Raw genomic sequence first — 538,537 nt, 5'->3', positions numbered from 1 at the left:
AGCCTCTCTACATCAGTGCTAAATAATATTTAGTCATCAATTGGGTGGCTGCCCCACCCAGGGGCGAACTGGGACCAAATATCGCCCTGGCATATTTGGCCCAAGCGGCCCTCAAATCAGTCGGGCACACCTAATTAAATACAAAATCTTTGCATTACCCTTAAATATGCATATATTTTCAACTGTCATGGAGCACTGAACGTGATGTAGGCCTCATTGGCTATCACTCTGACTGATCATGGTACTGCACATGATCTCCATATTCAAGTAGGCTATACAAGCAATTAATAAAGAAGAGTTTCTGCTTGAATTCAAAGTATCATTTCAAATTATTCAATAGGCTACATTTAAACTATACAATGCTCAACTGACAGCAGCACAAAACAGTCACTGAAGCCTATGTGTAAAGAGCTAAATTGCCTTGATTGTCTTAGACATTAATCACTGTAGGAGAACTGAAACATGAAATAAACAGGGCTGTTGCTGGAAATATGTTATTCCTGTAGGCTATACTACCTACCTACATTGCTACATTTTGGAACAGTATAGCTACATTAACTAATTATCAATGTCTTCCAGTAGCCTATCGTATAGGTTACTGTATAGCTTAGTTAGCTTGTGCATGAATATGACTTGATGTTTTGTAGCCTACATTTCCGTCAGTCTACAGTCTTTTAGCCCATCCTTACCATGATAACTCTTCCAAGATAGAACCCTTTCGACGCTCTACTTTGAGAGACCAATCACCACTCATGCCATCGACGTTGAATTTTGGGCATCTGATGTGACGGAAACTGATCAATCTGACCAACAACGATTTGACACTCTTTTGCTGTCCGGGTTTGCAAATCATTTTTAGAACATTTAAGTTGCACTATTTGTTATTATAATCACAGCACGGCCTTACTATGTTATCATTACCATATCATTACATTATCGCAATTAATAAGTCATCATAATCATCAGCGTCAGCATGGCATGGCATGTCACACATAGCCTACCTGCTGAGTTCTTATCATGTAGCCTCAACTAGGCTCCACCACCTGCTCACTGTCCCTCTGCTCTGTATGCTTGCTTACATCCTCGTTCAAACTCAACAAACTTCAACATGTTGCTGACATATGCTAGCCTACTTGCAATATTGTATTTTTGAAGCTTCTACATTGGTGTTACTTTTGCACTATTGCCACTACCGGCAACCGCTGCAATTTCGTGTAGGCAACTTCGATTAACTTTTGATGCGCTCACAGAATCCTGGCTCTGAGCCAAAATGCGAGGGGTGGGGCCATCCCCTAGGTAGCGTAGTCATCTATAACTTCCTCTATGAATCTGCCACACATGCATAGATTTGCTACCAAACTTGGAGGCTTGCAAATGTTCATGTTCATCAGGGTTCTAAACTTTTTTGATCACCAGCCAATGTGGCTGGTAACATTCTAAAGTTATTAGCCAATCAGAATTTCCACTAGCCAAATTTTTCCGGTGAAAATACTGTAAGAGAAATTATGAGTGCCACTGAATGCATTTGATCATTTTATTAACATTGTTGCCATGAATAGATAACAAAATATACACAGAAAGTGCAAACACTTCATTTTAAGTTTGGATCTATCTATCTATCTATCTATCTATCTATCTTTCTCTGTCAATATCCTCATCCCCTGCTTCATTGCTCTTCTCGCCCACAATGTCTGTCCCAACCACCGCCGCGTTTAGTTTAATCTTAACTTTTTACTAGGGCTGTCAAAAGATTAAAAACAATTAACTAATTAATCTCATATTTTGAAATTAATTAATCACGATTAAAAAGTACATTTTCTCCCTAAAGACTAAAGCTTCTTAAGTGGCATATTAAATACAACATAAATCACAAAATTAATGAGTAACCACAAAGGTAAAAGTAAAACACTTTTATATTATTTAAATCTTCTTCTTCTTCTTCTTTATTTATTCAGGGGGGTCAGTTGAGAGCAAGCTCTCTTTTCCAATGACGCCCTGATTACATAAACAATATACAACAACGATATAAAGCAACAATCATAGTTCACACATACAAACAGTCTGCACAACACCGGTAATAAGGTTTCAAAAACATTCCAAGGAAACCAAAGTTTCCAATTTCAGCGCATGTTGTAAATCATTCCATTTTTTGGCAGCATAAAATTCAAAAGCTGTTTTTCCTAATTCCGTTCTAACATGAGGGACAGTCAAGGTTAGGACATTTTGTGTTAACGGAAACCAAACTAGTCAAATATTGAGGTAACATACCAAGTAAAGCTTTATAAATAAAAATCATGCAATGTTGCTCTCTTCTTGCAGGTAATGATGGCCATCCAACCTTTTCATATAAAACACAGTGATGAGTTCTAAACCCAACACCAGTGATAAAGCGAAGTGCAGAATGATAAATTGCATTGAGGGGTTTCAGTGCGGAAGAGGAAGCATGCATGTAGATAACATCGCCATAATCCACAACAGATAAGAACGTGGACTGAACAAGTTGTTTTCTACAATTTAAAGTAAAACAAGCTCTATTCCAGTAAAGAAAGGATAATTTACCTTTCAGTTTTCTTATTAATTCGGAGATGTGATTGTGCCCAAATATTTATAATTTAAAACTCTTTCAATCGAAGTTCCGTTTAAGGTTAAAATAGCGTTATCAGGTGGAGGAGGAGACGACAACCTTGAAAACAACATATACTTTGTCTTTTTAGGATTAAGTAATAGTTTAAGGTCAATAAACTCATGTTCGATAACATTAAAATCAGATTGCAGGTTTGCCAAAGCTAGTTCAACAGAAGGGGTAATTGAATAGATGATAGTGTGAAATAATTACACAGTAATGTTGTTTTAAAGTTTGAATTTCTTAAGAAATATTACTCATTTGATGCTGTTTAACTCTTTTGATGCTGTTTTGATGCTGTTTAACTCATTTGATGCTGTTTTGTTCACACATTCTCACAATGATCTTTTTTTACCAGCTCCATGCAAATATAGCCTATGGCTAGTCCACGAACTTTAACATTGTTTGTGCCATATGCATAGCACAATATTAACAATGATAAGCATGTTGGTATCAACAGCTTTCATTCCTTTGGAAATCGAAGCATGTAATGACATGATGGTAGCGTTCTGTTTGCAATTAAAAGTGAATTATGAGCTTGGTAGCCAGCCACCTAGTTAGCTGAGTGGAATGCATTTCAGTCGGCATATCATGTGCCTCATGTAAACAAATTATTTAAGACTTCTAGACTCACCAGTTCCATTACACAAAGGCAAAGACAACTCTTTATATTCTTGTCCATTATCCAAATAACAGTGAGTGCAGCCTATGGGTGTGTTCGAAACGGGTAAAGTTGTTGCCTTTTAAGATATCTAACTGGGGAGTGAGGCAGCAAGTGCGGTTCGAAACCGAAAAAAACAAATTCTGCTGCCTTCTAAGATATCTTAGAATTCCCAAATAACAGTCATTTTTGGAGGCAGCATCGATGCACACTTCATGCTCCTTCATACCCATAATCCCTTGCGGCAACGTCTGAAACAGCTGTGAAAGGTAAACAAACATGGCGGATGACATCGGTAATAGCTGCTGAATCTGTTTAAAATGTAATTTGTGTGACCTTATTTTGCTTAGATTTGTAGATTTGAGATGAGAAATAAACAATTTACTATCTGATTATGCCATTGTTGTAACCATTAATAGCGTCTGGTCTGATATATCTGCCGGCCGTAAAACTAATTTATACCATTAGCCTGCTAGCTTACGTAAGCTAATTTAGTTTAACGTCAGGCCTTTGCTAACGTCATACTGTAGTGTTAACCAAAGATTCTAGAGTGCTACGCTCATTTTTAAAAGATACATTTAATCCAAAGTCATGTCTAGTGAAACAGCTCTCTATGTAGGGAGGGAGGCAGAAGGCAGCTGTCTTCCATTTCAAGCAGACCCTATGTCAAAGTTCCCTGGGTCTGCACCATTTACTGGTCAGTAGTGGGAACCGGATAAATCCGCAATCTCCTCTAACCTCGTCTTTGTTGCGTTCATGATTTCGTTTTATAACTTTCTTATATTAAAAAGGAGTCTACATAATTTTCTTTAAGTTTCTATCCTGTCATCAAACCACATTTTACCGAGGCACCATTGAGAGCATCCTCTCCAGCTGTATCGCTGTGTGGGGCGGAAGCTGCACTGAATACAACAGGAAAGCCCTGCAGCGCATAGTGAACACAGCTGGAAGGATTATTGGTGCTTCACTCCCCTCCCTGAAAGACATTTACACCACCCACCTCACCCGCAAGGCAACCACAATTGTGAGTGATGCAAGTCACCCCGCTCACAATTTGTTTGATCCACTGCCCTCTGGGAAGAGGTACAGAAGCCTGCGCTCCCGCACCACCAGACTCACCAACAGCTTCATACACCAGGCTATTAGGATGCTGAACTCTCTCCCCCCTCTCCACCCTCAGCTACATAACATCCTGGACTTTGGACCCACAATGGCTGCCTTGCACTACTCCACTTGCACTACTCCACTTGTACACTTGCACACTTTGCAACTTGTTGTTGTCCTGTTGTCCTGAAAACACACTTCTGCTGCTCTTACATAACTTGCACCACTATGCCACTTGCTTACTTAGGTCAAACAGAACTACCTCAGCCATTTATTGGCCTGACTTTGCACTACTATATTGACTGTCTATGCACAATTGCACAATTTCAACCCAATTTTGCTGCTCTTATTTATTCATTGTATGTGCCTTCTTATTTACTTTTTATTGTTTACTTGAATGTTATGTTTGTCTGTGGACTTAATTGGTAAAATTATGTCTTGTCTCCACCGTGGGATAGTGAGAAACGTAATTGGCATGTGAAGAAATTGACAATAAAGCAGACTTTGACTTTGACTTTGAAACATTAAAGCACTTCATTATACATGAATTTAGACAAGGAACATTTCTGTCATGTCATTTATTGGCAAACAACTGAACACATATCCATTATACTTCTAACATAGCTCAATTGTTGCAAATGACAAATAGGGCAGGCTACATAGCTGTCACTGAGAACTTCAATTGACCAAACCTGGTCAGGGCCCAATAAGTGCATTTGTTTCTCTTATGTCTGTATCACTGTAGTTCTTACATCCATCCAAAAGCCTATGGGCATACGATCTTGATTAGGCTACTTCCGAGTGAACGACCGGAAGTGAGCTTTACCAAGTCATATTGCACAGAAATCTTGTCAAAGAACGAATAAAATAACAGTATTACCATTATTTTAAATAAACGATTCTGTTCTGAAACATAAAAAAATTTAGAGTTTCTGGTTTCGTTTCTGTTCCTAGCAAAACATCAAAAGTTTCTAGTTTTCATTTTCATTCAGTGAACCAGTTCAAAGCCTTGCTTCCTGGATAATCATGTCATTAATCGGGGGCTGGAGCGTGGGGGAACTTCATCGACTAGATCAAACACTGTTCTCTCAAATCAGGCTATCACTCAGATAAAGCAAGTGGCTTTGCAGGCAGGTCATTCATCCAAACCTGTTGGCTACCACTATTATGACTATTATGCCTGTACACCAGTCGTTTTTTTACCTTTTAACATCATGCTTGCCTTAACAAGTCCAAATATAAAAAGTGATGTTTTAATCTACTTTCTCCCACTCATTATATTTCCCTAGTATCTAACTCATGTTGTGCTTCATGTGTACGTTGCATACTTGAAGCAAAAGATGTTTGTAACAAGTATGTTGGAATTTTGTTTTCAATTATGTCAGAAACGGCAAAGATTAATCATTACACATCAATTTTGCACATTACATGCTGCTTTCTTTGTCTCAGTTTAGTTTTTGTTTTTTCTTCCTGCTACTCTAGTTGAACTGCACTATTCCTTATCCAACATGACCACCTACTGGTTACAAAATGTCAATACATCGGTAAGTCAATGGTCATCCTCAGAAACATTCAAGGTGCTCTAAGTGATGTTACACGGTTTCTAAGCTAGAACATTTTTTGTCACATACAGCAAACATCACCAAAACACCAACAAAAACAACTTGGTCTAGCCTGGACCATAAAAACTGTTCCAGCGAGCTAGCTCTCTGTTTTGTTTGAATGTCAACAGAAGTGACGTTACCCAAAATCGCTTAGAGCACCTTTAAAATCAGTAACCTTCTGAGTCTGAAATAAAGGCTGTGTTGCAGGCCTGACAATATGATATAGCTAGTTTTGGATATTTCTATTATATTGTATTGATATCGGCCAACAAAACATTTCAAAGCCGTGTTTTGAAATTAATGACATTATAGCATAATAGTTGTACACTAAAACATTAGCTATTTATTAATAGTAATAATTAATAATGATAATAATCTTTATTTACAGAGCGCTTTTCTAAACAAAGTTACAAAGTGTTTTACATATATAAAAGAATAAACAGAACAAAATTAAATGCCTTAAAACAATACAAATAAGACCATATCAACATTGACAAGAATAATGGAAATGTATTTGTTTTTGTTTTTTAAAAGATACAAGACAAAACAAAAACAAAACAAGACAAAACAAAACGTAAATAAAGTATTTAAAGGCTTTGCAGAACAAGTGAGTTTTAAGAAGAAATTTAAAAGATGTCACAGAATCAGTTAACCTTATTTGCTCAGGCAGTGCATTCCAGAGCTTTGGGGCTAACACAGAAAAAGATCTGTCCCCTTTAGTAGCAAGCCAGAGACTTCTGTGTCTTTGAATGATAAAATACCGGTAGGTCTTATTTTGGAAATATTCATCTAGCCTATGTTTATATAGCTGTGGTAAGGTTTCAATAACCTTTGCTTAGACACTTCCGGTTTTATATCTGAATACAGATACAGATAATTTTGTACAAAATAATGGTGACACTGAGCACGCCTACTTTGCAGGCGTTGTTTACTTTGCTTAGGCGTTGTAGACTTTGTTTATCACAATCAGTTTCGATTTCGTCATCCCCTCTCGTCGTTGATTGGCCTGACATTGTTTTTGTCTGAGGGAAACGTTAGTGAACTATCGTTCCAGACTAGTACTGTATCTCCATGAAAGGATCTAGGTGAAAGAATATTTTTGGGGGGCTTTTTGCCCTTATTTTGACAGGATAAGAGATGGGTAGGATCGGGAAATGACCCGTATTGGAATCGAACCCGGGTGCCTGTGGGCACTTGGACCCGAAGGTACCAGTTGTGCCACAGTGTCCCCCTGTTAGGCTTTTGAATACAGGCCTTTATTTTGTGAATACAGGCTTTATTTTTAATTTTCCTTTCTTCTGAGTATTCATGTTTTCACAATTAAATGTAAGTTTTCTGAATGTTGTAGAGTTGCACATTGGACAACATTTATATTGTTTTGCTCATAGTATAAGTCACACTGATACAAAGGGGACAGGTACAATAAATGTAAACGTGAATATTGAACTATTGAAACAATCCATCTGCACATTCAGCTTATTATTGCGATTTTTTGGGGGGTGTAGCTGCTCATTTGGCCAATGCAATTCACAAATTAGTTTGACATAGAAAATATTTGTATTCTTTGATGGACAAAGGGATAGTCAGGGACACCAGTCACATTTACAAATCTTATGGGTCTCATATGCAACCACTGACTGTTCAAACTTTAGTAGTCCATTAGTTTGACCATGGTCTTGGTGAGGACAAATAAAATATTTAAGCTCCTAGATAGAGTGGAAAATGTACATTTATCCTAGAGGGGCACTCAGAGAGCACAGACATCTGCTCTTGCAATGTTAAACTGAAAATAAGTCATGTATACACCCCATGATTTGGATCTGCTCTAAAATGTAATAGGTTCTTCTACACCCTTCAACCAGGTTTAATGAAAATCCATGTAGGCAATATTTACATAATCCTGTTGACAGAAGAAAAAAAAAAACACACCAAAAACATAGCAGAGAAGATATTGTATGTTGGAAGCCTTACCTTAGCAGAATGCAATTCTCATATTGTGAATTAACCGCTATTTTTATCTGCCATACTTTCCAGTATTTAAATCTGTTTGGGAAAAGGAGGTGACTCACAAGCATTTTCATCATAGTACAAAAACTTTACTCTTGAAATATAAAAAAATTAATTTAATGTTACATCTCACACACATCTAACATCTCACCCTGGGAAATGTTGTCCATCTGTAACACTGGCCACACACCATGAACTAAAGTATATGGAATGTGGCATACATTTGGTCTGGAACCTTTGGCTAGTGTCTACACATTGATTTTCATTACTACACATCCATCACATTGTAACTGGAGTCCTACAATCCCTGATTAATGTCCTGTAATCTCAATTTGAAGGAATTCCATGCTTGTGGGTGTTCTACCCAAAAGCCTAACTGAAGAAACCTAAACCTTGTCATTACAATTCTAGTGATAATCACAGCTTTGAAAATGCTCTAGGTTATTTATGTTTTCCTCTTTCTTTCTTGTTTTGGGGAGTCTCTTTCATAGCAATTACCTTTATATATAGCTCCTAAACTCCATACACGATGCCAGTGAAGAGAGCTATAAGATTAAGTTTACAGTAGCTACACCCTGACATTTTGCAGTATGTTCTTTTCATCGTTAGCCTCTGCTGCTTCTGGAATGCTCCCTGGGCTCCATCCAGTTCTGTCAGAAAAGTAAAAACAAAAATGAGTAGTTTGAAAACCAACAAAGGACTCGAGTAAAAGCATGCAGTGCATGGGTGGTGCCACTGCATGGATTGAAATTATGTTCTGTGCTAAGATTACATTGTTTTTCAGAAGGCCTCCTGTTTCTCAGTATGTTAAGTCAACTTCTGTCAGTTCTACCTCTGTGGCAAGGGGACATTTTATTGAATATATTCTTAATTTAAATACTTGATGGCTAGTCAGTATCAGGCTCCTTGCAGGATTACAAAGACCTGACACTTATGCTGGGGCTATTAACTTTTGTTCTTAAGTATGCATGAACAAACATTAATGTATGCCTATGTCATTTCTCTGTAATGATCAAAAAGCTATCAACCAAAAACATTCAATGAAACCATAACAATATACTGTGGGAGGCTGACAAGAATCATTTAATAGTAAATATGTTGAAAAAATAACAAAGGAAACGGAAAAGCACATAAATGCATACCATTGAGTTCTGGCATTAGTTGAGCTATAAGTGGTTTTGAACAGGCCTCTAGAAAAAGAAAGTATGAATTTGAAATAAAAAAAAAAGAAATTGTTAAAATCAACCAAAAAATCTCTCAAAATTGATGATACTACCTTCACTGCAGATTAATTACCACTCATATGTCATCTGACATTTCCTTATGTTTATTCAAAGTGACAAGGTCATATCGGTTGTAACTAATCCCTTTTGGGGCGGCGGCTCAGATGGACAAGGAGTTGCTCAGCTACTGGAAGGTTGCTGGTTTGAGCCCAGCTCCTGACCCAGTTATATCCTTATAGCGTAACTCTAGCCAAAATGCAACCTAGGGTCTTTTTGTGAATGTTTTCGGGTCAAATGTCCTTTTGAATGGGAGTGCTAGGGGCACTACTATTTTTAAAACACTAAGAAGGCTCAACAAAACATGAAACTTTGCTCAAAGTATGACCAGGGTCTCTACACAACTCGAGCATTGAAAACATTGTTTGTGTACACAGAGTTTACTAAATAGAAAGGTTTTGGGAAGATGGCGGCGAGCAGAAAAACCAACTGCTAAAGTGAGTTGTTCAAAACCTTTCTTTTTAGTAAACTTGGGTACATTCACAAAAAGACCGTAGGTTGCATTTTGCAGAGAGTTACGCTTTAAGATAGACACCGAGCTCCAGATCACTCCTGATGTGCTAGTTAGTGCCTTGAAGGGGAACCTTTGTCATCTGTGTATGAATGTGTGAGTGAATTGATTAATGTGAGGCATTTGAGCTTTGACTGCTCGGAGAAGTAGAAAAGCACTATATAAATGCAGTCCATGACTGTGTTTCAATTGGCGTACTTCCGTGAGTATACTTTCGTGTAGCACCCTATGTGCACTGTGTGCTTACTGGTGGAGTGTTCAAATTTTAACAGAATAGTAGCCTAGAAATCTAGATGCACCCTAGCGGCAGCAAATTTAATTTGGGCTAGTCTAGCAACTCTCCGTTGGCTTGCGAGCTGGAAAAATTAAACTTAGATAGGGCCAATCACATTGTGTATAGAGTCGATAGGCGGGCTTTACATAATTATTGATGGCAGAGTTGAAACGGTTCGGCGTGAATTCCCTGCTACTTGAAAACAAAGAACAGGGCTCTCAAGTTTTGAGGACAGGCAAGAGGGACATTCCCTGTCGACAATCCCCCCCCCCGTCTGAGGGTGTAATAATACTACAACTTGTTGCTGTTATTATGACCGCCGCGCAGCGAAGCGGCGGTCATATAGGTTTAGTCAGATTTTTTTTTTTTTTTCGCATGCCCAAATTTCCGTCAATGAGGCCCGGGCAGGGCATGAAATTGGCACCCGCCCACACGCCAAATGCGGGTAACTTTTGTGATTGGCGGGTGAAACTGTCAATCTACCTGCCACGTTGGCGGGTAGCCAATAAGACAACACAACACTGAGCAAGGAGATGCACTGTCGGGATTGCCGTAGGAAATGTACTCTTTACTCCGCTACATTTTGAATTGCCTTTCGTTACGAAAACAAGTTTATTATTGGAGAAAGTATCTCAAGGGAGAAAAGAGCACCTCTCGCCGGTACACAACGGCGTGGTAGAAAAGAAACAGGGCTTCAGAAAGCATTGCTACGTTTCCCCGTGATTATAAAAGTAATGGCTGGCCTATGCTTACTACACAGAAGTAGATGTTCTATATAGCTAACAACTCAGTTAACGCAATGACGTCCTGCCAGTTGCTGCATCTTCTGGTGAGGCTGCCAGAGTGCCAACGAGACTAGAGGTATGACATGACAAGGAAACTTCCACCTATATTCATTTCTGGCCAGCATCGTTCAACAAGCACATTGGACAAGGAAAGTAGGCCTACAACTTAATTTACAAGCAAAGCAAATGCACTGGAAATCGAGCATACAAGTTAGAAAAAGCCTAGCATTCATTTATGTAGCCTCAATGTTGCAGGACATGACATGAGACGGTCGGATGAGAAAACAGATAGCCTGCTCTGTCGCTCTGCCCGAGTGGATATGCCTAGGCTATTATAGCCTAAATATAGGTCTACCCATAATATAGCCATTGTTTTTAGGTTACATTGTCTGTATGGTTAAGTTATAAACAGACTTCTAGCAATGCAAAGCAGAAGAATCAGCTGCAATGTATTGGAAGACTGCTTTTCAATCCATAGCCACGTAATGCTTATTCTGGCTATGACAAAGTATATTAAATAAAATATATTTGAATTGGGCTTTTAAAATATGTTTGACTATATGATTAGCCTACAGAGGAGGAGAAAAGCAAATAGGCATAAAGGATACTTTTGTATCCCTTTAAAGGTCCATCAAAAATATAAAAATGAAGGCCTACAAAAAAGTAACTTGTTAGGCCTACTTGAGTAATTTATTAACAAAGTACTTTTTTACTTTTACTTGAGTACTGTAATGTGTATTCTGTACAAGTTCAAGAACCATTCTTATGCATTTTCTGAGTCGTTCACCTTTATTTTGGGCACAAAATAATTTTGGCTGGTAAAAAAACACTGTGGCAGGTGGATTTCAAAATTCACCTGCCACAGTGGCTGGTGGCCAAAAAAGTTAACTTCAGGCCCTGGTCCCGGGACACTGAAAGACCGGGGTACACGAAACTTGGTGGGCATGTAACCCCACATGGATAGCATGGAACCATCGTTTCGACTGCAGAAACAATTAGTGTAGATTTAGTGAGAACATTACCTACTCAAAGGGTACATAATGACAGGGGTGGACAATCATTTTCCCTGAGGTCAGAGGATAATTACTTTGATAAAGTAGCCTATGCTGGCCACACATTGAACGATTGAAATAACGTTACAATGCACAAAATGCATTGTGCTGGATGTTAACTGACAGGACAGGAGCCTATGACGGATTAGCTATAAGCTAGGCTACTTTATAGTAGGCCTATGCAACAACGTTACTTGAAAGCCCATGTCTTCTTTTCTAAAACAAACAACTCAAATGGAGTGTCAACTTTAACTTTAGGCTACCCTGCATATTGTCATTTGCGTGAAATGTAGGCTAACGTTAGCCTCCGTTCTCATGGATCATAAGTCTCTCATTAAAATGATATGCTGAGGAATATGATTAAAAAAACACTTTATTTAAACACTTTTATTATTATTTATTTAATCTTATTTCTATTTTTTTCTGCATTATATTAACTGGCATCTAACTTTACTGTACATCTTTCTCTAGGCCTATAGTAGTAGTAGTTTCAGTAACCATATGTTTATTTTTATCTACAATCATAATCTGTTTATTATTATTATTATTATTATTATTATTATTTTGTATTTTCATTTATTTATTTTCTTTTTTGTCATTTATGTCTTTATTTTATGTTTTTATTACTGTTTCTTTTTTTTTTTAATTTATAAGCACCTTGGGTCAATAACATTGCGTTTAAGTGTGCTATATAAATAAATATGACTTGACTTGACTTGACTTTGTTAACGTCACTACCCTATGTTGTTTAGCCTACATGACTTGAGTTTTTCCTCTTGAGCATGAAGATAACATTTGTGGAATAACTTCGTAGCTTCATAATGCATGCTTCATATCCAAATGTGTAGCACCTAGGCCTGCCTACTTTATTGGCGTTTTAAATTTATTTAGCTTTGAACGGACACATCACAAAAAATGAAATGTCTCCTGTACCACACAGGGGAATTTCCGTCTGCTTTTCTCTGCCAAAAGTTAACCATTTTTAACCTCCTTGCGTCTTTCTCTCAATGTATTGCTATACGGCTCTGGGTTTGCTTGTCCTCCGAGTTCGTCCTTAACGACGGTTGTTAAGGACCTGAAACCGGTCTATAAATTAATTTATGTTACTATACACCAACTGGCCTGTAGGTGGCCGGAGACAGTTTTCTGTGAATATCTCGAGAACCGTAGGGCCTAGGAGGTCCACCTTTTTTATGTATGTTGGTCTTAAGGGGGCATGTCAACCCATCCCATTACCACTTATTTCATGTATAGCGCCACCTAGTTAAAAATTAAAAAGCAAAAAATTAGGTGTTTTCATCACAATATCTCTGGCTGACAAGGTCAAAACTGCACGAAATTAAAAGTGTAGGATCATTATGACACCCTCCGAATGCATGCCAAGTTTTGTGTACTTTCGTTCATGGGGGGCCTTACAATAAAATAATTTATGTGTACATTTAGTGACATACACCAACAATGATTCCCAGGACACTGAAAGACCGGGGTACACAAAACTTGGTGGGCATGTAACCCCACATGGATAGCATGGAACCGTCGTTTTTCGTTTTGATCTGTAGCCCCCCCGCTGGACTGGACCCCCGAAAGGAGGGTAGGGCAGACACAGTTCTCTGTGAATATCTTGAGAACTGTAGGGACTAGGATGACCATTTTTTTTCGTATGTTTGCCTCCAGGGGTCATGTTAACCCATTTCATGTACACACATGTGCACAAACAGATACACACACACACACATACATTCACAGTAATCATACGCAGTGTTGCCACAGTTACCTTGAAAAAGTAATCTGATTACTGATTACTGATTACTCCTTTAAAAAGTAACTTAGTTACTTTACTGATTACTTGATTTTAAAAGTAACTAAGTTAGATTACAAGTTACTTTATTAGTTACTTTCAGCAGCTGCCGACAACACCCCCAATAAAAATGATAACGGTTTTGTCAATACTCAATATAGGAAGTGCATTTTAACAGCAATGTATAGTAGACATCCCAACCTAACCTACTTAGATACTGAAATTCAGTACACCAAATAAGGAAGGCCTATTGATAGAAACTGTTATAGTAAAATATGTAGATTTTTTTTCATGTAGCCTTGGCAACTAGCCATCTTGTAGCCTATAGGCCTGAATAATATGCAAATGAAATTACACTTGTTAAACTCACCTCAACAAGTCTTTTGCAATCATTTAACCCGCCGTGAGCAATGCTAAAGTTGCTTTTACAAACAGTGCAGTGTGCAAGATTATCATTATGTTTTAATCTTTTGAGACAATTGGGTACACTTTTGTGTAGTCTGATGTGAAATGGGTCTTAAATCTTCCTTTTTGAGGGGCACTGACGCTGCCATGACGCTTCTGTTCCTAGATACACTGAACTGATTAATTATGTTTGGGAGAAAAGAGATATAAGCACTTACACTGAAAACGGATTGGTTGATTTAGCAAAACAGACCAGGATGCTCTCTGTCTTGGATGCGCTTCAGGCACAAACGCACCCCTCCTCTCTCTCTCCCTCTCCGTTGTGTGCGCATTAAGCTATGCACTATGGAAAGCCGATTGAGCATTTATTCTGATATCTTGATATCAGGCATAATTGTCATGTACATGTAAGCCATTTTTGTCAACTAGTTAACTAGTGAGCCATGTTTCTGTGAACTAGTTAACTAGTGACAGCCAAAATGCTCACTAGTTAACTAGTAAGGCCCAAATTCTCTCTAGTTAACTAGTTCATATGTTTCATATCTTACTAGTTAACTAGTAATGCTCAGCATGTTCACTAGTTAACTAGTGGACATTGCAATGTGCACTAGTTAACTAGTTTAAAGACTTCTATATATTACTAGTCAACTAGTAAGGTACAAAAATGTTTACTAGCTGACTACTGAATGTCAAATTCCCACTTGTTAACTTCTATGTAATTTGGCCAGCCGCTTAAGCATTTATTCTGATATCTTGATATCAGGCCAACATGCAAGCCATTTTTGTCAACTAGTTAACTAGTGAGCCATGTTTGTGCACACTAGTTAACTAGTGACAGCATACATTTAAAATAAATGTGTGCACACTAGTTAACTAGTGAGAGCCAGAAATGTCCACTAGTTAACTAGTAAAGGCCAAAATGCATACCAGTCAGCTAGTTGAAGGCTTTTGGGTCTAACTAGTTAACTAGTGACTGCCAAAAATGTGCACATGTTTACTAGTGAAGGCAAAACACCTCACTAGTTAACTAGTTGCAGTAGGTCAATGTCACTAGTTAACTAGTGAACCATAAATGGCTTACTAGCTAGCTAGGTGATGGCAGTAGTCTCACTAGTTAACTAGCTGATGCATCCTTTGTCCAAACTAGTTAACTAGTGAGGTCATAAATGTATACTAGTAAAATAGTTCAAGACAAAATTCACACTAGTCAACTAGTGGCGCAGAATTCAAATTAGGAGGCGGAGAATTCTGGAAATTGAGGCTTTCTATTGGCTCTCTATGTCCAAATAGAACATGACAACCAATCACAGCGCAGAATTTCACAAAATCCCACCCACAACATTTGCTTGTGGCACACAAGTTAACATGCTGGCCAAAGGCACTTTAACTAGTAAACTAGTGGCTTCAATGTGACACTTACATGTAAACTAGTGAAGGCAGAACTGCTCACTAGTTAACTAGTGAAGACACAAATGCCCACTAGTTAACTAGTGAGGTCTAAAAAGTGTTACTAGTTTACTAGGGTGCACCAAAACTCCCACTAGTGAACTAGTCATGGCAATTTCCATTCGACTAGTTAACTAGTGAGGTGCAAAAAGTGTCACTAGTTTACTAGTGTGCCCCAAAATGCCCACTAGTTAACTAGTGAAGGCCATTCTAGCCCCACTAGTTAACTAGTGAGATGCCAAAACGCTCACTTGTTAACATGTAAAGGCCAAAATGCCCACTAGTTTACTAGTGAGGGTGTTGTGGGCCTTACTAGTTAACTAGTGGCATGCATATTTTGTTCACTAGTTAACTAGTTACACCTAAAAACACAAACAAGCTGACCGTTTTTGTCCACTAGTTAACTAGTGGAACAATTTAAGTCTTACTAGTTTGCATGTGTGGCAGTGAAGCAGCTCACTAGTTAACTAGTGCCTGAAACGATCATTATGCATATTCTAATGAGAGGGTGGGTAGAAGACTCCTATTGGGTATCATGTAAGAATCCCAACCAGTCTATATGTAAATTTACTGTTCATAGCCTCGCGATCAGGTCCTGATGGGTGCCCCTAGTGGCTAAAGTGACACACTGCTCTGCAACGGTACTTCAGTATAGATAGTAAAGCAGAGCCTGCAGTATGCAGTATCTCATATTCTGTCAAAATGGTTTTTAATAATAACAGGGAAACCCCATGCAAGGGATCGATTTTAATATTATTCTTTGTTTATTGTTGCTAGACAACCACAGACATGTATCCATTCAGTCGCACTTTTCTGATTAATAACTGAAAAACAAAAGATTGTACACATTAACTGCACACATTAACTGCACATGGTTTCAAAAGTAATTAAAAGCTCCAAAAAAATTCATACACTTCTAAGGAATTGAACCCTGGTCTCCCATATGATCTCCTGCTGCTTAACCACTTGAGCTAGACTTGCCACATCAGCAATGCTATCATCAATGTTCATGTTACTGAAAGGTTTCATTGCTAGGCAACCATATACAAATGCCTCCAGTTTTATCGCGATTTTCAGACTAATAACTGAAAAACTAAAGATTGTAGACATTAACTGAACGAAGATTATAGCAATACACCACAACTTTGTCACTAGACGTGTTATCAAAACATATTTTTATGCCCAAACGATCTTAGTTTATAAAAGTTTGCTCTTAGAAGGTGGCATTCTGAGTCCTAAATGGACCAATCAAAATCCTTGTTCCGCCTTCTTCATTTGCATGTAAGTGCGACATTGCGCACTAGTTAACTAGTGGGACAATGTTACGTCCCACTAGTTAACTAGTTGCACAAAATGCAAGCCGTTTGTGTATTTATTCAAATTCCACTAGTTTACTAGTGTGAATGGCATTTTTCTCCTGCTAGTTCATTATTGACAGTGTTTTGTCCTCACTAGCTAACATGTAAGGCTCAAAATGCCCTCTATAAGCTAGTGAAAGGCATTAATAATGCAGATATGCTCACTAGTTAACTAGTGAGCATGTCCTGTTCCATTACTAGTAAACTAGTAAGGCCAAACATGTCAACTAGTTAACTAGTGAAGGCCAATGTGTCACTAGTTAACTAGTAAGAGTACCTTTTGCATTACTAGTAAACTAGATAGCTCCAAAAACAGCCACTAGTGTGTGTCTTGTGCGCACTAGTTAACTAGTGAGCTGCTTTACTGCCACACATGCAAACTAGTGAGACTTTAATTGTTCCACTAGTTAACTAGTGGACAAAAACGGTCAGCTTGTTTGTGTTTTTAGGTGTAACTAGTTAACTAGTGAACAAAATATGCATGCCACTAGTTAACTAGTAAGCCCCACAACACCCTCACTAGTAAACTAGTGGGCATTTTGGCCTTTACATGTTAACATGTGAGCGTTTTGGCATCTCACTAGTTAACTAGTCAGGCTGCAAAGGCCTTCACTAGTTAACTAGTGGGCATTTTGGGGCACACTAGTAAACTAGTGACACTTTTTGCACCTCACTAGTTAACTAGTCGAATGGAAATTGCCATGACTAGTTCACTAGTGGGTGTTTTGGTGCACCCTAGTAAACTAGTGACACTTTTTAGACCTCACTAGTTAACTAGTGGGCATTTGTGTCTTCACTAGTTAACTAGTGAGCAGTTCTGCCTTCACTAGTTTACATGTAAGTGTCACACTGAAGCCACTAGTTTACTAGCTAGAGTTCCTTTGGCCAGCATGTTAACTTGTGTGCCACATGCAAATGTTGTGGGTGGGATTTCGTGAAATTCAGCACTGTGATTGGTTGTCATGTTCTATTTGGACATAGAGAGCCAATAGAAAGCCTCAATTTCCAGAATTCTCCGCCTCCTAATTTGAATTCTGCGCCACTAGTTGACTAGTGTGAATTTTGTCTTGAACTAGTTTACTAGTATACATTTATGACCTCACTAGTTAACTAGTTTGGACAAATGATGCATCAACTAGTTAACTAGTGAGCCTGCTGCAATCACCTAGCTAGCTAGTAAGCCATTTATGGTTCACTAGTTAACTAGTGACATTGACCTACTGCAACTAGTTAACTAGTGAGGTGTTTTGCCTTCACAAAGATTCTAGAATCTTTGATTTGAAGTCCGGTCTGGCTTGCGTGCTCTTGTTCGCTCTAGGTTCCGGGAGATTTTATGTAATTTGCGGGCGTCAGGAAGCCGCTATCAATATGTGGGAGACTCCCAAAACTTCGGGAGACTTGGGATGTCTAGCTAGACAGCACTTTGTCGCCAGCACAGAATGTACAATGTACCTTAATGTTGTCATGTTTAACTGACACAAACTCAAAGTAATCACTGATGAAATGTGCATCTCTCTCTCTCCCTCCATTGTTGTTTACGTTTGTGTCGCTGTGTCGTGAATTGTCCTCATGCTGAAAACGTGAGCATAGCCTCTACATGACATTAATACCCAAGACAAGAAGAAAGCAAAGAATATATCTTTTTATTAAGGAACATGACAAAAATAGTAACGCACAGTAACTTAGATAAGTAACTTTAATCTGATTACTGGTTTGTAAATAGTAGCGCGTTAGATTACTCGTTACTGAAAAAAGTGGTAAAAATAGACTAACGCGTTACTAAGTAACGCGTTACTGGCATCACTGATCATACGTATGACACATACTCACACAGTAGACATATGTACGCTTGCACAGGCACATACGCAGGCACACACACAAGCACGCACGCACACGCACACACACACACACACACACACACACACACACACACACACAACATAAACATGAACATGCACACATGCACACAATTCAAGAATTTCTCAGAATTATGAACAGGCAAGATGGAGGTGGGGTTGTATAAAATGAATTTTACATGTGAAATCTATGAACTAATCATGTTTTGGTACTTGTTGCCTAGCAGATATCAGTGAGAATTGAGTACGTGTGGATAATGCAATTTAGTGAGACAGTTAGAATCATATAGGCCTTTCAGCGTGATTTATTTTTGTGGAAAAAATGTGCTGGACTGGGCGGCGGTCATATTTTGTACCGCTCTGCGGTACATCTAGTTAATATGCCTTCAGATGTCCCAGTGTAAAATGAGGTTGTTTCGTCCACCGCTCACGCCCCTCGAACCCGCCACCTCAACACACACCGGCATGGGAGTCGAGCACTCTAACCACTGAGCTAAAAGTCCAAGCTTCCAACTCAGCGGTTAGAGCCGTTCTTGAGGTTAGGGGTGTGAGGATTTACACGCGCAACTAGCATCACCAGCTAGCATACACCAGCCCCAGGTCGGTTACCAGTTGATCCAATATTAGTTGTGCAGAATAGCCCATCTTATACACAGCGAATTGAAATAGAAATTGTAAAGATTTGTATTTTTTGTAATTATTCCATATTTAGTGTAGTCATATCAGAACCTGAAGTAGCCTACAATCCAAATGCAAGCATGAAACTTCAGAGTATTACCTTTCATTTGAGGCCAAGATTATGCTTATAAGGGGTTCATATGCAGTAAGCATTTGATTGCCAGTATGCATTTTGGATAACCCAAAGTCCTATGGGGAGTTTTCATAGGGCATTTTACAAAATGCATGAGCATACCTTGGCAAATAATAGTCTAAAGTGCTCATGTTGTCATTCTATATTGATCTACTTTTGCACACAGCATGACAAGACCTAATGCTAGGACTTAAGTCATATCAAGTCAAGACCTAGAGAGTGCTGAAATGTGGTCAGTTCAAAGATGCTTGTTATCTGGTAGAAAAAGTAAAGAATAATCTAGCCTTTGTAACTTTGTGTCAGTACATCACACAGTTATTCTAATTGTTTTCCAACAGTGGCTCAGCTTTCCAAAAGAGAGTAGGCATTTGATTATTGGCTAAAGTATGTAGGAGCAATGCCCTCCTAAGTCAAAATGGGGCAAAACATTTATAATTGCTCAGATTTGCAAAAGAAAAGATTTGACACATGGCACTGACAATTCAATAATGGGCCTTTTCACCACCTCTGAGCATCCACTAACCTGGACCTTTTAGGGGCTTTCCTCTCAGGGTGAATGAGAGGATGCTTAATTGCTTTTTACCCGACATTTTTGAATACAGATGCAATGATTAATGCATCCATGGCCAGGATATAATTATATAATATGACATGATTTTAAAATTGACCTATAACAATAGGCTATGCAATACACTTTAATTTGTTTAGTGCTAATAAAATGATTAAGCCTATTTGGAGAGAGAGATGTTTAGAATGTGACAATATGTCAGTCATCGTGTGAACGAAAGTATGACTATAGGCTACTTGTTCTGAGCAAGTGTTGTCAATGAACAGGCTGTGAAACTGTTGGCTAAGTTACAGACAGTCATGAACAACTGATGCTAATTATCTGGGAAACATTCTCTACAGCAGCAGTGACGTTTGTGTAATTGTGTCATTGTTTGTGTAAAAACAAGTTGTGGATTTGTTGTAACATTAAAAGATGACTTACTCTGTGCTGAAACCATGAACTGATGCTCGAAGCTCCAAGGTGAACGAAACTTGGAAGAAGTAAGTAGGCTAACAGGTTCACGTTCAATAATTCACGTTCAACAATTCCAGGATACACGTTTTTCATTGGTTGTTGCGTTAAATCTTACCCAGATACAATAGAGCTATTTTCTGATTGGCTATTGTGTAGCCCTCTCGTTATTTTTGATTGGCTGATAAGTGGCAGGCTCAACTCTTGGAGACGCGCTTGATTCCTGCCAGTGCCATAGTGAGAGCGGCACGGCCAGAGACATTTTGGGCGCTGCGGCAGCATATTAAATATAACTAGAATGTAATGCCAGAGGAATTACAATAGTGGATGGAAAGCTGCTGGCTTAATGTTGGTGGGGAAATTCCTTGAAAAAAAAACATTAAATCACTTAATCTTTGAGTTCATACAAACCCTCGTACCAAAAGACCTTGTGTGTCAAGGCGTTCTTGAGATACAACATTCAAGGTGTTTTTCACCTTGACATTTGACCTTTGACCTCCAACATCAATTCACTTCATCTTTGAATCCATACAAATACTCATACCAAATGTCAGGCATGTATGTCAAGGCATTCTTGAGATATTGCACTCAGAGTGTTCATTGACTTGACCTTTGACCTATGACCTCCAACATCAACTCACTTCATCTTTGAGTCCATACAAACACTTGTACCAAATTTGAAGCATATGCGTCAAACCGTTTTGGAGATATAATGCTCAAAGCATGAGATATGGCTGTGACTTTTATTTTGACACACGGGAAACAATTGAACAGGATGTGTAGTTTTAGGGAGCACCAGATTGTATGCATTAGAAGCTGAGATGGTTGAATTCACAGGTGACACCTGTGCCAGTGTTCTAATTAGCCCGGGAACTACTCTGGGAGCTTAACAAGCGCAGCTGCCTTTAGGCCATTATGACATCACAGCCTTTGAAGTTTATGGGGGAAAAATTAGGTTTTTAACATTTTTAATCCCTTATTTCTCAAAAAGTATAAACTTTTAAAAAAATCTTAAATAATAACTCTCTTGCCCCACTCCAGACCTTCAGAACGGTTATTTCAACATGTCTGTATGTTAAGCGGTTAGAGTCGCATTAATTCTTGAAAAGGTAAAAAGAAAAGGTTATAATAATAAGAAGAAGCCAGGAGATTTCAAGATAGTGGATTCCATCCACTATAAATAGTTTTTCTACGTGAGAAATACAATGTGTGGCGGGAGAGCGTGACAAAAGACTGAAATGAGTGACTGTCACGCTCAATGCGTGACACTTGAGAGCCCTGAAAGAAGGTGGATGTTGCTGTTGGCGAACAGCGTTGTAATAGACCTATCCAGAATAAGTCCCGCCTCCGTAACTTCCGTATCCATCCAACTTCCGGGCTTCGATTGTCTATGGGAAATAACATGGCGTTTCGAAATATCATACCGGTAAAACATCTGTAGGTAGCAAAGTAGAAAAAGCTGGTGGGCAGATTGGCCTACACACTTCTGCCATCTAGTTTCCACTGGATTTTTTGATTGTCAGTGCCGTTTAAGTAGTATACTATAGACTATACTACTTAAACGGCACCGAAAATCAAAAAATCCAGTGGAAACTAGATGGCAGAAGTGTGTAGGCCAATCTGCCTAGCAGCTTTTTCTACTTTGTCACCTACAGAGTTTGACAGGTACGATCTTTCAAAACGCCATGTTATTTCCCATAGACATTTGACGACCGAAGGTTGGATGGATACGGAAGTTAGGAGGCGGGACTTATTCTGGAGAGGTCTATATTTGCACACCGGCTAAATACTTTAACGCTATTAAATAGCAATAACTGAGACGCATACGGCACTGGTGACTGGTAGTTTATTCCGCCATTCAGATCACACACAAATCTCGCGTGAGTACCGTGAGAGTGCCCTGGGGCTACGGTGTCCCTTAGGGGACATACAGTCAGGATGTTACATCTCCCTTCTTAAGAGAAAGTGGCATCTCATAAACACACAGTATTCATTTTGTAAATGGAACTCTTGTGCTTACAAACACTTAAAACATATGACATTCAATAACTTCATGAACAAGGTGTGCTTACAAACACTTAAAACATATGGCATTCAATAACTTCATGAGCAAGGTGATTGTGCTTAAGGCACTCGCAAGGAGTCTGAAAAGTACATTCTTTGGTCATTAGTGCATTACTATGTAAACAAATATGCAGTAGACATAAGGTAGGTGCAATAGATTCATTAGTGTTCTAGTTAAGGAGTGAAGTGTAACTTTCTTCTAAGACTCAGGTCACAGGTAAGTATACTCAGGTAGGTGAACTCATTTTTTCAAGTAACAGGTACAGTAAACCAAGTGGATTCAGGTGAGCACATTTTCAGGTAACAGGTAATGGACACCTTACACCAAACAACTTTGACAAGATTTGTGAAAGATTCTTGAAAGATTGTAATAATAATAATAATAATTCATTTTATTTGTATAGTGCTTTTCAAAGACCCAAAGTCACTTACAGAATTGGGAAACAGAGAAGGACAACAGTACCACATACATACACACACACACACACACACACATGCACAGACACACACAGACACACACACAAGAGCAGCAATGAATTGATGAATAAAAAGTAAATCATAATGGTACAAGCATCAAAGACAAGAGCAGTAATGGAATGAGGAATGAATAATAATAATACAGACATCCAGGACAAGACATGAGCAATAACAGTCACAGGTTATGGTTGTGGGTAGGGGAGGTCGTAGGCTTGCGAGAAGAGGTATGTTTTTAAACGGGATTTGAATGTTGAAAGTGAGGGGGAGTCACGGACAGATTGGGGGAGTGAGTTCCAGAGTCGGGGTTCTGCTGAGGAGAAGGCTCTGTCGCCGAAGGTTGTAAGTCTTGATGGTTTGGTGATCAGAGTGAGTGTGGAGGAGGATCGAAGGGCTCGGGAGGGTCGATTGGGGGTGAGGAGATTGGACAGGTAGGACGGGGCCAGGTGATGGAGGGCTTATGGAGCTTGAGTCTAAGGAAATCCTTCATGTGGCCACTATAGACAAGCGGCAGACCAACTGGAACTCCAATATCATGGAGAAGGAGGGGTTTATCCAGACTGTGGACAAGCTTACCCAAGAGATAAAAGTAGTGGAGTTCTGCACGGATGCTCATGTCCAGATTGGAGCCCTTTTGAGTAAGTGGTCATCAGATAAAATGTTTGAATACAAATATTGCTGATTGAGACATTTGCAAATAAAATGATTCCTTACACAGACCCAGACAAAGGCAGATATAAGGATCTGAGAATTCACCACAGCCTGGACATGTGGCATGGTGCCAAAAATCTGTCTAAAAAGATTGCTGCTGTAAGTTCTAATACATCTAATTTCATAGATAGATAGATAGATAGATACTTTATTGATCCCCAGGGGAAATTCAAGATTATTTTCATTATGAACACTGTCCTGTTCCTACCTGTATGTTGGTGGGATCATCGTGCATGCAAAATGCATGTATGGAATAACTTGCATTGTTTGTGTTTTGTTTATCCCCGTAAGGCAGGAAAGGTGAAAGGACAGTCCCTTCTCCTTCATTGGCTGAGGGATATTGTTAACCATTTCTGGTGGTGCTGCAAGACAGCAGAGACATTTCAGCAGTTTCTTGTAAGCAGGATTAATATAGTTTTTTAATTCAATAAGTTCTATGATTCAAATACCTGTGACATGATCATTTTGTTTTGTTTTTGTGTTTATTTATTTTACTCTCCTCAGTCACTTTGGATTGGAGTTTTGCATCATGTTTGCAACCATCACAACTGGGAAACGGGAAGCTGCCAACACGATCACCTTGAAGACATTCAGGGTAAAAAATGGATTGAAAGAGATTCCAAGAGCCACAAAGCGCTAGTGGACATCGTCCTCAACAAACGCTGGCAGAAGGAGGTTCACAAGTATCTGCGCTTCAGGTGAAGTGTGGGGACATGAGGTTAAAGAGCTGTCACAGAGCCGTAAATCGTGTGTGTGTGTGTTTGGCTCTAATTTTTCTTTTTTATTCATCCAGATCAACAGCACATCTTGAATCATTTCAGAATCATATTCTGATGTATGCCAGCAAGCGCCAGGCCTTCACTCCTCGAGTGTATGATTCAAGAGTTTTGCTCGCAGCACTGGACTACAATTTCCACCGTGAACGGCCAACATACAGAACGGCAGAGGGCCAACAAGTGTATGTCAGACTCTCATCAAAATTTCTGTTGTATTCAAATAATTGCATATTCATGTTGTCTTACAAGTATGACAATTAAGTTGTCATAATGACTAAATGACTGTCTTTATTTAATTAAGTTTTCGGAAGAAGTACAACAAAAATGCAAGAAGATATAGCCTTTACGCCTTGAAGTGTGAGAAATCTTATGGTTACATCCATGAGTTGCAAGCACGCATCTTGAAAGGGAGAGTCACAAGTGGAGTTGGAATGCCGCGAAAGAGGACCCTACGCCCGGATGACCCCAGGCGGCTTGGTGTTGTGCCCCCGATACCTCCACCACCGACATCAGAGTTGGTACGGACACAGGTCAGCAGAGGTCTGGGTAAGTGACAAACATCTACATGCTGTTATTTCAGCTCATTACCTTTGCCTCTAACCGATACTGAATTGTGTGTATGCATGTTAATGATAATCCATTCTGTGCACAAGACTAATGGCACTCCTTGTCTTTCACAGGATCAGCCTTCCATGCTGCTACCAACTTGGAGGCAGATTGAGCTGTTGTTTTGCTGGTGTTTGAGGTGTAAATACATGAGGGTTTTTTTCTGTAAACATAAATAAATCTATATTGGAGTTTTCAAACATTCATTTAAATTGTGTTGTGTATCAAATTGTTATTGCACCTAATTTTGACATTTTTCTCTCCATAGTGTAGAACAAATACAGCACAAGTCAAATAACAAATCTTTTAATTTTTGTAACAAAGTTAGAAGTCAACAGAACTCCAAAGAATACAAAGTATATATATATATATATATATATATATATATCAATATAACTATTTACAATATTCACAAAATACTAATGGCAATCTCTTAGATCCCTGGAATGTAGCCAGTGTATTGTCCCTGAGGGTCTGGGAATTTTTCCCTAATCCTGCAAACACAGCAGCTGGGAATCACTCTCCTGTTCCCCTGTCCTAATGAGCCATGCTGCCAGAAAATAAAGTGTCTATAAGCTGCATGCCTGTATTCACGGTTGTCATCACCGGGCTCCCTTACATTTCCAAATGCTGTGAGATCCTCCCGATACTGCCTATGTATCCGCAGATAACCCTCATCCAGGCAGTACTGCGTAAAATGTGGCAGGAGGCTCACACAGTGAGCAGGGTCTTGTCCACAGCATTTTCGCTCCCTGTCCGTAGGCATGTCTCTGCAGTGGCCACAGGTACACCAAGGTACCCCTGGTACCTCTGCAGATGTGGGGGCACCATGTCTTTGCTGATGCTCCATCAATAGATCAAAGATCAGACCCGGCTGCCTCTCCAACAGTCCAGCTGTGAGGCGTCTGTGATCCTCAAGGCTCATCTCCTGCAGAAGTCTCTGAAGAAATGAAAGGAAATAAGATAGGGTTAGGCCATTAGGCATAAAGGTAGGTATTAGGTAGACCTAGGCCTATGTAGCCAACAAGTTGAACAACATATAATGCACTGGAGGCAATGCAGGGATCCCATGTCTCAATGTTGACAAAAGAGAACTGTATTGGTGTGCAAAAGAAACATGAATCTCTGCAACATTTTCTATAGAAATTTGTTTACAAAAACACTCCATTAGCTTACATTGTGACTTTCGCTACATACATAGGATAGGATTGGGCAGAGAATGAAAATTAATTGCTGCAGCTAGCCATATAAATTGTACAAACCTCTGTCGCTTCTCTTCTCTGCCTTTGGAAACCTTCGATTCTTTCAAGATCGTCTCTTGTAGCGGCCGGGCGTCTTCCTCGTCGTGGTTGTGACTCTCGTTCTCCTCTTCCTCGTCCTCCTCGCCTAGCTCCCACCGATCCACTGCCTCTCTGTCCTCGTCCTCTTGCTCTCCCTCTCCCTACCGTTGATTCACCTGATGATATCTAACGATGCACGTATATCGAAAAATAAACGGATATAGAATGTATCACTACAGTACTATAGTTCATGCTTTTCACAGTCTGTGATTCATAACGTTACTGTAACATTCGCTTGTTCGTTGTGTGTCAAGTTGTTAGCTAACCCTAGCTACGACATAGGCTAGTAATGGCAGGCTACAAACAAAAAAACATAAACATGGCAACATAATTCACTATCTTGCTCGAGGAGTAATTACATGCTCACGCTAATAATTCAATGCAGTTTGTAATTTCTTTGAATTTCTTTGAAATAACAAACCTCATCACCCGAGAGAAAACTCGACGAAGTGGAAGACATTGTCATACCTTCTTGACGCATAACGGCTACCGTAGTTGCAATACTCATTTGAAAACGCGAGGCACTAGAGAGCACTATTCGTTTGAATGCAAAATACAATTTCACCGTTAGATGGGAGAAAATCCTACCTTAAAACTATTAATTAAAAACTGCTCAAAATTTCCCCATAGACTTAACATGGGCTGATGACATCACAATGGACTAATTAACTTGATTTGCACCTGGTATCATCTTCCAGCTGCTCATCTAGGCCCCATCAAAGAATCAGTTCAACTGATTGCACCTGTATCAACTGCTTTCAACTGAACTAGACCAACTCTCTCTGTCTCTCCATTCTACAAGGATATAAGACACATTTCCTCCAACTTTCTATCCATTCATCCTCTTCAAACCATTCACTCATCCACCCATTAAACTATCCATCAAAATCCATTAAACAATCTGCCTATCAACATCCATTCAACTTTCTGTCTATCAACATCCATTACACTATCTACATTTAACTTTTAAACTATATACTCTGTCTCAGGCTTTAAGCATACAATATGGCTCTATTAAGACTGCCGTTAAGCAATTAGAATCCTATGGCAGGTGTTCGGGCCAGCTGCATCAACTGCCAGTCTCAGGCTTTAAGCATACAAACTGGCCCTATTAAGACTACACATCCTGTCCAACTGCTTCCTCTGCTAAAAACTGTTTCAAAATAAAAGTCCTCACTACAATATTTCACTGTTAAACAATTTAACCCTTTAAACTACTGAACTTTTTAACTGTTCAGCCATTGTAACTGTTACTTGTCATCAACTATGACTCCTACCCACTGTAGCTAGTTAACATGGTTAGCATAGTTAGCATGCTAGCATGTTAGCGTGCTAGTTAGCATTTTTAGCAAAACTGCTAAAAACGATTAGCTAAGTTAGCTAAGTCACATGGTTAGCATAATTAGCATGCTAGCATGTTAGCATGCTAGTTAGCATTTTAGCAAAACTGCTAAAAATGATTAGCTAAGTTAGCTAAGTCACATGGTTAGCATAGTTAGCATGCTAGCATGTTAACATGCTTGTTAGCATTTTTAGCAAAGCTGCTAAAAAAGATTAGCTAAGTTAGCTAAGTAAAATGGTTAGCATAGTTAGCATGTTATCATGCTAGTTAGCATAGTTAGCAAAACTGCTAAAAATGATTAGCTAGGTTAGCTAAGTCACATGGTTAGCATGTTAGCATTGCTAACATGCTAGTTAGCATAACTACTAAAAATGAAAACATTAGCTAAGTTAACTAAGTTAAGTATTATCCACCTATTTAACCGTTCAATCATTCCAACTATATTAAATCGTATCTACCAAGCAAATCATTTAACCATATAAACTATCCACCTATTTAACTGTTCAGTCACTCCAACTATATTAAACCTCATCTACCTAGCAACCAATATAGTTTGTTTTTACTCTGTATGATATTTTACATCATATTTTTTGCATTTTCATGCACTATATTTCCTTCAGGAAATGCTTTTCTAGTTGTAGTTATTGTCTCAATTATAATCATTAATTTTTCAAAATGTGTTTGATTCTAGAATGTATCTTGATCCTTAATGTGAGCTTTCTCAAAAACATTTAATAATGTACTGATTAACCAAGCTGGTTGACATTAGCAGACCATATAGCTAGCATCAATGCTAATTAAATATGCTTCGTGGTGGTTGTAGCCTAGACTATGGTTGCAGGCTAACGTTTGTCAGATAATATTAGCCAACACAGTTGAAGTAATGTTAGTCTCTTCACAAGCCACACATACGGTAATAATAATGGCAAACAACATCTTATTAATTCATTCAGGGTATCTCCATATTATAGCCATGTAACTTGTTACTGGGTGTTTTTGGTTGTATCAGAGAAGACGGGCTCTGGTTGTAGTAGCACTATCAGACAGTCATTTAGATCAGTGTTTCCCAAAGTCTGGGTCGCGACCCACGGGTGGGTCGCAGGAGATTTTATTTGGGTCGCCAGCACAATTTATGTTGTGTTATAAACCTAACTGATGCCATTTGTCATTTGATGAAAGCCAACAGTTTTCTATTAGGGTGTAGTTTGTTAACTACCACAGTCACGGTTTTGTCATAAAAGCTTTCAAACTGGCGCATGAAACTGGGGGACGAACGCATCGCAGAGGGGGTGCCAGAGCATGGATATCGACCTCTCAAAATGAAACCGTTCTGTGGGGCGCCTGCCATGTAGGCTACCTCGCAGTTGCAAACTAGGCCTACAAGGGACATGCACGAACATTAACAGATACCAGCTCCTCAACTTTACCGATTAAAATCTAGTGACCGTGCTGTCAACTAAAGCAGACATCCATTGACCGGACATAAGGCCATTCAATTTGCATGTAGATTTCGATTGTAGATGCAATCTTTAAAGTTAATAGCAACCTCCTCACATTTTTATTTCTGATTTAAACAGTGCATTATTAGGCTACAATTTAAATTTTAAACACTATTCTCCAAAGTAAAGGCACATTCTTCCGGCTATATTGCGCAAAAGCCTCTTGTTCTGATATAACGAGTAGGCCTATACAATATAATATAATACAACAATACAATAACTTGAGTTATTTGCTGTTTACATCGGAATTGACGTCCACAGTGTTATGGACCCATTTGTCTGCAACGCAATGTAGCCTACAACATTTTTTTTTTTGAAATACAGGAAAAGCTTATGCTGACGAATGACGACTGCGCAACATGCGAGAATTTCCCCAAACTCTCGGATGCGCATTAAAACGTATCTTTTCAGTAGTCATTTCGAACTTTTCACGCTGATGGTGCTCAAAATGCAACACAACCGTGTTCAAAGCATGATCTATCTATCTAGATCCTATAGCAATGTATGGTTGGGGAAGGCATAGAAAAGTTGCAGAACCTGTGGCCTAAAACAATATTGGTGGTTGCAGGGTAGATTTGAAGTGAAATGGGTCGCGATGGTCTGTCATTTTTAAAAAGTGGGTCCCCAGAAAAAAAGTTTGGGAAACACTGATTTAGATAACGTTACCCGGTAACGTTAGCATCTAGAACTAGAAGCTACAAGTTATTATAACTGCATAGGTGGTCAAGGTTTCCGAGTGTGTTGCGCTAATATTTTGTCTCCTGGTGGATTTTTAATGTCAACATCATTCAATGATAATGGTTCATGAAAATCTTGAGATAAAGTTCTGTAAATAACAGTGATTAATGCACTCTTTTTTTTTCTTTGATTCACAGGGGTGATCCCCAAAACGGACAGTTGAATCTGCCTGCCTTCATGGAAGTATCACAAGCTTTTTCTAGCTATCTGTTCAAAAAATAAACTGCCAAATAAATAAATGTCGAACTGTTTTATTTCATTGCATGGCTATTGTTGCCCATTGGATGGATTTTAAAACATTATATTGTAACATTAATAATTTTTGCAAACATTTATTTGAATTATTATCAATTAATAGTGATTGGATTAAGGAGAAAAATAAGATACTTAGAATAACCCATAAATTAGGTCAGCATAACCCAGAGATGACAGTGAAAATAATATAAATCCTGGGTTATATAAAATAGCCTACCCAACAATTATGTAGGTTTAACCTAACAGTTTTGTTACGATAACCCAATGTTTGGGTTAGACTATCAACCCAACTCATTGGGTTAACCGAACAACCCAATTTTCGGGGCTAATATAACTCAGTGCTGGGCTCGACCACTATTTACCCAGTGGATGGGTTGAAATTGGGTTGTTTTTAACCCAATGTTTTTTAGAGTGAAATGACAGCATTACCCACCCTAAATTAATACTAACTTGAATAGCAACATCTTGTAGTTTGACAGCAGAGACAACTAAATAATAATTGTTTCAGGATGTCTCATGTTATTGTCTCCTGCAAGCCTAATGGCTTCTGCTGCTGTTTAACATCTATTCCTTCTGCACCAGGTGCAGTAATTGTGTTGTCTCTAGCAGTTCATGTTTGGATCCCTGAGATATAGAGGCAGTCCTTTCAGTAATTGTCTGTTATGTGTGAACATAATTACTAAGTATGTCTTGGCAAGCTTTTGAGAAAAAAGAAAGAACCAAAACAAAACACGACAACAAAGGATATCTGCTGGGATTCCATGTGAGAAGACAGTAGACCGGATATTATGGCCCCAAAGTGAGTCAGATTTTATGATACTTCAATCAGGGCCAGCCACCTACTGAATTAGCTCATAGCTGGCGTAATATGTAGTTGCCATGGCAGGGAGTGCTCCCCAAATCATCAGATGTTAGTGAGGGATGCAACACATACATGCTTGGCAAAGAGGAAAAGACCTTAACAGAGAACCACAAAATAGAAAAAAAGAGAAAGAAAACCACAGTATTTAGGAAAAAAGAAGAGGGAGGAGGAAAGAAAGTGTAATATTTTTAGGCTAAAATTACAGCGTTGGAACAGTTGTGCTGCTTGGTGGAATAGCTGGGACTGGTATGCCAAACTCTACTCCTCCCCTCTGCCCTCTGCATGGACCTGTTTTCCACTCTCTTAAAAAACCTTTGCAGATTTCACATCCAAGTTCAGCTCTCTCAGCCCATGGCGTCAGGGAGAGACCTTTTTTTTTTAACCAATATCCTTTGTGTACTGTTGTAAAAGATAGAAGCTAGGGGACTGAGAGAAGAAAACTTACTGAGGTCACACAGTGTTCTCGGTGAGCCAGAGTTTTTCAGAAGTAACACGATGTACATGTGGCTGTGTTTGGGATAGTGGAATTTCAGTTTCACCGAAGAGAGGAAAACCCACACTCACACTGTAGTTCAGATAAGGTCTCAAGCATTTCTAAGTGTGTGTATGTATGTTCATGTTTCATTTCTTCCACATTCTGCTGTTCTTGCTCTTCTTCATTACCTATAACAAATATTTTTTTCTGTTCTAAAAAGTTTTACTGAGAAAACAAAAATAAGAAATATACAATATAATGTCAAGGCTTTTCTGTTACAAACACTTACTTTGACTTGTAGAAAATCTTGTGGTTGTCCCAGTGGTCAGTGGTAGAAGGCAAAAGCATATGTTCTGAAGTTTAGAGAGTATGCCAGCTCATGTGACAGAGAGTGTGCGATTTGGTCTGTGCAAAACATACCATGGATTTTCACGCACACATAAAATTCTGACACTGATATTGGAGCAGTAAATGGTCTTGTGTGCAGATTTTGTTAGTCTGCCTGGCTGCACGTGGGTTGAGGCTCTCACCAACAAGTGCAACTTTCACAGGCTTCTTGTGGAGCGTCAGGTCAGGTGGTAAAGTGCAGAAACATGGTTCACAACCCCTGCCCTGCAGTGACTCACAGTCTCACCCTTAGGGCATTCTGCAGAAGTGCTTTAGGACTCTCTAACAGTAATGATGTTTATAACCTTACCACAAAGTCCCACAATAAATTAGATAATGTCTACATATCTTTTTTAACACACAATTTTTAACTACACGGTTTAAGAGAGAGAACACAGGAAATAATGACATAAATAACTACACATTTAGACAAGAGTGTGTATAGACTGGTGCATACTTCTGCACACTATCATTTAAGAAGAACATTTTCAAAGAAGTTGTTACTTATACTTTTAATACTATATATGACATCATACTCATTTCACCAGAGGTCCAACGCAGTAACTAAACATTCATCAGAAATTTGAGATCCTTGTTAGTGTGGAGTGTCTGCAATTTAATTAAGCAGACATATAAAATGTATTTTAAGACCATGCCTTTTACTTTATGCAGAGTGAACCTGTTTTGATGTGTAAGTGTAGCCTAGTCTTGGTCATTGTTTTAGGAGCTTTTCCAGCTGTGGTTAAACCATTCAAAAGTGGTAATGGTGGGGGAAGGAGGACTAGCTAAATCCTCTCTCTCTTGGAAAAAAAACTTGCTGCTGAGCAGGTAGTTTTTTTCTAAAAGGAGGGGTCCTTCTTGATGAATTGTGATGTAACGCCACATGATTGGTGGATCGTTTTGCTCAGGATGGGCATCTGGCCAAGCCCGTATGTCTTTAAATACTGTAAACAGATGGCTAGCCAGTCCTGAGTTTGCCTGTGTTTTCTGTCTCTGCCTCTGTCTCTGTCCCTCTAACTTTTCCACTCTTCATTCTCTTGCCATCTCCTCTGCATGCTCAGGCTGCCCATTCAGCCACTTCTCACTGTCAACGCCAGTAAACTAAGCCAGAGAAAACTTTCTCATAGCAAAACAGCTACTGTGCCTATACTTCCTTTCTGTTCTGTTTTTTCTTTATTGCTGTCAGTGTGATAACATGGCTCAGCAGAGGTGTTTCACACGTATGGGCTCCATATGGGCTTTCATGTGGGGGCTTTTCCTGGTGGAGGGAACATACTATGGCCACATCTACAACTCACATATCATCAGCCATCGTATGCCCAGTCATCCTACCCCTAGACAGTATGGCAGCATGGACAACCAGCTTCCATCTGAGCCTGAGCCTCATGCTCCAGAGGTCTCCGGGGGTACTGACATTTCTGGGCTTCCAGAGGTGTCTGGATCTCCTGACATGCAGCAGCCAGTCAATGTGAGCCGTGTGTACTATGGGATAATGTTTGATGCAGGCAGCACAGGCACACGAATCCACATCTACAAGTTCATCCAAAAGGATCCAGGTGAGTAATGTTGCTTTAGAACAAGATTTTGATGTTTTACTCAGCTGTATAATCAAGATAAATATAGCAACAACAAAGGGAGTTTTAATTACATAATAGTGTATGTTGCTTTCACCAGGTTTATTGTGCAACTTCAGGTAGCTAATTGAAGGTAGTTATTTGAAGACAACATTAGCACTTTTACAATGTTTTATAAACTCAATCTAGATATAATGTCAGCAATATCATTGAAAGAATATGTTAATTAATCCATCTTCAAATTAGGTTATTGTATTTTAAGATTGTAATGTAGCATTTCATGAAAAGAGATATTTCTCACAATCTTTGACATCATCACCTGTTTTCTTAATGCTGGTTTCAGTGGAGTTACCGGTTTTGGACAATGAAATGTATCATGCTGTGAAGCCTGGACTCTCTGCATATGCAGATAAGCCTGACGTGGTAGGTTCATAATGAATATTTTTAACCGTTTTTTATTTTTTTATTAATTAATTTAAAGTTACTGGCAGCCAAGATATGTCAACCGGTGAAGTAATGTAAATATTTGTATGTAAAGATATCACAACGTGGCTTGGTAGTCATACTATAAGAGTGCATTCCTTTAAAGTTTTTGTAATGATTTTTTTTACAAGGGTGGGGACACTATAAGGCAGCTTTTGAAGGTGGCCAAGAAGACTGTGCCCAAGAGTGAGTGGAAACAGACCCCTGTAATACTGAAAGCCACAGCAGGCCTCCGCCTGCTACCAGAAGAGAAGGCCAAAGCCCTTCTGGATGAGGTGAGACTTTGGAGTCCATGCTGTTCTTTTATTTTCCTCTCATATTTCTGTCAGTTTACCAGAAAAGAAAACAAATCACACCAATGACAGTTTGTGATTCATGAAATGAATATAGAGAACAGACATAAATAGTGGATGTGTAAAAGTGGATGGGTGACGGTTCTAAAACTGTTCTCCAGAGGCTGTCTGGGGCATATACCTTGGCAATCTTTTGTTGTATATTATCATAGAAGCTGAGCTTTGTATACCCTCAGACCAAGATTAATTCAGATCCCTGTCATGCAGGGAAGAGAAAAGCCTCATAGCTATGCTATTGAGATAATCTATACTGAAACAAATACAATATAGACACTAATGAAATGAGAACAAAACATGATACTCATTCCTAGTACTGTTGGACATTTGCCATATATTTTTATAAATAAAACATTTCTGAAAAAGTAAGTAATGTTTTTGAGTCTGAACATATGGCTTATGTTTCTTTTATATCCTTGCAGGTTAAAGAAGTTTTTGATGAGTCACCTTTTTTTATTCCAAACAACAGTGTGTCAATTATGAATGGTACTAATGAAGGTATATAATACATATTTTCTTTTTCGATGAGATAATTTTGAATAACATTCTAGACCCCTTATGGTCTGTGAGCAGCAGATATCTATACACTATGGATGTGAATGTATTGTTGGTCTTCAACACAGTGCAGCAAGTGCTTTGCCATAGACATGCACACACTATGTTTTACAAACAACTTTATTTTCATCATTTATAAAACAATAATTAGCTTCTCTGACAAATTACAAACATATAACCAAACCAATAACCTACCAAGTAATGAGGAAAATTCTTTGACATATTCATATAAATGATGCAACATGGCTGACAACTACAATAAAGGTTAAATTATAAAGGCTGTATTATTTGATACTTAATCAAACAAAAAAACACAGTCACACTTAATCTCATGACAGGTCAGTATTTCCTATAATGCAGTGTAACAGGCTCCTTTTATAAATGTTAGTCTGTTCTCAGATGCCTCACTTATTAGACAACAGCAGGAACCTTCTTATTCACTGAGGCTACATGAATGATTTACCTTTATTTACCTCTCACTCATAGGAGTGTTGGCTTGGGTGACAGTGAACTTCTTAACAGGTAAGACGTTTATATTTTAAAGTGTGTCAGAGGAAGGGGTGGGTAGTGAGTTTGAATGTTTCCCTCTCCTCCAACATTCAAATCCCTTTACTTGGTTTTACAGTGCCCTACAACTGGTTGAGCACCTGGTCACATATTTCTTGCATGATACTGGTCTCATTGAATTGAAAATCTTCAATGTCCAAAGTCTACTTCAGAGTGTACTTCACAGTATCACACACAACAGCTGAGAGATTCGAAGACTAGTGTATTTCCATGAAACATCACTGTTTTAGGAAAGCCAAGTTTGTGAGATGTAAAAACAGTCCATAGTGGTTTGAGTGTTGGAGTGGAGATTTACTTAATTTCATAACGTCCAATCCTGTTATTATTATATGGCACCTCCTTCTAAACAACAATTTTGTACTTACCCACCTTTTTGACACTCCAGGTCACTTGTATGCCAAGACGAGGAAGACAGTTGGCATCTTGGACTTAGGTGGAGGGTCTACCCAGATCACATTCCTCCCTAAGTCAAAGGTTGGTCAAAGAACAGCTATGAAGTAAAACTTGTGTCACTTCAAACCAAATCTAAATATTTGCATTTAAATTTGAATGGTAAAGGCTATTTTGAAATTGAAGGTTGTAACTGAATCCCATAAACTTGAAACTGAATGTACTATTTTGAAATTGAATTAATTTGCTCTGCTAAGTAAATGATCCTCACTGAAAATCCTACTCTCTATGGACTTCCACATTCAGTTCTCACAATTCAGTTTCAGACTATGAAGTTCAATTTCAATCTAGTGAGACGCAACAGCTGTTGACAGAGGAAGAGCAATCGAGTGCAGATCACCGCGCAGCTCTCCCGCGTCGACATAAAGCCATGGACAGTATAGAAATAGCCTAATAGCCTAATTGCTAACTGGGAGAGATATCAAAGCAATGGTCCAGTGTACTCACAACCTAGGATGATAACAAGTTCAAACTTTCGTTTGGGAACAAACAAACAAAAAAAGGTTAATCGGAAGAGTTTTAAGCAACATTAGCAATGAAATGTCTTATAGCCTGTTCAGAATATTCAGATTGGCTGTGTCCGAAACAGAAAAAATCTTGCCCTCTAAAACAACATTTGGTGGCATCAAGGCATGTCCGAATAAAATATTTATGCCTTCTAAGATACCTTCGTTTTGCCAGGTTTTTAAGGCAACGCATAAGTCCTTCATGCTGCTTTCAACCAAACATTCTTTAGAACGTCAACTCTCACTGACCAAAGTTAGCTGTCAGGATTCTAGTAACAGTGTTCTGTGTTGCTATCTTGCTAGGCCATCAAAACAAAACATAGATGAACAGTTGAAGGCAGCTGCCATCTGTTTTGAACAGACCCAGTGTGTTATGATTGAGAATGAAAAAGATATGTTTTTATATTAACATATATGGTGGTTATGCCTGTCATTTTGTTTTCTGTCTACACATTAATATATTGTGCATATGAACACATTTTGATTTCTAAATATATCTTTACACAGAAAACTGTACTGACTGCCCCTCCCAGCTACATTGCCAGATTCAACTTATTTAACAGCACATATGAATTGTACACCCACAGGTAAGCTGTTTGGCAGCAGAGAACCATTATTAATTATTATTAAGTATAATATGGAATATGAATTGAATCTATTCTTTCTGATTAGTTATCTGGGCAATGGACTCGTTGCTGCACGATTGGCTACACTTGGGGCACTTGGAGCTGATGGTAAATGACCTGTTCTGAAACATACCTGCATAAATATACCAGTATAAAGACATAATGATATGACAATTTGATTTGGTGCATTCCTCACAGGTCTTGATTGGAAAGTCTTCACAAGCTCTTGTCTACCCAAGAAATTCAGAGAGGACTGGACCTTTGGTGGTATCACATACAAAGTCAGTGGGATCCCAGATGGTAAGAGTAAAATAATTTGACAGTGCCCATTCAATACATAGTATAATATTTTTATTACTATGTGTGCTATTTATTCTTGCTACTATGTCACTCTAATGTTTGGCCTTTCAGTCATTCTGCCAAATGGCACATAAGCAATAACATTAACAAGTTTTCAATTAAGAGCAAGTATATTTGTTTAACTCCCAAATGTCTCCATACATACCGGCAAATTATATTACATAATACAATTTGAATATTGTAACGTTCTCAGTTACCCGGACAGGAAACCACTTTCATAAACCAGCATTTATTAGGTACAACACTTGGTCGCCATTACGGGCTGCGACTTGCCGATATCAGTCCTTGTTTTTTCCTAGAACTCCCGCGAACTCCACACAACAGATAAACAACACTGTAACTTTTCTGCTGCTCAGGCGTGCCCGTCCCCCTGCAGCGCCTCTACAGGCAGTTAACATAAAGCACACCAAGGCACAGAGACAACACAATGCACACAAAACATTAACATAGACCCGAACTGCACATCAAAACACACCCAGGACGTTACACTACCCCCCCACCACAAAGTTCCTCGTCCTCGAGGGAACAAACAAAGTCCGCAAGACGCTGGGATGGCCTCCTTGTCCTTTGTGGGCGTGACACAGGGGACAATATGCTTAAATCAGGGGCTGGGGAAGTGGGCGGAGACCCGGGGGTCAAGGGGACAGGGTTGCCCCCACCGTGCACCTGCTGCGGTGGCTGACAGGGTTGTGGGGCCGGTAAAGGTGCATGGGGTGGAGAACGTGGGGTTCCGGGGACTTGGGGTGAAGCACTGCCCTGATAGGGTGCCAATCTTTCTCTATGCAGCGCTACCTTCCTTCCTCTTGGCGGCAGCTGCACCCGATACACCACTTCCCCCATCCGCTCCAACACCCTGCAAGGCCCCATCCACTGGCTGTCAAGCTTCGGACAACGGCCCTTCTTTCTTTGTGGGTTGTGCACCCACACCAGCTCTCCAGCTTGGAAATGCCTCCCTCGGGCCCTCATATCATTATTACGTTTTTGCCGCGCATTAGCGCTTTCCTGTTGCGCTCGGGCAAATTCATGAGCAGACTCAAGCCGATCCTGGAGCCTTCTTGCATACTGCCGGCGTGCGGAGTTCTCTCCCCAGCATAAGGAGAGCCGGGGTGCACGCTGTTGACTCCTGGACCGCTGACCGGCACGCCATGAGCACCAGCGGAAGATGCTCATCCCAGTCTCGCTGATGCTTCGATGTCAATATAGCCAGCTGCTGACCCAGTGTGCGGTGGAGTCTCTCTACCAAACCATCACTTTGAGGCCGTAATGGGGTGGTGCGCGTCTTTTTTATGCCCAGACGAGTGCACATGGCGGCAAACACAGCGGACTCAAAATTTCTCCCCTGGTCACTGTGCAGCGTGTCAGGCAGTCCAAACCGGCTGAATATGCCTCCCAGCAGGGCACCAGCAACTGTATCTGCCTCCTGGTCTGGGAGGGCGTAGGCCTCAGGCCACTTCGTAAAATAGTCGATGGCAGAGAGAATGTAGACGTTGCCCTTATCTGTTCGCAGAAGTGGGCCCACAATATCGACAGCCACTCTCTCCATGGGGGCCCCTACTAGATGTTGCTGCAGTTGTGCATGTGACCGACCTGGTGGGCCTTTCCGCGCTGTGCACAGGTCACACCGCCGGCAAAAGTCTTCCACGTCCCTCCGAAGACGTCCCCAATAGCAGCTCTGGCGGAGCCGGCGGATCGTCTTGGTCACACCGAAGTGGCCTGAACCCGGAGCTCCATGCACAGCCTGCAGCACAGCTGTCCTCAGGCCCCTGGGGACCACCAGCTGCCAACGCTCCTCCCCTGTAGCCGGCTCTTTCCACGCCCTCTGCAGCACGCCATCACTCAGGCGCAACGCGTCGAACTTGGACCACAGCCCCTTAGTGGCCTGTGAGAGTCTTGGCACCTCTTCCCACGAAGGTCTCTGCTGTGACTCCACCCACTGACGCACCGGCTGTAAGTCAGGGTCGACCTCTTGCTGCTGCCTCCATTCCCCGGCACTCACCGTCTGCAACTCCTGACAGACAAACACCTCAGCCGGCCGTACCACCTGCTGCTGCTGCTGCTGCTCTTCACACAGTTCATGCTCACGACTGTCCCTTCGTTCGCAATAGCGGCAGCCGTCTGCCGCACACGGGCGACGGGAGAGTGAGTATGCATTGCTGTGTTGTGCTCCTGCCCTGTGCACCACTGTGAAATCATAGGCCTGGAGCTCCTCCAACCACCTGGCGACCTGTCCCTCCGGCTCCCTGAATGACATCAGCCACTGGAGAGCTGAGTGGTCGGTTCTCACAGTGAAAGGCAGCCCACACAGGTAGTATTTGAAGTGGCGCACAGAAAGTACCACTGCCAGGAGCTCGCGACGGGTTACGCAGTAGCGCCTTTCAGCCTTGTTGAACACCCGGCTAAAATAGGCCACTACCCTCTCTCCGTCAGCACCCACCTGCGACAGCACTCCTCCGACGCCCACCCCACTGGCATCAGTGTCCAACATAAACGGGAGGGAAGGGTCAGCTGGGGCTAGCACAGGGGCATTGCTAAGGGCCCGGCGCAGCTGGACGAATGCCTCCTGGCATGCTTCTGTCCAGACAAACTCTCTGTCTTTCTGCAACAGCTGGAACAGAGGAGCAGATATGCATGAGAAACCCCGTACAAATCTTCTATAGTATGAGGCAAGGCCCAAAAAACTTTTCACCTCCTTTTGAGTGGACGGGACAGGCCATTCAACCACTGCCTGCACTTTGTCCTGCACAGTGATAATTCCCTCCTGCCCCACCCTGTGTCCCAGAAAAGTCACCTGGCGCTGCATAAAATGACACTTATCTGGGTGGAGCTTCAGCCCCGCATCCCTGATTCTTCCCAGCACGCGGCATAACGACATCAGGGCGGCGTCAAACGATGGTCCATGTGCCAGGATGTCGTCCAAATAGACCAGGCACTCCTGGCGTGGTATGCCAGTCAGCACCCGGTCCATTAGTCTGGCGAATGTTGCTGGCGCATTGCACAAGCCGAAACTGAGGACCTTAAATTGCCAAAGCCCACGCCCAGTGCAAAAAGCAGTCTTTGGTCTGGCGGACGAGGAGAGGGGAACCTGGTAATAGCCGGATCGGAGGTCCAGTGAGGAAAACCAGGCCGAGCCTGAGACTAGGTCCAGTGACTTGTCCACGCGGGGCAGTGGATACGAGTCTTTCTTTGTTACCCCGTTCAGTGGTCTGTAGTCAGAGCAGAGGCGCCACTCACCGTTCTTTTTGGGCACCATGACCACCACCGCCGCCCAGGGGCTGTCTGATGGTTCGATCATGCCGGCCTGAAGCATGTTCCAGACAGCTTTGTCACATGCCTCTTGACGCGCCAGTGGAAGCCTGCGAGGCCGACACTTTATGGGGTAGGCATCGCCAGTGTCAATCTCATGCTCCACCAGCAGTGTTCGGCCGACCTCATCCTCATTCAGTGCAAAGCTGTCCCTAAATTCAAATAAAAGCATCCATAACAGCTCCTGCTGATGTGAGTCCAGGCCATCATGGTTCTCCATCCAGATTTTCCGTATGGCAGACTGCGCCGCCCCCTCCTCTGGCTGGGGCAGCAGGGCCGTGGGGTGGCCCATGCTGATGGAGGCTGGCGCTGCCGGCCATGGTGGGGAAGTGGCGGGTTGAAGTGGAACTGTGGAGTTTTGGGGGACGTGAGTGTGACCTGGGGCTCTGCCGTAACAACATCTCGTGCTGGCACAGTGGTGGGGGCAGCAGACGACGGTGTTGTGGCAGCCAACATGATGGCAGGCCCATCCTGGAATCTCAGCGTGCCTCCTCCTAGGTCCAGCTGGCAGCCTGTAGCCTTAAGAAAATCCAGTCCCAGTATGCACGGGTCTTGCACACCTGCCACCCACACTGGATGGCGGACAGCCCTGCCCCCCACAGTCACAGTCATCATGCCTTTGCCTTGCATCGGTGCCAGGCCGCCCGTGACTGTGCGCAGCTGCACAGTGGTGGGCTCTAACTGAGTCCAGCCTGGCACCACATCAGGTCTTATGAGTGTTACTGTGGATCCCGTATCCACGAGGGCAGAGCAGGGGACCCCCTCTACAGTCACTGGGACGTGGCAAAAGTCCCCAACACATGTCCGTCCCACCACTACTACTGACCCCGGGGAAATGTTGTCGTCTGCTTCTGGGGAAAGTAGGGCCTGACTTCCCCGGCTGTGCTGTTGGGCCCCTCCTGTAGACGACGAAGAGGAGGAGGATGAGGTTGGGGTCCGCACAGCCTCCCCTATGCGGACCTCGCACCGTTTCCAGGGCTCGTGGAAGCTTTTGGGCACTGCCTGAGGAGGTGTCCTGGTTGTCCACACCCCCAACACAGCCTGGGTGATGTGCGCGGGGCACGGGTTGTTTGGAGAGACATAGCCCGTATCAGTTCAGTTATCTCAGTTGCCCACACTGGCTTCTCCAGGCCTGGGCTGGTGCCCATCGCCACTCTAGTTGTAGGCATGCCCTCACTGCGGCTACTTCCAGCTGACACGCCCCACACAATCTCTCTCTCCACCGCTAACTCCAAAGCAGTCTGCAACGATCGTGGATGCTCCAGCTGCACATGCACACGCAGCTCAGTGGGTGACAGAGCTCTGATGAACTGGTTTCTTGCCAACTCACTTTGCACATCAGGTGGCATGTGTGCATATGCTCGCCTAGTAAGGCTCTCTATATCATTGGCCAAGACCCGCAGGTGCTCCCCTGGGAGCCTACATCGACTGCTGAGTTAATTTTTCAGTAGGTCAGGCTGTACACACTGTCCAAAGCGCCTCTTCAGTGCCCCCACTAAAGCCTCATAATCAGGCCTGTCCTCTGGGCTAAGCAGCAAAAGGCATTTTAATGCATCGTCTGTGAGGCACATAGCAAGCTGTAGTGGTTTCTCTTCCTCTGTCCATTCACCCGCGTGAGCGAGCAACTCAAACTGTGCATGGAATGCCTCCCAATCTGACTTACCCCCGTACTTGGGTGTTTTCAATGGGGATGCGGTGTTATGGGCGCCTATAGTCCCGAGGCTCCGCACGGGCACCTGCAGCCATGCCAGGCCATTCTTAAGAACTGTCATATTTCTTAGGAACTTCTTTTTCTCACTTAAGAACTTCTTAGATAAGAAAGGCCTGCATCATTTATCAACAGTGTTAACGTTACTTTTAAACGATGAAACTCCGTTTCAATGACAGAGTAGACACACACCATTCAGTGCCATTCATAGACTGTATAAAGTGCCACTTGAATCTGACTAGCGAATTATCTGCTACAAACTTAATGTTAGTTTTGTTTACAAGTGGCAACCGTTGCTAAGGGGGAAAGGCCATGCCTTCAACAGCACTCGCGTTAGCTTATGTTTGAAACGGTAGGCTAGGTATTTCTATTATCTAGATCTAGGTATTTTTAGGTTGAAATGTGCAGTTTTTACTAGAAAATACCATAATTTCCATGGACTTTGTGTTTAAGAAATGAAACATGTTCTAAACGCTGACGTCAATGTGTGTCACATGCTGCCAAGAACCCTTCAGTTATGCCAGTTTTCAGTAGACAGAGGGCTTACCAAAAACAAGAGCAGCAAGCTAAAGTTAGCAATAAATGGTAAGCTTATATATTGTAAATACACATAATAAAGGCTGATATTTCAAATGCGCTGTCTAAAACTGTTAAATGTGTGTATATGAATGACTAAGACGCTCAACTTTACACTAAAATTTTTAAGACAGGTGCCAATGTGTAAATAACTTTTTCTTCTGGAGTTACTGTAACCACACAACACACCAGAGTCAGAGGAATTGCGATATAAAAATATAGGATTTATTTGTAATAGTCACTTAGTTTTCTAAAAATTGACTCAGTTCATTGAGAAGGAATCCAACAGTGCATAGATACACACAGAGGAGGGAGAAGGAGCCAGCTAGGACGCAGCAGCAAACGCAGGCAGATGAGGGGGCGGGGTCACACCGTGACTGACGTCAGGTACCAGGGTCCGGCAGACAGCAGACACACGCACACTGGCGGAGGAAAAGAGAGAGAGAAACTAATGCGAGTCGGAGGGCATAGGAGACAGGACATTTACATGGAAGACTCCAATATTCAATGTTCCCCAACAACAATTCAGTGTGAGAGAGTAGGAGGGGACAGCACAGCACAGCACACGCACAGCAAATCTTCACGTCAATGTCCAAAAACACAATAAAGCTTCACACGGCAACACACGCAATTACGATGCAATTGAGTCCATAAAAATACTGGAAATATTCTTTCTCAATGTCCAACTCTAACGTGATCTTAGAGTAGCCCAATCCAGACAGCAGTGGGTTAACAGTCCCCTCTCGTACCACAGCCCATCTAGTGTAGATTTAAGGAGCGTGTACTTAACTTGGCAGAGGAGCGACGAGAAGTCGCACCTCCGGTGTAGGTCAATAGGCAACACAGAGGCCTGTAGCAGCAGCGCTGGTTCAATCCACAAACAGCAATATGCCTACACTGGTTACGATCGGTAACAGTGTACTTCCCTCTGGCTGGAGCTGTAGGAAGAGTTTTCTTTTCCCCAGGTTCTCCGCACGACAGTCCCGTCTTTGCTCGTCTCTCCCACAGCGATCAAACGGAAGGTTAGAAACCCACTTCCTCCTCCTCATGCAAGGGGATCCGGTCACTTCAAGAATCTCATTTGTTTTTAAGTGTTTTCTTAGGAAACATCTTAAGAAGAAAGTTAAGAAAAATCATAAGAACTTTATTCATGAATATCAAATCTTCTTAAATTTGTTCTTAAGACAAAAGATAAGAAGAAAGAACCACTTAAGAAGTATTTTTGTCTTAAGAAGGCTTTGTGAATCCGGCCCCTGATCTCTAAAAGTCAGCAGCCTCAGCCTCAATCACTTGGTAGAAAGTTCTAATCGGTGAAATCTACGATAGGTCTTTTGGGCCCCCACCGTCGACTTCAAGGCTTCAAGGCAAGGGTTAGGTATTACAGAGGGTTAGGTCGACGGAGGGGCCCAAAAGACCATCAAGCCAAATCCATTCTGGTCTCGAGTTCTACATAAAGAGGCGTGTGTATTGATGAGCGTATGTAGCAACCGGTCAACAGCAGCAGAATAAATAACAGGCGCACACCTGATATAAGGTCAATTTTCACCAGACTGGAATGCTCAAAATGCTAAAAATGTACCTGAAATGGTCAAAAGGGTTTGACGATCATGAAAATGTGCCCAAAATTCACATTCCCAACTCTATAGAACCAAGACCTTGGCATATGTGGTGAAATTCTGAGCTATGGCCATAGACTTCAATGAAACAGTTACTGCCTCTGGACTGCATTTACAGCTCACAGTGTAGCAGTCAAGTCTTAATGTTGCTCCTTTCCCACAGAATTACCAAAATACTAAATCTCTCTTTTCTATTGTTGCGTTTAAGCTCTGTGTCCACCAATCACATTTTTTTGTGCTGACAGTGCCATCAACCTCATTTTCAGTGCCAGCATGTCTAACTGAAACTAACTAGCTAACTGAAATGGCAAAAATCGTTCAGGACTCAGCTCACTAAAATATGATTTCGACAGACAAAAGGTGATTGAGCTTTCCTCTCCAACAGTGTAGGCAGAGGACACTGACAGTGTAGTTGTTGACAGTGTAAGTCCCGCCCCTTCCATGATTTTAATTGGCTAGCAAGAGAGAAGTTACATTGCCAAGTCCAGTGCTGTTCTAAAAGTTGAGAGTGGCATCTGCCATTCCCTTTAACAGCAAACAGCGCAACTTCAAACAGCGCATCGGTATTTTGACAGTCAGCGGCGCATTTGAAGGAATCTGCTTGCACGCGAGGTGTCCGTGTATGAAACAGAGGGATTCCACTAAACCTTGCTTTACTAAAACCTGTTTGTGACTAGCAGGTCTACATGCCTTTAGCCTACATGCATCTGCACTCACCTATTATTTGAGCTTATAGGCAAAGTGAAACTAACTTCACCGTGGACTCATAGTCAACGACAAAACAGTTCTACACAGTTATTTAGTTTCACTATCACCATCGAAAACATAGCCTGAAAAAAACAACACTTACCCCAATAATGTTAAAATGACTGAACAAAAATCCTAAGGATATTTATCCTGCTGAGGTGTTGTTTGAGACTGGTTGCTAAGGGCTGCTTACACCTCATGACAGTGTGACAGTAAGATAAGAATGAGCCTTACGTTGTGTTTTCTGCCGGGTGTGAAATAGAGCCCTAAAAGTCTTACACTCTGTGGAACAGTTTATTAGCTTTCATTTACCTAGTTCATTCATATTTGTACAATATGTTGTTGTCTAAGAACCAACCAACAATTCTAAGCCATTCTAGTAAACAAGGTTACACAAATTGGGCACCACTTGTAAACAGAATGTGTTAATGTTTCAGTTAGTTTTCATGGGTGACACAAGAAGTTTTTGTTCTCAAAACCATTTTAGTCCAAAAATACTTTAAAAGTGACAAGCTCATGGATGGCACATAAACATTTACCTGGCTGTAAATTACATTACAACAGCAATTCTTGAATGTGGTATAGAAAAGTGTAGTCAATGAAAGAGGACAGCAAAGCATGGATGAACTTCAAAATGAAGTGGTGGACACAAGATACCTTTGAGATTGGGAAAAATGAAAGTCATGTATTTTTGGTTTACTGTTAGAACTACATTATATTTTAAATGCAAAGTCATTAGTCATTTACATGGAAATAGGGTACCCAGATCCCTTACAGGCAAAATTTAGGCTAGGCTAGGCCTACTTTGAGCAGGTAAGATGGATTCCCTATCCAACACTATCTGACAGTCTTTTCTGAATAAATTACTGAAACGTTGTGTGAAATACTAGCCTGACGTAGCCATACTGATTTCTATTAAGAATTTGAGTCTGATACGGCATTATTGGGATGTGATTATAGGGTGTGTTTCAATCGATAGAGGGGGTGGGGGGTTGGCTCTGCACTCGACTGGATAGACCTAACCAATCAGAGCAACGAAATACCCTACCGTCCTGTAAGATCCTGTTGGGAAAACAGCCAAAACATCCTTCTCGACAAATACCTTAACCCTGTTTTCTGATCGTTTTTTCTACTGCACTGTCAATATCTTGTACAACAGACGTGATAGCGAAATCTAAATGTCGTCATAAATCATACATGAACATGGTCACATCACAAGAGGGACATAGTACTATACTATTATGTATATAAGTACAAGTATTATGGGTGGGGGTTTGATTGTATTTTGCCTGATAATCTTTTTCAGGTGTTATTGATTATATTATTGTCATGTTCTGGGTTTGTGTCTTTATAAATGAGATTTGTTGCAGTTATGGTTCATTCAAATCTGCCCATTTTTTGGTCAGACACACTGTGTGACAGATCTAGTGTGTTATGGTGTGGGAGCTTTTTGGAAATAAAATTCACTGTAAGTAAAATATAAGTGATTGATTGTTTTGTATTCCTTTGCTTAGGTTACGCTGGATACAAGCTATGCTACTATGAAGTGATGCGTGTGGTGAAGGGTATTGTCCATCAGCCGTATGAAGTGAAGGGAAGCAGCATCTTTTATGCCTTCTCTTACTACTATGACAGAGCAGTTGAGTCCGGACTCATTGGTAAGTGACCAACCTATTGCTGGATTATTTTCCTAAACTCATAGTTTATAATTAACACAACACATTGAGAGTAGTGCAGCAGTGTAATTCTATGTAAAATCACATTCTGAGCATTTCCATGCGGTACATCTGGGATACATCACAAATAAGCAAACTTTTGATCTTTTGTACAACAAAATAATTAATTTCTTGACTGATTTATTAATGAAAATGACACAGTACAGAAGTTCACCAAGTCTAAAACAGAATATTGACTTGTTAAGCCTTATTTTACTGGTTAGGGCTTGCAAGGCATGCTAAAAATAGTAATTTGAAAGGTCAGCTCATGAAAGTTTTAGAAATTGGTATGCTCTGCCTATTTAGTCAACAAACATTGGTTCCTCTAAGCAACTAACAAAATCTGAATGAAGCCATTTCATAGAGCTTTAGTTTAATTTACTCGGTCTAAAAATCTCTCAGAAAACATAAATGCAAAAGTTCTGACTAGTAGAGTGTCCAAATTTTGGCATATGCCACTGGAAATGTTGATCTATTCTTGAATACCTGGTAACACTGCATTAAGTCCCCTTAATTTCCAGTTGAGTGTTTTTCAGTTCAGGGCAAATGTATGAACTTACTAATAAATGTAAGACTGTGGACCCCAATCATTTCAGGGTTCTTGGAATCATCCAAACCTGTAAGGGATACAAAAGGATGTTTATAAGTGTATAATGTAACTGGATAACAGGATTGATGCAGCTGATTTTTCCTTGTTTGCATTCAGATGGCTCTCGTGGTGGTGTAGTGGAGGTCAGGGACTTCAAAAAAAAAGCCAAAGAAGGTGAGAGATGAGGCCCTCCTGTGACTTTCTCTGCTCTTCCCCTCAATTCCATTCAGACTGTACACTTCGTGCAAACATAAACTCTCTGTGCTTATTTGCATTTGAGAGACCACTAACAATCACACAGGCTTCCCAAAACGACAGCCCCACCAGCACAAGGTCTTCTTGCAAAATACACCCTGTACTCTCACAAACACATGGGCCCAGTGTGAGATTCTCAAGCAGCTAAAATCTCACTAACCAGCTTATTTGGTTCTTTCTGTACTTTTTACAGACTCATAACAATTTCTTACATGTGCACACATTGCAGTCAATGTATATAGTTGACATAGTAGAGTGTGAAAAAATTAGCTGTGTAGGTACTGCACCAGATTTAGTGCTCCATTATGTAAGATTTTTCTGTGCCAATTGAGGAAATATGTTTGACCAAAAGGGGGAACCTGGCAGAAGATGTGCAAACCTAAACATGCATTGCAGTCACATGCACACAAATACTTCCAGCCAATAAAAAGAGGGTGAAGACACACAGGGCACACCTTGTGTCTACATTTGGCAGTTTGCCCCCTGTGGGTTGGCAAGGACATCAATCATATGCAGACCCTCTGGCACAGCAAAGTACTCCTAACACAACTCTCCTGTCCAGTCAGCTAAACCTCAGAAAAGACAAATTGTGCTCATTTGTGTTGTCATATTTGTGCTTGTGCTTTTCTTGCAGTCTGTAATAAGATGACAAAATATCGCCCTATAAGCCCTTTCTTGTGCATGGACATGACCTACATCACCTGCCTTCTGAAAGAGGGGTTTGGATTCAAGGACAGCACAGTGCTGCAGGTAAGGCAGATTAACAGTAAACAGTAAAATACATAAAGCAGAGCTTATGAAATCCTGTAAAGCTTATGTTTTCCTCTAATTTGTATGTACCTGGTCCAGTGTATTAAGAAAGAATCCTCAAATGTCACATTATATTTCCTCTTTCACAGCTCGCCAAGAAGGTAAACAATGTGGAGACAAGCTGGGCACTGGGTGCCACTTTTGATCACTTTAACAACTTTAATATTCACTAAGACCATTGGATATAAGGAAACTAGTGGCAGGGAGTTGATGGATTTGGGATTCTAAGTGTTGGACGGCTAAGGAACATCCATGCTTCACCAGAGATCGCTTCATCTTCATCTCCTAAGCTGTTTTCCCCACCAGGCCCTGCCCTACGGTCACCATATCCTCCTGTCATTAACAACCATTCAGCCAACCTCTGTTCTGTGTTGACTTGTCTACTGTACATTGTAACTAGCTTAATTTGAGCTCTGTCTGTTTTTTGTATGTGTTGCTATGGTTTTCTTCTTTCCATCAGGAAGGATAGTATTTATGCTACAGTGTATGTGGATATAGTCAGGCTATTTTGGGAGCCATTTCCTTCTGAGGAGCTACACATATATGCTACATTATAGTAGCAGACAGAGAGGGAGTCAGCTCCTTATAGTTTCTCATCAGACAAATGTAACTCTTGTAAAGTTCCATGAGAAAGATATTGATTACTACATCTGGATAACCAACATATATATTTAAATGATTTTAATATTAACATAATTGTATTGCGTTACAATCAAATGCATTTGGATCCTGCATATAGGATCCACCTTTACTGTGGAGGCTGAGTAGTTTTTCTTTTTGGCACAGAAAGAAAACGTTGCAGAAAGAAGGCATTTTCTGGGTTTATGATAAATGTACAGTTTTATACAATTGTAAGGACTCCACAACTTCCAGCTTGGACATTGATAGGACAATGTTTCCAATGTTTGAAGACTCAGGTATCAATCCCAGTTTTCTCCATATTATCCATAATGATGACACATATAATGATGGTGTACAATAACATTAAACCTCAATAAAATCTAGACAGGGATGTGGCTGTTTGTTCAAAGCACTGTTGATCTTTGTGAATACTAATGTTTTGTAATGGTACTACTTTTTTCTCCTTCCAAGCTGTCACAATGATTATTACTGTCCTAAATTGCAGGTATAATTTTATTTCTTCAATTTAAACATGATCATGCAACATTTCTGGTATGCTTTCGTGCACATTAATTCACAATGTATATAATGAAAAAGAAAACATTCACCATTGTTCGGTGTTGTGTGAATGTGCTCGACTTGCTTTATTTTATCATAGCTGTTGCTACAAAACACCTACTTCAATGTTTATTTGGCTAACTTAAAGCTTGTGCTGCTTTTATTGAGTACAATGTGACATGAATAAAATATATCACATAAAATGATCAAATGAATTATATGATAACCAGACTGTTTGCCTCCTTGGGACTACAGTATCCACTTCACTAACATATACTAAAATGGGGGTATCCTTCATCAAAACATCTCAGATCCATCTTAAAAACATGAGGCACATTTGAACTACCACATTTTTATCTTACTTAACCTTGCTTGACCTGGAGCCTTAAAAAACTATTAAGATTGTTGCCCCAGGGTGCATTTACACTAGACCCTTTGGTCTGGACCCTAGTTCGATTGGATCAATGGTTCGGTTATTTTTGCTAATGTGAAAGGAGTCTACCAAACCCGGTTGCGGACCTGGGACCACCAGAAAATAGTGGTCTGGGGTACAGTTGGCTAGAACTCCAGTGCAGTTAGATTGCTATCTGTTCCGAAACCAGGAAATAAACTAACGTTTCTGCGACATTCCCAAGCGATATAAATAAAAGCTAAAATGTAATTTGAACAGAGACCTGCTAGGGAGCATTTTTGGGTCAGGCCATCCTTAAAAATATTCTTGTTTGCAGTAACAGCCAAAAAAAACAAAAAATGGGTCAGTAGGTAGGTCGATAATTTTTTTTGCCAAGATTCAAAGTAAAAAAAAAGTATTTTGGTCATGGTGATTACGTACTAGGGGTGTAACGGTACACAGAAGTCACGGTTCGGTTCATACCTCGGTTCGGACATCACGGTTCGGTACGAGTTCGGTACAATGGAGGGAAAAGCAAAACAAAAATGCAGAAAGCATTTTTTTTATTGTGCATGTCTCAGGCTGTACCACATAGTGTCATACAGTCTCTTCCCTGAGCTATCTGCAACAGCCTGAAGTGTGTAAGATATAGGCTAAACAGTACAATAAGTACCCAGACTCCATCTGTAACTTGTAAACAAAATAAGACAATCAGCTATAAAACTGAAAATAGGCCTACAGCATCTCTTATTTCTGAAAGTGCAAATTACATAAAAATGATTTTTAAAAATCCACTTAAGCAAGACCTTCAACATCTGTGTTTAGTTGTATATGGAAGGGTCTACAATTTGCCTCAATATTTTTCATTGTGTGTAAAGTAATAATCTAGCCTACTAACTGTGAAAATATCACACTATTTTGCCTTTTTTTTTAAAACGAAATTGCTCCTTTCATTTCATAAACAGACTACAACTAGAAGTCACGTGACTTTGCCCTTTGACGTTAACTCACCGTACTAGCATGGTTTGTTTATTAGCCTGGTTAGCGTTGTCACTTTATTTTACTGTCTATGCACTTAACACTACCAGCTCCTCATGTGAGAAGTTACAAGTTACCCCAACATAAAGGTAATTACCATGCGATTTACATAGCTTTCTGTCATTACGAAATCATTTAATTTAAGCCATAGGTTTTGGCCCTATTTGTATGTGTATCCAAAGGCTGCTGAAGCGCAGGGGAAGTTTTTTTCCCCTCGTTTCAGTGATTGGTAGCCTACATCATCTGGGTGATGGCTTCGAATATGTGTAGCAGCTAGCATTTATTCCACTCACATACCCAATAACTGCTGAACAACGCTGACACACAGTTTCATCTTATCCACCACTCTTTCGCCTGTACTAACGTTACTGTAACTGAAGTTCTCAAACTTGCGATCTTAAATAGACCAGCGGATCCTCTAACTCTTGTGGGTCTAACCTTAGTGCTGCTAATGACTGACGGACTAGACTGACGACCTGACAAAAAAAAACATAGGCGCCAATCAGAGCTTCAGAGCTAAGGCGAGGCTACAGATTAGCGTTAGGTGTCGCTAAAGAACTCCCGTAACTCTCGCTACTTAACAGTAATTGCGCATGACATTAATTAATCCGCACACGAGTTTTATGTATTTTTATACCGTGTATTCTCCGTGTAAATTCATGCACCGAACCGTGACGCCTGTACCGTTTCGGTTCAATACGAATACATGAACCGTTACACCCCTAATATATATATATATATATATCATGTTAGGTAGCCTAATATAATATCATATAATATAATATAAAATAGCCTAATATAATAGCATCAAAACCTCCACCCACTCACGGGAAAGAAAGCAGTTTGAGCCAGACTGTTTATTTATTGGCTTAACCTAGCCTAAGCAATTGACTTTCAATGTAGACATAGAAACAGCAACGTAGAAATGCCCTGCAGTGAATAAATTATTAAGTGTGCTTGCAAAGCAGCACACTTATTGTTCTTCTTAAGTTTTCTTATTATTATTAGGGGTCCGAGCAGCGTAGCTGCAGGAACCCTATTGTTTCTGTACCGTTCATTTTTTGGCCAAAATTCTGTAAAAGTCATACTGCAGCCTAAACCGTAACTCCAAAACTCTTGAAATTGTCAGGTATGGTTACCAGTACCCCCCTCTACCCATAACCCAAAATTTGGGGTACTGCACCCAAAGGTGGCGCTATTGAAAAAAAAAGTTAATTATGCTTATTTCTCCTTACCAGATTCACCTAGACTCAAAATTCTTTCAGAATATTAATCTCTAAACTCAGATGCATCTTTTTGGCCCTGGTCTTATGGTCTACAAATGTTTACTTTTTCCACAATTTCATGGAAAAGCCAAACATTATAAAAAGTTTCACACTCTTCAAAAATAATCGAATCTTCACCAAAATTCTCACAGACAATGTTTAGACCAAGCCTCACAAAAGTTATCGCTCAGAATTTTGATATTTTGTTCCATTTCAGAGATATAGGCCAATAAAGTTAGACCACTTAGGCCTTTTTTCCTAGATCACCTATATTCCTATAAACCGTAAGTCCTAGAAACTTGACATTTTCAAGTATTGTTACCAGTACCCCCCACTACCCATAACCCAAATTTGGGGTACTGCACCCAAAGGTGGCGCTCTTGTCAAAAACGCTTATTTCTCCTTACCAGATTCACCTAGACTCAAAATTCTTTCATCATATTAATCTCTACATTCAGATGCATCTTTTTCACCCTGGTCTTATGCTCTAAAAATGTTTACTTTTGCCACAATTTCAGAGAAAAGCCAAACATCATAAAAAGTTTCACAGGCTTCAAAAATTATCAAATCTTCACCAAAATTCTCACAGACAATGTTTAGACAAAGCCTCACAAAAGTTATCAAAAGAATTTGGATACGTTGTTCCATTTCAGAGATATAGGCCAATAAAGTTCGACCACTCAGCCCATTTCTCCTATATCACCTATATTCCTATATGAGTAATTTTTTTTTCTTGGATAACAACCATACAACCATCATTAGGTGGATACCATTAACAGTGCACATTTTCAGATATGTACTCTTTTTTATAAAGCCCTTAATTCTATTGTCAAATGTATGCTAGGAATTTGCTTGATGTGTGTTTGCCAACACACATTTTCACCATTTGAATGTGATTCCTCAATGTGTATGATTGTCAGTGGCTGAGTGGGATAATGCCTAGTGCTGGTGTTTGTTAGGTTGAGAGTTTGAATCCTGCTAGAGCTTTAGGCTCAAGATGCACATGCTATTGGTTATTGAAGATTCACACTATTGAACAGCACCTGAATGACATCAGACAATTAACATTCACACTTATTAGTTGCCAAGAATCAGAATGCTGACACACTCTATGACATATAGGGGAACTTCTTTGTTTACTATTTTTCCTTCATCATTAAGTCTATCATATTTATATTTCATCCATTACTGTTCTTCTCTATACATGTCTAATTGCCCCAGAATATCCAAAAGTTTTCAGGTGTACTCTTTCAGGAAAGCCCTTCATTTTATTGTCAAATGTATACTTGGAGTTTTTCTTGTGTGTTTACCAACACACATTTTCACCATTTGAATGTGACTGCTGAATGTGTATGATTGTCAGTGGCAGAGTGGGATAATGTCTAGTGCTGGTGTTTGTTAGGTTGAGAGTTCGAATTCTGCTAGAGCTTTAGGCTCAAGATGCACATGCTATTGGTTATTGAAGATTCACACTATTGAACAGCACCTGAATGACATCAGACAATTAACATTCACACTCATTAGTTGCCAAGAATCAGAATGCCGACACACTCTATGACATATAGGGGAACTTCTTTGTTTACTATTTTTCCTTCATCATTAAGTCTATCATATTTATATTTCATCCATTACTGTTCTTCTCTATAAATGTCTAATTGCCCCAGAATATCCAAAAGTTTTCAGGTGTATTTTTTCAGGAAAGCCCTTCATTTTATTGTCAAATATATACTTGGAGTTTTTCTTGTGTGTTTACCAACACACATTTTCACCATTTGAATGTGACTGCTGAATGTGTATGATTGTCAGTGGCAGAGTGGGATAATGTCTAGTGCTGGTGTTTGTTAGGTTGAGAGTTCAAATCCTGCTAGAGCTTTAGGCTCAAGATGCACATGCTATTGGTTATTGAAGATTCACACTATTGAACAGCACCTGAATGACATCAGACAATTAACATTCACACTCATTAGTTGCCAAGAATCAGAATGCCGACACACTCTATGACATATAGGGGAACTTCTTTGTTTACTATTTTTCCTTCATCATTAAGTCTATCATATTTATATTTCATCCATTACTGTTCTTCTCTATAAATGTCTAATTGCCCCAGAATATCCAAAAGTTTTCAGGTGTATTTTTTCAGGAAAGCCCTTCATTTTATTGTCAAATATATACTTGGAGTTTTTCTTGTGTGTTTACGAACACACATTTTCACCATGTGAATGTGACTACCCAATATGTAGGATTGTCAGTGGCTCAGTGGGATAATGCCTAGTGCTGGTGTTTGTTAGGTTGAGGGTTCGAATCCCCGGTAGTACTTTAGGCTCTAGCTCGAATACTATTGGTTATTGAAGATTCACACCATTGAACAGCACCTGAATGACATCAGGCAATCAACATAGACCTCTCCAGAATAAGTCCCGCCTCCGTAACTTCCGTATCCATCCAACTTCGGGGCGTGGATTGTCTATGAGAAATAACATGGCGTTTCGAAATATCATACCGGTAAAACATCTGTAGGTAGCGAAGTTGAATAAGCTGGTGGGCAGATTGGCCTACACACTTCTGCCATATAGTTTCCACTGGATTTTTTGATTGTCGGTGCCGTTTAAGTAGTATACGATAGACTATACTACTCAAACGGCACCGAAAATAAAAAAATCCAGTGGAAACTAAATGGCAGAAGTGTGTAGGCCAATCTGCCCAGCAGCTTTTTCTACTTTGTCACCTACAGAGTTTGACAGGTACGATCTTTCAAAACGCCATGTTATTTCCCATAGACAATCCACGCCCGGAAGTTGGATGGATACGGAAGTTAGGAGGCGGGATATATTCTGGAGAGGTCTATTCACACTCATCAGTTGCCAAGAATCAGAATGCCGAGACACTCTATGACATTCAGGGGAACTTCTTTGTTTACTATTTTTCCTTCATCATTAAGTCTATCATATTTATATTTAATCTATTAGTGTTCATCTCTACAAATGTCTAATCGCCCCTCCATGCTTGGAGTTTTTCTTGTGTGTTTACCAATACACATTTTCACCATGTGAATGTGACTGGCCAACATGTAGGATTGACAGTGGCTCAGTGGGATAATGCCTTGTACTGGTGATCATCCTTAGGTTGAGAGTTCAAATCCCACTTGAAGCATTAGTGAGTTGTGGATGTTAGCATATTACAATAGAATGCTGTTGGGTTGTGGAGGATAACACACTATAACATTACAGCTACTTGTCAATATGGACTTGTAGTGCAAGGCAAGTATTACTGTATAATTATAAGCTGTAGCCTATAATTATTTGTTATTCTTATAATATCTGTCATTTCTTATACATATTTAGTCGGCTCTTCCACTTGACAGAACAACTCTATATCGGTTAAGGATGTCACGCATGAAACAATGCTTCAGAAACATGAAAATACGACTTTGAGTTTAGTAGGCTATAATTTTCAGTTCCTGTTTATCTATTGCACAATGGGTAATAATTTAAAGGAATCATGTTGCAGTCTTGTAAATAGTGACCCTGCAAGATCCCTAGTCATTGCAAAATCATAGTCTGTGACTTAAAACTCTACTACTTGTCTTTAGATGTGAGAGGGTCTGAGACTGTAGTCTTTCAAAAATCTTTTCCAAATCTTTGCAAATCTTTCCAAAGTTTACCCGCTGGGAAACCCTGTAGCTCCGGAGCAGGGGCTCAGACCAGGATAAATTGTTTGCTCGCCCTCAGTTCGCTCTTTTGTTCATCTCAACCCAGCACTCCAGTGTGTCCTGCTCTGTGTGCGTCTTTGAGTTAACGTAAGTCATCACTTTAATCACCCTCACTATGACTTTTGTGATGTTTATCAGTTTATAGAGTAGCTCTGCCATCATGTGTAAAGTTAAGGTCTTTGTTTGTTGGTTTGGTGTGTTGGAGTCCCATGTGAGAGATGATTAGGTGATGTTGGTTGACTTGGGATGTCAAGTATTGTTTAGTTGTACCTTATATAGCCATATGATTTCAGTTTATTGTTCAAATGTCAATTGGTTTGTTTGTGAGTTGGGATCTGTACTGATTTACCCCATTTCACTGATTACTCCATTTTCTGTTTGTTTCCTCTTTGATGCAGCACGCATACAAGTAAAGAACAAAAGAACAGATGAATTGAAACTCAAATAAAGTTAACTTGTGTTGCACCGAAACCTGCCATCTCCGGGTCATCACTCCATACCATTGAGCCTTCTGAGTCACACCATTGAACAGCACCTGAATGACATAAGGCAATTAACATTCACACTCATTACACACTGCTGGTGTTTGTTAGGTTGAGAGTTTGAATCCTGCTAGAGCTTGAAGCTCAAGATGCACATGCTATTGGTTATTGAAGATTGACACCATTGAACAGCACCTGAATGACATCAGGCAATTAACATTCACACTCATTAGTTGCCAAGAATCAGAATGCTGACACACTCTATGACATATAGGGGAACTTCTTTGTTTACTATTTTTCCTTCATCATTAAGTCTATCATATTTATATTTCATCCATTACTGTTCTTCTCTATACATGTCTAATTGCCCCAGAATATCCAAAAGTTTTCAGGTGTACTCTTTCAGGAAAGCCCTTCATTTTATTGTCAAATGTATACTTGGAGTTTTTCTTGTGTGTTTACCAACACACATTTTCACCATTTGAATGTGACTGCTGAATGTGTATGATTGTCAGTGGCAGAGTGGGATAATGTCTAGTGCTGGTGTTTGTTAGGTTGAGAGTTCAAATCCTGCTAGAGCTTTAGGCTCAAGATGCACATGCTATTGGTTATTGAAGATTCACACTATTGAACAGCACCTGAATGACATCAGACAATTAACATTCACACTCATTAGTTGCCAAGAATCAGAATGCCGACACACTCTATGACATATAGGGGAACTTCTTTGTTTACTATTTTTCCTTCATCATTAAGTCTATCATATTTATATTTCATCCATTACTGTTCTTCTCTATAAATGTCTAATTGCCCCAGAATATCCAAAAGTTTTCAGGTGTATTTTTTCAGGAAAGCCCTTCATTTTATTGTCAAATATATACTTGGAGTTTTTCTTGTGTGTTTACGAACACACATTTTCACCATGTGAATGTGACTACCCAATATGTAGGATTGTCAGTGGCTCAGTGGGATAATGCCTAGTGCTGGTGTTTGTTAGGTTGAGGGTTCGAATCCCCGGTAGTACTTTAGGCTCTAGCTCGAATACTATTGGTTATTGAAGATTCACACCATTGAACAGCACCTGAATGACATCAGGCAATCAACATAGACCTCTCCAGAATAAGTCCCGCCTCCGTAACTTCCGTATCCATCCAACTTCGGGGCGTGGATTGTCTATGAGAAATAACATGGCGTTTCGAAATATCATACCGGTAAAACATCTGTAGGTAGCGAAGTTGAATAAGCTGGTGGGCAGATTGGCCTACACACTTCTGCCATATAGTTTCCACTGGATTTTTTGATTGTCGGTGCCGTTTAAGTAGTATACGATAGACTATACTACTCAAACGGCACCGAAAATAAAAAAATCCAGTGGAAACTAAATGGCAGAAGTGTGTAGGCCAATCTGCCCAGCAGCTTTTTCTACTTTGTCACCTACAGAGTTTGACAGGTACGATCTTTCAAAACGCCATGTTATTTCCCATAGACAATCCACGCCCGGAAGTTGGATGGATACGGAAGTTAGGAGGCGGGATATATTCTGGAGAGGTCTATTCACACTCATCAGTTGCCAAGAATCAGAATGCCGAGACACTCTATGACATTCAGGGGAACTTCTTTGTTTACTATTTTTCCTTCATCATTAAGTCTATCATATTTATATTTAATCTATTAGTGTTCATCTCTACAAATGTCTAATCGCCCCTCCATGCTTGGAGTTTTTCTTGTGTGTTTACCAATACACATTTTCACCATGTGAATGTGACTGGCCAACATGTAGGATTGACAGTGGCTCAGTGGGATAATGCCTTGTACTGGTGATCCTTAGGTTGAGAGTTCAAATCCCACCTGAAGCATTAGTGTTAAAATACTGTTGGGTTGTGGAGGATAACACACTATAACATTACAGCTACTTGTCAATATGGACTTGTAGTGCAAGGCAAGTATTACTGTATAATTATAAGCTGTAGCCTATAATTATTTGTTATTCTTATAATATCTGTCATTTCTTATACATATTTAGTCGGCTCTTCCACTTGACAGAACAACTCTATATCGGTTAAGGATGTCACGCATGAAACAATGCTGCAGAAACATGAAAATACGACTTTGAGTTTAGTAGGCTATAATTTTCAGTTCCTGTTTATCTATTGCACAATGGGTAATAATTTAAAGGAATCATGTTGCAGTCTTGTAAATAGTGACCCTGCAAGATCCCTAGTCATTGCAAAATCATAGTCTGTGACTTAAAACTCTACTACTTGTCTTTAGATGTGAGAGGGTCTGAGACTGTAGTCTTTCAAAAATCTTTTCCAAATCTTTGCAAATCTTTCCAAAGTTTACCCGCTGGGAAACCCTGTAGCTCCGGAGCAGGGGCTCAGACCAGGATAAATTGTTTGCTCGCCCTCAGTTCGCTCTTTTGTTCATCTCAACCCAGCACTCCAGTGTGTCCTGCTCTGTGTGCGTCTTTGAGTTAACGTAAGTCATCACTTTAATCACCCTCACTATGACTTTTGTGATGTTTATCAGTTTATAGAGTAGCTCTGCCATCATGTGTAAAGTTAAGGTCTTTGTTTGTTGGTTTGGTGTGTTGGAGTCCCATGTGAGAGATGATTAGGTGATGTTGGTTGACTTGGGATGTCAAGTATTGTTTAGTTGTACCTTATATAGCCATATGATTTCAGTTTATTGTTCAAATGTCAATTGGTTTGTTTGTGAGTTGGGATCTGTACTGATTTACCCCATTTCACTGATTACTCCATTTTCTGTTTGTTTCCTCTTTGATGCAGCACGCATACAAGTAAAGAACAAAAGAACAGATGAATTGAAACTCAAATAAAGTTAACTTGTGTTGCACCGAAACCTGCCATCTCCGGGTCATCACTCCATACCATTGAGCCTTCTGAGTCACACCATTGAACAGCACCTGAATGACATAAGGCAATTAACATTCACACTCATTACACACTGCTGGTGTTTGTTAGGTTGAGAGTTTGAATCCTGCTAGAGCTTGAAGCTCAAGATGCACATGCTATTGGTTATTGAAGATTGACACCATTGAACAGCACCTGAATGACATCAGGCAATTAACATTCACACTCATTAGTTGCCAAGAATCAGAATGCCGACACACTCTATGACATATAGGGGAACTTCTTTGTTTACTATTTTTCCTTCATCATTAAGTCTATCATATTTATATTTCATCCATTACTGTTCTTCTCTATAAATGTCTAATTGCCCCAGAATATCCAAAAGTTTTCAGGTGTACTCTTTCAGGAAAGCCCTTCATTTTATTGTCAAATGTATACTTGGAGTTTTTCTTGTGTGTTTACCAACACACATTTTCACCATGTGAATGTGACTGCCTAATATGTCGGATTGTTAGTGGCTCAGAGGGATAATGCCTAGTGCTGGTGTTTGTTAGGTTGAGAGTTCGAATCCTGCTAGAGCTTTAGGCTCAAGATGCACATGCTATTGGTTATTGAAGAGTCACACCATTGAACAGCACCTGAATGACATCAGGCAATCAACATTCACACTCATTAGTTGCCAAGAATCAGAATGCCGACACACTCGAAGACATATAGGGGAACTTCTTTGTTTACTATTTTTCCTTCATCATTAAGTCTATCATATTTATATTTCATCCATTACTGTTCTTCTCTGCAAATGTCTAATTGTCCCAGAATTTCCAAACGTTTTCAGGTGTTCTCTTTCAGGAAAGCCCTTCATTTTATTGTCAAATGTATACTTGGAGTTTTTCTTGTGTGTTTACCAATACACATTTTCACCATGTGAATGTGACTGGCAAAGATGTAGGATTGACAGTGGCTTAGTGGGATAATGCCTTGTACTGGTCATCCTTATGTTGAGTGTTCAAATCCCACCTGAAGCATTAGTGTTAAAATACTGTTGGGTTGTGGAGGTTAGCATACTAGAATAGAATGCTGTTGGGTTGTGGAGGTTAGCACACTATAACATTACAGCATTACAGCTACTTGTCAATATGGACTTGTAGTGCAAGGCAAGTATAACTGTATAATTATACGCTGTTTATCTTATTGACTCCGACACAGAACCCACCACCACAAATACAATTCAATTCTGTGGGAAACACTGCCTTCCATTATCAAACCCTTCATCTTATCCACAACAAATAAATAGTCCTGTAGAATCAAGTATTGTTAGAATACTGTTGGGTTGTGGAGGTTAGCACACTATAATGTTACAGCTCAGGGTAATCCTAATTTTATGCATCAAATTTATTCCAATCCAACTCAAAAGTTTTGAACGACACAAAGTGAAGGTTTTATCCAAGGATAGCTTATGTGAAAACCAAGAATAGATTATGTGATCTAATCCAATTTCAGGATCCTTGTTTCCCTTTGAACAACCCATTTTCAAGATTTGATCCAATCCGATAGCTGAAATCCGGTAACTGAAATCCGATAACCGAAATCCGATCACGTTTCTTTTGAACAATTGTGCCCAAACAATCAAAGCATATGTAAAACTAAAAAGCTATGCCATCATGTTCGTTTTGCTCGGACCCCGTAAATCACCGCTTGCGGTTATATTTAATATTATTATTATTCCCGTCTCCCTTAAATTTTTTCTCCCTGTGCCTAGGCCCTTTGAGACAGACACCGTTCCAACGTCCGGGCAGTACCGGTGTAACTTGCTCGAGAAGATGACGTCAAGTGGGCGTGTCGTTCGTCCGCCATATTGGATTGAATAGAAAGCGAAACTAAATTTTCACAGGTCACAAATTTGGTCCGAACGCCACGAAACTTGACGTACATTATCATTGGACCAAGTCTCACAAAAGTTACTAGAAGGATTTTTGATTTTCGAAAGCGTTTGCCCGTTACAGCCAAACGAAATCGGCGGCGAAGCTCCGAAACAGGAAGTCGTCCATATCTCAGGAACACTGTCACATATCGATACCAAATTTTGTATATGAACTGGGGACTCCAGTGTGAGGGTGCATAAGCTAAAAAAAAAAAAGAATTATTCCAAAAGTTTCCATGATTTGGCAAACCACCCACAGGTATTTGGTAACTCCCACCACTCACCTTTGCACCATTCACCTTCTATCACAATGCCTTCCAAGTATGCTCAATGCCTCTGGGTATCCACAATGTCTCCGGGCAACTTTGCCCAATCATGAAATCCTTGCTCTGCCATGGGATAGTATGGACTTACGAACTGAAATAGCAAGGAGAACAGTAGCTATATATAGCTTACATAATACAGTTGTTTTCACATTGACGGTATTCAAATTCAATTTTTCATTATTGTTAAATATCATGATGGGAGAGTATTATTAAAAATGTTACAAGTATGCAAATGCATATGTTTACGGGCATTTAGGTTTTACTGTGTTGTTTTGTTGTAAAGACATGCAAGGCATTCTGGGCCATGTAATGAACAGCGGTCGGCAGCACTCCATAGGCTACGTATTAATATGAATAGGTGTTTCTGTAAACCTAGGGACAATAAACAGCTATCTCTGTTACAAAAACGAGCTGGTAATCGCTCATTGAAGAGGGAACTATGATAAAAAGATTTTTTTCCTCAAAGCATGGATTTGACGACAGTACAAGCAGGAAATACCTTGAAAAGACTCTCCGTTTATTTGATGTTGCCATAGCAACGCAGCCTTCAGAGCAAAGATTCTAGAAGAGCTTCAGGGAGACAGGGTTGCCAGATTGGGCGGTTTCCCGCCCAATTGGGCGGTTTTGCAATCTATTTTGCGGGCAAAAATGGGTTTGGGCGGGTGTATAAAAATTGGGCTGGTTTCGGATCAGTTCGGCGGGTTTTTGTAGCCGAAACACATAGGCACTTCAGACCCTTCTTCCAGCGACCCTCAGCAGGCAGCAGTCTCTCACTCACTCACTCACTCACACACCCTCTGGCTGACGTGCCCCCTAAACTCACAACAGACACTCTCAGCTCACGTCACCTTATGTATCGAAACATGCATTCTAGCTATAAATGGCATAGGCTAGTGCATGGTATTTCCATAACCGCGAGATATGCGCTTCACAATGACGGCAATTAGTTGTTAGATATTCATAGCAGACAGTAAAGCCCAGCAGTAATTTATCTAAAATAACACATATTAAGTACCATTCATGATGTTGTCAAATATTTAAGTTGTGGGAAGTTTAAGCTGTATGTTTCTTTCGTCCCCCATGTCGTTTCATTTATCCCGGCCAGGACGAATGAAACAAAACGCACGTTCGATTTCTCCTTAAATAACTCCTGAATGGTTTTGTTCAGACCTGAAAATGCAACTGTATTTGACAGAGGACAGATGTAGGTTGCTTGTGACAAAATATTAGCTTTCAGTGTTTTACGATGTCTTTGTAAATTACGTTTAATTAAAAAGTGTTTCAGTCTGGTTCTCCCCTACTGCGGCGCAGACCGCCCTTCAAACACACAGCTCGCGGGGTTTTCAAATTTAGCTAGCTGACTGACAATATCAATATGCCAAAGTGGGCAAAGATCATTTTCTCATTACAGTCAATCTCTTCATGAGGGTGCACACTGCTGAAAGATTACCTACGAGACAGGATGGACTTTCCCTTCTTTCAGGGTTGATGGATGTGCATGCGCACAGGTCTTGCGCGAATGCTTGACATAGGACTACGGCCCACGTTCCGTCTAGCCCGACAGTTGTTGAGGAAGTTTGACAAAGCCTACTAGAACTTTTTTGTGTAGAGATGGCCCGCCATGCATGAACGTTCTGCTTCTGCATGAGCGCACTGACACCCCTGTTCGTTCAACTCGACTTTCATGAAAACTCTAGGTTTAACTGCCTGTCAGGTCTACTAATTGTTCTAAATTACAGGTGTCAAACTCAAGTTTGCCTTTAGCCTATATCTGGCGTATGAAAATATTTTTTGCGTGTATGGAGTTGCCATGCATGAACGCACTGCTTCTGCAAAGAGCGCACTGACACTGTCCTAAATAGCCTATGTTCAGCGCGATTTTCATGAAAACTCTAGGCCTAACTGCCTGTCTCAGGGAATAGATAGTGCCTATGTATTAATTAATTGTTCTAAATCACAGGTGTCAGACTCAAGTTTAACTCAAGCCTTTAGCCTACATTTGGCATAGGCCTATGAAAATATTTTTTTGTGTAGCCTAGAGTTGGCCCACCAGTTATGAACGCACTGCCTCTGCAAAGAGTCGACACCCCTGTTCTATAATCAATGCGATTTCATCTAATGTTATACATGAATATGCATGTCATGTTGCTATTATAAATAATTGAAATGTTGTGCGTTAGGCTATTTTGTATGTTCATATATCCACTCAATGTTTTTATGTTAGGCTAGCCTACTGAATGCGTTTGTTCCAAGCGTCTATTGACACAAACAGACTCATTGATAGTCTACGTTTATTGCATTATTTTCCGTAACATAAGCTTATAGAAGAATAGTCTGACTGAGGTCCGTGTAGCCTACTTTTGCGTTCATTTGATTGAATATTGTTTCTGAAATTGGATAGGCTAAGTCCAAAAATGGGTAATTTTAAAGCTTGTTAATGATTTCAATGTGTTTAAATGAGAAACAAGCAAAAGCAAATTTGGGCGGTTTTTGACGAGGCTTTGGGCTGGAAAACCTTGCTGGCATCTGGCAACACTGCAGGGAGACACGTTTTGAGTTCGTGGCCAAGTACCTAAAATATCGGTTTCCATGTGTATGTGCTGGATGGCGTGCTTCCTTTATGAAAGTAAGTGTTTTATAGAGTTACAGACATAATGAGTCATGTTGTAGTGGTCAACATAAATGTGCCCCTTCTGTTATTAGAATGCTAAGCGGAGATTTAAAATCATTCATTTCTTGTGTGGCTAGAAGCTAGCTAGCTATGTCAGGGAGGAGATGTTGCTGTAACGTTAACGTTATGAGATTTATGTTGCTTGATATGCTTGTACTCGTAACTTCGTCACTCGTAACTTTAGGACTCCTATTTTTTTTTACTAAGAGTAATTCAGGAAGCATTTTAGCCCTAAGTAGCGCCTGAGTCTGTGACAGCTTAAGCGAGGACTCATAAGACCGATTCACAAACAATGTTTTGTGGTGGCATTTCACGTCGCGATGTTTTGAAATGTGTCTAACAATCACGAGGGAACAATTTTGCATTGTAGGCATAATAACTAAGGGATGCAGTAACACCACCAACAACAACCAAAACTAGCCTACTCATTGTTTACATGTACATTAAATGTAACGTTTCATTGTGAATCAAATTAAAAGATTCTCCTCTTTGCAAACGTTGGCATAGGCATATGGTGACAGATTAATTTAATAATGTTGCTGCTGTGAATCACGGTAAGCGCGAATGAAGTGGCCACTTCTTAATGGGACTCACTGTATGGAAGTAGGCTAAGTAAAATAGAGATGTTTAAAATAAGATAAAGTTAGGATATGCCCGCTTGACAACGGCAGAGATAACTGGCCTTTGGCCATAGCAACCATCCATTTAGAACGACTGGCCTTCATAGCAACCAAGGATCTTAGCTGTGATTCATGTAGCTACAATATGCATGCAATGTGATGCAAAGTATAGAAAGGTGATGAAATATACAGAGACAGGTCAAGAAATATAGTGCAATGTAGAGAGTAGTATACAGTTGATTTACAGAAGGTGGTTTAGAGTAATATGAATTAAATATAAATATGTGCAGTGTATTAGCAGTTATCTCATACAATAAGTAGAATAATGTATGTAGATGTAGCAGTAACATTATAATAGTAGAAATAATAATATAGATATATGCAGTGTATTAACAGAATATAATAAAACAGAATAAATATGGATATTCAATATGACAAATATATAACAGATATGTACATAACATACAGCTATGTGCAGTGTGGAAACAGTGTCATTGTAGTGCAGAAACAACATTATAAGAGTAGTAAGAATAAGTCTATGTGCAGGATGAATAGTATAAAGATCAGTAGAATAACTATGTATAAATGTAATTACAGTAGGTCTATGTACATTTGTAAATAAATAGAAAACTATGGGTGAGAGGGATAAATTAATTTTATTTAATCGTAAAAGTAAATTGCATTCAATTAAATTGCAATTAAAAATCTTTCCAGTAGGCTTTAATGTCACTCAAAAAGTACAACCAAAGCTGAGCTTGATCACCTAGAACGTCTAAAGAACCAGAACTTGAGTGTAGTTTTTTGCTGGGTCCCAGGCCATGTTGGTCTGAGGGGAAATGAGAAAGCGGACAGTGCTGCTAAGCAAGCCCTCAATGAAGAAGTCACAGAATGTCAAATCCCTGCCCCAGACCTTAAACCTATACTGAACTCTTACATCTGAGATAAGTGGCAATCTGAATGGGATTAATGCACCAACAACTAGCAAGGAATGTGAATTTTGGCACATTTTCATGATCCACTGGGTCGTTATGGGCCACACAAAATACGGTGTTGCTAAAATTACTGTGGCTATTAGAGACATGCGTTCATGAGTATCCAGCTACATTCAATGAGTTAAGTAAAATACATTCACACACACACAAAAAAACATCACTAATGTTGTGGACATTCCTTTATTCTGAGATACATCAATAGGCTCTCAAAACAATCCCAAACAGACATAAGGTCTTTATAGAGCAAATCCATATAGATTATTTGTCAAATAAACCAGTAAAACAGAATTAGGCGATGGAATATATAACATTCACACTCATAGCTCATATTTTTAAAATAAATCAGTGAAAAAGTATCCTGACAAACAAGCAGCATTTTAATGCCTTAGTCATATTTTATAATTTCAAAATTTTCTCTAGGTTACCTGATAGCCCAGTTTGAGAGGTGCAAGACGCGTGACATTATTTATTTTTGCAGCCAATTACTGCTGTTGTTTTTTTTTATTGATTTGATTTTAGTCATAGAAGCTAAATTCGAAGGCAGGCCACAGGTAAAATCCAACGAACCGCATTCACCCCGCAAGGCAATAGTTGAATAGAGCTTTTGAGGTATTGCCACTGCGCCAACACTGAAAGGCACTGTTAGAATGCTTGGATCAAGCCAGGTTCATGTCACTGTCTGCTCACGTTGGTGACCGGACCAGGGCAAGCACACTTTCGCAGTTCCCGCCGGAAATGCAGTCTAGTTATTATTGTTATTATTATTATTATTATTACTACTACTACTACCCTTCTCATTAGGCCTATATTATTATCACCTTGACACGAGTAGAAACTAGGCTACTTGCTCGTCTACAGATCCACTCATGACAATGTAGCCGGCTGATTCGACTGACTCGCACTCATAACAACATAATGTAACCGGTCCGCTCGGCTGATCCAAATGACCCAGGTAGGCTAGCCTACTCAAGCAACTCCATACAGAGCTTGCAATGTTTCGGACTGTCTTCGCGACCTAATTGCATTTTAAAGTAGGCTATGCGTGCAGAATATATGTTATTTCAGAAGTGAAAGCATGGCTTTTGTTGTGGATTTTCTTTTAACCTTGACGAGGAGTTACTCGCTCCTCTAAAGATCCACTCATGACAACGTAGCCGGCTGATTCGGCTGACTCGCACTCATAACAACAACGTAACCGGCCCGCTTTGCTGATCCGACTGGCTACTCTCCATACAGAGCTTGCAATGTTTCGGACTATCTTCGCGACCTAATTGCATTTTAAAGTAGGCTATGCGTGCAGAATATATGTTATTTCAGAAGTGAAAGCATGGCTTTTGTTGTGGATTTTCTTTTAACCTTGACGAGGAGTTACTCTAAAGATCACTCACAACGTAGCCGGCTGATTCGGCTGACTCGCACTCATAACAACTAACCGGCCCGCCCTGCTGATTCGACTGACCCGGGTAGATAGGCTACTCAAGCAGCTTCATGAGCGTGCAGTGCACGACCTAATTGCATTTTAATATACTACATCTATACACCAAATCGAATTATGTCTGGGCTACATGCAGAACATTGAATGTTATTTCAGAAGTGAAAGAAATGGCTTTTGTTGTGGAATTGCTTTTCACCTCGAGGAGGAGCTACTCGCTCTCGCAGATCCACTCATGACAACGTAGCCGGCTGATTCGACTGACTCGTACTCAACGTAGCCTAACCGGCCGGCTGATCCGTCTAACCCGGATTGCTACTCAGCCGCTCCAATCTGAGTCCCATGGTCGGTGAGTCTGCAATGTTTCCGGCTCTGCGGGAAGTTAACCAGTTATCTCGGACTGCCTGCTCACTCAGTTGCAGTTGATTTGTGGAGTTGTGGTTGCCTACGAAATTGTTACATTTTTGGCAGACGATGGCTAGGGCTAGGAGGCTAGCTAATGTTGCAAGAGGTTTGTGTGGCCCTGTTTATCGTTTTAGATTGAATTGTAGTAGGACTCAACTGATCCAAGTTAATGATACTAGAGACTCGCGACTCATGGGTTAATTTAAAGACACGGGTGAAAGATCCGAGTGAGTCACGACTCGAACACCTTTAACATGTACCCAGAAAGAAGGCTACAATAGCTTTTGGCCACGTTATATTGAAATTTGACTATACAATACTCAATGCTATACAGTGTGTTATACAGTCTCTGCTCTGTTTCTATGGAAGTTCCAAAAAACAACGTTGTTCTATTAAGTGTCGTTAAATAAATAAATAGCCTTCCAACAGGTTGAAGCGGAGCTTGATACCAACGTTATCGATTAGTTTCAGTTTCTCTCGCGCAGTCGCGCATTGAATGAATGCTAATACCACCACTTTATTATATGGTTCTATGTTTAATGACATCGATAGCAGAAACGTTTGTTTTCTTTTTTTGTCGGCCCGCGGTTTCTTGATCAACTGCGCAGCAAATTATCAGATGAAGCACCGGGCCTAATTTCACTCCACGACTCCGCGGACCAGCAGTCTCCACGTTGCGGACCCATATTTTGAGAAATGCTGAATAGACCACAACCAATTCCAATACTTCGACACGGTCACCGTTAGACTAGGGGGAGAGAGGATGGGAAAAGATCTGGGCACAGTTCTTCCAGAACTTCGTGCCAAGTAAAAGCGTTATCAGTTTGTGTGAATGAAACGAAGCGTAGGCCATAGTGTGACATGCGTAAAACCAATGGTGTAGAGATGACGCCACTGGGTTTTATTTAAGTGAGCCTACGTTTGCATGTAGGCAATTTATATTCACAATACTTAGGCCTACTAAAATAAATAACATTTTATTGCATTTGTATTGGTTGTTTAGAGTAAAATATTTGGGTCGGTTCTAAATTGACAGGGTCGGTCGGGTTACGGCAAACGAAAATATTTTTAAGGATGGCCTCATTGACAAATAAGGCTTTTAAAAATGTATTTTTAAAATAATCTTTGAAGTTGGAAGACTTTAAGTGTTTAAACTAGGACTGTCAAAATAATGTGTTAATTTTGATTAATTAATTACACAGAAAGAATAACGTGTTAAAAAAAAATAACGTTGATTAATCGCATTTAGTGACATTTGACCCAGTGTAGTCTGGCTACAGTGACTGAAGGAGGCAGATGAGAAAGCACTGCTTGGTCCTGTGAATGAAACATTTAGCCTACGTTTAAAAAATGCCAGAACACGTTGACAGGAGCATCATTGTCTACTATTTCTGCAGTAAGGAAAATCCGTTGCCTACCATAGGAGTTCGTCAAGTCTGAAGTAGCACCTCAATGCAAAGCAATACGGAGGTACGAGTTAGCACACCTCTTGATGATAATAATGCTAGCCGCCAGCCTTGTCAAAGTTATCTTTGCAAACGTATTGTTTACTTAGCCTATACCCTATGACCGACTAACTAACAACCCGACAAACTATCTTACTAAATTGACGATGAGGTCAAAAATATCCAGGCAACACTCAGGTGTGAGGAACCACTGCAGGTTTATTCACGATACCGGGAGCAGGTCACTAGCAACAGCATGTTCCAGTAACACTACTCAAAGTTCTCTAGGGCGAAGCCCCATCTTATACATGTTAATTACATTGGTAATACAAATCACATGAGTACAATGGTCTTTTCCAAAAATCCTCATACATGCAGAAATACAACAATACATATACACTTCTTGGACATAGCATGTGATCCATGCGCCATACGCAAGTCATGTGGCTACTCCAAGTAAGTAGATAATTGGTCAATACAATACATATACATCCTTCAGCATTCTCTTGCCATAGTCTAGTTCCTGTCGGGATATTCCTAATATTACTGCATCAGGCAGAATACCCTTAACTCGTGACAAAGGGGGTCGCATGACCTTTATTAGAAAATCATGACATGGAGAGAGCAAATGACAGACAAAGCAAAGTTGATGCACAGTATTGAATGTATAGAAAGCATACACAGAATATAAAAAATGTTAGTAATCCAAAATTTCTCCTTCATTTCCCCCCTTTGGGGCTTAAGGCCACAAATAAGTTTTAGTAATCAAAAACAAAAAAATCCAATTTCCAATAACATCGTCCAAAAACATTTCCCTATCATCATATCAGGGTAAAACTCATTTCACAATTTAATATCATTCTATCAAATCTTTTGTCCAGTTTTATTTATCCAAACAGAATCCATTAATGTTAACATATTATTCAAGGACGAACCACCTATAAATTGTTCTATCCCTGTCACACATACCATGTTAAGGCAATCTTTACTAGTACACAGTCGAGATGCAGAGCATGCAGAATCATCAGAAGTCCTGTAGGGAAAAACACGCATTTGAAAAGACTTTTCTTGGCACACCCAGCAGGTCTCATTCGTCCCTGCTACAGTTCTAACTTGGAAAGCCACTTCACAGGCTTTATTAGAACCACAGATCTCCTCCTCTGGAGAAGTGGGCATAATCAGTAAGAACACACAGAATAACAACACTAGCCCCACTCTACTCCCAGTTACAAAACAACAAAAGCTCTATTCTATCTTCAACAGCAGAGCTGGCTTGGGTTTTTAGGCCCTCCCCAGGTAACTGTCCAGCGATGATGAAATATCTAGCTAAACTGGAAATAAAACAGTGCTAGTTTAGTGTCTACTGATATCTTGTTTCTACTTTTAATATCCACCACTGATTCGGATGATGGATGGTTGAATCCACTAATTTAAATGGACACTGGTGTACCACACTAATTGATTCCCCTACCCTAAAAGGACTTCACATGTGTACTTAGTAAAATGTGTAACAATCAGAGCATACTTCCCTTCATTTGCAGTCCAATACTTTCTAGTTGTAATGCAGGTTAAAACAGCAGGATCTTGCAACACTTCCCTTATCCCCGATGGAACATATATCCAAAGGCCTACTGGCGAAGTTTGCCAAAACCTCCGCTGGTCAACCTCATAAATTCACAATCCGTTGAGATAATGTTCCGGTTTTTTCACCACTCTACAGTGTGACAGATGAATCCAACAGTCTCTTTCCGCAATTCTCACTGCGGTAGGTGTAGACAACAGAACTTGATACGGTCCGCGCCACCGTTCTTCATTTCGAATAAAAAGCGTTTTCTTCGAAAGTCCTTAACAAGCACTGGGTATGTATCCAGAAAACTTTGAGGCAAAGTCAACTGCACCTGTTAAGAAACAAAAGATAGAGCAGCAATCAGTTCTCGCATGTAACCAGACAAGGTAACAACTACATGAGGTTAGGATTAGGTAAACCTGGAATTGGCATGGGACGGGCAGTCAAAATCTCAAATGGGCTTAACCCTTTTGATCTTGATGCACGGCCTCTGAGGTAGAGGAGAACCAAAGGTAGAGCAGTCAACCAATTCCATCCCATTATTTTAGTCAGTTTATCTTTCAACATTCCATTAACATTCTGGCCATTTTGAAAACATATCCACAATTACAAGGCAATATTCATAACTTTTGCATTTTGTTAATTGATCAATTGAATAAAATCCATTATAATATATTCAAACGGGTCTGATGGTGGTGGGTGATGCCCTCCTTGGGTTCTCACTGTGGGTGCGGTGTTATGTTTTAGACAGGTAATGCACCTATCACAGTAAGCAGCTGCCGCGGTGGTGAATCCTGGTGCAAAATAAAGTTGTTCTATTGTTTTTACCATAGCTGTTGCACTCGCATGATCTTAACCATGAGTGACTTTATCAACTATATGAAAACATGATTTTGGTAAAACAGGCTTGCCTGTTGGAGTATGTAGCCACAAATCATCATTATTCTTTTTAAAATTTTTCCATTTTCATCTTTCTTTTATATCTATTTTATACATTTAGAAACACTAAAATTCAGAATGTCTTACAAACTCAGGTGGTATCTTCCTCTCAACTCCCCCCTTCGCGGCACTTTTAGCAGCCGAGTCAGCCCTCTCATTACCAAGGCTGACCTCATCAGCGCCTCTAATATGCACTGCACACTTAACCACTGCTAAAGCAGAAGGAAGCTGAATTGCCTCCAGCAACAATACAATGAACTATTTATGTTGTACAGGTTTACCAGTAGCCGTAAGAAAGCCTCTTTCTTTCCATATTGCTTCATGGTCATGAACAATTCCCCAGCAATAACGACTATCGGTGTATATGCAAACAGATTTTCCAGCTGCCAACACACAAGCCCAAAAAAGTCCAATCAGATCAGCAGATTGGGCAGAAAAAGTTGGAGGGAGCGAGTAAGATTCAACCACTTCAAATTGATTCACCACAGCGTAGCCACTCCCTACCTCTCCAGATTCCAAGCGTAATGAGGAACCATCAACATAAAAAATTAAGTCAGGGTTAGTAAGGGGTTCCTCAGATATATCAGGACGAGGTTTAATACAAATTGTTATGACATCACAGCAATCATGGCATGACAACGTACAAGTGTGACGTGCTAAAGTCAATAACACATGTTGGTACGAGAGGAGGCGGGCAGTTGTCAGATGTGATGTCTTTGCTTGTAAAAGCAGTGCATCCACGTCATGTGGAACATGAACAGTCAAAGGATGCATTAATACTAGATCCGCACAAGCCATTACTGCATTTGAGGCAGCTGCAACAGACTTCAAACAAGGCACCCAGCCTCTTGCTACCGGATCCAGTCTCTTTGACAGATAGGCTATTGGTCTATACTGTCCACCATGCAACTGACATAATACCCCAGACATGTAACCTCCTTTTTCACACACAAACAAATGAAAATCAAGATCATAATTAGGCAATCCCAAAGCTGGAGCTGAAGCTAAAGATTGTTTCAAAATCACAAAAGCAGTCTCACAGTCGTCAGTCCAAGTTACAATGTCAGTCAAACTCTTACAAGCATTTGCGCATGCTCGGAGAGGTTGTGCTTTCTCCGAGAAGTCTAAAATCCAAACACGACAATAACCAATCATTCCTAAGAAGCTTAACAATTGCTGCTTTGTCCTGGGTCTCGGACAACCAGTAATTGCAGTGATGCGTGACTCATCCAGGGCCCTGCAGCCAGGAGTAAGTATGCAGGATCTGATATCACCAAGTAACTAACAGTCCAGGATCAATAACGAAGTTATTTGCCCTGGATTAACATTACAACCAACCAATCAGTGGCAAGTTTGGATTGTGATGTCATTAAAAGTGCGACGTGAAGGTGAAAAAAACAGGCTCCCGCCAATTTCAAATTTCAGAGCTACTAGCCGTGCATCGCAGACAAGTGGATTCTTCACTGTGTGATTCTTTACAATCGTGCCTTACAGGTAAGATAGCCTATTTCCAAGAGTTTTAAGCACTAATTTGGGGGGCATGGGTTGCATTTGTAATGGGGGGAAGTGTAATGTCTGACATTAGGTTATATGATGTCAAAACCATTATAGAGTTAATGTGTCTAAAAACAATCTAATAATGATATCTAGCATAACTAGGTAGTGTGCTAGCTGTTATACAATTGGAAAAAATTGAGTTACCAAGTCTGATATTGATAAGAAATAAAATATTAGTGCCCAGTTATATCTCTTAACATGATGGAATGTCTGTCATTAGGCTGTAAGCACTTTGATCCTATGAAAAACAGGCTACCTAGCATGACCAGCTAGTGCAATAGCAGACTTGTGGTGGTATGAACTAGCCTAAAGGTAGCTTACTACTAAAATGTTCAAGCTAAGCCAGTGTGAGTCTGTAGACATGTTTGCATAAATAACATTACAGACAAAACTCCTTAGCAATGTGTGTTTTAATCAAACGTTATGGCATTAGCAACGCATATATGCATATGCGATGCTACAATTAGCTGCAAGTCTCCTGCCTCACATGAAAGTGGTGGTGTTGGGGGGCAATTTATTTCTGACAGACAGAAATGCCACACCTTCATTGATAGCAGTGGAGGTGATGAAAGTGAATTTGAATTGAAACAGATAAGCAATTAAAAATAAAGCGTTAGTCCAGGGGGCATCACAGAATCACATTTATCCTGTGGTATCGCAAAATGTTAGCCCAGGACCATCACAGAGTGACATTCATCCTGGACTGTTGTTTATTGTTAGTCCTGGACAATCACAGCCACAGTCATTCTATGCTGTCATTAAGTGTTGATCCAGGACCATCACAGCATTACATTGATCCTGGACTGTTGTTTATTGTTAGTCCTGGACAATCACAGCCACAGTTATTCTATGCTGTCATTAAGTGTTGATCCAGGACCATCACAGAGTGACATTCATCCTGGACTATTGTTTATTGTTAGTCCTGGACAATTACAGCCACAGTTATTCTATGCTGTCATTAAGTGTTGATCCAGGACCATCACAGCATTACATTGATCCTGGACTGTTGTTTATTGTTAGTCCTGGACAATCACAGCCACAGTTATTCTATGCTGTCATTACGTGTTGATCCAGGGCCATCTCAGAGTGACATTAATCCTGGACTGTTGTTTATTGTTAGTCCTGGACAATTACAGCCACAGTTATTCTATGCTGTCATTAAGTGTTGATCCAGGACCACCAGCATTACATTTATCCTGGACTGTCATAGAGCGTTTGTAAAGTCAAGGTCATTTTTATTCTTGACCTTCGTGCAAGATTATGCACCGTTATGCCATATTTTTACCTTCATGAAGGCAATTTGATGGTAAACAAACTTGTCATAGGCGAATTGTTCACCTAGCATAGCTGTACAGCATAGGCCTAGTGGGTCCCTACCGAGAAACCAGCTGTGCAACTTCCAAAACCAGTGCCCCGCCAAATCTAGCAAGAATCGTAAAACATACCTTGTCAGTATATAGAGCTCTTTGGAGATAGTTTTTGCCTGTAGTTAATCCTTCACCTCCACAACAAAAGCATTTGCATTGTGTAGGGAGGGATATATGTCGGAAGAACTTTGCTATTTACAGTAGCAGAGTAACATATAAATGCATTGTGACTCTAGAGGGAACTATACAGTCTGTAAAGATACCTAAACCTGAATAGTGTACATTTAAGTGGTAGCCCAGGACAATCACAGCATTACAGTCCCAGAGTAATTGCTGCCATTAAATCATAACTCTGGCATTATGCGATCTATAGCCCTGTTGTTCAAGGTCACAAGTGCTGTCTATATAGCAAAAACTACATTTTTCCAGCACCTAAAGCTAACCTATCAGGGCACTTGGCTTAAGTTTGGTTAATTTCAAATGCCCAGTTAGGTTAGTTTTAGCTGCTGGGTTATTTATTAACTGTATAATGGAAAGTATTGTGAGTAAAGTCTGTGGAGGTTAAAAGCATGTGTTATTTTCTTTCAGAGATGGAGGATATTATTAAAAAAGCAGTTATCAATGAAGAGAAAGGAAAAGGTGGATCCAGGAAAGCTAAACTAGATGTTTGTGTCATACCACGTCAACAGAAAGATATTCATACCATTGTAATGGGCAAACTGAAAAACCTGGATGGACAATACAGCACATTCAATTGCACCTCAAAGAAAGACCAGGAAAAAAATTATTTCAAATTTAATTGTCTTCGGTTTGGACATCCAAAGCCGAAAAGTTACCGATCTGTAGGCTGCAAGGCTTATGTCTCATTCAAAGTCAGCACTTATTGGGAAGGTTACACAGTAATTGTACAGCGTGTATATGACCACCATACTAACCATAGCACCAGCGATCCTGGGGATGTACACTCAAACTGTATGGCCCCTGAGCTGAAAATTAAAATAGAAGAGCTCCTTTCCCTTGGAACAAAACCAGACATAATATTAACCGAGTGTCACAAGTGGGCCAGAAATCAAGGACACAGTAACGTTCATGATAGAATGTACTTTGTCACTCCACGTGATATTGACAATGTGAGAACAACTGTCACGAGAAGGAAACACTTCAATTCTAATGACAACCAGAGTGTTGAATGTTTATTGACTGGGGCAATGCAAGAGCATGTGTTATTTTACCAGCCATACACGTCATATCAGGAGCTGATTATTCTTCTTCAGACACCGATGATGAAGTCAAACTTAGATAAATATGGAAAGCAGCTTGTGTTTGTGGACACCACTCACTGTGTCAATCAGTATGACTTTCCTCTGCTCACACTCCTTGTAAGGGATGATCATGGACGAGGAGTTCCGGTGGCATATGCCATTGTTAGCAACGAATGCCAAAACACTCTGGAGAAAGCTCTTGCACAACTGAGGAAGCAGTTCTTGTGCCCTCCAAGGTAAACCGAAATCAGTGTTTTGTTTTATGTGTGCATGTTGCAATTGTGTGACGGTTCTCGTGTCAATGACCTGGCTCATGCCTCTCTAGTATCTTTACTAATCTAAAAACGTAAGCCTGTTGGGCACATCTTTACATTGGCTGTGTATGGTGTCCAAGTTCATTTTTTTTTTTAATTTATACTGTATTGGAACCTACACCCCCACCATGCACTGAGTTTTGGTCACACCCATTTTGCCATAACCTTCCTTTTAGGGCATTCATGGTTGACAAGGACTATGCTGAAATCAATGCATTATCAAGTACTTTCCCAGAGTCTGCCATCCTTTTGTGCTGGTATCACGTCTTGCAGGTAGATCATTTTTAAGTCCACTGCATATTGCAATAGCTTTTCTTTACACTCTCAGATTTAGTCAGTGTCCTCCATTGTTTAATTGTTTCCCTTAATCAACAGGCAGTTGAAAGATGGCTATCCAAAACGGACTCTAGTGTGCATGGACCCTCCAATGTTAAGATCAGAGATTGCATAATATCTTTTTTTTGCAAACTCAAGGCTTGTAAAACTGTAAGTGTATTGTAAGTAGGTCTGTGCATGCGTGGACTTGATAATATAGGCATTACTATGGTGAAGTAGGCTATAGCGATATGTTGTGAGTTGAAATTCTAGGCATGTTTTAGGTGTACTGTACATAGCTTATTTGTAGTATTTTGACATATCTTCATCATGTTACAGCATACTACATCCACTAATGTATTTGAAAATGATGTGATTCATGTACCATGTAAACTTGTGTTTTTCATATTTCTTGGAGGTTGCTGAATACAAAGCCACATCAGAGAAGTTCTGTCATGAATTTAAACAGTACCCAGCTGTGTGCCATTACTTCAAAAGGCACTGGGAGGATATTGGGCACATGTGGTCAAATTATGGACGTTGCTTCAACCACTTGGATTCGGAAACGAATAATGTGATTGAACGGTAAAAATGTCATTTTTGCCCAACCTTACATGCTATACATACTAAGTTATTAGCCATACATATCCTACTGTGTATTTAACAGGTGTCTAGCATTGATAGCAATCAGTATAATTATTGTTTTATAAATATTGTTCTTCAGATTTTTCCACAGGCTGAAGTACCAGTTTCTCGGCGGCTCCAGAAACAGGCGCATCGATGACCTCATTCAAGTGCTTCTGGGAAAAGCTGAGGATTACTTTACAATCATCCAAAATTTGCAATTTGCTGGACGTATAAAGAATAAATGCACATTCATTCATTGTACTTCACCAGAAAAAAACAGAGGATTTGATCAAAGTAATTCTGACACTCTGTATGTCCCATTGCCAACCACTGGAAGCACTACAGTTGGCAATCTAATCACAGAGAAATCAGTGCAAAGTCATTCAGACAGTGCAGATGTCCCTGGGCCAACCATATGTAGCACTAGTACTATGGATAATCTAAACACAGATAAATTGGTGCAAAGCAATTCAGACAGTGCAGGAGTTTCTGTGCCAACCATGGGGAGCAGTACTACTGAGTTGACAAGTGTTGAAAAATTAATGAATGTCACGCGGATTGTTAGCTGTTGGACAAACATTCCCAATCGCATTGAAGATATGATAGACAGACTACATAGCCATGTTGTACAGGCAGAGAGTCAAGGTCACATCAATGTCCCATATCCCATTAATGTTGTTGACAGAACCCTTAAAATCAGACCATTATTTCCAAGTCGAAAAGGTACTATGGGTTCAGGCACTTTGTCTTGCAAAGCTGAAACACCAGCGAAGACAGTGGAAACCCCTGATTACCCTCTCAAAAAGCGATTGAGAAGCTCAACATTTAAACATAAACGCCTCAGATTCTCTAAGCAGTAATGGGGGTCAGGGCAATTCTAAACCAAACCCTTGTAGTGCAACAGGCAAAAGATACTGTCTAATGCTCTTACAGTATAATTATGTGTGCATATTGATGATATGTGATGAAAGACTGTCTCCGCTGTTACTTGTAGCGGATGTTGCCCAGATCCGGGCCTGATCTGACCTCAGGGGTGTATAATAAAACAAGAGTTGGTTAAGCTATGAACTCTGTTATGACGGTGAAGTTGGTTCTGATTCTGTATGAGATTAAAAATTGTTTGATTCAGTATAACATGAATGAGAGTACTAATAAAGCATGTGTCTAGAACACAAATTATCGTGCGTGTTCTGTGTCATCTTTACACCCCCCAACACACACACCATTACACCCCACACAACCAGTAGGCGTAAGTCATTTAGAGAATGTCAGAAGGAAGTAGGTACATAATTGACTAATCTTTATGGAGAATACGGGGGGGGGGGGGGGCTTGTTTCCTTTCAGTCTATGGAAAAAAGTGACTGCATGTAGAACGCACATTATTAAATAATAGATTGCGCCTGCGCCAGCTGACATGACTCACAGCAGATATGAAATTTTGTCTGCATTGGCTATGGTGCAAATTCCCTTACTATTCATTAAATTGAACATTATGACTGACCATATAAATCACTATATGTTTCCTTAATAAACCATTGTAGGCATACATTTAAAAACTCATATCACACAATTTGGTTAATTAGATTTTCTGTAGGCTAGCCTAACCATTATACCATACCCCCTCCCTACACACACTATTTCATCACACCCCATTATTATTACTTATACCGGTAATTCCGTTGGAGTAGCACGACAATGAACTACTTGAACTGATTAGACAGTGTTATTGTGTGTTCAATTTGCCCATACATGTAAATGTATGAAATTATTTAAAAAAAAGAAACTCAGAATGAAGAATATGTTTTTATTTAGAAACTAAAAAGTCTGCATCATGAACAACAACGACATCATTCTGTTTAGTATTTTTATTTTTTTACATTTTGGGACTAAACATTCAATTGATCCAATTTCGCGCACAGCACGGAAAGAACATGGACCAGTGCAGCTGGTCCGAACTAATGGGTCTCTAAACTAAAAGCAGAGTCGCAATCGTACATTTTGGCGTTTTGGATCATCTTCATCAGAGTCTGTCTGTGAAAAAAAAACATCAATCACAGCAAAACAACAAATTATTATAAGACCTACGGTATGGCATATGGTTTAAAACTAGGGCTGTGAATCGATTAAAAAATAAACTAAATCACATGCATCCATTTTTGGCTATTACATATTTTACATATTTAGACATATTTTAAAAACAATTTTGGCAGACGAGTCAATCAATGAAAAGCCAAACTAACATTATACACTTTTCTACAACTCAATGACTGAACTGAAGTGATATTAATTTGGCTACCCCAGCATCATTAACAGCTCAATCAGCACACTAGGCCTCCTTTCTGCATATCTGCAAACTGTAGTTAAAAATATTGGTGTCCTAGTTGATAGTTCTTTCAATTTTAGTAAACTAGTGAGCAGTGTGGTGAAGGGCCGCTTTTATCATCTAAGAACTTTAGCTAAGCTCAAACCTTTTTTTTTAATATCACAACAATCACAAAAAACAATTATCCATGCTTTTATCACATCCCGCCTTGTAAATGTAAATCAGGTTTGGCATCAGTGTAGTGCCTAGAATCAGATTTTTAGCATGATAAATGCAAATGACTGAAGTTTCCATTCACTGTCAAAGATTAGTTTAGGTTAGATTCAACTTCATTGCCATTGATTGTGAAGAGTACAAGTACAAAGACAACAAAATGCAGTTTGCGTCTAACCAGAGGTGCAAATAAGCAGAAAAGTGCAATGTGATGATATACAGTACAGACAGGTGCATTGAGGTGATACTTCAGACTTGACGAACTATAATACTGTGATTGGATCATAATACTTACTTTGTTTTGTCTGCCATGTCTTCAGTGACACCCTGACAGATGTCAGCTGAATTGACATTGTGGACCAGGCTCCCTGCAAACCCATCCGCCAAGTCCATGGCCTCTCCCTCTGTAAGACAGCTGAAAATTGTCGTTTTTGTTTTCTTTTTTGGTGGCTGCTGCAGTACCACTGGAGGCAGGTTTGCCCTTCTTCCCTAGAAAGAGAATGAAATTGAAAATTGTAAGGACTCTATTTCTTTTTGAATCTATAGCTTAAAAGTAAAAAAAGAGTCCCTATCTTTGTAGGATTTGGCAGCACAGTGGTAATTTGAAGAAGCTTGTTGGAGCCATTTTGGGTTGAATTTAGTTAAACCACATCTTGTTTTATATAGTGCGGTCTAAATTGGGTCAGGTACACTGTTTCTTGAAAAAAAAAAATAGTTAAACAATATCAAGAGGGGGTTGAATAATTTCACTGGCAACTGTATAGTGGGTTGAGGCAGCCGTGGCCTACTGGTTAGCGCTTCGGACTTGGAACCGGAGGGTTGCCTGTTCGAACCCCGATCAGTAGGCACGGCTGAAGTGCCCTTGAGCAAGGCACCTAACCCCTCACTGTTCCACGAGCCACTGTTGTTGCAGGCAGCTCACTGCACCGGGATTAGTGTGTGGTTCACGGTGTGCGGAGAGTGTTTCACTAATTCACAGATTGGGATAAATGCAGAGACCAAATTTCCCTCACAGGATCACAAGAGTATATATACTTATACTTACTTATCCTCAATGTGATTAGGAATATAAATTGGCACTACAGACATTTCATGAAAACCTACCCCAATAAGACTCCTGAAGACATTGGCCGACATGTTTTCACCTTTAATTCTTCGCTGTATTTCCGCCGGAGTCATTTTGTACATTTTTTTTTTGGCCCCCGTGACCGCTAGGCGACCAGGGACTGCAATACTGCCTTGCTCCTCCTTTTCCTGGGCCAGTCTCTGGCCGTCCTCCTTTTCCTGGGCCAGTCCCTGTTCTTCTTCCTCCTTTTCCTGGACCTGTCCCTGTTCTTCTTCCTCCTTTTCCTGGACCTGTCCCTGTTCTTCTTCCTCCTTTTCCTGGACCTGTCCCTGTTCTTCTTCCTCCATTTCCTGGACCCTGCCCTGGTCTTCGTCCTTGCTGTCACTGCCCTCAAGGTTTCCCTTTCCCTGATCTTCTCCCCCTTCATCTCCTAACATATCTTCCTTCCTCCTTCCTTTCCTTCCTTCTTCTTCCATGTCTTCTCCCCATATACTCCCAAAAATCTGTCCCTTGTCTGCTAAATTTTTTCTGATCTCTGAAGTATAAAGATGAATGTAAGTGCTCTGTAGCATTTTAGAATCATGAATTCAAGTTCAGTACAACTAAGTTCACAATCAGTTCACATGCAGTTATCAATCATCTGTTAATGTTAAAAAAGTTTTATACTAAGTAAAATTAGAGTGATAAATTGTTGAACAGAATATGTACTCACCTTTACAATAGGCGCAAATAGGACACACTTTTGTTGCACAGCGTGCATGCCTGTAGGCAGCACAGCCATCACACTTGACCTTAAATGGAAAGAAAGTTGTCAAATACTAATAAAGTTACACTTTAAGGATTAAGGTTTTTAAATTTAGGAAGGTGTGTTAATTGTCATTCCTACATGGTGTACATCAGGGGTCTTCAATTGGCGGGCCGCGGTCTGGGTCCGGACCCGGACCCTGACGTGATCCTATCCGGACCATATTGAGATTTTCACTACAGATTTTCACAGCTGCGCTAAATGTTTCGTAGGCTATAACACAGTGGTCTCCAACACAGTGCCCGCGGGCACCAGGTAGCCCGCAGAACGGCTATGAGGCGCCCCCAGCGCACCTTCTAAAAATAGCCATCAGGTCCCCTGCAGATCACGCTCTAAAAACACATTGTGAAGTTTTCAATAGATATTCTAGACCAGAACCATTTTAAGAATGTACAGTATGTAGCCACACATCTGTAACATTAAATTGATATTGGTGATACCTTACAAAAAACATTTAAAGTTGTTGATGGATGGGTTCAAGGAACCAGCTGTGGAATATCCCTCCTTGTCTCAGCTTAAATCTTATTTCAAGTTCACGTTAAGATCTTAAAATAGCTCAGGCTACTCTGTTTTACTCCCAATAGCCGGATATATAGACAGAGACTTTCTAATAAAGAGACACAGCACTCAGAAAATCCTCTATAGAAATGCATTGGGTTAGTCTGTCTACACATATCCCACCCCTTCCGCGGCAAAACGTGGACATGTGAATACATTGAGCCAATCATGTGGTGTGTTGTGAAGACATTGTGCCAATCATGTGTTGTGATCTCGCAGCTGGAGCAAAGTTGGTGTTGTGAAGCCATGCGCATTTCTGCCGAATAGATGCCCGATAAGTCCCCAAAAAGCATTGAGATATCGCCGCCGAGTGGAGGGACTTGCCTAAAAGGACTTTGATATAGATAGATAAATAAAAAAGATAGATAGATAGATAGATAGATAGACAGATAGCCTATACAGGCATGTTAATCATTCAAATATTATGATGCTCCGGGCCATTGCTTGAGGAGGGCTTAAGTAATTGAATACCCCTGGTGTACATGAAGGGACGAAATAAGGGTACTCGAAGCAAAGTGAGGACGGAGAATAGGTCAAACAAATGATAGTTACACTCAAACATGATTTTTAAACTGCCCCAATAAAGATTATTCCCATAAATGGTTACATGGTATACTTCACCTTTGTTTCAGATCGCATTATCCGCCGGCAGTCGCTGCACTTTTGTGTCCTGTCTACAGATGAAATTAATTTAAAGTTAATACATAGAAACCATGCTGATGGTTAACCAATTTCATGTATACCATAAATTAACATGATTTGTATTCAGGGTTTCTTCCTCATCCTGTGTGTACTCACATCATCAGAATGTGTTGGTGGTAAAGCATAGTGGGCATTACAAAAAAAAAGGTTATTTTTAGGCCTTTATAGTCCTAAAAGCGAAGGTGGAAGTCAAAGGTGGAAGTAAATAGCCTATAGCAAACTTATTTGGTGTCATTTGAATCATCTTTTTATGCACATTAAGAATATCAGGTGTCAGTGCCCAAATATTCGACAGAGCTACATAGAACAGAACAGATGTGGAATACAGTTACAAACTCGACTTTTGCCGCAGTGGGACTTTAAGTAAAAGCATAAACAAATCTATCCCATTTACTATGTATACTATGTATAATGTTAGATAACTGAAATACTTTACCTAATGACCTGAAAAGATCATGGCACAGCTGTGCTCGTATTTCGGACATCTCCCATCCAAAGTCCTTCACAATGCCCTGCTCAACTGCCCCACCATGTAAGAGCGCTTGTGCATACTGGGGAATGAAGAACAAAGTGGCCTAAAGATTAGAGAAATAAGCTTGTGACCAAAACCTTCTCCAGCAGACATGCTAAATGTTCCGGAAGATTGAACTGTACTTATAAGTAGCTTCCAGGTTTGAATATGTACAGTATGTGATGAGGGCACTGAAGAAATATAGTGAGTGCTATGTTGACAAAAATAATCACTGATTTAGTGCAACAATGCAATGCAATATCAACAAAAATTACCAGAATGACATGGACACCACAAGAGTGTCCATCTGTCTGCATTGGATGCTGGACATTAACAATCTCCCAGGGCCCATCACAGCCCCTCGCTGCAGCAAATGAGCTGGTCAGAATGGAGAAAAGATAATGAGGTAGTTATTTTGTATAGATTCAAGGAGTTATAACTGTAACTCGGCTACCACAGAAGGTGCATCATAGTTAGGAACTATGCATTAGGGAAATGGACCCCAGTATAGTGTTAATCAGGTAAAAAATAGGTTGCCACTGTTTGCGGATTTTACCTCCAGTTGTTCAGGATATCCTGTTCCTTGGCTTTGGACTCTCCAAGGGAGTTCATATAAACTACAATTCTCCGTTCTATGCCTGCATACTAGAGCAGAGAACATTGTGAGTTTTACAGATTCCAAATTTCAACAGTTTTTATGCACGGAAAGCATGTGAAAAAGAGCAAGCAGCAGAGCACTTACAAAAAGAGTCCAATGATTGCTGTTCTCCAGCATGGCTCCCACGACATACTTCTGGAAGATGTTCATCTAACAGGAGAGAAAGAAGAAGTTAAAAACGTCAAAATTTAAATGACCACAATAGGTATAGTAAGCCCAAGTCTGCTGACCTACTGCACATTAAGAAAATACACACACACACCTTCAAAAAGTAGGAGTTTCTGGCTCTAGAAGAACCCTCCGAGATTTTGGTCATTATGTGGCTTGGTACATTAATGGTACCTGGAGAGTCCTGCGTCAAACAAATTTTGACATAATTTGAAATAAACTAATGATGACACTTTTTATCACGCAGCCTTTCACACTTACCAGGCATCCTGAAAGGTTTCCCAGTTTTCTGAAACATAGATTCAAATGATTAAAATAAGGTGTGGACAAAGTAAGGATGAATGTCACTGTCATATGTGGGCCCAGGCTAAACATAATGCTGGTGGTCCTGGATCAACACTTAATGACAGCATAGAATAACTGCGGCTGTGATTGTCCAGGACTAACAATAAACAACAGTCCAGGATGAATGTCACTCTGTGATGGTCCTGGATCAACACTTAATGACAGCATAGAAAAACTGTGGCTGTGATTGTCCAGGACTAACAATAAACAACAGTCCAGGATGAATGTCACTCTGTGATGGTCCTGGATCAACACTTAATGACAGCATAGAATAACTGTGGTTGTGATTGTCCAGGACTAACAATAAACAACAGTCCAGGATGAATGTCACTCTGTGATGGTCCTGGATCAACACTTAATGACAGCATAGAAAAACTGTGGCTGTGATTGTCCAGGACTAACAATAAACAACAGTCCAGGATGAATGTCACTCTGTGATGGTCCTGGGCTAACATTTTGCGATACCACAAGATAAATGTGATTCTGTGATGCTCCTGGACTAACGCTTTATTTTTTATTGCTAATCCGTTTCAATTCAAATTCACTTTCATCACCTCCACTGCTATCAATGAAGGTGTGATATTTCTGTCTGTCAGAAATAAATTGCCCCCCAACACCACCACTTTCATGTGAGGCGGGAGACTTGCAGCTAATTGTAGCATCGCGTGCATGCGTTGCTAATGCCATAAAGTTTGATTAAAACACACATTGCTAAGGAGTTTTGTCTGTAATATTATTTATGCAAACATGTCTACAGACTCACACTGGCTATTAGCTTGAACATTTTAGTAGTAGGCTAAGCTACCTTTAGGCTAGTTCATACCACCACAAGTCTGCTATTGCACTAGCTGGTCATGCTAGGTAGCCTGTTTTTCATAGGATCAAAGTGCTTAGCCTACAGCCTAATGACAGGCATTCCATCATGTTAAGAGATATAACTGGGCACTAATATTTTTTTTCGTATCAATATCAGACTTGGTAGCTCAACCTTTTCCAAATTTAGAACAGCTAACACACTACCTAGTTATGCTAGATATCATTATTAGATTGTTTTTAGACACATTAACTCTATAATGGTTTTGAAAACGTTCAAGAGGCAAATAATCGTTTTGAGTGCTTAAAACTCTTGGAAATAGGCTCTTACCTGTAAGGCACGATTGTAAAGAATCAAGAATCACACAGTGAAGAATCCACTTGTCTGCGATGCACGGCTAGTAGCTCTGAAATGTGAAATTGGCGGGAGCCTGTTTTTTTCACCTTCACGTCGCACTTTTAATCACATCACAATCCAAACTTGCCACTTATTGGTTGGTTGTAATGTTAATCCAGGGCAAATAACTTCGTTATTGATCCTGGACTGTTAGTTACTTGGTGATATCAGATCGTGCGTGGTGTTGACTCATCTAAAAAGAAAGTAAATATGAATATTGGTCAGTTAATTTATGGTAGGTTTCTTGCACATGACATTTGCAAAAGATAAACCTATGCTGTTACATTAAACAATCGCTAAAAAGAAAAACTCACATGCAGGTGGTGGAGGCAGTGACATCTGCTGACCTAATAAAAGGCAGGAAGAGACAAATACATCAGAACAGTAACATGATATGCACTAGGTTAATAAACATGAATGTCAGTAGTTCCATGGTAGGAAATATGACTCAACTGGTTTTCTTAAATAATAATTGTATAAATGTTAACTTACAGACAGGGCTTCCAGGCACACGCACCATCCTGGAATGCTTTCTTGCTTGCGGAACGGATTCATCTGAAATAAAAGACCATACAATCTGCACTGATTGCAAAAAGAATATTTGAATTGTGCAAATAATGTAGTCTGTATTTAAGAGGTCTTACCAAGTTGCTGTCTTAACGTAGGCCTGTTGAAGATCACAGTTAGCCTACCACTCGAAGGCAGAGGACAAACGTGTGTTGAGCAAAATGTCTGCATTTCAGACTTCTTCGTCCCCGGGAGAGTGCAATAATTCTCTCCCCATAGCAAAAATTGCAAGATAGGCTACCGGATCTCAGCTTTTTGAAGGCAAAATTCAGAGGTCTATTCACTTGAATCGTCTATCCGATCAACTGTGTTACAAAATGGCCGCCGACAGTGTAGCCAGGGCATGAAATTGGCACCCGCCCACACGCCAAATGCGGGTAACTTTTGTGATTGGCGGGTGAAACTGTCAATCTACCTGCCACGTTGGCGGGTAGCCAATAAGACAACACAACACTGAGCAAGGAGATGCACTGTCGGGATTGCCGTAGGAAATGTACTCTTTACTCCGCTACATTTTGAATTGCCTTTCGTTACGAAAACAAGTTTATTATTGGAGAAAGTATCTCAAGGGAGAAAAGAGCACCTCTCGCCGGTACACAACGGCGTGGTAGAAAAGAAACAGGGCTTCAGAAAGCATTGCTACGTTTCCCCGTGATTATAAAAGTAATGGCTGGCCTATGCTTACTACACAGAAGTAGATGTTCTATATAGCTAACAACTCAGTTAACGCAATGACGTCCTGCCAGTTGCTGCATCTTCTGGTGAGGCTGCCAGAGTGCCAACGAGACTAGAGGTATGACATGACAAGGAAACTTCCACCTATATTCATTTCTGGCCAGCATCGTTCAACAAGCACATTGGACAAGGAAAGTAGGAGAGGCGGTTAGAGCCGAAACTGTACTGTACCGTACTTTTGTCCTGTCCTCTGTCTTGCGGATGTTGCGTAGTGTCTCGCGGCAGTGTCTTGCGGAAGTCGCGTACTATCTTGTGGCACTGTATTGCGGAAGTTGGCTAGTGGTATCAAAGATTCTAGACAGATCACGAACAAAGCTATTTTTTGTCTTTATTTGTTTCGTTGGAAAATACAATTTCAATGTCGGGATGTTAGGAAGACACGTGGCTTGTAGAAAGTGGGTTATTAACTTACAACGCTGAATGTAGGGCGACGTCTGGCCAATATTATTCTGCTGTAAAACATGTTTTTGTTTATCCAGCATTGTCTTGCTTAAGTTACGTTGTGCCTTGCAGAACTGTCTTGTGTAAAGGTATGTGTGCTAGGTGTGTAGCGCTGTCATGATGGTTGTCTCGTGGAAAGTTAGGTAAAACGCCAAATAAAAACACAAGTATCCGTTGTCGACCTCAGTTGCTTTGGAAATGTTTTGTTTTGTTGAAATGTTTGTTATGCCACCTAGGCCTATTAGGCTACCTTCCACCTCTTTCTGTTCTATTTGTTATTAACTTGTAGGCTAGCCTAGGCTACTTGTAACCAAGAAATATATAAATCACTTTTTACTTACAACAAATAGCCTACGTATATTAAACACTTAATGTATATTGTTGATATTCCACAAGCAGCATTAGTTCAAGTTCAAGTAGTTTATCGTCATGCACGCATAAAGGGAAATATAATTAATGAAACTCCTTGTGCCAGCAAATATTTTAAGAATAAATAATAATTGTTTAGATAATTATTATAGGCAAATGTGTAAATATTTAGGCATCTTACCAGGGGGGTATTCCAAGTACGAGGTTTAGTGACAAACCTGGGTTAGTTAACAGAGTAGGTGGTAAACCTCCTAATAGAAGAGCTGTATGGCTTCATTCTCCTAACAAAACAATACCATAGGGCTCTTGTTGTAGGAGGTTTACCACTTACTCTGAGTTAAGTTACCCAGGTTTATCACTAAACCATGTACTTGGAATACCCCCCAGGTCTGTTAAGTCATAGGCTTGCTTAACCAAATGTTGTAGCCATCCATGGGTAGATGATCACAAAAACAGACAACTGGACAGTTTTGGAGAACACATTTTAATTCTAAACATAAGAACAAAAAACCTTTTAAACAAAAAAGCTTTGTAAATCTAAATACGGAAAACCTTGCATGGTTCAGTTTTCTCTCAGAACAAAATACACCATAAACTTAACACCAAAAAAAATCTAATTTCCCCAGTACACACATATAGTAACAAGTTTTAAATACCTTGGTGTCCACATTACTGAAGACTTAACATGGACTGTTAACACTCAATATGTTCTGAAGAAGTCCAGACAACGACTCTACTTCCTTCGTCAGCTAAGGAAATTCAAAGTTTCTACATCCATCATGAAGGCCTTCTACACTTCAGCGGTTGAGAGTGTTCTAACTGGTAGCATCATCACCTGGTATGGGAACTCCACAGTTAGAGATTGTAGTACTCTGCAGAGAGTAGTGCGCTCAGCTGAACGTACAATAAGAACTCAACTCCCTGCTCTACAAGATATCTATTCCAGAAGAGTACTCCTAAGAGCCCAAAAGATTCTGAAGGACTCTTCTCATCCTAACAATGGATTATTCCTACTGCTGAAATCAAGAAGACGCCTATGTAGTCACAAAGCCAGGACTGAGAGACTTAGGAGAAGTTTTTATCCCCAGGCCATCCGAACTCTGAACTCACACTATACTGACTTTGCACACATTCACTCCTCAGCACTCTCAAACATTTCCCAACTCTGAACTCACACTATACTGACTTTGCACTCATTCACTACTCAGCACTCATGACCCCCCCACCCCCCACACACACCTACAAGACTTTTAGCACTTTTACATCCCTCTCCCTAAGCTACAGACCTTTTATTTATTTTACAAACACACACACACACACACACATATCTGACTTTCTCCAACTTTTGCATATCTCCATAGAACTTTTTATTATTATTTTTGATTTCTCCTCCATCTACCCATGTCCTTGATTGCCTAGCCTTTCTGCCCCCCCACCCCCCACCCCACCCCCATCCCCAACACACACACTTACATCATCACTGTCATCACTTCACATACATACAGCACACTGCTTGCTACAGTAAGCCTCCTCTACATACTTGCTGCACACTGCCCCCCCCCCCCCCCCCACACACACACACACCTACAAGACTTTTAGCACTTTTACATCCCTCTCCCTATGCTACAGACCTTTTATTTATTTTCTTATTTCATCACACGTCAAAACACACACACACACACACACACACACATATCTGACTTTCTCCAACTTTTGCACATCTCCATTGAACTTTTTATTTATTATTTTTGATTTCTCCTCCATCTACCCATGTCCTTGATTGCCTAGCCTTCTGCCCCTGAACTCCCATCTCCCCTGTCATCCCCCCAGAAGGTTTAGCCTTCTGCCCCCCCCACCCCCACCCCACCCCCATCCCCAACACACACACTTACATCATCACTGTCATCACTTCACATACATACAGCACACTGCTTGCTACAGTAAGCCTCCTCTACATACTTGCTGCACACTGCCCCCCCCCCTACATACACAGCACACTGTCTTCAGGATCTTCTCCAACACACATCCTCTACATACTTACAGCACACTTCCCCCACCTACCCACACACACACTACACACACACACACACACACACACAGTCACTGCTCCACTCCCCTCCCGCCCACACACATATCTTCACTGTCATCACTCACATACATCATACATACAGTACTCTGCTTGCAATAGTAAGTCCCTGCCCCCCCCCTACATACACAGCACATTATTTCATCAGGAAGCTTCTCCAATACACATCCCCAACATACTTACAGCACACTGCCCACACACACACTACACACACACACACACACACAGTCACTGCTCCACTCCCCTCCCGCCCACACACACATCTTCACTGTCATCACTCACATACATCATACATACAGTACTCTGCTTGCAATAGTAAGTCCCTGCCCCCCCCCCCCCCCCCTACATACACAGCACATTATTTCATCAGGAAGCTTCTCCAACACACATCCCCAACATACTTACAGCACACTGCCCCCCCCCCCCCCCAATACACAGCACATTGTCTCATGAGGAAGCTTCTCCAACACACATATTGCACACTGCCCTCTCCCCACATACACAGCACACTATCCCATCTCCCCTGTCATCCCCCCAACACACACACCAAGACCCCTGGCAGTTGGGTTAGCCCCTTGAGCCGTGGATCTGCCCAAGGTTTCTTCCTTGGTAAGGGAGTTTTTCCTTGCCCCTGTTGCTCTTGGGTGCTCCTTGTTGGTGCCCCCCACCCAATCCCAATCCTCCCCCACCTTTTTTATGCAGCCCTTGCCACTTAATCTACTAAACCCCTCTTCTACTGCACTTTTTACCCCCCCCCCCCCATAAATGCACAAATAGGCTGACACCAGACATAATTTCACTGCATTTCTTACTTCCAGTAACTATATGCATGTGACAATAAACTTCCTTGTATCCTTGTATCCTTGTATCCTTGTAAATAATGAAATGAAGATAATAAATTGAAATCCAATAAGACATAAATAAATAAATAAACAACTAATACATTAAAAAAGAATGTATAAATACAGAAAAAAACAGCAATGCTTGTTACTCCAATGCCGGATGCATGGACATGAACCTCTCCAGAAACCTGCAGAAACCCTCGTGGTTCGTGACAATGTTAATGGAAACCTTCAAATGCAAACAGATTTCAAATTGGAAATAGCATGAGAATGTAGTGACAATATGCATGTTTGGTATGGTTTGGTTTATTTATTCTGGAGAAACCACACTGATCATAATATGACATGGCTTTTATATTCACATTTCCTTACCTCAGGCATCATTACGTCGAGCACAAGGTCAACATCTATGATATCTTCATCACAGATTATGGCAGTCTGTATCATTTTTGCCAGTTTCCTGGACTAATTGGGGCCACAAAAGAGAAATAAATCTTAGAACAAAAACTTTTTGCATTACTAATTGTATGTTTACTTAAAATAGTTGTTATTCATAACCAGTGCATTATTACTACATAAACTGTACAGTGTATTCATATCAATCAGTTTTCTATGCAATCTAATGCTTTTCGGATGTCATCTTCAAATTCCTTATTTGACAGTTACTGTTTATAAGTTTGGAGATGTACTGTTTTGCAGCGACATGCAATGCCGACTCCACAACTGTTGCACTTTCCAACCAGTTGGTGTAATAGATTGCCCACTATGAATCAGTGACAATAACTGAAAGACAAACAATCCAAATAGATGACTGATTTAGAAATTTAAACTAGGTAGCATTTTAACCTTTTAAGTTATATAACCACATCATTACCACACTTATGGTGAGTTTCATCACAGTTGAATAATTTTGTATACACCTGATGGTGTGTGCACAACTTCTATCAATGTAAATACAAAAAAAAGTAAAAATAAAAATCAGGTTGTCACATTAATACCATCCAATCAGTTGAGCCAATTAGAAGCCAATTATTATGACATTATCAATCATTTGTTATTTAAAATGTGCAAAATTGGAAATGTCCTTGTTTGAGGTATCTTGTCAAGTTACCATAGCACTGAAATATTTCACAGGTCAGAGAACATAGACAAATTTAAAGTCTAGAAAAAAAACCTGTAAAACAGAAAAAAGAAAGGAAAATATCAAACTCAAGTGTTGCAATATAAACTTGTGAATTCAAGTCCTTCTGCTGTCCTTGTGTGAGCAAAGGAGTGTGTGTAACCTTAGCTAGTCGTGTTTCCTCAGTTGATGCCTTTGAGCACAACTAACTTCTCAGACAGTGTTGCATTCAGACTATTTTTTATATATATAAAATATGTTTTATATAGTTGTTATGGGGCCTGTTAATCATTCCAGCTTGACCATGCAAGGGTGCCACAAACAGACAGAGACAGACATTTCGTGCTTTACAGTATAGATAGTTAGATAGATGTCATCACAGTGTTTCACAGAAAGTATTTTAAAGTATTTTGAAAATACAAAAATACGCAACACTGAAGTATTTTGATACAAAATACGAAGGCATTTTCATTATCTCAATAAAATACAAATGACAAAATAGTATTTTGTATTTGAAATACATATTTTAAACACATGTATTAGAAATACTGCCCATCCCTGCCCATGCCCATGGCCCAATCAGTGGAAACTGACATAAAGATTTGCTCTGCCCCAAGTGTGGCCAAAACGCCGTAAAATGACTTATTGTTTTGTTATGCAAGGAAAACAAACTCACCAAGACCAAGGAGATGGTTGTTGTGGACTTCCATAAACAAGCACTTATGTTATGTTATATTGTATTTATTTATTATTCACTATAGTACTTGGTCTGCACTGAGACCTGAGTTGATATTTTGTTATCTTCATACAAATAAAGCATCTATCTGTCTGTCTGTCTGTCTGTCTGTCGGCCCAGGTGTGGGTGTAATTGTTTATCAAAGTGTTGGCTGAGGGTTGCCTGGGTCCCTGGGCATGCACTGGCCCACACACTAACTGATCTGACTGAGTGTTGGCTGAATGCCAGCTGTGCTTGAACATTACTTGATAACAAAACACAAATCCAGAGCTACTACTTTAAAGCACAAGTCATCTTTATTAAAAATTCTAACAAACAACTTTAAAACTTAAAAAGTCATAAAGCAAAAAAGGATTTTTACATGTACAATTTTATGTAAAACAATTAATAAGCTTTATATTTTATCTAAAACAAAACAAATAAAAAGATACATACATACATACATACATACACACACACACACACACACACACACACACAATGATTCAAAGACATAAATGATTCTACATAATAATAATTATAATAATTATTATAATAATTATAAATATAATTAATTATAGCACCTTTCATTCACAGAATGCAGCTCAAAGTGGTTCACATTTGGAACATTTGTCATTGGTGTCACAGGACAGTGGCTTGGTGTCACAGGACAGTAGCTAACTGTCTCAGGACAGTGTCTGGATGTTACAGGACAGTCATAGGTGTCACGGGACAGTGTCTGGGTGTTACAGGACAGTCATAGGTGTCACGGGACAGTGTCTAGGTGTCACAGGACAGTCATAGGTGTCACGAGACAGTGTCTGGGTGTTACAGGACAGTCATGGGTGTCACGGGACAGTGTCTAACTGTCTCGGGACAGTGTCTGGGTGTTACAGGACAGTGGCTAACTGTCCCAGGACAGTGTCTGGGTGTCACAGGACAGTCATAGGTGTCACGGGACAGTGTCTGGGTGTTACAGGACAGTCATGAGTGTCACCGGACAGTGTCTAGGTGTCACAGGACAGTGTCTGGGTGTTACAGGACAGTCATGGGTGTCACGGGACAGTGTCTGGATGTTACAGGACAGTCATGAGTGTCACCGGACAGTGTCTAGGTGTCACAGGACAGTGTCTGGGTGTTACAGGACAGTCATGGGTGTCACGGGACAGTGTCTAACTGTCTCGAGACAGTGTCTGGGTGTTACAGGACAGTGGCTAACTGTCTCGGGACAGTGTCTGGGTGTCACAAGACAGTCATAGGTGTCACGGGACAGTGTCTGGGTGTTACAGGACAGTGTCTGGGTGTTACAGGACAGTCATGGGTGTCACGGGAAGTGTCTAACTGTCTCGGGACAGTGTCTGGATGTTACAGGACAGTCATAGGTGTCACAGGACAGTCATAGGTGTCACGGGACAGTGTCTGGGTGTTACAGGACAGTGTCTGGGTGTTACAGGACAGTCATGGGTGTCACGGGACAGTGTCTGGGTGTTACAGGACAGTGTCTGGATGTTACAGGACAGTCATAGGTGTCACGGGACAGTGTCTAGGTGTCACAGGACAGTCATAGGTGTCACAGGACAGTGCCTGGGTGTTACAGGACAGTCATGGGTGTCACGGGACAGTGTCTAACTGTCTCGGGACAGTGTCTGGATGTTACAGGACAGTCATAGGTGTCACGGGACAGTATCTAGGTGTCACAGGACAGTCATAGGTGTCACAGGACAGTGCCTGGGTGTTACAGGACAGTCATGGGTGTCACGGGACAGTGTCTAACTGTCTCGGGACAGTGTCTGGGTGTTACAGGACAGTCATGGGTGTCACAGGACAGTGTCTAACTGTCTCGGGACAGTGTCTAGGTGTCACAGGACAGTCATGAGTGTCTCGGGACAGTGTCTGGGTGTCTCGGGACAGTATCTGGGTGTCACAGGACAGTGTCTGGGTGTCCCGGGACAGTGTCTGGGTGTTACAGGACAGTCATGGGTGTCACAGGACAGTCATGGGTGTCACAGGACAGTGGCTAACTGTCCCGGGACAGTGTCTGGGTGTCTCGGGACAGTGTCTAACTGTCTCGGGACACTACTCAGGACAGTACTAACAGGACAGGACATTTTTTGCTGTTACTGCTACTGGAAAGTAGGCCTACAACTTAATTTACAAGCAAAGCAAATGCACTGGAAATCGAGCATACAAGTTAGAAAAAGCCTAGCATTCATTTATGTAGCCTCAATGTTGCAGGACATGACATGAGACGGTCGGATGAGAAAACAGATAGCCTGCTCTGTCGCTCTGCCCGAGTGGATATGCCTAGGCTATTATAGCCTAAATATAGGTCTACCCATAATATAGCCATTGTTTTTAGGTTACATTGTCTGTATGGTTAAGTTATAAACAGACTTCTAGCAATGCAAAGCAGAAGAATCAGCTGCAATGTATTGGAAGACTGCTTTTCAATCCATAGCCACGTAATGCTTATTCTGGCTATGACAAAGTATATTAAATAAAATATATTTGAATTGGGCTTTTAAAATATGTTTGACTATATGATTAGCCTACAGAGGAGGAGAAAAGCAAATAGGCATAAAGGATACTTTTGTATCCCTTTAAAGGTCCATCAAAAATATAAAAATGAAGGCCTACAAAAAAGTAACTTGTTAGGCCTACTTGAGTAATTTATTAGCAAAGTACTTTTTTACTTTTACTTGAGTACTGTAATGTGTATTCTGTACAAGTTCAAGAACCATTCTTATGCATTTTCTGAGTCGTTCACCTTTATTTTGGGCACAAAATAATTTTGGCTGGTAAAAAAACACTGTGGCAGGTGGATTTCAAAATTCACCTGCCACAGTGGCTGGTGGCCAAAAAAGTTAACTTCAGGCCCTGAGTGTAGCCTATACATAATCTATAGCCATCTCTATGGCTCTAGTGTAGCCTACATATGCAGGACTGTTCAGTAGGTTATACCAACCAGCATCACCATATCAGTATACCCACTTAAAATAGACTAGGATACATTTGGGGTTGATCACAGTATAGCCTACCCACTACAGCTAACTAGCCTACATCACAGTAGCCTAGATCCAGCTACATACAGTAGGCCTATATCCACTAGCCTACACCACTGCTGCCGAGTGACTTGCCTAAAAGGACTGACTGTACACTAAAACTAATTAAAAGAAACGGTAGCCTAGTGCTATTATTTGTAACATCAACGCGAGCAGGTTAACACGATGACACAAAACATACAATGCTGCAAAACATAACACGTTGAGAACAGCTCAAACAAAGACGAACGAGCAATGTGCTCTGGTAAATTACAAACTTGGCAGAATCGGAATATAACAAAGCCCTACAAGTGAAAGGACTTAAGGTTAAACCTCAAACCCTTGCATTACAACCACTAGGCCTACATCATGAAACTGTAACATATTTCACTTACTTTCGTGAGATCAAATTCAAGACGAGTGTAATCCATTCCAAGACTTCTTCCAACGGTGTTCAAGAATCACAGAATTCAAACAGAGCCCGTTTACGGAAGTCAGGACAAGACTTCAATCGATCACCTGAAAGCAGAGGCGCTGTCTTCCCCCTACTGGCGTGGGGGTAGGCCTACGTGTAAGGGAGAGCCTGTCTCATTGAACTGAAGTGAATTGTGAAATGAAAGAAGTGAATTTTCTTAGTTGTGAAAAGTGTTCTATTGATAGATTTTTTTTTAAAGTTCACCTAATACGTAAAAAAAAGCACAAAAGTATATATTTTTTATTTAGTAAAATTGATATTAGCCTAAAATAAATATTATCTTGATATGATGTTTACCTTACTTAGATTTTATAAGACCAATCATTTGAGTGGATCTAAATCAAGTGACTGCAAACATTTTGTATGTTACTTCAAAAACTGAAATGGAGCTTGTGTTAGTATCGACTATAGCTGTTATTGTCTCCAGTTTCTAAAGCTGATAGAGGCGCAATCAATCACACAATGCTATATAACACATTTAACACGGCATGGAATTGGAATGAATAGAGATGCATTACCATTGACGTCATTGCCACCTAATCAGAAGCCTCGAATGCAAATAATGTAAAATGTGTGAATGTAAAATGGTAATGGTAGGCTACAGGAACAAATGAAACATGTTCTGAATGTATTCTAGTGATAGCAAAAAACTATTATAAAAATATTTTATATTTTATTTACCGAAGTATTATTGTTTGTTTAATCCAACGTGAAACTGCAATCGGTTCTGAATGCAGACCAGGCGTTGTCTTCCCCCTACTGGCGTGGGGGTGTAACGGTTGGACTTTTATATTGAGCTAAGTGAAATGTGAAATGTAGAAGTGAAAATTGTTTTATTGATAGATTCGTGTTTTAAGCATTTTCACTTCATACGGTTACAAAACTGAAATCAAGCACAAAAGTATTGTTTATAGCAAAATTGATAGCCTAAAAATAAATATATTCTCTTACTCCTTATCTTAATTTGATTACATAAGGCCAATAATTTTTAGTGAATATCAAGTGACTGCAAACCTTGTATATGCTAGGCTTGTAAGATTGTAGAGACATACAATCCTTAAAGCTTAACGTAGCCTAGATTAATGTCCCAAAACAAGTCGTTTTATGCGCTCATTATAGGCCTACATGGATTTCTATGAAACGTCACGAAAACATGCTGTGCGCAACCAAGAGGAAGAAAGCACCATAGAACAGCATAGAGCAATACAAAAGAGCAAAAGAATAAAATGAGTTTTTGTGCTGACAACTGCACCAATTCAAAATCACGATGGTTAGAGAATGTTAAATATGTTCAATATCCCTAAAGGAATGCATGTCTTCGCCAAAAATGACAAAATACGATGTTATGTTAATAATGCAAATGAACGGCACACTTTGAAATATAGTCAGAAATGAGATGTTATTATCATTGAGACAACGGGTATACAATAAAATCCGACTGTAGCTTACAGCAGCCGACTATTTAGGTTAAGTTTATAACGTTGTGGACGGCCACCAAGCGTCTTCTGCCCCACAGCTGCGGCACAGTCTTGAGTGACCGGATTCGTTTTCCTTTGTCATATGAATGCGGTCATTTTGTTACCATTAGGCTACTGTTAAAGGAATTATCCGGAGTAAAATGCACTTTAGATCGATTTGTCAGGATTGGCGGATAGGACCCAAGCGCAAGACTCTTTTCTGACGGAAAACACACTTTATTACAGACTGACTTACTTACTTACATGCATACATAAATACAGGACTTGGACTTGACGAAACAGAGAGACGAGCCGACAGGGAACAAAGAAACAGGAGGGTACAAATACACATACCAATTAACAGAAAGACAGAGGACTGGACGAAACCAACGAGACAATAACAGGGAACAGGTGAGGAGGCAGAAAAGGAGGGAAACCAAACGAGACAGGAAGCACAGACCAAATAAGGAGATGGGGCGGAGACAAGACAGGTGACAGGCAGGTAAACACAAAGCACATGGGGAACAGGCAAAAACAAACACGACAATACACAAAAAGGCCACCAGGGTGGCACAAACTCAGAGGTCCGGGCCAGATCCTGACAGTACCCCCCCCCTCAACGGACGCCTCCTGGCGTCCCCAGAAAAGTCCAACCAGGGTGGGCGGAGGGGGCCTGGACGGAGGGACTGGTCCGACAGACCGTAAGGACGGGGCAGTCTCGGACGGGGCAGACTCGGACGGGGCAGACTCGGACGGGGCAGACTCGGACGGGGCAGACTCTGAGGGCTTGGGCAGGGAACAAGCAGACGGGACAGACTCAGGCAGGACAGACACAGACTCAGGTAGGACAGACTCAGGGGCAGGAGAAGGGACAGGAACAAAGACAGTGACTGGGACGGTGACTGGGACAGTAACAGGGACGGTGACTGGAATGGTGACTAGGATGGTGACTGGGACAGAGACACAGACAGAGACAGAGACGGGAACAGAGACGGGAACAGAGACGGGAACGGTGACGGGAACGGTGACGGGAACGGTGACGGGAACGGTGACGGGAACAGAGACGGGAACGGTGACGGGGATGGTGACGGGGATGGTGACGGGCACAAAGACAGGCACAGCGATGGGGACAGGGAAGGGCTCGGGAAGAGGCAGGACCGGCTCGGGAAGAGGCGGGGCCGGCTCGGGCAGAGGCAGGGCCGGAGAGTCAGAGGGAGGCGGGTCCGGCTCGGGCAGAAGCAGGGCTGGACAGACAGGCAGAGGCTGGGTTGCCGGCGTGGCGTCGGGAGACGCGGCTGCAGGCGTGGCGTCGGGCGACTGGGCTGCAGGCGTGGCGTCGGGCGACTGGGCTGCAGGCGTGGCGTCGGGCGACTGGGCTGCAGGCGTGGCGTCGGGCGACTGGGCTGCAGGCGTGGCGTCGGGCGACTGGGCTGCAGGCGTGGCGTCGGGAGACTGGGCTGCAGGCGTGGCGTCGGGAGACTGGGCTGCAGGCGTGGCGTCGGGAGACTGGGCTGCAGGCGTGGCGTCGGGAGCGGACTCGGCTGCGGGCACAGGAGCGGACTCGGCTGCGGGCACAGGAGCGGACTCGGCTGCGGGCACAGGAGCGGACTCGGCTGCGGGCACAGGAGCGGACTCGGCTGCGGGCACAGGAGCGGACTCGGCTGCGGGCACAGGGGCCGGCTCCTCTGGGCTGGGCGCAGGAGCAGGCGCCTCTGGGCTGGGCACCGGAGGCATGGTGTCAGAGGACCGGGTTGGACGACGCTTGGCACGTCTCCTCCTGGAGGTAGCCTGAGGGACCTGGATGAGTTCAGGGGGGAACTGGAACTAGTCAGGCTGAGGCTCTGGACCTGAGGTGACCGGCTGCAGGCGCAGCACGCCCACCCTAAGCCCCTGGCAATGAGCTGGAGGGGCAGGGGCAGGGTCAGGCGCGAGACTAGCAGCCTCAAAAACTGGATTGCCGGAGGGAACAAGGAGGGACTGAAGGCTCTTACCCAGACCTGAGAGCTGGTTGGCCAGGGTAGCCATTCCTGGAACCTTCAGTAGCCCGGGCCTTGAGGAAATAGTCCTCTGCATCAAGGTAACGATAGCTTGCCGGCGCTCCAAGTCAGTGGACTTGACAAGCTCAGAATTGAGCCTGCCGAGAGCGTAATCCACTTCACTCAGCTCGTCCATCGGGAAATCAGAGTCTGCTGGGTCCATTCTTGGTCGGCTCGTACTGTCAGGATTGGCGGATAGGACCCAAGCGCAAGACTCTTTTCTGACGGAAAACACACTTTATTACAGACTGACTTACTTACTTACTTACATGCATACATAAATACAGGACTTGGACTTGACGAAACAGAGAGACGAGCCGACAGGGAACAAAGAAACAGGAGGGTACAAATACACATACCAATTAACAGAAAGACAGAGGACTGGACGAAACCAACGAGACAATAACAGGGAACAGGTGAGGAGGCAGAAAAGGAGGGAAACCAAACGAGACAGGAAGCACAGACCAAATAAGGAGATGGGGCGGAGACAAGACAGGTGACAGGCAGGTAAACACAAAGCACATGGGGAACAGGCAAAAACAAACACGACAATACACAAAAAGGCCACCAGGGTGGCACAAACTCAGAGGTCCGGGCCAGATCCTGACACGATTTACGGATGATTGGGGGTACATACGTTGAGTTGACATCAAAATCATGTCAATCGGATGTGTTTTGAGAAAGTTTGATGGTACCGTTTTCAGTCACAACTCGTAGCCTGGAAGTCAGCGGGGCATTTCAATTGCACAGCTACAAAATGCTATTTTTATACCTCTTCTACAGTTCCAAACAACATAACACTTACGTGGTAGTGAGTAGAGGGTCCGTAAAGCCAAACCGAAGTATCCCAAGGTCTTTATGTGGTCGAATAGAGAGTCCAGAATGAATTTCATCAAGCCAGTACCTTTCCGGAAATGTTGCCATCTTTGCTGTAGGAGTCTTATTGCTGAGTGTGTTGTAACAAGCTCTGGAAATTCACAATTTCGTCGCCGTTTAAAAAAAAAAAAAAAACATAGTCCAGTCCATACAACATTTCAATTTCGAAAGAAATACTGGACTATGTTTTTTTTTTTTTTTTTTTTAAACGGCGACGAAATTTTTCATTTCCAGAGCGTGTTACAACACACTCTTCAATAAGACTCCTACGGACTTTCCCCTGAAGGTGGCGGCAAATATGGCAATATGGCATCCGTAAATCGATCTAAAGTGCATTTTACTCCGGATAATTCCTTTAAGGAGATGCTGTAGGCAAAAGCTATATTTCAACCTCGTTAGTGTCAGAACTATTCACAAGGTTTCTGGGCAGCATTTTTATGTTCTGTTAGCAAGCGAACTTCTCATGACTACCGACAAAGTAGCCTACTGCCAGCTGACGAAGCTCTCATTTTAAAACATTACTGAGAGACAGACACTGTACAATCAAGAAATCTTGCCACTGAATCCAAAACTATGTTTAACATTATGTACAAGGCTTAGGCTACAGTGGACTAGCATGTTGCAGGGGCTGCTAAAAACACAGAGAAACGCACTGAAAACTGCCCTTGCTGTGGTCTGGCCGACCGTGGAACTCCACAGCGGACTATGCTGCCCCCAAGCCGTATTTGTTGTAGGCTAGGCCTACTTACATTTCACCATTCACCATGATCGTGAATGAAGTGTCAACACTGTATGTATGACTGAATTATCTTTGTTTTGGGGGCTCATTGAAAATTGACTCTTGAATACTGTTTGCATTCTTTGTGGGTGGACTGTTTGGACGTGTGTATGAGAATTGGGAAGTTTACCTGTGAAATAAATTATATTGGGGTATTGAAATTCTAGGAACAGCTGTTATTCAGAGTTGTTTGTTTTTCTTTTCCTTTTCTTATTTTTATTTTTGTCAAACTGCTAAACTGCACTTGACATTTCCCCAATACACTGAATATTGCCCATTTAATTGCTTGGCTCCTGTCCTCCCATGCTTTACCCAATCCCTGAGCTAGCCCATACCAGCCTAAACTCTTTTAGTAGCTGTATTGAGTTTGGTTGTGATAGGGGCAATAAATAATAATAGAATTAATTTAATAATAATTGTCAGGGACCAGGCAGTAAGGCAAGCGGGACGCAGAAGTAAAGTTTTAAACTGAGGATTTTTTTTTTTAAAATAATCATAATTTCTTCCTGGAATATGGGAGTATGGGAGTTTTTCCTTGCCACAGTTGCCATATGGCGTGCTTGTGGGGGGTAAAGGGTTAAGGCTGCCAGTCTTATGACGTTATTTTCTATATTTTTGATATGTTGCTGAGTGGATCATAAACGGCCCCAGCAATGAAGAAAAGTGATTGATAATGACTGACTGACTATTATTGTGTTACATGCTTCAAATGTAAAGCACTTTGAGCTGCATTCTGTGTATGAAAGGTGCTATACAAATAAAGCTTATTATTATTATTATTATTATTATTATTATTATTATTATTATTATTATTTGTGCATTTAAAGCAAATCTTTAACTAAAGAATAAATCAACAAAGAAGTTCTAAAGTGAGGTCAACTGAACAGAACTTAACTCAAACAATAACAGAACTGAACTCAACCACTGACCTACCAGACTGAGACACAAAGGGAACATATATATCGGCTGATCAAACCAATAAATCACAGAAGGGAGAACCACAACAACATACAATTGACAGGAGGACAACCACGAAGACCAGGCCAGTTTAAATCACTAAGGTGAGTAACTAACACTGAATGTTTGCAAAATCCCGATGTAAATGGAAAAGTGTTTTCCCAGAGTCAAAATGGCTTGTCCCAAAGAGAAGTACGAACCGTTATTTGAACTAACTACGTTATGAATCGCATCCACACATCAGCAGCCTTTTAACTGTGTTAATGTTACAATTCCAAGGATTCTCTCACGAACGTCTTAAAGTGACAGGCACTCAAATAGACCAACACTACTGAACTATTGAATGCTACCTCTGACTTAAGAATGCATTACTTTGCACTTGTATAATCTTTTATTTTGTAATTTTAAGAGCAATAAACATATATTGCAATGTTAAGGAATTCATGTTTTTTTCATTCAGATATGTAAATCAACATGTATAAGTTGCTATTAGTCAATTAATGGGGAGATAATCGATAATCGAATCGAAATCGAATCGGACTGAAAAAATGAATCGTTAGATTAATCCATGCATCGAAAAAATAATCACTAGATTAATCGTTTAAAAAATAATAGTTTATCCCAGCCCTACACAAGGGTTTACTTACGTCCACCCCTAGACCCCCCCCGCCCATGCTGCACATGGCCCATTATATCCCTATGCCTCAATGCTGATTGAGCTTGCTTAACTGCCTGTTCTGGGTTCCACTTCCTCCCTGCATTAACTGTGGGTGCAACTCTCCTTACCACTGGGTCCTTGGACTGAGTAAGAGTCATTTCCAATCTAGCCTTAGCGCACTTAAATTCCTCTGTCAGACTAGATATTGGCAACTCTACAATGCTTTTCCCATTGACCTCTCCAGAATAAGTCCCGCCTCCGTAACTTCCGTATCCATCCAACTTCCGGGCGTGGATTGTCTATGGGAAATAACATGGCGTTTCGAAATATCATACCGGTAAAACATCTGTAGGTAGCGAAGTTGAAAAAGCTGGTGGGCAGATTGGCCTACACACTTCTGCCATCTAGTTTCCACTGGATTTTTTGATTGTCGGTGCCGTTTAAGTAGTATACTATAGACTATACTACTTAAACGGCACCGAAAATCTAAAAATCCAGTGGAAACTAGATGGCAGAAGTGTGTAGGCCAATCTGCCCAGCAGCTTTTTCTACTTTGTCACCTACAGAGTTTGACAGGTACGATCTTTCAAAACGCCATGTTATTTCCCATAGACAATCCACGCCCGGAAGTTGGATGGATACGGAAGTTAGGAGGCTGGACTTATTCTGATTTCTAGGCTAGATTACTATTTAACTTATCCAGCAACCTGTTGGTGCATGGAACGGTTGACGTCAAGGTTGTGATGTTGTCCATGAAAGCCCTTATCGAGGGGATGCGTGGCCCTCCCTGCAACTTCTCCCCACCCACTACCCATTTTGAGGCCCTAATAATGACCTCCATTGCCATTGTAAAAGCAAGTGGGGAGATGGTACAACCCGCCATGATTTGAGTGTTGATTTGATGAGTTGTTGCCACCCTGTGGTGTACTCAGCTGTAGTAAAACATAGTTGAATATCCTGAAAGTATGCTTTTCCTAGGCTTTTAATGCTACCTGGGATTCTGAAATAATCAAAGGCCTCCCACAATATACAAAAGCATTAGCCAAATCCAAGAACACAACGTGCAGGTCTCTCCTCTCACGCTTTGCTAACTGAATTATGTGCCAAATCATGCTGGTATGCTCTAAGCACCCGGAGAAGGGATTACAGCTTTTTGCACTGTGATATCAATTAGTTTATTCCTTTCAAGGTAACTTGTCAGTCTCCGTGCCACCACACTGAAGAAAACCTTCCCTTCAACACTCAGTAGACTAATTGGCCTAAATTGATTAATCTCCACTCGGTCCTTTTCTTTGGGAATAAATATTCCCCCAGCCCTTCGCCAAGCCTTGGGAATACTCTGCTTTTTCCAAACTATTTTCATTAATTGCCATAGCAATCTTAAAACATCTGGTGCACTCTTATCCTTATCTAATCCCCCACCCTAACATAGCTTTCTGACAGAGGTTTTTAGGAACCTTCTAAGGCATTACAGACCCAACCAAAATTTTGTTGTCTATATGTCACATCACAGAACAAGAATAAATACCCCGTTCAATCATTCTATGTCACCGCTATGTCAACGCTCGGGGAGCAGTGAGGGGTTAGGTATCTTGCTCAAGGGCACTTCAGCCGTTTCTACTGGTCGGACCGGCAACCCTCCGAAGTCCGAAATGCTAACCAGTAGGCCACGGCTGCCCCAACAACTACAGCAATAGAATAATATTTAAGCTATTAACATTTAAGCATTTTAACATTTAAACATTTGAACAAGCCTACAAGTCCACAGATACAGCATTAGAATAATGTTTAACTACAGTACAGAGAAGACTATAGCTAGGAGTTTATCACTGCATCTGTCAATACTAGTACTAGAGGATAAGTGTGCCTACATATTAAGTACTAGTCAAAGTATAAAGGAGTAGAAGTGGTAGAAGAGGAGGTAGAGAAGAGAGGAGAGGAAAGTGAAGTGGAGAGGGAAGAGGGGCAAGAGTGTGGTAAGTGCGTATTAGGTGTGTGAGGTTGTCAGAAGCGCTAGGATAGGGGGTATTCTTGGAAGTGTTATGTCTTCAAGAGTTTTTTTAAGATCCAGAGGGACGCCCCTGCTCTGACTGAACTTGGCAGATTGTTCCAGCATTGGGAGACAACAGAAAGGGGTGGATTGCCGTGGGTGTGGGAGCGGCAGTGCCAGACGACGTTCTTTGGAGGAGGGGAGCACTTAAGTAAGTACAAGGTAAAGGTATGTTGTACCTTGTATAGGGTTTAAACCGGGACGGTCCCGATTTTGTACTGTAATCACATTACATTTGTCAGTAATGAGTAGTGTGTAACACATTACTTTTCTAAATTCAGTAATCACACTACAGTTACTAACAGTGTGTGGCCAAAGATTACTTTATTCTCCTATTTGAGATAGCCTACAAGGAAATAGGAATCCTCCTTCTCAAGCCGTGGAGACGCATGTTGAGGTGGTGTGCTTTACCCTGTCATGAGCAATCAGGCTGGAATCAGGTTACCTCCTACAGCACTGCCTCTGAGACGGTCTTCTTGGCTTTAGATGATACTTACTATTTACTTCCTATTTACAATCAGGCCATTTATAAGAGCTAACACTAAATATTCACCTGTATAAAAAAAATGTAAAATGTTGCGGTAGCAAGTGCATTCTTATTTAAGTTAAACTGCGTTGCTGGTATTAGTGTGTGTGTGTGTGTGTGTGTTTGTGTGTGTGTGTATGTGTGTGTGTGTTCATCTTCTGGGAGGGCCACATTTGTTAGCTTAATACTGAGCGGGAGAGCGGGAAACACAACAACTTAATGACTTGTCTGAAATCCCTCACACCACGAATTGCCTCCAACAAGATTTTAGGGTGTTATACAATCTAGGACCGCCACTGTTTTCAACGTGAACAATATCATCTAGTAGGCTATTAATGACAGAAGGTGCTCGCAAGCGCACTTCCCTCAAAGCAGTTACATTTTTTTGTTAGTTGTGTGTGAGTGTAGCAGGGTTGAGTGTGTTTCCCTGAATTTCCTCACTGTAGTTAATTTTCCCTAACATTTATATGTACATTTGCCTCTGGGGTACAGTAGATAGCAGGGGGTGTGGCAGGAGTTGTTTCCCACGGTAGAGACCCCTTAAGATTTCATGTAGCCCTCTCCTTTGCCTCTTTTGCGACTGTCCTGAGGCAAAGGTATGTTGTACCTTGTATAGGGTTTAAACCGGGACGGTCCCGATTTTGAGATGCGTGTCCCGAATCTCGACAAAAGCCTGTCAGGGGCCGTATTCACAAAGAATGTTAAGGCTAAAAGTAGCTCCTAAGTGGCGAATTTAGGAGTAGGGGAGCGCGAGGTTAAATGTAACACAGACTTTTTCCCTATTTGCAAGGGGTTAATCGAGGCATGCTATTGGCCAGTTAATCACACTACTATAAGACGGTTCCACAAATTTTCAGTCAGTATCGTGTTTCCACGTAGATCTGCAGCAAAACGCCTTTTGAAGACATCAACGTAAATGTCTAGGTGGTACTTGTCTTTCCATTACTGAGTTGTGGGTGCAGCTCACTGACTCCAATCTTGTATCATCTTAATAACCGTCTTGTAGGCTAAAAATGATCACCGTTTTGAAACATGTAGCCAACTCATAGCAGGAGCTAGCTTATCTTATAACAAACGTGACCCAGCGGGGTTAGTTGTAACGCGCTGTTACAACTAAGCCACTCATACTGCATAATGATGTTGCAATACAAAAATATGCGCGTTAGTGTTAGTTTAGTTAGTTTTTGTGATGTTTTGCATTTTGCCTCATGTATTTTCAGGTTTGAGGGCTTTTCTTGGCAGGATTGACCTTGGTTAGACTCTTAGCTTCCATTGGCACATATTTCTCATGTTATTTCTCTGTATAGAAAATAAAGTCAATTGTCGTCACACGTCTGTTGTTAGTTCATGACTTATGTATCATAAATAGTCAGATCCTATTCTATCAGGAGAGGAGGCAGCTTAAGAAGCAGTGGAGAAAAGCTACAGATGATGAGAAGGAAGGTATTGACTGTCTACAGGCAGATGTGAGGGAGCGGTTAGTAGTGCTAAGAAGAGCTGAAAATATTAGGAAAAATAGGAAGAAGAAATCACGAGCCCGACTAGCATTCTATAAAGACCCATTTAAGTTTGTTAAGTCTTTATTCGTAATGCAGAAGAGTGGTAGTCTTTTGGAACCTAAGCAGAAGCTTGAGGAGTATTTAGAGGGAGTGCACAAAGATAGGGAGAGGTTCAGGGAGATGGTACTTCCTGCTGATATCCCACCTATTGGTGAATTAAGTAGCCAATGCGACGATAGTCCACCAAGGTGGAAAGAGGTGCAAGAAGTAATAAAACGTGCAAGGGCCTCTTCAGCCCCGGGACCTAATGGAGTGCCCTACCGGTTGTATAAGAGTGCACCAGATGTTGTTTAAAGATTTTTATGGCAATTAATGAAGATAGTTTGGAAAAAGCAGAGTATTCCCAAGGCTTGGCGGAGGGCTGGGGGAATATTTATTCCCAAAGAAAAGGACGCAGTGGAGATTAATCAATTTAGGCCAATTAGTCTACTGAATGTTGAAGGGAAGGTTTTCTTTAGTGTGGTGGCACGGAGACTGACAAATTACCTTGAAAGGAATAAACTAATTGATACCACGGTGCAAAAAGCTGGAATTCCTGGCTTCTCCGGGTGCTTAGAGCATACCAGCATGATTTGGCACCAAATTCAATTAGCAAAGCGTGAGAAGAGAGACCTGCACGTTGTGTTCTTGGATTTGGCTAATGCTTTTGGGTCTGTGCCGCATAGTCTGTTGTGGGAGGCCTTTGATTATTTCAGAATCCCAGGTAGCATTAAAAGCCTAGTAAAAGCATACTTTCTGGATATTCAATTATGTTTTACTACAGCTGATTACACCACAGGTTGGCAACAACTTGAGATAGGAATCATGGCCGGATGTACCATCTCCCCACTTGCTTTTACAATGGCAATGGAGGTCATTATTAGGGCCTCAAAATGGGTAGTGGGCGGGGAGAAGTTGCAGGGAGGGCCACGCCTCCCCCCGATTCGGGCTTTCATGGACGACATGACAACCTTGACGACAACCGTTCCATGCACCAACAGGTTGCTGGGTAAGTTAAATAGTAATCTGCAATGGGCCAGAATGAAGGTGAAACCAAGTAAGTCTAGGAGTCTCTCAATTATTAAAGGGAAGGTAACAGATAAGAAGTTTGCTATAAATAAGGAGGTGATTCCCACAGTTCTGGAGAAACCAGTGAAGAGCCTGGGAAGGTGGTATGATGCAAGCCTTAGTGATAAATCACAGGTTGAAGACTTGAGACAGGTCACTAGGCAAGGTATTGCAAAAATTGACAAGTCGGGGCGGCCAGGTAAGCTCAAGCTGTGGTGTTTGCAGTTTGGTTTGTTGCCTCGGCTAATGTGGCCATTGACAGTTTATGAAGTTCCTCTGTCAAAGGTAGAGAGGTTGGAAAAAATGATCAACTCCTTTGTCAGAAAATGGCTCGGAGTCCCACGCTGCTTAAGCAGTGTAGCCTTGTATGGGAAGGGTATTGTAGAGTTGCCAATATCTAGTCTGACAGAGGAATTTAAGTGTGCTAAGGCTAGATTGGAATTGACTCTTACTCAGTCCAAGGACCCAGTGGTGAGGAAAGTTGCACCCTCAGTTAATGCAGGGAGGAAGTGGAACCCAGAGCAGGCAGTTAAGCAAGCTCAATCAGCATTGAAGCATAGAGATATAATGGGCCATGTGCAGCACGGGCGGGGGGGTCTAGGGGTGGGTGCAAGTAAACCCTTGTGGAGTAAGGCTTCTGCAGGAGAAAAGAGGAAAATGGTAGTGGAGGAAATGCATAGACAGGAGGAGGCTGTAAGATGTACTAAGGCAGTGTCGCAGGCAAAACAAGGGCAGTGGGTGAACTGGGAAGGGGTGGAAAAAAGACAGATTAAATGGAAAGATCTATGGGGCATGGAAGCTGGTAAGATCAGATTTATGTTAGGTGCTACATATGATGTGCTCCCATCTCCCAAGAATTTAAGTCAATGGTTTGGTGAGGATGATAAATGCATACTTTGCTCGTGTGTGGGCAGTCTCCACCATATCCTATCAGGATGCAAGGTAAGTCTCACCCAGGGGCGGTATACGTGGCGTCATAACCAGGTATTGAAATGTGTGGCAGCGGCAATAGAGGATAAAAGAAGAGAAGTCAATTCATTAGCAGCTAGTAAAGGGGTAAGGCAAATTAACTTTGTACGTCAGGGGGATAAACCTTGTTCCGCGAAGGCCAGGTGTAAAACCGGCCAGTTGAAAAATGGGGCGGGCTGGGAAATGAAGGTTGATCTTGGCCAGCAGATGGCGGTACCTCCACATATAGTGAGTACTAAGCTACGTCCTGACGTAATTCTATGGTCGGATTCAGAGAAGATAGTTTACTTCATTGAACTCACTGTTCCTTGGGAAGACAGAGTGGAAGTGGCCAATGAGCTGAAGAGAGCTAAATATACTGAAATAGCAGAGGAGGCAGCTAAGCGAGGTTGGAGTGCACGATTAAGGCCTATTGAAATCGGTGCACGTGGGTTTGTGGCCAGATCTGCTATTGGCTTGCTGTCTGAATTGGGCATTTGTGGTCGAAGTCTAAGGCAGGTGGTTAGTAACATGTCCTTAGCAGCAGAACGGGCAAGCGAATGGTTGTGGGTAAGGAGAAGTTACCCTTCCTGGGGCGCAAGCTAAGGTAAGCTAACTGGCTCATTTGTTTTGGCCGTGGGTAAGGAGAAGTTACCCTTCCTGGGGCGCAAGCTAAGGTAAGCTAACTGGCTCATTTGTTTTGGTGGTGGGTAAGGAGAAGTTACCCTTCCTGGGGCGCAAGCTAAGGTAAGCTAACTGGCTCATTTGTTTTGTGTTTGTGATGGACTGTGCCTAGGTTGATGGTACTTGGCTAAGGTTCTTTATGGTTTATGGTTCAGTCCACATCAACGGGACGGACCGACCTAGCCAACTTAGACCATGCCTAGGTTGGTTAAGGGTATTTGGATGCTTGTTGTGGTAATATGGGGCAGCATGGGGCGTAAGCTAACTGCTAACTGCTGGCTAATTTGTTTTGTGTTTGGGATGGGGCCTAAGATAATGGGCTAAGCTAACTGGCTAATTTGTTTTGTGTTTGTGATGGGCTGTGCCTAGGGTGATGGTACTTGGCTAAGGTTCTTTATGGTTTATGGTTCAGTCCACATCAACGGGACGGACCGACCTAGCCAACTTAGACCATGCCTGGGCTGGTTAAGAGTATTTTGGGTATTGGATATTTCAATGTGGTAATATGGTGGCAGCATGGAGGGGAGTGTCTCCAGGACGCTGGTTTCACTGTTAAGCCTTCACGAGGTGTCGTGGGCCTAACTTAACGAAACATCGGTGAATGAGGGTGCCCACTTGATAACCCCAATGACATGCCGCATACTATATAGGCTACTGCTGTTGGATAGGCCATTTGCATTGTGCTTGTGACCATTTGTTGGCGGATTTGTGGGTAGTGTGCTTTTTAAAGTTAAACTTGAGCAGGGGCTTCTGAATGTGTTTTTACCTTGGATTTTGGCACAAGGGATTTTAACATCTAATCCTGTGTATTAATGTAACACATTCAGATACATTTATTGAATTAATTTAATTAAAAACAGCCTTTGGGATGAATGTTACAACTAGCCCTGCTTATGGGGCAGGTTGTAACAATTCACCTATCGCCACTCTCGGTGGAATTGTAAAAGAACAGTAGCTCCTACAAACAAACTTCCAGTGCATATGTGTAACAGAGATATGTATGTTGCTTGTTAAAAAGTATAACTAGTGAAACTCAAATGATTTTAGAATTATTTAGCCATAACCAAAAAGTGTTACTTTGTACCCCGCGCTCCCCTAACTCCTAAAAATAATGGGCGTGTCACTCCTAACTTTAGGACTCCTCATTTTTTTCACTAAAAGTAATTCACGAAGCATTTTAGACCTAAAAGTAGCACCTAAGTCTGGGACAGCTTAAAAGAAGTCGAGAGGACTCCTAACTCACTAAGACCTATTCACAAACAGCTTTTTGTGGCATTTCACGTTGCGATGTTTTGAAATGCGTAGCCTATGCGGCAACAGGAGCTTCCAATCGCGAGGGAACAATTTTGCATTCATAAAAGGGATGCAATAACGCCACCAACAACAACCAAAACTACTCATTGTTGACATGTAAATTAAATGTAACGTTTCATTGTGAATCAAATTAAAATGTTCTCTTTGCAAACGTAGGCAAATGGTGACAGATTAATTTAATAATGTTGCAAAGATACTGCATCAATCTGTAGGCCTATGTTTCATTAGGCTACTAGGCTATTTGTTTTGCCTTACACTTTATTCATTTAGGCTAGGCCTTTTTATTCAGTTATTCATCATCTTCCGTCCTTCGCACTATTTTTGTAGCCGCACGCATTCTCAGACCTGTCACCTGTCACTCATCATCGTAAGGGAGGTGTTTGGAATCATTCCCGCGTTACAATCATCAGCCAATCAAGGTGGTCACTTCAGTCAAGCTCGTGCATGAGTAATGACGTCATCCATAGCAACCCACATAGCAAAATTTGACCGGCCCACCTCTGGCCCACTACCTTGCTTCAGGGTAGTGTGAGTGTTGGCCCAGTTCTGGCTTGGTCCCCGGCCCAAAAATGGCACAGTCACTGATAACTGACACAAAGAATTTGCTCTGGCCCACACACAGTAAAATGACTCTTGTAGTTTCTCTTGGCCCACTTGTGGCCCACACACAGTAAAATGACTTATTGAGTGTTGGCTGAGTGTCGGCTGGGTCCCCGGGCCTGTACTGGCCCACACACTATAAAACTGATCTGACAATGTCGGCTGGGTCCCCGGGCCACATGTGGCCCATTAACTACCAAAAGTACTTGAAAATAAACAGAAATCCAGAACTAATTAAAAGCACAAGCTACTTTTATTAACAAGTTTAACAAACACAACCTTGCAAATATAAACAATATAAACATGTTAAAATTATACAAGCTTTTACATATATATACACTTTAGAAATTACACCAGTTAAAATATACAAGCTACTTTTATCTACAAAAATCTACATCTTTCATTAAAAATAAACATTTTAAAATTATATAATGATTCAAAGAAATAAATTATTCTAAATTAACATAGTTAAACATTTACAGAAATATTCTGTCTCTCTCCCTCACTCACATACACACACTTTTCTCTAAAAGAGTTATTCCATTGTCAATAGTTGTGGGTTGTGAGTTAAGTGTAGTGTTAGTGCTTTAAATTCTGTATTTTTGTACCATGTACCATGACCTACTCAGCTACAGACAGACACGCACACGCGCACGCGCACACACACACACACACACTCACTCTCAAAGTATTTTTCAACAGAAGCAACCTTTGCCACCTGCCTTCTCTTTCTGTTGCCACTTCATTGTTGCCTCCACCTGTTTCCGCCGCACTAGCAGCTGGGGGGTGTCTCCAAACTGCATTAAGGTATAAAAGAACATAGATTACAAGATCATTATGAGGTCAAAGCAAGATTTCAACAGAGAAGTTCTATTTGTCCACTCAAATATACTTACTGATAGCCACCTCAGCTTTCTCAGTTGGGGGTTGGTCAAAGAGTTCTTTCCATCCATCCTTCTCAATTTGAGATGCATGGACAGCATGTCATCTTAGCAGGGGGAAAAAAACATTAAACTATTTATCCTTTACTGTCTGACAAAATATTACTAAAGCCCAGTCTTGCGACTCTGCAGCTGTCTTGGTAACACCTCCCTGGTAGTTATTTTAGGCAAACAAGACATTGTGTGGTTGTTAAATGATAATTTATTACCAATGACAATTACCAAGTGCAAGAGATATTTGTCAACACATATACACACCTGAAGCACAAGAGCTTGTTGACTTCCTTCACAAGAGCCTTGTGGGTGCTCCAGTTGGCCATGCAGTCAACAGCGCATTCCCCACTCCTGTTCTTTTCCGACACAATGGATGAGGCAAACCAAAAGCATCTAAAAATTACACATCAAAAAACACAGGCCTAGATAAAAGCTGATTCCTATTTTTTGGCTCATCTAAACAAAAATGTATTACAAATTCTATTAAATCAATGTACAACTTACCAAGAACTCTTCATGTCTCCTGTTTAACCAACACAAGAAATGGTTCACAAATGTAGCCTTCTTCATCCAAAGGATTGCAGGTCTCTGGTCAGTGTTGCCTGGATTCAGAGATGTACATTTAAATTAGTTATAGCCACAATTAGTAGGCTAATGAAGGGGCCTAGTATGTGTTCAACATGATTACCCCCCCCCAAAAAAAAACCCAGTACAAAACACAAAATTACCTTAAAATATGCCTACTGATTTTTATCAGCTACATGACCAGGACAGGACCCAGCTACCAGGCAGGAGAGAGCTCTCTCTCTCTCTCAGACACACACACACACACACACACACACACAATAAAGTCTCAGTCTTGCTTGAAGCATAAGAGAAAGAGATTCCCAATTACCAATCCCTAGCTAGCCTCTTCCAAGTCAACCAATGCTGGTTAATTGTTAAGCTGTATATTTCTGAAATAATTCGATCACAATTAACCACAGAATTGTGTAAGTATAGCTAACTTAACTAACATTTTCTAACAGTTTTGCTAAACATGCTAAATATGTTAGCAATGCTAGCATATTAACTATGTTAACCATGTTACTTAGCTAACTTAGCTAATCATTTTTAGCAGTTATGCTAACTATGCTAACTAACATGCTAACATGTTAGCATGCTAACTATGTTAACCATGTTACTTAGCTAACCTAGCTAATCATTTTTAGCAGTTTTGCTAAAAATGTTAACTAGCATGCTAACATGTTAACTATGCTAACCATGTTACTTAGCTAACCTAACTAATCATTTTTAGCAGTTTTGCTAAAAATGCTAACTAACATGCTAATATGCTAGCATGCTAACTATGCTAACCATATTACTTAGCTAATCATTTTTAGCAGTTATGCTAACTATGTTAACTAGCATGTTAACATGCTAGCATGCTAATTATGTTAACCATGTTACTTAGCTAACCTAGCTAATCATTTTTAGCAGTTTTACTAAAAATGCTAACTAGCATGTTAACATGTTAGCATGCTAACTATGCTAACCATGTGACTTAGCTAACTTAGCTAATCATTTTTAGCAGTTATGCTAACTAGCTAACCTTGCTAACCATGCTAACTAGCTACAGTGGGTAGGAGTCATAGTTGATGAAAAGTGTTGACATAGTTGATGACAAGTTAAAAGTTGTTGATAGACAGCTAGTGAATGTATATAGTTTAAAAGTTTAAAAGTTGAATGTAGATAGTTTAAAAGTTGTTGATAGACAACTAGTTTAATAGATAGATAGTTTAATGATAGTTTAAAAGTAGACCGTTTAAAAGTTGAATGTAAAAAGTTCAGTAGTTTAATGGGTTACATTGTTTAACAGTGGATTATTGTAGTGAGGACTTTTATTTTGAAACAGTTTTGGGCAGAGGAAACAGTTGAATAGGATGTGTAGTCTTAATTGACCCAGATTGTATGCTTAAAGCCTGAGGCTGCAGGTGGCCTGAACACCTTGCCATAGGATTCTAATTGCTTAATGGCCGTATTATGATGTCATAATCGGCAATGTTAAGTCTATGGGGATTTTTAAAAAGTTTTTCTTTAATAGTTTAAAAAGTATAAAAGTTTCAAAGTTGAAAAGACATAGCAACCCGATCTGTTTGAAGACCTACGTTACAAAGTTCGAATTAAGTTTCTAAGTTAAACTGTTCAAGAGAAATTGCGTTCGGAAAAAGTGGTAAGCGGAATAATAATAACTAGAAATGCAATTCCAAGGAATTACCAGTGCATGAAAATGCTAAAGTTGTGATGTAAAATATCATGTATAGTTAAAACGGATAATACAGAGATGGTTACTACGGTGATGCTAGGATAGGCATGGTGGTTGCATAGCTTAATAAAAGTTGATAGTTTAAAAGTAGACTGTTTAAAAGTTGAATGTAGATAGTTTAAAAGTTGTTGATAGACAGTAGATAGTTTAAAAGTTGTTGATAGCTAGTTTAATAGATAGTTTAATGATAGTTTAAAAGTAGACCGTTTAAAAGTTGAAGGTAAATAGTTTAAAAGTTGTTGACAGACTGGAAGTTGAATGAATGTTGATATTCAAATAGTTTAATGGCTGTGCATAGGTAGATATTTGACGATAACTGAAAGTTGGAATGCCTCTAATGTTCGCTAGCAGTTATGCTAAGATTTTTAACTATGCTAACCATGCTACTTAGCTAATGTTTTATAGCAGTGCTAGCAATGCTAACCATGCTACTTAGCTAACGTTTTCTAGCAGTTTAATGAATGTTGATATTCAAATAGTTTAATGGCTGTGCATAGGTAGATATTTGACGATAACTAAAAGTTTGAACGGCTCTAATGTTTGCTAGCAGTTATGCTAAGATTTTTAATTCTTTTAACCATGCTACTTAGCTAATGTTTTATAGTAGTGCTAGCATGCTAACCATGTTACTTAGCTAACTTAACTAACATTTTCTAGCAGTTTTACTAAACATGCTAACTATGCTAACAATGTTAACATGCTAACTATGTTAACCATGTTACTTAGCTAACTTAGCTAATAATTTTAGCAGTTATGCTAACTATGCTAACTAGCATGCTAACTACGCTAACCATGTTACTTAGCTAACTTAGCTAATAATTTTTAGCAGTTTTGCTAAAAATGCTAACTATACTAACCATGTGACTTAGCTAACTTAGCTAATCATTTTTAGTAATTTTGCTAAAAATGCTAACTAGCATGTTAACATGCTAACTTGCTAGCATGCTAACTATGTTAACCATGTGACTTAGCTAATCATTTTTAGCAGTTTTGCTAAAAATACTAACTAGCATGCTAACATGTTAGCATGCTAACTATGCTAACCATGTTACTTAGCTAATCATTTTTAGCAGTTTTGCTAAAAATGCTAACTAGCATGTTAACATGCTAGCATGCTAACTATGCTAACCATGTGACTTAGCTAACTTAGCTAATAATTTTTTGTAATTTTGCTAAAAATGCTAACTAGCATGCTAACATGCTAGCATGCTAACTTGCTAGCATGCTAACTATGCTAACCATGCTAACTAGCTACAGTGGGTAGGAGTCATAGTTGATGACAAGTAACAGTTACAATGGCTAAACAGTTAAAAAGTTCAGTAGTTTAAAGGGTTAAATTGTTTAACAGTGAAATATTGTAGTGAGGACTTTTATTTTGAAACAGTTTTTGGCAGAGGAAGCAGTTGAACAGGATGTGTAGTCTTAATAGGGCCAGTTTGTATGCTTAAAGCCTGAGACTGGCAGTTGAGATCCAGGTGGCCTGAACACCTGCCATAGGATTCTAATTGCTTAGTGGCCGTATTATGATGTCATAATCGGCAATGTTAAGTCTATGGGGATTTTTTAAAAGTTTTTCTTTAATAGTTTAAAAAGTATAAAAGTTTCAAAGTTGAAAAGATATAGCAACCCGATCTGTTTGAAGACCTACGTTACAAAGTTTGAATGAAGTTTCTAAGTTAAACTGTTCAAGAGAAATTGCGTCTAGAAAAAGTGGTAAGCGGAATAATAATAATAATAAGAAGAAGTTGCCTAGGAAGAACAGTACAGTGCATTTTCATGCACTGTAATAATAAGAAGAAGTTGCCTAGGAAGAACAGTACAGTGCATTTTCATGCACTGTAATAAGAAGAAGTTGCCTAGGAAGAACAGTACAGTGCATTTTCATGCACTGTAATAAGAAGAAGTTGCCTAGGAAGAACAGTACAAATAAGAAGAAGAAGTTGCCTAGGAAGAACAGTACAGTGCATTTTCATGCACTGTAATAAGAAGAAGTTGCCTAGGAAGAACAGTACAGTGCATTTTCATGCACTGTAATAAGAAGTTTTCGGATTTCAATAGAGGGGATGCATCCCCTCTAATAAAGTTATGTTACTTACCACAGCCAGTGTCCAAAACGAGACAGTTTCGCGCCGCCCTGGTTTCAAACTGAACGGTTGCTCTGCTTATGGCTCTTCCACAGGTAATGGGCCGACAGTCACTTTACAGAATTGGGCCATGTACGCTTAGTGTCCGTCTGTCGCTAAATGTTTCATTTTTGCCGCCAACAGCCGTGATACTGATCAGTGCTCGTTCCTGAAGTATCGGGCCACACACTGTATGAAATCCGTCTGCCAAAATTGCTTCGAACACTGGCAGTAGCCCGTCGAACCACAATCGGGCCAAATAAGAAACACAGTAACCAGCCCAACTACTGCTTGTCAGTAGCCTATCGGCCCATTCAAGGGGACAGTGCCTCAGCCGACTTGAAACTCCGCCAACAGTGGCAGCACTCAGCCAGGATCGGGGCGACTGTGTTTACTGTGCTTCAGCCGACTCGGACCTCAGCCGACATTGCCAGCACTCAGCCAGAATCGGGCCGACTATGCTTGCTATCTGGGAACGAAGACTCACTCTTAGTTTAGGAGTTGTCATTTTTCCTTACTAAGAGTAGGTCTGAAAAGCTTTGTGAATAACTTTTAAGAGAAAACTCCTAGCTAAAATCTTTTAGTGCTCTACTTGTAGGAAGGTAGAAAGGTTGGCTTGTGAGCACAACCAGTCAACTTATATATTTTTTTACATTATTTTATTTTGTTTTATGTTTTACAACATAAATGATCTATCCAAACTCAGGTGTATGTGGTGCATGTATACCGATGGCATCATTCAGCAACAGCAGGGAGTGTCTTCCGAAAGCCACACCCACCCACCCTCTCCAGTGCATAATTCAAATATCTTTCCATGGTGTCCATTATTCGGGTCAGGGTGGTTCGCTGAAGACAGCATCTAAAGAGGAAACAACAAACCATTATTGTCAAAAACTGGTGAAAAAGCCTGTGGACATTCTCTGGGATTTGAATCAGGGATATTCCGATCACTGAACTTCCAAATAACGTCCATCAGTCACACTGTGTGAAGTAAGCGGCGCCAGAGAATGTCTAATAAGGGCTCTGGCGGGGCCCTAATTAGCAAGTTCATAGCTAGCTAATGTTACGCGGTTTCTAAACTAAAACATTTTTTGTCACATACAGCAAACATCACCTCATCATCCGCTAGTTGCCTGTCCCCTCAATACCATGTAAAAAAAACGTGGTCTCTGTGGACAGCCCAGGCTCCAAAAACGGCCTGGTCTAGTCTGGACCATGAAACATAACAAACTGTTCTAGCCAGGGGAGGGAGGGGCGAGCTAGCTCTCGGTTTTGTTTGAACATCAACAGAAGTGACGTTACCCAACATCTCTTGGAGCACCTGTAATGCAAACTACTCAGCTTGTGTGACAAATAAAAGCAAACCTACACTAGCAGCCTCGAAGTCAGGTGCAATAGTTAGAAGTAAAGCAGATGTGTATACACAACCATTATAAAGTTTGGGGTACACTTAGAAATGTCCGGTGCATTTCTTTTGATAAAGAGGACCTTTTTTAAAGGCCGTGTTGCAGGGTTCATTTTCCAACGAATTTGCACAATTTGCTTATTGGTAATAAACATTTAAACTGTTATCCATTGTATTTGATGTTGTCGGGTATCACAAAACGGAATATAATACGAAAAAGCAGGTACTAATTCACAGCGGTTTGAAGTGATTCTCCTTTCCCCCACAATGCATTGCATTACGTCACCTTGGGGAGGCTACAGACCAAAGCCCACCTTGAGACCCTTGAGAGTAAGGATAGAGGAGTAAAGAGACGAGTAAGGGAGTGTTCAGCAGTAAATAGCGCAGATTATAGATAAATAGATATAGATAGCTTAGATAGATATATAGACAGGTAGATAGATAGCTAGATAGATCATGTCATCTGCTGGTCGCGGGGTGAGCTCGACCAGCGGCCAAAACGCACTCGCTTCCCTAGTTACAGCAGCTCTCCACCGCAGTTTCCATCGGGATGGCACAGCCCACACAAGCACCTGCCAAACTGCGACTTGCCCATATTATCTCCCTCTTTGGTAAGCCATACCCTGACAATGTCAATGACAATCAATCACGAGGAGTAGTTATCGAAAATATTCATGCTGAAGACGCGACCAGCCTAATCGGCGGCGGTTTGCAACAACAGGGGTGGCTCACAGGTGGGACTGGAAAGTTAGCCCATAGCATTAGCTAGCTATCATGATGCTTTATATTCTGATCTTCTGACTAAGTTTACCCAGTAGCCTACTTATCTGAACTAACGACATGATCATCATCACTAGATATAAAGAAAATGTTGACTTCCACTCAGTGCTGTTCAATGACAGTAACACAAAAAAAGGGTCATAATGATATATAAGCATAATGCATTGAACTGAATAGGCGCATTATGTAGCCTCATAACGAGACCTCTCAAATTCAGTAAATTACTTAATTAAACTAGAAGACATTGTTATCTTTGTTAGACCATAGGGTAGTTGTCAAATGCTGTAACAAAATTTGAAGTGTAAATATACAAACTTTATGTTGAACGTGTAACCGCGACCGTTTCCCATAGGAATGAATGTAAAACATACCCTCCAAAACGAGACCTCCCCAAATTCAGAAAAAAAATACTTAATTGATATCAGGCAATGTTATTACCATTGGTCGATCATAGGGTAGCTGTGATATAAATGCTGTGATGAAATTTGAAGTGTAAATATACAAACTTTATGTTGAAAGTGTAACCGCGATGTCCATTGGAATGCATTGAAATGACTGAAGCGCAGATCATGTAGCCCCCAACGTGACGTCATCACCGAATTGCGTAAAAAAACCCTGCTAATGCTAAAAACAACAAAAACTGGCATTTAACACCATTTGGAGACATTTTTTAAAATGATATACATATATCGAGTGCTTTATGTACCCATTAATCAACAGTGGTGGTTAACCTGCAACACGGGCTTTAAAGTGACCCAACACGTCTAAGCAGCAGTATGTCTGTGTGATATCATACCTAATTGCAACATTGCCTGCAGCAGCTCTTGCCTTCTTGCTTACACCACCTTTCCTCCCCCATCTGACTTCTGGCTCCAGGCTGGGACTGCTGGATAGCACCTAAAAAATAAAACAGCAATTGCCATACATTTTGTTATTGTTGATAAAGGTCAAAATCATAGCATCAAAAAAATAAGTAAGGTAGGTCAATCAGGTGTACCAACAAAAATTATAATTACCTTCTGAAGGCACCCTTGCCACCATCGCCGTCTATGTTAAGTCTTGATATCAGTTTACTTGTGAGGGTTCTGCCAGTAAAATATGAGTAAAAGATAAGATTAAACAAAATGATGCATCCTGTACAAAAAATTGAATTGCTGTACAATTACAGAAATATTGATTATGATCAGTTTGGCAAATATTCACAACACTACTAACTACAATTACCACCAACACAATGGTAAAGTGGCTAAATTGCAAAACTCAAGACTATTTTAAGTAGCTGCAATAATCCTGATTAGTTTCTGTATTAATGCATTACATAGCACATATGTCAAGCAAATTAGAGCATGCACAATAACATAACCCATAGCCCTATAACAAAAAAAATGCATTCAAAACACAAACACTTACAGTACTGTACTGTACACCACGTTGAAGGCAGCAGCCATGGCTATCAGACATCATCAAGTAGCAGGTAGTGCCATCCAGACGGACTGACATTGCCCTGGATAGTTGATGGAGCCCACTACACAGTCATAACAACAGACAGACACATGAAAAGAGGGGATAAACTAAACACAGTTACAGACACAAATACATGCTTACACATTATAATGCTATATGCAATTCTACGTGTGTTTGTGTGTGTGTCTACCTGGTGAGTGAACTCTCTTGCGGGCTTGGAACTTCTTCAGTATGGAAGTGGCACACATTTGGAATATTCCAGAATGCACTCAAGAGTTCTCAGGGCAGCAGTCCTCACAACACACCGACTGCAAACAGTGGGAACACATGGAGACTAAGATCAATAAGTTCCAAAACACACAGAACATGAAAAGACCATCACTGAAGCACTACTTCACTCACATGCATCTTAAATAAACACATGCCTCAGTGCAAGTCAGGTACATCAAACAAGGGCCAAATAAGGGCTAAGAAATGAAAAACATGTAGCCTAACACTACCCTTCACAAACTAAAGATCCCTTTACTTGTTGGCATGCCCACCCATCATACTTGCCCCCATTCACATCTATTATATGACAGGTCTGTTAATGAACATGGCTATACTAAACTGCAGTTCCTTAGTTCCTTAAATCAGTGGGTATAGATATAACTTATGACTTTATTCATTTGTTTTACAGGTCATCTTTCCAGTTAACACGTTGTAGCAACACTACATGTATATTATGTATGTTGAAGTTCGCAAGGTAACCGTTATTACTGCTGCTTAACGTTAACAACCTTCATGTGTCTGTAACATTAGCCTGCATGGTAACAGCCACTTTAATGGTAGCTAAGTTAGCTTTATAACTTACTTGCGCCTGATATTTCATTCAAACTAAAACTCTACATTCATAGCGACATCACAGACAGATACAGTAGAACTAGATATGGTATATGATATAAACTACCATTCCAGATATTCCACACAATAATGAAGTTATCTGCTAGTAGCTGGGAAAGTTAGCTCGCTAGCTAATTGCTAGCTCATTCCTAACATGACTAACAGCTTTGGTTAACATTCCATTATGAAAACAATATATTTCGAATAAATTCCCGTTTTCAATTGGCATACAAAAGTACTGTAATTCTTACCTTGGATATGATAACGGCAGAGTTTCTACAGCTTACACATGCAGTCAGATGCATGACAGAACAGTGACGGTTGAAGTCACTGGTGGGCTGGAGTTCAAAATAGTCAGTCAGGGGTGGGGGATGGGAGTTGCTGTGTGTGCGCATGCGCTTATCAAGAGGCGATAGGGAGGGAAAGTGAAAACCAGCGCCCCAAGTGGTTGCGTTCCTATCGAAGAGCAGCTCCAATGTTAAGTCCCATAGACCTATTTTAAAAAAAATACTATGAAGCCAAATCAGCGATCTTATCCACCAAAAATATTTTTCAGTGTCTATACAGTAATAATCTTCTAACTGTGAAAATGTCAGACCCTATTTTGCCTTTCGCTCTTTTACATTTCACTACATGTAAAATGTATGTGACAAATAAAAGCACTTGACTTGACTTATTTAAAAAAATCGAAATTGCTCCTTTTGTTTCATAAACGAACTACAAAAAAGCCACGTGACTTTACCCTTCGACGTTACTCATGTAGCATGGTTTGTTTATTAGCCTGGTTAGCATTGCCACTTAACACTTACTGCCAGCTCTTCATGTGAGTAGAAGCACAACACCAGTTATCCAGACATAAAGGTTATCACCACGCGGTTTACATCACCTTCCGTTATTACAAAAATATGTAAGCCAGTTAAGCAAATTGCCGTATTGATCAGTTAGAGATTAAGTGCCCAAACCTGTGACGTCACATGCAACTGTAGTTTGTTATCACCATGTTACGACAAAAACTCAAAACAATTCAACTGATCCTAAAAATAAGGTATGACCACTTGAAGCAATAGAGGTGACCCCAGTGCCTAACATATGGAAGGCATTAAATTAAGATCCCAATGTGCACCGAGATATATTTTTTCTGAAAAAAAATCCCATCCCCTCCGCTAAACTCTAGGAACGCAACCACTAGATGGCGATGAGATTACTTTCCCTCCCTATAAGCATCCGTTAAAAACAATCGTTGCATTTTAGACTGTTACATTGAAATGGCTACCAAACTAATTAGAAGTGTCAAAACAATAATAACAGGGCAATTCCACGGAAAATGGACTTTTTGTCACATCCATAACGCCAATAAAATGTGATGGTATGGTATGATGTGAATGATTACATGAAATTTAAGCATTTGCTATTTTTGGCTGATGAATGTAAATGAGAAAAAATGCACAAAAAATGAATTATCATTCACATCATACAAATGGCAAGGCATTTCACTGGCGTTATGGATGTGACAAAAAGTCAATTTTCCGTGGAATTGCCCAACATTAGCCTAGTCTAGTGGGCTGTTATTACTAGCCTACTATTATGATTATTAACATGATTGATTGTTCCCATGAACATTTTCTTTCCTTTTCCTTTTCTTGATATCAAATCAATTTGGTTTAATATCCATGCTGATTTCGTTGATTTCTTATTTTACAACCATTTGTCAACATTTTACAACTATTTAGCATTAAAACAGTGTTTCAACATTGTTTCAACATTGACACAACAACTGACATTATTTCACCTATAATTCAACATTGATTTTCTTGACCTTTTTACAACCATTTAACATTGAACGTTGTTTCAATGTTTGTCTACATACCCTTTTATAACCATTTAGCATTAAACATTGTTTCAACATTGACGCAACAACTGACGTTATTTCACCTAAATTTCAACGTTGAAGGTCGGTCGTGTGGCGGCTGGGAAGAGAAGCAATCAGTAGGATTGGCTTAAAGCGCTTGATACGGGGATTGGATTGGTTGAGAACATTGCTATTGTACTCTGATAGTTTGCTCTGTTTTAGGCGTGAGGTAATTTGGCTAATAAAAATATATTAAAGGGACACTGCTATGGGGAATAGTTAAACTGTTTTGCCAAAATAGCCCAAATATACATAATTATGGATGTTTAAAAGATATGTATAAGAAATATGGACCTGAATGTGTAGATGAATGTTTATTGAATAAGTGGAGTAGATGGACTGAAGGAAAATTTCCTTTAAATGGTACGTTGAGTTTGGAAAGGTTAACTGAATGTAGGGCTAAGATGGAAAGGAAGGCTAGGCCTTTTAAGTATGATTTGTTTGATAAGTGGGAAAAGAGAAGCGAGGGAAAGAGAGGAGAAGAGAAAAGTTATGGAACAGAAAGAGCAGGACCAGAGAGAGAGAGAAGGTTTGTGCGGAGCTATGGACATTTCAACTGAAGTCTATGTGCAGACGAGTGAACCTGACAATCCAGCCCTTATAGTCCGTAAATCTCCACCACCATTCCCTTCAGCACCCCCTACACCACAGCTGGCTTTGGCTGTTCCTGCCCCTAAGCCCCTGCAAGTATTCAGCTACTGAAGATTGGACTAAAATGGCTATTTCTCAGCTTACAACAGACTGCAAGAGAATTCTTGGGAAGAGTGGCTTCAGCAGTTAACAAACTTTGTGGAGGAAGGAGAGCAGGATTTAGGTGGACTGAAAGAAACGGTTGCTGGAATTGTGGAGACGTAGAACACATAGCAAGATATTGTCCGAAGCAGGGTGATTGGAGACAAGACGGGGATAAATCATCACAACGATGCCCTCAGGGTCCGGTCTGGACACAGAATGGAAATTCTGAATAGGACAGGGAGGACTCTGAACAGGGGGCTCCGGGACCCCTCACCAACACTTCTGTATCACCCTATGAACTTTATCCACAACTGACTTTGAATGCTGCCGCACAACCTAAGCTAACTCTTTCTCTGAATGGTAATGATGTATCTTTTTTAGTTGCTACAGGAGTGGATGTTAGTACACTTGGAAGGAAAGATAGTTGTACGTTTTTAACATTAAAAAGCAATAGAGTTATATATGTAACAGGAGCTTCAGGCCAATCAGTGGCAGAACCAGTTTCTACCCCTTTAGTGGTTCAATATGAACATCAGACAGTAGAACATTCTTTTCTCCTGAGCAGTGTTTGCCCTGAAAATTTACTAGACCGAGATCTAATGTGTAAATTAAATCTTACACTTTTTCTTTCTCCTGAAGGAGTAGGTCTAGAAGGGCCCATTTATCTGTATTGTCAGAAAGTTAACCCCACAAAGATAGGATATGAGTGTAAAGACATTAGTTTAGCATTAAAATCTCCGATCTCGGTTCTAGAAAAGACAGAAACCCCTGAGCAATTTCAGTGTACAATCGCATGTTTTCAAGGCTCTCCAGATCAGCTGTATGTGAAAGAGTGGTACCAGATAGGAAATAGTATTGAGACTATTGATGTAGCCGGCGTATTGACCTCTAAAATCTACTCTGCAGTAGTAGTAGACCTGTCTCCAGGTCTGAAATATTTGTTTGCAAACCCAAATTCTTATCCACATGTTGCATTGGTGAAAGCCCAAGATAATTAGATTGATTTAGGGTCGTTTGTGAAAGCGTGTGTGAATGCTAAAGATTGGACAGGGGTCCAAGAAACCCTAAATTTGTTTTATTAGCCATCACAAGATGCATGCAAGATGCATAGTGTTCTTTGAAAGTTACTCCTGTGCAGAAAGAGCTCTCTGCATGTTTAATACCCTCATTAACCCAACCCAATAAATGGAGGGTTCTCTCTTTAAAAGAGAAAGCAGATCTGTTAGCCGCTGTTCCAGATAATCTCTGGGCAGCTGATAGTTATGACTTTGGGACTATCTACTGCTCAACCATTAAAAATATGCGCAAAAACATTGCATTACGGAAAGCCCAATATCCGTTGTCGAAAGAGGCTGAGCAGGGGATAGAGCCCGTATTCAAATCATTATTGGACAGGGGAGCTATTGTGCGTTGCAGTTCCTCCCCAGTTAACACACCAATTTTGCCCGTTAAGAAGTCTGATGGCACTTGGAGATTTGTGCAAGATTTAAGACTTGTTAACGACGCTATTCACCCGAGGCATCCTATTGTGCCAAATCCTTGCACAATTCTCTCTAGTCTGCCATCCACTGCGAAGTTTTATTCTGTAATTGATATTAAAAATGCGTTTTTACGATAAGAGTATATCCTGCCTCTGAATTTTGGTTTGCCTTCACTTTTAAAGGTCAAAGGTATACTTGGAGTCGTTTGCCTATGGGATACACAGAATCACCTTCAGTGTTTAATGAGGCATTAGTGGCCTGTCTGACACAATTCACTCCACTGGCAGGAAGTACTGTTATTTCTTATGTTGATGATGTTTTATTAGGAAGTCCATCAAAAGAATCATGCCTGATTGACACAGTGGCATTGCTGAAATACCTGGCCAGGGTGGGACTTAAAGTCTCTAAAGAAAAGTTGCAACTCTGCCAAGAGCAAGTTAAGTACTTGGGTCATATACTTACTCGCACGATCTGATATCACCAAGTAACTAACAGTCCAGGATCAATAACGAAGTTATTTGCCCTGGATTAACATTACAACCAACCAATAAGTGGCAAGTTTGGATTGTGATGTGATTAAAAGTGCGACGTGAAGGTGAAAAAAACAGGCTCCCGCCAATTTCACATTTCAGAGCTACTAGCCGTGCATCGCAGACAAGTGGATTCTTCACTGTGTGATTCTTGATTCTTTACAATCGTGCCTTACAGGTAAGAGCCTATTTCCAAGAGTTTTAAGCACTCAAAACGATTATTTGCCTCTTGAACGTTTTCAAAACCATTATAGAGTTAATGTGTCTAAAAACAATCTAATAATGATATCTAGCATAACTAGGTAGTGTGTTAGCTGTTCTAAATTTGGAAAAGGTTGAGCTACCAAGTCTGATATTGATACGAAAAAAAATATTAGTGCCCAGTTATATCTCTTAACATGATGGAATGCCTGTCATTAGGCTGTAGGCTAAGCACTTTGATCCTATGAAAAACAGGCTACCTAGCATGACCAGCTAGTGCAATAGCAGACTTGTGGTGGTATGAACTAGCCTAAAGGTAGCTTAGCCTACTACTAAAATGTTCAAGCTAATAGCCAGTGTGAGTCTGTAGACATGTTTGCATAAATAATATTACAGACAAAACTCCTTAGCAATGTGTGTTTTAATCAAACTTTATGGCATTAGCAACGCATGCACGCGATGCTACAATTAGCTGCAAGTCTCCCGCCTCACATGAAAGTGGTGGTGTTGGGGGGCAATTTATTTCTGACAGACAGAAATATCACACCTTCATTGATAGCAGTGGAGGTGATGAAAGTGAATTTGAATTGAAACGGATTAGCAATAAAAAATAAAGCGTTAGTCCAGGAGCATCACAGAATCACATTTATCTTGTGGTATCGCAAAATGTTAGCCCAGGACCATCACAGAGTGACATTCATCCTGGACTGTTGTTTATTGTTAGTCCTGGACAATCACAGCCACAGTTTTTCTATGCTGTCATTAAGTGTTGATCCAGGACCATCACAGAGTGACATTCATCCTGGACTGTTGTTTATTGTTAGTCCTGGACAATCACAACCACAGTTATTCTATGCTGTCATTAAGTGTTGATCCAGGACCATCACAGAGTGACATTCATCCTGGACTGTTGTTTATTGTTAGTCCTGGACAATCACAGCCACAGTTTTTCTATGCTGTCATTAAGTGTTGATCCAGGACCATCACAGAGTGACATTCATCCTGGACTGTTGTTTATTGTTAGTCCTGGACAATCACAGCCGCAGTTATTCTATGCTGTCATTAAGTGTTGATCCAGGACCACCAGCATTATGTTTAGCCTGGGCCCACATATGACAGTGACATTCATCCTTACTTTGTCCACACCTTATTTTAATCATTTGAATCTATGTTTCAGAAAACTGGGAAACCTTTCAGGATGCCTGGTAAGTGTGAAAGGCTGCGTGATAAAAAGTGTCATCATTAGTTTATTTCAAATTATGTCAAAATTTGTTTGACGCAGGACTCTCCAGGTACCATTAATGTACCAAGCCACATAATGACCAAAATCTCGGAGGGTTCTTCTAGAGCCAGAAACTCCTACTTTTTGAAGGTGTGTGTGTGTATTTTCTTAATGTGCAGTAGGTCAGCAGACTTGGGCTTACTATACCTATTGTGGTCATTTAAATTTTGACGTTTTTAACTTCTTCTTTCTCTCCTGTTAGATGAACATCTTCCAGAAGTATGTCGTGGGAGCCATGCTGGAGAACAGCAATCATTGGACTCTTTTTGTAAGTGCTCTGCTGCTTGCTCTTTTTCACATGCTTTCCGTGCATAAAAACTGTTGAAATTTGGAATCTGTAAAACTCACAATGTTCTCTGCTCTAGTATGCAGGCATAGAACGGAGAATTGTAGTTTATATGAACTCCCTTGGAGAGTCCAAAGCCAAGGAACAGGATATCCTGAACAACTGGAGGTAAAATCCGCAAACAGTGGCAACCTATTTTTTACCTGATTAACACTATACTGGGGTCCATTTCCCTAATGCATAGTTCCTAACTATGATGCACCTTCTGTGGTAGCCGAGTTACAGTTATAACTCCTTGAATCTATACAAAATAACTACCTCATTATCTTTTCTCCATTCTGACCAGCTCATTTGCTGCAGCGAGGGGCTGTGATGGGCCCTGGGAGATTGTTAATGTCCAGCATCCAATGCAGACAGATGGACACTCTTGTGGTGTCCATGTCATTCTGGTAATTTTTGTTGATATTGCATTGCATTGTTGCACTAAATCAGTGATTATTTTTGTCAACATAGCACTCACTATATTTCTTCAGTGCCCTCATCACATACTGTACATATTCAAACCTGGAAGCTACTTATAAGTACAGTTCAATCTTCCGGAACATTTAGCATGTCTGCTGGAGAAGGTTTTGGTCACAAGCTTATTTCTCTAATCTTTAGGCCACTTTGTTCTTCATTCCCCAGTATGCACAAGCGCTCTTACATGGTGGGGCAGTTGAGCAGGGCATTGTGAAGGACTTTGGATGGGAGATGTCCGAAATACGAGCACAGCTGTGCCATGATCTTTTCAGGTCATTAGGTAAAGTATTTCAGTTATCTAACATTATACATAGTATACATAGTAAATGGGATAGATTTGTTTATGCTTTTACTTAAAGTCCCACTGCGGCAAAAGTCGAGTTTGTAACTGTATTCCACATCTGTTCTGTTCTATGTAGCTCTGTCGAATATTTGGGCACTGACACCTGATATTCTTAATGTGCATAAAAAGATGATTCAAATGACACCAAATAAGTTTGCTATAGGCTATTTACTTCCACCTTTGACTTCCACCTTCGCTTTTAGGACTATAAAGGCCTAAAAATAACCTTTTTTTTTGTAATGCCCACTATGCTTTACCACCAACACATTCTGATGATGTGAGTACACACAGGATGAGGAAGAAACCCTGAATACAAATCATGTTAATTTATGGTATACATGAAATTGGTTAACCATCAGCATGGTTTCTATGTATTAACTTTAAATTAATTTCATCTGTAGACAGGACACAAAAGTGCAGCGACTGCCGGCGGATAATGCGATCTGAAACAAAGGTGAAGTATACCATGTAACCATTTATGGGAATAATCTTTATTGGGGCAGTTTAAAAATCATGTTTGAGTGTAACTATCATTTGTTTGACCTATTCTCCGTCCTCACTTTGCTTCGAGTACCCTTATTTCGTCCCTTCATGTACACCAGGGGTATTCAATTACTTAAGCCCTCCTCAAGCAATGGCCCGGAGCATCATAATATTTGAATGATTAACATGCCTGTATAGGCTATCTGTCTATCTATCTATCTATCTATCTATCTTTTTTATTTATCTATCTATATCAAAGTCCTTTTAGGCAAGTCCCTCCACTCGGCGGCGATATCTCAATGCTTTTTGGGGACTTATCGGGCATCTATTCGGCAGAAATGCGCATGGCTTCACAACACCAACTTTGCTCCAGCTGCGAGATCACAACACATGATTGGCACAATGTCTTCACAACACACCACATGATTGGCTCAATGTATTCACATGTCCACGTTTTGCCGCGGAAGGGGTGGGATATGTGTAGACAGACTAACCCAATGCATTTCTATAGAGGATTTTCTGAGTGCTGTGTCTCTTTATTAGAAAGTCTCTGTCTATATATCCGGCTATTGGGAGTAAAACAGAGTAGCCTGAGCTATTTTAAGATCTTAACGTGAACTTGAAATAAGATTTAAGCTGAGACAAGGAGGGATATTCCACAGCTGGTTCCTTGAACCCATCCATCAACAACTTTAAATGTTTTTTGTAAGGTATCACCAATATCAATTTAATGTTACAGATGTGTGGCTACATACTGTACATTCTTAAAATGGTTCTGGTCTAGAATATCTATTGAAAACTTCACAATGTGTTTTTAGAGCGTGATCTGCAGGGGACCTGATGGCTATTTTTAGAAGGTGCGCTGGGGGCGCCTCATAGCCGTTCTGCGGGCTACCTGGTGCCCGCGGGCACTGTGTTGGAGACCACTGTGTTATAGCCTACGAAACATTTAGCGCAGCTGTGAAAATCTGTAGTGAAAATCTCAATATGGTCCGGATAGGATCACGTCAGGGTCCGGGTCCGGACCCAGACCGCGGCCCGCCAATTGAAGACCCCTGATGTACACCATGTAGGAATGACAATTAACACACCTTCCTAAATTTAAAAACCTTAATCCTTAAAGTGTAACTTTATTAGTATTTGACAACTTTCTTTCCATTTAAGGTCAAGTGTGATGGCTGTGCTGCCTACAGGCATGCACGCTGTGCAACAAAAGTGTGTCCTATTTGCGCCTATTGTAAAGGTGAGTACATATTCTGTTCAACAATTTATCACTCTAATTTTACTTAGTATAAAACTTTTTTAACATTAACAGATGATTGATAACTGCATGTGAACTGATTGTGAACTTAGTTGTACTGAACTTGAATTCATGATTCTAAAATGCTACAGAGCACTTACATTCATCTTTATACTTCAGAGATCAGAAAAAATTTAGCAGACAAGGGACAGATTTTTGGGAGTATATGGGGAGAAGACATGGAAGAAGAAGGAAGGAAAGGAAGGAGGAAGGAAGATATGTTAGGAGATGAAGGGGGAGAAGATCAGGGAAAGGGAAACCTTGAGGGCAGTGACAGCAAGGACGAAGACCAGGGCAGGGTCCAGGAAATGGAGGAAGAAGAACAGGGACAGGTCCAGGAAAAGGAGGAAGAAGAACAGGGACAGGTCCAGGAAAAGGAGGAAGAAGAACAGGGACAGGTCCAGGAAAAGGAGGAAGAAGAACAGGGACTGGCCCAGGAAAAGGAGGACGGCCAGAGACTGGCCCAGGAAAAGGAGGAGCAAGGCAGTATTGCAGTCCCTGGTCGCCTAGCGGTCACGGGGGCCAAAAAAAAAATGTACAAAATGACTCCGGCGGAAATACAGCGAAGAATTAAAGGTGAAAACATGTCGGCCAATGTCTTCAGGAGTCTTATTGGGGTAGGTTTTCATGAAATGTCTGTAGTGCCAATTTATATTCCTAATCACATTGAGGATAAGTAAGTATAAGTATATATACTCTTGTGATCCTGTGAGGGAAATTTGGTCTCTGCATTTATCCCAATCTGTGAATTAGTGAAACACTCTCCGCACACCGTGAACCACACACTAATCCCGGTGCAGTGAGCTGCCTGCAACAACAGTGGCTCGTGGAACAGTGAGGGGTTAGGTGCCTTGCTCAAGGGCACTTCAGCCGTGCCTACTGATCGGGGTTCGAACAGGCAACCCTCCGGTTCCAAGTCCGAAGCGCTAACCAGTAGGCCACGGCTGCCTCAACCCACTATACAGTTGCCAGTGAAATTATTCAACCCCCTCTTGATATTGTTTAACTATTTTTTTTTTTCAAGAAACAGTGTACCTGACCCAATTTAGACCGCACTATATAAAACAAGATGTGGTTTAACTAAATTCAACCCAAAATGGCTCCAACAAGCTTCTTCAAATTACCACTGTGCTGCCAAATCCTACAAAGATAGGGACTCTTTTTTTACTTTTAAGCTATAGATTCAAAAAGAAATAGAGTCCTTACAATTTTCAATTTCATTCTCTTTCTAGGGAAGAAGGGCAAACCTGCCTCCAGTGGTACTGCAGCAGCCACCAAAAAAGAAAACAAAAACGACAATTTTCAGCTGTCTTACAGAGGGAGAGGCCATGGACTTGGCGGATGGGTTTGCAGGGAGCCTGGTCCACAATGTCAATTCAGCTGACATCTGTCAGGGTGTCACTGAAGACATGGCAGACAAAACAAAGTAAGTATTATGATCCAATCACAGTATTATAGTTCGTCAAGTCTGAAGTATCACCTCAATGCACCTGTCTGTACTGTATATCATCACATTGCACTTTTCTGCTTATTTGCACCTCTGGTTAGACGCAAACTGCATTTTGTTGTCTTTGTACTTGTACTCTTCACAATCAATGGCAATGAAGTTGAATCTAACCTAAACTAATCTTTGACAGTGAATGGAAACTTCAGTCATTTGCATTTATCATGCTAAAAATCTGATTCTAGGCACTACACTGATGCCAAACCTGATTTACATTTACAAGGCGGGATGTGATAAAAGCATGGATAATTGTTTTTTGTGATTGTTGTGATATTAAAAAAAAAGGTTTGAGCTTAGCTAAAGTTCTTAGATGATAAAAGCGGCCCTTCACCACACTGCTCACTAGTTTACTAAAATTGAAAGAACTATCAACTAGGACACCAATATTTTTAACTACAGTTTGCAGATATGCAGAAAGGAGGCCTAGTGTGCTGATTGAGCTGTTAATGATGCTGGGGTAGCCAAATTAATATCACTTCAGTTCAGTCATTGAGTTGTAGAAAAGTGTATAATGTTAGTTTGGCTTTTCATTGATTGACTCGTCTGCCAAAATTGTTTTTAAAATATGTCTAAATATGTAAAATATGTAATAGCCAAAAATGGATGCATGTGATTTAGTTTATTTTTTAATCGATTCACAGCCCTAGTTTTAAACCATATGCCATACCGTAGGTCTTATAATAATTTGTTGTTTTGCTGTGATTGATGTTTTTTTTTCACAGACAGACTCTGATGAAGATGATCCAAAACGCCAAAATGTACGATTGCGACTCTGCTTTTAGTTTAGAGACCCATTAGTTCGGACCAGCTGCACTGGTCCATGTTCTTTCCGTGCTGTGCGCGAAATTGGATCAATTGAATGTTTAGTCCCAAAATGTAAAAAAATAAAAATACTAAACAGAATGATGTCGTTGTTGTTCATGATGCAGACTTTTTAGTTTCTAAATAAAAACATATTCTTCATTCTGAGTTTCTTTTTTTTAAATAATTTCATACATTTACATGTATGGGCAAATTGAACACACAATAACACTGTCTAATCAGTTCAAGTAGTTCATTGTCGTGCTACTCCAACGGAATTACCGGTATAAGTAATAATAATGGGGTGTGATGAAATAGTGTGTGTAGGGAGGGGGTATGGTATAATGGTTAGGCTAGCCTACAGAAAATCTAATTAACCAAATTGTGTGATATGAGTTTTTAAATGTATGCCTACAATGGTTTATTAAGGAAACATATAGTGATTTATATGGTCAGTCATAATGTTCAATTTAATGAATAGTAAGGGAATTTGCACCATAGCCAATGCAGACAAAATTTCATATCTGCTGTGAGTCATGTCAGCTGGCGCAGGCGCAATCTATTATTTAATAATGTGCGTTCTACATGCAGTCACTTTTTTCCATAGACTGAAAGGAAACAAGCCCCCCCCCCCCCCCGTATTCTCCATAAAGATTAGTCAATTATGTACCTACTTCCTTCTGACATTCTCTAAATGACTTACGCCTACTGGTTGTGTGGGGTGTAATGGTGTGTGTGTTGGGGGGTGTAAAGATGACACAGAACACGCACGATAATTTGTGTTCTAGACACATGCTTTATTAGTACTCTCATTCATGTTATACTGAATCAAACAATTTTTAATCTCATACAGAATCAGAACCAACTTCACCGTCATAACAGAGTTCATAGCTTAACCAACTCTTGTTTTATTATACACCCCTGAGGTCAGATCAGGCCCGGATCTGGGCAACATCCGCTACAAGTAACAGCGGAGACAGTCTTTCATCACATATCATCAATATGCACACATAATTATACTGTAAGAGCATTAGACAGTATCTTTTGCCTGTTGCACTACAAGGGTTTGGTTTAGAATTGCCCTGACCCCCATTACTGCTTAGAGAATCTGAGGCGTTTATGTTTAAATGTTGAGCTTCTCAATCGCTTTTTGAGAGGGTAATCAGGGGTTTCCACTGTCTTCGCTGGTGTTTCAGCTTTGCAAGACAAAGTGCCTGAACCCATAGTACCTTTTCGACTTGGAAATAATGGTCTGATTTTAAGGGTTCTGTCAACAACATTAATGGGATATGGGACATTGATGTGACCTTGACTCTCTGCCTGTACAACATGGCTATGTAGTCTGTCTATCATATCTTCAATGCGATTGGGAATGTTTGTCCAACAGCTAACAATCCGCGTGACATTCATTAATTTTTCAACACTTGTCAACTCAGTAGTACTGCTCCCCATGGTTGGCACAGAAACTCCTGCACTGTCTGAATTGCTTTGCACCAATTTATCTGTGTTTAGATTATCCATAGTACTAGTGCTACATATGGTTGGCCCAGGGACATCTGCACTGTCTGAATGACTTTGCACTGATTTCTCTGTGATTAGATTGCCAACTGTAGTGCTTCCAGTGGTTGGCAATGGGACATACAGAGTGTCAGAATTACTTTGATCAAATCCTCTGTTTTTTTCTGGTGAAGTACAATGAATGAATGTGCATTTATTCTTTATACGTCCAGCAAATTGCAAATTTTGGATGATTGTAAAGTAATCCTCAGCTTTTCCCAGAAGCACTTGAATGAGGTCATCGATGCGCCTGTTTCTGGAGCCGCCGAGAAACTGGTACTTCAGCCTGTGGAAAAATCTGAAGAACAATATTTATAAAACAATAATTATACTGATTGCTATCAATGCTAGACACCTGTTAAATACACAGTAGGATATGTATGGCTAATAACTTAGTATGTATAGCATGTAAGGTTGGGCAAAAATGACATTTTTACCGTTCAATCACATTATTCGTTTCCGAATCCAAGTGGTTGAAGCAACGTCCATAATTTGACCACATGTGCCCAATATCCTCCCAGTGCCTTTTGAAGTAATGGCACACAGCTGGGTACTGTTTAAATTCATGACAGAACTTCTCTGATGTGGCTTTGTATTCAGCAACCTCCAAGAAATATGAAAAACACAAGTTTACATGGTACATGAATCACATCATTTTCAAATACATTAGTGGATGTAGTATGCTGTAACATGATGAAGATATGTCAAAATACTACAAATAAGCTATGTACAGTACACCTAAAACATGCCTAGAATTTCAACTCACAACATATCGCTATAGCCTACTTCACCATAGTAATGCCTATATTATCAAGTCCACGCATGCACAGACCTACTTACAATACACTTACAGTTTTACAAGCCTTGAGTTTGCAAAAAAAAGATATTATGCAATCTCTGATCTTAACATTGGAGGGTCCATGCACACTAGAGTCCGTTTTGGATAGCCATCTTTCAACTGCCTGTTGATTAAGGGAAACAATTAAACAATGGAGGACACTGACTAAATCTGAGAGTGTAAAGAAAAGCTATTGCAATATGCAGTGGACTTAAAAATGATCTACCTGCAAGACGTGATACCAGCACAAAAGGATGGCAGACTCTGGGAAAGTACTTGATAATGCATTGATTTCAGCATAGTCCTTGTCAACCATGAATGCCCTAAAAGGAAGGTTATGGCAAAATGGGTGTGACCAAAACTCAGTGCATGGTGGGGGTGTAGGTTCCAATACAGTATAAATTAAAAAAAAAAATGAACTTGGACACCATACACAGCCAATGTAAAGATGTGCCCAACAGGCTTACGTTTTTAGATTAGTAAAGATACTAGAGAGGCATGAGCCAGGTCATTGACACGAGAACCGTCACACAATTGCAACATGCACACATAAAACAAAACACTGATTTCGGTTTACCTTGGAGGGCACAAGAACTGCTTCCTCAGTTGTGCAAGAGCTTTCTCCAGAGTGTTTTGGCATTCGTTGCTAACAATGGCATATGCCACCGGAACTCCTCGTCCATGATCATCCCTTACAAGGAGTGTGAGCAGAGGAAAGTCATACTGATTGACACAGTGAGTGGTGTCCACAAACACAAGCTGCTTTCCATATTTATCTAAGTTTGACTTCATCATCGGTGTCTGAAGAAGAATAATCAGCTCCTGATATGACGTGTATGGCTGGTAAAATAACACATGCTCTTGCATTGCCCCAGTCAATAAACATTCAACACTCTGGTTGTCATTAGAATTGAAGTGTTTCCTTCTCGTGACAGTTGTTCTCACATTGTCAATATCACGTGGAGTGACAAAGTACATTCTATCATGAACGTTACTGTGTCCTTGATTTCTGGCCCACTTGTGACACTCGGTTAATATTATGTCTGGTTTTGTTCCAAGGGAAAGGAGCTCTTCTATTTTAATTTTCAGCTCAGGGGCCATACAGTTTGAGTGTACATCCCCAGGATCGCTGGTGCTATGGTTAGTATGGTGGTCATATACACGCTGTACAATTACTGTGTAACCTTCCCAATAAGTGCTGACTTTGAATGAGACATAAGCCTTGCAGCCTACAGATCGGTAACTTTTCGGCTTTGGATGTCCAAACCGAAGACAATTAAATTTGAAATAATTTTTTTCCTGGTCTTTCTTTGAGGTGCAATTGAATGTGCTGTATTGTCCATCCAGGTTTTTCAGTTTGCCCATTACAATGGTATGAATATCTTTCTGTTGACGTGGTATGACACAAACATCTAGTTTAGCTTTCCTGGATCCACCTTTTCCTTTCTCTTCATTGATAACTGCTTTTTTAATAATATCCTCCATCTCTGAAAGAAAATAACACATGCTTTTAACCTCCACAGACTTTACTCACAATACTTTCCATTATACAGTTAATAAATAACCCAGCAGCTAAAACTAACCTAACTGGGCATTTGAAATTAACCAAACTTAAGCCAAGTGCCCTGATAGGTTAGCTTTAGGTGCTGGAAAAATGTAGTTTTTGCTATATAGACAGCACTTGTGACCTTGAACAACAGGGCTATAGATCGCATAATGCCAGAGTTATGATTTAATGGCAGCAATTACTCTGGGACTGTAATGCTGTGATTGTCCTGGGCTACCACTTAAATGTACACTATTCAGGTTTAGGTATCTTTACAGACTGTATAGTTCCCTCTAGAGTCACAATGCATTTATATGTTACTCTGCTACTGTAAATAGCAAAGTTCTTCCGACATATATCCCTCCCTACACAATGCAAATGCTTTTGTTGTGGAGGTGAAGGATTAACTACAGGCAAAAACTATCTCCAAAGAGCTCTATATACTGACAAGGTATGTTTTACGATTCTTGCTAGATTTGGCGGGGCACTGGTTTTGGAAGTTGCACAGCTGGTTTCTCGGTAGGGACCCACTAGGCCTATGCTGTACAGCTATGCTAGGTGAACAATTCGCCTATGACAAGTTTGTTTACCATCAAATTGCCTTCATGAAGGTAAAAATATGGCATAACGGTGCATAATCTTGCACGAAGGTCAAGAATAAAAATGACCTTGACTTTACAAACGCTCTATGACAGTCCAGGATAAATGTAATGCTGGTGGTCCTGGATCAACACTTAATGACAGCATAGAATAACTGTGGCTGTAATTGTCCAGGACTAACAATAAACAACAGTCCAGGATTAATGTCACTCTGAGATGGCCCTGGATCAACACGTAATGACAGCATAGAATAACTGTGGCTGTGATTGTCCAGGACTAACAATAAACAACAGTCCAGGATCAATGTAATGCTGTGATGGTCCTGGATCAACACTTAATGACAGCATAGAATAACTGTGGCTGTAATTGTCCAGGACTAACAATAAACAATAGTCCAGGATGAATGTCACTCTGTGATGGTCCTGGATCAACACTTAATGACAGCATAGAATAACTGTGGCTGTGATTGTCCAGGACTAACAATAAACAACAGTCCAGGATCAATGTAATGCTGTGATGGTCCTGGATCAACACTTAATGACAGCATAGAATGACTGTGGCTGTGATTGTCCAGGACTAACAATAAACAACAGTCCAGGATGAATGTCACTCTGTGATGGTCCTGGGCTAACATTTTGCGATACCACAGGATAAATGTGATTCTGTGATGCCCCCTGGACTAACGCTTTATTTTTAATTGCTTATCTGTTTCAATTCAAATTCACTTTCATCACCTCCACTGCTATCAATGAAGGTGTGGCATTTCTGTCTGTCAGAAATAAATTGCCCCCCAACACCACCACTTTCATGTGAGGCAGGAGACTTGCAGCTAATTGTAGCATCGCATATGCATATATGCGTTGCTAATGCCATAACGTTTGATTAAAACACACATTGCTAAGGAGTTTTGTCTGTAATGTTATTTATGCAAACATGTCTACAGACTCACACTGGCTTAGCTTGAACATTTTAGTAGTAAGCTACCTTTAGGCTAGTTCATACCACCACAAGTCTGCTATTGCACTAGCTGGTCATGCTAGGTAGCCTGTTTTTCATAGGATCAAAGTGCTTACAGCCTAATGACAGACATTCCATCATGTTAAGAGATATAACTGGGCACTAATATTTTATTTCTTATCAATATCAGACTTGGTAACTCAATTTTTTCCAATTGTATAACAGCTAGCACACTACCTAGTTATGCTAGATATCATTATTAGATTGTTTTTAGACACATTAACTCTATAATGGTTTTGACATCATATAACCTAATGTCAGACATTACACTTCCCCCCATTACAAATGCAACCCATGCCCCCCAAATTAGTGCTTAAAACTCTTGGAAATAGGCTATCTTACCTGTAAGGCACGATTGTAAAGAATCACACAGTGAAGAATCCACTTGTCTGCGATGCACGGCTAGTAGCTCTGAAATTTGAAATTGGCGGGAGCCTGTTTTTTTCACCTTCACGTCGCACTTTTAATGACATCACAATCCAAACTTGCCACTGATTGGTTGGTTGTAATGTTAATCCAGGGCAAATAACTTCGTTATTGATCCTGGACTGTTAGTTACTTGGTGATATCAGATCCTGCTCAACACCACACAGGCAACCAGCTCATTGCCCAGAGCTGGATGGGTCTATTATAACGCCTGCCACTTCATCTTGGGACCCAGTTGAAGGTACAGTGTCTTTGAATTTTCCATTTCCAAGTAAATACAATTTCATGACAAGGAACTTGAGAGTAAGTAACTTTTTTTTTGTTGTAAACAGCACAAGTGACTCATCACACAGAGGGAGGTGGCTTGGCCATGGAGACGGAAATAAGAGGTAAGAACACTCACTTAATTTGTTCACATATGCAGGTATATAATGTATTTAACAACTAAAACTAACACCATCCATTTTCCATAGCAATAAGGACAACCATTACCGCATGGCACAGCGAATGGACGCATTTGAGAAGAAGATGGATGAGCTGCTCATGCTCTTAAGGAGCTCCCAGTCACCTCCCTCTGCTCCAGTCGATGACATATTGCTGTCATCCTGCTCGACAGTCACTGAGCTGCAGGAGAGGAGGAACAAAATGCCCTCCCTCCAGGACTTGTACTCTGGGACCTAAGCGGACAGAGACCATCACCAAAGACTCCACATATCCTGCACACACACTCTTTAACTTCCTCCCCTCTGGCAGGCGCTACAGATCCCTGCACACAAAAACAACCAGACACAAGAACAACTATTTTCCCACTGCCGTCACTCTCCTAAACTGCAGATAAGTGGGGTCATCCCCACTTTGACCGTTTACCTGCCCATTACATACTTTATCATTCCAATATGTGTCTTGCACACTACATTTGCACTATTACTTTGCACTCTACATCACACTCCATGTGTACTTATATTGGTATTATGTCTTATTTGTATAGTTGTTTTGTATATTGTGTTGGTATCTGCCACAATGTATATTGTTGTCTCTATTGTACAGTATGTCTGTCTATTTGTTGAATGTATAGAGCACCTACCAAAGTCAAATGCCTTATGTTAATATACTTAGCTAACACTAAGTCTAATTTATATATATATATTGTTAGGCCTTTTATATTGTTTTTTTTTGTCTTTTGATAATTTTATATTAAAGTTATAAGTTCCATCGATTTTGCCTGTTCATTCTTTCCTGCTAATATATAATAATGCATTCCTGCTCATGCTGTTTAAAGTAATAATACAATTGGTATGCAAAGGTTGCAATGTTAGGGCAAGGTTCCCTAAAGGTTGCAATATTTAGGGAAGGGAACGTTCCCTAAATGTTACAACGTTTAGGGAACGTTAGGGGAAGGTTTCTAAAGTTTGCAACGGTTAGGGGAACGTTCAGGGAACGTTTTATATAACCAAGAACTAACGTTTCCGGAACATTCAGCAAACTTTCCATGGGAACCAAAACTTACTCAAAAACTAACCTTCGGGGAACTTTTGGGAACCAAAAACTAACGTTTCCGAAACCAAAAACTATGGTTCCCAGAACGTTTTGGAAACCATAAATTGTTAGCTGGGTTGCTTTAAAGCAGAGATTTCACAGAAGTCATCTATTTTTCAACTTGCCAAAATGCTGGTGGTAGATTATGACGGTGTAACATCCACATTCGGGGAAGTGTGCACTGCTCTCATGTTGTTTCTGACATTGCCTGTGACTGTGGCAACAGCTGAGCGATCTTTTTCCAAATGTTCAACAATTGCTGGTGTACAGGCTATAATCAATTAGCTAAATCATTTGTCCAGCTGTTTAAACATTTTTTCGTGTTACATTCAAACGCAAAAGTTGCTTTGATATCTTTTTTGTTTAAACGTCGGCAAGCAGGCATGCTGCGGTTGCAATGAATGAGGATAATTGGTTTTATCTGCGGTGTTATTTTTTGCATTTTGAATATGACTCGCTCCAGTCTCAACAGCACGTCTACTTTTTTGCACAGTGCTTTCTTAAAGGAGCTGCACCCTCTTACAACAATTGCATCTACATTTTCATATTAGAATGTTTTGTCAAGTGTCAAGTGACCGTGATCAATTTAAGTTTCCGTGCCCCCGCTGAAAGTCGCTTATCGTTACACTATCAAATCTATAAGTAACCGTGACAAATAGGGTATAAGATATATAAACTCACGCTATTGTATTATCATATATGTTTGGTAATGGCTCAGCTTTCTCTGATTGTTCTACTGACTTGGAAACTGCATAATGGAAGCAGTAAGTCAAGTCGCATCAAAAATAGTAGTGGCACCAAAGTGACACCTTGTGGTTGTTTGTGTCAACTGCAGTTTGTGCCATTTCTGCCGAGAAAATGGGGATCGTGATTCCTGAAGGAACCCGTCCAAACTCAACAGGAACCCACTGTAGCAACCATGAACTGTTGAGTTATGTCTGTGAATGTGTGCAGTGTTCCAGTGCGTGCCTATTTAGCAATTTAGCGTTGGATTGCCAAACGACGCTACTGTCGTAGTTGAATAGATCACACAGCTGTGCAAAGACAGCAGACAAATGTGCAGGCACGGAATGGCAGTGAGTGCAGAGTGGTCACCTGAAAGTCAGTTAGGAGAGCCAGTTGAATGCCCGAGCAGCCGGATGATAATCCACAAGGTATCCAGACAGGACAGTAGCCAGCACTGGAAGTTAACTTTCACTGGTAAATCCAAGGTTAGCGCTTTCAACTAAGCAAGCCTATCCCGCACTTTTTAACTAGCGAATGCGGAGGGAGAATATTTTGCCAGGAATCCACCAAACACTTAGCTCTCTTCTAAAAAAGGAAGTACAGTATATTGAACTTATACTGCCTTCACGCTGACCGTAAACTTGGAGGACCCGACTTTAAAATCCCAACCTCCAAATAAAGTGTGTTCATGAGATCAGCTCGGAAAACAAATACATGAAATAAGTTATTATGACCGCTGCGCAGCGAAGCGATGGTCATATAGGTTTATAGTACGGTGTCTTCCGCTGGATTTTCTTGTAAAAATTGATTTTTTTGCATATTTTGCAAGTATAGAGTCTAATGAACAAGATTTTTTTTGTCTTCAAATTTTCACGATCCATTTTCACACTTAGATGACATCATCATTTATATAATGCATAATTAAGACCGGGACTACTATCACTTGGGGGTCAAATTATTAGGGTATTCTTATCAATATCATATTTAATTAGCTGATTTTTTAGTTTTAAACCTGCTAATTAGCATTTGCGGCCGAAAACTGGCCTCCATAGGCAACATAGAACGGGTGAATAGGGTAAACAATTTAACTCCTTTATATTCTTATGAAACTTTACTAGTTGATTATTTATGTAGAGACAATATTTTTTTGCATTACAAGTTTTCTGAAAATATATGTTTATGGATGTAATTTAACAATATCTCATTAATTATGCACTAATTTGCATACATTTCAATTACAGACATCTGAATATTGGATAGTTAGCATTGAAAGTAGTCACGTTCTTAATTCTAAGACTTCATTGCTTCTCTCGCACGCCCGGCCTGTTAGCTGTGGATAACCCGTTGCTTTTAAAGAGAGCAAATGCACATGGTTTAGTGTCTGAGCAATGTTTTCCCTTGAGTTATTTGTTTTTGTATTAGTTCAGGCTGTGAGAGGGCCATCCGTGGTTTGTCTGTTTGTCTGTACCTTATATTCTTTTGTTTGTTAATTTTGCCTACTGTTACTCAACTACCCATGCCTATGACACCTATGGTGTACTGTGTTGCCTGTACTATTATAGATTATTTACAAGACAAATTTCTCTTAAGGTAGACAATAGAATGACATGGCAGGTCAAGGAAAGCATCAAGAAAAGCAAAGATTAAAAAATCGTTTTTTTGACATAGGCAACAAGATTAGAGGTGTTTTTACACTTTTCAAACACTCAAAGTTTTAAACTATGGATATGGTTTTAGAACCAACAACCTTTCTACATTATCTGGGGGTTTTGTGTGAAAAAAGTGGAATTAATTGTCAAAAAATTAGAAGAAAATGTGAAAATCACTAGATATAATCGCTTATTTTAAAACATACAGATAAAAACACTAAAGATGGATCGTGAAAATTTGAAGACAAAAAAATCTTGTTCCTTAGACTCTATATTAGCAAAATATGCAAAAAAAATAAATTTTTACATGGAAATCCAAACACAGCGTACTGTACTATTAGTCAGAGTTTTTTCTTCCCTTTTTTTTCACATGTATAATTTTCCGTCAAGGATTCCCGGGACACTGAAAGACCAGGGTGCACGAAACTTGGTGGGCATGTAGCCCCACAAGGATAGCATGGAACCATTGTTTTTCGTTTTGATCCGTCACCCCCCCTGCCAGACTTTTTCCGTCAAGGATTCCCGGGACACTGAAAGACCAGGGTGCACGAAACTTGGTGGGCATGTAGCCCCACAAGGATAGCATGGAACCATTGTTTTTCGTTTTGATCCGTCACCCCCCCTGCCGGACTTGACCCCCCAAAAAGAGGGTAGGGCGGACACAGTTTTCTGTGAATATCTCGAGAATTGTAGGGCGTAGGAGGACCACCTTTTTTTTGTATTAACCCTTTAGCCGCCAGGGTTTAAAAAGAATAAATTGGATTTGTACATCAAAATTTCAAAAGGCCATGGCTTGCAAGTGGTCAGAGATAAAGTCCTACTGTAAATGTGAAAATCATTTAGTATGAACAGAAGTTTATGAAGGGGGTAAATTTACTCATCTAATTTGCATATTATGACGTCACTGGATGGTAACCACCGTGAATTATGCACATTTCAGTAAATACTAGATGTTGAACATATTTGAGCAGTTTTACTTTCTTTTTTTGTCATTTCACCGACATAACAAATGAACAGGAATACAGTCACATGTAAACCAACAATAGTAAACTATTACTATAATCACAAACCCTATGCTACTATACAATAAAGTAGCATGGTCAAATCAGTTCCTATCGCGGGTGACGTTGTAGTTCTTCAGAGCCCTATTTTTACAACCCCTGCTGTCTATACCACGTCCATTACGGACACTATCATCACTATTGCCACTGGCACCTCCAGCTATGTTGGGCAGAGGGTCGAAATAAGCTTGGTATGCTTAGTGGACACTGTCGCAAAGACGTACCTCCATTCACAGACGCACCGTGACTATCAGTCAATAGACGATCGATCATATTCTCTAAAAGGCAGATATTCTCCTTCAGAATCAGAATAGATGATTAACAGATCCAAGACTTCATCACACGTTAATTTTTTTTTCAACATTTGGTGTATTTCTGCTTCAATTTGTGCAAAACTATGGCCTGCATCGCTTCCGCGTTATGGAGGAAATGCACGTCTTCTTTGTGTGTTTCTCGCGTGTTTTTCACATGCTTCCTGAAAACTTTAAAAAAAAAGGTTGAGCTTGAATCGAAGCTCTGGGTGTCTGCCAACTAGTGGTCAAGAGTACAAATGAGATTTTACACTGTACTCGCGTCTATCGTCTGTTTTATTCAGTAATGACGCTTGTTGCAATATTGCGACATGGGCGGTTAGAGGGTTAAAGGGGACATATTATGCAAATTTCACTTTTTGCATCCTTTTGTACCTCCATTTGGGTCTCTACAGCTCCTAATAACACTCCAAGCGCGAAAAAAAGACATCCATCCGTTTTCTGTGAGTCAATTGAACGATTTTGGTGTCAGGAATCATAGGCTTCTATGAGCCATTTGAATGGCTCCCTTATACTGACGTCAAAATAAGGAAATTTGCATAGAACCACCCTGGCGCCACCCCTCACCTCTCAACCCCCACATAGCCCCACCCACTCAATCAGTTGAAGATCCGCCATTAGTTTGCTGGTTTAACAAGCACGGACACCGAGCGCAATGGCTACAAGCAAGAGCAAGTCACACGTGAAGTGTTGTGTTGTTGGCTGCACAGAACAACACAAATCCTTGCACTTTCTCCCAGCCAAAGAGAACAGAAGAACCGAGTGGCTCCATTTCATTTTCGATGGCCATGTTCCAGCAACAGTCGGCAAAAATCTTGTGTGTGCGAACCACTTCAAGGCAGACTGCTTTGAAAACCTAGGACAGTACACTGAGGGATTAGCCATCAAACTTCGTTTGACAGAGGGATCTGTACCTACTGTCCGTGGCAAGTCACAAGATGAGACATGTAAGTACTTTCAAATAATGACTTTTGTGTTTCTATCGCAGTTACGCATGAACTAACGTTAGGTTGTTCGAGTTTTGTCATTTAGCACAAGCTAACGCAAACATTACGGCTAACGTTAGCCCTGCATCTGCTTGGAGTGAGCATTTTCTCCATTCCAAATTGCACACAGCCGATCGAGTCATATTTGACAATCCCAGTCAATAATATCTGAAAGTAATGATTGTTAAAATGTTGTCTAGACGCTAGACCTCCATTAAATATTGTCATGTTATCCACAATTGAGGCGACCAACAGCTAAAAGCCCTTAGTATATGCTAATGTTAGCTTGTAGCCTCACTTTATAACGTTATCCAGTGTTTGCACATTTCCCCTATAGCTCTATTTCATTTAAGCTGCAAGGGTTTGTCACAATTTGTAGTCGTTTTGTCCTTACTGATGAGGAGTTAGATATGGTCATGTTATCTACAATGAAGGTGGCCAGTAAGCTCTTAGTCTAGGCTAATGTTTGCTGTTGTAAATAAAGAGAGATATAGTACTGACAGTGCAAGAAGTTGTAGCCTCAGTTTTAGCTCAAAGTAAACGTGCATATTATGTGCATGCCATTATTTTCATGTTTGGTTTTCTCTTTACTGCGCAAGACTCTACCTGGCTGCTCTGCATTACAATGAGGATGCTGCACGAGACCAGGCCACCTTATCCTCTGGGGACCCTCTCTACAGGATGCATTTCCCAAAGTACAGGAAGGGAGAGGGCTTCATCATGGGCGAGGTCTTTGTGGACCAAGAAGCATACAGGGAGGAACTCCTGAAAATAAGCATTCCTCCGGACCTGTCCTCAGAGTTTGAGCACCCAGAGAAGGAGGAGGTGATCGCCAACTATGTGTCTCGCTCATGGGCATAGATTTAGGGTGGGACGCTCATGACTAGTCCTAACCAATATTTTAAGATGACAAAATTGTCCCCACCAATATTTTAGCGAACTCATTTGTGCTGCTGATCATTCCGACAGCCAGCACGACAGTACAAGAAACGTCGTCATTTGATTGGCTGAAAAACCGAGGGGGAGGGGGAAGGGTTATCTGCACATATTGCTTTATTCTTGCACTGGTAGTCGAGCGAGCGGGTGAGTCAACGACAACGGTAAGTTACCAGGGCTGTCTGTCCATACATAGGCCTACCCCATAAAAGGCCAGAGTGAAACATTTTGATATTCCCTTTTCCCTTCAGCATACACACAAACCCCTTTTTGTGGTGTGTAGATCAGCTATGCCAGTGTTTTTCAACCTTTTTTGTGCCACGGCACACTTTTGACACTTAAAATGTCCCACGGCACACTAACATCCTGTGTGAAGAAAAAATAAACATACCAAAGCCTAAAATTTCAAATAATACAGTACACAGATATGGCCTTATTATGGCTTCTATGCAAGACCTGCTCAATAAAACAAGTGCCCTCTGTTTCATTTGTAGGTGACTATCTAATTTAATTGTTGTTATGAACTGGATATGTGATGATTCTGTGAATACTGGATATGGGGCCCCCATTGTACAATGCCTGCATACCACAAATAGTGCAATCATACAATCAATTAGAGCATGTGGTTATAAATTCTTTGATGCAACAGTTGCTTTTCTGGACCAGTGGGTGACATTTGGGTAATTTTCTGCGGCACACCTGATGATCTCTCACGGCACACTAGTGTGCCCCGGCACAGTAGTTGAAAAACACCGAGCTATGCCACCCAAGAAGAAGAAAGGGGACATACGAAGCTTTTTCATAAAGCAGAGTGTAAGTAAGCAAAATAACTAGCCACACAAGCTAGCAGTGGTAGTGACCAGGGTTTCAAATTATGCAGATTCTATTATGTGGAAAAATAGTATTAACTGGTGATAGCATATGTTACCCAGGATATTGTTAAAGATAAACCTAGCTTCTGTAATCTTTCAACCAAGGTCAGGAGTATTGATTAGGGGTGTGCAGCACGGTCGCATAGAAGTCGCGCTATCACAATAGATGACCAAGTCACTGAATGTTAATTAGCCTACCTTAAGTTAGAATCTTGGAAGTCACAATAAACATTGGATCTGGACATTTTTCGTTTCTATTCTGTTTATGTTATGTATTTCTGAATGTAGCCTACACAATGCAGAGAAATAAAAGGGAGACCCAAATTCGTTTGAAGGACTGTCATTGCATTGTTATGACACATGCTGTAAAAACGTGTTGGCAATGTGAATAAGTTAACACTGTTGGTTATTCAAATATAATGAATCATTATTTGATGAATAATATCCAAACGACACTATCATATACAATATGGTAGGAGGAAAGACAGCATCAAACCACTACAGATGGATGGCAGGTTGAGGAAACAGCATCAGGGCTTCAGGTGAGGTTCTAATTATTAGCCTATGTCAAATTGTCAATTCAGTTGGAGTCAGCAGAATTGCTATACAATATAATGACATGGAGTAGATTCACTTCTGTATTGTGATATTCTGTATTGCCAACAGTCTGAAATAACAAAAGAAATCGCCATTAAGGCACTGGTATCTTACAGCAAAAGAATTCCAATTACAGTTAAGCAAATACAAATATAATTTAGAGTCGCATAAATTCATAGACATATTCAATCCTAAACTATGGTGCATTTCCATACTCAGTAACATAAATAAAATACTATATAACTATATATATATATATATATATATATATATGACTATATAATCTGGGCAAATTTAAGATATGCTTAGGTTCTGTTATCTGAGAAACAAAATTGGCATCTAGTGGTCAAACATTTATTTACGTTTAAACAATTGTTTTCGTCTGCACATATTTCTCTCAAGTCGGAGATGCTAGTTTAACTTTAGAGTAGCCTACTATAAATAATGAAAGAGGCTATTGTCTATTGACAGTCTGACTCCTGTCAGTAAAAGTTAACTTTTCAGCCGGGGGGGGATTGGATGTCCCCACCAAAGCTGAGACCAAACCTACGCCCTTGGTCTCGCTTCAATCCAGGGGAGGCAGTTTGAAGCCCACGTATTGTCCTTGGCTGTCAGGAAACTCCCGACGAACACGCAGGACCACACATGACGGGATGACGACCCTTATTCTGCATCCAAGGAATCCCCAACACCAACTGACAAAGTGGTATGCATCAAGTTATCAGTCATTTTGATAGGTGTAACCTTGTGAGCTTGTGAGACCACAATATAAGGGAATTTATGATTTTTTGTCATTTTTCAGGTAAATGTCATTACCATCACATCATCTAATATGTACATTTTAAAGATGAAATGGTCAATCAATGATCAATCAATGATCAATTATGGTTTCACATGAAGTCTATTTTATCTTGAACTTATTAGAATTGTTGAATTTTACTTACAACATGAATTATAGTCGTTTAAGTATCTTATTTTTTTATTTTTTCACTCGACCCTGGCTTGGAATTTCATTTATTTGAAATAAATGCCATATATCATATCTGTTTTCATCTAGTGGCAATTTAGACTGTCCAACATTGTCAAAAATATCTAATTAATGTAATTTATTGTAATTTATACATAATCTATTGGCAAAAATATGCATGGTGATGGTGATGACATTGCAGTTCTGGTAATGACATTTGTTGCGGTGATGACAAATCACTGATCGTAATCTATTGCAATTAAATGTTTATAATTTAGAAACCCAAGTTGAACTGACTGTGAAAAAAAAAAACTTCTTTTAAAAGGAGTACTTTAAATGTATCTGCAAAAATGTCATCACCAACACAGTCGTCATTACCAGCACATTATAGCTTGAAATGTAGTGGTAATGACGACTGTGTTGGTGATGACATTTATACCGAAAAACTACCCTGAGAAGCAAAAATGATCAACATGCAAGTGTAGCTAGCTTTCTACATGTAATGTACATCATTTAAACTATTAAAATAATTTTAAAATTTCAGGAATATTCAAAAATACAGAAATACAATGCATATGGTAATGACACATAATAAGTGTACATGCCCAAAATGAGGGATAAAGAGTAGATTTTCTTATGTTTCTGGACATCAAGGCATCAATCTTTCTGCTTGACACCCATGTATTCCACTGTGATATTAGGTGACCATGGTTACCAAATATTTTTTTGATGAAAAAACAGTAGCAAAGTGTCTTTATGTAGAGTGTGCTGGTAATGACAGCTAAACCATGGGACAGGTAAACATTAAGCAAAATAAAGCAGGAAGTGGGTAGTTGACGTGACATGGCTTTTTCACCGTCACAGAAGATAAAAAAACATTTATTTCACATTTTTATCATTTAAAATACTGTAAATGGTTAAACATTTTCTTTTTTTACATGCATTTTTTGTTTTAATACCCGAGTTATTTTTTATTTTTTTAGAACTTTGAGCCAAACCTCAAAATCGTCCTATGGTGTGACGGTAGACAACATCATTTCATAAATATCATCTTTTATAAATAAAGAAAATAATGTTTAAACATTTTAATGAACACTCCTGGCATAATTGTGCAAGTGTCTATTTTATTAAGTGCCAATCACTTTTCCCATACATACATTTCTAAAATTGTAGGAATTTCATAAAGTTTGTCACAGAAAAAAATGTCCTTTGGCGTTATGCAATAACTTGATATTAAGTTGGGCAATATTATGGACAACTACATTTAGTTGAAAGACCCCATTCAAGGTCATGTGACTGAAGACTCCTATGAAGCCAATGAGCAGTGCACATTGTAAGTATGTCTCTCAGAATTGTTCAAATATTTAACTATGTTTTCAGACCACTGAAGTTGTTAAGTTTTTTTGTCCTTTGGTGTGACACCCCTAAATTTCATTTTTTAATCTAAATTTGTATTTTTAACAGCAGAACTATGTAATATTATGCAAATGCATGATGCCAATTGCTAATGACAGTTCAGCTAGTATTAGCATGGTTATTAACTGCCACAAAAGCTTAAATGTCCTTTGGTGTGACAGGAAATGTCATTTGGTGTGACACTTTGGCCTGTCACACCATAGGACAAATATGTCACACGATAGGACAATACCTCCTTAATTGTGCTGTTTGACAATGTCACAGTATTGTTTTGAAATTACATTTTACTGAATTTCTCAAAGATATTATGCATCAATGTTTCCTTATTGATGGATCTATAAGAATCAAAGTTACTTTTGGTGTGCTACGTGTTTTGCACAGTTTATACTGTTGAAAAATAAAAAACAAATGTCCTCCTTTATCAATGTTACAATAAACACTTCATATATTCTTACTCTCTTTATGCAATGACTATCTTTGTCCTTTGGTGTGACGTTTTGTCCTATGGTGTGACAAACATAAAACAACAGAAAAATAGTCTTAATTTTAAAATATCTTTTAGAAAAAGTCAGGTTTGGCATTAGGGGAGTTACAATAATATCTCCTCTTAGACAGCTACAATTTCAAACAGTTTTGTAGGGTTGGCGAAAAAGTTTTATTGACATTCATAGGAAAAAGTTAATCAAGTTCATCTATTCATGGTGAAAATTATTCTAATTAGTATTTTGATGTAAAATAAATATCACTTTAAGAAATTAATGTTTTAATAATGTGAACAATTCTGTCTGAGGTATTTTTTTATGTTATTTAATATAATTTCTTAGTACTTTTTTAAATGTCACACCACAGGACAGATTTACAATGCAGTTGAGTGAAAACGTGAAAATAATATGTTAAGTCATTGACAAAATGAGTGACCAGTACTATTTTCTGAAACTGCAGTTGTCATACTCCATAAATATATGTATTTTTTCTAAAAAAGTGATGTTTTCCAAAAAAAGTACTTTTTCTTGGCCATTTGTCAACTACCCAAATACATATATATGCATAATGTGTGCATGCAGTTCATTAGTTCAGATAACATTTAATTCATATGCATGATTTTTTTAATTCATTTTTGATAAATAATGTTTGAGATATGGCACAATATGTGAAAACTCTGGTTGCGGACAACACCAAAACACTGATATTGTACCATAAAACACCAATAAAATGTGTCTAAATCATGAGTAGGAGCAACCATTAAAAAAGTCTAGGCTTGTTTTTCTTTATACTAATTAGTGATGCTAAACATTATTAGATTTAATGTGTTTTTAATAGTATTACACCCTGTGGACAGAAATAGGCCCCAATTCTGGGAAATACCCATATACTGCCCAACAATTTCCACAAGCACACCTATATAATAATTAAAATAATAATAATAAAAGCTAATCAACTGCTGTGAATCTAGTGAAGTTTCAAATACAAGCAAATGTTAAATATTGTAAAAAGACTGGCTTTGTCACGAAAAATTACATTACGTTTACTTCGTAACAGGCTGAACAGGGTAAAGGCTAATAGCCAAGACTAATTTGGCACGTAGGAGAGATAGCAAATACATTGATTTAAAAAGTTAACAAACCATTTAGAAACTGCTTGCAGCATTCGTGAAGGTGTTTTTGCAGGTGGCTCCTCTTCATCTTGATCTGGGTCCAACTCTGGGTCGAAAATGTTGGGCTAGAGTGCGCCTCTGTATTCCGTCATTTTCACCCAAGCAGCGGAGGTTTTCACGTGAAGAAAACGAACAGCGTAAACATCTGACAGGTGGGGCGTGGCCAGCAGTTTTTTTTTTGCATAAAAGTGACAGAGTCCTTAAACGGCTCATTCTGAAAGGGACTGAAGCTGGCAAGAATAGAGGCTGCAGAGATCTCTTTATGTGAGATTGATTTTGTGCAAAAAACTTTATGAACATGTATTGTATAGCCCATAGACCTATTCTAACTTGTTTAAAAAGAGGTATAATACTGTAGGTCTCCTTTAAGGGTCCATGTCAACCCACCCCATAACCAGTCACTTCATGTATAGCGCCACCTAGTTAAAAATGAAAAAGCAAAAATGAGATGTTGTAATCGTTAGGGGTGTGCATTGGCACTGCCCTCACAATTTAATTCGATTACGATTCACCAGGTAATGATTCGTCAGCTGTTTATTCTGATATATGGTTTGTTATGTGTTGAACGAAGGGTTCGTGAAGTATTCTACCGAGATGAATGGGTAGGGAGATGGGCGCAGAACAGGGGGTCAGGATTTGAAGGGTTAGCTTCAGCCACTTAGCATGGCATTTGGCCGCCGACATTTTTGAAAACATGGCGTTACATGGTTGCAACTTCCGGCACCAGTTTTTACATGCTGATTGGTAGATGACAGCTCATGCACGAGTTTAGTGTTGGGCACGAGCGTCCTCGTGCGTCCATGTTGGTTTGCATTTCTGGAAGACGACAAATAAAACAACTAACTACTTGGATTAAGCTACTGATACTTGACTTAATGCCTATATGGTTTAGGCTGTATTACCGGACTAAAAGAAAAATGTTAATGTTGTCATATTAGGCTATTATTTGCCGTATATGCGGGGTGCCAAGTAATTACCTTAAAGTAACTGACTATGACCATACACTTTGGCAGATGCATAGCAATGACCTATATCCAATTATTAGCCTACTCATTGCGTTGTGTATGAAGACTATTTTAAAACGCACAGGCTGTAGTTCTGTAGAACGCAACGTCTGGATCATAACCTGTCTCCTCAAGTGATTTAAAACGAAACAAATGTCAATGACTTATTTCGTTTGCTTTCTTGCAACATTGACATGATTAGGCTATGCATTTGATTTAAATGTTCAGGCTGCCAGTCGAGGCAAAAGCCAAATGTCCAACAACAGTTGCAGACTCTATGCCTACTCGAACCACAATACCCGAGGGATGTGCGCTTCTATCGGAAGTTTAACTTGCGTTGGCTTCATTTCGTCTGCCGGCAAATGTAGCCTAGGCTTAACAAGCTGCAAATTCACACTGGGTGCAGCAAAAATCCCAGCTATCCACACGTTTCTTACATACCATGTCTACTTAATTAATAGTCATTTTCGTTGGATAGCCTATTACGTAATAGGCCTACAACCTGTCCAAATAGTATTTAGGGATCATTATTTGTGAAGCCTAAAGTGACACAATATTGATTCGCATCGTTTATTATCACATATGAACATCACATTAAATAACCTAGGACTTGAGAGACAGGGCAAACTTTACCACCATTCCCAAAATGTTATCCCAACCAATTAAATGAATTTGCGCTTATAACGAGGTGATGCGCGTTCCCGAACAACTTCTTTTCCTCTGAGGGAATGTCTAATCTTCATCAACGACATACCGTTGTACCTTACGTTGTCTCCGTCTGTAACGTGGAATCTAATAGGCTAATTCTAGCTGGTGCCGGAAACGAACACCCATGAAGCGCCATTTTCGTAAAGATGGCTGCGGTCAATTTCATGTTTTTTTGGCTGAAGTAGCTAGCCTAGCATGGGCCATTGAAATGAATGGGGGCGGGACTTAGTCACTCTCTCCAGTTATATATAATACCTCCATGGCGCAGAACCTTCAGTAGAATTTATGATTAAATTGAATTATATTATTTACTTTTTTCGCGAACCGTTCACCACAGCAATTAACGGCTAACATCGTTTAAAAGCTGAGAAAAAGCTCTTTCATGTGATGTGATAGGCTACTTGTGATGTCTGTGTGATGAGTAGGCTCGTTCGCGAGTAGTTCAACTGAGAAGAATGGGTGAATTTGGATGCACTTTCTTTCTTGCCGTGCGCTCGTGGTCATCTCCCTCCGTCATCTTGATTCTTTAGTGTTGATGTTATGCTAGCTAGTGCTGCCGCTTAGCATGTAGCTACTGGCTGCGCATGTCATTACAACGTTGCTCCGGAAATGCCCCCAGAAGTAATTGAAACTTAACAACTTTATTGTCCACTCAAGGCCAGAAAATAAACAGTGACATAATCGATTATGGCACATTGCCACATCGATGCTGAATCATGCATGCCCCGCATTGCAATGCATCGCCGAATTGATTATTGTGGACACCACTAGTAATCGTAGGTATCTCTGACCTGACATGGTCAAAACTGCACGAAATTGGAAGTGTAGGATCATTATGACACCCTCTGAGTGCATGCCAAGTTTCGTGGACTTTCGTTCATGGGGGGCCATACAATAAATTAATTTAGACATTTGGTGCATTTGGTATGTGTACACCAACAGAGTTTTTTGTGAATATCTTGAGAACCGTAGGGCCTAGGATGACCAATTTTTTGCGTATGTTTGCCTCCAGGGGCCATGTTAACCCATTCCATATGCACAGATGTGCATAAACAGATACACACGCACACACATACATTCACAGTAATCATACGTATGACACATACACACACAGTAGAGTAGACATATGTAAGCATGCATGCACATGCACATACACAAGCACATGCACGTACACACACACACACACACACATAAGTATAAGTACTCTTTTGATCCAGTGAGGGAAATTTGGTCTCTGTTATCCCGATCCGTGAATTAGTGAAACACACTCAGCACACAGTGAGGTGAAGCACACACTAATCCCGGCGCAGTGAGCTGCCGGCTACAACAGCGGCGCTCGGGGAGCAGTGAGGGGTTAGGTGCCTTGCTCAAGGGCACTTCAGCCGTTCCTACTGGGCAGGGTTCGAACAGGCAACCCTCCGGTTACAAGTCCAAAGCGCTAACCAGTAGGCCACGGCTGCCCCTACATACAAACATAAACACGTACACGCACACATGCACACAATTCAAGAATTTCTCAGAATTATGAACAGGCAAGATCGGGGTGGGGTTGTATAAAATGTACATCATGTTTTGGTATTTGTTGTCTAGCAGATACCAGTGAGAATTGAGTGTGCATAATGCAATTCAGCGAGACAGTTAGAATCATATATGCCTTTCACCTTTTGTTTTTTCTTTCCTTGGAAGAGTAGGTTCCTGCTGGAAGTGGTGTTGGTGGCTGGCCAGTAGGTGGCACTCTTCCCTGTGGCCAAAAACCACCAAACAAATATCAATCCCAATGCCCTATTGCAGTGACAGGGACACTGTACTGCAGGAGATGTTTTCCTTTGCATGAATGTTAAATTGAGGTCCTGACTCACCATGGTTTTTAAAGATCCCATGGCACTCATCGCAAAGAGTAGGTGGTTCCCTGATTTGCTGGCTAAATCCCTAACCTGGTTCATTCAATTTGGTCTCGTAATCATCCTCCCAGTGTGTAATTGGTTCATTCACTCCTTCTCTCTCCACCTGAAACTAGTGTGTGGTGAACATTCTGGCACATATGGCACACACACTGTTGTGCATCACTCAGATGGGTGGTACACATTGGTGGTGCTTAGTGAGTGCCTCTTTCTGTGAATCATTGTTAAATGATGGTGATTCACTAGTCCCCTACAGTATTTTGAAGGAAGGAACCAGTTCTGTATGCTTTATTGTAACAGATGGGCTAGGTTATTGGTAAAGTAGTTGAACAGCACACTACACATGCACACACACATACAAGCACACACATGACACACACAAACACGCACACAAACACATAAACACACACACACACACACACACCCTCACACACATGCACCCACACATACAAACACACCTACATACACAAACGCACGCACACACACACACACAAAAAAAACATACACAAAAAAAACCTAACTTACATGCAGGCACACACACTCAGTAAACACACACAGAAGCACACATATACACAAAAACATCCACACACTCTGCACACTCAATTACAAACACAAGAAAAGGAACAAAGTAGGAAATTAACACAATTTGACAAACGTTTTTGTGGAAAAAATGTGCTGGACTGGGCGGCGGTCATAATTTGTACCGCTCTGCGGTACATCTAGTTAGAATTGCTTACTATGGTTGAGCAATAAGCAAAATGTCTTGGGCGAGTGTTTCTACAACCCCAAAACAGAAAAAGTTGGGACGTTGTGTAAAATGCAAATAAAAACAGAATGTGATAATATACAAGTCTCGTAAACCGATATTTAGCAGCAAAAATGTTTCAAAAAAAGTTGGGATAGGAGCATGTTTACCACTGTGCTGCTTCACCTCTTCATTTAACAAAATTCTGTAAATGTTTAGGAACTGAGGAGACCTGCTAGAGTTTTGAGAATGAAATGTTGTTCCATAACTCCCCAATATAGGATTTCAGTTGCTCAACAGTATGGGGTATTCTTAGTCATGTTTTCTTCCATTATGCCCCTAATTTGAGAATTTTGGACTGCAGACAGGCCATCTTAGCACCCAGACTATTCCTCTATGGAGAAATACTATTTAAATATGTGCAGAATTAATTTTGGCATTGTTTTCCTGAAATATTCAAGGTTTTCCCTGGAAAAGACATTGCCTGGATGCCAGTATATGTTGCTCAAAACTTGTATACATAATTCAGAATTAATTGTGCTTTGCCAAATGTGCAAGATGCCCATGCTGTAGGCACTAATGCTCCTCCACACCATCATAGGTGTTGGGTATCGAACTGAGCACTAAAACAAATTGGATAGGCTGGATACTTGGATAGGCTCTCTCTTCTTTAGCCCAGATGAGTCCATGATTTCCAAAAAGAATGGCAAATTTTGATTGTTGACAGTCAATTTTAAACAAGCTCAGGCCCAGATAAGACGGTAGTATTTTCTGTATCATGTCTCAATACAATATTAGATGTTACAATTTTGGCTGCAGTTTTTGAATTGAGTATCAAACTATGCACATAGACAATGTCAGAGGTTTTCCTGAGCCCATACAATGACGGGTCTGGAAACAGGTCACTGGTCTTGATGCAGTGACATCTAAGTTCCAAAAGACCACAGCCATCCAATTTGTTTTCAGCTCTTTCTCTTGTTTGCAAAGATTTCTCTGGATTCTCTGAATGTTTTAATAATATTATGTCCTAGATGAACTCCCCAAATACTTCAAAATTTCATGTTAAGGAGCATTAAAATGACATTGTTTCATCATTTGTGCCACAGGTTTACACAGAGGGATGAATACCCCTACATCTTTACTTCTAAGAGACCCTGCCTCTCTGGGATGCTCTTTTTCATACCCAATCGTGTTGCCAGTTACCCTAATTAGTTGTGAAACATTCCTCCTTGTTTTCTTTATCATTACACAACTTTTCCAGCATTTTGTTACCCCCGTCTCAACTTGTCTTGAAACATGTTGCTGGTATCAAATTCAAAATGAACATATATTTTCCATGAAATAGTAAAATTTGTCATTTTCAACACTTGATATGTTGTCTGGGTAACACTTTACTTGACAGTATCGACATAAGAGTGACATGATACTGTCATGAACACATGACACTGTCATGACACATGAACCCTAACCCTAACCCTAACTCCAACCCTAATCCTAACCCTAACTTGTTATGACAAAAACCGAATGACACTTAATGACAGAAGCGTTATGTCATAAATGTTTATGACTTGTTTATGACACGTTCATGACAGTGTCATGTCACTCTTATGTCGATACTGTCAAGTAAAGTGTTACCGTTGTCTGTGTCCTTTTTGCAACTAAATATGAGATTATTACATTCTGTTTTTATTCACATTTTACACAACGTCCAAACTTTTTCTGTTTTGGGGTTGTATCTGTAGTGCTAATTTAGTGATACATTACCTTGCCTATTTGTAATGAGAGTGAGATTCGCCTTTTGTGTTGTTGCAAGGGAGGCTGGTTGGAGAATATGATAGTGACGTCAAGTCAGATACCTCGGGGCACAAGACTTCAGCACAAGTCTCCGAGCAAAAATCCGACCCGACTTTGCGTTCAAGTCATTTTTCCTCTATCGGAGGTCAGAATTTCCGAATATCCGATGTGGCATTAAGGCAATAATAGGCCTACCCCAGTCAATCAATAGCAGCCAATTACGTTCCGTCAATCAGACACACAAGGAATGTGAGGAGGCGGCAAAGGAAGAGAGGGTCAGAAAACTTTAGACAATAGGTTTAAATAGAGAAATAGCAAATTAGACATTTGCATATAAACACATAGACATTGGCATATAAATAAATTCTAAAAAGGAGCATGTCTACTCAAGAAGACTAATAGTAAAAACTAGGGCTGTCAATCGATTAAAAAAATGAATCTAATTAATTACATACTCTGTGATTAATTAATCTAAATTAATCACATATATAATTTTTGCTGTGAAGGTATTTTAAATATTTAAATTCAAATGAATCATGGAATAATCAGCATTAGTGACATTAAAGTTCAAAAACTCTTTTATTATTATTTTCACAGTTCAAATAATTGCCATAATCTATATGAGGAAATAAATTCAAATGTGCTTCGGGAAGAAGTTTTTTTTTTCACATACAAGGCATTTCAGGCCACAGATATAACCTAGGGGACACAATGAAAATTAATTAACACTCCCCTCAATGTCAACACTTATTTCTTTGCATTGATGTGCGACTATAGAGTTGATGAACTCCGGTGATATGCAAATTCCTTGCTGCAGACATTGCAGAGGACTTTATTTTCAACACTTTATTTTTTATCAACACCATCAGGCCATTTTTTAAAAGTAAATGTTCCAATCAATGATCCAGGCAGCACACTTTCTTCTCTCTCTCTCTCCTTCATTTTACAGTCTAATTTTTACTGACTAGAACGGCTTGGGGACAAAGGTCATACGGAATCGATTAATTTGCACTAATTTTTTTAATCAGTTATTTTTTCTCAAATTAATAAATCGAAATGAATCAGTTATTTTGACAGCCCTAGTAAAAACAGTTTCATTAGTCTGTTAGACAGAAAGGGAAAACATAGTGAGAGGCTTTAAGAATGTGTGGACATGGTGAAGGCTCCATGACACACGCCACAACTGTATGCTTGATCTTGTTTTATCTTGTGGTCTACCTGTGTTTAATATAGAAATCTATGATGCTGTTTTCTCAGATCACGTGCCTGAAATCTCTCTCCCTTATCTAATAATCTGCGCGCTACCACCATATTATTAACCCTACCACTGCAGAACGTTTCTCTGTTGCATTTAAAAGTGCTGCTGGGACTCAACCACCAGTTGGCCAGAATACTGTGGAGCTAACCTCCACATTCTACTCAACCTGTAATGGTATCCTGGACACTGTTGCTCCTTTTAAAACACTTTATTCTGAAACTAAAACCAGACCCTGGCTGACTGGCATTATTGACTAGTATGCTGGAGGGCTGAACGTAAGTGGAAAAAGATAAGCTGCAAATATCCTTAAGGGACAGCTGGGTCAAATACCAAAAAACTGTAAAATCAGAAGTCAAGTCAAGCCACTTTTATTTCTATAGTACACTTAACAAGCAACAGCAGTTGACCCAAAGTTCTTCCCAGTAAAACGATTATGACAGAGTACAAAGATACAAAGACTCAAGTGCCTCACAGTTAAAATAAGTCAATAAATAAAAAGGGGGACTAGCAATGCAATCAAATACTAAAATAATACATAGTTAGGCTAAGGGGTAAAAACACAAAACAAAATAGATTATACAACAATTGGGTTCTATGGAACTATTTATTTGTTTCTAATTGGCCGGGAGACGTTCCATGAGTTGGAATATCCCTGGATAACGCTTTGACACAATGTTCTCATACCACATCTGTGGATTAAGGTACACAGTCAACTCAATGTAAGTAAGATAAACGAGGATGTTAATTGTTCTCAGCATTGCCAGCATTGTGTATAATATGATTGTCACTTGGAGGAGACTTGTAGATAACTAACGTTAGCATAGTTAGATAACCGCTGCTAACGTGCTAGCATCGTCACGTCAGAAAAGCATGGGGCTGTGCACAGTAGTGTAACATTTATTCACCATAAATTAATAAAGTTGAGTGGTTCTGCAATGTAGGCTATGTTTCGTTTTTTTTGCAGTACCATGTCCCTTACATGACATGGCCCAGCGTCCTTGTAACATGCATGCAGCAAAGCTAGATATGAATGTGATTTCAGCCCGACTTTCAACATTTCTTTCAACGAAGACACGAAAAACCACAAAGACCCGTAACGAGGGATCTGGAATGTTGGTTACCCTAGCAACCAAGACGCTGTCTATTGAAAAGGGAACTATTTTTTGATGCGTAAGAACGATGTCGAAATTAACATTTCTAAACAATAATGGGGTGTTTTCAGATTATTTAGTTTGTGGTAGAATTGTTGTATAAAAGCAATATAGCACTCGTGATTGTGGGATTGGTCATGGATATTCCCATGGCTGTTGTTGCCTGCGCCACTCTGCCTCTGGCCTCGTGGCTACGGCCGAACAACACCTGTGGGAATATCCATGACCAATCCCACTCTCAATCCCACGAGTGCTATATTGCTTAAATAATAAACAGTAAGGCTAAAGGGGTAAAACACATAGCAGTAAAGTGAAGTGAGACAATAAAATATGTAAAAAAACAGAGAGAAAATTAAAAAAATAAGAAATAAAAATAATAGCTAGTGAGATTGATGATGAAGCAGAAATTGTGGGAAGGGGTGGACTTAGGAGGGCAAGAGGGGGCGTAGCCTTAACTTGGGGTAAAAGCAAGAGTAAAAAGATGGGTCTTTAACTTAGATTTAAAACTGGCAATAGTAGGGCTGGACCTGATCTGAAGGGGGAGGTTGTTCCAGAGCCTAGGGGCAATGACAGAGAACGCTCTGTCACCTTTTGTCTTAAGGCGTGTGTGGGGAATGGAGAGGAGCTGTTGAGAAGATGACCTGAGCGACGTGGAGTATGGTGTCAGCAGATCAGTAACCAGAGGCGTATCAAGCTTTTTAAAAGTGTGAGGGTTGTGGGATAGGGAAGTGAAACAATCCGGCGAAATTATAAATAACTCCCTACAGGGACGTTGTAAGTATCTTCTGAGAGGGGTGCGGACTATATTGGCGGGTGTCCGGGAGTTTCTCCCCCGCAATTTTTTTGTTATTCTGATTGCTAAACACACCATTTTAATGCAGTTTGGGAGGGACAGAACAAGCAGCACCCCTCATCTGTGTGGCTCATGTGACATGTAGGCCTACATGATCTACCTACTATCACTTCACTATTTGACACTACCCTACATGGAGACATATCTCATGTTATAAAATTCAGCTTAGCCATGCCAGCTAGCTATAAGATGGCTTCATTTTTTAGATGTTCATCATGGCAGAGCCAGGGAAAAGACAAAAGAGACGGTTGTGAAATATGCACCCCAAAACTGTAGGTGGAGCGCTGTAGAGAAAAATGTGAATTGGCGAAGAAATGACTCAGTTACAGAACCGCCATTTAAATGCAAGAATTTCACTAATTCGAAGCCAATTTGATGGTAAACGGGGCAGTTGTTCACTTAGCATAGCCATACAGCACAGCCGTAGTGAGTCGCTATGAGAGAATCAGCCATGCAACTTCAAAAATAGCGTCCCGAGGACATCTCGTGAGAATCGTGAAAGTTTACCTTAATTGATATAGTTTCTGCCTTAATCTTAATTCTGTTAATCCTTCACCCCCACAACAAAAGTGTTTTCATTGTGTACAGGGGGAACAAGCCACGATAATTAGGCTATTTACAATGGCAGAGTAAAATATAAATATATTCTCTATAATCTAACTCTAGGGGGAACTCTACACCAAAACACCAACAATACCTGAACCTGCATAGTATACCTTTAAATGAAGTCTGTTAGAGAGCTCTGACAGTGTGTTCACCAGGAGTGCTTCTCCAAGGAAGAAATAACCATAAACCTCGAAGGCTCACTGAGGTCCATGCAGCATGGGAGGAGTTAGCTGCCACCCTGAACAACCATAGTCTGGCCCACTGAGAACCGCAATTGTATGTAGAAAGCAGTTCAATGATATGAGGGGATTGACGACACTAAAGTTGGCGCTCTTCGCAGGGAGGAAGGACAAGAGGGGGCCCTCCTCCTGTCAGCGTCTCACAGAGGAAGAGAGGTTTCTTCCCTCTAACCTTAGGAGATGAGAGGTTGAATTTTAGGTTAATCATTGATTATATTGAGTTGTTCATATGGAGTTCCATGCTGGTGCATAAAAAGATTGAGAAAAAAATCTAAGAATTGGCTTTATGTTTTTAAACAATGGTCACATGTCTGAATGTTGTTGTGGTCATTCCTTCATGTATCTTGAAAACATTTTGCTGACCACTGCTTGTCTGGTTCATGTCTGGAATCTAGAAATCAGAGAAATAAGATTTGTTTCATATTTTCATGATGCATTGTATCAATTCATGAGAGAAAATATAAGAAATTTGTTTGTAATGTATAATGGTAGTCAGTCAGTCAAATTGAATTAAATTAATGATAAATGAAATTAAACTCCAAACTGTAGGCTATTGAGTGCAGGGCAGACCTAAATCATAGCGAGAACTCCAGGAATCAAAAGAAGTGTTCTCCTACAGTCTGATGCCTCTCCAAACGCAGAAACGAAGCACAATCACGCCATTACGTTAAGACATGTTAAGCAAAAATATTCATATTTTGCTGTAATCCAATGACACGAAAAAAAGTAATCCACAGCGATCAATAGGCCTAGATGCACAAAAAGGATCATGGTATATCTAGCCAGGCCTACGCGCGTCACATTCACCAGCCAGTTCCAAACAGGTGAACGAGGCTTCGCCACTTTGCTGTTTAAACAAAGTGGACAGGACATTTATATACATGGCATTAAGGCAACCTTTATTGCAACGTTGGCACGGCAAGATGTCCAGACTAGTGCAACAGTCATTTTCGTTTTTTGATAATGATATGAAGGATCGCAAGAGAAGAAAACCTGACTGCTCCCATCATCAACCGCAGCCCATTCCTTATATTGTTGTTTTGTGTTATTTAAATTATTTTTAAAATATCTGGTCATAAAACTCCGCGTATGTATAAGTATAAGTATATATACTCTTTTGATCCCGTGAGGGAAATTTGGTCTCTGCATTTATCCCAATCCGTGAATTAGTGAAACACACACAGCACACAGTGAACACACAGTGAGGTGAAGCACACACTAATCCCGGCCCAGTGAGCTGCCTGCTACAGCGGCGCTCGGGGAGCAGTGAGGGGTTAGGTGCCTTGCTCAAGGGCACTTCAGCCGCGCCTACTGGTCGGGGTTCGAACCGGCAACCCTCCGGTTACAAGTCTGAAGTGCTAACCAGTAGGCCACGGCTGCCCCTAAGGGTATGCCCCATGGTATGCCGCCAAGGTGTCCTGATATATGCAATTAATGGCAGAGGCAAAGAGTTTTCTTTCACCATCATGTAGTCATCATTTTTTCAATAATGTAGAATCTTAGAAGTGCCACATGTGTACAAATATTGCGATTTTTCCCCAACAATGTCAACCGTATGTTTGTATTAATAAAAAAAAAGATTTGGTAGTGTCATAATGAGTAGGCTACACGATTTCAGAGTCACAATTTGTTTTAACATGCTCAGGGTTGCAACTGAAAAGCTGGCAGAAGCTAACACAACTGCTGTGAAAGATAGGTCGGTACAAAAAAGAATTGGTTGCGCTTCCCAAGTAAGAATGGTTGGTTACACTTTACTTGACAGTGTCGACATAATAGTGACATGACACTGTCATGAACGTGTCATAAACAAGTCATAAACAGTCATGACATAATGCTTCTGTTAAGTGTCATTCGGTTTTTGTCATAACAAGTTAGGGTTAGGATTAGGGTTAGGGTTCATGTGTCATGAAAGTGTCATGTCACCCTGTCAGGTAAAGTGTGACAGAATGGTCTTATGTTCATGGAAGTAATGACTTACCTGGTAATTATTTACTGTGATGAAATTGCTATGACCTGTTGAAGAGAAAGCTGTATTTAAAAGGAATGTAAAAATGTCTATTTGGTCTTCCTGTTTGTGTGTGGATGGATATATGTTTTGGAGTGTTTTTCGTAGCCTTACTTATGTCCCCATTTGTAATGTATCCAGGGTTATCTTTTCCATGGGTTTCTTCTGCATTCTGGCTCGGATTCATGACATTCCCTTTAGAGCTGGACTCTTGAGAACAATAGAGTGAAACTGTATTGAATATAGTCATAAATGTACTTTTTTGAACATAATATTCCATTAATCATTAGTACCCCTGTGTTTGACATGTACACATAATAATGTAGGGTGTGAGACATAATAATTGCATGCAGATTATTTTACACAATTGTAGGTAATTTTACTATGTCTATAATGGCTGTGTGATTATATACTCAAGTAGTTGTATATCACACACTATCTGCCCAGCAACATGATCACAGGATTCATTTGAAAGATTTCTATTAAATTTCAATTGTCTGTTTGTTTGTCTTGTATGTGGAGTAGTTTTTGTATTAATAGTAGAACGCTGATATTTTCCCCTCAAGAGAACCCTTGCTTACACGTCACAAATGATAGCCTATGTTTGGGGCAAAGAGAGTGGACTTTCCCTGATCATCAACAAAACGCTGATGATTGGTGTAAATATTGTTATGACATAATAAATGATTCTGCTGCTTAAAAACACAACGTGGTGGGCCGCAACATGTAGCCTACATTATTGTATTTATTTCTTATTTTGTATTTATGGTTGACGTTCTGCTGATTGGCCCTAAAAGCATGCTCTCCAATCTCACAGTCTCACTCTCAACATCGATGGTTCACCTGTCCACTCTACCCCTGTTGTCAAGAACCTTGGCATTCAACTTGACTCCACCCTTAGGTTTGATCCTCATATCAAATCACTCACTAAGACTGCCTTCTTTCACCTCCGCAACATAGTATAGTATAGTATAGTATAGTATATTTACTCTTTTGATCCTGTGAGGGAAATTTAGTCTCTGCATTTATCCCAATCCGTGAATTAGTGAAACACACTCAGCACACAGTGAGGTGAAGCACACACTAATCCCGACACAGTGAGCTGCCTCGGCACCCGGGGAGCAGTGAGAGGTTAGGTGCCTTGCTCAAGGGCACTTCAGCCATTCCTACTGGTTGGGGTTCGAACCGGCAACCCTCCGGTTACAAGTCCGAAGCCCTAACCAGTAGGCCACAATGCCTGCCTCCGACCCTTCCTCTCTGTTAGTGATGCACAGACTGTGGTCCACTCCTTCATTATGTCCCGTCTAGATTACTATAACTCACTTTTCCTTGGTCTTCCCACTAAATCCCTTCAGAGACTGTAATACATTCAAAACTCTGCAGCCAGGCTCCTCACCCATACCAAACGATCTGCACACATCACCCCCGCTCTCCATCAACTCCACTGGCTACCAGTTCCGTCCAGGATCAAATACAAAGTACTACTACTCACCTTTAAAGCCCTCCACAACCTTGCTCCCCCCCACATCTGCAACCTCTTGACCCCTTACACTCCCTCCCGCTCACTCAGATCCTCTGACCAAAATCTCTTAGCTATCTCCCGCACCAGACTCTCCACCCTGGGTGGCAGATCTTTCAGTGCCTTGGCCCCCAATCTCTGGAACACCCTCCCCCAAACTCTTTGTGACTGTCCTTCTAAGTATAAGTATAAGTATATATACTTTTTTGATCCCATGAGGGAAATTTGGTCTCTGCATTTAACCCAATCGGTGAATTAGTGAAACACAAACAGCACCAGTGTTGGGAGTAATGCGTTACAAAAGTAATGTAATTACTGTAATATATTGCTGTTTACGTTAACGCGGTAATGTAAGGCATTACAAAAAAAAAATTGGGTAATATTTACTCGGTACAAACTTCAGTAACGCGCGTTACAATGCAATTTAAGCCAAAATTAAGCGCTTGTTTTGTTTTGATACATATTCGCAAACACCACGGGAGAATAACAGAGGAGAAAAAATCCGCGCAAAATAGTAGAACGTTATCTCCTGATACTGGTTGAATATGACTGTGGCTGCAGCAGACTCGCAGGCAGACTCTATTTGCGGGATGGACATACAGTAAGCCTACGCTCATTATTTTCAGCTTGTCAGAGACAAGGCTATGAAGAACATAATAGTTAGTGCACTTTGTGTGCGAAACCGAAAGATCTCTCAGCTCGCGAAATAGCACAAGTAAATTAATGAAACATCTAAAGTAGTGCCACGCTAATCTTTTTGATTCTTGATAAAACACAAACTATGCTGTTGTGCATGTCAGCTTTGTGCTGTGAACTTGAATTGAAGAGAATAAAGGGATAGAAATGCAGAAAAAGATTGTGTAGCCTGGCAGTGCCACCGCTCCCACCACGCGCATCACACACTTTGCGTTGGGCACCAAAGGACAGAGGGGGCACCAATGAATAGTATGAACCAATGAATAGTAGCTTTACTGCAAACTGCGTTTCACTCTTCATCAATAACGTTTACAATGTCAAAATGCACTAACACGATGTTACATGCAAGTTTGATACCTTTTGGGTTCTCTCAATCACCAATTAGTGGGTCTTCAATCATTCGTTTTCCAAGCATTTAGGCTACATGAAGCACATGATATGCTGAGTCGACTGAAACGCATTCCATTCAGATAGCTAGGTGGATACCAGGCTCATAATTCACTTGTATTCGCAAAACGAAATGTGAAGCAACATGTCATTGCATACTTCCATTTCCAAAGCAATGAAGGTTGCTTTAAACAACTTAACATTGTGCATATTATTGTTAATATTGTGCTATCAATGTAACTCAAACAAATAAGGCTTGTAAACAAGAGCTGGCAAAAGGAAATTATGACAACGTAAAGATCAATGCTCTTAAAGTGACAGTGCACCATTTATAAGTAAAACAGCATTTCTTCAGAAATTAATGTTTAAAAATACACAGTAATGATCTGTAAATAATAGGCCTTTTATTTTACTTTAGGTGTTTGAGTTATCATTTAAATGTCACTCACTCAAAGCCACTCACTTAGGGCACCGAAATTGCCAGCAGGCCACCATCTTGACATGTCTTTATTAAAGGAACCGTATGTAAAAAATGTATTTCAATTAATCATAAAATTGCCCTGATATGATACTAGACATTAAGAAATCATGTTCATTTCAAATAATTATATCACTGACAACAGTAGTCTGGCCAGGATATTGTCATTTAAAAGGTGAAGTTGCAGCCCTCAACTGATGTTGATGTTTTCATGTTGTGTTTTGGCCTAATGCGCCACCCTCCACCTATCTACTAATCACAAAGTCAGTAGTGTTTCGTCATCCGGTTGCCAAATCTGCCAGTCAGAGGGGAGGGGAAGGGGATACACCGCTCTACAGTAATTTGAAAGTAATTGTAGTAGCCATTTTGGCCACAATCTTACATACGGTTCCTTTAAGCTTTGATTTACAATATAGTAGGCTCTCTATTGATTTTAATGAGTAGGCCTAGGCCTTAAAGTTACAGTATTTCTATCACAATTTACCAGACTTTGACCTTTTGTCGGTTTTTAACAAAATTCTGACTATGATTGTTCCTTGTATTGCATTATGAGCACTGCGCCTATTGCATTCTACTGTTGCCTTAAGGCTAGCTCAGTCATTATGCTATACCACATCTCCCTCCATTGGAAGAGCAAGCTGCATTGAGCGTAATAAACTGCATTTAGAATGGCAAATCCATATTTCTAGATATTTTGGTGAAAGTAACTCAAAAGTAATGCAATAGTAGTGTAATGCCTTACAATTCAGACACAGTAATATTATAATGTAACAAATTACTTTGAAATGACAGTAATAAGTAATGCATAGTACATTACGATTTTGAAGTAACTTGCCCAACACTGAACAGCACACAGTGAACACACAGTGAGGTGAAGCACACACTAATCCCGGCGCAGTGAGCTGCCTGCCCTTGTTTAATGATCACTTCTCCTCCACACCCAACACATGGCAACACATGGCTCTAAACACATAGCTCTAAACACATAGCAACACATGGCTCTAAACACATAGCAACACATGGCTCTAAACACATAGCAACACATGGCTCTAAACACATAGCAACACATAGCAACACATGGCTCTAAACACATAGCTTGTCTTTGTTGTATTGTTATTGTTTGTCTGTTGTTGTGTTTTCCTTCTACTATGTAAAGCGACCTTGACCATTGGGCCAATTGCTCTGTCAGTTAGCATGGCGCTAGCTGCGCTGCGACTTAACCCTTACAAGCCCGACCGTTCTAATTTCGTTAAAATTTTAACGATGACCAATCATCTAATATCTCAGCTGTCCAATGACTGATTTTATTTCTGAAATCTTCCCCGTAATGCTGACAACATAAGCTTCAATTTGATATGATTGGTTAAGGGGTTTATGGCGCGAAATGTTTTGGATACTTGAAGATGAGTCGTGAAAAAAACTTTTCACTTCAGTCAGTACATTTTGACATTGACCGCCAGATGCCACCTGCACTTCGTTGGAGTTTACCTCGACTGGAAACCACACAGCTGGATAAACTGAGGTAATATATGTTTTACATAGTTTCTAGTTATGGTTCATCTTAATTTGTAGTCATAAAATCATGTCATTTGACAGTAATATGCTTTCTCATCAGCGTCAACATTATGGCATAGCGGGGGCTAAGTGCATCGTCATGTAACTAGCTAGCTGCATTACTCTGAACTGCTTGCAGTATTCTCGTTTGCTTTTGATATCAGTTATTTTCATTTGACAATTTCATTTAAAAACCTGTTAGTATATAACCTGTAAGTAAGTTTGTTTTCTAGTACCAATTTGCTTGTTAGGTAAGCATTATATTGGCAAGTCAGTATAGCATACCAAAGCTGAATAAATCAATGGGCGCCGCGTTTCTAAGTTGCGTTCTCTTACATGAAATAAGTTGAGAGATATTTTTACTCCTCTCAATGTAGTTGTAAAAAACAAGATGTGAAATCACAGATTCTGTCAGAAATGTAGTGCTAATTAACTTATTGCCTCTCCTCGGGTTGTTACCTCGCTAGGCAGTTTGTAGTGAACTGTTTTAGCTGCTACCTTGCTAACTTCTAAATGACAAACATCAGACGTGCTTGTCTCAACATTTTCTAAGATGGCATGACTTGATATTCTACTCTTCTCAATATGTAGTTATAGAAAACATGATGTGAAATCACATATTATGTCAGAAATGTCATTATTGCATTTCAGCAGTTAGTTACTAGGTAAAATGTAATCTGTCTTTATCTTAATGCCAGCCAGGCAATCAGATTTAGGGTAGCTAAACCCATGTGTAATAAAATGACTTTTCATACTTCTAAATATTTTTGAGTTCTTGAATGCTTCAATAGTTTAGGCTACCTCTTCTTGTGTATGTATGTGCACACACGCACGCATCTGTAGTTTTGTGATTTTATTTTTTAAATTAATAAAGGTATTACATTTGTATGATTTTACTGTTGTTTCAGATGGAGGATGACAAGACCTACACAGACCTCCTTGCAGGCCTGAAGAGGTAGCTGACTGCTGATGAGCTTGCGCTCACAATGTTGAAGACCATGTGAGGATGGAGGAAGAAGGTATAGATTTAGGTGCCGTGCGTAGGTTGGTGTAGACTGCCACTAAAACACTGTGAAATAGACTTGTTATGTTGTTTTTTATATGTTGTTGTCCCAGGCATATGTGGTTTTACCAACCGGAACGGGTGGGAGGTTGTGCTTAGTAGGCCGTCGTATGCAAACACACAGTGCAGGGGCATGGGACGAAGAGACCCCAGAAGAGTTTCACAGTTTTCTGGGATTGATCATTGACATGGGACATTTGGTAGCTACAGCCAGAAAGACTTTGGAGAAAATCTATCACAACAGCTTTCAGCCTCGCCTTCAGCTGCTCCAACTACTACTTTGTCGTCTTTTCATCAAGTACATATTCCTGTACAGCAGGAGCCAAAGAAAAATTGTTGGCTTTGTTATAAAAACAATACATAATAACACTAAAGTAGCTTGTATGGCCTGGAGTTTAGCGGTAGGTGACTTTGTTTTTTTGGTAAACAAAATTCAGATTTGGCATTCTACAGAAGGGGATGCGTTTCGTTATGAGTCATAGGTCTTCTGTGTTTAACCTTCAGGTTCCCCACCCCACCTTTCCCTATCCTCCTCAGTGTGTGTGTGTGTGTGTGTGTGTGTGTGTGTGTGAGTTTGTGTGTATATGTGGCAGGCTTGTTCTATGTAATCCACTTTCAAATGTTTAGAACACATTGATTTTTGAGTGTTGTTGAAGTTGATTGTATTCCTAGCTTTTCATAAATAATACATTTTATAGATGTATATCATTTTCATATTACACTAATTTATATAAGGAAGTTGTATCTGTTGAATCAAATGTATTTTATGTCTCTATTCAGAATTGATCTTCAATAAATATACAGTATACTTACTTCCTGTATTACTGGTAAGGTACATGTTTTTCTTTTATATATCATTATTATTGACTGTAGCATTTTCTTATATACAAATAAATGGTTTATTCTTATGGACCAAATAAATCTAAACCATTGTGTCTGACTTCATTATTAGTTTTTATGCATACTTTTATGTTTTTGGTGAGAAAGAGAATGTGAATTCTGTCAACATTCTAAATCCCGTTTCCTGCATTTTTTTACACTGATCACTAAAAATATCATAACTTTTGAAAGGTTAATGATATTCCAATTCAGTCTTTTTTGTTAAATAGCCCACAACTTGCTGAACATGTCATACACTCTATATTTGTCTCTATCTCGTATAGAAATATGATGAAAATTAATTTTTATGTGAATGAAATTAAATTTTAACAAATTTCGGTATACATTTGGAGAGGATTTTCAAAGACTGTTCATTACTGTATCAACATTACCATATGTATTTTACATCATTTGATAGAACTGATCCTTCTGATTACAATGGTATGTATATCCCATTGATGGTATGTATTATACTCAAGTAATAAGGTTTTTTGTGTAAGGAGGTCATCCAGCACCAAAAATGGAATGTTCGGCACGGGCACGAAAGGGTTAAAACCACAGCCTACTCTTTAAAACTGAGGTTTTAAGGAGTTTAAATGAGTTTAAGGAGAGTTTAACACGCAGCTGAGCACTTAGTTGAACGTGATTGCTGTGTAATGACTCACACAGGATTAGCTGATTCCAAGTTAAACTCGGGTTAAACCAGAACTTCTCTGATTTCGAATTTTAACCCAGCAGATGCAGATGCATTTCAGGATTTTGGGGTGGGGATATGTTTTTATGATTGTTGCAGCTAAATAAGTTTTTTGTGTTATAATTACCAGTAGTTTAAAAGAGATCTCGCAAACTATGGTTTAGTCTCTCCTTAAACACGTCTGTCTCAGACCTTTATAATTACCACCAAAAAACTTTGGAAATGTAAAGTCAATTTTAAAAGTGATAAAACGCAAATAATGTTGCAATATATTGTGAACTAGTCTTGTGGAAATCTGGAATCTGATTCTTCCATCAACTCATCCACTGTGTTAATGAAATTAAATCAATTGTCGCGAATAGAACATTACAACAAGGAGCAAAAATTATATTGATCGCTGCACTTCACCCCAACTATAGCTATGGCAAACGAGGAAGAGCAGAGAGACATCTCCACGCCGTTTTACATTTATTTATGCCTGGGGTGCTTGGAATAGTGGACTGCACCCACATTCCACTCATTTTCCATGGCACCGTGCGTAATCCAGCCTTTACGAATCAACGTAAGGCTACATCCCCTGATATTTGGTCTGCCTAAACATAACAAATATAGGCTACACTAAGGCAAAATGCATTTGTGCGGTGTACATAATTAATGTCACAACTGACTTTAACGCCTGTGAAACACTTTGATGTGTCAAATAGTGGAGCAGATGTTTTGCAATAATATTAGTAAGTAATAACAGTATTTTTTATAATATTACCGTTTCTATTACAGCTCTATAAACTGTCAAATGGTTTTGGATAACAACATGCACATTCGCAATATAACCTAGCGAGATGGCCCGGCAGTGTGCATGATGCACACATTTTCAACAGCTGCCTATATGAACCACACCACAAAGGGCAAGGAACATAATAATCACCTGTGCAGTCCTCCACAATTTGGCAATTGACTGGGATGAGCCCTGTTTGTCACAGCTTTGCCAGGTTCTTCAGCAGCACCTCACTCTGCACCAGCCACTTCCCCAGCCACGCCCACTCATCAGACTCACACTCCTGTCACTCATTCTCTCTCCCCTGCCTACTGAAGCCTTACACCTGCAGCTGATCAATCAGCTGATCAGCTGCACTATATCAGGCCTCCCTCCACACACACACTTTGTCTGGCCTCGTCAATGCTGTATGAAGGACCCAGCCAAAGACTCGCTCCCTCGCCTGCTCTTCAGTATTTGTTGGATTCAGTTAAGTTATGAACTTTGTTGGACGTTGCCCTCTATCTTTAGTTGCCTTAGTCTGATCTCCTGTGTGTTTGCTTTGTTTTGAATTCTGGACCTGCAAGTACTTTTCTGTTTACCATTCAATAAATCTCCATCACTGTGTTCAGTATCTCCTTCTGTGTACCGTGAGAGAAGGCCAGACTAGGCAATGCAGCCTCAAAATGCAGACCCCTTCCGGGAGCTTGTGAATGAGTTTCGCCAGGCCCTCACAGCTGCACTAGCCCACCCTGCTCCTCCACCAGCAGTCCCCTCCAGCCCAGTAGTCAACCCCATGCCCTATTCTGGTGCACCCGAGGGATGTAAGGGCTTCCTCCTGCAATGCTCCCTGGCCCTGGAGATGCAAGCACACCGGTTTCCAACAGAGCGATCTCGAATTGCCTACATCATCTCTTTGCTCTCTGGGCGTGCCTTGCAATGGGCAGAAAGTGTATGGAGCCTCGATGGCCCTGCGACGACTTTGTGGAGCATTTCGCGGAAGTGTTTGGGCTCCCAGAGGGTGATTCATCGGCCCAGGCCCAGTTGCATGCTTTGAGGCAAGGAAAACGATCAGTCACCGAATACTCCCTCCAATTCCACACCCTCGCTGCAGCCAGTGGATGGAATGAGGCCGCACTCATCACAGCTTTCCGACAAGGACTAGAGCCCAACCTGCATCTCCAACTCTCTACCTACGATGATGCCATGGGACTGGAACGGTTCATCCAGCTAGCAGTCAGAGTTGCTCACCGGAGGGACAGTTGCCTACAAGAACTCCGCTCAGCCCCATCACCACATCATTGCTCAATGCTCTACAAGACCACCCCGACCGGTGGTGAGTACTGTACAGTGGGTTAAGTTTGGACGGGTTCCTTCATGAATCACACACCCCATTTTCTCAGCAGAAATGGCACAAACTGCAGTTGACACAAACAACCACAAGGTGTCACTTGGGTGCCACTACTATTTTTGATGCGACTGACTTACTGCTTCCATGACGCAGCGGGGGCACGGGAACTTAAATTGATCACGGTAGTTTAAGCTTACACTTGACAAAACATTCTAATATGAAAATGTAGATGCAATTGTTGTAAAATGGTGCAGCTCCTTTAAGAAAGCACCGTGTGCAGGGATGGAGAGAGCGAAAGCGAGAGGGGATATGTGTGTTAGAACTTAGCGTGTGGAAAAAGTACGTGCTGTTGAGACTGGAGCGAGTCATATTCAAAATAATGCAAAAAAAAGCAATTATCCTCATTCATTGCAACCAAAGCATGCCTGCTTGCCGACGTTCAAACGAAAAATATATCAAAGCACCTTTTGCGTTTGAATGTAGCACGAAAAAATGTTTAAACAGCTGGACAAATGATTTAGCTAATTGATTATATAACCTGTGCACCAGCAATTGTTGAACATTTACCTGTACAAGTACATTGACAGTAGCCCAGCCTAACAGCATGTTGTAGGCCTACTGTAGAAATTTCACTTAAATTGCAACCGCAACATGCCTGCTTGCCAACGTTCAAACGACAACGAAAAAGATAATAAAACAACAAGAGGGTTGAGTCTGAATGACACTGAGTTTTTAGACACTGAGTTTTTGTAGTTAAGAAATATTTTCGTCATTCTTCAATCTCCTTCACTGACGCCTATGGAAAAGGCTTAACGTCCCAAAACAACGATCAATGATCATCAAATTTCTCTCTCATATTGCTCCTCATAACCATCTATAAAAAAGTGTTTTTTCTTTTCTTTTTGAGCACATCCGAATCCCAGGACATAACGCACTGGACCTTATAATAGGCTCGAGATATAATTCCAAAGGGGGCAGATAGGGGCCACTGCACTTTCCGAACTTTGAAATTGCGATCAGTGACTGGCATCGGGTGAACGAAGCTTTTCGAAGTTGAACAGGCTATTAAAAACTATTTGCGCACCTCCATGTCACAGGAGAGACTGGGCTGTCCCTTCTATGAAAAAGACGTTAGGCTACCTGCAAACTGGCCTATGATTTCATTGCTGAGTTGGCGGCAAAGCAAGAAAATGTTTTTTTTTCCTGAGTCAGGATATGGCGAGTCAGTGTCATTTATTTGTCCAATGTTAGCCTATAGATACAGACCAGTACATCTTATCAATAGTTTGAATGTCGTGTGTGTTTCTGCTCATTGACAAATACCGTTCAGCACAATGATTCATGCCCAATTAATTCCCCCTGTTAAAGTGTTCGCCTTTGTTACACTATTTGGTTTCGTGATGTAGCCTATGATAAACACCATATGGCCAAATATGTGACTCAGCTAATGTTATAGGCTATACAATTGAATTTCCCCTCTTAAAGGCAAGCTGGTGTAGCTTATTAGACTAGGCTACTATTAAAATACACCGACGGTAGCCTTGGCTATGTGTAAAGTAAGCTATCGCATGATTTCATGCACTTAAGTGAAAAGGGCCTTGCATCTGTCAAGTTCGCACAGGGCCTCGCATCCCCTTGCGACGGCCCTGCAGCTCCTCCTAAGACAGCGAGGAAAAAGTTAAAATACGCGATAAACCCGGGAAAAGTTGACAGGTTTGTTTCGGTCCCGGTGATTATTTGTGAAATTGTGCAAACGACAGCCTTTTCAAGGCATTTCAAGGAAGGAGTCGTAGCATGCAAGCTCCCAAATTGACCCAGTAGCCTAAGGCATCAATAAATTGTTGGGACTGGGGAGGGTCATGCGTTTTTTCTCAATCACTTTGGAGGGTCATAGAAAAAATTCTTGCTGGCAAGGGAGGGTCACGTCTTTTTTGACTAACGCTCCCAAAACTCCTCCGGTAGCCCCTTAATTAAATAAATAACGAACAGTCCCTAATTGATTAATAGCCTAGGCCTACACCAGCAATTGTTGAACATTGACCTGTACAGGACATTGACAGTAGCCCAGCCTAACAAGCAAATGTTGCAAAATACATCAAAAGACGCAATTAATCAGAAATAAATAATGTAATCTGCATCGCTTTATTTAACAAACTGCAAGCAACAAGAGCATTGAGTTCGCTGTAAGGCCAAACCCAAGAGCAAAGCCTATCTGTTAAGGCAGTCGATAGGCTATATAACGAGCTGTGTGTGCCTGGAAAGACGATAGATGACTGCTCTGGTCATCCCATACCCTCCCCCCCACTTCCTGTAGCCTACCATTATGAAGGCCTGTAGCCTAAAACGACTCATTGCCGTTTTGTGACATTAAGCTTTTTCACGTTAAGCCCCCCTCCCCCATCCCCTTCTTTCACAAGCAGTGGGGGAGCGCGGGGCACAAAGTAACACTTTTTGGTAGACAAAGGAGGGTTCTCCGCGCTTCTGTCGTTTGGCCACAATCCGTTGCAACCAGGCCAGGACAGATATTTTAGAGAGAAGGAGAGACGCCGGTGCAGCTCAGATGTCTTCTTAATTTTCTTTATTCTTTAGTAAAAGGTGCAGAACATTATTAAACTTTGACTAACATTTCGATGTGTCGATGTTTTTGACTAACGAACATCGAAACGTTAGTCAAAGTTTAATAATGTTCTGCACATATGCAGAGTCTAACCAAGGTCAAGCTTGCCAAAAAAGCCCTCAAACCTGAAAACACATGAGGCAAAAGTGCAAAACATCACAAAACTAACTAAACTAACACGCGCATATTTTTGTATTGCAATCATTGTAGCCTACAGTTGTAACAGTCGTTTTACTCCCCAGATGCGCTCATTATAAAGAACGTTTAACGTGTCCCAAAAACAGCTATCAATTAATCACCAAACGTCTTATAAACAAGTATTGCCAGGAGCAACACCTTGCAAAAAATTATAACAATAGGCCTAGGCCTTTATATGGCTCTGCTCCTGCCTAGATTCGAACTCAGAACTGCCTGAAAGTTGCAGACCTGTTCTGGAAATACGTGCATTAACCCACTCGACCGTCAGACAACGCTATCTGCTTCAAGTAGGCCTATTGGGTAGGACTGTAGCCTACACTGGTTGCTGTGGCACAATCTTGAGTGACCGAATTCGTTTTTCTTTGTCATATGAATGCTGTCATTTTGTTAACATTCCTGTTAAGGAGATGCTGTAGGCAAAGTCTATATTTCAACCTCGTTAGTGTAGTAAAAAAAATCTGAACTATTCATAAGGTTTCTGGGCAGCATATTTATGTTCTGTTAGCAAGCGAACTTCTCATGACTACCGACAAAGTAGCCTACTGCCAGCTGACGAAGCTCTCATTTTACAACATTACTGAGAGACAGACACTGTACAATCAAGAAATCTTGCCACTAAATCCAAAACTATGTTTAACATTATGTACAAGGCTTAGGCTACAGTGGACTAGCATGTTGCAGGGGCTGCTAAAAACACAGAGAAACGCACTGAAAACTCGGCCAATCACAGCCTTTGCTGTCGAATGCGACGTCTGGTTCGACCGTGAAACGCCACAGCGGACTATGCTGCCCCCAAGCGGCTGCAGTTGTACTTACATTTCACCATGATCGTGAATGAAGTGTCAATTTTTAACTGGGACCCACTGTATGTAACTCTAATGTTCATCTGAAACTTCTCCTCATGCCTGTAATTCTAATGGATTCTGTGTCCTCCCATACGGCCTCCTCTCCGCTCCGATTCCGGTTCAGCTGAGAACTTCATCTCCGGCTCCCTCTGCCAGCGCCTCCAGCTCCCGAAGACCCGCTGTGCGACCCCCTTCAACATCCACTCCATAGTAGGTAGGCCTCTAGCCCGCAAGCGGGTCCAATACAAAACACCTGTTCTTGAAATGCAAGTTGGGAGACTCCATGCTGACGCTATCTCGTTTTTTGTACTCGATGAGTTCCTTCTATTTCTTCTTTTACTTTTATTTTTATGTATTTTTTACTTATTCTTTTCTATGTATTTGGCTGTATGTCTATCTGTCTTTTATGTCTGGTGAGCCAAAGAAAAATTTCCACCTTGGTGGACATGCAGCCCAGTTACCTCCTCATAGACCATGGGACTCTGCGATTGATCTAGTGGCATATCAGCCATTACCCCATGGAAGGGTCTACCCACTCTCTCTCCCTGAGCAAGAGGCTATGAAAGAATATATTACAGAAGCCCTAGAGCTGGGATATATATGTCCCTCAAAATCCCCAGCTGCCTCTTCCTCCTTTTTTGTGGCCAAAAAAGATGTGGGTCTTAGGCCCTGCATTGATTACCGTGCCCTCAACAAAATCACAGTGAAGTTCCGCTACCCATTGCCACTTGTCCCTGCTGCCTTAGAACAACTACGAGGTGCATCTGTGTTTTCCAAGCTTAACCTACGGAGTGCCTATAACCTTGTGTGCATTCGTCCAGGGGATGAGTTGAAGACCGCCTTTATCACACCTACTGGCCACTATGAATACCTTGTGATGCCCTATGGATTATCCAATGCTCCCTCCGTCTGCCAGGGGTTCATAAATGAGGTTTTCAGAGATTACATCAACCAATTTGTCATAGTCTTTATTGATGATATCCTCATTTACTCCCCCGATCTCCAGACACACATCCAGCATGTACGCCTGGTCCTTGCTAGGCTGCGTGAGTTCCAACTCTTTATGAAAGCCGAGGAGTGCACCTTTCACCAGACTTCCACCCAGTTTCTAGGCTACAACAGGTGTAACAGGGAAAGGAGACAGCGGTTTTGTCTTGGCCCACTCCACAGTCCGTCAAGGACCTCCAGCGTTTCTTGGGCTTTGCAAACTTTTATCGAAGATTCATTTGCAACTTTAGTCAACTCGCTTCTCCATTAACCTCTTTGCTCCGCAAGAAACCTAAGCCCTCTCCTGGAGTGATGAAGCCTCCCAAGCCTTCCACCTGCTGAAGGAATCCTTCACCAAAGCACCGGTCCTCTGTCATCCAGATCCAGACCGGGAGTTCATTGTGGAGGTTGATGCCTCCACCTCTGGAGTTGGATGACAGAGGACCGGCGCCATCCCCGCCTCCATCCCTGTGCTTACTTCTCCCAAAAGCTTAGTGCAGCGGAGTGCAACTATGACATCGGCAACCGAGAATTGTTAGCCATTAAACTAGCCCTGGAGGAGTGGCACCATTGGCTTGAAGGAGCTAAACATCCTTTCCTGGTTCTTACGGACCACAAAAACCTCCAGTACCCTCAGGGAAGCCAGGCGCCTCAATCCCCGTTTGGCAAGATGGGCCTTGTTCTTCACCCGCTTCAACTTTTCTATTAGCTACCGCCCTGGATCTCGCAATGGCAGAGCTGATGCACTCTCCCATCTGCACCACCCAGAGGAAAGTGAGGAGCAGCCTGAAACCATACTCCCCGCTGATATGGTCGTGAGCCCCATCCAGTGGACCCTAGATGAGCAGATCCGTGAGGCCACTACTAACGATCCTGCACCAGCCAACACTCCTGCTAACTGCACTTATGTTCCGCTCAGTCTCTGAACTCAACTCCTAACCATGGCACACTCCTCCCCTGGCACAGGACACCCAGGGATCCATGCCACATTCTCTCTTCTGCAAGACCGTTACTGGTGGCCGGGTATGGCCAAGGATGTCCGAGGGTTCGTAGCCGGGTGTGCAGACTGTGCCATGGCAAAGACCCCACGACACCTCCCAGCAGGGAAGCTAACCCCCTTGCCAGTTCCCAAAAGACCATGGTCACACCTGGGTGTGGACTACGTCACAGACCTTCCCCCTTCAGAGGGCCACACATGCATCCTGGTAATTGTCGACCGCTTTTCCAAAGCATGCAAACTAATACCGTTGAAAGGCCTTCCAACAGCTGCAATCACCGCCGAAGCCCTGTTCACACATGTGTTCCGCAACTTTGGAATCCCAGAAGATGTGGTATCGGATAGGGGACCACAGTTCATCTCTCGTTTCTGGAGAGCTTTCCTGCAGCTAATGGGAGTAACAGTGAGTCTAACTTCAGGATATCATCCTCAAACGAACGGGCAAACGGAACGAAAGATTCAGGAGATTGGCTGCTTCCTCCGCACCTACTGCCACCGCCACCAAAGCTCCTGGAGTTGCTTCCTACCCTGGGCCGAGTATGCACAAAACTCCCTACGGCAACCAACCACAGGTTTGACGCCGTTCCAATGCATACTCGGTCACCAGCCTCCACTTTTCCCCTGGTCTGGAGACTCTTTCGAGGTCCCAGCTGTTGACTCCTTGCTTCCAGAAAGTTAAGTCCTAAATACATTGGCCCCTTCACCATAACACACCAGATTAATCCAGTCACTTACCGCCTCCAACTTCCACCCAGTTACAAGATCCACCCCACATTTCATGTATCTCTCCTGAAACCCTACCACTTACCCCATTCTCCTTCCTCCACAGAACCTGGTGATGCTGCTGATCCCCCAGTACCGCTTCTGCTGGACGAGGGTTCGGTCTATGCCATCAACGAGATCCTCGACTCTCGGCCCCTCGCCGTCGAGGCCGTCCATGTCGCCGGGCACCCTCGTCCTCAGAAGCGCCCCCTGGAGAGGGGGGGTACTGTCACAGCTTTGCCAGGTTCTTCAGCAGCACCTCACTCTGCACCAGCCACTTCCCCAGCCACGCCCACTCATCAGACTCACACTCCTGTCACTCATTCTCTCTCCCCTGTCTACTGAAGCCTTACACCTGCAGCTGATCAATCAATGCTGTATGAAGGACCCAGCCAAAGACTCGCTCCCTCGCCTGCTCTTCAGTATTCGTTGGATTCAGTTAAGTTATGGACTTATGAACTTTGTTGGACGTTGCCCTCTATCTTTAGTTGCCTTAGTCTGATCTCCTGTGTGTTTGCTTTGTTTTGAATTCTGGACCTGCAAGTACTTTTCTGTTTACCATTCAATAAATCTCCATCACCGTGTTCAGTATCTCCTAGTCCTCCTTCTGTGTACCGTGACACCGTTTCCCTCAGCCACAAGGCCTTGGAGGACTTTAATAGGCTACTTCTAGCCTGATGCTGCTGATCTAGCAGGCAGGGGGTGCATTTCACCAAGCCATTATTGCTAACCATTTCCGTTGACTGCATACAAGGGAATTTACCTTTTATGTTTTGTATAGTACGATCTACTGTGCGTTCATTTATTTTACTGACAAATAATCTGTTTTTTTTTGTCGATTTTAGTTAGGCATTTGCCTATTTAAGCAACTCCTATTTTGTAGCCTTTATTGTAGGCTACTTTATCTGGTCCAAGTCCAAATGTAGTAGACGTTATTATTAATAATACAAATAATTCTAGCCAACAGTGTGTATAGCCTATGTGTCGGATATAATGGAGCCTATAAAATATAGGTCTCATCCTCCAAACTATGGTTTAGTCTCTCCTTAAACCACGCCTGTTTCAAGATTAGACTAACACGCAATAAATACACCCTCTAGTGTGTGATGTGAATTTCCTTGAAGACACAGCAATTGAGATCAAGGTAAAACGCAGCAACAGGTTAAACCACAGGTACATATGACACAGCAATGGAGCTTAAGGTGTTACGTGACTTCTTACATCACCGGCGAGTTTAAAACCGTGTTAAACTCTAAAAAGTGGCTAAGCTCATGACAGAGCAATTGCCCCATTATTATTATTATTATTATTATTATTATTACATTATTATCATAGTTACATAGTCAAAACATAGAGATATTAGGCCTAAGCCTATTCATCAAACTGACGTTCACTTGATGTTGATCCGGAACATACAGTAGTAGCCTAGGCTATTCAATGGGGTTATCTTCACCTCATCCTAACCTACAGGCAGAAACTAAAAACTTCTAAACCTATGGAAAAGACTGTAAAGAAATGGACAAGGGAATAGAAGCTGGAGCTGCAGGCTTGCTTTGAAAGCACCAACTGGAGCGTTTTTGAAGCTGCAGCTACAGACCTCAATGACCTCACTGATACTGTAACGTCTTATATCAGTTTTTGCGAGGACATCTGTGTGCAAACCAAGACCTTCTACACATACAATAACAGCAAACCTTGGTTCACTCCTAATCTTAGGAAGCTACGCCAAGCCAAAGAGAAGGACTACAGGAGTGGGGACCGGGACCTAGTATATAAGCAGGCCAGGAACAAGCTGACAAAGGAGATCAGGGTAGCCAAAATAAGCTACACTCAGACCACGATCCTGCAGCAGTTTGGAAAGGCCTGCAACAGGTCACGAATTACAAGAGTCACCCCCCCATCCTGCAGAAAATCCCAGACTGGCTGATGACCTGAATGACTTTTACTGCAGGTTTGAAAAGCACCCATTATCACACCCCTCACGCACAATAGGTTTCCCCTCAACACCCAACCCCCTCCCCCACCTGCATTAACAATCTGCGAGAAGGATGTGTGCCAGCTCTTTCAGAAGCAGATCAAGAAGGCTCCAGGACCTGATGGTGTGTCCCCCTCTTGTCTGTGTGTCTGTGCTGAACAGCTGGCACCAATCTTCACGAAGATCTTTAACCGGCCCCTGGAGCTGTGTGAAGTGCCAAGTTTCAAATGCTCCACCATCATCCCAGTCCCCAAAAAATCCTCCATCACAGGATTAAATGACTACAGGCCCGTTGGTCTGATGTCTCTGGTCATGAAACCCTTTGAAAGGCTGGTGTTGAGCCATCTGAAGGACATAACAGGACCCCTGCTGGACCCCCTGCAGTTTGCCTACAGGGCAAACAGATGATGCCGTCAATATGGGACTGCAATTCACCCTGCACCACCTTGACTCCCCAGGGACATATGTCAGGATCCTGTTTGTGGACTTCAGCCAAAGTCCTTTTAGGCAAGTCCCTCCACTCGGCGGCCATTTGACAACGCTTTTTGGGCACTCGTCGGGCATCCATTTCGGCAGACGACACCAATCTTGCTCCAGCGGCGAGATCACAACACATGATTGGCACGATGTCTTCACATCACACCACATGATTGGCTCAATGGATTCACATGTTGACGTTTTGCCGAGGAAGGGGTGGGATATGCGTAGACAACGGCCATATTGCCGTGACAAACTAGCCCCATGCAATTCTATGGAGTATTTTTTGAGTGCTGTGTCTCCACATTAGAAAGTCTCTGCTTCAGCTCAGGGTTCAACACCAGATAGATACTTTATTGATCCCCAAGGGGAAATTCAAGATAGTGTGATACCATCATGCCTGAACCCACACAGACATCAGAAGCTCACCCAGTTCTCAGTGCCTGCCTCGACCTGTCAGTGGATCATCAGCTTTCTGACTGACAGGCAGCAGCATGTCAGACTGGGGAGCATCTCATCCAAAACCCGGTCCATCAGTACAGGCACCCCACAGGGGTGTGTCCTCTTCTCACTCTACACTAATGACTGCATCTCAAAGAGCCCATCTGTAAAACTCCTGAAGTTTGCAGATGACACCACCATCATTGGTTTGATCCAGGATGGTGATGAGTCTGGAGGTGGAACAGCTGGTCCAGTGGTGCAGTCAGAACCACCTGGAGCTCAACCCCAAGAAGACTGTGAAGATGACAGTGGACTTTAGGAGAAGCCCCCCCCCCCCACCCTCACCATTCAGAAGGTGGATACCTTTAGGTTCCTGGAATCAACCATTTCACAGGACCTAAAATGGTCTCTCCACATTGACACTATCCAGAAAAAGGCCCAGCAGAGGTTATACTTCCTGACAGCTAAGAAAGTTTAATCAGCCTAAGGAGCCATCATTCAGTCTGTCATCTGCACCTCCATCACTGTCTGGTTTGGGTTAGCCACCAAACAGGACAGGGCCAGACTGCAAAGGACAATTAGGGCTGCAGAGAGGATCACTGGAGCTGACCTTCCCTCCATCCAGGACCTGCACCGGTCCAGGGTCAAGAAAAAGGCAGCAAAAATCTCTACAGGTCCCTCACATCCTGGTCACAAACTGTCAACCTCCTTCCCTCTGGTAGACGATACAGGGCACTGTTTGCCAAAACCAGCTGACACAAAGACAGCTTCTTCCCCCAAGCAGTCTCTCTGTTGAACACTTTTGATTTTTGGATGTTTGTGTGCTGTGTTATGATTTTGGGTTGTTTTGCGTGCACGTGTGGACTTTATTATCCCGTCATGGCTTATCCAAATCATGAACTGACAATTAACAAACTCAAAGACTCAACAATCGAACCTATAGGAAGGGGCCTGCTTAATTTACTGAGGGGGAACAGGTGTGTGGGAATGTTGGTCTCCCTATAGGCATGGAAGTGTGTATCGAGTCAGGCGAAGAACTGCACAAGACACAGCGGCCGAGCCAGAGGTGGCCTACACAGCCGGACACACAGCAGAGCAGTTCCACAATTTTGGCATCACAATGCGCAAAATACAAGCTATATTCCGGGTGGCAGATTTGGTCTGCACCCGGCAATGTGAGTAGCTCCTTTTTGCCTCAAGTGACGTAACGTGTATTAGCATCTTGGTATACTCCGTACTCCCTAAAGTCTCGTTTTGTTTCAGCGGAGCGATTACATCGCTGCTCGTGATCGGGGTGGAGAGCCGAGTAGCCTACGATCTGTGGAGGACTTACGGGATGGTATTGTGCTATTGGACCACTTGTGGGTTGCCTTGCGGACGACTGTTTGGCTAGGCTAGGCTGGGCGAACACGGAAGCAACTTGCTCGCCTGCTTACTTGCTTGTTTACTGCTGGGACTGTGGAAACTGCTGTGGAGCATCTGGCGCTGCTGGTGGCTGGCCGCGGTATTACTGGCTGTTGTCTCGCCTTGTTTATTGTATAGGCTACAGTGTTGTATTCAATGTACATTTTAACTGTAAATTTCTTGTGATCAATTGACTTGATACTTACACTGAACAAAGTCAATCAACACTGTTCTGCTCATCTACCTCATGTGTACTGCAACCTTACAGTTACAGTATTGTTATTAATATATTACCATTGCACTGAACTGCCTTGCACTATATTTATATTTAATCTTAAACCTCAGTCTATACTGATATTGCACTATTCACACCCTCTTTTCAACTGTATATTGCATCTTGCCTGTGTCTGTTGAGGTGTCCACGACTTGGCAGCCTTGACAGGCTTGACAGACTTGCAAATGTACATACTGTATTTATTCTTATACATAGCCATATTCTACTGCCCTTCATTCTATTGTTACTGTAAAGTGTGTTGTACTTTGAGAGCAAAGATTAACCGAAGTCAAATTCCTTGTTTGTTTACACAAACCTGTAGCCTGGCGGGCCATCCTATATCATTGAAATGTATAGTCTGGAATCGAATCATTCACCTGCTTAATCCAAGGGGCGGGCAGAGAATTGTCTTTCAAACTGCCTAGGCATGCAATAGGCCAGGGCTACGACCATATCCGTATCCGGTCGGCAAAACGGCAAATACATCCTTCTTCGAAAGGAATGACTTAAGTGCATTGTGTTGCTCTACTTTCAAAGAAAAGCACAAGTCCAACTCCTCCAAAGTTGACGCCAACGCCGATTCAAACAACCGCTCTTCGTTCGCCATAGCCACCTTCCTTGTTGTTTACCGTCGCAGGACTGTCGTTATCCTGTTAAGCCCGCCTTAAGACTCTCTAACAAAATAGAGCGCTGTGATTGGATGAGGTCCACGGCGTCAGCCAATCGAAATTCCTATGGTTCGATACTAGACGTACAGGCTGAGCAAATTAATTTGCTGCCGCTAGGGTACGTCTAGATTTCTAGGCTAACAAACCTGGCCAATAAAGCTGATTCTGATTCTGATTATTCACAGGCTATATGGGTAACGCTAAACTAAAGTGTGTTAATGGAGTGGTGATTGTCAGGTGGAAAAATTGAAAGTGAAGTGAAGTTGTTAATAACTCAAGCAAATCAAAAGATCACAGTAAACCAGTGAAGAACAGCGGTGTGTTCAATTTCGCAAACATATGCAAACGTTTACGAACAGGTTTCTGTTTACCTTGAGTTTTTGGCAAAACCCTACTAACCCTAGCAGAGCCCCTGGCTATCTGTATACTCAATGATATTAGGACGTAGTAAGCAAACTGATTCTATACTGCTATTGCAGATATCACACATTATAATTTACTTACTATTTGCATTTTTTCTTTTACAAAGTAAGATAATACCAATGATGAGCAACACTACCAGTGCAACCAAACTAAAGGTCACAATTATGGCAATCAGCCACGTTCTGTCAGGTTGTAGATTGGTCTTATCTGGAAAAGATGTAAAATGCACAAGATCATCTTCATATAACTGATATATAATATATTACTTTTTATTTATACAGAACTTAAAAGGTGCTTTAAGGCTAAAAGTATTTACATAGTTCTGTTTATTAATTGCTGTTTATTATGTTGAACTTTTTTATGAGACAAAATTGTATTCTTACCAACTATCAGGAAAACACTGGTGGTTTGTGGTGTGAACAAAGCAGGCACTTCGGCCAGACACTGAACTTCAGCACTTTCAACTGCTGAAATTGACAGAGTGCTGTTGGAGTTTAGTAGGGTTCCTGCATTCTCAACAGTGGTGTTATAGTTTTCAGTATCTGCCATTTTGCCATTTATATTCCAGGATACTTGTGGTTCAGGGAACCATCCAGATGCAACACAGACAAAAAACACTTGCTCATCAGGTCTCACAGTTATGTTGCCACCTTTAATGCTAACAGTCCCACTTTCTGAAATGAAATGAAAGCATATAGTAAGACTTATAAGACAAAACCAATAAAAGAAAGAAATTCCACTATAGTAATGTTCTATCAAAACCTTTAATCATGTCACATAAATCCTATTTGTCAGTTAATACAATAATAGATTTGGCAAAGACTGCAAAATACAATGCAAAAATTCCAGAAACACAAACAAGTACATACATTAAATTATGAAATGAGGCCTAGCCTAATGATAGAAAGTTCTGTCAGTCTTATTCTCTATCTCACACACACACAAACACACGTACGGAGCCCGGGAAGGGTCACGTTGGTAAATATTTTTAGACCGCACTATTGCTTTCCCTGGCAATAGTTTTGCAATCCCTCGCAATAGTTTTGCGTTCCCTCTCAATACTTTTGCGTTCCTTCGCAACAACTTTTGCGTTCCCCCGCAATACCTTTGCGTTCCCTCGCAGTACTTTCAGCGTTCCCTCACAATACCTTGTGTTCCTCAGGATCAATTTTTGTTGTTGTTGCTTTGCAGTTTCAACTTGGGCTCCGTACATTTCAGTCCCCATTCACGCAGCGCTGTCAGCGCGTTACCTGAATTCATAATTTATAACTGTAGAATACCTAATATTATATTAAGTTCATGGTCAGTGTCATATCAGAGCACACAGTGAGTGAGTGGGATGGATCTAGTGGGGGGAGAGCTGGGAGAGGGTAGGCTAACTCAGTGCACACACACACACGCACACACAGCAGACGGCAACATGGATTCACGAGAGAACGGGATCCGTGAGAGGAGAAATAGTTGCTGCAACTTGCACAGCTGTGAGGATTTTAAAGTATCATTTGTCCAATTCGACATGGGATGTGGCGCGGTTCGCTGAGGGAGCAGCAGCATCGAGGGAGAGCGTGCTCTGACTGTTGACTACTGACTGGGTGTTTCTCCAAATGTTAGCTCAGTTTTTGTTAAACATGGTAGCGCGACACAATGTTCCTCAAACTGCTGTCTGCAAAATGGCAAGCACTGTCGTTCAAAACACATTCACATGTTAATGACGTCAAGCACAATATTTCGGGGAGAGAAAACAAAAAGTATTGCGAGGGAACGCAAAAGTATTTCGTGGGAACGCAAAACTATTGCGAGGGAACGCAATAGTGCGGTCTAAAAATATTTACCAACGTGACCCTTCCCGGGCTCCGTACACACGCCCACATTTGCATGGGGAAAAAGGGGAATACCTGAAATAAATAAAAAAATGTCATGTTATCTGGCATATCATGTTGTTTTCTACGTATGCATGTTAAATAATACAGTTTTGTCAGAATATCTGATAGAACATAGAACTGAACATTGAGTAAGTTTTTGGTCAATGTTTTTCAGAGAGAACAAAGATTTTTAAGACAACCAGGTACATTTCATGAAATGTTAATACAAATACTTTGTAAATCCGGGTAAGCTCCAAGTTCAGACACACTAAAAATACACATTGATATAGCAACAAAAACATAATTTAGGTTCACATTGATTAAAGATAATATTACATTTATGAAGAATCTTTAGTTGACTTTTAGTTTAATTTGAGTAGACTCAACAGATTGCAACAAATATTTTTTACAAATTACCAGAATTTCTTGTGAATGAAAGTGAGTGTTAATTGAGATCAGTACACCAACCTTGAATAGACAAGTGTGCTCTTCTCTGTATATTTTGAACATCACATGTGATTACTCCTGAGTCATTCCTTGTCACATTCATGATGGTAAATTCCCATTTGTAGACTTCATTTGTGGTGTAATTAGCTGCTGTGAAACGTGTAGTGTTTTGAAGAACACCATAGTCCTTGGAAATTGTAAGCGCCACTCTGCCATTGAACAGCCATGTCATAACCGACCAGGGATCCTTTAGGCTACAGTTAAAACTGGCTTCTGATCCAAGCAGTACAGCACTATCCCTTGGCTCCAGCTGCACTTCAGCTACCACTTTTGTTGGCAGGAAAAAATCTGAATTAGACAAAAGACAGTGTCAGCTAACAGAGCGTGAGTTTTGCAAAGAAAAATGGAGTAAAATTGCAGTATATGTGCAAGCCTAACTGAGACCTATCCATGCAGGCTCCATACTTTAATTGCGGCGAAAGTTGCATCTTCAAATGCTGACTTGAAGGGGGGGAATATTTATGCAATCACTTATTTCGCATTAGGCTTATATATTTGTAATTAATTAGCATTACTTTGTAGAAATGTGCTTTCACTTTGACATTAAAGAGGGGATTTTTGTAAATTATTGGGTAACACTTTACTTGACAGTATCGACATAAGAGTAACATGACAGTCATGAACGCATGACACTGTCATGACCCATGAACCCTAACCCTAATCTTAATCTCTAACCCTAACCCTAACATTTATGACTTGTTCGTGACAGTGTCATGTCACTCTTATGTTGATAAGTAAAGTGTAACCAATTATTGTAAAAAAGGGCAAATTAAATTGACAAAGACTCCATTTATTTCAGCAATACAAGGAGAAATATCCAAGAGGGGTGAATACTTTTTATAGGCAATCTATGTATATGGATAATATAATAATACTGCAATACAATTAACATAAACAATGGCTTTATGTTGTTTATAATTCATGTATTACAGTATCATATTTGGGTCCAATTCCAAATTGTTTACAGCACATAGTTATTGCAATATGGCTCACTTTTTAAGATCATTTATATTAAAACTTAATACCTATTTCATGGCCTATTTCACAGACCTACCGACAAAGAAAAACTAAACTTTGTAAAGCATTATGGAAGAATGATGTGACATTGTAGCATAGTAGTGAGTACTTTCGCTACAACACCACAGCACAGGCACAGACCACAGACAACAAGCCAAACAGAGGTGTGAAAAATCAAAGAAAATTTCAGCAGACCACAAATATCTCATATCTCATCTACAAGTGATATGCTTTAAGAAAATATATAGTTTAGGGTGTTTAATCTGTTTTCCCTAGACAGTATGTCAAAATGTATCCGCTTTACACTAGATTCGCCTATACAGAATAGAGGGCAATGTATTGTGCATGGCATAGAGGAAGATGGGAAATGTCCTAATTGGTGTTATATCACATCTAGAGGTTATACGTATGCTTTTAGAAAATATATAGTATATGGTGTTTCATTTGTTTCCCTTAATAATGCAGGCCAAAATGTATCCGCTGTTCACTTGATTCGCCTATACAGAATAGAGGAGTATGGTGTGGAGGAAGATGGGACATAAGTTGATCGATGCTATTTTTCATGTACAGGGCAAATGCTTTTAGAATATGTATAGTTTTGGCTATTCTATGACTTTGGTAAAACCATGACCCATGCATAGGCATGCATTGTTAATTATTAATCTCAAACTACATATATTTATTCATATAGTATGCACCTTTTGGCCAGATGTCACAACAATAGTCACCTCTTTGGAGGCTAGCTGCAGTTATATGTACCCTTCTGTCAAATTTGGACATTATCATGTCCATCTTCAACTTTGCCTTTACAATTTTCCTTCATTCACTTACATAAACATAAGGTGCTGTCTGATTACTGTTTTATCTATCAGTCAACCCCCGGGCAAGAGGTCAATTACTGATGATACTTTAGTGTGATATACTATATATGATTGAGTGACCTCTAAATCAGATTAAAGACCAAAAACACTTTCCTAGGCTGAATAATACTTAATAACTATGTGTTTGTACAGCTTTAACATTATGGAACACTTACATGCAAAAACACACTGGCTCTATTTAAAGACTCAACAACCATTTTTCTATTGATTCAAATGTAAAAATAGACATCAATTTTGCAACAAACCAGTCTGACATAAACCTGAGAAATTTACTAACTCTGAAAATAAAAGAATGCTCCTCAACAATGCAATATTCTAAGTTAGATGGGGTATGATATTCTTTAGAATGCTTATACTACAACATTCTAATTACAGTTTTGTCAGTATTGGATAATGCATAAAAACCCCTCATTTTAACATATTTCCACCAACTGGATTTTAATGGACTTTTATGGTGTTTACATCACCAATTGAAATATAAAAATGTGAAAATAAATTCTGTTGCAATTAGTTTTGGGTCAGACCTTACTTTGCCTGGACTACACCTCTGCTTTCATCGTTGGTGTGGACCCAAAAGCTGTCTGCAGATCCACTCTAGTTGCGGTCGTAACTGGAGGGGCTGTAGCACTAGCAGCTGGCTGGTTAACGTTATCTGCTTCTGCTTCAGGCACATTGACAGCCAGCTGGCTAACAGAAACACTCCAGCGATGGAATGAGTTTGATCCTTCCCTTTGATAGAATTGATGTGCTTGGACGAGTTGGCATGAGACATACTGTGCAAAAGTGACAAAATGCTTGTTTATCTCACCACGCTTTGTTACATTTACATTTCCCCACCGCAGCATGAAATGATTAGCTAGGTAACGTAAACAAACGTAAAAAAAAATATATAACGGCGTTATATACAAACTTTCTTGTGTTCTGCTTAGATTTTCTTTGATTTTTCACGCTTCTGCTTGGCTTGTTGCAATATTGCTGTGTCTGTGTTGTAGTGCTGTAGCAAAGTGCGGCGTGCACTCATCCACTGCTCTGCTCAGTAATTGTGGGTTCGCTAAGCTCCCCCTTTCAGCAGTCATCCATCTCATCCTAGCACTTGGGTAGGCCTCTCCTCGCTCTCTGATAATTACAAGGCTATTCATGGACTGCTGCTGTTCTGTTCCGTTCTGCTGCTTGGCGTGTTCTAGCCTAGCTTGCCTCTGCTAAGGCCCTGTAGTTTCCTCAGTGGGCAACAGATTGTTGCCGACTATCGTCGGCCGAAGGGTGTCCGCTATCTGTGGGTGCTTGGGTTTCAATTTGTTGGTTGCGGTGCAGGTGCGTGTGTCTCTGTGCATGTGTGCATGTTTGTATGTGAGAACGAGCATGTACGTGTATGTGTGTGTTCTGTCGCTTTTGTTTTGTTTAGTCAATGTTAGTGTTTAACTGCTTGTGTTTGTTTAGTTATTGTGTTGTCTGCATGCTGGCTCCGCCTTGCTGGTGGCTACGCTTGGGTAAATGTGTATAAGTCATTTGGTGCTAAATCCCTTTGCTTGTGCTGTGGTGTTTCTTTATTTGCTTTGGTTTGCTGTGGTGTCTCTGATACTTTTCTTTGGTTTGCTGTGGGTTTTTGTTTGCTTATAATTTCTGTAATTTCTATTATTTTGTTTAGTCATTTTCTTTTATTGATCCCTTGAAGTACGGGATTGTGCTCCAATTGGTTTGTATACATCCGGTAAGCTCAATCCAGTTAACTTGTCAGCCTGTCGTCTCTGTCTTGTGTAGCCTGATCTGTGGGGAATGTAGTGGGCCCACTGTAAGTACCATTTTACTGTGAACTGAGGTTAACTGAAGTTATTGAGAAACTAAAATAATAAAAACTTTGTATGGATTTATAATTCTGCCTCCGCCTGTCCTTCAGACTGCCTGCCCTGCCTAATCCTCTACAAGAAGTAATCATAGTTTTGATGCTCAGTTCTCGGTCCTGTCACAATTGGCGCTGCGAGCAGGGTCAAGTCTGAATCAGGGCGGAGGTGTCTGTGTAACGGGTAGAGTGTGTTCTATCGTGTTGTGTAAGTGGGGTGTGTATGAGTGGTTGTTTGGATATTTCTCTCTGTCTCTCTCTGTCTCTCTGAGTGGTTAGAACAGAACAGCAGCAGCTACCATTGGAACGTCACCTCGGGTGAACTTGACTTCTCACCTAAGTAAGTGCACCTCTTTTGAATAATCATGGAAGAGCAGTTGGCAGAACTGAGACAGTTAGTGTCACAATTGCGAGCAGACAACGAAAAATTGCGCCAAGAGCGTACGCCAGCTGTGCCTCCCGATGGCTCACCATCTAATTCTGGTAGCGCCCCCATTGCGGAAAGACTGGTGTTTGTGCCGAGAGACCGTAAGTGTCCTTCCTTTAGTGGAAGGTCCGGCTTAAACATTGATGAATGGATAGAGGAAGCGCAGGCGTGTATGCGTGCTCGTCATTTGACTGTAGTCGATCAGGCCTTCTTTCTATTTGACCATCTGGCAGGAGAGGCCAGGGAAGAAATAAAATTTCGCTCTAGTGTGGAACGTAAAGATCCAGAGAAAATTATGGCCATATTGAGGGAATTGTATGGATGTTCAAAATCGTATGTCGCACTACAGGAAGCATTCTTTTCTCGAAAACAACAAGAGGGTGAGACGTTACAAGAATTTTCTTTAGCACTGTTGAGCTTAATGGACCGGGTAAAACAGTCTGCTCCTGATGCAGTTCCAAATTCCGAGGTGTTGCTGCGTGACCAGTTTACTGAGCATGTGTTGGATAGTGCATTGCGTCGAGAGCTGAAACAATTTGTGCGAAGGGAGCCAGTTTCCACTTTATTGGAGGTGCGTACAGAGGCAATGCGCTGGGAACGTGAAGGTCTCCCAGGGGGCGCTAGAGGAAGGAGTTATTCCCTCCCAACTGCACACGTTATTCAATATGGTGTCCAGGGGGCGCCCCGGCCATCTGCGGATAGTTATTCTGATAAAAATGTTTCAGAAATGAATGAAATAAAGCAGCTGCTGAAACAACAGCAAGAGCAATTGACCCAGTTGACCCAGAGCCTTGCGCTGATGCAAGGGCAGACTCAGTCACGTCGTCCTTATCGTGCCCAGCAGCCAGTGATTTGCCGCCGGTGTCATCGTCCCGGTCATTATGCACGGGAATGTGGGGGGGAGCGTGTTTATCCTCGTTCTCAATCCCTTGCCCCGTTTGACAGGGTCTCCCAGGACGGCCCCCAGTCCTCCGCTACCTTGCCGGAAAACTAGTACCCACCGAGCTGTCGAGCCACAGTTCGGGGGGGGAATCGATAGGCTCAGAGGGGTCTGGGAGTTTGGGTGGGATCTCTAGCTTGATGTCATCTTGCCCTCACCTGGATGTTTGTATTGGGGGGGTTCCTGTACCTTGTTTAATTGACACTGGTTCCATGGTAACTACGGTTACAGAAACCTTTTTTCGTAGATATCTCGAGAACCAGGAGCAGGGCAACCTGCGGCCATGTCAGTGGCTGCAACTCCGGGCAGCAAATGGACTGGCCATTCCTTATCTCGGATATGCCGAACTGGGGGTAGAGCTCTGCGGCAAGCTGCTGCCCAACTGTGGCATACTGGTTGTAAAAGATCCTCCCGGCAGCCAGGGTTCTAAGGTCCCAGGTGTACTGGGAATGAATGTTCTCCGTAAGTGTTACCGTGAATTTTTTGGTCAATATGGTGGATCCCTGTTCGAAGTGCCATCAATTTCGCAAGCCCCATCCCTTTTTCAGGCCTTCCAAAGCTGCCATCGGGCAGAGACCCAGCTTCCTCATAGCCTGGGCCGGGCTAAGGTACAGGGTAGAAGGGCCTGCCGCATTCCTGGTGGCACTGTGAAGTTTGTTTCTGCCACTTGTTCGACTCAGTTGGCTGCTGGTATTGTATTGTTCGAACCCTCAGAGTTCGGGCTGCCTCTAGGATTGTTGGCTTCACCTTCTTTAGTACCAGTGGTCCATGGCACGGCATCCATTCCTGTCGTCAATGTTGGTACTACCGATGTTTTGCTGTATCCCCGCACTTCCCTAGGCGTGTTGCAGTGCGTTCACATAGTAAGCTTGCCCGCAGGGGTGACAGAGGTTTCCCCTATTACTGCAACTGTGACCTCTCAGACCGCCCAGGTAGCGAAACCTTCTATCCAGGAGCAGATAAAGGCTATTGAATTGCCATCATTGGCAGGCTCTGAACAAGAACAGATTCGGGCATTGCTTGGAAAGTATCAATCAGTGTTCTCAGCGCACGACAGTGACTTGGGCTGCACTAGTCTGTTGTCACATGATATTCCTCTTTTGGATGAGACGCCCATAAGGCAGAGATATCGTCGTATACCGCCCTCCGATTATGAAATGGTTAAAGCACACATAAATCAGTTATTAGAGTCTCAGGTCATTAGGGAAAGTTCAAGTCCGTACGCCTCTCCAATCGTCCTTGTCCGCAAGAAAGATGGCTCTTTACGGCTTTGTGTGGATTATAGGCAGCTTAATGCTAAAACGCGTAAGGATGCTTTTCCTCTACCGAGGATTGAGGAGTCTTTGGATGCCCTGACTGGAGCCAAGTGGTTTTCCACTTTGGACTTAGCCAGTGGCTATAACCAGGTCCCAGTCACAGAGCAGGACAAAGCGAAGACAGCCTTTTGCACACCGTTTGGTTTGTTTGAGTGGAACCGTATGCCGTTTGGGCTTTGTAACGCCCCCTCAACTTTCCAACGGTTGATGCAACGGCTATTTGGTGACCAGCAGTGTCAATCTCTTTTATTGTACCTGGACGATATTGTGGTGTTTTCATCATCAATACAACAGCATTTGGAGAGGCTGGAGTTGGTGCTTGGTCGGCTACGGGAACAGGGCCTCAAGGCTAAGCTGAGTAAGTGTAGTTTTCTTCAGCGTCAGGTTAAGTACCTGGGCCATGTTGTGTCAGACCAGGGTGTTGCCACTGACCCAGGTAAGATTGACGCTGTAGCTCAGTGGCAGCAACCTAAGACCGTCACGGAGTTGCGGTCGTTCCTTGGGTTTGCCAGTTACTATCGGCGGTTTGTGGAAGGGTTTGCCAAATTGGCTGGGCCCTTGCACAAACTGGTGGCAGAACACACCAGCCAGACAGCAAGAACTGGTAAACGAGGGCGGGTTGTCAGGTGCTTCACCAGCTCCTGGACTGAGGCTTGTCAGGCTAGTTTTGAGGCCTTGAAGGGCAAACTTGTTGCTGCCCCAGTACTCGCCTACGCCGACTTTTCTTTGCCATTTGTCCTGGAGGTAGATGCCAGCCATGGGGGATTGGGGGCTGTCCTTTCCCAGGAACAGAACGGTAAAGTGCGTCCGGTAGCCTACGCAAGTCGAGGCCTTAGGCCTACTGAACGAAATATGACCAATTACAGCTCTATGAAGCTAGAATTTTTGGCACTTAAGTGGGCGGTAACCGAAAAATTTAAGGAATACCTGTGGGGGAATAGCTGTGTCGTGTATACCGATAACAACCCCCTCAGCCACCTTAAGTCGGCTAAATTAGGCGCCACTGAGCAACGCTGGGCGGCACAACTTGCTTCTTTTGACCTGACGCTCCGATACCGGTCTGGGAGGAGCAATCGGAATGCCGATGCCCTCTCACGGCAAAATTCTGTTTCTTCTGGAATGGAAGACCTCCTTCCTGCTACTACTATCCCAGGTATTCTTACACAAGCTATATCTGAGCAGCCCACAGCATTGGCAACTCAAGGTCTGGTGTCTGTCTTTGCCAGTCACACTTCTGCAGATATGAGATCACTGCAACAGGCCGACCCCATCATCAGCAATGCCCTGGTGTTTTGGCGCCGGCAACGTCGGCCTGGTCCAGAGGAACGCCATAAGCTCACCAAGGACACCTTAATACTGCTAAGTCAGTGGAAGAGGCTGGTGGAGCGAGATGGGTTGCTTTATAGGCAGGTGTTCCACCAGGATGGTGGTGGTGAAGTGTTACAACTTGTGCTTCCCAGTGTGCTGCGGCAAGAAGTCCTCACCCAAGTCCACCAGGGACATGGGCATCAGGGCATTGAGCGGACAACTGAACTGTTACGATTGCGTTGCTATTGGCCGGGTATGTCGGCAGATGTAGCTCGCTGGTGTCAGCAATGCGAGCGGTGCCAACTCGCCAAGGACAGCCGGCCAGGAGTGCACAGTTTCATGGGTCATTTGTTAGCCAGCCGCCCCAATGAGATTCTAGCCATTGATTTTACTGTACTAGAACCATCGGCGTCTGGTCAAGAGAACATCTTGGTCATGACGGATGTGTTCACGAAGTACACCATGGCTGTGCCAACTAGAGATCAGCGTGCTGCAACAGTGGCAAAGGTGCTGGTCGGGGAATGGTTCTGTAAGTTTGGTGTGCCGGGTCGTCTCCATTCAGATCAGGGCCGAAGTTTTGAATCACTCCTCATCCAGCAGCTCTGTGTCCTTTATGGCGTGCAGAAGTCTCGCACCACTCCCTACCACCCGGCCGGGAATGGCCAGTGCGAGCGCCCTCCACAACCTGCTGCGTACCCTGCCAGCCTCTACGAAGCGGGATTGGACTGCTTATTTACCCCAACTTCTGTTCTGTTACAACAGTACCCCTCACCAGGTAACTGGGGAGTCGCCATTTTTTCTTATGTTTGGCCAGGAATCACGGCTTCCAGTCGACTTTCTACTGGGTCGGGTTGTGGAGCCAGCTGCTGGAAGCGTGTGTGAGTGGGTGCAAGAACACCAAACCCGGCTCCGACTGGCCTTTGAGGGCGTGCGAGAACGACTTCAGGTGGCAGCTGATAGTCGTAAGGCCCGCCACGATGCACACGTTCATGATTGGCCACTAGTGGAAGGCCAGCGAGTATGCCTGCGCGATATGAATGTAAGGGGCAGGCACAAGATCCAAGATCTGTGGAGTCCAGTCATGCACACGGTACTGAAGGTACCACCAGAGGGGGGCTTGGTGTACACCATAGCACCTGTTGACAATTTGCAGCAGGCCAAACAAGTCCATCGGACGCTGCTGAAGGCTTGGGTGGGGAGTGAACCCCAGGCTGACATTAGACCGCAGGTTCCTGCTTCTCCACACCCCAGCAGCGACTCTGAGGGTGATGACCTAGTTGCTGTAGTCCCTGGGCCATCTAAAATCTCTGCCAGATCGGAATTGGGGGGCATTCCCACCGCGGCAGCTGCAGGGCCAGTGGGCTGTGTTCCAACCATGTTAGCGGAGGATGCACCGGCAGACGTAAATGAAGCAGTATGCTTCGACTTCCCTGCATCAGATACTTTAACCCAGTCGGCTGGGCAGGTAGTACAGCGGAGGACAACCCGAGTGGGAGCGGGTCAGCATTCCAATCTCCACAGGCTACCTCGGCCGGTTGGGGAAGTGTCGCAGACCCTTCCACGTAGTGTGACGGGCTCTCAACCCATGGAGAATTAGGTTATTTTCACCCTCCTAGTGTTAGTGGTTTGTCACCGGGACGGCGACACAAGTTAGTGGGGTAGAATGTGACAGTATGACTCGGAGCAGTGGGTGTGGGGCTGTCTGGTTCCCATTTCTGCCCCGCCCTTTTGTAAATGGGGAAATTAACACGGCTCCATAAATAGTGTGCAGTGGTTAATGGCGGAAAGCTTCTCCTCCGTAGACGCTGCGAATTCCAGCTCCGTGTCTGGTCATTGTCTCCCCAGGGTCCTTCGCACTTGCTGACATCGTGCTACAGCACTGATACAGCTTGTGTTGTCCGGCGTGCACTCATCCACTGCTCTGCTCAGTAATTGTGGGTTCGCTAAGCTCCCCCTTTCAGCAGTCATCCATCTCATCCTAGCACTTGGGTAGGCCTCTCCTCGCTCTCTCATAATTACAAGGCTATTCATGGACTGCTGCTGTTCTGTTCCGTTCTGCTGCTTGGCGTGTTCTAGCCTAGCTTGCCTCTGCTAAGGCCCTGTAGTTTCCTCAGCGGGCAACAGATTGTTGCCGACTATCGTCGGCCGAAGGGTGTCCGCTATCTGTGGGTGCTTGGGTTTCAATTTGTTGGTTGCGGTGCAGGTGCGTGTGTCTCTGTGCATGTGTGCATGTTTGTATGTGAGAACGAGCATGTACGTGTATGTGTGTGTTCTGTCGCTTTTGTTTTGTTTAGTCAATGTTAGTGTTTAACTGCTTGTGTTTGTTTAGTTATTGTGTTGTCTGCATGCTGGCTCCGCCTTGCTGGTGGCTACGCTTGGGTAAATGTGTATAAGTCATTTGGTGCTAAATCCCTTTGCTTGTGCTGTGGTGTTTCTTTATTTGCTTTGGTTTGCTGTGGTGTCTCTGATACTTTTCTTTGGTTTGCTGTGGGTTTTTGTTTGCTTATAATTTCTGTAATTTCTATTATTTTGTTTAGTCATTTTCTTTTATTGATCCCTTGAAGTACGGGATTGTGCTCCAATTGGTTTGTATACATCCGGTAAGCTCAATCCAGTTAACTTGTCAGCCTGTTGTCTCTGTCTTGTGTAGCCTGATCTGTGGGGAATGTAGTGGGCCCACTGTAAGTACCATTTTACTGTGAACTGAGGTTAACTGAAGTTATTGAGAAACTAAAATAATAAAAACTTTGTATGGATTTATAATTCTGCCTCCGCCTGTCCTTCAGACTGCCTGCCCTGCCTAATCCTCTACAAGAAGTAATCATAGTTTTGATGCTCAGTTCTCGGTCCTGTCACACAATCATGACCAACTTTTAGTGTCTTGGCAGAGATTGGCAGATTTCCTTTGAAAATGTTCAGGTTTTTCTTGGTGTTCATGACACCATGCACCTTAATTAGGTTCTCAAGGCCTTTGGGAATAAAAACAGCCCCACAATAGCACAGCCCCTCCACCATAATTCTCATTAGGCATGGGATTCTTCTCAGTATAGCCATTCTTCTATGTACACCAAACACATCTAAAGTTTCTAGCCAAAGAGCTCAATTTTCATTTCATCTGACAATAGACCACACTTCCAGACAAAGTCACTGTACCATTCAGTAACTCCTGCCGTTTACATTAGTAGTTAAATGGCTGGACAGGCTTTTACCTGCATGCCCTCTAAATAAGCTATTAGCAGTGAGGTCACTTTTGAAGATTTTTTGGGGACTTGGTGACCCTCAAGATGATACATCATCGGTTTAATACCGCTATTATCTGGCCCTATAGCCCAGAAACCCCCATTCAACCCCATCTTCAACCTTTACAATTTATCTTCATTCACTTACATAAACATACGGTCTACTGTTTTAGCCAAAATTGTACAAAGTAAAGAGGCATCATACAGGCCCCTCTGATTGGACAGACAGTCTATCAGTCAATCCCCGTCAACAACCATTTCCATTGATTCAAAGGGCCAACATGTAAAAATAGACACCAATTTTGCAACAAACCAGTCTGAAATAAGCATGAGAAATGTACTAATGTCCTCAACAATGCAATATTCTAAAAATCAGATATTCTAGAATGCTTATTCTACAACATTCTAATGCAATTTTTGTCAGTATTTGCTGAAAGATAATGCATAAAACAACCCTCATTTTAACATATTTCCACCAACTGGATTTTCATGGACTTTTACTATGGTGTTTAAATCACTAATTGAAATATAAAAATGTGAAAATAAATTATGTTGCAATAAGTTTTGGGTTAGACCTTACTTTGCCTGGACTACATGAAAAATTTAATTTCTTGAATTTCCCCTAGGGATCAATAAAGTATATCTATCTATCTATTTATCTATCTATCTATCTATCTATCTATCATGCATGGGATATCATAGGCCTAATGTTTGTTTGTGGCAATTCAAGGGATTAGGCCTACGACAGTGTTTTTCAACCACTAGTGTGCCGTGAGAGATCATCAGGTGTGCCGCAGGAAATTACCCAAATGTCACTCACTGGTCCAGAAAAGCAACTGTTGCATCAAAGAATTTAGTTAAAAATGATGTTTCATTGCAACTTAAAGGGTGGAAATGCCCTCAATCTAAAAAAAAGCACAATTTTGCTGTCCATGGGCTAAAAGTGTGTTTATTATAAAGTGTGTTTTTAATCTGGTAACCAAATGCTTAGCACACCAGTTTCTAGTTTCTCCTTTTAATTCTGAATCCATACATACCTCATATGTTAATATTGGATAATCTAATGAAAAGTTGTAGCAGTTTATATATTTTACGGTGCCCCCCAGAGGCCATTTTTTATCTGTGTGTTTGACACTCGGACTCAAATTGTTCTATAGACCCTAAACTTCAACTTGGAAGTGAAAACCAAACTTTAACACAAATTTGAAATGACTGAGCCTTAAACAACCCCACTATAAAGGTTCTCTTGAGGATGCATAGGTAAATATGGGATGTCTTAATTAGAAGACTCTGAATAAGCAAAATCGATTGTGGGGAGGGAAGAGAAAAGCTATACATGTAATACAGACAAGCTGATGATGTCTGCTTTTCTGTGTGCTTCTAGTGAGCTTGTTGCTCTGAGTGTGTGTGCGTCGGAATCTCCTACAGTCTAACTTAACTTAACAACCATGTTGGTCTAGTTTAGATGGCAGTCCTACACCAACACATACTAACAGCCCTGTTAATCCAGTTTAGATGGCAGTCCAACACAAACGCATGCCAACACAATGCTAAAATCCATGTTGGCCTAGTTTAGATGGCACTCCTACAATAAAGAGACACTGACACAAGTGTTAGGTTTATAAAACGACTTTATTTGTATTTTCTATTTAGAACTGTCTTAACATGGTTAACAAAACTTCAATTAAATACACACACACACACACACACATATACATACATATGCACACACACAATTAGTATACACACACACGCAAACACAATTAAACTATACAAGACATTCAATGCATTTTACAACCATATTGACACCAGATCTGTGGTGTATGCGTTCCATTACAACTGTATCTAAGCTGACTAATGTTACCTATAAATGGTTTACCTAATTGTTTTAATGCTGCGGCTGATATTCTAGGTAAACATGGTATGGGATCCCATCCGCGCATCTTCCAGGAGTCCTTGACAGAACTTACCCCACAGGCAGGGGCGCCTTAATACCACCTGAGGCCCCTGGGCTACATGTCCCCCCCCCCCCCCCCAACCGCAAATATTAATTATGATTAAATGATACCCGGCCTGCGATCTGACCCGCCTACTTACATAACGTGCGCTTTTAGGTAATAAAGCCTAACATGCAGTGTAGCCTATCATTATTGAGATCATTATTATTATCATTACGAAAACAAGCGTTTCACTTTTACAACACTGGCTGTAGCAGGCTAAGTTAAATGATGGGTTACACATATGGACGTTTCAAGCTTTCAGACGTGCATGTGTTTGTCGTGTCGGGGGGTTCCCCAGGAGGGTTTTTTTGAAATTCTGTCTACATAACACACCATTTTTTAAACGCAGTTTGGGACAGAAATACTTTTAGCCTACAGCAAGCAGCTGGCTCATGTGACGTGAATATTGGCTAGGCCTACCTTTCATCACTAGGCTACCCTACATAGAGACATATCTCACGTTAACAATGGAGAAAACATAACGAATGGGTTAGCACAAACTTAGCTTTTGTTGAATGGAGATGTAGATCACTAATTCATTTCTTTGCGCAACAGCCCATGTGCGTTCACTCCAGTGAGACAAGTGAAATACATGTTTTTAAAGCCGTTTCATTGCCAGGTATTTGCTACAATATTAACCTGCTAACTTATATTTTCATGGACAGTTACAGGAATCAACGTCATTATCGTTGCTTCAATCCTATCCACGTTATCAGTCAGTCAGTTTGTCAGTCAGTTTCAGCCTCTCCTCTAGCTCCTCTACACACCCGTTGGGATTTATTAAGTTTGCTACATTTTGTTACACTTTAGAAGAGAAGACAAAGGAGGCCTCTGCAAGGATGTTATTGTCATTGTGCGATGTGCTCAATTATTTAGGCTAGCTCCAGAGTAGGCTAATGACTGATGCCGCGAATACGGACACGGCCGTTTATTATTATTGATAATAATAATTATTATTAGGAGGCCCCTCATTGGTCGAGGCCCCTGGGCTGAAGCCCAGGTAAGCCCCTGCATTAAGGCGCCAGTGCCCACAGGACCTTCATCCTCATGAAGACCTGTGAAGAAAACAGATCATACACATTTAACTGGTTACCCCCACACACACTCACTTCCACTCAATTTGTTTCACAGATATGGGCCAAACACCACTTTATTTTTTCTCTTCTATTTCCGAGGCTACTCATTAGAGGGGATGCATCCCCTCTATTGAAATCCGAAAACTTATTATTATTATTAGAGTGCATGAAAATGCACTCTATTGTTATCCGATTTATTATAGTGCATGAAAATGCACTATACTGTTATTCCAAAAGTCTTCTTATTATTATTCTTCTTCTAACGCACTTAATGCAGCTTCAGCCGTTTAACGTAGAAACTTCATTCAAACTATGTTACGTAGGTCTTACTTAGCACACATGTCCTATGTATTTTTCAGCTTTGTAACTTTTATACTTTTTAAACTATTAATTAAAAACTAATCAAAATTTCCCCATTGACTTAACACTATGATTATGACATCACAATACGGCCGTTAAGCAATTAGAATCCTATGGCAGGTGTTCGGGCCACCTGCATCAACTGCCAGTCTCAGGCTTTAACCCTTAAGAATGTACCGTCACACTGGTGTGACGGCCGTTAACTATCCGTAAAAGCGTACCGTCACACTTTTGTGTTTGGAATGTTGCTACATAAGTATTCTAATTGCTGCTTAACAATGGGCTACCACTTGTTGGCTAACATGGGCTGACATTGTACATTCTCAAAGTCAAAGATCTCTCGCAAATCACTTTGCCACTACCATTTTGTTATGTCCACATTTTGCAGATCTAGTTTATATTATGATTGTGTGGTCGGGCTATACATGACAAAATCAACGGAAGTGGCAAGTATTGGGAAGACGTTTACTTACAGGAGGCTACAAATGTTGCTAGCTTCACTGCCATTTATTGCCATATTTCTGAATGTCAGTCATTACACCAAGCACAATAAAACAAGCAAAATTAGTGCTTTTAAAAAAAATAAATGATGATGTTATTCAGTGTTTAGTCAAATCTCATGGCCACTGATAAGATGAAAATCAAAATGACCGCGAAATGTACGGAATGCTGGAAACAAACATCGTTCATTCACGAGCTATGTAGCTTTGAGTAACGCACGCGGCTCAGGAAACATAGTTTGCTACATTCATGACATTAAAACTCGCACAAGAAATGCGCATACATCTTTATCTTGTCCCATTATAATCACAGCTTTATTTGCGCAATAGCAGTGCATCCATCAAGTCCGTCAATGCAAAACATTACAGCGACCGGCATCTCGAAGTTCATTCATTCAGAAAACAATCGTAGTATTTACAGACGCTATACAATTTCATCGATAATATTAGTCATGGCACATTTGAAAAGGCGTCAGCTTACTGATGAAGAGATCAGGGTTATTTTTACATCTAATGACGACTCTGATGTGGACATCAGGGAGATATCCCGGGTTTCTCACGCAGAATACGGGAAAATGTCAACATTCGTCCCCCAACGTTGGAAGGGTACAGTATTAGTCCGTTTCATAATTGCAAGCTCGTGCATTGGTCAGCTAAACAATACAACAAAGTAGCCTACTTTATTTACGCCTAACAACAGCCTATATTAATTTGGTCAACTTTATACAGCCCTAGCAAGGCTAAAGTTCTGTAGCCTAATCGATGGCCCTGTGCGCTGTCATTCTCTCTCCTGCGCAAACAAAATGTGTGCGTTCCAAGTAGCCTATAGTGCGTAATTCTTCTTCATAAAGTTGAACAAATGCATTTGGTTATTTTAGAGATTTTAGAGAGAAAATATAAATAGCCTGTCATGCAGTTTATGGGCTTTAGTGCAGAGTTGGGAAGTTATGGTAGGCCAACTTGGAGTGAATATACAAACAGGGGAATTCTTTCTCTACTCGTAGCTGAGTGGTAGGCCGATACATACAGCGTTCGGCCGTAGCCTACACTATGCAGGTGCCACTGAATCGTGCTCTTGTGCATCTTAAATAGTCTCACTGTCGCCTTCAAGCAAGCAAAACGATGCTTTGAAAACATCTGTTTCGTTGGAAGGGCAAGGGTGTAGCAACAGGACAACAGTACAGAGACTGGTAGTCCAATGGTAGAGCTAATGTTATGAGATTGTTAAAATACGGGATATTTACGGGAAAATATTAAAACGGGAAGACAGCGGGAAAAAAGTTAAAATACGTGAGAAACCCGGAAAAAACGGGAGGGTTGACAGCTATGATGTGATCACATGATGAAAGCATGTGTGTGTGTGGTACTTGCAATATTCACGTGAAATAAAACAGATCAGGCCATGCTGCACTGTATAGATTGTAGGCCACCTAATAATGACTATAGAATGTCAGTGTAGAACGCTAGTGACGCAGCCCAAAAAAAACTCACCCAGTGGAGTACGTTGGTTTAAATAAAACCTACGTTCTTAAGGGTTAAGCATACAAACTGGCCCTATTAAGACTACACATCCTGTTCAACTGCTTCCTCTGCCAAAAACTGTTTCAAAATAAAAGTCCTCACTACAATATTTCACTGTTAAACAATTTAACCCTTTAAACTACTGAACTTTTTAACTGTTCAGCCATTGTAACTATTACTTGTCATCAACTATGACTCCTACCCACTGTAGCTAGTTAGCATGGTTAGCATAGTTAGCATGCTAGCATGTTAGCATACTAACATTTTAGCATGCTAGTTAGCATTTTCAGCAAAACTGCTAAAAATGATTAGCTAAGTTAGCTAAGTCACATGGTTAGCATAGTTAACATGTTAACATGCTAGTTAGCATTTTTAGCACAACTGCTAAAAATGATTAGCTAAGTTAGCTAAGTAACATGGTTAGCATAGTTAGCATGCTAGTTAGCATAACTACTAAATATGAAAACATTAGCTAAGTTAACTAAGTTCAGTAACTTGGTTAACATTATTATCTTTGATAACATAGTTAGCATAACTGCTAGCAAACATTAGAGCCATTCCAACTGTCAGTTATCGTCAATTATCTACCTAAATAATTTAACCATTTAAATGATGCATCTATTTAACCATTCAATCATTCCAACTATATTAAACCTTATCTACCAAGCAAATCATTTAACTATATAAACTATCCACCTATTTAACTGTTCAGTCATTCCAACTATATTAAACCTCGTCTACCTAGCAACCAATATAGTTTGTTTTTACTCTGTATGATATTTTACATCATATTTTTTGCATTTTCATGCACTGTATTTCCTTCAGGAAATGCTTTTCTAGTTATTATTATTCTTCTTCTAACGCACTTAATGCAGCTTCAACCGTTTAACGTAGAAACTTCATTCAAACTATGTTACGTAGGTCTTACTTAGGACATGTGAGCTTTGTATTTTTCAACTTTGTAACTTTTATACTTTTTAAACTATTAATTAAAAACTAATCAAAATTTCCCCATTGACTTAACATTATGATTATGACATCACAATACGGCCGTTAAGCAATTAGAATCCTATGGCAGGTGTTCGGGCCACCTGTTTCAACTGCCAGTCTCAGGCTTTAAGCATACAAACTGGCCCTATTAAGACTACACATCCTGTTCAACTGCTTCCTCTGCCAAAAACTGTTTCAAAATAAAAGTCCTCACTACAATATTTCACTGTTAAACAATTTAACCCTTTAAACTACTGAACTTTTTAACTGTTCAGCCATTGTAACTGTTACTTGTCATCAACTATGACTCCTACCCACTGTAGCTAGTTAGCATGGTTAGCATAGTTAGCATGTTAGCATGCTAGCATGTTAGCATGCTAGTTAGCATTTTTTGCAAAACTGCTAAAAATGATTAGCTAAGTTAGCTAAGTCACATGGTTAGCATAGTTAGCATGCTAGCATGTTAGCATGCTAGTTAGCATTTTTTGCAAAATTGCTAAAAATGATTAGCTAAGTTAGCTAAGTCACATGGTTAGCATAGTTAGCATGCTAGCATGTTAGCATGCTAGTTAGCATTTTTTACAAAATTGCTAAAAATGATTAGCTAAGTTAGCTAAGTCACATGGTTAGCATAGTTAGCATGCTAGCATGTTAGCATGCTAGTTAGCATTTTTTAGCAAAACTGCTAAAAATGATTAGCTAAGTTAGCTAAGTCACATGGTTAGCATAGTTAGCATGCTAACATGCTAGTTAGCATTACTGTTAAAAATGATTAGCGAAGTTAGCTAAGTCACATGGTTAACATAATTAGCATGTTAGCATGCTAATTAGCATAGTTATCATAACTAATAAAAATTATTAGCTAGGTTAGCTAAGTCATATGGTTAGCATAGTTAACATTTTAATATTGTTAGCATGCTAGTTAGCATAGTTACTTGGTTAACATTATTATCTTTAATATAGTTAGCATAACTACTAGCAAACATTGGAGCCATTCCAACTGTTAGTTATCGTCAACTATCTGCCTAAATAATTTAACCATTTCAATTATCAACCTATTTAACTGTTCAGTCATTCCAACTATAGTAAACCTTATCTACCAAGCAAATAATTTAACCATATGAACTCATCATATTTTTGCATTTTCATGCACTGTATTTCCTTCAGGAAATGCTTTTCTAGTTATTATTAGAGTGCATGAAAATGCACTCTACTGTTCTTCCTAGGCTTCTTCTTCTTCTTCTTATTCTTCTTCTTCTAACGCAGTTAATGCAGCTTCAACCGTTTAACGTAGAAACTTCATTCAAACTGCGTTGCGTAGGTCTTACTTATGACATGTGGGCTTTGTATTTTTCATCTTTGTAACTTTTATACTTTTTAAACTATTAATTAAAAACTGCTCAAAATTTCCCCATAGACTTAACATGGGCTGATGACATCACAATGGACTAATTAACTTGATTTGCACCTGGTATCATCTTCCAGCTGCTCATCTAGGCCCCATCAAAGAATCAGTTCAACTGATTGCACCTGTATCAACTGCTTTCTACTGAACTAGACCAACTCTCTCTGTCTCTCCATTCTACAAGGATATAAGACACATTTCCTCCAACTTTCTATCCATTCATCCTCTTCAAACCATTCACTCATCCACCCATTAAACTATCCATCAACATCCATTAAACAATCTGCCTATCAACATCCATTCAACTTTCTGTCTATCAACATCCATTACACTATCTACATTTAACTTTTAAACTATATACTCTGTCTCAGGCTTTAAGCATACAATATGGCTCTATTAAGACTGCCGTTAAGCAATTAGAATCCTATGGCAGGTGTTCGGGCCAGCTGCATCAACTGCCAGTCTCAGGCTTTAAGCATACAAACTGGCCCTATTAAGACTACACGTCCTGTTCAACTGCTTCCTCTGCCAAAAACTGTTTCAAAATAAAAGTCCTCACTACAATATTTCACTGTTAAACAATTTAACCCTTTAAACTACTGAACTTTTTAACTGTTCAGCCATTGTAACTGTTACTTGTCATCAACTATGACTCCTACCCACTGTAGCTAGTTAGCTAAGTTAGCTAAGTAACTTGGTTAGCATAGTTAGCTAAGTCACATGGTTAACATAGTTAGCATGCTAGCATGTTAGCATGCTAATTAGCATTTTTAGCAAAACTGTTAAAAATGATTAGCTAAGTTAGCTAAGTCACATGATTAGCATAGTTAGCATGCTAACATGTTAACATGCTAGTTAACATTTTTAACAAAACTGCTAAAAATGATCAGCTAAGTTCACTAAGTCACATGGTTAGCATAGTTGGCATGCTAGCATGTTAGCATGCTAGTTAGCATTTTTAGCAAAACTGCTAAAAATGATTAGCTAAGTTAGCTAAGTCACATGGTTAGCATAGTTAGCATGCTAACACCTTAACATGCTAGTTAGCATTTTTAGCAAAACTATTAAAAATGATTAGCTAAGTTAAGTAAGTTAACTAAGTTAAGTAAAAATGATTAGCTAAGTAACATGGTTAACATAGTTAGCATGTTAGCATTGCTAACATGCTAGTTAGCATAACTACTAAAAATGAAAACATTAGCTAAGTTAACTAAGTTAAGTATTATCCACCTATTTAACCGTTCAATCATTCCAACTATATTAAACCTTATCTACCAAGCAAATCATTTAACCATATAAACTATCCACCTATTTAACTGTTCAGTCACTCCAACTATATTAACCCTTAGAACCCGATTGACGCAAAGTGCGTCAAAAAACACACCCTTTCTTCTCTGTTACATTGCTCCGGAACGGTTCATCGCAGCGAGATGAAACCTTTATTGCACGACAAAGCAGAAGTGGGGCTTTCCAACGAGACTACACACTTGTCTGTACGATCAAGTATGAAAATTAAAAAAAATCATGAAATTAAATCAAATTGCATCATATTTACAGTCTATACTTCTCTGCATTCACCTGCACACACATTACTCTAGTTTGAATTACTCGCGAACCCGTGATCGCATCGATATGGCAAGCATATCAGATGAAAGAGGGGGCACAGGGCTATCCATTGGTACCATGTTTATCGACCCTTCTGGCTTATAAAACCAGACGAAGTGACTGCAAAATAATAACGTCATGTACACAAACCAACGCTGCACACTCATTACTCTCGTTTGAATTACTCGCGGATCCGTGATCGCATAGATATGCCACGCATGTCAGATGAAAGAGGAGACTCAGAGCTATCATTTGATACCAAGTACATCCTTCTGGGTTATAAAACAGACGAAGTGACAGCAAAATAATAACTTCATATAGCTGGACTTACCCCACGTTTGTGTCTGTTCTTGTGGCAAAGCATGTTTATAATCCAATGCTATCATGTGTTTCTCTATGGCAAAGCATGTTCATATTCCGGTTTTGAGATCCTAGCAAATTCCTGCATGGCATCCAATTCAAGGCTCACATTGCATCCCAATTTGTTCAACAAATAAACACCTTTTTTGCATTTACTTTGTTCATGGCAATGCAGTAAAGAGTTGAGAATTATTATGACTGCATACACACAGGCACGCAGGCTAACACGCAACCTCGGGTCAAGTCAGGTCAGATCAGTTCGTGTCACAGATATGGAGCGCAGAAAGGTCATTTTTCATCACTAAATAAAAAATGGCATTTATTTCCGTAAATCACACAGCAAATATTTCTGTAAATTGCTCAGCCCCAGAGTATCCCTCCAACATGGCAATTATATTGCCCGATTCAGGACAGTCTGCCCTACACACACATGAAATGCATGTAGAGCTGTGAGCTTGCAGTGGTGAGATACATGTCGAAATATAAGAATTTTTATAATACACTTTTTATATTTTAATTCTTTAAAAATCAAAATAAAATCAATGCTAGTATTAATACATGAAATGATGGCAGATCTGAATAGCCTAAACTCTCCTGAAAAAAACAATATATAATATATGTGTGTGGCACTTACAATGACCAGAATAAATCCTTATGAATAAAGGTAGTGAAAATGCCCTAAAAACAGCTTAGGGTTCTAAGGGTTAAACCTCATCTACCTAGCAACCAATATAGTTTGTTTTTACTCTGAATGATATTTTACATCATATTTTTTGCATTTTCATGCACTGTATTTCCTTCAGGAAATGCTTTTCTAGTTCTTATTATTTTTCTTCTTCTAACGCAGTTAATGCAGCTTCAACCGTTTAACGTAGAAACTTCATTCAAACTGCGTTGCGTAGGTCTTACTTATGACATGTGGGCTTTGTATTTTTCATCTTTGTAACTTTTATACTTTTTAAACTATTAATTAAAAACTGCTCAAAATTTCCCCATAGACTTAACATGGGCTGATGACATCACAATGGACTAATTAACTTGATTTGCACCTGGTATCATCTTCCAGCTGCTCATCTAGGCCCCATCAAAGAATCAGTTCAACTGATTGCACCTGTATCAACTGCTTTCTACTGAACTAGACCAACTCTCTCTGTCTCTCCATTCTACAAGGATATAAGACACATTTCCTCCAACTTTCTATCCATTCATCCTCTTCAAACCATTCACTCATCCACCCATTAAACTATCCATCAACATCCATTAAACAATCTGCCTATCAACATCTATTCAACTTTCTGTCTATCAACATCCATTACACTATCTACATTTAACTTTTAAACTATATACTCTGTCTCAGGCTTTAAGCATACAATATGGCTCTATTAAGACTGCCGTTAAGCAATTAGAATCCTATGGCAGGTGTTCGGGCCAGCTGCATCAACTGCCAGTCTCAGGCTTTAAGCATACAAACTGGCCCTATTAAGACTACACATCCTGTCCAACTGCTTCCTCTGCCAAAAACTGTTTCAAAATAAAAGTCCTCACTACAATATTTCACTGTTAAACAATTTAACCCTTTAAACTACTGAACTTTTTAACTGTTTAGCCATTGTAACTGTTACTTGTCATCAACTATGACTCCTACCCACTGTAGCTAGTTAGCATGGTTAGCATAGTTAGCATGCTAGCATGTTAGCATGCTAACATATTAGCATGCTAGTTAGCATTTTTAGCAAAACTGCTAAAAATGATTAGCTAAGTTAACTAAGTCACATGGTTAGCATAGTTAGCATGCTAACATGTTAGCATGCTACTTAGCATAGTTAGCATAACTGCTAAAAATGATTAGTGAAGTTAGCTAAGTCACATAGTTAGTATAGTTAGCATGCTAACATGTTAGCATGCTAGTTAGCATAGTTAGCATAACTGCTAAAAATGATTAGTGAAGTTAGCTAAGTCACATAGTTAGCATGCTAATTAACATTATTCATAAAACTGCTAAAAATGATTAGCTAAGTTAGCTAAGTCACATGGTTAGCATAGTTAGCATGCTAACATGTTAGCATGCTAGTTAGCATAACTAGTAAGAATGATTAGCAAAGTTAACTAAGTCACATGGTTAGCATAATTAGCATATTAGCATGCTAGTTAGCATAACTAATAAAAATGATTAGCTAAGTTAGCTACTAGCAAACATTGGAGCCATTCCAACTGTTAGTTATCGTCAACTATCTGCCTAAATAATTTAACCATTTCAATTATCAACCTATTTAACTGTTCAGTCATTCCAACTATATTAAACCTTATCTACCAAGCAAATAATTTAACTATATGAACTCATCATATTTTTGCATTTCCATGCACTGTATTTCCTTCAGGAAATGCTTTTCTAGTTATTAGAGTGCATGAAAATGCACTCTACTGTTCTTCCTAGGCTTCTTCTTATTAGAGTGCATGAAAATGCACTCTACTGTTCTTCCTAGGCTTCTTCTTCTTATTACAGTGCATGAAAATGCACTGTACTGTTATTCCAAGGCATTTTATTATTATTCTTCTTCTAACGCACTTAATGCAGCTTCAACCGTTTAACGTAGAAACTTCATTCAAACTATGTTACGTAGGTCTTACTTAGGACATGGGTGCTATGTATTTTTCATCTTTGTAACTTTTATACTTTTTAAACTATTAATTAAAAACTAATCAAAATTTCCCCATAGACTTAACATGGGCTGATGACATCACAATAGAGCCGTTAAGCAATTAGAATCCTATGGCAGGTGTTCGGGCCACCTGCATCAACTGCCAGTCTCAGGCTTTAAAGCATACAAACTGGCCCTATTAAGACTACACATCCTGTTCAACTGCTTCCTCTGCCAAAAACTGTTTCAAAATAAAAGTCCTCACTACAATATTTCACTGTTAAACAATTTAACCCTTTAAACTACTGAACTTTTTAACTGTTCAGCCATTGTAACTGTTACTTGTCATCAACTATGACTCCTACCCACTGTAGCTAGTTAACTAAGTTAGCTAAGTAACATGGTTAGCATAGTTAGCATGCTAGCATGCTAGTTAGCATGCTAGTTAGCATTTTTAGCAAAACTGCTAAAAATGATTAGCTAAGTTAGCTAAGTCACATGGTTAGCATAGTTAGCATGCTAACATGTTAGCATGCTAGTTAGCATTTTTTGTAAAACTGCTAAAAATGATTAGCTAAGTTAGCTAAGTCACATGGTTAGCATAGTTAGCATGCTAACATGTTAGCATGCTAGTTAGCATGTTTTGCAAAACTGCTAGAAATGATTAGCTAAGTTAGCTAAGTCACATGGTTAGCATAGTTAGCATGCTAACATTTTAGAATGCTAGTTAGCATTTTTTGCAAAACTGCTAAAAATAATTAGCTAAGTTAGCTAAGTCACATGGTTAGCATAGTTAGCATGTTAGCATGTTATCATGCTAGTTAGCATAACTGTTAAAAATGTTTAGTGAAGTTAGCTAAGTCACATGGTTAATATAATTAGCATGTTAGCATGCTAATTAACATAGTTATCATAACTAATAACAATGATTAGCTAGGTTAGCTAAGTCATATGGTTAGCATAGTTAACATTTTAACATTGTTAGCATGCTAGTTAGCATGGTTACTTGGTTAACATTATTATCTTTGTTAACATAGTTAGCATAACTACTAGCAAACATTGGAGCCATTCCAACTGTTAGTTATCGTCAACTATCTGCCTAAATAATTTAACCATTTCAATTATCAACCTATTTAACTGTTCAGTCATTCCAACTATAGTAAACCTTATCTACCAAGCAAATAATTTAACCATATGAACTCATCATATTTTTGCGTTTTCATGCACTGTATTTCCTTCAGGAAATGCTTTTCTAGTTATTATTCTTCTTCTTCTAACGCAGTTAATGCAGCTTCAACCGTTTAACGTAGAAACTTCATTCAAACTGCGTTGCGTAGGTCTTACTTATGACATGTGGGCTTTGTATTTTTCATCTTTGTAACTTTTATACTTTTTAAACTATTAATTAAAAACTACTCAAAATTTCCCCATAGACTTAACATGGGCTGATGACATCACAATGGACTAATTAACTTGATTTGCACCTGGTATCATCTTCCAGCTGCTCATCTAGGCCCCATCAAAGAATCAGTTCAACTGATTGCACCTGTATCAACTGCTTTCTACTGAACTAGACCAACTCTCTCTGTCTCTCCATTCTACAAGGATATAAGACACATTTCATCCAACTTTCTATCCATTCATCCTCTTCAAACCATTCACTCATCCACCCATTAAACTATTCATCAACATCCATTAAACAATCTGCCTATCAACATCCATTCAACTTTCTGTCTATCAACATCCATTACACTATCTACATTTAACTTTTAAACTATATACTCTGTCTGAGGCTTTAAGCATACAATAAATATGGCTCTATTAAGACTGCCGTTAAGCAATTAGAATCCTAGGCCAGGTGGCCAGGCCACCAGCATCAACTGCCAGTCTCAGGCTTTAAGCATACAAACTGGCCCTATTAAGACTACACATCCTGTTCAACTGCTTCCTCTGTCAAAAACTGTTTCAAAATAAAAGTCCTCACTACAATATTTCACTGTTAAACAATTTAACCCTATAAACTACTGAACTTTTTAACTGTTCAGCCATTGTAACTGTTACTTGTCATCAACTATGACTCCTACCCACTGTAGCTAGTTAGCTAAGTTAGCTAAGTAACTTGGTTAGCATAGTTAGCATGTTAGCATGCTAATTAGCATTTTTAGCAAAACTGCTAAAAATGATTAGCTAAGTTAGCTAAGTCACATGGTTAGCATAGTTAGCATGCTAGCATGTTAGCATGCTAGTTAGCATGCTAATTAGCATTTTTAGCAAAACTACTAAAAATGATCAGCTAAGTTCACTAAGTCACATGGTTAGCATAGTTAGCATGCTAGCATGTTAGCATGCTAGTTAGCATTTTTAGCAAAACTGCTAAAAATGATTAGCTAAGTTAACTAAGTCATGTGGTTAGCATAATTAGCATGCTAGCAATTCAGCATTGCTAACATGGTAGTTAGCATAACTACTAAAAATGAAAACATTAGCTAAGTTAACTAAGTTAAGTATTATCCACCTATTTAACCGTTCTATCATTCCAACTATATTAAACCTTATCTACTAAGCAAATCATTTAACCATATAAACTATCCACCTATTTAATTGTTCAGTCACTCCAACTATATTAAACCTCATCTACCTAGCAACCAATATAGTTTGTTTTTACTCTGTATGATATTTTACATCATATTTTTTGCATTTTCATGCACTGTATTTCCTTCAGGAAATGCTTTTCTAGTTATAGTGCATGAAAATGCACTATATTGTTCTTCCAAGTCTTCTTATTCTTATTATTCTTCTTCTAACGTAGCTAATGCAGCTTCAACCATTTAACGTAGAAACTTCATTCAAACTATGTTACGTAGGTCTTACTTAGGACATGTAGGCTTTGTATTTTTCATCTTTGTAACTTTTATACTTTTTAAACTATTAATTATTAACTTTTATAAAATCCCCATAGACTTAACATGGGCTGATGACATCACAATGGAGTAATTAACTTGATTTGCACCTGTATCATCTTCCAGCTGTTCATCTAGGCCCCATCAAAGAATCAGTTCAACTGATTGCACCTGTATCAACTGCTTTCTACTGAACTAGACCAACTCTCTCTGTGTTTCTCCATTCTACAAGGAAATAAGACACATTTCATCCAACTTTCTATCCATTCATCCTCTTCAAACCATTCACTCATCCACCCATTAAACTATCCATCAACATCCATTAAACAATCTGCCTATCAACATCCATTCAACTTTCTGTCTATCAACATCCATTACACTATCTACATTTAACTTTTAAACGATATACTCTGTCTCAGGCTTTAAGCATACAATATGGCTCTATTAAGACTGCCGTTAAGCAATAAGAATCCTAGGCCAGGTGGCCAGGCCACCTGCACCCTATCAGTTTCTCAGGCTAACCTTTTACACTATCCACCTATTTGACTGTTCAGTCAGTCCAACTATATTAAACCTCATCTACCTAGTTCAGTCATTCCAACTATATTAAACCTCATCTACCTAGTAAATAATTTAACCTTTTACACTATCCACCTATTTAACCGTTCAGTCATTCCAACTATATTAAACCTCATCTACCTAGTTCAGTCATTCCAACTATAATAAACCTCATCTACCTAGTTGTCATTCCAACTATATTAAACCTCATCTACCTAGCAAATAATTTAACCATTTGAATCCTATGGCAGGTGTTCAGGCCACCTGGATCTCAACTGCCAGTCTCAGGCTTTAAGCATACAAACTGGCCCTATTAAGACTTCACATCCTGTTCAACTGCTTCCTCTGCCAAAAACTGTTTCGAAATAAAAGTCCTCACTACTATATTTCACTGTTAAACAATTTAACCCTTTAAACTACTGAACTTTTTAACTGTTCAGCCATTGTAACTGTTACTTGTCATCAACTATGACTCCTACCCACTGTAGCTAGTTAGCATGGTTAGCATAGTTAGCATGCTAGCATGTTAGCATGCTAGTTAGCATTTTTAGCAAAACTGCTAAAAATGATTAGCTAAGTTAGCTAAGTCACATGGTTAGCATAGTTAGCATGCTAGCATGTTAGCATGCTAGTTAGCATTTTTTGTAAAACTGCTAAAAATGATTAGCTAATTTAGTTAAGTCACATGGTTAGCATAGTTAGCATGCTAACATGTTAGCATGCTAGTTAGCATTTTTTGCAAAACTGCTAAAAATGATTAGCTAAGTTAGCTAAGTCACATGGTTAGCATAGTTAGCATGCTAATATGTTAGCATGCTAGTTAGCATTTTTTACAAAACTGCTAAAAATGATTAGCTAAGTTAGCTAAGTCACATGGTTAGCATAGTTAGCATGCTAGCATGTTAGCATGCTAGTTAGCATTTTTTGTAAAACTGCTAAAAATGATTAGCTAAGTTAGCTAAGTCACATGGTTAGCATAGTTAGCATGATAGTATGTTAGCATGCTAGCTAGCATAGTTAGCATAACTGCTAAAAATTATTAGCTAAGTTAGCTAAGTCACATGGTTAACATAATTAGCATGTTAACATGTTAGTTAGCATAGTTAGCATAACTAATAAAAATGATTAGCTAGGTTAGCTAAGTCATATGGTTAGCATAGTTAACATTTTAACATTGTTAGCATGCTAGTTAGCATAGTTACTTGGTTAACATTATTATTTTTGTTAACATAGTTAGCATAACTACTAGTAAACATTGGAGCCATTCCAACTGTTATTTATCATCAACTATCTGCCTAAAAATTTAACCATTTCAATTATCAACCTAACCATTTCAATTATCAACCTATTTAACTGTTCAGTCATTCCAACTATAGTAAACCTTATCTACCAAGCAAATAATTTAACCATATGAACTCATCATATTTTTGCATTTTCATGCACTGTATTTCCTTCAGGAAATGCTTTTCTAGTTATTATTATTCTTCTTCTAACGCAGCTAATGCAGCTTCAACCGTTTAACGTAGAAACTTCATTCAAACTATGTTACGTAGGTCTTACTTAGGACATGTGAGCTTTGTATTTTTCAACTTTGTAACTTTTATACTTTTTAAACTATTAATTAAAAACTAATCAAAATTTCCCCATTCACTTAACATTATGATTATGACATCACAATACGGCCGTTAAGCAATTAGAATCCTATGGCAGGTGTTCGGGCCACCTGTTTCAACTGCCAGTCTCAGGCTTTAAGCATACAAACTGGCCCTATTAAGACTACACATCCTGTTCAACTGCTTCCTCTGCCAAAAACTGTTTCAAAATAAAAGTCCTCACTACAATATTTCACTGTTAAACAATTTAACCCTTTAAACTACTGAACTTTTTAACTGTTCAGCCATTGTAACTGTTACTTGTCATCAACTATGACTCCTACCCACTGTAGCTAGTTAGCATGGTTAGCATAGTTAGCATGTTAGCATGCTAGCATGTTAACATGCTAGTTATCATTTTTTGCAAAACTCCTAAAAATGATTAGCTAAGTTAGCTAAGTCACATGGTTACCATAGTTAGCATGCTAGCATGTTAGCATGCTAGTTAACATTTTTTGCAAAACTGCTAAAAATGATTAGCTAAGTTAGCTAAGTCACATGGTTAGCATAGTTAGCATGTTAGCATGCTAGTTAGCATTTTTTGCAAAACTGCTAAAAATGATTAGCTAAGTTAGCTAAGGCACATGGTTAGCATAGTTAGCATGCTAGCATGTTAGCATGCTAGTTAGCATTTTTAGTAAAACTGCAAAAAATGATTAGCTAAGTTAGCTGTCACATGGTTAGCATAGTTAGCATGTTAATTAGCATAGTTATCATAACTAATAAAAATGATTAGCTAGGTTAGCTAAGTCATATGGTTAGCATAGTTAACATTTTAACATTGTTAGCATGCTAGTTAGCATAGTAACTTGGTTAACATTATTATCTTTATTAACATAGTTAGCATAACTACTAGCAAACATTGGAGCCATTCCAACTGTTAGTTATCGTCAACTATCTGCCTAAATAATTTAACCATTTCAATTATCAACCTATTTAACTGTTCAGTCATTCTAACTATATTAAACCTTATCTACCAAGCAAATAATTTAACCATATGAACGCATCATATTTTTGCATTTTCATGCACTGTATTTCCTTCAGGAAATGCTTTTCTAGTTCTTATTATTCCTCTTCTTCTAACGCAGTTAATGCAGCTTCAACCGTTTAACGTAGAAACTTCATTCAAACATTGACGCGTAGGTCTTAATTAGGACATGTGGGCTTTGTATTTTTCAACTTTGTAACTTTTATACTTTTTAAACTATTAATTAAAAACTATCAAAATTTTCCCATTGACTTAACATTGCCCTTTATGACATCACAGCAATTAGAATCTTATGGCAGGTGTTCAGGCCAGCTGGCCCAACTGCCATTCTCAGGCTTTAAGCATACAAACTGGCCCTATTAAGACTACACATCCTGTTCAACTGCTTCCTCTGCCAAAAACTGTTTCAAAATAAAAGTCCTCACTACAATATTTCACTGTTAAACAATTTAACCCTTTAAACTACTGAACTTTTTAACTGTTCAGCCATTGTAACTGTTACGCCATTGTAACTGTTACTTGTCATCAACTATGACTCCTACCCACTGTAGCTAGTTAGCTAAGTTAGCTAAGTAACTTGGTTAGCATAGTTAGCATGCTAGCATGTTAGTATGCTAGTTAGCATTTTTAGCAAAACTGCTAAAAATGATTAGCTAAGTTAGCTAAGTCACATGGTTAGCATAGTTAGCATGCTAGTTAGCATTTTTAGCAAAACTGCTAAAAATGATTAGCTAAGTTAGCTAAGTCACATGGTTAGCATAGTTAGCATGCTAACATGTTAGCATGCTAGTTAGCATTTTTAGCAAAACTGCTAAAAATGATTAGCTAAGTTAGCTAAGTCACATGGTTAGCATAGTTAGCATGCTAGCATTGCTAACATGCTAGTTAGCATAACTACTAAAAATGAAAACATTAGCTAAGTTAACTAAGTTAAGTATTATCCACCTATTTAACCGTTCAATCATTCCAACTATATTAAACCTTATCTACCAAGTAAATCATTTAACTGTATAAACTATCCACCTATTTAACTGTTCAGTCATTCCAACTATATTAAACCTCATCTACCTAGCAACCAATATAGTTTATATAGTATATATTTTTTGCATTTTCATGCACTGTATTTCCTTCAGGAAATGCTTTTCTAGTTTAACCATATGAACTCATCATATTTTTGAATTTTCATGCACTGTATTTCCTTCAGGAAATGCTTTTCTAGTTATTATTCTTCTTCTAACGCACTTAATGCAGCTTCAACCGTTTAACGTAGAAACTTCATTCAAACTATGTTACGTAGGTCTTACTTATGACATGTGGGCTTTGTATTTTTCACCTTTGTAACTTTTATACTTTTTAAACTATTAATTAAAAACTATTCAAAATTTTCCCATTGACTTAACATTGCCCTTTATGACATCACAGCAATTAGAATCTTATGGCAGGTGTTCAGGCCAGCTGGCCCAACTGCCATTCTCAGGCTTTAAGCATACAAACTGGCCCTATTAAGACTACACATCCTGTTCAACTGCTTCCTCTGCCAAAAACTGTTTCAAAATAAAAGTCCTCACTACAATATTTCACTGTTAAACAATTTAACCCTTTAAACTACTGAACTTTTTAACTGTTCAGCCATTGTAACTGTTACTTGTCATCAACTATGACTCCTACCCACTGTAGCTAGTTAGCTAAGTTAGCTAAGTAACTTGGTTAGCATAGTTAGCATGCTAGCATGTTAGTATGCTAGTTAGCATTTTTAGCAAAACTGCTAAAAATGATTAGCTAAGTTAGCTAAGTCACATGGTTAGCATAGTTAGCATGCTAGCATGTTAGCATGCTAGTTAGCATTTTTAGCAAAACTGCTAAAAATGATTAGCTAAGTTAGCTAAGTCACATGGTTAGCATAGTTAGCATGCTAACATGTTAGCATGCTAGTTAGCATTTTTAGCAAAACTGCTAAAAATGATTAGCTAAGTTAGCTAAGTCACATGGTTAGCATAGTTAGCATGCTAGCATGTTAACATGCTAGTTAGCATTTTTTACAAAACTGCTAAAAATGATTAGCTCAGTTAACTAAGTCACATGGTTAGCATAGTTAGCATGCTAGCATGTTAGCATGCTAGTTAGCATTTTTTACAAAACTGCTAAAAATGATTAGCTAAGTTAGCTAAGTCACATGGTTAGCATAGTTAGCATGCTAGCATTGCTAACATGCTAGTTAACATAACTACTAAAAATGAAAACATTAGCTAAGTTAACTAAGTTAAGTATTATCCACCTATTTAACCGTTCAATCATTCCAACTATATTAAACCTTATCTACCAAGCAAATCATTTAACTGTATAAACTATCCACCTATTTAACTGTTCAGTCATTCCAACTATATTAAACCTCATCTACCTAGCAACCAATATAGTTTATATAGTATATATTTTTTGCATTTTCATGCACTGTATTTCCTTCAGGAAATGCTTTTCTAGTTTAACCATATGAACTCATCATATTTTTGAATTTTCATGCACTGTATTTCCTTCAGGAAATGCTTTTCTAGTTATTATTCTTCTTCTAACGCACTTAATGCAGCTTCAACCGTTTAACGTAGAAACTTCATTCAAACTATGTTACGTAGGTCTTACTTATGACATGTGGGCTTTGTATTTTTCACCTTTGTAACTTTTATACTTTTTAAACTATTAATTAAAAACTATTCAAAATTTCCCCATTGACTTAACACTATGATTATGACATCACAATACGGCCGTTAAGCAATTAGAATCCTATGGCAGGTGTTCGGGCCACCTGCATCAACTGCCAGTCTCAGGCTTTAAGGCGAGACACTACAGGTGAATAGGGTAAAATTTTTAACAAGCAGATATCACTATGAAACTTACCCAGTTGATTACTTACATTAATATGAGAAAAAAATGTATTACAAGTTTTCTGTAATTTAATGTTTACATATGCAAATTAGGCATTATCTAATTAAATATGCGCTAATTTGCATACATTTTAAAACAAGAAACCTGAGCATTGGATACAGCCAGGTTCAAAATTATGTTTTCATTGTGTTCAGATAATAGATGTTGAAAAATTTACAGAGGGATTTATGAATATCTACTTTAGTTATCCTGTAAATCAGAATATAATGTCAATAGCCCTAAAAAATCGATTTTTGCCATGTTTTTAGGCATAAAATGTCATGTAAGTCAGGCTAGGAATAATATATCAACAAACCCCTCTGTAAATATCTTCGAAATATAGTTAGGCATAAGTCTAGAAAGTTTGGTGTATGTAAGTGCTTCTGAAGTGGAGTTTCCTTGCTCAGAGTGGGAGAGGAAACTCGTTTTGAGAAAACAGCCTTGAAAGACAGCCAATGAGATTCCGTTCTCAGCCTAGCCTCGTCTTTGAACTTTCGCGATTGGTTGCTGATACAAAGGAAGTGTCCATATATGGATCACATAGCGTGATACAGGAAAAACAGAGCTTTCCAACGGTACTATACACGATATGTTTTGGGTCACAGTCGCGGGAGTGCATGTAAGGTTAGAATGCTAACTTTTGCTGAATTTAGGATAAATATACAGGCGCGAGTAGACACAATATAATGAAATAAACACCTAAATGTGTAAATCGGACTTTTTTGTTGTAGTAGTGTGATAGAATACATGCTAAGGTAACAGACTAGCTCAAAATCTCGAAATTGACCAGTGCATGAAAAAACGATGTTTTCACCTGCCGTGTCTCGCCTTAAGCATACAAACTGGCCCTATTAAGACTACACATCCTGTTCAACTGCTTCCTCTGCCAAAAACTGTTTCAAAATAAAAGTCCTCACTACAATATTTCACTGTTAAACAATTTAACCCTTTAAACTACTGAACTTTTTAACTGTTCAGCCATTGTAACTGTTACTTGTCATCAACTATGACTCCTACCCACTGTAGCTAGTTAGCTAAGTTAGCTAAGTAAGTTGAATAGCATAGTTAGCATGCTACAATGTTAGCATGCTAGTTAGCATGCTAGTTAGCATTTTTAACAAAACTGCTAAAAATGATTAGCTAAGTTAGCTAAGTCACATGATTAGCATAGTTAGCATGCTAGCATGTTAGCATGCTAGTTAGCATTTTTAGCAAAACTGCTAAAAATGATTAGCTAAGTTAGCTAAGTAACATGGTTAGCATAGTTAGCATGCTAACATGTTAGCATGCTAGTTAGCATTTTTTATAAAACTGTTAAAAATGATTAGCTAAGTTAGCTAAGTAACATGGTTAGCATAGTTAGCATGCTAACATGCTAGTTAACATTTTTAGCAAAACTACTAAAAATGATTAGCTAAGTTAGCTAAGTCACATGGTTAGCATAGTTAGCATGCTAGCATGTTAACATGCTAGTTAGCATTTTTAGCAAAACTGCAAAAAATGATTAGCTAAGTTAACAAAGTCACATGGTTAGCATAGTAACTTGGTTAACATTATTATCTTTGTTAACATAGTTAGCATAACTCCTAGCAAACATTAGAGCCATTCCAACTGTCCGTTATCGTCAACTATCTACCTAAATAATTTAACCATTTAAACTATCCACCTATTTAACTGTTCAGTCATTCCAACTATATTAAACCTCATCTACTTAGCAACCAATATAGTTTGTTTTTACTCTGTATGATATTTTACATCATATTTTTGCATTTTCATGCACTGTATTTCCTTCAGGAAATGCTTTTCTAGTTCTTATTATTTTTCTTCTTCTAACGCAGTTAATGCAGCTTCAACCGTTTAACGTAGAAACTTCATTCAAACTGCGTTGCGTAGGTCTTACTTATGACATGTGGGCTTTGTATTTTTCATCTTTGTAACTTTTATACTTTTTAAACTATTAATTAAAAACTGCTCAAAATTTCCCCATAGACTTAACATGGGCTGATGACATCACAATGGACTAATTAACTTGATTTGCACCTGGTATCATCTTCCAGCTGCTCATCTAGGCCCCATCAAAGAATCAGTTCAACTGATTGCACCTGTATCAACTGCTTTCTACTGAACTAGACCAACTCTCTCTGTCTCTCCATTCTACAAGGATATAAGACACATTTCCTCCAACTTTCTATCCATTCACTCATCCACCCATTAAACTATCCATCAACATCCATTAAACAATCTGCCTATCAACATCCATTCAACTTTCTGTCTATCAACATCCATTACACCATCTACATTTAACTTTTAAACTATATACTCTGTCTGAGGCTTTAAGCATACAATAAATATGGCTCTATTAAGACTGCCGTTAAGCAATTAGAATCCTAGGCCAGGTGGCCAGGCCACCAGCATCAACTGCCAGTCTCAGGCTTTAAGCATACAAACTGGCCCTATTAAGACTACACATCCTGTTCAACTGCTTCCTCTGCCAAAAACTGTTTCAAAATAAAAGTCCTCACTACAATATTTCACTGTTAAACAATTTAACCCTTTAAACTACTGAACTTTTTAACTGTTCAGCCATTGTAACTGTTACTTGTCATCAACTATGACTCCTACCCACTGTAGCTAGTTAGCTAAGTTAGCTAAGTAACTTGGTTAACATAGTTAGCATGCTAGCATGTTAGCATGCTAGTTAGCATGCTAGTTAGCATTTTTAGCAAACGGCTAAAAATGATTAGCTAAGTTAGCTAAGTAACATGGTTAGCATAGTTAGCATGCTAACATGTTAACATGCTAGTTAGCATAGTTAGCATACCTACTAAAAATTATTAGCTAGGTTAGCTAAGTCACATGGCTAGCATAATTAACATTTTAACATTGTTAACATGCTAGTTAGCATAGTAACTTGGTTAACATTATTATCTTTGTTAACATAGTTAGCATAACTGCTAGCAAACATTAGAGCCATTCCAACTGTCAGTTATCGTCAACTATCTACCTAAATAATTTAACCATTTAAACTATCCACCTATTTAACTGTTCAGTCATTCCAACTATATTAAACCTCATCTACTTAGCAACCAGTATAGTTTGTTTTTACTCTGTATGATATTTTACATCATATTTTTTGCATTTTCATGCACTGTATTTCCTTCAGGAAATGCTTTTCTAGTTCTTCTTCTTCTTCTAACGCACTTAATGCAGCTTCAACCGTTTAACGTAGAAACTTCATTCAAACTATGTTACGTAGGTCTTACTTAGGACACCCGGGCAATGTATTTTTCAACTTTGTAACTTTTATACTTTTTAAACTATTAATTAAAAACTGTTCAAAATTTCCCCATAGACTTAACATGGGCTGATGACATCATAATAGAGCCGTTAAGCAATTAGAATCCTATGGCAGGTGTTCGGGCCAGCTGCATCAACTGCCATTCTCAGGCTTTAAGCATACAAACTGGCCCTATTAAGACTACACACCCTATTCAACTGCTTCCTCTGCCAAAAACTGTTTCAAAATAAAAGTCCTCACTACAATATTTCACTGTTAAACAATTTAACCCTTTAAACTACTGAACTTTTTAACTGTTCAGCCATTGTAACTGTTACTTGTCATCAGCCATTGTAACTGTTACTTGTCATCAGCTAGTTAGCATGGGTAGCAAAGTTTAGCATACTAGCATGTTAGCATGCTAACATGTTAACATGCTAGTTAGCATTTTTAGCTAAACTGTTAAAAATGATTAGCTAAGTTAGCTAAGTCACATAGTTAGCATGCTAGCATGTTAGTTAGCATTTTTTACAAAACTGCTAAAAATGATTAGCTAAGTTAGCTAAGTAACTATGCCAGGTGTTCTGGCCACCTGCAGCCACTGTCTCAGGCTGTCTCAGGCTTTAAGCATACAATATGGCTGTATTAAGACTATAGATCCTGTTCAACTGCTTCCTGTGCCCACAACTGTTTCAAAATAAAAGTCCCTTTAAACTATCCAACTTTTTAACTGTTCAACTACTGTCAACTGTTCAACTGTTGTAACTGCCAGTCAACTATGACTCCCATCAACTGTATCCTCTGCCTTCAACTATTTCAAAATAAAAGTCCTCACTAACTAGTTAGCATCATTAGCATTGTTGTTCAGCATTCATGAAACTATGTGTATCAACATCCATTAAACTATATGTCTATTAACAACATTTAAACTATCTACATTCAACTTTTATACTGTCTACTTGTAAACTATCAACTTTTATTAAGCTATGCTGTCTGTCCTAGCTTCATTTTCATGCACTCGTAATTCCCTGGAATTACATTCTCTAGTTATTATTATTTTTCTTTTTACCTTTTTGTGCGCGCTATTCAGCCCAAACCGCTTAACGTACAAATTTGGTTCAAACACCGTTCCGTAGATCTTCCAAGGCTTTACCGTCCTATCCGTTTTTCATTTTTGTGAAGTTTATACTTTTTGAGATATTTGTAATTAAAAGTGTATTTTTCCCCCATAGACTTGAATGGGGGCTGTGATGTCATAATAGAGCCAGCTGCGCTCGTTAAGTAGTTCTCAGAGCAGTTCCCAGGCTAATCAGAACACTGGCACAGGTGTCACCTGTGAGGAATTCAACTGTCTCAGCCTCTAAGCATACAATCTAGCTCTACCTGAACTACACATCCTGTTAAAGTGTTTCCTGTGAGTCAAAATAAAAGTCCCAGCCATATATCATGCATTCAGCATTATATCTCCAGAACGGCTTGACGTACATGCTTCAAATTTGGTACGAGTGTTTTTATGGACTCAAAGATGAAGTGAGTTGAAGATTGAAGGTCAAATGTCAAGGTCAAAAACACCTTGAGTGTGATATCTGAATAATGCCATGTCACACAAGATTCAAATTTGGTTACTCCAAAAGCACCTTTGCAGGTATCACAATTACCCTACCAACAGCTCCACCAACACCCTAACCAGCAGACTGCATCCCCTCGTGTAATTCCTCGGAATTGCATTTCTAGTTCTTACTGTTGTTGACTTATTGACAAACATTTCATTTTAATTTCTAATGTTAACTAACACTGTATTCATTTAAGTTGTGCTGGCACATGTGCATAATAATAATAATAATAATAAAAAATAATAGCAAGAACTCATTGCCGGTTAATTGTTATCCATGTGTACTTTACATCCCAATCCTATGTCTTGTTTGCATTTTTGTATATTATGTTGATATGTGCCTACATTATTTATTATTATTAATTGTTGTCTCTATTGTAGCCTACAGTGTGTAGCCGATCTATATTACTCTTTGTTTATGTGTATACTAATGCTGTCAAAATATCACGTTCATTTCAATTTATTAATTACAGAAACTAAATGTCTTCAAAAGTTTGTTGAAGGTGGTTACATTTATTTCCATTCCAATAACATTACTTTTCTTTGTCTCGTTTTCCTACTGTTTAGCTAAATATTTTCTTGAACTGCTCTATTTCTTATCCTGGACTGCCACCTACTGGATAGAAAAGGCAACAGCCTAGTAATTATGTGAATAAAAATCTACAAGAGTATATATTTAATTAGATTATTTGTTTAATCGATTGATAGCCCTAGTGTATACTAGTACATGTCTATTTGTTGACTGTACATAGAGTTAACACATGGGTAGATGACAAATAGCAGAATTCAGACTGTCCATGTGTCACACACTTATAAAAAATGGCAATTGTTAAGAATTGATATGGAAATGTTGTAGGTCTGGTAGGTTCAAGTTCTGTCATATTAAAATTATTGGATTTGTATTTAACTTTTGACTTAAAATAATCATCCAAACATAAAAAATGTCATATGGTGTGACTGTCCACCATGTGTGCGAACTTCCTAAAAAGCGCGTATATACATAAAAAGTATAATTACTTTAAAGTTTTACCATGCATATAAAATAATTGGATGTTTTTTACAACCACAGAAATTTTTGATGTTTATGCATGCTGTCCAACTAAGTTATAATCAAATATATTTTGTCCATAAAATGGTTGTCATATGGCGTGACACTATATTGTATATTTTGACCGGGCATTCATTTGGACATTATTATTGTGAAGAGGACCCTGCTTAACCAGGAAGTAACAATAGAATGTCAGGAGTAATTGGCATGGTCAAGAGGGGAGTTCTGCTTTTTAGATTTTTATATAAAAAGCTTTGAATTGGACATCATCAATCGTGGCCAAATTTTTGTGTCTTATGGTGTGACATCCTTTGCCTAAAAAGTAGCTATTTTTCACAAATATTCTTCATGAATTCTTAAAAAGCACTGCTGCCATGTGGTCAGTTGCATGCTAAATAATAGTTAGCTGTATTTAACTGTCTAGAAAATTAGCTTAACTATCAAAATGTCATATAGTGTGACGCTGCATCATATGGTGTGACAGCTTTTTTCACACAAAAAAAAGTCACACTATATGACATTTCTGTCACACCCTATGACCAAATTGCATTTTTACATAAAAGTTCTTGTAAAAACATGTTTTAAATTCAGATATTATGGGTTTTTTTGTTAAATCTGTGATAATTGGGAAAAAATGTATCTGTACAATTCATATTTCTCATACTTTTTTCTTTTAAAAAATAAATACTAAACTTTCATCTATTTTGCTGTTACACGCATACACCATTCATACAGTGATTTCAAAATTCATTGTTAATGATTTTATAGTCATTAAAAACCCTGTTTTGCTCTGACACATGGTGGAGTGGTGCAGTTCATCGTATGGCGTGACACCATGTCATTTGAAAAAAATGACTTTATAATTGAAAAATCATTAAAACGTCAATAGCACACAAAGGAAATGGTATCTGCAAGAACCTCAAGAATTTTGAGTGAGTTCTTACAAGAAATATCAGAATTAAGCTAAAATATCTGGTTACACTTAGGAGCATTCTCCACCTTGACAAAATAACTTGTTAAATGTTAGGTTTTTCTTCTAAATATTCACAAGGAAATGTTGCATATCAAAGCAAACATGATTAAAATGTACAGTGACATAAATTAAAGTAGAAAAAAGTATCTAATTTTCATTTTATTTCAAATTATTTTCATGTCACACCATATGACAATTTTAGGCACTAACATGACAAATTCACATATAAATATATATTTCACTTTTTTTTTTTGGAAAAAAAAAGTATATTAGTCAAGTTTAGAGATACAGCAACACATATAAACACTTTTTAGGGATGATATTTGAAGTTTTTTAAAATTCCTTTTTTCAGGCTTATTTGTCATCCACCCACATACCAAAATTAAATTCCTTTTGTACCTAAGTAGGCCTAAAAATTCTGATTACCTTAACTATCACACAGTAGGCCAACAGGCCCGCCGAGGCACCCACCAAAACAGATCGAACACTATGTTTCCTGCACTCTGATTTAGAAAAGCATTCTAAATTCTAGAAGCTCGCGACAATAACGTTACTTCACTAAACTGCCACTTACTGAAGTGACTTCTCTGCTGATGACTGTCTGCTTTCACAAAAAGTCCTTGTCGAAGATCTGCTATTTTTAAATATTTATCATAATATCAAATCACCGCTAGAGACCACGGTCACCACCACCGGTAAGTTACGTTACGTTAGCAGAGAGAGCTAACGTTATAAGCTAGTTAACGTTACCACTAATCCTATGGGAGCTATGCTAGCTAGCTAATGTCTGAACAGTTAGCTCGGTAGCTAACATTATTTACCAACAATTTTCCCCATAACGTTAATGAAATAGTTTGACGCGAAGACCGCAATCGTAACTTAAACATAGGAACGTCACCTATAATCAACCGTCCTGTATTTCCAAACCTCTTACGTGTAGTGGGCGTCACTTAATATTCATTTCTACACAAACCAAGAACCAAACTAGATTTTGTTCAAATCTACACACCTATGGCTATCGAAAAATATAAGGTTCATTCATCAAATGTTATTTTGAAGTAAAGTTAAAAAACATTGTTGTTTTACAATTTTCGAACGAAAGGGTTGGTAATGGGTGGTTTTACGATAGCTAACGTTAACGTTAGCATTTGGACTAGATTCGAAGCTAAGTTATCATCGATATTCAAGGGCAATCCTCTATTAACCAACACATGAAACTAAATTTCAACAAGTCATATAATGACGACCACGAAAGGTGTAGGCTTTATGTAGTTAATCTGACAACAGGTCTACAACCTACAAAGACATTGGCCACATTAATGATGGCATAGGCCAAGTTAGTAAGGGTGCATTCAGGGCACTTCGGAATGACAAGGACCGCCCCCATGGCTACTTTGTTTTTCCGACAGCAAGTGTTCATGTGCTTTGCCGTCGGAATGTGTGACAAACACGGATGCCACAACATACACTCACTAATCCTAAACAAACAACTGTATTTGCTTAAAATATAGTGTAAGACGCTCGTGAAAGAAAGATATGCAGCTTTCAAGTGACAAAAACGGCAAATTCCCAAGTTCACATTAAAACTGTTGGACATGAAAGGCCACATGGACTACAAACGAACTACAACGTGACGACGAGCCCCTAACTGGGCAACTCTGTTAGCAAAATCTAGCCCCAGTTTCCGACCTCTGACTCACACATTACGTGACGTGAATGACGCGGAATGATGATGTTTTCACTCGGAGAAAGGTTTTTCCGAAGCCCATGAACGCTAGGTAAGTTAGCTGTTAACGTTATGCACGCTTCATTCTCCCAAAACAGTGAAGGCGAGAAATCCACACAGTCGTATAACACAATACTGAATTTTGGGATAAAAGTACCAGTCAAGTCAAGATTATATGTGTAACGCAAATAAACAGGAAATCATGAACATCAACATCCGGATGCACACCATTTAGACTGTTTCGTGGGGGAATGTCAAGCTCTTAAACTAGGTTGTCATCAGTGGTGGACAAAGTACACAAATTCTGTGCTTGAGTGAAAGTAGATACACACATGCCATGGTTTAATGTTACTCCAGTAAAAGTAGAAGACCTCCTTTTACATTTCTACTTGAGTGGAAGTACAAAAGTACTTGCATTCAAATGTACTAGTATCGAAAGTAAAAGTCCTAAAATGTATTACGACTAACACAGTTGCATTTACTATTGTTGAAATGATTCAGCACAGACATAGGCATTCATTTTTTCATATCTTATCTTAGATTCTTCTAAGTAACCACTTTTTGCTTTGTTGAATGCTTTACACTTTCGGACCAAAGCAAGACGTTCCCTTTTGTGTTTGATAGTGTCAGATTGTCTGTCATTGTATATCATTATATATCTATCTGTCATTGTCTATCATCATTTGCTCAATACCGTCATATGGCTAGTTATGGTAACATCAATGTTGTGAAAAGGGGTCAACAAGGTACAGCAAATAGTGGATATAGCAATAACCTAGCTTAGGCAAGACCATTAGTTAAAGCCTAGCTCACTTAATAGAACATACACATTGAAATACTCAAGTAAAGTACAGTTCCATGAAAAAGTGACTAGTAATTGAGTAAATGTACTCAAGTAATGTCCACCACTGGTTCTCATTGTATACTACGACCTATTCCATGAGAAAAAAATGGACAAACATTTCCATAACAATTGGGTTCTATCAAATTATTTAATTATTTCGGATTGGGCCAGAGCCGAACAACATCCACGGGTAAATCCATTAACCCCACTCTTACTCATTACATTAAATTATATTTGCGCTATTGGTGTAGCAGAGTTTCTTCACTTATTTTGTATTGCCCATTTCCGTCCAGCACACAATTTTAGAATTTGGATGTGCATTGCTGTTGTACAGACGGTAAACTTTGAATGGGTGTACTTGAATAAATGTCCCAACACTTTTTGTCAATATGGTTTTGTTTCTCTCTATTTCTTTTTGTGAAAACAAAATAGTAATCTAAGGCTGTTTTTTTTGGGTTATATACAGGAGAATAATTTTGCATGGTAAGTATCAAGTGTCAGGTAAGTAAAGTGTCAGGTTAGTATTAGCTCTTCCTTGCTTGCTTGGACCATTCAAGAATGGACAGGTTGCAAAGACAGCAGTATACTCGTCGATGGAAGCTTGCTCAAAGGACTCTGATGACTGTCAACCAACAGCAAAGTGAAGAGATTGAAGAGGAGGAACAAAACAATGGAGCAGCAATGGAGCAGGAACAAGACAATGTTGATTCTGACTCTCAGGTTACCCCAGAGAAGTTATTGAAGTGGTAGGAGAAATAGAAATCTCTTTGAATGTGGATGGCTTATCACTTTTCAAGAGCAGCAAGACAAAAATGTGGCCTGTCCTTTGCTGTATTCACCTACAACCACAAACGGTGTTTCCTGTGGTCCTAACACTAGGCTCCTCTAAACCAAACTCACTTGAGTTCCTGGAGGAAATGGTAGGTGATCTTCAGGACCTACTGAGAGATGGTCTCAACAATGGAGCCATCAGAGTGAAAATTCGCTGTATTGTCTGTGATGCACCTGCTCGAGCTTTTGTCAAACGCATCAAACAATACACAGGTTATCATGGCTGGGACAAGTGTGATCAGAGAGGTGTATGGGAAGGAAGGATGACATTCCCAGAAGTGTATGATCTCAGCCTAAGAACAGATGACAAGTTCCGCCGCCGGATGGAGGACCGCCAATGCAACGAGGACATTTCGCCAACACCACTGATGAGGCTCCCAGTAGACATGGTTGAGCAGTTTCCCATTGATTACATGCACCAAGTCTGCTTAGGAGTCATGAAAAAACTCCTACAAGTATGGATAAAGGGGCCGCAGAGGACACGCATGTCTGCTGGTCAAGTAAATCAGGTAAGCGAGAGGTTGTTGTCATTGAGGAAATCGATGCCCAGCCCTCCCACCTCCTCCAGAATGTAAGTACAAGTCTTCATTGCTGCCACTTCCCTCTCAAACCGTGACCGCTCCAACCTAACCATCTCAAAATCACCCTTGAAGACCCACTTTATCAGATCTGCTGTTGTTGGTGTTAACAAGCTAATTTTTCTTAACTTTGCAGATGAAATCCCCCTCCCCCCAAAAAAGCCCTCCCACCTCCTCCAGAATGTAAGTACAATTCTAGGTTTCTAGGTTCTAGGTCTATATTCAGCTATTAACGACTTCTATTAACTAAAAAAAAAAAAACCTTCTACTTGATAGACAACAACGGAAACACAAACGAGAGTGATGACTCGGAGACTCCCGGTAAGGCGTAAACAAAACCCTTAAATGTTCTGCTGTACTCATACCTTCACTGATGGCGTCTCCTTTTTCTTTTGGATCACTAGACAAGCTATCTGAAGACATGTTTTCCGGGGGAAAACAACGTGGGCCGGGAAGCCTGGAGTCTCCAGGGTCTCCAGGGAGTCTAGCGTCACTGACAAATACACTTGTGCAGGGTAAGTGAAATACACACATCGAAATTACAAATAAAAATATTAAGTGTTTAAGTGTTAAAACTGCATTTCACAATCATTCATTTCTTGAAATTCCAGTTACTGGTCTATCTCCACTGGCGGGTCCTTCAAATGGTAAGCACAGTGTTGTGAAATAATCCTGTAAATACAAACAAACAAACAAATATTCCAAAATTCAGTAACATTGAAAATCACTAATATTTCTGTTTTACGACAGGCAATTAAATATACAAACTGTTCTATCACTGTTCCTTTTATCACCTTCCTGTCCTAACTATTGTATTGGTGTCACAAAACAGTGTATTATTATTGTTGTTGTTATTATTATTACTTATTATACAGCTCTTCACAATGCAAATAGAACGCTCCATTGACTTGAATGGGATTTCCCAAAATTCTACCGGTCATTATTTTCATCTTGCTTTGCCCTGAAGGGACTTATTTTCCCAATAATGACCGGCATAATATAAATTATCCTTTACTAATACATCATATAATGTATTAATGTCTCAACATTTGTAACATCAAATGCAAATAATGTCTTCTTTTCTAATTTGAAGCAGAGCACACTACAACGCAGTTGGCAAATGACAGTAAGTCTAAATACTGTCAGTCAGCTGTCCTTACTTAAAGGAACATGCCTCATTTTTTGAGAATTTGCAGTGTGCCCTAGAGTTATTAAAATGTCTGGAATACCTCCTAGCCAATTTCCCCAAAAAAGTGGAGTGTTACTTTAATTGCAAAGTCTTTAATAAGATAGTATCTACATAAAATATCCAGTTATTTATTTCTTTACAAAATTGTGATACCCAGGGGCGTATCAAGCTTTTAAAAAGTGTGGGGGTTGTGGGATAGGAAAATGAAGCAATCTTGCCAAATTATAAATAACTCCCTATAGGGACGTTGTAAGTATTTTCTGAGAGGGGTGCGGACTATATTGGTGTCCAGCATTTTCTACCCCGAAAGAAAATGAAATTCTGATTGCTAAACACACCATTTTAATGCAGTTTGGGAGGGACAGAAGAAGCAGTGCCCCTCATATGTGTGGCTCATGTGACATGTAGGCCTACATGATCTACCTATCACTTCACTATTTGACACTACCCTACATGGAGACATAGCTCATGTTATAAATCAAGAAATAATTTCAGAAATTATGTTTTGTGCATATGGGTTAGCAGGCTACAATAAATTGCCCTAACAGACAGCAGCCTAATTTCGAGGTATCACTAATACCTAAATAAATATAATAATAAAGAATACAGAACTGTAAGCTCAAATTCAAAAACATTTGAAGTCTACCCAAACATATGCAAAGGGAATATAAATACATTGTGTTGCATATAGCCAGCTTAATTAATGTCAATTTAAAGGTTATGATTAGCCGTTTCTATGCTTTTTCCATTAATAGTTACAGGAAGCCACGTTGTTGTTTAAACATTTGTTGCTTCTAGCCCACATTACCTAGTTTCACTTGCTGCAGGGACACACACATTGCATGAGCGCTCATAAGCGTTCTATATGAGTTCTACATGCTGGAAATCTTAGTTCTCAGATGTAGAACTCAAATGTGTCTTTAGGCTACTTGACGCCTCCGTTTGTAAGATGTTCTAAATGGAACGCGATCGTATTTAAGATCTCCAGCACCGACCATAACTTAATTTCGCGGCTATGTGGACCAGTAGGTTAATTGTTGAGGAGGCCCATAGTTTGAGAAAAGCTGCAGATCATAGACAGAGAAAGCAAAATGCTCTGAGAACAGTAGCCAAGTAGCCTGACGAGCCAGACACACAGTAGCCAAGGTGTTTCTGCACAAACAAGTGCCTTGGTGCGCGCACCCCCGCTTTCATTTTGACTCTCTGCATTTATACATTGTGACAAAAAGTGTCAGTCAGACATTGAATTTTGGTTTACTAAATTAGCATAATGCGGTAACAATTATCATTTCAATTCTATCTGAAATCTGCTCACTGCAGACTTTAGGGCTATAATGGAGACCCAAGCAGCAGCACCTTGAAAGATGCACACTTTGAATTTGATCATAGCGGCTCTGGTTCTTCACTGGCTAACTTGATGTGATTGGCTGGATGACCATTCAATCAAATCAACAGACCTATTTGTGTCTCTTTGTGTGTGCGTTATGGTAGATACGGTTCCAACTCTTTACGGGAGTGTTTATTTCCATATTTTACTTTCATTTTAATCTGACAAAAAGTGTGGGGGATAGAATCGTGTTCCAGCAAAAGTGTGTACGTTATAACACCCACATCCCCCACGCTTGCTACGCGCCTGTGTGATAGGCCTACATTCCTTTTTTTTATCTTTTAGATTTTCAGAGGAAAGTGCTAATGAAATTAGATATAATAATTGAACAGTAACAACAAATTTTACATTTGACCAAGCAAAACATGCCACCTGTGAACGACACAGACAACTTTGGTCAGCTGTCACCCATGTCTAATCCCACTTGTGACCACACAACAGAGGCCTGCTTTGGTAAAGAAAACGGTACGACTATGTCTTGAGCATTATGCATTTACTATATTATAGTATAGTATATATACTCTTTTGATCCCGTGAGGGAAATTTGGTCTCTGCATTTATCCCAATCCCACAGCACACAGTGTACACACAGTGAGGTGAAGCACACACTAATCCTGGCGCAGTGAGCTGCCTGCATCAACAGCGGCACTCGGGGTTAGGTGCCTTGCTCAAGGGCACTTCATCCGTGCCTACTGGTCGGGGTTCGAACCGGCAACCCTCCGGTTACAAGTCCGAGGTGCTAACCAGTAGGCCACGGCTGCCCCGTAACTAGCCATAGCATGTAGTCAGTTTCAGATCATACGGTACGTTTTAGATCATGCAGGTTTTACAGGCTCAAAATATAATATGGGCTATTGCCATTCGCTGTTAAATTACATTTTCTGAAAAAGTTAGTTATACTACCTGTGTCTATGCATATGACGAATTGTTTGACAACTGGCTTTTTTGTGTCTTTCAGACCAACACATGGAGTGGAGGCCAGACGTGTCACTGGATTCTAGAGACCATATCAGCTCAGGTACTGCACACGTAACTTTACATTGTAAACATTGAATCAAATACTAGGCCAAAACCATGCCTTGGAAAATGCACTATGTTTCACACACACGTGGTTAAAACAACATGCCTGCATAACGATGTAGCCTTTTCGTGCGGGACATGTTTTCAAAAGCATTGGACAATTAACATACCTGCTAATCTCTCGTCCAGTAATCCAGTGTGCTTTTTGATCCAAGGAAAACAGGTAACCCAGATGTGCATTTGAAAAGAACACGTAGATTTAGTGTCATGTCTTCTCTCGTTCGCAGGAGCTGCATTGAAAGACCCATCATCCAAAGGCAGAAGAAGGACTTCCGGATTCTCTCGGATTGAAACCAAGTGTCGCCTGAATAAATTGTGCGTCATTCTCGTCTGCAATTCCAGCGAATACGTCTGCTCATTGACCATTATAAATCTAGTGTTGTGAACATAGCCTGTCTTATAAGGTGGCAAGAATAAGTCGCCAATATTACATCTGGAAGTTAAGTATTATTATTAGGGCCCGAGCACCGAAGGGCGCAAGGCCCTATTGTTTTTGTAAGGATTATTATTAGGGCCCGAGCACCGAAGGGCGCAAGGCCCTATTGTTTTTGTAAGGATTATTATTAGGGCCCGAGCACCCGAAGGGCGCAAGGCCCTATTGTTTTTGTAAGGATTATTATTATTATTATTATTGTTATTCCACTTTTTTGCTTTCCTGTTTTTGAGGTGGTTAACATGGTCGAAACCTCTTGAAATTTGGCACACACGTCAGGTGTCATGCATCGCAGTTAGGTACAAGAGCTTGACCCCGGGCGTGGCCCAGGGACTCGCTAGCGCCTCCTTAGGTGACTGATCTCGTGGTTGGCAAATATTTTGAGGTGGTTAACATAATCGAAAACGCATGAAATTTAGCACACACATCAAGTGGTACAGTGAATAGACAGGGATAAAAGCTTGGCACCGGGCGTTGCCCAGGAACTCCATAGCGCCCCCTTACGTCACAGTGACTTGTGGTTGGCATATAGTTTTAGATACACACACCAAATTTGGTGGGTGTATGTAACTCCCAAAAACAAACAACTTTTGTATTAACATGCCATTAGCCACGCCCACAGGAAGTGAGGTAATTGAGATTTTGTGCGTTGTGGACATGATCAATTTTAACGTACTCCTCCTAGACGGTTGATCCGATTCATGTCAAAGTTGGTATACATGATGCCGAGATGTTCCTGATTATAAATTGTGAAGTTTTTTTCCGATATGTTGTAATTTGACGAAATGGCGAAATTATTCATTTTAATACCCTTCCACATAAACAATAAATGTGTCATAATTCACCATGCATGGCTTGAAATGTTTTAAATTTCACAGGTCATTGAAGACCATGTTAATGATAATATTCACATGCCCATAATGCATGTGTGGCATAGCGCCACCAACTGGCAACAGAAAGAATGACAATTATACTAATGTCACATGATCAATTTGAACATACTCCTCCTAGACGGTTTGCCAGATTCATTTGAAATTTTGCAAACATTATGCCAAGATGTCGCTGATGTTAAATTGTGAATGGATTTTGGAATGTTGTAATATATTTGATATGATTTTAATATCTCACCACATAAACAGGAAATGTGTCATAAATCACAGTGCATTGAATGAATGGTGTGAAACTTCTCAGGTTAATAGATATCAAGATTATGATGATATCCAGACACCCAATGGGCCTGCCTGGCATAGCGCCACCACCTGGCCAAGCAGGAAATGTGCCAGAAATGGACAATGCCTTAAGTGATTGATCTGAAACTTTATAAAATATTGGATATCATTATTGTGATGATATTCACATGCGTAATTCACAGGCCTAGCATAGCGCCACCTTCTGGCCAAGCAGGAAATTTGCCAGAAATGCTCTATGCTTTGAATAAATGGTCTGAAACTTTTCAGGTTAATAGATATTATGATTATGATGATATCTAGATACCCAATGGGCCTGCCTGGCATAGCGCCACCACCTGGTCAAGCAGTAAATGTGCCAGAAATGGACAATGCTTTAAGTAATTGATCTGAAAGTTTACAAACATTTTGGATATCATTACTGTTATGATATTCACATGTGTAATTTTCATACCTAACATAGCGCCACCATCTGGCCAACCAAAAAGTGTATCAGAAATGTTCTTTGCTTAAAATGAATGGTCTGCAATTTCTCAGGTAAATATGTATTATGATTATGATGACACCCAATGGGCCTGCCTTGCATTACGTCCCCACCTGGCCAAGCGAGTAAATGTGGCAGAAAATAAAATACAAAAACAAATAGCACACGCATCAAATATGTACATTTCACAAACGCACCACCTCGGTGCTTTGTTGGATTCCGACATGTCACGGGTTGCGGCCCGCAGGTGCTCGGGCCCGCCATTGCCGCTTGCGGCTATATTTATTATTATTATTCATTATTCTACTTTTTTGCTTTCCTGTTTTTGAAGTGGTTAACATTGCCAAAAATTCTTGAAATGTGGCACACACGTCAAGTGTCACGCATCGCAGTTATGTACAAGAGTTTGACTCCGGGCGTGGCCCAGGGTCTCGCTAGCGCCCCCTTAGGTGACTGATCTCGTGGTTGGCATATATTTTGAGGTGGTTAACATGAACGAAAAGTCTTGAAATTTGACACACACATCAGGTGTCACACAAAGCAGCTAGGTACAAAAGCTTGGCCCCGGGCATGGCCCAGGGACTCGCTAGCGCCCCCTTACGCCTCCTTAGGTGACTGATCCCGTGGTTGGCATATAATTTCAGCTACACACACCAAATTTGGTAGGTGTCTGTATCTCTCCAAGATGAACAACTTTCCTATGTACAATGCATTAGCCACGCCCAACAGGAAGTGAGATATTTGGGATTTTGTGCAGACTAATGTGATGAAATATGTGCTGAATTGTGATCCCAAAAGAGGTGCTTCCCATGGGTGAAAACGCATGAAATTTGGCACACACATCAAGTGATACAGTGAATAGACAGGGATAAAAGCTTGGCACCGGGCGTTGGCCAGGAACTCCATAGCGCCCCCTTATGTCACTGTGACTTGTGGTTGGCATATAGTTTTATATACACACACCAAATTTGGTGGGTGTATGTAACTCCCAAAACCAAACAACTTTTGTATAAACATGTCATTAGCCACGCCCACAGGAAGTGAGGTAATTGAGATTTTGTGCATTGTGGACATGATCAATTTTAACGTACTCCTCCTACACGGTTGATCCGATTCATGTCAAAGTTGGTATACATGATGCCGAGATGTTCCTGATTATAAATTGCGAAGTTTTTTTTTGATATGTTGTAATTTGACGAAATGGCGAAATTATTAATTTTAATACCCTTCCACATAAACAAAAAATGTGTCATAATTCACCATGCATGGCTTGAAATGTTTTAAATTTCACAGGTCATTGAAGACCATGTTAATGATAATATTCACATGCCCATAATGCATGTTTGGCATAGCGCCACCAACTGGCAGCAGAAAGAATGACATTTACACTGATGTCACATGATCGATCAATTTGAACATACTCCTCCTAGACGGTTTGTCAGATTCATTTGAAATTTGGCGAATATTATGCCAAGATGTCGCTGATGTTAAATTGTGAAGGGATTTTTGATAACTTATATATTTGATATGATTTTAATATCTCACCACATAAACAGGAAATGTGTCATAAATCACAGTGCATTGAATGAATGGTCTGAAACTTCTCAGGTTAATAGATATCATGATTATGATGATATCCAGACACCCAATGGGCCTGCCTGACATAGCGCCACCACCTGGCCAAGCAGGAAATGTGCCAGAAATGGACAATGCCTTAAGTGATTGATCTGAAACTTTATAAAATATCAGACATCATTATTGTGATGATATTCACATTCGTAATTCACAGGCCTAGCATAGCGCCACCATCTGGCCAAGCAGGAAATGTGCCAGAAATGCTCTATGCTTTGAATAAATGGTCTGACACTTCTCATGGTAATAGATATTATGATTATGATGATATCCAGACACCCAATGGGCCTGCCTGGCATAGCGCCACCACCTGGTCAAGCAGGAAATGTGCCAGAAATGGACAATGCCTTAAGTGATTGATCTGAAGTTTACACAAATTTTGGATATCATTATTGTGATGATATTCACATGTCTAATTTCCATGTCTAACATAGCGCCACCATCTGGCCAACCAAAAAGTGTATCAGAAATGTTTTTTGCTTAAAATGAATGGTCTGAAATTTCTCAGGTTAATATATATTATGATTATGATGACACCCAATGGGCCTGCCTTGCATTGCGCCCCCACCTGGCCAAGCAAGTACATGTGGCAGAAAATAAAATACAAAAACAAATAGCACACGCATCAAATATGTACATTTCACAAATGAACCACGTCGGTGCTTTGTTGGATTCCGACATGTCACGGCTTGCGGCCCGCAGGTGCTCGGGCCCGCCATTGCCGCTTGCGGCTATATTTATTATTTATTATTGTTATTCTACTTTTTTGCTTTCCTGTTTTTGAGGGAGTTAACATGGTCGAAAATTCTTGAAATTTGGCACACACGTCAGGTGTCACGCAACGCAGTTAGGTACAAGAGCTTGACCCCGGGCGTGGCCCAGGGACTCGCTAGCGCCCCCTTAGGTGACTGATCCCGTGGTTGGCAAATATTTTGAGGTGGTTAATGTAATCGAAAAGTCTTGAAATTTGGCACACACATCAGGTGTCACACAAAGCAGCTAGGTAAAAAAGCTTGGCCCCGCACATGGCCCAGAGACTCGCTAGCGCCCCCTTATGCCCCCTTAGATGACTGATCCCGTGGTGGGCATATACTTTCAGCTACACACACCAAATTTGGTAGGTGTTTGTATCTCCCCAAGATGAACAACTTTCGAATGTACAATGCATTAGCCACGCCCAACAGGAAGTGAGGTATTTGGGATTTTGCGCTGACTAATATGTGATGAAATATGTGATGAATCATGATGCCAAAGGAGGTGCTTCCCATGGGTGAAAACGCATGAAATTTGGCACACACATCAAGTGATACAGTGAATAGACAGGGATAAAAGCTTGGCACCGGGCGTTGCCCAGGAACTCCATAGCGCCCCCTTATGTCACTGTGACTTGTGGTTGGCATATAGTTTTATATACACACACCAAATTTGGTGGGTGTATGTAACTCCCAAAAACAAACAACTTTTGTATTAACATGCCATTAGCCACGCCCACAGGAAGTGAGGTAATTGAGATTTTGTGCATTGTGGACATGATCAATTTTAACGTACTCCTCCTAGACGGTTGATCCGATTCATGTCAAAGTTGGTATACATGACGCCGAGATGTTCCTGATTATAAATTGTGAAGCCTTTTTTTGATATGTTGTAATTTGACGAAATGGCGAAATTATTAATTTTAATACCCTTCCACATAAGCAATAAATGTGTCATAATTCACCATGCATGGCTTGAAATGTTTTAAATTTCACAGGTCATTGAAGACCATGTTAATGATAATATTTACATGCCCATAATTCATGTTTAGCATAGCGCCACCAACTGGCAACAGAAAGAATGACAATTACACTGATGTCACATGATAAATTTTAACATACTGCTCCTAGACGGTTTGTCAGATTCATGTGAAATTTGGCAAACATTATGCCAAGATGTCGCTGATGTTTAATTGTGAAGGGATTTTTGATATGTTATATATTTGATATGATTTTAATATCTCACCACATGAAGAGGAAATGTGTCATAAATCACAGTTCATTGAATGAATGGTCTGAAACTTCTCAGGTTAATAGATATCATGATTATGATGATATTCAGACACCCAATGGGCCTGCCTGGCATAGCGCCACCACCTGGCCAAGCAGGAAATGTGTCAGTAATGCTCTATGCTTTGAATAAATGGTCTGAAACTTCTCAGGTTAATAGATATTATGATTATGATGATATCCAGACACCCAATGGGCCTGCCTGGCATAGCGCCACCACCTGGTCAAGCAGGAAATGTGCCAGAAATGGACAATGCCTTAAGTGATTGATCTGAAAGTTTACACAAATTTTGGATATCATTATTGTGATGATATTCACATGTCTAATTTCCATGTCTAACATAGCGCCACCATCTGGCCAACCAAAAAGTGTATCAGAAATGTTCTTTGCTTAAAATGAATGGTCTGAAATTTCTCAGGTTAATATATATTATGATTATGATGACACCCAATGGGCCTGCCTTGCATTGCGCCCCCACCTGGCCAAGCAAGTACATGTGGCAGAAAATAAAATACAAAAACAAATAGCACATGCATCAAATATGTACATTTCACAAATGAACCACGTCGGTGCTTTGTTGGATTCCGACATGTCACGGCTTGCGGCCCGCAGGTGCTCGGGCCCGCCATTGCCGCTTGCGGCTATATTTATTATTATTATTATTATTGTTATTCCACTTTTTTGCTTTCCTGTTTTTGAGGTGGTTAACATGGTCGAAACCTCTTGAAATTTGGCACACACGTCAGGTGTCATGCATCGCAGTTAGGTACAAGAGCTTGACCCCGGGCGTGGCCCAGGGACTCGCTAGCGCCCCCTTAGGTGACTGATCTCGTGGTTGGCAAATATTTTGAGGTGGTTAACATAGTCGAAAACGCATGAAATTTAGCACACACATCAAGTGGTACAGTGAATAGACAGCCATAAAAGCTTGGCACCGGGCGTTGCCCAGGAACTCCATAGCGCCCCCTTACGTCACAGTGACTTGTGGTTGGCATATAGTTTTAGATACACACACCAAATTTGGTGGGTGTATGTAACTCCCAAAAACAAACAACTTTTGTATTAACATGCCATTAGCCACGCCCACAGGAAGTGAGGTAATTGAGATTTTGTGCGTTGTGGACATGATCAATTTTAACGTACTCCTCCTAGACGGTTGATCCGATTCATGTCAAAGTTGGTATACATGATGCCGAGATGTTCCTGATTATAAATTGTGACGTTTTTTTTTGATATGTTGTAATTTGACGAAATGGCGAAATTATTCATTTTAATACCCTTCCACATAAACAATAAATGTGTCATAATTCACCATGCATGGCTTGAAATGTTTTAAATTTCACAGGTCATTGAAGACAATGTTAATGATCATATTCACATGCCCATAATGCATGTTTGGCATAGCGCCACCAACTGGCAACAGAAAGAATGACAATTATACTGATGTCACATGATCAATTTGAACATACTCCTCCTAGACGGTTTGCCAGATTCATTTGAAATTTGGCAAACATTATGCCAAGATGTCGCTGATGTTAAATTGTGAATGGATTTTTGAATGTTGTAATATATTTGATATGATTTTAATATCTCACCACATAAAAAGGAAATGTGTCATAAATCACAGTGCATTGAATGAATGGTCTGAAACTTCTCAGGTTAATAGATATCATGATTATGATGATATCCAGACACCAAATGGGCCTGCCTGGCATAGCGCCACCACCTGGCCAAGCAGGAAATGTGCCAGAAATGGACAATGCCTTAAGTGATTGATCTGAAACTTTATAAAATATTGAATATCATTATTGTGATGATATTCACGTGCGTAATTCACAGGCCTAGCATAGGGCCACCTTCTGGCCAAGCAGGAAATGTGCCAGAAATGCTCTATGCTTTGAATAAATGGTCTGAAACTTTTAAGGTTAATAGATATTATGATTATGATGATATCCAGACACCCAATGGGCCTGCCTGGCATAGCGCCACCACCTGGTCAAGCAGGAAATGTGCCAGAAATGGACAATGCCTTAAGTGATTGATCTGAAAGTTTACAAACATTTTGGATATCATTATTGTGATGATATTCACATGTGTAATTTTCATGACTAACATAGCGCCACCATCTGGCCAACCAAAAAGTGTATCAGAAATGTTCTTTGCTTAAAATGAATGGTCTGAAATTTCTCAGGTTAATATATATTATGATTATGATGACACCCAATGGGCCTGCCTTGCATTACGCCCCCACATGGCCAAGCGAGTAAATGTGGCAGAAAATAAAATACAAAAACAACTAGCACACGCATTAAATATGTACATTTCACAAACGCACCACGTTGGTGCTTTGTTGGATTCCGACATGTCACGGGTTGCGGCCCGCAGGTGCTCGGGCCCGCCATCGCCGCTTGCGGCTATATTTAGGGCCCGAGCACCGAAGGGCGCAAGGCCCTATTGTTTTTGTAAGGATTATTATTATTATTATTATTATTATTATTATTATTGTTATTCCACTTTTTTGCTTTCCTGTTTTTGACGTGGTTAACATGGTCAAAATCTCTTGAACTTTGGCACACACGTCAGGTGTCACGCATCGCAGTTAGGTACAAGAGCTTGACCCAGGGCGTGGCCCAGGGACTCGCTAGCGCCCCCTTAGGTGACTGATTCCGTGGTTGGCATATATTTTGAGGTGGTTAACATGGTCGAAAACGCATGAAATTTAGCACACACATCAAGTGGTACAGTGAATAGACAGGGATAAAAGCTTGGCACCGGGCGTTGCCCAGGAACTCCATAGCGCCCCCTTACGTCACAGTGACTTGTGGTTGGCATATAGTTTTAGATACACACACCAAATTTGGTGGGTGTATGTAACTCCCAAAAACAAACAACTTTTGTATTAACATGCCATTAGCCACGCCCACAGGAAGTGAGGTAATTGAGATTTTGTGCGTTGTGGACATGATCAATTTTAACGTACTCCTCCTAGACGGTTGATCCGATTCATGTCAAAGTTGGTATACATGATGCCGAGATGTTCCTGATTATAAATTGTGAAGTTTTTTTCCGATATGTTGTAATTTGACGAAATGGCGAAATTATTCATTTTAATACCCTTCCACATAAACAATAAATGTGTCATAATTCACCATGCATGGCTTGAAATGTTTAAATTTCACAGGTCATTGAAGACCATGTTAATGATAATATTCACATGCCCATAATGCATGTTTGGCATAGCGCCACCAACTGGCAACAGAAAGAATGACAATTATACTGATGTCACATGATCAATTTGAACATACTCCTCCTAGACGGTTTGTCAGATTCATTTGAAATTTGGCAAACATTATGCCAAGATGTCGCTGATGTTAAATTGTGAATGGATTTTTGAATGTTGTAATATATTTGATATGATTTTAATATCTCACCACATAAACAGGAAATGTGTCATAAATCACAGTGCATTGAATGAATGGTCTGAAACTTCTCAAGTTAATAGATATCATGATTATGATGATATCCAGACACCCAATGGGCCTGCCTGGCATAGCGCCACCACCTGGCCAAGCAGGAAATTTGCCAGAAATGGACAATGCCTTAAGTGATTGATCTGAAACGTTATAAAATATTGGATATCATTATTGTGATGATATTCACATGCGTAATTCACAGGCCTAGCATAGCGCCACCTTCTGGCCAAGCAGGAAATGTGCCAGAAATGCTCTATGCTTTGAATAAATGGTCTGAAACTTCTAATGTTAATAGATATTATAATTATGATGATATCCAGACACCCAATGAGCCGGCTTGGCATAGCGCCACCACCTGGTCAAGCAGGAAATGTGCCAGAAAATGGACAATGCCTTAAGTGATTGATCTGAAAGTTTACAAAAAAATTGGATATCATTATTGTGATGATATTCACATGTGTAATTTGCATGCCTAACATAGCGCCACCATCTGGCCAACCAAAAAGTGTATCAGAAATGTTCTTTGCTTAAAATTAATGGTCTGAAATTTCTCAGGTTAATATATACTATGATTATGATGACACCCAATGGGCCTGCCTTGCATTGCGCCCCCACCTGGCCAAGCAAGTACATGTGGCAGAAAATAAAATACAAAAACAAGTAGCACACGCATCAAATATGTACATTTCACAAATGCACCACGTCGGTTCTTTGTTGGATTCCGACATGTCATGGGTTGCGGCCCGCAGGTGCTCGGGCCCGCCATTGCCGCTTGCGGCTATATTTATTATTATTATCGCCTATTATTATTATTATTATTATTACTACTAGTAGTAGCCTAGTAGTGCCCAATATTTGATTCGCTAAAGGTTCCCGGAAGTTTCGCTGAAGGAACTGCAAACCTGCACTGACGGTTCGCTGAACGTTCGCTGAACGAAAACTTTCCTGTGCTACCGCGTGAGCGAACCTTCGGAGAGAACCTTCCGCGAACCTTCAGCAAACATTCCCGGAACCTTCAGCGAACCTTCCCGGAACCTGGGGCAGCATTGCGTTCTAAACGACTGGTTCCGCCTATCTTTATTCAGGCTACGTTATTTCAATCAAAATAATAGTGGTTGGCAAATGAAATTTTTGAGGAGAATGCGATACGGAGAAGTTACATAGGCTACTGCACAAATTTTAAGATCCAGATATCAAGGAATATTCAAGACTTTTTCAAGTCTTTTAAGGTATTATTTCCAAATTCATAAAATTCAATGCTTTTAAGACTTTTTAAGACCCCACGGGAACCCTGAGTGTTACATAAGTTCTACATATGACAGTGTTATGTCACTCTTATGTAGATAAATTCAAGTAAAGTGTTACCCATAAATGTTTTTATAATGTGATGTTACTGCATGGAATATTATGGATTTTTTATTTTATTTTTATTCTAATGGCCATTTCATGGTGAAACATTTTAAAAACAGATACTGTACATGTGGAAGTGAGCTGAGTAGCAACCCATGTCGGTACAAACTAGGGATGGGTATCATTAGGATTTCATTGATACTGAAATTGATATTGATACTGCTTATCAATACCAGTTCTTATTGATACTCTTATCAATACTCTTCATAAAAATAAAGGAGGACAAATATGACAAACTGAGGACACCCCCTATTATACTTGTATTTTCTGCTACAAAGTTATTGGGGGTGTGGGAGTGAGAGTAGTCCAATGTCAATGAAAATATAATCTTTTTATACACCATTACAATATTAAAAAACAGTTTTTTCCCTCATACTTGGTGAGAAAAATGCATAATGTAACATAAGCCCTCCAGTTTATGCCCATGCTGTGAGAGAGCAAAGCTGTGGCAGTTCCGTTGCAAAAATAGAACTTGAATAGCCTAGGAATACCCATACGATCCTTTGGCAAATTTGGGATTTGCTCTGCAGGTCTGTCTGGCCAAGAAGCCATTGAAGCCCAATTTCAATGTCCCTAAAACACGGACATGCAAATACAATCGCTAATCCGGCATGGATGTATATGTCTTTGGAATTCAGTAAACAACTGCATCTAAAACCTTCGTTTACAAGATTGCTGCACTTCTGAAATGATTTGGTAAGAGTTTCATGCACCAATTTAAGTTTAAATTCACTGCTAGTTACGTCCGTCCTGGAAGTCATAAGTCATATGAACCTTGTCCAGACCCACTCTCAATTCCAATTGAGAACAAGGCCAGGCTAGAATTTTAACCCAAAGGCAGAAAAAATTACTGATTGGAATGTCTAATTGGTAGCCTGCCAGCAGTGTTGGGAGGGTTACTTTCAAAACGTATTCCATTACAGAATACAGAATACATGCCCAAAAATGTAATCTGTAACGTATTCCGTTACGTTACTCAATCTGAGTAACGTATTCTGAATACTTAGATTACTTCCGCATTGAATTGCATTTTATAAATGTAGGAATGCGGCCATCAAATCCTGCTTAGGCCTACTACTAAACAGGCCTATTCTGGTGTGTTCTTCTGTTCCAAATGGCTGAAGTGTTAGGCCCACATAGGAGAATGTAAAGTCAACTAAGCTACCTGATACAACTTTAAAATAGCAAGTTGACCATTAAAACTACAGCAGGCGACTAGGCTAATTAAAATAAACAAATAAATAGGCTACTTTAAAGGCGTAGCCAGAAATTATCGATCCAATGTGTGTCTCAATTGTCCCCCGCTGACCACATCACACATTTCTCTAGATTTTGCAACGACCTTACATGACACAATGCAATAAAATATGCCAGTTTTTAGGACACAGAATAATGTTTGTAATGATACCAGTTACGTTTAACAGTAACATAAGTGTAATGAGCTATTCATTGTCGAAGGTGCATGGTGAAGTGAAATTCTTACTTTGGAAAAAAAAAACATGTGCCGATATCCTTGGATGGGAGATACTTGTGTCGTTCAAATTTTCCATGATCAAAGAGGGCACTAATACGCATAGCAAAAATCACAACTTGGGCTTGCTGTGCAAGCAAGATATTAAAGGTGTCTCAACTGTACACATGTCTCAACTGTACTCAGTCTACCCTAATTAAGGTGTGCCTGTGAGATTTTTCGGTGGCATCAACCCAGTAGGCTACAAGTGAGGGGCGCATATGACAGGTGGAATGCAAATTACCTGTAAATGTAAACACTATGGGCTAGGCTACTGTATATCAGTGCTTTCAAAATGAACGTGATCGCGTAATGACAATCAAAAACCGCACGTTAAAATATGCTAGGCCTACTCGCAAGAATAATTCTTCAGAGGCTGTACCATATAATTCATTTTAAAACGTAAATGTAGATCTAGAAAAATAATAATCTATAAAGCTATTTTAAGTTAGAATAAAAAACCTAGAATGCAGTGCCTATTTTAGAGATTGGTTTTATTGTAGCCTCTAAATCAACACGTGAACTAGGCTTTGCTTATTGCTTAGCAAACTGTGTAACCGATTGGCCGAAGTAGCTGAGCTATTAATACTTGGGAAAATATCCTTTGAACAGACATCAGGAACCACGATCAGTGAGGAACAGGAGTTACCTCCACTTACTTCAATTTGCTGTGCAAACAGTAATTTCAGGGTCTCCGATGACGCTTCCATAATGTGCGCTGGCTGCGTTTTGAGGCTAGTGCAAGACGGCAGGGCTTTGATTTAAACATGTCAACAATTTCATCATAGCTTTCAGGAGCTTTCAGGAGCTTCTGGGAAATGGAGTTGCCTTAATTTATTTAGAGAGTGAACAAACTTATGAAACAGATAAGTATCGTCATGTAATCCATTGATTTCAACAATGTAACTGTATTCTAAATACCAACTATTTAACTTGTAACTGTATCGGAATACAGTTACTCATAATTTATATTCTGAATACGTAACGCCGGTACATGTATTCCGTTACTCCCCAACACTGCCTGCCAGCAACTCGCCCCCCGATATTGGCGGATATCTCCACTACCAAAACAAGATGTGTGAAGAATGAATAATTTTATATCAATATACATGTGAGGGATAACATCTGAATGCACCACATCAGTGAACAGAGCAATGCAAAGGCAATACATGAGAAGACAACGAGAAAATGCATTAGGCTACTAGCACTGTGGTGACCCTGCTACGATATTACTTTCTTCCAGTGCATTTAGTTGTCAAATGCATGCATTTTTAATATCAGAAACATCCTTATGTGTTTTTCAAATGCCCAGAGTTTCTAATAGGCTTTCACATAATTGCAATGGCTCTGTTAGCCAAGTTATTGTTACGACTTCGGAAAAGTCTGTTTGATGACACTAGCAATTCTGGCCAAAGAATGTTAACTAGTTTCAAGCTATCATGTCTAGCATACAAACATTACCTCATTCATTACTGGATGGACTTACCACATAAAGATATGCAGTATGTTTTGCTGTATTACTTTATTGTTGTGCCAATAGCAAACAAAATGTAATTTTGGTTGTGCTGGCTCATGCCTGTTGCTAAAATGCTGTGCAATGCCATCAGTCAAAGCCAATATTTGGGCATTGGGCTATACAAGATTTACTTTGTCCTACAGCGTATGTCAAGAGGAGTGGGTTGCTTGCTGTAATGTGTGTGATTGCGCAATGTGGTTTTAAATGTAACATTAGCTAACTTTACAAATTTACATTAACATACTGTACACACACACACACACACACACACATACTCAAATGCACGCACACACACACACTTATACACACACACACACACATTCTCAAACACATGCATGCACACATACACACACAAACACCCCAGCAAACACGCAACATTCCGGGAACATTCCTTAAAAGTTCCCTGAAGGTCACACAAACTGGGAATGTCCTCTAAAGGTATTCTGGGAATGTCCTCTGAAGGTATTGTGTTGTGCAGCCTTCAGAGAATGTTCTCAGAATGTCCCCTTACAGTTGTTTTTGTGTCAGGGAACCTTTTGGGAACGTTCCCTGATGGTTATATTAAGGACACATTTTTTATCCATTAAGGAACATCCCCAGAACATTCCCTAAAGGTATAATTTTGTGCAACTGTCAGGGAACCATTTGGGAACGTTCCCTGATGGTTATATTAAGGATACATTTTTTATCCTTTAGCCTATATGCTTCCCAGCATGCATTGAAAGTTAGTTGCCACGTTTATTATTGTTTTGATTTTAAACAATATGTTTTTTCTTAGTGCTGCCACTAACGACTAATTTCCTAACGACTAATCTTTTCGACTAATTTTTTGATTAATCGACAAATCTAAACGACTAATTTAAAAAAAATCAAGTGTTTCAAAAAATCAAGTGTGTACCTCTTGCCTGATGGCTTCCACTCTCAGCTGCTACCGCTTCTGCTGCTGAGTAGAAGCCATTTTAGGCAAGAGTTATTTAAATAAACTCCTTGTGTAGGCTACTTACAAACTTTCCAATGCTTCGTCTTATCAGTACAGACCCTTTTTGTACTACTGTAGAAGTTTGGTACTATTCCGGGCATTATTAGTGGGGTAATTTATGAGATACTCTCGTTGCCAGATAGCATGTTGTGAGTAAAAGTGAGTCAACCAAAAGAAAAATCCCTAATTACTTCTTGTGGCCTGCATATTCACGAGTACAAATGGCAATGCAGATTAAGACGAGGTGATTTCCTAAGCAGGTATTGACTTGGAATTGACTTATATTGGGGCAAAGCACAGGCAAAGCACTGCTACTTGGGCGCAGAGATTTTCTGTGCTGTGGTGATTGAGACAAGGTACTCATGTGTTGCGTGATATGTATGCACCCAAGTAGCAGTGCTTCGCCCCAATACGATACCCAATACCCAATACCCACACACCTAGATAACCATACTATTATTCTAGTCTTGTCATATACAGTAGCATAAGCATAGAGCAGTTAACAATCTGACCACAACACTCCACCTTAACTGACCACCATCTAATTACTTTTAAAATGACACTACATTATGCAGTACCTAATTCAGCTGTCTACTACAGTCGCGGCTGCAAAACTAATGCAGAATAAGAACAGAATCACAGATGAGACCTGGAACAACATTTAATTAATTTACACCTATCAACATATTAGAACTCACCTCCACAATTTCCTCATCAAAATCTGTAACTAGTCTACTAGACTACTATTCCTACTCTTAAGACTGCTCTCCCCTTCCTGGATAATGCCTTGCTCCAGATTATAAATAATTAAATGCTATTAGGGCATGTACCGCAATCTTTTAAGATGTCTGTTATTAAGCCATCCCTCAAAAAACCTAGCCTGGACCCTAACAGCCTGGCTAACTATAGGCATATCTAATCTACCTTTCATGTGAAATACTCGAAAAAATAGTGTCCAAACAAATTGGTGCCTTCTTACATATGAAGAAAATCCAGAATTTATACCAGGCTGGCTTTAGAGCTCACCACAGTACTGAATCAGCCTTAGTTAAGGTTTTCAATGACCTCCTCATTGCTACAAAATATGACCACCGCTCAGTCCTGTTCATCCTCTCCCGCTTGTCATGCTTGTCAATTTGTCTCCATCTTCTACTCCACCCCCTACTCTTGCAATTTTTGTGTATGCTTGAATGTGCGTGCCTGTGTGTGTGTGTCTGTGTGTGTGTGTGTGTGCCAGTGTGCTTGCACGTGCGCGTGTGTGTGTGTGCATTTGGTGTGTGTATGTCAATTTGTCTCCATCTCTTATAGAGCCTGACCAATATGGGATTTTGAAGGCTGATAACCTACTGATTTCGATATTTGAGTTATTCAAAAACTGATAACCGGTATATCGGCCGATAGTCATTTTTAATAAAAATTTTAACATCTATGTTCTCCCATAACAAGGTTCTAATCAAGTTATGTATGCATTATGTATTTGAATAGGCCTAACTATCTAGATTCCTAATGAAAGGCTCTTCATATACAGTAATTTACTTAAGAAATAAAATAGTGTATAAAATAGAAAGAATAAGAATAAAATAGGTATTTTTTCTGTGATAACCACAACCACAACATGCTATGCCTGTAGAAAACCCATAGCCCAATTGCATGCCTGTAGGTAGGCATGCTTTAAAAATAAGAGGATATGGAAAAGCATCATTCCAGCTAAGCAATCAATAATGAACATTAAATATTATATTATAATCAGGGGCGTGTCTAGGGGGAGGCAGTGCCTCCCCTGAGATAAACCCTGCCCTCCCTGAGAAATTATCTGCCAGGGGTGAAAAATGCAAAATGCACACCCATTCTTCTCTGTTGGATTGCTCACGAAGTCCTAATCTCACTGATATCACGTCACCTGACAGATCACAATCTGAGCTTTCCGATGGTATTAGATACTAGTTGCTGTGATAGACGGTTCACGAGAAAATCAACGTGAATTTACATTCCATCTCCACAACTATTACTCTCGGTGGAATAGGCCTCTCACATGCTCAGTCTTCACTCAACACATGGCCAAGTCAAGTGGACTGTCGGCCAAAGTTTGCAATATTCTAAGTGAGATTTGGAGATCTTGAGGGCCTGAATAACTTTTAAGTGCTTACCCTGGACTATGACAACCAAGGATTGCATACCTGGTGCCTCCTCCGCGAACGCCGAGGCAGCCAACCTGAGGTCTGAACTCCGTTCCATAGAGGCCCTCCTGGATGATGTTCTCCGGCGATAGTCTTTACTCCTCTCGCGGGTGGATTCTCACTACCTCCAGCTCCTAAACCCGGCGTCATGGATGATGCCGCCAAGGTCCCCGCCAGTGCCGTTACCTTGACCGAGCCACTGAACACCTGGACAACAGTCGGGGCGAAGGACGGCCGACAGAGTTCTCTTCCCCTTTTCTCTCCAGATGACGACGAGAACCTCCTCACTCTCTCAAACTTTTATGCACCGCTGGTGACACTTCGGGAGACTAGCCTGGAGTCTGAGGCTACGAACTCCCCGTGAAACTCTACGGGGAAACAGCCCGCCGTAAACATCACATCAACAGCCCCGGCCGTGCAGCCAAATGCTGGGCGCCTGCTAACCCTGCGAAGCCGGGCAAAACTTCCATCCACAAGTCAAAAAAGCAGTCCACCGAGCTGCTCAGCTCCATCCTAGTGAACTATATAGCCTTTGGTATTGACTGACATAATGCTCAGCCTGACCCTCCTCCAGTCTGCACCTGCTCCACCCAGCATAGCAATTATAAGGGTCCTGCTGAACTGTCCCCCTGCACAGACCTATGCATGACCCCTGCATACCTGCATACTCGCCTTCCGCTCCGAGGGGCAGCTGTTCGCAGGTTCGAATCTGGCTGTGTGCAGGGCCGAGCCGTGCAATTCAACCCAACGCACGAAGACCAGAGGACCAGGCTGCGCAGACTGGGCTTGCGACGAAGACCAGACTCAGCACACAGCCGGATTCGAACCTGCGAACAGCTGCCCCTCGGAGCGGAAGTCGAGCGTGTTGACAATTGAGCTAAAATCCCCCGGGTTGCTCGCGAAAAAACCCCCCCACCAAGATGTGGCAGCTAACCATAGACGGCAGTTCAGGGTTTGTGCCCTTATATTTTGTGAAACGTAGCGAGATATAGGCACTATTAATCCAAAACTTTGGTTTGCTAACCAAAGAATACTGCTGAGCTTGTGTAAGCTACAATTTAGTTTGACCAGACCTAACTGTAGTAAACAACGTCTAAACGTCTCTCTTTAGCACCCCCGCTGGGTTGCTTGGCTAGTTTGCACCTCAGAAACGTGTCTGGTGGAACATTTGGCTGGGTTTGCCAAAACGTTCCCAGGGGAACGTTTCCCTAATGAGACCAGGTTGGCAAATTGGTTCTACAACAGCAAAGTGGAATAGACCTAAATAGTCCCTGGCTCGCAGAGCTAATCCATATACTTCCTGTTCTTAAGAAACCACCTGTCCCAGTGGAAAAAACATTTCTCTTATAGTAAAACTTGCTCTGCTAAACATCAGGTCACTTGTAAAAAAGTATTTTTTAATCAACGATCTTATCTCTACATATAAACTTGATTTCTTACTTTTAACTGAAACCTGCTCAGTAAATTATAACACTACCCCAATTGAATCTTCTCCCCCCGACTACAACTTTATAAGTGTCAACCCTGAAAATAGACGTGGGGGAGGAATAGCTAAAATACAATCTTATTTCTCCACCATCATTAACAGTAAAGCAAATAACACTTGTGCGCTATTCTCCACTATTGAGAAGCTAACAAATCCCTCCCCTCATCTGGCACCTGAGCTACTCTCAGTCGACAAGTGCAATGAATTTGCCTCTTTCTTTAAAAGCAAAGTAGAGAACATAAGACATTATATCTCATCTACGTCGCATAGCATCTCTCACTTTGAACCACCCACTATTCTGAGATGAGCTCAGCACTCTGTCAACACTCTTGAAAAGACTGTACAAAGTCTAAGTTCCTCTACATCTGAGCTGGACATTTTGCCCACTAGCTTTTTCAAATCTGTGCTTCATCTGATAGCAACTGATGTACTTTTAATAATTAATTCTTCTCTACTGACTGGCACTTTTTCCAAGTCCCTTAAAATGGTCGTTGTAAAGCCTTTACTTAAAAAGAACAACCTGGATGGGTCTGTCCTCAACAACTACAGACCCATATCAAATCTACCTTTCATCGGCAAAACAATTGAAAAAATTGTTTTTAATCAAGTGTTTGCCTTCCTGACTTCAGCTTCTTGTCTTGATCTCTACCAGTCAGGCTTTAGAGAATACCATAGCACTGAAACAGCCCTGGTAAAGGTAGTCAATGATATTCGGCTAAATAATGATGCTGGAAAAAACACTGTTCTTATGCAGTTGGACCTCAGTTCGACACTGTTGACCACAGCATACAGAAAGACTTGAATGCTGTGTGGGTCTCTCTGGCTCGGCCATCTGATGGTTAAGGTCCTATTTAGAGCACAATAGTTTTTATGTGTCTATTGGTCATCATGCATCAGCTCCTACGCCCTAACATGTGGTGTCCCTCAGGGTTCAATCCTTGGCCCTCTTTTGTTTAATCTGTACATGCTCCCAATGAGTTTGCTCCCCTTGAATCCCTTTACCATTGCCTCAATCAAGTTCAAGACTGAATGTCTAAAAACTTTCTCAAACTAAACACAGACAAAACTGAAGTAATTATCTTTGGGAAAAAGGATCAGAGACTAAAGACTGCCACACTATTGGGAATGAAAGGTTTTGAGGTAGCGGAAACCGTAAAGAACCTCGGGGTCATTATTTAAAGAACCTCGGGTTCACTGGTCTCCATAAAAAAAACAATAAAACCTCTTCAAATGATCCAAAATGCAGCAGCAAGGCTATTGACCAGAACCAAAAGAAGAGATCATCACACCAATTTTAAAATCTCTACACTGGCTACCAGTGACCTACAGAATTGATTTTAAAGTCCTTTTACTTGCTTTTAAATCACCTGGCAAGGACCTCTCTATATAGCAGAGATGTTTGAAACATATAGCCCCTCAAGATCACTCAGATCAGCGGAAAAACTCCAACTGGTACAACCCAGCTCCCGCACCAAGCAGGGAGAGGCAGGCAGGCAGCATTTAGCTGCTATGCGGTCCATCTCTGGAACAGTCTTCCTATAGACATCAAGACCTCTCCCACCATCTCCATTTTTAAATCCAGACTAAAAACCAAACTTTTCTACGATGCCTTCCACTAACCCACCCTTGTACCTGTGGTCTGTTAGCTTTCATGTTTTTATCTGTGCTGTGTTTTGTTTTTATTTATTTGTCTTGTAATTATTTATTTTGCTTTTTTCATTTCTGTATACTATGTTCCCTGTGAAGTCCCTTGCTTTCATTTTATTCAAATTATTTTAACTATTTTAATAGATTGACATGACATTTTAAAATAGAATAGAATAGACTATAGAATATTTTAATCTATTTTATTTAATATGTGTATGTTATGATTATGTGAAGCACATTGGGCTACCATTCTGTGTATGAAATGGGCTATATCAATAAAACCTGACTTGACTTGACTTATAGGTGCAAAACCGACAATTTTGGGAACAGTGGCATAAACATTTTCATGTCAAAGGTGATCTCTACCAATCAAAGGCTCTGCTTTTACCAGCTTTTACAAGTTAGGATTTTGGGTAGTGTAGTACTTTTCTGTTAAATTGCGAATACATTTTTTTTTTTCTCAAAACAAGGTTGATGCCTCATGAACTTTTAGCGTATATATGAGCATATACAATGCTTAGTCATGTCATAGCTGGTTTTAAGTCTACCATGGACGGTTACAATTTTATGGCTTATACTCTAGGCCGTATTCAAAAAGAATTTTAAGGCTAAAAGTAGCTCCTAACTGGCGAATTTAGGAGCAACTACTAAAAATAATGGCCGTGTCACTCCTAACTTTAGGACTCCTAATTTTTTTCACTAAAAGTAATTCACGAAGCATTTTAGACCTAAAAGTAGCACCTAAGTCTGGGACAGCTTAAAAGAAGTCGAGAGGACTCCTAACTTACTAAGACTTATTCACAAACCGCTTTTTGTGGCATTTCACGTCGCAACGTTTTGAAATCCTATGTGGCTACAGGAGCTTCAAATCGCGAGGAAACAATTATAGCAATAACGCCACCAACAACAACCAAAACTAGTCTACTCATTGTCAACATGTAAATTAAATGTAACGTTTCATTGTGAATCAAATTAAAATGTTATCCTCTTTGCAAACGTAGGCCTAGGCATAGGCATAGGCTATGGTGACTGTAACATTATTAAATTAATCTAAGATACTGCATCAATCCGTATGTTTCATTAGGCTACTAGGCTGTTTGTTTTGCCTTACATTTGATTCATTTAGGCTAGGCCTTTTTATTCAGTTATTCATCATCTGTGATCTATACATCATTGTGTAGCACACACATTCTCAGACCTGTCACCTGTCACTCATCATCGTAAGGGAGGTGTTTGGAATCATTCCCGCTTTACAATCATCAGCCAATCAAGGTGGTCACTTCAGTCAAGCTTGTGAATGAGTAATGACATCATCTATAGCAACGAAGACTCACTCTTAGTTTAGGAGTTGTCATTTTCCCTTACTAAGAGTAGGTCTGAAAGGCTTTGTGAATAACTTTTAAGAGAAAACTCCTAGCTAAAATCTTTTAGTGCGATTTAGGAGTACTCCTGGTAAGATAAAAGGCTTTGTGAATATGGCCCCAGATGTCAATGGAGGCATTAGGCGTGTTCGACTTGGACTGAGTCTGACTTGGTCTGACTTTCTACGTAAACGTGATCTTCAGAGGCTAGCCGGGAGGAGCTACAACAGAGGGCAGCTCATCCCGGACAGACAGGCTACAGTCGAGATCCAAAATGTTAGTAGAGGCGGAGCTCCACCTGTAAGATATATGACAGAATCCTACACGTGAGATAACTTCGTTTTTAAGATAATTGATTGGTCAGTGGGTGGTAGATCACACGATTTGAGCTATAACTTAGCACATAACCAAACCTGGTCGGGAGGAGGTTGACAGCATAAGATACCATGGTGATATAGCGACACTAAAACATATCCACTTTCGTATCACAGCATACCCTGGCTTTGAGCGCAACATACCTCGCTAACCCACTAATCGAGATTCATAGTATACCCCACAGCATAGCGATCACTTTATTTTCCTAGTAATATTGATACAAGGCACCCTCCATCCAACTTTCTCTCCATCCATCCATCAAACCAGTCATCCCTCCAGTAAACTCAAAACTCATCACAATTTTTGCATTTTAATGCATTGGTAATTCCTTGGAATTGAATTTCTATTGTTTATTGTGTTTTGGTATATTTGTACATTTCACTTCAACTATTGTGAACTATTTCATTGTGATTGTAATCTTGGCATCATTGACAATCAAGTCCTCAATGACTTTCTGAGAAATAAATGTTTAATAGCCTACTCATTCGTTCTTATTCATACTAATTCCTACTCACTCTCATTTTCTGTCAATCATATTAGGCCTTTTCACACAGAGATCCCGCTAAATTTGCGGGAAGAGGAGACGTCTTTTTGTGTCTGAAAGCGAGGTGAAAATTTGCCGGCCTGCTGATCTGTTCACATGATGCGGCATTTTGGGGAGCCAGGAGGCAGGATCAGCTATACAGCAAAGTCCTTTTAGGCAAGTCCCTCCACTCTGCGGCCATTTGACAACGCTTTTTGGGCACTCGTCGGGCATCCATTTCGGCAGAAATGCGCATGCGCAAGGCTTCACAACACCAATCTTGCTCCAGCAGCGAGATCACAACACATGATTGGCACGATGTCTTCACAACACACCATATGATTGGCTCAATGTATTCACATCACACCACATGATTGGCTCAATGTATTCACATGTCAACGTTTTGCAGAGGAAGGGGTGGGATATGCGTAGACAACTGCCATATTGGCGTGACAAACTAGCCCCATGCATTTCTATGGAGTATTTTTTGAGTGCTGTCTTCACATTAGAAAGTCTCTGGCTATAGTAAATAAAATTGTGACGTGCAACAGGGGGCGTGTAGAGTGATAGTCGTAGGCCTTATGCTTATGCATTATGCTTGCGTGGCCCTTCAGATACAGCAGGTGTGTGATTTCAAAAACCATGGTGGGAGAACCGACTGCACTTTGGTTAGCTTGCATTTGCTTTGCTGTTGCTGTTAGAATGTTAGATTCTTGCGATAGATCTCTTCAGACAATAAAAAGTAATTTGGAAGGGAAATTGAAGAGAAGAGTTGCCCCTTGCGTTGGCCGTGATTCCCCTTTGAAAATCAGAGGTTCACAGGCTACTGTGGCCTTGGTCAGTGGCGCCGCCAGCCGTAATCCTGTTCGCACTGTGCATACAATTTATTCAATATTGCAACAATAAAACATAGCTTGTGTATTGTCTTAATTGAAACATGCTTCGTGCACAAATGATAGCCTAGGGCAAAGAGAATGGACATCTCAACATAAGGATACATAGAAGATGATGATTGGTGTAAACTTTGTCACATGACGTGATAAGCAGTTCTGGCGCTTAAAAACGCAACGTTCCATTCAGTCATAAATCATTCAAGCGTAGGCCTGGTGCTCGTCATGAAAAGAAAACAGCAGCTTAATATTTTTCAGGTGTTTAACAGTAGGCCTAGACGCACTGTTAGCAGTTATGCCGAAGGCAGTGACATTATTAGGCATTGCATCCTGTCACTCTGTTTGGAACATCGCAGTTCGGGTTGATAAGATTCAGTTAATGCGAGTATAGATCGTCTAAAAGTTTGGGACAATCAAACAGCAGTGTAGGCAAAGCAAATCCTAATTGTTAGGTTACCGTCTTTTCTTTAGGCCTGGGCCTATCGGAAATTGCGACATAAGCACATTGGTTTCTTTTTTCTTTTCTGTGTGTGTGTGTGAGAGAGAGAGAGCAGGGCAAGGAAAGGCTGAGGTAATAGGAGGCTAATAGGAGAGCTAAAGGCTAATAGGAGAGGTAACCCTCTATTCCATCCAGTGGTATCCACAGAAGGTCTCCCCACCGGCTAGCGCCCATTAGCTGTAAGGCCTCAGAAATCTTTGAACGGACCAGGTTGACATCAAATCGGACAAGTAGGGCTAGATAGCCCACTCTGTCGTCCATTTTCAGTAATCTGTCCGTTGAGTCAGACTCGTTGACACGGTGGTGTTCTACATAATCAGCCAGAGACCTTAGTGCAGCTGCAAACTCCTCAAGCGCTAACTGGGTAAGACGTAAACACGGAAGTGACATAGCCTAGTTCCCGCCTTGATGAGTGACTTGACAGATTGCAATGCGTTTGGCAGATTGAATGGCCATTTGAATTTTGCAACACAAAGAGCGTGACCAAAGTGCAATGCAATCACGGGGGACGCTATTTCTTTTCCATTTGAATAAAATGCCTCAAAACGATGGCAAAACATTTTGCCCAAAATAATCCAAAATCTTTTGAAGCTGGCATTGACAGTTTTGCCAAATATGTTTTTAAAATGCAATCCTACATTGCACTTTAAATATTAAATTGCAAAACGAATTGACAGTTAAATGATGAAACTGAATATTGAAAATTGAAATGCAAAATGAATTGCCATTTGAATTTTGAGACTGAAGTACCATGGCAAAATGGAACGCAATTCAACCCATGTTTTTTAACCAAAATTATTGGAATTGATTTTAGGATTTCATTGTCACTTTGCAGATTAAAATACAATTTATTGGATATTATTGCAAATTGCAATATTAAATTGCATAATGTAATGTCTTTTTGAATTGCATATTGCAGATTGCATTCTCATTTGAAAAAAGCTACTAATATGCTTCCATATAGATGCACTGAATTGCACTTGCAACTGAAAACTTTTTAAAACTTAGCTTTGCATTTCCTTCAGGACATCCTCAAATTTGCGGCAAGGTCATATCTTCACATGCAAATTAGGTTTCTGGTAAACAGTTGCAGTTAACAATGTTACAGCAAATTTAGAGCAACGTCATATGCAAATTAGGTTTGTCACCAGAAGTTCACTGTAAGTTTGCCATTATTGGCTAAGTGTTGTGGCAAATCACTGGCCAACACATTTGCCACTAGTGGCAAACTTCTCATTGTTGCCAGAACTTTGTTGGAAGTTTGTCTCTAGCGGCCAACATTGGCAAACTTCGGGCAATATTTTCTAGTGAACTCATTTGTTTCCCACAAATCTCCCACATGTTTGCTACAAATCTGCCGCAAACATTTAATTTTTGTGAGGGCACTTACCTATGAGTGGAATGAACAGCAGAATTTTGAAATTTCTCATGTTGCACAAATCCTTAACAGAAATTATTTATATTAGTCCTTTGATATTTGATAGAACTTCATTTCATTATGATTCTACTTTTTTCATTCCCTGGCACAAGTCACCTGATATTTTACTAATATTTTACTTCTTTTTGTGTGTGTGTTTTAAAGCCTGATATTTGTTGACAAAAAACTTGCAGATCCAGAGGTTACACTAATTGGGTTTCCATTCAACTCATTTGCATATTCTTTACACATTCATGAAAATAGGCTACGTGCATGAAAGGCTTTCTGTGCACTCGTTTGTTTCCGATGGAGCCAGGTGTGTTTTAACCTGCCACTCCTGTTAATGCATGTGTCTACACAGACCCAATTGGGTGTTGCACTAGGGAAACAGCACGTTACAACAAAGGATGATTTGTGTGTTAAAATTGTTATTATTGGGCAAACAATATATTCAGTGTCAGAGTGAAGATGTGAGGAGCAGAATATAACAGAAAATGCAGTCATAACACAGTTAACGCTCCACCAGAAATAATGAGCGTACAGGAAGAGCCTTTTGTGCACCTAGTCTGTTCCACTCAAGAATAGGAATTTCTGTGTGTGTTTGTGTGTACTGTATATGGGTTAAAAACAAATATTGTCCTAATCTAGGGAAGAGTTATGATCAGCTGTGGGATCAAAACGTTAGGTTGTGAGGTCAAGGTTTATGGAAACGCAGGTGAAAATGCAACAAATATGAATATATGCCCATAAATGGTTTCTGTCAAGGTTTTCTATTATACCTTATGGGAATTGAGTTAATCCACCCTCCTCTAGCAAGTTCAGTTTTCTGCCAGGATTTCTTATTCAAATAGTTATAATTTTACATTAAAAGGTTGATTGGAAACCCAATGTTTCTGTTTCAATTTGTATTGTGTACTTGAACGTATATGGTACTTGTAGAAATAAACTAACATATGATGACCAGACCTCATGCACCGAAACATACGTAATGCGTGAATGTGTCAAATCAAGTGTAGTTTTAGCTTAACATTAGATTAGCTCAAACAGCTTAGAGTACATTTCTAATCATTCAAGAATTGGTTCCCCACAAAGAAAATTTGACAATTGAGGTAATTCTTTCTAATAGTATATCAAACAAGAACTTACCAAACTCTTAAATGGATAACTTGATTTCCAGTTCACGCAGACCGACACCTTATTTGGCCAAACACTTTCTGTGCAACTTCACCATGAGGACAAAGTCCAACACCCTGCCATTCATCTTATCTAACAATGTGTGTGAAGTAGCCTAGTGCCTCTCAGTATATCAGTAAAATATCTTTGCATATTGTAAGTCCCCTGTTTACACTTAGGGGATTGGCCTGGTGTCATTCATGAGTCATCTAAGGCTAGACAGATTACTTTGAAAGGTTATGACTTCATGACTCATCTGCCTTTCAAAATTAATTAGTCTAATATCTTAGACTAGTGATTTTCAACCGCTGTTCTGCGGCACACCAGTGTGTGTGAGATCAAGTGTACTGTGGGAAACTGTCCAATTTCACTTAATCGGTCCAAAAACAGTTATTATTTAGTTGTTGCAAATAGACTATGCCATTGTTGAGCGTCTGTGCCTGCAATGTAGTGACTTGTTAAAGGTGACATAGAATGATTGAACGAGGTATTTATCCTTGTTCTGTGATGTGATATATAGACAACAAAATTTTGGTTGGGTCTGTAATGCCTTAGAAGCTTTCTAAAAACCTCTATCAGTTAGGGTGGGGGGATTTTCAAGGCGTGGCTTTGCACCTATTTGGCATCCTTTTGGGCTTAACTGGCAACCCTATTATGAAATGCAAGCTCTGATTGGCTGCCTTTGCTGCCATTCAAAAGTATGTAACTTTTCCGGCTTCAGAACCAACTTTTTACAGCTATGGCCCATTCACAGATTCAGCCTTATACTCAAGGCTAATGCATATGCCCGGAGGCTGTTTGGGTCATCACCTAATTCTATGCCTAATAGCTATCCCAACTTCGTTACAGCATAACCCTCGCCAAAATGCAACCTAAGGTCTTTTTGTGAATGGACCCGAGTCAAATTTTTGTTTAAAAGCTGAAAACAATGTTCTCAATGCTCGAGTTGATGTAGAGACCCTGGTGATACTTCAAGCAAAGTTTCATGTTGTGTCAAGCCTTCTTAGTGTTTTAAAAATAGCGATTTTGATGCGGTCATAGTAGTGCCCCTAGCACCAATCCCACACATGTGCACGGCTCTGTTCATCCGTCACCATCATTGCATACAAGTGAACTGGCATACATGCAGGTATGGGAAACCGTAATACCTAAAATATAACAACCAACACTTACCATAATTACCGTAATGTATTGATAAGAGCATTATCTAAAAATGATACTTAACACTTTGAATGCCGCGCTGTTTTGTTGACCATATTTGTAGAGCCACAGCATATTCTATGTTATAGCTATGGACAAATACTATGGCTCGTTTGAAAGGTGAGACTTTAAGCTCTCTGTGGGTACAAACCGTTTATTGACATGCCTCTGTTCCTGAGAAATCTCAAGCTAACAGTGGCTATCAAAATTCCTGTTTTTTTCTAGAAATGGAGATATAGCGTCTTTTATGAAATATGCGCTGTTTGACCTGAGAAGTGTTGCCTGTAAAGTTTCCGGGAAGCGACCTAGCGAGACCTGGCGAGACTGCCACCTAGTGATAAACCCACGAAAATAAATGGCCTGGTTTTGATCTGACGTGCATGCGTCACTGATTCGACCCAAAACAGCAGCCACCAAAAGCAGAGTTTGTGCGTATTTGTTTAGTTTTCGATCGTCATCTATTTCAGTTCTATTCATCATCAAGTTCCCAAAATCGCACATAAGGTGTGTTTATTTTCGTAATTTTTTAAAAAAAAAGCTAAAAATGCAATAGTGCGTTTTTGGCACTCCAAGCATAAACAAATAACAAATAAAATGACTTGACTTGACAAATAAAATTACTTGACTTGACTCCACGCATGGCAACAAAAAACGTAATATTGTGTTTTTGGCACTCAAAGTGTTAACATCGCCCATATCAGGATCCAACACCATAGTTATTTCTGAATCCTTTGCACTGCACTTTCAAAATTAATTCCAACATCCCAGGGCCTACTGCTGTCCAAGTAGCCTACACTACAGATAGCCTTATGCAGTATTATAGTTATTTAGGCCTACTGAATGCCCACAGTTAGCCTACACAAATACCTACCTATAAGCATTCCAAAGAGCGTTTTAATGTCATAAAGGCCATAGCCTAGGCTACTCAACACCAGCTGAGTAAACAATGAGCCTATTTACCTTCACTATTTCTTGTTTTTTATTATTTTGCTGAACACAACGCTGATATGGGTGTAAGTTTGAAATGCCATCAGTCATTGATGGTAATTCCGTGATAGTTTTGGTTAGCTCCATGGACAAAATTAAAGTGTCTATCCTATATAATGAACCACGTCACAGAATCAGAGGATCCGTCACAATATCACAGAATCTACTTAGTCAGACGACAAATGGGAGCATGTTCAGTGATGATAATCCCTTTTCCGTTCTCATACTAGGTAAAAGACCCTGCAATCCATGCAAAATAACGCTGCATTGCAGGTGTAACGTTAACAATGAACTTGAAACTGCTGAAGTTGGTATGGGCAGAAAATAGGTTTTTTTAGGCTATATTTTTTATAAGATACAAACAATTTTACCCATGTCGCAAGTCATGACAAGTCATTGTAAGTGAAGGGGGCAACGTCCGAGTCAAGTCCACACACACACACACACACACACACACACACACACACACACACACACACACACACACACACACACACACACACATAAGGGCTATCAAAATAACACGTTAATTTCGATTAATTAATTACAAAAATGTAACGCTGATTAATCTCCTTTTATAGTGACATTTGACCCAGAGCAGTCTGGCTATCGTGACTGAAGGCAGACGAGCAAGCACTGCTTTGAATTAAACATATTAGCCTAGAGACCTACGTTTTAAAAAGAACGCCCAGACCAACACTGTTGACAGGAGCATCAATCTAGGCTACTATTTCTGCAGTAAGGAATTTCCGTTGCCTACCATATAGATCATCAGGTCTGAAGTATCACCTCAATGCAAAACAATCCGGAGGTACGAGTTAGCACAACTCTTGATGATAATAATGCTAGCCGCCAGCCTTGTCAAAGTTATCTTTGCTACCGTTTTGCTGAGCCTACCCTATGATCGACTAACTAACTGACAAACTCCCTTAATAAATTGACTACATTTGTTGCACACTTGAAACAAACTGTCTTCAAAAGTATGTAGAAGGTGGTTATATTTATTTCCAATCCAATAACTTCACATTTACATTTCCGCTTGCACTTGTAGGCTATGCTGCTTTAATTTCTTTGTTCCTACTATTTAGTTTATTTTCTTGAACTGCTATTTCTTATCCTGGACTGCCACCTACTGGATAAAAAAATTATGTGAATAAAAATCTACATGTTTGAATGGCCAAAAAAAGGATAGATCATAGGTGGTATTCCACATTACCTTGTTGTTAGGGTAGCCTACTCTGCACGTCATTGACAGTGAGTGGTAACTTCAGTCATTTGCATTTATCATGCTAAAAATCTGACACCAGCCACTATGCTGATGCCTGACCCAAAGGGAAAATTATAATAACAGAGAGAGACGTTGAACTTTAAAGTCTATAATGTTGGTTTGGCTGTTCATTGATTCACTCATTTGCCAAACTTTTTAAGATATGTTCATGCAAAAATGGATGCATGTGATTCATTTAGATTAATTAATCACAGAGTAATTAACTAGATTATTTTTTTCGATTGACAGTCCTAATATAATATATATATATATATATATATATATATATATATATACACACACAGTTAAGAATAAAATTATTCAAACCCCTGGCAAATATTGATGTAATGTTGATTTTCTTTTGACCAATATTTTGTTCTGACTGAAAATGACACTGCCACATGCCAAAAGGTTGTAAGACAATGTGGTAGAAACATGGAATCAAAAAAATAATCTTTTTTTTTACATTTTTATGAAAAATGGCATGTCCAAAATTATTCATACCCTTTTTAAATAATCAATGTAAACATCTTTATTTACCATCAAAGCTCTCGGAATGGTTCTTATAGTAGCCTACCTATCAAGCCTTTCCATGTCTCCACAATTATTTTAGACTGCACCTTTTAGCAGCAATCTAGGTTGAGGCAGGAACGAATATTTGCCATCATTTTGGCCTTGTGCTAACTTTTTTGACTGATTGAGGTCTGGACTCTGGCTGGGCCACTCTAAAATGTTGACATTGTTCTCTGTTAACCATTTCTTGCCTTGTTTAGCTGTATGTTTCTGGATCATTGTATGGTTTAATGGTCCAATGATGCCTATTGGGGCAGGTCTCTTGGCACACTGCCTGATCTTTTCCTCCAGAATCTCAGTGTAGCCTCTTGCTTTAGTGTTACCGTTGATTATTTAAAAAGGGTATGAATAATTTTGGACTTGCCATTTTTCCTAAAATTGCACACAAAAAAATATAAAAACAATTATTTTTTTGATTCCATGTTTCTACCATGTTATCTTACAACCTTTTGGCATGTGGCAGTGTCATTTTCAGTCAGAACAAACATATTGGTCAAGAGAAAATCAACATTACATCAATATTTGTCAGGGGTATGAATAATTTTGTTCTTAACTGTATATATATATATATATATATATATATATATATACCATGAAAAAAAAGTTGTGTACACAAAAAAATACTGTTGTTAAAATGTTCATTTAGGAGACATCCCCAAAGTGCGTGAGGAACCCGATTGGTTTGGAAACATGCACCCTAATTTGCTTGCGCTACATGTCTATCAAGCTGAGGTATTTTGACAGGTCTGGTCGAAGATCTTAAAGCTGAACGCCTACCACAAATGTGACATGGATAAAACAGTAAGATGACATTAAAACAGCAATCATGACAATAACCATTTGTGAAGTCGATTTGAAATCTAGTTAAATATTAATATGTCATATCAAGTAGACCTTGACAGTAACAGCTAAGCTGACTAGCGGCTATTCTTGCACCTCTGATTAATATAATAATATGAATTAAAAGGCCTACTTTAAAAAAAAAATATGTTGAATTATTGCTCAGATATGGGCCTAATGGACGTAAGATTACATTACATTACATTACATTTGGCTGACGCATTTTTAACCAAAGCAACTAACAACATGGTAAACAGTTTAAGTTTTAGAGCAATTCTCAACAATATTAGGACAATTTAAAAAACATAAGAATAAGTACAGTAAGAATAAGTGCATCAGTGAGTGCTGTTTTTAACAGTTACGTGTCAGTTTAAGACGGCTGGTGAGTGCTAGGATCAGCAAGACTTGTTGTAAGTGTTGCTATGAGAGATGTTCTCTAAAGAGCTGGGTCTTCAGGAGTTTTTTGAAAATGGAGAGGGATGTCCCTGCCCTTGTAGGAACTGGCAGTGTGTTCCACCAACGAGGAACAACAGATGAGAAAAGTTTGGATTGGCCTGAGCGTACCGGAGGTAGAGCTAGACGTCGTTCGTCTGAGGAGCGCAGCGGTCTGGAGGTAGCGTATGTCTGTATGAAGGCATTCAAGTAGGTGGGAGCAGAACCGGAGACTACTTTGTAGGCAAGCGTTAGAGCCTTGAATTTGATGCGGGCCGCCATAGGTAGCCAATGTAGCTGGATGAGTAGCGGGGTAACATGTGCCCTCTTGGGTTGGTTGTAGACCAGGCGCGCCGCCGCGTTCTGGATCATCTGAAGTGGTTTCACTGCGCAGGCTGGGAGACCTGTCAGGAGGGCGTTGCAGTAGTCGAGTCGTGAGATGACTATTGCCTGAACCAGAAGTTGGGTGGCATCTTGAGTTAAGTAAGTCCTGATTTTCCGTATATTGTAGAGTGCGAAACGGCATGACCGGGCGACTGAGGCAACATGATCTGAGAAGTTTAGTTGGTTGTCGAGAACAACTCCTAGATTTCTTGCAGTCCTGGTAGGTGAAACAGACAGGGAGTCAAATTTGATGTTGATGTCGTGGTGTATGGTAGGTTTAGCTGGGAGGACCAGCAGTTCAGTCTTTGAGAGGTTCAGCTGGAGGTGGTGTGCCTTCATCCATGTAGCTATGTCTGAGAGGCAATCAGAGATCCGTGCTGAAACCAAGGGGTCATCAGGTGGAAAGGACAGATAGAGCTGTGTGTCGTCTGCATAGCAGTGGTATGAGAAGCCATGCGAACGGATAATCTGTCCCAAGGAGGTGGTGTAGATAGCAAAGAGAAGGGGGCCCAGTACTGAGCCCTGGGGGACCCCTGTGGTGAGATGGTGAGGTGCAGATAGCTGACCAAGCCATGATACGTTAAACGAGCGTCCTGTGAGGTAGGATTCAAACCAGGAGAGAGCAGAACCGGAGATTCCCATGTTAGCGAGTATAGAGAGAAGGATGCGGTGATTAACCGTGTCAAAGGCAGCCGATAAGTCAAGCAGAATGAGTACTGATGACCGAGCGGTTGCCCTGGCTTCTTTTAAGGCTTCTGTTACAGACAGCAGAGCCGTTTCGGTAGAGTGGCCGCTTTTGAACCCAGACTGATTTGGATCCAGAAGGTTGTTCTGTGAAAGGAAGTCAGAGACCTGTTTGGAGACTGCTCGTTCAATGCCTTTGGATAGGAAAGGCAGGAGTGAGACAGGGCGGTAGTTCTCGACTTGAGCAGGGATGAGAGTAGCTTTCTTAAGTAACGGTGTTACCCGGGCCATTTTGAACGCTGTTGGAAATGTGCCGGAGGTTAGCGAGGCATTGATCACGTGTGTGATAGCTGGTGCGATGGTCGGGCTGATGGAAGACAACAACATATAAATTGCCTATTGCATGAGTAATTCATAGGGACCTTAGTGGACCATATCGATAGGCCTACACTAAAAATAGGCTACTATGCTTATTGATTACATCGTTACAGGTAAAAGTTTTGTCCAATGTTGAGTGTCAACGAGGTTTCCGGGAAAGGCACAAAAATTATGAAAACTACAAAAAAAGAGGAAAAGAAAGAGAGAGGAAAGGCCAGAGCAAAATGTCAGTAAGGAGAAAGAAAGGCTGCGGGCTCTGGCAAGAGAGACAGAGAAAAAGACGACTTCGACTTAAAAACCAAAGTTTATCTGTACCCGGGTCTCCCAAGTGTGCATATAAGACAAAGCAGTCACTTGGGCGAGCAGTCAAACGAGTCCTTACTGCTCTTCCTCAAAGTCCAAACAAAAAAAAAAGGCAAAAGATTTCTGAGGCAATTGGATTCAATGGCCACACTGAAAAGAAACGAAAACTATTAGTCACCACAGATCTCATAAAACAAAAGGTCAGGGAGTTTTATGTGCGTTATCTCTCGACAGGCACCTGGTAAGAAAGATGCTGTTGTTATAAAAGAGGGTGGAGTTAAGAAGGCATATCAAAAGAGGCACTTAACTATGTCTATTTTAGAGGCATACAGAGTCTTTCAGGAAGAGCACCCGGAGGATAGGAAAATCAAAATTTGCAGAGCTGCGGCCAGGGGAGGTCTTCACAAAAGCAGAAACACCTCGTAATGTTTGCCTCTGTAAACATCACGAAAACACACAAATGCTGCTTGAGTTTCCTCGACATGCCTTCCAAAGCATCTCAACCTTTATCAGAGCTCTGGTCTGCAGTCCTGACTCTGCAAAGTGCATGTTGAACAGATGTGAGACATGCTGTGATGCAATTCTCCTTAAGAACCTTATTAGCAACATCCCAGATGAAGACAAGAACACCCAAACATGGCATTCATGGGAATCTGAAGGGGGGTTTCAGGTTAAACTGATGAAGAGTGTAGTATTGGGGGATGTGCTTGCATCACTGTTGGCTTCAGCCACTACATTTCTTAAGCACTATATAAAAAGAAAACAAAGTGCAATGTTCCAAGAGAAGAGAAAAGACACGAGTGAAGCTGTTGCAGTGTTACAGATTGATTTTGCAGAAAACTACACCCCTGCATATCAAGATGAAATTCAGGCAGCCCATTGGACCAGTAGACAACTCACACTTTTCCCAGCTGTTGGATGGTGCAAAGGTGATGCTCAATCCTATGCCATTGTCAGTGATTCTTTAGAACATGGTAAGAAGGCTGTGTGTACATTCCTGTCAAAGGTGGTGGAGGACCTGATGGAAAAAACCCAAATGTGAGTTGTCTGCACATCTTTAGTGATGGAGCAGCATCACAGTTTAAAAACAAATTCATCTGGACCTTCATGTCCACGACTTTTAGAACAATCTTTCCAAACCTTAAAGTAAGACTATTTATTGACATCTTGTTGTATCATTATGGGCTGTTCTGTATTAGAAGGCTACACATGGTGTTATTTATTCAATAATTCTCATTTAATTGTGTTTATTCCAGGTGGAATGGCACTACTTTGCCACAAGCCATGGCAAGGGAGCTGTTGATGGAGTGGGTGGGACGGTTAAAAGCTGTGTTAAGCCAAAAGGTCATTGTGAACAATGCACAGTCCTTTGCCACAATAGCTGCACAAAATTGCTCTAATATTAAAAGGAACACACCACCCAATGTCAGTATTAATATATGTTCTTACCTTAACTTTCACGAGTTGAATCATACCTCTCCCGTCTCAGTACGTGCACTCAATCTCTCTGGCGTGCGGCACAAATTTGTTAGCATTTAGCTTTGCTCATGTGTTCAAACGGATCCAAAAAGGGAGGAAGATAGCAGCAAACAAACACATCCACGTTTTCCCTACTTAAATACAGTTGCACAAGTGGTTGATAAAATGTGTAAGGTCACACAACATGAAATGTGGCAATTTTCCAAGCCAATAAACAGGATAACTACAATGTGTGGCGCAATAGCACTTGGGAGTACTTTGACGTTAGTGCAGTAATATCTTAACACCCAAATGTAGGTCCTAACCACCATAGAGTTTAGAATCCATGCTTGCTCGACCCCTCCCCTCTGCCTCTCTCTCGCTCACACACACACACACACTCACTTCCGTAAATAGAACCAACTTGACGTTGACTTCAACCTGTGCTAGAAAGCACCAAGAAATTATTTGCAATGGCTGACTTAATAGACAATGACGATAACGACTGGCTTGTAGCAGACCCAGAACCATATTTGTTTGAACTCGAATACACAGAGGAGGAACTAGCTTTTATGGATTGTGAAAGGCAGGAAAGATATGAGGCGGATCAGACCGGAGCCGGTGAGAGAACACGGGCGAACAGCAACTGGTGGTGCAGGTGTGGCTGTTGCCAACAGATGCCGACATAATTGGAGAGCCTGTGCTGTCGAGAATGGGATCTAGTGTTGCCATCGGTAGCGGGGGTCATAGACCTAGAAGATCCTGGCTGTGCCACAGAAAGCGATGTGTTTGCAGCAATGATTCACCTGGCCATCGTTGGCTTTTTTTCCGACGTGGCAAAGTTAATTGGAAGAAACGACCCACACCGAGTGGACCTGATGGGCAACTATCCCCTGAGTAAGTGCCTGCTGAAACCATTCAAATATGCCTATCTAACGTAACATGCTACTGTTTATGTGCATTATACTTAGCCTATCTTCTCCTGTCTTCTCAGTCAAACTCGGTTGGTGTCCTATCGGATCGTGCTTGAATGGGCCCTACAGGGTGAAATCTTGGGCAGAGAGCATCGGAAACCACTACCATCATGTGTTGTGGCCATAAGACGAAAATATCCTTCTGAATCAGGTGTTTCACCACACAATAGCCGATAGCATTTACGCTCCAAGAGCGTAAATGACATGCGAACTGTGAAGACAAGTTTCAAAATAAAAGTTATTATTTTTACTATCCCATTCGCCAGGAAAGACGTATATTTTGGGATCTACACTGATATGGCCTTATGGAAACCAATTGACGGACATCCATCATAGCGACGGAGAACTTTAATCCCTGTCAATTCTATAACCCTAACAACTAATTAATATAGGCTCAGCTCTGTAAATATGTGAATTTAAGAAATTAACTTTAAATTAATGTTTAAATTTGCCCAATTATATCTGACTCCCATTATTATGTTGTCCTTTTATTGGTCAATAATCACATATAAAACACTTTAAAATTATTTTCTTTTCTTTAATTCTTCTGACATTAACATTATCTTCAATGGTCAAAGATTTGTTTTTACCTACATGTTGGCCACAAGTGGAAAATTAGCCAACAGGCCCAAAAAAACCGTGCTCTTAAACATGTTGTCTATTAGCGTGCAAAACATACTGAGGAAAAAAAAAACAGAAAGTATTATATTTTAATCAAAAGGCCACAGGTTAAATTAACAAACAGTAATTTGGGGACAACACAAAAATTTGAAATATGGGCCATGCTGTTCTTAAAAACCCAAACCTATTCAGATGGCACACAAACACAGGGACTGTGAGATTAAGTGTTAAACATGTTAACATTTTTCATTAACATTTGCTTAATCCCTTTTTTAGGGTATACAGACGGTTGAAGGGCTTAAACATGTGTAATCCCAAACGATAGGAAAAAGAATACTTATTCCTTTCTGGCTCCCCCATATAAATACTTCATTGCCTTAGAAACAGATTGTGCTGTCTATATTCTCACCCCTGGATGTCACTGAGAAGGCATTGGTTACTGAAGAACTGGTGACATGTGAGGGGAAGGCAGTTTCTCATTAGAGGTAGAGGATGTTAGAGAGGACTGTAGATGAACTGTTTTGTGAAACAGCTTGTTGCTGATGAGCACAACAAGGGAGAAAAGGCGCAGCTGAAAATGGCTGTTAAGAGACAATAAAAGAGTAGAAATGTTAAAATGTCACGTTAAAAGTTACATCATCAAGAAATCTGGAGAGGGTAAAAAATGACAAGTTTAAATGTGATACTCACTATAACTTTACTGGAGTCTTGGCTTCATTAGCGCTGATGATGAAGAGGGGAAACAGGATGGAGAACAGACAGCCACTAATAAAAGATGACAAAATTGATCACAATAAATTGGAACTAAAATTAATGTCAATCTATGTGGCTTGATACAAAGTAAACATTTATTTAAGTAACACAGACTCTCACATACATTTTGTATACAGTTAAATGCATCAAATTATGAGGTTATATTTGTTTATTTATATTTATATTTAAATGATATAGACCCGAATCAGTGGTGGTGAAAGAGTTGAAAACAACACAAACAAACAAAAAGTGGAATTGAAAGTTGGCATGCTATGCAGTCGGCGGAAATATTTTCGGTCCATGCATGATGAAACTATGAGGGGGCAAAATAGCTCCTGTCACTCAGGTCTAAAAGTTTGACATTACCCCTTGCAGCAAACATCACAAGTGACCAAATGAACATGGGGGCTCATGAACATGCCCCCAGAGTGTAGCACAGTAGCTGCCTGGTAGCTCTAGCTGTTTGCTGCAGCAACTCGAGCTTGATAGAACCAATTGTTTACATTTGTTTCCCGTAATGACAGTATTTGGTGACCTCAAGAAACAACGATCTATGTGAAAAATTGCTGGAATTGTCCTTTAAAGGAATTATCCAGAGTAAAATGCACTTTAGATCAATTTACGGATGATTGGGAGTACATACGTTGAGTTGACATAAAAATCATGTAATTCGGATGTGTTTTGAGAAAGTTTGATTTTACCGTTTTTAGTCAAAAAACTCGATTGCCGAGTGTGGAGTAACACGCTCTGGAAATTCACAATTTCGTCACACTTTAAAAAAAAAAAAAAACATAGTCCAGTATTTCTTTCGAAATTGAAATGAAGTTGTATGCAACAGCAAACCCTAGCTTACTAACAGGTTGGAATTTTGAAATGTCAAGTGACGTGATGTCGACTCCAATCGACTCCTACGGACTTTTCCCTAAAGATGGAAGATTAAAGATTAAAGATTTCCGGAAAGGTACTGGCTTGATGAAATTCATTCTGGACTCTCTATCCGACCACATAAAGACCTCGGGATACCTCGGTTTGGCTTTAGGGACCCTCTACTCACTACCATGTAAGTGTAATGTTATTTGGAACTGTAGAAGAGGTATAAAAATAGCGTTTTGTAGCGGCGAAATGACATGCCCGGGTCACTTCCAGGCTAACGAGTTTTGACTAAAAACGGTAAAATCAAACTTTCTCAAAACACATCCGAATTACATGATTTTTATGTCAACTCAACGTATGTACTCCCAATCATCCGTAAATTGATCTAAAGTGCATTTTACTCCGGATAATTCCTTTAAGAGGAGAAGTAGAGAATAAAGAGTTAGACTGGTTGAATTTTTGGAAGGTAGTCATCAGCTGGTCAGATACATTAATAACATTGTTTTTGCATTCTTTTATATATTGCAAAAAATTAAATATTATCTGCTTACTTCCTATCAGATCTTTTATTTTTTAAGCTGTTTCATTTTATACATTCAAAGCAGTTTCATAATATAAGGATAAACAGGGGCAGAGACTTATGAAGGGAAATCAAATCAAATAAAAACTACAAGATGAGTTGCAACTACTTGAAACCGCAACTTGCTGGAAAATGAGGGATCTGAGGGTTAAGACCACTGGGACAGTGTGCAACAGCACATGTTTCCATAACAACAGCTTTGTTATACAACTTGTAGATATGACAGTTGAACCAACTATCACTAGCCAACTTCTGATAGTCAGCACTGTCAGTAAAATCATGTTCTTTTGTGTCTTTATTTGTTTAAGATTTTAGATACTTAAGACACTTGCATTCTCTAGAACAAAGTTAAAGGAAACGTCCAATGATTTAGGGTCTATTTTTGGATGATAACAAGTGTAAACAACGTAAATCTGAGTAGGAGTTTTACAAAGTTATACTGGTCCGAGTCCCAAATAGACGCCTGTCTCTTTAACCCAAACCTGGCATGGCTACAGGTTTGGGTTAAAGGCCGGTCTCCAAAAGAGGCCTGGTCTGTTTTTTAGTTTCGGGTTGTATTTAATCTTCTAAAACCAGTCAGATCGTCTGTTTAAAGCCCAATTCACACCAAAGATTCGCAGTGACACGAACCCATTGCAGAAAGGAGTTGCAGAGGTCTGAATTAGATGTTGCACGTCGTTGCAAGCCGTCACAAAGCATTCACCATGTCTGGTCACAGTTTCAAGGTTTTAGAATGTTGCATCAAGTTGCTGGTTAACAGAATGTTGCAGCTCATCTCGTCGCGAATCTTTGGTGTGATTTGGGCTTAAGTATGGTGCAGACTGCGCACGTTATGATTAGATGGCATTAAAAGACTGCGGTGGGGGAAAGCTAGAGTTCCAAATTGTATAACTTTTTTCAATATGAACTATGCCTATGTCCTTGTGTTTAAAATTTGCGGATAGGCCGATGGTAAGCTTGTTTTTATGCTGGCAACAAAACAAAAGGGTTCACAAACGTTATTCTTTATTCTAAATGCGTACCGCCATGGCGATAAAGAGAAAGAAGTAGACTTTGATTTGAAATGTAGACGGTTGTCAAATTTGCCAAATAAAATACGGGAGAAACAATATGGTTCATGCTCTCTCATGATGTTTCATTCGTGCCGAAAAGGAGGTAGAACAAAACATTACGCACGTTCCACTTTTGCATAAATAATTCCTGAACTGTTTTGGTCAGGGCTGATAACGCAACTGTATTTAAGAAAGGACTGATATAGGCTATTTGCTAGTTACAAAATATGAGCTTTCAGTGTGATACGATCTCTTTGTAAATTACGTTTGATTAAAAAGTGTTTCATCTGTTCTGGCTATCCTGCTATTTGGATCTTACTGTATCTCACTCAATGAACAACATCTCAACACTAAATGAATGATGATCCGTAATTGTCATCAGATAGCCTAGTTATATAGGTAGACATTCAGTGTGTTTGAAATAATTAATTAGATAATATTTTTTAATTAGATAAAAGTTTTGTGTAAAGGGAATTCAAGGCCTGTCTCATATAGACGCCTGTCTCTATTACTAGCCAGTGCAGTTTGGCGATTTGGGAAAATAAAAGCCCCGGCTATTATTTGGAGTTTTACGGTATGACAAAAAGCTCAATAAATACTGTGGGGGTTGGGTCCCTGCAGACAAATGGAAGTAACTTTGTAAGTGTACAGACAGGGTATAAAAAGTGTGCAGTCAGTGCAAAACCTAAATTCTCAATCTAGCTAGAGGTCTATACAATTCGATTACCGAATGCAGCACAAGGCATTGGGTCATTCCGTGTGAATCACCACACTTTTGGACCGCATCGCCACGGATTTGAATGAAACTTGGAGTTAGGGCTGGGTGATATACCGAATACACTCGATAAGCTTATATCGCAGTTTGCTGTATGTGAGATACATTAAAGTATTATATCGCAAATATCGAGTATTTCACAGTCATCATTTTTTTAAGCGGCAACACTTACTTTGCCGTTGCGTGCCTCCCCTCCCTCTCAGTAACAACATAAACAACGCACATCACACACTCACCAACCAATCCTGAACAATCTATTCAGATGAGGGTGTGACGTCTAGGTGTAGTAGACGAGAAGAAGCTAACTTTTTCAGTTCAAAAGCAGCAGTAGCATTTCTATATGGGTAGCAGCTAGTGTTGTTCAACAATGAGCTAGGTTAATAGGTGGAAGCAATTCTGATTTGGTTACACGAAACGAAAAACGAAACAAAATAGCAAGGGATCTTCAAATTAAAGTTACAACGATATCCGTGCATTAGGCAGAAGGACTACTGTCTATGTCTATGTGCACATCTGACTGATTCAAAATGACATCTCACTCTCCACACATGCATTTCTCGTGCTACATGTTGGTCTATGCTTCCCTCCAGATTCATTTTTAAATTAAATGTATGAGATCTGTGCATTGAGACAAATTAGGCTACTGTCTGAGTGCATCTGGCTGTCTCAAAACAAAAACGCAACCGTGTCAACCGCAACCGTATCAACCAACAACGACTAATTAAGGAAGCACGCACCACCCTTCTATCCGACGTAAGGCATCATCATTCATATGGAGACATATTAAAACAAGCTAAACTTATTTGGAAAGTTAACTAAAGCCATGAAGCCATGCAAAAAGAGAGTTAACAGTTTCCTGAAGAGTGGATAGGCAGAGGGGCCTCTCAAAGAAGGTAGGGAAAGAAGAAGCGAGAATGATAAAGCCAAATCCCATGATGAATGCTCTGCAAATAGGCTAAAATAAATCTATTGATGTACCCTATTTAGGTGTGTTGAAATTTTTGCATGCACACTTTTCCTTATGAGAGACTTTCATAGTAGGCTACTGGTAATAATTCATAACTACTTTAACCCCTGCTTTTACATTCAAATGTAAAATAGAAACCACCTGTGAATAACCAAGAATGTTTAAATGCGGATATAATTTGCAGGGATTGGACTGGTTTTATCCTAGCCTAATGCATCCTACTGGCATGATTTAAAATATCACAGGGTGAAAGTGAGAATTCATGAAGTCCTTTTGAGAACATTTCAAAATATCGAGATATATAATATATTGTGAAATAGACTAAAAATCTCAATATTATTTTTTAGTCATATCGCCCAGCCCTACTTGGAATACTGATTTGGACATATAAGAAAGTGATGAAAATAAAATTGCATGTGTTTTGGATCAATATTAAGGGAGATTTGGCCTAATGAAGTTTGAATAAATTAGGGGGGGGGGCTATGCCTTTGAATTAATGTATCTCCCTCAATTGTAGTCACAGACAAATTAAAAGTAACCATTTTATAAGTGATTAGAAGTTTAAAAATTGAATACAAAAAAAAACTATATTTTAAAATGTGTTTTTTTGGAAAAGTTAGCTTGTACCATCATCAACATCTCCAGAAAGTTTGGTGTTTGGTTTTCGTTTTGTTGCCAAGATATCATTGATTACATTTTTCATGGTGAATGTTTTCGTTTTCAAAGTAGCTTTTGACTTTGTTCACTTATACCATGTGCTGTTGTGTTTACATAGCCATGTGTTTCTTTTCCTTGTGTCTCTGTCTCTACCCCCCACATGAATCTGATTATTGGCCCGCTCATTGCTTCACCTGTGCCTCGTTGTGTTTATTAAGAGCCACTTTCTTTAAGATTCAGGCATGTTGTGATACGTCACCTTTACCATGGCACACTAGCTATTTGATAATGATATCATTAAAAAAAAATTTTTTTAAATTTACCCTCTGATACATCAATACTTTGAACACCTCTAAAATTTATTTAAATGACTCGAGCGGGCCAAGATGGCAAGATGGCAAGATGGCAGTGACCAGAATAATAGTACACTTCACTTACAAAATTAAAAATATTTTGGTTTGTCTCCAGGGTAGCTTCTTAATTGTCCAACATGCCCTAACTAATCCCTGTAAGCCAAAACAGTGTGAGAGGTCAAATAACTACCTTATTATATATGAGGATGGAAGAGCAGTCAGCAGAGCCATAGGTAGACCAAAGCCAAAGTAATAAGGCCAATTTCTCTCAATGTTTGACAGCCGTTGATGCATTTCAATACCTAAAAAATGCAAGTTAACAAATTTGCAACTGAAGACTAAGCAAATACTTCTGATTAAAAGCGTAATTTGAGAAAGGAAAAAAAAAAAAAAAAAACTCACCATGGTTGAACCAGCGGTATTCAAAGCAGTACAGAGAGTAAAGCAGAGACATGTGTAGGAGACTAACCATCTGTCCAATCGCGTCAATAGGAAAGAGACTGACAATCATGCCCTTTATAAAACAGCAAATGAAGGAGACAAAAACTGTAATTTTTCTTTGATCCCTTAAAGTGTAACTCCAGTGAAAATTGACCCTAGGGTCTTTCGGTCATGGCCCTTAGCTAATCCACTGTTTGCGATTTGGGGCTATAGCATATACCGGAGCAAGTTCTGTAGTGGTTGATCAACGAGAAATACCGTCTCCACGGCTTAGTTGATGTGTTTTAATGCAGAAAAAGACCCTGGGGTCAATTTTCGCTGGAGTTACACTTTAAGAGTGACAGAAATATTGAAGAAAAAAGTAACATAAAAAGACTGACTAAAAGTGCAGCCTCTCTTACTTGAATAAGGAAGAGGGCCTGGAGGATGAGATTGAAGAGCATGTCTGCAACAATCTTACTAACACTGGGAAAGGGCTGGGCCTTTCGTCCAGAAACTTCAAAAGCAAGATCAGCTATATCCTTGGGTAGGTATAAAACAAACAAACAATACTGTAAACTCATCACAGGCTAAAAGTCATCACAGTGTTTTCAACACAATATAGTTGATTTAATGAGTCTAGCCAATAACTGGATATCATGGATACAAACAGGACACATTCAGCTAAGACTCACCTGAAACCAAATGGCATTAACAATTTTGCTGAGCACAAAAAGAGGAAGCACCCAGAGAGCACTAAATACAGAGGTCAAAATGAACTCCAGCCAAGACCACACATTTCCATGAAGGGATGGGTCACCTGAGAATAAAAGCCATATTTAGTACATGCTGACTGAGAACTTAAAACAAACAAAATAAAATAAAAAAAGGCCAAAATGAGACACTGCCATAAGTTCTACTCAAACAGAAGCTGACTGACACTGCCATGGGCCACACCGCTTGCCTCAACTGTGTGTGACCATTTCATTGCTGAACTGCTGTGGTTCACAGTGGGAACACACCTGTCTACCATCAGAACTGTTTGATAATGGCCATCAACAATAGCATGTTTGATTAAACATTTTTTTATATAAATAACATAACTGTGACACCATTGAGGTCATGCCATGCTGGTTGATTAATTAGCCCTACGAGGTTTTGAAAATTATATAGGCTTATATAAGTTTACACAAAATTGTTTAGTATATGACTTTACTTTAAGTAAAAGTGTTTGCATTGTCAATGCACTATTTACATTGCACACATCTTTTTTATGGGAACGAGAAAATAAACAGTCTACAAGTGCTGCTTAGCCTACCGTACAGAGCAGGGACGGCAGAACGGTTGTCCATGTTTGTACATAATGGAATTTTAGCATTTAATTCTAGCCTGGGTGTTCCCATGCTGCCTTGCGCGCGATTTGATTCACGCTGCTAAGGCAGCCTGGAAACTACCGCCCTAATTTTTGCCTCAGATAGGGAACCAATCACAGAACAGGGGGGAAAGCAAGACGATGATGAGCTATGCACAGACGCATTTGATAGACATCCGTGGCACCCAATAAACGGATCTGGGCATTTTTTTCAAATACGAGAAAATGAACGTTTGGTTCCCAGACCACGTCTCATTGAGAAGTGGTGGCGCCAGCCAGGCTAATTTAATTCACACATTCAAATAAGTTCTAGGGTTACAAAACTACATAGACTCACCTGAATAAAGACATGGATTAAAAAGGTGTGTCCCTCTCTATGTTCAAAAAACTCTTGAAGACCCAGCTCTTTCAAGAATATCTCCTCTCCTAACGCATCAACCCAAAACACCTAACTTGCACTTACTTTCTTTCCTCCTTCTACTTCCTTCTATCTCCTACATCTACACTTTGACCCCGTTTACACCTGGTATTACGATTGAATCTTGTCCGTTTTTGTTTATCATATATGGTAGGCTAGCCTAAACTGTTCCTTTTTCCGTTCGAGTTAGAAACGTTGAGGTAACTTTGAGGAAACCGCTAACGTTTATGAGAGGTGTAGTTTTTATGCTGCATTTACGACGTCAGTGTATGATTCACACTAGTAATGTTTTCTGATGTTGCAGTGACAACCTGTCCTGGACAGAAGATAACTTGGTTAGAATAATGGTTGCATGGTTTGAAGTCACTTGCACTAGTGCGTCTAAATCTGTTTTTGCACTCGCACGCTATCATTTTTACGCACATATGTGAGTGAAATTGGCGCACTGTAGAGCCCTGATCAGGCATTGTGATTCCATTACATTTAATATTTTGTTTATCATATTGATATGTGAAGTGACCTTGAGTATCATGAAATGTGCTTTTAAATAAAACATATTACTATTATTATTATTATTATTATTAGGGATCGACCGATATATCGGCCGGCCGATATATTGGGCCGATATTTGCGTATTTTACGTGTATCGGCATCGGCCGATAAGCTGCTGCATTCGCCGATAGTTTTTCCCCCCGCATTATTTACATACAGGCGTCCACAGGCAGCTCTGTGTTGCTGGAGACGCTGCAATTCACGTGCAGATTGCCCCTCCCCCACGAGCAGAGTGCTGAAAGCCTGCTCTTCAAGACAACAGTAAACTTTAAACTTTCAAAGCATCTTTTAACTGTTTGACTTAGCTGAAATATTGCCATACACTTTGAAGGTGGAAGCAAGTTTGTGGGTCCAAATGGAAAACACGAATGATAGATAGGTAGGCTACTTTTTTTAATGCTTAATGATCGTTTATAAAACTGCTTGCCATTGTATTTAGGGAGCTGCAAATAGCTAAGTTGTAGGCTATCCATATTCATATTGCGGTAGCTGTTACAAACACTGGTCATATGATTAAGTAGCCTAATGCCAACGTTGTTCCGTGGTATTTGTGGAAGTTTTATTCAGCGACCACCTGGCTGAGTGTTGGACGCGTGTGGTGTGTGTGTGTGTGTGTGTGTGTGTGTCTCCCTCCCTGAATGCCTGTTCTATAAAACATGCTTGCCATTGTATTTAGGGAGCTGCAAATAGCTAAGTTGTAGGCTATCCGTATGCATGCGTTAGCGGTAGCTGTTACGAACACTGGTCAATCATATGATTAAGTAATGCTGACGTTGTTCCGAGATATTTGTGGGAGTTTTATTCAGCGACCACCTGGCTGAGTTTTGGACGCGTGTGGTGTGTGCGTCTCCCTCCCCCTCTCCTTCGAGCGGGCGGAGTTGCCATCAGTGATATCAGAGCTTTAATAATGAGAGAAGTGTAGTTGAATATTAATTCGTGTTAACGTTTATCATGTACCAGACATACCGTACACGTACCGTGTATGCCTTACTTGTTTAGAGCCGTTTGCTAACGTTATCATTATCAATCCAGTTCGTCGTGGTGGTTCGTCAGCTACCAAACAGAAGTTTGTGTGTGCGTCTGGTCTGTCTCACTCAGTGGGACACACGCATCACAGCGATATGAGAGTGCTGCGCTACCTGAAGGAGAGATTTTAAAACTTTGAGAGATACGTTTTTATACCTTTTGACGTTGATGCCGTTTAGAACAGAAACATCTGACACCACGTTATTTCCACGTTATTTTCCTCTGCTGATTTATGTTCTGTGGTTGACACATCTGCCAGCTTTTTTTAGAAAAATATAGACATAGAAAAATTGAAACCATGCATGTTAAAATGACAAATTAAGCACTTTATTTCAATAGCTACTTTTCAGGCTTATTGTTTTCTTGAATTATTTAAATGTGTTGACAAAGGACATTTTGTGATGACTTGAATTATGTCTTATAATATGTCAGCAAGCAATGCATCATCAAGGCTGTGTTGTAAGATGTTGATGAAAGCATTTTGCATATCCAGTGCACCCATCCAGAAGTTCAATAAATGTTCCTTTTTTAAATTGAGACTTATAACATTTGTTATCATCATTTGTGTAATTATGTGTCATTTGTATGATGTAAATTGAGGGAGCAAAATAAAAGCAGTATCGGCTCCAAATATCGGCTCAAGAAAATCGGCAGCCTGTATCGGTCATCGGCTAAGGCTGATGGAAAAAAATCGGTATCGGTACTAAAAAATCCATATCGGTCGATCCCTAATTATTATTAATGTTATTATTATGTATTCAATATGCCTATAGGCCTATGGCCCCTTCAAAAATGTTTGATCTAGATGGCAAAGGATCTTACTATAATAACAACAGTAACATCATTTGTGTGATTATGATTTGTAAATAGTACAATTAGGCTACCTCTTGTATAGTATGAAGGAAATAGAATGCTGTTATGTAATTCCTTGGGAGTGTGTTTGGTAAAGGGGTGGCAAAGGTAAACCCTGAACCTTAAGGTAGTACAACAATGCTATGAAGTAAGCCTTGAAACATACCTTTTATTGCTACTTAATTCATGAACAAATAACTCCAACCAGGTGCTTTGTATGACAGATTTTGGGGCAAAGTGAACAACATGTAAGGGATAATGGACGACACGGTGGTTTGTTAACAGAAATTAATGCACGGTTGAGGTTGTAAAAAGGCCCTGATGCGCAGCGAACAGACCACTGTGGAGTCCATTATCCCGCTTATTCCACTGTTGTCACTTGCATTGTGTTAATTTTCTGTTATAATTTAAACATTTTAATCGCTAAAACTGTCTTGTTTGTAGAACTACTTTTTTCCGACACATATCAACTAATTTTCTCAACTTGCAGGACAAACTGCCGTTACTAGTTCTAAATGGATGGTTGCTATGGCCAAAGGTCAGTCGTTAGTTCTAAATGGATGGTTGCTATGGCCAAAGGCCAGTCGTTAGTTCTATCTCTCCCGTTGTCAAGCGGGCATATCCCTGGATTCTGATGAACCTTATATTTGAAACATCGCTATTTTACGTAGCCTTCTGCCATCCAACTAGCTAAAAGCCTTATCCGTCATATGCTAAATGTTGCTATGTTCTGAACATCTGTATTTGACAGCTTGGATGCAACGAGTTCGGCAAATTAATAGAAATTAAGTGTGATACGGCCAAAAAAAATTATCTACCTCATAGGTGTTCAAATAACATGTATGTTAATGCACATTCTAAATTACACAGGACAATGGGAAATTCAACCAAGCAGTAGAATAAAGCAAAATAACATGGCTCTGAAATTAGTAGCCATAGTATTGAATTAGGGATGCACGATATATCGGCGGCCGATATATTATTAGCCGATAAGTGAAAAAATTAAAATATTATTATCGTTCCGATAACAGAATTCTGGCCGATAATTTGCGCCGATATTTTTTAAAGTCCTAATTTAGCCCTACGTAAGGTCCGTCCTGCTACACTGAGCTACTTGAGCTTGGTTGGCTATACTTTTTCCTCAATATAATGTTAGCGGTGTGAATGTATTTCACCACTCTAACAAAATCTGTGGATATGCATTCATTTGGGAATCTGTGCATATCAAAATCCTCGTGAATGATCCGCCATTTAACCTTAACAAAGCGGAGCTCAGCCCTATCTAGAGCCGTCTTGTGCTAGTGTGTTTGTACTTTACCCGGCTGGTCGGGGAAACAAATAAACAAACTCGTTAGTGGGACGAGTACATAAGTAGGCCTAGTTCTAAGTTGTGTTTTAGTATTATATTTGCATTACTTTAGCTTGGGTTTTGTATTATTACCTAGAAATATGCTAACCATTCGTGCTTCAGTTCCAGACAGGTCATCATAATAAGTTATTAAAACATTTGGGCTAACGCCTTTCATTTCTGCTGCAGCAGGTTGTGCGCAACAGAGTAGACGGACATAAGATACAGTGAGGAGTTGCAGCTTTATTCAGTTACCCGCAGTTGAAACTAAACCTAAGTTTCCCTCACAAACTCTGATTTGGTCGCTATACTGTAGCTTATTCCAAGCTGAGCCGTTTATGAGCGTTTAGTCCTAAATGAAAACGATTCAAACTCTCTAGCCACTCACTCGCATTTCACTGACCTCAGGTTCACTTAAAGGAGCCACACATACTGTAGGGCTAGGCTACTGTTATGTTGTTGACTGCCGTACTATTGAGGACTATTATGAGTTCTGTCCATCATTTGGTGGTAGGTAAAAGTATAAGTATAAGTATAAGTATATATACTTTTTTGATCCCGTGAGGGAAATTTGGTCTCTGCATTTAACCCAATCAGTGAATTAGTGACACACAAACAGCACACAGTGAACACACAGTGAGGTGATGCACACACTAATCCCGGCGCAGTGAGCTGCCTGCTACAATGGCGGCGCTCGGGGAGCAGTGAGGGGTTAGGTGCCTTGATCAAGGGCACTTCAGCCGCAGCCCACTGGTCGGGGCTCAAACCGGCAACCCTCCGGTTACAAGTCCAGAGTGCTAACCAGTGGGCCACGGCTGCCCCCAAAAAAAATTACTGCAATAAAATGATGCTTATTAAATGCTTTCCCCAAATCACTTTTCACATTTGTTTTTCAAGAGTAATATTATCGATTATCGTATCGGTCACAACAAACCAATAAATATCAGTTATCGTTATCGGCCCTAAAATTCCATATCGGTGCATCTCTATATTGAATAGTGCCAAAGGACTGGAACATTTCCAATTTGTACTATCAGACACATCCGTAAGCCTGGATCACCAGATTTTCCAATATTTTTGACTGGTATTGAACATATTGTTTATGTAAATGACATATTCCAAATAAACGTGACAACATACATACCTATGACTTTGGCTGTTACAGTCTGTAAGAGTGGAATAAACACTCGGTAGAAGAGTAACATACTGAGCTGTGGAGAGAATTGCCATGATTTACCACACCATGAGTTTAATTAACATTAACTGTCTCTGTAGTTTGTTTTCATAGAGACTTACCCAAAATACTCCTCCATTCCATGCACAACACTGAAAGATTCTGCTGGCTAATTTTGGTTCACTGAATGGAAGGGAAGATGACAAAAGAGATTAAATGAATGAAATGAATATATTAGGGCTGTAACGATACACCAACCTCACGATTTGGTTTATATCACAATTTTTGAACCATGGTTCGATATGAACCTCAATTTTTCTGGGGGGGGGGGGGTAGTTGGAGTTAAAACACCAGAGGATTACAATATAATATATCTATTATTTTATATCCTGATATAAAAAAGAGAGAATTCAGCTGTCTGGTTGAAGCCTGGAAATATTGTAAACAAAGTAGCATAGTTGGCTAGCTTATCATAGTCTACTGATTGGACTGTTCAGTTTCCCCATGTGTGTTTAAGTTTTAAGGTAATACTTGTTCTCCTTGGGACAGACTTGGGAAACATTGGTATTGAGATGATCAGTCAACTTGAATGCAAGAGTTTTAAACAAATATGTGCAGGGAATAATTATTACAGTGGTAGAAAAACTGTACTTTACACTATTATGGCTAAACTTTGCAATCAATAAGTGGTTCACCTGTGTGCTGAACTGAGGAGGTTGGTCCATACAGATCAACTATGGTCCATACACCAATAAAGAGCAGTACACAGCCATGCTCCCTTTTCCCCTATTCATAAACCATGGTCTGCGCCCAGGTGCTCCTTCTCAACACTCTTCAAGGTCACCATGTAACTATTTAGAGCTACAACACTCACCTAAAACTCTCTTACCTCTCTGGCCTGCGCTCATTCATTTGTGCTCTCCGTTGTGCCAGAGCTCCACTTGTTCGTCTCCGCCTCTGCTCTTCCCTTTTTTGCTGTATGCGGGCATCAAGTTTGGAGATTGTCCCAATCCCTACAATGGAGTCCTTTACCCCCTATAATTACACAATGACATAATTTCTGCAGATAATCACAGTAATCATTCAAGCAGATGCACAGAAAAAAAAAGTACTTTCCCTTATAATGTCCTACGATTGACATGAATAATAACCTTTTATTCTTAATTTTTGTGCAACATATTCCATCTCTTACTTTTTGGAAATAATAGTAACCCAAAGGGACTTGCAAGACATTTAAAGTGAAGTCGTAAAGACATAAAGTTAACATTTCTCAGTAGGTTTCAAAGCTACCTAAAAAGCTACTCCCTCCCGCTTCAGAACCCACATCTCATATGACCCATCATCCGCCAATGTTTAATCTGCCATGTATTGATGTCCCAAATAACAGTACAACAGGTCAGTTTCACCTGATGCATCATTTAATGGACTTTCCTGTGTCACTTAAATTTTTACATGTCCCAACACCATTAACAGATCATCGTAAATCAAATTTACTGAGGATCTGAATATAATTTATAGGCATATATTACCCTATTCAAATTCATGATTTTTATAGAAGATGCAGTCTGTGATTCTCCTGAAAGGTTGATTTCTCAGCTTTACATCTAATCAAATTACAGCCTCCCTTCAGTGATGTGTTGGTTGGCTGGAATTGTTTATGACTAGACCTAATTTCTGTTTTTTAATTTACAGAATGTTATTGTGTGCAAACATCTGGTTTCTCATTTGGAGCAATTTGCTGAATGTGCTGAAAATATATTGAATTAGAATAGCTGACTGCACCTTCAAAAACAATACATGTATGTTAATTAAAGATACTAAAGAAAGAACTACTTGGACAGTAATAATAAACTGCTACTAAAAATAACAAATCCCCAATACAGTATATAAAAAACATTATTTGGTACTGCTGCCAAAAAAATCCTGAAAAGTACATATTATTTTTCTTAAATGTGTGTTATACTGTTGTGTTATATTATATGTCTAACCATTGCAACATTGCGCAGGAAGGTCCTCACACTGTCTGCCATGTCTGGACCAGCTGCAGATCATCAACTACAATGGGAATGGTGTATCTGGATCTGCAAAGCTTTCATGATAAGACAAGCCCACCGCGACCTACAAAAGCAAAACCATAAAAATAAAAATACATTTAAATATGGTAAGTTCTTTTTAGTAGTTGCTTTAATCAGATGGACGGTATGGGCAAATATTTATATAGCAATATAATTAGAAGCATGGGTGGCAACAACATGTATCAGAGTATATTTGTTTATTTTAAAATCACTATATAAATGCTAAAGCACAAGCACAGTTATGGGTACAGGGTAAAGCACAGTTACGAGTATTACTAGGAGATGTTTCACATACTAGAGAGGCATTTTAAAGTAACTGCTCTTCAGTTACAATATTGACAGAATTGGCATCAGTGCTTCTGTGTAATCTAAAATAACTTTTTACATCTTCTTTACCTAAACTACTATCCTTAATAAAATCTAGCAACATAGCCTAAATTGAAAAGAAAATTCAAGAACATCTGGCTGAACGTACAGTAAGGCATGACTGTAGGGCTGGGACAGTAACCGCAATACCACAGTCACGTGGCGCCTACCGCGGGTCTGAGCTCGTCACAGTAATCACCACAATTTCTTTTTTTTTTTAAATTCGTCAAACATTGGCCTGCACATGTGTGCACAATAGTGTGTAATGTTGTGATGTGTAATGTGAGGAACTATCTTATGACATGGATTCATGTTTTTCTAAACAAAACGTATGAAAAGATTAAGCAAACCCGCCGTTGTAACAGTAGCATAAGCGTCATGAATGTAACTAAAATCGTGATAGCCTTGTTGACAAACTGCTGATTTCTTTCATGTCTGAAGCATTTGGTCCAGTGATGTTTGAAGTTGCTGTGGCTGTCTAAAGTTTAATTGGGTGTGATCGCGGCACAATTACTCCATAACTCGCAATCAGAAGTGTTTTTTTGACAGCATCAACATTCAGTCAGATATGTACAGCGCTGCAAGATCGAACGTGCCCGCTGCTTTGACGCTACAAGAACAAAAAACAGGCAATGCTTCCTTCAGATACAGCTCTTGTTATAACACTTTCAAAGTTTACAATATTTCTGTTTGTTTGTAGGGACCCTCACCACACTACCACAGAAGTGTATTTTGAGCATCGTCAGTGGTATAAAGTAGCATTTGTTTTTCGACGTGCTAGCTGGCCCTCTTAGCTTTCACTATAAGCCCATTCAGTGTAAATGCAAAAACGGTCTTGCTCAAAACTCCACCAACTCACCCTAACCACCAATTAACCAATTGTCCTAACCCTAACCTAACCCTCCACCAATTAATTACATTTAACAGAGCTTATTTCTGTGGGGCGCTGTGGCGCAGATGGCCACAGCATCCATACCATATACAGGTCGGCACCGGGCTTAAAGTCTCGCCATTCCCGAATCCCACCATGTCAGGCCACAAATCCTGAACTTATTTTTTTTTTAATACAGAAATACTGTCGTCTATGACTTAGCTGATAACGGGTTTAGGTCATAATGTTATTTGCATGAGTCCTCCAGTTCGTGGCCCAGGAATTGTTCCAAACTCGACATCATCGAGGTTGTCTCATTTGTCTAATTGCTACCAAATGATGGAGGAGAGGAGAGGAGAGACGAGGACGAGGAGAGAGGAGAAAGTATAAGAGGTGATGATGCCACATCATCAATAACTGACGTCTCTTAAAAGTGATGCTTAAGTGAGCAGGACATCTCATTTCTCATCTCTCTCTTGTTGATTCCTCCATCCTCCTTGCATTCATTCCTCGTTTTATTCACAAAATTAATTAGAACGAGAGGCTAGGACAAAAGAAAGGAAGAAAGGAAAGAAGTAAGGAAGGATGGACAAATAGTGTTGTGACCTGAACCAATCACGTTGCATTCAATCCGATTGGCAGTTGCCGTGTCACATCACTCAGCATTTCAGTGTGACATTTCAAACTGAGGAAGCCCCAACATGAATTCGGATGTAGAGACAAGGGAAGGTAGTGAGGTGCACCTCAAAAAATTAAATCTAACCAAGTGTTATTAATCTTTTATTAAGATCAAAAAATCTTTTTGGTATTGTTTTTAGTATGCGGCCGCACCCCCACCCCCGAAGCCAGGGTTTCCAGCAGCACTTTGCAGTTAAGGCGGCCGCTTTAGCAACATACGCCTGCCGCCTTAACTAGCCTACGTCGTCAAAAAATAATAATAATAACTTTCCCCTTGTCGTCCAATGACTGAGCTAAGTAGGCTAGCCTATTAAATAACATGTTAGCTTTAATGGTGACCTATCTAGCAATGAATCTGTATGACCCTACATGATATCTGTTCAGCAGTCCGAAATAGCGGTTTTCTAACCAGCGCTCATTAAAACGGCAACCTCACTGCATGTTGATGCAGTCTAGAGCCATAGTTTTATCTACCGCTCGGGTGCAGTCATCTCCGACTGTGTGCAAGGGGGCGGGGTCACGCATGAAAACGGACTGGCAGATCACGGTACCGATCCACTTGTACTCCACTTCATTTTGTCGTGTCACATTCCACTCTAGTCCTATGGGTGACGTCAAGCGACTTCAACGCGCCCGCAAAGCATTCCGGGAAGGCAGCGCTGCATTTGAAATAATGTAGCGCGTCAAAAAGCTGGCCGATGCCCAGCTTTATGCAAATGAATCCGTTGAACGTGAGGCAACTCTCCAATGAAAGGACGAGGTTGTAGGTCCTTTGTTGTACCACAACGGTGCTTGTGAAACTTTGGTTCCGCTTACAAAACAAATAATGATCTCTTCCACGACCACCTAGTAGTCCATAAAACAAACGAAACTAGGATTTGGATGAATATATTGGCTGTTGGTGTTTCTGGTGAGGATTTGAGATTGCATTGAGTAGTTTAAATAAAACAAGATTTTGAAATGGCTTGCATAGTTTGTTTAGGCTATTACTGTGTTGTATACTGTTAAGTACATGCCTAAAATTGTGGTCCATTTGTGGAAAAACACTTAAGATACATTAAAACGAACTGAATATGAGCTGATAACTGACATTTTAAACGAAACGCCCACACACGACTGAACGAGGGGAGGCAGCGCGACCCCATGCGTATGACGTGTCGTGCAAGTGGATCGGTACCGCATGTCACACACGCAGAGGCGTCAGCGAGGACCATGGCGGAGAAGTTTTCATTTTAAACTCAGACTTTCTGCATCTAATAAGCTAACTATTCCCTCAGATAGCTATTTGTATCAAAAGAAATACAGTTAAAATTTCAAGCATTTTCAAGCACTTTATCCAAAATGCAAGAACTTTTCAAAACTTGAAAACGCAACTCCTTAATATTTAGGTATTTGGATAACCCGTAACAGCTCCTACACACAGTTGCGTTCCGTCAACGCATGCCAGTGGGTGTTCCCGACGGTAGCTATGCAAATGACTTGAAGTCTAACCGTAATTTGATTGGTTGGTGCCGTCCGTCGATTGGCTTGATTGGCCGGTGCCGTCTGTCGTGCAGCACCAGCTGAACTTCTCAACGCGAGCGGCGGGAGAAACGCGACACACCAGACCCACAATTCAGTTCGGCAACGGATCACGTGAGCCCATGTAAAGTGAATGGGATGCGTCTCCAGCAACGCGATGCACGCAGCTGTGTGTAGGAGCCGTTAGTTTAAAGATCTCTATGAAGCTAATTTCCCTCCACTCTTACATTGCTTAAAAAAGATTCGTTCGTTGGAATCTCCTTCCCCTGTCGTTAGGGGGAAGAATAAATGTAACCAAAATGAATATTATGCCCCTGATATTTGTTTCTTTTCCAGTGTATCCCCATCTTCCAAAATCTTTTTTTCATAAATATAGATAACTTTTGTCCAGTTTTATTTGGAATGGTAAAAACCGACACGTAGGGAAACTCTGCAACGTCACAGATTACATGGTGGGTTTTCACTACCCAATTTTCAATACTGGTCTGCTAACAAAACATAATGCACTGGATTCATTCCTACAGGGTTGAAGACAGTCCCAAGTGGCTACAGCTTGAACGTGCATCCTGCACACAAGTATCTTTACATGCACTAGCTTGTTCTAAAATACCCCTTCCAGAATCTATATCAACATACTGCATAAATCCAGTTGTGAGGCACTCCCTGTATGGCTGTATGTGCTTGTATGGCTACTAGGGCTGGGCGATATGACTGAAAACTGTATCACGATATAAGTATTTCATATCGGTCGATATCAATAATTATTGATTTTTAAAAAAATCTATTTCAGATAAGGGCCAGAAGGGAAAAAAAGTTAAATTTAAACACTTTTATTTTAAACTTAACCTTCCTCTGATTTTAATCACCTCAGTTATCGATCAAAGCAAACAGGGAAAAGAAATAGCAACACAATCACGAAAAACTCAAATAAATAAATGTGCACATAAGTCTGAATGAAAAGCAGCACTGGCTGAAGCCTGGAAATATTGTAAACAAAGTAGCTTAATTTGCTAGTTTATCATAGTCTACTGGTTAGACTGTTCAGTTTCCCCACGTGTGTTTAAGTTTCAAATTAATACTTTTTCTCCTTGGGACAGGCCTGTTTGAGTCTTGGAAAATACTTTTCCATTTGCATCGGGATTGAAATGATTAGAACTTAGCAGTCAATTTGAATGCAACAGTTTTGAACAAATTTGTGCAGCGTGCTAATGATGCTAACCGGATTTAAATAGCAATTTAGCCAGTCGTCTTGCACGATTGTGAATGTTTGGATTACATGTGCATGAGGAGGGATGCGCCTGTTGAGAGGGAGAGAGAGAGAGAGAGCACGGGGCAAGGACTCATTGAGAGTCTGAGTTGAGGTAGGCCTACTTCTATCGCCTACTCTGGTAGAGTTGCACATACAATGCAAGATATTTAGCCTATTTATTTATAGACAACGTAAGGCGGGAGGTGTGTGTTTTAATTATCGAATGTTCTATCGAACGTATTTTTTTTTTATATCGATGACATGTCTATTGCGATACATATCGCTATCGTTTTATCGCCCAGCCCTAATGGCTACAGTTCAGACGAGCTTTGTCTATAACTGAGATGTCCATAGATACCCCTTTGGTGAGAAAATAACATGTTCGCTCTGTCCATGACTGATGATGCTTTTAAAATATGGACTGAAAAGGGACTAAAAACCGTCAAAGAAGTATATGGGTGGCACCTATGCATCGTTTAAACACTTGAGAACATATTTTGACATATTCCTCACTGATACCACCAGATTTCCTTTTAGACAAAATACTTAAAAGAATTATCCGGAGTAAAATGCACTTTAGATCAATTTACGGATGATTGGGAGTACATACGTTGAGTTGACATCAAAATCATGTCATTCGAAAGCCAAACCGAAGTATCCCGAGGTCTTTATGTGGTAACACACTCTGGAAATTCACAATTTCGTCGCCGTTTAAAAAAAAAAAAAAAAAAAAAAAAACATAGTCCAGTCCATACAACTTCATTTCAATTTCGAAAGAAATACTGGACTATATAAAAAAAAAAAAAAAAAAACGGCGACGAAATTGTGAATTTCCAGAGCGTGTTACTCCACACTCAGCAATCGACTCCACTGAAGATGGCAGCAAAGATGACAACATTTCTGGAAAGGTACTGGCTTGATGAAATTCATTCTGGACTCTCTATCCGACCACATAAAGACCTTGGGATACTTCGGTTTGGCTTTAGGGACCCTCTACTCACTACCACGTAAGTGTAATGTTGTTTGGAACTGTAGAAGAGGTATAAAAATAGCGTTTTGTAGCGGCGAAATGACATGCCCGCGTCACTTCCAGGCTAACGAGTTTTGACTAAAAACGGTAACATCAAACTTTCTCAAAACACATATGAATGACATGATTTGGATGTCAACTCAACATATGTATTCCCAATCATCCGTAAATTGATCTAAAGTGCATTTTACTCCGGATAAATCCTTTAAGATGCCCCTTTGGCTTGGGGAGGTTGTTGGTAGGTTGTACTCTCTACTCAGCATGGATAAATTGAAGCCATTGACAACATTAAAACATCAATGGAAGGAAGAACTGGACACAGAGATCAAATGAGCTATGGCAGGCTGCTCTCAATAACATACTCTCATCCTGTATCTGCCTACGACATACCATTATCCAGTATAAAGTTACTCACCCTTTACATTGGTCAAAAGCAAAGTTGGCCAGAATTGCACCTGATATTGACCCAGAGTGTGATCGATGTAATACAGAGCCAGGCACTCTGTCACATATGTTCTGGAGCTGCCCTAAATTGTCTGAGTTTTGGGAGTTGATTTTTGCTTTTCTTTCTAGAGCATTGCATGCTCATATTGACCCATCACCAGTCATTGCCATTTTTGGAGTAGTACCACAAGAACTTGGAATAGGCAAATGGGATAAAACAGTGATAACATTTGCAACTCTTGGCCAGATGCATTATTTTATTAAAATGGAAGGATAAGTCTCCACCTGTATTTAAACACTGGATTAACAATGTTATGCACTATTTAACACTTGAACAAATTTGTTATTATTTACAGGGTCATAATATTAAATTCAGTAATATCTGGCAACCTGTTCTTACATTGGTTGAACAGATGTACTGTAATGACATTGTTTGATGTTTGATGTGAATGTTGTTCTCCTCCCCCTTTTTTTGTTATCTATATAATATGTCAATCTATATGCTGTGATTTTGATATATATACCTCCACCTTTTTTTTTGCTGTATGATTTTCTTTTCATTAGTGGTGCGATGTGGGTGGGTGGGTTGGTTGTGGGTTATTATGTGTCTGTTGTATGTGAAAATACAATAAAAAGACTTTGATTAAAAAAATAATACGTTCTCTTCACTCTCTAGGTGGCCAACTGAAAATGATAGCTAATGAAGGTGGTGATTGGCCAGAGTATCAATTATACTGTATATTCAACTGAAGGAAGTGCAAATTTGTACCCTATCAGTCACGGGTGGGACTTATCTGTCATAAAAGTCCATTTACACATAGAAAAACATGAGCCGCTAGGGTCTGATCTAGATTTTACATCGAAAGTAATGGGAAATGATATCGATCAGTGAATCACTCTGCCTCCCCTAATCCTGTTAACGCATGTGAGGGTAGCACTGTTTCACACTCACAGATTGTTATACAGGGTTCGTACACCTATTCCAACATCAAATTCAAGCACTTTTCAAGCACTTTCAAGGTCAATTTTCAAGCTTTTCTAGCACTTTACAGCGGTGGCAAATGACATACTATACGAATATACTAACTCAAAATTATTTTTACTTTTTTATCATTTAGAGATGGTTTTAACAGACAAAATTGTGTTTCTTAATAGCAGGAAAAGAAATTAAAGGAAAACTTCAAAAATGGAAGTAGACTTTGCTTGCTATCTAACTTGCTTGCTATCTAACTGGCTGAGTCAATATACCAAAAAAAAAAAAAACATTAAGTAAATAAATAAAATAAAATAAGAAAATAATCACTCAACAAATAACTATTCTTTGCTGAATATGTGAACTCAAACTAATGTTAAGGCTCGCTCTTTCATGACAGTCAAGACTGATTATGTCTCTTTCTTGCCTACAACGGCATGCAGACAGGCCTACATCTGTTATCATGAGCTACCAACCAGTAGGCTAGCAATGCAGAGATGTGACGTTGGGTGATGTGAAGATGACTGACTTGTCATATAATTGGATAAATTTAACTTCTTGCCAAACGGCACGATATGCACATATGCATGGTGCTTTAATGTCCTTTCCACTTGTAGAGCCTATAAGCATTAAACCACAAAAGTAAGCTGAAGTTTGAGACATGACCAAGGCCGTAGCCAGGATTCAAATACCGAGGTCAGGGGTGTTGATAGAAATGTTGCCCCCCGCGAAATACTATGGGGGTCCGGGGGCATGCCCCCAAGGAAGAAAAATGTGAAAAATAACCCATTAAATGATGACTTATGGTGAATATTGCGGATACTTATAGATACATTGACATAAATATAATTTATACATTATAGCATAAATCACACTTAGAAATACAGCCTATTAAGCATATGGTACATTTATAAAAGAGCAAAGTAACCTATATATGCCTATGAAAGCCTTTACATTACAGCCCTATGGTTAAGTCTATCATGATCATTTATAACATGTTTTGTCTATAACTTAAACCAACACACTTTTCCACAATATTCTACTTTTTTAGATGCACCTGTGTATTTCAAGAGCCTTTTCTCCAATTGGTTTTGAGGATATTTATACTGATCTCTGCTCCATCTTTAATTAGGAATGCTCTGCTTCTCCTCATCAGAGTAGTGAATGTTGCATTTATAAATTGCAGTGTCATAGGCTGCGGAGCTAGTTACCTTCTGACACAGTTAGTGTCACATATTGACTCACACTCACTTGTGAGGGCCCTTTGCCTATTATTTCCCTCTCTTCTCCTAGCTCTTTCTCCTCATTTCCACCTTTCTGCCTGATTTCCCTTCTCCTGTCCCCTGTGTAAATAACTGACCAATAATCAATATCATGCTTAGATAATATCCATATAAATATCTACTATTATCTATCTATATGCTATTGGTCCATACTCTGATATCTAATTTTCAGTGCAGGTTAGCTAGGTGCAACTCCACTGAATTTCAGCATAACATTTTGAGTAGGCCTTGAAGTCAGCCTTTGTTCAGGTCTGACGATTATTTATTTTGGACAATGGATTTGTGGATATTGAAGTTTATTTGAGCTGCGTGAGACACTGTGTTGCGTTCGTTAATTAGGACATAGCTCCGCGATGGCAGTCAACTCTACTTTCGTTTTGACATGTCAGAGGTATCTACAACTACGTGTTGCGTGCGTGACGGTGCGTTGATGCAAGGATAATTGTCTTGTCGGCTATTTTTAGTTTTCGTAAAGTAAATAGTAACAAAGTATAGTAAATAAAACGAAATTTGAAGAAAGAAAGGTGACCTCTATGGTAGATAGGCCTACGGCCATAGACATGACTGGTGCGGTTTTGCATTCACATACCATAAAGTTTCGTCTCCCTCTTCAACCTAACTTTCTCCTTGTTTTCCAATGATTGGAGATAAGTAGCCTATTCAATAATATGTTAGCTTTAATGGCGACCTAGCTAGCAATGCATCTGTATGACCCTACATGATTTCTGTTCAACAGTCCGAACTAGCTATTTTCTAACCAACGCTCATTAAAACGGCAAACTCACTTCATGTTGATGGTCATCTCCGACTGTGTGCAGGGGGCGTTGTCACGCATGAAAACAGACTGGCAGATCCATAGACTGGACAGATCACACACGCAGAGGCGCAAGCGAGGACCATGGCGGAGAACTTTTAATTTTAAACTCTCCGACTTTCTGCATCTATAGGCTAAACTAGCTATTCCGTCAGATAGCTATCTGTGGCAAAAGAAATACACTTACAATTTTAAGCATTTTCAAGCACTTTATCCGAAATGCAAGCACTTTTCAAACCTTAAAAACGCAACATTAAAATTCAAGCATTTTCAAGGATTTCAAGCACCCGTACGAACCCTGGTTATACTAGTAGAACTGAATTCAGGAAAACAGCCTTGTGTTTGTGACCACATCTCAGGAATAGAAATGTGATTGTTTTGGCAACTTTTTTTTTGGTAAAGCACTGCTTCACCTGTGGTCTTACAGAAACCTACTCTGGCCTGTAGGCTATTTCATACACAATCTAGCAATTTGGGAAATGTCAGACAAACATACAAAACTAATGGATCTGTAATATTCATAATAAAATTTGATGGTAATGCAAATTACGGGAGTTTTCCAGCGGAAAAAATGGGAGGTCGCCGGGAGCTCACCTTGAAATACAGGAGAAACCCAGGGCAAACAGGAGTGTATGACAATAACAGAAAAAGTTAGGCTACTTAAAATGCCTCAGTGCAATGCTAAACATGTCCTAGTCATACTGTTATTAGTACAGTAAATAGGTATCATGTAGTTGCCGTGCTTTACCCATTCACTTGCATTTATATTTAAATTCTAACAAAAAAGAATACAGTGATATTATTGTCGATGCCTCAAATTACACTGACATTTTAGGCCACACCACCCAGCCCTATTTGAAGTGACTTGTTTTATTTTCTTAATTAGGAATATTTTACAGAGTGAGTGAGAAATAATTGTTGCAAATGCCAGACTCAAGATACAGGGAAAGAGTTGGTTAAGTCAAAGAACCAGGATGTTGCTCACATTGCACATGAAGCAATGTAAACAGGAACAAGCAAGGAAAGGCCAACAAACTCAATTTTCTGCATCGAAAATGTCGCCATCATCACTAACTTACAGTAACGTTAGGTTCCTTTTAAGTCATGTCCAGCCACAAACTGAACACCAGTAACGTTTACGTCCCCATAGGCCTACAATGACAGACTGGGGTGGGTGTTGTTGGTCTCATTCTGTTGTTTGCTGAGCATGTCCCTCGACACCTACTTAGATTGATGTTAACTATGTTTCTGTGCTAACAAATTGTGCTGTGCCGCTAGCTAAAGCCAAATAACTTACGATAAGTAGCTAGCTAACGTTATTGGAGAAACACCTCAACGTTATCTGAGTGCCTAGCTTTCCAGTTGCTAATGCCTTGCCCGTTCTGATACAGTATTCCACAGCTATCAAGCTAACTTTGGATAACAATTGCAAAGACAAATATGCTGAACTCTTAAGTAAGTGTCCTCCAAAGAACCGCTCTTGTGCATAACGTTGCCACATAAAATATTATGATGATTTACGCTAATGTAACTAGCTTGCTATCCCATGTTATCTTTGTTAAAGTCAGTTAGCAAGCTACCGTGACGAGCAATGGACGTTATACATTGGTTAAGATTTACCGTTAGGTAAGGTTTTTTAAAGGCGTTTAGCAACTTCACACTGTAACGATATAGGTGAATAGGTATCACATATGCGCTGACTGTATCCCAACTTACCACGTATAAAGTTAACGTTAGTTGTCAAATTAACGCTGTTGTTATGATGCCTTGCTGATGGTTCTTCGCCGGATGTTTTTCTTCCTCACCACTCCTTGTTCTTTAAATTTGTTGGCGGTTGCAATACCGACTTGGTGCATTACCGCCACCAACTGTTTGGGGTGTGGAGCTTCAATGTTGATTAAGACGTATCAGAGCCAGAGCCCGTTAGAGTGAGAAGCCCCTGGCTGCAGCTTGCAGATCGGGGCTGGGCTCAATGTGGGGCGGAGCGCAACGTTGAGCCAGAGCCCGTCTACGGAGAGCCTGGCCACTCCGTATTAAGTCCCATTGTACCGAATTTTGGTTGCAGTTCCATCAGATTTCCACTGGGGGCGATCGCCATGAGTGCAGAATGAATGGGAGTCAATGGAGCTAGACGGCAAAATTTGTCTCTTTCACCTGATTGTCGTTGACAAATCTCAGATTTGATTGTAGTTTGTATAACTTCAACATGGGTTATGGGTCAAAAGTTGAATGAACGAGTACTTATGTCCTTTTGATTTCTTACAGGTTGGGTCGTTGTTGCCCATAACACGCTAGCATTGTGCTAATGAGTGACGTCATTGACACGTTTGAAAGGCTTTTAAGAACATTAAGTGACTTTAAAAAATATAATACTCAACCAAGTGTATTTTCTTTGCCTCCCCTTTCGAATACAATATTCAAATGACTTGGGAAAAAATTATATCCCGAGAAAAGTGGATTTTGAGGGGTACAGCTCCATAGACCTCCATGCATTCTGCACTCGTGGACGAGCGCCCTCATGTGGAACCACAGAAGGAACTGCAACCAGTTCAGAAACCGGAAGTTTTCCGAGAGTGGCAGTTCTCCCCTCATTAGTAGGCCTGTTAAACTCGATTCCTTTTAAGGATCCGGGTTATTCTGAGTCACTCACTAAACTGATCCGGGTTGAACGAGTCACTTGAGTCACTTGAGTCAGTATTGCTAAATCGCAAAGAAATTCAGTCCTACGTTCAAGCAGTGCAGTGGGGTGCTTCATTTCGTTAAGTGCCTTCTCATGTTGGATGTGGATCCTCCATGATTTGAAACCAGGTTTTTGCAGTACTTGCATTTAGCCTAAGAGTTTTGGTCTCCTGGTCAAAGTGCATCCACACATTGTTCATCTTTTTGGTGCTCATGTTCAGAAACTTTGATCTTATTGACAGGGAGGGTAGCCTATATTATAATAATTCATTATTTGTTGTTGTTTTGTTAACAATAGAAAATTTGCCTAGGTCTAATGCTACTCTGCTACAATGTTTATTACCACTACTATATACTAATAGTAGGCTACTAGGAATCTATTCTAATAGGTATTATAGGCAGCTAATACTAGGCAACTAATATTATTAGCCTATTAATCATAGCTATATATATATATATCATGTTAGGTAGACTAATATAATATCATATATAATATAATATAATAAAACATAATATAATATAATATAAAATAGCCTAATATAATAGCATCAAAACCTCCACCCACTCACGGGAAAGAAAGCAGTTTGAGCCAGACTGTTTATTTATTGTCTTAGCCTAAGCAATTGACTTTCAATGTAGACATAGAAACAGGAACATAGAAATGCCCTGCAGTGACTAAATTATTATTATTATTATTATTATTATTATTATTATTATTACTACTACTACTACTACTATTCTCATTAGGCCTATTATTATTATCACCTTGACACGAGTAGAAACTAGGCTACTTGCTCGTCTACAGATCCACTCATGACAACTAGCCGCTGATTCGGCTGACTCGCACTCATAACAACAACGTAACCGGCCCGCTTGGCTGATCCGACTGGCTAGCCTACTCTCCATACAGAGCTTGCAATGTTTCAGACTGTCTTCGCGACCTAATTGCATTTTAAAGTAGGCTATGCGTGCAGAATATATGTTATTTCAGAAGTGAACGCGTGGCTTTTGTTGTGGATTTTCTTTTAACCTTGACGAGGAGTTACTCGCTCCTCTAAAGATCCACTCATGACAACGTAGCCGGCTGATTCGGCTGACTCGCACTCATAACAACGTAACCGGCCCGCCCTGCAGATCCAACTGACCCGGCTAGCCTGAGCAGCTCCATACAGAGCTTGCAATGTTTCGGACTGTCTTCGCGACCTAATTGCATTTAAAAGTAGGCTATGCCTACGTGTAGAACACTGTATGCTATTTCAGAAGTGAAAGAATGGCTTTTGTTGTGGATTTGCTTTTCACCTTGACGAGGAGTTACTCGCTCGTCTACAGATCCACTCATGACAACGTAGCCGGCTGATTCGGCTGACTCGCACTCATAACAATGTAACCGGCCCGCCCTGCAGATCCAACTGACCCGACTAGCCTGAGCAGCTCCATACAGAGCTTGCAATGTTTCGTACTGTCTTCGCGACCTAATTGCATTTAAAAGTAGGCTATGCCTACGTGTAGAACATTGTATGTTATTTCAGAAGTGAAAGAATTGCTTTTGTTGTGGATTTGCTTTTCACCTTGACGAGGAGTTACTCGCTCGTCTACAGATCCACTCATGACAACGTAGCCGGCTGATTCGGCTGACTCGCACTCATAACAATGTAACCGGCCCGCCCTGCAGATCCAACTGACCCGACTAGCCTGAGCAGCTCCATACAGAGCTTGCAATGTTTCGTACTGTCTTCGCGACCTAATTGCATTTAAAAGTAGGCTATGCCTACGTGTAGAACATTGTATGTTATTTCAGAAGTGAAAGAATTGCTTTTGTTGTGGATTTGCTTTTCACGTTGACGAGGAGTTACTCGCTCGTCTACTGATCCACTCATGACAACGTAGCCGGCTGATTCGGCTGACTCGCACTCATAACGTAACCACCCGGCCCAGCGATCCGACTAACCCGGGTATACAAAGCAGCTCCATTAAGAGCGTGCAATGTTTCGGACTGTCTGCGCGACCTAATTGCATTTTAATATGCTACACATCTATACACCAAATCTAAAGTATGCCTAGGCTACATGCAGAACATTGAATGTTATTTTAGAGGTGAAGAATGGCTTTTGTTGTGGAATTGCTTTTCACTTTGAGGAGGAGCTACTCGCTCGTCTACAGCCACTCATGACAACGTAGCCGTAGCCGACTCGTACTCATGTAGCCTAACCGGCTGGCTGATCCGACTAACCCGGCTCTGCGGGAAGTTAACCAGTTATCTCAGACTGCCTGCTCACTCAGTCGCTTGAGTTGATTTGTGGAGTTGTGGTTATCCTACTTACGAAATGGTTACATTTTTGGCAGATATGATGGCTAGTAGGCTAGCTAATGTTGCAAGAGGTTTGTGTGTGGCGCTGTTTGTCGTTTTAGATTGAATTGTAGTAGGACTCAACTGATCCGAGTTAATGATACTAGAGACTCGCGACTCGTGGGTTAATTTAAAGATACGGGTGAAAGATCCGAGTGAATCACGACTCAAACAGGCGTACTCATTAGACATTCTCTGGTTGAGCTCAGCCCACCTTCAGCACGTCTTCTCATGCATGTCCGTAGGGCCTACAGTACCTTGGGCCCTATCATGACATTCTAAAGTGCATCGTCACTCGTCAAAAGTCTATTCAAATTTAGTAGGATGTCCAGTTCACATTGGGAGGGGTTTCGTTCTCAAAAGTGGAGCGCATGGCGTAACAAGGTGTTCCTAGGTCTTTTAATCAGTCATATGGGTGTGTTTGGGGCGTAACATCATTTTAAACCAATAGGCTTGTTTGACTTCGGCTGAGTCTGACTTGGTCTGGCTTACTACGTAAACGTGATCTTCAGAGCCTAGCCGGGAGGAGCTACAACAGAGGGCAGCTCATCCCGGACAGAAAGGCTACAGTCTGCCTGACGTGACTCGCGGGAGATATCGCGGAATGTTGTTTGCAATAAACACAGCAGAACTTTCATTCTTACTCATTAAAATGAGCATGATGACTGACGAAATAAATTCTTATGATGTAGTTTAAATAAACCACTGTTGTCATACAGTTAACAGGCCTGCATTGTAGCACATAAATTCAATATCAAGTGTTTTCCCTATATGTATGTGTGTCTATTTAGCCAACAGCAGAAAATAACAGAATATCCAAACGTTTTCAGTAGGCTAGCCTACCATTGTTGCAGAAATCACGTATAAGAAGGTATCCCTTCGATTTCTGTTTATTTTCGCATATTCCAACATAAGGAAGCAGCATGAGCCTCTAGTCATAATCGTCATGAGGACATTCCTCCCAAATGGCCCTATCACGTCTTTGAACTGACGTCATGAGGGCGTGTTTCAGCTCGTGCAGCTCGTGGAAGGCAACTGCAAGATCTGTCTGCAGGCTAAGACTCCCGCGATATTTTAAGGCCATGTGACATGGTGTCACGGTGGTAAGTCCCTCCCCGGCTGACAGAAGTCGGACAGAATTTCTAACCAGTATGCATTGCGTCCATCCCAGTATGCATTGTGTTCAACCCAGCATGCATCACATCAAGTCAGATCTGCACAGATCTGCCGCAAGTCGAACTCCCCTAATGAGAATGACATCTGTCATTCCTTTTAACGGCGCAATGCGCGATATGTCAAATAAATGCATCGGTATTTTGGCATTCAACGGCGCATTTGAAGGAGGCTGCTTGCGAGACCGTATGGAATAGTCATTCTTAAACCATGCTTTACTAAAACCTAGCATAGCCTTCACGCATTTGCACTCGTCTATTATTTGAACTCATTGGCAAAGTGAAACTAACTTCACCAAGGAGTCAGTCAAGGACAAGACAGTTATATGCAGTTACTTTCACTATTGACTGACAATGGGTTACCATCGAAAACATAGGCTGGAAAAAGCAACACTTACCCTAATGTTGCTCAAATGACTGAATAAAACAACATTTATCCTGCAGAGGAGTTGCTTATATCTCGTGACAGTGCGTCTTCAGCTGTGCTCCATAGGCTACGTGTCTCTCGCCTCTCCCCTAATCACTTTTAACCGTCATTACCAATTTGCAAATGATGGTGAATAACTACTCATCATGAGATGTACAGTATTTCGTAATATCTTTATTCTAATTATGTTTCCCATTGTAATCGTGCAATTTGTAATGCTTTGCATGGACGTGCGCTGGTGTGCGTTCATGAATGATAGAAGGATGGTGCGTGCACCTGCCAATATGACTGTTGACATGCGCTCTTAAAATAGCATATGAACAACCAGTGTTGGGGAGTAACGGAATACATGTACCGGCGTTACGTATTCAGAATACAAATTATGAGTAACTGTATTCCGATACAGTTACAAGTTAAATAGTTGGTATTTAGAATACAGTTACATTGTTGAAACCAATGGATTACATGACGATACTTCTCTGTTTCATAAGTTTATTCACTCTCTAAATAAATAAAGGCAACTCAGAAGCTCCTAAAAGCAATCTATGATTTCCATGTTTAAATCCAAGCCCCGCCGTCTTGCACTAGCCTCAAAACGCAGCCAGCGCGCATTATGGACGCGTCATCGGAGACCCTGAAATGACTGTTTGCACAGCAAATTAGGAGTAAAGTAAGTGGAGGTAACTCCTGTTCCTCACTGATCGCGGTTCCTGATGTCTGTTCAAAGGATATTTTCCCAAGTATTAATAGGCTACTTCGGCCAATCGGTTACACAGTTTGCTAATCAATAAACAGAGCCTATAGTTCACGTGTTGATTTAGACCTAGGCCTACAATTAAACCAATCTCTAAAATAGGCACTGCATTCTAAGTTTTTTATTCTAACTTAAAATAGCTTTATGGATTATTTTTTTTTCTAATTAGATCTAGCCTACGTTTTAAAATGAATTATATGGTGGAGCCTCTGAAGAATTATTCTTGCGAGTAGGCTAGCATATTTTAACGTGCGGTTTTTGATTGTCATTACGCAATCACGTTCATTTTGAGAGCACTGATATACAGTAGCCTAGATAGTGTTTACATTTACAGGTCATTTGCGTTCCACCTGTCATATGCGCCCCTCACTTGTACTGGGTTGATGCCACCGAAAAATCTCACAGGTACTAATATATTTTCTGGCTACGCCCTTAAAGTAGCCTATTTATTTAGTTTGTTTTAATTAGCCTAGTCGCCTGCTGTAAAGTAGTTTTAGTGGTCACCTTGCTATTTTAAAGTTGTATCAGGTAGCTTAGTTGACTTTACATTCTCCTATGTGGGCCTAACACTTCAGCCATTTGGAACAGAAGAACACACCAGAATAGGCCTGTTTAGTAGGCCTAAGCAGGATTTGATGGCCGCATTCCTACACTTATAAAATCCAATTCAATGCGGAAGTAATCTAAGTATTCAGAATACGTTACTCAGATTGAGTAACGTAACGGAATATGTTACAGATTACATTTTTGGGCATGTATTCTGTATTCTGTAACGGAATACGTTTTGAAAGTAACCCTCCCAACACTGTGAACAACTCGCCATTGACTTCTGACCAGGTTTAGGTGGTGTATGATAGCGATTTTTAGACAATGCGCCAGGTCCCTCCCTAGGTTGTTAATTGCCACACCCCTGGGCGCAATGCTTAAAAAATAAACATGCAAAATAACGAATTCAACTTCGCGCCGGTGAATAACGAACTTTACGCCATGCGCTGGTGACCCAAAATATAGCCCCTTGTTTCCTACTGTCCAAGTTATATTTCTCAACATCATCTATAGAAAGAATGCTTAAATCTATAAAAGCATTTCCTCGACTCAAAACACGTACGGAGGTTAGACTCTCGCAGGCTAACAGTACTACTGGGGTAGCCTATAATGCGTAGGGGAGAGGTACAGCGGTACAAATGTATCAGATAGCAAAATCATTTTGGCCCAAATTTGGGCCTAAATTGGTATGCCATTTTGGCAAAGTTTTGGGATGATGTACGGCCCAAATTTGGGCCAAATTAGGCGTGCCAAAAGAAAAACAAAAGGCGGCCAAAACCCAGCCAAAACCAATTTTGGAATACCAAAATGTAGCCAGACATATCCCAAAGAGTTGCCAAAACCCCAAAACCTTGCCGAAAAGAGGCCTTAAATGACCCAAAGTGTTGCCATAACTGACCCAAAGTGTTTCTATTTATTTATTTATTTATTTATTTATTTAAACCTACTATGTCCTAGTATTCTAGGCTCATATTAAGTTATATGGTTAAACTAGGTTCTGTGTGTTATGCAAAAAAAATTTAATGAAGCAAAATATTTTAAAATTATATATGTTTTATTAAAGCTGTTCTGCTTGTTGCTCCTGGTTGGGAGGCAGCTGGTGGTTTTTCCTCCCACCCTCTCTATCCCCAGCCCAGTAAGACCACCTCTTCACAGCCTCCTCAATTTCTTTGTTTGTAGCAGATAAGCAGGATGGATTTCTCCTCACTGCATCTGTAAATGAGAACATACACAACAAGTTTTCAGTGTCAGTGATTTAACAGATTCTAAACAGCAATAATGTATGCTACAATCTTCTTCACTATGCGAACTGTAAGCATTGTCAAACAAACTAATCATCTGGAAGATAGGTGTGAAGGTTCTGTTGTCTTCCACATTGCAAAAATGAGTTCAGCTAAATTCTACTAAGAATTGGCTGACAGTTGAATGATGGTTTCAGCCTGATATCCCTATAGCTACAGGAGCCTTTGGGGGAAAAAAATGTCAGAGCCGAGAACAGGATATTTGTGAACAGTGATGAACAGTTTAAATGCTTTCCCATAACAACTGATTTGAGATGTAATTTCTCAAACGGGATTTTCCCGTTCAATCCCCGCCATGACATTTTCTTGGCCAGATTGTTCCTAATGGCCTGCTTCAGTATACGCCAGACACTGTCCTTGGCTACTTTGTTTTTCCGACAGCAAGTGTTCAAGTCCCAGATAGCAAAGGGGCGTTGAATCCACGTTGATTGTTGGTTAGAATGGTCGGTTTCCGTCAGACGACCGAAATTCACCGTTGAATCAACGGAGTGGAAGGTCATTCTTTCAACAGTCGGAGAATGTCGAAAACACTCCGTTGAATCAACGTTGATATGCTGGCTAATTTTCAACGTCATTAACGGGATGTCGAAATGAGGTTGAATTGTGGTTGTAACATCAACGCATCTGGGGCAGCAATTTAGTAAAGACAGGATGCAGTCCAAGCATGTTGTAGGTTCAATAATGCTATTTCTTGTAGCCAGCCTACCTACCTAAGCTGCAGATAGGCTGGTCATTACTATCCCTGGTACAACTTCTGGCATGAAATGAAAACTATGGCCTAGCCTATATACTTTCCTTTTAGCCTATATGTATATCTAGTCATTTTTGTTAAGCTCACAGTGCTTAACATCATGCAACATCAATGGCATTTAGGGAGGGGGGCACACAGGCTGCAATTTAGAGATCCTAGTAAAACTATTCAACAATGCACGATGTGATAATCTAACACAGTTCAAAGGTAAGTTTAGACATAAGTCACAAAGCCCACTCATACACATTTCCAGACCCCGCTTCCTTGAAATAATTACTCAAGAGTTTGATTTCACAGATAAAGGTTTCAATACCCATTAAACAAAATTGAAAAAACTTGCATGTTAAAGGAATACATGAAAATTACATCAAGAGAAATGTAGTGCAACAAAAAATAGTTTATTTAAAATAAAATCAAAACAGACAAATACAGCTAATGAAGAGGTATAGTAAACCAAACAATACAGCATACCAAGCAAAATTTACAAGATAACTAATTTATTTTTCAATAGTGGCCAACACACACAAAAATGGCCTCTTATTGTTTTATATTATGTCAAACGCAAGGGAGACAGAGAATGAGATTTTGCAGCAATTTAACGTGACAATTAGTCAGGCCGAAAAGGTCCCCCTTAGTGAAAGCTCATGACATCTACCACTTTGTGAGGCAGCTTTAGACTATGCGAACAGACCTCGTCAACACAGTACAAACAGTTGTGTCAGTGACAGTACAGACAGCGAAGATTTTAGTGAATCATCCAGCTCTGATGAAAATGAGTCGGGGGAGATGAGTCTACGAGACAAACTTAAGCAATGGGCAACGACTTTCGAAATTAATCTCGTTACAGTTAGTGCTCTTGTCAATATTGCTGTGGGAACATTAGGTGGGGGTAAATATCACCATTTTGGATTGGCTAAGGGAATTTTGTCCAAATTGAATTCAATCCACCTACCTAGTTGCCTTCAGACAATTCGATTGCAATTTAACAGTGATGGTTTACCCATTTTCAAAAGTTCTAGCATTAATCATATTGACAGCATACCATCCAGAGCTGCTTAGAGATCTTGAGATTTTTCCTATGGGAAAATAACAGCCAGTGCTCATAGGAACTGCAGTAATAATGCAGTATGTTTCCTTACCACAGCCTACCAAGACCCTCACGTCATCAAAAACATAATGGCAAGTTGCATCGCCTGTATTTACAGAAATAGACAGATTGAAGGCCACAGAGCTAAGGCAATTCATGGTTTACAGTGGGCCTGTGGTTCTGAAGCGCATTCTTCCACAAGATATTTTTGAAAACTTCTTGGTTCTCCGTGGGTGTGTTTTTATTGCTCAGTCCCAACCTCTCTGCACCCATGATTGATTTTGCCAATAGAGTACTGACAGCATTTGTAAAAAACTTTGGCGACTTATATGGTGAAGGGGAAATTGTTTTTACTATACATCAGGTGATACACCTAACTGATCTATACCGACAATTTGGTGCCCTTGACCGTGTCTCTTCGTTTCCCTATGAAAATTTTCTTGGAAAAATAAAAAAAATGTTGAGAAAGCCTAATCTACCATTACAACAGGTGGTCAAGAGGTTGTCAAAGGTGCCTGATACCTTGACTTAACTTCCAAGTATACAGCCCCTTCTGTTTGACTTACACCAGGATGGTCCATTGTCTCTGCCTTTCTGTACTGTTTGGCATTGCTGAATTACAGTCACAAAAGATTTGTCTGTGTCTGGTTCAGTTTTTATAGTCTACAAAAGACCTAAGCTTCAGAGAATCACATTTCACTTACCCCTGCCCATCCCTTACGCCTGCCTATCCCATATGGGGTAGCAAAAATCAAAGTGTGCAGCGTTCACATACCGGAGATCACAGTATCCACTCAAAGACAGAGGACAAAAGTGTGTAGAACAAACATTTGAATTTCTGATTTTGTCATCCCTGCGAGGGTTTAACACGTTAATTTCAGGAGTCTATGGAGTGACCAGAGGTAAACCTCTAAAGGTGATTGTGCACTCCTTTATGTGTGATGCTTCAGCTCTGCACCAATCAAGGTTCTTGCTGTGAAGAGATGTCAGGTCTCCCAAGACGCACTCAACACCTCACAGTGGCACAGGTCTGCCAAGATCAGCACACTTGACTTCCAGCTCGAGTCCTTTCTGTATGGAGCATAAATAAAAATAATGGAAAGTAAATATACATCCATAAAAAACCCCATACAACTAACACTATGACATGGTATACCCCCCAGCAATTAATATACAAGTGTGATTCGTTCAAAAAATTGGATCTACTTCATTGGTGTTCAAATAACAATGTTAAGTCATTTTAAATTACGTAGGACAATGGGAAATACAACCAACCAAGCAGTGGAATAAGAAGTTATAATCCAAAACGTGTTTAAGCTGCTGAAAGTGAAGATGTATGAAAGATGAGCATGAAAGCACAATTCTTACAACAGGGTTGCGCCATTCAGTGGCAGCAACAGCTTCAAGTATCCTCTTCCCAGGTTGACCTCCAGTTGATCCTTGTTCCTCCTGAAGGTCAGGAACACTTCACAGAGTAGTGTGGTGTGCATCACAAATACTCCTAAAAGGAATCATAAAAGATACAATTTCAAAAGCAGTGTTATGCATGAACCAATTTCATTTCCTATTAACAGTGAATTGAACACATTCCTGACATAATAACTTGATCTAGCTCTAGTTCAGACTCAGAATCAATTTAGGTCCAGCTTGGTAACACATGCTTATATTATTTAGTTGTGATTGAAATAGGTAACAGAATTTCCACAATAACTGGAGATGGTAGTGATGGAAAGCTGATTATGAAAGGAATTGTTAAAGGTTTATTTTAGGGCTGAATTGATTACTTGAGTAACTCAAAATTATTAAATTACAAAAAATGATTGATGAAAATGATCTGCCTCGAAGCTTCGCTTAATTTCCATCACTTGCGATGTGGCCTGCTCAGCTCAGGGGTTATTGTTTCACACGGACCGTTATTACCAACGCGCACACCACTTTCAGAAGTAAGTTGGCGTGATTACACCAAAGAAACCATCCGTAAAAGGCAGCAGATGTCCAAAGTTTTGAGATCATTTCAAATCTAGAAAAGACAAGGACGTCAAAACTGCTTTGCACTCTATTGTAGCCTGCTGTACTTTACTGCAGAAATTCTGTATTGACTTAAGACATGAAAATACTTAAGTACTGCACTGTATTGTAGAATAACTGCACTGTGAAAACTGCAGTTATTTTTTGTAAATGAGGTAATTTGGTAGGAAAGGTAGATGCTGCAGATGCACAAATATACATAAAATAAATAAATTTACTTTGAAGTGACTAGGGCTTTACAGCTTGACATTTATTGTGCATATTAATCAATTTGCAAAATATATTTTAAGAAATACATACATATTTTGTTATTCGATGAAATAATCACTAGCATACTCGATTCCAAAAAGACTCATAGCTGCAGCCCTAGTTTATTTGAAGAGAGAAACCAGAAGCACTCACTGTCTTTCTTCATTTAAAACATATGAACTGAATGAGTCTCAATTGAAAAGAACTATGAAGGTTAATTTATGCATTTTCTAATCACATCACGACCTGAAGAGTGATTTCAAATGACATTCGCCGAACACAGGAGATGGACAAAGGAGATGCATGAAAGAGGCAAGTCATTTTCCTCACCTCTGGAATAAGAAAGATATTTACTGAACAAAATGGTTGTAATGCATTTGATGGTATTGCCTTCCATTGCTTAGGTGCTAGGTCAACCTAACCCACTTAGTTAGCAAACGCAGAGGAGTAGCCCGTTACAATTCAGCGAAATGTGGGGGGGTAAATTGAAGAGTTCAGTGCCATGTGAGCACTTCACTTATCAGATTATTTAACAGAATACTGCACATCTAAAAGTCGCGTGCTTGCCAACCAGCCGCTACTATAATAGCCCCAGCTACCAACAATCTGCGCAGACATTGGTGGTGATAGACAAGACAGACAAGACACAGCATTTTTAGCGATACATAGCGATATTTAGATTGATTTGTTTTTATATTAATATTAACTTTAGCTTAGAATAGAAGATAGGTAGAATAGATTTTGTATATATATTTGTTTGTTTATATTGTTAACTATTAATCACAGTGTAATCTTTGTTGTATATAGATAGAGTTTTAGATTAATTTAGATAAATTAGCGTATAGTATTAAATAGATAGATTAGATAGCGTTAAATAGTTTAAGCAATTGAAGAGTTCAGATGCAAAACCCTCTAAATCCGTCTGACCACTTTTCTTTTAAATGAGCATTTAAAATCAGGCTCCTATAGGTTTTTGCCTATAAATCGATATTTCAGACCAGGAAGAGAGTGGTATTTAGTGGGTTTTGAAGTTAAATTATTTGATTGACGTATACTATGTGTGGAGAGCATCCACTCACCATCTTTATCTCATTTTTGACATAGGTGGCATTTAGAGGCTTTTGCATCTGAACCCTTCAATTTTTTCCTTCATTGAGCTGTTGAAAAGGTAAGTTTAAGTGTAATGATAGTGACTACAATGTTAAAAAGTCACTTTAGTGTGCTAACGTTAACGCTAGCATGCTAACGTTATTAGCCAACGGCAACAACCTAGAACATTTGCTGCGCGAGCACCTTTGATCTCCATTGATAATGTCAACAACTTCACCTCTCGTTAACGTTATCCAATAACACGACATGTAGATAATGTCATGAATAACGTAAATGTTGTACATTTACGACGAATATGGGCTATTTTTTACCAACGCCATCAGCTATGGCAAACGTTAACTCGGAGTTGATTAGACTTAACATTAGCTGCTAATATCTAACGTTAAAAGTTAACGTTACAGTCCACTAGCAATGCAACAAAGTTAACATTAGTCCACTAGCATTGCAACATAACACATGACATGTAAATATATGTCAAATGTCAAATATATAAGTCAAGTTAACTATTGAAGGCATAACGTTAAGTTACATTTCAGACGGGAATTTTGTGTATCAAGTTAATAGCACTACTAGAATTGAGACCTTGAATTTCCCCTTGGGATATATAATGCTATGATTGGCTATTAGGCTACATTAACGTTAGCTGACGAACTTTAATCAAAACATGCTAACGTTATAGTTGGCCTACATGTACTACCTTATCATTAAAGAATAAATGTCCGTTAATACAGCGAAAATGCGCGAGGCATAAGCGGGCAACTTAGCCAGGAATCGTTTGATTCAAAGTTCGTGACAGTTTAGCTAACGTTAACGTTACAGCAGTTAACACCGCAGTCCAAGGTTTTTTCCCCAAGGCAATTGTCGATAAAATATGACCGATTACATCTTTACAAATTTGTTCCGTTTGCTATACTACGGTATTACTATACCAATATTACTAGGAATATCATCCATAATATTGGTATTTAGTACAATTTCTTTCTAAGAGAGAACGTTATTGAGTGATGTCAGCATGGCGCGCTGCGTTCCTTACTAAATCCCCGGGAAACTGTCGAAGCTAATGTTAGCCCATGCTTAAACTCATCTGACGATACTAAAATAAATTTAAGACATTAAAAGGGTCGATTCGCTACGGGAAATCGACCCGTGGACATGTCGGTCCATTCTACATAATATTGTACCAAATACTGCGACTCAATCTTTTATATTACGCTTAGGAAACAATTCTGCTAACCTTGCTATGCCACGTGAAAATCCATCCACCACCAACAGCATCCTCATCCATCCAGCTGGCAAATCCGCGGCGCAGCATCTAAGCGCTGTGCCGCTCCCCCTCCGTTTTAAAGGCATTGAACCGGAAGTGAATTACAGGCAGCCTCTAGCTTTTAACCAATCTGAGCGCAGTTGATTAAATACGTTGTTGGCATAGGCCTTATAAGAATGCATAGGCTTTTTTCGACGTGGAGGGACTTGGGCAATACCATTCTAATATATTACAAAACTAGAAATCACGTTATTTAATGTTAACACTTAAATTCATCCTAATTTCACTGTGTCATATTAAATGTAATTGTCAATCGTTGCCACACTATGCCATTGAAACTAATTTTGTGTTTGTTTTGTTTTTGTTTGTTTGTTTACCCTTCCATTTGCATGTATATGGGACACTGAAGACCATTTCAAGCTCACAGTAAAGGTATCAGCCTAATTTCTTTTTTTCAATAGTGGCCAATACACACAAAAATGGCCTCTTATTGGAGTAAAAGAAGGCGAGTCTTGTCAAACGCAAGGGAGACAGAGAATGAGATTTGGCAGCAATGCCAAACAGTACAGAAAGGCATTAACAAAAGACTTCGGTCTGTCAACAAAGACTGGGGACAACTGTATAGCGATAGGACAGGAGATTGCACTGGTCCAAAACATTGTGAAATCATCTGGTTCAGTTTTTATAATCTACAGAACATTTAGCTACAGAGATTCACATTTCACTTATCCCTGCCCATCCGCTCACATAGGCTGTTTTCAGGTCCACACGCTAAAAGACAGTCTTGAAGTTGGGCACCATGAGGATGTTCGAAGAAAATGTGTGCTTTTGCCAGACCAAGACTATTTTGTTGCCATCCCTCTTCTTCACCAATCCTAATTCCTAATCCTCAACAACCCCCAATTCATAATCCTGAAAAAAATCCTTAAAAAGAAAAAAAAAACATATAGCCTATAAAAATAACAAAAAATCCATCTATCTATCTATCTATCTGACAAAATGCTGTGAATGCTCTGAGTAGTTCAGCTGAGTAGCGTCGTCTACTCTTCCTGCGAAGTGCTTTATTTTTTTTGTCTTTTATGTAAAGGTAACTCTGGGGAGGGGGCATCTGCCTCGAGCCCGGCAAGCCTTTGAAGATAGTTAGGCTTAGGTAGCTAATATGTTAGTTTATGATTAGTTACAGGCAGTTTACCTATCACTTAACATAGTGATCACTTGCAGCATATACACCAATAGTGACTTTGGTGTGTAGATTAAGACAGATAGATAGATACTTGTAATATAGAAAATTCTGGAAATATATTTCTAAGGGTTATTTTTCACACATTCAAAACTCATCAGAACTGTTGTTCTATTTCAAGTGTTTCATTCATTCAGAAATATTATTCTTTTTCAAGTGTTTCATTCATTCACCTTATTATCAGATGGCACAGATGTGGAAGGTGGTCGAGTTCACGGACAAAGGCGCTGCCGTAGTGCCATCCAGCTGGCTCGAGGAGGCTTGGGAAAGCTGGAGGTGTTACTGGCCTGGCTCCTATGACCACTGGCGGCTCCAAAAAGCCGTTTTAAACCACCTTCCACCAGGTCAAAACTGGGATGTTTTTGATGACGTGAGGGTCTTGGTAGGCTGTGGTAAGGAAACATACTGCATTAAAACATTTCTTTAAGATTCAACTTGTTACATTGCACTAACACATGTCATTCACTTTCAGCAACATATGGTAAGGCCAAAGACTATTTGGATAAGTGTTTGCAACCTGACTGTGCAACAACAGACATCCAGTCAGAGGCTGAGATTCCGGACAAGAGGAAAAGGTAAAAAAAAATTCTGTCGTGTCTAAGCAAAACCGAAAAGCTCACAAAATATATACAAAAAAAAGTTTGTTCAGTGTGTTCTGTTTATATTTCTGGTGTTGCTGACCCACTACCATGACTGTTCCAAAGGGCAAACCCACGCTACAAGCAAGGTAGCAATCTTGAAAGGACGGGCTCATCAGCTACAGCCAGGAGTTGGATCTTGCCACGAGAGGCTATTGGAGGTGCGGATCTACAGCAATAACACATATTTCAGAATTAAACAAATATCTGATTGTCCATTTAGGCCAGTCTGAAATTCAACTGCCATTTCCTATGCTTCAAGGTGAGGACACTGATGAGGATGAGCCAACCCCTAGAAAAACGGCAAGGCCAGCGACTGACTTTGGGCCAGGTAGGATAGGCTAAACATTTGTGTGTTTACTGTTTAAGGCCATTTCTAGTAACACTCAAATGCTAACAGTACCATTATCTTATTCTGTATTAAAGTGTTTTTTCCTTTGCAGACATCAATAGTGAGTGGCGATTTGGGTCATCAACCACCCAAAGAGGTAATTTAGGCCTAACCCTTCCTACCCGTCCACTACTGAAACATTGACACCCTACGCCTGTATCTGTCAGTCTTTGCCCTCTAACACTCTACTCTTTTTCTTTTCTCTCAAACACCATGCAGACTCACATCAAGAAGGGCATTTTACACAAGGTAAATTTTACACAAACTCTTCCTTAGATACACCAATTTTGAAAAAAATCTAATCGATGCACCTTGTGATTTTCAAATATAGATGCACGTCAGCCACACCAACAGCTGTTGCGTGGTAAGTTAAGGAGACACAAACATTCATAGTCATATACATCAGAATGAGCTAAAATGTGAAAGTACACCAGTAAGAAAACATATTTCTAATATTAAGTAACTTAAATTGACAGATATTGGATTAACAAAAGTGGTACAGCTGTTGTCGGAGAGAGAGGTGAGGCAGGCAACCCCTGAAGCTTCCCCGTCAAACATCAAACTGCCTCTCAACACAATAGAGGAGTTTGAACAGGCAGAAGCTCTCATCAAGGAAAACCCGCTCGAGAAGCAAAAAATGGTACTTAAATGAGCACTACCAAAAAACTTTAACTAACATTACATTACATCAATTTAAATTATTATGAACATACCTCTTCTTTCCAGCCATCCACTACACCACTCACAGTAATTGTAGGAATAATCCTTGAAAACAAAAGGAACACATTTCTCATTATGTGACACAGATGAGTTCGCTAATATGGTACATAATTATTCATGCAATGTTTCTGTTTGTTTGTTGGTTCATTATGTCTTGTCAGATATCTACATTTACTCTTGTTGGTGGGCACACTGCTGAAGTGACCGTAAGGCGGATGCTGCAGAATGGCCTCACCAACAACCTGGCTAGCCTTTTCAACTGGGCAGGAAAAGGCCACAAGAAACCTTTTAAAGAAACAATGCTCAGTGATGTACTGTATGGTATGTTTGTCAAAAAATGTAATGTGTTACTATTACAAGTTACCCTATCTAAAATGTAATAGGCTAGTAGTGTAACTATTTCAATTACTTTAACAAAGTAATGTAACTAAAAGAAGTTGGGACAAGTCAAAATGTCTACATCGAGAGATCATAGGCTTTCAGAAAATATGTAGTTTATGAGTATGTGTTCTTGGTTCATTCTTGATTCAAAAGTCTTTAATATAGGGGACAGATTATGTGTTTTTGACTTTTAGCCTTGAGGGAAAACAGCAAAACTCTAAAGACTAGACCCAGGAAGAACCGGAGCATGGGGTACTTTGCTTTATTTATTTAGAAACGGCCACATAGCACATTCGCGCTTACCGTAAAACACGCAGCTGCATGAAATGTCTTACAACTTATCGCCACAAGGTGACAGTTTAAGTCCGCTGTAGCATTGCCGGTAAACAGGGCAGCGGACTGCATTCAAAGGCGTTGCAAGTGGCATTGAGATACTGTAAGCAGAACGAAACTAAAGATCACCTCGTTGAAGTCACACAGTAGACTAGGCTAAATCAGAGCCTACTTTTGTTTTTATCAAGATGATGGCCTTTGGCGAACAGTTTAGGCCTACTCAAAATGAGTAAAACCAAATTTGGCAAAATCTCGCCAAAGCTGCATGCGAGCCACCAATTATAGCTTGACGAGCCGCGCAATGAGTAACACTGGGCTAGACTGTCAATACACAGCATTCTGACACCTGTTGAACTTGGCGGATTGCGCACCTACGAGCAAATTTGACCAGAAAACTAACAATTCTCCTTCTGTAGGCTAGGCCTATTCTTAAAATTAATAAATAACGATAAATGTTGGTGCTATTTCAGAAAATGGTTAGGCTAGATAGTCTAATCCCAAACTACCTCCACTACATCCAACAATAATATAATTTATTACCTTTAGAGTGTTATTACAAAACTCCTTCAACCTTCTGTCTTCATGGCTAGGCTACTGACCAATCCTGGCTCAGGGATTAGTTTCTCTATCTCGTGCACGCCTAATGCTGCACCAGGCATTCTGATATTGTGCCCATTTTAGTAGGGTTTTATTCTAAGTTAAATTAATTAAATTAAGTTTCTTTGTAAACTAAATGATTGACATGTATAGAGGTTAAAATGTTACAGCTTACCTGCACGTTGATCACTCAACGCATCGGACTCAGATACCGCACTCCTACAACCTCTAGGGACTGCTAGATCATCTTTCTCAGCATTCACGCCTCTCTCTGAGAATGAAGTATCTAGACTCCTGACATGCAGCCGTCCTACCACATGCTCGCTGGACCCTATACCTACGAGCCTACTTCAGTCCATCAGCCCGACCATCGCACCAGCTATCACACACGTGATCAATGCCTCGCTAACCTCCGGCACATTTCCAACAGCGTTCAAAACGGCCCGGGTAACACCGTTACTTAAGAAAGCTTCTCTCAACCCTGCTCAAGTCGAGAACTACCGCCCTGTCTCACTCCTGCCTTTCTTATCCAAAGGCATTGAACGAGCAGTCTCCAAACAGGTCTCTGACTTCCTTTCACAGAACAACCTTCTGGATCGATCCAAATCAGTCTGGGTTCAAAAGCGGCCACTCTACCGAAACGGCTCTGCTGTCTGTAACAGAAGCCTTAAAAGAAGCCAGGGCGACCGCTCGGTCATCAGTACTCATTCTGCTTGACTTATCGGCTGCCTTTGACACGGTTAATCACCGTATCCTTCTCTCTATACTCGCTAACATGGGAATCTCCGGTTCTGCTCTCTCCTGGTTTGAATCCTACCTCACAGGACGCTCGTTTAACGTATCATGGCTTGGTCAGCTATCTGCACCTCATCATCTCACCACAGGGGTCCCCCAGGGCTCAGTACTGGGCCCCCTTCTCTTTGCTATCTACACCACCTCCTTGGGACAGATTATCCGTTCGCATGGCTTCTCATACCACTGCTATGCAGACGACACACAGCTCTATCTGTCCTTTCCACCTGATGACCCCTTGGTTTCAGCACGGATCTCGGATTGCCTCTCAGACATAGCTACATGGATGAAGGCACACCACCTCCAGCTGAACCTCTCAAAGACTGAACTGCTGGTCCTCCCAGCTAAACCTACCATACACCACGACATCAACATCAAATTTGACTCTCTGTCTGTTTCACCTACCAGGACTGCAAGAAATCTAGGAGTTGTTCTCGACAACCAACTAAACTTCTCAGATCATGTTGCCTCAGTCGCCCGGTCATGCCGTTTCGCACTCTACAATATACGGAAAATCAGGACTTACTTAAATCAAGATGCCACCCAACTTCTGGTTCAGGCAATAGTCATCTCACGACTCGACTACTGCAACGCCCTCCTGACAGGTCTCCCAGCCTGCGCAGTGAAACCACTTCAGATGATCCAGAACGCGGCGGCGCGCCTGGTCTACAACCAACCCAAGAGGGCACATGTTACCCCGCTACTCATCCAGCTACATTGGCTACCTATGGCGGCCCGCATCAAATTCAAGGCTCTAACGCTTGCCTACAAAGTAGTCTCCGGTTCTGCTCCCACCTACTTGAATGCCTTCATACAGACATACGCTACCTCCAGACCGCTGCGCTCCTCAGACGAACGACGTCTAGCTCTACCTCCGGTACGCTCAGGCCAATCCAAACTTTTCTCATCTGTTGTTCCTCGCTGGTGGAACACACTGCCAGCTCCTACTAGGGCAGGGACATCCCTCTCCATTTTCAAAAAACTCCTGAAGACCCAGCTCTTTAGAGAACATCTCCTCTCATAGCAACACTTACAACAAGTCTTGCTGATCCTAGCACTCACCAGCCGTCTTAAACTGACACGTAACTGTTAAAAACAGCACTCACTTATTCTTACTGTACTCTAATGTTTTTTAAATTGTCCTAATATTGTTGAGAATTGCTCTAAACTTAAACTGTTTACCATGTTGTTAGTCGCTTTGGCTAAAAATGCGTCAGCCAAATGTAATGTAATGTAATGTAATGTAATGTAATGATCACTCTTGACGGGGTTGACCATCCAAAAACGAGTCGTATAATTTCCTGTTTTGTTGTTCAAAATTGTTTTATATCAGAATGTCCTCCTTCCTTTTAACGTTTGTCTTGTCTTGTTTGTTTCTTTCAGCTGCACTCCAAAAACAGCTGCCAGGGAGCACAATAATGATTTATGAAGGCACGGTGAAGAAGTGGTTAAAGTACGCTCCGGAGAGAGACGGAGGCGTAGGGAGGCGAAGCAGGCCAGCGCAAGATCAGGTAGATCAGCTAGTCGAGCTTTTTAGAAATCTCATTTAGCGTATTGCTGGGCATATTTTGTAGCCTACCAAATGTTAATATTTCTCTATTTCTTTTCAGGCGCCTTCATGACAAGACAAGACATGGAACAAAAATAAACCTACATGGATCCGATGGAACATAAATAAACGAAAATGTGTTTGATAAGATGTTCTGTGTGTTCATTAGTAGCCTAGATCTGGCACTCTGCCTTGAAGGAGATTAAGTAAAATGTCTTTGTTATCCTATTGTAAGAGTAATTTCATGATGTCCTGTTGTAGATAAAACAGGAAGTGAAACTGAATCAATCAATCGACCAAAATTCGACCATAATCGCTAGTTGAATAGAGGTTGAAGGGGGGTCGATTCGCTGTCACCAGTCACCCCCTTTTCAACGTTGATTCGACGCAGAACGGTACGTGCAAATTTTCGTTGTTTCGACGTTAGACATCAACGTTTATTCGACGTGATTATGTTGAACAGCTGACGGTGATTCAACGTGGATTCAACGCCCCTTTGCTATCTGGGAGTGCTTTGCCATCGAATGTGTGACAAACACGGATGCCACAACAAAGGGTAAAACATACACTCACTAATCCTAAACAAACAACTGTATTTGCTTAAAATATAGTGTAAGATGCTCGTGAAAGAAAGATATGCAGCTTTTCAAGTGATAAAAAGGGCAAATTCCCAAGTTCACATTAAAACTGTTGGACATGAAAGGCCACATGGACTACAAACAAACTACAACGTGACGACAAAAGTGATGACGAGCCCCTAACTGGGCAACTCTGTTAGCAAAATCTAGCCCCAGTTTCCGACCTCTGACTCACACATTAAGTGACGTGAATGACGCGGAATGATGATGTTTTCACTCGGAGAAAGGTTTTTACGAAGCCCATGAACGCTAGGTAAGACTCCCGCGATATTTTAAGGCCATGTGACATGGTGTCACGGTGGTAAGTCCCTCCCCGGCTGACAGAAGTCGGACAGAATTTCTAACCAGTATGCATTGCGTCCATCCCAGTATGCATTGTGTTCAACCCAGCATGCATCACATCAAGTCAGATCTGCACAGATCTGCCGCAAGTCGAACTCCCCTAGTGATCCAAATTTCTTCTACCTCTCGAGCGAGAGGGACCAATCAAATCGGTGTAGGCGGGACAAAGGCGAGCTGCACTGATGACGACGGTGCTGCGACGTCCGGAATCATCTAGAAAACATTGCAAGATAGCTACCGATGAACACCAGTTGTTTGAAACGGCTTTGGCCGCTACAATAAAGGATTTAGATTTGGCTTTTCAACTAAAAGAGGAGCAGAAAATCACCCTCAAATCGTTCCTTTGCAAGAACTGGATACGTCAGACCGTGAATTGTTGTGATTGGTCGTAGCGTTATCCAACTGCGTGCAGTGAGAGTTTCAAATACTTGGTGCCGCCCCTCGAATTGGGCCATTTTCATTACTCGTGGCCAGACCCTTAATCTGAAAGATTCCAGGGTCTGGTTTACCAGGCTACAATAGTTCTACATATTTTTAAAATGGGCTTGTGTAATATTTGTGAATAAACTTAATGACATTAGGTTATATGGGCAAGTGCAATAGTTCTACTTATTTATAAAACATTGAGTGATTCACAACTAAGGGCGAGTGCAATAATTACACAAAATAGCAAAGGTTGAAAACACGCCTACAACGGAGCTGTCATCAAAATGTGAGTTCGTGAAGTAGTTCGCTGCAATGTATGGTGGCTTTACAGACACTGGTGGACTGCTTAGAAAGCAAGATCCTTCAATCAACCAGGAGTTAGCAGCAAGTTGGGCCAACGGTTTATCAGGTAGCCTATAGTAGCCTACTGCCCCTAAATATCTTATAGCCTACTGTTTATGTCTACTAGCTATGTTCATTTACTACAACTTGCTAGCAGATCCCGTTTGCATTTCTCGATGTTTTCGAAGGTAACGTACATACATTTAGCCTGCCATACTTCACATCTAAAATGCCTTCATGCACGTTAAATGCAGTTTTATAGGCTACAAAGGTAGCCAATGATCGGCTCACTGAATTATATTAGTAGCCCTACCTAAAAAGACTCCATTCACTTCATTGCAAAATCGCGGTTGGTCTGTTTGAGCAATTGTAGGCTACTGTAGATTGATTTACTGATTATGTGTTTGTTAGATACATTGATCATGTACATCTCTCCCCCCCCCCTCCCCCATTTACTACTGCTATGAGAATGTTCACATGGCCATGCTGATCAAAATCATTGTCATTTTCGTAAGAATTTGTCCTGAAACTCCCCAGATTAATGTTGAGCTTGTTTAAATAGTCTGTTTATTTGTCTATTATTTTGTTTTCATAAATGAAACATTTTGCTAGTTTTGGAATTACAGCACGTCTCAGTGGGGCAGCCATGGCCTACTGGTTAGCACTTCGGACCTGTAACCGGAGGGTTGCTTGAGCAAGGCACTAACCCCTTACTGCTCCCCGAGCGCCGCTGTTGTTGCAGGCAGCTCACTGCGCCGGGATTAGTGTGTGCTTCACCTCACTGTGTGTACACTGTGTGCTGTGTCTCTTTCACTAATTCACAGATTGTGATAAATGCAGAGACCAAATTTCCCTCACGGGATCAAAAGAGTATACTTATACTATACCATAAGGTGTCAAGCAGTGTTTAACAAATGTTTGATTAATGTGTAGTAATGTTTTTTTTTGTAAAAACTGTAAAATAATAAAATGTGTTTGAGTTATTGGTTTGCTCTGTAAATATTGTCAAAAGCATCTATGAAAAACCATGACTTTTAGGCTACTTGCATACTTGGGTATTTCCCAGAATTGGGGCCTATTTCTGTCCACAGGGTGTAATTCTATTAAAAACACATTAAATCTAATAATGTTTAGCATCACTAATTAGTATAAAGAAAAACAAGCCTAGACTTTTTTAATGGTTGCTCCTACTCATGATTTAGACACATTTTATTGGTGTTTTATGGTACAATATCAGTGTTTTGGTGTTGTCCGCAACCAGAGTTTTCACATATTGTGCCATATCTCAAACATTATTTATCAAAAATTAATTAAAAAAATCATGCATATGAATTAAATGTTATCTGAACTAATGAACTGCATGCACACATTATGCATATATATGCATTTCCTGCTTTATTTTGCTTAATGTATACCTGTCCCATGGTTTAGCCGTCATTACCAGCACACTCTACATAAAAGCACTTTGCTACTGTTTTTTCATCAAAAAAATATTTGGTAACCATGGTCACCTAATATCACAGTGGAATACATGGGTGTCAAGCAGAAAGATTGATGCCTTGATGTCCAGAAACATAAGAAAATCTACTCTTTATCCCTCGTTTTGGGCATGTACACTTATTATGTGTCATTACCATACGCATTGTATTTCTGTATTTTTGAATATTCCTGAAATTGTAAAATTATTTTAATAGTTTAAATGATGTACATTACATGTAGAAAGCTAGCTACACTTGCATGGTGATAATTTTTGCTTCTCAGGGTAGTTTTTCGGTATAAATGTCATCACCAGCACAGTCATTACCAGCACATTATAGCTTGAAATGTAGTGGTAATGACGACTGTGTTGGTGATGACATTTTTGCAGATACATTTAAAGTACTCTTTTTAAAAGAAATACGTTTTTTTTTTCACAAAGTCAGTTCAACTTGGGTTTCTAAATTATAAACATTTAATTGCAATAGATTACGATCAGTGATTTGTCATCACCGCAACAAATGTCATTACCAGAACTGCAATGTCATCACCATCACCATGCATATTTTTGCCAATAGATTATGTATAAATTACAATAAATTACATTAATTAGATATTTTTGACAATGTTGGACAGTCTAAATTGCCACTGGATGAAAACAGATATGATATATGGCATTTATTTCAAATAAATGAAATTCCAAGCCAGGGTCGAGTGAAAAAATCAAAAAATAAGATACTTAAACGACTATAATTCATGTTGTAAGTAAAATTCAACAATTCTAATAAGTTCAAGATAAAATAGACTTCATGTGAAACCATAATTGATCATTGATTGATCATTGATTGACCATTTCATCTTTAAAATGTACATATTAGATGATGTGATGGTAATGACATTTACCTGAAAAATGACAAAAAATCATAAATTCCCTTATATTGTGGTCTCAACCAAGCTCACAAGGTTACTCCTATCAAAATGACTGATAACTTGATGCATACCAATTAGTAAAATTTAGAATTTTATTTTTCAAAATTTCAGTTACCCAAATAGGCCCGAAATCTGAGAAATGCCCACTTACAAACAACTATACAAAATGGTAGGAACCACTAAAACTAAAAAATTTTGATTGATTGTATGGTAATATTGGCTGTTTTGTAAGAATTAAAATCACTGAATACTTTGCTATAGCCTGCACAATTGAATTTGCCATGTTAAACTGGTATAGCCAGGATGTGTGCTTGCTTATATCCATTCAGACTTGCAGGATGTGTTACATCAAATCGTTAGCTATGTGCTAAGTGCTGCTGTGATGTCAAATGACAGCCTTTTGAGGGTAAGATGATGGTGATCAGCCAGCACATAATATTTCTACACCTAGCAGATGACGTAGGCTATACTGGAATAAAGCGTATTTTAGACATACAGATTTCCAGCAGATGTAGAACTAATGTATCTTGACGGTGAAATAGCGCCGACATTTGTAAGATCAAAATAAGACGTTCTAAATGGAACGCGATCATATTTAAGACATTAAGATCTCCAGGAGATGTAGAACTACACACATTGACAGTGAGATGCCGCCGCTGTTTGTAAGATCAAAATAAGACGTTCTAAATGGAACGCGATGTAATTAAGCTGTTCAGATCTTTTCCAGACGTCTTGGAGACGTATGTGTGCTGACTGGGATGGCATACAGGCTATTTAGCCTACATGTAACGGTGTGGAGGGCATGACTGGCGTTTATAACATATAAACGAATATTCTGAGTAACTTAATGTTAGCAATGACAATGTCTTTTTAAAATGAGAATAAACGCGACTTACCTTACGTTGTCTGTCGGCAAACTGATGTGAGACTCGGGGCTCTTCTGGGCATAGAATGTTCAAAATTCCCGGCGTTTGCACAGCCTTTTGGCAAGCCAGAGAGATGCCAAAGTGCGCCCGTAAGTCATGCGATGCGGTCCCGCTCATCAACTTTTCAGCTGGTTAACCAGACATTAGGGGTTTGCACGGCGTGTCATCAGATCTGGACATCGCCATATTGGAGATACTCGCCCCATTAGAAAGCATTAGGCACTGAAGTAGCCTAAATCCCTAACATCGTCAAGGAAAATGGTTAATTATTGCCGTGTTTTAGGTTGTACCAATAGGTTAGACCAGGGGTGTCAAACTCATTTTGGTTCAGGGGCCACATATCTGATCTCAAGTGGGCCGGACCAGTGAAATAATTGCAAAACATCCAAAACATCCACAGCTTAGTTTTTTTCAGTAGGCTATGCTTTACCCTTCAGCCTACATTTGTAGCCTACATAATCACAAGGGATATATTAGATTATTACACATTTATCCAGAGAGGCCAATGAAATTGAAATAAAATGCATTTCACTCTCATAAACAACTGGTTTATTTTTATAGTTGAGTGGATAGGCCTACATTTTTACATCTGACCACCTGAACCAACTCACCACAAACTCAAGTGGGAGCTATGAAGAAAGTTAACATCCTGCCTTAAAAATGTAAATATGCAAATGTATGAAAAATAAAATGAATTTAACAAACATAAGTTAGCAGTGCATGAGCAATACGATCAACTGATACGATTAGGTTACATCAGATCAAATAATTTTGTAGGCTAGGTGGTGGTGCTGTGTAATAGGCTATCCACCATAAAGGCCAGATCCTGCACCCATTCCGAGCATTTAAATTGCTACTGATCTGCCTTTTTTCTCCAAGAACTGTCCAATTTCCTCTCGTAGTTCAAAGAAACGCTTGAGTACGGCACCTCGGCTTAACCACCGTACTACAGCGTGGTATGGTAAGCCAGACAGAATGCCATTATCACTAAGAAAACAGTCAAACTGACGGTGAGTCAGACCTCGCGACCTGATTAAATTTACAGTTTGCACAACCACACTTTAACATGATCCAAGTTTAGTGTTTTACAACACAACACTTCCTGGTGCAAAATACAATAAAATGCCCAAACATCTTGTCCTCCGTTTGCAGGCTGCACTTTGTCTCTGAATTTTGTCGCAACGCCTGCTTTTCTCCCGACAATGTAGCCAAACTGACAGCACAGGACCAGTCAACTCCGAACTTTTTTTTTGTTTTTTGGCTGCGCCTAGCGGCTGAATTGAGCATTTCGGTTATTTCTTTGAAAATTCATAACTCCTCACAGGAATGGGCTAGATATTTTTTTTTTTTTTTGACATCGTCAGAAATTTATTCTCTACAAGTCTGGGCCGGATTAAACCATCTAGCGGGCCGCATGCGTCTGGTGTAGGTATCGACTTCCAAAAGTTATTAAAAAAACAGGGAGATGGGACAATAATGTCAGAAGTTATCAGAGGAAGGGGGGCGCTTGTGGTTGAACTTGGTACTTCGTCTCGCTCACCCAACTCATATGGATCTGCGCTGCCAATTATCCGTAATTTTTCGAAATATCGCACCTTTTCTTGTGGTCCAAGTCCTGCCCTATATGCCTTTGCATCTTAGACGCATTTTGATGAGCTTTTCTGTTGTTTAGACACGGCTACAATCACGTAAGATATCCAAAGTGCATAATACTCCATTGTACTTCATTCACTGAGTACCGCCAATATTGACCTCTCCAGAATAAGTCCCGCCTCCGTAACTTCCGTATCCATCCAACTTCCGGGCGTGGATTGTCTATGGGGAATAACATGGCGTTTCGAAATATCATACCGGTAAAACATCTGTAGGTAGCGAAGTTGAAAAAGCTGGTGGGCAGATTGGCCTACACACTTCTGCCATATAGTTTCCACTGGATTTTTTGATTGTCGGTGCCGTTTAAGTAGTATACTATAGACTATACTACTCAAACGGCACCGAAAATCAAAAAATCCAGTGGAAACTAGATGGCAGAAGTGTGTAGGCCAATCTGCCCAGCAGCTTTTTCTACTTTGTCACCTACAGAGTTTGACAGGTACAATCTTTCAAAATGCCATGTTATTTCCCATAGACAATCCACGCCCGGAAGTTGGATGGATACGGAAGTTAGGAGGCGGGATATATTCTGGAGAGGTCTATGGCCGCGCGTGCTGGGTTACCATAGTTACCGGCCAGAACGTGACGTCGGTGCAAACCAAGCGGCAACATTCTAATTTGAACAATACCAGAGAATGTCTAATAAGGGGAGAACTGGCACTCTCGGAAAACTTCCGGTTTCTGAACTGGTTGCAGTTCCTTCTGTGGTTCCACATGAGGGCGCTCGTCCACGAGTGCAGAATATATGGAGGTCTATGGAGCTGTACCCCTCAAAATTCACTTTTCTCGGGATATAATTTTTTTTAAAGTAATTTAAATATTGTATTCGAAAGGGGAGGCAAAGAAAATACACTTGGTGGAGTATTATATTTTTTAAAGTCACTTAATTGTTCTAAAAAGCCTTTCAAACATGTCAATGATGTCACTCATTAGCACAATGCTAGCGTGTTATGGGCAACAACGACCCAAACTGTAAGAAATCAAAATGACATAAGTACTCGTTCATTCAACTTTTGACCTATAACCCATGTTGAAGTTATATAAACTACAGTCAAATCTGAGATTTGTCAACGACAATCAGGTGAAAGAGACAAATTTAGCCGTCTAGCTCCATTGACTCCCATTCATTCTGCACTCATGGCGATCTCCCCCAGTGGAAATCTGGTGGAACTGCAACCACAATTCGGTACAATGGGAATTAATACGGAGTGGCCAGGCTCTCCGTAGACGGGCTCTGACAATACGTTAGACCGGCACATCCAGGAACTTGACTCGTGACAAACGTTCCCGCCCCTTTCGGGGGGAAAACAAACAACCCCTCTCATTAACTCCAACGCAAATTAGGGTCAATAAACGTAATTCGTACAGAAATCGCAGGAATAAATAATAACAAAAAATACCACAAATCAATATGACCACTCAATACATAACCACTTTGCCGGTCGTTGACCGTGAAAGATACCTACAAACGCTTAATTCAATTAATATAAAAACATGTCCCTTCAGTCTCCCGAGTACGAAGTGGTGCTACAACCCCACTCAGTCATACCCGGACATTTACTCGTAGCCTATCTCATCGAGTCTCCAGGTAAGTAACTAAATTGTTTTCCTGTATTTTTGCCTTCATATTTGAATTTTAATGTAGTGTAGTTGACTCACAGGCTCAGATGTAAAGTATGTTAGTTAGATAATTCCGAGATATGATAATTTCTGTCATAGCCGTTAAGTGTTAGCCTAGATTTCAGTTTTCTTTGGTCTGATTCATTTTTGGTGTAACGTTAGTTGTTTGTCTTTTGAAGACTAATGAACAATATTATAATTTCATAAAGATTTAATAACTAGGCTAATATTTATTTGCCAGCAAAGCTGTAGCCTAACCCACCTGCAACTTTTCGGCATGTCTACCGGTTCACTTTGGCTTGTTCTGAGGGAATGTTTTCCCCTCAAAAGGGAGGTATGTTTGGAGTCGAAATCGACTAACCGGCCCCGTTAGAGGGCCCCAGTGAGATTGGTGGGCTGCAGTCAAATGGTATGTGTCATGTACGTAATTGACGTAGCAAGACAAGGAGACGTACGGAGACGTGCACTTCACTGAACTGCCGAGAAGAGCGTGGTCCCTTGGTTTGTTCATATTTTGGATTTACAGTAAGTGGTTTAATATGCTAGGGTTATTATATATATATATAATATAATTAATATAATTGATACTATAAGCTACTCAGGCAATCACGTTTTTTAGCTAATCAGCAAATGCAAGTTAACATAGATGATTAGCCTACAAGCTTCATTAAAAGTAAACGTTAGCTAACCTTAACATTAGCTTAACAATTAAACTGATCTCTATCCCTTTCAATAAATCGTATGAGGTTACTTGTATAAAATTCACGATAGATTTTTGTGTGTTCATGCTCTTTATGTCTTTATTGTTTATTATTTTCTGTTTGTTTATTGTTTATCATTTTCTTTTCTAATGTATGTTTTGTTTCATAATTGGTAGGTTCAAACAGGAATTTGATAGAAGTATGTTTTCAGACCCTGAGTATCGTGCCAAGTCAGGTGGCAAGTCAGTTATCCTCAGTGGCTGATATTGTACGTTCAGTTCTGTCTCAGGGCAGCAACATGTATATTTAGGGTTGGACTATTACTTATATTATTTAGACTACTCAATAATATTTTTTTTGCTCAGGATACTTAAACTAAGTCTGTTCTTTTTCTATTTAGAGATGCAGGTGAGCCTTCATATGAAACATTCTCTCCCTTTATGTGCATCATTGTAAACAAACCTTGCAGCACCACCTTTTGTCCTGGGATGTGGACAGTGACCTCTAACTAAACATACAGTGCCTCTAAATCTATCATCACCCCCCCTTAGATATTTCTCCTTTTATTGATTTTAATAAATTGAATCTTGGTAAAATTGCTGTCAGGTTGGAGGGAGAACGGGTGTGAACAGTCCTTTTCAAGTCCAGCCACAGATTTTCCAGAGGATTGTGGTCTGTGCTTTTCTTCTTTAACAGTCACTTAGCCATTTATAAGCCCTGTTATTGTGAGTCTGTCAGGCTAGTCACATCCCAAAACATTGCATGGGTAATAGAACCACAAACACCACACACGGGTCCAAGTATAAATATATAAATTAACAACGATGTTCATTGTTTGGTAAATTTTTTTTATTTTTGGTAGATGAAGCGGCATGTAATATGGAATGGTGGCTCAAAATATGACTTCACCCAAATTCCCAGTCGGAGGAGAAGGGCAAACACGCCGACAGGGGTGGATGGACAGCGGGCTTTGCAGCAGGAGGCAATGCACCCACTTCCTGACCCTCCAGCGCTGACTGACCCCCCAGTCCTGGCTGACCCCCCAGTCCTGGCTCCTGTAAGTGCCCATTGTTCCTTTGGAGTTTAATTTGTCGTCCAATAAATCACAAGCACACAAATCTGGGTGCAGTCGAGGCCTACTGGTTAGGGCTTCGGGCTTGGAACTGGAGGGTTACCAGTTTGATCCCCGACCAGTGGGAACAGCTGAAGTGCCCTTGAGCAAGGCTCTTAACCCCTCACTGAAACCTGATTTACGATTTACGATCTTTCTGGATTTTTTTTTGCCATTGCTACATTTCCTTTGCAATACATGATTATTTGGTTGTTACTTGGTTACTGTTACTGTTATGTTGTTACCTTTGTATTGTTTTTAGGAAATGGAGCAGTGTGCCTTGCAGCAGACCATCCCAATTGAGATGGTTGATTCTTATATTGCTCAGCTGAGGCAGCATTCAGCTGTCAGGGTGTGCAATTATGCTGCTTCAGCATTTTCACTTCCTGACTTCAGTGTGAAGCAGATGACAATGACAGTATGTTTTTTTTTCTTTCTACTGATGTTCACTACTTAATCATTGCATTCAGCAGTTCAATTGCATGTATGTATTTCTTTTTATTTGTTTCCATCTCCTTTAGGAAAACAGATATGTAATTGTTGAGAGGTGTAGCAAGCTCCTCCCCGATGGCCATGGGTGGGTTTACTGCTGCTCCTGCTCTCGGAGGGAGAGCGAGTTAATCCGAGCCATGGCCAGAGTAATTTCCTCGGAGAGACGTGAGATGTTTGCTTTTGGGCTGATATTATGGCATTACAATTATGGCTAGGTATTAGAAACATAAAGTACAATAAAATATTTTCTGCTATCATTTAATGGTAATCTTTAATCTCTTAAATCAGGAATTACAGAGCAGCATTGCCTCCATGTCCTTGCTCTAAAGCAAGTAGTGGAGGACTTTGACAGGGCCAGCATGCATGACTATGGTTGGTTGCACCATTCATTAGTGTCATTAAAGAAAACACATATGAATTATGTGAACTTTGATTCTGAACAAATCCTTTAATGCAAAAATAGCTACATTTCACACTGAATTTTATTCCCTTAACAGAACATAGCTATGCCTCTGCTGATGCCTCCCTGCAAGGATGTGAGGTAATGACATACAGTCAGTGACATAAATATGTTAATAGCAGTGTTTCCCATACATTGACTTATTTGTGGCAGCCCACCACAATATCAACATTGACCACCACACAATGACACGTGCTTAAACCTGCATCATAACCACGCTGCGCTAATTTGTTAAAAACAGTTATTTCTGCAAACCTACCACCACAAATAGAATTCAATTCTGTGGGAAACACTGAATAGAGTAGGTAAAATACACAATATAGACCAAATTGTTGCACAAAACCAATTAATCACTTAATTCCCAAAGACACTCAAAGTCTTGTGGAAACCCTTCCCAGAACAGTGGAAACTGTTGTAGTGATCTCATACCTGTAGATTTAATGTAATTTGATGTCATAAAAGCCTCTTTAGGTGTAATAGCCATACCCTGTCCAGATTGTGTATCAACTAAATTCCCTCTGTGTACTTTACTGAAAACATCTGATTTTGAGTATTTTGTTCTTCCTAGGAGGTATTCCACATCTCTGAAAGGGACGTGTGTGTGAAAGCACACTCAGGCCAATATGGTGTGGTTCGCTGTGGAACCAAGAGGGCGTGCCTCACATGTCCCTCTACATCATGTGGCCATGTGGGTGAGCTACACAGACTTTTGTCCACCTCCCCAGATAAGTATGAGGACATAAGGGGGATGTGCTTGGAGGATGCACCCTCTGAGGCGAATGGGACGTTTAAATGCCTCTCCTCTAGGCCCATTGCCTTTCGACCGGTGCCTGGCTCAGTCCGCCATTCCCCCGGATACAACGCCCAGTCCCATCTTCCCATGATTTTACGGGACAGGGCATGCACAACGTGTGGGACTCCTATTGTGGAAACACAGTTGAGCACAGCAGTCGAGGTTCCTCTGATAACGAGGAACTTTGTGTTTGACTGCAAAGGTTGGTATGTTTACATGTACATCAGAGAATGCTGCACTCCTGTTTTTTTATTGAATGTGCCTGTATAAAATTTGTAAGGATCTTTGTTGTTAATAGTTCTCTCAACTAAATGCTGTGAGGAGTCCTGGCCCTATGATGGCATGGAGGATGCCATTATAAATATGGGGACTTACCTCATTTCACATGAAGTGATGCGAGACTACATGTATCACTTTTTGCAGACTGGGTAGGGTTTTCTTTATCTGTTTTTAAACACATTTTCCTTATTAAGCAATATTTGCTACATGACATACAAATATCAGAAGTTATAAATGTCAGTTACTCTTAGCAACCTTTAAAAATCAAATGATCAAATCATGTTGTCATGCATCAAATAATATTGTCACATTTTTTGTCATGTTGTCACTTTTCTTCTTCAATAAAGGGTCACCATGTTTGGATATTTCCATACATGGAAAAACCATTTGGAGGACTCAGGGTGCCAAGTCATCCCTTTAACGTACCACAAGTTTAGGGTGGCTTGGTACGCCTTTGTGGATCTGCTGGATCTGTCATTCGAGGCTGGTTTTGAGTGTGCCAGGTGTGGTCCCACACCACACACTATTATGTGTGATGGGACTGCACTTAGCTTCCGGCGAGCACTTCTGCCATGGCAGGAGTTGTTGCCCCATTTAACTACAACTGGGTCAACACTGAGAGGGAGATAAGTACACATATATTATTTCAGAAGCTAATGTCAAAATGCCCTGAACACATACAGAATATAGTGTAAGTGGGATATGTGCCTTGTAAAAAATGATATAGTCTTGTCTAAACTTCCTTATTCTTTTTGTGTCAATACCAGTCACAAAGACAGGGTTTTTGTGCCAGAACCCAGAGGCCGGCTGCTACTGGCTCAATATGTGGAGCGACAGCTCAGCAGGGAGGAGACTGAGGAACTCCTTAACAAAGTTCCTATATCTTTGAGAGCTGTTCTGGAGTGCTCTCCACAGCAGTGCCCTGATAACCTAAAGGGTTTGATCAGGGCATTGTCAAAAAACAGTCCGGCTTGTGGCCTACTTCATCCCTCAGCTGAACTGCAAGGGTTTTTGGAGAGGATTGCCACTGGGTATCCTGTGCGTCACTCAGTGGATGATATGCTATACCTCCAACAGCAGGTCCCAGTCCTCTTTCAAATGTTGAAAGACACTGAGGACAATCATGTTCCAACTCTCCTCGGGTCTCTTTTACTAGACCTTTTCTCTAAAGCAGAGGAACCATTCCTGGGTGAAGAGTTGGTGGATGATTCACCAGTTGACCATCCAAGTGAGGCCAGCCTTTCTTTCTTCCCTTCACTGCCTGTAATTAGGCAGAGGGGACACTACTTGGCTGACTCCAAGCAGAGTAAACCGGCATGCCACAAAAATGCCTCTGGCCAGAGGCGATTCTAGGGTCTGTGGGGGCCCCAAGCAAAAATTCCAAGGGGGCCCTACCGACAAGTGTTATCACCATTATGTTATATCACTATTAGGTTATTATGTTAAATAATAAAAATACAAAAAGCGAATTATAAAAATTCTTATATTTTGACATGTATCTCACAAAATATAATTTTGAGTGCATGGTGTATGCACTCATAATGATTCTCTACAACATCTTTTTACTGCATTGCCATGAACAAAGTAGAGGCAAAAAAGGGGTTTCTTTGTTGAACAAATTGGGATGCAATGTGAGCCTTGAATTGGATGCCATGCAGGAATTTGCTAGGATCTCAAAAACGAATTATGAACATGCTTTGCCATAGAGAAACACACGATAGTGTTGGATTATAAACATGCTTTGCCACAAAAACAGACAAAAAAATCGTAAACGTGGGGTAAGTCCAGCTATATGAAGTTATTATTTTGCTGTCACTTCGTCTGTTTTATAACCCAGAAGGATGTACTTGATATCAAATGATAGCTCTGTGTCTCCTCTTTCATCTGACGTACGTGGCATATCTATCCGATCAAGGGTCCGCGAGTAATTCAAACAAGAGTAATGGGTGTGCAGCGTTGGTTTGTGTACATGACGTTATTATTTTGCAGTTACTTCGTCTGTTTTTATAAGTCAAAAGGATCGATATTCATGGTAATGGATAGCCCTGTGTCTCCTCTTTCATCTGATATGCTTGCCATATCTATGCGATCATGGGTTTGCGATTAATTCAAACGATAGTAATGGGTGAACAGGTGAACGCAGAGAAGTATAGACTGTAAATATGATGCAATTTGATTTAATTTCATGATTTTCTTTTATTTTCATACTTGATCGTACAGACACGTGCGTAGTCTCGTTGGGAAGCCCCACTTCTGCTCTGTCACACAATAAAAGTTTTTATCTCGCTGCAATGAACAATTCCGGAGCAATGTAACAAAGAAGAAAGGGTGTGTTTTTTGTAGCCTATGAAAGCATGCTTGGTCCTTACTGCATCGCGATCAACATGTTATGGCTGACAGCCCTAATACAAACATAACGTTAATCATCTCACTAGTTGTAACTGCCGCTAGCTAGCTGAAGTTTACTGTCGTATAGATGTAGCAAACCATGTTCAATCTTTCTGCCAATTAACATTAGCCTACTATAGCTTCATTGAGTAGGCTAAATGCCAAAATCCGACGTTGATCCGTCATCACTGCACCCTCGATTGACATTTATCACAGTTGCCTAAATATGTGCGGATTCTTTGAACTTTTCTGAACACAGATCCGCTGTTCATAAGGCCATGGCATAGGGCCTACATATGTACAGATATAGCCTACTGTTTGTACAACAGAGCAGGAGCACGCAAAATACATCATTCAATCTCTATGGACGAAATTCTCGCTTGACCCACCGGCAAACGCGCTGAGACCAGGTCGGGGCCCCCTAGCGGCTCGGGGCTCCAAGCAGTTGCCTGGTTTGCCTGTTGACAAGGTGCGCCTCTGCCTCTGGCCATCCCTCCCTTCTGCCTGGTGTATTTCTCATCCACTGTGAGCATGGTATGTGTTTTTCTTTGTAAGAGCTTATCCTAATGAAATATTATAAATCACTGACAGTAGCCTACATACACAACAAGACTTTTTGTTTGGAATCACACACAGTGACCTTGTGTCACTTCTGTTCTGTTTTTCATTTATCATCAGGGATCTGCTACGGTTTCCAGATGATGGTCAAACATGAATCTCCAGACACGCCGTTCACTGTCCTGAAGACCAGATTCATGGAAAGTGAGTTTAAGCTACTATACATTACATCAGTGGTTCTCAAATGGGGGTACGCGTACCCCTGGGGGTATGTTAAGGCACTCCAGGGGGTACGTGAGATTTTAAAATATACATATATTTAAAAAGTAGAATACATGCAAAAATACTTTAAAAACAATTATTTAATAAATATTTCAGGAAAATATAAGTTCATAAAATGAATTTTATATTTCAGTAGGCTATTCAATTTCATTATCCTAAAAACCCAGAGTCCTCCCCATACCAGGATGGTTCGACCCAACCTGTCACATGCCACCCGCCATCACCTGTCAATCACTGTCAAAACTCAAACGATGGAGTCGTGGTTGAAGCGTAGGTAATTCTTGTGAAAAGACGGAGGGACAAGTAGCAAAGAAGGCCAAACCAGAGCCGGCAAAATTCTTGAAGAATATGTTTTATTGCTCTGTTTTAAGTCTTTTTTTCTCAACTAAAAATGCTTTGCGCAGGTTAGGGGGTACTTGGCTGAAAAAATATTTCACAGGGGGTACATCACTGAAAAAAGGTTGAGAACCACTGCATTACATTACTTATATTCTCATTCCACAATGCTGAAATACTCTCATTATGTTCCCCTTATGTTTGTTCTCTTGTTCATATTCAGTGCCTAAGGTGGTCATATATGACAACAGCTGCAACCTCCACCAGTACTGCCTCAACCGTGACCCGCTGTCCTTCAAAAAGACATGGTTTTTGGTTGATCGCCTTCACTGGAAAAACCACCGAGGTAAAGTTGTAATCTTGGATCTCTAAGTCTTACTCACAAGTTTGTTTTTATGATTTAAAGGTGCTCTAAGCGATGCCACGTGTTTTTAGGCTGAAACATTTTATGTCACTTACTGCAAACATCACCAAACCAATCGCTAGCTGTCTGTGTCCTGAATACACTGTAAAAAAACGTGATCTCTGTGGACAGCCCAGGCTCCAAATACGGCAACAAAAACAACCTGGGCAAACCTAGCCCATAAAGACATAACAAACTGTTCCAGGAAATCACAGACGAGATGCGCTTTTAGGAGAGTTTCAATTGCATGGGAGCAGCACGAGAGGGAGGGGGAGGAAGTAGCGAGCTAGTTTTGTTTGAAAGCCAACAGAAGTGACGTTACCCAGCATCGCTTAGAGCACCTTTAAGATGTTTGGGAGCTGTTTCATCTTTTTCACGCATAGCTCTTCAGTAATTTCCTGTGTATTAGCCACATTGTGTATGAACCGCAGGACAGTGTTTTTTGCAAGTTAAAAAAACAAAAAAACATATTATCGGTAATACCATATTAAAGGAATTATCCGGAGTAAAATGCACTTTAGATCAATTTACGGATGATTGGGAGTACATACATTGAGTTGACATCCAAATCATGTCATTCAGATGTGTTTTAAGAAAGTTCAATGTTACCGTTTTTAGTCAAAACTTGTTAGAGGGATGGGACCAAGACGAACGGCACCGCCTTGAGGCCCCTGACAACTGCTCCAAAGGTGGGATCTCTGAGACACTCACACAAAAAACTGTGAAGGAAAAACTTTAAAAAAGTTGACCACTCCCACTTCAGAGGTGGAGTTGTGTGTGGTAGCATGGAGCTACGAGGCTGAAATTCAAGTCAGACCTTCAGCACATGACCCACATGGAGCGTGCAAAGTTTCATCTCTCTAGCTGTAATGCAAAGCATTGTGCTGGCAAAAACTACTTTTTTGGCGATTTAACATTTAGCCATTTTTACATTTTTAGCCAAAGAACTCACTTATGTTGGTCCGATAAGTATGAAATCAGAATATGTTGAACAACGGGACATCACAAACAAGCCAGGCTCAGTTTGGAGTCGGTGGATTATTCCCGGAAGGAGATAAACAGTTCGAAACGTACAAGGTTTACCTATTCTGGCGCGGTAACGCTAGGTGCTAGAGGGATGGGACCAAGACGAACGGCACAACCTTGAGGCCCCTGACAACTGTTCCAAAGGTGGGATCTCTGAGACACTCACACAAAAACTGTGAAGGAAAAACTTTAATAAAGTTGACCACTCCCACTTCAGAGGTGGAGTTTTGGGTGGTAGCATGGAGCTACGAGGCTGAAATTCAAGTCAGACCTTCTGCACATGACCCACATGGAGTATGCAAAGTTTCATCCCTCTAGCTGTAACGCAAAGCATTGTGTCTGCAAAATTTTTTTTTTTCTATTTTGTATATTGGTGAATGAATGGGGCATATGATATTTTGAGCTCCAACACAAAGGCAAAGCAGTTGCAGTCATGAAAACTATGTATTTTCTGAATATGATGTACCATAGTAAATAGGAAGGTGTGACATGTCTTAATTCATATTAATTGACATCTACAGGATAGGTGTAACAGCGTTGATTCCTCCGAGAGAGTGCGTGTGTGTGAGTGAGTGAGTGAGTGAGTGAGTGTGTGTGTGTGTGTGTGTGTGTCTAATACTGTACATACCGATTGGCTCTGTATTCTCAAGTCCATGCAGGTCCTTCCCAGTTGAAAATGAAGAGGCCACATTATCTGAAGGAGATCGATCAATAGGAACCTTGCTTTAAATCCCCATCCAAGAGCAATTATGCCTACAGTTAGTGTTCTTTTTTCAAAAACAGTCAACAACAACCATCAGCCCACCAAAACAACACACAACAACAATTGCACACACAACAACACATACACCACAGAACAACAACAACAACAACAACAACAATAGACAGCCACAGCAGGACAACACAAGCGGAACATAACATAATTCTGTGATGTTGTAATAGACTGATTTCTGAACACTGGACACTCAGGTTAAAATAATATATACTACTGAACACTCCAGATTAAATCATATGTACTATACCCTTCCTTACATTGCTAACCTCTTCCAACTTACAATCACTGCCAGAGTCGAATGTCCGAAGAATGCCGAGCAATACATTTTGAGAGAAAGAAAATTAAAAATATGAATGTGTTCAATGCAAATGCAAGATGGACATACCAAGGACCACTGGTCAAATTATGTGGGATAGGGATTTGGGGTGGAAAGGAAAACACATCAGAACAGCTTCTTTCTGAAAGGGGAAGAATATTTTTTTCAATAATTCATTCATTTATTTATCTGACCACTGGGCCACAGGAAATCATCATGTGTTCACTAATACATGGATTGCCCTGTAAACAAGACAATTCTTTGGTGCCATGTTATTTTTGTTTCCCCATAACAGCTGGGCATCTCAACAGCTACAACCACAAACTCATGACTAGATGGCTACCTCAGTGCAGTATTGTATCGGCCAGTTGATTTATTTGAAGAAAATATTGTAGTAATACTGCAATATTGTTATAATATCCATCTCTTCTAAGTTACTGCAACAGAGAATGATAAGATTCAACGTTTGTTTTGAACTGTCCATTTTGATGAAGTTTGCCTATTGCCAGCGCTAGCTTATTAGCTTTTTCATTGCGTGCATGTAACATCAGTGTGTATAGAATGATCCATTCCATCATTGAAAATGTATCGTTTTCTTATCAAAGTACACTAGAAAAGAAAATGGAAACATTACCCAATAGCCAACTATCAACGTGAACAGTAATTTATATTGACATTAAACGGGACATTGCTTACTTACATCACCAGCGGCATGGTAAGACACGGGGCAGGCAGACTGCTGCCAGCTGTTGTCTTAAAACCTAGGCCTATTGACGTGATCTCCTTGTTTTCTTATACTTGCAAAACTTGGAAGCGAACAAGGCAGAACAGGAGTTTAACTGACCACGAAAAAAGACATACTTTTGTACCAATTTACCAAGGCTGACCACAACATCCATCCCTATGCATCCATCTGGGCTGCGGCAGCCGAGGAGTGAACAATTATGTCTCAAACTAATGACATCAATATAGGACGTGATGGAAAATTTCTCCGATTTGAACTGGACTTTCGCCACTTTTTAAAAAAAGTATGTCCGAGAACTTTATAGCAGTCACCTTCCAAACAGTCCACAAATCTCAAACAAACTACTAAATATATCGCGGATGTTTAACAAGGCTCCAATTAAAATATTACAGCTTTACCAGGCTATTATTATTAAAATTAGGCTCGCTCGTAGCCTATTAAATGCACGCTCGTTTATACCAATTAAAAAAACAAAACACTATCGCCAATAAATATTAAATATCCTACAGATGTGCGGGATAGGTCATGTTATCCAACTAAAATAGGGTAGCAGTTTAAACACACATTTTGAAACAGAAACAATATCAAACACGAGCAAATGAACGGATTTAAGCTAGCCTACTGTAGCCTACCGGTGAAAACCATTGCAAGCTCGAGGAAGCTTATTTCAGGCTATCGCGCATGTGCGAATTATTGACAATTGCGTACATTACTGTACGCATTGGCGTGCACAGGTTTGCGTCCGGAATCATACGCATGGCGAGTGTGATCGGGTTGTCTTTAATACGATCGCGTTCCATTTAGAACATCTTACAAACGGAGGCGTCAAGTAGCCTAAAGACACATTTGAGTTCTACATCTGAGAACTAAGATTTCCAGCATGTAGAACTCATATAGAACGCTTATGAGCGCTCATGCAATGTGTGTGTCCCTGCAGCAAGTGAAACTAGGTAACGTGGGCTAGAAGCAACAAATGTTTAAACAACAACGTGGCTTCCTGTAACTATTAATGGAAAAAGCATAGAAACGGCTAATCATAACCTTTAAATTGACATTAATTAAGCTGGCTATATGCAACACAATTTATTTATATTCCCTTTGCATATGTTTGGGTAGACTTAAACGTTTTTGAATTTGAGCTTACAGTTCTGTATTCTTTATTATTATATTTATTTAGGTATTAGTGATACCTCGAAATTAGGCTGCTGTCTGTTAGGGCAATTTATTGTAGCCTGCTAACCCATATGCACAAAACATAATTTCTGAAATTATTTCTTGATTTATAACATGAGCTATGTCTCCATGTAGGGTAGTGTCAAATAGTGAAGTGATAGGTAGATCATGTAGGCCTACATGTCACATGAGCCACACATATGAGGGGCACTGCTTCTTCTGTCCCTCCCAAACTGCATTAAAATGGTGTGTTTAGCAATCAGAATTTCATTTTCTTTCGGGGTAGAAACTGCTGGACACCAATATAGTCCGCACCCCTCTCAGAAAATACTTACAACGTCCCTATAGGGAGTTATTTATAATTTGGCAAGATTGCTTCATTTTCCTATCCCACAACCCCCACACTTTTAAAAAGCTTGATACGCCCCTGCACATTCACCAAATAGAACCAACTTGACGTTGACTTCAACCTGTGTTATATCCTAAATGAGACTGCCTGGGTTCTTTTGTTTAGATATTAGCCTATAAAACACATAATTGTAGCCTACCATTCAGGGAATAGGCATTTAAAAGAGAGACAGAGAGTGATATGACTCAGAAATGACATCGGGCGATGGTGCGAGATGTTCAGAACGTAAGAGCTAAAACTTCTACAAACTCAATAACATCCACAGCGGAAAAAGAAGGTAAGAAAAATAGTCAGAAAACTTAGATGTGTAAGGCAAGCAAGCAAGTTTGGCGGTTGTTACTAAAAATGTGAACATGCACGTTGCACTGTTGTGCGGTGGACTTTCAGAATGTATGGAGTCGGAGTTTCTTTAATATCGAGGCGTCATATTTGTCCGATGGCCTGCTAAAATGAATTGCGATGTCTGTCTGAAAAAGACGCGCTCGTGCAGTCAAAATGAACAGGCTTGTCAGTCAACCTGACATGTGTAAAGTAGCCTATAATGTGAATGACTTGTTATTTTATCAAGGATTTCTTTCTTTTTGCAAAAAATGAAGTACAATAGGCATTAATTAGTAGGCCAGGAGCATGCTGAAATTATGTGGCAAATTGCGTTTTTTATTACAATGATAAAATTGTAAAAGGACGTGACCGAAGCTGAGGCAAGCCAGGCAATAGGCCTATAGGCCCGACGGTAATTGTAAAGCAATTTACAAAAGATTCACTGAACAAAAATGCTGATGTGGTACATGAAAATTTAGCTAAAAATGTGGAGAATGCAATGCAATCAAGCATTTTGGACGATATATTGTCACAAGATGCCAGAATAGGCAACAGGCCGATGTGCGTTTTATTTTGAGACTGTTTTGCGCGACAGAGACTGAGTTTGCTGCTGATATTCTGGGGATAGGCCTAGCCAATGTAGGCTACGACTTCAGCCTTTTAATATATTTGCTGCATTAGATCAGTCTTTAGAACAGGCAAGGGCTTTCTAGCCTCACGTCAGCAGCGCTGCATCACCCATATAGCCTACATTAAAACAACCAACGGGCGGGTGCCGTTTTGAAAATTGGTCAACAAACTTTGGTGCTGATGGATGGCTGATGGATGATAAGTTTTGCTATGCAGTTATGGTTGAAATAATAGCCCATCAGCGCATCTCTAGTGTGTGTGCCTCTCTCGCTCAGAGGGGAGGGAGAGGCTGAGGGTCGATCCAGCATGGATTCTAAACTCTGTGGTGGATAGGATCTACAATTAGGTGTTAATAATATTACCACGCTAGGTCGAAGTACTCCCAAGTGCTATTGCGCCACACATTGTAGTTCTCCTGTTTATTCGCTTGGAAAATCGCCACGTTTCATGTTGTGTGACGTACACATTTTTATCAACTACTCGTGCAACTGTATTTAAGTAGGGAAAAAATGGTGGTGTTTGATTACTGCTATGTTCCTCTCTCTACGGCCACGGCAGAGCCCGCTAGCATAGCAACATGCTAACATATTCGCGCCGCGCGACAGAGCGTTTGAGTGCACCTACCGGCGCGGGAGAGGTATGACTCAACTCGTGAAAGTTAAGGTAAGAGCATATATTACTACTGATTTTGGGTGGCGTGTTCCTTTAAGCAAAACAGCCATCACTATAACTATTTTGGAAAAAAACATTGATAACGCTAACAGGATCACTAATGATAAAAAACGAGTGTAATTGTGACTACCTATTTTCAAAAAGGAATAAATGGCTAATGTTTATTTTGTGTTGTTTCAGATTGACCATGGAGATGACTGAGGAAGACAGCCTGAATATCGATGGGAACAGTGGAATTAACACGACTTAAACTTTGTCTGGGATTGCACTTCTACAGCCAGGTTGTTGAATAAAAAAATAATAAGACACTTATGTGTAAAGTTTTTTTTACCCCCCTCTTGTGTTTGTAGCCTAGCTTATGTTTATCTGTTGAGCTGTTGGGAAAACGTTACGAACTTTAGCCTGGGTGAACCTATAATGAACCTGTTAGCAAATGTGTAGCAAACAGATTTTTCAGGATAATTAGGCCAAATTACCAATCACATTTCACATGTCAAATAAAGCCGGCTGATGTCTGATAAACGGGTCCGTACCACACACAATAAACGGACCCGTATTGCATATGATAAGCAGATCTGGAACACGTCAGTAACACAGACTACCATACGGAACTGGGCCAGTCTTAGCCCTTATCCGTCAAACGGATCCAGACCAATTTTGGACCGATGTGCGTTTGGACGCCGGATCAGGTCCATTATGCAGATCCGTGCCGGACGTTGTGGTAGGTGTGGCCCAGTTCCGTCCCAGTGTATGTTTGCTATCTGGGTTGACACACGTGTCAGTCCGTGTAATGTTTCATTTTGAGTAGGCTGAGTGTTCAACATCAGTGTTCAATATGGATTTAATTTCAATCATAGGCATAATAATGTTTAGATTTTTTTATGTGAGGGAGAGAACTCAGTTGGGGGGGGGCACACTGGCCTGTTTGGGCGGGCCTGGCCCCCTAAGGCCCGCCCTTGACACTGACGCTGGCTCGGGTGTACCAGCGGGATGAGCGGGTGGCAGGGACAAGTCTATTCTTTACAGGGGCAGCAGTCTAGAGACACTGTGACATAGCAACCCCGCACGAACGCTACATGTTAGCCAACCGGACTCAACACAACCAAGCTAGAACTATGACCGACGCAGGTTTGTGCGATAACCACAGAAACAAACTGACAACAACAACGAGGCGAGAGGGTGGAAACACTCTCACCACAGTTGTAGTTACTGTGTAGGAGAAGGAAGAGGGTAGCCTGGGTGTTCCCATGCTGCCTTGCGCGCGATTTGATTCACGCTGCTAAGGCAGCCTGGAGACCATGGAGCAAATTTTCGCCTGAGATAGGAGACCAATCACAGAACAAGGGGGAAAGCAAGACGATGATGAGCTATGCACAGACACATTTGATAGACATCCGTGGCACCCAATAAACGGATCTGGGCAATTTTTTCAAATACGAGAAAATGAATGTTTGGTTCCCAGACCACGTCTCATTGAGAAGTGGTGGCGCTAGCCAGGCTAGGAAGAGGGCTCATGCAGGTCAGAATCAGGTGTGTGCTAGCCGAGTTAAAGCGATGGTTCGGAGTAATTTCATCCTAGGGTCCTTTGCACAATGACCCCGAGCCAAACACCCTCCCAGAACATGTTTTCCCTTGGTCGAACCCTGGTCGAGTAGCGCTGTCAGAAACTAATGAGTTTCTGCAGTCGTAATGGTACCAACTTTTATCGCGTAAATTACCCCACTAATAATGCCCTGAATGGTACGAAACTTCTGCAGTAGTACACAGAGGTGGGCAGTAACGAAGTACATTAACTTAAGTACTGTACTTAAGTACAGATTTTGAGTATTTGTACTTCACTTGAGTTAATTTTTTAAAAAATACTTTCACTTTCACTTCACTACATCTGAATGACAAAAATCGTACTTTTAACTTCACTACATTTCTGTTAAGGCTCTCGTTACTTTTAACTTTCAATAAACTAGGTCTAGCCTATATCGAAACTCTGTCCCCCCCTCCCCTCTCTTCTAAAATGTGATGGTTTGTTCGCAGGTGACAGCCTATCACTAATCAGGGTTGCGTCACATCTGTGCGCTAGGCTATAAAACCAAGTTCAACGTCTAACCGTTCTCTATTCCTAAATCGACAGCAAGATGGAGGTAGACGGAGACGGAGATGAAGGCGGATGCCCTGTCGAGTACTCGCACCCATGGCCGTATCTCGACAAAATGTTTAAGTTTACTGAACGGATGAACGATTCCTATCGTTTTAAATGTTTGCCGAAAGTAAACCACATCACTGCATACAAAAATTTAAATAAAATAAACATTTTCTTTCTGTTAGTTGGGTTTCTTCATTCTGTAACATTCTATAATCCCTTATTCTGCACCTTATACAAGCTAGTCAGGGGCATGCATTTAAGTGTTAAACCTTACACATGTAATTTCAAATTGTACTTTAATACTTAAGTATTTTTAAAATCAAGTACTTCAGTACTTTCACTTAAGTACAATTTTGAATATGCAACTTTTACTTGTATCGGAGTAACATTTGACCAGTAGTATCTGTACTTTGACTTAAGTACTGAAATTGAGTACTTCGCCCACCTCTGGTAGTACAACTATGACCTTTAGTCCAATAACAAGGCATTAGAAAGTTTGCAAGTGCACCAGGAGTTTATTTAAATAAGACTTGCCTGATTATCTGCTACTATACCGCTGCGTCGACGTTTCTTCCGTGATTTGGGAAAAGCCCATAAAAGTCCTGGCAGGAAGCGATTACATCAAAGTTTTTTGGTATATCCAGTTTTTAATATTTTTTTTCCGAAGTGTTTACAACTTAGTATTAACTAATAATTGTTTTTCCCAAATCACGGAAGAAACGTTGACGCAGCGGTATAGTAGCAGATAATCAGGCAAGTGTTATTTAAATAAACTCCTGGTGCACTTACAAACTTTCTAATGCTTTGGATGGATGTCACAGAATTTCCTACAGCTTAACCCTTTTCATTGGCCCTGACAAAATCTAGTCATGCTCAGACTTTTCTTGGAAATTAAGGTTCAAATAACAAGACTACTTCTAGAAACTTAGGGGTTTTATTTGATACCGATTTCAAATTTGACCAACATGTTGACCAACAACTCCTTGTCCAGTCCTGTTATTATCAACTGAGAAACATTTCCAAAATCAGATCAATGCTTTCTTTAAAGGACACAGAGAGAATTATACATGCATTTGTTTCATCTAGACTTGATTACTGCAACGTCTTATTCACCTGCCTAAATTGTCAATCCATCTCTCGTTTACAGACTGTTCAGAACTCAGCAGCCTAAATTACCCCAGTTCTGGCCAATTTTCACTGGTTGCCAGTGAGTTTTAGAATTGATTTTAAAATCCTCCTTATAACCTATAAAGCATTACATAGTTTGGCACCTGACTATTTAAAATATTTATTAACCCCCTACTGTCCGGCTCAGCCCCTCAGAGTCCCTCAGAGCCTCCACCTGCTGTAACCTTATACAACATGGAAACAATTTGATCCTTATCAATGACCAATGATCATTGACCAATGGTCGATCCCATGACCTTCAGTATGTAAGCAGTTCATGTGGGCTTTTCAGTGAGTTAGGGCTACTTTGTTAAGTTTGCTGACAATCCTGAATTTCATTTTGCTGTAATTTGAATATGACCCAATATGACCTTGACCTTTGACCCCAAGACATGTACTGCCCATTCAGCTCATTTTATCTTGAGCAAGTACACTAAGTTTGATAAAGATTATTCAACCAATTCAGGAGATATTTCCTAATATCATGATGTTATACATATAATTTTCAGCCTAAAATGCATTTAAATGTTCATTCAATGACCTCTAATTTTTTTCCGGAGAGGATTGGTATAGGCACGTCAAATTGTTAATCTACATTAAATTACGATTCTAGCGAAGCACATATAGCTTCGCTGTATTTAGTGCCACCTTCAACCCTAATTCGCTCGGAGCTTACAATTAAAATGATGCAAAGTTGCAATTTCGAGATACAAAGTAAAAACTAGATGTACCGCATAGCGGTACAAAATATGACCGCCGCTCAGTCCTGTACATCCGTTCCGCGAAAATAAAGCACACTTCAATTTGTCTCCATATTTTACTCCATCCCCCACTCTTGAAACTTTTGTATATGCTTGTTTGGCATGCCTGAGTGTGTGTGTGCGGCTGCACAGAAAGTAGCCTACTGGTGCTGAAAAGGTGAATAGATTGTAGAATAGCATTGTTATAAAACCTTTAAAATCTCTAAACAATCACAAGTAGGGCAGTTCATCACAGTTCATCCATTGCAACTGGATTGATGAAAGGTCACTTACACCTGTAGGCTACATTGTATTTGGGAAAAGCAAAAGGTATCAGCATAATGTTATTTATTTATTTATTTGTTTATTTATTTATTTATTTACAAAAACATCTCAGCCGTTTTCAACAGCTATCAAAAACAAAGGTCATTTTTGGATGGATGGATTTTTTTGTGAATGTTTCTTCTTCTACATAAGATTTTAGTCATCTTTAGTTCATGTAATACTTTATTGTCAATGCACAAATTAAGTAACAGTAGTCTGAAACGTTATTGTTAATGCACAAATTAAGTAACAGTAGTCTGAAACGAAATGCTGTTTTACTAGTGGTGCAAATAACTGACATGTCCAAATGGGCCTTGATGAAATGCGTCGCTAGACTGTCATACACATTTTAACGGGCCAAAGTTGAAGAGCTGTTGTCCGTTATTGTTCGTGCAAATATAGGCTGATTCATGTTCCCTTGCATTGTGTAACTGAGGTCCATGGCTAGTCTGGCTTTCACCAGACCAAGCTCAATCTTTTAAGAAATCAAAAAATAAATAGCGGGCAGATCAGGCTGGGTTCACCAAGCGAGCCTAGTCCATAGGCACCCGATATTGTTCACGCTCTGGCTATTCTAAATGCAAAAATGCATCAGGGAGTTATGACAAAACTGTAACTAACAAACTAGATCCTAATAGAAAGCTGTTAGCTTCCTTAAGCTACAGGTAGGCTTATAAGGTAGGCCTATTTACAACATAAATTGTCAATAAGCTATGCTGGCGACACAAATAAAATCTCCTTTGGAAACCAATGGCTTAAGCCTTACAGTATCAAGCGGACTTAAATTGCCATATCGTGGCGAAAAGTTGTAATAAAATTCACGCAGCTCCATTGACCTCTCCAGAATAAGTCCCGCCTCCGTAACTTCCGTATCCATCCAACTTCCGGGCGTGGATTGTCTATGGGAAATAACATGGCGTTTCGAAATATCATACAGGTAAAACATCTGTAGGTAGCGAAGTTGAAAAAGCTGGTGGGCAGATTGGCCTATACACTTCTGCCATATAGTTTCCACTGGATTTTTTGATTGTCGGTGCCGTTTAAGTAGTATACTATAGACTATACTACTTAAACGGCACCGAAAATCAAAAAATCCAGTGGAAACTAGATCGCAGAAGTGTGTAGGCCAATCTGCCCAGCAGCTTTTTCTACTTTGTCACCTACAGAGTTTGACAGGTACGATCTTTCAAAACGCCATGTTATTTCCCATAGACAATCCACGCCCGGAAGTTGGATGGATACGGAAGTTAGGAGGCGGGATATATTCTGGAGAGGTCTATGAGTCAAGGAAAGCGCGAATGAAGTAGCCACCTCTAAATGGGACCCACTAGCCTACACAGTAGCTTGGTGTGTTGCTAAAGCAGCCATAATGAAATGAAGGTGTCATTGTTTGGATACTTCACACACACGTGCTTTTTAATTTCACAGACTACAACTACCAAGCTGGAATCAAAGCACATCGATTCCCCTCTCACACCCTGCACGCACTTCAAACAAAATAAACAGGCGTCTCAGTCTCACGCATGTAGGCAAAACGGTATCAGATCGGTGTAACGTTGGTAAATCTTCCATTGCACAGAATGATTTTTGTAGCACGTGCAACAAATGACAGTCGAAAGATACAATTACAGTGCTGCTATCAATTTGCTTGGTATAACCGCATTTATAGTTTTCTACAAATGCAATCAATCAAATTGGCCTCCATCACTCAACCAACGCTAACGGTAACATTGCCTAGGTCCTTATTGATATTATAAGATTAACGTACCTGCAGTAAAAACCAAGCATGTCCGATAAACATCCTCAGATTTATTTCGGCTTCAAGAAGAAATGGGAATTACATTTCATGTGAACATCATCCTATCCTTATTAGACGTTCTCTGCGGTAAACTATAGTCCTTGTAGGAAGCGGCCATTGTTATTCCAACCCACGTTTAACTTCCAACAAAATTACGTCTCACTGCAACGATGCGCCATCTAGTGGACAAACGACTACTTATCGCCAATACTGGAAATGCAGCCATGATGATGATGATGATGAATATTTATTTTGGCTTTCTTTTAATCCTACTGAATTTGTAATTATGTATCAGCCGTTCTAATACCGATAGTATGTGGGTGCCTGTGTGTGTGTGCATGTGTATATGTGTGCACCGCCATCTACAGGCCAATGAGTGTACAGTCACTAAATGTACACATAATCTATTTTTTTAAAGACCCCCCCACGGATGAAATTCTACGAAACTTGGCATACCCCCAGAGAATGCCAGTTCAATCATACACATAAAATTTGGTGCAGTTCTGAACATCTTAACTGAAGATAGGGACGATTAAAGCAGAATAATATTGCATTTTCATTTTTCATTTTGGGGGGGTGCAAATCACAAATGAGTGATTATGGGCCAGATTGATGTGGGCCCTTGAGACCAACATACCATAAAAGATTCTTCATCCTCGGTGCCACGGTTCAGGTAGTTATTTAGGAAAAACTGCTTTTTTTGCGGTTCGGGGGGCCCAGCACGGGGGGGGGGAGTGGACCCCGGGGACGAAACGAAATTTTTCCGTAAAAGTCTAGTGGGGCTACATACCCACCAAATTTCATGTGCCCCGGTGGTTCGGTGTCCCGGGTATCGTTGACCAAAAATTCAGGAAGTAGATGACGAAAAAAAAAAAACTTTGACAATCCCTATATGACCGCTTCGCTAGCTTCGCTAGCGGCGGTCATAATAAACTGAGCAACATCCTAGCAACCAGCAGCATCACTTCCTGCATTGGCGGTTCTAGAAGGGGGCCAGGGTGGGCCGGTGCCCCTGTGAAATTGCTCTTGGCACCTGTTATGGCCCCTGCACCGATCAGCCAATGATTTAAATGATTAATTTCTTACCGCGACATGCGCTCGTTTGAAGAACGGAACTAACGCGAGTAGCCTACGCAAAGTGTTTCTAGACGGACTCATTAACGCGCTATACACGCTGTTATCTGCAACCTGAAGAGACCAGCAGCGGCGCGAATTGTGAACTTTGCTTCTGACAGTAAGCTGGAGCCCTGAAGGGACTAACCTGCAAAGCAGAGAAGGTAAGGAAAACGATTCATTTCGTAATGTCATTGTTTGCACAGATTCGTGTTTTACTGTTATTCCTCACTACAATATTTTTATTACGCTCAATCACGCATGTTGCTCTTGTTATGTTTGTGAATAAGCAAAGCCAGTGAAGTCAGCCTATGTCAGTCATGTTCACTAAGAACCTTCATCTTTCTTAAAAGTTCGTTGAGCAGCAATATGTAACTTAATATTTATTTGTGAAATGTATGAAATAACTGAGAGTAGCTTACAGTATTTAGCTTATTTGTTAAATGCAAAATGCCAATGCTTTGCGAGACATAGAGGTTACAATCCTCTCCGTTTTCTTTTTAGTAGGCTAGGCTATCATCATGAAAAGGAGCAGGAAGGACATTATGTCCTTTTTTGCACCTGTAGGCAAAAAACAAAATAGAGAGAGTGAGGGAGATGAAGAGCATGAGAGAGCTGAGGAGCAGGAGGAGAGAGAAGAAGTTATGGAGAGAGAGCCAGACATGGAGGTTGGAGAGATGGAAAGTGAGGCATCTGAAAGGCAGCCTGAAAGTGAGGAGGAAGACATTCAGAATCAGATTGAGGGACAGAATGAGGGACAATCCAATGACTCATTGGGACAACCAGATTCACCATGCATGTCAAGTAGGCCTACAGCACCATCAGGTTTGTGATGTTTTGTGTGTGCACAGTGTGTGTGTGTAAGCAGTGTAGGCCTAATTACAATTCATACTCTGTCCATGTAAAGGGTAAACTCTAATTGTAAATAATAATTAATAAGTAAACTAGATACATTAATAAATGAATAATGATACATTAATGTTGTCCTCAGTTTCACTCTCATATTAACTGAATTCATCTTTCTCCAGATATCAGCAAGTGCATGGATGACACTCCAGTGCAGCCACATCTCAAGACCTTCCCCACCACACTAATGGGGGACAGGAGGCGCAGCTTCCAAGCCAGCTGGTATGACAATCACCCCTGGATAGAGTATTCTGTGATGAACGACTCGGTCTTTTGTTTTGCATGCCGCCACTTTAGCCCAGCAAATGTAACCACAACGGTATTTGACTCACCTTTGGGTTTTAGAAATTGGAAAAAGGCGACTGAAAGAGAGGGAGGTTTTTCAGTACATACAAAGTCAGACCGACACAAGCAGGCAATGATTGCGTGGAGAGATCACCAGAGAGCGGTCAGAAGTAATGCAACTCTGGCAGATGCTCTTAATAAGGAGCACTCTAAACAAGTTAAAGAAAATAGGGAATATATTAAAACAATTGGTGAAGTACTCTTGCTTACAGCTAGACAAAATATAGCACAGAGAGGACATGACGAATCTGAGGAATCTAAGAACAAAGGCAACTTCAAGGAAATTCTTGATGTAGTTGCTAATCATGATGCAGTTGTTAAACATAGATTGACAACCATTCATAATGCAAAATACACAAGCAAAATAATTCAAAATGAGGTGCTGGATTGTTTGGCTGAAATGGTTAGGTCAGAAATCATTGATGAAGTAAAAGACGGGGAATTCTTCAGCATCATGGCAGATGAAACAAAAGATGTGTCAAAGAAAGAACAGATTTCTTTCATACTCCGTTACTACTACAATGGAGTCATCAAGGAGAGTTTCCTTCATTTTGAATGTGCAGAGAGACTTGATGCAGCAGGGCTTACAGAAAAAATAGTCCACTTATTGGAACGTCACAGGCTGGACTATAAAAACCACCTGATAGGCCAAGCATATGACGGTGTAGCAGTCATGAGTGGTAAACACTCAGGGGTGCAGGCAAGAATAAGGGAGCAAGCAAAATATGCATTTTACATTCACTGCAGTGCACACTGTCTCAATTTAGTACTTGTGGATGCTGTCAAAGCTGTCCCAGAAGCAGATGAGTTCTTTGCATTATTACAGTCCCTGTACGTTTTCACCTCTGGGTCATATGTGCACTCGAAATGGTTGGCTGTACAGACGGAGATGTATGGCAGCACAAGAGAGCTACAACAATTAAGTGATACCAGATGGGCGTGCCGATTTTTGGCTCTTCGTAATATAATGGACAGATTACCTGCTTTAAAACAGGTGCTGCAGGAGATGGCTCAAGAGCGCAGAGGAGAGAAATCTTCTGAAGCCCGTGGTCTTCTGGCCCAAATTGACCTTGAATTTGTTGTACATCTTGTTACACTTCGAAAATTGTTTGGGGAAACAAAGCTGCTTTCTGATATGCTCCAGTCAACAACTGTTGACCTTTCAAGGGCTGTTGATTTAGTTGAAGCTTTAGTTCAGACTTTGACTGATTTCAGGCAAGAGTCATTCTTTGATAACTTATGGGATGAAGTGTTGAATATCTGTGAGCAGTGTGATGCTGCCACACAGTCAGTGGCAAAACGGCCAAGGAAACTAAGCTCCAGACTCCGTGAATACCACATACTAAGCACTGTTGGTCAGAGGGAGCTAGAATGTGATAAGGAAACATTTCGAACTTCGTTTTTCTATCCTGCCATTGATTGCATGCTTAGTGAATTAAGTAAGCGCTTCTCAAAGACCAATTGTGAGCTGATGTGTAGTATCCGATCTCTCAATTCCAAGAGTGATGCCTTTTTAAGAGACACCACTTTGTTTGACTTTGGCCGTTTATATGGTGCTAATATTGAGGATCTGGGCCATGAGCTGCATCAGTTTAAGAGACTTTTGGAAAGAAAAGTACAGGGTGGTGTGATTGAGAAGCCATCAGACACAGTAGCACTGACACGTTTCACTGAGCCATATAAAGAAGTATTTTTTGAGCTCTTTAGACTATGCAAAATAGCTGTAGCACTCCCAGTGAGTTCCGCCTCTTGTGAGAGGAGCTTTTCCACCTTGAAACTAGTGAAGACCTACCTCCGGTCTACCATTAGTGAGGAGCGTCTGAGCAATCTTGGGGTGCTCAGCATTGAATCCAGAAGGTCCAAGGCTTTGAACCTTGATGCATTTGTAGACCGTTTCTCAAGGAGTCACAATCGCAGAATCTTGTTGTTGTAGTGTTTCAGCCAAGTGCACATGCAAATGCTTTATGGGATTTTGAGACCACTCACAGCATGTGAATTTCTTTTTTCTGTCTACTCTTTTTCATTTCTTTGTATTCCTTACTAGAGTAAGATGATGACGGTTTGATTTTGAAAAGTCTTTGAGATTTTAAGAATTCTTTTTTTCTGTCTATTCTTTTCATTTACTTATATTCCTTACTAGAGTAAGATGATGACAGTTTGATTTTGAAAAGATTTTGAGACCATTGTGAATCTTTTTCTTTCTATTTTTCCTTGTTACTACAGTGAGATAATGACCATGTAATTTAAAGAGATAATGTAATGTCATGCTGTGAAAAATAACTGTAAATATAAAATAAAACGTAAAAAATAAACTAATGACCCGTTTTGCCGTTATACAGTATATGGTTATAAATGTGCCCCCCTTAAAAACACACTGGCCCCACCTCGGCCCCCCTGGTGATTTTGGTCTAGAACCGCCACTGACTTCCTGTGAGACACTAGACTTAGGACACTCAATGCACTTCAGCCAGCCAAGCCAATAAATACACCCTGAACCTGTGTTCCTCCGATCTATTTTAGGGGGGTCCAAGGCATGCTGCCCCCAGAAGAAAATTTTGTATATTTTAACGTTTTGCATCAATCTGATGCACTTTGGGTAAAAAAATCAGAGTTTTGACTTGCTTTAGACTATAATAATTTCCCCATAGGCTACCCAAAAAATAAATTGTGTTGTCATCACATTTGAAAAAGTAATATTTTCTATAGCCATTTGATGAGAAACAGCTATTCAAAGTATCAAGCAATCTCAAGTCTCTCATCATTTAAGGTTATTTGTCAAAACCTTGCTTTCTCTTTCTGTAAATATTATTCCTTTCTCCAAATAGGCTAACCCTTCTAACACACTCACAAAATCAGTTTTGTTACAAAATAAATCGCTACTGATAGATAGGCTAAGCTAGCCTAGATTGGCCATATAGTTTATAAGGATGCAGGAATTTTGTAGGTTGATTATTTGCCTGCTTGAGACAAATTTACGATAAATCACCTAGCCTACTTCAGAGTGTGCAATGAACAGCTTAGCCTATGTCCACCTCCAATCAGCGTGGATCATGAGGGTGTTCCTGCAGTTATCCTAATACAAGTACGAAGCGGAGGGATGTAGGACGAGGGAAAGGTATGCGCGTCACCTATTTTATATTATCATTGTAGCTATGTTACTAGGCTACTGTTTAAACTATATGGTAGGCTAGTGACAAGCATCATTAAAAAAACAGTCTGAGGCTTCGACATGCATGCACATGTTGGACCATAACTGATGACTCAAGGTAACGCTGTTTTATCGCTGCAATTTCATATGTTTCATTTTTCGCTTTAGTTAAGCATGTGACATAAGTAACAGGCTACACCCGCATTTATAGCTAACCTATTTGTGTTTTACATTTCTTTAGGCATTCTGTTCTGTCCGACCGATTGCTGTATCGCGTTGCTAGATTAACGTTGACTATTGAATTCACTGAAGGGCATTAAGAGGTATGTTGTAGCAGCGTAGAGAGGCATTCATTTCAATTTGCCTGACATGACATCAGTAATTTAAGAAATAAAAGTAGGCCTTGACTAACCTATATTTTGTTATCAACTAGCCTATTTGCGGCTTTAGTTGTGATTTAAATTTGAGGCAATATAGCACAAATATAACTGCACTTCTTGAGGATCAAAACTGCGGTTTTGTAGAGGAAGTGTTTGCGTTCATATGCAGGAAATGTAACCTTTTGGACAGAAAACCTGCATTGCACTACTTCCTAGGCAACTACACTTTACTGCAAAAAAGTAATATTCTAGACATGAAAACATGATTACACTGCACTGTAGTCTTATAATTGCAGTTATTTTTGTAAGTGCTGTTATGCCAGGTTATTTTTGTAATTTGGCAGGAGTGGGTAGACCTATAAGCTATCTGATTTCTAAATCTTCGCTGGGATTCAACCCAGGCCTATAGAGTTTCAAGAGGTTGTATGAGGACACAAGCCAGATGACCATTAACTCATCCACACTGATGAAGTGACCAAGGCAACCCTGTTAAAGTTGAGTAAAAAGAGGCAGGCTACATTATTTTCTCGAAATTCATCATGAAAACAATAAGGAAAAATCCAACCTGGCAAGGAATCACATCTATAGGCTACAGAAAACAAAAATACCTCATAAAGAAATAAATATTTATAACAAAAAGACAAGTGCCACAATTGTATTTAATCCTTGGTTAAACCTCATTTTGCCAATAAATCAGCTCATCATTTTATCCTATAACATTCCATAAAGTTGGAGAATATCTAGGTTGATTTCTAGGTCCTCACTTGTGCATTCTCCTCTCTATGGAGCATGGAGCGTTATTGTGTTCAATAAAGCATTTTTGTTTTGATCTGGATATGTGTTTTGGTTCACTGACCTGGTGAATGATCCGATCATGACCCACTTTTAGTGTCTTGGCAGGCAGAGATTGACAGATTTTCTTTGTTAAAGTTTTTCTTTGAGTTCATGATACCAGGTTCCTTGATACCAGGGCCTTTGCAATAAAAACAAAAATGCCAGACCCTCCACCATAATTATCATTAGGGGTTCTTTTCAGTATAGTCATTCTTTTATGTATGTCAAACAGTCAGGGGCGGAGCTAATGGTTCACTAATCTTTTATTTAGTCCACTTTATATTGTGCTTATTAGAGCCTGAGGCTATACGGGTTAAAAAATCTATATAAAATGATATCTGGGTTGAAAGAATACTGTCCATGCATGCTAGGCTTTCTTTTATTTATTTTTTACAAGATTTGGCAACACACCGAGGCATTACTCCGCTGACACTAACAGTGTTCGTGACAGAGGTAGGCTATGTCCTGTCGACCTAGCCTATCTTCTTGTCTCTATTGAAGTTGTGTTTCGTGTGTTTACAACATTGACATGTCCCCGTGTGGATATATAAGTTAGAGGTTCCAGGTTAGGCTATCATAACTTTTTTTTAACTGTAGTCTGTGTATCGGCGCAGCCTACGACAATGCAAACTAGCGACAGCTGTTGTCGCAGTAAGCTTATGCTCCTGTCTCTAAATAGGCATGGTGTAGACTAGGCCTACTTGCTATGTAGGTATGTGCTATGTATTTTATGTTATAAATGCAGCCTGTACCCCTAGGTTACTTCAGCAAACCCAGACCGGTTGTGGCATCAGTTTCGCTTTTAAAACGGAATAGGGTAGCGTGAGAGGGAGAGTGCCTGATGCGGGCTATTTAATTTGCAACATAGCCTATGACACGGGCATGACAGACGAGCTCCCATTGTGCACGCACTCTACGGACTAGCGGCATCTTTAGTAGCATTTATTTGTTTTATTTTCCCCAGCAATCAGTACAAATAAGCATTGTTAAATACAACAATTCAGCAAGATAGATTTGGCCAAAGGTGGGGCCCCTTTGTGGTTGTGGCAGGCGTGGGCCTTTCTAACCCGACCGCTAACCATGAGTATTATTAAAGAGAAAATGATGCCTGTTCTGCTTTTTTAGCATATTCATTTGTAAAACCTGTGTTTAAACAAGAATAAGATTATCCTTTTTTCCACCTTAGCCTATTTGAAGCATTCAAGGCATCCTTGTTAAAATGTAGCAGACTCAATTCTCTTTAGTCCAACAAATGTTTTGGATATATGGCAGTTTGCGGGCACAGCCATTGTTGATTTCTAAACTAGAAACATCCTCTCATCGCTGATTGGACAGTTAAGAAAGTTTTACCTATATAGTATATCTAGCCTATAGTGGTGCACAGCTTTGCCCAAAGTGTGTTTCCTATGTTTTACTTTTGTATTCTTTTCCTTTCCACAATGCTGTAAAAGCCTTTGTTTTCTTTAAACTGTAACAATGTCTATCTCCTAAATACATCTTGCGATGCACTCAGACCAGGGCTCGAAATGAACTTTTTTCCTCAGTGTCCCACAGCTGTCCCGAATTCTACTTGGTATTGTCTCGGACTTAACCACCAGTGTCCCAAATTCAAGTTGTTGTTTTTTCCATTCTACATAATAATATAATAATAAACATAGCATAATAATCTTGTTTCAGTAACTTGCATCACTTCATTGACTCATTCTGATCCACCATGCAAGTTCTGAACACTTAGTTTATTAAACACCAATTATTGAGGTTGCGCTAGACTTTCTCATTATCTGTCATTTTGATGGACAGGGTTGTAAACATTCCGTCAATAATCTACTTTGTGTGTCTTTAATTTCATTAAAGCCTGGGAAATTACCACAAAGCTGTCAGATACTTTCAGATATTCGATTGTTTTCTCAAGAATAGCCTCTTGCTTAGAACTGCCACAGGGATACTTTGCAAGTTACCTTGCAACACTATTGTTTTGTCAAATTGCAGTTGCAGTATTTAGCTCATCATGGCTTTGGATGGCTATTTTTAGAATACCAGCGTAACTTTACACCATCAGTCAAAAATGTTCACTATTTCATGAAAACTAATGTCATTAGAACTAGGTTAACCTAACCTAGTTAGGTAAGGTTAACCTAGTTTGTTAACTTTGATGGCTATTGGAAAGTGACCTAGGCCTATCGCCCATGCCCTACTTTTGCCCTTTTACGTGTAGGCCTATGTGTCACATAATATTAATTTCTACGCAAACCAAGACAGCGGATTCCTAAAAAAAACACAAGCACCCACCCCAGAAGGGTATCTTATATTTGTACCAAAAATGATAATGTAGTGAGTAAGGGCAGTGAGTAACGGCTCCCACACACAGCTGGGTGCATCGCGTTGCTGGAGACGCATCCCATTCACTTTAAATGGGCTCACGTGATCCGTTGCCGAACTGAATTGTGGGTCCGTCGCGTTTCTCCCGCCGCTCGCGTTGAGGAGTTCAGCTGTTGCTGCACCGACAGACGGCACCGGCCAATCAAGCCAATCTACGGACGCACCAACCAATCACATTACGGTTTTACTTCAATTAATTTGCATAGCTACCTTCGGGAACACCCACTGGCATGCGTTGACGGAACGCAGCTGTGTGTGGGAGCCGTAAGGGCAGTAAACAGTGTTGTAAGGCTGCGTGTACAAAACTGCTTCTTTAGAAATCAGCTGGCTAACACTGCTTTTGCCAGCTGCCTGTTACGCCAGGTCAAACCTGTTGTATTTTCATTGTATTATTTTATTCAGGCAAGAAAGAAACATTTAGATTCCCATATGAAAAGTTTAGGAAAAAGTACCTATTCTGAAATTTGCTTTGACATTTTTTGTACTGTCCCAGAGTTGTCCCAGACATTTTTCTATTGTGTCCCGGGAGCAATTTTTATGGGACACTGTTCATTTTGAACCCTGACTCAAACACATCTTCAGTGATGTTTCCTGTAGTCATAGGGCGACCAATCCGGGGCTGATCAGACCCCGACTGAGCAGCACATCTCTATAGTTCACTCCTAGATAGTTTACAGTCCATTGCCTGATACCAACGCATCCAAGCTCCCTGCTGTCTCATCCCCAGTACTCTGGTGGCCCGCTCCTCCTCCATACCCTCATCTCCTGCTGGACCAACTGACGTCAGGATCCCCTGCTGCTGTTCAGGTTGGGGCATGTTGGTGAGTTGCTCCCTAACCCGCCCTTCCTAATGCCACCTGGCATCCTGTGGCGAAGCTGGGACTCCGGCGTTCCACTTCCTGCCTGTCCTTACAACAATTCCGTTGCAAGCTACCATGGGTTCTAGGGCTGTCAATCTTCTTCCATAACCCAATTTGAATTTCATTCATTATTATTTTTAATAATCAAATTATATTTGAATATTTAATGCTCAAATTTTGCCTGTTATTAATATTTACGATGCATCGCTATACACTGTATAAACTGGCTAAATACATTGCCAATGCCACTATAAACGCGTGGTTGACTTGTTATATTGAACAAAAGCTCAGTCTACCAACGATATCTGTGCAACTTGAGTGGTTTCAATTTATTTTGCTCAGACGCACACACACACTGAGTGAACGCCGATACCACTATTGAATGTTTGATGACGCCAAATTAGCAAGTATTTCCTGACTGGGGAAAAGTTTGCTTTCTTTTTTTTCTATCGGCCCGAGATTCCATGAACCAGATCCAATCCAATCAGAGAATTGACAAAAGCACCGGACATAGCCAAGAGGAGGGAGGCAAAACCTAATTCTTGCCTGCTTTAGCTGCGTAGTTCATCATCCTAGGACTGTTTAGGCCTACCTACCCAGCTTGTCAGATGTGCACTCAGGCATACATATTCTGCAGATTACGACATCGTTAGGCTAATTGTTATTTTTCTGTTTTCTGATGGAAATCCAAAAACGTTCCACACATCGCTGACATGGTCAGGAGTGGTGCATCGCTTCTGCCATATTTAGATTGTGCATTAGTCGTGACAAAAGCATTTCGTTTTCACATATTCGCTAAAGTTAGCCAACACATAAAAAAAACTCCCCAAAACACCACATTCGAATAGTAATTTCCAAATTCGAATAGTATTGATTCGTTAAATATTCGATTTATATTCGACTTTAGAAATTCGTTCCAACAGCCCTAATGGGTTCCCTGTACTGTCTGCACTGCAGTACTTCTCTAGCACGTGTGACCATAAACTCCTCCTTCACACTACTGAATGGGAGTGTGAGTTTATTCTTGCGTCCATATAGTGCAATGCTGCTTAGACTCAGAGAGAGGCCACAGGATTAATGGAAGAATTCCGTGCTGGTAGATCCAGGACTTCCCTGGCAGACCAGACTTGTCCATTGCTATCAGCTGTTTCTCTAGTTCTTGCCCAGTTGTTTGATGGATTCAGTGTCTCTCAGGGAGCTGCTGAACACCTTGCCTAGACTCTTCACCAGCTTCTCTGAGACTGATGGTATCTAATGAGAAGTGGAACTGGTCGACCACCTCTCCTTTCCTTGACACCAGGGACTTGGATTTTCTTGGTTTAAAACTCATCCGTGCCCATAAGATGAGCTTCTCCAGGCCTTTCAGCAGCCACCCACAACCTGGGACTGATGTTGTGGTTACTGTTAGATCGTCCATAAATGCCCAGATTGGTAGTTGTTGGACACCAGGCTTGGACAGGTGGGCTCTGCATTCAAGCTCTGCAGATTTGGCCAGCATGGTCATGGCCAGGGCATTCTGAAGTAACTTCCCCAAATGTGCTCTCAAGCTGAACAAATTCAACAACACATCTTGCCCCAGATGTGACTCTCAAACTGTCTCAAACATATTGCTATACGATAATGTGGATTTGAAAAATGCACCAAAGCGACTGAGAAAAACTGTAACAGGAAACAATTAACCAACACCACCTTTTTTGATAAGCCTACATAGGTGGATTTGTTTGTCTGTTTCGACAGTTTGATGTTTGTAGCCAAAACTGCCACCTTGTTAGGGTCCGAGCACCAGATGGTGCAAATGCCCTATTGTTTCTGTTTATGGTTTATTATTATTATTGGGGGCCAAGCAGCAAAGCTGCGAAGGCACCCATTGAGTTACTAGCTTTTCCTATTATTGGGGGCCAAGCAGCGAAGCTGCGAAGGCACCCATTGTGTTTCTATGATTTCTTCTTATTATTATTATTTAACATCTTTCCTCCGCCATTGGAGTCTATGGCAGCCCATAGAACCGTCTGGTGAAAAGTTGTGAAATTTGGCACACTGATTGAGGACAGTCTCATGAATAATTTCACCAAGTTTCATACCGGCACCTTGAGCACTCTAGCGCCACCAACAGGCCAAAGTTAGACATGCGTTCACGCACGTAACTTTTGACCCGTATGGCCGATTGTCAAAAATGAGATATCGTTGGAATCCTTGGACCAAGCCGAGTTCAACGCACCCTATGACGTCATTTTCCGCCATGATGGATTTTCCGCCATTTTGGATTTAATCAAAAACACTAAAAAGTTTTCACAGGTCACAATTTTTGTCCAATCGACACCAAACCTGACACACATGATCTTCAGACCAAGCCTCACAAAAGATACTCCTTTTCGTCTTCGGAACTAAAACCGTTCGCCCGTAACAGCCAATCGAAGTATGCGGCGAAGCCGCCAAACAGGAAGTGAGCTCATATCTCAGCAACCCATTGATCTATCATAACCAGACTTAGCACATGGACTCAGGATCCCATCAGGGGGACGCTCAAAAAATGTGGTGACCTTTGACCTCTAGGTGGCGCTGCAATCAGCAAAAATGCATTTTGGCCTGTAGCTGTTGATGTGTTTGGAATTAAAACGTACTAGTGGTGTCTGGTAATACTGTTGGAGGTCCTTAGGCCTACCCAAGCGCCACTTGTGATGTCATCATAATTGATTCGGCCGCCATATTGGATTTAATCAAAAACACGTACAAGTTCTCGCAGCTCACAAATTTTAGCGGATCCTCACCAAAATTGGCAGAGACCATCTTCAGACCATAACCTATCAATATATTGCTTTCTGGAACAATTGACAAAAGCATTCACCCTTAACAGCCAATCGAAATTGGTGGCGAAGCCGCCAAACAGGAAGTGAGCTCATATCTCAGCAACCCTGCCATGTATCATAACCAAACTTACTACATGGATTCATGACCCCATTAGGAGGACGCTCAAAAACTTTGGTGACCTTTGACTTCTAGGGGGTGCTGCAATTAGCAATATTGCATTTTGATCTGTAGTTGCTGATGTGTTTTATCAATCTTTTATTTTTTGATGTGAAACTGATGACAACATGTTCCATCCAGTTCATTCTAATGCGTGCGTACAAGGGCGGGGCGGGGCAGGACGGGGTGGGACGGGCAGGGGTGATTAGGTGGGGGGCTGGCTGGCGGAGGCAGCAGCAATATTCAGCCCTGTTTCAGCCCTACAAAGTCAGTTATGTTTTGATGTTACACTAGTTGAAAGTGTTGATCGCGGATGTCTGCTGAGTTCTATCTTGTCGCCGTGGCTACTCCGGCCTATTCTGCTTGGCCCCCTCATTGCTGCTTGCAGCTATATTTGGGGGCCAAGCAGCGAAGCTGCAGGGCAACCCTTAGTGTTTCTATGAATTCTTACTATTATTATTATTATTATTTAACATCTTTCCTCTGCCATTGGAGTCTATGGCAGCCCATAGAACCGTCTGGTAAAAAGTTGTGAAATTTGGCACACTGATTGGGGACACTCCAATATTTTATTTCACCAAGTTTCATGCCTCCCTGTCGAACCCTCTAGCGCCACCAACAGGCCAAAGTTGGATGTGCGTTCACGCACGTAACTTTTGACCCGTTTGCCCGATTGTCAAAAATGTGGTATCGTTGGAATCCTTGGACCAAGCCGAGTTCAACGCACTCTATGACGTCAATTTCCGCCATGATGGATTTTCCGCCATTTTGGATTTTGTCAAAAACCTTTAAAAAGTTTCACGCCTCACATAGTTTGTCCGATTTTCACGAAACTTAGCACGTAACATCTTCAGACCAAGCCGCACAAAAGTTATCGATTTTCATCTTCGGAACTAAAACCGTTTTCCCGTAACAGCCAAACGAAATATGCGGCGAAGCCGCCAAACAGGAAGTGAGCTCATATCTCAGCAACCCTTTCATCTGTCATAACCAAACTTAGTACATGGACTTATATCCCCATCTGTAGGTAGCTCAAGAAATCTGGTGACCTTTGACCTCTAGGGGGCGCTGTAATTAGTGAAAATGCATTTTGGCCTGTAGCTGCTGTTGTGCTTAGAATTAAAACGCACTAGTGGTGTCTGGTAATACTGTTGGAAGTCCTTAGGCCGACCCAAGCCAACTTGTGATGTCATCGTAATTGATTCGGCCGCCATATTGGATTTAATCAAAAACATGAATAAATATTCGCATGTCACAAATTTCAGCTGATCCTCACCAAAATTGGCAGAGACCATCTTCAGACCATTCCTTATCAGTGTATTTTTTTCTGGAACAATTGACAGAAGCGTTCGCCTGTAACAGCCAATCGAAATTTGGGGCGAAGCCGCCAAACAGCAAGTGAGCTCATATCTCAGCAACCCATTCATCTATCATAACCAAACTTAGTCCATGGACTCAGGACCCAATGAGGGGGACGCTCAAGAAATTTGGTGACCTTTGACCTCTAGGGGGCTCTGTAAATGGCAAAAATGTATTTTGGCCTGTAGTTGCTGCATTAGGGCGGCGACACTCAGCCCTGGTTCAGCCACACAAAATCAGTTATGTTTTGATGTGAAACTTGACCTTGTAACTCAGCCAATCTTGGGTTGTTTGACATGGAACTTGCTGTGACTGCTTAATGCTATATGCCTGATGCCATGGCATTGAGATGCATGGCAAATCTGGACTTCTGGACTGCTGAACTGCCTGCTTGGCCCCCTCATTGCTGCTTGCAGCTATATTTATTTAACATCTTTCTTCCCGAATGGGAGTCTATGGCAGCCCATAGAACCGTCTGGTAAAAAGTTGTGAAATTTGGCACACTGATTGGGGACAGTCCCATGTTTAATTTCACCAAGTTTCATGTCAGCACCTTGAGCACTCTAGCGCCACCAACAGGCCAAAGTTGGACATGCGTTCACGCACGTAACTTTTGACCCGTATGCCCGATTGTCAAAAATGAGGCATCGTTGGAATCCTTGGACCAAGCCGAATCCAACGCACCCTATGATGTCATTTTCCGCCATGATGTATTTTCCGCCATTTTGGATTTAATCAAAAACACTAAAAAGTTTTCACAGGTCACAATTTTTGTCCAATCGACACCAAACCTGACACACATGATCTTCAGACCAAGCCTCACAAAAGATACTCCTTTTCGTCTTCGGAACTAAAACCGTTCGCCCGTAACAGCCAATCGAAGTATGCGGCGAAGCCGCCAAACAGGAAGTGAGCTCATATCTCAGCAACCCATTGATCTATCATAACCAGACTTAGTACATGGACTCAGGACCCCATCAGGGGGACGCTCAAAGAATGTTGTGAACTTTGACCTCTAGGTGGCGCTGCAATCAGCAAAAATGCATTTTGGCCTGTAGCTGTTGATGTGTTTGGAATTAAAACGTACTAGTGGTGTCTGGTAATACTGTTGGAGGTCCTTAGGCCGACCCAAGCCAACTTGTGATGTCATCATAATTGATTCGGCCGCCATATTGGATTTAATCAAAAACATCAAAAAGTTTTCGCAGGTCAGAAATTTCAGCGGATCCTCACCAAAATTGGTAGAGACCATCTTCAGACCATGCCTTATCAGTGCGTTGCTTTCTGGAACAATTGACAGAAGCATTCGGCTGTAACAGCCAATCGAAATTTGCGGCGAAGCCGCCAAACAGGAAGTGAGCTCATATCTCAGCAACGCTTTCATGTATCAAAACCAAACTTAGTACATGTACCTCCGACCCCACCGGGAGGACGCTCAAGAAATTTGGTGACATTTGACCTCTAGGGGGCACCGTAATTGACAAAAATGCATTTTGGCCAGTAGTTGCTGATGCGCATTATTTTGCAATGGAAGTCAATGGCAGCCCATTGAACCGTCTGGTAAAAAGTTATACAATTTTGCACACTAATTGGGGACAGTCCAATAATTCATTTCACCAAGTTTCATGCCGGCACCTCAAGCACTCTAGCGCCACCAACAGGCCAAAGTTGGATGTGCGTTCACGCACGTAACTTTTGACCCGTATGGCCGATTGTCAAAAATGATGTATCGTTGGAATCCTTGGACCAAGCCGAGTTCAACGCACCCTATGACGTCAATTTCCGCTATGATGGATTTTCCGCCATATTGGATTTCATCAAAAAACCTTAAATGTCTTCACAGGTCACAAATTTTGTCCAATTGATACCAAACTTCACAGATATCATCTACAGACCATGCCTCATTAATGCATTGCTTTTTGTCTTCGGAACTATAACCATTCGCGCGTAACAGCCAATCGAATTGTGCTGCGAAGCCGCCAAACAGGAAGTGAGCTCATATCTCAGCAACCCATTAATCTATCATAACCAAACTTAGTATATGGACTCAGTACCCAATCAGGGGGACGCTCAAGAAATCTGGTGACCTTTGACCTGTAGGGAGTGGTGCAATTAGCAATATTGCATTTTGATCTGTAGTTGCTTGTGTTTTATCGATCTTTTATTTTTTGATGTGAAACTGGTGACAACATTTTCCATCCAGTTCATTCTAATGCGTGCGTGCGTGCAAGAGCGCGGCGGGGCAGAACGGGGTGGGACGGGCAGGGGTGATTAGGTGGGGGGGGCTGGCTGGCAATACTCAGCCCTGTTTCAGCCCTACAAAATCAGCTATGTTTTGATGTGACACTTGTTGAGTGTGTTGATCGCGGGTGTCTGCTGAGTTCTATATTGTCGCCGTGGCTACTCCGGCCTATTCTGCTTGGCCCCCTCATTGCTGCTTGCAGCTATATTTATTACAAATCTGCCATTGGAGTCTATTTCAGCAAAAGTGCTGAAATTTGGCAGAAAGTTTCGGGAGACTCCACTGACCACTCACGCTCATTTACGGATCTCTAAACCCAGCCGTCTAGCGCCACCAACAGGTCAAAATCTGGCCGAAAATTGAACCGCTGGGTCTAAAGTTATGAAATTCGGCACACTGATTCAGCACTGTCCCATGATCACTTTCACCAATTTACAGAACTCTATGCCCAACACTCCACCACTCCACAACAGCGCCACCAATGGGTCGAACCTGGATTGCATTCACGGATGTGACCATTGAACAACGGTGCGTCCGATTTTCACATATCAGGCACCGTTGGAATCCCTGGACCGACCTAAGTTCAATGACCCCTATTACGTCACTTTTTGCCATATTGGACCTCCGCCATATTGGATTTAGTCCAAACTCTACGAAAAGTTTCAGCGTTCACAAATTTCATCCGATTTTCACGGAACTTGGCGGAGATGATCTTCTGCTCGAGCCGCACAAACGATACTTGTCAGATTTTTTCAATTTAATTTTTGTTCCGTGACAGCCAATCAAATATGGCGATGAAGCGCCAAACAGGAAGTGGACTAACATCTCTGTGGCACTTTGAGTTAACATAACAAAACTCGATACCATTAGTCAGGACACTGTCCCAATCACTCACAGCAATTTATATGCATATACATTAAACACTCTAGCGCCACCACCAGTTCAATGCTGGACATGCGTTCATGCGTGTGATCCTTGACTCTTTTGTCTGATTTTCACAATTGAGGTAGTGTCTGAATCCTTGGACCATACAGAGTTCATCGACCCCTATCCTATCACTTTCGGCCATATTGGACCTCCGCCATATTGGATTTAGTCCAAACTCTACTAAAAGTTTCAGCGGTCACAAATTTCATCCGATTTTCACAGAACTTGTCGGAGATGATCTTCAGACCGAGCCGCACAAACGATACTTATCAGATCTTTTAATTTCATTTTTGTTTGCCCATGACAGCCAATCAAATATGGCGATGAAGCCACCAAACAGGAAGTGGGCTAACATCTCGGCTATGCTTTAATGTATGAAGTCCAAACTTGGTACAGGGACTTGGTATCTGATTGTGAGGACGCACTAGGAAATTGGCATCATGTGGCCTCTATAGGGGGCGCTGTAATACAGGAAGTGAGCTTGTATCTCAGCAACGCTTTGGTGTACAAAGTCCAAACTTGGTATAAGGACCTGTTACCTTATTATGATGACACACTAGGAAATTGGAATCATTTGGCCTCTATAGGGGGCGCTGCAATACAGGAAGTGAGCTCCTATCTTAGCAGCGCTTTGATGTATGAAGTCCAAACTTGATACATGGACATATTAGCTGATTATGAGGACCTGCAAGGAAAGTGGTCTCATTTGGCCTCTAGGGGTGCTGTAATAAAGAAAGTGAGCTCACATCTCAGCAACACTTTGGTGTATGAAGTCCAAACTTGGTAGAGGAACATGGTAGCTGATTGTGAGAATGCACAAAGACATTGGTGTAATTTGGGTTCTTGCTGTGAGTGCTTGCTCATGCCATGGCAACGCCATTCCTGCTATAGTGCACTGCTTGGCCCCCACATTGCTGCTTGCAGCTATATTTATTATTATTATTATTATTATTATTAAGTGTGTTTGCTGAAAGCAGCATATTTATTGCTATCCGTTATGCAAGCACACATTTGTATTATTATTCCTTTCAGCCCACTTTTTTGGCCAGCTCCTGCCCCTAGGCCTTTTGAGATATTGATACCGTTCTCTAAAAAAAAAAAAACAACTTACACCGGTCAGTACCGGTGTAAGTTGCTGACCCTGTCGTTCTTCCGCCATATTAACAAATTTTGCCAATATTCACGAAACTTGACATACATGATCTTCAGACTATGCCTCACATAAGTTACTGAAAGGATTTTTGATTTTCGAAAGCGCCCATCACAGCCAATCAAAATCAGTCGCAAAGCCGCCAAGCAGGAAGTGAGTTCATATCTCAGCAAGGCTTTAATGCAGTGTTTCCCAAACTTTTTTTCTGGCGACCCACTTTTTAAAAATGACAGACCATCGCGACCCATTTCACTTCAAATCTACCCTGCAACCACCAATATTGTTTTAGGCCACAGGTTCTCCAACTTTTCTATGCCTCCCCAACCATACATTGCTATAGGATCCCTGCTTTGAACACGGTTGTGTTGCATTTTGAGCACCATCAGCGTGAAAAGTTGGAAATGACTACTGAAAAGATACGTTTTAATGCGCATCCGAGAGTAGGGGAAATTCTCGCATGTTGCGCAGTCGTCATTCGTCAGCATAGTAAGCTGTTCCTGTATTTCTAAAATAAAATGTTGTAGGCTACGTTGCGTTGCAGACAAATGGGTCCATAACACTGTGGACGTCAATTCCAATGTAAGCAGCAAATAACTCAAGTCGTTATATTGTATTGTTGTATTATATTATAGGCTATTGTATAGTGGTTATATCAGAACAAGAGGCGTTTGCGCAATAGCCGGAAGAATGCGCCTTTACTTTAAAGTTAGCGAGGTAGAAAACGAGAGGAATAGTGTTTAAAATGACCATTTAAATTGTAGACTATAATGCACTGTTGTGCATTTTAAATCAGAAATAAGAATGTGAGGAGGTTGCTATTAGTGTTGCACGGTGTATCGATACTAAAAAGGTATCGCGATGCCTTCACGCAAAAAACGATACGATTTCAGACGTTTTTAGAATCGATACTTTATTAAAATAATAACGTTCTGTGTCTGTGTGAACTGCTGTTCTCACTGCTCCTTTCACGCATCTAGGCAAGTGGGCGTGTCAAGCAGGCAGCTCTGAGTGAGTGAGTGCGCAGCCAACGTCATAGTTCTTTGCCGACAGTTCTAGGCCTTGTGGATAAAGCAAAAGGTGCAGTGAAATCTGCAACTATTTCGGATACATCGCGAATTAAGGCAAGCCATCAGGTACACAAAGTCATTTAAAAGCAGTAGGCTACGCATGGAACTTGGCAAAACACCTCGCAGACATATCCCAACATTTTTAAAGAGTTCAAAGAACGACAGGTTAACGAATATGCTATAGAAAACACGACTACATGGTTAGTGCCAAGTTCTTCTCTTATGTTTTAGTCTAGCCTAAGTGAAACGAGTATGGTTCTCTGGGATAAAGCGAACCTTCCTTCATCAATGAATTTTGACGAGACATAACGAGCTGTAATCATTTTGACGAGACATAACGAGCTGTAATCATAGGGTGCTAACGTGATGAAAGCGCAATGTTCACGCCAGAATAACATTACCATAACTTGTAAACGATCTATTTCATGTTCGGTCAGTAGCCTACTACTGGTAATATTTGTCATGGCATGTAGACTGCAATTTGTTCAATAATTATTGCCCAGATGTAGGATAGGCTACCCGAAATGCGCTAATTAAAGCCCACAGCATAATACCACCAAAGCGTGTTGAGTCCTAATAATAATAGCGGCGTATTGTTACAGTACGTGCTAGCAAATCATGTTATCAAAGAAATAGACGTAATGTAGTAATGCACACAGATATATTGCAACAGGTAATGGTGTAGGCCTATCTGACGAAGACCTGAGTGGTTGGAACGTCGTACTTGTACACTGGGCGCAAAGAAGACTATCCTCACATTTTCCCCTTTGCAACTGTCAAAGAAATCCCATGAACACGGGAAGGCCTAGGGTAGCCTATACTGTACATCAGATGGCCTAAAGATTAGGCCCCTCTGCATAGCATTCAGTGATTTGCATGCAGTAATTTGAACACTGACCTTGATCTAGCCTAGTTTGGCTATTTAAAGCTACTTTATTGCCAAAACACAACACAATGTAAATTAACTATAACAAACAATAAAGGACTTAATCACAGAAAGTAGGCCTACTATTTTACTGACTATAAAAAAATAATCATTATGTAGGAAGTTTAGAAGTTTAGAACCCAGAATTGACCTACACACTACAAAAGTGCACCAAATTCAACACAAATGACTCAATACACTTGGAGGAGGTATGAGTCCTTTCTTCTCCAGATATCTTAGGATTTCGCCGTAGTATCGTTTTAGTATCGAGCATCGTGATATTTATGGCAGGTATCGTATCGAAGTCATAATTTTGGTATCGTGACAACACTAGTTGCTATTAACTTTAAAGATTGCATCTGCAATCGAAACTGTATGCAAATTGAATGGCCTTATGTCCGGTCTATGGATGTCTGCTTTAGTTGACAGCACGGTCACTAGATTTTAATCGGTGAAGTTGAGAAGCTGGTATCTATTAATGTTCGTGCAAATAGGCGGATTCATGTCCCTTGCAGTTTGCAACTGCGAGGTACATGGCAGGCGCCCCACAGAACGGTTTCATTTTGAGAGGTAGATATCCATGCTGGCACCCCCTCTGGGATGCGTTCGTCCCCCAGTTTCATGCGCCAGTTTCATGAGCTTTTATGACAAAACCGTGACTGGTAGTTAACAATCTACATCCTAATAGAAAACTGTTAGCTTTCCTGGTATCAAATGACAAATGGTATCAGTTAGGCCTATAACACAACATAAATTGTGCTGGCGACCCAAATAAAATCTCCTGCGACCCACCCGTGGGTCGCGACCCAGACTTTGGGAAACACTGCTTTAATGTATGAAGTCCAGACTTGGTACATGGACTTGGGACCCCATCCTCAGGACGCACAATACATTTGGTGTCTTTTGACCACTAGTAGGGCACTAGAGACACAAGCCCAAAGGATTCGCCTGTATCTCTAACTAGACAGAGAAGTATCCTAGCTTAAAGGGACACCAGGCAACGTTTTCGTGTTAATTAATCATCTTCGTCAGTCGGTATATGGTTAAATGACTCATTACAGGGCGAATGAAGACTCTCTCGCCCGCCCCTACTGCCTGTAGGAAGAATATCCCGCTTGCAAGTTCAGTGTATCGTACCCGGCGACCGAAGCAGTTTCAGTTTCCATCCTGCATCCACAGCACAGAGGGAGGCTAACGAAACGCTAGCGAATGTTACAAACATGTGTATAATGGCAGAGCCGTCGAAGAAGCAGCGAAAACCCTTGACGGAAGATGCAAAGAAAAGGAAAAGAGCTTCAGACCGAGCGAGGGGGAGTTTCGTAGAGAAAAAGCATCAGGCTTGCCTGGTGTCCCTTTAAGTAGCTTACAAACAAAGGGGGGCTCAGTATAAATAAGGAACAGATGTACAGGGGTGGTCCCAGGGACCTGGCCAAATGTTATGCTAATAAAGTAGTGTCTGAGTACTTGAAGCAGTTACTACACTACTCAATGACAAGGTAAGGTGTGAAAGTCATCCATTCCTGCACACCCAGTATAGAAAGAGGCACACCTGGAACTAGCAGAGATGTCTAGAAAGTCATGTTAAATCTAAATCTACATAATGTATAGACCGGAGATACAAATGGGTACAAAATCATGAATGAACATAAGAAATACACAGTATGTACATTTACAGGAAGGATTCTGATTCACAACTCTTTCACAGGAACTCATGAAGTCGTTTACATTGTGTTAATAGGTCTGTTTCTCATTTGTTTGCTTAAAGCATTATGCGTCTTACATACTCGACGTTCCCGACCGGTAGCGCGACAATGTGACGTCAAAATGACATAGATCTCTGCCGCGCCAGGATTTTGGCCGGGTAGCGCACGGTAGCGCACCACTTTATTTTTTTTAGCTGAGCGCGCCAAACCGGAAACCGGAAGATGGACTAGTTTTGAGTCGCAACACATGGAATCAAGAGGAAAGAATAGAAAATATTTATTTTTCAACCAAAGGATATCTACTAAGACCTGAACAAAATCTCTTTCCATTTTAGGAAATCACACAAACTCCGCTAGCTGCTAGCTAGCTAGCCAGCTAATTAAAATGTTTAAATTATTAAAATTTCCCTCGTGATGACTAAAGTATCTATCTATATATCCATCCATCTATCTATCTGCACACACCTTGGAAACTAGATGGTAATGATGGTAGTTGTGAATAGCAGCAACCGAAGTCTGAAGTACCATCACAGAGGCTAGCTTTTACCATAGACAGTGGTTTTTACTGCTACTACTGACTGCTTCTTCTACTGTGTAACGTAGGTAGCGATAGCCTTTTTACAACAGCGACACCTCTGTTCAGGAGAATATTGCAACTAGTGTCGCGACCACCACGCGCAATTATAAATGGTTACGGCGCTCCCGTGACGTCACATTGTCAAGCTACAGGTCGAGAATGGCGAGTATGCAGAGGCCTTAAACTCCCCTCTCTGATATTGCTATCTATTGTGTTTATACAGATTGTGGATCGTGGACAACACTGTACCATTTCTTTCTCCTTTTTTTTCAGAGTGGTTCCTCATCCAGGTCTGAGTGAAAACTCATACAACAGTCATCCCCACTAAGGTTCACGTTGAAAAGTTGGGTTATTTTTCCGTTTAAAAATCCCTCTTCTCACAGTCTGGGCACCATGGGGACCAGTGGTTATCGGTACTACCGTGCAACCATTTTTCTCTCGATGTTTGTGGGATACGCTTTGTACTACTTTAGCAGAAAAACATTCTCTTTTGTGATGCCCTCGGTTATGGAGGAGATTGAACTTGACAAAGATGACCTTGGTAAGACAACCTTTCCTTAATTTACTGCTCTGGGGATGATATGAGAATGAAACAGTTGTGTATACAATGGATTTTACTATTTTGAAGGCAAAGTGTATCAGAATGATGAGATCCTCATTGCAATTTTTGTCTCACCATTATAGGTTTAATCATCAGCAGCCAGACATTGGCCTATGCAATCAGCAAATTCATCAGTGGAGTTCTTTCTGACAAAATAAGCGCTCGCTGGCTTTTCTCAAGTGGACTATTCATAGTTGGAGTAATCAATGTGTTTTTCTCATGGTCCTCCACAGTAGCTGTCTTTACAGTGCTGTGGTTTGTGAATGGCCTTGGCCAAGGATTTGGTTGGCCACCATGTGGAAAAGTACTTCGGAAGGTAAGGCAGATGTCAATTTATTTTCCAACTGCTAAGATATAGTGTTGGGGATATTCTGCATTTTAATGTGCAAGGGCATGGAGAAACAAGTTGAAACAGAATGTACAGAACAGACTTTGTTCACACATCAAGTTACAGGACAGTTTACATTTACTTCAAACACTTGTGGTTTATGGTTGTGTCCATCCATGGGCTTCACCCTTTTCCATTTAAGTGAATACACACCTGTTACTCAGTTGCTGGCATTATGACAAGCATGAGCAGACATTCCAACCTCTGCCCTCACACAGCCCTCACACATGACCTTTTACTGTAGATGGTTTGGACAACTATCTGCTGTGAATTCTGGACATATCGACCTTCATCGTCTAGGTCATGTGCACTTAATTAGGTCTATGGTCCATTAGGTTTGTTTTGCCTTTGCTATAGTTGAAATAAACATAATAAAGACAAATACATAATAAAGACATATAAAGACAAAATAAACAGAGTTGCATCAGAAATCAGCCTGTAATATTATTCTTTTCATAGCATTCTCATAAGAAGTACACATTACCTTGTCAATAGCAGCCTTCCTATTGTCACCATACTGTATGGAATATCTCATAGACTGCACCTTTTGATGTATTTAACTGAGCTGTCTTTTCCCCCTCTGAAGTGGTTTGAGCCATCTCAGTTTGGAACATGGTGGGCTGTTCTATCCTGCAGTATGAATCTGGCAGGGGGAGTGGGCCCCATCATCACCACCGTGTTGCTTCAATACTACAACTGGCGGGTGGTTCTCGTTATGTCTGGTGTAATCTGCATGGCCATGGCTGCTCTTTGTCTTCTGTTTGTGAAGAATGAGCCAAGTGATGTGGGCCTTCAAAACATTGAGCCTGGTGCCAAAAAAGGAAAAGGAGGTGATATTTTCAGATGTGATCAGCTTGATTCTTGGATAATGATATCCGTCTTGCAGTACAACTTAGGAAATGTTTTCAAGCTGTCTGTTCCTCTGCTCGTTACTGTTTGCCCAATAATAAAAAATTTAACACACGCATAAATCCTACTTTATTTAAACGTACTGATTCACTAGGTGCAACACCCAACTGGGTCCTTATAGACACTAGATAAATGCATGAATGAGTTTTTCTAAGTCATGTTTTGACATCAGCACCAAGTTTGGCAATATTTTTGAGGTGGTAAAAAGCTGATTTAGTTATCGCTTTCATGAAAAGCTGACTAGGTGCTGATCAACTAGTCCCTCAGCTCTTAAAGGACCAGTATGTAGGAAACTAGATGTACCGCAGAGCGGTACAAAATATGACCGCCGCCCAGTCCAGCACATTTTTTCCACAAAAATAAATTACGCTGAAAGGCCTATATGATTCTAACTGTCTCACTAAATTGCATTATCCACACTCAATTCTCACTGGTATCTGCTAGATAACAAGTACCAAAACATGATTAGTTCATAGATTTCACATGTAAAATTCATTTTATACAACCCCACCCCCATCTTGCCTGTTCATAATTCTGAGAAATTCTTGAATTGTGTGCATGTGTGCGTGTACACTAGGGATGCACGATATATCGGCGGCCGATATATTATTAGCCGATAAGTGAAAAAATGAAAATATTATTATCGGTCCGATAACAGAATTCTGGCCGATAATTTGCGCCGATATTTTTTAAAGTCCTAATTTAGGCCTACGTCTGGCTACACTGAGCTAGCCTACTTGAGCTTGGTTGGCTATACTTTTTCCTCAATATAATGTCAGCGGTGTGAATGTATTTCACCACTCTAACAAAATCTGTGGATATGCGTTCATTTGGGAATCTGTGCATCTCAAAATCCTCTCGTGCCCTATCTAGAGCCGTCTTGTGCTGGTGTGTTTGCACTTTACCGCGCTGGTCGGAGAAACAAATAAACAAACTCATTAGTGGGACGAGTACATAAGTAGGCCTAGTTCTAAGTTGTGTTTTAGTATTATATTTGCATTACTTTAGCTTGGGTTTTGTATTATTACCTAGAAATATGCTAACCATTAGTGCTTCAGTTCTAGACAGGTCATCATAATAAGTTATTAAAACCTTCGGGGCTAACGCCTTTCATTTCTGCTGCAGCAGGTTGTGCACAACAGAGTAGACGGACATAAGATACAGTCTGAGGAGTTGCAGCTTTATTCAGTTACCCGCAGTTGAAACTAAACCTAAGTTTCCCTCACAAACTCTGATTTGGTCGCTATACTGTAGCTTATTCCAAGCTGAGCCATTTATGAGCGTTTAGTCCTAAATGAAAACGATTCAAACTCTCTAGCCACTCACTCGCAATTCACTGACGTCAGGTTCACTTAAAGGAGCCACACATACTGTAGGGCTAGGTTACTGTTATGTTGTTGACTGCCGTACTATTGAGGACTATTATGAGTTCTGTCCATCATTTGGTGGTAGGTAAAATTACTGCAATAAAATTATGCTTATTAAATGCTTTACCCAAATCACTTTTCACAAATTTTTTTCAAGAGTAATATTATCGGTTATCGTATCGGTATCGGCCACAACAAACCAATAAATATCGGTTATCATTATCGGCCCTAAAATTCCATATCGGTGCATCTCTAGTGTACACGTTTATGTTTATGTGTGTGGGTGTGTGTGTGTGTGTATGTGCGTGCTTGTGTGTTTGCCTGTGTATGTGTGTTTGTGCATGTGCATGCATGCGTACATATGTCTACTGTTTGAGTATGTGTCATACGTATGATTACTGTGAATGTATGTGTGTGCGTGTGTATCTGTTTATGCACATGCGTGCACATGGAATGGGTTAACATGACCCCTGGAGTCAAACATATGGAAAAAATTGGTCATCCTAGGCCAGGGGTGGGCAAACTTTTTGGCTCAAGGGCCACATTGGGTTTTGAAAATTGGCCGGCGGGCCGCACAACAAACCCCCCCCCCCCCACACACACACATAAAAAAAATTGTTTATTGTACATTTTTTATAGCCTATAATTTAGTATGAAAAGTATTTATTTTAAAATATTAATTGCTTAAACATACTGCTAATTTAATGCTGTTTAATGTATAAATTGTGCACTGTCGCTTTAAGACAGTCGCTTTAATTCACGTTTATTTCTCAATGATCTTCTGCCTGCTCCGCTATGGCTTTTAAATGGTCAGTAGTGGGAACTATACTGTTGACTTCATGATTTCCTTTTAAAAGTTTCTTATAAGAAGGAGATATCAATTATCAACATTGACAAGCCAGCTGGAACCTGCGGCTCTCTCTCCCTCTTGTGAGTGCAGACGCGTTCCCAATTAAATGGATTGCATAATGTTCACGTTAGATCTGCTGCAAAGGAGATAACTAAGAGTTAACTTAGTTTAACATGATGCTATCTCTATTTAACATGATGTAAACGTTCTCTAAGAAGAGTGAAAAGCAGTTTGCAGTAAAGCTAACCAACGTCGTCTCTATCGCAGGAAAAAAATAGCGAGCAGCCCAAGGGCGTAGGTTTGGTCTGAGCTTTGGTGGGGACACTACCCACTAACCCACCCCCCCCCCCCCCCGAAAAAACAAAACAAAAAACACTCAACTCTTTCACCAGCCACTAAAATGATTAAAATGTACTGTCCAACTTGATCTAACTACACTGTGTAGCCTACATAATCTGATTTTAGGCTGCAGATATGTAGGCTATATTTAACATTTATTTTCTATTTGGTCTGTTATGAAATCATGCCCATTTAAGCACAGCTCAGTTTTAAGAAACTTAAATACATGCATGCTTAGCATTTTGTGAAAAGAAATCATTAAGGCTACATTGACAAAGTCTTAACCGTGAGCTGCCTGTATATTCTCTGATTCTAATATTTACAGACATCTAGGCGATGTAAGCGCAGCTCTGTTTTAAGAAATGCAGCCGAAAGACCATGTTGAATTTTGCTATAATTTATTTCAAAACCGGATTACTCTGGAACAGCTAACTATACACGGGAATGCATTACACCTTTGTGTTAGGTAAGGTCTGCTGTTTATTCTGATATATGGTTTGTCATGTGTTGTGTGAAGAGTGTGAGGCCTACGATATTCCACCGAGACAAATGGATGTGGAGATGGGCGCAGAGAATAATTATTAAATCTCTTGAAGTTATTTTTCTTTCGAACTGTATCACAGCAAATAGTGGCTAGCTAGGACCGTTTAAAAGCTGAGAAAAGGCTCTTTCATGTGACACATGTCTGATGAGTAGCCTACTTCTCGAGGAGTTCAACAGGAGGAGTTGGTGGAGACATTTCAGTCGTAATTTGACATTGGTGTGGACACGTCCTTCGGTCCCCACGCAAATCTACGCCCCTGGAGCAGCCTGATAACCAAATGAAATGCTCGGCGGGCCGGATGAAAGTGCTTGGCGGGCCGGATCCGGCCCGCGGGCCGCAGTTTGCCCACCTCTGTCCTAGGCCCTACGGTTCTCAAGATATTCACAGAAAACTGTGTCTGCCCTACCCTCCTTTCGGGGGTCCAGTCCAGCGGGGGGGCTACAGATCAAAACAAAAAACGATGGTTCCATGCTATCCATGTGGGGTTACATGCCCACCAAGTTTTGTGTACCCCGGTCTTTCAGTGTCCAGGGAATCCTTGTTGGTGTACGGTCACTAAATGTACACATAAATTATTTTATTGTAAGGCCCCCCATGAACGAAAGTTCACAAAACTTGGCATGCATTCGGAGGGTGTCATAATGATCCTCCACTTTCAATTTCGTGCAGTTTTGACCATGTCAGCCAGAGATATTGTGATGAAAACACCAAATTTTTTGCTTTTTAATTTTTAACTAGGTGGCGCTATAAATGAAATAAGTGGTAATGGGATGGGTTGACATGCCCCCTTAAGACCAACATACAAAAAAAAGGTGGACCTCCTAGGCCCTACGGTTCTCGAGATATTCACAGAAAACTGTCTCCGGCCACCTACAGGCCAGTTGGTGTATAGTAACATAAATTAATTTATTGTGTGGCCCCCCATGAACGGAATTCCACGAAACTTGGCGTGCATTCAGAGGGTGTCATAATGATCCTACACTTCCAATTTCGTGCAGTTTTGACTATGTTAGGTCACAGATACCTGCAATTACAATACCTCATTTTTACTTTTTTGTGTTTAACTAGGTGGCGCTATACATTAAATGAGTGGTTATGGAATGGGTTGACATGGCCCCTTGAGATCAACATACCAAAAAAATGGTCCTCCTAAACCCTACGGTTCTCGAGATATTCATAGAAAACTGTGTCTGCCCTACCCTCCTTTCAGTCCAGTCCAGCGGGGGGGGCTACAGATCAAAACGATGGTTCCATGCTATCCATGTGGGGTTACATGCCCACCAAGTTTCGTGTATCCCGGTCTTTCAGTGTCCCGGGAATCCTTGACGGAAATTTGGACATGCGAAAAAAAAAAAGAAAAAAAATCGGACTAAACCTATATGACTGCCGCTTCGCTGCGCGGCGGTCATAATAATGGAAAATAAATTGTAACCATTCCAAAAATTATCACCATATGTCATCAGAGAGTAAGGAAACAGATGAATTGAAGTAACGGCTTATTTGACAACATTACTATAACCCGTAAACCCCCGTAAAACCAGTGAAAAAAATGAGTTACGGGGCGGAATTTCTTAGAATTTTCGTTTATGTTTTGAACGATTAATTCTAGAATAGCGCAATGGGCTGGCGCGTCCCCCCATTTGGGTTGCTAAATTAGCAAAGGCCAACTGTCAACAGCTGTCAGTTGTAGTCATGAACGAGTAACCTACGAGAGGCAGGCAAATTTCCAAAATTAAGGGCCAATCTCAATTCTCTATTTTACCCCTTCCCCTTTCCCCTTAGTTTTGCGCGTGCACGTGAGACGAAGGGCTATCTCAATTCTCATTTCGATCGAGGGGTAGGGATAAGGGCAAGGAGTAGATACCCCTTAAAACCAAGCAAGATCGGGAGCTTACTTGAAACCGAGGGGTAAGAGAAATACCCAACATACACCGCTTACACCGGAAAAACAAGCACACCGAGAGGTTCATTGACATGAAATGTTGGCATTAATAAGGATTATAAAATTAAAATGGTAATTGTTTTATGTTGCATTCAATCTTGTGACCATATATTGAAGGCCCTGTTCTTCATGAGGAAGTTTTCAAAAATCGCTGTTTTGTGAATGTTAACAGCACATCATTATTTGCGCGAATGTCTCGCATTTTACATATTTCCATGTCTGATATAGCCTACCCCGCGAATTGGCAGCATACCATGTCAGAAATGTAAGTCCAACAGCAGCTAAATTCGCTGAACTTTTTTACCGCTCATCTGATATGAATGCTGCATAGGCCTACTGCTGCCGACTCCTCGCATAGGCTATTACAGGTAGCGGTTGCTTCTGGTGTCAAGTAACGACCATTTGGATATTATTGTAAAAGTTGTGGGATGTTTACATAGCAAACTGCATGTTTATTTTGTCCCCCTGTTTCATTCACCCGGACCAGGAGATAGGCTGCGAACGAACATAGGCACGTTCTGCTGTTGTTGAAATAATTCCTGAACGGTTTTATTCCGAGCTAAAAATGCAATGATAAGCTATTTGACAGAAGACAGGTTGCTGGTGACAAAATATTAGTGTGGTACGATCTCTGTAAATTATGTTAATTCAAGTGTTTCAATCATCCCGCTCTCCCTTATGGTTGGCTAGTGGTATCTCATTTCCAAGGGAAATATTTTCACCCCTATGTCTTGCCACTCGGTTTCGAGGGCATAGGGGAAGGGGTAAAACAGAGAATTGAGATTGGCCCTAAAACAAGAAACCAATTAAGTGGACATCGGAGGAGCTTCCTGAGATGGCGACGTCTTTGTTAAACAAAGAATATAAAGTCTGACGCAGAGCTGGCCATATTTCTCCACGACGCATAGGCTAAACTTCATCTGCATTGCTAACTTCAGCTAAATATGTTACGTTGGTTAGAGAGGTTTTTTTTGTTTTCATTGTTTCCGTAATGTGTAGCTGGGTCATGGTTGGAGAAACATTAGTCAACTAACGTTAACTAAGTCTGCATTACATCTGGCAACCCAGAAGAGGCTCGTGTGTAGGTAGTCTTGAGAACGTTCACCAGTGTTTTGATTTTGGCCTACAGAACGTTCGGTAACAATCCTACAAATCCAGGGTTTCCCGCAGCACTTTGCAGTCAAGGCGGCCGCCTTGGCAAAACAGGCTTGCCGCCTTAACTACGTAAAATAAGTAGTCCACCGTGTTACTCTGTCCTGTTTTCTCCCTTTCATTCCAAACCGTGACCACGCCAGTCTCCCTTCTCTGCAGAACGCATTAAAAAAATAATAAGAAACATGGCATGAATCGAAAAATAATCAGTTTTTATAATCTTTACATATGTGATATGCCTCCGAATCAGAGCTAGTGAACGGAGATGAGCGGTGCAAATATCCCGCTCCTCGCTCTCAAGAATCAGTCCAATCACGAACAGACACAGCTCCTTTTAATTGTCAGGTGTGATGAAATGCGTTCATATTCCACTTTTTATGTCATAAACGTTGCAGGCCTATGGAAAGGTTTTGTGGTAGGATTGTCCAATGGTCAAGTTGTTGCTTCAATTTGTGTTTTAATTTATGCGACGCACCGATGCTGGGTTCATCAGTTTTGCGCAAGTTTAAAATGTCAAAAAAAAAACGTAACATGCCTATGATAAGGCTTTGCCGTTGTCCAATATGGTCAATCTATTGTCTCAATTGTGTTTCATGTGACGCGCAGAAGCTACATGCATTGTTTTGCTCCAGTTGAAAATGTTTCTGCGTAATTTGTCAGCTGTGATTAAATGCGTTCAATAAATTCCTCTTTTATGTCATAAATATAGCATGCCTATGATTAATACTTGTATGGTGTATCTAATCTAGGCCTCTCTTATGTTCAATCAAATTCGCTTTGCCCACCCGTTTTTTCTGTTCCCACCCATTTGAACATTTCTGGCTACGCTACTATTAGAAAGGAAACTGATAAGTCATACAAGCGTACTATTCCTACAAAACAACTAGATACTACTAACAGTGTAGAGCAAGAATAACCATGTGGTGACACAGTTTCAGTGAGTAAAGATTCATTTTCGAATCTAAGAGGACACATCGCGGAAACATGAGAATGAGCAAAGTAAAACGTGAGCAATTTGAACAGGAGCGTAGCACCAAATTCTGGGCCCTATGCACAAGTGGTGGCCATGGCCCCCCCCAACCAACCAACCACCAGCTGTAAGCATGAAGCATGAGGTTCACAACTAACTAGGCCTACTATCTAATCACACATTGAATTAATCTAACAACTCTTATATGTACTGTATAACAGAAAATAATCTTATTACCCAAGACTTCACTGAATTTCTTATTTTAAAGAATGTTTAAAAGCTAGAACATGAAATGAATGAAAACACTTTTGGCTGAGAGAACAGCTATCTATTAGCCTGGCTAGCGCCACCACTTCTCAATGAGACGTGGTCTGGAAACCAAACGTTCATTTTCTCGTATTTGAAAAAAATGCCCAGATCCGTTTATTGGGTGCCACGGATGTCTATCAAATGCGTCTGTGCATAGCTCATCATCGTCTTGCTTTCCCCCTTGTTCTGTGATTGGTCCCCTATCTCAGGCGAAAATTTGCTCCATGGTCTCCAGGCTGCCTTAGCAGCGTGAATCAAATCGCGCGCAAGGCAGCATGGGAACACCCAGGCTAGCTATCTATACAAATTGAACACTTTTGGCTGAGAACAGCTATCTATAGCTAACGGAGTGTGATGCGTTTTACAAGTTAGCTTTGCTACTAATTTGACAGCCTTTCCTCATGAACCTATATAACATTGAGCCTACTAAGTTAAGCTATTAGCTCATAATCATTTTCAAATTAGTAGGCTATTGAAATGTTGTGGTAGGCTATAAATCAGGCATCATGTTATTTCTAATTTTGTGTTAATGCTGTTTTAGCACTGATAATCGCGGATTCGCGGTGGTATTGAAGTGTTTTGTAACCTTCAGGAGTTCATTTCATTTGTAGACTATTGCTTTCACATTGGGCTCACCTTTCTTGGGAAAGAAGGCTGTTAACACTTGTTTTCCCTCATTTCTTTTTTTCTCCCTTTCTTGCCTCTCTTTTCTTTTCTGGGAACCGGATTTAGCTTTCTTAGACTTAGACATCTTCACACCGTGACCGTCTGCATTGTCGCTTCAGCAGAATGAACGTTACTTCAAAAATGCGCCTAGCAGGGGAAGGCGGACTGAACTATTTCGTGCAAGGGAGAGGGTGCCTGCCCTCAAACAATGTTGGCTTGGACACAATTTAATACATCAATCAACTGATGCATTTACCCGAAATATTTGCATCTATATTAGTGAATAACATTTATTAAGATCTTTAAATTAAGGAAATTATTTATTATTAAGGAAAATAAAATTCAACTCCTTAGGGGCCCTCCCCCCACTTGGGGCCCGGGTAATTTATTCCCACTTGTCCCCCCACTACGACGCCCTTGAATTTGAATATGCTTCATATCAAGTAGAAGGCTAAAGTAAAACTTGGATGCTAAACGTGTATTCTTTAGGCAACTAATCCCACTGATCCCTTGAATTTTATGCTTATGTGTATTAACGTTGCCAAGCGTTTGTTGTTGCACATCGGTGTTGCACTATCTTTTAAAATAAATGTTCTGAGTGAAATATACTATTGCCGTTGCTCTTAGTTCTTTGGGATTTAAGTTTTCTGTTGAAGGTGACAATTCGGCTTGTAGATTATTTCTCCCTCTTTTAAATTGGAGGGAGCATGGAGTGATTTCACTGCAGTGGGATGATTTACAAGTGGAGCAGGGAGCGAAATTGAGCGGAGCGACCTGACACGAATTTGAGCGAAGGAGCGGCCGAGTAAACAGCCACCCACGCCTAGCAGTGTTGACTTGCGCGTCTTTTTAAGATGGTGAGCGTAAACGAAGGAAAGCCCTCTAATTGGACGGGCAAGACTGACAAATCACAGTCCCGCCAGCGTATGCTTTCTAAATTATGTAGCTAACTCCATTCCCATCAAGGAACTTAGGCTACTATGGCCAATATCTTTGAAATTTACCGGTCTTGGTTTTATTAGGAAGACATGAATTCTGGGTGGGTTTGGGCATGCCTCAGACTCGTGGTGTGAGCGGTATCAGAGCGGAACAGAGCGGCCGCTCCGGCCTCTAAATTAAAAAGCGCTCCGCTCTCAGATTCCATCCATATTACACAAAACTATAAAATAATCTAAACTTCATTCACTCTCGGTATATAGATCAGGACAGACTTGCGGAACAGGCTGCAGGGCAACAGTCTGACAGCCTGCATGAAGATAGGCATTAATGGTCCAATAATAAAACAGTGCAATTACAATGGGCCCTTGAAATGTTCTTTTTAAAGCCAATGAGGATGGCTTGTAGTGACTGTGCTTGTAGTGATTTGCACATTTTGTTGTTTTGCACTTTCTTTTGCCCTTGTTCTATAGTTTGTAATAGTCTTTGTTAAAATTGCACAAATTACACAAATATGTTGAAATATTTATTATAATAAATAATTGTTAAATGTAGTAGTGCATCGCACAAACATGACGCCAGCACCCACCCCCACCGATTGGACCGACACCATAATCCCCCCCACTCCGGTCGGACGGCAACCGATACCACCCCCCCCCCCGGCCGGACGACCTACCACAAAGTGCGTCAAAAAACACACCCTTTCTTCTCTGTTACATTGCTCCGGAACTGTTCATCGCATCGAGATGAAACCTTTATTTCATGACAGAGCAGAAGTGGGGCTTTCCAAAGAGACTACACACTTGTCTGTACGAGCAAGTATGAAAATAAAAAAAAAAACATGAAATTAAATAAAATCAAATTGCATCATATTTACAGTCTATACTTCTCTGCGTTCACTAGAGGGTGACACGGGAAGCAATTTTCATTACATTTTGGTAGGGCAGAAAGCCTTGTCTAACTTTTCTTTAATAGCCGATCATTTTGGGCTACATTAAAATTACATATTTTACAGGACTTTGCTGTAGGCTATGCTTAAATCATTTCATAGTTAGATCTCATCCCATCAGTTAAGTTTGCACCGTTCTCATCACGTTAAACCAGCGAAGCATAGCAACGTTGTTTCTATGAGTAAACAAAACTATTTTTTGTGTTCCGCCAGGTTATGCGTTAAATATATTGAGGAATGCGATCGTCGAGGTGCCATGCCCCAACATTGCATGACACATTAAACTCAACGAGAATCGCTTTCCCGGACAGCTCGTGCAATTGAACAGAGCTGTCCTTTGCTGACACTTTCGCCTTTAACTGTTTCTTTGCATCCATTTTGCCTTAGGGCCTATCGCTGAAGCTGATTGATTGTGAACAGGGCGGCTGCTTGTCTTGCTCTGATAGGCTACCAATCAACAACAAACGTATTGTGGGTTGTAATTGGTTCTCTTTTCTAAAACGAAATGCCTCACGTCTTTGGGGGCACTCACTGCATTGCAGCGTAATTTTTTTAAGTTAATAATCTCTGGCTTCCCGCCAGCTCCCGTTTATTATTTCCTGTCCCGTCCCAATCACGTTACCAACAGTGAAATTTACTCCCGTACTGCGGGAAACCCACGGGAATACCGTGACCCGCGGGAGCCCCGAAAAATTGTCACCTGCGCACCCATTCTTGTTTGAATTACTCGCGAACCCGTGATCGCATAGACATGGCAAGCATATCAGATGAAAGAGGGGACACAGGGCTATCCATTGGTACCATGTATATCAATCCTTCTGGCTTATAAAAACAGACGAAGTGACTGCAAAATAATAACGTCATGTACACAAACCAACGCTGCACACCCATTACTCTCATTTGAATTACTCGCGGACCCGTGATCGGATAGATATGCCACGTATGTCAGATGAAAGAGGAGACTCAGAGCTATCATTTGATACCAAGTACATCCTTCTAGGTTATAATACAGACAAAGGGACAGCAAAATACTAACTTCATATAGCTGGACCTACCCCACGTTTTTGTCTGTTTTTGTGGCAAAGCATGTATATAATCCAAGGGCTATCGCGTGTTTCTCTATGGCAAAGCATGTTCATAATCTGGTTTTGAGATCCTAGCAAATTCCTGCATGGCATCCAATTCAAGGCTCACATTGCATCCCAATTTGTTCAACAAAGAAAGACCTTTTTTGCCTTTACTTTGTTCATGGCAATGCAGTAAAAAGTTGAGTCATTATGAGTGCATAGACCATAGGCACGCAGGCTAACACGCAACCTCAGGTCAAGTCAGGTCAGATCAGTTCGTGTCACAGATATGGAGCGCAGAAAGGTCATTTTTCGTCACTAAATAAAAAATGGCATTTATTTCCGTAAATCACACACCACATATTTCTGTAAATTGCTCAGCCCCAGAGTATCCCTCCAACATGGCAATTATATTGCACGATTCGGGACAGTCTGCCCTACACACACATGAAATGCATGTAGAGCTATGAGCTTGCTGTGGTGAGATACATGTTGAAATATAAGAATTTTTATAATACGCTTTTTATATTTTAATTCTTTAAAAATCAAAATAAAATCAATGCTAGTAACAATACATGAAATGATTCAGATCTGGATAGCCTAGACTCTGCTGAAAAAACAAAATATAATATGTGTGTGTGGCACTTACAATGACCAGAATAAATCCTTATGTATAAAAGTACTGAAAATGCCCTAAAAACAGCTTAGGCTTCTAAGGGTTAATGCATTCCTGTCTGCCAACTCCATTCTAAGCCCTTACCAATCAGGTTTCAGAGCTAGACACAGTACTATCACTGCAGCAACTCTTGTGGTAAATGGCATAGCCTCCTCTACTGATAATAGGCAATACTGTGCAGCCTTAGTTATCAATTTATCCAAAGCCTTTGACACTGTCAACCACAGCATACTTAACTACTTAACATGAATTAAACATTTTGTTAACCTGACTGTTGCCCTTTAAGCATTTTAGAATATCCCCATAATGAGTAACAAATTAATCAGTATGCAATGTGTGAATATGGCCCCACAGGGTTAAACCATCATCTAGTCTAGTGCAGTGGTTCTCAACCTTTTTTCAGTGATGTACCCCCTGTGAAATAATTTTTCAGCCAAGTACCCCCAAACCAGCGCAAAGCATTTTTAGTTGAGAAAAAAAGACCTAAAACAGAGCACTGTGCCATCAGTGTCTAATTTATTAAACTTTGGAACTGATAAACACATACAAAATTCAAATAAACTATTTTGAACATTTTAAATTTTAATTAAAAAAAAATAAAAAATGACTAAAATTATTGCAAATTTTTTTGTAAATGATTCGACGTAAATCCAAATAAAACATATTATTCAAGATACAGCCGGAATTTTGCCGGCTCTGGTTTGGCCTTCTTTGCCTCTTGTCCCTCCGTGTTATCGCAACGCTTCAACCATGACTCCGTTGTTTGAGTTTTGACAGTGATTGACAGGTGATGGCGGGTGGCATGTGACAGGTTGGGTCGAACCATCCTGGTATGGGGGGGACTCTGGGTTTTTAGGATAATGAAATTGAATAGCCTGCTGAAATATAAAATTCATTTTATGAACTTATATTTTCCTGTTAAACTAGATGTACCGCATAGCGGTACAAAATATGACCGCCGCTCAGTCCTGTACATCCATTCCGCGAAAATAAATCATATTAATGAATTTTTTCTCCATCTTCTACTCCATCCCCCACTCTTGAAACTTTTGTGTATGCTTGTTTGGAATGTGTGTTTGCGGGCCGCACACAAAGTAGCCTACTGGCGCTGCAAATGTGAATAGATTTGTAGCACTTGCCAAAAAATTTGTAGCATTGTTATAAAACCTTTAAAATATCTAAACAATCACAAGTAGGGCAGTTCATCACAGTCCATCCATTGCAACTGGACTGATGAAAGGTACACCTGTAGGCTACATTGTATTTGGGAAAAGCAGAAGGTAGCAGCATAATGTATTTATTATGACCGCCGCGCAGCGAAGCGGCGGTCATATAGGTTTAGTCAGATTTTTTTTTTTTTTCGCATGTCCAAATTTCCGTCAATGATTCCCGGGACACTGAAAGACCGGGGTAGACGAAACTTGGTGGGCATGTAACCTCATATGGATAGCATGGAACCATCATTTTTCGTTTTGATCTGTAGCCCCCCCGCTGGACTGCACCCCCCGAAAGGAGGGTAGGGCAGACACAGTTTTCTGTGAATATCTCGAGAACCGTAAGGTTTAGGAGGACCTTTTTTTTTTTGTATGTTGATCTCAAGGGGCCATGTCAACCCATTCCATAACCACTCATTTCATGTATAGCGCCACCTAGTTAAACACAAAAAAGTAAAAATGAGGTGTTGTAATCGCAGGTATCTGTGACCTAACATAGTCAAAACTGCACGAAATTGGAAGTGTAGGATCATTATGACACCCTCTGAATGCACGCCAAGTTTCGTGGAATTCCGTTCATGGGGGGCCACACAAAAAATTAATTTATGTTACTATACACCAACTGGCCTGTAGGTGGCCCGAGACAGTTTTCTGTGAATATCTCGAGAACCGTAGGGCCTAGGAGGTCCACCTTTTTTTTGTATGTTGATCTCAAGGGACCATGTCAACCCATCCCATTACCACTTATTTCATGTATAGCGCCACCTAGTTAAAAATTAAAAAGCAAAAAATTAGGTGTTTTCATCACAATATCTCTGGCTGACATGGTCAAAACTGCACGAAATTGAAAGTGTAGGATCATTATGACACCCTCCGAATGCATGCCAAGTTTTGTGTACTTTCGTTCATGGGGGGCCTTACAATAAAACAATTTATGTGTACATTTAGTGACGTACACCAACAAGGATTCCCGGGACACTGAAAGACCGGGGTACACAAAACTTGGTGGGCATGTACCCCCACATGGATAGCATGGAACTGTCTTTTTTCGTTTTGATCTGTAGCCCCTCCGCTGGACTGGACCCCCCGAAAGGAGGGTAGGCCAGACACAGTTCTCTGTGAATATCTTGAGAACTGTAGGGCCTAGGATGACCATTTTTTCCGTATATTTGCCTCCAGGGGTCATGTTAACCCAGTTCATGTGCACACATGTGCACAAACAGATACACACACACACACACACACACACACATTCACAGTAATCATACATATGACCAGGGCCGGCCCGAGGCATAAGCGAACTAAGCGGCTGCTTGGGGCCTCCTGGCCACCAGGGGGCCCCCAATCGAGTTTCTTTTTTTTTTTTTTACATAATAAATAACGTAAACAAGTGACATCAATGAATGAAATGAAACAATTATCATTCAAATCAAGAAAATTATGATTTCATGATCAATATGCCTGCCTACTGCTACTGTGTCTGCCAGCCTTTGAGTCACGCGCATAAAGTAGACACCTGGGGTGCATATACAATTCGTGCAGACACTGCATCAAGTTCAACAATCGGAAGAGACGGTAATGTTAAGACAAGTCACAAAAAAGGACGTATCCCTCTGGTGCCGAAAACAGAACGAAGAAAATGACAGAGGAGGAGAAAAACGAGCAAGATACAGGTATGTTTTGCATGATTATTTACAGTATGTTTTGTGCTTGAGGTAGCTAGCTAGCTGTCATGATCTAATATAAGCCATCACCAGAGCTAAATCTCCGCCATCAACAGAGAAATGTCTCCCATTAATATATATTTATCTAGATGTATTTCAGATGTCAAGGATATTGGGATTGTTTTGGATGTTCAATCAAGCATGTACCCTAGCTCTAGGTGGGCTTATTATGTCGTAAATTAAAGTTAGCTAGCTGACTGAAGTGGACATTAGCACTACAGTAGCTACATGAAAACGTAGCTGAAGGCAAATTTACCACAGAGGGATTATTTCTGATTTTGCACCTGAAAGTGTTGATAGTTTATTACTGCTCTATAATATGTGACATAGTGGTAAGTCTGATAGCAACAACAGACTAAGCCCAGGCTCTAGAGGTGGGTCGGTCGCGAACGAACTAGTTCCTTCGAACGGGTCTTTAAAATGAACGACCTGAACTAGTTCGCCTTTCCAGTTCTTGTTCGTTCTTTCGTTCGTCGCTGAATCACACTGACCTAGTGCTGATGCGAGAGCCAAACCAATCGTATGCTGTTGTCTGTATTGTTTCTAAAACGTTCTCATCGAATTAGCCAATGAGGGGCATGAAAGCATAGCAACCGTTTCCATGAAGAAAAAAACAAATGGGCTAGTGAGACTAGTGGGAGAGAAATAACGATAATGTACATTAACAATTCCATTTTGCATTTCAATATTGGCATTTACATTTAAATATCTGTCTAATGGTAAATGCATGCTGTCTTTGTATTTTCTGTCATGCCAGGTTAATAAATGTCTCTTCAATCTGTCTCGTTCGTTCGTTCGTTCTCACGCCAAGACCTTTCACTTCGGTCTGTCGTTCTCGTTAAGTCAGTCACTCGTTCTTGGCAGAGTGAAGCAGAAGAAGCAGAGTGATTATGGCTCTGTAGCCTGGGCAAAATGGGGACTTGAAACCTTTTCATCAATATAATCTTTCTGCCAAGCCTTTAAACATGTTTGTCGGTATAGCCTACTGGGTCTTTGTTCCTTTATGAATGAACACATTTTTAAAAAAGAAATTAGCTGATCTAGCCGTAGTCTACTCTATTTACCTTCAATATGTCAATTTAATGTCAAGGTGAATGAACACATTAGCTACTGCTGTTTTGTCTAAAAGTACACATAATCATTTAGTTGCAGCTATATTTGCCGCTACAATTACAGTGTTGTGTTGACCGTTTTCACAAACCAGGAGCTGAGAACCTGCATTCCATGATTCACCGCTGAACTACGTTGTAGGCTACCGGAAATGCGACTGAACGAAAGAACGAACGATTCAGAACGAATCATCTTGGCGAACTGAACGACGCGAACTGTGTCATGAGAACGAACGACAAAATCCACCTCTACCAGGCTCCCAGTCCCAACCCAACCCACTGACTAGCGCGACTCTAAAAAAAAAATAAAAAAAAATAAATAGAGCGACTCTGGGCATCGGTAACGTTCCAGCTTCATAGGCAAAGATGGAACAGTACGTGCGCTCTGCTCTAAGATCTTTGGAGAGAGATGGTAGTGTTTGAGAAAATATACCATGTTGGGTGGGGAGACTTCTGTGACGAAAATAAACTTACATTTGATTAAGATAGTGGCAAGTGATGTAGCGGTGCTACCCTAATATTTAGGCTGCAGTAGATCACCATGTTAAGCGTTCACCATACTGCAATTAAGTATACTCTTTTGATTATGCCTCATTTGCCAATAGAATATGAATTGTTACATGTGGAATTGCTTGTTATTTGAGTGTAAGTAATGATTGCAAAATGAACTCATTCTGCTCGATCAACTATGCACTTATGCAATATTGTTTTTTTTTTTCAGAGACACTGTTGAAGTCCTTTGGAGCACATCTCTACCTCTACCTAACTCTACCTACCAGAAGGTGAGGTTTTCTTGATGGCAAATGGTTACATAGCCTGTTAATATGACATGACACATTTAACATCGTTTTTTTTTTTATTTATTTATGTATTTATTTAATCATTGCAGGTTCGTCCACCGTAGAGTTGCAGATGCCTAAAAACCAGGAACGAAGTAGGAATAATTATCTATTTTTTGGGACATTTTATTTTTGATTATTAATGTTTGTCTATTTTGTTTTTATTTTGTAGTTGAAAATTGCTCATTTAATGCACATTTGCGGATTTGTTCAGCAAATCTGTTGAAAAACAAGTCATTAAACTGATGTACTTGTTTACAACAAATACAAATGCTGTTGTATTTTGTTATTTGTCAATTCAACTTCAGTAAACCACCCTTAGTGCTTCACTTTGAATATGAATGTTTCAAATAAATCTGTGATTTTAGTACCCTCTAAGATTAAAAGGTGACAGGGTTGGTGTAAATAACAACTATATTAATACATTGGTTTACCAAGCACATGGGGCCAGAAGTGGAATTGGAGCCCCAAAACATTTTTGGCATGTGAGCAAGGATGGATTACTGAATGAGCCTACCGAGCCCAAGAGGTCAAGGGACCCTGAACCCCAAGTAGTTGTGTGAATTCACTACCAATAAGTCAAAAAGCAAAAGGCTATGAATCTGAACAAATTTAGGTACTGCCCTTCTCCAGCTGACCATCACATCTAACCCCCCCCCACACACACACACACACCCGTTTGTACCCACATTTGCACAAACAGGGTAGGGGGAGAGGGTCCTTATGCATCTGTGTCCAGGGGGACAGTAGTTCATAATCAGTCGCTGTATTAATACATAACCTCACTGTATTAATTTATAATATGACATTATAGTGTGAAGTTGTCAATTATCGCCAAGCACAGGTGACTGCGTTGTGGGAGGGGGCCCCCAAATCAAATTCTGCTTAGGGCCCCCAAAAGGCTTGGGCCGGCACTGCGTATGACACATACTCACACAGTAGACATATGTACGCTTCCATGCACAGGCACATACGCAGGCACGCACACACACACACACACACACACACACACACACACACACACACACACACACACACACATACACACACACACACACACACACACACTCACACACACACACACCCACACACATAACATAAACATAACACAAACAATCAAGAATTTCTCATAATTATGAACAGGCAAGATGGAGGTGGGGTTGTATAAAATGAATTTTACATGTGAAATCTATGAACTAATCATGTTTTGGTACTTGTTGTCTAGCAGATACCAGTGAGAATTGAGTGTGGATAATGCAATTTAGTGAGACAGTTAGAATCATATAGGCCTTTCAGCGTGATTTCTTTTTGTGGAAAAAATGTGCTGGACTGGGCGGCGGTCATATTTTGTACCGCTCTGCGGTACATCTAGTTTATTATTAAACAAAACAATCCCTGTCAGTTCCATGCCGTTTTCAACAGCTATCAAGAAGAGAGGTCATGTCATGGATTTTTGTGAATGTTTCTTCTTCTACATATGCATAAGTTTAGTCATCTAGTTCATATGATATTCAGCTTTATTGTCAATGCACAAATTAAATACCAGCAGTCTAAAACAAAATGCCGTTTTACCCAGTGGTGCAAATAACTGACATGTCCAAAAGGGCCTTCATGAAATGTGTTGCTAGACTGTTCATACACATTTTAACGGGCCAAGTTGAAGAGCTACTGTCCGTTATTGTTTGTGCAAATAATATGCTGATTCATGTTCCCTTGCATTTTGCAACTATGAGGTCCATGGTTAGTCTGGCTTTCGCCAGACCAAGCTCAATCTTTTAAGAAATCGAAAAGGTTCACCCAGCCTAGTCCATGGCAGGCGCGATAGAAATATTGTTTAATTTTGTGATTGAGATATCCACGCACTGGCGACGTGCGTGGATATCCACGACCCTGCGACGTGTTCGCCCCCGGTTTCAGAGCTATTCTAAATGCAAAAATGCATAGAGGGAGTTATGACAAAGCCGTGACTGTTAACATAAGCTATATAAGGTAGGCCCTATGCTAGGCCTATTACACAACATAAATTGTCACTAGGCTATGCTGGCGACCCAAATAAAATCTCCTTTGGGAACCAATGGCTTACAGTATCAAGCGGACTTAAGCTGCCACCTCTTGGCGAAAAGTTAATAGATTTGCATATCAGTAGTACATTTCACGCAGCTGTGTTAATCAAGGCGCGAATGAAGTGGACACTTCTAAATAGAACCCAACCCACTGTACAGTAGCTCAAGGTCTGTGGCTAAAGCAGCCATAATGAAAACGTTATCATTGTTTGGATACTTCACACACACGTGTTTTTTAATCGCATAGACTACAACTACCAAGCTGGAATCAAAGCACATCGACTCCCCTCTCACACCCACGCACTTCGAACAAACAAAAAGCATCTCAGTCTCACGGTATTAGCCATAGGCAAAACTGTATCGGACTGGTGTAACGTTGGTACTAAATCATCCATCGCAAAGAAGGATTTTTGTAGCACGTGCAACAAATATGTGTAGGTACAGCCCTGCCCTGGATACATCTGTCAACGTGCGCTCTAAAACATTTGGTTTAAATGGAGATGTAGATCATCACGGGTGCGTTAATAAATCTACATTGCGGCGAGTTGACACAAATGATTCACTTTGACGAATTTATGTCAAGTCCGGTGTTTAGTATGCATCATATAGACAGGTTATCTTTCAGGAAGCCTATATATTTTCCATTAGAAAACCATCACGTAGCGAACGTGTTGTGGCTAACTCACTTAGCTCCTGTTAGTAGCCTAGGTTATGGTCATAAGCAAATGAGGTGACAGTCGAAAGATACAATTAGTGCTGTTATCAATTTGCTTGGTAGCCTATAACAACCGCATTTATGGTTTTCTACGAATACATCAATAATGAAATGGGCCTCCATCACTCAACCAATGCTAATGGTAGCCTAACATTATTTTACCTATGTCCTAGGATATAACCATAGATGTCTATGGGATATAACTTGTATAAGATTAACAAGCCTACCGGCAGTAAAAACCAAGCATGTCCGATAAACATTCTCAGATTTATTTCGGCTTCAAGAAGAAATGGGAATTACATTTCATGTGGAAATCCTCCTATCCTTATTAGACGTTCTCTGCGGTAAACTACAGTCCTTGTAGGAAGCGTCCATTGTTTTTCCAACCCACTTTTTAACTTCCAACAAAATTACGTCTCACTGCAACGATGCGCCATCTAGTGGACAAACGACTACGTATCGCCAATACTGGAAATGCAGCCATGATGAGGATGATGATGAATATTGAATAATATTTCTTTCATCCTACTAAATTTGTAATTATGTATTGGCCATTTTAATTGCCGAAAACGGTAGCCTGTGTGTGTGTGTGTGCATGTGTATATGTGTGCACCGTCATCTACAGGCCAATGAGTGTACAGTCACTAAATGTACACATAACCTAAATTTTTTTTAGACCCCCCCATGGATGAAATTTTACAAAACTTGCCCCCCCCCCCCCCCCCCGAGAATGCCAGGTCAATCATACACATAAAATTTGGTGCAGTTCTGAACATCTTAACTGAAGATAGGGGTGATTAAAGCAGAATGATATTGCATTTTCATTTTTTAACGTGGGGGTGCAAATCACAAATGAGTGATTATGGGCCAGGTTGATGTGGGCCCTTGAGACCAACATACCATAAAAAAAATCTTCATCTTCAGTGCCACGGTTCAGGTAGTTATTTAGGAAATTTTTTGGGTTTCGGGGGGCCCAGTGCGGTGGGGGAGTGGCCCCCGGGGACCAAACGAAATTTTTCCGTAAAATTCCGAAAAAAAAAAAAAGAAAGAAAAAAAATAAATTAATTAAAATCCCTATATGACCGCTTCGCTAGCGGCGGTCATAATAATTGTTTTTAAAGTATTTTTGCATGGGTTCTACTTTTTATATATATGTATATTTTAAAATGTATATTCACATACCCCCAGGGCAGGGTTTCCGTTGTCCGGTAATTACCGGACATTGGCCGGAAAAAAAATGAAATGTCCGACAAAATTAAATCTCTCCGGTCAAATTGTCCGATTGAAATTGGCTAATAATCCCGTCCCCTAACGCAATCTGAATTTGAGAATAAGCCTTAATATGTAGGCCTAAGCCTATATTATACATCCTCTGGCTATGTTTTTAAATGAACAGGCTCTACCGTTTGAAAGTTATTAAACAACACGCATAACTGCATTTCAAATAGGAAGCGCACGCTTAAAACGTCCATGTTAAACAACGAACAAATGAGAGGCGGTTCAAACATGGCCAGGCCCAGGCAGACTAGCCTTAAACGTTTTTTCAGAGGCCAGACACGATGGATGATAATAAATTGGTAACGTCTGAAGCCTCAGATGTCCGGTCAACTCCACCACCACCAGATAAAAAGCAGAAGTGTCGGGCGTATCTGTCGGAATCAGTGACATTGGAAGTGGAGTTGCGGGGGGTGCGGCCACTCCAAGACACTGTCATTCTCCGTGTACATTGGACATGCAAAGTGTTCTTTACCCAAAGCATACAGTAGGTTTACGTTCTCTGTCTATGATCTGCAGGGTTAGGGCCTCCTCGACGAGGCGATTAATGGTCCGCGGATCATTTCTGGCACAATTAAACGATATCATTGAACCGCGGCCGAAAGAAATAGGAAACATTTCTTAATTTATTGTTATCAAATAAAGAGGCATAGCATTAGGGGGTAGTGGTGTGAGCGCTCATTCTTGTGCGCATCTGTGCAAGTTAAACAGTCACCACTGAGATAACGTGGGTAGCAGCAACAAACAACGTAGCCTTTTTAAAACAACGAACGAAGCGGACTCTTGTCCATGAAAAGATACTGGCTAGATCTTGTTAGGCATGTTTAAGTTAGGCTAATGAACATGTTGCATTCTATACAGATTATGTAATTATTTAAGCTACATAGCCTGTCTCCAGTTTTCCTCAGTTTGACTAATTAAGAAGGGATAATAGGATATTTGACCGGCATATCATCAAAATGTCCGGAAAACGAAACCTCTGCCGGTCACTTTGACCGGCACCATTTTTTTCTAGCGGAAACTCTGCCCCAGGGGTACGCGTACCCCCATTTGAGAACAACTGGTCTAGCGCATCTATCTAGTTAGAAAGTTAACCAATCATCCAATGATATTTGTACTCCATTTAGTTGGAAATATTTTTTCCAGTACTTTGTTTTCTTACTGATGATCTTTCTTCTCTTTAGGTACTCCTATTGACGAGAGCACCCTCAAACAATTTCTTATGTCACCTTATCTGTGGGTTTTATCCTTGGGCTACTTGGTTGTATTTGGTGCGAAGATAGCATGCACTGACTGGGGACAGCTCTTCCTCATCCAAGAAAAAGGACAGTCAGTACTGATGGGTAAGCCTCAAGTGCCAAGTATTTAATTCAGGGTTTCTCAATCCCTCCTCTTTACCAGTATATCTTCCTGTTATTTTCAATGTTAATTATTAGTTCTGTAGGAAATTTGTTCTCTACATTTTACCCATCTGGGGTAGTGTACACACATTCATACATATACACACACACACACACACACACACAATCACTCACTAACTCACTTACTCGGAGCAGTGAGTTTACTAGGAGCACCAGTAGGCCACGTATGCCCCAATGTCACCTTGACAGGGTAATTATCATGCTCTTGGTTGACTATTACGCCCGTGTATTAAGCTAAGAGCGACAGACACACTCATTTAATTGATGGTCAACGTAGCCATGTGAAGTCATGTGAAAAGAGGGTGCAGAGTTGGTGTTAATTCACACCAACTACCAACCAAAAACCAACGTATTCAACATATTCAAAATAGGTGTAAAACATAACGATAAATAATAAATGCATCTGACACCAACGACAATGTTTCAAAATCCAATGTGAATGACACATTCAGAATTAGGCTTATTCGCAAACACCGGAATTAGCTAACGGCCATATTGTTGACATGACATCCTACTGCAGTGCATACATTTGAGTTTAGCTGAGCAGAGTACAGTAGCCTAATGGCTTCATCTCATAGATATCAAGAGAAGATAAGCTTGATCGGTGGGTCCATATCTAATACACCCAATAGCATTAATTGCCAGCTGTAACTTACCCAGATATTTATAGCCTATATGATCTTGTTTATTGCATTGCATGGTATGGTAACAGCACCGCCCATGATTGCAAAGGTCTGCAAAGGGTGGTCAGGTCAGCGCAGCGCCTTACAAGGACTGAGTTACCAACTATCCAGGACCTTTACAGCCAGCGCTGCAGGAGAAAGGCCAAAAGAATCCTCGCTGACCCCAGTGATCCTATCCCATCCCATCCCACAGTGTCTTCACCCTCTTACCATCTGGTAGAAAGTACAAGAGTATGCAGACTTGTACCAGCAGATACAGAGACACAAGCCACCAGGATGCTGAACTGTTATTCCCTTCCCCATAGCTAATGAACCTCAAACCTCAGAACCCCCACACAGACACACAACATACCCCCCCCCCCCCCCCGACACATACACACACAAAATACACCTTCTTAATTACTGCTTTTAATGTATTATTATATATTTATATATATATATATTATATAAGTTGAGCTGGCTCTTGAGCTTAAGAATTTCATTACTTATAATTAATTTTATGAGTACATGACAATAAAACTACTTGAACTTGTTCATACAGCCGCATACATGTCGCAGGAGCTGAAGGCATTCAAGTTGCTTCAGTCAAGTCGGCGAACTTCTTACATTTATTCCATCGACATTGTCAAACTTCTCACATTTATTTCAACGACATTGTCAAACATTGCCATGATCGCAGAGGTATTCAATGAATAAACCTGCAACTCCTTGGACTGAAACTGTATCTTGCATTTGCCTGTTGTTCTTACATGCATAGCCTAAGATTAATATGACTTTTACTTTACTTTTAAACGTTGTCTAACGTTGCTTGCCTAGTATCAATGTTTATTCATACAAATGCAATTATATGCTCAAAAATACAGCATTAATGTCAGTGCTGTCACGCTTGTCAGTTGAAACATTGCATTGGTACAGTATATAGCCTATCTATGCATTGGCTATGTCAACAATATGGCTGCAGCAAACATTGATTATGTAGATCGAATAAGACTAATAGATGTAAAAATGTGGAATAATAAATGCATCTGGCACTTATTTCCAATGTTTAAAGAAGGTGCTAATTTGGTAATATTTCACACCAACCAAAAACCAAGATGAATGACACGTTCAAAATAGATAATGTGACGCATCTGTCACTTACTTCCAATGTTTAATGAAGGTAGCCTACTGATGTGGTGTCATTTTACACAGAATACAGGGTAACACTCCATAATAAGGTGCCATAATAAATAGCAAACTAGTAATTACCTAACCCTTTGTTAATATTTGTTAATTGTTACAAAAATATCTATTTGCCACAAGTTAATAGTTTTTTCATCATTCATTAAATATTAGTTGTTTGCATAAAATCTGTATGTTAATGTTTTAACAAATCTATTAACTAATATTGTATTAATATTTGTTAATAGTTAACTAAATATATTTTTGGCACTAATTAACAGTTATTTCTTATATCATTTAAATGTTAAATGTTTATTTACAAACTACATGCTAATATAAAAGTTAAACACATTATTATTTAGCTAGCTTTTCTGATTAGCTTTGTGGAGAATTTATGTAATTTATGGTTTATGGCTTTATGGTCTTGTATAAGGCACCCTACTGCCAGTGGTTGGTTGTGTGAGAGTTTGCACTCCTCTTCTTCCACTTCATCCTTATTGGATACCTTTGTGGTTGGCTGTCCTGTAATTGGTGACTCTCTGTCTAGTCTTTGAAAGTAGTGTACTCTTTGCCTTTGGAAGTACTATTTGGTTGCTGCTTGAATTTGGTGAAATTCAGGGGAGGGGGTATAACAGAGTTAGAAATGTAGTTTAGTGTTTGTATGTGATTTTTGCCGTAATTAAGCAGCTTTATTGATATTGGTGTTTTGGAGCCCCCTTTGGAGAAACGCTATACTGCAGCTCTGCTGCGTTTTGTCCTTGTATTGTTGCCATAGCCTACAGAAGCGGTATGCGTTGCATTGGGTAGGTTGACTATAAAGCACTCCCCACTTTGTTTTAATTTTGTAACTGTAAAATGCTGTTTAAGTTGAAAACTTTTATATACCACCTGTATTATGTTACTTTACATGTATTGTTAAGATTTGGGTGCAATTCTAGCAACTTAGAGAACGTTTATTAATGTTTTCATTATGACCACGAGTTCATACACACTGAGTCTAACGTGACTAGCTGTAAACTAGCAACTTTCTATGCATTCAGTGTAGTTAAGCAGTTTAGCTTAGTGTGCATGGAAAGTGCAATTCAGTCTAGCAGGAAATTAATGTACATTTAGTTTAGCATTATGTTTATGCATTACCTCCGTATAGTCTACGTCTGTGAGTGTTTAGTGAGTCTCAGAATATTAATAAACTGTCGTTCTGTGCACCTGAACATTCCATGTCTCCCTTGCTAGTAGGGCTGACAGTGATGGTATAGGAATGATGCATGTAATATAGCCCATTCAACTACTTGTTGTTTTGTTTTAACTTTTCCTAAAGGAATAAATGTGATAAGCCAGTTTTGGTCTCAGTCCCTTCACTGTCTGACTAGTTATATATTACTAATATATTATTAAAGCTTAACCAACTTTATTATAAGGGTCCCCCATACTGATAGTTATATATTACTAATATATTAATTAAGCTTAACCAACTTTATTATAAGGGGCTCCACACTGATAGCTATATACTACTAATATATTAATTAAGCTTAACCAACTTTATTATAAGGGTCCCCCATACTGATAGTTATATATTACTAATATATTAATTAAGCTTAACCAACTTTATTATAAGGGACCCCACACTTATAGCTATATACTACTAATATATTAATTAAGCTTAACCAACTTTATTGCACGCGGTTCCGGCGCCGACAACAGTGGCAGCATATCAAGGTAGCTCCGTGTTTTTTTTCTTGAATTTCCCCTTGGGGATCAATAAAGTATCTATCTATCTATCTATTGTAAGGGTACTCATATTGGGATAGGCAGAAGCACAGTTTAATAACAATTAGTTAAATAATAATATGTCATTAACTTTTCTATTAAGATATAGTTTGCAAATAAACATTTAACATTTAAATGATGTAAGAAATAACTGTTAATTAGTGCCAAAAAGACATTTAGTTAACTATTAACACATATTAATACAATATTAGTTAATAGATTTGCTAAAACATTAACATACAGATTTTATGCAAACAACTTGTGGCGATCAAACCTGACCCCCTATAATAAAATAATATAATGAAAACATGGCGGCTACATACGGGAGATGGTCAGCATTTATAAATAACAGCCCAGGTGGCGCTGTCTCCGCCTCTCTCGTTTCCCTCTACTGGTGTTTCGTCTGCTGTGTGTTTGGTTCGCTGGTGTTTCCCTGCGTAGTCTGAACGTGACGACAGGTAGAGTGTTTGCCTTGTGAGAGCGGCCTGGTTTGGTCCTTGTCTCGGACGCTCCGTGAGTATTGCCTAGCCTCAAAGAACTGTCTTTCCATTGTTCGGCAGGTTGATAACTCCACTGAGTTGTTCAGAGTTTTGTGCGTGTTTGGTCTAGTCCAAACCGAGCTCCGTGATCGCTTTGCAATAACAAACTGTTTTATCATTGTTCAGCAAGCGATCACGGCAGCAAAGTTGTTGTTCCTGGCCTGTGGGCCTGTCTTGCCCCATTCGTTCCGTGATCTCCTTGCGCTGTAACTGTCTTATCATTGTTTGCAGGAGTCACGCAACGTGGGTAAGCTAGTAGTTTTGTGCGAGTTGTTTGGTCCTTTGGTGTGCACTCCATTTGCTCCGTGATCTCCTTGCATTAGAACTGTTTTACCATTGTTTGCAGGAGACACGCGACAGTAGCGAGGTTGTAGCAGCTGGCCCACTTCTCTGTGTTGTCCTGTGCTCTTTAAAAGCGCTCTTGTTGTTTAGTCGTGAGCGGCGCGACTTTAAGTTGAATATAGATTACATAGGCTACTGGGGAGGGTTTCCTTAGGGGTTTTCCTGGGGATTATTATTTTGTCTTTTGGAGATATTTTTATTTCTACATTTTCCTTTCCTCCGGCGCCGGCCTGCCTTTATTGTAATCTAATCTAAACTGTAAACTGAAAGCAATCACTTTTGTGCTCTAGTTTTGGAGAGCTTTTCTTTTTGTTACCGTGATTTTGCTATTTATTGTTATTTTGTATTTATTGGTTTATCCACACTGGGAGCTTTGAAGCAGTCGGCTATGTTATAGTAGCCAATTAATTATAACCTAAATAAAATGTCTGTGCTGCATTTGAGTAGCTTATAATAGCAGCCTAAATTGTTTAACTGTTAACTGTTTTGGATTTATTGTGGCCTTAGGCTGAAGAGGTCTTTTGACTGAAGATACCTTTTTTCCCCCTCGTTTTTGGACCTTTTTGCGTCTTGCCTTTTTGCGTTTTTTGTCGAGACTACCGCCTACCGCCTCCTAGTGGCCTGACCTAAAAATAGGCTGAATGGACTGCTACTGCTGTTGTGGTTGTTTGTTTGCTTGTGTGGTGTTCATGTGTGTCCTGAACAATATATTCCATTTTGAACACACCTGTTTGCCTTTCTTGAAGTCTTTTTAGTTAAAGAGTTAAAACCATTTAGGGCCCTATTTTAATGGTCTAAAACGGAAGTGTCTTTGCGCAAAACGCAATTCACTTTGTGGGCGGATCTCGGGCGCTGATGCTATTTTACCGGCGGGATATTTGACTGTTGCGCCCGACGCAAATCTAAAATGGGGTTGTCTGAAGTAGCTACATTAATCATGGGTGTGGTTTGGGCGTAACGTGCAATAAACCAATCAGAGCGTCATCTCACATTCCCTTTAACAACAGGCACGCTTGTTCCATAGCTGATTGCTATTATGGTGGCGTATTTGCCAGGCGCAGCCAGGAGCGTTCACAGCGCTATAATCACTGTTCAGTTGGGAACAGTTAGCTATTGATTTTTCATCTTGACAAAATGTAATACAGAATTGTCACAAAGACATACTTTCCGATGCTTTGGGATCATTCTCACTGAATCACAAGGTTATGAATGCATGGTGATATATTTGCAATGTACAATGTAATCTAACATTACCTCTCTATAGACAATGTATATCTTCTGTCAGTTAATCTCTTCTCTCCCGTGCTGCCGCTGGGGCATTTGGGTTAAATGGCATCGGCATGCAGTTCAACATCACGTCTCCTTAAGTCCTCTAACATTTCCTAATTTATGTCATCAACACATCAGTGATTCGTGAAAATGTGTACGCTAGATTTATGCCTATTTTTTCACATGGACACCACACTGATTTCCCTCGAGTGGTAATATTTTTCTTTGAAATTATGTATGGTTTACAGAAATGGGAACTACATTGTATAGATGAGAGGAGCTAAGTGTGCGTTGCGCAGCACAGGCGGCCAAGCAAGGGCTTCGTTTAAGTTGACCTAACTTTCAACTCTGCACAGTATCCCATTAACTGCGTGACAGTAGACTATTTACAATATTTTCTTTAAAGCAGAGTTTGTAAACACGTTAACATCAACTTAATTCACGCACAACATTTATTTGAGCAGGAGAGAGAATAACAATGAATGGATGCAGCAACTACAGAAATTGTACAGAAATTGTAACCATGCTGCTTTCTTGTACTATCTGTTGCTGGTTAACAGCACATGAAAAGCTGATTTAAGCTAATTCACTAACTCAAGACTTCAAGGCCATCATGGATATAAAACGTTTTTTGAAAATAACGAAAGGATGGAGGGAACATAGCAAAGCTTGGAGTTATTTCAGATGGGCTACAACAAGGTAGGCAAAATTATGGTGCTTAAAACCTTACACAACGGTAAATTGGAACAAAACTAAAAGTAACTTTAGCCTTTATAGGGCTGTAGCCTATAAAGTTGTCCAGATTAATAGGTCGTAATTAGGCGTTGTTGTAAAGATATTTCATGTAGATGTTGTACTATATAGGCTACTAAATATTTAGGTCACCAATGCACGAACAAAACCGGGAAATGGACAAATATTATCAAGGCTTTGAATGTTTCCGTCTGTGCACGGGGGTGTCTGTAGATTGGTGTGCAACGCATTCATTCATGCAGGCCTGTGGTCATGCATGCGCCCTTAAAATAGCATCTGCATTTTCGCCACAGACTTTAGACCAGGGAGTTCCTGGTCTGTGGCGGAATTGTTTTCTGAAACTGCAAAATATCAACAGTGAACGTTTGCGCTGGAACACGCCCTGTCTTTTCGCTGAACCGCCCCCGTGGGCGCAATCGAATTCCCTAATTTACAGGCATGTACCTGTAGAGGGAAAATTCCAATATGCGCTGACTGCAAAATAGGAAAGACAAACGCGCGAGTATACAAAGTCAATTGCGCCGGCACGGAAGATAGAGCCCTTTATGTTTTGTGGAGCTTTATAAAGCCCTTTAGTTATTATTTCTTAACCTTAGTTTATCTTCACTCTGTCTGAGTGGTGGTGGATAAATCCACCTGGCGCCCAACCGTTACGCTACCCCACTACCGCCACAGATATTGGCGCCCAACGTGGGGCCCGAACTATTGCTCAAACTGTACTTATTGTACTTATTTTTGAACTTGGAAGTGTTTTGAATTTCATTGTTGAATTGTGTATCATTCAGATAAGAGCTTACAGGCCTGTTTGAATTTGAATCTATGTGATGTGTTGCATTTGTATTGACTGTAGCATTGTGTAATCAGTTTCTGAATTTGCTTACTGTACTTTTGATCTGTGGTACATTAGAGTAAAATAAGTTAATCATGGAACAGCTTGGCCCTGTCGAGACCATGTCAGATTCTGAGGATATGTCCTTTCTACTACCCCCTTCTATTCCTACACCTGGTGTACGGGTAGAGTTAGACTCTTCAGACGTAGAAAATCCTGTTTTCCCACCACCTCCTCCAGATAATGATGAGGGCACAATAGTTGATCTTCAGGTTTTCTCCCAGGCCATTGATTCTATGAAAACAGTGTTTGAAAGCACCATTGCCTGTCAGAGACAATGGCTTGAGGAGGGCTTGAAGCATGTTTCCAAAGAAGCTGTTGAAGCTAAAGGGGATGTTTCTCGTTTAGTGGAAAAAGCGAATGATGACCTGCTTAATACTATTGCAGAGCGCATCAGAGAGTTACTCTCAAAATGCATAGAACACATTCAGTGGAACTCTAAGCAGACATCAACTGAGTTCCAGACCCTGTTAAAAGAATCACACACTGGTTTATTGGATTCTTTTTCTATTTCTGTCTCTGACCAACTGAATAGACTAGCCTGAGCTGCAGGACCTGCAGTTACAGATTTGTGTCATCAAAGATTCAGTTGAAAGTCTTGCTGAAAAAGTTAATGAGTTGAATGTTACACCAACTTATCCACCTTCAAGAGTCGTGAGCTCTTTTACTGGTATCGGTTATCAACAGAGGTCTTCTACTGATGTCGAACCTGAGTCCAAACCTGATGCTTTACCTTCAGTTCTCCATACTGGTGATCGGCATTTGCCAATCAAATTGATTTTTCCCTCTTTCGGTGGTTCAGATGATGACACTGACCCACTTTTGTATATTTCTAAGTGTAAGGACTTCCTTGCTCTGCGACCCATGTCCAATTCTGAGATCTTAGCCACTATGAGGAATGTCTTGCATGGCACAGCACGTAACTGGTGGGAGATAGCCAGAGAAAAGGTACACACTTGGATTGAGTTTAAGAGGCAGTTCTTAGAATCGTTCTTGTCTGAAGACTATGCAGATTAGTTAGAGGAGAGAATCCGACATAGAGTTCAGTTACCCTATGAGAGTGTGAGGGATTTCACCTTCGCATTCCAGGCCCTGTACAAGAGGTGGTAACCAGCCCTCCTTTAAGTCTCAGCCTGTTGTTAGGCCCAAGACAAACTCCATGCCTCCCCAGTCTGGTCCAGTGGTAGTATTGAGGCAGCTGGCAGTGCCAGTCACAGTCAGACGCTGCCAGGGCAAGGCTACATATAGCTTAATGAGTTTTGATTTGTGGAACACAATTAAAGCTCCAAATGAGAAACTTGAGCCATGGCATGAAGGACCCCTGTATCTTGCAAACGGTACAAATACCCATCCTGTAGGTTGCAAGGTGTTAGAGTACAGTATGCATGGACATAGCTGGAGTGTTCTAACTGCGGTGCTTGCTGTTTATGTCCTCGCCTATCCTCTGGTTCTTAGGTTGGATTTCATTTCTGTTAGTGGAATGCAGCTTAATGTGAGAGATCAAGCGTATTCTATTTTGGGGGACCAACAAGGTAGGGCTTTTCCTTTTCATGTCATGGCAAGACCCAGAGATAGTTGGGGTATTCAGTCTTCTCCAACCACTACTGCTGCCTCACTCATGCTCTCTCTGCCACCATCTTCCCTTTGTTCATCTGAGCCTAGTAGCTTTACTCCTGCTGATGAATTCTACATTAGTTGGGGCTTGCACCCGCCATCCTCTCTAACCACGACTTCTGCCACTGTCATAACCACTATGCCTCCACTTTCCAGTTTGGCAGAACCTAGTAGGTCTATTCCTGCTGAGGACCTGCAGTCCCTGTTACAAGCTGCTGTGAGTCAGAGTAGTTTAAGTGGTCAAAATGCAGAGAAGTTAAAGACTCTTCTGCTTGCAAATCCTGAGGTATGTACCACCAAACTGGGTCACACCTCTTTGCTGCAGCACAAAATAAATAAAAATAAATAAATGTTGTAGTTGCTCAAAAGCCATACCGCCTGCCTGTTCACAAACGTCAGTAAGTAAAGGCTCACATTGAAGACATGCTATCTCAGGGAATCATCGAGCCTTCCCATTCCCCATGGGCCTCACCTGTTGTTATGGTACCCAAAAAGTAGAGATGCACCGATATGGAATTTTAGGGCCGATAACGATAACCGATATTTATTGGTTTGTTGTGGCCGATACCGATACGATAACCGATAATATTACTCTTGAAAAAAAATTGTGAAAAGTGATTTGGGGAAAGCATTTAATAAGCATAATTTTATTGCAGTAATTTTACCTACCACCAAATGATGGACAGAACTCATAATAGTCCTCAATAGTACGGCAGTCAACAACATAACAGTAGCCTAGCCCTACAGTATGTGTGGCTCCTTTAAGTGAACCTGACGTCAGTGAATTGCGAGTGAGTGGCTAGAGAGTTTGAATCGTTTTCATTTAGGACTAAACACTCATAAACGGCTCAGCTTGGAATAAGCTACAGTATAGCGACCAAATCAGTGTTTGTGAGGGAAACTTAGGTTTAGTTTCAACTGCGGGTAACTGAATAAAGCTGCAACTCCTCAGACTGTCTCTTATGTCCGTCTACTCTGTTGCGCACAACCTGCTGCAGCAGAAATGAAAGGAGTTAGCCCCGAAGGTTTTAATAACTTATTATGATGACCTGTCTGGAACTGAAGCACGAATGGTTAGCATATTTCTAGGTAATAATACAAAACCCAAGCTAAAGTAATGCAAATATAACACTAAAACACAACTTAGAACTAGGCCTACTTATGTACTCGTCCCACTAACAAGTTTTTTTATTTGTTTCCCCAACCAGCGCGGTAAAGTGCCAACACACCAGCACAAGACAGCTCTAGATAGGGCTGAGCTCCGCTCTGTTAAGGTTAAATGGCGGATCATTCACGAGAGGATTTTGAGATGCACAGATTTCCAAATGAACGCATATCCACAGATTTTGTTAGAGTGGTGAAATACATTCACACCGCTGACATTATATTGAGGAAAAAGTATAACCAACCAAGCTCAAGTAGCTCAGTGTAGCCAGACGGACCTTACGTAGGCCTAAATTAGGACTAAATATCGGCGCAAATTATCGGCCAGAATTCTGTTATCGGACCGATTAAATAATATTTTAATTTTTTCACTTATCGGCTAATAATATATCGGCCGCCGATATGTCGTGCATCCCTACCAAAAAGGATGGTAGCACTAGATTTTGTGTTGACTATCGTCGTTTGAATTCCCACTGAGAGAGACTCGTTCCCATTGCCAACTGTGAATGAGATCCTGGAATCACTGGCAGGGTCTGCAGTGTTTAGCTCTTTAGATCTGAATAGCGGCTATTGGCAAGTGGAGCCTGCCAGTTGTCCCATTACTGCTTTCATCACTCCTTTTGGCCTCTATTCTTTCAAGGAAATGCCATTTGGTCTAAAAAACGCGCCTGCTAGTTTCCAGCGGCTCATGAACAGAGTTCTACAAAGTTGTCTTGGAAAATGCTGTTTTGTGTATCTTGATGATATTATCATATACTCTGCTGACCTTGACCAACACTTTGAAGATATCCAGACTGTGTTTAATTGTCTCAGAGACGGCGGCCTCACCCTTAAACTCAAGAAGTGTCACTTCTGCATGCCAGAAATCAAGTTCCTTGGTCATGTTGTGAGTAAGGAGGGAGTGAGAGCAGACTCTGAGAATACCGAAGCGGTGAAAGCCTATCCAGTTCCCAGTAATCTGAAGGAAGTTCAGCGCTTCCTTGGATTAGCTGGATGGTACCATAGGTATGTGTCGAATTTTTCTGTCGTTGCGGAGCCTTTGAATGCTCTAAAGTGAAAAGGGTTGACATTTAGATGGACAGCTGAGTGTCAGAGGTCGTTTGACACCCTCAAACAACATTTGACTGCTCCTCCGATCCTTGGTCATCCTAACACTGACTGCACCTTCATTGTTTACACAGATGCGAGTGCCATAGGTCTCGGTGCTGTACTTGCTCAGAGATTGTCAGCGTTGGCTGATGAGGAAGTGCTAGCATATGCGAGCCGGTCACTCTCTGGTGCAGAGAAGAACTATTCAACCACTGAACGTGAGTGTCTAGCTGTGATGTGGCCGCTAGAGAGATGGAGACACTACTTAGAGGGAAAACCGTTTGTAGTGGTGACCGATCATTCCTCTCTTCTTTGGGTGTTCAACACCACTAAAGCAAACTCTCGTCTGGTGCGTTGGGCCTTACGTCTGCAGGAGTTTTGTTTCACCATAGAGTACAGGAAGGGTAAATTGAACGCTGCTCCTGACGCGCTCTCCCGTGCAACCTGCCTTGGCGGTGAGAGTTCCTTGGCAGTGTGCAGTGCAGATTTAGACAAGCTTGTTCCATTCCCTTTGACTGACGATGACGTGTGGAAAGCACAACAGGAAGATCCTGAAAGTCAGGGGCTATACAGAATGTTAACTGAGGCAGAGAGCACCACTGGTCCCTGTGCCTTAGAGTATGCAATTGTGGAAGATAAGGTCTATCGTAAAACTGTGCATCCTCAGCGGGGTACACATTATCAGATCTTCGTCCCCAGACCATTGCGTGACTGTACTCAGAGCCTACCATGACAGCCCACTGTGTGGTCATTTGGGTCGTTATAAAACTCTGAAAAGAGTAATGGATGTGGCTTACTGGCCAAAGATGTGGAAGGATGTTGGAGATTATGTCCAGACCTGTCGTGTTTGCCAGACCCATAAGCCAGAGTGTGTCAAACCTGCTGGTTACTTGCAGCAGACTGAAGTTTCAGAACCATGGCAGATGCTTGGTCTTGATCTCATGGGTCCTTTGCCGCAGAGTTCTCTGAGGAACACCCAGTTACTGGTAGTGGTAGATTACTACACAAGGTGGGTTGAACTCTTTCCACTACGTCAAGCCACTGCAGAGGCAATTAGCAAATGTCTGCTTAAGGACATTTTCACTCGTTGGGGTGTCCCGCAGTAAATTTTAGGTTGATAACTCCACCGAGTTGTTCAGAGTTTTGTGCGTGTTTGGTCTAGTCCAAACCGAGCTCCGTGATCGCTTTGCAATAACAAACTGTTTTATCATTGTTCAGCAAGCGATCACGGCAGCAAAGTTGTTGTTCCTGGCCTGTGGGCCTGTCTTGCCCCATTCGTTCCGTGATCTCCTTGCACTGTAACTCTCTTATCATTGTTTGCAGGAGTCACGCAACGTGGGTAAGCTAGTAGTTTTGTGCGAGTTGTTTGGTCCTTTGGTGTGCACTCCATTCGCTCCGTGATCTCCTTGCATTAGAACTGTTTTACCATTGTTTGCAGGAGACACGCGACAGTAGCGAGGTTGTAGCAGCTGGCCCACTTCTCTGTGTTGTCCCATGCTCTTTAAAAGCGCTCTTGTTGTTTAGTCGTGAGCGGCGCGACTTTAAGTTGAATATAGATTACATAGGCTACTGGGGAGGGTTTCCTTAGGGGTTTTCCTGGGGATTATCATTTTGTCTTTTGGGGATATTTTTATTTCTACATTTTCCTTTCCTCCGGCGCCGGCCTGCCTTTATTGTAATCTAATCTAAACTGTAAACTGAAAGCAATCACTTTTGTGCTCTAGTTTTGGAGAGCTTTTCTTTTTGTTACCATGATTTTGCTATTTATTGTTATTTTGTATTTATTGGTTTATCCACACTGGGAGCTTTGAAGCAGTCGGCTATGTTATAGTAGCCAATTAATTATAGCCTAAATAAAATGTCTGTGCTGCATTTGAGTAGCTTATAATAGCAGCCTAAATTGTTTAACTGTTAACTGTTTTGGATTTATTGTGGCCTTAGGCTGAAGAGGTCTTTTGACTGAAGATACTTTTTTTCCCCCTCGTTTTTGGACCTTTTTGTGTCTTGCCTTTTTGCATTTTTTGTCGAGGCTACCGCCTCCTAGTGGCCTGACCTAAAAATAGGCTGAATGGAGTGTCGTGTGTCCTGAACAATATATTCCATTTTGAACACACCTGTTTGCCTTTCTTGAAGTCTTTTTAGTTAAAGAGTTAAAACCATTTAATGTTTTGTGGTGATTTATAAAGCCCTTTAGTTATTATTTCTTAACCTTAGTTTATCTTCACTCTGTCTGAGTGGTGGTGGATAAATCCACCTGGCGCCCAACCGTTACTCTACCCCACTACCGCCACAAACTAATATTTAAAGGAGAATTCCGGTGTGATTTTGACCTAAAGTGTTTTGAAACATGACGCCGAGTGTGAACCTATGTCTCATAGCCCATCTCTGCTTGTCCCCTGCACTCCGAAATCTGGCGCTAGTTAGCCGATGCTACCAACAAGCCAGGCAATGCTGGTACCTCGGGCATCGGCCTAGCCATGCAAATAAATCACTGTTTTACACCATTTACAAGGCTCAACATATCTCCACACTTCATTGGTATACTTTCCAAGGCCCTGACATTTAAAACGAGACATTGAGAACTTTGAAAAAGCACTGGTAGTTTACTTACAAGACGATTTATACAGACAGTGTCTTCACGAAGTTTAGCGTTTGCAGCCATCTTGAATTTAGTCACGATAAGTCGAGCGACGAGCAGGAGCGAAACTACAGCTGATAAGTCACGTGAAAACTCGCCTTAGTTGTGGACTGGAGTTAGTGCAAACAGTTGGCAACTAGGCTATTGCAAGGATGTCGGATGATGAAGCTACGGAGTTTTATGAAGACGAGGAGGAAACATTTGAGTTTGATGGTCGTCCTTATTTATTTGAGCCAGAATATACGGAGGAAGAGCTGCGTGAGCGCCGTGAAAGGAGAGAGATTGAGAGACAGCGTGCGGAGCAAGCACAGCCACAACACAGCCTCGTATCACGGGGAAATGGTGGTGCTCCTGCCGATGCTGTGAGATAATGCCTACCGATATGGAATGTTTTTGTTGCAAAGAGTGGGACCTTTTGCACCATCGCACTCAAGACGCACACTGCGTGACATTAGCGCAAGGCTTTTCTTCCCTTCTGGACTTGTGGGTATTGGAAGCCTTTTTCCATGTCCCAAAATTAAACTGGACACGAAGACCCACGCCGGAGGGGCAAGATGGACATTTATCTACTGAGTAAGTACTCTGCACACTTGGGTTTTATTGCTTTTGATCAATCCAATAGTTACTGTATTTGCAGTTTGAATTGGCAGCTAAGTTACTTGATTATGATAATGATATGATATAACAATGATAATGACCGAAGTGTCACCTTTTCTTGCCTCTCCCCCTCCCCTCCCCTCCCCTCCCCTCCCAGACAGTGCAGACTTGTGGCTTACCGGGTTTTCCTTGAGTGGGTGCTTCAAGGAGAGAAACTGGGACGAGGGGAAAGACAAGTTCTGCCAAGCTGTGTGGTTACAGCAATAAGAAAAGAATACCCCTCTACCAGTGGAGTATACCATGGATTCCAGGAGGCAGAAGACGCTTCCAGGATCATCTAGTTACCAATTACTAAAATGTGTTACTTTGTTGATATTATTTGTATTGCAATGTGAGGGGGTAATATTGTTCATACTCATTTGAAATAACAACAATATAAAATCAACACATTTTCTTGGTTTTCATTCCAAACTACAATATTTATTTACAGACAAACAACAAAGATGTAGACCACACATAGAACATGAAATAAACACAAAAGAAAAAACAAACTATGTACATTATAAATAAAAAATACAAAGAAAACGATACTCTAAAAGAACAAAAGAAATGTCACTACAAGTCAGAGTTGCTTGAACCGCGACAGCCTTTGGGCCACCAACTCAGACGGGTCTGGCCTCGGCACTGGTGCAATATTTTGCAGCAACCTTCTTGGGCGAGGAGGAGGACGGGGCCAAGGTTCCAGGCTTTTCTCCTCCCTCAACTTCAAGACGTCCTCCATCAGGTCTTTTCTAAAGTCCTGAGAGGTGGGCTCATACACTGGCTTAGCCACCCACTGCTGTGTCGTCTTTGTGTACATGTACTTGTACTGTGGTTTTCCTATCCCACAGACAAAATAAGTCGTTGATTATGTAGGCTACTATAACACTGTTTAGCTATGTGTGTCATGGTAAAATAAGTCCGAAATCAAGTTAGTTATTCTACTAATTACTGTACTGTTCAGAACACACAAAATTTGGACGCAAAGCCGTTTCCTTACCCTCAAGTGTTGTTTTTTGTTCCCTTCCAATATTGATATTGTGATCGATCTATGATGGCCAATTCTGTGCGGGCTCTCATTGAGTCGTATGTAAAGTGAAGTCGCTTTGGTGCGTACTTCAGGGTGACGTTGTGAAAGACTTCAAGAGATCCTGCAAAATATGTCCAATTGAAATATATCAATCAATATCAGTCATGTAAAGTGATAATTGCTGGTGTTGAAAAGTTAAGATTTATCAGGAATGCTGACAGTCTTATGCTGTCTGAGGTTACAAATGACAACAGTGTGACTAGATAATAAACAGCTGTTCGCTTCCTCTTTTTAATAACAAAGATAATGCAATTCTAAGAAACTAATTTCAATGACTGTGAAGGCATACCAGTGTGCTTGAACAGAGCCATCTGTCTCAGGTCACGCAGGAGGGTTTTATCCTCAACCAACTCTGAGAGCACGGAAAGCTGGGGAGTCATGTTCCAGCCACCTTTTTTTCTCCTGATCCTCCTCTGAGAGAGGTGGGTGAGCACATTGGTACTCCCGCCCATTCTCTTCCCATCTGTGGATGCCACGAATATGGTGAAGATGTCCACCGTCGCACACACTCCTGAAAAACGACATAAAATACAACCCTTAGAAATTATGGAGAATACTTTTGTGAGTTCATGTGTCAACACTGTCTTGGGTTATACATTTTTTAACTAAAATATTTTTTTTTCCTAATGTGCGTCATAAAATAATGATTCATAATTTCATGGTTACCTGTTCATCACCATGGCTGGAACTGCATGCCCAGTATAAGTGATTGCTGATAGACCTCAGCCATGGTCGAAGCTCTCTGTAATTTTTTTAATTAGAGACAGACACCAGTTTCTTCTTGAGACCTATGGAGAGTTCAAAAACAATATGAGCTTCTATTTCACCAGCAACAACCAGTCACACACGTGTGGATATCTAGTAAATATGATGCATACTCTTGTTCACATGCCAAGGGTCATATTCGTGACGAATGTTGCCATAGCTTTCCCTCATTAGTTTTCTTATTGATGGCGATCTGTCGGTCGCCATCACCCCAATGTCCAGCCTGAGATCGAGGAGGTGATTTAGGCCTCTCTGAAAGCCCATTGCCTCCATTGCCACGGAACTCGATGCTTCTGTAACCTAATAACATAGTAAAAATACCAGTTTGTTATTTCACATGTGCATGTACATAGTCCCAACTTATTGCCTTGACAGCAACTGTACGCTTATTTCACATAACAACAACAGGCATCTATGCTTGTTTACCTGTACAAGTTCAAAATGAAGAATTTCTTTTGTTGCATCATCTTGAAAAGAATAGGTGCTGTACTTGCAGCTGTAGCCTTTTGGAAAAACAAACATGTCTGTGATTTTGGGAAAAAAAAAAGGAATTGTGTATATTTGAAAGTCAACCAAAATCTGACGAATAACAATGCTTACCAGGGCTATCACACCTCGCATCACCACACATTTCCAGTTTTTGCCCCGAAGCAGAAAGTTGAGAAATCCTCTCCAGAATTTTTTGTTGTTGTCCCTTGTATGCATGATTTATTACAGGGATGAGGTATTTGGATTGAACGGCGTAAAACTGAGTCTTGCCTGGTAGCTGCAGGTTGATTAGTTCTGCCCATTCTTTGATGTCCGAGTAGGTGGCTCCGGTGAAAAATGTTGCAGCACATGCCAAGAGGTTGTTGCGGGCCATATTCCTTTGGTCAGTGCATGATGCCCATTCCCCGGTGTGTCCCTTCAAACACGTCCAGTGTATTCTGATCTGGCTGGCACGTGTGGCTACTCGTTTTTCCTCAATGGCCACACCACACTGAGTGCATGTTCTAAAAAGCTCCATCAGCTTGGCCTCATCAACTAGCCACTTTCTTCCTGCCCATCCATTTGTGCTGCCAGAGCTGGAGACAGAGCCAGAGCTTGGGCTGGATGAGGTGGTGTCACTCAGGGGCACAAAACTGGTGTCTTTAGGGTCCAAATCCATTTCCCCAAAGCTAATGCTCATATCTTGCACAGATGTGTCTGAAGCACCTGCAACACCTTCCTCTACATCTTCCTGTTGATCAAAGGACAGATGAATAATGTCATTGTTGGAAATGATTACACATTTACTTCTAAATGGAGCATCAGTGTAGCACATTATCACCAGAACCATATATGAAATTAAAAATTAAACTCACTGATTGTGTCACTCCACTGGCTTCCCTCGAGGGACTCCACAATGAGGGGGGTGTTTCAGTCCTTTCCTTCAAATTTATAAAAAAAATGACACATAGCTACTTCAGTGGTGACCAAGGTGTTGCAGACATTACAGTGAAAAGTAGTAGTAGTAGTAGCACCCCCATACTATGCTCCTATGGGGAGCCTCAGCAACATAGGCACATAGACACATGGAAGACAACGGGTGGAGGGGGGGGGGGGTGGCATCCTTTTCTGCAGCCATGGGCAGCGCTGTTCCAGACCCGCTTGTCAGACTGGGAGTAAGAAGCGGCGAATGCATGGGATGGGGAGTAGGGGGTGTACGTGTGTAAAGATGTGTGTGTGTGTGTATGTGTATAGAGTTCATAGTCTGTTTGCAGGTGGGGTGAAGGGATACAAAGAATGTCTCATTGCAGTTATCTTCTGGGGGAGATCCAAGGCCAGTGCTGGATAAGGGGAGCCAAAAAGTAGATACTATTCTAGACTATTCTATGGTCCATGTGAACTCCGGCTGACTGTCAACACAATACATGGCTTACCTGTGGGTATTGCCATGATGCGGGTCTGGGAGTGTATTGTCCAGATGATGATGGCCTAGTTTGTGGCCTTACTGAGGGCTGTTGTGTCACACCACTGGCTTCCCTCGAGGGACTCAACAATGATGAGGGTGTTTCAGTCCTTTCCTTCAAATTGATAAAAAAAATTCCACATTGATACTTCAATGGTGACCAAGGTGTTGCAGACATTACAGTGAAATGTGAACACTGGCTGACTGTCAACACAATACATGGCTTACCTGTGGGTATTGCCATGATGCAGGTCGTGCAGTGTATTGTCCAGATGCTGATGGCCTAGTTTGTGGCCTTACTGATGGCTGTTTGGGGCTTGAAATGGTAAAACTGAGGCTAGTGGACCAATCAGACCTCCTGTGTTGCAGTTGTCTATGGGGTTTTTTAGGCGTGGACTGGGGGGCAGCAGCCATTTCAGAGGGAAACATTGCCGGGTCCTCAGAGGTACTGGCCTAAGAAAATACATACACACAAAGTAAGTTTATTTATTCATTGGTTTATAGGACACTCAGATGCACACAGCAGCACATCTGTTTTGCAATCCATCCAAAGTGGCCCCACTCTGTTCATTGACCATCACTTGCTACTTTTAGGTACTCTAACTACCTGGAAAGTTCTAACACTTCAAACTGTGAGGAATGTACTCCCCAACACCCACCCCCCGCTAATACTTTAGACCATTACGCATAACAATGCAACTGAATGCAGCATAGCAAACCCATCCCCCAAACACCTTAGCGGACCCCAATCACGGTCAGCCAGGTTAGCTTACATGGCAAGTTTTATATTGTAACGTATTTATCAAAAATATCAGAACAAACCACACCACTCCGTCCCTCTCCAGCAACATTTCTGATGGTGGGCTAAATAATGAATGTAGCATAATCTGCCTCATTTCTCTTTCTGGAATACAAAACTACGTGAATTTGTAGCAAACACAATGTTCAGTGCTGCACACAATTTATACATGCTAACATGGTTCACACAATTTACAGTCTAATAACCAAATAAATTCATACCTCCGGAGAAAGTTGTGTCGCTTTCGGAGAAAGTTGTCGCATTTCGGGATGGCAGATTTCTTCAGACGCATTCATTGTCGAGGGTTAGAGCCTCTTATAATGAAGTCGTCTGGATCAAAATGTGCACTACATAATCCTTCTGTTTTAGTATATGGATAGGTGTCTCGACATCGACTTGCAAAACAACAAGCCACTGCTTCCAAGTTGACTCGTGTAGAGGTAGCCTGTGAAAACTTTCTGGAACATAACTTCTCATCTGCTTGCCGCAACCTGGAAAAGCACAAACGCGAACCATTCTGTCTTCTCTTCCTTTTCTCTTATCCTTCGTAATGCCATCTGAAGCTGCAATCAGTAGGCTATATAGTATGCACACCTGGCCACTCCTTCTTCACGTGTAGCCTACAGCACGTCTTCCGTCAACAACATTAGGCTATAGATGCAAGATTCACGTCACTGAGTAGTAAAACATTTATGCCATTTGTTGTAAGGTGCTCTTCGTTGTCATGTACATCGTCAATACATAATTTAAGCAGCAACTGGAATGCATGCATTTCCACGGGATTATTTTTGCAATCTGATCCCTTATCCTGTTCATTCGTGCTCGTCGCTCGACTTATCGTGACTAAATTCAAGATGGCTGCAAACGCTAAACTTCGTGAAGACACTGTCTGTATAAATCGTCTTGTAAGTAAACTACCAGTGCTTTTTCAAAGTTCTCAATGTCTCGTTTTAAATGTCAGGGCCTTGGAAAGTATACCAATGAAGTGTGGAGATATGTTGAGCCTTGTAAATGGTGTAAAACAGTGATTTATTTGCATGGCTAGGCCGATGCCCGAGGTACCAGCATTGCCTGGCTTGTTGGTAGCATCGGCTAACTAGCGCCAGATTTCGGAGTGCAGGGGACAAGCCGAGATGGGCTATGAGACATAGGTTCACACTCGGCGTCATGTTTCAAAACACTTTAGGTCAAAATCACACCGGAATTCTCCTTTAATTAATGATGAAAAAACTGTTAACTTGTGCCAAATAGATATGTTAGTAACAATTAACAAATATTAACAAAGGGTTAGGTAATCACTAGTTTGCTATTTATTATGGCATGTACATGATATTGAATGTACCAGTTAATACTACCTGTTACCATGTAAAACAAAAGAACAATCATGTTGGTTCACATGGTAAGGCCTAGACTACATTGGCTGTGCTACAATGAGGTCATCAGTGAATTGTTTTTGTGACTCATGCATTTTGTTCTGAATATAGAGTATTAGACAGTTTTACATTGTTCTACCTACCCAGGAGATCTACACCGCTACCAAGTTGGAGATAATATAAGACACTAATTGCAGTCTAAGCATCCCTGACAAGGGGCAGCCGTGGCCCACTGATTAGCACTCTGGACTTGTAACCGGAGGGTTGCCGGTTCGAGCCCCGACCAGTGGGCCGCGGCTGAAGTGCCCTTGAGCAAGGCACCTAACCCCTCACTGCTTCCCGAGCGCCGCCGTTGTAGCAGGCAGCTCACTGCGCCGGGATTAGTGTGTGCTTCACCTCACTGTGTGTTCACTGTGTGCTGTTTGTGTTTCACTAATAGACCTCTGAAGTTCGCCTACAAAAAAGATCCAAAACGGCCATCTTTGCCCATATAAGGAGATCCGGTTGTTAATTGAAGCTAACTACCTATGGCAAATTGCATTGCAAGTTAGCTCTGGGGTAGCAAAAATCTAAGTGTGCCACATTCACTTACCGGAGATCACAGTATCTACTCGAAGGCAGAGGACAAAAGCGTGTTCAGGAAAATGTCTGCATTTCAGACTTTTTCATCCCCACGAGACTTTAACAGGTGCGATTATTCAAAATCCCCATGTTATTTTCCCATAGGAAAAATCGCCAGATACCGGATGTCAAAGATGGCAGCTTTTTTGTAGGCGAACTTCAGAGGTCTATTCACCGATTGGGTTAAATGCAGAGACCAAATTTCCCTCACGGGATCAAAAAAGTATATATACTTATACTTACTTATACAAATCTAAATGAATAGCATGTTGTTAGCATTGTTAGCTTTATTTGCTTCCCAGCATGCATTGCAAGGTTTAGTCAGTTGCCTAATTTTCTTAGTTTGGATTTTGAAACACAATAGTTGAAACAGTTAACTCAATGATGACGTTTGGAACAATAAAATAACTGGATTGATATACTCATTAAAAACTGTTTTATTAGCCTATTGTGAAATACGCATACCATGAAATGTACTAAGCCTAAACCAGTACAAAAACCAACTTGTAGATTATTGGTATTATGTGACGTAAAATATCATCATCCCAGAAGTACACAGACCACGAGAGGTAAGTATAAGTAATCATGCAGAAATAGTAGGATGATGGACGTGAATGTATGATAAGGCCATCCTTAAAAATATTTTTGTTTGTCGTAACCCGACCGACCCTGTCAATTTAGAACCGACCCAAATATTTATTTTTTCCCCCTTTTAGTCCGACCGACTTGCCGGTTGTAAACCATGCATTAAGACCGATCGATTTTTTTTTGCTCTAAACAACCAATACAAATGCAGTAAAATAATATTTATTTTAGTAGGCCTAAGTATTGTGAATATAAATTGCCTAGGCTACATGCAAACGTAGGCTCTCAAATAAAACCCTGTGGTGTCATCTCTACACCATTGGTTTACGCATATCACACTATGGCCTACGCTTCGTGTCATTCACACAAACATCTCGACAGCGCTTTTACTTGGCATGAGTGGAAGAACTGTGCAGAGATCTTTTCCCATTCCTTCTCCCCGCTAGTCTATCGGTGACCGTGTCGAAGAATTGAAATTGGTTGTGGGCTATTCAGCATTTCTCAATGGGTGCGCAACGTGGAGACTGCTGGTCCGCGGAGTCGTGGAGTGAATATAGGCCCGGTGTTTCGTCTGATAATTTGCTGCGCAGTTGATCAAGAAACCGTGGACCGACAAAAAAAGCAACAAACGTTTCTGCTATCGATGTCATTAAACATGGAGCCATACAATGAAGTGGTGGTATGAGCGTTCATTCAATGCAGGCGTCTGCATGAGAGACTACTGAAACTAATTAATAATGTTGGTATCAAAGCTCCGCTTCAACCTGTTGGAAGGCTTTTTAATTTGACACTTAATAGAACGACGTTGATTTTTGGAACTTCCATAGAATCAGAGCACGTGTAGATGAGCCCTATAACCCCAAAGTCTGCCATGACCGGGCCTCAGGTCAAAGTTTAAGAGAGGCTGTTTTTTATAACCTACATCAGAATGAGGTTTGCAATGGTGCGCCTGAAGGCATGGGTTGAAGACCCAGTCAGTTACGTCACGATATGCACATTTGTTTAAATTCATACCTACGTAATCACCATGACCAAAATTGTACTTTTTTTTTTACTCTGAATCTTGAAAAAAAAATATTGACCTACCTACCGACCCATTTTTTATTATTTTTTTGGCTGTTACTGCAAACAAGAATATTTTTAAGGATGGCCTAAATTGAGAACTAATTGCATAGTCTGCATAAATGACGACTCCCCATAGTAATGGGTTTCATTTTTGTATGCAGAGGTGTCAAAGTCAATCTGTGGTTGACGTGTTTAAAACCTAGTTTAAATGTTCGTACCACAGGTACGACCTTCGCACATATTATGGATATGGTTTTGGTTGTGGGATTCGGAGACGCTTTTGTCCAAAGCGATATACAAATAAAAACAATACAATAGTGAAAATGAACAGTGAACAGTTTAAAATGTTAGTAAGAATACATTATAGAGAATAGGAATAATAGACAATAATGTCAATTCAATCAATAGCATAATGAAAATAATCAATACTATAATATACGAACCATAAGTCATAAGAATCGCTTAATTAACCAATAACTAATTAAAGGTGCTCTAAGCAATGTTTGGTAACGTCACTTCTGTTGACGTTCAAACAAAACAGAGAACTAGCTCGTCCCTCCCTCCTCCCTCCTATGCAATTGAAACTCTCCTGAGCGTGTATCTCTTTGGTGATTGGCTGGAATACTTTGTTATGTTCCATGGTCCAGGCTGGACCAGGATGTTTTTGTTGCTGTTTTTGGAGTCTGGGCTGTCCACAGAGCGGTTTTTACAGTGTATTCAGGAGACAGGCAGCTAGCGGATGGTGAGGTGATATTCGCTGTATGTGACAAAAAATGTTTTATCTTAGAAACCACATAACATTGCATATTTCAGTCTGAATGAAAGACCGGCACCCTCAGCTTAAAAGTTGTATCAGCGATGGCGGGGTAATGTCACTTCTATTGATGTTCAAACTAAACAGAGAGCTAGCTCGCTACTCCCTCCCGTGCAATTGAAACTCTCCTGAACGCACATCTCGTCGGTTAATGGTTGGAACACTTTATTTTGCCTTTGGGTGGTTGGCAAGACTTGTTGATAGCAATTATTTTTGTGTGCAGATCTCAGAGCCTAGGCTGCCTACAGAGACGCGTTTTTTTGATGGCCTGATTCTGGGGCGGGCAGCTAGCGGATCGTTAGGAAAGATTAGATGAATGTGATTTTTTTATGTTCACATGCCTTTTTTTGGCCTGCAATCGCTGATACAACCTTTAATCTCTCAAAAACTGAGTTTTTGGTGTTTCCAGCTAAAACAGCTATTCCCCAACAGATTAACATCCAGCTTGACTAATCTTCACTGACCCCAACTAGATCGGCATGTAACTTGGGCCTCATAATTGATGACCTTCAATCAGCCAAAGAGAACACATGCACTTAGTTAAAGGGGTGGTTCAGGATTTTGGACATAGGACCTCATTTCCAAGTAAGCAAGTGTGATATTTATCAGTGGAGACCGTTTTCAACACGTTTCATCCAGTCCTTCTAATTGCAGAGTTCGCAGGTGCTAGGCTAGCGCAAGTCAACGGTATGTGCTAGCCTGCCACTAAAAACAGTCTTACCCACTCCAAAGTACACCCGAGGCAAATAAATTATAACGCCAGACTATCGATGTAAATGTCTGTTTTGATAGTGTTATTTCTAACGTTATTCTATCCTTGCATTTCAACGATCGCATTACATTTTGAGGGACTAGTTTCTTAGCAGCGGCGGAATTATACTTGCTCTGGTTAGTAGTACTGCGCCGAAAAGTAAACAGTAAAGCGCACTCCAATGGGGATACCTAGTAGTAGCCTTGGTAATATCAGTCCGCCGCTGAGATGCAAAATGACTACTACCAACTTCAGGGACCAAAGTATAACTATTGCAACGCGATGCGAGGGTAGTTGTATTTCTCACACTATTCTATCAACACAGACATTTACATCGATTGTCTGGAATTTGCCTAGGGTGTACTTTGGAGTGGGTAAGACTGTCTTTAGTGGCAGGCTAGCACATACCGTTGACTTGCGCTAGCCTAGCACCTGCGAACTCGGCAATTAGAAGGACTGGATGAAACTAGTGCTGTCAGTTAAACGCGTTATTAACGGCGTCAATTTTTTTATCGCGAGATTAACTTTTTGGTGTAACAAACTTTGTAGTTTTTTCACAAGCTGTTTCAACAACTTGTAACGTTAGAACAACTAACACCACTGGCTCTACCTAGACTGTGCTGCATGTAGCCTACACACCCCCTTTTAGGGGAAAGGGAGCTGTTTGGATAATGGAAACCTATGCTGCATAGAAGTGGGGAGCGAAAAGGGGTTATATTTACTAAATCTTGAAACAAACGTGAATAAAAGGCACAAAATAAGGTTGGTGTAAGAGTTATCTGTGTGTTTATGGGATTAATGTGACCATTATGTTCCTATTTTTTGCTCTTTCCAGTTTAGCCTAGGCTAACAGGAGTGTCACGAATGTAGGCACAGTCAAACTGCCCGTGGCTGACTATAACTAAGTTCGGCAAGTTTAACTTTACATGTCATAACATCAACTAAACATAAGTCACACATTCATTCTATCACTTGTAATATGAACGTAGCCTTTTTCCTACAACTAGGTGGGATAATTGGCTATGCCTGTTATACTGAAGTTTCAGTTAGCTAGCTAGCAAGCTAACCGTTTTACATGGGATATGGTAGCTAGTACGTGCTGAATGGGTTGTAATGTAGCCTACATCGTTTCGACATGAGTAAGTTACATACACATAATTCTTTATAACTGCCGTGTTAGTAAAATTATTGAATGGCCTGTAAATGAATAACTAGATGTAACGTCAAGGTGTGATTAGGCTATCTGTCTTTACCATTAGAATCAATGGGGCGTGATGCAGATTAAATGTAGCCTATCTGATGATGCGCCTTTAGTAGGCTACGTAAAGGCATGCTGCACATACTTGTTTGGGCTTACGAGCCGGCCAAAAAGTAGATTCATACAATAAACACCAACGCAGTTCTGAACTCCCGGTCAGCTGAATGGTGTTTTAAAACGCTGTGGACACCGATGCCAATATGAGTGCGATGCACTCTGCTTTCGACATTCATTTACTGTACGTTAGATTCCATTCTTTTCAATACAACTCTGCACACCAGCATCGCACTTTGCCGCCGTGTAACACGATTCAGTTATATTTGGTCGATGCCGCTCCATAAAATCCATTGTTCATCCAGTGTTTGCGTGTTAAAAACTTGATGTGTGCGGCACTGATGTGTGTGGCAAGTGACAGTGCACCATAGACTGTAGGCCTATAAAATGGCAGTGCACTCATGTCGAAAAGTTCCTTATTTTCAACTGAACTCAAAGATAATGACTATAGTATTTTATGTTTGTTATGCCCTTTATTAGCTGTATTTCTGAAGAACATTTTGTGTTGTCTCAGGTCTGCTGCACATCTTTTGGAATTTGATTTGAAATAATCAAATAGACCTACGCCTTAAAGTTAAGTTAGTGAAGTAACTTGCTTTGCTTTCATTTGAATCCTAATCAAGATATACAATAATTGCTTTATATTGTTAACGTGGACTCCTGGAAAGTTCAGAAATGCAAAATAATAGAATTTTAATTATGCGATAAAATATGTGATTAATCGTGATTAACTATAGGAATTCAGCGATTAATCGTGATTAAAATTTGTAATCGTTTGACAGCACTACTAAATAACCTAATTTCCTGAGGGTTTTCTGAAAAAATACTAAGAATTGTCAACGTCTACCAAAACCTTAATATCTAAGTCTCTGTACACCTAGAAACATGAAATAAAAAGCATGCTGCGCTACGCAGCAACCAGCGGGAGAGTCAATGCTGCGCTATGCAGCAACAGGCGGGAGATAGAATGTTGCGTCGTGCAGCATCCAGCACGAATGTGTTAATAGGGTAGACTACCGTCGGAGATGCTGACTTGCAAAGGCCTCAGGATAACACGTTATCTCCACTATCATCAGTCAATGCCTCCTTGATCAAAGTGGGGAATGAAAGAAAAAGTTTGAGAACCACTGGCTTAACAAGTTACCTGCAGTCCAGAACACACAGAATATTGCAACAGAAAGTTGCCTTTATCAACTACTATTTGTTCCCACAGCATTCAAACAAAGCCTTTATAAAAGTGAAAAAATATATATATTCCATAAGAAGTAAAATAAAATACTGTTGTAGTAACTGTATCCCAAGCTTCAGCTCCCCACGTCTGTGACAGGCAGACGTGACACCGCTAAATTCTCAGCTTGTTTATACCCCACACTGAACACGTAAGACCGCTAGGCCCATCACTGTGGGGTGCGGTAGCCTAGCCTACTCTCTGGGATTTAAGTCAAGCAATATAACCATACAAATGTTTCAAAATGAGTAATTTCGGCTTTGTCTGAACTGGCCATTGTAGGCTACGTAAAAAATAAACAAGTAGGCATAGTCCCTATCCAATGATATCAGCAAATGTTTGTTTTCCAAAGTAAGAATTTCACTTCACCATGCACCTTCGACAATGAATAGCTCATTACACTTATGTTACTGTTGAACGTAGGCCTAACTGGTATCATTACAAACATTATCCGGTGTCCTAAACACTGGCATTTTATGGCATTGTGTCATGTAAGGTCGTTGCAAAATCTAGAGAAATGTGTGAGGTGGTCAGCGGGGGACAATTGAGACACACATTGGATTGTGTTATTACTTGCATTCCACACTATCCACAGCTGTGGTAGAGGGCAGTCCGGATTACTGATAGCGCAGGCTTTATATAAAATTCTTCAACAGAAGGCCTGCCTCGAATGCAGGCTTGCCCAAAATAAAGGCCTGTGGTTTGCGCAGCCTACAGTAAGTAGGTTAAATAACAGACCCGCCACAATGTGCGGTATGATGATTTTTTACGAGCAAGATGTTTTTGGTGCTCTGCATGTTCTTAAATAACAATGATCATCAGTAGCCTAATATTCGACCATTATTTTGTGTAAATGGGCTATGCATTGGGTTAGACACCAGGGGCCATATTCACAAAGCCTTTTATCTTACCACTAGGAGTAGGCTACTCCTAAATAGTAATAAAATATTTTAGCTATAGGAGTTTCTCTTATTAAGTTATTCACAAAGCCTTTCAGACCTAGGCTACTCTTAGTAAGGGAAAATGACAACTCCTGAACAGATTCTGGAGATGAGCGCTCTAGAATCTTTGACTAACAGTCTAAGAGTGAGTGAGTCTTCGTTGCTATGGATGACGTTATTACTCATGCACGAGCTTGACTGAAGTGACCACCTTGATTGGCTGATGATTGTAACGCGGGAATGATTCCAAACACCTCCCTTACGATGAGTGGCAGGTGACAGGTCTGAGAATGTGTGCGCTACACAAGGACAGAAGATGATGAATAACTGAATAAAAAGGCCTAGCCTAAATGAATCAAGAGTAAGGCAAAACAAATAGCCTAGTAGCCTAATGAAACATACTGATTGATGTAGTATCTTTGTAACATTATTAAATTAATCTGTTACTATGCCTATGCCTACGTTTGCAAAAGAGAACATTTTAATTTGATTCACAATAATGTTACATTTAATTTACATGTTGACAATGAGTAGCCTAGTTTTGGTTGTTGTTGGTGGCGTTATTGCATGTTAGTTATACCTACAATGCAAAATTGCTTCCTGATGATTGGAAGCTCCTGTAGCCGCATAGGATTTCAAAACAGGCGAAATGCCACAAAACCGGTTTGTGAATAGGTCTGTGAGTTAGGAGTCCTCTTGACTTCTTTTAAGTTGTCACAGCTGGTGGGAAGATGTGATTTGTTGGGGGCATGGCCGGATTAACTGGGCACAAATGTCTGATGGCCCCCCCTGCCCCCCAGTCAACGTGAATTGGGTGGTCAGTTAATAGGCTATGCCGAAATAGTTTTCAACATTTTGAATATTAGTGTCGGGTGATTTAGGAAATGTTCTCAAAGTAGCCTTATGGCTGAAAGCTGCTTGGGATCCCCCCTGTCAAGCAATATAACCATACAAACGCGCGCACTCATTGTTTCAAAAGGAGTAAATTCGGCTTTGTCAGAACTGAGCTGTGGACGACACGGCACGGCATGCCCAATTGAAAATAAATTAACGCAACGCAACACAGACCCCGCTTCTCCCGCGTCAGTCACTGACATGAACGAAACACAGAACCCGCTTCTCTCACGGCAGTCACTGACAGTAGCCTAGAATAAATGCATGGGGAAAAAAACTTCCCCATGACAAAGACATCGTAAAACACTGAAAGTTAATATTTTGTCACTATAACATACATCTGTCCTTTGTCAAATGTGTTATATTCCAAGTAGCCTAGTGCATAATTCTGCTTCATAAAGTTGAACAAATACATTTGCTTATTTCACAGAAAAATATAAATAGCCAGTTAGGGTCTACAGTGCAGAGTTTGTAAGTTATGGTAGGCCAACTTGGAGTGAACATACAAACAGGGCAAATTCTTTCTCTAGTAGCTGAGTAGCCTCAGGTGCGCACGTAGACATAAGGCCGAACATGCAAGCGCCAATGAATCGTGCTCTCACGACAATCACGCCGTTAAACTTAAATAGGTTAACATCACTCTAAGTTCGCCTTCAAGCAAGGAAAACGATGATTTGAAGACATCTGTTTCGTTGGAAGGGCAAGGGGTAGCAACAGGGCAACACAGAAACAGGCCCGATGGCAGGGCTGTTATGAGAGTATTAAAATATGGGATATTCTACGGGAAAACATTAAAACGGCAAGACAGCGGGGGGAAGTTAAAATACGTGAGAAACACGGAAAAAGTTGGCATGCATTGTTTCGGTCCCCGTGCACAGGGATTATTTGTCATATTATTAATCACATATGATTATTTGTGAAATTGTGCAAACAGGCGCAACACATTTGAAAAGGAAGGACTGGTAGCATGCAAGCTCACGAAAGATTGATTTAAGAACGTTATCACAGTGTGTGGCTGTGGCGCAAAGCAGTGCGGGCGGAAGACAGCAACAATTGGCAGGGGAGGGTCATGTCTTTTTTAACAATTCTGTCGGAGGGTCATTGAACAATTTCTAGCAGGCAAGGGAGGGTCATGCAACTTTTGACTGAAGCACTCAAAATTCCTCCGGTGGCCCCTTCAATAAATAACGAACAGTCCCTAGATTGCTGCTGGGCTATATGTTTTGGTTCATGTCTGTTAACAACTCATTGCCGTCAAACGCGTAGCCTATCTCGCGGTTGCATCCATTACAAACAAACATGCAATGTGAACGTCTGGGATTGGGAAGAGCACTAAATGCTCTACTGAATAAGCACAAAGTCAAACCTTTAAATGAAAAACACTCTTTAATAATCAAAAAAATAAACCGCTAATGAAGTAAACTTGTGACCTTCAAAAATCGTTTATCGCCTGTAACTCTGTGATAACAGGACGTAACAGGAAGGCATTTGGCTGAGCAACGGAGGTTAATATGCTCTATATTTTGTCCAAATGATGTCTGTCTATCATCGTTGCACTCGGAGAAAACCAGAATGTTTAATTTGTCCTGCGTTTCTTTTACGGCTGCAAACGGGATTATCTCGCAGTTAACCAAATATTTCTTTATTAGGGCAGGGCAGGCATATTTCTGGCTATTAAATTATTTCTAAACCAGTCTGCTAAAGTCTGTAGTGAAGTCTGTGTAGGGTTTTCCAGGCTCCATTTCTTTTTACGAGACACCCTGCTCACTTGAGCCATCTACCGGTTGTTTGGGTTGTTGCAGCGTCTCACTGGGAAAATACAAATTAAAGTCGCGTGATACCGCGAGTGAAGCTGGCCAAGTAGAAGCACTGCCCACTGTATGTGGCCAGACACGACCGCCTGGTCGATCTGGTTGCAAAGGATTTGCAAAAGATAAACTATGGACATGACAGAAAGATTTACAAGCACAGCACGGTAAAACTTAACTGGTTCCATCATAACACATCTCACAATGACTATTTTAAAAAATGTTGTATGTATGTATGAAATCTGCATTTATCGTTGAGGTGGGCTGCTGTTTTGACCTGTATATGGACACTTGCTACTATTCCAAAATATTGAAATATCAACCATTGGTAGATCTCATTCACCAACTTAGATACAACTGTAAACTAGTAACCCTGGTATTTGGAAGTTTAGGCCATGTCCATAAGAATGTGGTCAGGGGGATGCAGTTAGGGGGGCTGCAAAAAAAGGAGGCAAAAATACTTGCAAAATTCTGCTCTGTTTCAGCCATTATGGGGAGCATGCAAATATGGAGACGGAGATGTTTTGTTTATACTGCTGAGTATTATAAATGGAAGGACCTGTAAAAGCATATGAGCCATGTATACCTGTCACCTTATTAACCCTTGTGTTATCCTCAAATCTTACCGACACTCATGATCCTTGGGGTCAATTTGACCCCAGCTAAATAAACCCTCAGAAAATGATTATAATTCATATTGTTACCCAGTTTTTTTGTGACAGGTACTTAACAAGAGTGTAATAACCACCATCAAAAGCCCTACAAAACAATCCCACCCCACTACACCCCTTTATGAACCTTGGAACCCTGGCTGGCAATATTGCCCATCCAGTGTCAGCAGCCCAAAGGCTTGCTGTTGCTTTCCCTTTTGACTTATACAGTCCTCCCAAAATGACTTATATGTAATATGTACTTGTGTATGTAATAATGATAATAACAATATGTTCCCATACTATTCAAATAATAATATCCATAATGTGTCAAATATTCATGTAGCCCATGTTTCATACAGCTGGGGTCAAACTGACCCCAAGGAACATCAATGTACAAAATATTTGTACAGGACATTGAAAACAAATTATTGTACCCTTCAATTGAGGAAAAGTCATAAAACATGAAGCAAAAAAAAAAAAGTGAACCATATATTTTATGATGTTAAACGTTGTTTGGGGTCAAATTGACCCCAAGGATAACATGAGGGTTAATGACTCTTCCCAGAGTATTTGGATCTTGTTTCCCTTGCTTGCCTTTCAGATCCGAATCACCCAAAGTAATTAAATTGCTTAATTGGTACTTTTACTTGTCTTTACAGGAAGTTCTTATATGAGTGCCCTGGAGGTGGGTGGATTTCTTGGCAGCCTTGCTGCTGGTTTTCTGTCTGACAGAGCTGTTGCCCGGGTTTGTAATTTGTGTACCATTCATGTACATTCATACATACAAATACATTGTCACAATGTGTGCCTTGCTGACACTTATTCTGTCAAATTGTCCACAGTATGGACTGAGTGTTCATGGTAGTCCCAGACATGGTCTTTTGCTCTCAATGATGACTGGGATGTATGTATCCATGTACCTCTTCCGAGTGACAATCACACCAGAGACCCCCAAAGTAAGGGCAAAGTTTACACTTTGGCTCTAATAATGCTGAAGGAAACAACTGATATTTCTTGTTACTCTTAACTGCTTATCTGATTTTAGGATGATGTTCTCTGGGTTGTGGCTCTTCATCCCATCTCTGTTCTCATCGGTCTTTCTGAAAAAGAGGTATCAGAACATCATAGTTCTTCTACTCTATAGTCTCTAATTTTGCAGGAACGAAAACAGCTAAAATCCCTTGGATCAGTTTTGACAATGTTTTAATCTGTTACTAAGGATGTTCTTTCCATCAGCACTGATTTCAGCTTTATCAAACAGGAAAATACACTACAAGTTAGAAAAGGAAAAGGAAAATATATGTAGCACGGAGTGACTCGTAGTCTGGGCTGTGGTGGTGGGCTGGCTGTCATACATCACTTTGATATTCTGGTCAAAGAATTCCCAGTAAATGTCTCATCACTGAATAACAATTCAGTTGATGGCCTGGTGGAACACTGGTGTTGCCCCTCTTACTACCCGGCGCTTGAGAAACGCTACAAAAAATCTGGCCTCACAGTCCACTATTTGGCATTTAAAGACCATGTCAAGAACTATAGAGAGGCCCTCAGCAGGCAAAAAGGTAAGTAGGTAAGTATAAGTATATATACTCTTTTGATCCCGTGAGGGAAATTTGGTACTACTCCACACTTATCCATAACCAACAAAATCATCCCAAAAGACTCTTTGATCCCCCCCAACCCTTTGACACTGCTGACCTCTGCTCCAGGTTCCTGGACTTCTTCCAGAACAAAGTGGACACTAGAGCTGTCAATCTTCCTCCACAATCCCTTTTGAATTTCATTCATTATTATTATTTTTTAATCAATTTATATTTTAATATTTAACCCTTAGAACCCTAAGCTGTTTTTAGGGCATTTTCAGTCAATGATTTATTCTGGTCATTGTAAGTGACACACACACACATATTATATATATTGTTTTTTTTTCAGCAGAGTCTAGGCCAGGGGTCTCCAACCTTTTTGGGAATGAGGGCTACCTGAAGACCCGAAATCATATGGAGGGCTACTCATTTAAAACAAACATACCCTCACCCCTTTTTTGCGAGGGTAGTCCTCCTAAATAATAGGCCTATGTGATTTTTACTTTTAAATGATCATTATTTGTGCAGGCCTATACGTCTTTATATATTAAGCAACTGTATTTTCAAATTTAATATCAATAACCTATGCAACACTACCAACATTTTTGTTCAGTTTGTTCATTTCAAAGTTTGCATGGGGAATCTAATCTATTTTTTTTTTTTTTTTTTTACAAAAAAACTTTCTTTTTGTGCAATTAATAATTTGGGTTACAATTTGTACCCAATTTATACCAACCCACCATTATGAATTCAGGGGATGTTTAAGTTCTGATTTCAGTGGACAATTCGGTTTTAACATTTCAATAGTAATCGCCCACACCACCCTAACATATGAAAACTCCTTTTAAAGTTATTGCACACCTGAAATGATCCATGATCTGACAAAAAAGGGTAATGCACAGTCCTGCTCAGTCATGCATGCTATAACATTTTTAGCGCTATTATACGGCAGTTGCCTACGGAGGAGAAAAGGCCTGTGAGCTAAAGCAATTGTTTTTCAGTCCTTGAACAATCATGCAAGAACCGTATTTGACGAACATGGAATGGCCACAGAACTTTTGCAAAGATATGCTTTCATTGGCTACACCAGACAAGCAAGTTTTTTCCCCCTTTACTGTCTATGCGTGCGAGCAGCGTGTGCGCTCCGCTTCCGTTGTTGTTTAAAGATTGAATGGGAAACGGATTTGAAGCCAAAGGCTAAATTTTAACGCAGCTACAATTTATAAGGTATCACCAATATCAATTTATTGTTACAGATGTATGGCTACATACATTCTTAAAATGGTTCTGGTCTAGACTTAAATATCTATTGAAAACTTCACAATGGAGCGTGTTTTTAGAGCGTGATCTGCAGGTGACCTGTTGGCTATTTTTTAGAAAGTGCGCTGGGGGCGCCTCATAGCCGTCCCGCGGGCTACCTGGTGCCCGCGGGCACCGTGTTGGAGACCACTGGTCTAGGCTATCCAGATCTGTTACTTAGTGTTACTTAGGAACGAGATATAACTTATTATGGACTGAGCGGTACGTTACGCTTGCTGCTGCCGCTTGCCGCTGGCATCAGGAGTGGTGATCTCTAGAGCCCGACCGATCTATCGGCGGGCCGATATTATCGGCCGATATTAGGCATTTTCCAAACTATCGGTATCGGCATTTATAATGGCCGATAAATGAATATTTTAAAAATAAAATAAAAACGGACGAAACACCCTTCAACCATGTCATGAGTGTTGGCGTTGTATAGTTTGTCCTCCAGAGGGCACTCTACACCGTCCCTGCTGGCAACACTCGTGTATAACGCGCCACACATCCTGCAACCTGCTGATCCAGCCAGAGTCGGGCAGAGAGAACCAGTTATCCACGAGTGAGATCATCAGTGAAGTGTGTTCATGGTGATTTGGTCACGAGACATAGGCCCTACATTGCTTGAAATAATACATTTTATTTATCAGAACTTTAACATATTTCGATGTTCCTCTGTTCCACTGTGACAATATTATTTAAAAATAAACAAGTTTGTTTTTTAAATGCATTATCATATTATTTTAGTCAATACTCATAAATAACTACAAATAACTAATGTTAGGGAAATCTGTTAATGTTTTGTTGCGCGTTTCTGAAAAAATATATATATATCGGCCGATATATCGGAATATCGGATTTTTAAATCAACAAATATTTGTATCGGTATCGGCCTTCAAAATCCTTTATCGGTCGGGCTCTAGTGATCTCAGTGGAAGCATCGCGTTCTGCCATTTTTAGATTGTGTATTAGACATGACAAAAGCATATCGTTTTCACATATTTGCTAAAGTTAGCAAACACTTAAAAAAAACTCCCCAAAAAAACACATTCAAATAGTAATTTCAAAATTCGATTAGTATTGATTTTTTTAATATTTGATTTATATTCAACTTCCGAAATTTGTTCCAACAGTCCTAGTGGACACCATCCATCAGCAGCTTCAGCTGTCTGGCATACCCTCCTCATCCATGCTACACCAGCAATATGTCTCCCAGCTACCTACCCTAGGGCCCTATGATTTCCGCGATGCGGAAAACGCGGACGGAATCACGGAATCTACACATGAAAACGAAATTCTCTTGGGAATTGCACAGAATTTTCAGATATTCTGTTGACACAATAAATAAACAGGCGTTTTTTCTACTTGCTTCACTTTTATTTCAGTTTACTTTAAAACAAAAAGCATATAAGAAGGTCTCTGCCTAAACCGTGACCAAAAGACATTAGTTAGACGCGTTGCGTAGCCTAGTAATTATATCTCGAATATTCATGTGCGTTGAGTTTGTTGATTGGTATGTGACAAAGAAAATCAGCGATCCTGACAACGGTGGCAAAGCACTAAACTGCTTGATTGCTAGATAACGGGGCTAAACAATACCACAATGACTACTATGAGTCTGAAAACAACTAGTTTGCAAGTTTGCAACACATAATTGACCTGACTCACAAATACACAGCGACCATAGAAATAAAATGGGCAACTTAAGAACAATGCTAAATCCACTGTGGGCAAATCCCCCCAGCCAAGACAATGACAAAATCACTAGATGCAAGACGTGAGTTTGTAGAAGATTGTTGACGTGTGCAGAAGCTGACATATCACTATGTCAGTTTCTTGAAACATTGCAAGCAGTCCAATTCTCAGATTCGAATGTCTGCAACCTCAAACGCGCAGACCCACCATTCAAAAAGTGCAATAGATTAGATGATTGCCATTGACTCATACACAGCACTGTAGGCTCGCATATCTGTCGAACCTAGTCTGATTAATTTCAAACTTGACAGATGTCTTGCTACGGGCATGACTAAGTGCAGTGCCAAGTTAGACGTTGTTTGGGAAAAGTAGCCTAATGCAAAGATATTGTTAAATATATCGGTAAAAGAAGCACAAGTTGGCTTTCTCTGCTCTACTGTAGCCACTCCTCCACTCACACAGCTCAGCGCAGGACCAGAGACAGGGTAAGCTAGAGTTTTGGCAGCACTGAATCAAGATGCAAGATGTTTGGATGATTATCATGTCCGACCTCAAGAATAAAGAATAGTGGCTATTCAAAATGATGTAAAATGATGTGCAATAAACTGATGCTTCAAATAGCCCAGGCTATACTTTGGACTTGAGACTTTGAACGACAATTCCGACTGCAAGGTCCCAAATTGAAATAAGCGATAGGTTAATGGTCTCGAATTAAACAACGTTTCAGAATGCCACACAGCTAGACAACGGGTTGCAGACAGACCGACATGTCTGCAAAGACTGTTTTTGAGTCACAATGTTGCAAATCTAATAAGATGATGCATCTTTCTACAAAATGGTTTGTCTTCTATAGCATTAAGTTATTCAATAGGCTAAACATATAACCTTACGTCAGAGCTTTAGGCTTATGTAATTTCGATCAGCTACAGACAACGAGTGTGATGTCACTTAGCTAGCAGAGATTGAGTCACATCGTTGCAAATTTCAAACGATTATGCATCATTCCACAATATGGTTTGTCTTCAATATCAGGAAGTTATTCAATAAGCTTAACAATAAACATATAGCCTTAACTCAAAATAGCTGTTAGACTTATGTCATTTTGAGCTGTAGAAATGTCACATGTAGCCATGCCTTAATTCTGCTTACTTTTTTATGTGTTAATTATGTAAGGGATAATGCCCGACGAGGTGTCCATTATCAGAAATAAATGGACGACGCGGATGGGTGAACCGTCTGACGCAAAGCGAAGTCCATTTATTTCTGATAATGGACGCATCGAAGGGCATTATCCCGTTTATACCATGGTCACTTACGAAATAAATAAATATGAAATCAATTATTAATACTAAATGAGTTTTAGAGCTAAAATCATTAGTTTTTTCAGCTGTTTACAGTTGATTCCATTGTTGCGAAGCCTGCCTCCAGGCTCAACCGTCGTCCTACTATCGTTGTTATAGGGGGGAAAATGGTGCTACCTAACTCAAGTTATCCTACGAGGGGCTAATGCAGCGAGGCGGCTACAAAGCTATGCTCTGGGGGCATCACTTAAACTGTGCCTTTGTGCCTCTTAACAGACTCAAATATGTCATTACAAGTGCTGTGCAACATGAACAGGGTCTGTAATTGTGAAGAAACAGTATAGATCCAGTGTTTATACAGGCAGTCACATACCTCTATTTGGATGGAGGACCAAAAATGACTATAGGATAAATAATTAAATGCTCACAAAACATTTGCTTGATGTTGATACATTTGACCACAATATAATTAATGTTTTCAGTTTTCACATGAGGTTGTATGTCATGGCCTTAGTGAATGCTAACCATTTAATTCATTTTGTTGATACAGATTTGGATACTTATCCTTGGAGCTGCCTTTGGATTTTCTTCTTATGGACCAATTGCCCTATTTGGAGTGATTGCAAGTGAATCTGCACCATCAAATTTCTGTGGAACTTCACATGCTATTGTTGCTTTGATGGCCAATGGTAGGTTATGTTGGATGTATGTTGGAGTGTACAGTTGGATCAGTTCACAGGTCAACGGACTGTGTCAGGGGCAGCCATGGCCTACTGGTTAGGGCTTCGGACTTGTAACCGGAGAGTTGCCGGTTCGAACCCTGACCAGTGGGAACAGCTAAAGTGCCTTTGAACAAGGCACCTAACCCCTCACTGCTCCCCGAGCGCTGCTTTAGCAGGCAGCTTACTGCATCGGGATTAGTGTGTGCTTCACCTCACTGTGTGTTCACTTTGTGCTGAGTGTGTTTCACTAATTCACGGATTGAGACCAAATTTCCCTTACGGGATCAAAAGAGTATATATACTTATAATTACTTATGTCTAATACTAGACTATTACACACCAGTAAAACATTTTCATGATGGCAAAATTACAAGTTAAGAAAAAAAATATTCATACCCCTGGCAAATATTGATTTAATGTTGATTTTCTCTTGACCAATGTGTTTGTTCTGACTGCATATGACACTGCCACTAAAGGTTGTAAGATAATGTGGAATGTGAAACATTAAAACAAAAAAAAAGAAAGCTTAAGTTTTCATCTTTTTTATAAAAATTGGCATGTTATTATTGTTATTATTTATACCCTTTTTAAATAATCAGTGGAAACATCTTTATTTGCATTTACAGCTCTCAAAATGGTTCTACCTACCAAGCCTCTCCATGTCGCCACAATGAATGTAGACCACACATTTTTCAGACAATGGAACCTGATGACCTTCTCAAAGTAAATGGTAACACTAAAACATGGGGCTACATTAAGATTTCTGGAGGAAAAGATCAGGCAGTCTGCCGAGAGACCTGCCCCAATAGGCGGCATTGGACCATTAAACCACACAATGATCCAAAACATACAGCCCAACAAGGCAAGAAATGGTTAACAGAGAACAATATCAACATTTTAGAGTGGCCCAGCCAGAGTCCAGACCTCAATCTGTCAAAAAAGTGAGCACAAGGACAGAGTGATGGCAAATAATCGTTTTGATAAAGAGAAAATCAACATTAAATCAATATTTCCCAGGGGTATGAATAATTTTGTTCTTAATTTACTAGGGATGTAACAATGCACCGTGAATCGGCTAGAAATCAATACAAATGTGTGAAGATTACAACTGGTTGAGATAAAAAAAAATGAATCGCAATGCAGATCTTGGTGGTAGTAGCAAATTTTCAAATGAGAGCTTTGAAGGTTGAAGTGGAAAAGGGTTCCATACAGGCTTGGAATTTCACCATTCTGGGGGCAAGGCCACTTGGCCTTCAGTTGGGCATATTTGGTGGGAGGCACAAAGGCCACATGTCAGGGCACCAAGGCCAAAGTTAACTATACAGTAGTAGGCTATAAAAATGATCAAAGTTGTATTTAGCCTATTCACTGCAGTAGACCTGCATCACTGTATGAAACATTACAAAAACATGAAACATGACATATTACATAGAACTGTAAATCATCTGATCATCTAATATTTGCAGATATCTAGGCTATATATAACATTTATTTTATATTTATGAAATCATGTATTGAACAATTTAAGCACAGCTCAGCTTTAAGAAACTCAAATAGCCTAGATGCATGCTTAGCATTTTGTGATCATTAAGGCTACTTTCACAAACTCTTAGTCAGCTGTCCTATGATTTACCAATATAGGCGATATTTGTAACATTTATTTTGTATTTGGCCCGTTAAGAAATCATGCGGAACAATTTAAACACATTGTAAAACGTAAAGCCCAAATTTGGAGACATGCATGCATGTCGAAATTTACTGCAAATTCAAAACTAGATTACTCTGGAACGGCTAACTGTACATGGGACTGCTTTACACTTTTGTGTTCGGTAAGGTCTGCTGTTTATTCTGATATATGGTTTGTCATGTGTTAAAAGAAGGGTTCGTGAAGTATTCCACCGAGATGAATGGGTAGGGAGATCATGGGACGCAAAACCTTCAGTAGAATGTATGATTAAATTGAATTATATTATTTACTTTTCTCGCGAACCGTTCAACACAGCAATTATCGGCTAACATCGTTTAAAAGCTGAGAAAAAGCTCTTTCATGTGATACTTGTGATGTCTGTGTGATGAATAGGCTACTTCGCGAGTAGTTCAACTGAGAAGAATGGGTGAATTTGGACGCACTTTCTTTTTTATTGCGCTGTCACTTTCTCCACTGCGTAAAAGACTAAATTAATTTGCCATGGCCGTCGTGGCCGCCGTGAAATTCCTACCCTGGTTCCATGTGAACGGCAGTTGAACATTGGTCAGTCGGTCCTAAGGGATAGGCAAATGCCGTTCCGCAAAAAGACGTTTGTTTAATTTGAAAAATGTGTTAAGATATGGCTAAGAGGGTCTAACCAACCTTACGGAATTATTTGGAAACATACTGTACTTAGCCAAGAATATTTTAGAAAACATAACAAGCCCTCAAAGACTATCATTCCTCTTCTCCACTGTCAGTTTTGTCTACACACAAAGGTGTTAATGAAGTGATTGTCTTTGTTTTTGTGCATTCCAGTTGGTGCATTCTTGGCTGGTCTTCCATTTAGCACCATTGCTAAACACTACAACTGGGACACGGCATTCTGGGTTGCAGAAATCACTTGTGCTGTAACAACGGTGTGCTTCTTCCTTGTTCGTAATATGCAGACAAAAATGGGACATATAGTCAAAAAACAGGATTAATGTTCAAATCGACAACCTTTATTACAACCCATGCGAAGTTTTCACACAACTTCCGTATTTTTGGCCAGAAATTGGAAATCTCACCAACATAATGCTTTAGTAAGGCAGTTTATATCCTCTATACTATACATAGTACATTATGTCTAAATTGACACGCTAATGATTTGTCATTCTAGTTAACAGTTCAGTAACAGTTAGCCTGATGCTTATGGAAAAATTCCTTGTGGAAAAATGTTTACCCTTTATTGATTTTTTTCGTTTTGGTTTTTGAGTTTTCCCTCCACGAGTCTTGTAACATCGGCAAATGTAATATTTAGTAAATCCGTTAGCGAAATTGTGTAGACTCTAGGGCTGTCAATCGATTAAAAAATGTAATTGAATAAATTACATACTCTGTGATTAATTAATTTAAATTAATCGCATATATAATTTTTGCTGTGAAAGTATTTTAAATATTTAAATTCAAATGAATCATTGAATAATCAGCATTAGTGACATTAAAGTTCAAAAACTCTGAAACTCTGAAATTATTATTTTCACTGTTTAAATAATGGCCATAATGAAATGCATGAATCTGGCATAGGCCTACTCTTCAAGTAAAATGCATTGTATAGACTGATGGGTGCTATCAAAGTAATTAAATTTGTCATACAAATTGATTGAGATATGTTTTTTTGATACAATGAAACATTTATTGATGTTGGTTTGAAAGAAGATACTGGAAAAAAGTTTGCTCAACATATTTTAAGAAAATAAAGTCCAATTTGAACACAATGTTTATTTTTATTCCTCTTTGTTCTTCTGAGAATCCTTATTGTGATATGCTGTTGAAAACACATATAAGCACAGCTATTTTAGAGGTGCCCTGTTACATAATGTAGGCAGCCCTTAGCAACGAGTCATAGGCAAAGACTTGTCGGCAGGATATCCTTAGGATTTTTATTCAGTCATTCAAACATTATTGGAGTATGTTGCTTTTCCAGGCTATGTTTTTGATTGTAACCCCTTGTCAGTCAATAGTGAAAGTAAATAACTAAGTGTAAAACTGTTTTGACGTTGCCTATGAGACCATGGTGAAGTTTCAGTTTAAATGAGTTCAAATAATAGGCAAGTGCAGATGCATGCAGGCTATACTCTGCTAGTCACACACACTTTAATAAACCAAGTAGTGGGATCCTGGTGTTGCATACACGGTATTGTGTGCAAGAAGATTGCTTCAAATGTGCTGACTGTCATTGGTTTAATGAATGTTACTCCCAAAATACATTCATGACTGATTAAGAAACGTAACAACCCTTTTGAATGATGCGCCCGGCCTCTGGCCAACTCATTACGCTGTCAAGATAGTGATTTTAGACTGGCTACATCCTGTCACAATTTAAGTCCAGCCACAGATTTTCTATAGGATTGAGGTCTGCGGGTGTCCCGCAGGCGGGACATTATTGACCCTTTGCTAAGTCCCACCCCCCCTTAGTTACTGTTGCTAGTCCGACAACCGGACAGGAGTTAGATTCTAGCTGTAGCTTGTCTGTAAAAGTTACATCCCAAGAGGCTCTTTTTTGAGAGCCACGGACCTGATTTCATTTGGAATCCGTCGAAAGACTCTAATGACATGGAAACACGTGCATAAAAAATCATATCTGGCTTTGTTGGGTGACAAACGGGAAGCGAGTGTGATTCACTGATATTAATATTAGCTGTGCTAGATAGACTTGCATGCATACTACAAGGGCACTGGGTCATGTTGTGTAAGGAACATGGTACTGCAAATAAACGGAAACATAGCCTACATTGCAGAGGTACTTCAACTTTATTAATTCATGGTGAATAAATGTTACATTACTGTAATATTTGATAATATTGTTATGACTTGTGTTAGTGTCACTCACCGGTTCCTGTAGTGGTCCAATACGTAACTCCCTGAAGTATGTGGATGTCAGTTGGATGCCGCGAAAGAATAAACCTGCATGAATTAAAGTCAGTCGACTATGGCCGTCACACCATCCAGTCCTTCATATGTTTTATCCACTCGCCTCTGGAACTCGTCTTGGGCAGACACGATTCCGAATGGCAGTCTGAGAAAACGATATCTGCCAAACACTGTGTTAAATGTGGTTAACATTGAAGATTCTGTGCTGTTTGATGGCCCAATAGCCTGACCTTGCATCTAACACAGCGTTTCTCAAACTATGGGCTGGGAATCGTCTAACTTACCTGAGGCTTGGCGACAGTTTCGACAGACGACGGAGCTAATGTTAAACAAGCCAAGAAACTGAAGACTTACTACGATAAGTACACAGAATATATCACACCTAAAGCCAACCCCATCTATGCAAGATATCGCTTCCATGAAAAGATGCAGGGAGAACGTGAGTCTTTTGAACAGTTCGTAACAGAGCTAAAGCCGTGGCCTACTGGTTAGCACCTCGGACCTGTAACCGGAGGCTTGCCGGTTCGAACCCCGACCAGTAGGCATGGCTGAAGTGCCCTTGAGCAAGGCACCTAACCCCTCACTGCTCCCGAGCGCCGCTGTTGATGCAGGCAGCTCACTGCGCCGGGATTAGTGTGTGCTTCACCTCACTGTGTGTTCACTGTGTGCTGTGTGTGTTTCACTAATTCACGGATTGGGATAAATGCAGAGACCAAATTTCCCTCACGGGATCAAAAGAGTATATACTTACTTACTTACTTTAAAGCTATTAGTGAAAGACTGTGGCTACCCAAATAGCGACGAAATGGTCAGAGACCGCATTGTGTTCGCCACCAACTCACCCCGTGTAAGGGAAAAGCTTCTTAGCCAGGGAGCTGAGCTAACTCTGGAGAGAGCCATAGACATAGCTCAGTCGCATGAATTAGCCCAGCAGCAGTTAAAGTCTATGGGCCAGAGCAGCAACACGCACGAAACAGTGCATGCAATTAAAAAGAAAGCTAACGCTAGCTACAGACGAGACGTAGCATCCAAGCCAACTAACGGTAACTTTAGCAAGAGGGACGGTTACGTTAGCAACGCCACTAAGGCATGTAGCTACTGTGGAGGGCTACACGGCGCTAAAGCCACCTGCCCAGCTAAAGTCAGACAGTGCATCAAATGCAAAAAATTGAATCATTTTGCAAAGGTATGCAAATCCAGCTCACAGGTACAGACAAAATTCTACCGCGGTACAGTACGTCGGTGAAAACCTAGAAGGCCCCGCCGAGGGAGCAGAGAGAGAACTCACCAGCATCACCATTGAGAACAATGGAAAGAGCAATGAGCAGACCTATGTAGAAGTGGGGATAGGCACACCTTCACAAAAAGTCAAGTTCAAACTGGACACTGGGGCACAGGCCAACACCATTCCCACCAACCTGTTTCAGGCGATGTTTAGAGATGTGCCACTGAAACCAGCAGCACACAGACTGACGGAGTATGGTGGAGGAGCACTGAGTGTAAGGGGCACATGCCAGCTCAGATACAGGCACAGAAACAAGTCACTAATGTTGGAGTTATGTGATCGACACAAACGCCCCACCAGTCATGGCAATGAAAACATGCTGTGACCTGAACTTGGTCAAGATAGTGATGGCTGTGAGTGAGGAGAAAGATGCTGCATCACAAAGCATAATGAACGAGTATTCAGATGTGTTCCAGGGGATAGGAGAGTTCCCAGGCGAGTGCACCTTCCGTGTCACACCGGACGCAACGCCAGTAGTCTGTCCGCCTTGCAGGATCCCCATCGCCCTGTGCAGCAAAATGAAGGACAAGCTCGACAGCATGGAGAAACAAAACATCATCTGTAACGTAACAGAACCCACAGAATGGGTAAATGCTCTCGTCGTAGTTGAGAAGCCGAAGACAGGAAAGCTCAGAATATGTCTAGACCCCAGAGCTCTCAACAAAGTAATCCAACGCCCTCATTACCCACTCCCTACACTGGAGGATGTAGGATTAGCATTTCCTCCTGATTGCAGAAACATTTGTTTTCTTTTTCTGTCAGTCCGCGGTTCCTTGATCAATTGCGCAGCAAATTATCACACGAAGCACCGGGCCTAATTTCACTCCACGGCTCCGCGGACCAGCAGTCTCCACGTTGCGGACCGGCACCGGCCCATAGTTTGAGAAACGCTGTGTTAGATGCAAGGTCAGGCTATTGGGCCATCAAACTGAGCACGGAATCTTCAATGTTAACCACATTTAACACAGTGTTTGGCAGATATCGTTTTCTCAGACTGCCATTCGGAATCGTGTCTGCCCAAGACGAGTTCCAGAGGCGAGTGGATAAAACATATGAAGGACTGGATGGTGTGATGGCCATAGTCGATGACATACTGGTCTTTGGCAAGACCAAGGAGGAACATGACCAGCGCCTCAGAGTGATGCTGAACCGCATGAGGGAGAGAGAGGTGAGGCTCAACCCCGACAAGTGCCGTACTTTGGACAAACACACACGCGATGGCATCAAACCAGACCCACACAAGGTGGAGGCAATCAGAGAGATGCAACCCCCACAGAGCAAAGCACAGCTGGAGACGGTCCTCAGCATGATCAACTACCTCTCCAGATTCTCTCCACATCTCTCACAGGTAAACTCACCTCTCAGGCAGCTTCTGAAACAGGACAGTGAGTTCACATGGGATGCAAACCATGACAAGGCGTTCCAAGAGATCTCATCACACAGCACCCAGGCCCAGTACTGTCATACCTTGACCCACAAAAAGAGCTACGACTCCAAGTCGACGCCTCAAAGAGTGGCCTAGGGGCTGTCATGCTACAGGATGGCAAACCAATTGCCTATGCATCTAAATCCTTAAACAGCACAGAAGAAAATTACGCGCAGACTGAGAAGGAGCTCTATGCTGTGGTCTTCGGCTGCAAGCGTTTTCATGAATACCTGTACGGGAGGAGAATGATTGTGGAATCAGACCACAAGCCCCTGGAGGCAATACTGAAGAAGCCACTGGCGGCAGCACCACCCCGGCTGCAACGGATGATCCTTCAGTTGCAAAAGTACGACATCCACATCCTGCACCGCCCCGGAAAGGAGATATCGGTAGCTGACACCAGACATCCCAAGTCTCCCGGAAGTTCCGGGAGTCTCCCGCATATTGATAACGGCTCCCTGATGCCCGGAAATTAGATAAAATCTCCCGGAATCTAGAGCGAGCGAGCAAGAGCGCGCACACGAGACCGAAACTTCAAATCGTGTGTGCATCTGAGTGTAGCGCGCACACGACGGGGATGGAGAGAGAGGTAGTGCGTGTGTGGCTGTTCAAGACAGAGAGCATCCTGATTGGCCTGTTTCATGATCAGTTCAGTAGGAACAGGAGCGTCATGGCAGAGGCAGAGTGCCCCCCAAAAAGGACCCATTTCACATCAGACTACACGAAAGTGTACCCTTGTCTCATAAGAGTTCAAAATAACAATAGTCTTGCATGCTGCACTGTTTGTAGGCTAACAGTGACTTTGGCGGGTTAAATGATTGCAAAAGACATGCTGAGGTGAGTTTAACAAGTGTCATTTCATCTGCATATTATTCCAGACTAGCCTACTGGCTATTTGCCAAAGCTCCATAAAGACCAAACTACCAAAATCTACATATTTTATTATCACAATTTCTAATAGGCCTTCCTTATTTGGTGTGCTGAGTAGAGACAATTAATTAACAAACATAGGCTATTCATCACTATTTCAGTATCTAAGAAGGCTAAAGTAATTTTTGATTGATATTTATTTTTTATTTTTTTTATTTACTTTTTTTTTTTGGGGGGGGGGGGTACCTCCCTGAAATGGCTTTTTGCAGGTTGGGATGTCTGTGACACGCTGTCATGTAAGTCGATCGAGCACCACACAGGGTCCTCAGCAACATGCCTGTGAGTGACACGAGGCTCACAGAAATCAAGCAAGAAACAGCACAAGATACACAGCTCGCCACACTAAGAAAAGCCACACTCACCGGCTGGCCAGACACAAAGAGGCAGTGCCCGCCCAGCATCCAGGAATCCTGGAACCGCAGAGATGAAATCTCACAGATGGATGGCATCTTGTTTACAGGTGAGAGAATCATTGTCCCCCAAAAGCTCCGGGAGGGCATGATACAACGCATACATGCCAGCCACCTCTGCATAGAAAAGAGCAAATACCGGGCAAAAGACCTACTCTTCTGGCCTGGCATGGGAAAGCAGATCGAGGAGGCTGTGGCAGCCTGCAACATATGCCAAAAGCGCCACAATGCAAACCCCAAAGAACCAATGATGTCACACGCCATACCTGAGCGGCCATGGCACAGGACTTTATCGTCATAGTGGACTATTACTCAAGGTTCTTTGAGCTGGAGAAGCTCTCCAGTTGCACCTCATCAGCTGTCATCATGAAAATGAAAGGAGCAATGGCTCGACACGGCATCCCTGAGTCTATCATCAGCGTCCGTGCTACAGCTCTGGTGAGTTTCGCCTCTATGCACAGACATGGGGTTTTCACTTACACCACCACAAGCCCGCACTACCCACAGAGCAACGGTTTGGCTGAAAGAACCGTTCAGACAGCCAAACGCATCCTGGACAAAGCCAAAGCAGGAAACACTGACCCATACCTGAGCCTACTGGAGTATCGCAACACGCCAGTAGACAACCTGAAATTACCTGCACAGCTACTGATGAGTCGGAGGCTCACCATGTAATGAGTCCTACCAGCTACTGCAAACCACCTGCAGCCACAAATCGCCAGTCAACAGGCTGTTCACAAGAGGAGACAGGTATGTCAACGTCAGCAGGCGTACTATAACAGAACTGCCAAACCCCTGCCCCAGCTGCCCACAGGCACACCAATCCGTTTCCGGCAGGAGGATGGATCATGGAGACCTGCGACGGTGATGCACCCTGCACACACAGACAGGAGCTACCACATCCAAACCGGAGAGGGCCAAACCTACGGACGCAACCGTCGGCACCTGCGCGTAAGCCAGGAGAACATCAACACTCCCACCACACAGCAGACGCAGGAGAACATTAACACTCCCACCACACAGCAGACGCAGGAGAACATTAACACTCCCACCACACAGCAGGCGGCCTGTCAGCAAGAGCCTGCTGAACCTCCAGACAGAGACAATCAGCCTGGTCACACCACACGATCAGGTCGCACTACCAAACCAAGAAAAGTTCTTGAATTGTGAATGATTGTAAAGGGTGTAGGCGGATCGCTGCCCTAAAAAAAAAAAAAAAAGAACTTGTTGCTGCAATGTTTGCAAAAAGAGAGAGAGAGAAAAAAGTGATGTTCACACTTACCTGTTTACACTAACCTGCGTTGTTCTTGCAGCTACCTCTTGAAATGTGATGAATGATTATAGTTACCTTGTTGCACTTACCCTGTGATGATCCTTGAAATATGATGAATGATTATAGTTACCTTGTTGTACCTACAGTACCTGCACCTACCGGGATGAAAAGAATGTAGAAACAAAAAACAAAACACTTACAGTATATGTCATGTTGTGACATTTATTGAAATGAAATTTATTGAACTGCTGTAGCACTTACCTTTTAGTACCATGTGAATGTAATAGATGATATTTACAGTCCAGAGCTATATTTTATACTATTATAAAGCCTTGATGAGTTATTGTGTATTATCTGCCTAAAAACTATCATTCTACCCTTTCCCACTCTCTGACAGTTCATCACACAGTCAGTAGGATGTCCAGTTCACATTGGGAGGGGTTTCGGTATCAAAAGTGGAGCGCATGGTGTAACAAGGTGTTCCTAGGTCTTTTAATCAGTCATATGGGTGTGTTTGGGGCGTAACATAATTTTAAACCAATGAGAATGACATCTGTCATTCCCTCTAACGGCGCAAAGCGCGATATGTCAAATAAATGCATCGGTATTTTGGCATTCAACGGCGCATTTGAAGGAGGCTGCTTGCGAGACCGTATGAAATAGTCATTCTTAAACCATGCTTTACTAAAACCTAGCATAGCCTTCACGCATTTGCACTCGTCTATTATTTGAACTCATTGGCAAAGTGAAACTAACTTCACCAAGGAGTCAATCAACGACAAGACAGTTATATGCAGTTACTTTCACAATGGGTTACCACCGAAAACATAGGCTGGAAAAAGCAACATTTACCCTAATGTTGCTCAAATGACTGAATAAAACAAAATTTATCCTGCAGAGGAGTTGCTTATATCTCGTGACAGTGCGTCTTCAGCTGTGCTCCATACATGTCTCTCGCCTCTCCCCCTAATCACTTTTAACCGTCATTACCAATTTGCAAATGATGGTGAATAACTACTCATCATGAGATGTACACTATTTCGTAATATCTTTATTCTAATTATGTTTCCCATTGTAATCGTGCAATTTGTAAGGCTTTGCATGGATGTGCGCTGGTGTGCGTTCATGAATGATAGAAGGATGGTACGTGCACCTGCCAATATGACTGTTGACATGCGCTCTTAAAATAGCATATGAACAACTCGCCATTGACTTCTGACCAGGTTTAGGTGGTGTATGATAGCGATTTTTAAATGTTGTTTTATTCAGTCATTTGAGCAACATTAGGGTAAGTGTTGCTTTTTCCAGCCTATGTTTTCGATGGTAACCCATTGTCAGTCAATAGTGAAAGTAACTGCATATAATCCTTGGTGAAGTTAGTTTCACTTTGCCAATGAGTTCAAATAATAGACGAGTGCAAATGCGTGAAGGCTATGCTAGGTTTTAGTAAAGCATGGTTTAAGAATGACTATTCCATACGGTCTCGCAAGCAGCCTCCTTCAAATGCGCCGTTGAATGCCAAAATACCGATGCATTTATTTGACATATCGCGCATTGCGCCGTTAAAGGGAATGACAGATGTCATTCTCATTGGTTTAAAATGATGTTACGCCCCAAACACACCCATATGACTGATTAAAAGACCTAGGAACACCTTGTTACGCCATGCGCTCCACTTTTGAGAACGAAACCCCTCCCAATGTGAACTGGACATCCTACTAAATTTGAATAGACTTTTGACGAGTGACGATGCACTTTAGAATGTCATGATAGGGCCCTTGATCTTAGATAATTTCTGAAATGATAGTACGTATGATTCAGAGAAAACGAACGTACGCACAAATAAACGTGCGTACGCCACCCTTCCAGATGTGCCCATTATAAATCACAAATGAATGTCAACTTGTGCGCAGACGGATGGTTTTAGGTCTCCGCCTTGTAAACACCCCCTCATCAATATCATTAGCATATGTTTTAATGAAATCAATGGCCTAAAAGCTGTAGCTTATGTAAAATTATATATTGAAAACATTGTATAGGCCTAGACTATGCCATCTGATGTTAACTATATGCGTCAGTTCGAATAGCTTAAAGCAACACCAAAGAACTTTTCATCTGTCGCACGCACTATTTGTTTATCCAGCACCGGCTTTGCAAATAACAATGTCCACAGACAAGGTAGAATAAGTTGCATGATTTTATGAAAGTACGATGTATCAGATGCAAGTCAAATTTGTAGTTTCTCATGTCTCATTCCATCGAACTACAGATCCGCTACCCGATGCAGCAAACTTACATAGTGCGGTAATAGCCGATAGAGGGCCGCGAAGCGAATGCAGAAAGTGCCGTTCACCCTGTTACGAGTTGATGAACCACTGAAACGATTTTGGAAACATTATTTTAAGGTACAAAAAACTCTTTGGTGTTGCTTTAACTAATTATGTTTTTTCCAGCTTTCTGGAAAGAGATCGTATGCATCCATGTCCATTGTCCTCTGCTCGCTTTCTTTCCTTTTGCTTGCAGTAATGTGAATAATCAACATTTTGTATGTTTAGGCCTACTTTGTAGAAAAAAAATGGGTAGGCCTAGCTTATGAAAGAAAGACCTCTAGGCCTATATAATCATGTACGTTATGGTACAGTAGGCTACTGTACGTTTCCAACATGACCCAGGGTAATATGCTGATTTAGCCTACAAAACAGAGGACTAAATTATAAGCGTTATATGTCATGTAGGCTTAACGTTTCTTTTAGGGTAGGCTATGTTTTTGCTGAAAAAGTAGCCTAGTTCGCCAGTCATTTTTCATTCATTCTGCATATCTTTGCTATCATTTTCTTTCAATAATGTCCAATGGCTTAAACATTGTCCTTTATTGTTTGCTTTAGGCTTACCTTTATATTTTATCGTACATTATTCAACTCACGTATTGTCATCTGATCTTAGGCACTGCCAGTCAAAAAAAGCAAACAGGTGCGCGCTCTGCACCTCTTTACGCAACTCCGACGCAACACTAAATATGAAGATGCCCTGCTTTCAGAGGATAACTTCCGACCCTTGGTTGTGTAGGCTATATATGATATAAAATGTCTATAGCCTACATTGTATAACTTACAGTCAAATATTACCTTTCTGTTACGAAGCTGGGAATAGGCCTATGAGCGCAAATAAGGATGTAGTGGAGGCTAAACGCGAGTAAATGCAGTTTATCCACCTGAAATTTCAGAAATAGAGTTTAGGCCTACCCACCTCTTATTAAAGTTTATCCACCTCTCAAAAAAGTTTATTCACTTTTAACATTCAAAACTGTATGATCAAATACTATCCTATATTCCCAATACTGCACAATAACCTCCAACATTATCAAACTGTTCGAATGCCTTTTTGAATGCCATCCTCTCCTAAACGAGGGCAATTGGACATTTGATGGTCAATATTAGATTGGTGAGAACACTAAATATACTAGATCACCTGTAAGAATGTTTCAATTATTCTATCGTCTTGGTGGTTTTTTTTAGATATTGTGTAATAAGTAAGCTATACTGTACGTCTTTTCACTTTCTTAAGTGGGCTACAGTTCTCATTAGCAGTTTTATGCCAAACCATGAAACATTAAGCTGCGTCCAAAAACGTCTTTAAAAATCTTCTGATATTGATCATGCATATGGCAAAGAAAGACATGAGATCGTTGGTCTTGGAATTTTGAAAATGCATCGCACTTAGACCTCAGATTACTTGCAGTACCCCGGCATTACCACAAGGAAATGGTCGTACGTCAAGTTTGAACCTGACGTGGAGATAAGCACTTTTCCACGTCAAAGACGGTTTTTATAAATCTGAGCGTTGCCATGGATTTGAGCGTACGCGCGGTCTAAGATCAAATCTGTGCGTAAGAACACTTTATAAATGAGGCCCCAGGCCCCTCCCTAGGTTGTTAATTGCCACACCCCTAGTCGCAATGTTTAAAAAATAAACATGCAAAATACCGAATTAAGCTTTGCGCGGGTGAATAACGAGCTTTACGCCATGCGCTGGAGCCCAAAATACAGCCCATAAACTATTTCTATGTAGTTTTCACTGTAGGCTTTGACTCATTGTCTTGCTGGAGAGTAAAATCTTCTCCCAAGTCATAGACACACAGTAGGCGCTACAAACCGGATCAATGGTAAGATTTAAAGAATATAGACTATGCTTTCATTCTGCTGTAGGCTATAAGGAAATAGATAGGCTATGTTAATAGATACCGATCTTAACTGTACATTTTGTTTTCACAGACTAACTTTGCCTCTTAATGAGGCCGTGACCTCCTCTTTGCTCGGAGCTGTCTGCAAGTCATTCAAGCAATTCGGTAAACTCCAGGTTGCTGTCCATAGAGGACAGGTTGGCTGCTCTGGAGTCGAAAAACTGTGCGGGAGAGACTAACTCTAAGAAGAGAGGACGGGTGCACAATCCCAAGCTTGCGGTAAGAATATGTTCGATGACTGCTAGCTAAGCTAAAAGTACCCTAGCCTAAAACCAAAGCTAAGAGTAGCCTAGTAGCCTTGCAAAAGAATAAGTGAGCAGAACCAGTGTAAGTTGCTTTATTCAAGTGTACTTTTGAGTCGAGCGAGAAGAAAGAGGGTAAGACTTTTTGGTGACTATTTTTCAGGTGCATTGATAGATGTGTCGTATCCATACGCAGTGCATCGCACAGTATTGATTGTCTTTATTAATTGTTTTTTACAGCTGCTGGAATCGAGACAGAGTGTGCTAGCAGAGGACGAGGTAGAACTTTGGAAATCCGCCACTGTAGACGGCGTTGTTGGCTGAGTGTCTGGATGGATTGCACGACCGCCATCCTTTCGTAGCCCGGAGCTCTCTGAACTCTGTGCCACGCTGCAGTCCCGGTTAGAGGCGATTCCGAAGTACAGAGCCACGCACCATAGGCGTCTTCAAAACGGGCCTGCCTCAGAAAGAACCGCTAGTTACTTACAGTCCCAAGGCAGCAAATAGCCAGTTCACGGAGTTGTAGCTTTTTGGCTGCTGGTGAGCTACCTATATGTTGTGTGGGCAGATCCTCGCTTTGTACATAGTTGTGTGTTTGTTTTAATAAAGCTCTTTCTTTGCATAAACATGTTCCTGGCAAATGTTCCTTTCCTCTATAAATTCATTCATGTCCTTGATGGTAATAATAGTGTAGTAGCCTACATAGGATAACAATGACATAATATACATAATATAATACATTATTATTTTATTATTGGGGTTTACATTTATTATGAGCCAGGGTGACCAATAGTGACAGATCTGCCAACCAATCACGAGTGATTTTTCTTGTGTTTCATTTTTGTTGTGGTTTCATCCAATACTGAGTAAGGATATTCAAGCCAGGCCTGGCCAGGCACGGTTTCGCTGCATTCATATGCTAATTAGAGACATTAGCACTCTGCGAGCTCGCCACATACGTCATAGTACGGTTCTGACAATTTGTGGCACAGACACACGCGACATTCGCATGTTGCAAATTGTCATTAATTGCCGAAAATGAGGGAGAAATCACACTTTTCACGTGGTGCAAGTGCAAAAGAAGGCGCGCAAACCACAAAGTCGCGCAGAAAATGGATGGAACTACGTCATGCTATCATTGTGGTTCAGCTGAGCACAAAGCTCCTGCCCTGATAAAGACTGTTAATGTAACTCGTGTGGGAAGGTTGGGCACTATTCACGTGTCTGTAAATCACCCCAAAAGCCTGTTAAGTGACTGTGGCTGAAATCTTTGTTTTAAGTGTTGAAAATTGTTGCACTGTTGACACAGCTAAACTCAAGTGCAATGTTACTATATCTGTACCAGACACTGAATAGACATGTATTGTTAGACTGTTAGTGGATACAGAGTCCAGTGTCTCTATACTGCCTCCAATAGCGCTTGAGTGCGAAGTGAAGCCAGTACAGCAAAAAACTTAGACGTCTACCTCTCTCAGTTTGTGATGCTGTCTCCCAGGAACTCAGGAACCTGGAGCAAAATAGAATAATTGAGAAAATTGATGCATCTGATTGGGTCTCGCCAATTGTAGTCACTAAAAAAAAGTCTGGTGATATACGCATGTGCGTTGATTTGAGAGAGCCAAACAAATCTGTAATCACTGATAGCCATCCATTGCCACTAATCGAGGACATACTGTCAGAACTGCATGGGGCTGTTATGTTCTCTACCCTGGACCTCAAATCTGCTTACCATCAGCTGAAATTGCAGGAAGAGAGCAGAGGGCTCACTGCTTTCATTACGCATGAAGGTCTGTATCAGTACTGCAGAGTATACCTATGGACTGTGTTCGGCTCCAGCCGTGTTCCAAAAGATGATGACACAAATTCTTAGTGGCCTAAAAGGGGTGCAGTGCTATCTTGATGATGTAATTATCTATGGAACTTCAGAAGCCACTCACGAGGCCAACTTGCGTGCCGTGCTGCACAGGATCAACAATGCAGGACTGAAACTGAATGTTGATAAATGTCAACTCCGTCAAACTGCTCTAACCTTTCTTGGCCAAAAGATTGGTCCAGAAGGTCTGCTGCCGGATGATTCTCATGTTGCTGCCATTCTGAATGCTCCACCACCTACTGACCCTAGTACCCTTCCTACTTGTGAGCCTACGTGAATCAGCGGCAGTCATTATTGCGTTCTCCTTTACAGCAACAAGACACTCCAACTGTAGCCTAAAAAGATTAGATTATCGATGATATGATAAAACTGCTATGATGATAATACTGCTTTTATTGCACAACTGAGAAATGGGCGATTGGGCTATTAATCGGTTACAAGGGGCTGCAATCTATCCGAAACATCTACCAAGCCTTCTCTGGGTTTGTTGGGTGGGTATTGCAGACAAATAAAGCTGCTTCATCGACCATCCTCGTCTCTGTCATCAGTCAGAACTGACAAATACAACGCAAGTTATACTTACAAGAGAACGAGAAGCCGCTGTTCATACAGCGAACAGGCATTGAAGGAAGCACTGAATACTGTTGAGGGAGCATCTCAGAAGGCAGCGGCACGTAGGTCTGGGATACACCCAAAGACCCTAGGCGGCACCGGGCAAAGGGAGTGTTGCAGCCTGGGTCCAGCTGTTTGAGCAGGAAAGCTGTGTTTACACCAGCGTTTCTCAAACTGTGGGTCGCGACCCACTACTGGGTCGCGGAGGCATGCCAGGTGGGGCGCGAACTGACGTGAAAAACAGGAGTTTTTTATTTATTATGACCGCCGCTAGCGAAGCGGTCATATAGGGATTGTTTTTTGTTTTTTTTTCCCGTCATCTACTTCCTGAAATTTTGGTCAACGATACCCGGGGCACCGAAACACCGGGGCACATGAAATTTGGTGGGTATGTAGCCCCACTAGACTTTTACGGAAAAATTTCGTTTGGTCCCTGGGGGCCACTCCCCCTCCGCGCTGGGCCCCCCGAAACCCCAAAAATGCAGTTTTTCCTAAATAACTACCTGAACCGTGGCACCGAGGATGAAGAAATTTTTATGGTATGTTGGTCTCAAGGGCCCACATCAACCTAGCCCATAATCATTCATTTGTGATTTGCACCCCCCCGGTAAAAAATGAAAATGCAATATCATTCTTCAGTAAAGACGTTCAGAACTGCACCAAATTTTATGTGTATGATTAACCTGACATTCTCTGGGGGTATGCCAAGTTTCGTAGAATTTCATCCATGGGGGGGGGGGGTCTAAAAAATTAAGTTATGTGTACATTTAGTAACTGTACACTCATTGGCCTGTAGATGGTGGTGCACACATATACACATGTACACACACACACAGGCACCCACATACTATCGGTATTAGAACGGCCGATACATAATTACAAATTCAGTAGGATTAAAAGAAAGCCAAAATAAATATTCATCATCATCATCATGGCTGCATTTCCAGTATTGGCGATAAGTAGTCGTTTGTCCACTAGATGGCGCATCGTTGCAGTGAGACGTAATTTTGTTGGAAGTTAATCTAAAGTGGGTTGGAAAGACACTATGCTTCCTACAAGGACAAGACTGTAGGCTACAGTAGTTTACCGCAGAGAACGTCTAAGGGTAGGATGATTTCTGCATGACATGTAATTCCCATTTCCTCTTGAAGCCGAAATAAATCTAAGAATGTTTATCGGACATGCTTGTTTTTTACTGCAGGTAGGCTACGTTAATCCTATCAATAGCAGAACGTAGGTAAAATAATGTTACCGTTAGCATGGTTGAGTGATGGAGGCCAATTTGATTATTGATGTATTTGTAGAAAACCATAAATGCGTTTATAGGCTACTAAGCAAATCGATAACAGCACTAATTGTATCTTTCGACTGTCATCTCATTTGCTTATGACCATAACCTAGGCTACTAACAGGAGCTAAGTGAGTTAGCCACAACACGTTCGCTACGTGATGTTTTTTTAATGGAAAATATATAGGCTACCTGAAAGATAACCTGTCTATGATGCACCCTAAACACCGGGCTGGGACCTTTCTGCTCAAGTTCTCAAAAAGCATCTGAGTCAACGTTCATTCCCAAACACCCATATAGGCTACTTCAATCTTCTATTTTCAAAGGTGATTCAAGTAAGGAAGAGCATGGCTCAAAGTAAAGTAACTGAAACTACATAAATTCGTCAAAGTGAATAATTTGTGTCAACTCGCCGCAATGTAGATTTATTAACGCACCCGTGATGATCTACATCTCCATTTAAACCAGATGTTTTAGAGTGCACGTTGAGATGTATTCAGGACAGGGCTGTACCTACACATATTTGTTGCACGTGCTACAAAAATCATTCTTTGCGATGGATGATTTAGTACCAACGTTACACCGGTCAGATACAGTTTTGCCTATGGCTATTCCGTGAGACTGAGGCGCTTTTTGTTTGTTCGAAGTGCGTGTTTAGGGTGTGAGAGGGGAGTCGATGTGCTTTGATTCCAGCTTGGTAGTTGTAGTCTATGCGATTAAAAAACACGTGTGTGTGAAGTATCCAAACAATGATAACGCTTTCATTATGGCTGCTTTAGCCACAGACCTTGAGCTACTGTACAGTGGGTTGGGTTCCATTTAGAAGTGTCCACTTCATTCGCCCTTTCCGTGATTCACAGCTACGTGAAATGTATTACTACTGATATGCAAAACTATTAACTTTTCGCCAAGCTTGATACTGTAAGGTGTAAGCCATTGGTTCCAACGGAGATTTTATTTGGGTCGCCAGCATAGCCTAGTGACAATTTGTGTTGTGTAATAGGCCTAGCATAGGGCCTACCTTATATAGCTTATAGTTTGTTAACAGTCACGGTTTGTCATAACTCCCTCTGCATTTTTGCATTTAGAATTGCTCTAAAACCAGGGGGCGAACACGTCGCAGGGGGGGCGCCAGTGCGTGGATATCTCAATCGCAAAATTAAACAATATTTCTATCGGGCGCCTACCATGGACTAGGCTGGGTGAAAGTAAAAGATTGCGTCAAAAGATTGAGCTTAACCATGGACCTCATGGTTGCAAAATGCAAGGGAACATGAATCAGCATATTATTTGCAAACAATAACGGACAGTAGCTCTTCAACTTTGCCCGTTAAAATGTGTATGAACAGTCTCGCAACGCATTTCATGAAGGCCCTTTTGGACATGTCAGTTATTTCCCAGACAGCACACATACGTCTGCCCGATGTCGGTTTCAGATCAGCATGGAATCCTCCCATATAATAATGTCGCAGGGGTATCGGCCTGAAGTCGCTTCCATGTATGTTGGCTTTTGATCGTTCCTACTACCCAAAGCAGATCCCGCTATCTGTTTTTTTTACCCCAGCTTCCATGTATGTTGGCTTTTGATCGTTCCTACTACCCAAAGCAGGTCCCGCTATGTTTTTTTTTACCCCAGCTTCCATGTATGTTGGCTTTTGATCGTTCCTACTACCCAACGCAGATCCCGCTCTATCTGTTCTTTTTTTTTGCGTGTGTAGCAGGCAGCCAGGCACGTCAGATCAGCCTCCTGGAGCAGCGATTTTCAGGTTGGTAAATTCACTCATGTAAATTGTCAGAAAATAGGCATTGTGTCAATTGTATGACTGTTTATATATTTGCTTGCTAGGCTAAGCCATAACTTGGTGTACATTACTTTATAAAGAGCTGTTTTGGGGTAATTACAACTTCGTTGTGAACTAATTCACGTTAGCTAGTTGAGCTAACACTGGAAAATATGTTAAACCTATCCTAACGCTAGGGCTATGGCAAAATGTTAACACTACAGCATCCATGATTACCGGTACAAGGAAAGCAATATGCTTGGGTGTAAGAATAGCAAGTTATTATTTGACCGTGAGACTTCACCCAGGAAAGGCTGTCGTTTTTGTATGGAGAGGAGTGGGAGCTAGGCTAACGTTACTGTCTTGGCTGAGCTAACCTGCTGGTCGTGTCATCATAACGCCTTTGCACAGAGGAAATGCACAGATGCATCAGCCGAAGTTCCCAAAGCAAATGTAGGCTACGTTTCAGTCCCAACTTTCTCTAGTCACTTCCAGAGTTCGTGTTTTGGCCGGCGTTAGCGCGCTAGCCAAGTAACGGCATTAGCTCGCCTCTGCTTGATTGAAATATCAGCTGAGGTAATGCTAATGGGTTTGAAATCTATTTCTCCGAGCTCGGTAGTGGTTCTCTGCATCTATGAAAATGCATTAACAGCAATCGGTAAGGGTAGACATTAAAGATGAAAGTGTTGCAGTGAATTAATTGTTGTTTTTGTCTCTTGCAGGAGAAGAACCTGATTTTTGGGGGAACATTTTCTAACAGCATTTTTTTATCATTCAGACTTTTTTAAACATTCAATAAAATGAATTGAAAATATTTCTGGCATCTTTCTTGTGTCTTTATAGATCTAATAATTTATAGCCTAGTGTAAAATGTGCAATCTCAAGTTCCGACCTAAATAAATAAAGGTCGTATAAGCCAGGGGTGGGCAGCTTTGATGAGTCGTTGAAACAATTGGCTCATTGTCGTTTTCGATTATTTGCCGACATCCCGGCGATGTCTTGCCAATGAGCAAACGATAGAGTCGTTGAAACATTGGCTCATTGTCGTTTTCGATGATTTGCCGACATCTCGGCGATGTCTTGCCAATAGAACTCTGAAGTTCGCCTACAAAAAAGAACCAAAACGGCCATCTTTGCCCATATAAGGAGATCCGGTTCTTAATTAAAGCTAACTACCTATGGCAAGTTGCATTGAAAGTTAGCTCTGGGGTAGAAAAAATCTAAGTGTGCCGCCTTCACGTACTGGAGATCACAATATCCACTCGAAGGCAGAGGACAAAAGTGTGTTCAGGAAAACGTCTGCATTTCAGACTTTTTCATCCCCGCGAGAGTTTAGCAGGTGCGATAATTCAAAATCCCCATGTTATTTTCCCATAGGAAAAATCGCCAGATACCGGATGTCAAAGATGGCAGCTTTTTTGTAGGCGAACTTCAGAGGTCTATGAGCAAACGCTTCCTATGCGATGTCTTCTAGACTATAACCAGAGAATGTCTAATAAGGGGAGAACTGCCACTCTCGGAAAACTTCCGGTTTCTGAACTGGTTGCAGTTCCTTCTGTGGTTCCACATGAGGGCGCTCGTCCACGAGTGCAGAATGCATGGAGGTCTATGGAGCTGTACCCCTCAAAATCCACTTTTCTCAGGATATAATTTTTTTTCAAGTAATTTGAATATTGTATTCGAAAGGGGAGGCAAAGAAAATACACTTGGTGGAGTATTATATTTTTTTAAAGTCACTTAATTGTTCTAAAAAGCCTTTCAAACGTGTCAATGACGTCATTCATTAGCACAATGCTAGCGTGTTATGGGCAACAACGACCCAAACTGTAAGAAATCAAAAGGACATAAGTACTCGTTCCAGTGGCGTAACTATAGTAGGTGCAGCAAGTGCAGTCGCACCAGGGCCCGTGACCTCCCGGGGCCCGTCGCTACCCCCGCCCTGCCTCCTTTTTTTTTTTTTTTTTTTTAGAACTTTAGAATGTTAGAGCACGGAGAGTGAAGCGTCACTTTGACGATCTATCGGAAGATGAGCGCTTAACCGATGCAGAGAGATACTTCAAAGTGCAGGTATTTAATGCAACTCTGGACATCATAATCAGTCAGCTCTCCCAAAGATTTGCAAGTATGCGGGAAACTTGTCATGTGTTTGAGTCTTTACGTCCTATGACCCTTCAACTCGCAGGTGATGATGAACTGCTTGAAAAGGCAAGACGTTTGTCAGACCATTATAGCAGAGACATTGCACCGACATTCCCAACACAACTCCTCTCATTCAGGTCTTGCTTTAAAGTAGAGATTTCACAGAAGTCATCTATTTTTCAACTTGCCAAAATGCTGGTGGTAGATTATGACAGTGTAACATCCACATTCGGGGAAGTGTGTACTCATGTTGTTTCTGACATTGCCTGTGACTGTGGCAACAGCTAAGCGATCTTTTTCCAAACTCAAACTTATTAAGACCTATACCTAAGGAGCAGCATGGGGCAGGAGAGGCTCCGTGGGTTAGCTATCCTGTCCATTGAAAATACGAGAGCCAGAGCATTAAATATTGGGAACATCGTTGACGATTTTGCACAACGAAAGGCTCGTAAGATGGCCTTCTTCTAATGGCCTAATTCACGCATATTGGGGATTGTATGCATATGAATGATTTTATCTGGTTTCTGGATGGTTAAATAAGTTAGGCTACATGAAGTTTTGTTTCTGCGCAGTGCGAGTTTATAAGCAAGCAATCTACGCTTGCAGTTTCAGCAGAGGGTTGAAGAGGCGCATTGAGTGTTCCCATAATTCCATGCGAGTTGATGTTAATGCATGTTAATTAGATTACCCTGGCCTGCAGGCTGTTAATAAAATAATTTTTTAATGTTTTTACATGTAATGGATATGTAGTCGTGTGTTTTTTATTTGAAATTGTAATCTGTAACTACTAAACTACTTCGGTGCTTCAGGCACTTTGTATAAACAATTGAAGTCACCCTTAATGTGTATTGCATGTATCAGAGCTAATTCATCCTGGGCCAAAGTTTGTCAGTATGGGGCCCGCGTAGCGCTCTCGCACCTGGGCCCACCATTGGCTTGTTACGCCACTGACTCGTTCATTCAACTTTTGACCTATAACCCATGTTGAAGTTATACAAACTACAATCAAATCTGAGATTTGTCAACGACAATCAGGTGGAAGAGACAAATTTAGCCGTCTATATGGAGTGGGATAGCTGTCAAAATATTCGTGTCCATAGATTTGATACACGTGCGTATTTGTCTGTAGTTGTGCATAAAATAATTATTTGTGAATTCTCGAATGAGTCCAGTCGTGCATAAAATATATTGTGTGTATTTTATCCATCAGAATACGGATGGGAAAAAAATATGAATTCAAAATTACAAGTACGAAATCAAACTTTACAGTTAGGCTTTCTTTGGTACGAGTACGACTTCGCACAAGTGACTCAACTGTCAAAATACGTCATCGCCGCATTCACAGGCATTACTTGTTGAGAAAAGAAACATAGATCGAGATCAAGACTGCGCATGCGCTGAGACGAATCCGGCGGGGGCAGTGCCATTACTGCGGGTCAGGCACGTCGGCGCTAACGTTTGTGATAGCTGATAGCTACCTGTGGAGTTGAACAAATCGTCTTTTCCCCCCTTTGTTTATTGTCTTACGATGTCGGGAAGAACCTGTTGTGTGTTCGGCTGTTACAACAGCAGTGGGAAAATACAGATATGGAACAAAAATATATAAGTTCCCCCGCCGTTATTACACAGCCTGCCCCTGTGTAACACCATACATAAGCACTACACAGATTCCCAGGGCGAGCCGAAGACCAAGCTGTTTGTCAGAAGTGGATTGTGAACATCAACCGAAAGGATTTTGTTCCGAACAAACATATCGCGGTAAGTTTTGTTTAACAGTATCAATCTTAAATCTTGCCAGTTGCCACCATGACTAGCATGCTGTTGTCTAGTCTTGCATGGCGATACTTTAACGCTATCTATTGGTGTGTTAAGACATGGCACCAAATATTTGACGTAGAAGCAAAACTGTAAAGTAAGTGTGTGCTAGGAACTTCGGTATAGTCGCCAGAATAATTATCTCCATCAACTAAATGGCACTATTGAAAAATGATTCGCTTTAACTACTAACGTTAGGGCAGCCATGGTGGCCATCAAATCAACATGATTGGCATTACAAACAGAAAACGTATGATGGAGTTCGGGGGCAGGCGACATTATGCTAGTTGCAAGATTGCTTTCCTTCTTTGGTAACGTTAACCATGAAAACATCAGTCATTTGGAAAGATCTTATTGCGTTCTCCTCCGATTCAGTATTGTAATAAACAGTTTTTGGGTAGCACTCACATTTAAAACTCACTTGGATATTTGATGTAGATGTTGTGCAAAATGTTCATGATTGTTTTTGGGTTAAATTTGTTGCTGTGCTGAGTTATAGTCTACATGTAAGTCAATGTCCTTTTCTATTTGTATTTTATCAGGGGTCAATGTCATCTCCCAAATCTCAATGGCACCTCCCAAAAGAAGATGGCATCCAGTGTCCAGATATTGCAGACCACAACTACAGTTTTAAGTCAACAAAAGACTGTGACACAAACTGATCAGTGTAGGCCTATGATTTGGATGACAAAGACTCAAAATTTACACAGGCTTGGGCATGGACAGTTTTTGGCAATTTTTGTACGCCATTATGGCTTTTCACTCACAACTAAGGACCATCAAGTTAGCTGTCCCTGAACAACTGTTGCTTGTTCTAATGAGGCTCCGTCCATACTTCCACACAGGGATTTGTTGATAAATCTATACTTACCTTTTGAATTACTACTGTTTAGTGTGTCTCTTTACCCATATTTCCACACAGGGATTTATTCATTAATCTATTCTTACCTTTTGAATAACTACTGTTTAGTGTCTTTTTTGCACATACTTCCACACAGGGATTTATTGATTAATCTATGCCTACCTTTTGAACCACTACTTTTTAGTGTACCTTTTTGGCCCTTATATCCCCACAGAGAATTATATTTATATTTGAATCATTAGTTTAAATTTGAGCCATTACTGGTGAAATCCTGTCTAAATATTTTCCACAGAGACTGACCTGGTCCAGTCTATTTGACCTCGGCCTAGTAGCATATTTGAACCTTTTTGTACATATGGCCGATACAAACTTTTCTTATCTGTCGTCCCTCGTTGGTGGAACGCACTACCTGTTCCTACTAGAGCAGGGACATCCCTCGACATCTTCAAAAATGTCTGAAAACCCAGGTCTTCAGAGATCATCTCCTCTCATAGCACTACTACAGACAATTGCACTCATTAATGCACTTATTGTGGTTTTTTTTTATTGTTAGAATTGCTCTTAAAAGCTTTAAATGTTGCAAGTCGCTTTGGCTAAAAAGCGTCAGCCAAATGTAATGTAATGTAATTGTAGTAATAATAATATAACAAAAATTGGTATGTGTGATACATGTATTGTATACATTAAATGAAATGTCAAGTTCAAATAAACTGTAATTAATACATCAACAACTGTTCTTTATTCCATTGTGCACAAGTTCCAAGCACATGTGTCCTCTTGTGAGGGCTGAAGACATCTTTTGGGAGGTGCTCTTCCAGATGACATTGACCCCTGATAAAATACAAATATAGAGAAAAGGAGCTTGACTCTGGTCCCCCCGGGGTCCCTCGACGGCACGTGTGCCGTTTTTTTCTTCTAAAAATGTTTTAAAAAGTTTTAAACACATCAAACCTGCCAAACACATATGAGCTGCACTTAGATTGATGCCCACTTGTCAGATTTTTTGATTTTTTCCATTTTCAGAAAACAAAACTACAATTTTCCAAAAATCTTCCCCAGTCCCCCATGTGCTCCCTGCGAGGCCGGGGAACAAAACCTTCAAAACCTGTTAGACATGTTAAAACACATTAAAATACATTAAAACACATTTCTGACACAAAGTTGAACCTCCTGGCAATGCATCAAGTGTGTTTCCCCATACTTTGGGACTCTTTTGTGACCTTTTAGGGTATCAGACACATGGTCAGTACTCTCATTCAATGGATTTGAATGGAGTCATTTAATTTCCTCTGCAGTACCTGCTCTGGCCACAAGATGGACACGTGAGCTGTGCTGGCAGCCTGTTTTCAGAAAATCTTCCCCACTCTCCCATGTGCTCCCTGCGAGGCCGGGGAACAAAATTTTCCTCCCTTCAAACCCTGTTAGACATGTTAAAACACATTAAAATACATTAAAATACAATTCTGACACAAAGTTGAACCTCCAGGCAATGCATCCAGTATTTTTTCCCCATACTTTGAGGACTCTTTTGTGACCTTTTAGAGTATCAGACACATTGGTCAGTACTCTCATTCAATCTCTTTTTTAAATTTCCTCTACAGTACCTGCTCTGGTCACAAGATGGACACGTGAGCTGTGCTGGCAGCCTGTTTTTCAAAAAGTCCAGAACAAAGGAGAGTAAAGTGCTAGTCTGTGGGGGATGGGTTGCAGGTTGTGGAAGTCCAGGGGCCTGTGAGTCAGTCTTTCTACCCAGGGTAGAGAGGGTGATTCCTGGGTAGGCGGTGTGAGGCTGTGACCCTACTCTGGATGTCCAGAGGTTTATTTGTTTATTAAATATAGGGGGGGCAGAGAAACTAGTCTAGTTTAATCTAGTGGGTCTAGTGCTGAGCCAGCGGACTGAGCCAGTTGAGTACCCGACCACAGTGCATTGAGCTGGGGCACATGTGTGGGTGAATGGGGTCTCATGGAGGTCAAAAGCCAAAATTTCAGAGAATGTTCCCTGGGACTCTTCACTTCCTATGTGTCTGGCTGACCTCCACACCCCCCGGAAAGGCCCGAACGCTTACCCAGGCAGAGGTGCACTGTGCTGGGACACGTGTGTGAGTGAATGGGGCCTTATGGAGGTATCCAAGCGAAATTTCAGAGAATGTTCCCTGGGACTTTCTGTCACTTCCTACGGCTCTGGCTGACCTCCACACCCCCTGGAAGGGCCGAACGCTTACCCAGGCAGAGGTGCACTGTGCTGGGGCACGTTAAAGGGGGCATGGGGGTGCCCTGGAGGTCCGAAACCAAAATTTCACAGAATGTTCCCAGGGACTCTCTGACACCTCCTGGAGGTCTGCCTTATTTGATTTATTCCTACATATTTGTCTGTCAGGGAACTCACCATTCTGGGGAACATCAGCACATAGGTGTTTGCTTCCCCAGAATGGACTCACCATTCTGGGGAACATCAGCACATAGGTTGTTGCTTCCCCAGAATGGACTCACCATTCTGGGGAACATCAGCACATAGGCCTTTTGGAGTATCAGACACATGGTCAGAGAGCATGGAAGTTCCCAGACATCCAGGCTACCCCGGACTGAGCCAGTTGAGTACCCGACCACAGTGCATGGAGCTGGGCCACATGTGTGGGTGAATGGGGTCTCATGGAGGTCAAAAACCAAAATTTCAGAGAATGTTCCCTGGGACTTTCTGTCACTTCCCACGTGTCTGGCTGACCTCCACACCCCCCAGAAAGGGCCGAACGCTTACCCAGGCAGAGGTGCACTGTGCTGGGGCACATGTGTGAGTCAATGGGGTCTTATGGAGGTATCCAAGCGAAATTTCAGAGAATGTTCCCTGGGACTTTCTGTCACTTCCCACGTGTCTGGCTGACCTCCACACCCCCCAGAAAGGGCCGAACGCTTACCCAGGCAGAGGTGCACTGTGCTGGGGCACATGTGTGAGTCAATGGGGTCTTATGGAGGTATCCAAGCGAAATTTCAGAGAATGTTCCCTGGGACTTTCTCTCACTTCCCACGTGTCTGGCTGACCTCCACACCCCCCAGAAAGGGCCGAACGCTTACCCAGGCAGAGGTGCACTGTGCTGGGGCACATGTGTGAGTCAATGGGGTCTTATGGAGGTATCCAAGCGAAATTTCAGAGAATGTTCCCTGGGACTTTCTCTCACTTCCCACGTGTCTGGCTGACCTCCACACCCCCCAGAAAGGGCCGAACGCTTACCCAGGCAGAGGTGCACTGTGCTGGGGCACGTTAAAGGGGGCATGGGGGTGCCCTGGAAACCAAAATTTCACAGAATGTTCCCAGGGACTTATTTGATTTATTCCTACATATTTGTCTGTCAGGGAACTCACAATTATGGGGAACATCAGCACATAGGTGTTTGCTTCCCCAGAATGGACTCACCATTCTGGGGAACATCAGCACATAGGTGGTTGCTTCCCCAGAATGGACTCACCATTCTGGGGAACATCAGCACATAGGTGTTTGCTTCCCCAGAATGGACAAAGAGGCTCAGCCAGCAGACCTGGCCCTGTGTGAGATGAGAACAAAAGGCTGGCCTGTGACCCTTGTTTATTTATTCATTTCCTATATATGTATTCCTACATATTTCCTGGAGTCAGTGGGAGAGTTGGGGGGGACAGATAATCAGTGGGTCTAGTGCTCAGCTGAACTATTGACTATCAATGAACTCACCATTTTGGGGAACAAGGGTCGCTTCCCCAGAATGGACAGAGGCTCAGCCAGCAGGACAGAAGCTCTCTGTGGAGGCAGACCTGGCCCTTTGTGAGAACAAATGGCTGGCCTGTAGGGGGTGGGCTGCTTTAGACAGTCCTTCAGGCAGATGCCACCAAACAGGCAACACTATAGGCAGCCTGGTTGAGCATAGATAAAAAGGAGAAAAATAGCTCCAGTAATTAAGTCCTGGTTTATTTATTCATTTCCTATATATGTATTCCTACATATTTCCTGGAGTCAGTGTGAGAGTTGGGGGGGACAGATAATCAGTGGGTCTAGTGCTCAGCTGAACTATTGACTATCAATGAACTCACCATTTTGGGGAACAAGGGTCGCTTCCCCAGAATGGACAGAGGCTCAGCCAGCAGGACAGAAGCTCTCTGTGGAGGCAGACCTGGCCCTTTGTGAGAACAAAAGGCTGGCCTGTGGGGGGAGGGCTGCTTTAGACAGTCCTTCAGGAGATACCACCAAACAGGCAACCTCAACAGGCAACAAAATAGGCAGCCTGGTTGAGCATAGATAAAAAGGAGAAAAATAGCTCCAGTAATTAAGTCCTGGTTTATTTATTCATTTCCTATATATGTATTCCTACATATTTCCTGGAGTCAGTTTGAGAGTTGGGGGGACAGATAATCAGTGGGTCTAGTGCTCAGCTGAACTATTGACTATCAATGAACTCTCCATTCATGGGAACAAGAGTCACTTCCCCAGAATGGACAGAGAGGCTCAGCCAGCAGGACAGAAGCTCTCTTTGGCAGCAGACCTGGCCCTGTGTGAGAACAAAAGGCTGGCCTGTGGGGGCCTCCTCCAGTGGCCTTACAAAGCTCTAAACCCAACATCCCCTAGACCAAATTAAAGCTTAGACTATGTTCTTTCCAGCAATATAAGAGTTGTGTGTTTATCAGTTCATACTGCTGAGTAACAAGACAATATCTGTAGCCTATTTATGGCATTTCGAAAACCTAGTTCAGAGAGCTTACATTTTCACTGTGCCCCTGTAGCTCAGGCTTGGATAAAGGTATTTACTTTATCCATAACCCATATTAAAGTGTACCTTCAGACCTCCTCTAGAGACCATTCTTGGTAATATAGCCCTTAAGATAGCTGAAGGCAGCCAATTTTAATGGTGGCATTGGTGGCTACCTTCAGCTTGTTCATTTTGGCCTGAAATCATGCTGTGGGTCTTACCTCCTCCAGTGGCCTTACAAAGCTCTAAACCCAACATCCCCTAGACCAAATTAAAGCTTAGACTATGTTCTTTCCAGCAATATAAGAGTTGTGTGTTTATCAGTTCATACTGCTGAGTAACAAGACAATATCTGTAGCCTATTTATGGCATTTCGAAAACCTAGTTCAGACAGCTTACATTTTCACTGTGCCCCTGTAGCTCAGGCTTGGATAAAGGTATTTACTTTATCCATAACCCATATTAAAGTGTACCTTCAGACCTCCTCTAGAGACCATTCTTGGTAATATAGCCCTTAAGATAGCTGAAGGCAGCCAATTTTAATGGTGGCATTGGTGGCTACCTTCAGCTTGTTCATTTTGGCCTGAAATCATGCTGTGGGTCTTACCTCCTCCAGTGGCCTTACAAAGCTCTAAACCCAACATCTCCTAGACCAAATTAAAGCTTAGACTATGTTCTGTCCAGCAATATAAGAGTTGTGTGTTTATCAGTTCATACTGCTGAGTAACAAGACAATATCTGTAACCTATTTATGGCATTTCGAAAACCTAGTTCAGAGAGCTTACATTTTCACTGTGCCCCTGTAGCTCAAATGGATAAAAATAGGTTTTTCTGTACAAGAACATTGCAGAGGACCAAGCTTGATGATATCAGACAGATGTTATGGTGTTTTAACAGATTTTGAACTATTTCTGAAGGAAGAACACAAGCTTTACATCAATTCCGGAATCAACCTCTTTGTCGATTCTGGGGAAGAGGCACCCTATGTGCTGAATTTCCCCAATATAGTGAACCTAGTTCAGAGAGCTTACATTTTCACTGTGCCCCTGTAGCTCAGGCTTGGATAAAGGTATTTACTTTATCCATAACCCATATTAAAGTGTACCTTCAGACCTCCTCTAGAGACCATTCTTGGTAATATAGCCCTTAAGATAGCTGAAGGCAGCCAATTTTAATGGTGGCATGGTGGCTACCTTCAGCTTGTTCATTTTGGCCTGAAATCATGCTGTGGGTCTTACCTCCTCCAGTGGCCTTACAAAGCTCTAAACCCAACATCCCCTAGACCAAATTAAAGCTTAGACTATGTTCTTTCCAGCAATATAAGAGTTGTGTGTTTATCAGTTCATACTGCTGAGTAACAAGACAATATCTGTAGCCTATTCATGGCATTTCGAAATGGGGATCCAATCAATAGGGATACACTGCCCCCTGGCTTTCACTGGGGGTTCCAAGAGTCTTAAGGAGAAAACATTTGAAATAAATGACTGGTCCTTGCCCATTTAAATGTTTTTCTGCCTTTTTTCTTCATTTGTCTTTGTTTTTTCACACATATATTACATGGGCTGTTTTACCCTTGAGTCAAGAAAGCCATATTTAAAAAAATCATAAAACATCAAAGGAGCATCCGGCGAAGTTCCGAAGGATGCCGTTAGAGTCGGGGGATCAAGCTGCACATGTGGATATGCATATTATGTGCCTGTGCCAGAGAATTAGGCCAATTCTGAATGCAAGCCTTTGCGGCCATTGGGCACAATTCGCTTCAGTGGCCAATTGACTACACTGCCAGAGAGTCCCTGGGGGTCCAGGAGTCTTAGGGAGGAACCAAAATTGACCTAAATGACTCATCTTTGCAAATTTAAATGTCTGCTGTGTTTTTCTGCCCTTTTTCTTTGTTTTTGTATGTTTTTTCACATTAGACACAATTGACTAACGCCTTGAGACAAAGGAAACCATATTTTCAAAAATTCATAAAAAATCATAGGAGCATCCGGCGAAGTTCCGAAGGATGCGTTAGAGTCGGGGGCTTCAGCTGCACGCGTGGATATGCCCATTATGATAGTGCTAAGGCGTTCCCATGTTTTTTTTCACATTAGTCACCATTGACTAGTGCCTATTTACAAATGTAGCCAAATTGTTAAAAATTCATAAAAAATCAAAGTAGCATCCGGCGAAGTTGCGAAGGAGCCGATAGAGTCGGGGGAGTCAGCCGCACGAGTGAATATGCCATTTGTGACGATGCGCCAAGCCGGTGCCGTTTTATGGACTGGGCACAATATGGGCGCGTGAGTCAAGTCTTGAATTGGGCGGGGGCACGAGGCACTTCCGAGTGTCGAGTCGAGACGAAATTCGCTGTGCGTTGTCGGAGCGGGACCCGTGGCACGCGTGAGAAGAAAAATTTCGATTCCGAGCTTTTTTGGCCGACTTCAATTGTTGTCCGGTTATGAATTATGTGGCACATACGCTCTCAAGCCATAAATTCCTCCGAAAAATTTTTCCATACGCAACTTTCTGGTGCATGTCGATCGGCTCGTCGAGACGAGAAAAACGATGTAAAAATTGTGGGGGGGCCATTTTTAACATAGAAGCTGTTGACATTGACTTACATGTAGACTATAACTAAGCACAACAACAAATTTAACCCAAAAACAAACATCTACATTAAATATCCAAGTGAGTTTTAAATGTGAGTGCTACCCAAAAACGGTTTATTACAATACTGAATCGGAGGAAAACGCACTAAGATCTTTCCAAATGACTGATGTTTTCATGGTTAGCCTAACATTACCAAAGAAGGAAAGCAATCTTGCAACTAGCATAGTGTCGCCTGCCCCCGAACTCCATACGTTTTCTGTTTGTAATGCCAAATCATGTTGATTTGATGGCCACCATGGCTGCCCTAACGTTAGTAGTTAAAGCGAATAATTTTTCAATAGTGCCATTTAGTTGATGGAGATAATTATTCTGGCGACTACCGAAGTTCCTAGCACACACTTACTTTACAGTTTTGCTTCTACGTCAAATATTTGGTGCCATGTCTTAACACACCAATAGATAGCGTTAAAGTATCGCCATGCAAGACTAGACAACAGCATGCTAGTCATTGTGGCAACTGGCGAGATTTAAGATTAATACTGTTAAACAAAACTTACCGCGATATGTTTGTTCGGAACAAAATCCTTTCGGTTGATGTTCACAATCCACTTCTAACAAACAGCTTGGTCTTCGGCTCGCCCTGGGAATCTGTGTAGTGCTTATGTATGGTGTTACACAGGGGCAGGCTGTGTAATAACGGCGGGGGAACTTATATATTTTTGTTCCATATCTGTATTTTCCCACTGCTGTTGTAACAGCCGAACACACAACAGGTTCTTCCCGACATCGTAAGACAATAAACAAAGCTATCACAAACGTTAGCGCCGACTTGCCTAACCCGCAGTAATGGCACTGCCCCCGCCGGATTCGTCTCAGCGCATGCGCAGTCTTGATCTCGATCTATGTTTCTTTTCTCAACAAGTAATGCCTGTGAATGCGGCGATGACGTATTTTGACAGTTGAGTCCATAGACTGTATATATAGAACTGGACAGTGTGCCGTCTGTTAAGAGTGATGCGAGCGCTAGTCCAGAGCCCCCTGGTGGCTGGTTGCAGTACAATGTGTAACTCCGCCCATCCCCATGTATTTCAATGGCCAAGTAGCCAACTTTCCTTGTCACTTTTCTCACCTAAAACTATTTTTGTATCTACAACTTTTTATTCGAAAAAATAGTTTTCAAGATGCTTCAATACACACAATTTTTCTTTTCTCGCTGAAATATTTTTTTTTAATGTTATATTAACAAATCTAAAAAGGGCGTGTTTACACCTATGATTGACAGCTGGCTGGCTGCAGACACGACGCTTTGTCCATTATGTTTTAACGTCTAGGCTGCAGACACTACCACGTCATCGCTCACTTATTTTAACGACACCTGATTTCGACACATAATCTAACCTAAATAAGTGTTGCTGTTATTATCATTAGGCTATATCTTATCACAGTCTGACTAAATACAAAATTGATAGTCATACATTGTGTAGTTGTTTGTAAGAGAGACATCGTTGTTAGTTGTGACAGATTCTTTGTGAAAAAATATGTGCTGTTCTTTCGTAGATGCTAAGTATATTAGCTCATAGCATGCTACATCATGCTAGCATTAGCCAGTTGATATGTAAAGTAAAAGGGCTCTGCTATATTGAAGTGACTTAGTCATAGTCACCATCATTTACAGTCCTACTTGTTTCAAATGGTTTAACGTAACCAGTGATTGCCGCCATCATCGTTGCAACTTCATTTGAATACACTTAAGTCACTGGAGAAGGCGATGTTAAGTTTCATTAACGTTAACTCTTGCTTAGCAAAGTTTCATTAACGTTAACTCTTGCTTGCTAGTTTTGCGAATGGCAATAAACGCCACCTAGCCTGCTAGGTCGACAACCTCGGTAGCAGCTATGCCCATTTATGAATCAGCCCGACAAATAACGTTACTTGTGTTTTAGTGAACACATTATTGGACCATAGCTTAACGTGAGGAGGGATTCAAAGTTACAAATGCTTAGTATGCTCAGAACAGCGGTATCTGAAAATGCGTTAAGGTATCGTTGTTACCTGCGATTGCACTGCTGGAGAAGCATTTTGCATTGGTATGATTTGATCAGGTCTTGCCAGTGATGTGTAATCCTCCCGTAGACGTACATCATTTCAAAATAATACGTCTAAATTGAAAACTGTGAGAACTCATAGGCTCTCTCAATATGTCTGTAATCGTATGCCTCTACCACAGGCTTGCTAGTCAGAGAGGGTGCTCCATTATAAATCAAAAATGTAATATTGCAGCCTTCATGTCAGTTGTAAAAATATGAGAACATGGACCTACTACATCAGGATACTCCGTAAACATTTTACACATAATCAGGAAGCTACTTTGCTGTTCAGTGTGTGATGTGTTTAAAGTGGTACTACGTTTAAAGAAACATTTTTATTCTTTGTTTCAAGTGCATAAGAAAATACCACATTATGATGATGGTTATGGTTACCCTTAACAAATACAAAACAATATAATACTTAAAACAGGGATCAATCAATAGCCTAATGAAATAAACAATGAAAATGAGTGGGGAAAGCAATAATAAAGCCCATTCAATCAATAATATATTAACAATAACATGGTAAGACTACATTAAGGAGAATATCAATAATAAACAATGTCAAATTAATCAACAGCCTATAATGAAAATAAAACAGTACTACTGCATACAAACCATAATGTATAAGAAGTGCTTAAAAGACCAAAAACTATCACAAGAACAAAGAGCACTGGGCAACTCATTCTACCAACATGGAACCACTGAGGAAAAGAGTCTTGAATTTGACCTAGCGTTTAAGACTGGTCGACACAACAGACGCTCATCAGAAGACCGCAGTGGGCGGTTGGGGATGTATAGCTTGATCATTGAATTAAAATAACAAGGAGCAGATCCAGTCAGTGTCCTATAGGCCAAAGTGAGAGATTTAAATTTAATTCTGGCTACTGTAGGGAGCCAATGGAGAGTAACTAGGAGAGGAGTTACGATGTGTCCTCTTTGGCTGATTGAAGACCAGTCATGTTGCAACATTCTGAATGATATATCACACAAAAGAAATAAAAAAAAAAACATTCAATATTGATTTAGTATCAACCAATAATTATTCTGATATTAATATTCTTGTAACGTCTACATCTTTGTGTAGGCTACAGTTAAATACTAAGCAATGGCCTCTGACTTAAATATCAAGGCAGTTAAATGACCGTGGTATGGTATAGTCTACGTGATACACAGGACTACACAGTAAACCCATTTAAAAAGCATCATCATCTCAGTATACCCATTTAAAATAGGCAAGGATACGTATTCAATAACATTTGGGGTTGCTCACAGTATACCCACCACTGCAACTAACTAACTAGACTACACCACTGGTTAAATGGCGCATTGCAATTTACAATTTGTGTGAGTTCAGGGGCATACAGAAAGTTGAAGTTTGGGTGACATCAATAAAGAAAATAGAAACAAAGGGATGTGTACAGCCTCAAGTATGAATGATGTCACATTAACAGAAGGTTCAGAGCAGCGGCAGACCTTTCTTGGTGCCACGCAAGTTATTGAAAGTCATGTGTTTTCAGAACGTAGTGGTGCTGTGCAATGTCCCATGTATAAGGGGCTTCAGGTTGATCGATCCAGTGACCGTGGGTGATGTCAGGGAGATGGATGTCAGGGGACTTGGAGAAAGGAGGAGGACATGCCACCTCAGACCACCCCAGCCAAACCACTTCACGTAGGCATTCCCTTGCTTGCAGACTAATGTAGACCATGGAGACCACCTTGCCGCCACCTCCAGTACATTCAGCCATCTTACCTGCAAAAAGGAAAGTTACAATAAAGTTAGTCAGACAATTTTACAACATTGCAAAGCATCTAATCAGGCACTCAACACCACTAGTAATACCAATTAATTAAATATATGTGTGCAATAAACTTCACAGCCTACCTAATGTTAACTACACATTTAAATATGCGGTGGTAATGTTATTAACTTGCGTCAGCTTGAAAAATAACGTTATCAGTATGACTGATCATGGACGTTAGATGACAAACTAAGGTCTTTCTCAAATGTTCACCGATATCCCTGGGAAGTGACTGGTTCTTGGCGTAGTGTTTAATGCAGGCGTTTCATTTATCGATCATTCACTTGGTCTACAACTACCGACCTATTTCTTACAGTCTATGCTACCGACCTACCATCACAGAAGTAGCTCTAACAGAGGTGTCTGTCGTTAACGTTAGAAAAAATGCAACGCTGGCAAACTGGCTAGTAGTTACATTAAAATGATGGGTTGATGAGGTCCATGCTTCACATTACGTTAACGTTAACTTGCGTTGCTTTATCACATCATACCGTTGCTTTATCACATCATATAGCTGCTACTGTACTGACTGTCTAGTGTTATTAATCCCCATGTACAGTCAATGGTTACTCCATGTTGAGATGGCATACATTAAGATTGAGATATTTGAAAACAGCAACAACTAATAAAACCAAGTAGATCATGCATCGACTGTTACGGGAGCTGTGTGGTAATCTTCACTTCAACGACTAACTTAGCCTCCCGTTGACGGTAACGTTAATGTAGCTGCTAACGTTAGCATGTAATTCGCTGTCCGTATTTTTGTTGTTAGCTCATTAGTATTCACCATACTAAATTGTCACAGTCTATAATCAACATAATAAGCTCTCTTAGACGTATTTAAGAACAACAATAGACGAAAAAAACTTTTCAGTTAATACGCAACACTTACCAGACAAGAACAAACCGATTGTTGTTTGTACTGTTTAGCTAACTCACAGCCGCAAAATTCATCCAGCCAGCTTGGCGCCGAGTCGACCTGCGTTGTGGAAAGGAGAAGGGGGCGGGTTTCACTCACTGATCTATAAAGAACACAGATCAGTGGTTTCACTTGACAAGGGCGTGTTTAACTCGCTGAGTGACAACTGAGTGGGCGTGCCTGACCGCGACTCCTCTTCACTGCGCATGCTTCAACTTCTGCTGCGCAGCCGCACTTCAAATTGGTTGCAAATTTTCCAAGATGGCGTCGCCTCGGCGGCTTCAATTCCATAGAACACTGCTGAATGCAACCACACTGTCCAGTTCTATATATACAGTCTATGGTTGAGTCACTTGTGCGAAGTCGTACTCGTACCAAAGAAAGCCTAACTGTAAAGTTTGATTTCGTACTTGTAATTTTGAATTCATATTTTTTTTTCCCATCCGTATTCTGATGGATAAAATACACACAATATATTTTATGCACGACTGGACTCATTCGAGAATTCACAAATAATTATTTTATGCACAACTACAGACAAATACGCACATGTATCAAATCTATGGACACGAATATTTTGACAGCTATCCCACTCCATACAGAACAGTCTCAAAAGTATCTGTATACTTGTAGAAAATACTTGTGCGAGCAGCAGAGATTTGTAATGCCAGAATAGTTTCGTAATTGAAAGACAGCAACTGTGGAATATTTCATACCTGTGGAATATATTTGTAAGTGAACGACATATGAGTAATACTTAAAATTGTTCGTGTTATTTTTTTGTTAAATCACAAACCATTTTTACAGTTACAAATCCTGTTACACACACACACAATACATATGAGACACTTCTCATCCCTAAGGTGGTGCAAAAGTCTGTACACCTGTAGAAAAGATTTGTAACTGTAGAGCAGCTTTTTGTGCGTAGAATATTGATGTGTAATTGTAGAATATATTTGTAATTATAAAATATTTTTAACTGTAGGATGATTTGTAGCTGTAAAACCGATCCGTACCCGTAGAATAGATTTGTAAGTGTAGGGCATATTTGTGATATTGACAATTAAATAATTACAGATCATTTTTACAGTTACAAATAATTTCTACAGTTTCAAAACGTGATACACACATACAAAACTTTTGAGTCTAATATTCTTCCATAAAGGTTAACATGTTCTTTGATATTTATGAGGAACAGCTAGGGAACCTGAGGTAAGTAGACCCTACACGCTTGTGGAATATTGATGAGACTGGTGAACAGAATGTCCAGGGACCTCAACAAATCATGGCTACCAAAGGGAAAAGGCAGGTAGCCAGTATTACAACGTAGCCGGCTGATTCGGCTGACTCGCACTCATAACAACATAACGTAACCGCCCGGCCCAGCGATCCGACTAACCCGGGTATACAAATCAGCTCCATTAAGAGCGTGCAATGTTTCGGACTGTCTGCGCGACCTAATTGCATTTTAATATGCTACATCTATACACCAAATCTAAAGTATGCCTAGGCTACATGCAGAACATTGAATGTTATTTAAGAGCTGAAGAATGGCTTTTGTTGTGGAATTGCTTTTCACTTTGAGGAGGAGCTACTCGCTCGTCTACAGCCACTCATGACAAAGTAGCCGTAGCCGATTCGTACTCAATGTAGCCTAACCGGCCGGCTGATCCGACTAACCCGGCTCTGCGGGAAGTTAACCAGTTATCTCAGACTGCCTGCTCACTCAGTCGCTTGAGTTGATTTGTGGAGTTGTGGTTATCCTACCTACGAAATTGTTACGATATTGCTATGATGGCTAGTAGGCTAGCTAATGTTAAGAGGTTTGTGTGTGGCGCTGTTTATCGTTTTAGATTGAATTGTAGTAGGACTCAACTGATCCGAGTTAATGATACTAGAGACTCGCGACTCATGGGTTAATTTAAAGATACGGGTGAAAGATCCGAGTGAATCACGACTCAAACAGGCGTAGTGTCCAAAACGAGACAGTTTCGTGCCGTCCTGCTGGTTTCAAACTGAACAGTTGCTCTGCTCGTGGGTCTTCCACATGTAATGGGCCGACAGTCACTTTACAGAATTGGGCCATGTACGTTTAGCGTCCGGCTGTCGCTAAATGTTTCATTTTTGCCGCCAACAGCCGCGATACTGATCATTGTTCGTTCCTGAAGTATCGGGCCACACACTGTATGAAATCCGTCTGCCGAGATTGATTCGAAAACTGGCAGTAGCCCATCAAACCCCAATCGGGCCAAATAAGACACTCAGTAATCAGCCCAACTAGGCTACTGCGTGTCAGTGTCGGCCCATTCAAGGGGACAGTGCCTCAGCCGACCTGAAACTCCGCCGACAGTGGCAGCACTCAGCCAGGATCGGGCCGACTGTGTTTACTGTGCTTCAGCCGACTCGGACCTCAGCCGACACTGCCAGCACTCAGCCAGAATCGGGCCAACTATGCTTGTTATCTGGGTTCTGTGACTCAGTAGGATGTTGTTCAGAGCGGCCACATATGCTAGTTTTAGATGATGGACCAGTTCATGTTAGGGCCCGGACACACCAACTCGATTATCGGCCGTCGTCGGGCGAGGCCGGTGACTCGAGTTTTTTCAGTGTGTCCCATGCCGTCGTCAGTCGGAGTCGGCGTTCATTTTCGCCGATGTCGGCCTCAATTCGCTTATATCACCTAACTGCCATTATGAGCGAAAGCGAGGCTTGGGTTGGTAGTAACATGGGCGTGGCTTCGGTGGAGGCGAGAAAACACTGAGCTGTCACTGAGCGTGTCTCATTTCAGGGGCTACATGGTTCTAAGGCCAGATTCGTAGACCGGTTGCGTCATAGTGGCGCGACTAGTGCTGTCCCATTTCGTGGGCTCCTTCGAATTCGGCCGACAAATCCACCCTTCTTTTCCCCGAAACGGAGTGCGCATCGGGTGTATGCTTCGCGGCCTACCTGTCCCCAACATTCCGAAATACCATTGAACGCGCTTGTGACGTTTCTTTCATTCATTCAAGAAGATAATGGCGGGACAGTCAGCACCTGAGGAGTACGTTTTTAAATGTAAGTATTGAGTTTAAACTTGTCTATAATATGTTGACTAGCCTACATATGGGGCGTTTGTGAATGTCACTAAATGTTGAGACCTAATGTTGACGTAAACGTTAACTTAGCTGCTAACAGTTGTCGTGAATCTAAACTGACAATGCATGCTAACACTTCAGGTGTATAATTTCTTTGTTTTTTGTAAAGTTTATCGCCGGTTTACAGGTTCGGTTAGCATGTCTTGCCAGAAAAGCGAAAAACATGGGATAATGTTACACTGTTAAGAGAAATGTAGCGGTTCACACATACCTGAGAAAATACGAACGTTATCAGTGTTTCTTGAATTTCCCCTTGGGGATCAATAAAGTATCTATCTGTCTATCTAGTGGAGCTCATCAGACATTACTTACCAGGGGAACAGGCTACTGCAGACTGGTAACTGGTGGTGGTTACCGATTGCGTTGGTGTTACGCTACATTAACCCAAAGTAGTAGCCAATTATAGCCGCATTGTAACAGAACTTTATAGGCCTACTTTAAAGTTGTGAAAAAAATGCCCACCTGTCCTCTTGTCTTGTGTTAGGGAGCAAAGAAAATACCGAGGCTTTTATAAAGCTGAGGGGGGAGATGGAGTACCTTTTTACAGGTGCCAAGTTCTCCGCGAGTGTGGGATGGGGGTAAGTCCACAATAGCCCATTTGCCCACTTCTATTTTCACTTACTTGACCATTTAGTCCTCAAGGTGTAGTGATATTGATCCAGGCTTTTCTGATAATGAGCTAGTGTAACCAATGGATGGTGATGTGCCCCCTGTCATATTTAACTACCTTTCAACTTTGAACCCTTAAGACAAGTGTCTTCTATTTCTCTCTCTCTCTGCCTCTCTGTATGTTCTTAGGAAGTTGCTGGAGAAGTTGGGGCTGGCGGACAAAGTGAAGCCTTTACAGGCTAAAAAGAAGTGGGACAATTTAAAAAAAATATATAAAGTATGTACATATAACACACCCTATGCACACTTAAAAGTCATAAAATGTAATGTAAATGTAACATATGATGTTCAAATTGAAAATAAAGGTTTGCTGGAATTTGTTTTGCTGTTGTTGAATGCCATGCTTGATTTCTACGGTAGGATTGCAAGTACCCAGGGAGTGGTGAGGGGGTTGGGGGGAAACCCACAGCAGAAACTTGGCCCTGGTTTGTCCTCATGGATGAGGTTTTAGGACAGAGGCCATCCATTCAGCCTCCTGTCCTAATCGCCTCAATCCCTGAGGACAAACCAGGGCCAAGTGGGGCTGGTAATGAAGAGGAGGAGGAGGAGGCGGCTAGGCCTAGCAAGAAAAGGAAAGGGGACAACCTCATGGAGCTCATCAGTGAGGACATGAGGCTGCAGAGGGATGCTGAGGAGAGGAGGGAGAAAGATGGAAAGGAGAGAATGGAGAGGCTCTTCTCTCTTTTGGAGAGACTGGTCGAAAAATAAAAAAAAATTGTAAATACATCAACAGTTCATTGTTTATTTTGATTAATATTAATTATAATTACTGGGCAATTTTATTTATCCAATGAATGAGTTAATTATTTTTTTTTAATTAAGATTAAGACTATATACAACTAATTACAATATATACAATAGCTGAGCAGGGAGGTCCTGGTGGTGCTGCTGGACCTGGATGGGGTGCCACAATAGTGAGACATCGTCTTGGGGTGGTCTCCAGAGCGTCTCCACCGCATCGTCCACTCACCGGTCTTGCAGGGCTGGCTCAATCGACGGCTGCCATGTCTAAGAGTTTGTGACAAGATACAAGATATGTAATCAAGATATACACTCTACTAAATTTTCACAAAACATGTAATATAAAGAAATCTCAATTAAACAACATTTGTAATTTACCTCTAGCATGGTCAGGTTCCTCCTCCAGGGCATTCACTTCAGCTGACAGTTGGTCCCGCCAGCGTGCACCACTGACAGCCTCCACACCGTTCTCCCCCTCATCCTCGGCCACATCCTCCACAGGCACATCCTCCTGGGGCACGATCTCACCAGCCTCAAGGCAGATGTTGTGGAGGATGGCACATGCTGTTATGACCTGAAATGGTACAAAGTTAATGTTAAAAAGTGTAATTTGAAATCAGCTTGTTTGATTGACTTATCTACTTTTGTTCAAAAAAAAAAAAAAGAGATTGAGAACTTACGTGCGGTACAAAGGTGTGGTGCACCATCAGCGTTTGCTGGAAGATGGTCCTGAACTTGTTCTTCATCACTCCGAAGGCACGCTCTACAATGGAGCGTGCCTTGGAATGATGCCTGTTAAATCGCTGAGCTCCCACACCTTGTACCGGCCTTTTGTAGGGAGTGATGAGGGGGAGTGGGTGTTGGAGGCACGGGTACCGACCGTCAGCCAAAATGAAGTGCCCTGGAGGAGGATACGCTGACTGCCTATACAGCGGGCTGTACCGGAGCACTCGTGAGTCGTGGACCGACCCCGGCCAGCCCACATAGGTGTCAATGAGGCGGCCCTGATGGTCACACACGGCCTGCAGGATGATGGATGGGAACAGTTTTCTGTTCCTGTAGCACTGACCATCAGGGCCGCTTGGTGCCTTGATGCGAACATGGCAGCCGTCGATTGCTCCAGCAGCTTGCTGGAAAACTCTATGTCGAGCCAGCCCTGCAAATCCCCGAGTCACTGCCTCCAGCTCCTCTGGGGTCTTCGGGAGGTGGATGACCTTGTGGCGATAAGTAGCCTACAAGTAGCCTATAAGTAGCCTACATCTTCACCAGTTATTAAGTAGCCTACATATTCACATATTTTACCTGATTATCGTTGTCCTCTCTGACGGTGTGTTTCCACACAACGAAATTTCGTGTCGCTCTCATTGAGGTTGAATGGAGACGAAATTCGCCCTAGTTGGGCGAAATGAAAGCGAATCGCCGAGGCAGGCGAAACAAAGTTGGCCAAAGTTTAACTTTATTTAAATGAGGACCAATCGAGAACCAATCAGGTCCGCGTCTTTGTGTTTGGAGGCGGGAGTTACAAAAAAGTCTGACCAAGATGGCGGAGACTACCTGAGCTGTAACATGAACATTTGTATGTGATTAAAATGTTTCTACACGAACATTGGCGAATTGTGGTTTATATGCCACACGAACTTAGTCAGAGCACACACACCACTAAATAGACCACTATATATTGTAGCGCCGAGGCTATTTGCCCCGTGTTGGACTTTCCCCTGTGTTCCCCTGTGTCTTCTGTTTTCCCGGCGTGTGCGCGTGTGTGTGTGTGTGCGTGCGAGAGTGTCTGTGTCTCCCTCTCCATTCTGTGTCATAGAATGTGTCAATAAGTTCTGATGTGTTTTGATTGGGGGGAGGTGTCCGGGAGGGAATATTTAGGGGTTCGGATAGGTTAGCGATTGATAAGGGGAGGGAATAGAATAGGGGGTTCTAAGACGTCTAGTAAGTTTAGTCAGAGTAGAAGTGAATTACGAGCGAGTGAGTTGTGTTGCGTTGTGTTGTCTGCCGATGAGAGTGAATGACAAGAGATTGAGACCTAATTTATCAATATCAGTTTGTTATTTTGTAGTGGACACCTCCTGCTACCCGTACCTTAGCCTGTACATCCTTTTGAGAAATAAATAACCGGAGTTTGGAACGATATCCCAGCCTCCCCGTCTCCTAACTACTCGTCGGCATTACACTGGTGTCTGGAAGTGGGATCGTTACCTCTGCCGAAAATGGATGACATCGCTGGGCTGGTAAGGTCGTTCCCTTTACTTGGACAGACTAGGGACCCTGATAAGGATGTGCCCCGACATGGGCAGGACCACCGAGGTCCGGAGGGACAGAGAGCTATTGCTAGATGGTCTCACAATAACCCCTTTCTGCCATTACTACGAACCGAATGTTCATTAAGCCCCGACTCTAACGCTCATGCCCCTGACAGTGACACTCACGTTCATTTTCCTGTTGCTACTGGCAACGGCGAAGAGATCAACCGGAAAGTATTCAATAAAAACATCCGGTTCGCTAGTACGCCAATAGTGGCTAGTGGCGCTAGTGGTGGCTGCCCTGCGCTGTCGGAAGCTAACTGGCTAGCGGGAGAAGCTAGTCGCTACTCCGGTAGCAGCAATACTGTTTGCTTAATTGATTCACATCCCAATTGCCTTCTAAATAAAGTCGAGTCCTCTTCTACAGAAGCACTTTTTGCTCCTTCACTTCCTACACCACCCAGTTTTATGTGTCCAATACCAAACGCCTGCAACTCCCATCAGCTCCTTGATATTGAGCCCCTTAGCATGCATGCTAATTTCCCATCCGAACACACTAGCATTGCGGCAAACACTCTGCAAAAAGGCTCCGACGAGGCAACCCGTCTATTTTATACACATAGAGAGAACACCACACAGTTGCCAGACACTACCTCTTTTGACCATGACTCTGCCGTCTGCTGGCGCTGTGGCAAGAGAGGCCACCTGCGCCGGGACTGCACCACACTGGACTCAGCTGTTGGCTCTTTACAGCAGGGAAACGGGAAGGGACCGGAGTAATGGGAGTGTCTCCTGGTCCTGTGTGCAGTGTAGAGTCTCCCGTCAGTGTTGTTTCATCTGATTGTGGCCTAGTCGAGTGCTGTCATGTATCTGCTGTTGTAAATAGTCATCCAGTTAAAGCTTTAATAGACACTGGTTCCACCGTCACTCTAGTCCACCCCAGCTTGTTAGTGAACCATGCACTACAACCCCCCAGTGTCCCTTTAACTACCGTCACCGGCGAGCGTGTGCCTATGGTCGGCCAGTGTGAGGCGGAGATCCAGGTGGCTGGACAATGCTTTTTCATACGCGTCTGGGTTGCTGAACTTCCTGAGCACTGTATCCTTGGCATTGACTTCCTTCATGCTGCAGCGGCTGTCATTGACCTAGGGGCAGCATGCCTCAGACTTGGAGAGTCAAACACTGCGCCCATCTGTTTCAGCCCCTCACCCCTTCGACCACTGTTAAACTGTGTTGGCGTGCTCCATGCGGCTGAGAATCCTGACCCGCCAGCACCTGAGACCATACCCACTACCCCAGACCTTCCTGTGCCGTTTTCAGCAGCCTGCTCTGGGTCCGAGACTCCACTTCCCCTACGCCCCTTTCCTGCTGTAGTGGAACCTGAGCCTCCAGCACTGGTCACTGATGCACCAACACAGAGACACACCATCCATCAGTTGTGGGAGGACAACAGCGTAGGCCTTGATGAGTCACAAAAACAGATGCTATGGGCTGTGCTGGACCATCATCGTGCTGTTTTTGCTGCAACCCCCGGTGATGTTGGTAGGACCCCGTTGATTCAGCACAGCATTGACACTGGTGATGCAACCCCTATCCGTCAACGTGCACGTCGCTTGCCCCATTCTCGACAGCTGGCTGCAGAACAGTGTCTGGAGGAAATGAAGGCTGCTGGAGTCATCGAGCCCTCTGACAGCCCCTGGGCTTCTCCGGTTGTATTGGTCCCAAAAAAGGATGGCAGCTGGCGGTTTTGTATCGACTTTCGGCGGCTCAACGAGGTGACTGTTAAGGACTCATATCCACTACCCCGGATAGACGAGTCCCTGGATCAGGTGGGTGGGTCGAAGTGGTTCTCGTCGTTGGACCTCCGGTCTGGTTACTGGCAGGTGCCCCTCGCTGCTGATGCCAGACCAAAGACAGCGTTCACTACGGGGACAGGGTTGTGGCAGTTTAACACCATGCCATTTGGGCTTTGTAATGCGCCCGCAACATTCGAGCGGCTGATGGAGCGTGTGCTGCAGGGAATTCCCAAAGAAAGGTGTCTTGTGTATCTTGATGACCTGCTCGTACATGGCAAGGACTTTAAGTCTGCGTTGCGTCATCTAGATGCAGTCATCACAAGAATAGCCCAAGCCGGCCTGAAGCTACACCCAGAGAAATGCAGTCTGATGCAACGCGCTGTCACCTTCCTTGGACACCACGTGACTGGAGAGGGGGTTGCTACTGAACACCGGAAGACCGAAGCTGTTCGTGACTGGCCAGCCCCCTGCAACCTACGACAGTTAAGGTCTTTCTTGGGTCTGGCTTCATACTACCGCCGCTTCGTTCCAAGCTTTGCCACTGTGGCTGCCCCACTCCACCAGTTGTCTCGGAGGGAACAGAAATTTCATTGGGGGCCTGAGCAACAACGTGCTTTTGACAATCTGAAGCTGGCTCTTTGTAGTGCACCAATCCTTGTGGCGCCAGACCCGAAGCTCCCTTTCATCCTGGACACGGATGCCAGCAATGTAGGCCTCGGGGCCGTCCTATCCCAGGTGACAGCAGATGGAGAGAGGGTCATCGAGTATTACAGTCGGTCCTTCAACAGAGCTGAACGCAACTACTGTGTGACCCGGAGAGAACTGTTAGCCGTTGCCGAAGCTGTTCGTCATTTCAAGCATTACCTGTGTGGCCTTCCTTTCGTGGTCCGGACTGACCATGCCTCCCTGCGTTGGCTCCTTTCTTTCCGTGAGCCAGAGGGTCAGGTCGCCCGTTGGATAGAACAGCTACAGGAGTTTCAGTTTGAGATTCAGCACCGGAAGGGAGAAAACCACCAGAATGCTGATGGGCTGTCCAGGAGGAGCTGTTCAGCTGCGTGTCCACAGTGCAGTCGTCTACCTGGTAGCGCTGAGGGCGCGTTGCCTGACGTGTTAGAGGATGAACTGCTAGCCATTCAGTGCCAAGCCATACTACCGGCCTCGAACATGTCCTGGGCTACCGAACAACGTAAGGATCCAGAGCTCCAGGTTGTGATCGATCAGCTGGGTGGAGGCTGGACAGCGCCCATCCTGGGAAGATGTAGCTGCTCATGGACTCACAGTGAGGGGCCTGTGGTCCATGCGGGATGGGTTGGCCCTACATGACGGGGTGCTGAAGAGACGCTGGGTGGAGCCTGCAACAGGTTTACCTAAATGGCAGACTGTTGTCCCGATGTTTAGCTGCGGATTGGTCCTCGCAGCCATGCATGGGCAACCTGGAGTGGGTCACTTTGGGGTGAAAAAGACACTGAAGCGTGTGCGGCAACAGTTCTATTGAAGCACGTGCAGGAGGGATGTAGAGTCCTACTGCCGCCGGTGTGACGCATGCACTGCCCGTAAGGGACCCGTGGGCCGTTCCCATGCTCCACTTCAGCAGAGGAGGGTAGGCTATCCGATGGACCGTATAGCTGTGGATGTGATGGGGCCCTTACCGTTGACACCCCGGGGAAACCGTTACATCATCGTGGCTGTGGATTATTTCACCAAGTGGCCCGAGGCGTACGCTGTGTCCAATCAAGACGCGTGTACTACAGCTGAGGTGCTCCTTGGAGGCATGTTTGCTCGGTTCGGAGTGCCTGCAGAACTCCATACGGATCAAGGGCGGAACTTTGAGTCCCGCACTTTTGCAGATTTTTGTCAGCGGATGGGCATTCGGAAGACTCGAACCGCTGCTCTCCACCCTCAAAGTGACGGCCTTGTCGAGAGGTACAACCGCACCCTTGCCGAACAGCTAGCCTTGTGTGTGCAGCAGGATCAGAGAGATTGGGACCTGCAGATTCCTCTGGTCCTCATGGCAAGCCGCACTGCAGTCCAAGAGTCCACAGGTTGTACTCCAGCCCTGTTGATGCTTGGTAGAGAGCTGCGGACCCCACCCTCACTCCTCATGGGCCTACCCCCAGATGCTCCAGATGCCCCTGCAGGGCTTGAGTATGCACACCAACTGCAGGACCGACTCCAGCTAGCTCATGACTTTGCACGCCATCAAGCCATTCAAGCTGGAGTTCGGCAGAAGAGAGCATATGACCACCATAGTGCAGGACGTGACTTTACTGTGGGTGAGTTGGTCTGGGTGTATGGGCCAAAACGAAAAAAAGGACGGTCGCCCAAGCTCGACTCAGCGTGGGACGGGCCTGCGTACGTGGTAGAGAGAGTTGGGGAGGTGACATATCGCATCCGTAAAAGACCTGGAGCGCGGTGTGTGGTCCTCCACCGTGATAGGCTGGCTCCGTACCGAGGGGATCGTAATCCCTTTGTCCGTGGAAGTCCGCGTCGTTCCCCTGGGGTGAACTGCCCTGAACCTGGAGGAGCTGGACACGCAGCGCCAGGGGATGGGTGGGGAACCTCGGAGGAGGGCGAGGTCTGTCATCCTGTTGCCCTGGTCCCTGGGAGTGTTCCAGGAACACCTGGAGGAGCTGAACACGCAGCGCCAGGTGGACCTGGAGGCAACCAGGTTCAACCAGGCTTGGGATTGTGCTGGCCAAACCCCGCTTCACCTGCACTTGACGACCACAGGGGGGAGAGGGCCCACGGGCGTCGGCTCCAGCGGAGACCAGCAAGTGAGGGCCGTCCAGCGGCAGCGTGCTCCTCCTCGCCTGTGCCTGACGACCACAGGGAGGAGAGGGCCCATGGGCGTCGGCTCCAGCGGAGACCAGCAGGTGAGGGCCGTCCAGCGGCAGCATGCCCCTCCTCGCCTGTGCCTGACGACCACAGGGAGGAGAGGGCCCACGGGCGTCGGCCCCAGCGGAGACCAGCAGGTGAGGGCCTTCCAGCGGCAGCGTGCTCCTTCTCGCCTGCGCCTGACGACCACAGGGAGGAGAGGGCTCATAGGCGCTCAGCTCACCGGCTCGCGGACGTGAGATCACGCGCCCACCGAAGACCGGCAGCACCGGACGACATTCCTGTGTCGCCCCTTGGTGCTGTGCTTCCGGGGACATCACCGCAGCGGCTCCAGCAACATCAGCCTGCGTATAGCCTGAGGCCCAGGAGAGGGCTTCGCCCGCCTCGACGCTTTGATGAGGCCATCTTTCCTCGAGGGCGAGGAACTTAAAGGGGGGGGCGCGCCGAGTAGCGCCGAGGCTATTTGCCCCGTGTTGGACTTTCCCCTGTGTTCCCCTGTGTCTTCTGTTTTCCCGGCGTGTGCGCGTGTGTGTGTGTGTGCGTGCGAGAGTGTCTGTGTCTCCCTCTCCATTCTGTGTCATAGAATGTGTCAATAAGTTCTGATGTGTTTTGATTGGGGGGAGGTGTCCGGGAGGGAATATTTAGGGGTTCGGATAGGTTAGCGATTGATAAGGGGAGGGAATAGAATAGGGGGTTCTAAGACGTCTAGTAAGTTTAGTCAGAGTAGAAGTGAATTACGAGCGAGTGAGTTGTGTTGCGTTGTGTTGTCTGCCGATGAGAGTGAATGACAAGAGATTGAGACCTAATTTATCAATATCAGTTTGTTATTTTGTAGTGGACACCTCCTGCTACCCGTACCTTAGCCTGTACATCCTTTTGAGAAATAAATAACCGGAGTTTGGAACGATATCCCAGCCTCCCCGTCTCCTAACTACTCGTCGGCATTACAATATGTTAGTTTAAGCACTCGATCTTTTTAGCTAGCTGACAGGCGAAATGCTAGTATTTTAGGACATTGGATTGCATTGTAAACCTAGCTAGACAGCTAGGCTACATGCTGCAACACAGGTATGAAATATATTATGTCTTTGTGACCTTGTTGTTTCTATGAACATGAATTGTTGTTTATATGCAACATCAACTTAGTCGAGGCATAAAGACCCCTGGATATCTTCATTAAGTACTTAAACATTTGAATTAGCTGATTAGCCTAATTAGCTCGCTTGCCACCACTGGCTAGACACTGCAGTCAAAAGGTTAGCGGTTTCGCCGTCACGCCCCCGAGGCGAAATTTCGCTGGCCGAAAATCGCGAGGTGTTTCGCTGTGTGGAAACACACCGTTAGGCGAAGAAAAATTGTTCTTCGTCTCCGGCGCTGTTCATTCCCCATTTCCTCAATAATTAAATGTAATAAAAAAAACAACAGCACAATCTCTGGATCCATGGCTACGATATTAAAATAAGTGATTAAAATACAAATGATTAATTAGGCTAAATTTAAATAGTGCTGGCAGCGATTAATGATTAATAACGAGTAGACCTAGCGTCTTTTCACGAGCGGGATACATTGTGTTCTTAAAGTGACGTATTTGGGAATTCCACTGTGGGCTAGACCGTCTCATTTAGAAAAACCGTTGGTCCAGCAAAGTCCGGTCTCTGCGGTCACAGAAGACCAGTGCTTGGTAGCACGAATGCTCCGAAGCATCCAGCCCCTGAAATGAGACACGCCCACTGTCTGACAAGCAGCACGGTCATGGACATATGCTGGACCGAAAACTTACAGCTGGCCCCCCCAATAACTGCTGGACAAGTCGAAACTTAGGCAGATGAAGGGCATCCCATCCCTGGAAGTGTCCAAAAAAAGGGATACAGCAACTTTATCGAGGGGTATATTCATGACATTAAAGGTAAGCATGCGAGAACAAACTGCTAACGTTAACGTTAACTAATAAAGTGAGCTACCTAAAATGACTAGTGAACAACATTAGCCTAATGTTACTGTTATTATTTATTGTTGTTGTAAATGACCAATATGTTCGTTTCGTTTGTCAATATTGTTTTGCCAATGTATGCACTGTCATATAGTTCGCCTGTGCTTTCTCTTTACGGTAAACAATAGGTTGAGGACGTGACAAGCTAGCTAGCCAGCGCAGCACAATTTAATGTAGCTAACGTTAACGGTGTTAACAGGTGGCAGACAGAAAACACGTCTTCCAAACGTAGCATTAACATGCGTCAACCAGCTGGAAAAATGAATTCAAATATATAATGTTAATCTTTATCTTCTTTGATGTGCTCATTTTGTGAATACTAGTCAGGAGGAGAGAGGATGGGTGCACAGTGAAAGCTAGGGCATTTCCATCCATGAGGAAGACACAGACACCCTACACAGTTCAGGTAGTCAGGCTGGCTATTCAGAGGCTGTACATTTCCTAGTGTAGAGCAGGAGTTCTCACTTCTCAGTCAATTTCAATCCCACATTTATTTTCTGTACAGAATTACAATTTAAACAGGATCACATAAATTGTAATCTGTTGTACAGAGGTACTTGAATCAAAATAATGCTGTTTGATTTTTAACCAAAACAATCACCATTTGGAAGTAAACCCCAAAATCCTTTTTAAATGTGCCGAACTCCTGATTCTGGTACACATTACTATGGTATGTGTCAGTGCTTGTGTTACAGTTCTATATACTTATCCTTACTATATCATTTAAAATTGAACATTCAACTAATGTGACGAGAGTAGAATAACACTTTTTTACTGTATTTTTGTCTTTTTCAGGTGGACCTTTCAGCTGGAAATCCAGTTATCGGCGAGGTGATATGCAACTGCAAAGCTGGCCTGGGCCGTTGTGCACATGTTATTGGCTTACTGTACACATTAGCACACTACCAGAAGTTGGGATTGAAGTCTGTCCCCCCTGTGCAAAGCAAGACGTCATTGCCTCAAACCTGGCACATCCCTCAACGTTCGCTGGGTTTAACACCTAAACCCATTAATTTAGTGGAAATAAATAAAATAAAGCCACAGCAAAATGATCTAACCCCTGCTACAAAGGTACGGAGTGAAGGGGTTGTCAGTAACCTTTATTGTCCAGTGTCACTTCCCCTTCCTTGTAAAGACTTTGCAGAGAGATTGCAAAGAAATCTTAATGAAATAGGAAGCACATGTCAGTTGGCATCTTTAATGAACTCCCAAACGTATGAGCCACAGTATATTCCATCACCTTATGGTGACATTCCTCTCGGGTCTGTCCTGAGTTATCATATTCAGCCTGTAGTAATCCCCTCTGATAACTATCCTCCCTTTGCATTGCCTCTCCAACCTTGTAGTTTCACCACTGTTCTGAGTCAGAAAGAGTTGGATTATTATAATGGCATTTCAGTGACACAATCAGACTCTGAACATATAGAGAGAGAAACAAGGAACCAAAATGACAGCAAACTTTGGCATCGTGTACGGTCTGAGCGCATTACATCAACTACCTTTAAAAGGGTGTGCTCAAGGCGAGGTGACTTTGAGAGTCTCGCTGTCAACTTACAGAGGAATAAAAGACCAGTACAAACAAAAGCTATGCAAAGAGGCATCACAATGGAGCCAGTGGCTGCACAGAAATACACTTCAATCACTGGAAACAGTATCCTGCCATGTGGATTTGTGATTAACCCTGCCGCTCCTCACTTAGGCGCAACCCCAGATAGGAGAGTGATTGACCAATCTGAGGACTGCCCTTATGGCCTCTTGGAAATTAAGTGTCCGGATAAATATGCCTGTGTAGATTGTCCTTACCTCACACAAGATCTAGATGCCAATTTATCATTGAAAGAGGGCCACGAGTATGGTTTTCAAATGCTTGGACAAATGGGTCTCACTGGGGCAACCTGGTGTGACTTCTTTGTCATGTCTCACACTGACTTTCACTTAGAGAGACTGTTCCAACACTTCTTACCAGCTCTTTTGAAGTGAAGAAGATGTAGTTTAGTGCAGCAAGTGTTATTTTCAGGCTTGACTAATCAGTTCATCTTTCCTATTTGTACCACATTTTACACAACCTTTTGTGATTTATACAAATATGTAAGTAAAGAGCTGTTTGTACTTCATTATAAACGTCTGCTATGTTTTTTTCCACAAAACAAAATGTTACTACTCTACTGTAAATGACAATACAAACACAAAGTCTTACCTTCTTTCTGCACATTTATTAATTCATTTAGGTGTAAAACATTTCATACAAAGTGACTTTAACGTCAACATATACAGTGCAGTACAGTGCGATGCACTATTGAATAACAAGTTATAAAAATAACATAAAATTGTAACATACAGTAACTTGAGCCCTGTTAAACATATGTACATGAATGAGACCATGAATGAGACTAATGGCACGAATAGAATAATGGGCCCTGAAAAGTTGTGAGCAGGGCACACACCTTCCATACTTGGTTTATAGACCCCATAGTGGTCATGGGTAATGTTCGGTCAAAGATATGGTATTCTTTAATTCTTCTAATAGCCCTTTCAACGTGAATTCTAAGACGAGCGATTTCCTGAGTCTTTGCCACCTGCTCTGTAGTAAGCTGTCTGTCAGACCTTAGGAATGGTGGTATTACTAGACCAGGGATGGGCAAACTATGGCCCGCGGGCCGGATCCGGCCCGCCAAGCACTTTCATCCGGCCCGCCGAGCATTTCATTTAGGCTAGTTATCAGGCTGCTCGCTATTTTTTTCCTGCGATAGACGTTGGTTAGCTTTACTGCAAACTGCTTTTCACTCTCCTTAGATAACGTTTACAATGTCAATGTCAAAACATCATGTTAAATAGAGATAACATCATGTTAAACTAAGTTAACTCTTAGTTATCTCCTTTGCAGCAGATCTAACGTGAACATATGCAATCCATTTAATTGGGAACGCATCTGCACTCACGAGAGGGAGAGAGAGCCGCAGGTTCCAGCTGGCTTGTGATTGTTGATAATTGATATCTCCTCCTTATAAGAAAGTTTTAAAAGGAAATCATGAAGGCAACAGTAGTTCCCACTACTGACCATTTAAAAACTGTGAGAGGGCCCAGCCGTAGGTACAGCACTAGCCATAGTGGAGCAGGCAGAAGATCATTGAGAAATAAACGTGAATTAAAGCGACTGTCTTAAAGCGATATTGTACAATTTATACATTTGTTAAACAGCATAAAATTAGCAGTATTTTTGTATTTTTAAAACAAATTAGCAGTATTTTAAAACAAATACTTTTCATACTAAATTATAGGCTATAAAAAATGTATTTTTTTAGGCGTGTGTCGTGGGGGGGGTTGGGTTGTGTGGCCCGCCGGCCTATTTTCAAAACCCAATGTGGCCCTTGAGCCAAAAAGTTTGCCCACCCCTGTACTAGACTGACATTCATGGCAGACAATAGGTCTGCAATAGGGAAGCCTTTGTCTACCATCACCTCGTCCCCTTCCTCCAGCAAAGAGAGAATGCCTGAAGACTTAGTGATTTCTTTGTCTGATATTGACCCTGTGTACAAGTCACTAATGAATGTTACTGCACCATATGGGCTTATGCCAACTAAAGACTTAAGTGTGGTGGTTCCTTTGTAATGGGAATATGTTTCAGAATTTAGTACTTTTGAGCTGGGCCTTTGGACATGCAATTCTGTGCAGTCTAAGATTATTCTGGTACGTGGGAAAGTATTTTTGAAGGACTGAGGCATGAGTTCATTTACCGTCTGTCGTGAGGGCCAAATAGGAATAGATCCCAACGTGTAGTAGAGGAAATTTGTCCAAGTGATGCAAATTCTACTGACAGTTGTTTGAGATACATTAAAACGGGTAGCAAGGTCCTGCACTAAAAAACCCTGCCTCAAGCGGCACATGAAGAGAAAGAACTGATCAATAAGAGGTAGGCTTTGCTCTTGAAATCCCTTTCTAATGATGGGCTGATCTGCTTGTTTTAGTCTTTTTGCTTGACTCCAACCTACCATGTTCTCAGCCGTAGGTTTCAAAGCCATAAAAACAGCCATGAGAGTCAGATAGTCTTTAAATCCTGTGTAGAACATAATTAGCCTGTCATCACATTGGAATCGTTCAAGAAAGAACCGGTTATTTCTTAGTTTCTCAAGCTCCTCCTCTTGTGATGCGATGGTCTTGCGTGCCTCTTGAAGCTGTTCCTCCAGTGGCAGGGGTCTTTGGTCGTAATCATGATCTGCATGTGGTAAACTTGTCTCCACGGTGCTGAAAAAAGTGCAAAGAAAAACAATGTTGCAATGTTGTAGCCGTCTGAGTAGTGTATTATGTCTTTTCACCTAACTGAGCAGTGTTAAAGCTTAGTAAACAAACATATGGATTACCTGGATGTAGATGTCAGGTCATCATCAGGTATGTCCTCTACACATGTGATAGCATCTGCATCACTGAACAACAATAGATACATGATTTTCCTTACATCCGATGACATTTAACTGATAGTGACATGTTGGCAGGTTAACTGTTTAGTTAACAATTACCTTGAAAGATTTTTTTCATAAAGCCTAATAATTTGTAGAACTGAGTGAAGGAATTAAATAAAATTTCATAACTAAGAAACATGCTATTATTAATATTCTGCTGCCTGTCAGCTGACAATGTCTCAGTTAACAAGTTAAGTTTAAAGTTGTCTGGATAGATTTCAAAAGTGACATAAAAGGAAAAACAGAACAATCTCTCAATCTGCATTTAGCTTCAACATTAACATTAAGTGTTCCTGCTTGCCAGTCTTTAGTTTATCACGTTGTACTTTTAGTTAATGACACTTGGTGGGTGTATATGTACGTTACCTTGTTCTGCTCAGTTTCCTCCGGCCAGGCTTAGAGGACCATGCAAACAGAGTCGGTACAGTCCCTTCCTTAAGCTTCTTGAGTCCGGTTATTGTTTTGGTGAAGCAGTTCTCCGTGAAATGATCAGCACATACTCTCGTGTTTTCAGTAATCTGTCGAACGTGCACATTAGCGTCACTACAGCTACCAGTGTGGTCTATGATAAAATCTCAACCAAACGGCAGCTAACATCTACCACCACACATGTACAGTTATATTAATTAAACGTGTTTGGCCATTACAATTAGTCAGAGAGTGGCTGGTAAGTTTAGGGCACTTGCCTAAGCTGTATATCAAGTGAACCCCCACATTTTCAGCGCATTTTACAAGATATGAAACTAGTTAGCCATCGTCATTATCTACCGCTAGTTGTTGTAGCTCACGTTAACGTTAGTCCCCGGACTTGAATATCTTACCTGAAAATGTGGACCAATGTCTCTCCTTATTTTCACAATCCACTCTCGGCGTATTTTAGGATTCACTGGAAACCGATGGAACATTTTATTCCGACATGAATCCCTCCGTTTGTAAGAATTACAATTGGGCACGCAGCAGTACCATGACATGGTGTTTCCAGGTCCGTAAACAAATAGCGATATCTATCTACTTCCGGAGAAGTTACAAACCGAGCCTCGTTCTGGCGCCAATAGTGACGTAGGTGTCAAAAGCGAATTGACCAATCTTTTTGGTCGAGTGCTAGAACCCTTGACTAGCCTAAACATTATCTCAGATTATGGTTATGGTTATGGTTATGGATTTAGCAGACGCCTTTGTCCAAAGCGACATATAAATACAAAACAACATAATAATATTTAAAAATGAACAGGGAACAGATTAAAATCTAGGTCAAATATAGTAAGGAGAATAGTTGTAGTACACAATGATATCAATTCAATCAATAGCCTAATAAAAAAAGCAATGTAAAAAAGGGGAAAGGCAATAATAAAACAATAATGTCAATTCAATCAATAATATAAAAACAATAACATGCTAAGACTACATTAAGGAGAATTTCAATAATAAACAATAATGTCAAATTAATTAACAGCCCAATTAAAATAAAACAACATTATATAAACCATAACACATAAGCGCTTAAACAACTAAGTATATGTTGAATAGGAATGTCTTTAGACCCCTCTTAAACGACCCAAAACTACCACAGGAACGGAGAGCACTGGGCAGTTAATTCCACCAACATGGAACCACTGAAGAAAAGAGTCTGGAATTAGACCCAGTTTTTATGACTGGTCGACACAACATACGCTCACCAGAAGACCGCAGTGGGCGGTTGGGGATGTAAGGCTTGATTATTGAATTAAAATAACTAGGAGCAGATCTAGTTAGTGTCCTATAGGCCAAAGTGAGAGATTTAAATTTAATTCTGGCTACTATAGGGAGCCAATGGAGAGTAACTAGGAGAGGAGTTACATGTGTCCTCTTTGGCTGATTGAAGACCAGGCGTGCTCCAGCATTTTGAATCAGCTGTAATGATCTTGTTACACAAGCGGGTAAGCCAGCTAATAGTGAATTACAATAGTCCAGCTTAGAGATGACCATGGTCTGAACAAGAAGTTGTGTGGAATCTTGTGTCAGATAAGGTCTGATCTTCCTAATGTTGTAAAGCATAAACCGGCATGATTTTGCAATAGAAGCTATATGCTCAGAGAAGTTAAGTCGGTCATCAATTACAACGCCCAAGTTTCGTGCCGATCTAGTTGGGGTCAGTGAAGTTGAGTCAAGCTGGATGTTAATCTGTTGGGGAATAGCTGTTTTAGCTGGAAACACCAAAAACTCTGTTTTTGAGAGATTAAGCTGAAGGTGCCGATCTTTCATCCAGGCTGAAATATCCTTAAGGCATGCAGAAATCCGGTGGGAAACACTAGAGTCATCAGGTGGGAAAGACAGGTAAAGTTGAGTGTCGTCTGCATAACAGTGATAGTCAAATCCATGGGAGCGAATGGTATCACCTAAGGAAGTGGTGTAAATAGAGAAAAGCAAGGGTCCTAATACTGATCCCTGAGGCACACCTGTGGTGAGGGCATGAGACTTAGATACCTGTCCCTGCCAAGACACGTTGAAAGAACGCCCTTTAAGGTAAGATTCAAACCAGTCAAGAGCTTTTCCAGAAATTCCCAGTTCAGATAGTATAGATAGGAGAATGTCATGGTTAACAGTATCAAAGGCTGCAGATAAATCTAGTAGAATTAATACTGATGACTGAGCAGAGGACTTAGCTACTCTCAATGCTTCAGTCACAGACAGAAGAGCAGTTTCAGTAGAATGACCACTCTTGAAACCAGACTGCATAGGGTCTAGTAGATTATTCTGATGAAGAAAGTCACAAACTTGCTTGAAGACCACTTTCTCCAAAACCTTTGACAAGAAAGGAAGAAGGGAGACAGGTCTGTAGTTCTTCACCTCAGTTGGATTAAGTGTACTTTTCTTTAGCAGAGGTGTAACCCTAGCCTGTTTAAAAGAATAAGGAACTATTCCAGAACTGAGAGAAGCATTAAATACATGTGTGACTGCTGGTAGAACAGCGGGTGAGATAGACTGTAGAAGAGTGGACGGGACAGGATCTAATGGGCATGTTGTTGGACGACATCGCTGAAGCAATTGAGAGACTGCTTCCTCATCAAGAGGAGAGAAAGAGTCAAATGATGGGGTCATACTAACACAAGGCAAAGCCCTCCTTATAGGAGCATCAAACTGAGCACTTATTTTAGCAACTTTTTCAGTGAAAAATGTTGCAAAGTCATTTGCTGACAGTGAAGTAGTTGATGGTGGTGGTGGAGGATTGAGGAGAGATTTGAAAGTAGAAAAAAGTTGTCTACTGTCAGTGGCGCTCTCAATCTTGCTTTGATAGAATGCCTTTTTTGCAAGTGTAACAGTGGATGAAAAGGATGACAGCAAAGACTGGTAGTTACTAAGATCGATCATTTCCATCTTTGGATTTACGCCATTTCCTCTCAGCAGCTCTAAGTTCCTTTCGTACTGAGACTATACTGTTCGTCAGCCATGGATGGCGAGGTTTAGAACGAGTAGGCCTATGACCTAGTTAGTGGCCCTACATTCAGCGATGTAAGTTATGAACCCATTTTGATAAACTGTCCTAACATATTTTTGCTAGAACTAGTAGACTACCACACAGTTGCTGAACATATGCTATTTCAGGTTAGTTTGCAACAACATACAAGTTTAACCAAAGTCTTTAGTTGCTACCTAGCTCGTAAACATTACCATTCACTTTTAATTTACTGCTAACGTTAGCTAGCTAGCTAGCCAGCTCGGTTAACGGGCAAAAATAAATGATTTATTCCGTGTCCAAAAGAGTCGGGTTGGTGTGTCACGACCCTTAAATAACATCTACAGGGTATAGACTTTTATAAAATATGTAGTTTATATTGTTTAAATATATTTTCCTTCATCATAGGAGTCACTGTCAGCAATGTTGGTAGTGGCAAAGGAAAACTCAATCAAGTGTCAAGTGTGACTAAATATGACTAGTAATGACTACTGCAAACCGAATGCAAATTACAAAGCCTAGAGGAATGACCTATTCATTACGTTGGTGACGTACATCGTTCGAGACGAGAGATGTAGTCCACTGAGTGGATTCGCACAAAACCAACATAACTTTTGAAGTCTATCGAACAACAGTACTTTTTTGACGTGAAAAATTATCTTTTAAATTCACACACATCATATGTGAAATTTGTGGCACAATTCAAACTGGACCAAAAAATAATTGTTATCTCTCCATTAACTCCCGTTCATAATTTTTTGAAAGATAGGTCCCATGGACCGGAAGTAGAAGGGGCGGGACTTCACCACTCTATAAGGTTGAGATTTCACTCAAGCGTCTGATGTTCATAACTCTGTTCTAGAATCTTTGGTTTTAACACTTAAAGCCTCGGTTGCTAGGTAACTATAAACAAACTCAAAGATCGTAATTCTTGATTTCGCTTGCAAACTGACGGTTTTATGCGTTTACTAAACAAAGATTATGGAAATTAAACACCACTTTTCCATCAAAAAGCTTGTTGTAAAAGGCATAACTTGTTAGATTTAAGAACTAGGTTCGCTAGCTCTGTGTGTTGTGAGCAAAGAATCTTTGGTTATGAGTCCCATAGAACAACACTGCCATCTACTGGATTAGAAAGTGTCAGCAGGCTACTTGTGGATCTGGGTGGCTTCTCTGCCGCAAAGTTTGTCTCAAAAATACGTGATCCATAAATGCTGATCCACAAATGCGAAAACGAAAACTGTGTGTGCTGGTGATCCACAAGTGCAAAATTAGATTTCACAAAGGCAATTTTCAGTTTTACAAATACCATTTCATTTACAAATACACATCTACAATTGTGAAAACCAATTTACAAGTTACAAATATGATTTTTTTTATTTGTAGATGTCAAAACACGAATGCAAGTCAAGAAATATTTGTGGATGTCGCCATCTACTGGATTGCGATTTCTGTGTGCCGGTGAATTAAAGTAGGCCTATTTACGTGTGGATTTGTGTGACTTTCATGTGAAGAACGTCTCAAAAACACATAACTTTGGAAAGCGAAGAATGCGTGTGCTGGTGATCCACAAATGCAGAATCACATTTCACAAATGAAATTTTCGGTTTTACAAATGGCATTTTATTTACAAATGCACATCTATATTTGTAAAAATCAATATACAAGTTACAAATATGATTTTTTTATTTGTAGATATCAAAACACACATGCAAATCAAGAAATATTTGTGGATCCCCCTCTGCGCATATACAAATATTATTGAGACAAATTTAGCTCCATACACATGAGCTATTTTTGTCTGTTAAAGTCATATTTTAGTGAGCTGTTACCCTCAGACTGCCTTTGAGTTCCTCATCCAGATAATACGGTTACTTCTCTCCTGTTAGACGCAAAGTCGCATGCTCATTACATAATTTTAGCATTGTTTTCAGAATTGTTTTAATTACGGAGCCGTAAAGTGAGTTACGAGGTTATGATGCCAGTCACACAATGTTGCATCTGAAAATAGAAAAGGTTCATATTAAGGCTTAAAACACTTGGTCACTGCTATGTACCGATTTCCGGCTCCCATTGACTTCCATTCAACACATGTAAACAAAACGTCAATTATGTGGTTAAACTAATGCCGCTGACTTATGCCAGCAACCATTTCACTTTGATAATAAACTACATTTTGGTACAACATATATAGAGCAGGAATAACAGAATTTGGCTTAAGCAGTGAGGAGAAATTTTATGCAAAGTGTCAGCCCCTAAGACTGTGCCCATTGCCTAAAGTTGTGGTTATTTAATGTCGAATGTCAGAGTAATTACATTCCAAAACGTACCTTAATGATGCTCCACAATTTATAAAAGAACAAAGTTTAAAAAGAAAAACACAATATATCAGATGGATTACACGAATAATTGACAAGGAAGTACAAGATTATTTGACTTTTCTAATAAATATAATGGGCTACATTACATATTTCAGGCCACTAGATGACGGCATTTCACTGCACTTCGGGCCTTTTTTGGATGTAAAAGCAAGCAGTGAAATGGCGTCATCTAGTGGCCGTGCAGCGCAATAGCGCCATGAAATATTTAATTTAACAGGAAATTACGGTAGAAATCTAGCCTGACGAGCCAGACCCACATTAAAATGTAGGGTCTGGGCACTCACCATTCGCAGTGCCCAGTCCGAGGGGAGGGATAATCGGTTGTCTTTCAAATTTCTTCTGCACGCAATAGGACAGCGCTATGAGTCCCATGGTTTCCCACCAGCTAGTTGGCTAGTTCAAACTTTTGCCAACTTAATAAAAGCTTAACTCGTGTCACACTGTTCGCCAACAGCAACATTATCTTTTTTGTTTTCAAGTAGCAGGGAATTCAAGCCAAACTGTTGCAACTCTGCCATCAATCATTATGTTAAGCCCGCCTAACAACTCTATACACGATTTGATTGGCCTGATAGAAGTTTAATTTTTCAAGCTCACAAGCCAACGGAGAGTTGCTAGACTAGTCCTGGCAGCAAATGTAATTTGTTGCGCTAGGGTGCGTCTAGATTTCTAGGCTAGTAGAAATCTTGTTTCTTTTTACTAATTATTCGTGCAATCCCTCTGATATATTGTGTTTTTCTTTTTAAACTTCGTTCATTTATAAATTGTGATGTAATATGAAGGTATGTTTTTACAGCGTCAATTTTCTTCCTCCCGAGATTTCTCCACGTTGCTTGATGTAGCCTAAAACATAATTTTATGAATACTTTATAATGCTGTATCAAACCTTTATGTGCCAGCGTGAAACATGCAAAAGGATGACAAGAGGTAGCCTATTTCCAGTGTACTTATTATACCCTTTTTGTCAGATTCATGCTAGTTTTAAATTTGTATTGAACCTTGAAAAAAAAATTTTTTTTGTATTTTTTTTAAAACCAAAAACGTAACATTTTAAGCCTGTGGTAGTGTGTTCACAGGGTTGTTAATTTGTTTTAGATTGTATTTTTGTTTTATGACATGTCATGTTGTGCTTGTAGCCTATTGTAAATTTGCACCCACAAGCTTTGTTTTGCACTTCCCAGCCACCGTATGAATGTGACAAATAAGTCACTTCATTGTTTTTTATGGCATAGTTACAAGCACAGGTGATCTGGTTAGGGGAAAGCCAGGACAGTTGAAACACTTTTTAACCCTTTGCAGACCGCGCCGAACATTCCATTTTTTCATACTCGATGGCCTTATGGCACAAAAAGGCTTATTGTGTGATTATGCTACATGACAGAGATATAATTTACCCACCTTTATAATCAGGAGAAATAGCCCTTTCAAATGGTATAAAATATAATTAATAATTTTGAGGAGAACACACATATTATTTTAAAAATATCTTTAAAATTCAACCCCAAAAAACACAAAACTATCAGTTTGTCAAGATTAATCTCATTTTTCCCCCAATTTCTGTTGTAGATAGAGAAAAACTTAGAGTGTGTGTGAGATTCACAATTTTGTCCTCTACTCAGTGATGAAAACAGAATTAATGTATCACCTTTTGTTCAAAAGTTATGATAAATTTATTAGACCTTTGCAGACGGCATGAAACATTCCGTTTTTTCATACTTGATGCCCTTGTGAGACAAAAAGGCTTATTGTGTGGCCATGCTACATGGCAGAGATAAGATATACCCACCATTGTAATCAGGAGAACTAGCCCTTTAAAATGGCACATATCATAGTTAATAAGTTTGAGGGTAACACACATTGTTTTTAAACAATACCTTCAAAATTCAACATCAAAAAACACGAAAATATAAATTTGTCAAGATGAATCTTACTTTTCACATAATGTCTATTGTAGATATAGTGTGTGAAAGATAGACAGTGTTGTGTTCTCCTCAGTGAAAGAAACAGAATCAATTTATCACCTTTGGTTCAGAAGTTATGATTAATTTACTCATAACTGCAAGTCGCAGTAACAAGTAGAATTTTTAAAGAGTAGGATGTTTTCCTTTCCTGGTTTGACATCTGACCAAAAATACACAGATATAATGGTCATGTAACAAATATAAGATGTTTTACCATAAAAACAAGATGCATAGCTAAATATAGGATGTCTTACTGTACTCTGAAGAGGCAAAATCAATTGTGGGGAGGAAAGATAAAGGCTGAAATAAAGACTAGGCAGATGGTAACTGCTTCTCCGTGTGCTTCATTGTACTATGAAAACAAGAATAAGAGACACTGGCACGTGTTAGGTTTACGAAAGAGGAAATAAATCATTTTATTTAGATAAGTCTTTAATAATTTCATTAAATAATCAGGAACAACAACTTCAGGTAAATAACATAAACATATGTTTACAAACAAGCAGTAACTATTAGAACTACAAGAATGACAAGACAACAGTATAACTAACATGATGAACAAAGCATCAATTCATATTATAGCATAACAAAGCATCAATTTACATTCACACATATAAACAATTAAAACATTAAAGGAGAAATTCAATACATTTAACAACCATACAGCATATAATTCGATACAATATATAATTATCGATATAATTTGCCCTACACATAAGGTGATACACTAACGCCGCATTCACACCAGATCCGTGGTGTGTGTGTTGTCACAGCTGTGGCGTGTGTGTGTGTGTGTGTGTGTGTGTCCATCTAAGCCTAGCAGACGATGAGGTGTAAATGCTACTGGAGTTGGTGTCCCTGTCTGTGTTAGAAGGATAGGCAAAGTGTATGCTTTCTACCTGACATGGGACTTGACCAAGCTCAAAATAAAGAAATTGTCAGATAAGAAAATTATAAATTGAATTACAAATCTAAGCAAACTTCCTGAATTTCCCCTTGGGGATCAATAAAGTATCTATCTATCTATCTATCTATCTATCTAAACTATTATCACTATAATCCCTGTCATTATTGTTATAAGCAACACTCTTATCACAACCAGAAATGTGCATACGCCCAGTTGGGCGAACACACACACACATACAAACATGCTTACCCAGCTGAGGATGACGGGAGATTACTCTCCTCCTCTAGCAAATCATTGTCTTCCTCTTCATCCAGAAACTACCCATCCATGTCCCATGTCCATGCCATCGTGGTCCTTGGGGTCATGTTTGCCATCAGCAGTCGGCTGCTTTCACCTCAGTTGCACGTACTTCTCTCACTCCATCTAAAATAACAAAAAATCACAGGTCTGATAGTGAATAGGTTGTTTAGTTTTATTTTACATTACTTCCACATAATCTTAATCACCACCAACCATGACTCTTTTCACTAAAAGTATTTTTGTCACTGGAGGACTCCAATATTGCTTGGAGAGGTAACATTAGTCTCAGAGCTCACTATAAGTGTTATTGCCTTGGCTAAACCATACATAGCATACCAGCTTACAAGCAAACATTGATTCATGAACATGAGTCAGGAGATATGACAGAAAACATCTAAACAGCGTATGCATACACATACACACCGTGCATAGGCTACTGCAGTTGCGTAAAGACAAAACACCCCCAGAAAATTATGTGTCGACGAGTAGGCTTGGGTGTATGAGCTCCCATCATAGTTAGCCACCCAAAAACCTCATAATCGTAGCAGCCAACCTTACAGCCTAAAAGTTAAACAATACTAAGACACATTTCTAACAAATCTTCAGTCATGTATTGATGAAAACAGCAGTCAATGAATAAAATCCTTACACCATCGGTGATCAACACAGTCTTCACGTCGGTAACATAACATTAACGTTGTCCTTCATGTCAGATGTTTCTATCTAAGTAAGCTAAGCAACTTGGCTACAAACAACTGTAAATTGTGTTATACATATTACGAAGCAATGAAAGGTTTATTTGACAATAAAATACCGATTAGGTGTACTTGACATAAAGTTGCCAGTCATGAAGCACGGGAGTGAACTTTATCGCGACTACGCGTCAGGACATGTTGCAGCCTCTCCTGATGCTAACGTTACCTAACTTAGCTAGTTTTCTGTATCATCAGATGACAAGCAAGCAACATCGTTCAAAATAGAACAAATCGTTAAAGTTTCAGTCCTAGTAGGTCTGTAATCTTGGTTGACATATAGTAACCCCCCAAAAATGATTGAAAATAATGAGTTTACTAAAGATTACGGTGTGCTAAAATACAAGCTGTCATATCAGCTGAAGTGAACACACACACGCATTATGTTACGGCCATGCATACAAGGTGTAATTACCAGCAAAAATAACTTTTAAAAACGATTTTGAAGTAATAACATGGATAACAAGTAGTAATAACATAAAAAGACTTGTTTTTACCTCAGATGATCCAGTAGTTTCTCCTTTAGACGACGTGAAGATCAACGATGCATAGTGCTTCCTGCTGTTTTTCCTCTAGTGGAGGGAGACGTCAACTCTTGATTTTTCCTTCACATAGTAAAAGTAATTCGCGCCACAAATCCCTTAACCAATCATATCGCCAGAAAGCCTATGATGTGACGTTTTTGAGGAAGTTTTCATTGATAAAATTGGTTGGGGTATGGCAGAGTTATTAGACTGAATGTCATCGGTACTGGGGTACCGAAATTAGAACGTGCGGTCTGCAAAGGGTTTAAACATAATTTACAAAGCGATCGTATCACACTGAAAGCTAATATTTTGTCACTAGCAACCTACAAATGTCATCTGTCAAATATAGTTGCATTTTCAGCTTTGAACAAAACCATTCAGGAATTATTAGGCCTGCAGCAAAAGTGGGACGTGCGTAATATTTCATTCATCCCTCCTGGTCGGGATGATTGAAACAGCATGGGGGGGCGAATTAAACATACAGTTTAAGCCATATACAAGGATACAAGGATACAAGGAAGTTTATTGTCACATGCATATAGTTACTGGAAGTAAGAAATGCAGTGAAATTATGTCTGGTGTCAGCCTATTTGTGCATTTATGGGGGGGGTAAAAAGTGCAGTAGAAGAGGGGTTTAGTAGATTAAGTGGCAAGGGCTGCATAAAAAAAAAAAAAAGGTGGGGGAGGATTGGGATTGGGTGGGGGGCACCAACAAGGAGCACCCAAGAGCAACAGGGGCAAGGAAAAACTCCCTTACCAAGGAAGAAACCTTGGGCAGATCCACGGCTCAAGGGGCTAACCCAACTGCCAGGGGTCTTGGTGTGTGTGTTGGGGGGATGACAGGGGAGATGGGATAGTGTGCTGTGTATGTGGGGAGAGGGCAGTGTGCAATATGTGTGTTGGAGAAGCTTCCTCATGAGACAATGTGCTGTGTATTGGGGGGGGGGGGCAGTGTGCTGTAAGTATGTTGGGGATGTGTGTTGGAGAGCTTCCTGATGAAATAATGTGCTGTGTATGTGGGGGGGGGGGGGGGGCAGGGACTTACTATTGCAAGCAGAGTCCTGTATGTATGATGTATGTGAGTGATGACAGTGAAGATGTGTGTGTGGGCGGGAGGGGAGTGGAGCAGTGACTGTGTGTGTGTGTGTGTGTGTGGGCAGTGTGCTGTAAGTATGTTGGGGATGTGTATTGGAGAAGCTTCCTGATGAAATAATGTGCTGTGTATGTAGGGGGGGGCAGGGACTTACTATTGCAAGCAGAGTACTGTATGTATGATGTATGTGAGTGATGACAGTGAAGATGTGTGTGTGGGCGGGAGGGGAGTGGAGCAGTGACTGTGTGTGTGTGTGTGTGTGTAGTGTGTGTGTGGGTAGGTGGGGGCAGTGTGCTGTAAGTATGTAGAGGATGTGTGTTGGAGAAGATCCTGAAGACAATGTGCTGTGTATGTAGGGGGGGGGGGGCAGTGTGCAGCAAGTATGTAGAGGAGGCTTACTGTAGCAAGCAGTGTGCTGTATGTATGTGAAGTGATGACAGTGATGATGTAAGTGTGTGTGTTGGGGATGGGGGTGGGGTGGGGGGTGGGGGGGGCAGAAGGCTAAACTTTCTGGGGGGATGACAGGGGAGATGGGAGTTCAGGGGCAGAAGGCTAGGCAATCAAGGACATGGGTAGATGGAGGAGAATCAAAAATAATAAATAAAAAGTTCAATGGAGATGTGCAAAAGTTGGAGAAAGTCAGATATGTGTGTGTGTGTGTGTGTGTGTGTGTGTTTTGACGTGTGATGAAATAAGAAAATAAATAAAAGGTCTGTAGCATAGGGAGAGGGATGTAAAAGTGCTAAAAGTCTTGTAGGTGTGTGTGTGTGGGGGGGGGGGGGGCAGTGTGCAGCAAGTATGTAGAGGAGGCTTACTGTAGCAAGCAGTGTGCTGTATGTATGTGAAGTGATGACAGTGGTGATGTAAGTGTGTGTGTTGGGGATGGGGGTGGGGGGGGGGGGGCAGAAGGCTAGGCAATCAAGGACATGGGTAGATGGAGGAGAAATCAAAAATAATAAATAAAAAGTTCTATGGAGATATGCAAAAGTTGGAGAAAGTCAGATATGTGTGTGTGTGTGTGTTTGTAAAATAAATAAAATAAATAAAAGGTCTGTAGCATAGGGAGAGGGATGTAAAAGTGCTAAAAGTCTTGTAGGTGTGTGTGTGTGTGGGGGGGGGGGGGGGGGGGGGTCATGAGTGCTGAGTAGTGAATGAGTGCAAAGTCAGTATAGTGTGAGTTCAGAGTTGGGAAATGTTTGAGAGTGCTGAGGAGTGAATGTGTGCAAAGTCAGTATAGTGTGAGTTCAGAGTTCGGATGGCCTGGGGATAAAAACTTCTCCTAAGTCTCTCAGTTCTGGCTTTGTGACTACATAGGCGTCTTCTTGATTTCAGTGGTAGGAATAATCCATTGTTAGGATGAGAAGAGTCCTTCAGAATCTTTTGGGCTCTTAGGAGTACTCTTCTGGAATAGATATCTTGTAGAGCAGGGAGTTGAGTTCTTATTGTACGTTCAGCTGAGCGCACTACTCTCTGCAGAGTACTACAATCTCTAACTGTGGAGTTCCCATACCAGGTGATGATGCTACCAGTTAGAACACTCTCAACCGCTGAAGTGTAGAAGGCCTTCATGATGGATGTAGAAACTTTGAATTTCCTTAGCTGACGAAGGAAGTAGAGTCGTTGTCTGGACTTCTTCAGAACATATTGAGTGTTAACAGTCCATGTTAAGTCTTCAGTAATGTGGACACCAAGGTATTTAAAACTTGTGACTCTCTCTACAGGTTGCCCGCTGATCATAAGTGGGGTGTAACTGTAGTTCTGCTGCTGCCTTCTGCCATATACACTTCCCACAACTTCAATATTTTACATATCATGAATGGTACACCCAAAAGGTGTTATTTTTATATGTTATTATTGTATAAACATAGATATTTGTGCATTTACTTAAAATACATGGAGTTACAGCCTGGTCGGGATGATTGAAACGGCTGTTTCGATAAAAGTAACATGCTCTATGTTTTGACCAAAGGAAGTCTGTCTATCATCATGCATCATCCCCTATACTGTTTACTTTTGTTTATATGACGTTAGTCAGGGTTGCCAACTTTGGGTGTTTGGCTGGAGTGATATTTTGTGAAGTCATAGTGCGTGTGCGTAAAATTTTTCCCTAAACCTAATTTTAAAAATGTCTGTCCCCTGACTTTTTTGCTATGTACAGTATAATCCCTGATTTATGTTTTTTTTTTTTTTTCAAAACTAATAGAATGGAAAAGTTTCTTCAAAATGTACAATTAAATTATTGATTGCACTTGAAAACAAGACCAGTGTTTTAACCCCGTGGCATGGAAGGATTATGAGCCACTGGGCCCCTGGGCACAGACATGAAAAGGGCCCCCCTGCCCACCTGAAAAAGGTAGTATCAGTAGAAAAAATTGAAAAATAACCCCTTAAATGATGACTTCTGGCGAGTTTTGTGGAAAGAAATGGACAGATTGAGACTTATGACTGTGTGTATGAGTGTACATATGTATCAGGGATGGAAATAGCCTAAAATATTTTTTTCCACCTACCATTGTGGCTGGTGGATTCCAAAGTCTACCAGCCAAAATGATCACGGTTATTGGTATTATTGCAATATGATTAAAATGTGCTGACTTTTCTAAACCTACCATCAAACCTGCCTGTTATGAAATTATGCATTGACCAATATAAGCACACTTTTTTAAGACACTTAAATACATGCATGCTTAGCATTTTGTGAAAACAAATAATTATGGCTACATCGACAAACTCTTAGCCATGAGCTGTACAGTATATCCTCTGATTTTAATATTTACACATATGTAGGTATTTAAGCACAGCTCAGTTTTAAGACACTTAAAGCCCAAAATTGGAGACCATATAGAAATTTGCTACCATTTCAAAACCGGATTACCCTGGAACAGCTTATTGTACAGGGGATTGCATTACACCTTTGTGTTCGGTAAGGTCTGCTGTTTATTCTGGTTTACGGTTTGTCATGTGTGGAACGAAAAGTTTGTGAAATATTCCTCCTATATAAATTGAAATGAGCGCAGAGCTATAGTAGCCTAATATGATTATTTCTTGAAAGTTAATTTTCCCGCGAACCGTTTATCGCAGCAAATAGCTGCTATACCTTATAAAAGATGAGAAAAAGTTATTTCATGTGATGTCTGTGAGGCTACTTCGCGAGTAGTTCCTAGAGAATAATGGGCGGCCACACTTTATGTCGGTCTGCCTCATGTCTAAATAGCAGCGTGTTCCGTGAAGGTGTCGCGGACCGGATTAAACACACTGAAAAAAATGGGCTGTTAAATTAACATAAAAAAATCTTGTACATCGGTTGCATCAATTAAATCATGTCCACGAAGTCCAATTAATTCATGTTAAAAGTGGCAAATTGTATTCTGTTAAATTAACATGATTTTTTCATGTGTATGTGAAGAAATTGTTTCTTATCAGTCAAACATGATTTTTTTCTTGTTTGATGGACATAATTTTTTTGATGCAACCGATGTACAAGATTTTTTCATGTCATATTTTAAAAACTATTGCATGTCAAATTAACATGTTATTTTAAAAAGCTCTTCAATAACCTCAAGCAATCAACCACAACTAGAATTTGAGTACACATTTACACATTTATTTCACATTTCCAGACATTGCAGACAAATGAAATCAAGGTCAAAGACAGTGGTCAAAGACAGTGCAGTGCCTTTAGAACAACACAAACGAGGGAAAAAACTTAAAAGGCTGCAGCTTCTGTAGTTTTCTCCCAAATCTGAACAAAAATACAAAAAAAATCATGACAGCAGCAGCTACATCTGTATATGTGCAGGGGTAGTTTGTGGTGCGGCCAAAGTGGGGATGGTGGAGTTTGTAATGAGCAAGTAGATCAGACCTACTTTGAACCGCTGATTCACATCTCTTGCACTGCCACATTTACTGTGAAAGAGAACACAGAAAGGGAGGTTGATATACCAATACAGAATATGAATACAGACACACAACATTATGATCACAACACACATTTAAAAATGTATAACACTTCGTGAATCAAATTTACCATGTATTGTCCTGTGTACAGCTTTACAAACTCAGCATTACTCATCTTAAAAAAGTACAAAAGCACATTAAGTGCACCAAGATTTATGACCATGTAGCATTGAACAGTTATAAAAGGTTCAGTTTCATGGAGAAGAAAGAGAGGGAAGTACAACACAATAACAAAAAGAAGGAGGGAGAGAGAAAGTGGAAGAGTTAGAAAAAAGTAAGAAACCGATGGAGAAGAAAAGAAGAGGGAAGTAGGAATACAAGATTAACCTGAGAAAGGATGTACAGAAAGTATGAGGGAGGGAGACAAAAGAAAGAAGGGAGTGACCTAGAGAACAGGGCTGTGTGTGTGTATGTGTGTAAAAAAATAATCAATTGCTGTAACTTACCTGGCACATGCACCAAATGTTCCAATTTCAGTAATGCTGCAGCAAGCTCCTTCTAAAGTGTTTTTGGAACTGTGAGGGACCGTTTGCTCTACAGGTGGTAAATCCTCTTCTGCAACACCCAAATCACATGATACAAACTCAGCATTACTCGTCTTAAAAAGTACAAAAGCACATTAAGTGCACCAAGATTTATGACCATGTAGCATTAAACAGTGAAAGGTTAAGTTATCTAAATGTATTGTCCATATGCAATGCTAACCAGTGACTGCCAGATAAACAAAATGCTCCTTTGGCTGTTTGAAGCAGGATTTCACAAGACCATTTTTCAAATATCATCATCATCAAAAAGCTTCAGCATTTATTCACCAGTTGTCAGATGGGTTTCAATGCACGCACGCGTTACCCTTTAGTAGCCAGTCATGCCTTGGCGCCATCAAAACCCAGCTAGCTTAGCTTGATGTACACTTTCTAGGTTCTAAATCCGCACTAAATCAGCAATTGGCGTACAGCAGTGACCACAACAGGTTCCCGAAAATGAAATGAATTCGCTATGAAACATGTGTCGAAATAGTAAAACACACACCACTTGAATACGACGACAACGCCACAACAGTAGCAGCTAACACATAGCTGGTATGATTAGATGTAAGAAGTTAGTGCAACTATCTGTTTGTAAAAACGCAATAGCGTGGCAAACATTCAGAAAAGTTACCGAAGATTAAGAATCAATTGATATTTACCTCACATTGTAGATCTTGCATGCCGCTCGTAATGTCTTCAGAGCAAGCAATTGTGTGGAAAGCCAGTTGATTCCTCCTTCCCGCTTAGACTCAGGTTAGGTGCACGAGCTACCGGCGTGTTCACGTCACGTAGGCTATAGTTCTTACCATCCAACATGACAAAATTATGTGAATTTGACATTCTCAAGGAATAGCTTAGGCTCACATGATTTTTTTTAATTTCTGAAGGACCACTAATAAATCATGTGAGGTTCTTTCAATAAATTCATGCAATTTCAACAACCCCAAAGAGACCTTTTTTTCAGTGCAGTCAGCGAATCAACAATCAGAGAAAACTGCGCTAAGAACGTTGTAGGCTGATATTAGATCTACCTGCTGTTTGTCTAGACATATGTATGCCTTAAACTCGTATCCTGTAATTTAGAAACAATGCTGTGGTCTAGATCATAGATGCTGTGGTCAAAAAATTTACGGATTGCAAAAAAAAAAAAAGAATGGATTTGGCGTGACATTTCTTGAGTGTGCGTGATAGCGTGAGATTGGTGCTGAAAGCGTGTGTCACGCCAGATGCGTGAGAGTTGGCAACCCTGCGCTAGTTTTCTGGCTAGCATACGAACATTACCTAGATCACCAGTTTGATCACAAGTTTGCTCAATTTGTTAGTGGAGAGTTGTGGGGTTGAAGTGGGGAACTCCTAGGTCTACTTCCCAGTTGCACAAATGCACTATTATTCCATTTATTCTTATTTAATTGTGGATTGTAGTTTTTATGACGTTTTCACGTTTTTATTTTATTTTTTATTTTTTAAAATAAACTGTCTTTAACTTCATTTTTTAAACAATTTAAATATAGTTTTAGTTTCAGTTGACCGCCAGAGCCCGTTTACGGAGAGACCACTTCCTATTAACTCCATTATAGGGCCTACCTGAAATCTGTTGCAGTTCCAGGGACGATCTAACCTGGCCCTAGCCAGATGAATGTCGTTCCGCTTAGCTCCGCCTAGCTTCACTCACATCCATCTGGAACCTCTTCCATTAGGGGAGTTCGACTTGCGGCAGATCTGTGCAGATCTGACTTGATGTGATGCATGCTGGGTTGAACACAATGCATACTGGGATGGACGCAATGCATACTGGTTAGAAATTCTGTCCGACTTCTGTCAGCCGGGGAGGGACTTACCACCGTGACACCATGTCACATGGCCTTAAAATATCGCGGGAGTCTTAGCCTGCAGACAGATCTTGCAGTTGCCTTCCACGAGCTGCACGAGCTGAAACACGCCCTCATGACGTCAGTTCAAAGACGTGATAGGGCCATTTGGGAGGAATGTCCTCATGACGATTATGACTAGAGGCTCATGCTGCTTCCTTATGTTGGAATATGCGAAAATAAACAGAAATCGAAGGGATACCTTCTTATACGTGATTTCTGCAACAATGGTAGGCTAGCCTACTGAAAACGTTTGGATATTCTGTTATTTTCTGCTGTTGGCTAAATAGATAGACACACGTATAGGGGAAACACTTGATATTGAATTGATGTGCTACAATGCAGGCCTGTTAACTGTATGACAACAGTGGTTTATTTAAACTACATCATAAGAATTTATTTCGTCAGTCATCATGCTCATTTTAATGAGTAAGAATGAAAGTTCTGCTGTGTTTATTGCAAACAACATTCCGCGATATCTCCCGCGATGTCTCCCGCGAGTCACGTCAGGCAGACTGTAGCCTTTCTGTCCGGGATGAGCTGCCCTCTGTTGTAGCTCCTCCCGGCTAGGCTCTGAAGATCACGTTTACGTAGTAAGCCAGACCAAGTCAGACTCAGCCGAAGTCAAACAAGCCTATTGAGAGTGATTTCTCCAACCAACTTTATGGTTTAGCCAATCAGGACGCAGGGCGGGAGTTTCATAGATGTGACATAGCGCAGAAGCGACTGTGAGACTGTTATCAGCGTCACGGGTTGGCTTCGATGTGAGTGGTTAAAGTAGCACGTCAATAGATGACGGACAAGTGGCTTATTCAATCATATGCAAGCATTTTTTGATTAGGTCCAGCCTTCTGAAGCAACACTTCAATGGATCGGTTCCAGATGGATGAGTGGAGCTAGGCGGAGCGAAATTCATCTGGCTAGGGCCAGGTTAGGGACGATCACGAATAAGTGCAAAAACAATGGGGGTCTATGGAGCTAGATGGCTAAATTTGTCTCTTTCACCTGGTTGTCATTGAAAAAGCGAAGATTTGTTTGTGGTTCCTGCAATATGGATTATAGGTCAAAAGTTGAATGAATGCGTTTACGTCCTTTCAATTTCTTACAGGCTGGGTCGTTGTTGCCCACAACACTAGCTTTCTGCTAATGAATGACGTCATTGACGCATTTGAAAGGCTTTTTAGAACAAATAAGTGACTCAAAAAATATAATGTGTGTATTTTCTCTGCCCCCTTTTTCGAATGCAGCATTCACATTTCTGGGTAAAAATTATATCCCGAGAAAAGTGGATTTTGAGGGGTACAGCGGATAGACCTCCATTTATTCTGCACTTATTCGTGAGCGTCCTCACGTGGAACCAGAACAGGAACTGCAACCAGTTCAGAAACCGGAAGTTTCCCGAGAGTGGCGGTGTCACTCCCCGATGTGAGTCGCTACCCGATGTGAGTCACGCATGCTCAGATTGATAGGTTTTACGGCATAACGCCAAGGGATCCGACTGAAATCCATAAAATAATTCACTTTTCTGTTTCAAAAACGTTTTAGCTATCTAAGATTGTTTGATTGCTAACGTTAGCAAACACCATTCAAGTGACAGCCTTTGTTGTGCTTGATTGCTTACTTAGCCTACTTGCCAGCAGTGAACAAACTTCGTTATGTAGGTCAATTTTTATTGATATTACAGAAGTCTCTCGCAGGCTATAGCCTCTAATCTAGAACTGACATTAGAGATCATGCCAAAATGCAATGCCTTACGCTAAATAATACATTACTGTTGTGTAGGCTAATGTGATTATTCTGTGGCTAACAGCACAGGTAGTCGCAAAGTAGCAAAGTGACGCATGCGCGACTCACATCCGGTAGCGACTCGCATCGGGGAGTGACAGCGGTTCTCAGAAATTCCCTGCCACCGCTGTTCACGATGACAACGCGGCGTTTGATTTGGTCCTCGCGGAACACCATACTAGGTACCTGCAAAAAGGACACGTCATTCTTGGAGCGCCCGGAACGCAGTGCAGACAGACTGGATTGATTGGCGGAGAAGCAACTAATAAGGGAAGGCCTCCGATCTTGAGATGACATGATCTAGCCAATAACCTTACTCGTTACAATGGTCAAGGCGGGCCTTGAACGTTCATACAATTGGAACTTCAGTACTCGTTGGGTTGGGAAAAGTGCATGTTTGCGCCAGCAAAGAAGTAAATGAGTGGCGTACAGAAATCTGGTAAATATGCATGTGATTTTTAAAATGAGGATGTTTCATAGTGAATGTTATTCTAGGTTAGAAATATGAAAATCACTGTACGGTTGTTCAGATATTTAGCATACGTGTGCATGCCTCTTAACGCGACGCCAGCTAATGGCAGCGTTAGCTTGATACCTATCGTTTGAAGATCCAGTACTGCCACTGTGCAGTTAATTGTGTTGTAACAAAATGTACATCACAGCTTTGCTAAAATTTGCATTAATATAGAGTTAGGGGAATTTCACACTTAATAATATCAATCATACACTAGGTAATGTCCTTATGCTAAACTAGCTCTGACACTTCCTTGTTCCAAAAACAGCTCTAGTTAGTTGTGTAATTTCAGGTAACGTTAGGCGACTAGCTGCCTAACAATTTGCCGAAAAGTTATACATTTTTGGCATGTGATATGCCTGTACATTTGTTCAGACGTTGTACATTTAATGGCTAAGAGGAGTTTATGAAGCTGTGTCTGGTTTTGTAACGTCTGCACTTTTGCAAAGTTCAAGTCAAGACCAACTTACTTCCGCAGTTTCCATGCAAGGAATAGAGATTGAATGTCATAAAATAGCTTCTTTTCTTTGTTTTACTAAATAAGATACTTTCCCTCCGTGAATGTCTTCACCTCTCCACCTAGGAATTCCGAATTTGTGATTCCAGCCCTGTAAAAATGACGAAGTTGGGCTTCCTGCGGCTGTCCTATGAGAAACAGGACACACTCTTAAAGCTGCTCATCCTTTCTATGGCAGCAATCCTCTGTGAGTGTGCTTGTTACGAGCATTGGTTTGAGAAGTAATGTCACATAGAATTGCTCATGAGTAAAACTTGTTAACATGTTCTTTTTCCTTACAGCATTCTCCACCAGACTTTTCTCTGTGTTGAGATTTGAGAGTGTTATCCATGAATTTGACCCGTAAGTTTTGCTTTGATTGGACTAAATCAAAATGTGGAATGTGTCAACACGGTGCAATCAAAACCATTGTGTGTATCACATCCTCAGATATTTTAACTACCGTACAACTCGATTTTTGACTGAAGAGGGATTCTATAAATTCCACAACTGGTTTGATGACCGTGCCTGGTATCCTCTTGGAAGAATTATAGGGGGCACCATCTACCCAGGTACAGTCTGATTTAACCCAATATTATAAATAATATAAATAAAATAATAATAAATGTGTTGTACACAAACTTGTGTATATGTAGGGGTGTCACAACCTCGGTTCTAATGGTCCGTACATGCCACCTCGGAATATCAGGGACCGCTCCGTGATTACGTTGTTTTTCCACCGCGAGTGTTCATGTGCTTTGTCGTCTGAATGTGTGAAGAACATGGATGCCACAACAAAGGTTAAAACATACGTTCACTAATCTTAAATTAACAACTGTATTTGCTTAAAAAAATATGGTGTAAGACGCTTGTGAATGAAGGTTATGCAGCTTTTAAGTCACAAAAATGAAAAATTCCCAAGTTCACATTAAAACTGTTAGACATAAAAGGCCATATGGCCTACAAATGAACTACAAAGCAACAACAAAAGTGACGACGAGCCCCCAACTGGGTAACTCCCACCTTTTATTTCCACATGAAGTGATGTGAATGATGTTTTCACTGTGAATTTTTTTCCCATGCGCATGAACGTATGTCGGTTATCAATCGAAATGAGGTCACAATGTCAACCTTCAAAATCAATGGTGGAGTCGAGAATGTAGCCATGCCCCCAATGTCATGTCCGGCTGGCATGCCAAGAGGGGGGAAAAAAACCACACCTGCGATTAAGTGCGGTGAGTCAACAGTGGCTCCTAACTTGAAGCTGCAGCCTGTTAAGACACTATGGCAAGTTGCAACTGCTGATTTAGGAGACACATCAACCAAACTCAAAACCTCTCCCGCTTCTCTGAAATCACCAGTGTGAAAATATTTTGTGGTTCATTCATTCATGTCAATAAACAACACTCAACTTAGCAAGTGATAAGAAGTTACAGTTCAAATTTACTTTAAGGCATAAGACACATTATTTATTTTGTTTTATTTATCCTTTGTTTAACCAGACAGAGATCTCTTTTTCCAAGTCATGAACGCTATGCCATGCCTTGAACACTAACCTTGTGCCTCTTTGGAGGGTTCTAAAAAGAAAAAAAACCATCATTCAATGGTATTTCATTTCACTTCACTGTCTTCACATCTATGTTCAAAAGCTTCTGCTAAATTAATAAATGTAAATGTTCATGCCTGTTCTGTGTAGTAGCTCATGGTAGGAACTAACTTAAAGGTGCTCTAGGCAATATTACGTGTTTTCTAAGCTAAAACATTTTTTGTCACATACAGCAAACATCACCTCACCATCCGCTAGCTGTTTGTGCCCGACATTGTAAAAAAACGCAGTCTCTGGACAGCCCTGGCTCCAAAAACGGCAACAAAACCAACTTGGTCCAGCGTGGACCATAAAAACATAAACTGTTCCAGCCAATCACCGACGAGATGCGCGTTTAGGAGAGTTTCAATTGCACGGGAGGCAGGGGTAGGGACTAGCGAGCTAGCTCTCTGTTTTGTTTGAACGTCAACAGAAGTGACGTTACCAAACATCGCTAAGGACACCTTTAAGCCAAGTTCATAATTTCAGAATAAAAGCCCTTGATATAAATCCAGGTGGATACATTTTAGGTGTGTATTTTTAAGTTGAGTTACTGTCACTCTAAGATTGTCTTGGTAGTGTCTAGGTCTAATTGAGTGTCTGTCACTTTAAGATGTCCGTGTGGGAGGAACCCTTGGAGTTTTTACACAGTTAAAAGGTTACTGTGGATGCAATTGATAATGTTTTCTATGTAGTTAGTTAAAATAAAGGTTCATACTTCTCCTTGAGACAAGCACTTTTGAGTCTTGGAAAACACTTTTCCATTTACATCGGAATTTTGCAAACATTCAGTGTCAAAGTTCAAATTTGTGGTTTTTGCAAAAAAGCGGATTTAATGGCAATTTAGCCCGTCGTCTTCTATGCAATGCTTCAATGTGCCAACAACAATCCTTCAACAATTGTTAAAGGTTGTATCAGCAATTGCATGCCCAAAAAAGGCCCAAACATAAATTATCACATTCATCTAATCTTTCCTAAGGATCCGCTAGCTGTCTGCCCCTTAAGCAGGCTGTCAAAAAAACGTGTCTCTGCAGGCAACCTAGGCTCTGAGATCTGCACACAAAAACAAGTGTTGCCAACCACTCAAAGGCAAAATAAAGTGTTCCAACCAATAACCGACGAGATGCGCGTTCAGGAGAGTTCCAATTGCACGAGAGGGATGGGGAGGGAGTAGCAAGCTTTGTTTGTTTTGTTTGAACGTCAACAGAAGTGATGTTACCCCGCCATCGCTGATACAACCTTTAATGTTTTATTTTGTGCACACACAGGCACGCACGCACACACAGGCACGCATGCACACAGACACAGGTGCGCGCACACACACATGCCACACACATACATACACAGGCACACACACACACACATGACACACACACAGTCACAAGTGAACACACACACACATACACACAGAGAAGCACACATACACAGAAGCAAGCACACACTCATTTACACACACACACAAGTTGCAAGACTAGGGGGATGGAGTAGGAGACAAATTGACAAGCGTGATTTATTTTTGCGGAGAGAACGTGCAGGACTGGGCAGCGGTTATATTTTGTACCACTCTGAGGTACATCTAGTGAAAAAACAAGATTTAGAATCGAATTGTGATCTTAAAATCTAAAATTAAATCGAATCAAGCACTTGGAGAATTGTGACACCCCTAACAATATGCTAATGAAGATTGACTTATCCAGAGTAAGGTCAATTGTAGTGTTGTAGAAATTGTAGTGTTAATATTTGTAATTGTTACATAGTTAGAGCTTTTCAAACATGCTCATGCCTGAGTGAATCTAACTCTTGTTTAATTTTCCTAGGTTTGATGATCACCTCTGCGGCACTTTACCATGTGCTACATTTCTTCCATGTCACCATTGACATTCGCAACGTCTGTGTCTTTCTGGCACCTCTCTTTTCATCCTTCACAGCCCTTGTTACATACCACCTTACAAAGGAGCTCAAGGTTTGATTTGTCATAGTGTCATCTTTATTACTGCATGTGTTCTAAGCAATTAAGTGATTTGTTTCTCTTGAAAGTGCCATGGTAATATGTTACACGTCTCATTTTTGGTACGTGTGTCTGTTTCGTCTGTGGGTATCAATGGTATTAGGATGCGGGAGCTGGACTTCTTGCTGCTGCTATGATTGCAGTGGTGCCTGGATACATCTCTCGATCTGTTGCTGGCTCATATGATAATGAAGGTAAACAGATTTATCTTCATCTTATCAGTTAAGAAAAAGTAAGTTTTAGATCTAGCTGGTTATAATGAGGTTGTATTTGCTCTTTTTGTAGGTATTGCTATATTCTGTATGTTGTTGACATACTATATGTGGATCAAAGCAGTGAAAACCGGATCTATTTACTGGTCTTCAATGTGCGCACTTGCTTACTTTTACATGGTAAGTTATGTAGAAGTGTCTTATTTGTTGATTGCTCCTATAAATTGATCAACCAATTGACGGACCTAGACTCTCAGTGATCATATAATTGGAATTCACAGCTGTAAAATCATTCACTTATCCTGTCCATAAACACAATTGATTTACTTATTGAAAGTTAGCTAATGTCTATGAAAGCAACCAGAGGTCACTTGTCAGACTTGCTTGTTCAGAATGAAGAAAACTAAGGCATTCTACGTGTATTGATTTGTTTGATGGCTTGTAGTTTTACACTTATTTTTTTAAATGCAATAATGTGTTTTAGTAAAAGAAACAGCTGGCATCTCAATGATATTGACCACCAGGGATTAGAAATGGTTCAAAGAACGAAAACGAACAGTTTTTGGATGAACGTAACCGAAAACAGTAACAAAAACAATATCACTTGTTCCGGAGTAAAGAAGTTATTTTAAATTTTAGATAATCGTTTAATAACAGTATTTATCGTTCCGGTTAACCCTTATTTGAATATTATTCAAAAGTCCATAGGCTTGGAAAGTCACCTGCCCACACAGTGTTTCCCAGACCCCTTATGAATTTAGCAGATTTTGTTAGAGCTGTCCCAAACGATTATTTTATAAATGATTATAACGATTATTTTTTCGATTAGTCAACTAATCTAACGACAGACAGAATAGCCTACATGAGATATGTGTGATACCAGGGTTGTATGTTTTGCACATAGTATTGGTGCTGCAAAGGTGAATAGGTTTACAGCACCAGCCACAAAATCTGTAGCAACCTTTAAAATCTCTAAAGACAATCACAAGTAGGACAGTTCATCAATTGCAACTGGACTGATAAAAGGTCATGCACGCATCATTTTTATTATTATTATTACAGTGCATGAAAATGCACTGTACTGTTCTTCCAAATCTTTTTACAGTGCATGAAAATGCACTGCACTGTTCTTCCTAGGCTTCTTCTTCTTATTATTATTATTACAGTGCATGAAAATGCACTGTACTGTTCTTCCAAGGCATTTTATTATTATTACAGTCTGTACTGTTCTTCCTAGGCTTTTTATTACAGTGCATGAAAATGGTCAAGAGGTCAGTTTCTCAGGCTTTAAGCATACAGTCTCATTCTTTTAAGACTACACATGCTATTCAACTGTTTCCTCTGTCCACAACTGTTTCAAAATAAAAGTCCTTGCTACAATAATTCCCTATTAAATAATTTAACCATTTAAAGTATCCACCTTTTTAACTGTTCAGTCATTCGAACTATATTAAACCTCATCTACCTAGCAAATAATTTAACCTTTTAAGCTATCCACCTATTTAACTGTTCAGTCATTCCAACTATATTAAACCTCATCTACCTAGCAAATAATTTAACCTTTTAAACCATCCACCTATTTAACTGTTCAGTCATTCCAACTATATTAAACCTCATCTACCTAGTTCAGTCATTCCAACTATATTAAACATCATCTACCTAGCAAATAATTTAACCTTTTAAACTATCCACCTATTTAACTGTTCAGTCATTCCAACTATTTTAAACCTCATCTACCTAGTTCAGTCATTCCAACAATATTAAACCTCATCTACCTAGTAAATAGTTTAACCTTTTAAACTATCCACCTATTTAACTGTTCAGTCATTCCAACTATATTAAACCTCATCTACCTAGCAACCAATATAGTTTGTTTTTACTCTGTATGATATTTTACATCACATTTTTTGCATTTTCATGCACTGTATTTCCTTCAGGAAATGCTTTTCTAGTTCTTCTTCTAACGCATTTAATGCAGCTTCAACCGTTTAACGTAGAAACTTCATTCAAACTATGTTGCGTAGGTCTTACTTAGGACAAGAGTGCTATGTCTTTTTCAGCTTTGTAACTTTTATACTTTTTAAACTATGAATTAAAAACGAATCAAAATTTCCCCATAGACTTAACATGGGCTGATGACATCACAATAGAGCCGTTAAGCAATTAGAATCCTATGGCCAGTCTCAGGCTTTAAGCATACAAACTGGCCCTATTAAGACTACACATCTTGTTCAACTGCTTCCTCTGCCAAAACTGTTTCAAAATAAAAGTCCTCACTACAATATTTCACTTAAACAATTTAACCCTTTAAACTACTGAACTTTTTAACTGTTCAGCCATTGTAACTGTTACTTGTCATCAACTATGACTCCTACCCACTGTAGCTAGTTAGCATGGTTAGCATAGTTAGCATGTTAGCATTGCTAACATTGTTAGTTTTGCTAAAAATAAGTTAGCTAAGTCACTAAGCATGCTAACTATCCTAACCATGTGACTTAGCTAAGTTAGCTAAGTCACATGGTTAGGATAGTTAGCATGCTAACATGATAGCATGCTAGTTAGCATAACTGTTAAAAAAATTTGTGAAGTTAGCTAAGTCACATGGTTAACATAATTAGCATGTTAGCATGATAGTTAGCATACCTACTAAAAATGATTAGTTAGGTTAGCTAAGTCATATGGTTAGCATAGTTAATATTTTAACATTGTTAGCATGCTAGTTAGCATAGTAACTTGGTTAGCATTATTATCTTTGTTAACATATTTAACATAACTGCTAGCAAACATTGGAGCCATTCCAACTGTTAGTTATCGTCAACTATCTGCCTAAATAATTTAACCATTTCAATTATCAACCTATTTAACTGTTCAGTCATTCCAACTATATTAAACCTTATCTACCAAGCAAATAATTTAACCATATGAACTCATCATATTTTTGCATTTTCATGCACTGTATTTCCTTCAGGAAATTCTTTTCTAGTTCTTATTTTTCTTCTTCTAACACAGTTAATGCAGCTTCATTGAACTTATGACATCCGGGCTTTGTATGTTTCATCTTTCTAACTTTTATACTTTTTAAACTATTAATTAAAAACGATTACAATTTCCCCATAGACTTAAAATGGGCCTTTATGACAATCACAGCAATTAGAATCTTCTGCCAGGTGGCCAGGCCACCTGGATCAACTGTCAGTTTCACAGGCTTTAACCCTCTATACCCCGTAGCGGCCGTCGACGGCCGTTCTATATTCTCCTGTAATGGCCGCGGCCGGCCGCAATTCTTAGACATCTGCTACAGTATAACCTTCATACATGAAATAATACAGCGTTTTGATAACAGTTTTGATGTGAAGTGACGGATCATATTGATGTAAGAAAATGACAAAATAAAAACATGAAAGTGTAATATATTTAACGTTAGCATCCTCCCGTTTGTCATGACTGACTTAGCTGCCTCTCTGGCATAAAAAAATCGTATATGGCTGTCACTGTGAAAGTCAGTTTGAGTTTAGCTAGCACCAGCAAATTATAGGCATAATTCAGTGATGGGTCATGGCCTAATTAACAATAAAGTTTATGATAAACCCATGCCAGGTTTATTTGCAGTTATATCTTAACACATAACATTAACATTACCCCTTTCTGGCATGTACAATAAAGCTAACATTATCGTTATCCCACTTACAGATAGTTATTGCAAACTACTACTTATGTATGTCTCTCTAAATGAGTTGTTATGTTGACTAATAGCCTAACCAAAGCGGGAACCACCGTTGTGTGTTCTGCTTATGGATGTCAGGAAAATGTAGTAGGCCAATGTCTCGTCATCTTTGTGATTACAAAAAAGCCTGCTAATTTGCTACCTTTACTGATGTAACGTTAGTCTGAGACTCGTAATGTTAGCACAGGATAGGTTGAAGGTTAGTGAACGAGTGCAACAGGTTCATTATCATCAACTGATCAAGTTTAGATAAATTATATAACATGATGTGCATACAAAACAAAATGTAAATCCATGTCAGGATTAACAGTCCCTGTTCTTGGTGACATGCTTATCAAATGAGTCACGATTTCATGCGCTATGCTTCTGGCCTACGTTAGTTCATATCCTCATCATTGTTTAGCTGTAAGGCTCACTGTCCAGCTAAATCCCAAATAAGTGCAAGATATGCCAGTCTATTTCAATGAAATCAGTACTCATATAGTATCTTGTTTCCCAGCTTCTAATACAGAAATATGTGAACCATATTTATAACTTTTTGTTAGTGAAAGACTTTGAGACTGTAAGTGAGTAGGCCTATGGTCGTCTATGGGAAACATTAATATATAATTCAGTCATTCCAACTATATTAAACCTTATCTACCTAGCAAATAATTTAACCTTTTAAACTATCCACCTATTTAACTGTTCAGTCATTCCAACTATATTAAACCTCATCTACCTAGCAACCATTATTCTTCTAACGCAGTTAATGCAGCTTCAACCATTTGACGTAGAAACTTCATTCAAACTATGTTACGTAGGTCTTACTTAGGACATCTGGGCTTTGTATTTTTCATCTTTGTAACTTTTATACATTTTAAACTATTAATTAAAAACTATTCAAAATGTCCCCATAGACTTAACATTCAGTCATTCCAACTATATAAAACCTCATTATGTTGGTTGCCAATTAGCACATCATTTGTTTTAACAATATATTTCACACCATATGTTTTGCATTTTCATGCACTGGTAATTTCCTCGAAATTACATTTTCTAGTTATTATTATTATTATTATTATTATTATTATTATTATTTTTAAAACAAAACCATAAAACAATCCCTGTCAGTTTCATGCAGTTTTCAACAGCTATCAGGAATGTGCTTTGATTTAAGCTTTTAAAGCTGTTGGGCAAAAAAAAAACTTTAGTATTGTGCCACCGGCCATAAATCAATTTGTAAAGACAATGTCATTTTTAAAGGAACGTTATTAACCGTTCTTCTATAACATTCTAACCAGTTACCATTTAGAGGAGAGGCCCTGGAACAGGAACAGAAAAATAATGTTTTTGCTTAGAACGAACCAAAATGAAAATCATTCTGTTTTCAGCCCCTGTTGACCTCATTTAATTGTAAAATAACTATTTTCACCTTTTTCAATTTTAGGTCTCATCCTGGGGTGGATATGTTTTTCTGATTAATCTCATACCCCTTCATGTGCTGGTGCTGATGCTCACAGGACGCTTTTCCCATCGCATTTACGTGTCCTATTGCACTGTCTATTGTCTTGGTACCATCCTATCCATGCAGATCTCCTTTGTGGGATTTCAGGTAGGTTTACTGGTGGATATATTGTTTTACTCTTGATCTGACAAGTAAATGTGAAAAACAAGACTAAATAGAAATAGAACTATAATTAGTTGATGCAGGTACATGATTTATTCATTGTTTTCTTAATGCCATGCCCAACATTCAGACACATTTAGACTAGAGATGCACCTATATGGAATTTTAAGGCCGATAACAATAACCGATATTTATTGGTTTGTTGTGGCTGATACCGATAAGATAACTGATAATATTACTCTTGAAAAATAACTTGTGAAAAGTGAATTTGGGACAGCATTTAATAAGCATAATTTAATTGCAGTAATTTTATCTACCACTAATGATGGACAGAACTCCTAATAGTCCTCAATGGTACAGCAGTCAACAAAATAGCTGTAGCCTAGGCCTATGTGTGGCTCCTTTAAGTGAACCTGACGTCATTGAATTGCGAGTGAGTGGCCAGCGACAGTGTATAAATCGTTTTCATATGGAGTAAACGTTCAACGCAGATAAACGGTTAAGCTGGGAAAAAGCTATAGTGACCAAATCAGAGTTCGTAAGGGGGAAACTTGTGTTTAGTTTCAACTGCGGGTAACTGAATAAAGCTGCAACTCTCGGCCTGTATCGGCCTCGGCTTGTGTCCGTCTACTCTGTTGCGCACAACCTGTTGCAGCAGAAATAAAAGAGGTTAGCCCCAAAGGTTTTAATTACTTATAATGATGATGACCTGTCTGGAACTGAAGCAGGAATGGTTAGCATATTTCTCGGTAATAATACAAAACCCAAGTGAACGAAATGTAAATATAAAACTAAAATACAACTTAGTCTACTTATCTACTCGTCCCACTGAAGAGTTTGTTTATTTGTTTCCCTGACTAGCGCGGAAGTGCAAACAAACCAGCACAAGAGGGCTCTAGGTAGGCTGAGCGCCGCTCTGCTTAGGTTAAACAGAGGATCATTCACGAGGATTTTGGCCTGCACAGATTCAACGCAGATACACAGATCTTGTTAATGGTCAAATACATCCACACTGCTGACATAATTTTGAGAAAGTATAGCCAACCAAGCTCAAGTAGGTCAGTGTAGCCAGGTGGGCCTTACATACGCCTAGTTGGGAAATTTGGGCTTTAAAAAAATATCGGTGCAAATTATCGGAACGATGATAATATTTAAATTTTTTCACTTATCGGCCAATAATATATCGGCCGCCGATATATCGTGCATCAGGCACGATATCCCTGCACTCTCAAAATCAATAGTAATTTATTAATGTTTCATGTTTCAACACACAACAGCAATGCTTTAAAAACAAACAAAAAAACACAATGAAATAAAATTTTACGTCATACACGTACGTGGCTTAGATAGGTACAAAAACAACTGTTTCACTAAGGCTGTGTTTAGACAGCATTGATCTGAAGAGAAAACGCAAAAGTGGCATTGCGATCTTATTCCGCGTTTAGACGAGCGTTTATGGGGGGAAATCTGTGTGCATACTCAACACAAAAGTGTGTGAAATTCAATGTAGTATGCACGGCAGGTGGCTAGGTGGCAGTGTAAACACGTACACGACGAAAGCCACTGTGAGCAAGCAACTCGGAGCAGACTTTTGCGTTTTTACCCTTTAGACGGGAATGTAACGGAACGTTTTTAAGATTTCCACTCTCAAAAAGTTTTCACTCGCGAGCATGGTCATGTAAACAGGGCCTAAGTCTGAAAGCTTCAGCAGCTGACCAGTTACTGATTGTTCGAGATGTAGTTTTATGAAATTTGGCTGTAACCAAAATTTAAAATATCCAAAAGGTAGGAATGCCAGACAGATGGCAAGTGAATATTTAGTTCAAGCTGACCGTTCAAAATGGCCTTTTTTGAGGCAGTCAATGTCACTAATATGACATTTTTATATACTAACTATTCTATTCTGTTGTAATTAACAATTTTGGGCTTGTGTACCACTATGGATCATACTCATCCCTTTTAGATGACTTCTTGTAACATTACGGACAATCTTTAAGACCACAAAACTTCTATTATGTTTAAAGCCTGCTAGAGCACTTGACTAGAGGTCGGAATGTAATTGGATGATATATTTTCTAAAATCCAGCGATAACACAATGCGTGCCAACTTGCAGGGCTCGACAGTAACGGTTGCCCCAGGCAACCAATTTTTGACAATAGGCAACCACTTCCTCACTTCTGGTTGCCCCTGTGGCAAACACACAATTTCCCCAATTGTCATCCTGTTGTCTGATTATTTTTTCATTTTTGGTATAATCAATACTTTTAAGAATGAATGTGTTCTTTTGAAGTAACAACCCTAGCCTGTGGCTGTGCGTCTTCTCTCCTCACACATGTATGCGCAGCTGTCATGCCATAAACAGAGAGACATGGCTGCTAGTATAAGTGATGTAACACATAATAATAGGCTAATATCAAGTGGATTTGCTCACTTGCATCTCTCAACTTTGAGTTGCTAACCTACCTAGGCTGTGGGATTTAGGTAATTTAGGCCTACTATTGGGTTAAACGTCATTTAGAAATATGCTACGCAACCTTGGCAAACTTTTATATCTGAAAAGAGCTTCTTGCTAATTATCCCGCTAGCTCAGGTAATGTCTGTCACGTGTAGTGGTCACTAAAATCATTAATGAACATAGCAAAACACTTATCTCTTCTATGATCCCAGAAAGATTTTTTTCAACTTATTTATTTGATCTAATAAGATAGAAAACATAATGAATTGCATCCACATATCCGTACGCACTATGCGCAGCTATTATTCACTAGCCTAACACACAACCAATGTGCACTCAATCAGCCCTACACATCACATTAAACATAAATATATACTGATAGTATGTATCTATGGAATTTAAATAGCCCCACATCACATACCCTTCACCATACCTAGAGATTGGCATGGTGTTATTTCAGTTAGCCTATTAGCTGGTTTGATGCTCACTGAGCTCAATGCAAATCAAACTTAGCTTACATAGGTACAAAAACAACTGTTTCACTAAGGCTGTGTTTAGACGGCATCGATCTGAAGAGAAAACGCAAAAGTGGCATTGCGATCTTATTCCGTGTTTAGACGAGCGTTTATGGGGGGAGATCTGTGTGCATACGGTGACACAAAAGTGTGTGAAATTCAATGTAGCATGTACGGCAGGTGGCTGGGTGGTAAACACGTACACAACGAACCAGCTAATAGGCTAACTGAAATAAAACCATGCCAATCTCTAGGTATGGTGAAGGGTATGTGATGTGGGGCTATTTTAATTCCAAAGGCCAAGGGAACTTAATCAGGACTCATAGTATCCTGGATCCATGAAATAACTGGCCTTTAAAAATAAAAATCTGCCTGCCTCTATTGGAATTTAACATAGGGGTACCAATACTTATGACTCCTGTATTTTAAGGAAGAACATTTATTTGTTTATGATACATTATTCATTCACAAAGAAAATTGGTGTACTTAAAGGTTGGATATTTCCTCATTTATTTTACTTAAGGTATTAAGATGCATTTTCAAAAGATGATTTTATATTCCTCTTTTTAGTCAACTTTAATTAGTTAATTACTTTCACTATTGGCTGACAATATAGTTAATATAGTTAATTACTGTAATTATTGGCTGACTAAGGGTTAACATCGAAAACGTAGCCTGAAAAAAGCAACACTTACACTAATAATGTTTGAATGACTGAATAAAAAAACCTAAGGACATTTATCCTGCAGAAGAGTTGCTGCTTATTCTGCAGCTCAGAGCTGTTTTTAAAGTTGAGAAATATTCAACTACTAGCAGAGAAACGCCATATGTCACGCTGTTTTTTTTTTACAGCTGACCAATCACAAGCGTATTACCGAGACCTGTGGTTTCCCATGACAACAACTAAAAAAATGGAGAAGGTGACAGAACAGCGGTCGTGAGACTCGTTGTTTTAATGTCTGAGCATAGGGAATTGTTTGACATGACTTCACAACTTTACCATAACATACCAAAAGCAATTGCTACCGCCAACACCAATTTTCTCTTCCGCAACATTTTGTATCCACACATAACGTTGGTCACTTTGGCAATTGCAAAAAAGATGCTTCCCGCTGCTATTTGGAACAAACACGATAATGTACCCTAAGATAGGAATACGCTTTGCGTCGTGCTAACAATACACTTTGCATTGAGTTACGCCAAGATAGAGCCCAATGTCAGGCTTACCACCTATGGAGATATTTTGCATTCCACACTGTTTGAGTAATTGTTTTTATTTTCTCTTCAAAAATTCCATTACAGCCAGTGCAGTCATCAGAACATATGGCAGCTTTCGGTGTATTTGGCTTATGCCAGATCAGAGACTTTCTAATGTGGAGACACAGCACTCAAAAAATACTCCATAGAAATGCATGGGGCTAGTTTGTCACGCCAATATGGCCGTTGTCTACACATATCCCACCCCTTCCTTGGCAAAACGTCGACATGTGAATACATTGAGCCAATCATATGGTTTGTTGTGAAGACATCGTGTCAATCATGTGTTGTGATCTCGCCGCTGGAGCAAGATTGGTGTCGTGAAGCCTTGCGCACGCGCAGTTCGACCCAAAGACTGTGCCCGATGAGTGCCCATAAAACGTTGGTATATGGCCGCCGAGTGGAGGGACTTGCCTAAAAGAACTTTGGTTACGCCAAGATAGAGCCCAATGTCAGGCTTACCACCTATGGAGATATTTTGCATTCCACACTGTTTGAGTAATTGTTTTTATTTTCTCTTCAAAAATTCCATTACAGCCAGTGCAGTCATCAGAGCATATGGCAGCTTTCGGTGTATTTGGCTTATGCCAGATTCATGCTTTTGTTGATTACCTGAGGAGCAAGCTGAATGCCCAGCAGTTTGAGATTCTGTTCAAGAGTGTCATATCATTGGTTGGCATTGTTCTACTGTCTGTTGGTGCTGTGCTCATGTTGACTGGTAAGGATGTTCTCATTTGACCATTTACTTTGTAAATGTTCTTATTAATGTTAATGGCTGGCATGGGTTATTTGGGTCATTCCACCTCATATCAATTATCAAGCCTTTGTCATCTCAGATGTAAAAAAAATGTGCAATGTGCAATTTATCCACCTGAGACAAATGGCATATTAAAGGATGCTGATAAAAAGTCATGATTACTGCACACATATGCCTTAGTAGTAAAATACTACTTTTAAATGTGCATGTTTATTACAAAATGCAATGTCACATATGTCATGAGTTAAGAGACATCACACAAAAATCAATGTCATTGTGGAATACTGTGTCTACATTGATGGATGGATTTTTTTTAGATGGGTTTCAAACATAATAATGTGGAAAACTTGAAACTGTCTGAATTTTTTCTGAATGCACTGTAGCTAGATGATTCGTTCAGCTTCTGAAGAGACTGAATTAAAAAAACTTTTTTGGGGCAACATTAATAACTGTTCCATTAATGCATTCGACTAGTCTATTTACCCTTAAGTTTATCCATAGGTAAAATCTCTCCATGGACTGGGCGTTTCTATTCCCTTTTGGACCCATCATATGCCAAGAACAACATCCCAATCATTGCCTCTGTCTCAGAGCACCAGCCAACAACATGGTCCTCTTACTACTTTGACCTACAGCTGCTTGTCTTCATGTTTCCAGGTAAATAGAGACCTGAAAGAGGAACATGTTCCTGCATACAATTAAAAAGTTAGGAAATAATCAATTAAGATGCTTTCTGCAAGTGTGATGTTAATCACTCCATTTCCTGTAATCTTTGAATTCATGCAGTGAAAGGAGTGGATCCCTGGAGCACACAGATGTCGAAGTTGCTTATTTTTCATTGAACGGTGTGAACAGTGCAGCACATGACTTGTTAAGACTGCACCGTTCACAAATAAAAGACAAGCAACTTTTGTGTGCTCTGGTGACCCCCCCCCCCCCTCCTCTTTTTACAGTAATAAACATGTGTTTGGTTAGCATTGAAGGCTAAGCTTGTCACTGCTAACTGTAACTTTTCAGCCTATGCATATGGAATTACGGCTCCCACACACAGCTGCGTGCATCGTGTTGCTAGAGACGCATCCCATTCACTTTAAATGGGCTCACGTGATCCGTTGCCGAACTGAATTGTGGGTCCGTCGCGTTTCTCCCGCCGCTCGCGTTGAGGAGTTCAGCTGTTGCTGCACCGACAGACGGCACCGGCCAATCAAGCCAATCTACGGACGGCACCAACCAATCACATTACGGTTTTACTTCAAGTCATTTGCATAGCTACCGTCGGGAACACCCACTGGCATGCATTGACGGAACGCAGCTGTGTGTGGGAGCCGTTAGGCTTGAAAATGCACCAGATGAATAAACAATGATCCTAAACAAAATGGCAGAAGCAAAAAAATACAGCCATTTTAGGTTAAACAGATTGTGTAGCCTATGTTGTGGTGTTTCTTGAGTTGCCAATCTGACACGAGCACTGATCAATCGCTGGCTTCATTAACAAGGCAGTCATATTTGGGGCAGCATTGTAGCCATTGTCACCATTGGGCCTTATTTGCCACTTCTGTTCGTTTTAACTGCAGAGCAGTCAGTACCTGAATTTAGGAAATAACATTTTAGGATCATTTACAATAATGACAGAGACTGTCTGTGTGTGTAGACAACACACCCCTATATGCACTGCACCTTTATTATGTACATTTTTCTATCAACAGTGGGTCTATATTACTGCTTCAACAACTTGTCAGATGCCAGAATTTTCATCATTATGTATGGAGTTACAAGCATGTACTTCTCTGCTGTTATGGTAATTTCTTCATGAAATATTTTGGTACACTTTAGTTATAGGTAGTTTCACGCTCAGGGTCAGTGTCTCACATTGAAATAGCCCCAGGGCTCCAGACTAACTTTTTTTTCTTAGGTGCACCAGCACAAAAGTTAGGTGCACCCAAATTTTCAACCACATCGCATTTAACACCGTAGCAGGTTCACTTTTTTTCCTTAATTACTGTCCTATATAGGTTGTCCTATGACTTATGATGTACAATTCTACAAGAAAAGTAACTTAATGAAGTGTTGGTGCTTTAAGTGCTTCACTGAGCTGAAATTTAAACTTAAAACATCTCAAGATTAATTAAAAAAAAAATAACTGTGAGTAAATTAACAGTGCACGTCTTATAATGGCTTCAACCTGCACATCTCATGGCTCAATGTCTTACATACTATCCTTCATGATCTTTAGGCCCTGGCTAAACCAGCTCGCCATGCTAGCACCTTCCATAGAAATGTATTTGAGCACAATTTAAAGAGATGTTCCAAGTAGCCTGGGGGATTTTTATGTGATTTTGCAATGATTGCAATAATCATTTGACAGTCCCACAATGCAATTTACTTTTTAATTTTAGTATTTTTAAATTTTCAATAAGAACATCACTATGGTTAATGCAAAATGGTAGGCCTATTATTATAGGCTATTGCAATGACTTGCCATGCTCGATCTAAATGTGTCCATTCAATTCACCGTACACAATGACCACAGTTATACATGCAGGGAATATTCGGGCTTTAAATGTAGCAGCGATATTCGGTTTGCGCCAAATACCGGATTAAATTGATTGATGCCATCAGAATGAGTTTACACAACTCGCGCACAAAACGAATATTGCTGTTGAAAACCGGGTTACTCCCTGCATGTAACTGCGGTCAATGATGCACTCCTTTTCGGCGATATCTGTATCTCTGTCGTTCGCAAAGGCCTTGTATGCATTGTTCGCAATTTTAAGACGTCTTTTCATCTGCAATGACTCCTATAAATTTGGCGCAAGTGGCTTTCTGTACGTCGGGTTTACGTTCAAACTATTTTTCTGGTGAATAATTATTTCAGACTGAACTTGGTGAAGGGAAGTTTCACTAGGCCTATCGTAGGCAACGATAAACTTGATCATCACCTCGGGCTCGTCTCATCGGTTTGCTGCTGCCAGCCGCCGAAAGGCAGTGGGGAGAGGGTACATTTAACTCTGCCTATGTGACCACACTGTAATGCAACTACATCCACTCTGTTTATCTGTCGGGTCTCTGATCTCTCTCTCTCTCTCTCTCTCTCTCTCTCTCTCTCTCTCTCTCTCTCTCTTCAGCACAAGCATTTTCAAATTTACACACAGGCACTGGGCCACAGGCAGTCAGAGGGGAGGTCCCGCCCTTCACTATCTGTGATTTGTTTAAACCACGATATTGGCCAAATATGTGTCTGTTGTTGAACCAAAGGTAGAGTTTCAATGCGGACACTTTTTTTTTCCTCTCTCGAATAGCTGGTCGCACCGGTGCGACCTCCGATTTTTTTTTTTAGTCGCACTTTTGAAAAATTAGGTCGCATATGCGACCAAATTGGTCGCACTCTGGAGCCCTGAGCCCTCCACTCATCTCAGTCCAAGTTCAGTTTAAGATCTCAATACAACCCTTTTCCTTCTCAATCTATAAATATTGTTCCTTTTTTCTCCTAAGGGGGATTAGGAGAAACAGATCAGATCTTATTTCAAATTTTTCCCCTCTATGGGCTTTGATTGATAAAGATAAATTTGAACTGTCAATGACCAGATGCCATGAAACATTGTCTTTATGCAGATATTAATTGATGCAGATAAAAAAAAAAAAACTAAAAAAAAAAACGTAGTTTAAGGCCTTACCCTGATAGTGAAACTACCTTTTGGATTGTATTTTAGTATATACACCTCACCTCACATTTGCTAAATTAGGTATTTGCTGGGAAATGTATGTGTAAAATGTAATATTTTTATTATTAAAATATGAAATGTAAGAGTATCTAGGATTTGGAGGACTTGCACAGCATTTTCGCAGTTTATGTAATAGGTGTCTGATGCTTACAGGTTCGACTGATGTTGGTCCTGGCCCCAGTTATGTGCATTCTTTCAGGGATTGGTGTGTCTCAGGTGCTCACAACCTATATGAAAAACTTGGATGTGAGCCGACCCGACAAAAAATCAAAGAAGCAACAAGATTCCACATATCCTATTAAGAATGAGGTTTGGTACATTTTTCACATTTAAGGGTATAATTAAAGCGTAATTCCAGAGTGATTTTAACCCAGGGTCTATTTCACCTAGCCTAGAAATCTAGACGCACCCTAGCGGCGGCAAATTAATTTGCTCAGCTTGTACGTCTAGTATCGAACCATAGGAATTTCTATTTGGCTTAACACCGTGGATGACGGCCAATCACAGCGCTCTATTTCGTTAGAGAGTCTTAAGGCGGGCTTAACAGGATAACGACATCCTGCGACGGTGAACAACAAGGAAGGTGGCTATGGCAAACGAAGAGCGGTTGTTTGAATCGGCGTTGGCGTCAACTTTGGAGGAGTTGGACTTGTGCTTTTCTTTGAAAGTAGATCAACACAATGCACTTAAGTCATTCCTTTCGAAGAAGGATGTATTTGCCGTTTTGCCGACCGGATACGGATATGGTCGTAGCGCTGGCCTATTGCATGCCTAGGCAGTTTGAAAGACAATTCTCTGCCCGCCCCTTGGATTAAGCGAGGTGAACGATTCGATGCCAGACTATACATGTCAATGATATAGGATGGCCCGCCAGGCTATATTTCACCATGACAACGACTCAAACACACCCTCGAGAGTAGTGCTGGGCGGTATACCGGTTCACACCGTATACCGGTGTATATTTTCGTTATGATATGAATTTTAAATATACCGCCATACCGGTGTATTTGATTACACAACGTTGGAACGCTGCGCCGCGCGACAGTGTTTCAGACGGGACTTTTTTTTCACACGTGGTGCGACTGCGAGGCATAGCTGGGCATAGTGAGGGTAAACACAAGGTGTTTTACGTTTTTCCCCTGAAGTATGACCCTTAAGGCTTAATTTCTCCTTAGGTAAGGGGTTTATTTAAGGGTGTTGCACAGAATACCTTAAATTGTTTCTTTAGTTAAGGAAAAACTTTAAGGGATACTGCATTGAAAGGGATTTACCGTCACGAAAATTCTATTGAGATTGTTCAACATTTGTAACTAGCTGGCTAGTAGGTGATGTCATTAGTTAGCAACCCACTGAACACAGTGAAGTTTAATGATCTTATCATTCATCTCACCTTAAGAATATTCGCTGAAATTATCCAGGTAGCAAGTAAAGCATGTTATAGACATGAACTGAGCAATACTAGCTGGCTAGTTAGAAATGATCCTGACTGTCATCAGTGCACCAAAACTAACTTTTTTTTGTTAATGTTTTGCCTAGCGAACCGAACCGAAGCTCATGGCAGGCTAACAAGACATCCACATCCACATGAAGTTAACGTTAGCCTACCACTAACGTCATGCAAACCACACAATAACAATAAGGCATGTTTCTGATAGGCCTATTTGACAGAGTAAGCAGAAAGGTTTTATTTTAAATTGTATAATTTTCAAAAAAGTATAATTATTGCAAGTTGCACTACTTTTCGTATTGGTTTTATACAAGATGTTTGTGAAATTTGCACAGTAAAAGTTCTGTATTTTGACTGCAATTGTCTTTGCATTCTGATGCAGAATCATGAGTGGCTCTTTGTAAACAGCATCATTTTCTGGGGCCATGCAAAACTGCATTACCACTAGTGTGGAGTTATTCATGACAGTAAAATAGACCATCCTTAGTCAATGTACTGCAGCAATTCCTCTCTCAACCTGTAGAAAATGCTGTGAACATCTGATTATGCATGGAAAAAAAATACCGTCATACCGTGAAACCGTAAGAATTTTGAAAAATACCGTGATATACATTTTTGGTCATACCGCCCAGCACTACTCGAGAGCTATATTGCGTTGACTAAAGGAGTACAGACTAGCTTAAGTGCCTCCAGCCAAAAGGCTAACAGTGGAAGTGCTTGGGGCAGGCTGCCAAACTGGAGGCACTGAAGCCGGTCCAACTCTGTACTCCTTCGGTCAACGTAGTCTAGCTCTTGAGGGTGTGTTCGACTCGTTGTCTTGGTCAAATAGACCCTGGGGTGAAATCGCTCTGGAATTAAGCTTCAAGGAACTGTTAGGTGAACCAGTATATCAATGTTGGAATTGCCGTTATGAAACAAAACTGGGGGGACATGAACTTAAGTAATAACTTGAAGGATGTTTTTAATACAGGTTGCTAGTGGAATGATCTTGGTCATGGCTTTCTTCTTGATCACATATACATTCCATTCTACTTGGGTGACCAGTGAGGCTTATTCCTCTCCCTCTATTGTCCTCTCTGCTCGTGGAGGAGACGGCAGTCGCATCATCTTTGATGATTTCAGGGAGGCCTATTACTGGCTTCGACACAACACCCCAGAGGTTGGGCTTTTATTTGACATTGGAATAATTGTGTCGATTTAGTTTGTTTTTGTTTACAAATGATTATATTCTGTTGATTTAATTTCTGTCCATTTCTTTGTTCTTCAGGATGCAAAAGTAATGTCATGGTGGGATTATGGTTATCAAATAACTGCAATGGCTAATCGAACCATCCTCGTTGACAATAATACTTGGAATAATACTCACATCTCCAGAGTAGGCCAGGTAATAGATAACATTGTATTATGCCCAGTTATACCCACATTGTGATTTATAAGTGATTTTCTAATAGATTTCCTCTGCCTGCATATGACAAAAGCATGTGTAAAAAGACATTATGTTGTGTCAGACAGAGAGATATTACAAATATCAGCCAATCAAAAGATTTGGATTGATATGAGTAATTATGGGCTTAACTGTATACTTCTGTCAATGGATGGATGCGTAATTGGACACATTACAGGTTTGCTTCTCACTTTGTAGGCCATGGCTTCTACTGAGGAAAAGGCCTATGAGATCATGCGGGAGCTTGATGTTAGTTATGTTTTGGTCATCTTTGGTGGACTAACTGGTTACTCATCAGATGGTAAATATGGCCACTCTTGTATTCTAAGAGAAAATTTGTCATACTTTATGTTGATCTGCATGTTGTATGTATGTTTGTATGTAAATGTGCTGGTGGATATTCATAATTCATTGGCAATGAATATTTTATATATCACATTTCATAAACAGAGGCCATTTAATGTGTTACACAAATAAAGGTAAATTACCAGATAAGGCAGAGAAGGAAAAAAAAATACAAGTAAAAAAAGTAACTAAATATAAATTAAACAAGTTAGTGGTAAAAGTCTTTATTACCTTAAGGTGGTGCTATAATAATCAATTTAAACTAGGGCTGTTTTTTAAAATTAATAACATGCTCTGTGATTAATTAATCTAAATTAATCGCATGCATCCATTTTTGCTATGAACGTACATTTCAATTCAAAATCTGGCAGATTAGTGAATCAATGAAAAGCCAAACCAACAGTATAGACTTTAAGCAATCAGTTTCCACCTAGAATCGCGATAAATGTATTATTTAATAAATTTATTTTTATATATTATTTTTACTTTGCCTTTGTAAATGGCCTACTTTTCATGGCTTGTCCCCCTTGTACACAATGAAAATGCTTTTGTTGTGGAGATGAAGGACTAACAACAGGCAAACACCAAAGAGCTATATCTACTGATGAGGTAATGTTTCAGGATTCTCGCGACATGTTTTTAGCATGGTAAATGCAAATGACTGAAGTTTCCCCTCAATGTTGACGTGTGCAGTACCCCTACACCGAGGTAATGCAGTCGATTTAGTAAGGGAGTTTGTCAGTTAGTCGGTCATATGTAGCCTAAACAATACAATTGCAAAGTTAACGTTGACAAGGCTAGCGGCTAGTATTATTTATTATCATGAAGGGATGTGCTAACTCGTAGCCTACCTCCAGGTTGCTTTGCATTGAGGTGATACTTCAGACTAGGGATGGGCGATATGGCCTAAAATCCATATTGTGATATCATTATCTGAAGAGGGTGCAATGTATATCACAATATATAAATTATAATAGAACCATTTTGGAACAGAATAGTACGACGGAGTATTAGGGCCACACATGAAGAAAAAAAATATTTTTGCCATGGCGAGATTAAACTCGACATGTTGACTTTAAAGTCTCTGGTGTGTGTGGGGGCCAAAAATAGGCTACACGTCCCTCCATAGACAGAGTGGGATTATAAGTGTAAAGTTTGTGATCCTACTCACCTTTTATAACATGTTGCTTGAAAGTCAGGTTACTGTCCAAAATAATGCCTAAATATTTATATTCATTGCTGTTATGGAAATGCATGCACTATGCCATTTATATAGCTAGAATGTATCCATAATGTTACATGATACAACATGTTATTTCACTCTGTTTTACGTGGGTAAGGCCACTGCACATCCAAATAACTGTCCTTCATGACCCACAGGCAGTCACACTCCATAGGCAAAACTAATTTTTCTAAAACTGCTTTTTCATGTCTCACCTGCAATACATATAGGAGGCTATAAACACAGATATGTATAGGCCTACTCTTTTGATTCCGTGAGGGAATATATGTGCATGTAGCCTACTTTATTTATGCACTATGTGTGCGTGTGCATGTAGGCTACTATGGGGTTGCCTGGTCGGGAGGACTGCTTCATTCGTCCCCCCATAGACATTCAGCAATAGGCTGTTTTGCATCCATCAGAAACAAACAAGCAATGTGAAAGTCTAGGATTGGGGAGAGCACTTAGTATGCCTAGTCTAGTGCATAAGCATGAAGTTGAACCTTTAGATGAAAAACACTCTTTAAAAATAGGCTAATAAACCGCTAATGGCGTTTACTTTTGACCATCGCATTTATCGCCTGTAACTTCGTGATTAGGACATAACAGGAAAGTATTTGGCTGAGCAATGGAGGTTAATATGTTCTATGTTTTGTCCACATGATATATGAACCTATGCCTATGTCTAATCATTGTTGCACTCGAAGAAAACTTGAATGTTTCATTCGTCCTCCCTTTCAATTGTCCCGAGCGGTCGTTCTCTCTCCAAACTTTATTCTCAAAATGTTGAGTCTAATGTCGACACGTCGAGATTAAAGTCGACATGATATTTCAACTTTATTCTCGAAATGTCGAGTTAAAACTCGTCATGGCAAAAATATTTTTTTCTTCATGTGTGGCCCTAATACTCCACGTAGAATAGACCCTTAGGAAAGCCAAACTGCTAAATATTTTTTTTTTAAAAAGAAAGAAAGAATCGTAGTATGTAAAGTATTGGGTTTCTTTCCTTTAGTGCAAACCATTCTAAAAGGCACTATACTGCGTCCTGCATTCTCGGACTGGATCTTGCCCATTACTACTTCAGACTAGGGTAGCCGATATTGAAATGGATAAAGAATGAAACGCGCTACTTCGTCTGTAAAGCGTCTCTCACTCCCTGCATTTGCTACTCTATGGTCGAGAGCATTGTCCCGCCCACTACACCGTCTGATTTGTTAGTTAGCACGAATGCAGCCAATCAGAAGTTTATTTGTCACTTCTAAGCAAACATTTTCTACTGCGCTGCTCACAACTCCAACAAGACTGAAAACTTTCTACTTAGAACACCAGGGGCTGTATCAAAATAAGTCTTTTCACATTTTCAGTAGATACATTATTTCTTCCAGTTCTTCAAGTACAATAGCACAGGATACTAAAAGTATACTAACACTGCACCATTCTCGGGTACAAATTATTTTATTTATATTTATTCCAGTTTACTTAATTTGCCATTAAATCATATCCATAACAATAATGTGGGCTTAAAAAATTAACTCTCTGTAAGGCGTCACCCCCCTGCTCCGCCCCCCCCCCCCCCGGAAAAAAAAAGATACACTTGGAATATTGATAAACTATTTAATAACATTGTTAAAGACTACCAGATATTGTGGTGATATTCTCTTGGTCCATTTCAAACTATTGTCTTTTTTAGACATCAATAAATTTCTCTGGATGGTGCGCATTGGTGGAAGCACAGACACTGGGAAGCACATCAAAGAGCATGACTACTACACAGCAACAGGGGAATTCCGTGTAGACCGAGAAGGCTCACCTGTGCTGCTCAACTGCCTGATGTACAAGATGTGCTACTATCGTTTTGGTCAGGTCTACACTGAGGCCAGTAAGTGGACTGAACAGCAATCTTGGTGGTAATGTCTGGCATTTAAAAAGCCCACATATTTAATTGTTTTTCCCCCACATCATAGAACGCCCCCCTGGATATGACCGAGTGCGCAATGCTGAGATTGGTAACAAAGACTTTGAGCTTGATGTTCTTGAAGAGGCTTACACCACAGAGCATTGGTTGGTCAGGATATACAAGGTCAGTTTTACATGCACATGCACCTTCAGTTCAGTCAGAACTTGGACACTATGATTTATGGATGAGAGAAATACAGTTGGATGTGTGATGTTTGTGGTCATGGTTAAATACAGTAATTTATCAAACTCTGTTAAACCCAACAGGTCAAGGATTTGGACAACCGTGGTCTTTCTCGAACGTAAAACTCAACATGGAAGCAAAGAGCACTGAAAGCCTTCCCCTGTCTTCTGCAGATGGGTGTGAATTATTTTGTATTTTTTTTTCTTATTTTGTCTTTTTCATTGAGAATGGTCTTATCTGGAATTGATGGAGAAGGGGACAAAGTAGTTAGTCCATCAAGTGAGAGGTGGTTGTTGTGTAAGGATTTTGAAGGTAAAACGGTGAAATAAAAGGAGGTGTTGGGGAAACCTGTGGAATGTGGTCTTTGTAAAAATGTACTAATAACCAGGGTTGGGGACCGAAACCCGGTTCTAATATGGCAACGGCGCCGACGCAAATGGTAGTAGCGACATCAAATAACAACATGGATTTCGGTGCCTCATTTCGATGCCACTTAAATCTCATTTCATTTGAGGCATCACTACACGTCATGCGCCATCTATAACGCCTTGCTAGCTAACATAAACACTAGATGTATAAGCTTAAAGCAGAAGGGTGCACCACATAGGCTAGTGGACAGTGAATCTAGCAGTAACTACACACAAGCAAAAGGCTATGAAACAACATCAACAATATACTTTACACAATAACCTTGTTAAGGCGCTAACTGGCATCTATTTGAAATGTTATCAGCAAAGTTGTAATGTGAACTTTGTTTCACGGTGTGTTCCGAACAACATAATGACATGACATCAATCTTTCATGTGCATGAGGCCCATATAGCATCACAATGAATATGAACAACAAATATGAACAACAAAAGCCGTTGAGGTCTGTATGGAAGACGCAGACTCCACTCTACAACAGCAGTTCCAGCACACTGACTGGAATGTGTTTGCTGCTGACGCCACCATGGACTCCCATACAAACATTCACACATACAGTTATGTGCAGAATTATAGCAGTGTGTTTGGAAAAAATTCAATAATACTCAAAATCCCTAGAATAACTGTTAATTCCATAATAAAAATGCATTGGGAACTGCACATTCAGTTTCAAATCAAAACATGACCAAAATTGATCAAGTTTGTGTTATACCTTTACAGAAAGTGAAGAAAAAGGAATGTTAGGCTGTTCAAAAAAATAGCAGTGTGAAAAAGGAGTCCTCTCCTTTTCCCCTACGATAAACATTTGAAAAACTGCCTTGTGCCACACCTGGGGCCTGTACTACGAAGCGGGGTTACTGGCTTATCTGGGTAACTTCGAGAGTAACTTGATCACGTGTGGCATAACTTCCCGATTAACTCGTACTACGAAAGGTGGATAGATTTTAACCGAGGTATGCTGCCATGGCAATTTACCCTGCATCTCAAACCTGGGGTCCGTTGCACAAAAGCAGAATTAAGACATCCGGGATAAGTTACTGAGCTGCGCTCAATGAATCCAAAACAAGACCGTACAGGCTTAATTGGTTGCACAAAGACCAAGCCAGGATGAGCAGACACGGATTCATCAAGCCAGGTGAAACCTATCCTGGATAAGTGCGCGCTCACGGCTCCCTCAAATAGACCCCGCCACCGATCACAGATTCACTGATTCACCATGGCAACTAGCGGCTTCATTGCTTCTTCTACGGTGTGAAGTAGGTAGCGATAGCCTTTTCACAACAGCAACAAACAGCAACACCTCTGTTTAGGAGAATATTGCAACTAGTTCCGCGACCACCACGTGCGAAATGGTTAGGCACTCCCGTGATGTCACATTGTCGCATGACAGGTCGGGAATGGCGAGTATGTAAAAGTTAATTAATGATCACAAACGTTTAAATAATTACAATGGGTCTAGGTATATGTGATTAACAATGTGTAGTGGGCAGTGGAATAATTATTGGTTTCCGTTTGTGGTGACTGCTGACTGAGATAAGGGATGAGATTAAATAGATCCTGGAACTTAGCCTGGTCTGGAGCAGGCTAGCTCCAAAGAATAAATCGCCATGGTAACTTATACCATAACATATCCTGCTGCCCCCTATCCCGCTTTTGTGCAACTGGATCACGGATAAATTGAGCCAGGATAACCAAGATATCCCGGCTTAATCCCTTATCCTAGTTTTGTGCAATAGGCCCCTGCTCCGACCAGGTTATGTTCTTGGTTAAACCGAGGTTTCCGTTAACCACACCCTTTATAAGTACCACCCCTCCACTAACAATTTCTCCCGAGACATGTCGGCGTACATGGATGATCCATACGACATTGGAGCGCAAATCGTGAGGGACTCTCTTCGCAGGGCGAGGGGTTTTAGAGACCGCCAGATTGTCAGCCGAGGGAATTCGTTATCTTTGTCAGATGATCTAGGAAGACGTCTCATAGCAATGCCCGTACGTGGACATTCGTGTATTCCATTGGTGATGCTGAACATCTGAGCAAGAATAGCCTACTGTATGTCCGAAAATAAATCGGACATAGGCCTACAGTAGCCTATGCTGAACATCTGAGCAAGAATAAATCGGACATATAGTAGGCCTAATAAATTAAAATCACCATTTTAACAAACGTATTGAATTGAATGTCATATTACTGTACCCTGGCCTGCACATAAAGGCTACACATTTCCACAGCACCAGAATCCGACCGAATGCCTCCCTCAACCCCCTCCATAATCGGCCTTCCACTATTATTTGCGATGGCCAACTCCTCTGCTACTGTAAAACACTTACAGTGTACAGTAGTGTTCAAAGACACCTTTTTCTTGTTAGCTGTAAAACAGAGGCCAAGTGAAGGCTATAAGCATAGGCCTACATGTTTTCATAATTAAGAAATATTAATGCAAGCTATGACTATATAAACCACTATTCTGAATAATGTGTTTGTGTTTCATTTTCACCTGCTGCCATGTGCGTTTGGCAATGGTGTTGCATCTGAAATGTTCACAGGATTAGGCATACACTAAATCAGTCAATGGGGCTACTTAAACATTCAATTATCCTTATTACTGTAATCTATATGCCCACTTCTAATTTGTGTTGCATCTGTAGGCATTTCTATGAACTCAAAATAAATAAGCAATTGAATTATTTAAACTCATTAAATACATTCCGCAAGCTATCAATCCTCCGTATTTGAAGAACATGTGGACATAAGACCTCATTTCCAAGTAAGCAAGTGTGATATTCATCAGTGGAGACCGTTTTCAACACGTTTCATCCAATCCTTGTAATTGCAGAGTTCGCAGGTGCTAGGCTAGTGCAAGTCAACGGTATGTGCTAGCCTGCCACTAAAGACAGTCTTACCCACTCCAAAGTACACGCGAGGCAAATTCCAGACAATCGATGTAAATGTCTGTGTTGATAGAATAGTGTAAGAAATACAACTACCCTCGCATCGCGTTGCAATAGTTATACTTTGGTCCCTGAAGTTGGTAGTAGTCATTTTGCATCTCAGCAGCGGACTGATATTACCAAGGCTACTACTAAGTATCCCCATTGGAGTGCGCTTTACCAAAGATTCTATTGTTTACTTTTCGGCGCAGTACTACTAATCGGAGCAAGTATAATTCCGTCGTGGTAAGAAACTAGTCCCTCAAAATGTAATGTGATCGTTGAAATGCAAGGATAGAATAACGTTAGAAATAACAGTATCAATACAGACATTTACATCGATAGTCTGGCGTTATAATTTATTTGCCTCGGGTGTACTGTGGAGTGGGTAAGACTGTTTTTAGTGGCAGGCTAGCACATACCGTTGACTTGCGCTAGCCTAGCACCTGCGAACTCTGCAATTAGAAGGACTGGATGAAACGTGTTGAAAACGGTCTCCACTGATAAATATCACACTTGCTTACTTGGAAATGAGGTCTTATGTCCAAAATCCTGAACCACCCCTTTAAGCTCCCTTCATAGTACAGGCCCCTGCATGGACTGCAGCCTCACGGCTCCCACACACAGCTGCGTGCATCGCGTTGCTGGAGACGCATCCCATTCACTTTAAATGGGCTCACGTGATCTGTTGCCGAACTGAATTGTGGGTCCGTCGCGTCGCGTTTCTCCCGCCGCTCGCGTTGAGTTCAGCTGTTGCTGCACCAACAGACGGCACCAACCAATCACATTACGGTTTAACTTCAAGTCATTTGCATAGTTACCGTTGGGAACACCCACTGGCATGCGTTGACAGAACGCAGCTGTGTGTGGGAGCCGTAACACACTCACCAGGGGCCTGTTGCACAAAAGCAGAATTAAGACATCCGGGGGGATATTCCATCAACCTCGCTAAAGGCCAAACCTGGCTTATTTCGATAAGTCTCGCTAATTTTAGTGAGAATTCCGTTCCATTAAGGAGGTTAACGTGAATCCCAGCTTGGTAACCATGGGAATTTATGCCACAGAACTAACCTGCTCCGTAGCAGGTTAACTTTCAAGCTAAATTAAGCTGTGTTGCAAAAAAACCAATCAGTCGGAAAACGAGTCCAAAAAGATGGTTCCGTCAACCTGTGCTCTCGTCACCTGTAGCCTACAACTTCAAAAATAGAAGTAGGCCTATAGAAATGTTTTTTCCGACAGTGCACCAAGCATGGATTTACACATTCACTAGCTCCAAAGAATGTATGAAGATTATACAATTAAAAATGTTTTAACTTCACATGCGTGTGGTTCTAGGAATCGTGCTACTCTGCGTCACTTACGTTCGGTGGTGGTGTAACGTGCAGCGAGACTGCCTAGGAAAGGAATTACATTCCTGCGTGTTCGCAGGTTCGCTTCCAAAACGAAGTATTAAGGCTACATTGTTTATCACCTTGATAATGGCATTTTTAGTTATAATCTTTGATGAAAGACATATGTCTACTGCTGATAAAGGGTCATGCACATTTGGTAGGCTGTTCAGTGACAGCTTTGCCAGTGGGCTATAGCCTATTATATCTGATGCAAGCCAAAGGATAATTATTCTGTAGCCTAGGCAGCTAATAATTAAAACTGCTTCATGTGTCGACGAATGTTCATGAATGTCAAATCAACTGTGTGCTACACAGATTAAATATTAGGCATAAATTGAATTGAAAGCCATTGCATTTCAGATAATTTTATTTCAAAACACTTTGGGAGTTATGGGAGACAATAGCCTATTATGTTGATACTAATTTATTTTATGACCACCTACACCTAGACAATAATTTGGAGTGAATGAACTCTTTTAATCTAAGAATGTAAGCTAGGCTATAGATTGTTTTGAATATCTATATCCATAAGTTGTTTTTGAGTTTATACTATTTATTCATGCACTCATTTTGTTCAAGCATAGACTGTAGACCTATGTGTTCAAGAGTGAAGCCAATCAAACTTGCAATTCATTTCAAAACCATTAGCATTGTTGTTTTAAATGTATGCTTTCATTATTCTCCCATTTCTGTAGGCAATCTATTTTTTTCTCTCGATGTTAAATTTGATGACTTTCGATGAAAATCCTGTAGATGGCGCTTGCCAAATCGAACAGAAATCGTCTAGTATTGTCTTAATTTTACGACATATATCCTCTTTTCGTCAATCTACTGTTTTGGTCTACTGTTCTACCTCGTGCACGAGCAGAGATGAAGCTGATTTTAACCTCGCTTGAATAAACGAGACCAAGATGCCGATAACTTGAGTTAATGGAACGGCTTCAGCCCCAAGTGGAAGTCTACGCTAGTTCAAGCCAGGCTATTTCTGTTAAGCGCCGCCTTCATTAGCGAGGTTGATGGAATATCCCCCGGGATAAGTTGCTGAGCTGCGCTCAATGAATCCAAAACAAGAGTGTGCAGGCTTAATTGGTTGCACAACGAGCAAGCCAGGATGAGCAGACACGGATTCATCAAGCCAGGTGAAACCTATCCTGGATAAGTGCGCGCTCACGGGTCCCTCAAATAGACCCCGCCACCGATCACAGATTCACTGATTCACCATGGCAACTAGAGCGGCTTCATTGCTTCTTCTACGGTGTGAAGTAGGTAGCGATAGCCTTTTCACAACAGCAACAAACAGCAACACCTCTGTTTAGGAGAATATTGCAACTAGTTCCGCGACCACCACGTGCGAAATGGTTAGGCACTCCCGTGATGTCACATTGTCGCATGACAGGTCGGGAATGGCGAGTATGTAAAAGTTAATTAATGATCACAAACGTTTAAATAATTACAATGGGTCTAGGTATATGTGATAACAATGTGTAGTGGGCAGTGGAATAATTATTGGTTTCCGTTTGTGGTGACTGCTGATTGAGATAAGGGATGAGATTAAATAGATCCTGGAACTTAGCCTGGTCTGGAGCAGGCTAGCTCCACAGAATAAATCGCCATGGTAACTTATACCATAACATATCCTGCTGCCCCCTATCCCGCTTTTGTGCAACTGGATCACAGATAAATTGATCCAGGATAACCAAGATATCCCGGCTTAATCCCTTATCCTAGTTTTGTGCAATAGGCCCCTGAGGGGTATTTCACAAAGGCAGAATTAAGACATCCAAGATAAGTGATAAAGCGAGGTTTGACATAGCGTTGTCTGATCATCCTAGCTCAACTCGTTTCACTAATGCCAATCCAGGATGAGTAGGAGCGACTATGTCAAACCAGAGGGGTATTTCACAAAACCTAGATAAGGGATTAAGCTGGGATTTTTTGGTTATCCTGGATGAATCTAGCCTAGACTTGGTTTCACAAAAGAGATGGCACATAAGTTACCATGGGGATTTATTCTCTGCACCTAGCCTGGTCCCGACCAGGCTAACAGCCAAGCGAAGTTAATTCTAATGGTAATTATGTCGTCTTATTGGTTCAGCTAGCTGTCATTCACATCAGACCTCCGTGCTCATTTTTAAAGAGCTTTATTCCATTTATAAACTATTTGCTAAATGTATTTGCTCGCAAAACAAAACAGATTGTCTGCCTACTACCATATGGTTATTATTTTAGATAGCCTTATAATTATTAACATAGGACTGGGTACTCATTGTTTGCTTATTTTATTAGACGTTTGATGAATAGCCTACTGTAGTTGATTGGAAGTGGAGGGGCAAGTTTTCGAAGGTGTTTTCAACTATAATATTAAGGTATATTATACTATGTGCATCTTTGCAGTGGCAAGCGCTTTCATACGTTGCGTGCAGAGACAAGGAAGCACTCACACGTGGGTGCATACGTAAATTTGCATTCAGCTGGTCTACCACGCCTACTCACGCTGTTTTACAGAAATAGCCATGATTCCCCATTCCAAAAAGGACAACTTTACTTCATTGTTAGTCTATATCTAATGCGGTTGTTCACTTTGTGTGAATGACGCTATTTTCCTGGTCTTTTTATTCCAACCGTGGGCATTTTGGAGCAGAAACGAGAACGCGCACACATCCTGAATTACTTACACCTGGCTTGACATAGTTGCTCCTACTCATCTTGGATTGGCGTTAGTGAAACGAGCAGCTGTAAAACCCGACAAGTTAATTGAACTCAAAAAAATTGGTGAAACCGATTACACAAAAAAAT

At 40.7% G+C, this 538,537-nt stretch overlaps 13 protein-coding genes and 9 long non-coding RNA genes across 44 annotated transcripts; 13 read left to right on the top strand and 9 right to left on the bottom strand.

Annotated features, from left to right (window-relative positions):
* The first annotated feature begins 23,296 nt into the window (after nt 1–23,296).
* LOC143112120 (uncharacterized) lies at nt 23,297–25,439 on the top strand. Its single transcript, XM_076274365.1, has 7 exons — nt 23,297–23,772; nt 23,853–23,944; nt 24,137–24,241; nt 24,350–24,543; nt 24,639–24,803; nt 24,923–25,167; nt 25,302–25,439. Exons 1-7 carry the CDS (start codon nt 23,595–23,597, stop codon nt 25,340–25,342), a joined length of 1,020 nt encoding a protein of 339 aa, XP_076130480.1. The 5' UTR covers nt 23,297–23,594; the 3' UTR covers nt 25,343–25,439.
* Nucleotides 25,440–33,123: 7,684 nt separating this feature from the next.
* On the top strand, nt 33,124–50,252 carry entpd5a (ectonucleoside triphosphate diphosphohydrolase 5a). The gene is made up of 13 exons (XM_076273717.1): nt 33,124–33,681; nt 34,043–34,122; nt 34,314–34,457; nt 34,955–35,030; nt 35,574–35,609; nt 36,040–36,128; nt 37,118–37,197; nt 37,283–37,344; nt 37,435–37,536; nt 47,061–47,204; nt 47,968–48,024; nt 48,740–48,855; nt 49,005–50,252. The coding sequence occupies exons 1-13, from the start codon at nt 33,321–33,323 to the stop codon at nt 49,086–49,088; spliced, it is 1,431 nt and encodes a 476-aa protein (XP_076129832.1). The 5' UTR covers nt 33,124–33,320; the 3' UTR covers nt 49,089–50,252.
* A 19,590-nt stretch (nt 50,253–69,842) lies between these two features.
* LOC143111645 (uncharacterized) lies at nt 69,843–78,759 on the top strand. Of its 2 annotated transcripts, XM_076273902.1 has the most exons (6): nt 69,843–73,664; nt 75,683–76,592; nt 76,847–76,943; nt 77,046–77,156; nt 77,404–77,570; nt 77,710–78,759. In XM_076273902.1, exons 2-6 carry the CDS (start codon nt 75,685–75,687, stop codon nt 78,470–78,472), a joined length of 2,046 nt encoding a protein of 681 aa, XP_076130017.1. In that variant the 5' UTR covers nt 69,843–73,664; nt 75,683–75,684; the 3' UTR covers nt 78,473–78,759. The 2 variants fall into 2 exon arrangements, with proteins under 2 accessions (XP_076130017.1, XP_076130016.1); XM_076273901.1 differs by having other exon boundaries at nt 69,843–76,592.
* A 686-nt stretch (nt 78,760–79,445) lies between these two features.
* LOC143111646 (uncharacterized) lies at nt 79,446–96,644 on the bottom strand. 7 transcript variants are annotated; one of them, XM_076273904.1, is made up of 14 exons: nt 96,483–96,644; nt 86,816–86,838; nt 86,664–86,726; nt 86,486–86,518; nt 84,878–86,364; nt 84,711–84,800; nt 84,533–84,598; nt 84,347–84,435; nt 84,066–84,168; nt 83,716–83,830; nt 83,199–83,251; nt 81,927–82,005; nt 80,444–80,637; nt 79,446–79,643 (listed from the first exon to the last, which is right to left on the bottom strand). In XM_076273904.1, exons 5-13 carry the CDS (start codon nt 84,989–84,991, stop codon nt 80,486–80,488), a joined length of 861 nt encoding a protein of 286 aa, XP_076130019.1. In that variant the 5' UTR covers nt 84,992–86,364; nt 86,486–86,518; nt 86,664–86,726; nt 86,816–86,838; nt 96,483–96,644; the 3' UTR covers nt 79,446–79,643; nt 80,444–80,485. The 7 variants fall into 7 exon arrangements, 5 of the variants coding, with proteins under 5 accessions (XP_076130019.1, XP_076130021.1, XP_076130022.1 ...); XM_076273906.1 differs by lacking the exon at nt 96,483–96,644 and having other exon boundaries at nt 84,711–84,790; nt 84,878–84,905; nt 86,106–86,364; nt 86,816–87,666; XM_076273907.1 differs by lacking the exon at nt 96,483–96,644 and having other exon boundaries at nt 84,878–84,905; nt 86,106–86,364; nt 86,816–87,664.
* A 23,819-nt stretch (nt 96,645–120,463) lies between these two features.
* On the bottom strand, nt 120,464–121,336 carry LOC143112044 (uncharacterized). The gene is made up of 4 exons (XR_012984665.1): nt 121,255–121,336; nt 121,026–121,125; nt 120,617–120,685; nt 120,464–120,497 (listed from the first exon to the last, which is right to left on the bottom strand). It is a non-coding gene; the product is annotated as an uncharacterized LOC143112044 (long non-coding RNA).
* Nucleotides 121,337–126,537: 5,201 nt separating this feature from the next.
* On the top strand, nt 126,538–133,439 carry LOC143112455 (uncharacterized). 6 transcript variants are annotated; one of them, XM_076274729.1, is made up of 11 exons: nt 126,538–126,779; nt 127,980–128,007; nt 128,095–128,174; nt 128,287–128,352; nt 128,450–128,538; nt 128,717–128,819; nt 129,055–129,169; nt 129,634–129,686; nt 130,880–130,958; nt 132,248–132,441; nt 133,242–133,439. In XM_076274729.1, the coding sequence occupies exons 2-10, from the start codon at nt 128,001–128,003 to the stop codon at nt 132,397–132,399; spliced, it is 744 nt and encodes a 247-aa protein (XP_076130844.1). In that variant the 5' UTR covers nt 126,538–126,779; nt 127,980–128,000; the 3' UTR covers nt 132,400–132,441; nt 133,242–133,439. The 6 variants fall into 6 exon arrangements, 4 of the variants coding, with proteins under 4 accessions (XP_076130844.1, XP_076130845.1, XP_076130843.1 ...); XM_076274730.1 differs by having other exon boundaries at nt 128,085–128,174; XM_076274728.1 differs by having other exon boundaries at nt 126,538–128,007.
* Nucleotides 133,440–134,125: 686 nt separating this feature from the next.
* On the bottom strand, nt 134,126–139,431 carry LOC143111575 (uncharacterized). 2 transcript variants are annotated; one of them, XM_076273815.1, is made up of 6 exons: nt 139,221–139,431; nt 136,293–137,202; nt 135,942–136,038; nt 135,729–135,839; nt 135,315–135,481; nt 134,126–135,175 (listed from the first exon to the last, which is right to left on the bottom strand). In XM_076273815.1, exons 2-6 carry the CDS (start codon nt 137,198–137,200, stop codon nt 134,413–134,415), a joined length of 2,046 nt encoding a protein of 681 aa, XP_076129930.1. In that variant the 5' UTR covers nt 137,201–137,202; nt 139,221–139,431; the 3' UTR covers nt 134,126–134,412. The 2 variants fall into 2 exon arrangements, with proteins under 2 accessions (XP_076129930.1, XP_076129929.1); XM_076273814.1 differs by having other exon boundaries at nt 136,293–139,431.
* Nucleotides 139,432–139,460: 29 nt separating this feature from the next.
* Nucleotides 139,461–140,516, top strand: LOC143112079 (uncharacterized). Of its 2 annotated transcripts, XR_012984668.1 has the most exons (3): nt 139,461–139,545; nt 139,637–139,693; nt 139,778–140,516. It is a non-coding gene; the product is annotated as an uncharacterized LOC143112079 (long non-coding RNA). The 2 variants fall into 2 exon arrangements; XR_012984667.1 differs by lacking the exon at nt 139,461–139,545 and having other exon boundaries at nt 139,609–139,693.
* A 21,655-nt stretch (nt 140,517–162,171) lies between these two features.
* igsf5a (immunoglobulin superfamily, member 5a) lies at nt 162,172–261,710 on the bottom strand. Its single transcript, XM_076274057.1, has 8 exons — nt 261,260–261,710; nt 260,087–260,138; nt 188,053–188,379; nt 186,106–186,396; nt 185,804–185,929; nt 164,394–164,489; nt 164,253–164,287; nt 162,172–162,665 (listed from the first exon to the last, which is right to left on the bottom strand). The coding sequence occupies exons 2-8, from the start codon at nt 260,124–260,126 to the stop codon at nt 162,567–162,569; spliced, it is 1,014 nt and encodes a 337-aa protein (XP_076130172.1). The 5' UTR covers nt 260,127–260,138; nt 261,260–261,710; the 3' UTR covers nt 162,172–162,566.
* On the top strand, nt 234,382–235,414 carry LOC143112570 (uncharacterized). Its single transcript, XR_012984781.1, has 3 exons — nt 234,382–234,456; nt 234,950–235,009; nt 235,299–235,414. It is a non-coding gene; the product is annotated as an uncharacterized LOC143112570 (long non-coding RNA).
* Nucleotides 261,711–271,283: 9,573 nt separating the features above from the next.
* Nucleotides 271,284–297,714, bottom strand: ei24 (EI24 autophagy associated transmembrane protein). Of its 2 annotated transcripts, none has more exons than XM_076273567.1 (11): nt 297,580–297,714; nt 286,548–286,677; nt 285,449–285,594; nt 284,682–284,742; nt 284,530–284,596; nt 278,513–278,637; nt 278,240–278,359; nt 277,800–277,869; nt 277,588–277,699; nt 272,078–272,152; nt 271,284–271,968 (listed from the first exon to the last, which is right to left on the bottom strand). In XM_076273567.1, the coding sequence occupies exons 2-11, from the start codon at nt 286,587–286,589 to the stop codon at nt 271,824–271,826; spliced, it is 963 nt and encodes a 320-aa protein (XP_076129682.1). In that variant the 5' UTR covers nt 286,590–286,677; nt 297,580–297,714; the 3' UTR covers nt 271,284–271,823. The 2 variants fall into 2 exon arrangements, with proteins under 2 accessions (XP_076129682.1, XP_076129681.1); XM_076273566.1 differs by having other exon boundaries at nt 277,800–277,911; nt 297,580–297,699.
* Nucleotides 297,715–306,454: 8,740 nt separating this feature from the next.
* On the bottom strand, nt 306,455–313,080 carry LOC143112404 (uncharacterized). Of its 2 annotated transcripts, none has more exons than XR_012984733.1 (3): nt 312,992–313,080; nt 308,296–308,947; nt 306,455–307,998 (listed from the first exon to the last, which is right to left on the bottom strand). It is a non-coding gene; the product is annotated as an uncharacterized LOC143112404 (long non-coding RNA). The 2 variants fall into 2 exon arrangements; XR_012984734.1 differs by having other exon boundaries at nt 308,296–308,428; nt 312,992–313,077.
* On the top strand, nt 308,946–318,369 carry LOC143112403 (uncharacterized). Its single transcript, XM_076274677.1, has 13 exons — nt 308,946–310,372; nt 311,988–312,010; nt 313,003–313,210; nt 313,291–313,393; nt 313,523–313,617; nt 313,719–313,787; nt 313,900–313,944; nt 314,067–314,096; nt 314,179–314,211; nt 314,324–314,487; nt 314,729–314,888; nt 318,054–318,181; nt 318,281–318,369. The coding sequence occupies exons 3-13, from the start codon at nt 313,003–313,005 to the stop codon at nt 318,290–318,292; spliced, it is 1,047 nt and encodes a 348-aa protein (XP_076130792.1). The 5' UTR covers nt 308,946–310,372; nt 311,988–312,010; the 3' UTR covers nt 318,293–318,369.
* A 9,855-nt stretch (nt 318,370–328,224) lies between these two features.
* Nucleotides 328,225–329,036, top strand: LOC143111676 (uncharacterized). The gene is made up of 3 exons (XR_012984576.1): nt 328,225–328,330; nt 328,647–328,802; nt 328,906–329,036. It is a non-coding gene; the product is annotated as an uncharacterized LOC143111676 (long non-coding RNA).
* Nucleotides 329,037–329,199: 163 nt separating this feature from the next.
* Nucleotides 329,200–331,038, top strand: LOC143112744 (uncharacterized). The gene is made up of 5 exons (XM_076275010.1): nt 329,200–329,248; nt 329,374–329,417; nt 329,905–330,331; nt 330,428–330,557; nt 330,756–331,038. Exons 1-5 carry the CDS (start codon nt 329,236–329,238, stop codon nt 331,036–331,038), a joined length of 897 nt encoding a protein of 298 aa, XP_076131125.1. The 5' UTR covers nt 329,200–329,235.
* A 1,808-nt stretch (nt 331,039–332,846) lies between these two features.
* Nucleotides 332,847–334,305, top strand: LOC143112352 (uncharacterized). The gene is made up of 3 exons (XR_012984721.1): nt 332,847–333,330; nt 333,475–333,558; nt 334,196–334,305. It is a non-coding gene; the product is annotated as an uncharacterized LOC143112352 (long non-coding RNA).
* A 1,682-nt stretch (nt 334,306–335,987) lies between these two features.
* LOC143111787 (uncharacterized) lies at nt 335,988–337,405 on the bottom strand. 2 transcript variants are annotated; one of them, XR_012984614.1, is made up of 3 exons: nt 337,354–337,405; nt 336,562–336,634; nt 335,988–336,095 (listed from the first exon to the last, which is right to left on the bottom strand). It is a non-coding gene; the product is annotated as an uncharacterized LOC143111787 (long non-coding RNA). The 2 variants fall into 2 exon arrangements; XR_012984613.1 differs by lacking the exon at nt 337,354–337,405 and adding an exon at nt 336,836–336,947.
* A 14,605-nt stretch (nt 337,406–352,010) lies between these two features.
* Nucleotides 352,011–434,688, top strand: LOC143111457 (glucose-6-phosphate exchanger SLC37A4-like). Of its 6 annotated transcripts, none has more exons than XM_076273697.1 (12): nt 352,019–352,090; nt 352,365–352,446; nt 356,444–356,537; nt 369,764–370,031; nt 370,175–370,407; nt 371,066–371,309; nt 393,279–393,437; nt 425,348–425,433; nt 425,531–425,644; nt 425,734–425,799; nt 431,117–431,255; nt 433,795–434,688. In XM_076273697.1, the coding sequence occupies exons 4-12, from the start codon at nt 369,884–369,886 to the stop codon at nt 433,959–433,961; spliced, it is 1,356 nt and encodes a 451-aa protein (XP_076129812.1). In that variant the 5' UTR covers nt 352,019–352,090; nt 352,365–352,446; nt 356,444–356,537; nt 369,764–369,883; the 3' UTR covers nt 433,962–434,688. The 6 variants fall into 6 exon arrangements, with proteins under 6 accessions (XP_076129813.1, XP_076129812.1, XP_076129810.1 ...); XM_076273695.1 differs by lacking the exon at nt 352,019–352,090 and adding an exon at nt 352,098–352,241; XM_076273696.1 differs by lacking the exons at nt 352,019–352,090; nt 356,444–356,537 and adding an exon at nt 352,098–352,241.
* Nucleotides 409,115–413,102, bottom strand: LOC143111456 (uncharacterized). The gene is made up of 10 exons (XM_076273694.1): nt 412,865–413,102; nt 412,073–412,297; nt 411,816–411,959; nt 411,258–411,323; nt 410,515–411,133; nt 410,341–410,417; nt 410,028–410,214; nt 409,816–409,937; nt 409,439–409,660; nt 409,115–409,210 (listed from the first exon to the last, which is right to left on the bottom strand). Exons 1-8 carry the CDS (start codon nt 412,937–412,939, stop codon nt 409,903–409,905), a joined length of 1,428 nt encoding a protein of 475 aa, XP_076129809.1. The 5' UTR covers nt 412,940–413,102; the 3' UTR covers nt 409,115–409,210; nt 409,439–409,660; nt 409,816–409,902.
* Nucleotides 434,689–471,020: 36,332 nt separating the features above from the next.
* LOC143112816 (uncharacterized) lies at nt 471,021–472,210 on the top strand. The gene is made up of 3 exons (XR_012984796.1): nt 471,021–471,230; nt 471,795–471,888; nt 472,109–472,210. It is a non-coding gene; the product is annotated as an uncharacterized LOC143112816 (long non-coding RNA).
* Nucleotides 472,211–501,145: 28,935 nt separating this feature from the next.
* Nucleotides 501,146–502,844, bottom strand: LOC143111852 (uncharacterized). Its single transcript, XR_012984622.1, has 3 exons — nt 502,548–502,844; nt 501,808–501,916; nt 501,146–501,310 (listed from the first exon to the last, which is right to left on the bottom strand). It is a non-coding gene; the product is annotated as an uncharacterized LOC143111852 (long non-coding RNA).
* Nucleotides 502,845–505,402: 2,558 nt separating this feature from the next.
* On the top strand, nt 505,403–531,341 carry stt3a (STT3 oligosaccharyltransferase complex catalytic subunit A). The gene is made up of 18 exons (XM_076274775.1): nt 505,403–505,980; nt 506,639–506,759; nt 506,854–506,914; nt 507,002–507,123; nt 509,954–510,099; nt 510,248–510,338; nt 510,430–510,536; nt 515,510–515,674; nt 520,455–520,635; nt 521,176–521,331; nt 522,381–522,472; nt 524,550–524,705; nt 526,814–527,002; nt 527,111–527,227; nt 527,486–527,588; nt 530,545–530,733; nt 530,819–530,934; nt 531,078–531,341. The coding sequence occupies exons 2-18, from the start codon at nt 506,672–506,674 to the stop codon at nt 531,114–531,116; spliced, it is 2,118 nt and encodes a 705-aa protein (XP_076130890.1). The 5' UTR covers nt 505,403–505,980; nt 506,639–506,671; the 3' UTR covers nt 531,117–531,341.
* The last annotated feature ends 7,196 nt before the right edge of the window (nt 531,342–538,537 follow it).

This window comes from Alosa pseudoharengus, unplaced genomic scaffold (assembly GCF_046254945.1).
Source record: "Alosa pseudoharengus isolate Yale_2024_CS ecotype anadromous, Long Island Sound unplaced genomic scaffold, YU_APseudo_1.1 YU_APseudo_1.1_scf_8, whole genome shotgun sequence".
Taxonomy (NCBI): Eukaryota; Metazoa; Chordata; class Actinopteri; order Clupeiformes; family Clupeidae; genus Alosa; species Alosa pseudoharengus.
Note: the sequence above shows the minus strand (reverse complement) of the source record. Positions and strands in the feature narration are given on the sequence as shown.

Bases quoted from the DNA above. Each gene is read 5' to 3' on its own strand.
- LOC143112120 (XM_076274365.1), top strand. From the start codon at position 23,595: ATGGAGCTTGAGTCTAAGGAAATCCTTCATGTGGCCACTATAGACAAG. The intron at 23,773-23,852 runs GTAAGTGGTCAT...TTCCTTACACAG, and splicing joins CCAGATTGGAGCCCTTTTGA to ACCCAGACAAAGGCAGATAT. The intron at 24,804-24,922 runs GTATGTCAGACT...TATTTAATTAAG, and splicing joins ACGGCAGAGGGCCAACAAGT to TTTTCGGAAGAAGTACAACA.
- entpd5a (XM_076273717.1), top strand. From the start codon at position 33,321: ATGGCTCAGCAGAGGTGTTTCACACGTATGGGCTCCATATGGGCTTTC. The intron at 36,129-37,117 runs GTTGGTCAAAGA...ATCTTTACACAG, and splicing joins CATTCCTCCCTAAGTCAAAG to AAAACTGTACTGACTGCCCC. The intron at 37,198-37,282 runs GTAAGCTGTTTG...CTTTCTGATTAG, and splicing joins TATGAATTGTACACCCACAG to TTATCTGGGCAATGGACTCG.
- LOC143111645 (XM_076273901.1), top strand. From the start codon at position 75,664: ATGTGTTATTTTCTTTCAGAGATGGAGGATATTATTAAAAAAGCAGTT. The intron at 76,944-77,045 runs GTAGATCATTTT...CTTAATCAACAG, and splicing joins GCTGGTATCACGTCTTGCAG to GCAGTTGAAAGATGGCTATC. The intron at 77,157-77,403 runs GTAAGTGTATTG...TATTTCTTGGAG, and splicing joins AACTCAAGGCTTGTAAAACT to GTTGCTGAATACAAAGCCAC.
- LOC143111646 (XM_076273904.1), bottom strand. From the start codon at position 84,991: ATGTTTAGCCTGGGCCCACATATGACAGTGACATTCATCCTTACTTTG. The intron at 84,801-84,877 runs GTAAGTGTGAAA...TGTTTGACGCAG, and splicing joins GAAACCTTTCAGGATGCCTG to GACTCTCCAGGTACCATTAA. The intron at 83,252-83,715 runs GTAAAGTATTTC...TTTCATCTGTAG, and splicing joins TGATCTTTTCAGGTCATTAG to ACAGGACACAAAAGTGCAGC.
- LOC143112455 (XM_076274727.1), top strand. From the start codon at position 127,894: ATGTTTAGCCTGGGCCCACATATGACAGTGACATTCATCCTTACTTTG. The intron at 128,353-128,449 runs GTAAGTGCTCTG...TCTCTGCTCTAG, and splicing joins GCAATCATTGGACTCTTTTT to TATGCAGGCATAGAACGGAG. The intron at 130,959-132,247 runs GTGAGTACATAT...TTCTCTTTCTAG, and splicing joins TATTTGCGCCTATTGTAAAG to GGAAGAAGGGCAAACCTGCC.
- LOC143111575 (XM_076273814.1), bottom strand. From the start codon at position 137,221: ATGTGTTATTTTCTTTCAGAGATGGAGGATATTATTAAAAAAGCAGTT. The intron at 135,482-135,728 runs GTAAGTGTATTG...TATTTCTTGGAG, and splicing joins AACTCAAGGCTTGTAAAACT to GTTGCTGAATACAAAGCCAC. The intron at 135,176-135,314 runs GTAAAAATGTCA...ATTGTTCTTCAG, and splicing joins ACGAATAATGTGATTGAACG to ATTTTTCCACAGGCTGAAGT.
- igsf5a (XM_076274057.1), bottom strand. From the start codon at position 260,126: ATGAGAAATTTCAAAATTCTGCTGTTCATTCCACTCATAG. The intron at 186,397-188,052 runs GTTGGTGTACTG...ATTTCATTTCAG, and splicing joins AGCACACTTGTCTATTCAAG to AAAGTGGGACTGTTAGCATT. The intron at 185,930-186,105 runs GTAAGAATACAA...CATCTTTTCCAG, and splicing joins CAGTGTTTTCCTGATAGTTG to ATAAGACCAATCTACAACCT.
- ei24 (XM_076273566.1), bottom strand. From the start codon at position 286,589: ATGGCAGACAGTGTGAGGACCTTCCTGCGCAATGTTGCAATG. The intron at 278,638-284,529 runs GTATGTATGTTG...TTTTATTCTCAG, and splicing joins TGTAACAGCCAAAGTCATAG to GTGACCCATCCCTTCATGGA. The intron at 271,969-272,077 runs GTGAGTATCACA...GTCTCTTAACAG, and splicing joins AAGACTCCAGTAAAGTTATA to CCATTTTCAGCTGCGCCTTT.
- LOC143112403 (XM_076274677.1), top strand. From the start codon at position 313,003: ATGGCACAGATGTGGAAGGTGGTCGAGTTCACGGACAAAGGCGCTGCC. The intron at 313,618-313,718 runs GTGCGGATCTAC...CTATGCTTCAAG, and splicing joins GCCACGAGAGGCTATTGGAG to GTGAGGACACTGATGAGGAT. The intron at 314,097-314,178 runs GTAAATTTTACA...TTTCAAATATAG, and splicing joins AGAAGGGCATTTTACACAAG to ATGCACGTCAGCCACACCAA.
- LOC143112744 (XM_076275010.1), top strand. The intron at 330,332-330,427 runs GTTGGTATGTTT...TGTTGTTAATAG, and splicing joins CTTTGTGTTTGACTGCAAAG to TTCTCTCAACTAAATGCTGT. The intron at 330,558-330,755 runs GTAGGGTTTTCT...TCTTCAATAAAG, and splicing joins TATCACTTTTTGCAGACTGG to GGTCACCATGTTTGGATATT.
- LOC143111457 (XM_076273698.1), top strand. From the start codon at position 369,884: ATGGGGACCAGTGGTTATCGGTACTACCGTGCAACCATTTTTCTCTCG. The intron at 393,438-425,347 runs GTAAGCCTCAAG...TTGTCTTTACAG, and splicing joins AGGACAGTCAGTACTGATGG to GAAGTTCTTATATGAGTGCC. The intron at 425,434-425,530 runs GTTTGTAATTTG...AATTGTCCACAG, and splicing joins CTGACAGAGCTGTTGCCCGG to TATGGACTGAGTGTTCATGG.
- LOC143111456 (XM_076273694.1), bottom strand. From the start codon at position 412,939: ATGAATGCGTCTGAAGAAATCTGCCATCCCGAAATGCGACAACTTTCT. The intron at 412,298-412,864 runs GTATGAATTTAT...GTATTTTCTTAG, and splicing joins CGACACAACTTTCTCCGGAG to GCCAGTACCTCTGAGGACCC. The intron at 411,134-411,257 runs GTGAGTTTAATT...TTTGATCAACAG, and splicing joins CCAGTGGAGTGACACAATCA to GAAGATGTAGAGGAAGGTGT.
- stt3a (XM_076274775.1), top strand. From the start codon at position 506,672: ATGACGAAGTTGGGCTTCCTGCGGCTGTCCTATGAGAAACAGGACACA. The intron at 506,915-507,001 runs GTAAGTTTTGCT...TCACATCCTCAG, and splicing joins GTTATCCATGAATTTGACCC to ATATTTTAACTACCGTACAA. The intron at 515,675-520,454 runs GTAGGTTTACTG...ATTCCATTACAG, and splicing joins TCTCCTTTGTGGGATTTCAG to CCAGTGCAGTCATCAGAGCA.